The 524,618-nt window shown below is 35.6% G+C and overlaps 18 protein-coding genes and 2 pseudogenes across 26 annotated transcripts; 14 read left to right on the top strand and 6 right to left on the bottom strand.

The window, feature by feature from the left end:
* Window positions 1–3,363: 3,363 nt before the first annotated feature.
* LOC138307944 (uro-adherence factor A-like) lies at window positions 3,364–41,011 on the top strand. Its single transcript, XM_069248882.1, has 13 exons — window positions 3,364–3,452; window positions 5,804–6,242; window positions 6,804–6,951; window positions 9,012–9,111; window positions 11,628–11,747; window positions 12,193–12,249; window positions 13,192–13,359; window positions 13,982–14,285; window positions 19,095–21,201; window positions 21,821–22,027; window positions 23,638–24,286; window positions 28,865–29,020; window positions 33,590–41,011. Exons 2-13 carry the CDS (start codon window positions 5,888–5,890, stop codon window positions 33,758–33,760), a joined length of 4,542 nt encoding a protein of 1,513 aa, XP_069104983.1. The 5' UTR covers window positions 3,364–3,452; window positions 5,804–5,887; the 3' UTR covers window positions 33,761–41,011.
* A 19,188-nt stretch (window positions 41,012–60,199) lies between these two features.
* LOC138307537 (angiopoietin-related protein 7-like) lies at window positions 60,200–68,462 on the bottom strand. The gene is made up of 5 exons (XM_069248337.1): window positions 67,744–68,462; window positions 65,618–65,733; window positions 63,792–63,888; window positions 62,883–63,047; window positions 60,200–61,578 (listed from the first exon to the last, which is right to left on the bottom strand). The coding sequence occupies exons 1-5, from the start codon at window positions 68,042–68,044 to the stop codon at window positions 61,331–61,333; spliced, it is 927 nt and encodes a 308-aa protein (XP_069104438.1). The 5' UTR covers window positions 68,045–68,462; the 3' UTR covers window positions 60,200–61,330.
* A 5,007-nt stretch (window positions 68,463–73,469) lies between these two features.
* On the top strand, window positions 73,470–78,015 carry LOC138306849 (thialysine N-epsilon-acetyltransferase-like). Its single transcript, XM_069247351.1, has 5 exons — window positions 73,470–73,614; window positions 75,840–75,891; window positions 76,100–76,159; window positions 76,579–76,730; window positions 77,592–78,015. The coding sequence occupies exons 1-5, from the start codon at window positions 73,549–73,551 to the stop codon at window positions 77,769–77,771; spliced, it is 510 nt and encodes a 169-aa protein (XP_069103452.1). The 5' UTR covers window positions 73,470–73,548; the 3' UTR covers window positions 77,772–78,015.
* A 3,190-nt stretch (window positions 78,016–81,205) lies between these two features.
* On the bottom strand, window positions 81,206–85,291 carry LOC138308179 (uncharacterized; annotated as a pseudogene).
* Window positions 85,292–100,196: 14,905 nt separating this feature from the next.
* LOC138307167 (uncharacterized) lies at window positions 100,197–103,283 on the top strand. The gene is made up of 5 exons (XM_069247799.1): window positions 100,197–100,228; window positions 100,524–100,839; window positions 101,110–101,238; window positions 101,815–102,040; window positions 102,514–103,283. The coding sequence occupies exons 1-5, from the start codon at window positions 100,197–100,199 to the stop codon at window positions 103,281–103,283; spliced, it is 1,473 nt and encodes a 490-aa protein (XP_069103900.1).
* Window positions 103,284–103,422: 139 nt separating this feature from the next.
* Window positions 103,423–104,421, top strand: LOC138307166 (uncharacterized). Its single transcript, XM_069247798.1, has one exon. The coding sequence runs from the start codon at window positions 103,423–103,425 to the stop codon at window positions 104,419–104,421; it is 999 nt and encodes a 332-aa protein (XP_069103899.1).
* Window positions 104,422–118,277: 13,856 nt separating this feature from the next.
* Window positions 118,278–119,011, bottom strand: LOC138307165 (uncharacterized). Its single transcript, XM_069247797.1, has 2 exons — window positions 118,648–119,011; window positions 118,278–118,435 (listed from the first exon to the last, which is right to left on the bottom strand). Exons 1-2 carry the CDS (start codon window positions 119,009–119,011, stop codon window positions 118,278–118,280), a joined length of 522 nt encoding a protein of 173 aa, XP_069103898.1.
* Window positions 119,012–138,675: 19,664 nt separating this feature from the next.
* LOC138307164 (uncharacterized) lies at window positions 138,676–154,467 on the top strand. The gene is made up of 9 exons (XM_069247795.1): window positions 138,676–138,915; window positions 142,794–142,996; window positions 143,419–143,492; window positions 143,891–143,936; window positions 145,968–146,033; window positions 147,053–147,118; window positions 150,297–150,433; window positions 150,833–151,099; window positions 152,975–154,467. The coding sequence occupies exons 1-9, from the start codon at window positions 138,676–138,678 to the stop codon at window positions 153,670–153,672; spliced, it is 1,797 nt and encodes a 598-aa protein (XP_069103896.1). The 3' UTR covers window positions 153,673–154,467.
* Window positions 154,468–156,892: 2,425 nt separating this feature from the next.
* LOC138307163 (uncharacterized) lies at window positions 156,893–157,815 on the bottom strand. The gene is made up of 2 exons (XM_069247794.1): window positions 157,633–157,815; window positions 156,893–157,447 (listed from the first exon to the last, which is right to left on the bottom strand). Exons 1-2 carry the CDS (start codon window positions 157,813–157,815, stop codon window positions 156,893–156,895), a joined length of 738 nt encoding a protein of 245 aa, XP_069103895.1.
* A 16,566-nt stretch (window positions 157,816–174,381) lies between these two features.
* LOC138307852 (zinc finger MYM-type protein 3-like) lies at window positions 174,382–176,386 on the top strand (annotated as a pseudogene).
* Window positions 176,387–182,603: 6,217 nt separating this feature from the next.
* LOC138306828 (amine oxidase [flavin-containing]-like) lies at window positions 182,604–259,377 on the top strand. 2 transcript variants are annotated; one of them, XM_069247314.1, is made up of 15 exons: window positions 182,604–182,683; window positions 209,537–209,631; window positions 210,883–211,020; window positions 212,328–212,432; window positions 213,311–213,402; window positions 220,812–220,953; window positions 223,290–223,353; window positions 232,179–232,267; window positions 233,475–233,634; window positions 234,227–234,329; window positions 234,428–234,539; window positions 235,009–235,106; window positions 246,326–246,437; window positions 251,855–251,917; window positions 257,499–259,377. In XM_069247314.1, exons 1-15 carry the CDS (start codon window positions 182,635–182,637, stop codon window positions 257,643–257,645), a joined length of 1,569 nt encoding a protein of 522 aa, XP_069103415.1. In that variant the 5' UTR covers window positions 182,604–182,634; the 3' UTR covers window positions 257,646–259,377. The 2 variants fall into 2 exon arrangements, with proteins under 2 accessions (XP_069103415.1, XP_069103414.1); XM_069247313.1 differs by lacking the exon at window positions 220,812–220,953 and adding an exon at window positions 214,284–214,425.
* Window positions 259,378–265,223: 5,846 nt separating this feature from the next.
* On the top strand, window positions 265,224–286,559 carry LOC138307669 (amine oxidase [flavin-containing]-like). The gene is made up of 15 exons (XM_069248488.1): window positions 265,224–266,427; window positions 271,936–272,030; window positions 276,552–276,689; window positions 277,052–277,156; window positions 277,601–277,692; window positions 278,212–278,353; window positions 278,523–278,586; window positions 279,829–279,917; window positions 280,694–280,853; window positions 281,523–281,619; window positions 282,423–282,534; window positions 283,171–283,268; window positions 283,499–283,610; window positions 284,689–284,751; window positions 285,099–286,559. Exons 1-15 carry the CDS (start codon window positions 266,379–266,381, stop codon window positions 285,243–285,245), a joined length of 1,563 nt encoding a protein of 520 aa, XP_069104589.1. The 5' UTR covers window positions 265,224–266,378; the 3' UTR covers window positions 285,246–286,559.
* A 12,217-nt stretch (window positions 286,560–298,776) lies between these two features.
* On the top strand, window positions 298,777–302,669 carry LOC138307701 (mannose-P-dolichol utilization defect 1 protein-like). The gene is made up of 5 exons (XM_069248539.1): window positions 298,777–299,051; window positions 300,297–300,362; window positions 300,783–300,915; window positions 301,281–301,485; window positions 301,880–302,669. Exons 1-5 carry the CDS (start codon window positions 298,949–298,951, stop codon window positions 302,096–302,098), a joined length of 726 nt encoding a protein of 241 aa, XP_069104640.1. The 5' UTR covers window positions 298,777–298,948; the 3' UTR covers window positions 302,099–302,669.
* A 2,278-nt stretch (window positions 302,670–304,947) lies between these two features.
* On the top strand, window positions 304,948–319,952 carry LOC138308142 (uncharacterized). Its single transcript, XM_069249083.1, has 6 exons — window positions 304,948–305,041; window positions 314,467–314,641; window positions 314,992–315,122; window positions 315,761–315,893; window positions 316,667–316,788; window positions 319,827–319,952. Exons 1-6 carry the CDS (start codon window positions 305,029–305,031, stop codon window positions 319,889–319,891), a joined length of 639 nt encoding a protein of 212 aa, XP_069105184.1. The 5' UTR covers window positions 304,948–305,028; the 3' UTR covers window positions 319,892–319,952.
* Window positions 319,953–322,515: 2,563 nt separating this feature from the next.
* LOC138307195 (uncharacterized) lies at window positions 322,516–344,190 on the bottom strand. 4 transcript variants are annotated; one of them, XR_011205941.1, is made up of 10 exons: window positions 344,040–344,187; window positions 341,680–341,808; window positions 332,841–333,034; window positions 331,744–331,852; window positions 331,430–331,502; window positions 330,535–330,717; window positions 329,723–329,835; window positions 327,147–327,234; window positions 323,447–323,828; window positions 322,516–323,140 (listed from the first exon to the last, which is right to left on the bottom strand). XR_011205941.1 is itself a non-coding variant. In XM_069247828.1 (9 exons), exons 1-9 carry the CDS (start codon window positions 344,136–344,138, stop codon window positions 323,728–323,730), a joined length of 1,089 nt encoding a protein of 362 aa, XP_069103929.1. In that variant the 5' UTR covers window positions 344,139–344,187; the 3' UTR covers window positions 323,405–323,727. The 4 variants fall into 4 exon arrangements, 1 of the variants encoding a protein (XP_069103929.1); XR_011205942.1 differs by having other exon boundaries at window positions 322,516–322,951; XR_011205943.1 differs by lacking the exon at window positions 341,680–341,808 and having other exon boundaries at window positions 344,040–344,190.
* A 2,923-nt stretch (window positions 344,191–347,113) lies between these two features.
* Window positions 347,114–359,725, top strand: LOC138306948 (uncharacterized). Its single transcript, XM_069247538.1, has 3 exons — window positions 347,114–347,268; window positions 354,112–354,195; window positions 355,955–359,725. The coding sequence occupies exons 2-3, from the start codon at window positions 354,126–354,128 to the stop codon at window positions 356,674–356,676; spliced, it is 792 nt and encodes a 263-aa protein (XP_069103639.1). The 5' UTR covers window positions 347,114–347,268; window positions 354,112–354,125; the 3' UTR covers window positions 356,677–359,725.
* Window positions 359,726–359,934: 209 nt separating this feature from the next.
* On the bottom strand, window positions 359,935–373,261 carry LOC138306947 (arylacetamide deacetylase-like). 2 transcript variants are annotated; one of them, XM_069247537.1, is made up of 7 exons: window positions 373,122–373,261; window positions 372,535–372,686; window positions 372,003–372,110; window positions 366,751–366,868; window positions 364,784–364,847; window positions 361,837–361,952; window positions 359,935–361,498 (listed from the first exon to the last, which is right to left on the bottom strand). In XM_069247537.1, exons 2-7 carry the CDS (start codon window positions 372,664–372,666, stop codon window positions 360,855–360,857), a joined length of 1,182 nt encoding a protein of 393 aa, XP_069103638.1. In that variant the 5' UTR covers window positions 372,667–372,686; window positions 373,122–373,261; the 3' UTR covers window positions 359,935–360,854. The 2 variants fall into 2 exon arrangements, with proteins under 2 accessions (XP_069103638.1, XP_069103637.1); XM_069247536.1 differs by having other exon boundaries at window positions 360,444–361,498; window positions 361,837–361,958; window positions 373,122–373,260.
* A 23,276-nt stretch (window positions 373,262–396,537) lies between these two features.
* Window positions 396,538–444,709, top strand: LOC138306834 (kinesin-like protein KIF28P). Its single transcript, XM_069247325.1, has 24 exons — window positions 396,538–396,727; window positions 411,238–411,453; window positions 411,900–412,017; window positions 414,232–414,343; window positions 416,685–416,792; window positions 418,104–418,222; window positions 418,371–418,441; window positions 423,893–423,953; window positions 424,392–424,541; window positions 430,162–430,277; window positions 430,873–430,987; window positions 431,489–431,552; window positions 431,911–432,039; window positions 432,864–433,024; window positions 433,510–433,658; window positions 434,926–435,063; window positions 435,318–435,453; window positions 437,675–437,760; window positions 438,127–438,195; window positions 438,452–438,571; window positions 439,367–439,507; window positions 439,705–440,070; window positions 441,317–441,373; window positions 441,647–444,709. The coding sequence occupies exons 1-24, from the start codon at window positions 396,575–396,577 to the stop codon at window positions 441,737–441,739; spliced, it is 3,048 nt and encodes a 1,015-aa protein (XP_069103426.1). The 5' UTR covers window positions 396,538–396,574; the 3' UTR covers window positions 441,740–444,709.
* A 6,978-nt stretch (window positions 444,710–451,687) lies between these two features.
* Window positions 451,688–493,495, top strand: LOC138306853 (structural maintenance of chromosomes protein 4-like). Its single transcript, XM_069247355.1, has 25 exons — window positions 451,688–451,917; window positions 454,528–454,670; window positions 456,117–456,311; window positions 459,776–459,955; window positions 460,937–461,101; window positions 461,436–461,563; window positions 462,273–462,413; window positions 463,123–463,273; window positions 464,868–465,011; window positions 465,124–465,201; window positions 466,357–466,478; window positions 467,778–467,886; window positions 469,455–469,586; window positions 471,333–471,535; window positions 474,720–474,904; window positions 478,059–478,291; window positions 479,327–479,453; window positions 482,009–482,060; window positions 482,280–482,417; window positions 482,669–482,813; window positions 488,131–488,304; window positions 489,405–489,584; window positions 490,761–490,993; window positions 491,500–491,683; window positions 492,870–493,495. Exons 1-25 carry the CDS (start codon window positions 451,770–451,772, stop codon window positions 493,020–493,022), a joined length of 3,843 nt encoding a protein of 1,280 aa, XP_069103456.1. The 5' UTR covers window positions 451,688–451,769; the 3' UTR covers window positions 493,023–493,495.
* Window positions 493,496–498,982: 5,487 nt separating this feature from the next.
* LOC138308203 (uncharacterized) lies at window positions 498,983–521,838 on the top strand. Of its 4 annotated transcripts, none has more exons than XM_069249167.1 (5): window positions 498,983–499,597; window positions 506,891–506,999; window positions 507,348–507,521; window positions 509,790–510,021; window positions 510,752–515,188. In XM_069249167.1, exons 1-5 carry the CDS (start codon window positions 499,214–499,216, stop codon window positions 510,816–510,818), a joined length of 966 nt encoding a protein of 321 aa, XP_069105268.1. In that variant the 5' UTR covers window positions 498,983–499,213; the 3' UTR covers window positions 510,819–515,188. The 4 variants fall into 4 exon arrangements, with proteins under 4 accessions (XP_069105268.1, XP_069105269.1, XP_069105270.1 ...); XM_069249168.1 differs by having other exon boundaries at window positions 498,984–499,597; window positions 509,790–510,002; XM_069249169.1 differs by lacking the exon at window positions 510,752–515,188 and having other exon boundaries at window positions 498,984–499,597; window positions 509,484–509,927.
* Window positions 521,839–524,618: the final 2,780 nt, after the last annotated feature.

The following is a 524,618-nucleotide window of genomic DNA, read 5'->3' as shown; positions in this document are numbered from 1 at the left end:
TCACTAATTAAACATTCTTTTATGACATAATCTGTTTATGTATGTTAAATTAAAATATAGTCTGTCTCATAAAATGAGTTTTGTGTAAAAATGTGTGTTTTAAAGCCACATATCTCACCCGAAAATTACCCAATACACAACGACTAAATGCCCAATACTACATATAAACTAATGTAATTAACACTCTTTTTGTCGATTTTTTTTCCGTATTTTGAATGATATTTTGCCTGAATGCTGTAATTTTATTGCAATTTTTAAATGTCAAGTAACACCCTATACCGACTGAACCAACAAATATAACCCAAAATTGAAGAAACGTTGTGTTTGCAGTCAGGGGTAATGGCGTATTTGCAAAACGTACATTATACGTATGATGGTTAGCACACATTTTTGTAGCTATCAGAAAATAATCAATAACTTTCAAACCAAACGGTTATTACATGATCAATGGTGTGCAAAAAACGTGTGTATTTGATGAGGCAAATATTTATTTCATGGTGTTATACATATATGTGTACCACCTAATTAATTTACATTTTGTAAATTATAATTGAGGTCGTATACATAATCGGACATCATTATTTTATATTCTACCTTGGCAATATAACACCATATGCATATTAAACGAATTCGAATCGGTCCCTAATTTTTACATTAGATGAGTAGTTTTCTCTGAAAAATATCAATTGGATTATTTGAGGTGCTTGAAGGATGGCCATAGGACACGACCCTGGTGAACTCAACGTTTTTGGACATTGGAGTTTTAAAAATTACAATATCTATGTGAATATGGCGGCACAACACAACACTAATATTAAGATGATATTTTTTGAAAAAGGTAAACAAAAACTTAAATTTCATATTCCTAACAACGGCAACAACCATTTTTCCAATCATTTTCAAATTTCTTTTGAAGAGTATCGCTTTTATAAAAACTATATATTTCTGGATACTGTAGTGATATTTTTATAACATTTACATGTTGCAGTTACATTAAACGTTTTATGGAGACATTTTGTTTTATAAATATAGTGTTAATAATGAGTAAGATTTTCATTATTAGTATTAGTCACTATAGAATATGTTATCATTCTCACTTGCAACCACTGTAGTTTCGAAACTTTTTGTCACAGTGAAGGGGAGTTTATATAAAGTATTTCCTATTTCTCTATACCATAATCAAACTCAAGGTTCCACTTTCTTGTACATGTTGGTGTATCAGCAGGAGAAATCAAACAGTTATAAAAAATCTTTAGACCCTTTTTGTCTCTTAAAGAAAATCTTAAATTCAAGTTGTATAGCGGGTAGGGAGAGTATCTCCAAATGCAATTGTACATACACTTTTCGAAGGACATTCTTGGCTGCAGACACAAGACCTTGAATTCTGGAGAAAATTAGTATTAATTGAGTCATTGAGGGTAACTACACCAGCATTTGTACTTTTAATGAAAAAAAAAAATCTTATACTGTATTTGTTATTTTGGCATTAAAGATGCTTCACCGCAAACAGAGCATAAAATCATATTCATCATTTGAACAATAATTGGTGTTTAATCATGTATATATATATGTCTAATTAACACAAAAAATAATACAAAATAATTTATTTTGCCTTTGGTGCATGAACACATCAGTACTTCATTCCATATAGGATATAGTGCCGCGGAATTTTTTTCGGGATGCAATTAATTATTTCTTATATTTTCAACTTGAAGTAAAATTAGAAGCTTCAAACTTTTCAATGACAGTAATGGTGTAAATTTGATTGCTTTTTATGTAGTATTGTGTAGTATTGGGCATTTAGATGTGTTTTTGCGGTATATGGGTGTGTTTATAGGCGATATTTGGCCTTAAAACTCATTTTTACACAAAACTCATTATTTTATAAGACAAGCTTTAATTTGATTTAACATAAACAAAAAGATTATTTCACAAAAGAATGGTTTGATAAATCATTTACATGCAGTATTGGGGCATTTAGTCATTTCAATGGCCAGTATTGGGGCAATATTGGCTTTTTAAACACACATTTTTACACACAAAACTCATTTTTATAAGACTTATTATTTTAATTCAAACATAAATAATTAGATTATGTCATAAAAACGTGGTTATGTTTATTTACATGTAGTATTAGGTATTTCGTCGTTTCATTAGCTATTATTGGGGTAATTTCTGGGCGATATTTGGCCTCACCACCCACATTTTTACACAAAACTCGTCGTATAAGACAAGCTCTATTTTATTGTAACATAAATAAATAGATTATATCACAAAAGCGTGGTTAATAAGTGATTTACATGTAGTATTGGGTAGTATTGGGTATTTAGTCGTTTCGTTGGCCAGTATTGGGCGATATTTGGCTTTAAAACACACATTTTTTACACAGAACTCATTTTATAAGACAAACTTTATATTAATTTAACATAGATAAATAGAATATGTCATAAAAGAATGGTTAGTAAGTTATTTACATGTAGTATTGGGTAGTATTGGGTATTTCGTCGTTTCGTTAGCTGGTATTGGGTAATTTCTGGCCGATATTAGGCCTTAAAACTCACATTTTTACACAAAACTCATTTTATAACACAAATTTTATTTTAATTTAATATAAATAAATAGATTATGTCATAAAAGAATGTTTAATTAGTGATTTACATGTAGTATTGGGTAGTATTGGGTATTTAGTCGTTTCGTTGGCCAGTATTGGCCGATATTTGGCTTTAAAACACACATTTTTACACAAAACTCATTTTATAAGACAAACTTTATTTTAATTTAACATAGACAAATAGAATATGTCATAAAAGAATGGTTAGTAAGTTATTTACATGTGGTATTGGGTAGTATTGGGTATTTCGTCGTTTCGTTAGCTAGAATTTGAAATTTCCGGCCGATATTTGGCCTCAAAACTCACATTTTTTACACAAAACTCTTTTTATAAGACAAATTTTATTTTAATTTAATATGAATAAATAGATTATGTCATAAAAGGAAGTTTAATTAGTGATTTACATGTAGTATTGGGTAGTATTGGGTATTTAGTCGTTTCGTTGGCCAGTATTGGGCGATATTTGGCTTTAAAACACACATTTTTACACAAAACTCACTTTATAAGACAAACTTTATTTTAATTTAACATAGACAAATAGAATATGTCATAAAAGAATGGTTAGTAAGTTATTTACATGTGGTATTGGGTAGTATTGGGTATTTCGTCGTTTCGTTAGCTAGAATTTGAAATTTCCGGCCGATATTTGGCCTCAAAACTCACATTTTTACACAAAACTCTTTTTATAAGACAAATTTTATTTTTAATTCACTCTTGAAGTTAGAGTTATCTTTCTTTATATCCTGTATTTCATTGCGTGCGCACTCAATAGATATACTCGTATAGAAATGTTGCAAAACTGAAAGAAAGATGCTGGACAGGCACATCACATATCAACAAGGTAAACATGGAGGTTATAATTCCATAAATAGTATTCTTGTGCATATATATACGCAAACCGATCAGTTTTTCTCGGTACTTGGTATCCTGTTCAAAAATAACCCATGACAAGGCTCCTGTTTTTTTGTCAACTTTTCAATATCAACATTCACGTCGATCACAGGGCCCCGTAACTACAGTTTATATTATGATATCAATGTTTTCAGTCACTGGGTACGTACATCCAATACGGGATATAACGTACCCAGTGACTGAAAACATGATATTATAATATAAACTGAAGTTACGGGTCTGTGCGTCGAGCAGAAAGATACGTAAACAACAAATATCACGACACCAGTTCAGTTACAAACATGATACATAAACTCAACTGGCCAACATTACAGACACGACGGCTACACACAAGATTAATACTTTTACACAATATAGTTGCCGTCCAATACCAGACCTTACTCATTCCACTAGACCACAGAACCAGACACTCCAATCCACACTCCTTCAGACAAATCGCTGCTACAAAGGACACCTAGGCCTACAAATATTCATTCTTCCCACAAACAATAACGCAATGGAATCTCCTCCCTGTAGCAGCAGTACAATGGACTACACTCGAGGACTTCAAGGCACATATTTCCAACGTAGCCCTTGAAGTCCTCATTCACTAGTTCTGCACACACCTTTTATCTTATATACAAAAAAAAAAAAAGAAAAAAATCACAAATGTAATCCCTTCACACCCTTGCACCCCAACAGTACAGATCACATGACGTAATCGTCATTTTTGACAGAGTCATGAAATACAAAGAAGAAGAAGAAGATTAAATTACCCCTAGATATGATATCTATCTTCTTATTAGATCGTCGACTCCGTCATTATTGTCGAATGCTTCTGTAAGGGAGAAGGACATGTGGATAAATACCTGCTGTCTTTAGGATTTCAATGGTTATTTAAAAAGGGAATGCATGTAGTTTAGTCTTTGGATTTCACAAGTGTATATGAACTTGTGCATTGAGGCCGCGGTGGCTGAGTGGTTAAGATGTCTCGCCGTATTATCACAACCCCTCCACCTTTTGGTCGCGAGTTCGAATCCCATGTGGGAAAGTTGCCAGGTACTGGCCACTGGTTGGTAGTTTTTCTCCGGGTTCTCTGGCTTTCCTCCACCAACAAACCTGGCACGTCCTTACATAACACTGGATGTTAAGAGGATGTTAAACTTATGAAACTCCAATCTACATTGTACTGCTGTTAGAGGAGGAAAGTCAAATTCCATTTTAGGAAGTGAAGATTTGCTTGATTGAAATTGCATATGCCTTTGGATGCTAGTTGCAATGACGTAGCTATGAACAACGGATATATATGGAAGACTTCTGACAGATTGTCATCGTCAGAGCTACGATTCCGTCTCATTGACAGTAGTGTTGCAAAACATCCAGCGGTGAAAATGTTTCAATTTGCGTCATGTAAATTTGTAATTATCAATTCAACAATGTCAAACATTTTTAACATACAGTGATTATTTATTTACCCACCTCCATGTCAAAATTATGTTTGTTAACACATTAGAATGGTTCACATTTCCAAAACGGTTCACTTGCCCGCCATGATGCTTCATGTTGGAAAGTCTTGCGCTCCAAATATGGGAACAAGTACCATATATGGAATGACCTACAATTTATTGCTTACGAAAGAAATAATGTCAGAGTTTCTAACACAAATTAAAAAAAAAAAAAAAAAAAATCGCCAAATTCCAAATTATACTTACCGTACATGTGTTTAGTTACACAATGTCTATTCTTAGTTTGTTGGATTTTTAAAGCATTTCTTAACTGTTTCCGGTAAATCTGACATGGTGGCATATTTCAACAGAATTATGTGTGTGTTGCATTTGCTTGGATTTTACCACTAATAGTTGATGGCATATTATAATCAAAAAGGTTTGTGAACTGACTATTGATCATAGTTGTCAGCACAAAACAGTTACATATGGATATTATCTGAAAAACATATTTTTATCTGCCTCAAAGTGCTCATGGATCACATTGTGGCTTGCCAGGAACGGAGTGGAGGCGGTATGATTATTCGTTCTAATGGATGCTAGCTAGTCTAGTTATGTGGTTAGTTGGTACAATTGGTTGGTTGATTAGGTTCATCATCATGTTGAAGGTAAAACACTTTGTAGAGTCTCAAAAGTTATCCTAATTACCGTTGAATTATACTACACTTATGAACAATACATCTTATATTTCCCACAAGGACGCAGATGAGGAAAAACAAGTGTTTATGAATTTTTTATGCTAACTTTAAAACCCTTTCTTGATCAATGAAGTTTGTCTGATTTTCATTCCTTATAGGTTTAAATCTACAGCAAATATCCATCATAGCTATGACATTGACATGGTCACCTTGAGCATGAGGTCACCGGAGACTGTCTCAAGATGACAGGTAACCGTGATACAGTTCAGTTTCCATGTGAACGAGAAACATGGCAAGTTGTGCAGGCTCTACTGGGAAATCTGAAGAATTTGTCTCAGTCACTACAGGGCGATTTAAAGGAGTTGTGCAAAGAACACCAAACCATTGTTGACATCAGCAATGGGTTAGGAGATACAGAAGAGACTAGTTGGGGGGAATGTATTCTGTATGGGTTAGTGAAATTCCTGAAAAAGCAGGCAAGCAAGGAAGAGAGACGCGTCTTTCTCCAGTCAACTTTCCCTGCCATCATAGACCTCGCCTTGGACCATCCGAATGTCATACCAGCACAGGGTATTCCTTACAGCAAACAACAACATCGTAAGATGTTTTTTATTTTTATTTTTTAAATTATTAGATCAGTTAAGTTATGATAATTGTAATCTAAAGTTAGAACAAATAGAAGTTTGATATACATTGATATTGTAGGTAAAGGAATTTAAGAAAAAAAAATCAAAAGCATTCCAACATATATTTACATGCCAATGCAGTAAAATATTGGAATTGTTTTTGATTCCAAATAGACATCATCATTCTTCATTAAAACTACCAAATGTGGTATACTGGTATTCCTTTGAATGCTAATTGTACTGTTACATGTCATATTATATTACTTGGAAAATTTCTAGATATTGACTGAGATACAATTATGAATAAGTATTTACTTTTTTTTTTTAATCTATCTACAGTTTTTCCATTGTTTATTTGATAGATCCAATATTTTGATAATCTGTTATTTCATTATCGCGTTCAAATACCAAAATTAAAATAAACTCATGATCAACCTGAATAAGATACCAGACAAAGACTTACAGGATTTCTGTATCATAAAACTACATTTAGAAATAATTGATATAAGGATAATTATAATTTCTTTTCTAGCTAGCACCACAGTGATCAGCCGTAGATGTGTGGCTTCTATACTGGCCTGTGGCTTCCTCTGTTTGTTTGAAGAACGGGGAAAACCATGGATCTCTCATCAGTTGACTAATGTGATCAATTTTACCAACTTTTTCAAAAATCTGCAAATGTAAGTACTCAATATAAATATGTGTTCTTATACTATAAATCAATTTATTTTCGCGTGTGATTGAAAGTCCCAATATCTGTATCTGTTATTTTTTCATGATTTAGAAGAACTTTGAAAAAAAATCCTGTTGTAAATCATGCAGATACAGGACTAAATCAAAGTCAAGAGGAGCGATTATGATTCGGAAACTTTTGATAAAAATTAAATATATTAAAATGAAATTGTAACGTCATTGCTGAGAACCTCATGTGACCACCGCAACGGCTGTCCAAAGTCTTCCGAGAATAGGTCATGAACTATCCGACTTTTGTTTGGTATAAAATCAAAACTTCTATGGTGACCAGTTTCAAATGAAGGCAGTTGTTTACAAGTATCGACTTTCAAAAACTGCTGTACCAAAGTTGTTAACAAATCATTTTCTAAAATATAGTTTGATATAACACAATTTTAACTACATCTACAAATACTAATAATATCGGGGTCAAATCTAACTTGACTTTTTAGCCCACCATCAACAGATGGTGGGCTATTCAAATCGCTTTTTGTCCGTGGTCCGTCGTCCGTCCGTCCAGGCCACCATCTTGGATTTTGACAATTGAAGTTTGTTACCGCTATTTCTCAGAAAGTACTGAAGGGATCTGTCACAAATTGCATGTGCAGGTTTCCCTAGGGGCCTAGTTGTGCATATTGCATTTTGGGACCGATAGATGAACAAGATGGCCGACAGGCCGCCATCTTGGATTTTGACAATTGAAGTTTGTTACCGCTATTTCTCAGAAAGAACTGATGGGATCTGTCTCAAATTGCATGTGCAGGTTCCCCTAGGGGCCTAGTTGTGCATTTTGCATTTTGGGACTGAACGATGAACAAGATGGCCGACATGCTGCCATCTTGGATTTTGACAATTGAAGTTTGTTGCAGCTATTTCTCAGAAAGTACTGAAGGGATCTGTATAAAATTGCATGTGCAGGTTCCCCTAGGGGTCTTATTGTGCATATTGCATTTTCAGACCGATTGGTAAACAAGATGGCCGACAGGACGCCATCTTGGATTTTGATAGTTGAAGCTTGTTACCACTATTTCTTAGAAAGCACTGAAGGGATCTGTCTCAAATTTCATGTGCAGGTTCCCCTAGGTCCCTGGTTATGCATATTGCATTTTGGTACCGATCGGTGATCAAGATTGCCGAAAGGACGCCATCTTGGATTTTGATAATCGAAGTTTTTTTCCGCTGTCTAAGAATGTACTGCAGGGATCTGTCACAAATTGTATGTGAAGGTTCTTCTAGGGGTCTAGTTGTGCATATTGCATTTTAGGACCGATCGGTGAACAAGAAGGCTGACTTGTAGCCATCTAGGATTTTGATAATTGAAGTTTGTTACTGTTATATATCTCATAAAGCAGTCAAAGGATCTTTCTGAAATTTCATGTGTAGTAATATGTAGTAAAAGCTTGAAAAGCAGAGAAAAGATCCCTCTTTCCTTTGTCAGACAAAGATCGTTCTTAGGTGGGCGCCAAGATCCCTCTGGGATCTCTTGTTGTTGATAGTTATGTATAGCGTGACTTAAAATTTTGTGAGCAATAAGATATCGCATGAATTAATTGCCGCGAAAGTAAAATTGTTATAATCATAGGTAAAGTAGAATCAAATGACTCTAAATTGTGAAATTGAGTAGCTATGAAAAATTGTTACCCATGAAAACATGAATTCAGCCATCACAAATAAAAGTTATTTACAGTAAGAAATTATATATGACAAAAAAAACCATAAAAATCCATACCTACCCACAAAGGCAGATCACTCTGCAACATGCAAATACAGAATATAAGACAAACGAAAAAACAATCTGATTGAAATCATATCCTGGTCTCCATACTTTCCTAAATTACTTTTATATGCGCTTCGACAGAAAGTAGCTACAGAACGGCATGAAGATCAAGATAAGGTCGGGACAGAAAACACAACATCAATATAGGTATATATGTAAGATTGATCAGAATTTCATTTTCATTACTTACTTCAATTATTTGATATATAATTTTTTTTAACTTTTCTGCAGGTCATCCCAGTTTGCCAAACTTAGATGCATATTAAATTACTTTGAGCAAGTTGGTGAAAGAGGAAAGAACTTGGAAGGAAACGTAACCTTTGTTAGACAGGTTTGTAATAAAACGGACGCCTTTTTCATTGACCATTACCCCTTGTAGACAAATTTGGACTCTTCCAATGTATAGGATGGAACGGGTCATTATGAATTTTCAGGGGTGAATAGGAGTTAAATGAATTCCAGTAATTGTCCCATGTCAGGGATAATTAAACCATGGACATACTAGATTATCATATTTCAGGTTAAAAGCCCCAAACCTTTTGGAATTTTTGTTTTTAAAGTTTCTTAAAAACAATAATACTATTGATGGCATGAGATCAGGTTAAAACACCATGCAAATGCATTGTATTCTCCACAATCTATATTAACAATGAAGATTCATTCTGTTGTTTTGCTGTCTGGCACAGTGATAGGCAACTAACACGCAGTAATTAGGATAACGGCGGAAAACATAAGATGATTAGCATTATGAAAAGTAATTTTCAGTTTGTTTTAATTACATGGTTCAGAAGGTGATGATAAGTGTACTAGTATTAACAGTATAAGCTGATAACTTTTGTGACTCTACAAAATTGTCAATCTCGTTTTACATTCCCATTTTAAAAATAAAAAGCAGTTTAGTAAAAGCAGTGGCTCTTTAATTTAATATCAACTCTGATCAAATTGATTTAACAATTAAAGGATTGTTAGGTTGCACTTATAATATTGGCAATATAAATGCAATCTGGGTGGCAGATAAATAGAATAGCGCTAGTGAATACTTATCAGTTAGGGCGCTATGAATATTTATCTGCCACACAGATTGCATTAAATCTCCAATAAATGCAATCTAACAATTCTTTAATAGTTATATTTACATTTTACTTTCTAGTTCAAAGTAAAACATAATTTAGGTGAAGTCAACATTTGAATATACCCACTTCAGCCATTTATCCTCAACAGTCAAGTTCAATGTGATAAAAAATATAGTCCATATAAAAAATTGAAAAGACAACAAAATTTCAATGTTTTTCAATTGCTTTTCAGTTTACTTTCAATGATCCAGACATTTAAAAGATTTTTTTATAGTTTCATAACCAAACTGGTTCATTCAACTATAATGTCAATTTTCCGACATGGTGTCAGTAAACAAGACTTGCATCCATTTATAGATATTACTACACCAAGTCTAAGCTGCATTTATTGACTGAAAATGCAGTTCACGATTATCATTAGAGTAATGGAGTATATAGATGTAGATTATCCAGTGAGAAAAGCACACACTGAATCAAGAAAATTGATCCATTTAGCATTTTCGCAAAGTTTATCTATGTGAATTAATATGTAAGCATCACTTATATACTGGTAGAAATTTCCATTCAGTTTTTAAATCTATATATAGGTGATAACGAGAGAAGAAACTGCTACAATGGATTCATGGTTATTTAAGGATTAACCTCTTACTTTGGAAGTTTAGTTTAGTTTATGAGTTGATAAACCCAATGAAGCACAAGGTAAATTGCGGAAATGCAAAGCGTATACATACAATTTACCTCATGCTCCATTGGGTTTATCAACTCATAAACTAAGCAAAGTTAGAGGTTAATTCTTATATTTACAATATTTTCTTTAGAGATGCTCCATCGCCATCAGAGCATGAATGATATTCATCATTAGAACGATAATTAAATGTTTAATCGTGTATACAGAAGTCTAATTAACACAAGAAATAATATAAAATGATTTATATTGCCTTTGGGTCATGCGCAATCAGTACTTCATTCCATATAGGATATAGTGCCACGGAATTTTTTCGGGATGCAATTAATTATTTTGTATATTTTTAACTTGAAGTAAAATTAGAAGCTCAAACTTTTCAATGGTGGTAATGGTGTAAAGTGAGTAACTTTTGTAACTGAAGAAAAATATTAAATTGTCTGCTCCTGTTTTTGATAGTGAAAAAATACCATTTGTCAGCGGTGAAGCATCTTTAAACAATAAAATCAACTAAAACACCAGATACAATAATTTACCTCTGTTTTCAATGTCAAATTTATATTGCGGTCATGTTGATCCATGAACAACAGCCATTCAAAAAAGTGCGCAGTTGACTGGCCGCTTAATCCCGCCCTTTTTTTCCATGACGTCACAAAAAGTAGTTCTCATAATTCAGTTGTTTTATTCATGTCAAAATAGCAATAATACCTTAACAAACTAAATGTGTTTTATTGTATGTCTCTGATTTTGTCGTAAATGTGTTATTTGTAAAGATTGGCATGTGATTCTTTGGAATGTCAAAGGAAGTCCGCCAATGTTTCAGGTATTCATACACACCGAATCGGGTCACGTTCTGCACTCAAGTTATTGGTGAAATAAATTTTACAGATCTGCCCCAACTTTAAGTTTGTCAATACAGAAACAGTGGCAAAAGTAACAATGGAACATATTATTAGGCAAACGTGACTTGTTTTGAAGAAATTTCTTTTCTATATATAGGTAATAATGAGAGAGAGAAATATGACAATGAATTCATGGTTTAATCATATTAAATGTGACTTATTTTGATGAGATTCCCTTTTTTTGTTCTAGGTGATAACGAGAGAAGAAATGCCGACAATGGATTCATGGTTAAACTGTGATCTGAGTCTTTGTCCACTAAAAGTTTATGAGGATGGTGTGATCGAAGATGCTGGGTGCCAAGCAGTAGAGGTAACAGCTTCTATTGAGTGTTCTATTAAATGTTAATTTTTCCGATTTTAGTTGATTCAAGCTGTACGCTGTGTGCTGATTTTCACAGTAAGCATCTGTTAATGAAATTACTTTCATGTAATTTTTCCACTTGAGACTATGCTTGTGTGTAGGTATATTTGAAGAAAGTATAATGAAAATTTCCATGCAGCAAATCATTAGCTTTGTACTTACAGTGTACATATACTTAGACTACTGTGACTACCATGTGCAACCACATTTTCTTATTAAAATATAAAATCACCACTCCTCTTGAAAAAGACATGCTATAATTAAGAATGTTAAAAATCAATAAAGATAATGAAGCCTTGCTTGATGTTATCTGTGAAATTTAATATAAAACTTTTTTCTCTAGTGTCACATGATTGAATTCAGATTTATAATTTGAATGATTTAATTGTTTTAGGTGGACTTTGCCAACAAGTATATAGGAGGTGGTGTCCTTGGCAGAGGGCGTGTACAGGTTTGTACAGACTGTTATTTTTCTCTTACTATCAATCCTCGATACTCCAGGGGTTGCATTCACTTGTTATATCCACGTCTAGGCTATGTCATTGCAAAACTGAAGGCTCTCTGTGCAACAACAGATTATCTAGGTAGTTTGGTCCTTTGATATACATCAAAAGAGAGCAATAACGATATACTGTTGTCGGAATCGCTTTGAAGTTGGCCATCTCACTCTGTAATGTTAAAGGAAGTCTCTCTTGTGTAAGTTATTTTCTCATTCAGTTTTGCTATGACATAATGCAGGAGTGAATATATATCCAGGATATTCTCTGTCATGTATTGAAGCCATTTTATGGTGTGAAGATACTCAAAGTACTATACTGAATCTGGCTATAGGAGGTACGGTCAATGGGGTAATGGGAAGTCTCAGTGATATCAATATTAAAATAGCTCCTGAATATTTGAGATTTCCTCAATAACTTACAGGTGATATTTGAGATTATGTATTTGAGAGATGTCTTGAATTATAATAAGTGTGCGTTGGATGAAACATTCAAAGTAATCATATTAAACAAGCGATATACTGTGTAAATCAATAAATTTTCGTGGGAAATTAAATTTTGCATATTCTATATGTGATTAAAAATTACGAAGATTAATTACAGCTAAAATGTTTCAAGCACAGGTATAATATATAGTTATTGTAGATCATTATGAGTCTAAATCGTGAAGTTACATTGTCGCAAATTAGTCATAAGGTTTGAAAAAGTGAAACTAAGTTGGTTTACAGTAATTGTATGAGAATAACTAGACAACAATGTTTACCCCTGAAGACACCTTGGACTCATCTACTTGAAGTCCAAGGACAGTCCATTATACAATTCAGGGGTGAATGGGTTACCAATACCCAGTATTGCTTTTTAAACATGTTGAGAAGAGTTCAATGTTGTTGTTTTAGGAGGAGATTCGATTCACTGTTTGCCCAGAGCTGATCGGATCCATGCTGTTCATGGAGTACATGGACGAAAATGAAGCCATTATCATAAAGGGATTTGAGCAGTTCTCTGCCACTCAGGGCTATGCTGGGAGTCTGCTTTATGCTGGGCCGTATTCAGATCCTGCCACGGTGAGATCATATTTAATATTCCAGAGATAACATTTACTGTCATGATATCCACCCCTGGACTATGTCATAGCAAAACTGAAGGCTCTATCTGCGACAACGTATGTGCAGTTCAATTTGTTCGTTTGATGTAACGGTACATCAAAACAATCAAATCACAGCACTTTGTGGTTGACTTTTGGGCTTTGAAGTTGGGCGTCACTCTCTGTTACATTTAAATGAATTCTCTGCTGACCTTTTTCTCTCCTGAACTGCCTTCAGTTTTGCTATGAAATATTCCAGGGGTGAATATGACAACAGTGAATTTTTCACTCAGTAAATAGAATTTGGCAGCACTATTTTGGATTGATGCCACTGAGTAAAATTTAAGATAGATAAAATATTGTTTTTTTTTATGAATTAAGAAAATACCATCTAAAGTAAAAAGTAATCTTAACAAATGTTCCATTTTAAATCTAGATTTTATGAAATGTTTTATTCACTTATTATTTTAATCCCCTGTGAATTGTTTTGCCTGTCCTTTCTTGGATTGTTGACTAGATAAAGTGAAATAACACTGTATCTGTTGATATACATTGTAGTCACCATGATGAAATGGATTGTCATCTTGATATTTTCTACACAGAGAGACGAGAAGGGTGACCTTATGACAACTCTATGCGCTATTGACGCTGTTTCCTATAGAAACCAACAGCATTCACAATACAGTGACTACATGTTCATAAGAGACATCAACAAAGCCTACGTTGGATTCAGTGCTAGGTGTCTGAGGGGTGTGACCCCACCCCGGGAGACAGGAATGGCTCCATCCCAGGAGCCTGGAGGACAGACTAACCTTGACTCTCCATCGGAAGATAAAGTGAGCACTCCAACAGATGAAGAGTACCTCACTGCCACGGATGATGAAGTTGAAGAGGATGGAAACCTGTGTAAGTTTAAAAGCTGGCTGCTATGTATTTTGTAGGATTTTTAGCTCACCTGGCCTGAAGGGCCGGTGAGCTTATGTCATGGCGCGGCGTCCGTCCCGTCCGTCCGTCCGTCCGTCCGTTCGTCCGTCCGTCGTCCGTCCGTCCGTCGTCCATCCGTCAACATTTCCTTTAAATCGCTACTTGTCATAGAGTTCTGGATGGATTGTAACCAAATTTGGCCAGAAACATCCTTGGGGGAAGGGGAACAGAACTTGTATAAATTTTGGCTCTGACCCCCAGGGGGCAGGAGGGGCTGGGCCCAATAGGGGTAATAGAGGTAAATCCTATAAATCGCTACTTGTCCTAGAGTTCTGCATGGATTGTAACCAAATTTGGCCAGAAACATCCTTGGGGGAAGGGGAACAGAACTTGTATAAATTTTGGCTCTGTCCCCCTGGGGGCAGGAGGAGCGGGGCCCAATAGGGGTAATAGAGGTAAATCCTATAAATCGCTACTTGTCCTAGAGTTCTGCATGGATTGTAACCAAATTTGGCCAGAAACATCCTTGGGGGAAGGGGAACAGAACTTGTATAAATTTTGGCTCTGACCCCCAGGGGGCAGGAGGGGCGGGGCCCAATAGGGGTAATAGAGGTAAATCCTATAAATCGCTACTTGTCCTAGAGTTCTGCATGGATTGTAACCAAATTTGGCCAGAAACATCCTTGGGGGAAGGGGAACAGAACTTGTATAAATTTTGGCTCTGACCCCCAGGGGGCAGGAGGGGCGGGGCCCAATAGGGGTAATAGAGGTAAATCCTATAAATCGCTACTTGTCCTAGAGTTCTGCATGGATTGTAACCAAATTTGGCAAGAAACATCCTTGGGGGAAGGGGAACAGAACTTGTATAAATTTTGGCTCTGACCCCTCGGGGGCAGGAGGGGCGGGGCCTAATAGGGGTAATAGAGGTAAATCCTATAAATCGCTACTTGTCCTAGAGTTCTGCATGGATTGTAACCAAATTTGGCCAAAAACATCCTTGGGGGAAGAGGAACAGAACTTGTATAAATTTTGGCTCTGACCCCCTGGGGGCAGGAGGGGCGGGGCCCAATAGGGGTAATAGAGGTAAATCCTATAAATTGCTACTTGTCCTAGAGTTCTTCATGGATTGTAACCAAATTTGGCCACCAACATCCTTAGGGGAAGGGGAACAGAACTTGTATAAATTTTGGCTCTGATCCCCCGTGGGCAGAAGGGATTGGGCCCAATTGGGGAAATAGAGGTAAATCCTATAAATTGCTACTTGTCCTAGAGTTCTGCATGGATTGTAACCAAATTTGGCCAGAAACATCCTTGGGGGAAGGGGAACAGAACTTGTATAAATTTTGGCTCTGACCCCCTTGGGGCAGGAGGGATGGGGCCCAATTGGGGAAATAGAGGTAAATCCTATAAATTGCTACTTGTCCTAGAGTTCTGCATGGATTGTAACCAAATTTGGCCAGAAACATCCTTGGGGGAAGGGGAACAGAACTTGTATAAATTTTGGCTCTGACCCCCTTGGGGCAGGAGGGGCGGGGCCCAATAGGGGTAATAGAGGTAAATCCTATAAATCGCTACTTGTCCTAGAGTTCTGCATGGATTGTAACCAAATTTGGCCAGAAACATCCTTGGGGGAAGGGGAACAGAACTTGTATAAATTTTGGCTCTGACCCCCAGGGGGCAGGAGGGGCGGGGCCCAATAGGGGTAATAGAGGTAAATCCTATAAATCGCTACTTGTCCTAGAGTTCTGCATGGATTGTAACCAAATTTGGCAAGAAACATCCTTGGGGGAAGGGGAACAGAACTTGTATAAATTTTGGCTCTGACCCCTCGGGGGCAGGAGGGGCGGGGCCCTAATAGGGGTAATAGAGGTAAATCCTATAAATCGCTACTTGTCCTAGAGTTCTGCATGGATTGTAACCAAATTTGGCCAAAAACATCCTTGGGGGAAGAGGAACAGAACTTGTATAAATTTTGGCTCTGACCCCCTGGGGGCAGGAGGGGCGGGGCCCAATAGGGGTAATAGAGGTAAATCCTATAAATTGCTACTTGTCCTAGAGTTCTTCATGGATTGTAACCAAATTTGGCCACCAACATCCTTAGGGGAAGGGGAACAGAACTTGTATAAATTTTGGCTCTGATCCCCCGTGGGCAGAAGGGATTGGGCCCAATTGGGGAAATAGAGGTAAATCCTATAAATTGCTACTTGTCCTAGAGTTCTGCATGGATTGTAACCAAATTTGGCCAGAAACATCCTTGGGGGAAGGGGAACAGAACTTGTATAAATTTTGGCTCTGACCCCCTTGGGGCAGGAGGGATGGGGCCCAATTGGGGAAATAGAGGTAAATCCTATAAATTGCTACTTGTCCTAGAGTTCTGCATGGATTGTAACCAAATTTGGCCAGAAATATCCTTGGGGGAAGGGGAACAGAACTTGTATAAATTTTGGCATTGACCCCCCGGGGGCAGGAAGGGCGGGGCCCAATAGGGGAAATAGAGGTAAATCCTAAAAAATTCTACTTGTCTTAGAGTTCTGCATGGATTGTAACCAAATTTGGCCAGATACATCCTTGGGGTTAACAGAATTCGTATAAATTTTGGGTTTGACCCCCCTGGAGGAGAAAGAGTGGGGCCCAATAGGGGAATTAGAGGTAAATATCCAAATTTCTTCAGAAAAGAAACAATGAACTTATATTCAGAACATTACTTGGCATTACAAACCAGGTGAGCGATACAGGCCCTCTGGGCCTCTTGTTCCTTTTTAGCTCACCTGGTTCAAAGGCACATGTTGAGCTTATGCCATATTGTGGGATACTTCCATCCATCAACAATCCACTTCTTCTTCATAACGACTGGTTAAAATTTAACCAAATTCAATTGGTAGTATCCTTGTAGGGTGGGAAAATTGTACAAGTGATCATGATCCGAGGCTGATTCTACTATCATTTGAAGGCCGCTAAACGGCCCCATTCCCCTTCTAGCGGCCCCATTTTAAGATGTCTGACTGTTCTTAAAATTCCCGACAGCTTGCCTGTGAAATGTGGCCTTCTACGTCAAAAGTCGTAAGATTATACGGAAATTTTGGTTCCGTATTTTAGTCATGCCATTTCAAGCGTTTAGATGATGTGTAGCGCTTGAGTGCAAGTCTGTATGTCTATGTGATTAGAATATCAAACACGCTGGGAACACGCTGAGATAAAACAATTCACGTTAAAAACATTAAAAAGGCAAGTTGGATTTGTAAAAAATGATTTGATGACTTGATATACAATGGAGTACACAGACACATCGTTTTTTCCTAGGAACAACTGAACGATCACCTGTCAGTCTGCGTATAGACTACAGTCTAACGTCACATCTGTCAGTTTGTTTATCACTTTATTTATGGCTAATTATTTGAAATAGTAAGTAAATAAAACAGAGATGACTTTGAGTCATGTAAATAATAATATTTTTACAAGATTTTGCAAAATTTCCCCACAACGTCGGTATTCAAAGTGATACTGAAGTCTGAATATTGCATAGAATGACGACGATTTTCTCAGATATGGATAAATAACTGATTTCATTTATGGTACTATTGTGTCTATAACGATTATCAAAGTCATCAAATCAGTATTTCATTCAATTGCATGTTTTTAAAAGGTGAAAGCAATATTTTCCTGAATAGGAAAGCTGCTTACACCAGAAAAAATAAAATACTTTTATGTCAATTTGCTATGGAAGGCAGTAGAGGAATATTTCCATTTCTGATGTTTTTACTGAAGTTATACTGAGTCAAAAGCTTAACTTATTATTCATGACATTATTTCTCCAAAACTTCTATGATGATATTGAAAATTTAATGCCTAAAAGCTAAAATATTATATTAATGAATATAATTATATAGAGTTAAATCTATAATGTAGAAAAGTGTCAGATTTCATTTAGATGAGAAAATGGGGTGAGGTCGAAAAAAATTTCCCTAAAACTACAGAATTCCCAATCCAGCTGCCAGGGGCGCCGTTTGAAAAATGGTGGAATCGGTCTTGTGATCAGCCTGATTCCCCGAAGCCTGAAGGGTGGGTCAATAGAGGTCAAGTTGGCTATTTCTATTTAAATGTCATAAAATTAAGCATTAATGTAGCTCTCATATTGCAATGGCAGCATCCCTATTGGGTGGAGTTTTAAAATTGTACAAATTGTTAGTTTGACCCACAGGGGGTGTGAGGGATAGAGCCAAAGTGGTCAATTTGCCTATTTTCATATAAATAATTTTCAGAAACTAAGCATAGGATAGCAGTCACTATACATTGAATGGTAACATCCCTATGGGATGGGGGATTCAAAAATGTAAAAAAAAGGTCGGCCCAACCCCCAGGGGAACAGGGCAAAGGGACTTATTTGACCATTTCCATAAAAGAAACGTCTTCTCTGAAACTAAGCATGGAATGACACTCATATCATATTTGACCATCCCTATGGGGTGACGGTTCAGAATTGTACAATAGTTGGACTGACCCTCACTACGAGCTCTTTTGCAAAATTTGTATGATTTTTATAGTTAACTGTAGTTATATTCCAATACTATTCCACTTTTGCATATTATAGAGTTAGCTCCCTTGCGGGTAGGTATCCATTGTGACGTCATTATTTTAAGGGCGCATTAATTCACATTATTTTCTCCGAAAAGTATGACGTTTTGCTCACAAACACTCGACGGTACAATCAATACCTACCCATAAGGGCAGATAATTCTGTAATATGCAAATACAGAATAACATAAATTCTATTTATTATCTTTTGTTTTCTAGACCTGAATGGAATTTCAAATCTTGCTGATGGTCTCCTGGTTGACATATTATCTTCAGCTCTATTAGAGGCATCAAGCAAGCTAAAAGGTCAAGGTCAGGCATATGAGGCAGGTCAAGGTCAAAAGAATCAGCCAAGTCTTCAGACCTGTAATGACACTAATTCTGTCAAATTTTCAACTTTGTCTAAACCAGATGTTGATACGCCAATGGAAGGGAAGGAAAACTTAGATGTAGATCTAGCTGACTGGGTGTCTAGATTTCGGAGGCGTAGTTCAAATCTAAGTGATGTAGGCTCGCGCAGTAGTACAGCGAGTACACGGCATAGTTCAGAGTTTAGCTCAGAGTTTGAGGAATTTTACGAGAACTTTCAAAAACGGGAACAACCAGTCATCCAGAAAACCATTAAAGAAGAAAAATTTCTCGACATTAACGAATTTGCTGTCAATTTAGCTGCAAAACTCCTACATGAGGGGACCTTCCTGGCCGCTCATATAAATAAGAAACCAGGGATTCAGAACTTCCATAGTGACGTGCCTGATGGATCTATGGCGAAACCGAAAGCCAGGAAACTCTCCAGTGACAGTACAAACAGTGATAGTAGTGTAACCGACAGTGAAGTGAGTCTGTCTGAACCAACACAGCAACATTCCAATAAGAGGCTTGAAACCTCGGACACTAAATGTGATATTTCTGAAGCTACTGCGAGGAGATTTGCTGACAATTTTATCAGGACACTTTTTCCATTCCCAGAACAGATTACTACAGATTCCGACAAGCCTAGCTGTGATGAGGGAGGAGGTGTAGCGACATTTTCTAGCACGGGAACCTCAGACCGTCAACAGACAAGGTCTGAATCCAGTGCTTCATCATTATATACTGCATATACATCAGATCTCTTAAAGCAAGATATGTTGACAGAACGAAACCGAAAGAAAACCAATACAGACCTCAAATCAAAGTCAAAAGAATCAAGGAGTTCTTCACGCATAAATACGAGGGAAATGAAGCTGGTGGCGACTGATTTTGTGCACGGTGTTGTGATAGGTGCTCTTCAGAAGTATTCTGAAGAATTAGACAGTGATATCAGTATTCAGGATATTGATCATGATACATTTGATGACACAGATTCAGACACAGGTGACCATGAGCTGGAACAGGAGTGTGCGAATGAGAGTGAAAATACCGACATTTTAGACATAAAACTGATGACGGAGCATCCATCTGGAGGTGAGGTTTCAGGTGAACATGATGAGAAGTCTTTTGATAGCTCTAATTGTGATTCCTGCCTTGGCGATAGTGCCAGTGTATGTGGTACTAAAATACTTGATCAGGTCTTCTCAGAGGGCCAAAAACAAGTTTGTGAAACGTCAACTCATAGTTTAGATAGGCCAACTTCTACGGTGGATGTCATTCTTGAGGTTGAAAGACTGGACGAAAGTTGTAAAATACCACAAGTAATGATTACAGATGAAAGCAGACCTGAACAAAGAACCGAAGAACTTTATTTCAATGTTGCTGAGAAGCTTGTACAGGAACAAGTTGCAAATGCACTATTAGGTATGACTAATTCTCAAAGCAGTGATAATGTGCCAAATGATATGGGAGCAAGACCAAAAACAGAGAAAGTTCCAAGGAAAGGAAAGTTAAAACCAAAACCTAAAAAGATTTCTGAAAGAGAATTGGAACCACCCCGAAATAAATATTTTGGTCACAGTAGCAACAGTAGCGGGAGTTGTCTCTCCTTGTCCCGTGATAACCACCGCGACATACATGTTGATGAAAGAGAGCCCAGGAAAGTGACATTCTTTGCTTCCTCTCTTTCAAGAGATCTCCTTACCAATGCTTTTGTGGAAGTTCAAAGAAATATGAATGGTGGTAATATCTTCCGTCGTAGTAGTGAACCTTTGAAAATCTCAAATCACGCAGCAAAATGCTTGATTGAGAATTCCACAAATGGGACCAATGGGAAGGGAGAGAAGCACATGAGTCTGACGGATGAAGATGTTGGTAGATTTGCACAGGAACTCAGTAGATGGGGGTCACTCGAGGAGTTTAGGGCAGAGCTTCGTCGAGGTTCTTGTGGATTCAGGGATCCAACGCTGTCAAGGTTAGATACACGATTCATTTGTTTAGATCAAATATATAGTATACAGGGTAAACTAACATATACTTTAGTTTTATTTTTGTGCTTTTCATTACTGTCTTTGAAGCGCAAATTAATTTATAACTCTAATTTGTAAAAGGGTAATTCCACCAAATTGGGCTCCTTGATATATATATCAGTTTTATTTAAAGCTATAATTAATCATAATTTACAGTTCCCGAGAAACAACTGATTTACATTTGATTGTGTTTGCAAAAAAATTGACAGCACTAAAATAAGTAGGTTTACAGTAAAACAAAAATCTAAGATTTATTTTACATTTGTTAATTTATTTAGGGTTTATATAATAAGAGGATTTTATAATGAGTATTGCTGTGATAATATTAAAAGAAGGAAAAGGAAAAAAACATTTTTTCTGTTTTTGGAATTAATTACAAGTCTATATTTAGGTCTTATCAAATCAGTCAACAAAATATCTTCATATTAATAATTATTGAATTATGTGTGTGATTTGCCATGATTGTTTTCGTGGTCTTAGAAATGTTTTCGTGGTCTTAGAAATAGTTCATTCCCTGTGGGAAGACTCAGAAAAAATGAATAATGAAAAAATTATCTTTTCTAGGTTTGCAGAGCAGTTAATGAAAAGTGATTGTAAGATCCCCGACTTCCATTTCCTTGAATCCACCAACTGGAGCACGAGTGGGGATTCCTCTGTGTCTTTTGTAAGCAGTGTGAGTGGTTTCAAGGACACAATTTTGGCTGGATTTGAGGAGGAATTACTGAATGCATCCTGTACTAAAGCTGTTTCAAGAAGTCCAAAGTACACCAGGTAAAATTGGTCACAGACAGTACTGCATTGGTGTCGTTCAGGGTTTTCCGCTCTTTTTCGTTCTTACCGTAAATACTACACTTATCTTCACCCTCTGAACAATTTAAGTAATAATAACACGGGTCGTCTTATGTTTCTCGTCGTCTTCCTAATCACTGAGTGTTAATTGAATATCAGTGTCAGTGTTAATTGTCAGTGTGTCAGACAGTAAAACAGCAAGACATATCTTCCCTGTTAACAAAGATAGGTAGGCCTTCAGTGAAGCAAAAAACAAAAAACAAAAAAAAACAAAAGTTTCTTGAAAACGATAATAACATAATACATTTTATGTTGTTGGCTTAAGATGAGGTTACAACACAATACAAATACAAGTTTCCATGCCTAATCTAACATTTCACTGTTTTGCCAATTAAAGCAGTGATGGTTAACTAACACACAGTAAACATAAGATGACCCGTGTTATTAAAATAAACATTTAATCATTATCCAAGGATTTATAAGTGAGAAGGATTCGCTACTGTCTCTTTACATTACTAAACACCACGCGAGACGCCTATGAACCGGGAATAAAAACCGTTTTTCTCAACAAATCCTTGTCTTATCGAGTCAAATGAAACACCAATGTAAAGTTTATTAATTGCTTTAAGGATGGAAGATTTAGAAGATATGTCTTAAATTTTTGCACCCGCAAGCCTAATGAAAGGCTGCGCCGGCGGATATCAAAGGAAAATCAGGCGTCGCCCTATGTCACGGTCAGTGCACAAACACAAAACTCCTGCTTTGTACTTCCCCAAAACCCAGTGTGACTTATCCTTCTCATATACATCCTTGCATTATCTTAGAAAATAAATTGTTCAGAAGGTGATGATAAGAGTAGCATTAACATTAAGCTTTTGCTTTTGCGACTCTAAAAACTATTTTGAAATTCCCATTAAATTGAAAAGCTGTTTTTGAAAGGTAGTGGTATCTGAAATGTTTTTGAATATAACAGAAATATATTGTTGTGTAATCCAAGTGAAAACTACAGTGAAACCTACCTTAGAGACCACTCTGTACAAATACCTGCTTGTTAAGACCACTTTGTAAAGTCTAAAATCTACAGTGTGACCTGTGTATAAGGACCACCTGGCTATAATGACAACTTTTACACTGTTCTTTTGGATAAAGAGACCACTTTTCTCTTGTCCCTTGGGTGATCTTTATAGACAGGTCTGACTATAGCTGCTATGTACCACATAATTAGTGAGATAATGAGCCTTAGACAAGTAAACCAGGGGTCCTATGTTTGAATCTGCTTCTGCAATACTGTGTGTTCTTTGTTAACAATTTTGTTGCAAAACCGCAAATGAATTTGGTATCAGGCAAAGCCTATTTTAGCTACCGTCAAACAAATTGGTTTTGTTACATGAAAATTTTGTTTATTCTCACAAATGTTATTTAACCATAAAGGGTATATGGAAACTTCATATTAATATTATTTTTCATATTTTTATAAGATTGTATCACGATGCTCTCTAGTTACTGCAAAACAAATTATTTCCCACCCCTACATCAAAAACAGTATGGATTATGATATTTTTGATATTTTTGTTCATAACATTTTTTTTCAGATTTGTGTACAACAAGAAGATTCCAAAGATAGCAAGACAAAGAAGTCTTGTAAAGGAGAAAGATAACGGTGTAGTTGATCTCATGGACACGTTTTCTGTTTTGAAAGGTGGCAGGGGTAAATCGTTTGACAGTGAAATATCGGCATTATCATGGGGCTCTTATCAATCCTCACCTAGTCAAAGCGGCGATGAATTCTCAAGTTACGCCGATAAGCTTGCTGAACGAATCCTGCAAGAATCCATAGAGGCCCTCTTCCATATAGAACCAGAGGCCGAGCCGTGTCTGTCGGACTCGGAATTTGAGGACGACGAGACTTGTTTTCAGGACTTTGCTAACAACATGGCCAATGATATATTGTTGCAATCGTTAGTTAGCCTCGCCACTTGCTATGCCACGTATAGGAAAGAAAAGAAACGACTTTCCGATGCCAATACATCTACAACCAGTGAAGCAGTATCTGAAATTGAATCACGAACTTCCACAGATGCTGCGAGTGTTTCAAGTGTTCAGCGAAGTGTTTCGGACGATTATACGGACGCCCTTGACATACCATTCCGTCAGCTTGAGAACTATGCTGAAGAGTTAGCAGCAAGTGTTTTGCAGCATTCTGTGAATGTTTTCCAGAGAGAGTTGGATAGTGAGAAGAAGGTGAGTTAATGTTCGAAATTAAAGGCCTGTCCGTAACAGGCAATTTCAGTTGTGCAGACAATTTTTTCCATGTAGCTGGTCCTTTGACCGGAGACTTCTTGGTCCCGATAGAAGATATACTAATAAAAAAAATAGCAGTAGGATTGTAGAAAGGTTGGAGACACAACTGTACAAAACAAACTTTTGTAATTTACTGGTTTAAGTCAACTTTCTTTGAATAGAGCCAGTGATACTAATGTGTTTTAATGTGTAACATTATTGCTTTGTTAATTTGTATTCTAATTCAACTATTACTGTGCTAGTAATTATATAAACAGTAAAACTATTACTTTGCTAGTAATTATATAAATAGTAAAATTATTACTTTGCAAGTAATTATATAAACAGTAAAAATATTACTTTGCAAGTAATTATATAAACAGTAAAAATATTACTTTGCAAGTAATTATATAAACAGTAAAACTATTACTTTGCAAGTAATTATATAAGCAGTAAAACTTAGTCTATTACTTTGCAAGTAATTATATAAACAGTAAAACTATTACTTTGCTAGTAATTATATAAACAGTAAAACTATTACTTTGCAAGTAATTATATAAACAGTAAAACTATTACTTTGCAAGTAATTATATAAACAGTAAAACTATTACTTTGCAAGTAATTATATAAACAGTAAAAATATTACTTTGCAAGTAATTATATAAACAGTAAAACTATTACTTTGCAAGTAATTATATAAACAGTAAAACTATTACTTTGCAAGTAATTATATAAACAGTAAAACTATTACTTTGCAAGTAATTATATAAACAGTAAAACTATTACTTTGCAAGTAATTATATAAACAGTAAAACTATTACTTTGCAAGTAATTATATTAACAGTAAAACTATTACTTTGCAAGTAATTATATAAACAGTAAAACTATTACTTTGCAAGTAATTATATAAACAGTAAAACTATTACTTTTGCAAGTAATTATATAAACAGTAAAACTATTACTTTGCAAGTAATTATATAAACAGTAAAACTATTACTTTTGCAAGTAATTGTATAAGCAGTAAAACTATTACTTTGCAAGTAATTATATAAACAGTAAAACTATTACTTTGCAAGTAATTATTTAAACAGTAAAACTATTACTTTGCAAGTAATTATATAAACAGTAAAACTATTACTTTGCAAGTAATTATATAAACAGTAAAACTATTACTTTGCAAGTAATTATAAAAACAGTAAAACTATTACTTTGCAAGTAATTATATAAACAGTAAAACTATTACTTTGCAAGTAATTATATAAACAGTAAAACTATTACTTTGCAAGTAATTATTTAAACAGTAAAAATATTACTTTGCAAGTAATTATATAAACAGTAAAAATATTACTTCGCAAGTAATTATATAAACAGTAAAACTATTACTTTGCAAGTAATTATTTAAACAGTAAAACTATTACTTTGCAAGTAATTATATAAACAGTAAAACTATTACTTTGCAAGTAATTATATAAACAGTAAAACTATTACTTTGCAAGTAATTATATAAACAGTAAAACTTTAACTTTGCAAGTAATTATATAAACAGTAAAACTATTACTTTGCTAGTAATTATATAAATAGTAAAACTATTACTTTTGCAAGTAATTATATAAGCAGTAAAAATATTACTTTGCAAGTAATTATATAAACAGTAAAACTATTACTTTGCAAGTAATTATATAAACAGTAAAACTATTACTTTTGCAAGTAATTATATAAGCAGTAAAACTATTACTTTGCAAGTAATTATATAAACAGTAAAACTATTACTTTTGCAAGTAATTATATAAGCAGTTAAACTATTACTTTGCAAGTAATTATATAAACAGTAAAACTATTACTTTGCAAGTAATTATTTAAACAGTAAAAATATTACTTCGCAAGTAATTATATATACAGTAAAACTATTACTTTGTAAGTAATTATATAAACAGTAAAACTATTACTTTGCAAGTAATTATATAAATAGTTAAACTATTACTGTACTAGGAAATATATAAACAGTTTAAATATTACTATGCTAGTAACTTTACTATTAACTTAACTTAAAGACCAGTAACTTTCAGTTAGGACCAGTAACTTTCAGTTAGGACCAGTAACGTCAGTTAGGACCAGTAACTTCAGTAAGGACCAGTAACTTCAGTTAGGACCAGTAACTTCAGTTAGGACCAGTAACTTTCAGTTTTGACCAGTAACTTCAGTTAGGACCAGTAACTTCAGTTAGGATCGGTAGCTTCAGTTAAGACCAGTAACTTCAGTTAGGACCAGTAACTTCAGTTAGGACCAGTAACTTCAGTTAGGACCAGTAACTTCAGTAAGGACCAGTAACTTTCAGTTAGGACCAGTAACTTCAGTTAGGACCAGTAACTTTCAGTTAGGACCAGTAACTTCAGTAAGGACCAGTAACTTTAGTTAGGACCAGTAACTTCAGTTAGGACCAGTAACTTCAGTTAGGACCAGTAACTTCAGTTAGGACCAGTAACTTCAGTAAGGACCAGTAACTTTCAGTTAGGACCAGTAACTTCAGTTAGGACCAGTAACTTCAGTTAGGACCAGTAACTTCAGTTAAGACCAGTAACTTCAGTTATATATTAGGACCAGTAACTTTCAGTTAGGACCAGTAACTTCAGTTAAGACCAGTAACTTCAGTTATATATTAGGACCAGTAACTTCAGTTAGGACCAGTAACTTTTAGTTAGAACCAGTAACTTTTAGGGTCAGACTGTCCTTAGGACCAACAGTAACAAATGCTTAGGAGAGAACACTGGTGAATGACCAGAACACCACCTACCACATGCAATTATGTTATAATTATATCATGATATTCTGTTTTTGGTATGTATACAATTATAGTATTTATACGTATACCCTTACAACAAACTTGGGGGATGGGGGAGACGGTGTACTATAGATCCATGTAGTCCATCTGTCTGTCTGTAGACACAATGATTGACAGACTACTCCTTAACTACTGAGGGGATTTCAACAAAACTAACATTTAGTGGCAATAATAGTCAATATTTTCAATCTACGAATGTTAATCTACACAAATTTATTTTGAAATATATAATTGCGAAATCTAGTGGCCGCAAAAGATAATTGATTAACTATAGCTATTAGTTATTTTATTAAGATAAGACGGAACATGCTTAAATTTTTAGGTCAACTGAGATGAAGTGACCTATTCTAAACGCCTTTTGTCCGTCGTCATGCACTGTCTATCGTGCGTTGTGCGCTGTCTGTCGTGTGTCCCTAAACAAATATGGAACTGGTAGAATCAAATACTCTTCATATAGATGGAAAGGTCTTAAGGTCCTTTACAAAAATTGTGAATTATATGACCCTGGGGTCTTGTGTTTCCCCTTGGGGAAGGGGTTAAGTTTACTATAGTTTATATAGGGTAAACACATTTTTGAGCATTATTTGGTCATTTGTAATAGGGAATTAGTCAAATGTTGTCAGAATTGTCAGTATGAGATGGCCATTAAATCCTATTAACAAATTTTCTATGACTGACCCCCATGGGCCTTAGAAGTCAAATAGGCTAAAACTTCAAAAATCTTTTGAAATTCTGGTACTGGTAGAATCAAATACTCTTCATATAGATGGAAAGTTTTAAAGATTCTTTACAAAAATTGTAAATTATTGACCCTTGGGTCTCAGGTTTCTCCCTGGGGAGGGGGTCAAGTTTACTATAGTTTATATAGGAAAAACACATTTATGAAAATTATTTGCTTATTTTTCATAGGAAATTAGTCAAACTGGGTTAGAATTATTAGCCTGAAATAGCATTTTAAAACTATGTCCATATTGGTCCTGGCTGACCCCCAGGGACCAGAGGGATGGGGCCAAAAGATGTCAAAACGGTTAAAATTTCAAAAATCTTCTTTGAATTCACAGATTTGGTGGAACCAGATATTCTTCATAGATTGGAAGGTGTTAAGCCCCTTTACAAAAATTGTGAATTTCATGGTCCTGGGATCTCAGACTCTCCTCTCCCCTGGGGAGGGGGTCAAATTTACTATAGTTTATATATGAAAAACATATTTTTGAACATTATTTGTTTACTATTCATAGGAAATTAGTCAACCTGGGTTTGAATTATTAGCCTGAGATAGCATTTTAACGTTATATCCATATTGGTCCTAGCCGACCTCAGGGGCCAGAAGTGCGGGGCAAAAATGGGTCAATAATGGATAACATTTCAAAAATCTTTCTTCTTAATTCACAGATTTGATGGAACCAAATACTCTACATAGATTAAAAAGTCAAATTAATAAAATCATTGACTTACTTCAAGTGCCTAATGGGCCAATATATAGTGTTTATGTCTTTGTTTCATTCTGTATCTGAACTCAGGTGACCGTTAAGGCCCATGGGCCTCTTGTTAAAAAGACCCTATACGCACATATTTAATTTAAGAGGACTGAAAATCAATCCTTAATATTAGGTCGATTTGACGCCCAGCATTGTTGCCATGTTGCATTATTGATAAACCAATTTTCTTCCAATATCAGACTCTCTGTTATTTTGTTACAGAGGGTTTATGGCCGACCAATATCGACTGGGAACTGGGGGTGTGGTGCGTTCCGCGGCGATCCTCACCTTAAATCAATGCTGCAATGGATGGCTGCGTCTTATGCAGGCGTACCATATGTATTCTACTATACCTTCCAACACCCTGACCTCGATCAGGTAAGTTTTATTTGTCGTGCATTGTTTGTCTTAAACTTCCAAACTATTGAGGAATTTTTATCCAACTCATTCACTCCCTGTAGATACATTTCAAAGACTGGAACAGTTCATCATAAAATGTCAGAGGTGAATAGTCAATATATAGTTACACAATGAGTGAATTTAACCCACACGAGTGAGTTATTTTAAAAGTTTCTAAAGACACAAGCTTTAGCAAGTGTCTTTTGTATTCAACAACCACGAGTAGTGTGACCTGTTTTTACCACAATCATATTTTTTTTAGCCGATAGAAATACAGCGGGGAGACGGTAACGTGTGTTTATTGAAATATGCCAATAAGGTGTAGAAATATTTTCATCAGCAAAAAGACACTAATTAGTTTTCAAAAGTCCGTCGATATCAAATTCTTCTCGTTCGGAACATCTTTAGGGTTAAACAATGCTCATTTAACGTCTTATTGAGTTCAAATCATCAAACTGGTAGTTGCTTCCAGAAAATAAAATTAAGTGTTGGACTACATGGATACATGTAAAAGCATTCGCACGACACAGCATCGTCTATTTCCCGCCAGATAATCATCAAGCCGTTACCATCTAGATCACCAAGTTCGTTTCATACACGTTAAATCTACCAGACTCATTAGTGAAATTCTTGTCTGTCAATATTATTAGTACTTATGGTCAATTTAACATGTATGAAAATCTCACGTATTTTGACACAACAACCATGACGCATACGCTTTCCAACAGCAGTTTTGGACATCAAGCGGCGATCACAACATAGAATGATGTCATTTGATTTTTGACAACGTGACACTGAGATATAAGTAGTTCAGTCAAAGTTCACTGTGTCAGTCAATCAGAATGCGAAGAACCATGTGTGGTATAAACAAATTGTTAATCAACAGCTGCACTGTTAATTTAATACTGTGAGAGTTGAATAACACTGCCTATTGTTGTAGAAATGTGTTTAAAATGTTTTTCTGTATATATTTCATGAATCACAATTTTTTTTGCGATTATAGCAATTTTCTGAGAAATCACTAAAAAGTTATCCCCATTAAAAAAATCATTGTAATGTATTTGCATATTACTGTTCATGTGGGTAGGTATAGATTGTGATGTCATATTACTGTCCATGTGGGTAGGTATAGATTGTGATGTCATATTACTGTCCATGTGGGTAGGTATTGTAATGTCATATTACTATCCATGTGGGTAGTTATTGATTGTGATGTCATATTACTGTCCATGTGGGTAGGTATAGATTGTGATGTCATATTACTGTCCATGTGGGTAGGTATTGATTGTGACATCATATTACTGTCCATGTGGGTAGGTATTGATTGTGATGTCATATTACTGTCCATGTGGGTAGGTATAGATTGTGATGTCATATTACTGTCCATGTGGGTAGGTATTGATTGTGATGTCATATTACTGTCCATGTGGGTAGGTATAGATTGGAGATTGTGGATGTCATATTACTGTCCATGTGGGTAGGTATAGATTGTGACGTCATATTACTGTCCATGTGGGTAGGTATAAATTGTGACGTCATATTACTGTCCATGTGGGTAGGTATGGATTGTGACGTCATATTACTGTCCATGTCGGTAGGTATAAATTGTGTACGTCATATTACTGTCCATGTGGGTAGGTATAGATTGTGATGTCATATTACTGTCCATGTGGTAGGGTAGATTGTGATCAGTTGTGATGTCATATTACTGTCCATGTGGGTAGGTATAGATTGTGATGTCATATTACTGTCCATGTGGGTAGGTATAAATTGTGACGTCATATTACTGTCCATGTGGGTAGGTATAGATTGTGATGTCATATTACTGTTAATGTGGGTAGGTATAGATTGTGATGTCATATTACTGTCCATGTGGGTAGGTATTGTGATGTCATATTACTGTCCATGTGGGTAGGTATAGATTGTGATGTCATATTACTGTCCATGTGGGTAGGTATAGATTGTGATGTCATATTACTGTCCATGTGGGTAGGTATAGATTGTGATGTCATATTACTGTTAATGTGGGTAGGTATAGATTGTGATGTCATATTACTGTCCATGTGGGTAGGTATTGTGATGTCATATTACTGTCCATGTGGGTAGGTATAGATTGTGATGTCATATTACTATCCATGTGGGTAGTTATTGATTGTGATGTCATATTACTGTCCATGTGGGTAGGTATAGATTGTGATGTCATATTACTGTCCATGTGGGTAGGTATTGATTGTGACATCATATTACTGTCCATGTGGGTAGGTATTGATTGTGATGTCATATTACTGTCCATGTGGGTAGGTATAGATTGTGATGTCATATTACTGTCCATGTGGGTAGGTATAGATTGTGACGTCATATTACTGTCCATGTGGGTAGGTATAAATTGTGACGTCATATTACTGTCCATGTGGGTAGGTATGGATTGTGACGTCATATTACTGTCCATGTCGGTAGGTATAAATTGTGACGTCATATTACTGTCCATGTGGGTAGGTATAGATTGTGATGTCATATTACTGTCCATGTGGGTAGGTATAGATTGTGATGTCATATTACTGTCCATGTGGGTAGGTATAGATTGTGATGTCATATTACTGTCCATGTGGGTAGGTATAAATTGTGACGTCATATTACTGTCCATGTGGGTAGGTATAGATTGTGATGTCATATTACTGTCATGTGGGTAGGTATAGATTGTGATGTCATATTACTGTCCATGTGGGTAGGTATTGTGATGTCATATTACTGTCCATGTGGGTAGGTATAGATTGTGATGTCATATTACTGTCCATGTGGGTAGGTATAGATTGTGATGTCATATTACTGTCCATGTGGGTAGGTATAGATTGTGATGTCATATTACTGTCCATGTGGGTAGGTATAGATTGTGATGTCATATTACTGTCCATGTGGGTAGGTATAGATTGTGATGTCATATTACTGTCATGTGTGATGTCATATACTGCCATGTGGGTAGTATTGTGATGTCATATTACTGCCCATGTGGGTAGGTATAGATTGTGACGTCATATTACTATCCATGTGGGTAGTATATTGATTTGTGATGTCATATTACTGTCCATGTGGGTAGGTATAGATTGTGATGTCATATTACTGTCCATGTGGGTAGATATTGATTGTGACATCATATTACTGTCCATGTGGGTAGGTATTGATTGTGATTGTGATGTCATATATTACTGTCCATGTGGGTAGGTATATGGTGATTGTGATGTCATATTACTGTCCATGTGGGTAGGTATTGATTGTGATGTCATATTACTGTCCATGTGGGTAGGTATAGATTGTGATGTCATATTACTGTCCATGTGGGTAGGTATAGATTGTGATGTCATATTACTGTCCATGTGGGTAGGTATAGATTGTGACGTCATATTACTGTCCATGTGGGTAGGTATAAATTGTGACGTCATATTACTGTCCATGTGGGTAGGTATGGATTGTGACGTCATATTACTGTCCATGTGGGTAGGTATAGATTGTGATGTCATATTACTGTCCATGTGGGTAGGTATAGATTGTGATGTCATATTACTGTCCATGTGGGTAGGTATAGATTGTGATGTCATATTACTGTCCATGTGGGTAGGTATAGATTGTGATGTCATATTACTGTCCATGTGGGTAGGTATAGATTGTGATGTCATATTACTGTTAATGTGGGTAGGTATAGATTGTGATGTCATATTACTGTCCATGTGGGTAGGTATAGATTGTGATGTCATATTACTGTCCATGTGGGTAGGTATAGATTGTGATGTCATATTACTGTCCATGTGGGTAGGTATAGAATGTGATGTCATATTACTGTCCATGTGGGTAGGTATAGATTGTGATGTCATATTACTGTCCATGTGGGTAGGTATTGTGATGTCATATTACTGCCCATGTGGGTAGGTATAGATTGTGACGTCATATTACTGTCCATGTGGGTAATTATAGATTATGATGTCATATTACTGTCCATGTGGGTAGGTATTGTGATGTCATATTACTGTCCATGTGGGTAGGTATAGATTGTGATGTCATATTACTGTCCATGTGGGTAGGTATTGTGATGTCATATTACTGTCCATGTGGGTAGGTATAGATTGTGATGTCATATTACTGTCCATGTGGGTAGGTATAGATTGTGATGTCATATTACTGTCCATGTGGGTAGGTATTGATTGTGATGTCATATTACTGTCCATGTGGGTAGGTATTGATTGTGATGTCATATTACTGTCCATGTGGGTAGGTATAGATTGTGATGTCATATTACTGTCCATGTGGGTAGGTATAGATTGTGACGTCATATTACTGTCCATGTGGGTAGGTATTGATTGTGAGGTCATGTGTTTGCGAGCACAAGGTCACACCTTTCAGAGAAAACAATACAAATTTCACTTACAAAATAACGATGTCACAATGGATACCTATCCGCAGGGGAGGTAACTCTGTTATATCCAAAGACAGAACATGGTAATAGAAAAGATATCTTCTATTTAAAATATTCACCATCTCTGACGTCTCTATTTTCAGTTACAAGAAGTGATAGACTCAATACGGAAGCGTGGCTGGAATGTGGGGCAGTTGATGCAGGCCTTACGCTGCTACTGTGTAACAGTGAGAGAGATGGACGAAGCAGACGTGGACAAACCAAACTTATTCCAGTTACTTCTCTCCGACGATGCGTTCCGAGATATTCACTGAGCGTTCAGTGTATGATTATAATTTAATGTTTATGAACATGTGTTATGCCAAATTATGCCCTGGAGATTGTAGTGATAAGTAGACTTTCATTTTAGTAAATGTTTTATGCTAAACTGTGATAAATTCCACAATGTTATGTTGCAATGAGAAATCACTATCAAAACCCTATGTCAATAGACATTAATACACGTGTGTAAAATTATTCCTCTTTTTTGAAAACTTTTGAAAATTCTAGCAAAAAGGTTTAGAAAGATTCTTTTAGCTATTTTGATAGGATTTAGATTTATCTTTTTTAAATCTTAAAAAATATTCATTTGGGGTCAAAGTTACATATAGTTCACGATGCTTGTTATGCTCTGTAGGTAAAGACTGATTCATCATATATTTTCAATACCAGCATTGCTTAAAAATTTACATATTAGCTAAAATCTGTTTCAGTAAAATATGTAAACAATATTACCAAATTAATATACCTAGTATGTTTCACACAAACTATATAAGACAAACTATTGAAAAATGTGTATACTGAATATAATGTATACCTAATGTCAATATGAATGCAATTTCTTTGTAAAAGATTGCTGAAAATTATTTACCCCATTTTTTTGCATGTATGCTACATGTTAGAACGAATATACAAACCTGGCCTACTATACCTTTCGGCCGGGTACGATTTGGTCCCTATGTGTCGTAGTGGAGCACTGCCTCTGAAAATCACTCGGACACAGTTTTCTATACTTTTTTATAGGTTTCAAATCATTTAATGCGTATACATTCATTTACATAATATTTTTGTCCAAAACAAACATAACTACCTTTCTTAATATTTACCGTACCGCTTACAAGACGTGAAATTCACAATTTGTGGACTTGCCGTATAAATTCCCTTCAGAAAGCCCTTCATATGTGTTATGTAAAAAATCTAATGCCTCCATGAAAATTTGGTATTTTATGCAGTTCAGTTTTATTGCCTAGTAGGTAAGCAATATCAAACAGGTACTACAAAATGCAAAGAAATGTTATATAATGGTTTACATAATCATTACTTTGCTCCATTAGCAGTAATAGGCACCAATTGTAGCTCTAAAGACAACACCATTGTCTTTTGAGCTACAATATCGCAGCTAGATGTTTTTAGTATAACTGACATTTTGTCTATTGTCTTAAACTGTATGTATTCTTTCAGTCCAACAGTATTCTTTTGTTGAAGGGTCTTTTAATTACAAAAACAGTAAATCTGTGAGCTTCATTTGTCTCTCCAACATCCAGCAACTTTGGATGCATGTGTCCTACAAGAATATTCAAACTATGTAATGGTGGTTGTCATTCCATTATATTCGGTGTAATTAAAACATATTAAATATATTAATTAACTAACTCACTAAAGATGAAATCTCATTAAGTGTAATTTCATACACAACATACCGTTACTGCTTATTTCAAGCTATAGTGAAATACCTGTGTAGGCTTACACACGTGTGTATGAAGTAACAGCGCCATTTGCCGGCACCGTCGAGATAACATAACCAACACTGTGACCAAGTTATCGAGAGTGTAGCGACAGCGTGCCAGGCAATAGCGTCAACATGCTGATGTAGTGATCAACCGAAACCGTTCACACTATTATTGCGTCGACAGTAAAACTCACTAATTAAAAGACCTTGTTTAATTTGAAGTATTTTGTTTATTCCAACCAAACTTTTCAATAAAATAAATTATAATTCATTTAAACATGGTAATTTAAAGTTGTGGATTATAATTATGATAGTAACTATTGTACACGTATTTCTATTCAGAAGTTTAATGTTGAAGATGCTCCTCCACAGACAGCATAAACAATACCCATCTGAACAACAACAGATGTATAATTGTGTTTATATTGGTCTAATTAACACAAAAATACATATAACATTTGTTTTGCTTTAGGTACATGCACAATCAGGTATTCATTTTATATAGGGCATAGTGCCACGGAATTTTTTCAGGATGCAATAATTTATTTTTGATATTTTTAGCCCACCATCTGATGATGGTGGGCTATTCAAATCGCCTTTCGTCCGTGGTCCGTCCGTCCTTCCGTCCGTCCGTTAACAATTCTTGTTACCGCTATTTCTCAGAAAGTACAGAAGGGATCTTTCTCACATTTCATATGTAGGTTCCCCTAGGACCCTAGTTGTGCATATTGCATTTTGGGACCGATCGGTGAACAAGATGGCCGACAGGCGGCCATCTTGGATTTTGATAGTTAAAGTTTGTTACCGCTATTTCTCAAAAAGTACTGAAGGGATCTTTTTCAAATTTTATATGTAGGTTCCCCTAGGACCCTAGTTGTGCATATTGCATTTTTGGACTTATCGGTCAACAAGATGGCCGACAGGTGGCCATCTTGGATTTTGATAGTTAATGTTTGTTACCACTATTTCTCAAAAAGTGCTAAAGGGATCTTTCTCAAATTTCATATACAGGTTCCCCTAGGACCCTAGTTGTGCATATTGTATTTTTGGACCGATCGGTATACAAGATGACCGACCGACGGCCATCTTGGATTTTGATAGTTAAAGTTTGTTAATCGCTATTTCTCAGAGAGTACAGAAGGGATCTTTCTCAAATTCCATGCATAGTTTCCACTTGTACCCTAGTTGTGCATAGTACCTTTTAGGACTGATCCATAATACCTTTCGGGACTGATGGGTAAACAAGATGGCCAACCGGCTGCCATCTTAGATTTCATTGTTGTAGTTTATTACCACTATTTCTTAGTAGTGTGTTTGAAAAAGTTTGAAAAGCAGGGAAAAGATCCCTCTTTCCATTGTCAGACATAGATCATTCTTTGGTGGGCGCCAAGATCCCTCTGGGATCTTTTGTTATCTTTCAATTATGTAAATTAAAAAGCTTAAACTTTTCAATGGTGGCATTGGTATAAAGTTACTTTTGTAACTGAAGAAAAATACAAAATCATTAGCGGTAGAGCATCTTCAAAATGTAAACGCTGTATAAATTAACACTAAACACTAAATGTAATTTGGCTCCATCTCTTTCTAACTTCAGATCATTTTTATGTAGTATTTACCTGTATGGAAAAAAACCCATTTATTTGGTTGATATTATAATAATTACCAGTTTCTATTACATAACCTATTTGTTAGTTTACATACCTTTGAAGCCCTGAAGACATAACTATAATCTGATCCATACTATCACAGTGAATGTGTCCCAATAGGTACCTATGACCCTATAAGGGCCCTCATCCTTTTTGAGGCCTCAATTTCAATTGCCTGGGAATAAAATAAGACCAAAACTACATGAAACAATATAGGTTTGCATTAAATTTGCCATATGAAGCACCTTTTCATTTTTTCATTTTTTAATACTCTGGGTGCTTAGCATGTCAAATATGGTGATAGAAAAAGGACTGCATACTACAAAAAGTATTTTAATATGTTATATTTTGCCAAAAACTTATTTAGTTCCTCTATACTTTTGAGGGGATGTTTGTTCCTACCATTATGAACGATTTTCCATTTACATATTCTGGTTAAAATCAATTCAACATCGATTATGGTTGTCAGAAGTGACATTCATCGTCACAATTCTAGCAAATACCGTATTCGATCCAATTTTGCACAATTTGAAAGTAATAATGCGATGCTTATAGAACCAAATTTAGCCTAGAATTTCCATTAAATGATGACACAAAGTATGTTATAATCATTCCGTAAATAAAATCGAAAAGAAACCTACACAGTTTTCATATCAAGAGACTTGATAATTTGAGGTAAATGAAATTGTGATCTGAAAAGAAAGCATGGGAGGGGGCTAATAGGGAGGGAAGCACTTTCTGTGTCGAATATAGTATCTTCAGTTATTTTACAAACACTATAATGTTACGCATTAAAACAAGAATCGTGAATTGTCAGTCTTTGGAGCTTTATTTTAAGTCGAAATATTCACAATGCATAAAAGTTTAGTTTGTCTATAGTGATTGAGTTTGTTTGCGATTGTCAGAATTGTTAACTGTGGTTGTGTTTATGGTTTGAAGTGGCATTTAAAACATCAAATATTAAATGTTTTTTTTACAGACAAAATTGATATTTTTCTTGAAGAAATATCATGTTTTGAATGATACTTTACTATTCCAGCATTAGTTTTTTCAATTATTCAGCATTAGATATTAGTAAGATATAAAGAATACTAGGACAATTTTATACTTTTGAAATATATATATGATTTTATTAAAAAAAAGTATGATAGCTACATATTGTGTCGAAAAACCTTAGTTAAAAGATTTGAAAAATTTATTAGTGATTTGTTGATTTTTTTTCTTTAAAATCACTAACAAATTGTTGTAAATTGTCTATCGAATCATGAACGCGAATCAGGAGTATAACTCTTGTAATTATTTTCTGTTGTTTACGAATTGATAAAGCACTATTGATTTTAAATAGAAATTAAATCTAATAATGTCACTAATGTTGTTATCAATCAAGATGGTGATACAATGTACAACTAGTCATCTTATTTCAGCATAAGGCTTATTTTGATAAAAATAGTGGTTTTAACAAGGGACCATTATAAGTTGATTTAAAGTTGATTTTTGTGCGTTTCTTTGTGTTTTTATTTCTGTTTTGTTAGTTTTGTGCAATGAATGAGTTGTTCTTAGATATATGAAGTAGTCATATTTAGCCAAGTATGATAAGTGGGATAATTTGGCACATTGATAAGCTACTGTAATTAGTTACATGATTTCACAGGTGTGAAATTTCGCGCTTCACTGTTTTGAACCTATTCACATAGGTTTATTTTCGCTAATTATCTTTCAAGTCTTTGAAAATTCCCATTCTTATGACAGGCTCTAATATATGAATCAATGATTTTGATCAATTTCACGAGGTAATAAATTTCGAGATTTCGGATGAACTAGCAAATTTAGCAAAATTAAAACCCCTGCGAATATTAGTAAGTCTACAGTATATAAACTGGTATATAAATCACGCACTTTCATGGAACTTATAAAAGTTGTTGTGAATCAGGACTATGAATAGTTAATCAAGTCTTAAAGATGCTCCACCGCTGATGAATGATATTTTTTCTCTATCAAAAATAGGAGCAAGCAAATTAGTGTCTTTAGTAAAGTTACCAAAGTTACTTACTTCAAACCATTACCACCATTGAAAAGTTTGAGCTTCTTATTCTACTTCAAGTTAAAAATATTAGAAATATTAAATTGCATCCCGAAAACACTATGTCCTACCCCGGTATATGGAATGAAGTACCGATTGCGCATGCACCGATAGCAAAATAAATTATTTCATATGTTTTAAATTAGACAGATATATGAAAGATTAAACACCAATTATAGTTCAAATGATAAGTATCATTTAATATGCACTGTCGGCAGTGGAGCATCTTTAATATTAAGAAAAGAAATTGTTCTTTTAAATGAAAGGTGAAATTACTTGGCCTATTGCTATATCATTTTGAATTTCCAATTACAGCTGTATTATGAGTTAGGTGTGTGTTTGTAGTTTTGTTTTTTTGAAATGCAGAATTAGATTGATAAATTGTGGTTGTGAAAACTTTATTAATAGAATATATCATTGATACTGAATGATGACCATTTTTTGACTTAATAAAAAGTACATTAAAAGAGTTTATAAAAAAAAACCTTCAAATACTGTAGCCACTTTATTTTTCACGAGATACAAAATTTCGTGTGATTTCGTAAAGCTGAGCTGGAGTGCAAATTCAAGTATTTTGCGGTTACCGTAATTGTAAAAAAAAAAAAATGGATTTTTAATTATACGAATGCATGACTTTTATATATTATAAAATTAGAAAGATTCATTGATAGCAAATTTATGGATTTGCAATATATGTTGAAAATAAAGATTACTCGAAATATTGTATGAGTGGAAATGAAGTACAATGTACCTGGTAGTTTACAGTATATGTGATGACACGAACCAATATGTTTTAAAAGGTATTTACATCAGAGGTCTATTACCAAGATATTTGTTATAACGTCACGGTGGGAGACCAACAATTGATTGTGCTATGTAATACGTACACTTATGTGATAATGTATAAGTGGTGGCCGAGTGGTGAAAATGTCCTGACATAATATCACATGCCCTCAATCTCTGGGTCGTGAGCCAAATCCAAATTGAGGCAGTTGCTAGGTTACTGACCGCTTGTCTGCGGTTTTTTCTCCAAGTACTCTGGTTTCCTCCTCCATCAAACCTGGCACGTATTTACATGACCAATTCTGTATTTGAAGTTGTAGTAATCTGCCCTTGCGGGTAGGTATTGATTGTGACGTCATGTGTTTGCGAGCATTATGTCATACTTTTTGGAGAAAAATACATGAATAATGACATAGCAATCAATACCCAACTACAAGGGAGCTAACTCTGTAAGTGTAGCTTAGCGTAGTGCAATTTACGGTGCGTCTCCAATATGATTTTATAACATATAAACTCTGTTTCAATAACAGCAATAAATATGCAGATATCTACAATTCATGTTACTATGTCCAAGACTGGTGTAGGATGAGAGGAAACTTGGATCATACACTAGATAACTACATCAAAGTTATATAAACGTTTAACACATTCCCCCCCCCTGAGCACACATGGACCCTTCTAAATCAAACACTAGACTAGTTCATTCTGAAATTGTAACAAAGTGTGTCAAAATCTTGGAGCCGAGACACTCACTGATAAGCCATAATTCTGCTCACCATTTCTTATTCTTGATTTAGTGTGTTAAAACCAATATAATGTTCCGTTATGGATTTCACTTCCCTGTTATTTTCAACTCGCAAGCTTCTGCTTTGGTGCAGCGTTCGGTGTTCGTTCGTTATCCGACCGTCTGTTCGGTGTCAACTTTTCCCTTTAAACAACTTCTTTAAATAGATTTTTCTCCAGAAGTAGGGGACCTAGACCTAGAGCCCTGAAATTTGGATGCTGGGATGAAAGGCTACGAAGTTTTGTTCAAATGAATTACCTTGACCTTCAATCTAGGATGAAATCTTTAAACGACTCCATATCATTAACCAAAATTCCTATTGAATCTGCTATGTGATTTCCAGATAGCATGTGAGCGATTCGGAGCCATTCAGCCCTTGTTAAAAATCATTTTTAGAATCGGTAAAATGTCAGTTTTGATTATTCATTATATGACCATTTGGTTTATTTATATTTTTGTGATGCATAAGATATAAAAGAAAACAATAGAATACACATACATGTATATGTACCTATTTGTTGTTTATGTTTTATGGTGTCTTAACTCGCCATCTGGCCTCCAGCTTCTGCCAAGAGTACCTGGATGTCCGTCATCAAACAATCTATGTATTTTTTCTTTGAATTACTCCTAGCAGTGGCGTAGGAAGATGAAACATAATTGGGGGGAAGGGGGGGGAGGGCAAATGTTCCCCGGGTAAAAATAGTACAATTTAGAATGGCCGAGATGAGTTTTACGATGTATTTTAATTATTTTAAAGCGTTCATAATATGATATTTTTTATTTAAAAGTAACTTGAATTTAGAAATGATAATTGTGAATGTCGTCATTTCATTATGCAACCCAGCTCGATCTGAACATACCAGCTCCACACCATCGGCACATTGTTTTGTAACGTTACAAAATAATAATGAATTAATTGTCTTGCTAAGACATATAAACAAATGAATCTTTTAAGATACATTTTTGTAGAATCCCTTGGTAGACATTCTTAGTCTAGTTAATGTGTAGTGAATTTTTTACTGTTAAAGATTTTAACATTATGTGAATGTTTTAAGAAATACGCCGCGCAGCGGAAAAAATTCTAAAACGAAGTACATAAAATGTGAAAAAAACATTTCAGTCTGCGGAAATGGGGTATCTGAAAAGTTTGTAGAACGATTGTTTATGCTATCGAAAGCATAACGCGACTATTGAATAATGGCTTCCTACGCACCTGCCTAGCCTTACTAGTACCTTGGCATTAACCATTCTGTAAAGTCATTATTCAATTGTCGCGTTATGCTTTCGATAGCATAAACAATCGTTCTACAAACTTTTCAGATAGTTTGAGTACGATTTTGGATAGAAAAAATAATATTTTAACTTATTTATTAATAAAACAAAACACACTTCCAGTTTTGAATGCCTGATTTTCGAAAAATCAGGTAAAATATCATCAATCGGGAAAACTGATCATATCACACCATGATATAATGTTTAACTTTTGTGTTGGTGCAAAAATAACTTGTTTAAAAGAATATGCTTAAAAGTAGTTAGCCAAGGCAAAATGCCTACAAACCGGAGGTCCCTCTGCCTGTCAACATTGACAAAGAAGGAGTTTCCAATCTCTATATATTGTTCTGGTGCAAATAACCATATCACAAGGAGCGCTTGTTTGTGTGGTATTTGTTCTGGTGCAAATAACCATATCACAAGGAGCGATTGTTTGTGTTGTATCAACTTTACAAATTGTTAATATAACTTAAATCATGAAATTTATTGATTTTTAGCTTACCTGGCCCGAAGGGCCGGTGAGCTTATGTCATGGCGCGGCGTCAGTCGTCCTTCCGTCCGTCCGTCAACATTTCCTTTAAATCGCTACTAGTCATAGAGTTCTGCATGGATTGTAACCAAATTTGGCCACAAACATCCTTGGGGGAGGGGAAACAGAACTTGTATAAATTTTGGCTCTGTCCCCCCGGGGGCAGGAGGGGCGGGGCCCAATAGGGGAAATAGAGGTAAATCCTATAAATCGCTACTTGTCCTAGAGTTCTGCATGGATTGTAACCAAATTTGACCACAAACATCCTTGGGGGAGGGGGAACAGAACTTGTATAAATTTTGGCTCTGGTCCCCCAGGGGCAGGAGGGGCGGGGCCCAATAGGGGTAATAGAGGTAAATCCTTTAAATCGCTACTAGTCATAGAGTTCTGAATGGAATGTAACCAAATTTGGCCACAAACATCCTTGGGGGAAGGGGAACAGAACTTGTATAAATTTTGGCTCTGACCCCCTGGGGGCAGGAGGGGCGGGGCCCAATAGGGGAAATAGAGGTTAATCCTTTAAATCTCTACTTGTCCTAGAGCTCTACATGAATTGTAACCAAATTTGGCCACAAAATCCTTGGGGGAAGGGGAACAGAACTTGTATAAATTTTGGCTCTGATCCCCCAGGGGCAGGAGGGGCGGGGCCCAATAGGGGAAATAGAGGTAAATCCTTTAAATCACTACTTGTCATAGAGTTCTGAATGGAATGTAACCAAATTTGGCCACAAACATCCTTTGGGGAAGGGGAACAGAACTTGTATAAATTTTGGCTCTGGTCCCCCGGGGGCAGGAGGGGCGGGGCCCAATAGGGGTAATAGAGGTAAATCCTTTAAATCGCTACTAGTCATAGAGTTCTGAATGGAATGTAACCAAATTTGGCCACAGACATCCTTGGGGGAAGGGGAACAGAACTCGTATAAATTTTGACTCTGGCCCCCGAGGGCAGGACGGGTGGGGCCCAATAGGGGAAATAGAGGTAAATCCTATAAATCACTTCTTGTCCTAGAGTTTTGTTTGGATTGTGACCAAATTTGGCCATAAACATCCTTGGAAGAAGGGGAACAGAACTTGTATAAATTTTGGCTCTGACCCCCTGGGGGCGGGAGGGGTGGGGCCCAATAGGGGATTTAGAGGTTGATATTAAAATTCCTTCAGAAAAGAAACAATGAACCTGTATTCAGAACATTACTTGGCATTACAAACCAGGTGAGCGATACAGGCCCTCTGGGCCTCTTGTTCAACACGTTATTGAAGAAAAAAAATTCAAAAGTCTTGCCTATAATATTTATGGCATATATACCTTTATAATGCATTGCCAGTATACACAACGTCAGTAAATGAAACATTTCCGACACTGGATAACCATTTATATTTATGTAGGTCTAACAATGCTGAGATGTAGAAAATAGCTATTGAGAATTCAATTTTTGTCACAAAACTGTAACAAAATCTGTGCATGCAGTAGATGTACTAAGGTAAAGTGTAATTCATGAACATCTTTACCTGCTGAATGTACAATGATCGGACTACAAGTTTATTAATCTTAGCTTTATTTACAATTTCTCTGCGCTCTTCTAGGGCTTTGCCTTAAATTCATATTAGTAGTAGTACTTAACGAACAGGATACTTGGTTCTTTGATTGAATATCCCGATCCATGTTGGAAAACGACGGGAAGATAATGTAGAAAACCATCGTAAACTTCCGCATCGACAGTTGTGCTCAATCGCAATATTTCGCAGTAATTTCTGGCAATCTTCAGAAATGTAATATTTCTAAACATGGTCAAAAATTGTAGTTAAATGCTGTGTCAAAACAAAGAGTATATGATAGTGGCAGGACCATATTCTGGGCGAAAATTTACTGACACTGTTTTATCTCAATTGTCTTAAAACTTAAAACAATTATTGATATAATTATTAAATAGTTCATATATCCAGAGTGAATTTGTTCCTCAGATTATTATTTTTCCGGATTGGCTTGTCGTCCTTATAACATACACTAGGTATAAAAGCGCACAAAATGGCTTGTCGTCCTTATAACATACACTAGGTATAAAAGCGCACAAAATGGCTTGTCGTCCTTATAACATACACTAGGTATAAAAGCGCACAAAATGGCTTGTCGTCCTTATAACATACACTAGGTATAAAAGCACAAAATGGCTTGTCGTCCTTATAACATACACTAGGTATAAAAGCGCACAAAATGGCTTGTCGTCCTTATAACATACACTAGGTATAAAAGCGCACAAAATGGCTTTGTCGTCCTTTTAACATACACTGGTATGGTATAAAAGCCCACAAAATGGCTTGTCGTCCTTAACATTCACTTGGTATAAAAGCGCACAAAATGGCTTGTCGTCCTTATAACATACACTAGGTATAAAAGCGCACAAAATGGCTTGTCGTCCTTATAACATACACTAGGTATAAAAGCGCACAAAATGGCTTGTCGTCCTTATAACATACACTAGGTATAAAAGCGCACAAAATGGCTTGTCGTCCTTATAACATACACTAGGTATAAAAGCGCACAAAATGGCTTGTCGTCCTTATAACATACACTAGGTATAAAAGCGCACAAAATGGCTTGTCGTCCTTATAACATACACTAGGTATAAAAAGCGCACAAAATGGCTTGTCGTCCTTATAACATACACTAGGTATAAAAGCCCACAAAATGGCTTGTCGTCCTTATAACATAACTAGGTATAAAAGCCACAAAATGGCTTGTCGTCCTTATAACATACACTAGGTATAAAAGCCCACAAAATGCTTGTCGTCCTTATACATACACTAGGTATAAAAGCCACAAAATGGCTTGTCGTCCTTATAACATACACTAGGTATAAAAGCCACAAATGGCTTGTCGTCCTTATAACATACACTAGGTATAAAAGCGCACAAAATGGCTTGTCGTCCTTATAACATACACTAGGTATAAAAGCGCACAAAATGGCTTGTCGTCCTTATAACATACACTAGGTATAAAAGCCACAAATGCTTGTCGTCCTTATAACATACACTAGGTAAAAAGCCACAAAATGCTTGTCGTCCTTATAACATACACTAGGTATAAAAGCCACAAAATGGCTTGTCGTCCTTATAACATACACTAGGTATAAAAGCCCACAAAATGGCTTGTCGTCCTTATAACATACACTAGGTATAAAAGCGCACAAAATGGCTTGTCGTCCTTATAACATACACTAGGTATAAAAGCCCACAAAATAGCTTGTCGTCCTTAACATTCACTAGGTATAAAAGCGCACAAAATGGCTTGTCGTCCTTATAACATACACTAGGTATAAAAGCGCCACAAAATGGCTTGTCGTCCTTATAACATACACTAGGTATAAAAGCGCACAAAATAGCTTGTCGTCCTTAACATTCACTTGGTATAAAAGCGCACAAAATGGCTTGTCGTCCTTATAACATACACTAGGTATAAAAGCGCACAAAATGGCTTGTCGTCCTTATAACATACACTAGGTATAAAAGCCCACAAAATAGCTTGTCGTCCTTAACATTCACTTGGTATAAAAGCCCACAAAATGGCTTGTCGTCCTTATAACATACACTAGGTATAAAAGCGCACAAAATGGCTTGTCGTCCTTATAACATACACTAGGTATAAAAGCGCACAAAATGGCTTGTCGTCCTTATAACATACACTAGGTATAAAAGCCCACAAAATAGCTTGTCGTCCTTTTAACATACACTAGATGTGGAAAATCATCTTTGATTACGATATTATGGATACTCAATGCCTTTGGAAAGCTGGATTTGTAAGGTTTCACATTATTTGATTTTCTGATACATTCTGGGATCAAATTGCTATTGAAAACAATATTAGCTTACCGTGAATATTACACTAAGCATAACTTCATCAATAAAGAATCGATATAATACTACTCCTTTGCGGGAACTCCCTCCAACTTTGAGTGACTGTTCCGAATGCCCGTAGGAGCTAAACGATATAATTCTATTTTAATTTTCGAGGTCCATTCCAAATATCGCTACCCTACTTATACGTACATGTATACGTCATATGTCGATCTGCACATGCTAAAAATCCTTAGCCATTGGAAACGCAACACATCGGGGAAAGAGTTTCGGCTGTTGACTGGTAAGGCAACAACATACAGTTGTTGACTTGGGTTGGGGCAACAGATGATTTGTTTGTCCCGAAGAAAAACTGTTGCCCGAGGCCGAAGGCCGAACAGTTTGTGTGAGGATCCTATCATCTGTTGCCCGACAATCCAGTCGACAACTGTTTTTTTTTCTTTTTTGCTGTTGTTATATCCCTATGAAATAGTTTCTGTATAAACTCTATTGGCAAAACCGCCAATGAATGAACTGTTCCGTCCAGCGGTTTAAACAACTGTTAAAGGTAGGTTTCGCCCAATGAAATATAAAGACTACAAAATTAAAATGTATCATGTAGATCTACATAGATATAATCTTCAGATCATTTTTAATGCATACAGCGAACAATATGGGTGGTCAGTTGCCTAACTTGACCAGGAAAATACTCCTCTAAATATAGAGCGAAGTCAAGCTTTACATAGAACATGACGTATTTTTTTCCAAAACGAGACCGCATCAACAAACGGAAGCGTGCAACAAAAAGTGAGATAGCAGTGACAGTCTAATCCCTATTGAGATTCCTCCTCTAGACTCTTTTATATTCGGACGTTTGATAGAAAATCAAGTCAGGTTGACCTACCTCATGTAAGGGTCTATTACAAAAATAAGCCAACTGCAGTGGTTCCCATACTGGCACACACCGATAGTGGAGATATTTTTCTCTCAAAACGCACATATATTATGAAGTGACATGTATTGAAAACAAAGAACCATCTCATTTTGCAAACGATGTCTTTTTCGATCGCTACTTTGAGCAACCATTTTGAAAGTCCCTCGCTGTCACATGACAAAAGAAAAAAAAATGAAATTCCACTTGGTACCCAGCTTTTTCTTTTCCCTAGCAACCGCGGGATGTCCCTGTGAAGTATGGGAGAAAGAGTTATCTTTTCCCTAGTAACCACGGGATATCCCTGTGAGGTATGGGAGAAAAGATGGCGTTTGGCTTCAAGAAGCACCACAGGATGGAGAGGCTGCTGCCTCATTCCATCCAGATTCTGTCGTATATAGGCCTGCTGACGGTTTGTCTACAAAACTTAGTTAGGCATCCGTATATATCAAACTCCATGCATTTGAAAAAAAACCACTATGATGAAAGGAAACGTAAAACTGTTTTGGCCTTTCAAAGCCTTTACCAGGTAAAGTCAGCATATGACCTTGTAACGATCAATCACAGAACAAAGGAATGTTAATTAATTGGTATACGGATTCAGTAGATTTTTAGTGGAGCGGCTAAGCATAAAAATCGTTCAAGTTTGAAGAAAGCATTAAACTTTGCATATGGCTTCATTGGGACATAAGGGTTCAGGAAAAAAATGGACCCCAAAAAATCACGGACTCTATTGGCCGCCATATTGGTTTTCAAAATGGCCGCCAGAAACCACCTTCTGCGACCTATATCTCACGTTCTATAACAGCTAGACCCATACTTTAAACGTCTATACCCATATTATTGATACCTAGGAACATTCTGGTAGTGTTAAACGTCAAGTAGAAGGACGCCATTTTGTATTTCAAGATGGCCGCCTACATTGCGAGCTATATCTGTATATAATACATTTTAATGACCAATCTGACTTTAAGCAAATAACCACCTGCAAATACAATGAGAGTATTTATATTTTCGTAGGGTTTGTAACATGTATAGTTTGATTCTTATTTTAATTTCAAAATGACCGCCATTTTGAAATCCAAGATGTCCGTTTAAATCAAAGATGTTTCCGAATTTCACTCTGTAAATGATCGAGCAAAAACTCAAGTTAACATTCTTAAGCGTCTACACCCAAATTATTGATATTTATTTTTAGTGATGATTAGGATCATTCTGACCACCATTTTGCATTCCAAGATGGCCGCCAAATATAATAATAATAATAATATAATGATTGGCTAAGCTGATTTAAGCAAATAAAATACCTGCAATTACAGTGAGTTTTTCTGTTTTTTAGCGTTTGATAAAAAAAAATTCAATTTTCATTTATTATTCAAAATGGCTGCAAATCTGAAATTTGTGTCAATCGCTGTTGACTTGCGACATTGAAAATGTTCTAGTTGATGAGTCGGAAAAGCCCCTGAGAGATGATCCTCCGATTACGCATGTACAGTTACAATCCAGGAACTTATTAATCAGTGAATGTAAAGTGACCTCTTTGATATGTTTTAATAGGGATACACATAAAGCTTCAGTAACGTCGAAGTCTTTATTGCTACTAAAGTTTTAAAGTGAATAGTCGGGCAAAGAAAACCAGTCTAAATGCGTTCATTGGCCTTCCAAAAGTTCTCACATATTGATTTGACGGTCAAGTTCTGCTTAGTTTCCAAGTTCTGACCATTAAAGTAAAGAAAAGTTGAAAGCATTGAAAGCGAGGCTGCGTGGAAATGTAACCACGGACATAGTGAGCCGGGAGGACGTTTTAGAATTTCCATACTTTAAATTAATTTCTTCGTACGCAGACAGATTTTGACGAGAGATTTTATTTTTCCATTTCATAAGAAATTATACTGGATACATTCACACCATTTTTACCGACTTTAGCCATCCTTGCCCGACTGTTCACTTTAAAGGTGTTATACATTTTTGTCACATTTCATCACGATGCGTAACTTTCAATTGATTTCTAATTAACAAACAGTCTTAACATTGTTCCATTTTTTGCACATTACGTAATTATATAAGGAGTTCCGGTGACTACTTTTGCAACTTTATTTTTATACAAAAATACATGTATGTATTGGAGAAATTTGCTGCATACAGCAGCAATTTACATGCATGATACATACTTATATCTCAATTAGTAACATATACAATGAATGTAAATATTGTACAATACAAATTAAAACCATCGAAAAATACCATATGAAATACATACACAGACGCAGAAAGCAAAGGGAAAATTTTCCATCATCGATGAATTCTCCACATATACGCAACCCCTATGTAAATCATCTCCAATGAAGACAAACAACTACCTACCATTAAAATATAGATTATTATCCGATGAAATTTACGATCAAAATATTTACTCTTAACAGGAAAAAACAACATCAACAGGAACAGCAACATATGTCGAGTTCTATCTACAATTGTACCGATGATACATATGCTTCCAGGAGTCATTCAAACCCAGCAGCATGCCTGGGTTATTGTATTTAGTGATATATTACATGTATACAGGGGAAACACAAAATTCCTGTCGAGTTCCCAACCAGGATTCGAACCCAGGTCTCCATAGTGATAATCTAAACTTCTAGCAACACCGAATCGCTCCTTTCAGACATACCTTTATACCACTTCTTTGGTGTACATCAACAGAACGAGCTACATATCAAAAGGTCGTTTGTTTTGTGAGTATGGCTAGCCATTGTTATCAATACTGTTGGCGCATACGTCGCTGTGCAGAGTTGACAAAATATGGGAAATAATTAAAAATAGAATGCAGCAAGTTTGGATCATATTTAAGGGGAAGCCAAGGCAATTCAAATGATATATTCTCCTACTTTATATAAAGAACTCTAGACATGAAAATAGGTCTGCTATGTAATAATAATTGTTTAACCAATGTATTTGTAGTAAAACATGGTGGGTATAGGCTCATTGGTATGACAGTTTGATTCAAAGATCATTCTTTTTTTTAAGTCAACTACTGTATAAAACTAAATTGTACAAAAAAGTATATACTATGATCCTAACTGCGAAACTTATACATTTTTTTCGCATATTCTGCTTTAATTTATCAGCAAGTCAACAAATAGATTACGCGTGAACAGAAAACAATAGGTTAATCACGGTACGAGCTTTTGATCAATTAAGACATTTCACCAGCTTTAAAGCAATGATTTAAAGGCATGAAAACATTACGCGCCAAATAACTACATGTAAATGCCAGGGAAAAAGAGAAACAGTGAAATGAAGTATGAACTTTTATTATTGAGCGTACACAGGTGATGCAACTTTATGATTCCCTCAATCTCCATGATTTCATCTAAAAGGTGATGGCTTCTTGGTTTGTTTTTTTTATTTCTGAAAAAATGAGTACATGTAAGCTACAGAAACGTCGTCACTAAAGCAAAAGTTATAATCTCAACTACTCTTACAAGACCATCTCTAGTACCCGTACACAAACAAAAGTTAGTCTACTTAACAACCCGTACAGTCGTTGTCAAGTTCGTCCATGGAAGTGGGAATGGTCTGGTTCTGTTACAGAGAAACCGATTTGCTTCACTGATCAGTCTAACTTTAGATTCGAAAAAGAACAGCTCTGTAAAACTGCAAATCTCAACGTGGTAGCAAGATCAACTGTTGATTTCTGTTATATTTTCAATGAAAATAACACTGTCACTTTATACATATGATATGACCTCATTCTCAACTTCAGAATATTTGTATCGCTTCGTCCATCGCAACATCCGGTAACCGTACAAAAGAGTTCGCACACTGTGTATAGTAGAACAGGCAGGTGAATGTAAACATATTTGCTTTGTAAAATTGACTCGTGTCTTAATATTATATAGTGTCCTTTTATCATTTTCTCAATGATCGAAGATCTTTTAAACATACAGTTTACTTTCGATAAGCTTGAGACTTATGCGATCAGATTTGGGTAATTATAAATGCTTTATAACAACTGACACATTTATATTATATATCTGTTACACTCTTACATATTGGAGTTTCGATGTCTTTCCTCCTCAGGAAATTGTCTATATCATTATAAACACGCTGATATTTCATTGAATTTTGTAGTCGATGACATATATTGCAAAACTCGTTTTGTAGTACCCCTGTTATTGGCTGTGAAGAATAGTACTTTCTCCAATCAAAATAGCTTTTATATTCATTAGTATCCACAAATAATTGCTTTAAACGATCCGCTAATGACGTCACATCCTTAAAGTCATTTGTATGTATGTAAGATTTCGGGGGATGGAATAAGGTATGATTTGAGGCATCACGGATAATTGGCACAATGTTATGGCGTAAAACCAGGTGCATGGATTTTTCTGTGACGTAATCTGTACAGAGGCTATTTTCGAATGAGAGATAGAATTTGTAAGGAGTATCCAATACACCGAAACAATTGTTTTTGTCTTTTACACGACCGGTCGAATTCCAAACAGTTTTCCATTTGTTTCCATCCATATGGCAGGTATGATTTCCGCAATGTCCGTAAACGTCTATATGTAAACCGTAGGAGCGTAGTCTTTCTACATAGTCTTCTCTTTTAGATGGTGTTTTGCAATTGCTCATAAAACCGACAATGGCATTCTTTTTCGCTTTAATAATAGACTCCAGTTTTCTTTCGTCATAGCCTGACGAATGAGTAAATTGTCCGTGCACCAATGTAAAATCGGAATCCCTTCGGTATGTCATTGTCCAGTTGAACTTATAACGATGACATTCTGTAAATCTGCCGTAAGAAAATGGCGTTTCATGCTCCATTATCATCCATATTTGCCCTAGTTTTGATTTCTTCCAACAAGTTGTTCCGTATATTCCTCGAAATATTATGAGGTCAACCTCGTTAAATTTTGTTATGTTTTTTGATAAAACACAGTTAGAAACGGGACAATTTTTGAATATATTGGATGTATCCCATCCGTTTTGACCGATCCAATCAGTAATCCAATGTACGGGTTTATACATTAAGATCGTGCGAGGACTATGTCTATCGTCTGCCATTGTCGGACGCATTACAACATTTGGAAGTTCTTCTTTCGTACCGAGGTGCTTGATTCCATTTGTAGCCAGACGTTTGTTTTCATCACTTGTTACATTTCTTATCTTTATGAAAGTCGTTAATAATTTCTCTGTTTGGTTGTTTTCATAGTGAGAAATACGTTGCATATTTGGAGAAATTTTGTAGAAAACTTTAATCCAAACACACAATACAAACGCTAAGGTAACAACTATCCTTATATATATACGTCGACGTTTCATTTTTGCTAAAAATAGAAAAAAAATTGAAAACATGGTCGCAGTTGTAACTAAGCAATCAAAAGTCGAAATAAAAACTTTTATCGTTAGACAGAATAATAGAATCTTTCCCTATCTAGATTCAAAACCCGTAGGAAGTAACTTACAAGGTAAAATCAACATCGAAGCATGTATAAATAAACTCAGAGAATAAACTGATTTAAAAGAGTAAGTTTCGATTCCGACTTTCTGTAAACTTTTATGGTTTTCATATTTCTAAATGAAAAAAATGTATATTTGTTCCAAAACCGAATAACAATAGCTAATTTCTTGAAATTGTCTTTCGTTCCTCCATGATTGGGGTTGGTTTATTAGGTAACGTAACAGACAAAGTGATTTAGAGACGGCCTCCCATGTGTGCAATATGTTGCGATGCACCGAGGTATGAATCTGAATATATTTTGGGAGGCTGTGGTATATCCGTGTTATATTCCCTCTGTATGATTATATACCATCCCACTGAAACACCCCCGTCTGGTCTCATTGAACTGATAACAGATAAACTGATCATCCCTTCTTTTATACTAAGCCCAAACCCGGAGCAGAAACTACCATGATTAGGACGTGTCAGGGGATATAACCCAGAGCTTTACACATAAGCGGCGATGTCGCATTCTTGATCAGAAGATAACAATAAGGTATACATGTAAATTCAAACACACATCATTTAAACTATTGGTTAAAAGCGTAGAGTATGTGATCATATAACCAGTAAGAACTTTCGATCAAACTTAAAGAATTAAACTCACCTCTGAGTACGACCCGGTTCAATGTCATAATGTCTGTGTGTAACGTCTGAATCCTGCTGCACTTACAATATTGATAGCTTTAAAGTATTCAAACAATAAATCACCATCGTATAGGAAAGTTTGACATAACAGGTAATCATTGAATCCAGGATATGCTTTAAGAGATACATTCTTGTAAGTGGCCTGTGAAGGATGACGAGAATATTGCCAGAAGGACATCAGCTTGTTGTAAATGAGTTCATTTTAAAACGTCCATTAAAACACACCCTGGGACATATTTTTTTTAAAACGTTCTTTGTGTCTAACCGTTGTTTGATTGATCACACCTTAATATGGTAACCATGTAGTTGAATGATGGTGTCACAACATCCTCGACTTCCAGGGGTTACGATCACTTACGGTCACTACACCCCTGGGGTACACCATAGTAAAGGTCAAGTGACCAACAACAGCTCTCTAGAAACTTCATTTTACAGAGAAACCCATGCGATATACCGATGTACATGTAAAGACCTGACGATCCAATGTCACTCACAGACGTTATGAGATTTCCCTTGTGGTGGTGGTGGTGGGGGGCACTATTGCCTCATAGTATTGTCTCGTGATGGAATAATGCCCGAGCCGACCTCCATTTCCACATCACGAGACAATACTATGAGGCAATAGTGCCCTCTCAACCAGGCCATAATGGGTTTAGTATACACACTCACATGAGACCCGTTTTCATGTCATCGTAACAGAAGCACGTCAAGCGACACCTCGTTACGCTATCTCCATTTCCTCACCACGTTGTTACATTAAGTACAACATATGAATTGTTGCAGAAGTCTGTGTTTCTATAAACCGGGATACAGCTTCACGAAGATTTAAAAGTAGATCAATTAATAAGGGCACGAAGGGTACGAAGTGCGAAGCACTTCTAAGGTAACACACACATGAAATATAAGAAAAAACACAATCTTTCAAATTCAATCCTACACACTGACAGCTTCAGTTTGCGACCGCCATTGTAAAAAATTCCATCAGCGTGAATGTGATGCTTTGAAGTCAGCTCATTATATAATCAAGCGGTTCAAACGCTTTTATGATCCGAAAAACATCCGGCAGGAGCTCTGTGCTATTGTTCTTTGATTGCAAGCGTTCAAATGATAGATTGTTTGTTTGTTTGTTTGTTTGATTAATTTACGTCCTATTAACAGCTATGGTCATGTAAGGACGGCCTCCCATGTATGCGGTGTGCTGCATGTATGTTGTGCGAGGTGCGTGTTTTGGAAGACTGCGGTATATTAATGTTGTGTCTTCTTGTATAGTGGAACTGTTGCCCTTTTTATAGTGCTATATCATTGAAGCATGCCGCCAAAGACACCAAGCAACACACCCCACCCGGTTACATTATACTGACAACGGGCGAACCAGTCGTCCTACTCCCTGTATGCTGAGCGCCAAGCAGGAGCAGAAACTACCAAGTGATAGACCACTTTCAATATAATCAGCTGACTAAAAACGGAAGATCTGTTACGGAAATAAAATGTGGATTTCTTTCTCAAATAAGGGTTTGGGGACAAGGACAGAGTGTGAATATATGAATAAAACAATAAACAGAAAATTCGGCTCTATTTCCCTAAATTGGACTTTTTAACATTGTATAAAGAATGGTTTACTGAAACATCAGACTGCGCCCTTTAAGGCCTTGCCTTCAGTCATATTATAGAATATGAATAACTGTCTTTTGTAGAAAAGCAACATTTGCTTCCATCCCCGCACACAACAGCCTGTCCGCCATTTTGACGTCTTCATCGAAGCACAACGTTATAATGACGTCATGTAATGGTGACGTCAAAATACTGCTTGCCCGGGCACTATTGCAATCCTTGCCCGGGCAGAATCCGGTATTCCGTCACGTAAAGTGACGTCACAAGCATCGAAATAATATCGCTTAAGGCCCGGTCCAACTGGCGTCCGTAAATCGTGCTTGTATCTGTCGCCCTATATCCGCACACGTCCGTCATTATCCGCAATGGCGTGTTTTTTCGTTCCTAGGATTTTTGAACTGCACAAAATTTTGATTGCGGAAATCATTCGCATTATATACGCTATTCCTTTGCAAAATATTCTCTATACAAGCTTATTATATGCGCTGTATATCCGCTGTTATTCTTTGATATCCGCAACTGACAAGGTTTTGCGGCTTTTATAGCGAACTGGGATAGTGTGTAACACGAATGTATAGCGTACCTATCACGTTGAAATCACGACTTAATATAATTTGTAACGAATGTATATTGAGTTCAGCGTTTGTATTGCGTCTGTTATGCATTTGATTTGAGAATAATTTGCGAATGTATAACAAACGTGTTGCGTAAACCAAAACTACTGTATAAATATGGCAAAAAACGACAGATCTGTCTATCATATCCAGTCTGGTGAGAAGTACAGTTGTAATAATGGGTCCTCGGCAATAATACCAATGCAGCATAACAATGGTATCCAACAACATATCAATCAACTTGTTCAAGTTCTGAAATTGTTTCAAAGACAGAAAAGAGAAAGTTGCCTGCTTTGATTTGAATTTGAAATAGACTGGATATTCTTTGTCTGGAGGATTGTTACGTATCTGCATTGTTGGATAATCTTACCGATTGTACCCCTCACGGGAGAGCATCCGTTATCGTATTCGCTTTTATTCGTGAAATATCCGCATTTGTTCGTAATAGATTCGCAGAATGTTATTAATATATCTGTAATTTATACTTTAAAAATTGTTATTTTTAACCAATTGTTTTGCGGATGACAACGAACGGCCAAAATTTGTAAACTAAATTCATCCGTAATTAATCCACTCTTCATTCAGCCGGGCTTATACATACTGTAAAAAGGAGTACACACTTTCGTTTTGAATGCCATCTGCATGTATAATGAAAAAGTTGCAAGATAAACAGAATACACCGTCAGTATCTTACAATACAAGTTTTGTTTTGGTGTCGACACGGCAAAACCTCGCCATCTAATCTCATCGCACAAACGATTCCAGCATTGTTATTGAGTACAGCAATATAAAGAGTTGTACTTTTATTATATTTACATAAACCAGTTATTAAAACAAATCATTTATTTCATTGAGGCATTTGATAATTTGCAAGTTCCACACATCGGCTGCAAGGGGACGTTCTAAGCATATCGCAACCCACGATGCACTCGATCGTGGTCTTACATTATGTAACTGTTCATTGGTTGTTTGATCCAGACATATCTTTCTTCGACAGCAGCTATTTTCCATGATTATGTGGAAGGAACATGCGTACAAGATAAATACAACCCATCTCAACTGCTATTTCTGGACCGTAAAATGTAATCTTGCTCACCTCAGGCCGAGCTCAGGGCACGCAAATTATTTATCATGTAAAGCAGTTGCAGTGTACGTTATGTCCATATAACAGAAAAAGGCGAAACATGAATTATATGATGAAATATCGGTGAGTTTGTGATAATAAAAGCAATACGAGAAATAATCCAGGCAGAAATATAATATAAGGTATATGAGGTATGCTTGACGCATGCCTACAGCGATGGAAAATAGCTTTTTAATTATTCAGTATTGATATATAATTAATATAAACTGATGTTCTCTGTCAAAAATATGTTCTTTACATATGCTTCAGAGGGAATATTTACATCAGAAGAACATTAGTATACAATTGACATTTCCCTTTGGGCAAATATAAATCAGAACGGGTATTTCTGTATAATGATCTATATATAATTCACTGTCTCCAGAGATCGTGTGGCAATCGTAAAAAATGCCTTATTTTGAATAAATCTGATACAAAATAGCCCTGATCCTGCATAGAGGATCTGTCATGAGTTTCCCTTCATATCAGATTTATAATACGAGTTTTGGTTTTTTTTTAAGATGTACCATATTGCTGAAGTTTTAGGTGGGGTGTACTCTTGTGTTGAATTCCGTAAAATGTCCTAATGTATTAGGCAACCGTGAAACAGATACACGGGCGCTATGAATATTTATCTGCCACCCAGATTGCATTTATATATCCAATAAATGCAATCTAACAATCCTTTGATTGTTATATTTACATTTTACTTTCTAGTTCAAAGTAAAATATAATTTAGATGCGAGTGAACATAAGAATTTCCCGCTTCAGCCATTTAACCTCAACAGCCAAGTTCAATGTGATAAAAATAGTTCCTATAAAAATTGAAAAGATAACAAAATTTCAATGTTTTTCAATAGCTTTTCAGTATACTTTCAATTATCCAGACATTTAAAAGATTTTTCAAAAGTTTCATAACCAAAATGTTAATTGAAATATAATGTCAATTTCTCCGCGCGGACTAACATGGTGTCAGTAAACAAGACTCACATTCATTTATGTAGATATTACTACACCAATTCGAGGCTACATTTATTGGCTCATAATGCAGATCACGATTATCATCAGAGTAATGGGAGTCTCAGTGTAAAATATAAATATACGAATATAGATGTATAAGCCGTTCGGCTGGCTTTCTGGGGAAAAGAGAAGAGACATAATAGGGATTTTGTCGCAAACATTTTCTTTTTGGATTTTGTTTTTAGATCACCAGGCCTGAGAGACAGGTGCACTTTTTTCATGACGCGTTGTCCATCGTCGTCCCTCCGTCCATCTGTCCGCCCGTCCGTCCATCGACAATCTATTGTCTATCCGTCAACATTTCTTTAAATTGCTACATAGCTACAGTTCTGCATAGATTTAAACCAATTTTGGACGGAAACATCCTTGGGACTTCAGTTGTAAAAGTCTTAGTTCTGGCCTTAATGGGGCAGGAGGGAAGAGTCCAATAGGGTTAACCGCTGGTAACTCATTTACATCGCTACTAGCCATAAATTTATGCCTGATATCAAACAACATTTTGCCCCAAAACGCCCTTGTGGGAAGGGTAGGGCCTAACAGGAAATTGGAGTCAATCTTGGAGGAAATAAACACCGTAGCTATATTACGAACAAATCGGCATAACACATCTAATGTGATAAAGGACCCCTGGGCCCCTTGTTTGCTGGTTTTTTCTGTGGCAAAACAACCAGGTTTTAATTTTTATAAGAAACATTCTTGAACTGGACATTATTAATGTATGATCAAATTTTGAAGCCGGCAGAACATATCCTTAAAATATCGGAAAGTTATAATTGTTATATTTCTAATCACACGGAAGCTATAATGTGCCAAAAGCAGAACTATATCATCCTGACTGTCGTAGTTACCCAACATAGTAACCAACACATTTTTTATATATGACGAAGAACATGCAAAGGTAGGCAATATTGTTTTTTAATTTATTTGGAACGATAAAATAGATAAAGTTAAACGAGAATTAATGTATGGTGATGATGAAGAAGGTGGACTATGTGTTCCGCATATTTTAACTTTTTGTCACACTTTGAAAATGTGTTGGATAAAAAACTAGTAGACCCATCAAATTGTACTCCGTGGACGTTAATTCTTTTAGATGGTATTGAAGCATATAGAGGGGATAAGGTCTTAAGACTAAGAAAAGAAGGTATTTCGGTAAGAATTAGATCTTTAAATACTTGGAGAGGACCCCCAACAACCCCAGATGCGATTGCCTCATAACAATTAGGATTGAATAATTTCAATAAGATTGATAACAAAACTTTTATCTATAAGCACTGTTGTGATTTTTTTATTAATGATTTGATAGAAAACAATGTACTTTTAATTTATGAAAGGTTTTGTGATAAATAAAACTTGACAATCAATTTTCTTGAATATTATTCAATTCAATTCCAAGGCAATGGAAGAGTATTGTTACATGAACGAGTAACAGAAATGAGAAACCAGCAGCGAGAAAGTTTACAATGTCCAAAGTAATTGCTGGTCGTACAAGAGTAATAAAAAGACTTTAAAGTGTTACTTATCTGTGTGAGAATGTCCTGGTATAATCCTTGATCCTTCCAGTTTCCGAATTAATAATGTTCACAAATTCACGAGGAAAATTAATGTCCTCAGATAATTTGTAAAGTTCCAGACAATATGAATAAATCCACACAAAGTGTTGTAATAATCCACAGATAAAGTCACAATAGCTCTCCCAATAGAATCTAATATGGAGTTGCAAAATTCTTGATATATCTAATTACAGATCTCATCACAGTTCTGATTAGCCCTGGATAGCTGGAGTATATATAGCTAAACCCTAATTCAAGAATATTGGAGAACCTTCTACTTCTAGAAATATCTAACTAAAACAGTAAACAAATAAACACACGAACTTTCTGAAAATAGATCATTCTAGATCCCTACTTATAATCAACATGTTTACAAATATGTATGTTTACACATGACAATATTCTAGAAAGTTCTATGACCTAAATTAATGATATGAACTTTATAGGATGTATTGATATATAGCTATAGGAATTATCTCCCTTATCTAATAACTACATGTATTTATTGTCATATATAACAACAAGCATTTTTATATATCAACATCAAATTTAGCCACGAAGAATTTCCCGTTTACAAGCATCTTTTATATCAACATCAAATTAGCCACGGAGAAAATTCCTTTTATAAACATAATTTTTTTATCAAAATCAAATATAGCCACATGGAAATGTCCTTTGACAAGTATTTTTTTATATCGACATCAAATACACTTTTAATATCAACATCAAATATAGCCACAGAGTGACGTCATTTTAATAACATTTGTTTTATATCAACATTAAATAAAAACACGGGCAAACGTCCTTTTACAATTTTTTTTCGCCACGGTGAAATGTCCGATTACAAAAATCTTTTTATATCAACATCAAATATAGCAACAGAGTGACGTCATTTTAATAACATTTGTTTTATATCAACATTAAATAAAAACACGGGCAAACGTCCTTTTCATTTTTTTTCGCCACGGTGAAATGTCCGATTACAAATCTTTTATTTTTTTCGTTACATGATGTGAAATGTCCTTTTGTAAATTACAAATCAACATCAAATTATTCATGATAAAATGTCCTTTTACAAACATCTTTTTCTAAATAAAATACAGCCATGGAGAAATGTCCTTTTACAAGCATCTTTTAATATCGGCATCAAATATAGCCACAGAGAAATGTCCTTTTACAAACATCTGTTTACATCAACATCAAATAGAGTCACGATGAAATGTCCTGTTACAAACATCTATTTACATAACACATCAAATTTGCTCATGATTAAATGTCCTTTTACAATATATCAACATCATGTATAGCCACGGAGAAATGTCCTTTTACAAACATCTTTTTATATCAACATCAAATATAGTCATGATGTAATGTCCCTTTACAAACATCTATTTACATGAATATAAACCAAAATCACGACGAAATGTCCTGTTACAAACATCGTTTTATATCAAATCAAATAGAGTAACGGGCAAATGTCCTTTTACAAACAATGTTTAATATTAATATCCGTTTAATTCTCTGTATAGTCATATTAAAGATGCTCCACCGCTGACAAATGGTATTTTTTCACTATCAAAAACAGGAGCAGACGATTTAGTATTTTACTTTAGTTACAAAAGTTACTTACTTTACACCATTACCACCATTGAAAAGTTTGAGCTTCTAATTTTACTTCAAGTTAAAGATATGAAAAATAATTAATTGCATCCCGAAGAAATTCTGTGTCACTATATTCTATATGGAATGAAGTACTGATTGCGCATGCACCAAAGGTGAAATACATTATTTTATATTATTTTTTGTGTGAATTAGACTTACATATACACGATTAAACACCAATAATTCAAATGATGAATATAATTAACGCTCTCTCGGCGATGGAGCATCTTTAATAAAATTAAAATTCCGACTTCCGATTTTCAGATGTCTCTGTGTAATATTTCAATGTTTTCAAATGTTTTAATTTTGCACATGTGTTTTACAAAATTCCAAACTCGGGAAAAAATTGAAAAATCTACGTTTGGTAATAAATTATATCCTTAATATACGTATACCAACGTATCAAAGACAATGCTAATAACCCTAGAATTAAACTACCGCTAAAATCGATACGTTTACAGTACACTTTTGGTAAAAGCCTTGTTGACTGAGATCAAATATTGAAAAAAAAACGTTTAAGGTAAGTCTATCGAATCATCATCTTCGTCGTTTTTAAAGGTTGATCCTTCACACTTGGGTCTGGAAAGTACGACCATCGCATAACCTGAGAATCAACAATAGACTTCCTGAAAATCCCATTTAGTTGAGCATACACACATCTGTTATGCCACCAACCACTTTTATTCCTCTGACCACAGTGTCTATCATTCGTGTTGTCGTTGTCTCTATCTCGCGTGGTGAACTGGCAGTTATTACTGTACGCCATGCCATCATCTGTAATTAAATAATTTTGAGGGGAAATAGGTGAAATGGTATGAAATAGAGGACTTTATATATACATTGATAATATGTGTTTTTCTGTCTTATCATGTGCTTAGCGTAGTCAGGGGGAACAACTCTAATAGTATTATAACTTGGTGGCACTATCGCCAACTAGCGTCAGTTATTTGCTTGACGCTGCACACGTAAGTCGGGAATTCACCAACTCCGATGACAGACTTGGATAAAGTGATGGAAAAGCTAAATTCCATCAAAACATCAATCACGGGAAAACATAAAAGGGTAGAAAACCTGGAAAAACAACCAACCACTCAAAAAAGTGACGGTGCAAGTATTTTTTCAATTGGATTTAGGTATAAGTAAATAAGCTACACGTATATGAACTACCCTGTCGATGTAGGTGATGATGATGATGAGGATGATTATGGTGATTTTGCAATACCACGTGCCATAGCGTTATGTATACGACACAAAATTATCTTTCTTCCACCAACCTCGAATAAGCATGATTAGTTTAGAAGAAATGAAAATGATATTGTTTCAATTACGGGTTTCTTTCCGTCATAAAAATATATTTAAATATAAAGGGTAAAACTTGATATTTCTTTGGCTGATTGTTATTTACCCGAAAAACACTGTAGATATGTTAAGAGCGAGACATTGTCTTAATAAGCAAACCTTTTGAAAAAATCATTTTCACTTTATAAGCCTAAACCATGCAGGGCTGCTATAGTCTTAACTGACACATACAAATATAAGCATACATAATTAAATTTTGATTTTCAATTCAAGGTAACCGAACGAAACCAAACATTTTTCTATTGATAGGGTAACCATTCTGAATGTATGACTTTAAGCATCCTCGATATTCCAGGGGTTCCGATCACTTCCGATCTCTACGTCCCTGGACAATCTCATAGTGAAATTGAAGGCAGCTCAGCGATAAACATTTGATCAATCAAATGCTAGCAACGATTTCCTTTGAAGACTACAGAGAGCGACGCCTAACATCAAAGCCACACAGTTAACCACAGTGTACCATTATACATCTCTGTTGCTGTACATCAAATGACTAAATTACCTGTTATATTCTGTTGCCTCCAGTTTTACTATGAGATAGTCCAGGGGTGTAGAGATCGTAAGTGATCGGAACCCCTGGAGTATCGAGGATGGACTTTAAGATAAAAAACAATAAGAATGTTTTCGTGCTATAAAAATCAATTTTGAACTGATGACTTTGGAAGGGGCATACGATTATTTGGGGCTTTAAATTACTGAACTTTGGAATAGAAACTTACGTGAAAGATTCCCGGAGAAGCCATTTACAATCAGTTTGTAATTTTGTGATTCATCAGCAACTTGGAAATTGGAGTACTCTGCGTACCCCCTTTCCCCAGTCAAAGCTTCAACTTCCACACGCAGGATCTTAGAGATGTTTGTTAGGAGGTGGAGATTATCGTTACCTGTAAAAGTGACATTTATTTAACGAGTGATCCCCGAGACAAACAACATATCTGTTCCTCATAACTATATAATGTTGTCACAAGGTAAATTTATAGAACGCACACCAGGTTAGAAAGGCAATTTCTATCAGATGGATTTACATAAGAGGCATATGAAAGTATGCTACTTAAGTCATTTTAAAACTGGCTCACTTTTGGACTCGAGTTAAGCGTTCACCCTTGTGAGTAAGGCTCTAAGCTCCGTACTCTGGCCGAGAAACAATCATAGTGTCTATACGAGGTAGGTTCTGCTCCTGCTTAACGCTCGGCATAAAGAAAGTCTCGGATGCATGCTTCACTGAGATGGAGATGACAATGAGTTTCACTGTTACAACTCGAACATACTGCCTGCCGTCTCCCGGCACACGTACAGACTTCACACAAGCAACACACTTGTATGGAAGATCGTCTTGAAATGATTCTGACTGTTAATTAACTGCTTCTGATTAGCGCTCGGCAAGGATAGTCTCGAATGCATGCTGATTGTTAATAGGACGATAGTGTAATGTAACAGTCATCCAAACAAACAAGTATAATTCAACAAGCCAAATGGGGATCCATATATGATTTGCAATTCATCATTTTTCAGACATATTAGAAATTAACTAAAAATATACATATAAACAACCTAGCATATGTCTACTTTAAGTTTCACAGGAAAGCAGTGAAAACTATGAAATACAAAATTCAATTATCGTATCTTACCGAGCCAGAAGTCTCTTTGGAGATCGCCAAATCCTTTCTTGTAGTCACTCCATAGACGATAAAAATCGACATCTCCCTTTGTTCGCCTTTGGATTACCTAATTAAAATATAATTGTACATTTTGTTACTAACATGAAAACAGATGCGCGTTAAAAGGCTCCAATCCCAAGTTATTGACTTTATGTCATGATAAGGCTTAATCAGACAATCAGGCAAAAATTAATGCTGTGTAACAGGACAAGAGTAGTGTGCCGCCAGCCGGGCTCGAACCCGCGACCTCAGACTAACTGGTCCGCCGCTTTATCGACAGAGCTTAAAGGAAATCCCTCTAGCCCGAAGCTAGAAAGCGGCGGTATTTATTATTTACAATTAAAACCTGCTACACTTCTCCCACCTTTCAAACGTGTTCGCCCCCGAACACAGACCAACCCAGGTACAATCCCTACCTTAGTCTGGTTTATGGCACCAAATTTAACAAGGCGAGAATAGTGTGCCGCCAGCCGGGCTCAAACCCGCAACCCCACTAGCGCGAAGCTAGAAGGCGACAGTATTATTATTTACAATTAAAACCTTCCGATGTGTTGCCACGGACAACTGACAGTATTATTATTTACAATTAAAACCTGCTACACTTGAATGATGAGATATCTCAAATTTAATGGTGAAGATGAAAAGAAAAATATATACGGACCACCTACTATAATTTTGAACGTATCTAAATATCTACTCTTGTATGAACATTTTTCTTTTCTGTTGGGACATAATTTGATGAGATGATAATACACTTTATAGGCAAAATATGGGGAAAGTTATATTTCAGAAGAAATATAGTATCACTAGATCAAATGTGGTATAATATACAGTAACTATGATTGTTACCATTAGTTTGCCACAAAGTTGACTTGATAAATTATAAACATTGTAACTTCCTCGTTCTTTAAGCGAAAATGGCGATTGAGAATATTATAGTTTTATGTCGTCCTCAATTAAGCATTGGTTGCCATATTTTTGATATGCATTGTTGTGTAACATATATTGGGTGTTCTAGCATAGCTAATGGTGCGCATTAATGGTGCGCTAATGCGCACCGTGATATATATGCTAGAACACCCTATGTATGCTATACACCAAGGCATATATGCCACTGTGTATATTTACATTTATATAGTTATTCCCGTAAATACAGTATGAAAATAAAAGTTATACGTTTGTATGGTTAAAATATCATTTTTGGAACAGCCAATAATTTGGCAGGAAAGAGTTGAGATCTGGCAATTTCCGATGTGTTGCCACGGACAACTGACTAAACAATAACAATAGATAAAATAGTCCCATCTCGATAAAGCGGGGATATACACTTAAACAATATTAAACATTTCAATCCATTTCAAACACTTCCTAAGAATATATATCCATTTTGATCAATTTTCAGAATATGTTATATTTTTCGGTGAATTATCATACTGATTTAAAATCCAGTAATTTCTTGACCTTTTGAACTCTGAATGTGGTATTAGTGCGCCAGCGCTGTGCCAATGTGAACACTAAAAACATCATACATTGGACGTAGTAGCAACATACAGGTACTATGCAGTGGTGATGTAAATATTGGTTACTAATGGTTGCTTTGTGTTGAGTAGACGACAGCAACCATCAGAGCCAAGTAACTACCAGACAACTCGCATCAGAAAACACATAGAAAGTAAGGTTTACACATGTACATGTGTCATATAGCATTGGGAAGTAGTGTCAATTCTAATTATCAATGAAAATATAACGCTGGTTAAAATTTTGTGGGATAAGTGTTTTATGTGAACAATACTCACAGTCCACGGTCCACCTTCAGTATCCATATCACAGTACACCATAGGGCCGTCATTTCTTATTTTGTATACCCCAGACCTATGTCCAATAAGATCTGCACAACTGTTGATATAAATCACTGAAAAAATGAAATCGAAAGAGTTACCATAACAATACACTACCAAATACAACATATTCATAAACAGATTTAAAAACATATAACAATCGTTAATCACAATGTTAGTGTAACTACATGTATAACAATAAGCTGTATCCATAACATTTAATCTTCAATGGAGTACAATTTCATCATAAACCTTTGGATAAGCAAAACATAGTGCATATTATACATATAGCCCGAGAGACTCTGGCCCCCACACCAGACTTAGACATTATAAAACGTTCCGCTAAATGGAACACGCGGTATGTAAATCATCTATATATGTAGAGTTGGAAAAATTTCTTGGTACGGGAAACGGAAATCACAACAAGATCCAATGTTGCGCAAGACCGTTAATAAAATCACACTCTCACGTGACTACAAACTACATACTTTGAAAAAATCATTATGAAAACATTCAATGAAAGATAAACGTTCCAATGTAATTGTAAAATAAATCTTACGTTTAAATCTTAACTTAAAAGCTATTTTGTGTAAAGTTATTGCTTCGGAGTTCTCTGGCTGGCGTACTAATACCCTCATCAGAGTTAAAGAGGTCAAGGGAACACTGGGTTTGTATCATTCTAGGAATACAATGAGAGAATGTTAACATATTTCTAAAATTGGTAAATATGAGAATATATTATAATTAAAATATTTGATTTGGATTGAAGTGTTGTATTTATTTTTGTATATCTCGTTTATCGATAGGACAATTTCATCTATTGGTATGTTTAGTCAGTAATAAATAACAGCACACCGGAAGCCATTGGCAATCAGTATTTCTCGCCAAATCATTTGTCATCGTCTGATTTTTCTCTATTCAGACGTATAATTTTTATTTTTATGTTTTTTTATTAACGTGTATTTCCTTTATAAACGCTAATGACTAACACATGGAATGACCTGCTCGAAAATGCTCGAATTATAATGCATTTATATGCTGAAAGCAAAACATTTTGGAAAATATAACTGTGTGTAAAATATAAAAGTGTCAAAAAGTAGGTCACAGTGACCTTATTTTGTTAAATGTCAATTGTTCAAGAATAAATTTCATCTGGTGCCAAAATACACATGAATAAAATGTTATATATATTATATTAAATTTGTATTGAGCAATATACTTGCATATTATAAACTTTGGCAAAGAATATTATGATTGAGTTAGGATTGAGGAGGGGGAGCATGGGGAAAGGGTGAGGGGAAATTTTTTATAAACTTTAAAATACAAACAAATGTTTTTTCTAATGTTCAGAGGGTCATATACTTGCTCCAATACTTTGCTATAAAATTTTGAAAAGCAATAATAATTTCGTAAATGTTTTAATTGTGCATTGTATTATATATAATTATATTCTCTCAAATGCCATTCACTATAGAAAATAGTAATATTTGAGCCAGTTTATCTTCATTCTGAACATAACAATATATATTTATGTGTGTTTTAAAGTTTAAAAAAAAAATCCTCCTCCCCCACCTGCTCCCCCTCCCCAATCCCTTCCCCTCCACGATATCCTTTGCTTAAGTTGATAATAAGCAAATATATTGCTCAATGCAATCTAATATGATATATAACATTTTTGTCTGGTAAGTTATGGCACCAGATGACCTTTATTATTACATAATTGATATTTTACAAAATTAGGTCAATGTGACCTATATTTTCCAAAATGTTTTATTTCAACATGTAAATGCATTATTATTAATGAAAAATCATTCAAAAATATCATGAATAACACATGGACTGGCCAGCTCGAAAATGTCAACTATATCAGCAAATATTATGACAGACTCTATAAATAAATTTCTATTTGATTCGCAGAACAAGACAAATAAAAAAACCTTAATGTACACTACGCAAATTAATGTTAATATATCTATGTGAGAAATATCCATTAATTCTGTGTTGAGGTGAAAGTATGTGTTTAAACTTGTTTATGCCTCATTTTGACAGATGATGGAATCATTAAAAAAGTATTAAAAACTTACCTTTGTTAAAGTGCAAAGTCGATTTCGAAATTTCAGCATATGTTGACTCTTCAAAAGCGCGGGAGTAGGTCTCGCATATTGAGTCATCTGTCGTGTACGAAAAAGCAAAGCATAGTTCTGTTTTGCAATTCTTGGCACATACTGCATGATTCGAAATCCCAAAAAATGAATCAAGTTTGTATAAACTTTGATTAGCTTGTACCACACGAAGTACTCTTTTGCTAAGTTGCGGAAAATCAACCCTGGTGAAAGATTCTACGGTTGAAAAGACTAACGCTACAATGCATAGTTTCACTTCCATTGTTTCCACCGTAATTCAATGTCTACCCAGCTTTTTAAACCTTCATGATGGTGAGTGGCTTCTGGTTGTACAGTCCACAATATACAGTCGTTGTTTATCTTTGGCTCGTGGAATCTCTGATAACTCTATTTATTACAGAACATTTGAAATAGTCGAAGTACTCTTTAGCTCAGGTTTGGTAATACCCTTATTACTAAGAAGGACTCTACTGTTCATTAATCGTTTTTCGTTGTTAACTTTGTATTTTACTATTTTTTCATGCATTTCAAAACTGAATGCCGGTGAGTTCATATACACTTCACGTAATACAGTATACAAATCTGTATTTCTGGTCAGCGAAATGCTCTCTGTCTGAGTCAATGCCAAAATTAACACCCTTCTTATTACAGAAAATTCCAAATAGGCGTGGTTAGATAGCTGTCAATCTCTCACCTGTAGCCAACCATAGACTTTGTTATACATGCGATTGCTAACCAAATATGCTAAATGATGATAAGTAGTATGTGTAGCGACACATATTAGATATGCAACCTGTCTTTCGATATGTATAAAACCCTTGTTCCCAAAAACATATCCTAGAAATATTGATGCACATCTAGTCACTTTACACTACATCAGCAATTGTTATCTCATCCATATGTATAAATATTCATACAGCGACTGCATATTATATCGGTTAATCGGCGGCAGAAAAAAAGGAATATGTAAAAGGACTGAATGCCCCTAATTTAGGATTTATGAACCCTAGTTTCTTTTATATTGTCATTGAACTGCATGACTTTTCCAACAATCATCGATTTTCTGATATCAATAACTGTTATTATAAAATTCATTATAATGATAACTATCATCAAAATCAATAGAGTCACTATCGTCAGAATCACTATTCTCTATCGTCAGAATCACTAGTTAGTCATCATATAATCCTCTGAATAGTGTAGAATTGCAAGTGCCGTGTCCTAATTCACATGTTAACTAATAAAGATGTAGACGTGGAAGAAAATACTTATGATATATATTTTTATCAAAACTCAGCAATGATATCATCCATTGTTTTTTGAAGTACTACATGCACATGCATATCAAATGCAGAATGGTAGCTTGTGACTGTTAGTTTACCTGTAGCTAAACTACGCTTACGAATAGACGTATTTGACAGATACATATCTACATTTACTTGTATCTTTTTCTATAGAAACTAACCAAGGCAAAGTGAAGGATATGACGGTATAACTGACACCCAAAACGTGACCTTATGACGTCACTAATGTTGACGTGGTGACGTCAACTGATCACCGTCAAAATGGCTGTTCCATCTTGTGGATTAAATCGTCGTTGATAAACGGTTTTCATGGTCTAGCTTAAACAATGTTAATGCAGAGATCCTAAAATGAGTTTATAATGTAAATATAAGCATTAAACTATCTTCCTATGGCATCTATGGTCTATATAGATGCCAGAGCTTTGCAGGCAATCATCTCATAATGCGCACTATAGCGCACATTATGGAGATTGTCTGCAAAGTTCTGGCATCTACATAGACCATAGATGCCATAGGAAGTTAATTTAATGCTTAAATATTTAACAGTTACATTTTACATATTGGACTGCTGAAAATAGTTAAGTAAGTAGAGTTGGCTCGTCATGTATCTATACATAGCATTGTCAAAATCATACCAATGTTTTAAGAATTGAATGACGCATAACGAATAATAATTGAAACAAATTTTGTTTAAATTATAAAAATAAACCAATCCAAAGTTGCTTAATCTTGAATACAGTAAAATTAGTATTTGTTAATTTGCCCTGTTAATTTTATAATAGACATTTTATATAATATTTCGTGCCTCTGACATGAAGCCATTTCATCATCGTACATCTGTTAATTCATTTTTCATTAGTACTATTTTCTAGTTCATTGATATATGTTTTGTATTTAAACATTCTTTCACCCTCACCCGGGACATATGCATTCATTCTCTTTCACCCTCCTTTGTTAGTATTATTACGGCCTGGTAATAACACTGCTGTTAGTTTTGTGGTTGTTACCAATTGATTACCAGATACATAGTTAATGAAAAATATATTTTTCCGTGTTTGCACGCAATATTTTTTTATTATTTGTTTTTCAGATTTTGTATGTTGTGGATTATTCGACCCGTTGAAGGAGTAGCCAATTGGACATGTTTGCTTTTGTTATTGGTCAAGTACTTACCATGTACCGCATCATTTTTGTATCTAGTAAATCATTGATAATTATGTATTGCTTCAATGAACATTTTATCCGGTTAATCAATACAGAAACGTGACGATGGCAGATAAAACACGTTGATCAACAAGTCATCTCATTCATGTTAAGCAGTAATGTGGAACCTTTCCACTTTGTATGCGTAAATGCACAGTCACGATCCGGGAAATAACGTAAGCTCTCGTTATGAGTTAAGATGTCATCGAACGTGTGCCTCTAGAGTGACCTTCACCCCGGAGGTGTTAAAACCGACAAAGAACAGTCAATTGAGTGGTATGGTGTTGGTCATAGGAATTACACGAGGGGTACTGTATAGTGGATCACATCGTCGCTTGCAACACTATCGGCAACGGGATGGAATTCATGCTCTTGCCGGTGTAACGTTGAAAATGGACCCCGTTGAAAACTGACCTCAGTTCATTTTTCAACGTTGAAAAATGACCCCGAAAACCGTTGAAAACTGAATTTTAAACGCACTTTTTACACCGACCTGTTGAAAATAGACCCCGTTGAAAAGTGACCCCAAAAGAACTTGTTTTTACACAACAACACAACACGATACCACAACACCACGAAACCACACAGCATCATACAGCACAGCAACACACCAACAACACACCAATAACACAACAACACTACACAACACCACACAACAACACAACACGACATCACAACACCATGAAACCACAAAGAATCACACAGCACATCAACACAACAACACAACAAAACTACAGAACACAACACCACACAACAACACATCACACAACAAAATAACACAACACCACACAACACAACATCACACAACATAACATCACACAACACAACAACCCATCACACTAAACACAACATCACACAACCACGCAACACAAGATAACATTACACAACAACACGACACAAAATCACAACAAAACACATCACACAACCACACCACACAACCACGTAACAACAATACACAACACAACATCACATAACACAACATCACACAACAATACATCACACAACACACAAGAACAACACAACACCACCCAACAACAACACACAACACCACAAAACGACTCAAAACACAACACAACATAACAACAAAACATCCCACATAACACAACACAACACAATAATACACAACACACGACAACATCACCCAACACATCACACAACATAACACAATACAAAATCACACAACAAAACATCACACAAAAACACATCACACAACACAACAACACAAAACAAAAACTCACCACAACACACAACACAACAACAACGCAACACCTAACAACAACAATACATCACACAACATAACGCAACAGCACATCACAAAAACATCACACAACAACACATTACACAAACACAGAACAACAACACAACACACAACAACACATTAATAACACACAACAGCACATCAATAACAACACAACACACAACGACACAACAATAACACACAACACACATCAAAACAACACAACACACAACGATACAACAACACAAAATCACACACAGCAAAACAAAACACACAAACAACACACAACCACAGAACAACACAACACAAACACAGCCACACAGCATATAACAACACACAACACAACAACACACGAATAACACACAACACAATAACATTACACAACAACACATAACAACACACAACAACACACAACATAAAAACACAACATCGCACAACATCACACAACAACACAACAACACACAACAACACAACACAACAAACAACATGCATATAACACAAAAACACACAACCACAAAACAACACAACAACACAACACAACCATACGCAGAACACAACATAAATGATCCATACGCAGATATTTAATACATGTATTCTTGTATTGCAGGGAATAAATATATATTAACAAGCACTGAATACCTGACAAACGTAAGATCGTCGAAAATATAATCATAAAAAATCATTAAGAAACAAATGAATAATATCCCATAATTATAGTTCTGTAACACTATCCACTGGTACTAGGAAGTAAACACCACATAGTACAAACTTTGCATGCAGTTGATAACAACAATTCCTTTTTATTTACTACGTTACCTCAGTGTTATATAGCAATTCCTCAGTTTGAAAACAATTCAATTAACATTACACGGACGGACAAAATGACTATAGAAAAATGAAAGTTTTGTAGTGCCGTATTCTCCATAATAAACATACAAGCACCTAAAATATTTAAATGAGGTATTGGTTACGATGATAACAATACCAAATTTCAATTCAAATCGCGGTAATTACGTAATTTAAATACCAGCACAGAAGTGTCGCTTATACCAGGAATGGCGATAACAGAATTCGAGAATCCAATCTGTAATGTACACCGTTGTCTTTATTGCCAAATCTAATTCCCAGCTGCCAGTCATCGGAGCATCTTAATGTGACGTCATAAGTAAGTCCACGGAAACACACATGTTTCCATCTTTATAGATTTTAAAATCGTAAGTACGTATATTGTGAACACCATAGAATCATTTGGTTTTTCATCCCGGTTGATCGTAAGTACGCATAAAGATATGCGTTATTAAATAGCTCATTTATATCGTGATTTGCTTATGCTATTGGAATCGAAATTGCAGCAAGAAAATGTTACGCTTGAGAAGAATTCGGGGGTGTTTGTGTTTGGAGAGTGAACATGTGCTTGTAGAGATGTTTTATATGCATTTAAAGGAAACGCTGCTTTAGCTAGCGTTGGAAGTGTGTTTATACTTTCTGATTTGATAGCAGACATAATTACGTCATTACATATTGTACGTCATGACTAAGGTCAAGAAGACGTCACGATCTATATTACATGTACATATCAGTATAACAATGGAAGTTATAGGAGAATAGTGGTCCCAAAAATTATCATTGTTTTTGGTTCGGAAGGTCTTATAGTGCCAGTCCCAAGCAAACGGAAATATATAGACCATAGACTTCAGATCAGATAAATAGGAATAAATATCAGTTGAATAAACCGGAAGTAATAACCTAATATCTTAATGCAACCAAAGACGCTGTTTAGACAGAAATCAAGCAGGTAGGAACACATTTGATTGATTTTGTAGATGCTTTGTATGGCAATTTATAATCTATGATGACCCAGATGTTTCCGAATGTGTTTAATGATGCAGTTTGTGCGCGAAAATAAGTATAATCTCATTAGTAAATTACATATCTACTTAATATAGACGATCGATATTTAGAAATAAACAGAACACGTGACTACACATAGTATGAGCATACATTTTTGTATAACGATAGATCATGGCGGACATTCACATCAGAAATGCACGAGAAGAAGATGTTGATAAAATATTTGTGATGACCAAGGTAGGTAGATATCATTTTTTTCGCTTAATGTAAGCAATCAGTTACAATATGAGCATTAGTGTCGTTAATGCTATAGCCATGTTTCATATTCGCTGGCTATACCCAACGGGTTCGAAGGGATCTCAAGGCTTTCAACACACCTGCTACACTGATTGTAAAGATTTAAATTTTAAATTCCAATATTATCGATTTCCCCTTAAATAACTGATGAATTTTGTTGAGAATACATCAGCGTATTCATAAATCCTGAAACATATGTCAGTCTAGAAAATTCTGTGTTTTACAAGAATATGTTATGTTGCATAAGAATATGTTGTATACATCCGTAATTAAGTTATACAAAACGCTCCCCAACCACCAAAATATCAAATTAACATATATATATATCATAACATATCAATAACTTTCATAGTCATACGTGTACTACTCATGATTTATTGTGAAATTTGTGAAAATAAGAGACCATCAAGATGTACAACAGTTGTAGCATGTATAATGAATATTATGCTTAGATGATTCAAATATGGGTCATACATTTGTGTTTAATTCAGGCCTATATGCCTTTTAAAGTATCTACCTAATATCACGGTGAGTGTAGACAGTGACATTAATATGGAGCTGTCATTGGCAATTCATTAAAGATGCTCCACCACTGAAAAATGGTATTTGTTCTCTATCAAAAACAGGAGCAGACGATTTCGTATTTTTCTTTAGTTACTTACTTTACACCATTGCCACCATTGAAAAGTTTGACCTTCTAATTTTACTTCAAGTTAAAAATATGAAAAATAATCAATTGCATTCCGAAAAAAATCCGTTGCACTATATCCTATATGGAATGAAGTAATGATTGCGCATGCACCAAAGGCGAATTAAATTATTTTATGTTATTTTTGTGTTAATTAGGCATATATATACATGATTAAACACCAATTATTGTTCAAGTGATGAATATTATTTATGCTCTGTCGGCGATGGAGCATCTTTAACGTACGTTTATGCTAGTGATAGTCACTATTGTTCTTTATATAAGGATTGATCTTCATTTTGAATGCGTATACGTTAGTATGAACCAAATTGGCAACGAACATACACAATTATAGAATATGTTCATAACACTGGTTACGCTGTCACGAAGAAGATTGTTCTTTAATAGGACAACAGGCCGACATAACATCTCGGACTGTGTGGCCATAACGTGTCTAGAAGATCCATGTATTTCACCAGATAAGTTTGCGGATCATAAAAATGTTGCCAAGCAAAAGAGCGCAGTCGGATACAATGGAAATGTAAACTTTGAATGAAGTAATCTTAATATCCAAGCCATCTGTTACAGTGAACTAGTCATGCGTGAAAAGCTTATCAACACATATAATAACAATACCGATTGACTGATCTTGCGACAATGAGTTCATTTCCATTGTGCACAAAATATTGTACAATGCGTGAAATAAAATTTGTTTATTTTGTGCTTTGTCCATTTCGGCTACAGCTTGAATTTTAGTGTGTTGGCATCTGAAAGAGCCAAACAGATGTTTTTTCTCTTTTTTTTTATTTCGGATATATATCGCGTATTTTATTGATCGCCTAGAATGATGTTTTCAAATTATTTCAACACACTTTTCAGCTAAATTGATGTTTGGTATCTGTATAAAGAAACATTGTTAGTTTAATTTTCTGCAGTTTGGGATTCTATATTGTTATTCACAGTACTTACAATAGTAATGGAACGGCAAGTATGGTAAAAATTCTAACTAAAATACCAGTACTGTAGTTGAAACGACTTACTTATATATTTGGTATTTGTACGCATGATTTTCAGGTTTCAAAGTATGTGTACTTAATGACATAACATCAGCAATAGTATAAGAATACCAACAAATATAGATTTTGCAGCCTTACAAACTTTTGCATGTATGATTGGTTTATGATGCGTTATGTACACTTCAAAAAAGAGTATAGCGTGTCAGTAAATCGTGTTAGACAGCATGAACTCCACCTCGGTCAATATATTGTTTTCTAGTTCATATCACATCATAGTCACCGGTACAAAAGTCGATAGTTTTATAATAAAGTAAGTTATCATGAACTTGTATGCAACATAAATAATCACGTTCAGATTTTTTTTAAAACCATCTTTTCTCCCCGAAAATGTACCACAATAGGGCATATACTTATATAATAATATAAATAAATTAAGTCATTCATATTATTTAATGTTTTAGGAACTTGCGGAACACCTTGGCGAGAAAAACACTATAACCGTCACGCCTGAATGTAAGACATTTCTGCTATCTCGATCTTGTACATGCGGAGTAACATGAAAAAATGTATCAGCCGTTGAAGTTATTTATAATTAAATTGCTTTGGGACGTACGTTTATACATCTTTGCATTATATTTATTATTTTTAATTATATATAAAACCTGCATATATTTGTGTCGCTTACATGTTGAATCTCTGCATTTTTTTATATTCGACACAGTGCTCAAAGAAAACCAGATGTCGTACAAGTGTGTCGTAGCAGAAGGCAAGGTCACGGATGGTTAGTTATGAGTAAATTTCTTTCTTATCAAAAATAATCAAACACAACAGCAGAAACATGGCGACCAATCAGATGAGATTGGTTATACACTGGAATGTGTCCAGCAAGTAACTATACGTATACAAGGTGTTGGCAAAGGCGAACAAATTAGGAAGCTGACAAGTTCTCTTTTACAATTTAATTGGTATATGATCCGTAAAAAGTCAACACTCTTTCACGTTCATTATTTACATTAAACCATTGAGGAATTTTTACACTTTGATGTGGAATTTGTAACATTTTGTTCATCATAATTTCATTTATCTTATTAATGTTCACGGTTTGCAATTGTGAAAGAAATGTTTCGTTTCATTTATATTTGTTTTCTTTGAATGTACCACATTCAGGTAATCTTGCCATTCACATCTCTTGTTTTATAGGTTCCAGCTCCAAGCCATTGCTAGGCTTTGCTCTGTATGTGTATAGATTTGATGGATGGGAGGGAAAAGTAGCTATCCTCGATAGTATGTACGTGGTCCCAGAACACAGAAACAAAGGCATAGGATCGGCTCTATATACAACAGTGGCAAAGGCGAGGAAAACATTTTTACTTTCTTATTTTTTGAACAACTATAATATCCCCCGTCTGTGAAAGTGAGATGACAAGTACAGTTTTTTTGTTTTGGAGGCTGCAGTAGGTTTGTATCTCACATGGAATGAAAATCATTATAGACTGGGTGCCAAGGAAATAAATTTTCGGAGACAAACCAATACATTTATTCTGTATTTGCATATTACAGAGTTATCTGCCCTTGCGGGTAGGTATTGATTGTGACGTCATGTCTTTGCGAGCGTAATGTCACACTTTTTGTAGAAAACGACGTAAATTGCGCTCACAAAATAATGACGTAACAATCGATACCTACCCACAAGGGAGCTAACTCTGTAATATGCAAAGACGGAATAACACAATCCCAATGACTAAATGTTTTGCCCTAATTGAGATATAAAATAATAGATAAACCATAACAGTTAGCTACAGGTATCTACACCAAGCTGTAGTCAACATTTCATATTAACTCGTTAACCAAAAATCCTCTTCTCGCAGCAGCAAGTTTCAAGACTTTTATTTTCTAACATCGTTTTCGACCGGAGAAGGACTTTCAAACCCCCATAAACCGCTATTAATAAGTTTAAAATGAAAAAGAAAGAAATAAATCAGCTGATTATCTAAAAGTAAAATCACACATACAATCACATGATTAATCGAAAAAAAAATCATTTGATTTATTTTTGTATACGACAAAAGTAAACATATGCATTAAGTACAGAGCATAGTACTAATGCAAGGTGTCCATATCAACCAGTTCATTTAAATCTATTTTTTAACATATATCACACAATTTCTTTTCATCACATATTCTATTAAAATATGTCATTATTTTTTCTTCAGGATGTCGTAGCAAGTGGCTGTTCATACATGGAGCAGCTTGTTCACAATTGGAACACCAGTGCACAGGAATTTTATAAAAGCAAAGGGGCATATGATTTCTCAGAGACATTCAACGTGCATGCATTCAGGATACCGACATCAAAACTTGAAGAAGTGTCTAACCCTGACATAAAACTATGATTTAAGGATTAGAATAAAATAATGCATTTAAAAAATCCTACACCCCTGACAAATGCTTTTAGACGAATAAGTATTTTTCGTCAGTTACAATTAAATACTGATTGCACAACATGTACCAAATATATATATATATTATTCAATTTTTGTGTTAATTAAATCATACGTATCTATTCATAATAAACCATCATTTATTTTTCAAATGATGAGTATTGTTTATGCTGATCTGTCGTTAAAGACATATTCGATGACCTAAATCTATAACAGTTAGCCTATTTAACCGGGATGCTAGGCAACACGAGAGCATTGATCTGAAATGTAGCTACCTGAGTAATGCTGAACTACAACCAGAAGTGCTTTTATAACCTATCAAATGAAATATATTGTTATATGGAATGGAGACTTATACCCAGTTTTATTATATAATAGTGTTATGTTCTTTAAAATTAAGATAACTTCAAAGTGTTGCTGCATTTATAAATTAGAAAATATAGGTGTAAACTCATTTGCAATAGACATAACGAGCTCATTTCATTGTAATCTCATAAGGACAATTTAGCTAGAAAATGTTTTTCTACTTTCTTATATAGAGACTTTCCTCAGGAAGAGACAGTTGTTTCTCTCCCCTCGGACAGAGATATCTGCACTTCCGATGAGGGTAAGACTTCTCTGTATTACCAGGGCAAGGCAGCCTGTAAATATTCGCGTGATAAACCGGAAGTTGAAAAACGACATATGCAAATAAAAATTGAAAATTAACCCGTGCAGTCCAATTGGACAATCAATATGACATTCGAACTCGAGCTTGAGCTTCACGCGCGTGCTGAAATTTGACCTAATGATCATCGCAATCGGAATTCCGCCCATCTTCACATATTTCCGTTGATGTTTACCCGGCATTAAGACTTATTTAACTGGTTTTTAGAAATATCAGTATGTCTTTGACTTCAATAGTTCAAAATTATATAGATTATTGTTTGTCATTATGAGATATCTAACGCTAAGGAGCCATGAACATCGTGGCATGCATAAGAAAGTGTAGGAGAGTATCATTGTAGAATACCCTGTGTCGAAACTTTACAATACTGTGAAACCTTTTTCTCTCGTGTGGGTTTCATTTTCGGTTCTTACTAAATTAGTCAACGAATTTACATCCCCGCGAGCATTAGTATACGACCACGTCATTATGTGTTGTGGAGTTTTTCGATTTTAATTCTCTACAATTTAAGTGCCAATCCACGATAAAAAGCTCAACGAAAATAGATTATGGCTGCGTGTTCACATTTACACAAATAGTGAATATAGAGTATTGAAACCTTCACATGAATCATGACGTTACCGCAGAAAATGATTACATCATATACATATTTACATTGACGGTGATGGCAGTTTACTCTAAAAGTGAAGACGTCAGTAACCAAGTTGTTGTAATGTCTCGACGAACACTACACCCCTAGGTCCCAAGTGGGGCAGTTGCCAATTACAGACTTGGTTGGTGGGGTTTCTTTGGATACTCCAACTTTCCTTAATTAACAAACATGATCTTTACATGATCCTGGCCGTTAATTAGACGTTAAACTAACTAAACGCACAAAACGCAAAATTTATTATCAGGGTGAACTTTCCGCCACACGTTTGATAATACACACTCTATTTCTGACGTCATCATTGCATATGTTGTGACCATAGGCTACGGAGTCAGGTACCAAATAAATGTTGATACTTATTTTATTAACCTAAGTAATCTGGTTAATCATTATTTTACATAAATGTTGATACTTATTTTATTAACCTAAGTAATCTGGTTAATCATTATTTTACATAAATGTTGATACTTATTTCATTAACCTAAGTAATCTGGTTAATCATTATTTTACATAAATGTTGATACTTATTTTATTAACCTAAGTAATCTGGTTAATCATTATTTTACAAAAATGTTGATACTTATTTCATTAACCTAAGTAATCTGGTTAATCATTATTTTACATAAATGTTGATACTTATTTCATTAACCTAAGTAATCTGGTTAATCATTATTTTACATAAATGTTGATACTTATTTTATTAACCTAAGTAATCTGGTTAATCATTATTTTACATAAATGTTGATACTTATTTTATTAACCTAAGTAATCTGGTTAATCATTATTTTACATAAATGTTGATACTTATTTTATTAACCTAAGTAATCTGGTTAATTATTATTTTACATAAATGTTGATACTTATTTTATTAACCTAAGTAATCTGGTTAATCATTATTTTACATAAATGTTGATACTTATTTCATTGACCTAAGTAATCTGGTTAATCATTATTTTACATAAATGTTGATACTTATTTCATTGACCTAAGTAATCTGGTTAATCATTATTTTACAAAAATGTTGATACTTATTTTATTAACCTAAGTAATCTGGTTAATCATTATTTTACATAAAATGTTGATAACTTATTTCATTGACCTAAGTAATCTGGTTAATCATTATTTTACAAAAAATGTTGATTTTTATTTTATTAACCTAAGTAATCTGGTTAATCATTATCTTACATAAATGTTGATACTTATTTTATTAACCTAAGTAATCTGGTTAATCATTATTTTACATAAATGTTGATACTTATTTCATTAACCTAAGTAATCTGGTTAATCATTATTTTACATAAATGTTGATACTTATTTCATTAACCTAAGTAATCTGGTTAATCATTATTTTACATAAATGTTGATACTTATTTCATTAACCTAAGTAATCTGGTTAATCCCCCTCTCATCCGAGTATCTCTGATATGATGGATGAGAAGGATTCTCTGTAATGAAGCCCGAAGGCTGGAGGGTTAAAATTGCACTATGTCAACCTATAGGTGCGTGACACTGACGTTAAAAGACTAAAAATATACAACCAATCATGGTAGCTGACCCTAGGTAGCCCGTGCTTGACCCCGGTCCTATAAAAAGTCTACCCGAAACATCCCACACGCTTCTTAAAAGACAAAATTTGTTGACAATCCAGGACTGATAGAGGTGGGTGGGAGGGTATTTTAACCCTCCAGCCTTCGGGCTTCATTACAGAGAATCCTTCTCATCCATCATATCAGAGATACTCGGATGAGAGGGGGATTCTCTTCCATTCTCGCCCTACGGCAGTTCGGGTTAAAATTGCATCTTCAAAGCGATTAGTCAACAAATGAAATTGAAGACGAAGACAATCCAATAAACAAACAACCAACTTCCAATACTTGTTACTAATTTTATTATGACAATTAAATTGACAATTAAATTGACAGAGACAATACGGAATTTCCAAAGGACTCTTCTTCCTCTATCTCTCTGTAGTAAAATCGTCTGAAGGTACCTGCAGAAGACCAATTAGCAGTTTTTAATATAGTTTGTAATGAAACTCCTGATGCCACAGCAGCCGAGGTAGAAGCACCTCGAACAGAATGTGGCTTGAACCTATCGCTGACTCCTGCTCTACGCATTAAGTCCTTGACCCATCTAGAATAAGTCTCTGTAGAAACAGGAGTGCCTAGCTTAAAAGAGACCAATAGTTTTTTCGTTTTCCTCAATGTCTCTGTTCTACACACATATTCTTTCAGGTTAGTTACAACACATAACCTCTCTGAAGTAAATCTATCTACTTTCACCTTATAAAAAGGAGCAGACGGTTTTGACGTTTTCATTAAGGTAGGCACAGTGAATACAACAGAATTCCCCGAATCCTGCATATAAGAAATATCTAGACTAACTAAAGTTTGCGCTCTCTGTGCTGTTGTTAAAGCCAACAAACATGCTAACCGTTTCGTCAACATAGGAAGGTCCAACCCAGATAAAGGGTAAAGGGTCTCTAAATATCGTAATAACACTGCCACGTCCCACATGGAATCGTATCGAGGTTTCGGAGGACGCATGTTGAACACCCCTTTCATGAACCTAGATATCACTGGCACCCCTACCAAATGTGGACTGCCCAATAAAGAAACAGTTTGAACTATCATACTCCTGTGTGTATTCAAAACACTATAGGATTTCCCTAGGTTATGTAGATGTGTGAGATAAACCTATAACCTGCGACACAGTGGGACGATTGGGATTAACTTGCTGTTTACCACACCAAGACACCCAGTTGTCCCAGGCAAGATCATACTGTTTATTTGTTGATGATCTCCATGACGAGGAGACAATAATGGCAGACTGTTTCGATAGGCCTTGCCTTTGCAAGGATCGCCAGATACGCAGCATGCGATCAGTCTCATGCTGCGTAATGGATGACTGTCTCCCTCTGGAGAGGACAGGAGAGTTCGCCATCTTGGTAACCTTGCAGGGGCAGTTGTAACAATACTTAGGAGCATAGGTAGCCATACCTGGTTTCTCCACAAAGGTAGGACTAAAATTGCCGCACTCACCCTGTCCTGCTTGATTCTCTGAATCACCCTTGTAACCATGCTGAAAGGAGGAAAAATATATGGTAAATGATCTGTCCATGAAAATGAGAAGGCATCTGAAGCCCAAGCATATGGGTCTGGGTACCAAGACACAAACTTCTCAACCTTACAGTTCAATCTGCTGGCAAACAAATCAATGCTTGGAACAAAGAAATGACTGCATATTCTCTGGAATATAGACTCATTTAGAGCCCATTCACCTGACGTCTGTAGAGATCTTGACAAATAATCAGCCTCCACATTTAATATCCCAGGGACATGACATGCAGAAATGAAAACATTTCTCTCCTCGCACCAACTCCAAATCCTAATAGCAATATCATTCAAGGATAGAACACTACCTCCAGGCTTATTTATGTATGACAGAGCCACAACATTATCCATCTTCACCCTAATGTGTACATCACGAACCTCCCTACAGAGTGATAACAGAGACAACCATACTGCCTTAAGTTCTAACACATTAATGTGACAACTTCTTTCTGAAGGAGACCAACCTCCCTTAGTTTGTTTATCTCCACACTTTGCTCCCCAACCTGACAATGATGCATCTGTTTCTAAAATCACAGCAGGATCCTCCGGCCTGATAACTTGACCATTCATTGATCTCACATTATCTATCCACCACTGAATTTCCTCTCGTGCCTCAACAGGTAACCTGACTATGTCATCATATGACTTCCTGCTGACAAACACTGCGACTTAAAATTATCTGATCGTCTATAATACAACCCAGCCAAGCGTACAGCCCTCAATGAAGACGTAAAATAACCAACTAAGCTTGCCAAATCCCTAAGAGATGGACTCTCACTACTCAAAATGCGAGTACAGTTGTCAGAGATTTTCTGTACCTTCTCTGTCGTAAGAGAAACAGTGAAATTTATGGAATTTATCACATATCCTAAATGAACGACCTCTGTTTTTGCCTCAAAACACGACTTCTCTCTGTTAATCTGAAACCCTGCAGATTCCAAATTTCCTGCTAAAACCTGACACTGCTCCTCACATAGAATTTTCTCTGCTGCCTTCACAAGCGAATCGTCAATATAGTAAAAAGCAGAAATACCCATACTTCTAACCCGAGCAAAAATGGGCTTAAGAACCTTAGTAAAAACCCTAGGAGCACTTGTCAAACCAAAAGGCAAAGCTACGAACTCATACAGAGAACCATTCCATTTAAATTTCAGGAATTTGCTGAATTGACTGTCTACTGGCACACTAAAATACGCATCTTTGAGGTCAATAGAAGTAAAGAAATCACCTTTCTCAACCGAGTCCAACACCACATTCAGGGTTTCTTGCTTAAAATGGTGATACACCACAAATTCATTTAATTTCTTCAAATTTATCACTGGTCTAAACTTCCCATTCTTTTTCTTTACCAAAAACAAATTTGATATAAACTCATCAGCTTCGTGTATCGAGTGGCGAATAGCGCCCTTACATACAAGCTCCGCCACTTCCTTCTCTATGATTTCAAATTCTTTCTCGTTGAAAGAAATAGGGCCAGGTAGTCTAACCTGAACAGGCTGACTCTCAAACTCAATATGTAAACCTTGAATGGTTTCTAAGACCCACTCATCATCAGTGATAGACTGCCAGTAAGAAAGGTGAAATTTTAATCTACCAGAGGGGCAATTTTGACTTACCTCTACTCCTGTTTCGCAGTCTGGCTGCTGTTGTTGCCTTGTGGAGCACTGGGGCGATGGCCTTGGAAGTGCTGGCCCCGACCTGGCCGCCTGCTGTACCCCCTGCCCCGTGGGCGTAAAAAATGGCCACTCTGACCTCTGTACTGGAAGTTCTGTGCACCTCGGCCCCTTCCTCGCCAAGACTTGTTTGACCTGTTATCATAAGAGTTATTAAAGGCATTAAACACCTTATTGGCCTCAGATATGTCCTTAACTTTTCTCGTTAACTCATCCCCAAACAACCATTCAGTAACCGGGACGTCCTTTGAGCAAAGAGAGTGAAAAGCTTTCGGTAAAGCCTGTCTCAACAGAAACCTCCTCTCGGTTGAAATTTTTTGAAAAGCATTTCCGCACAACAATAACGAATCCACACACAAAGGCCTCAGTGTATCAGCGAACTGAGGAAACTTCATTAAAGCCTGTGTCAGTTTCATCAAGGGCACCATACCCAAACCTAGCATGCGTTGTGCTTCTTTAAATTCGTAATCGCGTGCCTGCATGGGCCTCCCCAGCTTAACTCAAATTTCCTTATTCACCTTCGGCACTCTCACATTGACACAGTTCTCAGGTACTTTATATTTATCCATTGTTTTAGATATGTTAATAGCAGCTTTCGAACAAGCTGAATTCACGAGTTGTGCCACCTGAGCATTGAGACCCTCGCCGAACGTCTCGTCTTCGAAGTACTCTGACATGACACACAAATTGTCGTCATTTTTATCCGGTAACACCGGCAACATTGCTGAATAACCGTCATCCTCGGCCTCAATACTTGGAGTTTTTAAACCCAACGGGTCCTCCCAATCCAAATCAGCATTATCAAAACATTCTGTGTCAATAACGTTCGGTTGTACTGCACGTGGAGCCATGGCCACCGGCCGCCTATTCATCTCTTCTAACCTACTTTCCAAATATCTCACTCTTTCCTCAACCATATCCTGTCGATACTTACGTTGCTGCTTTCTACTGTTATCTTGTTCCTCACTGCCAGCGGCAGAAGAAGGCCTCTTTACACCCCGGGCCGCGCCCTCGGGAAAGCCAAACTCACCGGTGTTTGTACTGTCACCGCCATGTTGAACCGAAATCTCGCCCGAACTCTCGTTTACGAGCACTCTCTCTTCCGCGGTAAGACCGCCCGAAATGGTATGAGGCATTTCCAGAAACAACTCGTTGTCTGTTTCAGGGTGTAACGACAAACTGTCATCACTGTAATTCTCTAACGAAACAGTAACACTGCTTTGTTTGGTGGCCGACGGCCTACCCCTACCCGGCCTAGACTTAGACCGCATATCGTTCTAATAGTAGCTTTGTACCGTACAAGCCGTACCGACCTGTTGAGCTACCAGTCACGCACCTGACTGACAAAAAAAGCGTGTGGGATGTTTCGGGTAGACTTTTTATAGGACCGGGGTCAAGCACGGGCTACCTAGGGTCAGCTTACCATGATTGGTTGTATATTTTTAGTCTTTTAACGTCAGTGTCACGCACCTATAGGTTGATTGACAAAAACAAAAATACATCCAAAAAAAATAAAATCAAAAAATCATGTATTTTAGTTTTCACATTCCCTGTCCTACAGATACCATAGAAAATAATTATGACACTACAAAATATGAACTGCATAATCTTAACAAATAACATAAAGTCTAGTAGGGTGAAAACTAACATAAAGTATTAAAAATAATAATTATCGAATAAAAACATCAAAAAAAAATACACAAGCGTGTCAATACCAAATAAAAAAATAACAAAAAAAACAATACAACACAGAAAAAAAAGTAAAAACAACAAAAACAACAAAAAAAAAAAAACCCACACAATAAAAAAAACAGAATACAAAATAAAAAATCAAAATGCAAATAACACAAAAAGACAAAGATACACCTACAAAACAAAATACAAAACCCAATAAAAAATGAAGAGAATCATTATTTTACATAAATGTTGACTGTAAACACACTTATTTAGAGCATTAACCTAAGATAATCTGGTTTGTGGCATCATCATTACTTCAAAACAAATCACATAAATGTTTATATTAACAAATAAAAATAAAAATGGATTCACCTTGTATCCTGTATAACATAAAACACATTTGAACTTTCTGGTAATAATTTTAAAATGGCTGGTTAATCATTATTTTACATTATAATACTTTATTATGAAAGTAACATTAAAGGGATACAGTTTAAAAAAAACAAATTGAAAGCAATTTATCATACAAAGTTCTAGACATAAAAACAACAAAAAACAATAAAAAAACAATAATAGATTCACTTAGAACAATTAGCGTAAAAAGGAACATCAACAGACAACAAACTAAACTGGTTCCATTATTGTAGTAAGTGCCATCTGAAGTATTAATATAAAGAAGAATCTGCATTAATTACCCAAATAAAAAAACACAAAAAAACAAAAAATATGCATACCAAAAAAAGGCAACACAGGAAATAAGAAAGATACATTTGTAACCTAAGTAATCTGGTTAATCAACCAAATCAAAAAAAGAATCATATCTCATGGATAGCATTGCAATTGGCTTTGCACATAAATGTTGATACTTAAAAGCAGTGAATCATTAAACCACAGTAAGTAATCTGGAATGTTAATGAAATCACAGTTCACAGATATGTTTATTCCTTTAAAATACACATAAAACTGTTTTAAAAGATAGCAGAATCATATTTCACCAAAATAATTAACCTTAACATAATTGGTTGAATTAATCCATTATTTTACTTTTTACAACAGAAATAAATGTTGATAACCTTATTTCATTAACCTAAGTACAACAAAATTTTTAAGTGATTACATAAATGTTGATACTTATTTCATTAAACCTAAGTAATCTGGTTAATCATTATTTTACATAAATGTTGATACTTATTTCATTAACTAAGTAATCTGGTTAATCATTATTTTACAAAATTGTTGATACTTATTTCATTAACCTAAGTAATCTGGTTAATCATTATTTTACATAAATGTTGATACTTATTTCATTAACCTAAGTAATCTGGTTAATCATTATTTTACATAAATGTTGATACTTATTTCATTAACCTAAGTAATCTGGTTAATCATTATTTTACATAAATGTTGATACTTATTTTATTAACCTAAGTAATCTGGTTAATCATTATTTTACATAAATGTTGATACTTATTTCATTAACCTAAGTAATCTGGTTAATCATTATCTTACATAAATGTTGATACTTATTTCATTAACCTAAGTAATCTGGTTAATCATTATCTTACATAAATGTTGATACTTATTTCATTAACCTAAGTAATCTGGTTAATCATTATCTTACAGTGAGCATATCTTCGTACATTATGAAAAAACTGAAAAGGTGATTTGGATTTGAAGTTAAAAAACGATACACTTCTTTCGGAATAAATTTACACTTCTTGGTAAATAATTTCATTTTAACCTACACAGAATTCCGAAATTGAACAATGATAAAAATTAGGAAAAACTAAAAGCATAATAAAGGCTTAGGATAAAAGAAATCTAACACCCCTTGGCAGAATCACACTAATTAAATCACTTTTAATTTCTCAGTTGAATAACCTTTTTATTTCTTTTCCCAATCCTGATGAAAGCTTTATCAAACAGTTGATCTCCATTTTTTCAATTTTTATGGAATAGTAACAAAGATAAAACTAGATTTGATAGCGACCAAAACACGGGATTTCCACCCAGTGAAGGTTAAAGTAATGTTATCGAACAAACGATTGCCTATACCCTTTCCCTTCGTTTTTAAGTCGAATGAATGAATAACGAGCGAACGAACAAAAGAAAAAAAGAACAATGAATGAACGAAATAAAGAACGATCGTACGAATAAAATAAATGATTACACATTGTATTTAGCTAAATATTGAAATCCACGTATCTTCCTTTCCATCTTGCGCAACGGTACAAGATATCGCAATTAAATGAGCCAATATGCGGAGCCTAGTGAGAAAAACAAGTTCCGTTAAAAGTCTTGGAAATGTGTGTTGATGTTGTCATATTGTCATATCTTATATATCAAACTTACAGAAAGTACTGATACTGATACAAATGTATATGTGAAAAATAAAAATACCGCACAGTAAAACTAGCTGTATTATTGTAGCTCAACAGACTTGTAGACAGAAATGGTATCGTCTTTAGAGCTACAATTGGTGCTTTTACTGCTGAAGGAGCAAAGTAATGATCATACAAATCATTATGAAAATGTTTGTATGCATTTTAAAGTATTTGTTTTATATCTCTAATTTACAAAGCAATAAAATTAAGCCGTATAAAATATCAAATTCACAGCGAGACAGCAGTATTTTTACGCATACACAATACAGGTCTTTCCGGACGGAGTTTATTCGGCAAGTCTTAAAATTGTTGATTTGACATCTTGTGAGTTGTACGGTAGATATTTAGAAGGGTCGTTATGTTTGTTTTAGACAAAAATGATATATAAAGGCACGTATACGCATAAAATGATTGGACACCTACAAAAAGGTATAGAAAACTGTGCCCGAGTGATTTCCGGAGGCAATGCTCCACTTGGACACAAAGGGACTTTTCGTACCCGACCGAACGGAACAATAGGTTACAGTTGTGTCATATAACTGAGTTGGGTTCGGGAACTCGCTCTACATGTCTTGATTCTCCACAACACAAGAACACGTCTGTTTGGTTCCAAGTCCAGTCCATTGTCCTTTTCGACAAATCTTAGACTTAGAGGCATAACTCGTATAATTAGAGTTAAGTTGTCTCCTTTGACCACATCATATAATCTTATCACACACATACATACATACACAACATCCCCATACACAAAATAATATTGGGCGTACACAATTTTTAACCATGTGTTTTTAAGACTAGAAAGAGCTTGAATTCAAAATAATTCAATTTTGCTTGTTACGAGTATTTTCATTGGCTTAAAATTTACTTTATCAGCCCATAAAAAATGGCGTCGCCGTTTGTAACGTTGCTTCTGATTGACTGAGATTGAAACTTTTTATCATTTAAACGTCACTTTGACAAAAAGAAAAAGAAACAGCAGGCCTACTGTAGGCTACATTGTATCTTACTGTGTTTGTCGATACAATGCTTCGTAAAGTAGATGATCTTTATAAAATATCGCACAAAAACATCATTAACATGCTTCTGAAACATTTAATTAATGATTTGAATTGAATATGTTTGACATTGTGTGTAAAAAATCTATTTTGGTCTTACGCCGTCGAAAACCGATGAAAGTGGGGTACTGGGTCGCGACTACATTATTTATAATGATTTTTTTCGTGTGTGTGTTTTTTTTTTTTTTTTTTTTTTTTTAAGGTAAGTTTTCTTTTTTGGCCAATTGTGGCAGTGACTACTTAAATATTGTAATGAAAAGGATAAAAAAATGCTTTCTGGGTAGATGTTTTTAAATCATGGTATAATTTAAGGTTGAAATCTTTAAAATAATATTGATATATCTGTTTTAAAATCACCAATATGGTATAATGAAAACATAAAAATTGGAAATAAATCTGTTTTTTACTCAAAATTTATTAAAGATGCTCCACCGCCGACAGAGCATAAATGATATTTATAATTTGAACAATAATTGGTGTTTAATCGTATATATATACATTACATATGTCTAATAAACACCAAAAATAATTAAATTAATTCATTTCGCCTTTTGTGCATGCGCAATCAGTACTTCATTCCATATAGGATATAGTGACACGGATTTTTTTCGGAATGCAATTAATTATTTTTCATATTTCTAACATGAAGTAAAATTAGAAGCTCAAACTTTTCAATGGTGGTAATGGTGTAAAGTAAGTAACTTTTGTAACTGAAGAAAAATACTAAATCGTCTGTTCCTGTTTTTGATAGTGAAAAAATGTGTCATCTTTAATGAAGGAATAACATGTTTACAAGACTTAATGAAAGATATCACTAGTGGAACTTTTTTTTTATCTTTTGTGGATTTGTGTGACATTCATGGCGGAATATGTAACTTTCTCGTATATCATGGATTAATTGTGGGTATTAAAAGTTATCTCAGTACATCTCTTATCCTAATTAAAAGAGTTATTTTTTCCAACAATACCTTTAAATTTATAAATAATACTGAAAAAGACACGTGGATCTCAGGATTTCTATAAAATCCTTATTCAAAATGAAACTAGCATTACTGGCCAAACTAAGTGTTAAGGGGGAATATTTGACTATAACCAAGATTTATGGAAAAAAGCATATTATGTTCCTCTTCGGGCCACTATTTATACTAAACTGAAGCTGTTACAATTTAGAATTTCATATCATATTTTGACAACAAATGCTTATCTTTTTGAAATAGGTTTATCTAATAATCAGCAATATATGTTCTGCTTTGCAGAAAGGGAGACAATTACCCATCTCTTGTGGGAGTGTACTGAAGTACAGAATTTTTTTAACTGATTTTTAAAAACTACTTGATATTTTTTATACCCTTTGCTATCAATAAAGAAACAATGATTTTTGGAATATTCGAGCATATTGGAATATATAACAAAATTGATAATGAAATTTTACTCTTTATCTAACACTACATTTATAAAACTAAATGCTTACAAAATTTACTTAATGCTATGAGATTGGTCATTTCCATTTTAAGATTATTATACTGTGCAGAAATATATAACGTTTGGAAAAGGTGATTTTTATTTGGAGAAATTTAATAATGATTGGAAAAAAATGGTTAAAACTTGAAAGTCTTGTCTTTTAGACTAAACCTTGACTCTTTAACACTGTTCATTTTATGTACTACTTAATGTGTGTATATATGTTCAACTATGTTATTTTTTTAACTTTTTCACACATGGTACATGTATTGAATAGTATAATTAATTTCTTGCAATTTAGCAAATCACTACATATATAATCAGTTATAGAAGTTAAAAGTGCATTCTATCCTTCTTCTCCCCTCATTCTGCCCAGCCTTGTCTCTATACATCCTTATTCTCAAATCTCCCCCTCCATATTTTTCTCCTCCCTGCACATCTCCTTCTCCTTCTGTCATTTTGACAATTTTTCTATTTCTTTTATAAAAACAGGCAATTCTTTCATTTGAATAAAAACAACATTGATAGTGAAAGTGTGGATGAATGTTTATGACACTTTCTGTATCTTATTTGTTTGATATAATGTCATATAGCATTGCTATGGAATGTTTTTGAAAATAAAAGAAATATAAAAAAGAACATATTATCGTTTGTTGTGAGGGATAAAGTAATTAACAAATATAAGGATAACATTATTCACGGTGGAATAACCTGGTCGGTCTTTATTCTGAACGCATCGTTCTGGTCATACACTATTCCATATAGGTAGATTTATTATCTGCTTGTCATATTTATAAAAGATTAGTTTAATCATTTGACTATATATGAAGAAAAGTTATTTTCAAGTTGACATATGAAGTCAGGATATATTTTAGACAGCGTTATTAAGAATGTAATCCACGATTTGTATATACTATTTACACATTAGATGGATATCAAACAAAAGTGCATTTGAATGCGAAAATACGTTCTGTTACCTAACGCCATCACGTCATTGTGAATTTACCTCATACCAATCAATCATCAGAATGAATACACTTGAAGATAATGGTTCGCACCTGTAATAGGGTTTTGAAGTAAGTGACACCGTCCTTATTGACATTATCCCCGGAGAATACTACGCTCTTCAAACACAAAGAGAACGATTAAATGTTGCAGAGATGATAAAATGACATTTACACTTAGGGGCAATATTGCGAGTTGATTTTGTTCATTAATACTTTTTTGTTTGTGTTCAATTGGTAGTAAAAGATTTAAAAACGGCCATATTGACAGAATTCAGCCTGGTTTTATTATCCATTAGGAAAATAGAGAAGTAGAGTGGTTTCAAAACACGATTAATAGCCCGTTAGGAATAGATAGTCAATCAGCCAATCACAATATACGCATGGAGCAGTGACATCAGACACTGATTCTTTGTATAATGCCATATTGTTGAATCAGTCATATAACTTGATGAATATTTTAGAGGAAAGACATGAATCCAATACTACTGGATATAAGCGATATAATCGTTGATTAAGTCTGGAGAAAAAATACAAAATCTTGAGTTTCAAAACACAAGGATTCACCTCAGACGGTTTAATTGTTGTCTGATCATGTCAAAATGTGAGATTAATCGAGTGGCTGTAGTAGGAGATGCAGAACCAGAAAGAAAGCAAAGCGTGACCATGTTAACAAAACGAATATTTCATCCTATTTTCGTTATATTGAAATTGTCGGGATTCTTTATCGATCATTCACCTGGTTCAAAGATAAAGATCGCGTGTTATTGTGCCTATTGTCTAATTTTGGCAACAGTCGCACTTGCCGATGCGCTGAGATATTCGTCGATTTTTAGAAGTGAACATTTTGAATTTTCTTACTCAGGGCGACTAGCATCCATATTTGTGTTAACCTGTTACATATGGAGAACACCTATCTTCTACATAGGTCAGTTATATCTTCTGACTAAATATGTCCATAGGATTTTATCTGCCTTGACCAAGTACGAAGAACAATACGGTATTTGCTTGGATACAAGAACAATCCAAAAAAGACGCTTTCAGTTGATCGGCTCCCAAATCTTCTCTTTTCTGTACACTTTTTTCTCGATGTTTGGCCTATTTGCTATTCTACCTGAAGACTCAATTTTCTTAACTCTACTATATAAATTTGAATATAATAACTTTTCAGAGAAAGTAATACCAATCACTCTCTATTCTCTGAAATCAGCTATATGTGCCTTTGGTGTTTCCAGTAATGTCGGTCTTTATCGTGAACTGGTTCCAATTTTGGTGTCTGAGTACAGTCGGATCACCCGGAGAATAGACACTATCATTACGAATGATATCTCACAAGACGCAGAAGAAATGGTTGAACAATATCGAAGACAACATCAGACCCTGAACGACCTCGTTCAGACTATTAACCCCGTAATTCAGTTTTTTGTCCTTGTTACTCTAGGATTTGGTCTGCCGACTACCTGCTTCCTCGTCTACAGCCTAGCTAGTGAGGATCTTATGCCCGAAGATTCGGTGGTTCTTATTTATATGCTGGTATTTTCTTTGGCTGGATACTTTTATATCACCTGGATTGGAGAAAAATTGAATTCAAAGGTATATAACATACATGAAAGGTATGGATGCATGATTGCTGACATGAGTTAAGTATCCACATTAGTTGTACCGTTTCAAAATCGTTTTGGTTTAAAACATTGGTCACGTAAAAGTTTTTAGCATTTCTGGTTTAATCCAATCTTGTGAGGAGTAGATTAAAATATTTTCTCAGATATAGTCTCCTTGCCAAACATATCGAATTCAAGTTAATGCTATCCAATGTCCAAGACTTTATTTTAAAGTGCATTTGAATTATATTTCTATGTCTTAAGCTGACATTTATTCCGTCTCTGCATATTGCAGAGTTTCCTCCCCTTATTTTATGAGCGCAGCTCATGTCGTTTTATTTGAGAAGTATAACGTTGCCATCTGAAACACGTAACACCACAATTCATAACTATTCGCAAGGGCAGATAATTCTTTAATATGCAAATGCGGAATAAGCTCCTTAATCTCTATTGCATGAAAAGTAGGCGTATATTTATAGATACTGTCTTTCTTGTTAATTGTGTCAACAGCACTTTCGATTGCTCTTACCTTATCAAACAAATAAATGGTAGTCCCTAATCGAAATATACGTTCAAACCATTCGGCTTTATTGTCAGCGCAGTACAATTCATGTTAGAAAATGCAATTCTTCAACCAAGATGCAAATCATAGCTTTTTTCTTCTTTTAGGTGGAACAAAAATATATTTCATTGTCCTTTTTATGGAAGACTGTCAGGTTGGAGGCCATAGGACAGCCTCATCCTACACAAACGCCCTCACACAGAAGGTCTCTCAGTCACCACACATACATTCATCACCACTTTAACACATAGCCCATAACAATCCTAATTTGAATTGTCTAAATTGTGTGTGTGGCCATGATCTAATTTTGTAAGCAAATCTTAAGCCCATTTGATGAGGATGTTATAAATGTAACTACATGTAAGTTTTTTCAAATAGTATGTTATGTCTTTTATCCACGTTGCATTGTATATTTCATATTTGGTATCAATTCTGTAAATGTAGCTTATCAAATGTGTTTTTAATGATATTAATGATATATCAAATATCGTGTTTTATCACCAATATATCCTATGTATCCGGATAGCTGCTTTTAAAACTTTACATTAATTTCATAACTGATTGGTAATAAAACAATTCTTACAAAGTGGTCAGATAGCACAGTGACAGTTAAGGTACTTTTGGACATAAATTTGAATGCAAATAGTGACACTTGCTATGGCTTTCCGACATCAAATGATACACTTTTGGTTTTTTTTTCATCTACAGGCCCACGAAATAAGAGATTCTTTGCTACGATTTAACCTGAGTCGTCTTTCCAAAGCAACTGTCCAGCAGGTATGTACAATTTGATATCAACACCTTTCAATCATAGAAGGAAACCGTTGTGGTGTCGTTATGGTCTGGTTGAAAGACCCGTTTCGATGGTGTTCACTTAGAAATTCAAGGTGAGACCATAATCCATTAAGGGGGTATCATCCCTTTGTGAACAGTAGTCTCTTCCCTTGCTTAGACGAGACTTATTAGTATTATTAGTATTTATTAGTTTTCCGCTCTACTAACTGAGCGACGTATTGATTAGGAATGCCCACCAGGACGAAGGCAACGAAAGTGACCTTATAACTATTAACTACAGCTTACATCCCTTTACCAAATCAAAAATGTTCGTCCGTCCTTGATCACACCAGCCCAGGCACTAGCTCCAAAAAGACCTCAAGTCACCTCTCAGGAACAAATGTAAGAGTAAAGGATCTGAAAGGAATTGCTGTAAATTATTTCTTAATTAGGTTTATAATGCATTGAGTTCCAATTACAGGTACAAATCTTCCTGATACAGGTGAATGGACCTCAAATAGGGATATACGTCCACAATATGTTTGTTATTGATGCGTCAAGTATCTTAACGGTAAGTCTTACAAAATGTTCCACAAACATGTATTACACTTCGGCCTAGTATACGGTGAACTTTGCCCATGTATTTTTGCATTATTAGTATTATCTAGTGGTATATAATCTGGAGCGATTTTCCTTGCTGTGGCGAAAAGAGGAATATTGTTGAGACGTAATGTCAGATACAAAAATTTACGTCAGGACCGATGACGTGACCTCGGTGTTCTATGAAGGTGGGACAAAATGATTGCCCTGTTGTTGTTTTTTGCAGCTCATTTTAACATTAAAATGTTTTTGACACGTAACTTTGTTTGAATGAATGTGATTAAAGTATCTTCAATTTGTGTTCATTTCACATAATTTATTAAACTCGTCCTGAAGGTTTACTTTTGCTTGCCAATGCACGCAGTATAAAACAAAAATTCTTAAACTACACCCATAGAAGATCCCATATTTAAGACATATCGCGTTACTAAATCCTGGCCAAAAAGAGTGGAATACGTTCATGCACAGGAGTTTGACGTTCTGTCAATAATATATAGTAAAAATATATATAAAAATACCCCTATATACTATATAAAAACACCAGGAATGAAATGCATCGCTGGCCAAAATTTTCACCACCTTCGGTAAAAGTTCTGTAAAATTTGTTCTGGGCAATGTCTGCATGTGTCACCGCGCCGATATTACATTAAGATGTTATTCTTCACATATATCAACACTAACCTTTTCACAACCGCATATAATTACGTGTAATCCAAAGTCATTTTGAAAGTTAGCTGATTTCACCGCCAACTTCACTTCGTTCCCGAATCCATGCGCTGACGTCACACTTCCGCTGTTCCGCACAGAATGATCAAGTAGGTCAACACGTTGTGGAGAATGTAAACACTGACTGACACAACAGCGATGAACAGGGACCAACTGTCAGCATTCCGCGCCGTCGCTGACGGTCATAATGTGATTATCACAGGACAATGTGGTACTGGTAAAACATATTTGTTGAAGTAAGTATTTGAAATATGATGTCATATTAGATAAATCAGCCGATTCCTTTGTAGAGTCGGTAGCTACTGTGTCTGCACATTTGGTTAATAATGGCGGTAAACCAAAGCAATGGAGAATTTCCATGAAGTTTATAAACTCAATAATGCAATATAAATGTAAATACTTATAAAGTGTATAAAACGTCCATAATAGGGATACAGCTTTGACTTCCATTTGTTAAATGGTTTCATCTTTAATGAAATTAACAACATTCAGCTTATATATATAAATTATTATCACTCTTCAGTCGCTCTGCCAAGAAAACGCATGTACCAGTTTAAAGTTTAACTATAGCATATATCTACATCTATATTGTACTGACCACCTTCATCAAGCTGAAGTTTATGTCAATTGGAAGGAGTGCTAAAAAAAGAGCAGAAATTTGTTTTGTCCTTGTATCTATTTACTAGAATATGATCATTTTTCTATATCCTAAATGATTAAAGAAGTGTGATTTATCACAGGAGCTTGACATTCTGTCAATAATAAAATTGTATATAGCATAAAATATATTTATGCTGTATATTATTGACAGAACATCAAGTTCTTGTGGATTTATCAGCATTTGATAAATTACTAAAAGCTCCAGTTACCTTATTTGGGACTAGAAGTCCCAGTCTTCACAGTGGACAAGAAGTCCCAGTCACTTTTTCCTCCATTGGGACTTGAAGCCACATTCGATTTCTCTTTCATTGGGACAAGATGTCCCAGTCTCCTCGGCATATAAGAAGCCTCACTGTATTTCCTTAATAATAGTTGGGACTAGAAGTCCCAATCTTCTACTTAGGCAAGAAGCCCCAGTGTCCCAATCTTCTACTTAGGCAAGAAGCCCCAGTGTCCCAATCTTCTACTTAGGCAAGAAACCCCAGTGTCCCAATCTTCTACTTAGGCAAGAAGCCCCAGTGTCCCAGTCTTCTATTTAGGCAAGAAGCCCCAGTGTCCCAATCTTCTACTTAGGCAAGAAGCCCCAGTGTCCCAATCTTCTACTTAGGCAAGAAGCCCCAGTGTCCCAATCTTCTACTTAGGCAAGAAGCCCCAGTGTCCCAATCTTCTACTTAGGCAAGAAGCCCCAGTGTCCCAATCTTCTACTTAGGCAAGAAGCCCCAGTGTCCCAATCTTCTACTTAGGCAAAAAGCCCCAGTGTCCCAATCTTCTACTTAGGCAAGAAGCCCCAGTGTCCCAATCTTCTACTTAGGCAAGAAGAGTGTCCCAGTCTTCTATTTAGGCAAGAAGCCCCAGTGTCCCAGTCTTCTATTTAGGCAAGAAGCCCCAGTGTCCCAATCTTCTACTTATGCAAGAAGCCCCAGTGTCCCAGTCTTCTACTTAGGCAAGAAGCCCCAGTGTCCCAATCTTCTACTTAGGCAAGAAGCCCCAGTGTCCCAATCTTATACTTAGGCAAGAAGCCCCAGTGTCCCAATTTTCAACTTAGGCAAGAAGCCCCAGTGTCCTAGGTTGGCAAGAATCCACTTGTTTCTGTGAATAAGTGGTACCACAGACAATGTCTGTAATTGGACTTCAAATAATTCTATTGTCTTAACTAGAAGTCCCATCCTCCATATTAGAACTAGAAGTCCTAGCTATTACTTGTATCAGTGGTTATGCTTTAAACTCTGATTTGATTCAGCTTTCTTCTCTTATTTTGACCTGGATTCAGCGGACATGGTGTTGTTGCTTTGAATTACATGGCCCTATTTCCAGAATTGCATTTAGAAGACACAGTTGATTGTCCCAGTGTTATGGCTGTATTTGAGGGTCCATATTGTGCGAGTGTTGGGTTGGTGTTTAGCCCATTTTTGACTCCTCGTTGTTGGCAAAATAAATTCTCAACAATGTCAGAGTTTAAAAATCCTGGATTGATACTGGACATTCCATCCTTTAGGTTTAGCTCACACAGTGAAATGAAACCAGTAATTGAGGAATTTATATCATCTCTGGTCTCCTGTGTGATGAGGTTCTTTCTTTTGATATATATTGTGGACTCATACACTTGTTCCTCCCAGGTATTGAAGAAATCTACGACAGCCCTGAGTTGTTTTAGCCTACTGTCTCCAGAACTGGACACTGGTCTGTTGGAATCGCAAAAGATGCTTACAAGAATTGAAGTATTTTCCAGGAGATCAATGGAGGATGACAGCTTCTCAGGATTTGTAAGAGTGGACTGGTATGTCTTCATGAGGAAGAGCATATCTTTACTGAGAACATCAACAGCAAGCTTGTTCCTCATTTTTGATGCAGGCGTTAGAGAAATGTGTTCCTCTGTTAGTTTCCGGTGTACTCTGAATCCACCTTGAGTGTTGAATCTGAAACATTCCACCCAATGATCCCAAACAATTGCCTTGTCATTCAACACTAGATATCTTCCTCCCACTGTCTTGTGCTCAGTAGTGCTAGACTCAATGTTATTTCTGATTTTTTTCAGGACATGCATAATGTCTTGGATAGCACACATCATGTGCTGTCTGTAGTAAATATCGGGGAATTGAAAATTAACTTCCCTTGGTGGTCCTTGAAATAGCATAGACATGAATGCTTTGTTTGTTGTAGCACCATCCAGCATAACATACTCAACTGTAAAGCCATAGTCATCAAGCTTGTCTACGCATTCCCAAAATGTGTTGTAAAGTTGATGAGTTGTAGCAGGATTAGCTCCATAATATGCTACTGGCCATCTGAAACCACTAAATCCATGGAAAACGTATTGCAGAGCGTGGGTAGCTAACTTTACCTTATGCTGCCTTTCAGTAATGATATCTATATCATTATTCAGTTTTCCCATGTCAACTCCACCTACTATTGACCATGCATTTCCTTGCTTAGTAACAACCAAATCATCTTGAATGGCCATTTCATCCACTATTAGCCCTCCTCGTTTTCCAAAGTCTTTCACTCCTTGTCTCTCTGATTCTTTTTGCATCCATTTCAGATTGTCAGCATTCAGGCCTGGTGTCTGTTTTATGGAGTTTTTGTAATACTGCAAAAGTCTTTTTGATGGGAGAACTAACATCTTACTTTGCAACAGATGGTTGTAGGTCTGGGGGGAGGTTGAGTAGAGACTGAGACAAATACTTATAACTTCTGGATCCCAACGCCTTTGGTGAACATCCAATCCCTTCTTACAGTTTCTTGACTGAGACTCCAGTAGTAGCTTGAAATTCTTTGGAACATCAGCACTGAGCAGGTTGTCAAGGATTTGAGACATGTAATCATGCTCCTTTTGATCAAGGATAACTGGTACCTCATTTTCTTTGCCAGAAACATCAGATTTAACCTCTGTAATGTTATCCTTGTTCGATGATGTACTGGGTTTAGTGGGCTGAGGTGACGGCTCTAACAGCTTTCTTTTCTGACACTCTTTTTGTTGACAGCTTTCACAGGAGTTGTGTTTTGTGTTCCAGTTAACAAAAAGTTTGCACGCGGCGACGCGTGTTACTTTTTCTTTTTCATCACCTAACAAGTTGGTAACTGTTTCTGTAACAGATGATCTTGGGATACTTCTCTGCTTATCAATTCCTTTACAGAACTTCACATTTTGGAAGAAATCAAATAATCCGCTGATGTTCTTCTGAGATGGATTAATTACATATCCAAAGGAGAAATTCACATTTCTTACAGAAAGGTTGGTGTTTTGCACTCCAAATTTGACAGTTATTGTCTGCTGTTCTCCATTGACAACTATGTGTGTTGGAAATGTTACTGTAACTTCATTGTCCTGGGACATGGAAATAGAGCAATTTGGAGGCAGGGACCAGTTTTCTTCAGTTGAAGGTGACTGTCTCAATGTCATACGCTTAAATACTACGTATCTCATGCTGTCTTCATATTTAAATGAGCTCTGTGTATGAAAAAGCTTTGGTATTAACCTAGCTATCATATCTTTGCTTGGAGGCACAATATTACAAGCATTGTGAAACTGGAGGCACGTTTGATATATGTCCTTCAAATATAAGGCTGTGTCATCATTTCCTTCACAATAGTTCAGCATCAACCTGTAAGCAGAAGAAAAATAAGATTAACATATGAACCTAATGCTCAATTTAATGATTTAAGTAATGAAACTACTATCTTCCTAATCTAATTTGACTCAATATTTCTGATTGGTTATAGTTAATTGACTCAATACACAAATATAAATGTGTTATTATTGATATGGTTACCATGACAATGACAACAAAACTTTACTTAATTGGGTAAACCTGTCTGTATCATCAAAAATTGTTAAGAGCTACTGTAGAACTATAATGGGATCAGTTTCAATCTATTTTACAGGTTTGACCAAAGTTAAATCAGAGTGCTGAAATAATTCTAACCTATTTGACCTTTCAATAAAGGTCAAGGTTACATGTAAACATATTGTCAATTTGACACATTTTTGAATAATGAAATAACAGCTTCAGTAAATTATTTGCAGATCTTAAATGTGGCAATATTATGAATAATTGTGTAAAGAATTATTGTTTTAAACATATCTTTGCTATTTTTTAGATGTATCATTCAAGAGTTGCAAAAAACAAAAGATGTCGCAGTCACTTCTATGACTGGTATGGCCAGTCTCCAACTAGGACTTGGTGCTACAACTATCCATCACTGGTCTGGGATCATGGATTGTCGCCATACACATGAAGATCTGATGATATTGTTTGATACTGATGACCGTTTCCAGTCAGCCAAAACTAGAATCATTAAAAGCAATGTTCTAGTCATTGATGAGATAGGAATGATGTCCAAGACTGTGCTGGAAATGTTGGAGTTTGTGTGTCGATATGTTCGAGGAAATACATCAGTATTTGGAGGACTGCAGGTAATTTTGATGGCAATTAGGGCAGCTCTGTTCAAGTGGTTAAGGTGGTCCTGTTTTTTACTGTCTAAATTTATCAATCCATACTTGATTAAGAGTTAACAGTTTCCTGACTTTACAAATAGGTTTTTTTAATGATATACAGATAACAGGAACATAATATTGAAGAAATAACTTGGTGTTTATAGTGTGTTTGCTAATTTGTAAGGTTGTATCTGTGACATTTCGTCTATCAATATGAGAATATTTAAAATAATGTCATTCATGTTATAGGTGATAGCCAACGGAGATTTTAAACAGCTGCCTCCAGTGCCAAACAGAAGATTTGATGATGATGGATCCTTTTGTTTCCTCAGTCCTTTGTTTCAGAAGACTTTCCCACATCACATAAACTTGCAACAAGTAACTATGTGTATTCAAACTATAAGTTTCTCTCTATTCCTGAAAAATGATATCCAACAGAATAAGAGATGTTAGTGTGAGATTCTAAATCTCTAAAATATTTAAAAAAAAAAAAAAAAAAAAAAAATCTGTACAGGCTGCCTTAGTATCATATGTGTATAGAAAGATACACCCTCTGTCATCACTCTGCATTTATCAATTTTATAGTCAGTTTTGAGCATAAGTAAATAAACCTTTCAAATAAGTTAAGTCATAACTTTGTTATTCAAAGTAAAGATGAGACCACTTCAGCTTCATGGTTAGGTGTTCCGGCCATCATCACTTAACCCTCTACTCCTGGTTAGTGAGTTAGAAACCCATGTGGGACAACTGTTTTTCTCTCCTTACCTGGTACTCCGGTTTTTCTTCACATCTCTATGAGATTCATTATACGGTAATGTGTCACTTTGTGACAGGATGTTGAGGAACTGTATATTGATAAGTAAATGTATAGATCTATTTGTCTTATTATGACACTAGCTTTTGTAAATTATTGTTCAACATTTGAAGATAAGTGTATTTAAATGCTTCTTTCAGGTTGTCAGACAAAATGAAGAGGATTTGGTGCAGGCTATACATGAACTGTGTGATGGTGATCCTTCAAAAGAGACTGAACAACTCCTGCGGAGATTGAGCAGACCTCTGCATAATGCAGTTGATGTTGTGAAACTCTTTGGCACCAATTTTGATGCTGACTACATCAACCATGAGATGCTCAATAGTATTGATGGAAATGATAAAGTCTATAAGTCAGTTGATGAAGGTACATAATGTGTAATTGTTTGTATATACATATTACTTGAAAGATTATACTAGTACAAGTTAATAAAATATTGGCTATGCAAATTTTCTAAATCTCTTCTACTATTGAATTCTGTGTCATATTTATATTCATGTCAGTTCTTAATTTTTATTTGAAGTTTTGAATTTCCATGAAATATCTTATCTGAACTCAATTAGATCACTGTGACTTACATTATGACCATGTTGACTTACAGGATAATGTTTGCAATGATTATCTCTGTCACTGCCTGTTATTTTCTTGTTATACTTAGGTCTGAGATTAATCTTTATGTAGCAAAGGGTATGGAGTATTAATTTTCAAAATTGTAATATGTTGGCTTTACATTTACAGTACAGTATAACTTGTCAAAACTGACAGTCCGTTTTAATCCGTATCCCTGTGTACTCATGTGTAAATCATTTTCCTTAAAATTTGTTTTATTATTTTTACAGGTGAAGTAAAGCTTCTGATGCACAGTGCCGCCCCAAAGAATCTTCTCTTAAAAGTTGGAGCTCCAGTCATCCTCATCAGAAATCTTGAGCATAACCTATTCAATGGAACAAGAGGAGTAGTGACCAAATTAACTGAAGAGGGTCCTGTTATATCTGTTGCTGGAAAAAATGTTCCTGTGCCACTTACAAAGTTTGAAGTGTATGATAAAACCAAAAAAGTAACACTAGCTACTCGACTTCAATACCCTGTAAAGTTGGCATTTGCGTTGACTGTGCATAGGGCACAGGGACAAACTATTCCATATCTAGAAGTTGATTGTTTCTCATTTTTCTCACCTGGACAAATGGGAGTTGCTATTGGTCGAGCAGTCAATAAAAAAGGTCTCAGAGTTGTAAACTATAATTCAGCAGCTGCCCATCTGAAGCATCCTGGCGAAGTGTATGATTTTTATCATCAGCAGATTTTAGACTTTGCACAAGATCTAAGCTGTTGTCGTCATACCGTAGATGAGGATACATCGACATTAAGCCAGAAGTCATCAGAGGACTACGACAATGAGGAACCTTATGAATCACCAAGTAGTGACAGTGAAGCTGATATTAATCTTCATCGGCAATGTCCATGGGATGTGAAAGAATTCCTGGAATTAAATAAAGGCTCACCATGTGTTTCGGACAAACCTTCAGGATTTGGAGAAACAGAGATCCTCAAAAAACATGTGCAGTATCTGTACGCGAAAGTTTTAGAAGTAATGGCAAAGGAAACTTAAAAAGTCATCAGAGTGGACAGGGGCCTTGAAGGAACTTAATACATTTCTTGTCAGTGATTTTTATTTAGGACAGTGTCAAAAGCTTTTTAAGTGTGTGAAAATTTCAAAATCACAAAACAAATTTTCCACAAAATTATGCATGTGGCTGTTTGAAAAGGAAACTGATCAACGCTCCCAAATGATAATTGATTCACAAGCAAAAGACCTTGAACATCAAGCCGGCTCATCCACGGATACTGATTTTTCAGATGCTGCTAAAGCAAAACTTCGTTATATTGCAGGGGCCTGCATTCACAAAATTTCCTCACGATTGCGCCAATCAGTTATCAGAAGTCTTGGAAAGAGTAAAACATGCAAATTTTCTAGCAAGTTCAACTACTGCAAGCAAAATCTGCTCAAACAGCTACAAATCCAGGAAACTGATATGGCTGAATCTACGGATCAGGACAGTTTTGCTGAAATAGAATTTCGCCAAGGGGCCAGTAGAGGCCTCCGTATTGTTAATGATTCAGTATTCAATTATTTCCTGAAGTTAAATTCTGTTCTACAAGTGTACATGTCACCTGAATCTTTTCATTTGCATGGTGAAAAAATTCATATTGTTTGTAGACAGGGTTTGGGAGATAATGAAGATCTGCTGGACGAATGGATCCAACTTTTTTCAAACACATTGGATGATACAGAAGATGAAGTTTTCCTTTCTCTTCTACTTGACCTTTACAGTGTTGTCAATGAACATTTTGTTCGTATTGCACTTTTGGAAGGTTTGCATACATTCAAAACTCTAATCCCTCGTAAGAAGAAGCAGGCGTTGAGACAGAAGCTACAGGCTCTAGGAGAAAAAAAAACTAAGGAAAAGGGTGAAAAGAGGAAAATGCCTACTCCTGAAGTAGAAGAAGACGATGAATACTTGTGTAAAGAGTGTGCTACTGTTTGTGAATGGGAACCATCTAGTGTACTGTTAGAAAGCCTTGCATGTGATGTGTGTAACTCTTGGTATCATTACAAGTGTGTTGGTCTAAAGGGGAATGAGACATTTTTGAAAAAATCAAATTCAAAATGGCTTTGTGTTCATTGCAAATCTTCAAAAGGAAAAGGCAAAGGGAAAGGCAGAGGAAAAGGTAAAAAAGGAAAATAAGGAGACAGGGACTTCTAGTCCCAAATAAGGTGACTGGGGCTTCTTGCCTACCAAGAAGAATAGGACTTTTAGTCCTACGAGGACACAGGGACTTCTTGTCCCAAATAATGCGACTGAGGCTTCTTGCCTACCAAGAAGAATAGGACTTTTAGTCCTACGAGGACACAGGGACTTCTTGTCCCAAATAATGCCGCTGGGGCTTCTTGCCTACCAAGAAGAATGGGACTCTCAGTCCTACAAGGACACAGGGACTTCTTGTCCCAAATAATGCCGCTGGGGCTTCTTGCCTACCAAGAAGAATGGGACCCTTAGAACTACGAGGACACAGGGACTTCTTGTCCCAAATAATGTGGCTGGGGCTTCTTGCCTACCAAGAAGAATGGGACCCTTAGTCCTACGAGGACACAGGGACTTCTTGTCCCAAATAATGCGGCTGAGGCTTCTTGCCTACCAAGAAGAATGGGACCCTTAGAACTACGAGGACACAGGGACTTCTTGTCCCAAATAATGTGGCTGGGGCTTCTTGCCTACCAAGAAGAATGGGACCCTTAGTCCTACGAGGACACAGGGACTTCTTGTCCCAAATAATGTGGATAAAACTAGCTGTATTATTGTAGCTCAACAGACTTTTAGACAGAAAATGGTATCGTCTTTAGAGCTACAATTGGTGCCTATTACTGCTGAAGGAGCAAAGTAATGATCATACAAATCATTATGAAAATGTTTGTATGCATTTTAAAGTATTTGTTTTATATCTCTAATTTACAAAGCAATAAAATTAAGCCGTATAAAATATCAAATTCACAGCGAGACAGCAGTATTTTTACGCATACACAATACAGGTCTTTCCGGACTGAGTTTATTCGGCAAGTCTTAAAATTGTTGATTTGACATCTTGTGAGTTGTACGGTAGATATTTAGAAGGGTCGTTATGTTTGTTTTAGACAAAAATGATATATAAATGCACGTATACGCATAAAATGATTGGACACCTACAAAAGGTATAGAAAACTGTGCCCGAGTGATTTCCGGAGGCAATGCTCCACTTGGACACAAAGGGACTTTTCGTACCCGACCGAACGGTACAATAGGTTACAGTTGTGTCATATAACTGAGGTTGGGTTCGGGAACTCGCTCCACATGTCTTAATTCTCCACAACACAAGAACACGTTTGTTTGGTTCCAAGTCCAGTCCATTGTCCTTTTCGACAAATCTTAGACTTAGAGGCATAACTCGTATAATTAGAGTTAAGTTGTCTCCTTTGACCACATCATATAATCTTATCACACACATACATACACAACATCCCCATACACAAAATAATATTGGGCGTACACAATTTTAACCATGTGTTTTTAAGACTAGAAAGAGCTTGAATTCAAAATAATTCAATTTTGCTTGTTACGAGTATTTTCATTGGCTTAAAATTTACTTTATCAGCCCATAAAAAATGGCGTCGCCGTTTGTAACGTTGCTTCTGATTGACTGAGATTGAAACTTTTTATCATTTAAACGTCACTTTGACAAAAAGAAAAAGAAACAGCAGGCCTACTGTAGGCTACATTGTATCTTACTGTGTTTGTCGATACAATGCTTCGTAAAGTAGATGAACTTTATGAAATATAGCACAAAAACATCATTAACATGCTTCTGAAACATTTAATTAATGATTTGAATTGAATATGTTTGACATTGTGTGTAAAAAATCTATTTTGGTCTTACGCCGTCGAAAACCGATGAAAGGGGGGTACTGGGTCGCGACTACATTATTTATAATGATTTTTTCGGGTGTGTGTGGTTTTTTTTCTTTAAGGTAAGTTTTCTTTTTTGGCCAATTGTGGCAGTGACTACTTAAATATTGTAATGAAAAGGATAAAAAAATGCTTTCTGGGTAGATGTTTTTAAATCATGGTATAATTTAAGATTGAAATCTTTAAAATGATATTGATATATCTGTTTTAAAATCACCAATATGGTATAATGAAAACATAAAAATTGGGAATAAATCTGTTTTTTACTCAAAATTTATTAAAGATGCTCCACCGCCGACAGAGCTTAAATGATATTTATAATTTGAACAATAATTGGTGTTTAATCGTATATATATATACATTGTATATATCTAATAAACACCAAAAATAATTAAATTAATTCATTTTGCCTTTGGTGCATGCGCAATCAGTACTTCATTCCATATAGGATATAGTGACACGGAATTTTTTCGGGATGCAATTAATTATTTTTCATATTTTTAACATGAAGTAAAATTAGAAGCTCAAACTTTTCAATGGTGGTAATGGTGTAAAGTAAGTAACTTTTGTAACTGAAGAAAAATACTAAATCGTCTGCTTCTGTTTTTGATAGTGAAAAAATGTGCCATCTTTAATGAAGGAATAACATGTTTACAAGACTTAATGAAAGATATCACTAGTGGAACTTTTTTTTTATCTTTTATGGATTTGTGTGACATTCATGGCGGAATATGTAACTTTCTCGGATATCATGGATTAATTGTGGGTATTAAAAGTTATCTCAATACGTCTCTTATCCTAATTAAAAGAGTTATTTTTTCCAACAATACCTTTAAATTTATAAATAATACTGAAAAAGACACGTGGATCTCAGGATTTCTATAAAATCCTTATTCAAAATGAAACTAGCATTACTAGCCAAACTAAGTGTGGAGGGGGGATATTTGACTATAACCAAGATTTATGGAAAAAGCATATTATGTTCCTCTTCGGGCCACTATTAATACTAAACTGCAGCTGTTACAATTCAGAATTTCACATCATATTTTGACAACAAATGCTTATCTTTTTGAAATAGGTTTATCTAATAATCCGCAATATATATTCTGCTTTGCAGAAAGGGAGACAATTACCCATCTCTTGTGGGAGTGTACTGAAGTACAGATTTTTTTATCTGATTTTTAAAAACTACTTGATATCTTTTATACCCTTTTCTATCAATAAAGAAACAATGATTTTTGAAATATTCAACCATATTGGAATATATAACAGAATTGATAATAAAATTTTACTCTTTATTAAACACTACATTTATAAAACTAAATGCTAAAAAATTCACTTAATGCTATAAGATTGGTCAATTACGTTAAAGATTATTATACTGTGCAAAAATATATAATGTTTGGAAAAGGTGATTTTTTTGGAGAAATTTAATAATGATTGGAAAAAATGGTTAAAACTTGAAAGTCTTGTCTTTTAGACTAAACCTTGACTCTTTAACACTGTTCATTTTATGTGCTACTTAATGTGTGTATATGTTCAACTATGTTATTTTTTCACTTTTTTCACACATGGTACATGTATTGAATATTATAATTAATTTCTTGCAATTTAGCAAATCACTACATATATAATCAGTTATAGAAGTTAAAAGTGCATTCTATCCTTCTTCTCCCCTCATTCTGCCCAGCCTTGTCTCTATATATCCTTATTCTCAAATCTCCCCCTCTATATTTTTCTCCTCCCTGCACATCTCCTTCTCCTTCTGTCATTTTGCCAATTTTTCTATTTCTTTTATAAAAATAGGCAATTAATTCATTAAAAAAACATTGATAGTGAAAGTGTGGATGAATGTTTTATGACACTTTCTGTGTTGTATTTGTTTGATATAATGTCATATAGCATTGCTATGAAATGTTTTTGAAAATAAAAGAAATATAAAAAAGAATATATTATCGTTTGTTGTGAGGATAAAGTAAAAATTTTTAACAAATATAAGGATAACATCATTCACGGTGGAATAACCTAGTCTGTCTTTATTCTGAACGCATCGTTTGGTCATACACGCTATTCCATATAGGTAGATTTATTATCTGCTTGCCATATTTATAAAAGATTAGTTTAATCATTTGACTATATAGGAAGAAAATTTATTTTCAAGTTGACATATGAAGTCAGGATATATTTTAGGCAGTGTTATAAAGAATATAATCCACGATTTGTATATACCATTTACACATTAGATGGATATCAAACAAAAGTGCATTTGAACGCGAAAATACGTTCTGTTACCTAACGGCCATCACGTCATGTGAATTTACCTCTTACCAATCAAATCATCAGAATGAATACACTTGAAGATAATGGTTCGCACCTGTAATAGAGCTTTGAAGTAAGTGATCACTCGTCCTTTTTGACAAGTTATCCCCGGGGAAATACTTACGCTCTTCAAACACAAAGAGAACGATTAAATGTTTGCAGAGATGAAACAAATGAACAGCTACACTTAGGGGCATTATTGCGAGTTTGATTTTGTTCGTTAATAATTTTTTTGTGTTCAATTTTGTAGTAAAATAAAAAGAATTAAAAACGGTCATATTGACAGAATTCAGCCTGGTTTTATTAATCCATTAGGAAAATAGAGAAGTTGAGTGGTTTTCAAAACACGATTAATAAGCCCGTTAGGAATAGATAGTCAATCAGCCAATCAAAATATACGCATGGAGTAGTGACATCAGATACTGATTCTTTATAAATAATGCCATATTGTTGAAATCAGTCATATAACTTGATGAATATTTTAGAGGGAAATACATGAATCAAATGCTAGTGGATATAACCGATAATAATCGTTGATTAAGTCTGGAGAAAAAAAATACAAAATATTGAGTTTCAAAACACAAGGATTCACCCTCAGACGGTGTTAATTGTTGTCTGATGATGTCAAAATGTGAGATTAATCGAGAGGCCTGTTGTAGGAGATGCAGAACCAGAAAGAAAGCAAAGCGTGATCATGTTAACAAAACGAATATTTCATCCTATTTTCGTTTTATATCAACCGACGTGGTTCAAAGAATAAAGAACGCGTGTGTCGTCTAATTTTGGCAACAGTCGCACTTGCCGAAGCGCTGATATATTCCGTCGAATTTTTAAGAAAGTTGTCCATTTTGAATTTTCCTTGACTCAGGGCGACAATCAAGACCATATTAGTGTTAACTTGTTATCTATGGAGAACACCTATCTTCTACCATAGGTCAGATATATCTATCTGACTAAATATTTCCATAAGATTTTATCTGCCTGACCAAGTACGAAGAACAATTACGGTAATATTGCTTGGATACAAGAACAAATCCAAAAAAGACGCTTTCAGATTGATCGGCTCCACAAATCTATCTTCTGTTTTCTAAACACCTTGTTTTATCTCAATGTTTGGCCCTACAATTTGCTGCTTTTAAAAAACAAATTAAAAACCTGAAAGACTCAATTTTCCTTAACTCTACTATATAAATTTGAATATAATAACTTTTCAGAGAAAGTAATACCGATTACCTCTTCTACTCATCAGAAAATCAGCTATATGTTCCTTTGGTGTTTCCAGTAATTGTCGGGTCTTTATCGTTAACTGGTTCCAATGATTGTGTCTGAGTACAGTCGGGGATCACACCCGGAGAATCAGACACTATCATTACGAAATGAAAATCGCACAAGACGCAGAAAGAAATGGTTTGAGGAGGCAATATCGAAGTACAACAACAAACCCAGAACGACCTCGTTCAGACTATTAACCCACGTAATTTCAGTTTCTTTGTCCATGTTACTCTAGATTTTGTCTACTCCTTAACCGACTACCCTGCTTCTCCTCGTCTACAGCCAATCTAGTGAGGATCTTATTTGCCCGAAGATTCGGTGGATCTGATATATATGCTGTAATTATTCCTTTGGGGCTGAATTACTTTTATAACATCACCTGGATTGGAGAAAAATTGAATTCAAAGGTATGTAACATACGTGAAAGGTTATGGATGCATGATTGCTGACATGAGATAAGTATCTACATTAGTTGTACCGTTTCAAAATCGTTTTGGATTTAAAACATTGGGTCACGGTAAAAGTTTTTTGGCATTTCTGGTTTAATCAAGTCTTAGTGAGGAAGTTAGAATTAAAAGATTTTCTCAGATATAGTCTCCTTGCCAAACCATATCGAATTTCAGTTAATGCTATCCATTGTCCAAGATTTTAATTTTAAAGTGCATTTGAATTATATTTCTATGTCTTTAAGCTGACATTTATTCCGTCTCTGCATATTGCAATGTATTCCATCCCCTTATTTTATGAGCGCAGCACATGTCGTTTTATTTGAAGAAGTATATAACGTTGCCAATCTGAAACATATAACACCACAATCCATAACTATTCGCAATGAGCAGATAATTATTTTAATATGCAAATACGGAATAAGCTCCTTAATCCTCCATTGCAATGAGAAGTAGGCGTACATCTATAGATACTGTCTTTCTTGTTAATTGTGTCAACAGCACTTTCGATTGCTCTTACCTTATCAAACAAATCACATGGTAGAGTCCCTAATCGAACATATACATTCAAACCATTCGGTTTTTATTAATCATAAGCGCAGAACAATTCATGTTAGAAAATGCAATTCTTTCAACCAAGATGCAAATCATAGCTTTTTTCATATTTTAGGTGGAACAAAAATATATTTCATCATCCCTTTTTATGAGGAAGACTGTCAGGTTTGAGGCCCAAAGGACAGCCTCATCCTACACAAACGCCCTCACACAGAAGGTCCTCTCAGTCCACCAAACATACATTCATCACCACTTTATACACAATAGCCCATAACAATAGCCCTAATTTTGAATTTGTCCTAAAATGTGTATGTGGCCGTGATCTATTTGTTGTGTTTGTAATCACATTTTTAAGCCCATTTGATGAGCGATGTTATACACTGTAACAACATGTATGGTTTTTCAAATAAAAGGTTATGTATTTTTATCCACGATGCATTGTATATTTCATATTTGGTATCCATTCTGGTAAATGTATCTTATCAAAGTGTTTTTTAAATGAATATTAATGATAGATTCAAATATTGTGTTTTATCACCAAAATATCATATGATATACCGGAATGAGTTCTGCTTTAAAACTTTAACATAATTTCATAACTGATTTGGTAATAAAACAATTTCATACAAAGAGGTCATATAGCACATTGACAGTTTTACTTTGAGGAAATAAATATGCAAATAGTGACACTTGCTATGGCTTTCCGACATCAAATGATACACTTTTGGTTTTTTTTTCATCTACAGGCCCACGAAATAAGAGATTCTTTGCTACGATTTAACCTGAGTCGTCTTTTCCAAAGCAACTGTCTCAGCAGGTATGTACAATTTGATATCAACACCTTTCAATCATAGAAGGAAACCATTGTGGTGTCGTTATGGACTGGGGGGGAATTTGAAAGAACCCGTTTCGATGTGTTCATTTAGAAATTCAAGGTGAGAACCATAATCCATTAAGGGGGTATCATCCCTTTGTGAACAGTAGTCTCTTCCCTTGCTTAGACGAGACTTATTAGTATTATTAGTAAATTATTAGTTTTCCGCTCTACTAACTGAGCGACGTATTGATTAGAAATGCCCACCAGGACGAAGGCAACGAAAGTGACCGTATAACTATTAACTACAGCTTACATCCCTTTACCAAATCAAAAATGTTCGTCCGTCCTTGATCACACCAGCCCAGGCACTAGCTCCAAAAAGACCTCAAGTCACCTCTCAGGAACAAATGTAAGAGTAAAGGATCTGAAAGGAATTGCTGTAAATTATTTCTTAATAGGGATTGGATTTCGTTTTTATGTTAACCATGCTTGTATGGAGCAATTCCTCTAAGAATATATTCTATGGGGCGCGTTAGCGTTAGCGCCCCATATTGAATATATTCTTAGAGGAATTGCTCCATACAAGCATGGTTAACATAAAAACGAAATCCAATCCCTATATTTACACTCACACGACTTTTTATTTATATTTTATGCAAAAAAAATCGTCATTTGAAAGTGACGTAATTATTCAATAAAAGTCGGTCAAAAGTGGGAGGAGCTTACTCAATTGAACAGCGAATGATGACGCTTCACGTAAGGTAGAATTATTCATCCGCGACGACAAAAAAGTTCAATATTTTAGTGTAAAATAAACATGACAAACAAAGTAAATTTCAGAGATAATTTTATTTAATCAGATCAGAACTTTAAATATATATTCAATTTTGCTAAAAGTTAATATATAGCGTAATAACATAAAGAATTTGTACACGGCCACATGTGTGACCGTTATTGTGCAGCGAGGCGAAGCTGACGCACGTTTACACACTTTAGTTTTCCGAAGTTGTCAAAACACCGATTTTCAAGTAGCTCAATGTGTTTGAGATGTCGTCTGACTTGACGATATTACATCCTTGGGAGCCATGTGATTATATAATCTACGCTTAGATCCAAATTCACTTGTGTTCGATGGATACAATGTATTTGTGGTGACGCGGAACTGTCAACACGTGGATTATTAGCGGTGCATGTTTTATAATACACATGATTAAATACTCAAAGAACAAAGACAAGAGGATATGTTTATAACTGACCTCTATCAGAGGGTCTCACACCCGTCCACCCCAAAGGCTCGATCGTAGGACGAACATAGGCACAGAGGTAATGTTTACATTTGACACCCATCATTTTTAACAAAAATGAAAGCACGTCGCCCCGGTCGGGATATTTTTCCGTTTCTTTATACCATTGTTAATTTAAAAATTGTTTGAATCATATATAAATATAAAACATGTATATATTGTTTACATTTTTCCAAAATTCTATGAAAAACAACAATATACACGTAATGTTGCGTCAAAATGTAAACAAAGCCATGTGTTTCTTTTTAAAAAAAAGTAGTCCTTTTACGTTGCACAGAACATTTCCTTACGCAAGTTCAAAGTTCAATGTTACCATGCAGTTATGGTAAACAAAATCGGCTAGTATTAGCGTATAGTGACCTTGCTGTGGGCGAAAAGAGGAATATCGTTGAGACGTAAATGTCAGATACAAAAATTTACGTCAGGACCGATGACGTGACCTCGGTGTTCTATGAAGGTGGGACAAATGATTGCCCTGTTGGATTTTTTTTTGCAGCTCATTTTAACATTAAAATGTTTTTGACACGTAACTTTGTTTGAATGAATGTGATTAAATGTATCTTCAATTTGTGTTCATTTCACATAATTTATTAAAACTCGTCCTGAAGGTTTACTTTTGCTTGCCAATGCACGCAGTATAAAACAAAAATTCTTAAAACTACACCCATAGAAGATCCCATATTTTAAGACATAATCGCGTTACTAAATCCTGGCCAAAAAGGAGTGGAATACGTTCATGCAATAATTGCAAATTAGCTTTTCTTGGTGAAAATCATTACAAAATAAATTAAGACGATATTGGCTTATATAACTTAAATTGAGACTAATATAAGAAGATTTAGGATTTAATAAAGAGAATTAATTGATGTAGCAGAGTGTTATATCATCACGACATACTGAAAAAGAACAGGGCCATTAAAGTCACCACAAGTATAACAATATTAAAGTATCATTAATCGCATATACAGTATGTGAGATAAATGGTCATAAAAATCCAATGATAGAATTTGAAATACGTATCTGGGATCATTTCTGCACAAATGGTTGTGTATTTTAAAATGATATTAAAAATGAAAACAGAGGCTAACAGTATGGCTCACTTTGAGTTTCCCAAGGATAGGAGATACCTCTACAAGTAAGGTCCGTTCAATATACAACATCAAATATTTAGAGACTAATGCCGTTGTATCTTTAAAGTCTCACTATACGTAACTATCAATAAAATGTCAAATTAGACTCGACCCCGATTTTGTTAGTATTTAAAAATGTATTTGAAATTGAGTTATGTCAAATAATATCCCTAGTGTTTTCTTAATAACTTTGGTGCGGGAGTTGTTGAAAGTCGATACATGTAAGCACACCTTCATTTTAAACTGGTGGTCAAAGAAGTTACGATTATTGCCGAACTGAAGGAGGAAAGCTCATGACCCGTTCTCGGAAGAGTTCGGACAGACGTTACGTAGTTCCGGTAGTCACATGACGTTTTCGGCAATGATATAACAATGTCGGCTAATTTCGGCTTGTTTGACTAAATGGGATCCACTCATGTCAAAGATTTTTTAATTTCTTTAACAAAAGTTACCGAATCAGTTTCGCTCATCTTGGCTTCAATTTTGTGCTGAATGATTTACAGAAGGATTTATTTTATATTCTCTAAATCATCAAAAATAAGACAGATACAGATATTGGGCCCACTACCTTTCAGAAACCTTTCAGAAACAAAAATTAAAAATGAAGAAAAACATGAGCAAATGACTATGTATGGTTTGAGTCCTTTTTGGTCCCAAATCCATTGATTTTTTAAACGGAGTTTTAAGAAATAAAATTATTGCATGCGAAATGTTTAGTACATACCAAATTTAATTGTAATAAAAGTTGTTTTTTTTATTTCGCAGCTATAAGTTGCCATGATAACCATCCGAAATAAGTATAAATTAACTGAAATTGAAAATTTTGTTCAAAATTTGTTCAAGGATGCGATCTATGGTTTCTAGATGAAAGATTTAGCAGAAAATTGACTTAACTATCATATTTTGGAAAAGTTAGCATATTTAGGATGGTTAGCATAGCAAATACAGCTGCAATGATGCATAAATAGCATACATATTTCATCAAAGATGTACTCGAAAGTTGATATTCAACAATTTATATTATTGTAAAATTTAAATTATACATACGTTTGAAAATTTGATATATTTGGGTCAAAAAACTCCCAAACCATACATAGTTCTTTATATCGATGACCTAAAATAAGGTAACATCACTAAACAAATACAAGATTCTCTGTATAATGCATGTTAATAATTCATTCTGCTGTATTCCGTATGGCATAGTGGTAATCAACTAACGCACGGTGATTAGGACGACGGCGGGAAATACAATGCGACCAGCATTATGAAAATTAATATTCGATTTATTTTGAATAGTTTATTCAGGAGATGATACGAAGTGTAGTATTAACGTTTTGCTACAAATAACTGTTGTTACTCAACAAAATCATTAACCTCATTTACATTGCCATTTCAAAAATCAAAAGTCGTTTTGGAAAGGTAGTGGGTCTTTAATGTTTTTAGTGTTACTTGTGATCTTCAACGAACGTTCGTTTGGGCATTTCCATTTTAGTCGTCGCCGGATCATCTTTTTGATATCATTGTCTCGAAAAGGAAAGAAAATAAAATATACAAGTAACATAGTTTACAATATTCACACGCAAAATCCAGTATGAAGTCATAAAATAGATTTGCTCAAACAATTTTAAATTCATAATGGTGTATCAATTTCTATAACTCAGACGCAAGTTATTGTAAATATAACCCCAGGAAAAGAAAAACGGTATGGTAGTATTTATTTGTTATTACAATATTAATTCAAGGAATGAATCTTTTAAAATATTAAACTATATTCACACGTTTCAGATATTTGGAAACGATCTTGACATACTCCAATTGTGTATAATTCCAAACATCGGGCGCCTTACACAGTGTTCATGTAATAATACATCCGTAACGCAAACATTCTAAAGACAACAGTGTCGGATATATAGCATGTCACAGGACTGTTGCCTTGTGTGACTCTCATCGTTATATTGTCAGGATGACGTCATTCGTCCAATTTACCAAAATGTTAGAACGAAACATATTTAGACTTATAAGAATAAATCTGTATCTAATAAGTTAACGAAACTACAAATATAACACACAAATAAACATTATGCTACAAAACCAACGGACATGAGTTTTAACTGCTGAGTTAATTTGTGTATAATGCAGCTACTTCAATAAATAATCAATGTAATATTGTTGTCCGTTGTCACATGTATAAGCGCAGTTTCCTGTATGTACACGTACCCCGTTATATTCATATACCAACATCTGTGCAAATGCGTTGAAATACAATAAGAAATCATTGCACAGTCAAATATCTAAGAAATGGCATGTAGTCAATAACTTCTACGCAAATTTCGCAAATTATTTTTGCAGCGTATGAAAGCGCCATTTATGTGACATTGTGTGCTATGTAAAACTATGATAAACAGAATAAAAGGCAATCGCAGCATACGTTGTTGAAGGTTTTGGTTGGAGTTTTGTATCGATTAAACACCCATCTTGAAATCTAATGATGATTAAATTGATTATGTTAGAATACTTATATTCCATGGGTTACTGTGCTCTTATCTATAATATTCACCATCTGTAGTAGAAGTGTGGAATGCCCCGAGCCTTATAATGATACTGATATGACTTTTCTTTAAATGGAGTTGGTGTATGCTGGATGTAGCTGGTTGTCCCATGGCTCGTGAGGTATATGTAGTAGTAGATTTGAAAGATAAAGGACTCCAGTATTTAGTCGAAGTTTTATTCTACTGTATATACATCAAATATACATATGGTGGAAAGGAGTACAATTTACACTGCCAGGCATTATGGACCCAATGGGCCCACACACATATGTGTGAGTGCCCATCTGTCTGACCACTCTGTATGATCAGACCTTAAATACATGTGCAAATTAAACCGTTAGGGCGCTATTCTATTAATCTGCCACCCAGATTGCTTTTATATCTCCAATAAATGCAATCTAACAAGTCTTTAATTGTTAAATATAGTACAATGAAACGTTGCGTTACCGACACAAGTGTGACCTGGTAACTGTGTCGGATAAAACAGGTGTCGATAAGGTCAGTATCGATAATAATTGGCGACAACATAGCAATCCAGGTTATCGATCTTGTCACAATTTATATCAGAAAAAATACGTAATAGTGATTTATATACAAGGTGTTCACAAGTCAGCATCACAATGCAGAGACCTAGCTTAATGTGTATTGAAGTTTGTCAAGAGTTATTTGACCGTGTAATGATTGCGATTTTCAACTTACATGTAATTGGTATTTGACAAATGCATCCATACCAAGTGACGACTTTCCATTTATAGATTTAGACCTGTTGACCATGTACTTTAAAACCCTCAATTTCAAAAAAATAAATGTTATTTTCAATAAATAACCGAGGCCAAATAAAATTATAGTTGTGTTTCCCATTTCAGCTAAAGAAAACACATAGGGTCTGGAGGTGAGTGTCGGGACACAGGAAACAAGCTTGTTTTTCTCAAAATATTAATTGATCAGATGTATGTGCTTCCTTCATTTTGCAGAAATTATGTTGAAGCACACCTTTAGGTGTCAAGAAAAGAATTGCATGTAACACATGAATTGACATACCCATAAAGACAACACAATGCAAAAAAAAATCAATTCAGTTAAAGAACTTCTTTAATTGTTGGAGAACATCCATGAATTTGTTATTAACTAAAACAAACTACACACTAAATTATTGTAGTATATCAAGCATATCAACATAAACATTTATGTAAAAAAAATACGAAGAGAGATATCATTTTAAGCCTATGAAAGTCACATGAAAGATGTTATTTATTCAAAATGTTCTTAAATTTCTTATTATCTTCATCCAAAAACTCATTTTTCTCCAATATTAAACACTTTCACAATTAGTTGGATTATGATAAAGAACATACACGTATATAATGTAACGGGCATTTTTACAAACCAATCGGAATACACTGTAGGGTTACGTTGCTATTAGAAACAATTCCAGCCCCATCAATATCATTCGAGCTATTTGTTAAAAATGCCAAGATCTAGCACATAAAATTACAAAAGTTTTTCTTTTCTTTTATCCATATCTTAGTTTAAAATCTTTACCAACATGAATTATTGATGAATTCATTTTGTAACATAAAACTGAAAAATCAATTGAAACATATGCAACAGCATAACTTTAATCAGTTCAAAGGCAATAACAAAGCTGCCTTATTGTGTAGCCGTAGATATATTATAACAAGTCACGGTAATCCAAGAAATTATTCACTTCGCTAAAAATTGTTACCATCATGCGTATTGTCATCATCAGTAATCCGACAAAGTATCCACCAGTTCGCTATCACTGTCGTCACCATAATGTCTTCATCAGTGTCCTCATCACTGGTACTGTCTGTAGCAGAATACAGAAAAGCTGCATGCTGAAACTGATCTGCAAAACAACGGCTTCATCACAAAGACGGTTCACTGAACATATATCACAACATTTGTGTCCTTTGACATCTGAAGAAAAAGTTGTTGTGTAGTTTTTCATTAAATGACTGCAACGGCATGCAGAATTGTTTAAGGAATAGTCCTTCATGTCACTGTCCACCTTTGTCAGTAGTCTTTTACTTCATATGAGAATATGATCAGAGTACCCACCATCTCGACCAGCAAGTTCAACTTGCAGTACAAATGTGTCCAGTTCAATTGGGGAGCCAAAGTTGACCACATGGGATACACCTTTAAAATTTACACCCATACCTGCTGCGTTGGTACAAACAAGGGTGCGGATTTGTCCTGTATTGGATGCCATGTCTGCAGTAATCGATTCCTTAATCCGGTTTAGTGTACAGGAATGATACATCTGCTGAAGATGCTGGAGACCGGGAAGCTGTAATCTCAGAGCATTGTAGAGGGCAGCACATTCCCTGATTGTTCTGGTAAAAACCACATGTCTTGGAAAATTGTTCCTTTCCTCCTGCAACCCTGAAATTACCAACCGCATCATGTCCGCAACATCCATGTTAGAATTACAAAGTTTCACATTTAGTTTAATGTTGGACGATCCGGACACTGGATATATTCCATGTGTGATTTCAAACAGAGCTCTGCAAATTTCCGTTAAATATAGAAGTTTTTTCATCGTCATAACTCCGACTTTTCCTTCATGATACTGATCAATGGTGAAATCACAAGTACCAACTTTTCAATCAACACTGGTATAGCCTGATAGCACAGTGACTTGCCGCTTCCAGTTGTAGTCGACAGGAACACGTCCTTACCACTTAGGATAGTCGATAAAACTGATGTGTATATAGGCTGTCGATAGAAAAGAAATCGCATATAAATATTCTTCGCTCATCTTGGTCGTCAATTTTTTTCAGCATCTATGCCGAACAGCGTTTGCAAGCGGGGCTGTGATTGGTCGAAGCCTTTTTTCACAGCTGGAATTTTTTTCGCGACACTTTAATACCGTAAAGCACTGATTGGCTTAGAAGGGTCACGTGACCAAGCCTCACTCCAGAAAATCTTGCAGGATATCGGAGGTACTGACAGAGTGAAAGGAAGGGAAGTAACTCTGACGGATGAGAATGAGTAACTACATTTGTGATACGTTACACATGTACCTGGTAGATTGTGTGGCCAGCGCATTAATATATTACTACGTGTTAAAAGGAAATTTATAGGGCGTGTAAAAAATGGTCAAAACGGAAAAATCATTTTAATATAAGTGTATAATGATATTTCATTCTGAGGCATACCTGACAATCGGTTTAAATGTGTATTTAGCGCAAAGAGAAATAATATGACATGAGAACTATATCTTGCCTCGTAACGTTTTATTTATTGTAGGTTTGTGTTAAAATTGTCTCCCAAGTTTTGCCAACGATCCCAATAGGGTTGGAAAAGGCCAAAAGGGCCTTTATCCAACCCCAAAAATGTAGAAATTCATATGTATATGGCTGCGGGCATACTTGTGTTAATGTTTTGATTTAAGTTTGTCTTGCGCCAGTGTGCCACAGTTGTCGGGACATATATTGACATTCTTCAACATATTAATGTTGTACTTTTAAGCTTACGATGTATCAATTCTTATAATGATACATACAAAGGTTATAAATAAACTTTCCTATCTTTGTAATCTATAATGCATTCCGGAATTTCCGTAGATTCGAGTTGTAGTGCCTTGTTGATTAAATAATTCAATGTTCGTCTCGGTAAATGTAGAATATATTAATTCAGGCTAAAATAGTCATTACTTCCCTAATATTTTGTAAAACTTCCTTTCCTGACCAATTTTTCTATTCAAGGGAGACTACTCATTATTTACTCTTTGCTTAATGTAAAGATCGTACGAGTTATTTCCCTTCAATTTTTCACAAGCAGTTGTATAGTGAAATGCATGCAATGTATTTTGAACTTTGCTGCGAGTTGTAGTAGTAACTAATGGTTTTAATACTGTTAACATACATTATTATAACTTTACAGTAAATGAAAACATGTGTTTGCCAGATAGCAGAAAATTACAGTTATATTCAATATTACCATACTTATTCTACTCCAGACATAAACCTGTACTAAATAAAGGCCAACAAAATAATATGTCTGTTAAAGGTTGCCCGACCGACACTTATTTTTTACCCCCCGACCCTATTTTTTCCACTTTTCTACGAAAACAAATTTAAAGTCGTGATTTCGATCTCAGACTCCGTTCCGGCCATTGAGTGAAAGACACTAAAAAAAACGTTTTTTTAATCCTCACGACCTACCTTTTTTGCAAATGCAACCCTAAACATACATATTTTTTTGGCCTAATAATTGTTTATTTGTATTTTTCAGTAATTTGTATCATCAACACAAAGAAAAAGTGTTCTTTGTCTATCTCTCGGCGGTACGCATTTGACCAACAACACCGACGGTATACATTGTACACTCTTTCAAAAAAAGGGATTTGATAGTTAAAAAGTATGCATTTTTTACGTTTTGTGGGTTTTTTTTTCGTTCCTTTTAAAATATCCTAATAATGATGTCCCATTTCGTTGCGAAACACAACGCAACTTATAATGAATTTGACTTATTTCAATGCAGACCCCTAAATCTTTTGAGAATGTACATGTTTGTGATCGATATATACTTCCGGGTCCCTCTGTTACAGTAACCCTCTGTTCAAAGCACATTTTGACTTATGTATATGAAGTTAGATTTTGAAATCATGTCACCTCCATGAAATGGAGAGATCGAGGAAATCATACATCGTCATGTAGCTTCTCATTTCTAACTGCCATGACGATAACGATCACTAATACTCTTTGCCATGACAAACTTTACTAGCTAACGATCACTAGTACTCCGATCTGGCACCTCCAAACGATATCACAGTAAACTGTAAAGATATAAAGAAAATACAAAAGAATTTATCAATATTACACAAATTCCTTCTACAGTAAATAGGGGCGAAGGAAGCCGTTCTCCTGGACGGGGGGGCAAACATGTTTTTTTTTGCCCCCCCCCCGCCGTCCATTTTCGTTCGCCGAGTGAAATGTTTCTATAAATGCACATTTGAAAGAAAAAAAGGGTCTCCTTCACATTTTTGTACTTTATTTTTAAAAAAATTTTCGTTGCGCGGCGGCGTTTCCTAAAACGTTCAAGCACGTACGTAATGTGCAAACCAATAAGAAAATTCAAATCAACTCTACATTTTACGACTAGACTAGACCCTAAAAATGTCCATCAAGGGATTACACTATTTCAAAAGTGCTTCTTAAAAGATCAATTTATATATATTTCTTAGCAAGACAGTACAATTCATTATTATTTTGAGTTACCACAACAATTAAAATGCCGATTATTTCTAAAAGCAGTGTAACTTTAAATCGAAAAAATAACCTTGTTAAGAACGCTTTAAATTCATCAAAAAAACATCGTACAACTCCTCTCTCTGCCATTCTAAATCGTTTTTTTTCCTGGCGGGGAAGAACCCAAGGACCCAAAAACCTACACAAGCAAGAGTCTCGCGCCATCGGTGATAACAAATTTCATCAAATACATCGTAAATCCCTTCTCAGCCCATTCTAAATCGTAATTTTTTTTCCGGGGGAGACCGCCCGGACCTCTCAAACTCACAAAATCACGGCAGCCATCGGCGCGCTAAATTCAGAAAATGAAAACTCGCAAAACTCATCACTGCCATTCTATATCATTCATTTTTTTTCCCGGAGGAGACCCCCGGAGCCCACCAAATATAAAAGATTTCGACGCACTCTGCGCTCATACAAAATCATCCAAAATACATTCGTTAAAACTCTTCACAGCGACATTGTTAATCATAATATTATTCCTGGTGGTACCCCAGATCTCCCCTGAATCTCGCAACGCTATTTGCCGTAATCATGAATTTCCTGCTATCGGACGCTAGAATTTGTACTCAAGGATTATATGTAATTATCTAGGGCCGCGTGGCCGAGTGTTTAGGAGTGGTCCCGACATATTCCACAAGCACTCCACCTCTGTATGCGGGTTCGAATCCCATGAGGGGCAGATGCCATGTACCTGACCGTCTGACCGGTGTGGGTTAATTCTCCGGGTACTCCTGCTTTCCTCCGACCAACAAACCTGTGCACGTCCCTTACATGACCTGCTGTTAATAGGACGCAAATTCTAAACAAAACAAAACAAACAAACAAAGTAATGATAGTAAGAAAAATATCTCCTGTGGTGTGGGGGCGACACAGACCGTGGGGGGGTGGTGGGGGTAAGTTCACGAAATTATTTAGGACCTTTGCCCAGCCCCCCCCCTCCATTATTGTTTTCATCTTCCTACGCCACTGGACATGTAAATGTCTATACAATACCCCTATTCCTATACAAGTGCATTGAATATTATAGGGCGTGATCTCCCTGTCAAAAATGTATTACATTGTGAAATAATATAATGTCCCTATTAAGACGTTTCAGGGGATCATAATAAAAAAAAAACCCATTCAATATGCTATAGCTTTATTTATGAATTACAATTTGTACCGATGAAACCCCCTGTGCACGTCATTCTGCTAATGTCCGAATATGTACTACCGCCCATTGTCCGACCCCTGTGCACAAACATAATAGGGATAAGATGATTGAAACACATGCACTGTTATGAAACTAGTAAAAACTGGCAGATATTTGTATATTTTTTCATATAACCGTTTTTGATTTGGAAATCCCGTGACATCTAGGAAAATCTAGTTGATATTACTTCTCTTGACCTCTAAATTTTCATATAGGTCACGAAGAGTTCAAATGTTGTATTTTCGAAACGCAGTGAATTTTACTGTACGTTTTCTTTTTGTACTACAATCAATAAAAATAAAGTTTTACAACAACATCTCCGTCCCGGTATAGATGTTCTTATTTAGTGTTGGTGACATCGCGTATTATTCGATCATTCAACGACTGACAGTGAATACTGAAGGTATAATAACGCATGTTTAATATTAGCCATCTTGCTGTTTTAACGACAGTTAAAGTTGTTAGACAGTTTAAATTTAGTTAAATTCTAAAAAAACGGTAATTTTAATTATACTGTATTGACACATTTGTGGGATCATGACTTCTACTTTTCAGTAAATGAGAATTGATATCGTCTGGGTATTTAAATTACCACTCTTTAAAACTTGATTATATCCGACAAAAAAATCTTTAAACTTTTTTACTTTTTCGTACAAAAAGACAATAAAAATCAACACTTGTTGGGATTGTTTTGTGCACTCGGTTTGTGATACGTGTTATACACTGGTGAAAAGAAGCTGAATCTTAATTCAATCCATACCATAGCACAAAATATAAAGATTAAATTGTCTTTGAGTTAATGAAACAATAGAACTACACTGCAATCAGTTCACACTGTATATATACCACATATACATACGCATACGCCCCGCCCCTCGCAACATGTAAACATCATGGCGGCCGGATCGATAAAATTTGGTATTAACGATCTCACTTACCTGTGCCTTCAGTAATCAGTTTGGGATCTGTTATGGTCGGAGTTAATGTAGCCGCCAGTTATGTCCTGATTCTGTTACTAAAAGGGGAAATGGTCAACGGACGTGCATTAGAAACAAATTAAAATACCAACAGGATTCGATACCATCGTTAGTCCTGAAAAAACGTTATATAGGAGGTAATATCGTTAGTCCTGGATTCTTTGTTCTTTACAAGACCACTTACATGTTTAACGTTCCAAAGCAACGTTAGAAAAGGGGTAATAAAAGGCCTGAGGTTACAACGGATCGATAATGTATTACCATCGTTGCTTTAGATTCAGTTACCAAAATGGACTATGAAGGGGAAATGGTTGTCTTAAAGTAGTACAGTAGGACGTGAACTAGGTTGTTAAAACTAAAGTGAAATTTATGTACATGACGACAGATCCTTACGTATTAACGCAGTGGAAAGGGAACAGGGATCGACCTCGTGGAGTTACGTCGCCATTATAGCAACGTTAAAGAAACTTTGTGAAATATTGAAAATGGAAATCGTTATCCCCATGGAGTTACACGGTATGCAGTTACTACACGTTTAAATGTATCTTTGTTTATTTCGATTTGCTTTTAACGAGTATTATGTTATGTGTCAATTAAATCTAGTTTTAGATTAATTGAATTGAAATTAGTAAAATGTTGTGTACGTCCCGCCATTTAAAGTTAGCGTTAGTCCTGATTTATATTACATTTAATGTACATGTTCTTATTCACGTTAAATATTTAGTGTACATACTGGGTACAATAATAAAATACCATCGTTAGTCCTGTCCTGATTCTGTAAACGTACACGTTAGTATATAGGGGGTTAATATCATCGTTAGTCATACCATAGTGTATACCATAGTAAGTCCTGTTTTGTGTTACACGTTATATAGGGGGGTAATACATCGTTAGTCCTGATTCTGTTTACACGTTATACAGGGTACGGGTAATAAACTTCGTTAGTCCTGATACTGTTACACGTTATATATTGGAGGCTAATACCATCGTTTAGTCCTGATTCTGTTTACACGTTATATTGGGGGTAATATTCATCGTTAGTCCTGATTATGTTACACGTTATATAGGAGGTAATACCATCGTTAGTCCTGATTCTGTTACACGTTATATAGGAGGTAATACCTTTCGTTTAGTCACTGATCTCTGTTACACGTTATATTAGGAGGTAATTCACATCGTTAGTCTGATTCTGTTACTAACGTTATTTTAGGGGGGTAATATCATCGTTTAGTCCTGATTCTGTTAAACGTTATATTGGGGTAATACCATCGTTAGTCCTGATTCTGTTTACACGTTATATAGGGGGGGTAAATACCATCGTTAGTCCTGATTCTGTTACACGTTATATAGGGGGTAATACCATCGTTAGTCCTGATTCTGTTACACGTTATATAGGGGGTAATACCATCGTTAGTCCTGATTCTGTTACACGTTATATAGGGGGTAATACCATCGTTAGTCCTGATTCTGTTACACGTTATATAGGAGGTAATACCATCGTTAGTCCTGATTCTGTTACACGTTATATAGGAGGTAATACCATCGTTAGTCCTGATTCTGTTACACGTTATATAGGGGGTAATACCATCGTTAGTCCTGATTCTGTTACACGTTATATAGGAGGTAATACCATCGTTAGTCCTGATTCTGTTACACGTTATATAGGGGGTAATACCATCGTTAGTCCTGATTCTATTTTACACGTTACAACGTTATATATTGGGGGTAATACCATCGTTAGTCCTGATTCTGTTACACGTTATATAGGGGGTTCATATACCATCGTTAGTCCATGATTCTGTTACACGTTATATAGGAGGCTAATACCATCGTTAGTCCTGATATTCTGTTACACGTTATATAGGAAGGTAATACCATCGTTAGTCCTGATTCTGTTACACGTTATATAGGAGGTAATACCATCGTTAGTCCTGTTTCTGTTACAGTTATATAGGAGGTAATACCAGAGCGTTAGTCCTGATTCTGTTACACGTTATATAGGAGGTAATTCCATCGTTAGTCCTGATTCTGTTACACGTTATATAGGGGTGATTACCATCGTTAGTCCTGATTCTGTTACACGTTATATAGGGGGTAATAACCATCGTTAGTCCTGATTCTGTTACACGTTATATAGGGGGTAATATACCATCGTTAGTCCTGATTCTGTTACAACGTTATATAGGACGGTCAATATCCATCGTTAGTCCTGATTCTGTTACACGTTATATAGGGGGTAAATACCATCGTTAGTCCTGATTCTGTTACACGTTATATAGGAGGTAATACCATCGTTAGTCACTGATTCTGTTACTCGTTATATAGGGGGTAATAACATCATTAGTCCTGATCTGTTACCACTATTATATAGGGGGTATACCATCGTTAGTCCTGATTCTGTTACACGTTAGTATAGGAGGTAATACCATCGTTAGTCCTGATTCTGTTACACGTTTATATAGGAGGTAATACCAATCGTTAGTACCTGATTCTGTTACACGTTATATAGGAGGTAATTTCATCGTTAGTCCTTGAATTCTGTTACACGTTATATAGGGGGTTGATACACCCAATTCGTTAGTCTGATTCTGTTACATCGTTATATAGGGGGTAATATTCATAGTTAGTCCTGATTCTGTTACACGTTATATAGGGGGTATACCTTCATCGTTGTTTTTCTGTTTTAATGTTACAACGTTATATAGGGGGTAATACCATCGTTAGTCCTGATTCTGGTACACGTTATTTAGGGGGTATTACCAATCGTTAGTCCTGATTCTGTTACACGTTATTATTTAGGAGGTAATACCATCGTTAGTCCTGATTCTGTTACACGTTATATAGGGGGTAATACCATCGTTAGTCCTGATTCTGTTACACGTTATATAGGAGGTAATACCATCGTTAGTCCTGATTCTGTTACACGTTATATAGGAGGTAATACCATCGTTAGTCCTGATTCTGTTACACGTTATATAGGGGGTAATACCATCGTTAGTCCTGATTCTGTTACACGTTATATAGGGGGTAATACCATCGTTAGTCCTGATTCTGTTACACGATTATCTAGGGGGGTATACCATCGTTTGCTACTGATTTCTGTTACACGTTATATAGGGGCGGTAATACCATCGTTAGTCCTGATTCTGTTAACACGTTATATAGGAGGTAATACCATCGTTAGTCCTGATTCTGTTACACGTTATATAGGGGGTAATACCATCGTTAGTCCTGATTCTGTTACACGTTATATAGGGGGTAATACCATCGTTAGTCCTGATTCTGTTACACGTTATATAGGAGGTAATACCATCGTTAGTCCTGATTCTGTTACACGTTATATAGGGGGTAATACCATCGTTAGTCCTGATTCTGTTACACGTTATATAGGAGGTAATACCATCGTTAGTCCTGATTCTGTTACACGTTATATAGGAGGTAATACCATCGTTAGTCCTGATTCTGTTACACGTTATATAGGGGGTAATACCATCGTTAGTCCTGATTCTGTTACACGTTATTTATAGGAGGTAATATACCATCGTTTAGTCCTGATTCTGTTACCACGTTATGATAGGAGGTAATACCATCGTTAGTCCTGATTCTGTTACACGTTATATAGGGGGTAATATCCATCGTTAGTCCTGATTCTGTTACACGTTATATAGGGGTAATACCTATCGTTAGTCCTGATTCTGTTACACGTTATATAGGAGGTAATACCATCGTTTAGTCCTGATTCTGTTACACAGTTATATAGGGGGTAATACCATCGTTAGTCCTGATTCTGTTACACGTTATACTAGGGGGTAATACCATCGTTAGTCCTGATTCTGTTACACGTTATATAGGGGGTAATACCATCGTTAGTCCTGATTCTGTTACACGTTATATAGGGGGTAATACCATCGTTAGTCCTGATTCTGTTACACGTTATATAGGAGGTAATACCATCGTTAGTCCTGATTCTGTTACAACGTTATATAGGGGTGAATACCATCGTTAGTCCTGATTCTGTTACTCGTTATATAGGAGGTAATTACCATCGTTAGTCCTGATTCTGTTACACGTTATATAGGGGGTAATACCATCGTTAGTCCTGATTCTGTTACACGTTTATATTGGGGTAATACCATCGTTAGTCCTGATTCTGTTACACGTTATATAGGGTGGTAATACCATCGTTAGTCCTGATTCTGTTACACGTTATATAGGGGGTAATACCATCGTTAGTCCTGATTCTGTTACACGTTATATAGGGGGTAATAACCATCGTTAGTCCTGATTCTGTTACACGTTATATATAGGAGGTAATACCATCGTTAGTCCTGATTCTGTTACACGTTATATAGGGGGTAATACCATCGTTAGTCCTGATTCTGTTACACGTTATATAGGAGGTAATACCATCGTTAGTCCTGATTCTGTTACACGTTATATAGGGGGTAATACCATCGTTAGTCCTGATTCTGTTACACGTTATATAGGGGGTAATACCATCGTTAGTCCTGATTCTGTTACACGTTATATAGGGGGTAATACCATCGTTAGTCCTGATTCTGTTACACGTTATATAGGGGGTAATACCATCGTTAGTCCTGATTCTGTTACACGTTATATAGGGGGTAATACCATCGTTAGTCCTGATTCTGTTACACGTTATATAGGGGGTAATACCATCGTTAGTCCTGATTCTGTTACAACGTTATATAGGAGGATAATACCATCGTTAGTCCTGATTCTGTTTACACGTTATATAGGGGGTAATACCATCGTTAGTCCTGATTCTGTTACACGTTATATAGGGGGTAATACCATCGTTAGTCCTGATTCTGTTACACGTTATATAGGGGGGTAATTACCATCGTTAGTCCTGATTCTGTTACACGTTATGATAGGGGGTAATACCATCGTTAGTCCTGATTCTGTTACACGTTATATAGGAGGTAATACCATCGTTAGTCCTGATTCTGTTACACGTTATATAGGGGGTAATACCATCGTTAGTCCTGATTCTGTTACACGTTATATAGGGGGTAATACCATCGTTAGTCCTGATTCTGTTACACGTTATATAGGGGGTAATACCATCGTTAGTCCTGATTCTGTTACACGTTATATAGGGGGTAATACCATCGTTAGTCCTGATTCTGTTACACGTTATATAGGGGGTAATACCATCGTTAGTCCTGATTCTGTTACACGTTATATAGGGGGTAATACCATCGTTAGTCCTGATTCTGTTACACGTTATATAGGGGGTAATACCATCGTTAGTCCTGATTCTGTTACACGTTATATAGGGGGTAATACCATCGTTAGTCCTGATTCTGTTTTCCAACGTTATATTTCTGTTTCACGGGGGTAATACCATCGTTAGTCCTGATTCTGTTATCGTTTTATAGGGGGTTACAATTCATCATTTGTTGATTACTGTTATCACGTTATATAGGGGGGTAATTACCATCGTTAGTCCTGATTCTGTTTACACGTTATATAGGGGGTAATTACTTTCGTTAGTCCTGATGTTTTTTCTGTTATATAGGGGGTAAATACATCGTTAGTCCTGATTCTGATTCACGTGTTACACAGTTCCTTTTTACGGGGGTAAATACCAATCGTGACTCTAAGTACAGTGATTCTGTTTACACGTCCTTATTGGGGTTCACGCCTGATAAAAAAAATGGATTCTTTTTGGTAATACCATACTCGTTAAGAGTCGTGGTCGACATGATTCTGTAAAATACGTGCGTTACACGTTATTTTATCACATATAAAATAATGCAGTTTTAACAACAATGTGCTTTACAGGGACAATATGTTCGGAGTATTTTTTTTCTGTATGTAGAAATAAGGGTCTAGGTTTATCCTGATCTACTAAATACATTCAAGTTATGGCTAAACAAATTGTTGCACGACAATTACGAGGATGAGAATATGTGCGATTATCATACTGTTTAGCCATTTATCTCAAATTCAAACGTTTTACGTCTTCATAACAATCTAATTAACTTTGTTAAATGCGATGTTCATTATCTTAGCCTTACTACTCTAGCTACTCACGGAAAATACTTATACAGAGTAGATACACGGAGTTTACTGGGAGTAGATACACGAAAGTAGTACGGGGTAGATTACTCGGAGTTTACGGTATTGATAACAACGAAGGTACGAGGGTAGATTACAACGGAGTTTATCGGATTTGATTCACGGAGTGTACGATAGTTTACAAGGAATAGTTAATGGGACATAGTTAACGGATAATTGTACATGAGTTTACGGAGTAGATACAGGGACGTGTTACGGAGTAAGGATACAACGGAATGGCGTTACGCGGTAGATACACGGGAGTTTCTCGGAATAGATACACGGAGTTAAACGCCGGTAGATACACGGAGTTTACGGGAGTCAGATACATGGAGAGAGTCCGGGGTTGATACACGGAGTTTACGGAGTCAGATACACGAACTTTACGGAGTAGCATACACGGAGTTTTACGGAGTAGTAAAACGGGAAAGCGTACTGGGTAAGATACTGGAAGTTTACGGGGTAAATACATGGATTTTACGGAGTAGATACACGGACTGTACGTAGTAAGATACATGGATTTTACGGATTAGATACACCGGACTTTACGGGGTAGGTACATGGAGTTTACGGAGTAGATCCGCAGTGTTTACGTTGTAGAAACTCAGAGTTTACATGTTAGATAATATAATACATCGTATTTTAATTAGATTGACACAATAAGCGTAGTTTACTGAGTTAAAGGACGAAGGGTTTTTCTTCGGGTTACTCTGGCTTTATTTTGTGGAGGGGCCTTCAAAGCAACGGAAACGGCCTTAAATTACACTGACTATAAATATAAAACGTGAAAACCAAAATAATCCAAAACAGTCCCATGAAATGCTTGCCCCACAGCGAGACCTGTTGTTTTGGCGAAAACGATTTAAATCAATTCAAAACACACAAAATCATTGTCATAAAAAAGAATATTTCGTCTTCGAGTTCAAAGAATAAAAGCAAACAATTAGTAAAAACTGATATATCTCTCCTTCACATGATAAATGTTACTTACATATAGTTGTAACCTTTTCATGCCATTACGGTGCAGACAAACAGGTCTATATCAGACCCGTCAGTTTTCCTTGTATTGGACACATTTACAATCAAACTTGGCAGAAAGTTAGTTCGCTCGAGGAAACTATATACTATGTGAAACTGGTTATCTATCAATAAATCTCACTATTATATATAAATGACATCTTATCTTTCCTCGTATTTCTCAAGTACGAAAACAACTGTGACAACGACATGCTCTACCGCCCGACGTCGTCAGATACAATTCATTTGTCCCCCAAAAAAACAACGGCCGAGAGGTTAAGGTGTGTGATACTCTCCTATTCAACATATTACAGAGTTATGCCCCTTGCAGTAATTAAGGTATCCATTGTTGGATTATTGTTTTTCTGAACGAAATAACTAACTCGATCAGGAAGTCTTTTTTTTCCTTTAAAGATTTTTTTAACAGTCATCTATTCATTTTATGAGAATCTATTTCTGCATTATTAAAAAACCATTTTACTTCAGCCATCCACAACATGCAGTTACCGAAGATTATGGTTTTTTTTTTAATGTTTAAGACAAATAATATATACGTACATTGAAGATGTACGATGATTATTATATGACTTATGATTGAGTAGGATTGACTAATCATTTAAGTATTTTCAAAAAAAAAACACCATTGATCGTGAATGCCTGAGAACATGTACCTTCCCATCACCTTCCACTGAAGGAGTTGTTCTATTTCCCTGGTGCGTGACACTACAAGTTTCAGTAAACAAACTCTTGTTTTCCATGATAAAGAACTGTAATCCAAAGTAAGACATTTTTTATGTTAGAACTTTCTGAATGTAGGCCTTTTTTTCTTTGGTGTAAAATTGGCAGGATGATTTGTATACATGTAATGCCTTCTTACTATTACCACAACAAAGCACGCACTAACTCACTCCCCTCGTTAGATTGGCCCGGACTGTGTACCAACAGTTAATCTATATTCTGTTTCCTTTACCAACTTCCGATCCAGTACAGAAACCTATCCACCCGTAGTCGATTGTAATCGTCGGTAAACATGAGTGAATTTCTACAAGTAAGGGCGCTACTATTTGCATATAGCATACATGTCAGATTTGTTTGCATAAGATGGAAAAAACCAATGTACACCGAACTTTTTTAAGAAACATAACTTCACAAAAATGTCAAGATAATGGTATAGCTGGTATTTGGAATTTCAATTAAGAACATATCATACTACAATGATAATATTACTAATAATTGACTTTATTTTCATTCGATTGCACATTGAGTCAAAGACATATAAAATGTACAGTATTTACAGCAATAATACTCAGAATTAGATTTTGTCCGCGTGACAGTCAACGTCTTACTCTGTATGTCAATCTATGTCTGATGGTGCATGGTATTTTTCCTCTTTGTTATCCATTTCGTCTGTCTATTCGTGTCTGATGATGTCTATATTTCTTGTCTCCTCCGTCTGTCTATCCATGTGTGGTGATGTCTATCTTTATCTCTTCTCTCCTCCTTCTGTCTATCCATGTCTGATGATGTCTATATTTCTTGTCTCCTCCGTCTGTCTATCCATGTCTGATGATGTCTATATTTCTTGTCTCCTCCGTCTGTCTATCCATGTGTGATGATGTCTATCTTTATCTCTTCTCTCCTCCTTCTGTCTATCCATGTCTGATGATGTCTATATTTCTTGTCTCCTCCTTCTGTCTATCCATGTCTGATGATGTCTATATTTCTTGTCTCCTCCGTCTGTCTATCCATGTCTGATGATGTCTATATTTCTTGTCTCCTCCGTCTGTCTATTTTTTGTTCCATGTGTCTGATGATGTCTATCTTTATCTCTTGTCTCCTCCGTCTGTCTATCCATGTCTGATGATGTCTATATTTCTTGTCTCCTCCTTCTGGTCTATCCATGTCTGATGATGTCTATATTTCTATCTTTCTTGTCTCCTCCGTCTGTCTATCCATGTCTGATGATGTCTATATTTCTTGTCTCCTCCGTCTGTCTATCCATGTCTGATGATGTCTATATTTCTTGTCTCCTCCGTCTGTCTATCCATGTCTGATGATGTCTATATTTCTTGTCTCCTCCGTCTGTCTATCCATGTCTGGTGATGTCTATCTTTATCTTCTTGTCTCCTCCGTCTGTCTATCCATGTCTGATGATGTCTATATTTCTTGTCTCCTCCTTCTGTCTATCCATGTCTGATGATGTCTATATTTCTTGTCTCCTCCGTCTGTCTATCCATGTCTGATGATGTCTATATTTCTTGTCTCCTCCGTCTGTCTATCCATGTGTGGTGATGTCTATATTTCTTGTCTCCTCCGTCTGTCTCCAGTCTGTCTATCCATGTCTGATGATGTCTATTTTTCTCTTCAGTCTCCTCCGTCTGTCTATCCATGTCTGATGATGTCTATATTTCTTGTCTCCTCCGTCTGTCTATCCATGTCTGATGATGTCTATATTTCTTGTCTCCTCCGTCTGTCTATCCATGTCTGATGATGTCTATATTTCTTGTCTCCTCCGTCTGTCTATCCATGTCTGATGATGTCTATATTTCTTGTCTCCTCCGTCTGTCTATCCATGTCTGATGATGTCTATATTTCTTGTCTCCTCCGTCTGTCTATCCATGTCTGATGATGTCTATATTTCTTGTCTCCTCCGTCTGTCTATCCATGTCTGATGATGTCTATATTTCTTGTCTCCTCCGTCTGTCTATCCATGTCTGATGATGTCTATATTTCTTGTCTCCTCCGTCTGTGATGTCTATATTTCTTGTCTCCTCCGTCTGTCTATCCATGTCTGTTGATACTGTCTATCTATATCTCTTGTCTCCTCCGTCTGTCTATCCATGTCTGATGATGTCTATATTTCTTGTCTCCTCGTCTGTCTATCCATGTCTGATGATGTCTATATTTCTTGTCTCCTCCGTCTGTCTATCCATGTCTGATGGTGTCTATATTTCTTGTCTCCTCCGTTGTCTATCCATGTCTGATGATGTCTATATTTCTTGTCTCCTCCGTCTGTCTATCATGTCTGATGATGTCTATATTTCTTGTCTTAGATTTTCGTCTGTCTGTCTATCCATGTCTGGCGGATGCATCTGTCTATATTTCTTGTCTCCTCCGAACTGGTTGCCTCTGGTCTATCCATGTCTGATGATGTCTATATTTCTTGTCTCCTCCGTCTGTCTATCCATGTCTGATGATTGTCTATATTTCTTGTCTCCTCCGTCTGTCTATCCTTTGTTGATGTCTTCTCCATGTCTGATGATGTCTATATTTCTTGTCTCCTCCGTCTGTCTATCCATGTCTGATGATGTCTATATTTCTTGTCTCCTCCGTCTGTCTATCCATGTCTGATGATGTCTATATTTCTTGTCTCCTCCGTCTGTCTATCCATGTCTGTGATGTCTATCTTTCTCTATCTCCTCTCCGTTCTGTCTATCCATGTCTGATGATGTCTATATTTCTTGTCTCCTCCGTCTGTCTATCCATGTCTGATGATGTCTATATTTCTTGTCTCCTCCGTCTGTCTATCCATGTCTGATGATGTCTATATTTCTTGTCTCCTCCGTCTGTCTATCCATGTCTGATGATGTCTATATTTCTTGTCTCCTCCGTCTGTCTATCCATGTCTGATGATGTCTATATTTCTTGTCTCCTCCGTCTGTCTATCCATGTCTGATGGTGTTCATGTCTCTATCTCTCATCCGTCTATATATCCAGGTATCATGTCTCTATCTCTCCTCCGTCTATATATCCAGGTATCATGTCTCTATCTCTCCTCCGTCTATATATCCAGGTATCATGTCTCTATCTCTCCTCCGTCTATATATCCAGGTATCATGTCTCTATCTCTCCTCCGTCTATATATCCAGGTATCATGTCTCTATCTCTCCTCTGTCTATATATCCAGGTATCATGTCTCTATCTCTCCTCCGTCTATATATCCAGGTATCATGTCTCTATCTCTCCTCCGTCTATATATCCAGGTATCATGTCTCTATCTCTCCTCCGTCTATATATCCAGGTATCATGTCTCTATCTCTGTCTATCTTCCTCCGTCTATATATCCAGGTATCATGTCTCTATCTCTCCTCCGTCTATATATCCAGGTATCATGTCTCTATCTCTCCTCCGTCTATATATCCAGGTATCATGTCTCTATCTCTCCTCCGTCTATATATCCAGGTATCATGTCTCTATCTCTCCTCCGTCTATATATCCAGGTATCATGTCTCTATCTCTCCTCCGTCTATATATCCAGGTATCATGTCTCTATCTCTCCTCCGTCTATATATCCAGGTATCATGTCTCTATCTCTCCTCCGTCTATATATCCAGGTATCATGTCTCTATCTCTCCTCCGTCTATATATCCAGGTATCATGTCTCTATCTCTCCTCCGTCTATATATCCAGGTATCATGTCTCTATCTCTCCTCCGTCTATATATCCAGGTATCATGTCTCTATCTCTCCTCCGTCTATATATCCAGGTATCATGCTATCAATCTATCCCTTTATTTCATCTGTCTATCCAGTTATGATGATATGGGTCAATGAAGTAATATCAAGAGTTATTTTCCATATAACAATAGACATATGTCTAGTAAATATAGGACAAAGAAGTACAGTAAAACAGTGTGGACAAAAGATTGTCGAATTTTCGAGGCGATCTGCCCCTTTGTCAAGACACCAGAAGAACAGATAAACTTACATGTTAAGGACGGTCACGGACGTACACAAAAACATAAACAATGAACACATATAGAATATACAGATAAACTAAAGGGACAATATCTAGGCGTATTGTCTGAATGATCCCTTCGGTCAGTCGCTGTATTTTGAGATTCATCTATAGAAGAGCATATCAAAATGGTTTGTAGTCAAAATTGGTTTCAAATTATTTACATTTGTACATACGTAGACACTTAATGAAATATATGTGTGTGACGCTAGGCGTATCAAACAGGGAAGGTTTCAGTCTGTTTGTTTATAAATAAAATATGGACATAACGTCTAATGAGTCAACTTCTCGCAGTGAGGATCTCGGTATATGTAAGGACGTCCTTACTATATGGGTCCGAGAACCAAAATGGAACTGTGCAAAGTCAAGTGAACAAATACAAATATTTGTATATATAAATTATGCGAAGCGTTGTACGATGCAGGTATGATAGTTCGCCCGTCATTGCCTTTTCAAATCCAGTTTACCGAATATGATGTTTGCTATACACAACATAACAGAGGGATTAACGATAGATTAGAATACTTTTTGTGATTGATGTCATCATTGTTCATTATTGTACCAAACTTTTTTGTCACTGAATATCCAAATTAAAACATGCGTTGTACTACATCTAGCCCCATTATTGTAGACATAAAAGACCCCTATGAAATGAATTACTCTAAACATGAGTTTAGTTACATTTAACAACGGGCGTCAATACAGAAAATCTATTTACCGATTTCCATACTCCTATCTGTGAAAATTTGTGATGTTATCAAATATTCCGTCTTTTAAACCGGTATCTAGTTTTGTGCTTACATGCTACTGAATAACGACTATTATTTCAGTCCCAGCTCCTCCGTGAAATGCGATCTTCTATAGCCAAAGAAATTTATAACCAAATCTAGGTATACGCAGTTTATATAGAGAGAGCCACATTTATAGTTAATATTTACATATTGTATATGTTGATTCCCGAACAAACTTTTCAAAACAGAACTATTCGGTTAAACAAATAAACAACAACCACCCAAAAAAAACTTCCCCATATTAACCAAATATTGAATTTTCCATGGTGGTATTCTAAGGCCACTGTTCTCTTGTAGTAAACCCGCATACAAAATACTATTTTGGCATTTGACATTTCTAAATCACCTCCATCTCTAATAAGGATTCATTTAATATTAATCCTGTATTCCTATTGGTTAAAATGACGTCACGTGATATACAAAATATAGTCGTATCAGGTTAGTAGAAATCGTATCAGGTTTGGAGTTATCGTTCTTTGCCCCTAACGCCATTAGTAACAAGATGGCTGTCAAGTACGTAACACTTCGCGACGACGGCACTCGAAGAGATGGAGATAAAATGTTTGAATGATAGCGCTGATGACCTCTTTCAGAGCAAACCGAAATCGGCAACACTTATTTAGGATTATTTAACAGAAATGGACCATGACAACGCATTCGAGTCGAACATTGTTTTAAGTCGTTTTGGTTTCCATACTCAGTACATATTTATGCATTTTGCAGTTGCTACTTCATTGAAATGGTCTTCGATGGGATAAATTCGTTACACAGTTTGTTAGTGACCTAATACGGAAAAACATTGGGTCTAAAATAAGCATGTATGTATAGGCTCGGCTTCGCCTCGCCCGATACAAGTTTATTTTAGACCCAATATTCTTTTCCGTATTAGGTCACTAACAAACTGTGTAACTAATAATATCACCCCTATCGGTCAAACATACCCGATTTCAGTTTGATACACTGATGTACATTCTGTATATACAATGTAGTAATCTGTATATTGAAATAACTGAAGTATCTTTCTGACCTTGAATCTATGCTTGACTTTAAACATAAAAAATACTATTTCTTTTAATTTTGTAAGTCATTTATTGATATGAGACAACTTGACTGTACAACCTTATCCTGAGGAATGCTCATTAATCTCTTGCCAGGTGATACATCTACAATAAAGCGACATGTTCACATTCACATCGGCATAGATAAGGCGATAGACTTCTGTTTGTTATCCCTGATACAAAAATAATCCAAAGTGGTAAGATATTTTGTAACCCCATAAATTTAAATGCCAGTAAACTATTATACTCCCGGTAGATAGGAGGGACTTTTGTTAACTTAAGATGATTCTTTAGTGAAGAATAGCTACCGTTCTAAAGGCATGTTCATAAACCGTAACCCTAAACTAACTATTATAGCTAATGGGTTGTCGTAAGGTGTGTAAATTTTTATCGACGTCTAGTTTTCTAAGGTCCATCTCAGCCAGTCAGTCATTGTCTGTTGGACTTTTAAAGCGTGTTTCTAATCCATTAATACACCCATAGTGTACCCACCGCACTTAATCGATCGGCCCGCCACCTTCCGAGAACGTGAGATCGAACATAAAAATGTCTCCTTCAAAATACGTATTTAGTTTCATGTTAGTCTATGCTTATTAAAATTATTCAACACAAAATTTGCTGAATGGGTATTGCCTGTATCTAGGATTTTTGTGTTAATAAACATTTAAAACATCATAATCTTAACACAATAGCAACTTAATAACAAACTAATATTGAAATAACCATTATGAGATAACATTAAGATAAGCATAGGTCCTAGTGCATACAAATACCACAACGAAATGTAGAATGGTGTTCCCCTTTGGATATTAAACCCTAAGTATATTAGATTGATATAGTATTTGGAAGTGACGATTCACATTCTGATCGAATCGGTACGCACTTTTTAATTTACAATTATGGTCACAATTCTGGGCAGGCTGCAATAACCATCCAAATTATCATTGAATCTGTACACTCTCTTTTATGATGCTTTCAACTTTCTGTCTCTTTGTTTTTGCAGGCAGCAAGAAACATCCCTTAAGTCCCTACACATACAATAGGGAACCTGAATATATACAGCAAATACGTGATGAAGTGGATCGAAGTCATAAAGAAAAGATTGCAGAAGGTCATAGATCACCGAATTGGGCAATAGAAACCAGTAGAGAGTCGAACCATAGTGGGGAGTCGCCACTGTTTGTCCATGGGCTACTCAGTTCCAGCAAGGTAGGTTATTGGGATGGATAATGTCTTAAAGATCATGCACGGTATGACATGGAAGACTCTGTCAGACTAAAGAGAAATGACAGATGATTCTTAAATCCTTTATAAACACTGATCTTCTTTCAAATTGTGGTTCAGGATATATAAATATATGTAAAAACAAAAACAAAAACAAAAAACATTCTAGAGTATATAAAGATATGTAAAAATGTAAAAAAAAAAATTAAAAAAAAAAAATACATTCTAGAGTGATATCCTTAAATCGTGGTTTATGTTAAGCTCAAAATATAATGAGAAAATCATTCCGGAAAACATTTTTATAGCTTCCATTTCGTAAAACAATGATATGAAGGTAAATAGGAATTTCGAAGATAATCTTTTATAAACACTATTATCAGAAAGGTGATTATAAACAACACTGTAATGAATGTAGAAGAAAGTTTATTTTACACATATCAAGAATTTATTCAGATTTACCAAATAAACACAAATTTCATACATTACCAAGGTCTTTTTTAAGCTACCAAAAAGTTTTTTTTTCAAATAATTTACAGAGAAAAGAACTTCTTTATCAATATATGCCTACCAATTTATAACTATTTCGTAGAGATAGAAACGGATCAGAACTGAACAAATCAGATACAACACCATCTGGTCCAAGAAAATGGAACACAATTTTTGACAATATAGATTGCGAAGCGGTATAAAATACATAAAAATACATTTTTGCATCTTTTTGATTACTATATTATACGATTTTCGTCCTTTTTTTCTTTCTTTCAAACTCTATCGCTTTTTGCTTTTTTTCTAATCCTGACTTCCTTTCCTTACTATTCAGTGTAATATAGTTAATCTCTTTCATTTCCAAATGTTAAATTAGTGTTATTGTCTCTTTCATTCCATCTCTTGAGTATAAAATTCCGAATTTGCATATTACAGAGTTATCTGCACTTGCGGGTAGGTATTGGTTGTGACGTCATGTGTTTAAGAGTGTAACGTCATACGTTTCGGAGAAAACGACGTTATTTGCGCTCACAAAATAATGACGTAACATTCAATACCTACCCGCAAGGGAGCTAACTCTGTAATATGCAAAGATGGAATACATGTAGGTGAGTGTATATGACGCAAAGCTTGTAAACAGTAAAGAAAGTGTGTGAAGTGTGGAATGATTAGATCAGAATGCATCAGGTGTGACTCTATTAATATGACACATCTGTTATATCTTTTGTATGCATATGTGCAATATAGGAGTGATTCCAGTATGTGTGTATGTGTCTGAGAGTCAATTGAGTACATTTGTATGTTGTATTGAATGAAGATCCTGTATAAAAAGATAATTAAAAAATGTTGAACATGTACTTTTAATGCTTAAAAGGTCATTTTAAGTCTTTTGATTAATTTATTTTTATATCGGATTGTGTACAATGTGAAACAATGTTTTATATAGTCAATAATCATTTAATTGTATTATTGACGTCTGACAATAATGCAAGGAGATCGCGATTAGTGTAATGCAGTATTGAAAAGATAGATAATTCCATCGCTAATATTGAAATAAATCAATAAAAGATCTACAGTATTAGCTTAACAATTTTGCTCTATCATTGAACTTTGTTCTGTTTGAATTACGGTACAACTGTCCATGCCGATTTTAAGGTGGAGTGTACTATGGCACCCACCAATGTCAATATATCTTTTCAAATTAAAGAGCAAATTAGAAATTCTATATACACGTATTCCTTGACATGATCTCAGTCAGTTTGGAGAACTTTTATCGGCATTATTGGCGTGGTAGATTAAATATACCGCAATACAACATTTAAGCATTGATGTCACTATTTTTTAACTTCATCGTAGCGTTCGTTACGTACGATCACTTACGATCTCTACACTCGATACTCCAGGAGTTTTGGATTATGTCATGCAAAGAGAGCTTTACAAAGAGCGACGCTTAGCTTAAAAGCTATACATGTAGCATTTTTTATGTATACCAAATTACTTTAAATTACCGCTAATTAAGTTTATACAAGTTTCATATCCCGAGAATTTCACATTATATACAGTATGCGGTATTGAAACATTGATCAGGATCTGTGACGGGTTTGACGCACGAGATGTACTCTTCTGATACAGTATCACTCACACCAGATTACGTAACTATAAATCTGTTCGTCGGGCAGATCCTGCCTACACGTGGGATTACAAATGGATTAACGAGTAAGCGTCCAATAATCAATCTACTGACTAGTAGGATTAAACGATTAGCATAATCAGCTGAAACATTCGTCAAAAGTGACTGTGGCTTTCAGATAACTGGATTAGACATTCAACAACTACCAATTCATTAAGTTATACTTTAACCATTACGAAGGCGATAAAAGACGTGTTTAAACGGATAAATAAGACGCCGGTACATTGTAATTGACGTGTCTTTACGGGTTCAATAGTGTTAGGCCCGGTCCCACTGAAGAGCGGATTAATTACGAATGAATTTAGTTTACAAATTTTGGCCGTTCGTTGTCATCCGCAACAAAATTGGCTAAAAATAACAAATTTTCAATTATAAATTACGGATATGTTAATAACGTTCTGCGAATTTATTATGAACAAATGCGGTTTTCACGAATAAAAACGAATACGATAACGGATGCTCTCCCGTGAGGGGTACATTCGGTAAGATTATCCAACAATGCGGATACGTAACAAACAATTACGAATAAATAACGCATATATTGAGGAAACAGATCGGAAGTATTGCGATTGTTACGGAAATATTACGAATCTATTAATAATGCATTGCGCAGATGTAGCGGAAAGAACGGTTGTATTGCGCATGTTGGGCATCTGAATTACGGTAGGAAAAGAAGCGCGCTCGGGCCTTTCGATATCGCTTTTCACAACAACACGACTGCAACAAAGATAAGCAAGCTGCAACTTTCATCCTACATCCTCCAAATACAAAGAACGTCCAGTCTGCTTCAAATTCAAATCAAAGCAAAAAACTTTTTCTTTTCTGTCTTTGAATTAATTTCATGATTTGAACAATTTGATTGATATGTTGTTGGATACCATTGTTATGTTGCCTTGGTATTATTGCCGAGGACCCATTATTACACCTGTACTTCTCGACGGACTGGAAATAATAGATAAATATGTGGATTTTTGCCATATTTATACAGTAGTTTTGGTTTACGCAACACGTTTGTTATACATTCGCAAATTATTCTCAAATCAAATGCAAAACAGACGCAATACAAACGCTGAACTCAATATACATTCGTTACAAATTATTTTGATTCGTGATGTCAACGTGATAGGTACGCTATATATTCGTTTTTACACACTGTCCTAGTTCGCTATAAAGCCGCAAAACCCTGTCAGTTGCGGATATCAACGAATAACAGCGGATATACAGCGCATATAATAAGCATGTATTGAGTATATATTGCGAGCGAATAGCGTATCTAATGCGAATGATTTCCGCAATCAAAATTTTGTGCAGTTCAAAAATCCTGGGAACGGAAAAACACGCCATTGCGGATAATTACGGACGTGTGCGGATGTTGGGCGACAGATACAAGTACGATTTACGAATGTTGCGTATGTTCAGCGAATATCAGCCAATTTTGTGCGCCATGCATTCGCAAATCTTCCTAAACGCCAGTGGGACCGGGCCTTAGCTGTATGCTCAGGTTCAATAGAAGAGTGCGATTGTATTTTATATAAATCGTATTTATGTCACGTTGAATCGATAATGGCTAAAATAGCTGATTATACAAAACGAATTTATAAATCTTGAAGCATGTATACCTATTCTGTCATGCGTATTACTTTCTTTTTCGCAATAAATCTAACAATTTATTACATTTTTTGTCTAGCATGGCCAATATGGGCAACATCTAAAGGAGCCTCGCACCCGATCTCTCGTTAGAGGGCGCTCTGCTCCACCAAAGAGGAGTGAAACTCTTTACTACCGGCCAAACACTACGCACCAGTACCTCTCAGCAACAGAACTCCACCAAACTCAAACTCAGTCTTCCGATGCTACAAATATTAAATATGGCCGACCAACTCGAACAACGTATGTTTTTATCCCAAAGTTCCCATCAAATATGAGATATGTTGCTAGTAATTCAGCCTTAACTTTTGATACTTCTAATAAATCTACACTGAGAGTAGTGATTAATGCATGTCATTGTGAAATGTGTCCACGTTTCAAAGCCTATTTTCCCCGAACTGTTACAACGTTAGAATAAGATTTTACCACCAGAACCGCGATGGGTTTTTTTATCTACATGTATTATACCTAGAATAATCTCCATTGTAAGAAGAAATATATTTTCAGTACCTACCAAATTTTAAAACATAACATGAAACAAGTACCAAAACCTTGAAAAGAAAAGATAAAAGAAAGAAGTTTTAAGACAAAATCATTACATGAAACTAATGCCAAATGCATTGAAATGGATTGCTCTACACGTGTTCTATTTTACCTTTGTGTAGGTTATTACGAGCGAGACAAAGAAGTAATTCTGCACCTGTTAATGCGTACACACAACGACGAGAAAGTGCCAAAAGTAAGAACTTTAAAATAATCTCTTTGTTTACGTAGCTATTGTGTTTCTCTGACATTCAACATTCGATTGCATTACTACATTGTAGTAGGACATTTCCCTCGTTATTTATCTTAGAAAGTGAGACGGTCAATCTTGATTAAAATACTACGATTTACCGAATATCAAACCATTTAGAATAGTAATTAGTTCAAAATGTTAGCGTGTACAAGTTTATTTAAACGTTTTCTGTCTCTTTCTTGTTATTGTAGATAATAATCAAAATGTAAACTAATTCTTATATTTGTTACATGACTTTAGAATATGTCCATTTGAAATCATTCCTTTACTTATAACAAGGTTTGTTACATTTGTATATGACTCTATATAAACGTAAACATGATATCGACTGTGTGTTGTAGAGATGGAGAGTACACAGTATTCTACTATTAACACTACCCCTAGAGAGTAAGTATTCAGATATTCTTTTTGTTACTGTCTGTGTGATGTGAAACGATGTTACAATGTATTCATACTACAACATGATCAGCGATATTGAAAATATAAGATAATATTCTTGGAAAATTATATTAATGTCATGATTTCTCGTAAAAACTTAAGTTAAGCTTTGATTACAATTTTGACATGTTACATGTGGAGATGTTGATTTACGACGATGCGTTTTGTCTCAAGTAATCGATGTCAGGTTATCATCTGAACTTACACGTTGAACTTAAAGCATCATGATAGACTTTCTACTGTCAATTGATGCAATGTCGTTAGTCAAGATTTCTGATTCTCTGGACTCTGTTTATAATTGTAGTCATATCCTTTTCATTTCATTCATGTCATTTATCCAGTCATGGGATTAACAGACACACAAAAATGCTAATTGAACGTATAGCTCTTTATACTGGTACACAATATGCATTTGATAAAATGTGTTTTATTGAAACAGATTTTACTGATGGTAAGCCTTAATAAAATGTTTGTTATTCCACAGAGGGTATACATGTGCTACTTCACAAATGCATGGTCATTGGACGTGAATGTCGATATCATGGCCAGCAGTGTAGAAATATATAGCATGAGCATGTGTGTTTATGTGACGTCCTTATTGAATATTCACTTCCAAGGTGTATTGCTTGCATTATCGAATAATGTATCTTGCATTACATATGCTTAAAAATGCTCCACCGCTGACAAATAGTATTTTTTCTATCAAAAACAGGAGCAGACGATTCTGTATTTTTCTTCTGTAACAAAAATTACTTACTTTACACCATTGCCACCGTTAAAAAAATTAAGCTTTTCATTTCACTTAAAGATAGAAATAACGAAAATAATTAATTTCATCCCGAAAAAATATGCGACACCAAAAGCGAAATATATTATATTAAAATACTTTTTTTGTGTTAATAAGACATATATGTACAGGATAAAACACCAATTATTGTCCAAATGATGGGTATCGTTTATGCTCTGTCGGCGGTGGAACATCTATAAGGGTACGTGTGTATTTTTTCATTTGTTTTATATGGTACCAATATGTTACAATTATTAAATGTAAGGTGAGTACAATAAAAAACAAAAAATCACAAATCATTCCCATGGCAAGTCCAGACCATCAAATTGTTGTAAGCCTTACCTATTGCCCTATGCTTATCATTATTTTAGACGGGAATCCTCAATATGTTTACCTAATTAGGCGATCATTTGAGACCGGTCATCACTACACGAATGTTTCCTACGCTGTAATGATGTCAGGCTATGATAAACATGCATGTTAATCCTACACTAGCCTACAACTTGTGTGTCACGAGCCCGGTGTGTCAATATTTAATCAGAATTTCTTTATTTGGATAGATAATATTATATGTATATCATCGTATATATTATGTTATCATTGAGGTATACTTATTTTAATTCACTTGTAGCTATTTGTATCATCAGACATGACAGGAATTGTTTAGCGCGCATTTTGTTTCCATTATATTTTCTAGAAATAGCTCATTTTAAGAAAAATTCCATATCAAATGGTCGTCATAGTATTATACATATATAGCATTTAGATGATCGATGGCTGTATCGACCAAAGAAAAAATACCTACCGCGACAGATGACAGATGACGTAGTCCAAGGTTGATACATATTTTCTTTGGTCGATATAACTATTTATTGACTGAAATCCAAATATTATAATTACTTTATTATCTTTTCTGGATTTTTAATAATCTTGAAATCAAAGTGTATTTAAAGCATCACATTTTAAAATCTACGTCATGAGTTTTAATCGGATTTTTTCAAAATGTTTCTTTGAAATACAAAATATGAAATCATTATCAAATTGAGCATTAGAGGTGTTGATTTTGTTCAGACGTCGTCACCATACAAAACAACACAATGTTACACGTAAACATTCATTTAACAGTAATACACAAAGCTATTGAATCCAAATCAAGGGAGATAACTCCAGTATGATTATATTACTGTTTCCAGCGGTGATGATTATTCCTCTGACGAGGATAATGATTACATGACATTTATGTATCTCATAGCCGACAGGTGAGCTCCAGGATTTTATCATATATATAATCATGTAGTTTTTTTATGTCCAATTATAATCAACCACCTAGTCGGGGATTATCTCCGATATGAAACCCTCTTTCGATGTTTTGTTTCTATTAAGATGGTTTAGGAATTTTCTTCGACAAAAGCTTCAAAATGTCTGGCTATTTAATTAGGAATAATGAATTATAATAAAGAGCGAGGAATATGGTTTCCTTTGTTTCATGTTGATATGGTAGTCGACGCCTTTCTATTGTGGTAACTGGTTTTTTAGATATGGTAAGGGTGATTTTGGTTTTAGTATCAATTACGTGTATTTTCAGTCTACTGATGGTATGGGCCTTTATTGCTTAATTCATATATAAGAATGGTGTCATGGGCTTTATTTATTTGAAACTTCAAACTGTTAGGTTAAAGCAGATAGTATGATAACATTACGTATTGTTTATATAAAATATCTGTTGTAATTTCAAATGTCGAAGTGATTATTTTGTCTGTGACATCAACCATTATTACGGCAGAGCCGGATATTTTCGCGGATAGAACATTTCGCAATTTTGCCTTAAAATGAGAAAAAATAACAAATATTTCGAGATCTGATTAAATATAATTATACTTTTTATTTTGCAGATAACTTTTTCACGACCATAATAATGCCCTCTGAAACCGCAAAAATATCATGCCCACGAAAATGACCATCTATATTGGATTAAATACAGGATAAGGCCGTTATACACGTTCAATCGTTATGATAACCGCTGTAATTGACCAATCAGTGAGCCACAAATCAATATTCTGTGAACCAACTTATTTTCATGTATTATACGTCGCAAAAATACATCCCATCGAAAATGTTTATAGATCAACTGAACTATTTAGGTCTAAATCGACTTGAACAAAATGCAGAAGGTAATGAAAAATTACGTATTAGCACAAATAAGTTGTTTAACAGTATATAGCTCTGATCTTTATCGAGTTCTTATATAGCTTTATTATATGCAACATTTCCTTAATAGGTATATGCCTGTACGCAAGAAGGAAGACTCTACGCATGCGTTTCTTACCGGTGCCCGCTATAACAGGTAACCTTAATAAAATTGATATATTGTATATTGATGATATTTTAATATCTATAATCTGTCAATATATCTCAACGTCCAAATTACCATACACTGTAAGATACTCCTTTTTGTCAGTGATTGCTTCACTAATATGTGGATCAAACTACAGATGCAAGTGTACTTGTTACATATACTAGTGTACTTGTTATACATACTAGTGTACTTGTTATATATACTAGTGTACTTGTTATATATACTAGTGTACTTGTTATATATACTAGTGTACTTGTTAAATAATATATATACTAGTGTACTTGTTATACATACTAGTGTACTTGTTATATATACTAGTGTACTTGTTATATATACTAGTGTACTTGTTATACTTGTATATATACTAGTGTACTTGTTATATATACTAGTGTACTTGTTATATATACTAGTGTACTTGTTATATATACTAGTGTACTTGTTATATATACTAGTGTACTTGTTATATAATTTACTAGTGTACTTGTTATATATATAATACTAGTGTACTTGTTATATATACTAGTGTACTTGTTATATATACTAGTGTACTTGTTATATATACTAGTGTACTTGTTATATATACTAGTGTACTTGTTATATATACTAGTGTACTTGTTATATATACTAGTGTACTTGTTATATATACTAGTGTACTTGTTATTATATATACTTGTTATATATACTAGTGTACTTGTTATATATCTGTGTACTTGTTATATATATATACTACTGTATAATATATAGTGTACTTTATAATACTAGTGTACTTGTTATACTAGTGTACTTTATATATACTAGTTTACTTGTTATATAATATATACTAGTGTACTTGTTATATATACTAATGTACTTGTTATATATACTAGTGTATTTGTTATACATACAAGTGTACTTGTTATATATACTAGTGTACATGTTATACATACTAGTGTACTTGTTATATATACTAGTGTTTTGTTACATATACTGTGTACTTGTTACATATACTTGTGTACTTGTTATATATACTAGTGTAATTGTTACATATACTAGTGTACTTGTTATATATACTAGTGTACTTGTTACATATACTAGTGTACGTGTTATACATACTAGTGTACTTGTTATATATACTAGTGTACATGTTATACATACTAGTGTACTTGTTATACATACTAGTGTACTGTTATATATACTAGTGTACTTGTTATATATACTAGTATACTTGTTAAATATACTAGTGTACTTGTTATATATACTAGTGTACTTGTTACATATACTAGTGTACTTGTTATATATATAGAGAATACACGGTTAGTATCTTACAATACAAGGTTTATTTTGGTGCGAGACTTAGGAAAGCCGAGATGACGAGGCTTTGCCGAGTCATCTCGGCTTTCCGTGTCGAGCACCAAAATAAAACTTGTATTGTAAGATACTAACCGTGTATTCTGTTTATCCTGCAACCATTATGGCTTTCAAAACGAAAGCAAATTGACAGTTCCTTACTTTGTTTCGCTCGAAGCGAGACGCTTCTTTGATGCGGAGGTAAAGATTCATTCCCTTAACCGAATGAGAGTGTACTCCTTTTTACTGCCGTGGGAAATAAATAAGCGCATTCACAAACAGTAACCGTAATTCTATTCAGGGTGATATATCACTGAAAGGAAATGAAAATACTCAAATAACAACCAATACCCATTAAAGAATTACTTAACAATACATACCTTTGTCATGAGCCAAGAAAAAGACGACACCGCCATACGAGATTTTCGATATCGTAAAAATGACGTCATTTCGATGAATGTGACGTCACGTTTTAGCGGGACTGAATGACGTTTCATTCACCGGAAGGTTCAAGTTCTGGGTCAAGTTAGAAAAAGTTCCGTCAGATATGGAACAAATTCACGTGATCGTATTGACGGATAAAGCATATATCGTATTGACGGATAAAGCACAAGTTTATCCGGCAGTAGTTATCGGTCAGTATGTGGGACAGTTGCAGGATAAACTAGTGTACTTGTTACATATACTAGTGTACTTGTTACATATACTTGTGTACTTGTTATATATACTAGTGTAATTGTTACATATACTAGTGTACTTGTTATATATACTAGTGTACTTGTTATATATACTAGTGTACTTGTTATATATACTAGTGTACTGTTATATATACTAGTGTACTGTTAAATATACTAGTGTACTGTTATATATACTAGTGTACTGTTATATATACTAGTGTACTTGTTATATATACTAGTGTACTTGTTAAATATACTAGTGTACTTGTTATATATACTAGTGTACTTGTTACATATACTAGTGTACTTGTTATATATACTAGTGTACTTGTTACATATACTAGTGTACTTGTTACATATACTAGTGTACTTGTTATACATACTAGTGTACTTGTTATACATACTAGTGTAATTGTTATATATACTTGTGTATTTGTTATATATACTAGTGTAATTGTTATATATACTTGTGTACTTGTTATATATACTAGTGTAATTGTTATACATACTTGTGTACTTGTTATATATACTTGTGTACTTGTTATACATACTAATGTACTTGTTATACGTAATAGTTTACTTGTTATACATACTAGTGTACTTGTTATACATACTAGTGTACGTGTTACATACATATATTTCAATTTTGCTTGGCACGAGCATTTTCATCGGTATAAAAATTTACTTTATCAGCCCTTGAAGGAAAAAATGGCGCCACCGTTTGTGACGTTGCATCTGATTGCCTGAGATGACGGCGTAATGATTTCATAGACAAAAGAGTCCCAAAATGAATTTTGAGTATTGAAGGGATTATCTTTCGTAAATTGAATAACAACGATTAATTTGAATAATTTTGTTATGTTATGAAGATATGATACACAAATCTGTGTGTACTCTCATCATAAACCGCTTCGCGATTTATTTAGAGTACACTCAAATTTTTGTGTTATATCTCCATAACATAAAAAATCTATTCAATACGTTTAACACTATTTATAATGTTAGTATTACATGTATCAATGATAGTATATTTAACATGTTACGTACACTGTACATCACATGTTTGTATACTTTTCAAAGCTTACCTTAAGATACTTTTATATAATTGCCTTAACAAAAAGATCTAACTGAAGTTACTATATATATCTTATGTTGATGTTTAGAGCTCACCTTTTAGACGCTAAAGGCCTGTCTGTATATGGTGTTTACATGCCGCGGAAGAATCCGCTAGCCTGCTTTATGACGGGACCTGCCTCATCCCGCCTGAAAGGACGAGCAGAGGAGGTTCCGGCACCCCCAGGTTCGTCATCATCCACAAACTCATTTCATGTTGAATAACATTATCTCATTATTGAAATTATCTTTCATTTAAGTTTTTGTTTTTATGTGAATATCTGGCATCTTTTGTTCCGTTTAGAATGGTATTCTTAATGTAACAAAGGATGTAAATCTTTCGTTTAAAATATAGCTGCACAAAATGGAAATGCCAAATAAGATGATATTTTAGACTTTAGATAGATAAAAGAATGTGTTAAAAATCGAACATAATCTCACAATTCGCATAGTGCTAATCATATGGTCATTAGGAAATAATTATGTCTGAGAAAGAAGCGAAGCTGTCGTATTACCTGTGTTCTTGTTCCTTCCATGGCATATTGATAAGCACGTGTTTACATGTAAAGTCATTTCCCACCAACAGATACTCCACGATCCGAAGTGTCAGACACACACGACCAAACCAGGAAACCAGAATACCACACAAGGCCCTCAACAGCACCCGGCAAAAGGTTACTATCAGGCAAAATGGCGACGCCTCGAGATCGCCCCAAAAGCGCGTGGGGCGACGCTGCCACTTCATGTGATATCATACAGAATGAAAGTGAGAACTTAGCCAATGACGAGGCGGCTTTCAAACAACTACTCTTAGATGATTTAATACTTACCCCTAACGGTTTGAATGTTCAAGGTGACTACGGTTGGTTTTGGTAATGGTAGATTTAGAATTCCAATTATCTACAATATTATACGCACGCTTTTCCTGCTATATGCATACGGCTTATATCGCTTTTTTTACCTTTAGCTATTATATACCGCATCTATAATTAGACATTGCTGTTCCTGAGAATTTTCTTTGGCTATTTCTTATTCCAACTGGCATTTATTTCACTTTTTAATATGTATATATGATATATCTGAAAGTACACTACATGAATAATATGAAAAGGGATCGAACAACAGGCTACGCCTATACAGGTTCTCTCCCACTATATGAATGCGAAGCTCTAGCCATACGCGTACTCCGCTTATATATAGAATACTATCATAGCGTATTTAATGTTAAATATGTAATCATTGATTGTTATACCCTTTTAACCATTATATAACTCTGAACTATTAAGACCGAACATAGATGGATTCCAATGAAAAAAATGCGACTAGAAACAGAGTTATTTCCGCTGATGGAAGAGTGGCTCTTTAATACGATTTCCCGTAAAAATCGTAAAGACAGTATCGTGAGCACTTTGATAAAATGTAAAATTGCTTGTGGTTTTGTTTCATCATACTGTATTGTCATACGTTTCCTAGATAGAGGCTGATCACCAGAAACTACGGCTTTGTAATGATTGTTTGTAATTCCGCATGGTGTCGATCAATACAACATAAATATGTAATCTACACAGGATTCAGTTGTCCACAGTTTTACATTTTGAAATCATTGTGTTATTAATATCTTGATAAATTTTGAATTATTTAATTAACTTATATACGATAACATCAAGCAATCAACAAATGGCATTAATCTCGATTACAAAACGATCAAAATATACTTTTGAATATCAAAACTATAACTTCACTGATTATTATTCAGGCATATTTCAAAATGTGTACACTTTTTACAAACATGTATTTCCGAACCAAAGTATTAAGCTATGGACGACTGTATCCGTTTATTTCTATTATCTAACAGTATCTAAACTTTGTCTTTGTAACCATAAACAAATATCAAAACTATCATGATTTTTAAAAAAAAAATCAAATACAAAATGTCTTCCCATCGTTCTGCATGTAAATGGCACACGTGCCCAAACCCCTAAGTAAGCATGCTTTTTGATTGTCAGTTTGGCTCTGCATGAAAATTATGTCCACACTGTGTCCACATATACATAGCATTGGATTGAACAAAATCATTGTAAGTTTCCAATGTTTGTTTTTCAAAGCGTCATTACACAATGATTTCATGATACAAGTTCAAGTTCAAACATTTTATTAAAGCCTCACCATCAATTAAAATCATTACATGATACAAGTGCTCATGTAACGTTCTCTGTACATCACACTGGGTGTTATAAAGTTGGTTCAACCGATATATATGTTGGTTTGCTTGACTAACGCAATGTAGCATGCATGCTTACATTTATTCACATATGCTTACATTCATAGTATAATTTATCTCTTAGTATCTATAGCGTTTACGTATATAATGTATGTTTACATATTATTTATGTATCTTTACATATCTTAATTACTTACATTTATTTTTATTTATTTCTATTAATTATTTACAATATTTGCTTTCAATTATCAATAACCATATTAGTAAATGATTAGAAAATTAGCTGCTTTATTTATTTATATTCTTAATTGTTTACTCATTATTAAATCAATGAGAATATGACTTATTGATAATGATAATAGCCTATTTAAATTCTAAAGTATATAACATAGAATCATGTAACGCAAATTATATTAGCAAAATAATATTTACTCTAATCTTAAACCAATGAAAAAAAAAAATGAAATAAAACATTTTGTAATTTGTCTGATTTTCTTTTATACACAGGCAGTCGAGTCTTGGTGTCTTTACGGTCCAGCAGACAATCTTTGAGGGTGTCAGAGTCAACGCTTCCGAGCGTGACAGGAATATCCGTCCCAAAAGTCATTTCTAAACGACTACGTGATCCCGTTGAAGAAACCTCCTTGGTGAATCAGCCTCCACCTACTCCCATTGGTGGATTATCTGTAGTTGAAAGTGAACGAGTACGGAAGGCTTCCTTATCCGTTAAAGACTCATCAATCGGAAGGATGGAAGATAGCACTGGGCCTGTGATAAAGAAACATATAAACGTAGAACTTATGGATCATTCTATAGACCAAGAAGACACAGATGTAAGTGGACATCAGGTTAATAATACTAATGAAAAAAGGCACCAAGATCCAGCAAATGGCGCTGTAGAGGCGGAGCAAAATAACACTGCAACAGTCAAAGATGACAGCGATGAGAGTGGTTTAAAAGTTTTTATGACAGAAAATAACAACGCAAATGAGATTGAAGACGTGATTGTTAATGATAACACAGGGAATACTGTGGTGGACAAAAGTCAAGAGGAATCTATCACGAGTTATAACGTAGAAAATGCTTCGCGTAACGATCATATACAAGTTAATGATAACAAATATGATCTCGGAGAGTGTGAAAAGAACACAGCGAATGACGAGGATAATGTAAAAAAGGACGATGTGATAATTAGCGATGATTAGGCTGATGAGAACACATTGGTATACCATCTACACATGATGGGTGTATACAATCTAATTTATATGTATTTACAAGATGGACTACCGACTGCAAGAGAAAATAATTTACATATCATAAAGCTATTTTTTTCGAGGTAAAAACTCGTGATATAGACTATACATTGGAGAAATAATACAAATGAATCAACATTGGCGACATGCTACCTTAATATTTATAATAAATGATCTCTCATTTTGCGGCTGGAGTGTTCACGGCTACATACACGCGATACTTTCATTCCCACGAAAATTACTAGCAATATGATATGTACGTTTTGGACGAGAAAATCAAAAGCAGTTTTTGATTTTTGTAAATTAGCTTACTTAAAGCCATTGCAAGTGGTATAGTTAATTGGAAGCGAGATTTAAAATATATATTCATGTATTTAGGGAAATTGGTTAACTTGATCATCCTTTAATGTACCTACTAACATAAATCTAATGAAATAGAAAATACCTTACAGATTCCTAGTTATCTATCATTCTTGTGCCAAAGTATATCTTTTTTGACTGAAGGGAGATAACTCCATTACGTTTGGCTTTAAATGCGATATACAAAAAAGATAGTTTAGAAATACGTATTGATACCTATTAGATTTGTGACCTAATAGGTCTAGTATTGTTTAGTGATGAACAGATAGGCTATATCATTTACTTTTTGTTTTCAATATTACAAACATGTTGGTGTAACATATGGTCATGATATCATGACTTGATTAATAGCATGCGAGAACTCATTGTAATAAATCTTATTTCAAGTTTTGGTTTTAATTTATGCTTCTCTGTATCCACATGCCCATTAAAAGACAACCACGTCAGAGGGACACAAAACAGGTAAACATAAAAATGTTATATTTAGTGATAAATGTATTTAGGTTGAAAAGGAAACAAATAAAATGTTATATTTAGTGATAAATGTATTTAGGTTGAAAAGGAAGCAAATAAAATGTTATATTTAGTGATTCATGTATTTAGGTTGAAAAGGAAACAAAAAAAATGTTATATTTAGTGATAAATGTATTTAGGTTGAATAGGAAACAAATAAAATGTTCTATTTAGTGATAAATGTATTTAGGTTGAATAGGAAACAAATAAAATGTTATATTTAGTGATAAATGTGTTTAGGTTGAAAAGGCAAACAAATGAAATGTTATATTTAGTGATAAATGTATTTAGGTTGAAAAGGCAAACAAATAAAATGTTATATTTAGTGATAAATGTGTTTAGGTTGAAAAGGCAAACAAATGGAATGTTATACTTAGTGATAAATGTATTTAGGTTGAAAAGGCAAACAAATAAAATGTTATATTTAGTGATTCATGTATTTAGGTTGAAAAGGAAACAAATAAAATGTTATATTTAGTGATTCATGTATTTAGGTTGAAAAGGAAACAAATAAAATGTTATATTGAGTGATAAATGTATTTAGGTTGAATAGGAAACAAATAAAATGTTATATTTAGTGATAAATGTATTTAGGTTGAATAGGAAACAAATAAAATGTTATATTTAGTGATAAATGTATTTAGGTTGAAAAGGCAAACAAATGAAATGTTATATTTAGTGATAAATGTATTTAGGTTGAAAAGGCAAACAAATGAAATGTTATATTTAGTGATAAATGTATTTAGGTTGAAAAGGAAACAAATAAAATGTTATATTTAGTGATTCATGTATTTAGGTTGAATAGGAAACAAATAAAATGTTATATTTAGTGATTCATGTATTTAGGTTGAATAGGAAACAAATAAAATGTTATATTTAGTGATAAATGTGTTTAGGTTGAAAAGGAAACAAAATTCTCGGTATAACAAAGCCTACCATAACACATCTTCAATTCTCCAGGGGTTACTATCACTGACCTTATATCCATACTTTTATTACTCTTAACAACAAAGTTAATACATTTAAAAATATTACAAGCGGGCAAATATTCGCGATTAAGTCACCTTAGCGTAAAAAGGTGTGTGTGTGTGTGTGTGTGTGTGTGTGTGTGTGTGTGTGTGTGTGTGTGAGGGTGTGTGTGTGAGGGTGTGTGTGTGAGGGTGTGTGTGTGTGTGTGTGTGTGTGTGTGTGTGTGTGTGTGTGTGTGTGTGTGTGTGTGTGTGTGTGTGTGTGTGTGTGTGTGTGTGTGTGTGTGTGTGTGTGTGTGTGTGTGTGTGTGTGTGTGTGTGTGTGTGTGGGTGTGTGTGTGTGTGTGTGTGTGTGTGTGTGTGTGTGCAAAGGAGCAAAGTCCTAAATTTAGTCCCCTTTTGCCGGGCAACACATGCAAAAGACAAAAAACCGTAGAAAAGAACGGGAAATGTTGGAATTAGGTATTAGCAATTGAAAAGCGAGTGATCCATCGATGTCAATCTAACGTTCGTTAATGCCTTTGGGATAGCGGTCTGTAGATAGGTAATCCAGAATTTCTCTCTCGATCGACGTTTGGTTTGTGTCCAGTAGGAAAAGTGATCAATTGCAATCACCTGCATGCCTTTCAAACTATGGCTGGGTAAGTTAAAATGTCTGGCAACTGGATAGTCAGGTTTGTTCTGTTTGATAGACCAGCGGTATTTGCTGATTCTAACGTTGAGTGGACCACCGGTTTCCCCAACGTATTGCATGGTGCATTTCCTACACGAGAGGAGGTAGATGACATTGCTGGATTTGCACGTCAGGTTCTGTCGGATGTTGTAGGCTCTGTTGTTGATAGCACATTCGAATGTGTCTGTGGTTGCTGTGTATGGACACATCATGCACCGTTTATTGTTGCATGTCTTGAATGAACCCGTTTGTGCAGCAGGAGCAAGAGGAGGAAGTTTGCTGCTCACTACAGTGTCTTTTACATTGTTTGGTCTGCGGTAGGCTAGTAGCGGTGGCTCTGGAAAATACGCCTGAGTTTGGTTGATGACTCGATGATTTTCCAGTGGTTCCTAAGGATAGAAGGGAGATGTGGTAAGTTAGGATGGAATGTTTCCCCACAGGGAACACGTTGAGTGGCAGTTCTGGTTTGGTATATGAGAAGATTGGCTCTATCTAGGGCGCGGACCTTGTCGATTTCTTGTTCGATCAGATGCGATTTGTATCCTCTAGAGAGAATGTGGCATTTCATCTCTTCGCACCGGAGTTCGAAGGTGGTATTGTTGGACATTATTCGACGGATTGGTAAAGCTTGTGAATAGGGAATGCTTTTGGTGGTAAGCTAGGGATGACAACTGGTGGGACAGAGGTATATATGAGAATCCGTAGGTTTGGAATACAAGTCCGTACTAATGGTCCCTTCAACTAAGGTGGATCTAGTGTCTAGAAACATATTGGTATCTGATGATATGTCGGCTGTGAATCTGATGGTATTGTGGAATGTGTTGGAATGTTCAATAAATTCATCGAGAGACTGTCGGTTGGAGATCCATTTGATTTCAATATCGTCAATGAATCTGAGCCAGCTGAAAGGTTTTATTGGGGCTGATGTTAAGATTGCAGATTCAAGGTGTCCCATGAATACATTGGCATAGGAAGGAGCCATCTTGGTGCCCATAGCTGTACCACTGATTTGCAAGTAGTTATCGTCATTAAACTTATAGTTGTTCAGGATGAGGACAAGTGTAAAGAGATCTACTAAACTCTGGGTCGACGAAAGCATAGACACACGTCTGTCCCATGCCGCACGACATACAGCAATGCCATCCGCGTGCGGGATGTTGGTATAGAGAGAGACAACATCCATCGTAACTAACAGAGTGTCATCTGGTAGGTTCTGGCATGGCGTTTTATTCAAGTAATCAGTAGTATCTTTTAGATAAGGTGGTAGATTTTCAACAATAGGGGGTAAATGGTAATCAATAAACTTAAATATCTTTTCGGTAGGGTGGCCTATAGAATTGATGATTGGCCTGCCCGAATTGTCAGGTTTGTGGATTTTGGGGAGGAGATATAATTTGCCTGCTTGAGCGTTCTCTGGTCGTAAAAAGCTCGCTCGTCAATATCTCCTCGGTCTAGGATCCTATCTAAGGTGTCATTTACCAGTTTGGTGTGTTCCTCTGTGGGGTCCCTATCCAGTTTCTGGTAGAATTGTGCGTTAGCAATCTGAAGGTTTGCTTCTGTAATGTAGTCTCTCCTGTTCATTATTACAACAGCCGCGCCTTTATCTGCTGGTCAATATATCTACACATACTGATTGCTCGTTGTGTCATACACGTGTAAGGTCATTTGTGTGTTGATACTGAAGCATATAAATAGAAACGACGTCAAGCATGTCGCATTTAGTTTGATCATCATTGCTTTATTACGCCAACATCTTAAAATTTGTTTGTTTTTCACGATAGAAATATGATATGGCATTATATTTTTAATCGACGGTAAATTGTGCTTTACCGATATCGTTTTGATATCTCAAAACCGACGCATTCATAGTATTATGATTCAAAATTTTCGACTTTCATTTTAAATTTTTATAATACCTTCTTTCTCCCCTTGTTTTCTAACCAAATATTTAAAGGTGTACGTCTATGCGATAAAAACAATAAACTATACATAGTCACAAGAAATGAAAGTTGGCTAAGAATGTAGCCCTGGAGAACTCCTAATTCAATACAGAATACTGTTACATTAAAATATACACTGTTCAAGAAATCTGTTTTTTTTTTTATAAAATTGAAATATGATTTGAAAAACTATTTCATCTGGATCCCAAAATGCATTGTTCTTATAATAATCCCTTTATAGCTCCTAATTAATTCTTAGACTTTACAATGTACAATATGACGGAAGGCAAGGCCTTAAAGATGCTCCACCGCTGACAAAAAGTATTCTTTCACTGTTAAAAATAGGACCAGATGGTTTAGTATTTTTCTTTAGTTACAAAAGTTACTTGAAGTTAAAAATATAAAAAATAATTAATTGCATCCAGAAAAAGATCCGTTGTACTATATCCTATATGAAATGAAATACTGATTGCGCATGCAAAAAAAAGGCAAAATAAATCATTGTATATTATTTTTTGTGTTAATTAGACTAACACCATTTATTGTTCAAGTGATGAATATCATTGATGCTCTGTCGGCGGTGGAGCATTTTAAAAGGGCGCAGTCAGATGTTTCAGTAACCATTAATTATTTACTGTTAAAAAGTTCAATTTATCGAAATAACGAAGCCGAATTTTCTATTTATTTTTTTCTCATATATGCACACTCTATCCTTGTCCGAAAACCCCCAATTGAGAAAGAAATCCACATAAGAAAAGGAGGAATTTTTTATTTCCGTAACAGATATTCCGTTTTTTGTAAGCTGATTATATTGGAAGGTGGTATATTACTTGAACGCTTGCAAATAAAGAGCAATAAACACCGAGCTTTTGCAGGATGAAGATTACGTTCGTCGGATTATAAAAGCGTTTGAACCGCTTGATTATATAATGAGCGACTTCAAAGCATTGCATTCACGCTGATAGGATTTTTTAAGTGGGTAGAAAAATGGCGGCCGCAAACTGAAGCTATCAAAGTGTAGGATAGAATTTTGAAGATTGAGTTTTTTCTTATATTTCATGTACATGTTAACTTAGAAGTGGTTAGCACTTCGTGCCTGCGGGCACGAAGGCTGCGCCCTTATAATTATATATATTAAAGCACTGGCTATCTTTAATTAATAATTTTGTACATAATATGAATTTAAGGCAAAGTCTCAGAAGAGCGCAGCTACATGTTAAAGATTATAACATTATAACTTTATATTGTCTACATTTTCCTACGAGATTAACAATAAAATATATTTCATTGACATGCACATAATATCAATAGTTAGAAAGAATTCAAAATAATCAAAATGTAATGGTTAGTATGAGCGCAGCTCTCTGCGCGGCCGAAGGCCGCGTAGAGCGAAGCGGGTTTTCCCCGAACACCAACTCTGGGTAGGGTGGGGTGTTTTCATAGGGATTAAGGTGTGTTGATAGGGAGTTATAGTCTGTCTCAGAATTGTTCTCAGTGCAAGATCACAGGTAAATCAACTCACCTGGTAGGTGATCAGTAACTGTTGTAACGGTCCTTTTTTGAGTTCTGGAAATCTTCTGATCACAATAGACAACTTAACAACTGCTGCGGTTCAATGTAATGTTTATTAGTATTGATAATAACAAAAGACAGGTCACATGTACATCAAAAGGTGGTCGGCGTATTGTGTGGACACTCGTATTTAACGCGCCGGCAGCCATTTCCGAATTGGGGAATTATACTGACACTCAGTGTCGTGAGGCTCTGTCGCTAGCCGTGCCGCCGCCCGGCGCAACTCTCTGGCGCTAACCCTTGCGCTTATCCTGGCAACAACCAATTGCAAGCGCCGCCCGACAGACCTCACTCCACTGGGTGTCCTCTTTGATGTGCTGCTCTATCTCACCTGTCCGCTGGTCATGATCAGGTACCACGAGAGAAAGAGAACCAGAGCACTGAAGTGAAGTGAAGTGAAGAGTTTTACGTGCCGTCACGGTAATATATATCGTTTCGGGGCACGCGAACAGATAGGAAATGGATTAGGAAGAACAAAGTATATAGAGAAAGCATACAGTGAGGAGTCGTCTGCTATACCTATATATCTATTAATTTGGAAGACGACTCCTAGATCCTAAAAGGTCCTATCGTGGCATCGTCTAGCAGTAACTAGCCTTACCCATCAAGAGCAGGGGGAAAGGAAGGAACCTAGCCTATCAATTTGGTTTATAGATTCTGTAATTTTGAAGCCCTTCTATTTTATCTATATAAAACATCTAAACTATGTCTTGTACCTATACCTATTAGCCCGGTGGATTAGTGACACAATTGTGCTATTATGGTTACAAGCATGAAACTTGGCATATATGTCAAGAAACATATTCTGAGTGAATTTTGATTAGGAGCCATTTGAAAAAAAAATCCTAGACAAATATGGCGGCCATTTTTCTAAATGGCCGCTACATACACTAAAAATATCAATTTCCTTCAAATATATGAACCTTTCCATTGTCGTTTTCACTAAAAATATCAAACAATGGTAGAATGACGTATTAGTGTACACCGAAAATGTGTTATTAAGTAAGAATTTGCATTATTGTTATCAAAACAACAAAATGCTGAGTCAGCAAAACGCAATATGGGACCATAGTTTACATTTCAAGTTATGAATTGAAAGACCGATCGTATGATATATTCACAAGAATGATATCTTTAATTTTGATCGGAATATTCGTCAAATATAATGGACCCATATGGATCATGTCCGAGTTTATGGACTCAGACACTCAGATAGGGTCATCTACTTCACAAAAGAAACTCCTGTTTTCAATTTTTGGTGGAATTGTATCAGATATCATTTTATATGCATGATGGTATTAGGGATTTCTAGCAGATCTTTCGTAGAGTAATTTATAGGAATCCTTTTGGTTTATGAAGGGGAAAAGGCGACAGCAGATCACCAAGTAAGTATCCAAATACATAAATTTAAGAATTTACTGCCAGTGTGTCTGTTAAAATTTAGCTGACTTCATCAGTTGCATATTGCACATCCAAGAAACGATTGTATAGTTCTAATCTGATAGTAGTAATGAGGCTTAATTCAACTTAATTCGACATCACAAACGGAAACCCCCAGTCGTGAAAGGATTCGCGTTTGGTTTTGTTATTGGATTAGCATTCTTGTCACAGAAATGCGAATCATTGTGGAATTTGAAGGATGACAGGCGACCGCACAATACCAACCACGCTTCCAAATACCACAATGCAAACATTTTCTGTCAGTCTATATGTTATATGTTAAGATATCTGTCTTCACTTACTATGAAGACCACTCGTAGGTTTCGCATTCAAGAAAATATCTAATTCGAATTAACAATATATGTTGCCGTGATAATACTTCAGTCCGCATTACAGTTAACACCCTCAAACTTACATGAAACCGGTATCATCGTCCATTGCAGCTTCCAACCATCCTTAATGACCCATCCCCATTTGTCAGGACTCATTTAGTCCATGATCACTTTGGTTAGATTTTCCCATCATTATACTCCCTGATATGTTCCACTTTTGGTGTGCTGCGCAAATGCACCTGTAGTTGGCGGGACCATGTCCAGTGTTCTGCCTTGCTATGTAAACATATATGGTTTTAACATAATTTTAGCATACATGAGCAATGCAAACTTTTCTAATGTACTGAAAACCTTACTTGGTATATGCTTCATTTGCTTCTCCGTATATCTTATATGTATCCCAAGCAGTTGTCGTGCATTGTGTATTAAATGCCGATACAGCGACACATCTGATGTAGTCATGGAATAATGGAAAGGTTAATAATTTCTCAGTGCCACAAGCGGAGGCAGTATCCTGAGCAGGGATGAATCGATAATGCCAAGTTTCAAAGGCCACCCATACTTCGCTGATGCTGAATTTGGTAAAAACTGCTACTAATAAGGCATTAACGTCTGTATCTGTCCACTGTTTGGATGGGAAATTTTTCATACACTTCGTTAACAGCATCTGTCTTATGGAGGATCATCCTCGTGTTGCCTTCCTTATGATTTCAGGGCGAGAGAAGTTCTTGTACAGATAAGACAGGAAAATATATTGTGCGTAGTTTTCGAATGTTATGACACAACCTAATAATTGCTCCGTCGAATCTTCTGTTTCTAGAGGTTCCACATACGTCTCGAGGTAATAAGATCAGATTTCAAACCTTACTAAAGTTGAGAGAGTGATGGTGGACAGGCGTGGTTCTCAGCTAGGTCTTGACTGGCAAGCGATATAAAGTCTTAAGAAAAATGTGATTATGTTTTCAATGAGGATATTTGCAAACTTGTTTAATATGTCTCTTTAGCGGATGGTTGGCTGAATTTGGCCAGTTTGTTCTTTCTTACTGGCTCTGCAATTGCGTTTGATCTGTCCACGAGGTGATCTTATGTAAAGGCCTAAAATTGTTGATTGCCTTTAAATTGATTGTCTATATTCTGAACTGTGTGACTATCAACGAGTCGGCTATGTCTCTTGTGTCGAGTCTTACAAGATCACGACTCTATGAGTGGATTCCAGTTAAAACATCAACCAAGTTTCGGGCATGTTTGACAAACGTGTTTTGTGATGACTTGTGTTTATTTATGTTTGGTGCGGTTTTTAATGGATGTTTCGAATTCCGTTGTGATTATGACTACTTCTGGTCTTGCAACTCAAAGCATAGGGATTTGGTTTAAATTCAATAGCACATCCTTCGCTCTTGATAATAGCATTGGTTTGATCATGAGCCAGATCCATTGCAAAGGACGAAAATGGCCGTTTTGTGCATTGCGAAGTTTCCTTTCGTTATTTCTGGATGCATTTTTCACAGTACAAACATAATATTGTTCACAATTACCCTTTATATGCGAGGTGCACGTGCTGACAAAATGCAGAACGATAGAATACATCAAAGAAATCTTGGTTATTTAAAATATTGTGTACCCAAGAATGTAAAATAAAGCATATGTTTCTAAAACATCTAGATAATTATGACCACCTTCGTTATTTTTAAGATAATGCTTGTTAGCCGTGATAAAAACAATTACGAATAGCATCTTATTTTAAATGTTCAATAAATGACTGGTATTTTTAAGTCTTGCCTATTGTGGAATGGAACTGGTATGTTGAAAACGATAAGCCACCAAAGAATTGGAAAATAGGTTATGTTGAAAATTATTCCCTGCAATATTGGAAACACTTTTGTAGCATTTAACTGATATTTGACAATCCTATATCGATGTTTCTATTTTAGCGAAAATTCTGAATGGCGGCCATCTTGAATGGCGCATTAAGCTAAAAATAGACATGATTTCAGGTGGCTCCTAATCTTAATTTACCTATAATATATTTATTTAGAAGCATACTAAGTTTCATGCTTGTAACCAAAATAGCACATTTCTTATGTATTTGTGCACAAATCCGCTGAGCTACTATCCTCTGGGCCGGCGTTATCACACCTACTCTTCATCGAAAGACCGCAGAGGGGTTTTTATCGTGCAAGGCTGGGCATCCTCACACGGGACACCGTCTTTAAGTCCCATCCGACGGACTAAGTGTTAGTAGTTAGTGGTTGTCGTGCGCATGCTCGTGAGTTTTTATGGTGCCCCTACATTAAAAAACAAACCAAGACTGACTCCTTACGAAAACTATTCATCTTGCCAATGTCTGTTCTTTCTGTATAGCCATACCTTTCTTTCGACACATAATACCGTACATTCCGACGTTTTTAAAGTATGATTGTGCATATTTTGACATTAGTTTTGTGAGGGAGTAGAGAATTTTAGTAGGACGACTATGGGAAGTTATTATAGAAAGAGGAAAGTTGAGCCGAAAGTGCATGTATGGATAATTTGGAGAATAAATAGATAAAGAAAAAAAGGCATAAATAATAGATAAATAAAAAATAGATAAATACTTCTACGATAGCGGACAACAGAGTGGGAGATAAAAACATGAGGACAGGGATTGTATACGGGGATGGGTGGGGGGAGTGGGTGGTTGTCGATGGATAACACTTGGATGTGTGGCGTGTGAACTCCCGATGCCATTTGTTGTGATATGGAATTATCCCTATATATGTTTTGTGACGTGATGTCAGTATTGATCTATGTTTGTGGAGAAAAGGAATAGACAGAAGGTAATGGGGAGGAATTTAGTGCTATGTTCATTATGCGATTGATATGGATCGTTCAATGGCTAAATTGTCCCTGACGAGGGAAGAAGCCATACAATCAACATAATTTCCTACCGTATGTGTATGCTTGATGTGATCTATTTGATTATTTTGGTATGTTTTATAGTGCGATTGATATGGATCGTTCAATGGCTAAATTGTCCCTGACGAGGGAAGAAGCCATACAATCAACACCATTTCCTATCGTAGGTGAATGCCTGTTGTGATATTGGTGGTCATGAGGGGTGAGTGTGGGGGGAGGGGGGTGGTTGAGAGAGAAAAAGATAGAGTGAGAGGAGGTTGGTGGAAAAGGATAGAATTTTAGGGAGTGAGTGAGGACATAGAAGAAGTAGGGGGATAAGAACAGAGTGTGGTGGCCAATCAGGTTCACCACCCCGACTTATTTCTGGGCAACCCATAGTAAGGATATGGTAATGGTTTATTGAATGGATTTCACTCTTAGGTAGTATGAAGATAGCTCATGAGAGGGGTTGGACGAAGTACATGTATGATGGTCATTCAGATCCCCCGCCCCGACCTATTTCTAGGCATCCCATAGTAAGGAAATGGTGACGGCTTATCGAATGGGGTACTTACTTAGTTCCAGTTATGTGTTTGTTGTATATGGAAACCGAGAAGAGAGGAGGGAGAGAAAAAGGTATGTTGGCCAAATAGGTCCACCGCCCCGACCTATTTCTAGGCAACCCATAGTAAGGAAATGGTGACGGTCTACTGAATTGGCTACATGCCATGTTCCTATTTGTGTGAGTGTTGTATAAATAGGGATAATGCGTGTTATATCTTGTCATAAAAATCTATTGTTCTGAGAAAGTTGAGTAAAAGTGTGTGAAGCTAGACAATGACTGATGGACCTTATCTTATGGATCTGATATGAGTTGTAGGGAACAAAGAATAGAGTCGAGGGTAATTGGTCTAGTAGTGTTTCCGGTTTCAATAGATTGAATGGCCGAAAGACTATTTGATAGAATGACTGCCTTAACTGGTTTGGTCTGATCTAATAAACGTAATGCTAAGCCTATAGCTATAAGTTTACTGGAGTACACAGAGCAGTTGTCCGAGATCCTCACCGATATGTTTGTGTTGTCGTCACAGGAAAAAACACCTAGACCTACTCTACCTGTTGTTGGATTTTTGGACCCGTCAGTGTAGTATTTTATGCTATCACTATATTTATCCTCTATAGTTGCCATTGATATTACCTTAGCGTCTATTGGATTTTGCTTTTTATTGGTGGTATAAAGTAGCTCATAGTTTACTAATGGTTTAGGTAATAGCCAAGGTGCGATGGGATTCTGGAACTGTTGATCTATGTTGATGTGATCTAGATTTAGTTCTGCTAAAAGTATATTAACCTGATGATCGTATCCTGGTTTTTTATGTTGATGTAATCTATCTCTATAAACCGTTCCCTTAGCATTAGTAACTAGTTTAGTGGGAGGGAAAGTTGTACCTAATGTTTCTGTCCTAGCCCAATACTTAAGAATGAGTTTTTCCCTCCTGAGATTTAGTGGCAATTCGCCGGATTCAGCTAATAAACTAACTGACGGAGTGTTCTTAATGGCCCCTATTGCTATTCTAAGTGTCCTACGCTGTATTCCGTACGTTATCTGAGGCCGAATGATATACTTGACAACCATAATCTATTTGGGATCTGATCAGGGCTCTGTAAATATTCAAATGTGTGGTTTTATTAGAGCCTAGATTGTTGCCAGAAACATATAGAAGTGTGTTAAGGGCCCTTTTACATTTTTCCTTAATGTATTGTATATGTGGTCTCCATGATAGTTTTTGATCTAAAATCATTCCTAACTATTTCACTTTGTTAACGTACTCAATGCGCTTGTCGCCTAGATATAGATCTGGTTTTCTAGTTTTCCTAGAGAAGGACATAGCTACTGTTTAACCAGAGCACTGATGTGAAGAGTTTTACGTACCGTGACGCTATATATAACGTTTCGGGGCACGAGTACCAGAGCACTGATGTGAAGAGTTTTACGTACCGTGACGCTATATATAACGTTTCGGGGCACGAGTACCAGAGCACTGATGTGAAGAGTTTTACGTACCGTGACGCTATATATAACGTTTCGGGGCACGAGTACCAGAGCACTGATGTGAAGAGTTTTTACGTACCGTGACGCTATATATAACGTTTCGGGGCACGAGTACCAGAGCACTGATGTGAAGAGTTTTACGTACCGTGACGCTATATATAACGTTTCGGGGCACGAGTACCAGAGCACTGATGTGAAGAGTTTTACGTACCGTGACGCTATATATAACGTTTCGGGGCACGAGTACCAGAGCACTGATGTGAAGAGTTTTACGTACCGTGACGCTATATATAACGTTTCGGGGCACGAGTACCAGAGCACTGATGTGAAAGAGTTTTACGTACCGTGACGCTATATATAACGTTTCGGGGCACGAGTACCAGAGCACTGATGTGAAGAGTTTTACGTACCGTGACGCTATATATAACGTTTCGGGGCACGAGTACCAGAGCACTGATGTGAAGAGTTTTACGTACCGTGACGCTATATATAAACGTTTCGGGGCACCAGTACCAGAGCACTGATGTGAAGAGTTTTACGTACCGTGACGCTATATATATAACGTTTCGGGGCAGGAGTACCAGAGCACTGATGTGAAGAGTTTTACGTACCGTGACGCTATATATAACGTTTCGGGGCACGAGTACCAGAGCACTGATGTGAAGAGTTTTACGTACCGTGACGCTATATATAACGTTTCGGGGCAGGAGTACCAGAGCACTGATGTTAAGAGTTTTACGTACCGTGACGCTATATATAACGTTTCGGGGCACGAGTACCAGAGCACTGATGTGAAGAGTTTTACGTACCGTGACGCTATATATAACGTTTCGGGACACGAGTACCAGAGCACTGATGTGAAGAGTTTTACGTACCGTGACGTGCGATAAATAACGTTTCGGGGCACGAGTACCAGAGCACTGATGTGAAGAGTTTTACGTACCGTGACGCTATATATAACGTTTCGGGGCACGAGTACCAGAGCACTGATGTGAAGAGTTTTACGTACCGTGACGCTATATATAACGTTTCGGGGCACGAGTACCAGAGCACTGATGTGAAGAGTTTTACGTACCGTGACGCTATATATAACGTTTCGGGGCACGAGTACCAGAGCACTGATGTGAAGAGTTTTACGTACCGTGACGCTATATTATTAGTTATATAGTCAGTTACTGACCCCCTATAAAGGCATAGAGGGTCAGTAAGATTTATAGGGGGCGAGGGCGTAGTCAGTAACTGACTATATAACGAATGTATCGCATCGATGACCATTTAATTGTTTCATTAATTCTTTGTTTCCTATTTCATAGTATTTGTTTGGTCAAGAATATGAAATCAAACTTAAATCATACTGGCGAATGATAACAAACAATCGACACTTTTAAAATAATTGGCCTACTTCAGTAGGCTATACATTTATTTATTCATTTATTAATTTCAAGAATTTTCAAATACACTGTATAAGGAACCTGCAGAATAATACTGAATAATTCATAAATCAACAGTTCGACGTTCCTATGTACACAGTAGGCCTACCTCAATACTACACCAGACCGTCTGTATATTGAAAGCATCACAAACAAGAGTGACACAAACATCCATCTAACATTTTAAGCACAATCTCCTTGATCATCTGTGTATTCTTGCTGAGATAATCACTGAAAAGTTATGCCGATAAATTGGTTGTAGAGTGAGGATTGATCTGTGGGTCCGAACACCTCCATTTGTTTATAATCACAGTCTAAAAAACGCTTGAATCGCTACGTTTGACTTTCGCCGCGTCATCAACTTTCAAACTGGCGTAGGGGAAGCAACTCGTATTTTAAAAATGCATTTCATTTAATTTGAAGTATTAAAACGATTAAAATTATTTTTACACAAAAATTAACAAGTAATATATAGTTTTACGGTAATGAAGTGGTATATTTAGTTGAAGAGAATGTGTTTAAATTTTGAAGCGAGGGCGACAGCCGCCATATTGCACCATAATAAAATTTACTGACCCCCTATAAAGTGTTAGGGGGTCACCACGTGACGGCTCTCCGCCAATCATTTGGGGACATTTCTGTCCGAGGTGCGATAAATAACGTTTCGGGGCATACCAGAGCACTCACCTGTAACGGCTTAAATACACCTGAGTGAGCCTACACAATACGTCATAATCCCTACAGGTAACGACACTGATAACACGCGCTTAATACAAACACATTTAAACATACATGCGTTAGCGCTCATTACACTGTTAAATACATGTATTGTCAAGATGCTGCAGAATGGTGTATAAAACAGTACTGGAATAGTTCAGAAAAAACACCATATTTGCCATGATACTTGAATTGAACATCTTAGTCTTAAGCTATACATTTTTGTGCTATTTCTCAGCGTGATAAGTGTAAATATTTAATAGAAATACTATACCAGATCATTCAATGTCTCATCATTTCTTATAATTTCGGACTTATTTTAGTTTTCAGATTTAGATTAATATACACTTTGTAAAACATCTGTACTAGAATTGTCGAATTTACAGTTTCTTATTGATCTATACATGTATTTGACTGTGTATTTTTTTCAATTTTCAAGGATGAGAATCTTCCTCTTTAATTCAGAGGATTTCTTCTAATTGGACAATATTTAGGAGAAACAAATAATGTCAGATATATCATAAAATGACCCTTTTAAACACTTAGTGGAGGGAGGGATTTCTCTTATAAGTCAAGATGTTTCCTCCCTTTGTTGATAGGATCAATCACTATTTTCATCTGTTTTCTGTGATATAATAAGTAAGACTTTTGATCGAGTATGGCATTTAGGCTTATTGTATAAGTTGAAAAAAATATGGAATTAAAGGTAAACTGTAAGATTAGTTTGAAGCCTACTTATCTGACAGAAAACAACTCGTAATCATAAACGAATATCAATTAATCCATTGAAAAACTGATAAATGCTAGAGTACCGCAAGGTTCAGTACTTGGTCTTTTCTTTTCCTATTGTTTATAAATGACTTAACACACAGATAATATCTTATGTAAAAATATTTGCTGATGACACATCTCTGTATTAATAATGACGATGACCTTTTACTGACAATAACACATGCAGAGTTCTTGAATGATGATCTATCGTCAATTTCTTCAAGGGCTGATCAAAAAAAGGATCATGGTCGGATCACATTTTTAATATTTGTGAAAAACATCAAGACAGAACTTATTAAGAACATTGAAACATAAACTAGATAGACATTCACCAAGAACTTTATAACTCTCCTATATCAGACTAATTTTAGAATATACAGACATTATCTGGGATACCAGAGTGGAACCATTGACTTGATGACATATGCCGACTCATTTCATTTCAACATATTTTATTAATAACAAAGGGATCAGACAACAGGCAAGCCTATATAAGTCTTCTCCCGTCCCCGAGGTTACATTGAATACATATTTACATACATACATGTAGATGGACAATATTATAGGATTATTGTAATTGAATATATGCATGTTAACAATCCCATACATACCCCTCTCTCTCACACATACACACCCTTACACACACTCTCACACATACACACCCTTACACACACTCTCACACATACACACACTTACACACACTCTCACACATACACACCCTTACACACACTCTCACACATACACACACTTACACACACTCTCACACATACACACACTTACACACATAGTGTAGCTTTACTCAGATATAAGATTAAAATTACATCAAGAAGATTAGCATACGATATTCATAAATAAGTATATTTATAGTAACTATATAACTAAATAACGAATTTAACAGGATAGCTAGGATTAATTGAATCTGTTAGTGGCATAGATATACTTATTCACAGACTCAGATCACGATCAGCATCACAGCTGTTGCACCTTGCTTAAATTGGCAGGAACTATTTTCCATATCAATTCAATTAAAATATTTTATTGTATATGAATTTTACATCGTTTGTTTGATTAATTAACGTCCTATTAACAGCCAGGGTCATAAATTATACACAATGAAATTGGGTAACAGGCAGTGCATACATAAATAAATGTCAACCCTTTCCCTCTTCCATTAATGTATAACATTTTATACAAATTAAACTTTAATGAATTAATATACACATCCTTACACTCTCTCACACACATCCTCACTTTCCTATCCTTTGAATTACATTAATGAATCAGGGAGCCTGTTGATTTAAGTAAAGATAGTAAATTATATAGGAAGATGTTTAAATGAATGTATTTGTTAATTAATAATCAAGTATATGAACGACACTTTGATAATAAGAGCGCAGCTCTCTGCGCGGCCGAAGGCCGCGTAGAGCGAAGCTCTACTAACCATAACATGTGTGTAAGCATAAAGATCCAATACATTCCAGTACCCCTTGGACTTTGAAATCGTGTCCCGCGGAATTCATATTATCTTTTTATTATAAGATTATTTCGGAAAACATTGAATTACTTGAGTGCTAGGATATTTTAATTACTGTAAAATATATACCAATTAAAATATCTTATTAAAAATACACATTCGGTTTAACTAGTGCTTCAATCAATTACAATTGTAAAATATGTGTGACACTCTAATAAATATTGTACAGTGTGTTTTTATATAATGATTTAAAAAAAAAAGTAAGAGTAATTATATAATAAATAATATAAAATATATCAGTGAGTGCTTGACCTTCATTAACAAAACTGTAGCATATCTTATGATGTATCTTATCATAGGTATGAGTATAAAAATTACCTGGTTCAAAAAGTTACCTGAGTTGGTGTTAGATTTTGAAACAGACTATAACTAAACTTCAAAAAATACCCCCATTGTATTAACCAGAGTTGGTGTTCGGGGAATGAGCCGAGCGAAGCTCTACTAACCATAACACGTGTGTGAGCATTTAGATTCCAATACATTCCAGTACCCCTTGGACTTTGAAATTGTGTCCCGCGAGAAAAGTTTCGCGCCTCCATGTAGGCAGCCATGATTTAATTCTCGTTATCAGCACGACGAGATTTGAAATTTTCTGTACTAGACGAAATGTGTCATCGGGATACGCTTTAAAATTACTGTTAGTAGTTTTAATTTACATATATACAAGAACAACGCAATAAATGCACTGGTCCAATATATATATATATAAGTTGTGTATGTTCTCAAGCGCGCGGCACTGTCAGCGGTGACGTCACAAAACCTGACGCCAAAGATGACGGCACAGATTCGCGCGTATTAACAAGATTGAAGTATATTGAACTATTCCATTTAGATTATTTTGAATTCTTTCTAACTATCGATAGTATGTGCATGTCAGTGAAATATTTTATTGTTAATCTCGTAGAAAAAAATAGACAATATAAAGTTGTGATGTTATAATCTTTTACATGTAGCTGCGCTCTTCTGAGGCTTTGCCTTAAATTCATATTAGAGCTACGCTCTACGCGGCCTTCGGCCGCGCAGAGAGCTGCGCTCTTAATATTGTAAGCGGTGTCATAAAAAATTCTTCAAATATATTGAAGGAACTATTTTTCAAAAAAAAAAAAAAAAAAAAAAACCAAAAAACAATGTGACCTTTGATACTGATTGCAATACAGGTAAATATCAGGTGACTTTGCGGATGAAAATAAAGACAGCTTTTATGAAACAGTATATAATGACTTCCTATTGTTTCCTAAAACAACACCTACCCACTAATGATAGATATGTTGGCGTTTAGAGAACACCCATTTTGAATGAGTATGTGCGTATATAGATAATGTCTTACCGTACAAGACAAACGTGTAATACTTTTGTCGCGCATACATGCACGGATGAGTGTCAGCGATACAATCTGCAAATATGGTATTTAAGAGGGAACCTCGTCCTGGCTGCCTTATCTTTGGTTGGAGTGTTCTGTATAGCATGCTGATATTACGCCATCTCATTAAATGCCTACACGGAAAAGGAAGAAGGCGGGAAAAAAGATCAAGAGACTACCAACAAAGTCAAAGGACAGGAAGGTCAGTCGTGTACACGTATCAATATGAATGATTCGTCGGGTATCGCTAGTATGTCAAGTACAAATAGACATGTGCAGGCAGTGTCAGTCCCAGAAAATCAATTTTGAACAGTCCTCAAATTTTGAACAGTAATAATAGTCAGAATTACCCATATCAGGGATACCAGAATATTGTCTCACCAACGTTAACTGATTTGCAAACACCCATGATGATATACCCAGGACCTGTGCCACCCCAAGCAGTGCATATTTTATCCGGAGCGGCCACCGTGAATATTAATTAGCTGCCGTTCAAGGTGTTTGTCATAATGGGGCTTATATCGTCTTAATGACGGCACTTTGTATTGATGTGTATGATGATTAAGAAAGGAAAATTATCGCTCTTTCCAACGGTAGTAACCGTTTGTATGACGATGTACTAGAAATGTGTTTTTATAGCCGCTAAATGTAGGCGGGTTAGATATTTGAGTCTAAAAGCTTGCCACCCTTCTCGTAGATAGTACCATGTAGTGTATGATTTTTATCGTGTTTTATCTAGAGCTCTAAAACGTCTTAAATGGTCTTAGGGCACTCTGGTGGGTCCATGATTATATAATCTGTAACTAATTTTCAGATCCCTGTGATCACGGTACGTTGTTTCTTTCGCCCCAAATTCCGTTCGGTCAAGGTCCATTTGCCCAAGAGCGCAAAGTCTGTATGGTCAATGTAGATTCTACATTTTATTAAAGGGACAATTCAATCAAAGAAAACATTAAATTTTTTAGATATATCGGGGAAAAACGGTACTAATGGAAATTAGATCAGTCGGTTTTTTGTGATATGCTCGAAAAGCCCATGGTGGTGAAATGTGTTTGAAACTTTCAAACTCGCTCGCTGTCCGCCATTACACATTGTGGTCGAACATCTTGTATGCCGAACCCTGTCCCTTGCTCGTAGAGTAATGCAACTTTTGTCTAGAACTGCTTAAATCGCTCTGACAGTAGTGGTTTACCTTATTAGATGAATTGTCTTGCCTAAGAATCATTTTATTACCTCCTCAGTGGTTATGTAATTCATTTGTTTAACGTGCGTGACTTTGGCTCGGGTATGGGTACAGAGTGCATAATGTACCTGTTTAATCGTATTGATCAACGATTTGTAGTTACAACGGTATAGAGTAACAATGATGTGGAATTTGTCAATATATTGAGTAAATGTTTTATAAGAAATGTTGAACAATATTTTGCTTCTTGGTTATATAAAAGAATTAGCCTGAGTGAATTGTCCCTTTAAAGATTTGTAGCCAATATTCTCATCTGTTATCATCGTGTCACTAGCTCCTGTTGATTATTTTTCAATGATGTACATTGCGTAATTTGGGGCGAAACAACCGTTCCGATTTTGACAGGAGGGTCGACGTCCATGTCATCATCATGTAAACAATCACGATTCACGAACAGGGCCTCGTTTCACTGGAACTGGTGGCGTTTTATTGATGTATTATTTGATAATTACAACATGACAAACAACAATGATAAATATGTACTGTGCAGTGTATATGTACTGTGTGCATGTACAGTACAGTGTACATGTACACATGTATAAAATATCCCATACAACTGTGTACTGTGATCTACATGTACTGTATATGTGTCTGTTTGTTTTATTAACAGTGTTGTAGGCCTAACTTGCATTGTAGGAGTACTATATATATATATTTATATTTAATTATATATTGGAGAACATGACCAAGACATGGGGCATCTTACACGCATGTTATGAGATATAAACATGACGGGAAGGGAAAGACATGTATGTACTATACATGTACATGTACTAGCCTAGGCCTATATATTACATATACAACTGTCACATTTGTATATAATATGTTCTGCGGGCATCTCCCACTGAATCAGTTATAGTTATTGAATGTCTGGACGAGTGTGCACGAGTCTAAAGACATTCAATAAATGGCTTGTATCTTGGTTGTCAATCAACTGTCACCATTTCTAGGGACCAATCAGTGCCATTTTGCTTTTTCTGGTGAATTTCCCGCCAAAATCAATCAACATCCAATTATGCGGCCCATGTGACGTTCTGTCTAGACTGTCAGACCATTTCCTACAGAATTTCCCGCCAAAATCAATCAACTGAATCAATTAGGGGCACCTGCAGACTTGCACGTCATTTTCATTTGGAGACTTGAAAGCTGCAGGATGTCTACTCCATCGGCAAGCTCCACAATAAATCTAAAGGACTTGGATTTCCTTTCGTTACAAGAAGACGAGTTGGACGACATTGTATTATCGCAAGCATGCCAGGATATTGAAAATGAAGTGAAGGCTTTTGACGGAATTGATGATTTGTCTCTTACGCAATGTGTTGCTAAATACTGTGAGCCCGTTTCTTCAATTTCACATGCGGAAATGGATACGGACGAGCTAGATGGACTAGTGTCATTTGCTTTAGAATTACCGGAGACTGAAGTCCTTAATTTAGAAAACAAACGTTTCGGAGAAGCTGTATCTACCCAAGAAATGAACGATTTAATCGGACAACAGGAAAATGTTAACACTAAAAAGAACACTGCTTGGGCGAGGGGTGTGTTTGAGAGTTGGCGCCAAAATGGAAATGCCGCCGGTGGTGAAACGATCCCGAAATTTCTTGAAATGACAGGTGAACAGATGAACTATTTCCTGCCAAGGTTTGTTATGGAAACGAGGAAGAGAGATGGAACCCCTTACCCTCCACGTTCTCTATACTTAATCGTATGTGGACTTCTACGTCATTTGAGAGATAGTAATGTAACTGACAAGAATTTTTTGGACTCTCAAAATGGCGTGTTCAACAGTTTCCGTAAGGTATTGGATGCGAGAATGAAGGAACTTCTTTCTTACGGACTAGGAACAAACATAAAACAAGCCCAGCCATTGATGCCCGAGGATGAATTGAAATTATGGGAAAGTGGCGTTTTTGGAGCTGACACTGCAGAGTCGTTACAATGTACTGTTTTTTTCTACGCATGTAAACATTTCGGGCTTTGAGGACACGATGAACATCATGCTCTTACATGTGAGCAGTTCATTGTCGACAGTGATCAACACGGGAAATACGTCGAATTCAATGGGAGAAGCTGTAAAACCCACAAAGGAGGACTGAAGGATAGGGAATTGGTCAATAAGAAAATTAGACATTACTGCCAAGAAGGTTAGTTTTATATTATTAAATTTAGATTTTGTATTTTATTTAAAACAAAAACAATTAATATGTATGTTTGGAGATCCGAAGTGTCATTGAATATTGACACAATTAGTATATTTAAAACTGTAGAGACTTTGTGATACTAATTGATGGTTATTGTGCACACTTGTACTTTATTTATGATAATTAATGTTATAATTTGGGGTATACACCATGGCCAGATATATCATTTCTTTACCGTTTTTTACGGTCCACCAACACAGCAAAAGGTCAAACATCATGGTAAAGTATAGTAAATGTTGAAATGACAGCGACTGCTAAGCATAAATAACGTTATTAACATTTTATTATTGTGATCAAACTATAGTAACCATAAACGTTACAATGTGATAACGATACTCTCGTTATTACTTGCAGGTGACCGATGTATTGCAGACTATTTTGAACGGTACCTGGAAGCCGTTGGAGCACAGGGACCTGGCACGATTTTTTTTTTAAACTAACAGTATACATATATATATATACTATAGTATCAAGGGTATGAACTCGGCGGTCGAGAAAAACGGACCTATTTTCTTAAAACCGTGATTATTTTGATAAATGGGTTCTATACAACATTGACGGATATCTTACCTTAAAGAGAAATAATTTATCTTTCCATTGAGTGCTTGATGAACAAAATTGGCCAAGTATTGACGAAGTTATGGCTTGATGAATCGGGAAATTTGCTAAAAATATGCTAGGTAGACATTTCCCTGTCCGGTCGAAATGTCGTCTCGGCTCTTATGGGTACCTCAAAAACCAAGCCAAAATCACAAAATCTACGCTTGTGGTGGTAAATAGTACCCATAACTGTGTTCATCCACAATCTCCTTTGGAAGATTCATGACCCGTACTTTGTAGAAACTCCATTTAAACATCGCGTAGCTCACTTACTTTAACCGTCACCGCCATGTTCATTCTTCTCTCGGAACGCTTCTCGAGTTTACACACAAGCCCAACATTACATAATTTGCATAATGTAGTCACGATATGTAAAGTCGAGAAGCGTTCCGAGAGAAAAATTTTCATTATTGAAAACTTTGTGTACACACGTGCTTTACACGGATAACATTTCTTAGCCTCGACAGCGTCCAAACAGGATAACTTCCAGATATCGACAGATATTTCAAGGTAAGTCTTTGTTGATTCGTATACAAACTTCTTTTTAAAAGAATGTGTTTATTATATTATATCGCGGTAAGTTATTTTATCTATGTGTGTAGTCAGTATTATGAGTATGTATACACATATACATTAACTTATACAAATTCCCTGATGTGCCTCAGTGCCTGTATCCTATTTGTGTTTTTATTTATATAATAACGTGCCGGCACATGAAACATGTATCGTCTAAATCATTATATAGATGTTTAATGTTTTATTCTGTTTTTCTTTTACAGATGAAAATGCTTACATAAGTCTACACGGAAGTACGTGAAATGGCTCCTACACAAACAGTCTAGGTGGAAGTTGTTGCACCTATTTCATGCGGGATAAGCAGAAGACATTAAAATATTATATAAACACTATATTTTGTTGTTATTGTACTTCAAAATACTAGAATAATGAAAATAAACAACGTAACATACAAACGTTGTAAAAACATTATATGAAAACATTCGTGGGACGTTGTCAAAAAACGTTCCCCAAACTTTCATTTGCAACCTTTTTGCAACCTAAATGCAACGTTGCGATTGGACCTAATAAAAACGTCCTCCGGATGTTGTGTGCCCACTGGGAGGTAAATTATTTATAAAAACCAAGTACATTTTTGCAGATACCTCTCTGGATAAGAACAGGATGAGATTGGTGGCCTTTAAAAGTATTACATTACTTATTTAATAAAACCCTAATTTTCCCCTTCAACCCTAGATTGTACAGTTTGAGAAGCAAGCCTACATGTACATGCCACAGAGTATCGAAGGCTTTCTTGCTATCTAAAAATGAAATGAATACATCTTAATCATTTTCGAGATAACATTTCACACATTTTTGCAAGTTGAAGGAAGTGCATAAACTATACATATATTTTTTTCCATATAAGCCGACTGTTGGCTATTCGGTAACATTGTAGAATCTAGTAATAGATCCATTCTGAGAGATAAATGACTAAAATATTTAGAAAAAAAAGATTGATGTACCCTTTATACGAGTACATTTGTAAATGAGCAGTGTACGCATCAAAATATAATTGTCAGAAACAAGTAACGCATCAAATATTACAAGAAAATACTTTGCCTAGACATTTATCTCATGTAATACTTTACCCAGACACCTATCTCATTTTCTATCTCATTTGATACTTTACCCAGACACCTATCTCATTTGATACTTTACCCAGACACCTATCTCGATTAATACTTCACTCAAACACCAATCTCATTTGATACTTTACCCAGACACCTATCTCATTTGATACTTTACCCAGACACCTGTCTCATTCGATACTTTACCCAGACACCTATTTCATTTAATACTTTACCCAAGACACCTATTATTTAATACTTTACCCAGACACCTATCTCATTTAATACTTTACCCAGACTCCTATCTCATAGAATACTTTTACCCAGACACCTATCTCATTCGATACTTTACCCAGACACCTATATCATTTAATACTTTACCCAGACACCTATCTCATTTAATACTTTACCCAGACACCTATCTCATTTAATACTTCACTCAGACACCTATCTCATTTGATACTTCACTCAGACACCTATCTCATTTAATACTTTACCCAGACACCTATCTCATTTAATACTTTACCCAGACACCTATCTCATTTAGCACTTTACCCAGACACTTATCTCATTTAATACTTTACCTAGACACCTATCTCATTTTCTATCTCATTTGATACTTTACCCAGACACCTATCTCATTTAATACTTTACCCAGACACCTATCTCATTTGATACTTCACTCAGACACCTATCTCATTTAATACCTTACCCAGACACCTATCTCATTTAATACTTCACCCAGACACCTATCTCATTTTTTATCTCATTTGATACTTTACCCAGACACCTATCTCATTTGATACTTTACCCAGACACCTATCTCATATAATACTTTACCGAGACACTTATCTCATTTAATACTTTACCTAGACACCTATCTCATGTAATACTTTACCCAGACACATATCTCATGTAATACTTTACCCAGACTTCTCATTTGATACTTTACCCAGACACTTATCTCATTTGATACTTTACCCAGACACCTATCTCATTTGATACTTTACCCAGACAATTATCTCATTTGATACTTTACCTAGACACCTATCTCATTTAATACTTTACCCAGACACCTATCTTATTTAATACTTTACCTAGACACATATCTCATTTAATACTTTACCCAGACACCTATCTCATTTAATACTTTACCCAGACACCTATCTCATTTAATACTTTACCCAGACACCTATCTCATTTAATACTTTACCCAGACTCCTATCTCATAGAATACTTTTACCCAGACACCTATCTCATTCGATACTTTACCCAGACACCTATATCATTTAATACTTTACCCAGACACCTATCTCATTTAATACTTTACCCAGACACCTATCTCATTTAATACTTCACTCAGACACCTATCTCATTTGATACTTTACTCAGACACCTATCTCATTTAATACTTTACCCAGACACCTATCTCATTTAATACTTTACCCAGACACCTATCTCATTTAGCACTTTACCCAGACACCTATCTCATTTAATACCTTACCCAGACACCTATCTCATTTAATACTTCACCCAGACACCTATCTCATTTTTTATCTCATTTGATACTTTACCCAGACACCTATCTCATTTGATACTTTACCCAGACACCTATCTCATATAATACTTTACCGAGACACTTATCTCATTTAATACTTTACCTAGACACCTATCTCATGTAATACTTTACCCAGACACATATCTCATGTAATACTTTACCCAGACTTCTCATTTGATACTTTACCCAGACACTTATCTCATTTGATACTTTACCCAGACACCTATCTCATTTGATAATTTACCCTGACAATTATCTCATTTGATACTTTACCTAGACACCTATCTCATTTAATACTTTACCCAGACACCTATCTTATTTAATACTTTACAGACACCTCATATACTTTACAGACACTATCTCATTTAATACTTACCAGACCTTCTATTAATACTTTACCAGACACCTATCTCATTAATACTTTACCCAGACACCTATCTCATTTAATACTTTACCCAGACACCTATCTCATTTAATACTTTACCCAGACACCTATCTCATTTAATACTTTACCCAGACACCTATCTCATTTAATACTTTACCCAGACACCTATCTCATTTAATACTTTACCCAGACACCTATCTCATTTATACTTTACCAGACACCTATCTCATTTATACTTTACCCAGACACCTATCTCATTTAATACTTTACCCAGACACCTATCTCATTTATACTTACCAGACACCTATCTCATTTAATACTTTACCCAGACACCTATCTCATTTAATACTTTACCCAGACACCTATCTCTCATTTAATACTTACCAACACTATCTCATTTATACTTTACCCAGACACCTATCTCATTTATACTTTACCCAGACACCTATCTCATTTAATACTTTACCCAGACACCTATCTCATTTAATACTTTACCCAGACACCTATCTCATTTAATACTTTACCCAGACACCTATCTCATTTAATACTTTACCCAGACCCTATCTCATTTATACTTTACCCAGACACCTATCTCATTTAATACTTTACCAGACACCAGACACTCATTTATACTTTACCCAGACACCTATCTCATTTAATACTTTACCCAGACACCTATCTCATTTAATACTTTACCCAGACACCTATCTCATATAATACATTTACACAAACACCAATCTCATTTGATACTTTACCCAGACACCTATCTCATTTGATACTTTACCCAGACACCTATCTCATTTAATACTTTACCCAGACACCTATCTCATTTAATACTTTACCCAGACACCTATCTCATTTAATACTTTACCCAGACACCTATCTCATTTAATACTTTACCCAGACACCTATCTCATTTGATACTTTACCCAGACACCTATCTCATTTAATACTTTACCCAGACACCTATCTCATTTTATACTTACTTTACCAGACACCTATCTCATTTAATACTTTACCAGACACCTATCTCATTTGATACTTCACCCAGACACCTATCTCATTTAATACTTTACCAGACACTATCTCATTTATACTTACCCAGACACCTATCTCATTTAATACTTACCAGACACCTATAATACTTACCCAGACACCTATCTCATCTCATTTAATACTTTACCCAGACACCTATCTCATTTGATACTTTACCCAGACACCTATCTATTTAATACTTTACCAGACACTTATCTCATTTAATACTTTACCTAGACACCTATCTCATTAATACTTTACCAGACACATATCTCATGTAATACTTTACCAGACTTCTCATTATACTTTACCCAGACACTTCTCATTTGATACTTTACCCAGACACCTATCTCATTTGATACTTTACCCAGACAATTATCTCATTTGATACTTTACCTAGACACCTATCTCATTTAATACTTTACCCAGACACCTATCTTATTTAATACTTTACCTAGACACATATCTCATTTAATACTTTACCCAGACACCTATCTCATTTAATACTTTACCCAGACACCTATCTCATTTGATACTTTACCCAGACACCTATCTCATTTGATACTTTACCCAGACACCTATTTCATTTAATACTTTACCTAGACACCTATCTCATGTAATACTTTACCCAGACACATATCTCATGCAATACTTTACCCAGACTTCTCATTTGATACTTTACCCAGACACCTATCTCATTTGATACTTTACCCAGACACCTATCTCATTTAATACTTTACCCAGACACCTATCTCATTTAATACTTTACCCAGACACCTATCTTATTTAATACTTTACCTAGACACATATCTCATTTAATACTTTACCCAGACACCTATCTCATTTAATACTTTACCCAGACACCTATCTCATTTAATACTTTACCCAGACACCTATCTCATTTAATACTTTACCCAGACACCTATCTCATTTAATACTTTACCCAGACACCTATCTCATTTAATACTTTACCCAGACACCTATCTCATTTAATACTTTACCTAGACACATATCTCATTTAATACTTTACCAAGACACCTATCTCATTTAATACTTTACCCAGACACCTATCTCATTTAATACTTTACCCAGACACCTATCTCATTTAATACTTTACCCAGACACCTATCTCATTTAATACTTTACCCAGACACCTATCTTATTTAATACTTTACCCAGACACCTATCTTATTTAATACTTTACCTAGACACATATCTCATTTAATACTTTACCCAGACACCTATCTCATTTAATACTTTACCCAGACACCTATCTCATTTAATACTTTACCCAGACACCTATCTCATTTAATACTTTACCCAGACACCTATCTCATTTAATACTTTACCCAGACACCTGTCTCATTTAATACTTTACCCGGACACCTATCTCATTTGATACTTTACCCAGACACCTATCTAATTTAATACTTTACCTAGACACCTACTCATTTAATACTTTACCCAGACACCTGTCTCATTTGATACTTTACCTAGACACCTATCTCATTTAATTGACTGGATATAGAGGTCTAGTTACGTTCTCACAAATCATCGTCACGCTATATTACACGAGAAAGAAGCACGTGATGCTGAATCGATAGATCACCCGCTGACCAGTATCGATCGATTTCCACTACGTTTTGTAACTCGTAAAGGAAAACTGTAGAGGAGTGCCGATATAGTTTCGATACGTCTCTCGTGTGGTATCGTGTCAGTTAGTGATAAGGATGACAGCTAGCCAAGTGGACGTGATTGTAATAGGAGCTGGCCTCAGCGGTAGGGATTGCACATTTATCACACATACTATGTTAATATGTAGCATTCGAAGCTTTAAATGTGATGTTTCTGGTAACAACTGTCGTTCATAATGTACTATTTGCACCTATTTAACACACAGGCAATGTTAAAATGTGATGCGTTAGTCTGTTAGTGTCGTCTGTGCTCTATACATTATACCTATGTAAATTTAATGTGATAAGAGATTGTATCGAGTTCTCTTCCGGTACACAGGTCTAGATGTCTCTCCTAAAATCATTGTAAACGTTAATGTTTTTATTTGTTTGTCTGTCTTAAACATCTTCCCAACTGGTAAATAATTTGTTCGAATCCGATCGAAAGCATCAACTCTACCACCTGAGCCAAAGAAGCATGTTCCGTGAGCCTTCCAATAGTGACTATATGGCGTATGGTCCCAAATTTCAATTTAATAATAATTAACATTTCGCATCGCTTTCGATGAAGAATCACGATTCGCATAGCCGAGTTGTTATGGTACATGCTGTATATCTGTTTATGGTCAATAGTACACCCTAGGTCAGCGGTACTTTAGACATCCCAGACGGTACTGGCATACCTGATAGTTGGTTGTTTGGTTACAATCTCTAGTCGAGACTTCCCTCCTCTCCTTTCTTAACACAGGCTTGGGACCGGCTATGGCGGAGTTGGTACTGGGACAGCCCAATAGAACACCGACTTTACATAAATAGTTGGCGAGACAAATTCTAGAAATAGCTGGGGTCATTATTATTTCCTTTATTTCCTCCAATATTGAAGAGTTTACAGAAAACGATAAATTCATAAATAAAGAAACATTCTAACATACACACGTTACACACATATATACATATCAATACAAGAAAATATAATCAGTAGAAAGGAATATATATTCAACTACATTTCGCCATTATCTAATGGTGGCAAACACGGACGATGGACAATGCTTATAATAATTAGTTACAAACATATATAGATGAGACATTATAAATGATACATGCCGTTTGTAATAACAAATATATATCCGTATTACTATAAGTCTGTATATAAGGTACACAAACATACATATTACATAGTTATCACAAATCCATGTAAAAGGTGGAGTCATGTAGACTGACTTAAAATCCTTGTAATAGGTGGAGTCATGTAGACAGACTTAAAATCCTTGTAATAGGTGGAGTCATGTAGACTAACTTAAAATCCTTGTAATAGGTGGAGTCATGTAGACAGACTTAAAATCCTTGTAATAGGTGGAGTCATGTAGACAGACTTAAAATCCTTGTAATAGGTGGAGTCATATGACTGACTTTAGTTGGTGAGAGAAATCCTAGTAATTGGTGTAGTCAGGTAGGCGATAACAAGTGACTAAACGGTTAATGTATTATTAATTCACTGTAAATAACTTCAGCTGTTAACAAAGCAAACACTTTATTTTCTCTATGTACCAATTCACTATTTTAATGTCATATTGTGTCTGATTTTTGTCAGTTACAAATTGACCTGCAATTTATGACAGTCGGTTTAAATGTCATAGCTTACACTGAGCATATATTCAGGCTAGCAACGCCGCGCACTGTTGATATGTTCAACACGCTTCAAGTACTTCAACAAATATATCTTCTGAACGTATATTTTCCTCATTTGGATAGTATGCAAACCAGCTCTTTTTCAAGTTAAGATAGCTGTCCCTGCAAATAAGGATACATCTCGACATTTCAAGTGTTTTGTCTGTGTATTTTAATCTCCCCTCTAAGTTCCTTATCAAATTGTGAAAATTATTTTCCATTCTTTAAGGAATTAGTATAAGTTGTAATTCGTTAATTTTTAGGTTATCTGATCAAAGGTAATAGGTCATCTGACCAAAGGTCAGGATGACCTATTGCCATCGTGTTTCGTCTGTCGTCGCGCGCCGTGCGTCGTGCATAAGTCTATTTCATACAAAAGCTTCATTGTCCTTTGAGTGAATTACAACCATATTTGGTGTGAAACATCATCGGGGAAGGACAATCATACCTCATATAAATGAGTTAAGTCCGACCTTGGGGGATAGAGGGGCGGGGTTACTGAAATTTGGCTTTTAATCCTGCTCCTCCATAACTCTTGAATGGGTTACAACCATATTTGGTGTGAAACATCATTTGGGAAAGACATCCATATTGTATGTAAACGAGCTAGGTTCAACACCTAGGGACTGCTATTCCTCATTAACCTTCGAGTGGATAGCAACCATATTTGTGGTGAAACATCATTAAGGGAGTACAATCTTTTTTTTTATAAAAAGGGGACAGAACGGCGGGGCTCCAAAACAGAAACTTTCCTGAATCTTGGCTTTGAAATCTGACTCTCCTCCTTAATCCTTAATCCTTTAATACTTGTCGTGGAACATCTGTGGAAACAAATTTTTGAAATGAATGACATTGACTTTCATTCAAGGTCACGCGGGTCAAAAATGGTGAAAATCTTGAAACGAGACCTAAATACCTGATATTGGGCCTTTGACATGCTGGGATGAAGTGCTACAAAATTTCTTTAAACGAATGAACTTGACCAACATTCAAGGTCAAAGGGGTCAAATAGGCTAAAAACTTCTTGTGAATAACTAAGAGGCCTAGAGACCTTATATTGGACCTAAAGCATAACTGTATAAAGGGCTACTAAGTGTGTTCAAGTGGATGGCCTTTACCTAGTTTTTAGGGCATTTAGAAACTTACAGACTACGGTATACTGTTATTATGATGTTTTGTGCCAATAGTCAGATGACCGTTAAGGCCCATGGACCTCTAGTTAAAACAAAATCTTCAAATTAAGCTGAATAAAAAGTCGTTCGATATACGCACACTGTAATTGCATTCAACTTTAAAACACACACACTTGTGTTTATCTCTGATGACGATTCACGTGTTTGACTTGATCCGTGTTTTTTTTTTAAAAATTCAGAACATCCCACTGATAAGCAGAATGTGTGTCCTTGATACATGTAAATAGTTCACTACACAACACAGTCAATGTACATGTACACTTATGTGTGGATGTCACAGTGAATACTATATGACAAAATCAAGTTGTACCTCATAAAGGACACAGCCAGTGTAACACTGAAAAAAGACCTCCACTGAAAACGGACCTCCGTTGAAAATGGACCTATTGTTATTTTTCAACGTTGAAAACTGACCCCGAATGCCGTTGAAAATTGAACATGCCGTTGAAAATTGACAGCTTTGAGGGTCAATTCTCAACGGCAGGTTTGTTGAACAATAACCGTAGTCAGTTTTCAACTGGGGTCCATTTTCAACGTTACATCGGTATCTTGAATTTAATTTGTCATTACCGATCGAAAATTCTGACCAGTTTTTAGCCCATCATCATCATCAGATGGCGGGCTATTCAAATTTCTTTTCTCCGTGATTCGTCGTCCGTCCTTCCGTCCGTCTGTCCCTCCGTCCGTCCGTTAACAATTCTTGTTATCGCTATTTCTCAGAAAGTACTGAAGGGACCTGTCTCAAATTTCATATGTCGGTTCCCCTAGGGCCCTTGTTGTGCATATTGCAGTTTGGGACCAATCGGTCAACAAGATGGCCGCCATGCAGTAGGGCTGGTTATTGGAATGTCTAAAGCGATACGATACGTATTGACAATACACTGAAACAATACACGATTCATATTGACGATACAGTGGACTTCTTTTTCAAATTAAGTTGACCGTTGTGTTTTGAATACTGTGACAATAAAAGACAATTTTGATAATACATTATATAACCTGGATAAAACCTACCGAACATTTTATTCGTTGTATCATCTGTGTAAATAAATTACTGTCAATTCGTATGATTAGTTATGAAAAGTCATTTCTAATGCATCTAGGTGAGGCAGATGCTATAAACACTTCCTTTTGATTGAAATGTTTTAGAATACATTTTGTTGGAATTTCCTATTTCTATTGATAGCGAACGAAAACACTAGGTTGATTGGTTAAAACGATACAGCGATATACAGCATGTTTGCATATCGATATTCGATACGCTGCGAAAAACCAATACGTTTCGGTATATCGATATATTGATCCAGCCCTACCATGCAGCCATCTTGGATTTTTATAAAGTTTGTTATTGCTATTTCTCAGATACTACTGAAGGGATCTATTTCAAATTTCATATGTAGGTGCAACTAAGGCCCTAGTTGTGCATATTGTCTTTTCGGACAGATCGGTCTACGAGATGGCTGCCATGCACATGGCATGCAGCCAACTTGGATTTTTATAGTTAAAGATTGTTATTGCCATTTCTCAGATAAATCTACTGAAGGGATCTATTTCAAATTTCATATGTAGGTGCCACTAGGGCCCTAGTTGTGCATATTGCGTTTTTGGACCGATTCATGAAAAAGATGGCCGTCAGGCAGCCATCTTGGATTTTGATAGTTGAAGTTTGTTACTGCTATTTCTCAGAAAGTACTGAAGCGATTTGTGTAAAATTTTATATGTAGTATGTTTGAAAAAAATTGAAATGCAGAGAAAAGACCCCTCTTTCCATTGTCAGACATAGCTCATTCTTTGGTGGGCGCCAAGATCCCTCTGGGATCTCTTGTTTATTTCTTCTATCAGAAACATCCAGCTGAAACCCGCAAAAGTGTTTGGTGAAATGTACCGTGTAAATCATTTCAAACGCGGACATACATTATGACGCTTTATAAACATTACTTTTAGATGTCCCACATATTACCACAAGACCTCCACATCTCGATCGCGAGCTCGAATCCCATATGGGCAGTTGCCAGGCACTGACTGCTGGGCGGTGGTTTTTCTCCGTGTACTTCGGTTTTCTTCAGCTTCTTAACCTGACACGTACTCAATCGGCCATGGCTGTTAACAGGCCGTTAACCAAGCACGCCGTTGTTTTGATATTCTCTATGTATAGCTCTAAGAAGTCACTTTACAATGTACCAATTAAGCATAGCCATAGTGCGCGCTAGTGCACCATGATAGATATGCTAGAACACTCTATGTATGATACACACCAATGCATGTCAAAAATATGACAACCATGCATGCTTATGTTTACATTTATATAGTCATTCCCGTTATTAAAAGAAAAGGGGTGAAAAACAAAGTATGAAAATAAAAGTTATACCCTTGAATATTGAAAATTATTTGATGGCACAGCCAATGATTTAGCGGGAAAGAGTTGAGGTCTATCATCTTCCGGTGTGTTGCCACGGGCAACCGACTATAAACAATAACAGTAGATGAAATAGTGCCATTGATAAAACAGGATATACAACGATAAGTACTACATTTCAATCCATTTCAAATATTTTCATAAGAATATATTTCCATATTGATAAATTTTTATGTTATGTTATGTTACGCCAGAGCCTAACTGTCAATGTAAATACTGCCAATGTAAATACTGGAAAATATCACCCATTGAGCTAAGTAGAAACATATGGGTACTGTGTTGTGATTATGTAAATATTAAGGATTGAAGCCACTTTATAGCTTGCTGGTTAACTGTGTGTACGCATTAATTCAAGGGATTTTAGTTAAAATGATTTAAATGCATGCACACATTGAAGTTGAGCAATGTACTTTTGTTATCTATCAAATGACGATATTTGTTTACACATGGGTGCGCTGACTACTATGATCTAGAACCAGAACAATCACTAAAGCATAAGTCGGGAAATGTGAACACATTAAAAATATGTATTTACCTAGCTTTTTGCACATGATACACGGCAACATAATAATTTATTTGAAATATCGCATACCCTCTGTACTTGAATGTTGAGCAACTATCAAGAATAGTGTTGATATTAAACCATGATCAAGTGTCCATGGTAACGTTGATGCCGCTATTCTCCGCTGTTGTGGTGGCCTAGTCGTTAAGGTCTCCATAGCAACCCTTCATTTGAACAATGACTGATGTTTCAAGTGTCAAGTTTCTTTATTTCGCGGGCCTTACGGCCAATAGGCAAAACATACGTACATACATGGTTACAATATACAATTATATAGGAGAGTGATTGTTAAACTCTGCATAATGAAACCACTTCTCTAATTTCTGATGTTTAATGGTGTGTATATACACAAAATTACCTATAAAATATTTTATTCTGATTTTGGTACATGCACGATCAATACTTCATTCTATGTAGGCATTGTGCGATGGATTTTTTTCAGGAATACATAATTATTTTTATCTTGAAGTAAAAGAAAATTTTTCAAACCTTTCGATGATGGTAATGATGTAAAGTAAGTAACTTTTGTTACTGAAGCAAATTATTAATTCGTCTGCTCACGTTTTTGATAGAGGAAAAATACCATTCAATGGTCAGCGTTGGAAAGTCTTTAAATGGAATTACTCTATATATCACACCAAACATCAACTTAATCTGCATAATTAATGTAGAAAAGAGTAGTTACCAAAATATACAACGTCAACTAAGAATTTGTACTTTGTGTAATTAAAATGATGTTGGAGATGAATCTCATCTTGTTTTAAAATGTTCATGTTGCCTGATGTGCGGTACAAATCAAGAAAAACTATTATTTCTAAAAACAAAGTATCTATGAATTAATACAACTTTTTATAAAGGTAAAAGAATTAGAACATCTCAAAGCTGCTGACGCAAAAATATCTTAATTGATTAATTAGCTATACTCTACCATCTATCTCTATGTTTGTATTCTACGTTTGTAGTACAATGTTTGTATGGATATCCAACTGATGAGTCAGCAGACTCGGAGTCAATAAAACTTGAACTTTGGTTAGCACAACACGTTCATATTAAATCACTTACGAAATAATTTATATGTAGCATTCATTTGTAATGGCTGATTTGTTTGGGATAGCGTGACCGGACCTGGAATCTCAAGTTGCTTTCCGCTATCAACAAAAACGTTAAACAGAATTAGCCACATAACTAAATGTCATTTTACTTAGCTAGTATTCCTGCCATATCCACCAAACACACTCACACACATCCATACTAAATTATATTTATACCTAGCAGTGTCATTTCAACTTTTTTTACCGTATAATCCGCTATCAGTGTTGTTGCCCATTTATGTCACAAGTGTAACATACAAAATGTAGTTAATACAATTTTGCAGCAAATCATTGTTTCTTTGTTTATCAATTATTGTTTTCTGTAAACTCTCCAATATTGGAGGAAATAAAGGAAATAATAATTCTGTGAAATGTAGTTTTTTGTGGATATATGATAAAAACAACATTTTGTCAACATCATGTCAGGATCATTTTAGGCAAGTGTCAGCCGAATCGCATATGTAGAACTTAAAGAGAAGTTCAAAATGTGTTTTCAAAATAGCGGCTGTGGCGGCCATTTTGGATTTCGGATCCACCCGAAAAAATAACAAGAGTTTGTCAGGACCATGTCGGGTTCATTCCCGGCAAATTTCAGCAAATCGTACCGGTAGAACTTGAGAAGAAGTTCACAATGTGTTTTCAAAATGGCGGCTGTCGCGGCCATCTTGAATTTCCGTTCAACTCGAAAATTAACAATACTTGAGCGGGACCATGTAAGGATAACTTCAAATAGGTTTCAGTTAAATTGAACCCGTTAAACTGGAGAAGAAATTCAAAATGTGAACAGTTTACGCAAGGTCAGCGGCGTACGGCGAACAGCGCATGATACACGACGCGCGACGGGGGACGAAAAATAATGAAAACATCATCCTGACCCTAACCTAATAAGACAGAAAAAAGGGACGACAGCCGTCATATTGGTATTTTTATCCATGCCTCGAATATAATTATTTTTCACAATAGTATACCTTTGTCCCAGAGTCTTAGTCACGCGCAAAGATAATCTATAACCACACACATAAACTATGTAATGATAATCTATAACCACACACACATACCATGTAATGATAATCTATAACCACACACACATACCATGTAATGATAATCTATAACCACACACACATACCATGTAATGATAATCTATAACCACACACACATACCATGTAATGATAATCTATAACCACACACACATATACCATGTAATGATAATATATAACCACACACACATACCATGTAATGATAATATATAACCACACACACATACCATGTAATGATAATCTATAACCACACACACATATACCATGTAATGATAATCTATAACCACACACACATACCATGGCCATGTAATGATAATCTATAACCACACACACATACCATGTAATGATAATCTATAACCACACACACATACCATGTAATGATAATATATAACCACACACACATATACCATGTAATGATAATATATAACCACACACACATACCATGTAATGATAATATATAACCACACACACATACCATGGAATGATAATCTATAACCACACACACATACCCTGTAATAATAATCTATAACCACACACACATACCATGTAATGATAATATATAACCACACACACATACCATGTAATGATAATCTATAACCACACACACATACCATGTAATGATAATCTATAACCACACACACACATACCATGTAATGATAATCTATAACCACACACACACATACCATGTAATGATATCTATAACCACACACACATACCATGTAATGATAATCTATAACCACACACACATACCATGTAATGATAATCATAACCACACACACACTACCATGTAATGATATATATATAACCACACACACACATACCATGTAATGATAATCTATAACCACACACACACATACCATGTAATGATAATCTATAACCACACACACATATACCATGTAATGATAATCTATAACCACACACACATATACCATGTAATGATAATCTATAACCACACACACATACCATGTAATGATAATCTATAACCACACACACATACATACCATGTAATGATAATCTATAACCACACACACACATACATTTATAACCACACACACATACCATGTAATGATAATCTATAACCACACACATATACCATGTAATGATAATCTATAACCACACACACATACCATGTAATGATAATCTATAACCACACACACACATACCATGTAATGATAATCTATAACCACACACACATACCATGTAATGATAATCTATAACCACACACACATACCATGTAATGATAATCTATAACCACACACACACATACCATGTAATGATAATCTATAATCCACACACACATACCATGTAATGATAATCTATAACCACACACACATACCATGTAATGATAATCTATAACCACACACACACATACCATGTAATGATAATCTATAACCACACACACACATACCATGTAATGATAATCTATAACCACACACACATACCATGTAATGATAATCTATAACCACACACACATACCATGTAATGATAATCTATAACCACACACACATACCATGTAATGTAATGACGATCTATAACCACACACACATACCATGTAATGATAATCTATAACCACACACACATACCATGTAATGATAATCTATAACCACACACATATACCATGTAATGATAATCTATAACCACACACACATACCATGTAATGATAATCTATAACCACACACACATACCATGTAATGATAATCTATAACCACACACACACATACATTAATGACATAACCACACACACATACCATGTAATGATAATCTATAACCACACACACACATACCATGTAATGATAATCTATAACCACACACACATACCATGTAATGATAATCTATAACCACACACACACATACCATGTAATGATAATCTATAACCACACACACACATACCATGTAATGATAATCTATAACCACACACACACATACCATGTAATGATAATCTATAACCACACACACACATACCATGTAATGATAATCTATAACCACACACACATACCATGTAATGATAATCTATAACCACACACACATATACCATGTAATGATAATCTATAACCACACACACATACCATGTAATGATAATCTATAACCACACACACACATACCATGTAATGATAATCTATAAACCACACACACACATACCATGTAATGATAATCTATAACCACACACACATACCATGTAATGATAATCTATAACCACACACACACATACCATGTAATGATAATCTATAACCACACACACATACCATGTAATGATAATCTATAACCACACACACATACCATGTAATGATAATCTATAACCACACACACATACCATGTAATGATAATCTATAACCACACACACATACCATGTAATGATAATCTATAACCACACACACATACCATGTAATGATAATCTATAACCACACACACACATACCATGTAATGATAATCTATAACCACACACACATACCATGTAATGATAATCTATAACCACACACACATACCATGTAATGATAATCTATAACCACACACACATACCATGTAATGATAATCTATAACCACACACACATACCATGTAATGATAATCTATAACCACACACACACACATACCATGTAATGATAATCTATAACCACACACACATACCATGTAATGATAATCTATAACCACACACACATACCATGTAATGATAATCTATAACCACACACACACATACCATGTAATGATAATCTATAACCACACACACACATACCATGTAATGATAATCTATAACCACACACACATACCATGTAATGATAATCTATAACCACACACACATACCATGTAATGATAATCTATAACCACACACACATACCATGTAATGATAATCTATAACCACACACACATACCATGTAATGATAATCTATAACCACACACACATACCATGTAATGATAATCTATATACCACACACACATACCATGTAATGATAATCTATAACCACACACACACATACCATGTAATGATAATCTATAACCACACACACATACCATGTAATGATAATCTATAACCACACACACATACCATGTAATGATAATCTATAACCACACACACACATACCATGTAATGATAATGATATAACCACAACACATACCATGTAATGATAATCTATAACACACACACATACCATGTAATGATAATCTATAACCACACACACATACCATGTAATGATAATCTATAACCACACACACATACCATGTAATGATAATCTATAACCACACACACATACCATGTAATGATAATCTATAACCACACACACATATACCATGTAATGATAATCTATAACCACACACACACATACCATGGCCATGTAATGACGATCTATAACCACACACTCATACCATGTAATGATAATCTATAACCACACACACATACAATGGATAATGATAATCTATAACCACACACACACATACCATGTAATGATAATCTATAACCACACACACACATACCATGTAATGATAATCTATAACCACACACACACATACCATGTAATGATAATCTATAACCACACACACACATACCATGTAATGATAATCTATAACCACACACACATACCATGTAATGATAATCTATAACCACACACACATACCATGTAATGATAATCTATAACCACACACACATACCATGTAATGATAATCTATAACCACACACACATACCATGTAATGATAATCTATAACCACACACACATACCATGTAATGATAATCTATAACCACACACACATACATACCATGTAATGATAATCTATAACCACACACACATACCATGTAATGATAATCTATAACCACACACACACATACCATGTAATGATAATCTATAACCACACACACATACCATGTAATGATAATCTATAACCACCACACACACATACCATGTAATGATAATCTATAACCACACACACATACCATGTAATGATAATCTATAACCACACACACACACCATGTAATGATAATCTATAACCACACACACATACCATGTAATGATAATCTAATAACCACACACACACATACCATGTAATGATAATCTATAACCACACACACATACCATGTAATGATAATCTATAACCACACACACACATACCATGTAATGATAATCTATAACCACACACACATACCATGTAATGATAATCTATAACCACACACACATACCATGTAATGATAATCTATAACCACACACACATACCATGTAATGATAATCTATAACCACACACACATACCATGTAATGATAATCTATAACCACACACACACATACCATGTAATGATAATCTATAACCACACACACATACCATGTAATGATAATCTATAACCACACACACACATACCATGTAATGATAATCTATAACCACACACACATACCATGTAATGATAATCTATAACCACACACACATACCATGTAATGATAATCTATAACCACACACACATACCATGTAATGATAATCTATAACCACACACACATACCATGTAATGATAATCTATAACCACACACACATATACCATGTAATGATAATCTATAACCACACACACATACCATGTAATGATAATCTATAACCACACACACATACCATGTAATGATAATCTATAACCACACACACATACCATGTAATGATAATCTATAACCACACACACATACCATGTAATGATAATCTATAACCACACACACACATACCATGTAATGATAATCTATAACCACACACACATATACCATGTAATGATAATCTATAACCACACACACACATACCATGTAATGATAATCTATAACCACACACACATACCATGTAATGATAATCTATAACCACACACACATACCATGTAATGATAATCTATAACCACACACACATACCATGTAATGATAATCTATAACCACACACACATACCATGTAATGATAATCTATAACCACACACACATACCATGTAATGATAATCTATAACCACACACACATACCATGTAATGATAATATATAACCACACACACATACCATGTAATGATAATCTATAACCACACACACACATACCATGTAATGATAATCTATAACCACACACACACATACCATGTAATGATAATCTATAACCACACACACATACCATGTAATGATAATCTATAACCACACACACACATACCATGTAATGATAATATATAAACCACACACACATACCATGTAATGATAATCTATAACCACACACACATACCATGTAATGATAATCTATAACCACACACACATACCATGTAATGATAATCTATAACCACACACACATACCATGTAATGATAATCTATAACCACACACACATACACCATGTAATGATAATCTATAACCACACACACATACCAATGTAATGATAATCTATAAACCACACACACATACCATGTAATGATAATCTATAACCACACACACACATAACCATGTAATGATAATCTATAACCACACACACACATACCATGTAATGATAATCTATAACCACACACACATACCATGTAATGATAATCTATAACCACACACACACATACCATGTAATGATAATCTATAACCACACACACATACCATGTAATGATAATCTATAACCACACACACACATACCATGTAATGATAATCTATAACCACACACACACACATAACCATGTAATGATAATCTATAACCACACACACACATACCATGTAATGATAATCTATAACCACACACACATACCATGTAATGATAATCTATAACCACACACACATACCATGTAATGATAATTTATAACCACACACACACATACCATGTAATGATAATCTATAACCACACACACATACCATGTAATGATAATCTATAACCACACACACATACCATGTAATGATAATCTATAACCACACACACACATACCATGTAATGATAATCTATAACCACACACACACATACCATGTAATGATATAACCCCACACAACATACCATGTAAAAGATAATCTATAACCACACACACATACCATGTAATTAAAATCTATAACCACACACACATACCATGTAATGATAAATATATAACCACACACGCATACCATGTAATGATAATCTATAACCACACACACATATACCATGTAATGATAATCTATAAACCACACACATATACCATGTAATGATAATCTATAACCACACACACACATATACCATGTAATGATAATATATAACCACACACACATACCATGGTAATGATATAAATATAACCACACACACATAATGATAATATATAACCACACACACATAAACCATGGAATAATAATCACACACACATACCATGTAATGATAATATATAACCACATATACATTGTAGTACACACACACATTACCATGTAATGATAATCTATAACCACACACACATAGCCATGTAAATGAATTCAATCGAAAACCACACACACATACCATGTAAATGATAATCTATAACCACACACTCACACATGTTTTGTTATATGTAACACACACACATACCCATGATAAAATCTAAAAACAAAAACACACCCATAAACCATGTAATGATAATCTAACACCCCACACACACATACCATGTAATGATAAATCTATAACCACACACACACTACCATGTAATGATAATCTATAACCACACACACATACCATGTTAATGGAAAATCTATAACCACACACACATCCGATGTAATAATCTGATAATAAATCTATAACCACACACACATACTCATGTAATGATAATCTATAACCACACCACACATACCATGTAATGATAATCTATAGACCACACACACACATACCATGTCAATAATAATCTATAACCACACACACATACCATGTAATGGATAATTTATAACCACACACACCAGGTAACCATGTAAAGGTCATGAAAATCTATAACCACACGCATATACCATTATAATGATAATCTATAATTACCATGTAAAGATAATCTATAACCACACACACACAAACCATGTAATGATAATCTATAACCACACACACACATACACCATGTAATGATAATTATACCCACACACACATACCATGTAATGGATAATCTTATAACCACACACACATATCCATGTAATGATAAATCTATAACCACACACACATACCATGTAATGACGATCTATAACCACACACACACCATGTAATGATAAGCTATAACCACACACTATAACATGCTAATGATGATAGATAACATCACAACCACATACCATTTCAATAATACATCTATAAACACACAACACATACCATGTTATGGATAATTCTAGTAGGTATCCCTTTGATTTCACAGTCTATTGTCTTAATGATAATTTGTAAAGTAGAGGATCCGGATCACATCATATGAAAGAGATTATATGTTAATTTCCCCTTCACAGTCACATACCTTAGTGATATGATTTTGATTCGTTGGATTGTTTTGTTTAACCAGTGAGGGTTCCCTGGATCACAGTCTATTGTCTTAGTGATAGTGTTGTAGTGAGGATCCCTGGATCACAGTCTATTGTCTTAGAGATAGTGTTTGTAGTGAGGATCCCTGGATCACAGTCTATTGTCTTAGTGAGATAGTGTTGTAGTGAGGATCCCTGGATCACAGTCTATTGTCTTAGAGATAGTGTTGTAGTGAGGATCCCTGGATCACAGTCTATTGTCTTAGAGATAGTGTTGTAGTGAGGATCCCTGGATCACAGTTCTATTGTCTTAGAGATAGTGTTGTAGTGAGGATCCCTGGATCACAGTCTATTGTCTTAGAGATAGTGTTGTAGTGAGGATCCCTGGATCACAGTCTATTGTCTTAGAGATAGTGTTGTAGTGAGGATCCCTGGATCACAGTCTATTGTCTTAGAGATAGTGTTGTAGTGAGGATCCCTGGATCACAGTCTATTGTCTTAGAGATAGTGTTGTAGTGAGGATCCCTGGATCACAGTCTATTGTCTTAGAGATAGTGTTGTAGTGAGGATCCCTGGATCACAGTCTATTGTCTTAGAGATAGTGTTGTAGTGAGGATCCCTGGATCACAGTCTATTGTCTTAGAGATAGTGTTGTAGTGAGGATCCCTGGATCACAGTCTATTGTCTTAGAGATAGTGTTGTAGTGAGGATCCCTGGATCACAGTCTATTGTCTTAGAGATAGTGTTGTAGTGAGGATCCCTGGATCACAGTCTATTGTCTTAGAGATAGTGTTGTAGTGAGGATCCCTGGATCACAGTCTATTGTCTTAGAGATAGTGTTGTAGTAGGGATCCCTGGATCACAGTCTATTGTCTTAGAGATAGTGTTGTAGTGAGGATCCCTGGATCACAGTCTATTGTCTTAGAGATAGTGTTGTAGTGAGGATCCCTGGATCACAGTCTATTGTCTTAGAGATAGTGTTGTAGTGAGGATCCCTGGATCACAGTCTATTGTCTTAGAGATAGTGTTGTAGTGAGGATCCTGGATCACAGTCTATTGTCTTAGAGATAGTGTTGTAGTGAGGATCCCTGGATCACAGTCTATTGTCTTAGAGATAGTGTTGTAGTGAGGATCCCTGGATCACAGTCTATTGTCTTAGAGATAGTGTTGTAGTGAGGATCCCTGGATCACAGTCTATTGTCTTAGAGATAGTGTTGTAGTGAGGATCCCTGGATCACAGTCTATTGTCTTAGAGATAGTGTTGTAGTGAGGATCCCTGGATCACAGTCTATTGTCTTAGAGATAGTGTTGTAGTGAGGATCCCTGGATCACAGTCTATTGTCTTAGAGATAGTGTTGTAGTGAGGATCCCTGGATCACAGTCTATTGTCTTAGAGATAGTGTTGTAGTGAGGATCCCTGGATCACAGTCTATTGTCTTAGAGATAGTGTTGTAGTGAGGATCCCTGGATCACAGTCTATTGTCTTAGAGATAGTGTTGTAGTGAGGATCCCTGGATCACAGTCTATTGTCTTAGAGATAGTGTTGTAGTGAGGATCCCTGGATCACAGTCTATTGTCTTAGAGATAGTGTTGTAGTGAGGATCCCTGGATCACAGTCTATTGTCTTAGAGATAGTGTTGTAGTGAGGATCCCTGGATCACAGTCTATTGTCTTAGAGATAGTGTTGTAGTGAGGATCCCTGGATCACAGTCTATTGTCTTAGAGATAGTGTTGTTGTAGTGAGGATCCCTGGATCACAGTCTATTGTCTTAGAGATAGTGTTGTAGTGAGGATCCCTGGATCACAGTCTATTGTCTTAGAGATAGTGTTGTAGTGAGGATCCCTGGATCACAGTCTATTGTCTTAGTGATAGTGTTGTAGTGAGGATCCCTGGATCACAGTCTATTGTCTTAGAGATAGTGTGTAGTGAGGATCCTGTCACAGTCTATTGTCTTAGTGATCGTCACAGTCTATTGTTGTAGTGTAGTAGGATCCCTGGATCACAGTCTATTGTCTTAGAGATAGTGTTGTAGTGAGGATCCCTGGATCACAGTCTATTGTCTTAGAGATAGTGTTGTAGTGAGGATCCCTGGATCACAGTCTATTGTCTTAGAGATAGTGTTGTAGTGAGGATCCCTGGATCACAGTCTATTGTCTTAGAGATAGTGTTGTAGTGAGGATCCCTGGATCACAGTCTATTGTCTTAGAGATAGTGTTGTAGTGAGGATCCCTGGATCACAGTCTATTGTCTTAGAGATAGTGTTGTAGTGAGGATCCCTGGATCACAGTCTATTGTCTTAGAGATAGTGTTGTAGTAAGGATCCCTGGATCACAGTCTATTGTCTTAGAGATAGTGTTGTAGTGAGGATCCCTGGATCACAGTCTATTGTCTTAGAGATAGTGTTGTAGTGAGGATCCCTGGATCACAGTCTATTGTCTTAGGATAGTGTTGTAGTGAGGATCCCTGGATCACAGTCTATTGTCTTAGAGATAGTGTTGTAGTGAGGATCCCTGGATCACAGTCTATTGTCTTAGAGATAGTGTTGTAGTGAGGATCCCTGGATCACAGTCTATTGTCTTAGAGATAGTGTTGTAGTGAGGATCCCTGGATCACAGTCTATTGTCTTAGAGATAGTGTTGTAGTGAGGATCCCTGGATCACAGTCTATTGTCTTAGAGATAGTGTTGTAGTGAGGATCCCTGGATCACAGTCTATTGTCTTAGAGATAGTGTTGTAGTGAGGATCCCTGGATCACAGTCTATTGTCTTAGAGATAGTGTTGTAGTGAGGATCCCTGGATCACAGTCTATTGTCTTAGAGATAGTGTAATTTGTAGTAGTGTTAGTAGAGGATCCCTGGATCACAGTCTATTGTCTTAGAGATAGTGTTGTAGTGAGGATCCCTGGATCACAGTCTATTGTCTTAGAGATAGTGTTGTAGTGAGGATCCCTGGATCACAGTCTATTGTCTTAGAGATAGTGTTGTAGATAGTATTGTAGTGAGGATCCCTGGATCACAGTCTATTGTCTTAGAGATAGTGTTGTAGTGAGGATCCCTGGATCACAGTCTATTGTCTTAGAGATAGTGTTGTAGTGAGGATCCCTGGATCACAGTCTATTGTCTTAGAGATAGTGTTGTAGTAAGGATCCCTGGATCACAGTCTATTGTCTTAGAGATAGTGTTGTAGTGAGGATCCCTGGATCACAGTCTATTGTCTTAGAGATAGTGTTGTAGTGAGGATCCCTGGATCACAGTCTATTGTCTTAGAGATAGTGTTGTAGTAAGGATCCCTGGATCACAGTCTATTGTCTTAGAGATAGTGTTGTAGTGAGGATCCCTGGATCACAGTCTATTGTCTTAGAGATAGTGTTGTAGTGAGGATCCCTGGATCACAGTCTATTGTCTTAGAGATAGTGTTGTAGTGAGGATCCCTGGATCACAGTCTATTGTCTTAGAGATAGTGTTGTAGTGAGGATCCCTGGATCACAGTCTATTGTCTTAGAGATAGTGTTGTAGTGAGGATCCCTGGATCACAGTCTATTGTCTTAGAGATAGTGTTGTAGTGAGGATCCCTGGATCACAGTCTATTGTCTTAGTGATAGTGTTGTAGTGAGGATCCCTGGATCACAGTCTATTGTCTTAGAGATAGTGTTGTAGTGAGGATCCCTGGATCACAGTCTATTGTCTTAGAGATAGTGTTGTAGTGAGGATCCCTGGATCACAGTCTATTGTCTTAGAGATAGTGTTGTAGTGAGGATCCCTGGATCACAGTCTATTGTCTTAGAGATAGTGTTGTAGTGAGGATCCCTGGATCACAGTCTATTGTCTTAGAGATAGTGTTGTAGTGAGGATCCCTGGATCACAGTCTATTGTCTTAGTGATAGTGTTGTAGTGAGGATCCCTGGATCACAGTCTATTGTCTTAGAGATAGTGTTGTAGTGAGGATCCCTGGATCACAGTCTATTGTCTTAGAGATAGTGTTGTAGTGAGGATCCCTGGATCACAGTCTATTGTCTTAGAGATAGTGTTGTAGTGAGGATCCCTGGATCACAGTCTATTGTCTTAGAGATAGTGTTGTAGTGAGGATCCCTGGATCACAGTCTATTGTCTTAGAGATAGTGTTGTAGTGAGGATCCCTGGATCACAGTCTATTGTCTTAGAGATAGTGTTGTAGTGAGGATCCCTGGATCACAGTCTATTGTCTTAGAGATAGTGTTGTAGTGAGGATCCCTGGATCACAGTCTATTGTCTTAGAGATAGTGTTGTAGTGAGGATCCCTGGATCACAGTCTATTGTCTTAGAGATAGTGTTGTAGTGAGGATCCCTGGATCACAGTCTATTGTCTTAGAGATAGTGTTGTAGTGAGGATCCCTGGATCACAGTCTATTGTCTTAGAGATAGTGTTGTAGTGAGGATCCCTGGATCACAGTCTATTGTCTTAGAGATAGTGTTGTAGTGGGGATCCCTGGATCACAGTCTATTGTCTTAGTGATAGTGTTGTAGTGAGGATCCCTGGATCACAGTCTATTGTCTTAGAGATAGTGTTGTAGTGAGGATCCCTGGATCACAGTCTATTGTCTTAGAGATAGTGTTGTAGTGAGGATCCCTGGATCACAGTCTATTGTCTTAGAGATAGTGTTGTAGTGAGGATCCCTGGATCACAGTCTATTGTCTTAGAGATAGTGTTGTAGTGAGGATCCCTGGATCACAGTCTATTGTCTTAGAGATAGTGTTGTAGTGAGGATCCCTGGATCACAGTCTATTGTCTTAGAGATAGTGTTGTAGTGAGGATCCCTGGATCACAGTCTATTGTCTTAGAGATAGTGTTGTAGTGAGGATCCCTGGATCACAGTCTATTGTCTTAGAGATAGTGTTGTAGTGAGGATCCCTGGATCACAGTCTATTGTCTTAGAGATAGTGTTGTAGTGAGGATCCTGGATCACAGTCTATTGTCTTAGAGATAGTGTTGTAGTAGGATCCCTGGATCACAGTCTATTGTCTTAGTAGATAGTGTTGTAGTGAGGATCCCTGGATCACAGTCTATTGTCTTAGAGATAGTGTTGTAGTGAGGATCCCTGGATCACAGTCTATTGTCTTAGTGATAGTGTTGTAGTGAGGATCCCTGGATCACAGTCTATTGTCTTAGAGATAGTGTTGTAGTGAGGATCCCTGGATCACAGTCTATTGTCTTAGAGATAGTGTTGTAGTGAGGATCCCTGGATCACAGTCTATTGTCTTAGAGATAGTGTTGTAGTGAGGATCCCTGGATCACAGTCTATTGTCTTAGAGATAGTGTTGTAGTGAGGATCCCTGGATCACAGTCTATTGTCTTAGAGATAGTGTTGTAGTGAGGATCCCTGGATCACAGTCTATTGTCTTAGTGATAGTGTTGTAGTGAGGATCCCTGGATCACAGTCTATTGTCTTAGAGATAGTGTTGTAGTGAGGATCCCTGGATCACAGTCTATTGTCTTAGAGATAGTGTTGTAGTGAGGATCCCTGGATCACAGTCTATTGTCTTAGAGATAGTGTTGTAGTGAGGATCCCTGGATCACAGTCTATTGTCTTAGAGATAGTGTTGTAGTGAGGATCCCTGGATCACAGTCTATTGTCTTAGAGATAGTGTTGTAGTGAGGATCCCTGGATCACAGTCTATTGTCTTAGAGATAGTGTTGTAGTGAGGATCCCTGGATCACAGTCTATTGTCTTAGTGATAGTGTTGTAGTGAGGATCCCTGGATCACAGTCTATTGTCTTAGAGATAGTGTTGTAGTGGTAGATCCCTGGATCACAGTCTATTGTCTTAGAGATAGTATTGTAGTGAGGATCCCTGGATCACAGTCTATTGTCTTAGAGATAGTGTTGTAGTGAGGATCCCTGGATCACAGTCTATTGTCTTAGAGATAGTGTTGTAGTGAGGATCCCTGGATCACAGTCTATTGTCTTAGAGATAGTGTTGTAGTGAGGATCCCTGGATCACAGTCTATTGTCTTAGAGATAGTGTTGTAGTGAGGATCCCTGGATCACAGTCTATTGTCTTAGAGATAGTGTTGTAGTGAGGATCCCTGGATCACAGTCTATTGTCTTAGAGATAGTGTTGTAGTGAGGATCCCTGGATCACAGTCTATTGTCTTAGAGATAGTGTTGTAGTGAGGATCCCTGGATCACAGTCTATTGTCTTAGAGATAGTGTTGTAGTGAGGATCCCTGGATCACAGTCTATTGTCTTAGAGATAGTGTTGTAGTGAGGATCCCTGGATCACAGTCTATTGTCTTAGAGATAGTGTTGTAGTGAGGATCCCTGGATCACAGTCTATTGTCTTAGAGATAGTGTTGTAGTGAGGATCCCTGGATCACAGTCTATTGTCTTAGAGATAGTGTTGTAGTGAGGATCCCTGGATCACAGTCTATTGTCTTAGAGATAGTGTTGTAGTGAGGATCCCTGGATCACAGTCTATTGTCTTAGAGATAGTGTTGTAGTGAGGATCCCTGGATCACAGTCTATTGTCTTAGAGATAGTGTTGTAGTGAGGATCCCTGGATCACAGTCTATTGTCTTAGAGATAGTGTTGTAGATAGTATTGTAGTGAGGATCCCTGGATCACAGTCTATTGTCTTAGTGATAGTGTTGTAGTGAGGATCCCTGGATCACAGTCTATTGTCTTAGAGATAGTGTTGTAGTGAGGATCCCTGGATCACAGTCTATTGTCTTAGAGATAGTGTTGTAGTGAGTCCCTGGATCACAGTCTATGTCTTAGGATTTTGTGAGGTCCTGGATCACAGTCTATTGTCTTAGAGATAGTGTTGTAGTGAGGATCCCTGGATCACAGTCTATTGTCTTAGAGATAGTGTTGTAGTGAGGATCCCTGGATCACAGTCTATTGTCTTAGAGATAGTGTTGTAGTGAGGATCCCTGGATCACAGTCTATTGTCTTAGAGATAGTGTTGTAGTGAGGATCCCTGGATCACAGTCTATTGTCTTAGAGATAGTGTTGTAGTGAGGATCCCTGGATCACAGTCTATTGTCTTAGAGATAGTGTTGTAGTGAGGATCCCTGGATCACAGTCTATTGTCTTAGTGATAGTGTTGTAGTGAGGATCCCTGGATCACAGTCTATTGTCTTAGAGATAGTGTTGTAGTGAGGATCCCTGGATCACAGTCTATTGTCTTAGAGATAGTGTTGTAGTGAGGATCCCTGGATCACAGTCTATTGTCTTAGAGATAGTGTTGTAGTGAGGATCCCTGGATCACAGTCTATTGTCTTAGAGATAGTGTTGTAGTGAGGATCCCTGGATCACAGTCTATTGTCTTAGAGATAGTGTTGTAGTGAGGATCCCTGGATCACAGTCTATTGTCTTAGAGATAGTGTTGTAGTGAGGATCCCTGGATCACAGTCTATTGTCTTAGAGATAGTGTTGTAGTGAGGATCCTGGATCACAGTCTATTGTCTTAGAGATAGTTTGTAGTAGGTCCTGGATCACAGTCTATTGTCTTAGAGATAGTGTTGTAGTGAGGATCCCTGGATCACAGTCTATTGTCTTAGAGATAGTGTTGTAGTGAGGATCCCTGGATCACAGTCTATTGTCTTAGGATAGTAGATAGTCTATTGTAGTGAGGATCCCTGGATCACAGTCTATTGTCTTAGAGATAGTGTTGTAGTGAGGATCCCTGGATCACAGTCTATTGTCTTAGAGATAGTGTTGTAGTGAGGATCCCTGGATCACAGTCTATTGTCTTAGAGATAGTGTTGTAGTGAGGATCCCTGGATCACAGTCTATTGTCTTAGAGATAGTGTTGTAGTGAGGATCCCTGGATCACAGTCTATTGTCTTAGAGATAGTGTTGTAGTGAGGATCCCTGGATCACAGTCTATTGTCTTAGAGATAGTGTTGTAGTGAGGATCCCTGGATCACAGTCTATTGTCTTAGTGATAGTGTTGTAGTGAGGATCCCTGGATCACAGTCTATTGTCTTAGAGATAGTGTTGTAGTGAGGATCCCTGGATCACAGTCTATTGTCTTAGAGATAGTGTTGTAGTGAGGATCCCTGGATCACAGTCTATTGTCTTAGATATAGTGTTGTAGATAGTATTGTAGTGAGGATCCCTGGATCACAGTCTATTGTCTTAGTGATAGTGTTGTAGTGAGGATCCCTGGATCACAGTCTATTGTCTTAGAGATAGTGTTGTAGTGAGGATCCCTGGATCACAGTCTATTGTCTTAGAGATAGTGTTGTAGTGAGGATCCCTGGATCACAGTCTATTGTCTTAGAGATAGTGTTGTAGTGAGGATCCCTGGATCACAGTCTATTGTCTTAGAGATAGTGTTTGTAGTGAGGATCCCTGGATCACAGTCTATTGTCTTAGAGATAGTGTTGTAGTGAGGATCCCTGGATCACAGTCTATTGTCTTAGAGATAGTGTTGTAGTGAGGATCCCTGGATCACAGTCTATTGTCTTAGAGATAGTGTTGTAGTGAGGATCCCTGGATCACAGTCTATTGTCTTAGAGATAGTGTTGTAGTGAGGATCCCTGGATCACAGTCTATTGTCTTAGAGATAGTGTTGTAGTGAGGATCCCTGGATCACAGTCTATTGTCTTAGAGATAGTGTTGTAGTGAGGATCCCTGGATCACAGTCTATTGTCTTAGAGATAGTGTTGTAGTGAGGATCCCTGGATCACAGTCTATTGTCTTAGAGATAGTGTTGTAGTGAGGATCCCTGGATCACAGTCTATTGTCTTAGAGATAGTGTTGTAGTGAGGATCCCTGGATCACAGTCTATTGTCTTAGAGATAGTGTTGTAGTGAGGATCCCTGGATCACAGTCTATTGTCTTAGAGATAGTGTTGTAGTGAGGATCCCTGGATCACAGTCTATTGTCTTAGAGATAGTGTTGTAGTGAGGATCCCTGGATCACAGTCTATTGTCTTAGAGATAGTGTTGTAGTGGATCCTGGATCACAGTCTATTGTCTTAGAGATAGTGTTGTAGTGAGGATCCCTGGATCACAGTCTATTGTCTTAGAGATAGTGTTGTAGTGAGGATCCCTGGATCACAGTCTATTGTCTTAGAGATAGTGTTGTAGTGAGGATCCCTGGATCACAGTCTATTGTCTTAGAGATAGTGTTGTAGTGAGGATCCCTGGATCACAGTCTATTGTCTTAGTGATAGTGTTGTAGTGAGGATCCCTGGATCACAGTCTATTGTCTTAGAGATAGTGTTGTAGTGAGGATCCCTGGATCACAGTCTATTGTCTTAGAGATATGATAGTGTTGTAGTAGAGGATCCCTGGATCACAGTCTATTGTCTTAGAGATAGTGTTGTAGTGAGGATCCCTGGATCACAGTCTATTGTCTTAGAGATAGTGTTGTAGTGAGGATCCCTGGATCACAGTCTATTGTCTTAGAGATAGTGTTGTAGTGAGGATCCCTGGATCACAGTCTATTGTCTTAGAGATAGTGTTGTAGTGAGGATCCCTGGATCACAGTCTATTGTCTTAGAGATAGTGTTGTAGTGAGGATCCCTGGATCACAGTCTATTGTCTTAGAGATAGTGTTGTAGTGAGGATCCCTGGATCACAGTCTATTGTCTTAGTGATAGTGTTGTAGTGAGGATCCCTGGATCACAGTCTATTGTCTTAGAGATAGTGTTGTAGTGAGGATCCCTGGATCACAGTCTATTGTCTTAGAGATAGTGTTGTAGTGAGGATCCCTGGATCACAGTCTATTGTCTTAGAGATAGTGTTGTAGTAGGATCCCTGGATCACAGTCTATTGTCTTAGGATAGTGTTGTAGTGAGGATCCCTGGATCACAGTCTATTGTCTTAGAGATAGTGTTGTAGTGAGGATCCCTGGATCACAGTCTATTGTCTTAGAGATAGTGTTGTAGTAAGGATCCCTGGATCACAGTCTATTGTCTTAGAGATAGTGTTGTAGTGAGGATCCCTGGATCACAGTCTATTGTCTTAGAGATAGTGTTGTAGTGAGGATCCCTGGATCACAGTCTATTGTCTTAGAGATAGTGTTGTAGTAAGGATCCCTGGATCACAGTCTATTGTCTTAGAGATAGTATTGTAGTAAGGATCCCTGGATCACAGTCTATTGTCTTAGAGATAGTGTTGTAGTAAGGATCCCTGGATCACAGTCTATTGTCTTAGAGATAGTGTTGTAGTGAGGATCCCTGGATCACAGTCTATTGTCTTAGAGATAGTGTTGTAGTAAGGATCCCTGGATCACAGTCTATTGTCTTAGAGATAGTGTTGTAGTGAGGATCCCTGGATCACAGTCTATTGTCTTAGAGATAGTGTTGTAGTGAGGATCCCTGGATCACAGTCTATTGTCTTAGAGATAGTGTTGTAGTGAGGATCCCTGGATCACAGTCTATTGTCTTAGAGATAGTGTTGTAGTGAGGATCCCTGGATCACAGTCTATTGTCTTAGAGATAGTGTTGTAGTGAGGATCCCTGGATCACAGTCTATTGTCTTAGAGATAGGTTGTAGGTAGTTGAGTAGGATCCCTGGATCACAGTCTATTGTCTTAGAGATAGTGTTGTAGTGAGGATCCCTGGATCACAGTCTATTGTCTTAGAGATAGTATTGTAGTGAGGATCCCTGGATCACAGTCTATTGTCTTAGAGATAGTGTTGTAGTGAGGATCCCTGGATCACAGTCTATTGTCTTAGAGATAGTGTTGTAGTGAGGATCCCTGGATCACAGTCTATTGTCTTAGAGATAGTGTTGTAGTGAGGATCCCTGGATCACAGTCTATTGTCTTAGAGATAGTGTTGTAGTGAGGATCCCTGGATCACAGTCTATTGTCTTAGAGATAGTGTTGTAGTGAGGATCCCTGGATCACAGTCTATTGTCTTAGAGATAGTGTTGTAGTAAGGATCCCTGGATCACAGTCTATTGTCTTAGAGATAGTGTTGTAGTAAGGATCCCTGGATCACAGTCTATTGTCTTAGAGATAGTGTTGTAGTGAGGATCCCTGGATCACAGTCTATTGTCTTAGAGATAGTGTTGTAGTGAGGATCCCTGGATCACAGTCTATTGTCTTAGAGATAGTGTTGTAGTGAGGATCCCTGGATCACAGTCTATTGTCTTAGAGATAGTATTGTAGTGAGGATCCCTGGATCACAGTCTATTGTCTTAGAGATAGTGTTGTAGTGAGGATCCCTGGATCACAGTCTATTGTCTTAGAGATAGTGTTGTAGTGAGGATCCCTGGATCACAGTCTATTGTCTTAGAGATAGTATTGTAGTGAGGATCCCTGGATCACAGTCTATTGTCTTAGAGATAGTATTGTAGTGAGGATCCCTGGATCACAGTCTATTGTCTTAGAGATAGTGTTGTAGTGAGGATCCCTGGATCACAGTCTATTGTCTTAGAGATAGTGTTGTAGTGAGGATCCCTGGATCACAGTCTATTGTTTATGTTTATTGTATAGTGTTGTAGTGAGGATCCCTGTTCAAAATATATTCTTTGTTTGTCTTTTTCACATGTTTAAAGCCAGACAACTACCTGTAATTAAACGATGTTTGATATTGCAATCATTTCAATTACCTGTTCGTTCTTTAACGCTAACAGATCTGAAAGTTGTATTATTATATTAATAACATACTGTATGATACTCTATACAATTTTAGGGTTATCCGCAGCCAAACTTTTGGACGAGAATGGCCTACATGTGGTTGTATTAGAGGCCAGAGAACGAGTTGGGGGACGGACATTCACAGAACGAGTAAGGAAATAAACTCTTGTCAAATGCATCTGTTAAAGGGGATACAAATGTTACCTAGGTGATACAAAGGTCACCTAGGTGATCCAAAGGTCACCTAGGTGATACAAAGGTTACCTAGGTGATACAAAGGTTACCTAGGTGATATTAAGGTTATCTAGATAATACAAAGGTTATCTAGGTGATACAAAGGTTACCTAGGTGATACAAAGGTTACCTAGGTGATATAAAGGTTATCTAGATAATACAAAGGTCACCTATCTGATACAAAGGTCACCTATCTGATAAAAAGGTCACCTAGGTGATACAAAGGTTACCTAGGCGATACAAAGGTTATCTAGGTGATACAAAGGTTAAATAGGTGATAACAAAGGTTACCTAGGTGATACAAAGGTTACCTAGGTGATACAAAGGTTACCTAGGTGATACAAAGGTTACCTAGGTGATACAAAGGTTACCTAGGTGATACAAAGGTTACCTAGGTGATACAAAGGTTACCTAGGTGATACAAAGGTTATCTAGGTGATACAAAGGTTACCTAGGTGATACAAAGGTTACCTAGGTGATACAAAGGTTACCTAGGTGATACAAAGGTTACCTAGGTGATACAAAGGTTATCTAGGTGATACAAAGGTTATCTAGGTGATACAAAGGTTACCTAGGTGATACAAAGGTTACCTAGGTGATACAAAGGTTACCTAGGTGACACAAAGGTTATCTAGGTGATACAAAGGTTACCTAGGTGATACAAAGGTTACCTAGAAAATATCTGTCTGATCTGTATTGGTTAAATTGTTTATTCTCTGAAATCATTGCATTGTTGTTTGGATTATTTACCTAATATTGCAGAGTTTAAAAACAATGTATTAATGCTATTTATTAAATTCAAATATTGATGAGTTATTTTTTATGTTATAGAGATATGGATATTATAAGAGAGCTACTTCGTAGTATTATTTAAAATGTACGCGGAGTACACTCAGAATTGTGTGTTATATCTCCATAACATAAAAAGTCATTCAAGTTATAAGAATAATAGTTCAAGAATAATACAATACACATTTTAAATAATAATATAACGTATCTTGTTAATGATGATCCAATGTAATATTTAATAATAATACAATGTAATTTTTTTATAACAATACAATGTATTTTCTTATAATAATACCATATATTTTTTCATAATAATAAAAATGTATCGTTTTGACAATAATACAATGCATCTTTAAAGAAACCTTATTTTCGAGCCAGAATAAAACGGTAAACTATGTGGATCTTGGCGGGTCTTATGTAGGACCTACACAAAACCGAATACTACGATTGGCTGACGAGTTCGGCGTGGAGACTTTCTTAACCAATGAAGTTGAGGACTTGGTATATTACTATAAAGTAAGCATTTGTGATACGTAACATTTCTAATTCCAGAACTGATAAGAATTTTATTCTTGTTTTAGTTTTGGCCAAATGATACCACGTGCATCAAATCGCTTTTCGTCTGTGGTCCGTCGTCCGTCTGGCCGTCAATATATCTTTCCACTATTTCCTAGAAAATACAGTAAGGATCTGTCTCAAATTCCAAATGTAGGTTCCCCTAGTGTCTGGTTTTGCATATTACGATCTGTGCACATTTTGACAGGCGGCCAGCTTGTATCTTGATAGTTGAAATTTGAAAAACAGAGATGATCCTTCTTTCCATTGTCAGGCATAAATAATTCCTTTGTGATCTCTGTGATCTCTTTGAATTATTAATTTGCTGTTAGCACGCTGAATTCAGTAGATGCTAGATTTGACTGTTTTTATTTAACAATTAAAGGATTTGTTAGATTGTATTTATTGGAGATATAAATGCAATCTGGGTGGCAGATAAATAGAATAGCGCTCGCTATGAATATTTTTCTGCCACCCAGATTGCATTTATATCTCCAATAAATACAATCTAATAATCCTTTAATTGTTATATTTACATTTTACTTTCAAGTTCAAAGTAAAACATAATTAAGATGCAAGTGAACATTTGAATTTTCAGCTTCAGTCATTTAACCTCAACAGCCAAGTTCAATGTGATAAAAAATAGTCTCTATGAAAAATTAAAAAAATAATAAAATTTCAATGTTTTTCAATAGCTTTTCAGTTTACTTTCAATTATCCAGACATCTAAAAGATTTTTTCATAAGTTTGATAACCAAAGTGGTTCATTCAACTATAATGTCAATTTCCCCGCGCGGACTTACATGCTGTCAGTAAACAAGACACACATTCATTTATATGTAGATATTACAACACCAAGTCTAGTCTGCATTTATTGGCTCATAATGCAGATCACGATTATCATTAGAGTAATGGAAGTCGCAGTGGCAAAATGTAAATATTTAAGGATGACTTACTTTCCAGAACTCTTTAGGAGCTACAACATTTCACAATTGCCATTATAACGAATTATCTATTGTCTATGATAGCAAATTGGAATGAAAATGCCTTAAAAAATGAGGTTAATTTTAATATTATGGGGGATATATTTCACAAATTTACGCGTTTCGCGAAAATTTGCAAATGTACAGCTCACGCGAGTGTTGGTTTACAGATTACTATTAAAGTGTTATATTTAATATGATCGCCAGCTTTTTGTGCTATTCCAAGTGGAAGGACGTCAGTTTATATAATTAGTATTATCAACATTACTTTTGTTCTATTCACAGGGAAAGTCCATGAGATTCCACGATGTCTTTCCACCAATGGGCAGTTTTCTGGCTGACTTAGATATGAACAACATCTTTAGACTGATGGACAAGATGGGAGCAGAAGTAATGATTCATAGTGTTAAAGACTTGTGCTTTGAAAATAGTTGTCAATTTATGCCAGGAATGTCTTAATTAGCGCATCTAGAAATATCTCTGTATCGCTGGGAATCGGAGTAATGAATAAATTGTACATATCGAAGCCAACTTTTCTGACCACCTGGATATCCATATTGCTAGCCCAAACCGGAGGTGACGTAATGATAGTCCTTGGCTGAAGTCGTACTATCACTATAACGTGTTACCACTTACACAATCCTTTTTTTTATCATTTTGTATTCGTAGTAACAACCAATAGCATTGACGATTTTACACAACGTAAACGTTATACCGATACATGTCCGCTGAGAATGCCTAGGACGTTATATCTCAAAGACAATTACCTGCTTGTTTTTTCCTTTGTAGTGTTCGTCCTGGATCTATTTAAACATATTTTACGTCTTTATCGTTTAAAATATTTTTTATTTGGAAATATCTTCTAGGAGTTAGGTCTGTTCTTCTCTTTTTCTTATAGATTGAACTTTTTTTCGTTTTAGTACGCTTCAATACTGTATATCGCTATATGTCTATTTAACGGAAAACATTTTGTACGCATGTTCTATGGACATTACGATTAGAGATAACTATTATCCTGTTGGATTTCCTGTTTGTATAGGTCGATGATTTTACCTCTCGGTAAACATTTTATACGCATGTTCTATGGACATTACGATTAGAGATAACTATTATCCTGTTGGATTTCCTGTTTGTATAGGTCGATCATTTTACCTCTCGGTAAACATTTTATACGCATGTTCTATGGACATTACGAGTAGAGATAACGGTTCATTATCCTGTTGGATTTCTTGTTTGTATAGGTCGATGATTTTACCTCCATGTTCTAGATTCCCGCCGATGCGCCATGGAAAGCTCCCCATGCTGAGGAGTGGGACCATATGACAATGCAACAATTCTTTGATAAAAACGTGTGGACAAAGTAAGTAAAATTTCTTCTTTCGCCCTTACAGTCTGTAAACGTCCATATGTGGTGAATTTACCTCTGAAGATAGTTGGAGCTACGAGCTAAATTGATAGCATATATATATTTTCCTATATACTATTATTTTTTCTGACAAATGTTGAGTAAAATAGACTTGTATTGAAATATCTCTGACACACTTCAATTATAACACGCCAAAATAGCATTGTATTGAAATATCTCTGTCACACTACAGTTATAACACGTCAAAATAGCATTGTATTGAAATATCTCTGTCACACTACAATTATAACACGCCAAAATAGCATTGTATTGAAATATCTCTGTCACACTACAGTTATAACACGTCAAAATAGCATTGTATTGAAATATCTCTGTCACACTACAATTATAACACGCCAAAATAGCATTGTATTAAAATATCTCTGTTACACTACAGTTAAAACACGCCAAAATAGCATTTATTGAAATATCTCGGTCACACTACAGTTATAACACGTCAAAATAGGTACGTTTACAAACTATTAATAAAAAATATTCGTCACTTCTTGTTAAATTTGGAAGGTGTTTGTAAATATATATATGGGATTGTTAAAGAAAACCAATTATTTTATTTCAATATCGCACTCATGAAATATAAACAATATATGTCAAAAATAATCAAAACAAAATAAACTGTAGTTTATTGTTACGTCTGCAAACATATATACAGACATCTGTAAACCTGTTATTTGCTATGTGTTTGACCCTTCATGTACAAACTTGTTGTGGTCTATACTCACTGAAAAATCTTTGAAAATAAATATGTTTGGTAGACACATTCTTTCAGACCAACATCAAAACAAAGGTTTCCAATGTCATTCATATAATCGTTTCAGGAGCGTCAGGGATTTTATGACAAAGTTCAACAATGTGAACGTAACGTCAGAACCATATGAATGTTCTTTGCTATGGTTTATGTGGTATGTGAAGCAATGTGGAGGATTGGATCGAATATTTTCGACAACAAATGGAGGCCAGGTCTCTATGTCAAATTTGTGATTCCTCTTTTTCCTTCCCCTCTGCTGTTTCTGGATCTCCTTGCGGACTTCTAGTTGCTTTATATCGAATGTTTTATAACAATCATTTTCATATATGCGATATGAAACTGATTGCGTATAGCCAAGCTACTTGTATACCCTTCACTTGTATCTTTATCATTGTCTGTGTGCGAATGTGCTTTCTGTCTATGAAAATGAAACCAATCGAGCCTGCATGCGTTGTATTGGGCATCCATGGCGTGTTGAATTGAACAATTTGTTATAAAACGAACATCGATCGACATTTTATTGAATATTGCAACAGGTGTTGGAATTCAAGTCAATAAGATACATATGGAGCTGTTATGAAACTCGCCGACTTTTAAATGAGTTCAATGCAGAGAATAATTTAAATAATGAATTAATAACTTTTATCACAACCCAAGTTATTTAAAAGACTGGATACGACATGAACACAGTCTCTATAACAACCTAGTTTATTTATTGAAGTATAATTAGTACGACATTATAATGACAATGGGTCGCTGTTAGACCGACTATACAGTCCATTGAAAACCATTACCTATGGTACGCGGAAGTAGTTTACTCTATATAATTAACTTTATTAAAAAAATCATGCAATAATAAATGGCTTTCGAAAATGCACGCTCGTGTGTTAGTGTTGTAGTCTAGCATTTCATAGAAAATCATTTATATATATATATAATGTACCCAATATTGTTTTGTGCTTTCCTCATAGCGTTTACTTAAGCTTCTGTATGCACGCGAATATCGTTTCATATTGTTAGCTCACCTGGCCCGAAGGGCCGGTGAGCTTATGTCATGGCGCGGCGTCCGTCGTCCGTCGTCCGTCGTCCGTCGTCCGTCCGTCCGTCAACATTTCCTTTAAATCGCTACTAGTCATAGAGTTCTGCATGGATTGTAACCAAATTTGGCCACAAACATCCTTGGGGGAGGGGGAACAGAACTTGTATAAATTTTGGCTCTGACTCCCTGGGGGCAGGAAGGGCGGGGCCCAATAGGGGAAATAGAGGTAAATCCTTTAAATCAATACTAGTCATAGAGTTCTGAATGGAATGTAACCAAATTTGGCCACAAACATCCTTGGGGGAAGGGGAACAGAACTTGTATAAATTTTGGCTCTGGTCCTAGGGGGCAGGAGGGGCGGGGCACAATAGGGGAAATAGAGGTAAATCCTATAAATCGCTACTTGTCCTAGATTTCTGCATGGATTGTAATCAAATTTGGCCACAAACATCCTTGGGGGAGGGGGAACAGAACTTGTTTAAATTTTGGCTCTGATCCCCCAGGGGCAGGAGGGGCGGGGCCCAATAGGGGAAATAGAGGTAAATCCTATAAATCGCTACTTGTCCTAGAGTTCTGAATGGAATGTAACCAAATTTGGCCACAAAAATCCTTGGGGGAAGGGGAACAGAACTTGTATAAATTTTGGCTCTGGTCCCACGGGGGGAGGAGGGGCGGGGCCCAATAGGGGAAATAGAGGTAAATCCTTTAAATCGCTACTAGTCATAGAGTTCTGAATGGAATGTAACCAAATTTGGCCACAAACATCCTTGGGGGAAGGGGAACAGAACTTGTATAAATTTTGGCTCTGGTCCCCCGGGGGCTGGAGGGGAGGGGCCCAATAGGGGAAATAGAGGTAAATCCTGTAAATCGCTACTTGTCCTAGAGTTCTGCATGGAATGTAACCAAATTTGGCCAGTATCCTTGGGAGAATAAGAACTGAGTTTGTATAAATTTTGGCTCTGGTCCTAGGGGGCAGGAGGGGCGGGGCCCAATAGGGGAATTATAGGTAAATCCTATAAATAGCTACTTGTCCTAGAGTTCTGCATGGATTGTGACCAAATTTGGCCATAAACATCCTTGAGGGAAGGGGAACAGAACTTGTATAAATTTTGGCTCTGACCCCCTGGGGGCAGGAGGGGTGGGGCCCAATAGGGGATTTAGAGGTTAATATTAAAATTCCTTCAGAAAAGAAACAATGAACCTGTATTCAGAACATTACTTGGCATTACAAACCAGGTGAGCGATACAGGCCCTCTGGGCCTCTTGTTAAGGTATACTGTCAAACATGATGTATAGTGTGTGTTTTCCCTGTACGTCCGGGTTCCTATTGAACCCCCCTCTAGAATTACTGACCATGACGCGTATGGGTAGAAGGGAGCTGACGTTTACTGTTCCAACACCTTTTATAGATCAAATTAGTGCATGCTCCTGATATTGCTGAATGGTACACTGTTTTATTGTGGTATTCCAGGTCCCTGAGACCGTTGTAGGCCAAACTGATTATGGTCCCTACCTTCACATATTTTTAGATATTGTGAATTAGTGTGTCCCTATCACGTGTGTCCACTGGTTGTAAGGATATCTGTTTGAGTTGGCTACAGATACCCCTCGGTACCCACTGTCCATCAACAATTCTGCCTCGGTTGTATTTCTGTTTACTGAACTTGGCTTCGTCTATCTCAATAATACAATTTAGTTGAATCTATTTGTTGAAAATTGGTGTTTTCAACCAGCCATGAACAAATTTCTCTGCAATAATTCTAATAGTCACACAACGTTTCTTCCCAGTGCAACACTTTCTGTGTCACTCTCTGATGCTGAGCTAACAGAAGTTTTTTTCTATCGCTATGTCATAAGGAAATTTGATCAAAAACTGTAAATACGCAAGGCACTTTTCCTTAAAGTTCCCAGTTGTAACCAGACAGCCATGTATTCTTATGAGGAGGCACTTTGTTTTTATGACTGTTTTTACACTGGAATTTGTGAGTGAGTCACTCGACGATGCCGTAACACGTTCGATGGTATACAATCCAGTCAACGTTTGACGATGATTTGAACACTTCACTGATATCGGTAGTAACTTAAAATCTTGGCAAAACTTAATACATTTAATGGCATCAGCTAGTACACTACCCAAAGAAAATGAATTATGGAATTTCAGTTTCCCTTTTCTCCTGGATCGAGTTTTCACTCCAGAACTACTAGTACCTGCAATGGCATTAGCATTTTCATCAACTTCATTGTCCGAAGGTTTGCATGTGTAAAACGATGTCTCGTCCAAGTCGGAGAATAAATCTCCATTCACATTATGACTTGGCTGAATCACACATGGAGTTGTCTGCCCACCAGTTATTGGACTATCTGAATTAGGTAATATTCTATCAAATCGAAAACTACCTTTAAAACTGTGTTTATTCTCCACAATTTGTATTTGGTGAAGAAACAAACGAATAGTCCTTTTCACTCATTCTCAAATGTACTCGATAAGCAATGTGATTCTCTGTTTGAAAGAAAGAACCTCTAGAACTAGCTTTGTATTTTAACACCTTGCAAACATTTGTTGGACCTGAATTATTTTGAAGCCATAGACAATTCGTATAGACAACGTATCCACGAGTGTAGTGGATAAGACGGTAGACTCCAGAGCCGATGAGATAAGTGTCAAGTATATGGGTTTAAATCTCGCTTAGGGAAAAGGGGAAAATTCAATTAAAAGAAAAAAAACCAATCAAGATTTAAATGTTTTTGTTTTTGTTATAATTTGTATATCACCTAACACCTGGATTTAATAGTAAATTATACCTGGATAGAAGTAGTGTTCTGGATTTAATAGTAAATTGTACCTGGATAGAAGTAGTGTTCTGGATTTAATAGTAAATTGTACATGGATAGAAGTAGTATTCTGGATTTAATAGTAAATTATACCTGAATAGAAGTAGTCTTCTGGATTTAATAAAAAATTATACATGGATAGAATTAGTATTCTGGATTTAATAGTAAATTGCTCCAATTCTTGGTACCCTTTAATAAAAACCCTTTTCAGACACTTGATTAAAGAGAGAATACATTATATTTGGAGGAGGTTCAAAATGAACTCTCTAGATCTGAAAGACACGCAGATTGACTTGGCAACAATTCACCGTGTAGCGGTTGAGCGACCTATGTCCATGGAACATTGCATTTTAGTCGATGTGTACATTTAAAACGCATTTACTAGTCATCTGATCGATTGTACATAACTATGGGCTGTATAAATTGTTTTTTGGTAATTCAGTCATCCCCCCTCCTCACCCTGACACATGCAGATATAACATTCAACCCTCCTTACTTTAGGGAAACAATAGGGTGGTATCATCTGATTTATTTTATTCTTCAATGATTAGATTCGTTTTCATATCGGCTAAAAATAAAATAGCATTATGACTTTTGTAAAGTAGTCGTGGCTAGAAATTCAAAATAGAAATGCAAAAATGTCTTTCGAGGGAAGGATTTTCAGTAACAGCAGATGCTATAAATTGTTCTCAAGTAAAATTATACATTGACAGAACCTTGATTGTACTGGTTGAAGGATTCCGATATTAGATCTGTTAGGAATTTTCATGAATGTTTGTACACATGCTTCAAACTGGTCGTTATACATTCAGACTGCTTTAAATCTAACTAAATATCTATTATAAATTGATAATCAGGTATGAATTTGACTGTGTAATAGTGGTGATTTTTTAAAGAATTACCAAGCGTTATAGAATGGGTTTCATTTGTATAATGGGATCATTGTGAACAGCTGGGATGTTAACTAAAATCATCATGAAATAATGTTTGGCAAGAATTGAAGCAAAGTCGGAGATTGTGTTTAAAAGATAATATGAACTGAAAAACAGCAATGACGAAAATGTGTGACTTAAACACGGTGCTTTGTAATGATTAACGGATACTCGGATTAATATCAGAGTTTACATACATGTAGTGTTCGTGAAGTGTATAGCGGTGTTAAAGGCAGGAGTGCTTAAGCATATGTGTGATTTAGATATTTGTGACGGTCGTCATTTAGTCAGTGTTATCCCAGATATTTGTATATAAGTATGTCTGACAGATGATTGGACTAAAGTAAATGTTATTGTGACCTTTGACATATACAGATGTGGCTAATTTGAATTCGTGTAAGTCAGTTACCCCGTGTCGAATTACAGTTTGCAGTGTATCATCCTCAATACTCCAGCAGATATAATCATTGCCATTAAATCCAAATCAACATGGACTATGACATAGAAGACCTGAAAGCAGCCCAGTAGAAAAAAAATGCTGACCAATCGCAGGTCTGCCAGATGTCATTTGAAGATGACAGAGAGCGACTCCTAACTTCAACACTCTTATTGGACTTTTATATACATTAGAGGCCTGAATTACCTGTCTCATCGGGTGTCCCACACCAAACCTTCAGTTTTGTTATAGTCCAGGGATGGATTGGTCGACTATATAGTCAAGTAACCTTTAACTCGAAAACTTGAATACCTCGAGGTGTTACCATGGTTCTGCTGAATTTAAAGTGGTAGTCTCATATTACCTAGTGGTAGTCAGCATCTTCCCGTAGTTCAATATTCTTTATACTTGTTTTATTAAGTAACCATGTTGTTATACACCTTCTGTCAGAGTTTTGAAGAAACTGTACCTGTAATTTTTTTTCTATAATTATATTCAAATTTGTCATTTTAAACCTTACCGATACACTAAAATCTACACTATCATATACTTAACAGATTTGATGTATATTTGTGCTTTAAAAATATTTTTTTATCTTCATAATTAATCTTAGGGATTCTTAATAAAAAGAATATTAAGATGTTCATAAAAGTAATGATCAAAATGCCTTACAATTCTCAAAAAAATAATAGAATAAAAATATACATTATTTCTTTTATTCAGTCACTTTTCAAGAAAAAAATATAGTTTTTTAAGCGATTTCTGCAAGAGAGTTTCCATCTAAACATACAAAAGGCATAAAAACAACAATTTTTCAGTATATAATTTCTGTGTTTATAAGGCATCTGAAGCCTTTTGAAATTCATCAAACCTTAATTTTAGTTTTTAATAGATTAATGAAGAAAAATTAATTTGCTAAAATTTTCGCCCAGTATCGGCACATATAACTTTAATCTTTAGTTGAATAACAGTATCTAAACGCTATATATCTAACATAAAACAACACGATTAGTTGTATGGGGTTCTTATTTTTAAACCAAAAAAATAAATTTGTACATGACTTTAAAGGAGACACCCTGGTGGTAGTGTACAGCTGATTTGGACAATTTATGAAATCCTCAATATAGGATGTATCAATTTTAGAATCGATTTCATTTTCAATTTTTGTGCATGGTTCAAAACAGGGGCTTCTCATTTAACAAAAATATGCACTGTGGCCAGGCTGTCCGTCTGAGGTCTGCTACCCGTGTTCGGCAAAATATCGTTACTTGAATCAAGGTCATTTAAATGCTCTAGACGCAACTGTATTCAAACAAGCTTCAGATTCATTCATATTTATCTTCTGGTAATATGTTACAGAGAGGTGTTTTACCAGACAGCAGACTATGTACGGTTAAATGTGACCTGTGAGCCATACGAATGCTCCCTTTTATGGTTCTTATGGTACACGTCTATGTGCGGAGGTTCCAACAGGATTCAGTCAACCGAAAATGGTGCACAGGTTATTTATCACAGTGTATTTCCGCTTCCGGTATTGGTTATATTTCTAACACTGTATTTGCGCTTCCGGTATTGGTTATATGTCTTACACTGTATTTGCGCTTCCGGTATTGGTTATATGTCTTACACTGTATTTCCATTTCCGGAATTGGTTATTTCTAACACTGTTTTTTCCGCTTCCGCTATTGGTTATTTCACACACTGAATTTCCGCTTGCGGTATCTACTTGTTGTTGTTCCTGACTGTGATGATACGGGCTCTATATCATGTTCCATATACAGAATTCTGTTATATTTTTTGTTCTAATTATTATTTACATGTTATATATAATGTGCACATATACCTTTTTTGTTTTCCTTTTTCAAGTTGCGTTCCTTCCTAGTTTCTATTTCTGATGTAGCCAACCATTTTGTTTAAGTTAATATATTTGTTTACCTACTATTGAATTTCTTTGAATATAAAAATAAATTTTTTATTCAATTATAGATATTTTTTACTTTGCTTTTACTTCATATTCACATAAATGACAACTATGAACACTTTGTTGACGTTCATTATCAATCGTCGATTTCATCCTAATCTTTATTTCCTTTCTTTGATTGCTGGTTTCCCTTGCGCCGTTATATGTATCCGTCCTTTAACACGTTTTTTATACTACAAAATTTCCTACTAATTTTACATTAATAATCGTTAAGTCCAATCATCAATGATTTTCATACATTGTATGAACCTATAGCCATCAATTAGGCCAGCTGCTAAGCCATATTTTTTGCCGACTTTTTTTGTGTCGCTTATACCATCCATTTTAAAATAGTCAGTACAATAATAATTTGATGTTCTCATATCTCATAGAAATATTCTGTCTTAAAAGGTCGAAGGGTTTATATATAGGATCTTACATGAGTGTTTATTTCATTAGAGGTTTTATGAAACGAGTCTCGGAAGTTTTTATTTTTGCGAGTTTTATAAAATATCATATGAGATTAACACACATTTAAGATCTTTTTTACGACATAATCACAATTACCCACATAGCAAAGAATTAACGTCAAAATGTATTCCGAAAGTCCAGCAGAGACCACCATTTTATCCCGCCGTCACCTTAATCCTGACGTCACGTCATTTTTCCTGACGTCATTTTATTGTTTCTGTCTGTTATTGCGTAAGCAAAACAAATCATACATCGAGTGTCAGTATATGTGGTTGAGAGTACAGTGGATTGCTGTATAAAGGGTCAGAGTATAAACGTAAAAACAACATTTGTGTCTTCTTCCCTCGATTTGGATCTACTTTGCATGTTGATATTTAAGCCACCTTTCAAATTGCTCGTATTTTAATTATTTTCGTGCTTTGTATTTATATTCTTTCTACATATTGTATTTGCACTTGTTGGTGTAAATGTAATCGTGTATGGATAAATTCGCGTTTAAAAGTAAACAGATAACTCGACTTTTAATTTGTCCGCTCTATATTTGTCCACAAATTGATTGAGATTACTGCTTTGTCTTGCTTTTTCATAAAATTACTTAATAGTTTTATATTCATGATATACTTTATATCAATGATGTTCTAAGTATCCTATGCAATCTGTTACTATATTTCATTTAAGCGAACCACTTCAATCGAATATTAATATCTGTATTATAAGTTATATAGTCAGTTACTGACCCCCTATAAAGGCATAGAGGGTCAGTAAGAATTATAGCGGCGAGGGCGTATATTTCTTACTGACCATCTATGCCTTTATAGGGGGTCAGTAACTGACTATATAGCGAATTTATCGCATCGAGGACCTTCCGTTTGTTCCATAAGATCTTTGTTTCCTATTTGTTTTGTCAAGGATCTGAAATCAAATTTGAATTATGCTGGCGAAGGATACAAAAAAATCGCCGTTTTTAAAATAATTCAGAAGTGGCCTAGGCAGTAGTCCTACCATATTTATCGATGTATTTTTTACAAGTATACTGTATATGGAACATGCAACAAGAATATATAGTTTTACGGTAATGAATGGTATATTTAGTTGAAGAGAATGTGTTTAAATTTTGAAGCGAGGGCGAGAGCCGCAATATTGCACCATAATAAAATTTACTGACCCCCTATAAAGTGATAGGGGGTCACCACGTGACAGCTCTCCGCCAATCATTTGGGGACATTTCTGTCCGAGGTGCGATGCAAACCTACAGTTTATGTGAAATTTTACAATAGTGATTCTTGAAATATTTGTCCAAATTAAATACTCAAAATAAAAGATAGTAACAGAATGATTATACTATGTTCAATATGTACGACAAACTGCGATATAGCGACAATGATATTTATTATTGGTGTTGACAGGAGAGGAAATTCGTTGGAGGATCCCAGCAGATAAGTGACTGTATTGCTAAGAAGCTCGGTAAAGGTAAATCAAGTAATACCTATTTGATATATATATACAATGTATTTATTAATAATGGAGATTTTCCCTTACAGAAAGCTTAAGTGTGCAGCAATATTGCTGCAATAAAGCAGCTATATTGCGGCACACTGATCTGTGTGCAGCAAGTTACTGCAGCAATTGAGCAGGTTAGTGCGGCTAGCCGCACCGTTCTGGCACTATTGCCGCACTAATACTTTGTTGCAGCTATATTGCGGCAATATTGCGGCTTTCGTGCAAGAAACTTTTCTTTAAAAACCTGTGTGCAGGAATAGTGCCGCAAAATGTACTAGAAGCATCCTACACAGAAAACTTTAGGAAGGTTGCGGCAATATTGCGGCAATATTGCTGCTATATTGCGGCAGTATAACAAAGAATTATGGGTACTCCCATAATCCTTTGCAAAGGTTAAAATCAGTTGACCTTCAATTCAAACATTGATTCAAGAGGTTGTGGTGTATGAAGGACAGAGGAACGGGGCCCAATAGAATAGAAACTTCTTCCATTGGATTTATGATAAGTTACAAGTGGATGTAGTCTGATAGTGTTTTGGATTTGATAAGGTTTGTTGGTGAAATTTAAGCAATATAATTGTTTTTATTGGTGTATAGTCATTTTATGTCACAAACACTTAAATGTACATGTATCTATAGCTTTATTTACTTCATGTGTCCTGGAACAATAATTTTCATTTGATGCTGACAAGGTAATTATTTTTCAAGATTAAGACTAATTTCATCAACAAATGAATTCAAAAGGTCATTGCATAATGTATGTACCAAGAATCAAAAGAATGACTCTTGTGATTTTTCAAACTTTTCTATTTATACCTTTGTACTTATTTAAATATAAACCAGGAAGCTAACGGCTATGGTGCCACAACTATGTGCGGCTTTGGTGCGGCAAGTGTGTGCAGCTATGGTGCGGCAAGTGTGTGCGGCAAACTCATTTGCATATGAAAAGTATGTATTGCAGCAATATTGCTGCAACTATGTGCGGCTTTATTGCGGCAAGTGTGTGCTGCTTTGGTGCGGCAAGTGTGTGCAGCTATGGTGCGGCAAGTGCGTGCGGCAAACTCATTTGCATACGAAAAGTATGTATTGCAGCAATATTGCTGCTATATTGCTGCAATATTGCTGCTATATTGCTGCAATATTGCTGCAACTGTGTGCCAGAGGCCTTATATTTCTGTAAGGGTTATGTCACCATGATAATTTAGTACACCACAACACTGTTAATTAGTACCCCACCATATTTGTTTCTGGTCTGCGTTTCTTCAATTTAGTAACGCACCGTATCTGTTCCTGGTCTGCGTTTCTTCAATTTAGTAACGCACCGCATCTGTTCCTGGTCTGAATTCCATCAATGTTGGACCTTATACAGGCTCGTTAGTTAAAGTAATGTGTGCATTTTCATACCATTGGATCCAAAAGAGCTTTTAATATGTTATTCACCTCCAAAAGTTACCAATATTTTGAAATTTACAATACTTAAAATGAATGGATTTCGTTTAATAAGTACAAATAAGAGCTGAAAATGATATATTATCAGTTCATGAGGCCCAGTTGTAATCTAGAATTTCATTTCACATTTTAATAATATCATAAGTTATTGTAAAGTGATTCCTGTAGTTATATTTCTATCTTAACATACATAAGGCATAATAATACAAAGATTTTATAATGCATACATAATGTGTTATAGGAAATGTGTAAAAGACATCATACGTGTTTGTCTGTCCATTTCAAGGTTTTTCATCACACCTTATTGTTTTCAATAGATGATCGACGCAAAAATAACATGATAAAATTGTCACCCCATTATGGCACATGAAACTTAAAAAATATAAATGAGATAAAGTATAACTGAACCACACGGTAACTCTCTGGAGTGTAATTTTATATCTACCAATAGATAAAGTATTACTGAACCACAGGGTAACTCTCTGGAGTGTTATTTTATATCTACCAATAGATAAAGTATTACTGAACCACAGGGTAACTCTCTGGAGTGTTATTTTATATCTACCAATAGATAAAGTATTACTGAACCACACGGTAACTCTCTGGAGTGTTATTTTATATCTACCAATAGATAAAGTATTACTGAACCACACGGTAACTCTCTGGAGTGTTATTTTATATCTACCAATAGATAAAGTATTACTGAACCACACGGTAACTCTCTGGAGTGTTATTTTATATCTACCAATAGATAAAGTATTACTGAACCACACGGTAACTCTCTGGAGTGTTATTTTATATCTACCAATAGATAAAGTATTACTGAACCACACGGTAACTCTCTGGAGTGTTATTTTATATTACCATGATAATATACTGAACACCTCTAGTGTTTTTTATATCTACCAATAGATAAAGTATTACTGAACCACAGGGTAACTCTCTGGAGTGTTATTTTATATCTACCAATAGATAAAGTATTACTGAACCACACGGTAACTCTCTGGAGTGTTATTTTATATCTACCAATAGATAAAGTATTACTGAACCACACGGTAACTCTCTGGAGTGTTATTTTATATCTACCAATAGATAAAGTATTACTGAACCACACGGTAACTCTCTGGAGTGTTATTTTATATCTACCAATAGATAAAGTATTACTGAACCACACGGTAACTCTCTGGAGTGTTATTTTATATCTACCAATAGATAAAGTATTACTGAACCACACGGTAACTCTCTGGAGTGTTATTTTATATCTACCAATAGATAAAGTATTACTGAACCACACGGTAACTCTCTGGAGTGTTATTTTATATCTACCAATAGATAAAGTATTACTGAACCACACGGTAACTCTCTGGAGTGTTATTTTATATCTACCAATAGATAAAGTATTACTGAACCACACGGTAACTCTCTGGAGTGTTATTTTATATCTACCAATAGATAAAGTATTACTGAACCACACGGTAACTCTCTGGAGTGTTATTTTATATCTACCAATAGATAAAGTATTACTGAACCACACGGTAACTCTCTGGAGTGTTATTTTATATCTACCAATAGATAAAGTATTACTGAACCACACGGTAACTCTCTGGAGTGTTATTTTATATCTACCAATAGATAAAGTATTACTGAACCACACGGTAACTCTCTAGAGTGTTATTTTATATCTACCAATAGATAAAGTATTACTGAACCACACGGTAACTCTCTGGAGTGTTATTTTATATCTACCAATAGATAAAGTATTACTGAACCACACGGTAACTCTCTGGAGTGTTATTTTATATCTACCAATAGATAAAGTATTACTGAACCACACGGTAACTCTCTGGAGTGTTATTTTATATCTACCAATAGATAAAGTATTACTGAACCACAGGGTAACTCTCTGGAGTGTTATTTTATATCTACCAATAGATAAAGTATTACTGAACCACACGGTAACTCTCTGGAGTGTTATTTTATATCTACCAATAGATAAAGTATTACTGAACCACACGGTAACTCTCTGGAGTGTTATTTTATATCTACCAATAGATAAAGTATTACTGAACCACACGGTAACTCTCTGGAGTGTTATTTTATATCTACCAATAGATAAAGTATTACTGAACCACACGGTAACTCTCTGGAGTGTTATTTTATATCTACCAATAGATAAAGTATTACTGAACCACACGGTAACTCTCTGGAGTGTTATTTTATATCTACCAATAGATAAAGTATTACTGAACCACAGGGTAACTCTCTGGAGTGTTATTTTATATCTACCAATAGATAAAGTATTACTGAACCACACGGTAACTCTCTGGAGTGTTATTTTATATCTACCAATAGATAAAGTATTACTGAACCACACGGGTAACTCTCTGGAGTGTTATTTTATATCTACCAATAGATAAAGTATTACTGAACCACACGGGTAACTCTCTGGAGTGTTATTTTATATCTACCAATAGATAAAGTATTACTGAACCACACGGTAACTCTCTGGAGTGTTATTTTATATCTACCAATAGATAAAGTATTACTGAACCACACGGTAACTCTCTGGAGTGTTATTTTATATCTACCAATAGATAAAGTATTATACTGAACCACAGGGTAACTCTCTGGAGTGTTATTTTATATCTACCAATAGATAAAGTATTACTGAACCACACGGTAACTCTCTGGAGTGTTATTTTATATCTACCAATAGATAAAGTATTACTGAACCACACGGTAACTCTCTGGAGTGTTATTTTATATCTACCAATAGATAAAGTATTACTGAACCACACGGTAACTCTCTGGAGTGTTATTTTATATCTACCAATAGATAAAGTATTACTGAACCACAGGGTAACTCTCTGGAGTGTTATTTTATATCTACCAATAGATAAAGTATTACTGAACCACACGGTAACTCTCTGGAGTGTTATTTTATATCTACCAATAGATAAAGTATTACTGAACCACACGGTAACTCTCTGGAGTGTTATTTTATATCTACCAATAGATAAAGTATTACTGAACCACACGTAACTCTCTGGAGTGTTATTTTATATCTACCAATAGATAAAGTATTACTGAACCACACGGTAACTCTCTGGAGTGTTATTTTATATCTACCAATAGATAAAGTATTACTGAACCACACGGTAACTCTCTGGAGTGTTATTTTATATTTACCAATAGATAAAGTATTACTGAACCACACGGTAACTCTCTGGAGTGTTATTTTATATCTACCAATAGATAAAGTATTACTGAACCACACGGTAACTCTCTGGAGTGTTATTTTATATCTACCAATAGATAAAGTATTACTGAACCACAGGGTAACTCTCTGGAGTGTTATTTTATATCTACCAATAGATAAAGTATTACTGAACCACACGGTAACTCTCTGGAGTGTTATTTTATATCTACCAATAGATAAAGTATTACTGAACCACACGGTAACTCTCTGGAGTGTTATTTTATATCTACCAATAGATAAAGTATTACTGAACCACACGGTAACTCTCTGGAGTGTTATTTTATATCTACCAATAGATAAAGTATTACTGAACCACACGGTAACTCTCTGAGTGTTATTTATTTTTATATCTACCAATAGATAAAGTATTACTGAACCACACGGTAACTCTCTGGAGTGTTATTTTATATTTACCAATAGATAAAGTATTACTGAACCACACGGTAACTCTCTGGAGTGTTATTTTATATTTACCAATAGATAAAGTATTACTGAACCACACGGTAACTCTCTGGAGTGTTATTTTATATCTACCAATAGATAAAGTATTACTGAACCACACGGTAACTCTCTGGAGTGTTATTTTATATCTACCAATAGATAAAGTATTACTGAACCACACGGTAACTCTCTGGAGTGTTATTTTATATCTACCAATAGATAAAGTATTACTGAACCACAGGGTAACTCTCTGGAGTGTTATTTTATATCTACCAATAGATAAAGTATTACTGAACCACACGGTAACTCTCTGGAGTGTTATTTTATATCTACCAATAGATAAAGTATTACTGAACCACACGGTAACTCTCTGGAGTGTTATTTTATATCTACCAATAGATAAAGTATTACTGAACCACACGGTAACTCTCTGGAGTGTTATTTTATATTTACCAATAGATAAAGTATTACTGAACCACACGGTAACTCTCTGGAGTGTTATTTTATATCTACCAATAGATAAAGTATTACTGAACCACACGGTAACTCTCTGGAGTGTTATTTTATATCTACCAATAGATAAAGTATTACTGAACCACACGGTAACTCTCTAGAGTGTTATTTTATATTTACCAATAGATAAGTATTACTGAACCACACGGTAACTCTCTGGAGTGTTATTTTATATCTACCAATAGATAAAGTATTACTGAACCACACGGTAACTCTCTGGAGTGTTATTTTATATTTACCAATAGATAAAGTATTACTGAACCACACGGTAACTCTCTGGAGTGTTATTTTATATCTACCAATAGATAAAGTATTACTGAACCACACGGTAACTCTCTGGAGTGTTATTTTATATCTACCAATAGATAAGTATTACTGAACCACAGGGTAACTCTCTGGAGTGTTATTTTATATCTACCAATAGATAAAGTATTACTGAACCACACGGTAACTCTCTGGAGTGTTATTTTATATTTACCAATAGATAAAGTATTACTGAACCACACGGTAACTCTCTCTGGAGTGTTATTTTATATCTACCAATAGATAAAGTATTACTGAACCACACGGTAACTCTCTGGAGTGTTATTTTATATCTACCAATAGATAAAGTATTACTGAACCACACGGTAACTCTCTGGAGTGTTATTTTATATCTACCAATAGATAAAGTATTACTGAACCACACGGTAACTCTCTGGAGTGTTATTTTATATCTACCAATAGATAAAGTATTACTGAACCACACGGTAACTCTCTGGAGTGTTATTTTATATCTACCAATAGATAAAGTATTACTGAACCACAGGGTAACTCTCTGGAGTGTTATTTTATATCTACCAATAGATAAAGTATTACTGAACCACAGGGTAACTCTCTGGAGTGTTATTTTATATCTACCAATAGATAAAGTATTACTGAACCACAGGGTAACTCTCTGGAGTGTTATTTTATATCTACCAATAGATAAAGTATTACTGAACCACACGGTAACTCTCTGGAGTGTTATTTTATATCTACCAATAGATAAAGTATTACTGAACCACACGGTAACTCTCTGGAGTGTTATTTTATATCTACCAATAGATAAAGTATTACTGAACCACAGGGTAACTCTCTGGAGTGTTATTTTATATTTACCAATAGATAAAGTATTACTGAACCACAGGGTAACTCTCTGGAGTGTTATTTTATATCTACCAATAGATAAAGTATTACTGAACCACACGGTAACTCTCTGGAGTGTTATTTTATATCTACCAATAGATAAAGTATTACTGAACCACAGGGTAACTCTCTGGAGTGTTATTTTATTTTACCAATAGATAAAGTATTACTGAACCACACGGTAACTCTCTGGAGTGTTATTTTATATCTACCAATAGATAAAGTATTACTGAACCACACGGTAACTCTCTGGAGTGTTATTTTATATCTACCAATAGATAAAGTATTACTGAACCACAGGGTAACTCTCTGGAGTGTTATTTTATATTTACCAATAGATAAAGTATTACTGAACCACACGGTAACTCTCTGGAGTGTTATTTTATATCTACCAATAGATAAAGTATTACTGAACCACACGGTAACTCTCTGGAGTGTTATTTTATATCTACCAATAGATAAAGTATTACTGAACCACAGGTAACTCTCTGGAGTGTTATTTTATATCTACCAATAGATAAAGTATTACTGAACCACAGGGTAACTCTCTGGAGTGTTATTTTATATCTACCAATAGATAAAGTATTACTGAACCACACACGGTAACTCTCTGGAGTGTTATTTTATATCTACCAATAGATAAAGTATTACTGAACCACACACGGGTAACTCTCTGGAGTGTTATTTTATATCTACCAATAGATAAAGTATTACTGAACCACAGGGTAACTCTCTGGAGTGTTATTTTATATCTACCAATAGATAAAGTATTACTGAACCACACGGTAACTCTCTAGAGTGTTATTTTATATCTACCAATAGATAAAGTATTACTGAACCACACGGTAACTCTCTGGAGTGTTATTTTATATCTACCAATAGATAAAGTATTACTGAACCACACGGGTAACTCTCTGGAGTGTTATTTTATATCTACCAATAGATAAAGTATTACTGAACCACAGGGTAACTCTCTGGAGTGTTATTTTATATCTACCAATAGATAAAGTATTACTGAACCACACGGTAACTCTCTGGAGTGTTATTTTATATCTACCAATAGATAAAGTATTACTGAACCACACGGTAACTCTCTGGAGTGTTATTTTATATCTACCAATAGATAAAGTATTACTGAACCACACGGTAACTCTCTGGAGTGTTATTTTATATCTACCAATAGATAAAGTATTACTGAACCACAGGGTAACTCTCTGGAGTGTTATTTTATATCTACCAATAGATAAAGTATTACTGAACCACACGGTAACTCTCTGGAGTGTTATTTTATATCTACCAATAGATAAAGTATTACTGAACCACACGGTAACTCTCTGGAGTGTTATTTTATATCTACCAATAGATAAAGTATTACTGAACCACACGGTAACTCTCTGAGTGTTATTTTATATCTACCAATAGATAAAGTATTACTGAACCACACGGTAACTCTCTGGAGTGTTATTTTATATCTACCAATAGATAAAGTATTACTGAACCACACAGGTAACTCTCTGGAGTGTTATTTTATATCTACCAATAGATAAAGTATTACTGAACCACACGGTAACTCTCTGGAGTGTTATTTTATATATCTACCAATAGATAAAGTATTACTGAACCACAGGGTAACTCTCTGGAGTGTTATTTTATATCTACCAATAGATAAAGTATTACTGAACCACAGGGTAACTCTCTGGAGTGTTATTTTATATCTACCAATAGATAAAGTATTACTGAACCACACGGTAACTCTCTGGAGTGTTATTTTATATCTACCAATAGATAAAGTATTACTGAACCACAGGGTAACTCTCTGGAGTGTTATTTTATATCTACCAATAGATAAAGTATTACTGAACCACACGGTAACTCTCATAGGAGTGTTATTTTATATCTACCAATAGATACAGTATTACTGAACCACAGGGTAACTCTCAGGAGTGTTATTTTATATCTACCAATAGATAAAGTATTACTGAAGCAGCCGGTCTGCAGCGTTTCACAGGATTCCAATGGAGTGACGGTAACAGACATCCATGGGAACAAGTATCAGGTACTACATCACACATACTTATTACTGTTACATAGAGGTAACACAACCAATGCTTATTTGATATAAGTTATTTTCTTAAAGTTACAAAGATACCTTTTTAAAGATAACTTACGAGAGTGGAATAAATTCCGTATCCAACAATCACGAGCCGTGTGACCTGTTTCTACCACAAATATATTTGCTTTTATCCGATAGAAATATATAGTACCGGGTATTGTGTATTTTCTGAGATATGCAAATAATATTAAATTTGTCTAATTGGAAACAACTTTAGAATGAAATATATCTCATTTAACGTCGTGTTTTATTTTTTCAAAGTTGCTTCAACAATATACCACGCATTATCTGACTATTTTAAAGCATGCGCGTTTACTTCAAGTTCAAGTCCGTCTCAGACTCGTTTTGACACAACGACAAAGACACAACGACAAAGACACATACTGTACGCTTTCAAACAGCAACGTGTGGTATAATCAAATTTTAATCAACAGTTGCATTGAGAGTTAAATAATACCACTTTTTGTGGTAGAAATACACATAAAAAAAAACTGGTCAGTAAAACTATTTAGATGTTGTACATTAATTAGGTTTACTGTTAATTATACAAAATATAGTGATTGAATTTGGTCATTAGAGCATGAACCTATATAGACAATACTATTGCATTAATTTACTGTACATGTAGCTTGATTGACTATACCATTGCCGAGTGGTTAAGATGTCCCGACATATTACCACAAGCCCTCCACCTCTGGGAAGCGGGTTCGAATCCCATGTGGGGCAGTTGCCAGGTACTGACCGTTGGCCGGTGGTTTTTCTCCTGGTACTCCGGCTTTCCTCCACCAACAAACCTGGCACGTCCTTACATGACCCTGGCTGTTAATAGGACGTAAAAATAAACAAACCAAACTATAACATTGTAATGAATAAACATGTTCATTAAATGTAGATTATTTTGAAATTTTGATTGCTAAGCTGTCACAATAACGAGATGTGCTTACCAGCTAATTTACATGACATCTTTATTAAATAAACTATGTGATCATCACTTCTGTAAATGAATACATATTTTTCAGTACCTTAACATCATATCACCATCTCTGTACTCAAACACTAAAATGTCTTTAGTATAACGATAAATAAAATGACATATTTCATGTTAGCACGAAAAGTGAAATCTGTTTTAATTTATTTTATTTATTTCAAGGGAAAATATGTAATAGTTGCGACGCCTCTTCCGCTACAAAATAAGATAACATACGAACCGCCGTTACCATGCCTACGGAACCAGCTGATCCAGAGGGTCCCCATGGGGTCCGTCATTAAAACGTTTGTTTACTACAACACCCCCTTCTGGAGGGAGAAAGGTAATGAGACTTTTCAGTAATGTGATACAGGCAACTAAGCAAACCTGACTTCATTTCAAAAGTTCACATTCTACCGATCATAATTAAAATGGTTACAGTCTACTCTCTTCCTAAATTTGATTATAAAACTTTTCTCTATTGGTCAATAATGATTCGTGACCAAGGATTTACTTATATTTACTTCTAAATACTTGGTTGTGACGTATACTGTTTGGGACCTCATGTATATCGATTTCAATATCTAATGACATGACGCTATTGATACGTTTGACGATCTGATATGTCTTTTATGAAACGTTGTACTAACACCTAATTCTAGGATTTTTGTTACTCTTTACTTATAAGGTGTTTTGATTTTAGATGTTAAAATCCTTTTAATGTCCACTGATCCTTTAATTTGACTTAAATGTCACACATATCAATTGCGAGTTTCGTTTATAATGCAGGTAATACATATCTTTTAACTTTTTTAGCTTATCTTGTAATTCAGAATGATATCCGTGTTTTGTTAATTTATGTAGGGTTTAATTATGTTTGAATTGAATTATTTAACTAGTACTTATCGTTGGAGATTTATACTTTCACTTTGAAGGGTATTGCGGGTCTTCAGCCATAGTGGACAATGACGAGATTATAGGATTTAGCATGGACGATGTCAAGCCAGGCAATACAAACGATCTTCCCGCTATCATGGGGTGAGTGATATAGTAAACAGGATAAAGAAAATCGACCAATTTCTTATGAGGAACATATGGCGTCAAACCTGATTGAATTTAATCCATTTTGATTTCAGTTTTATTTTGGCGGACAAAGCCAGAACTCTTTGTAAACTGACTAAAGATGAAAGAAAACAACGAATTTGCCAACTTTATTCCAAAGTCTTCCAGTCACCAGAAGCCTTACACGTGAGATTTCTAGTTTGAGATAAGGGCGGTATGAGTGGTCAAACGAGTCATTAGTTAGGGTCTAGTCCTCCACGTCCGGTTTGTCCCTTCCCATGTTGAGTATAGCTACCAAGTACTGAGTGAGATTGGCATTACTTCCAAATCAGACACAGGCAATAATTAAACCATCTTTTAAAAATTATCATTTAAGACAGAAATCAAACAAAACCAATAAAGTAAAACGCACTGGGAAACATGTTATCATTTCCACTGCCAGGGATCGAACTCAAAACCTCTGGACTAGTTTTGACCAGGGTTACACATATAATTGATGTTATATACACATATAATTAGTATCTCAGAGGTAGTGCTCTGTAGAAATTGTTTTTCGTCCCATTTCCAAAGTACATTAGAAAAGGTAATACGTTCTACCAATAATGCTATCAGTGGTACTTTATCATTCTCTGTTGAGATATGTACTTTGTTGTAGCCTGTACACTATGAAGAAAAGAATTGGATGGAAGAACAATGGTCTGGAGGCTGTTATACCGTCATGATGCCCCCAGGCTTCCTCACCAAGTTTGGAAGGTTTGTTAACTACAACCTTCACCAATAACAATCACACTACCGCTGTATTGTATTACTGTATAAACACAAGGGATCAATGGTATATACAGTCACACTACCAATGTATTATTGTATTACCGTATAAACACAAGGGATCAATGGTATATACAGTCACACTACCAATGTATTATTGTATTACCGTATAAACACAAGGGATCAATGGTATATACAGTCACACTACCAATGTATTATTGTATTACCGTATAAACACAAGGGATCAATGGTATATACAGTCACACTACCAATGTATTATTACGTATAACAGGGATGTATTAGTATACCAATGTATTATTACCGTAAAAACACAAGGGATCAATGGTATATACAGTCACACTACCAATGTATTGTATTACCGTATAAACACAAGGGATCAATGGTATATACAGTCACACTACCAATGTATTGTATTACCGTATAAACACAAGGGATCAATGGTATATACAGTCACACTACCAATGTATTGTATTACCGTATAAACCAATCAATGGTATATAGTCAACATACCAATGTATTGTATTACCGTATAAAACACAAGGGATCAATGGTATATACAATCACACTACCAATGTATTGTATTACCGTATAAACACACAAGGGATCAATGGTATATACAATCACACTACCAATGTATTGTATTACCGTATAAACACAAGGGATCAATGGTATATACAGTCACACTACCAATGTATTGTATTACCGTATAAACACAAGGGATCAATGGTATATACAATCACACTACCAATGTATTGTATTACCGTATAAACACAAGGGATCAATGGTATATACAGTCACACTACCAATGTATTGTATTACCGTATAAACACAAGGGATCAATGGTATATACAATCACACTACCAATGTATTGTATTACCGTATAAACACAAGGGATCAATGGTATATACAGTCACACTACCAATGTATTGTATTACCGTATAAACACAAGGGATCAATGGTATATACAGTCACACTACCAATGTATTGTATTACCGTATAAACACAAGGGATCAATGGTATATACAGTCACACTACCAATGTATTGTATTACCGTATAAACACAAGGGATCAATGGTATATACAGTCACACTACCAATGTATTGTATTACCGTATAAACACAAGGGATCAATGGTATATACAGTCACACTACCAATGTATTGTATTACCGTATAAACACAAGGGATCAATGGTATATACAGTCACACTACCAATGTATTGTATTACCGTATAAACACAAGGGATCAATGGTATATACAGTCACACTACCAATGTATTGTATTACCGTATAAACACAAGGGATCAATGGTATATACAGTCACACTACCAATGTATTGTATTACCGTATAAACACAAGGGATCAATGGTATATACAGTCACACTACCAATGTATTATTGTATTACCGTATAAACACAAGGGATCAATGGTATATACAGTCACACTACAATGTATTGTATTACCGTATAAACACAAGGGATCAATGGTAATATACAGTCACACTACCAATGTATTGTATTACCGTATAAACACAAGGGATCAATGGTATATACAGTCACACTACCAATGTATTGTATTACCGTATAAACACAAGGGATCAATGGTATATACAGTCACACTACCAATGTATTATTGTATTACCGTATAAACACAAGGGATCAATGGTATATACAGTCACACTACCACATTGTATTGTATTACCGTATAAACACAAGGGATCAATGGTATATACAGTATCACACTACCACTGTATTATTGTATTACCTGTATAAACACAAGGATCAATGGTATATTACAATCACACTACCAATGTATTGTATTACCGTATAAACACAAGGGGATCAATGGTATATACAGTCACACTACCACTGTATTTTATATTACCGTATAAACACAAGGGATCCATGGTATATACAGTCACACTACCATGGTATTTACCGTATAAACACAAGGGATCAATGGTATATACAGTCACACTACCAATGTATTATTGTATTACCGTTACACGTAATGGTAACAATGGTCAATGGATTACCGTATAAAACAATGGATCTAAATGTATATACAGTCACACTACCAATGTATTGTATTTACCGTATAAAACACAAGGGATCAATGGTATATACAGTCACACTACCACTGTATTGTATTACCGTATAAACACAAGGGATCAATGGTATATACAGTCATACTACAATGTATTGTATTACCGTTTATAAACACAAGGGATCAATGGTATATACAGTCACACTACCACTGTATTGTATTTTACCGTATAAAACACAAGGGATCAATGGTATATACAGTCACACTACCAATGTATTGTGTATTACCCGTATAAACACAAGGGATCAATGGTATATACAGTCACACTACCAATGTTATTATTGTATTACCGTATAAACACAAGGGTATCAATGGTATATACAGTCACACTACCATATGTATTGTATTTACCGTATAAACACAAGGGATCAATGGTATATACAGTCACACTACCAAATGTATTGTGTTTACCGTATTAACCGTATTACAGTTCACACTTACCAGGGATCATTACTGGTATATACACAAGTCACACTATCAATCTCTAAAATTCATATTATTGTATTACACGTATAAAATCACAAGGGATCAATGGTATATACAGTCACACTACCAATGTATTTATTGTATTTACCGTATAAACACAAGGGATCAATGGTATATTACAGTCACAACTACCAATGTATTGTATTACCGTATAAACACAAGGGATCAATGGTATATTACAGTCACACTACCAATGTATTTATTACCAATGTAAAAACACAAGGGATCAATGGTATATACATATACTTTTACTACCAATGTATTTGTATTACCACGTATAAACACAAGGGATAATGGTATATACAGTCACACTAACAATCAATGTATTGTATTACCGTATAAACACAAGGGATCAATGGTCATACCTACACGGAGTATTGTATTACAGTCACGTATTACCGTATAAACACATGGGATCAATCTACAATGGTATATACTAATCACACTACCAATGTATATATCCACAACCTACTTCACCCACCAACCTACTGTATACCGTACCTTCAAACACAAGGGATCAATGGTATATACAATCACACTACCAATGTATTCGTAATATATTGTATTACCGTAATAAACACAAGGGATCAATGGTATATACAGTCACACTACCAATGTATTGTATTACCGTAAAAAAACACAAGGGATCAATGGTATATACAGTCACAATACCAATAAGTATTATTGTATTACCGTATAAACACAAGGGATCAATGGTATATACAGTCACACTACCAATGTATTATTGTATTACCGTATAAACACAAGGGATCAATGGTATATACAGTCACACTACCAATGTATTATTGTATTACCGTATAAACACAAGGGATCAATGGTATATACAGTCACACTACGACAATTGTATTATTGTATTACCGTATATAAAACACAAGGGATCAATGGTATATACAGTCACACTACCAATGTATTGTATGTATACCGTATAAACCACAAAGGGATCAATGGTTTTTATACAATCACACTACCACTGTGTATTACCCGTATAAAACACAAGGGATCAATGGTATATACAGTCACACTACCAATGTAATGTATTACCGTATAAAACAAGGGATCAATGGTACCAATGTATAGTATACAGTCACACTACTCTCACCTATATATTGTTATTACCGTATTATAAACACAAGGGATCAATGGTATATTACAGTCAAGGTATCTACCAATGTATTGGTATTACCGTATATGTCCGTAAAACACAAGGGATCAATGGTATATACAAGTCACTACTACCAATGTATTGTATTACCGTATAATTGTAGTACACACAAGGGATCAATGGTATATACAGTCACACACCATTGTATTATTCTTTCTTGAATCTACCGTATCAAACTCAAGGGATCACTGGGTATATACATTCACACTACCAATGGATTGTTAATACAACCCAAGTAATAAACACAAGGGATCTGTAGTTACATATGCAAGTCCCAATGGTATAATACAGTCACACTACCACTGTATTGTATTTACACGTAATAAACACAAGGGTATCAATGGGTATATACAAGTCACATCTACATATGTTATGATATTTATTGTAATAGGCCGTATAAACCGTATAAAAACCACCAATACCGGGATCAATGGTATATACAGTCACACTACCAATGTTTTGTATTACCGTATAAACACAAGGGATCAATGGTATATACAGTTCACATCTGCAATCGTATTACTGTTATTACCGTATAAACACACGGTCAAGGGACAATCAAACGACCACTATGTTTAGTATAAACACTAGGGTCCAATGGTATATACAATCACACTATCAAATGTATTGTATTACCGTATAGAACACACAGGGATCAATGGTATATACAGTCACACTACCAATGTTATTATTGTATTTATCAGTAATAAACACAAGGGATCAATGGTATAATACACAAGTATTACCGAATAAACACAAGGGATCAATGGATACATATTACAGTCTCACCTATGTCTCACTACTACGGGTATGTATTGTATTACCAATGTATATACAGTCAACGTACCACGATAGTTAAGGTATAAACACAATGGTGATCACAATCACACTACTCCAAGGATCTTTGATCTTGAACGTAAGAAACAGGGATCACAGTCACTACCATGTATGTATTGTAATTACAAGCATCGTTTAGGACCTATACTCAAGGTATTTACAATCATACTACCAATGTATTACCATATAAACACAAGATCCATTGGAATATACATCAAGATCACACTACCATATGTATTATGTATACCGTATTTCAGTATAAACAAGGGGGCATCGGTATATCGAGTTCATGTATATTCATGTACTCTATAAGCGTATCTTTAATTGTATTTCACGTATATACACAAGGGATCTCAATGTATATACAGTCATACTAACAATAAGTAATTCTCTTAGTTCTCTAAACGTATCAAATCAAACTACCACTGTCTTTCCACCGGATACAAGGGATGGTACATCATCGTACAGTTCTCACTACCAATGTTTTATTGTAATTATAAACACAAGGGACCATGGTATTACAATCAAAACTACCACTGTTACCGTATAAACACAAGGGATCAATGGTAGTATACTCAGTCACGCTACCATTATTGTACCAGTATAAACACATGGGCATCAATGAGTATATACAGTACTACGCAATGTATTATTGTATTACCGTATAAACAATCAAACAAGGGATCAATGGTATATACACTTATCAATGTCATAAACACCAAGGGACAATACAGTCCTACCATTTATAATACCGTATAAACACAAGGACCAATCACGTATAATAACACAAGGGATCAATGGTATATACAATTCACACTACCAATGTATTTGTATTTCTCGTATAAACACAAAGGGATCAAATGGTAATATACAGTCACACTACCAATGTATTTTTATTACCAAGTAATATAACACACCAGGGATCACAATGGGTATATACAGTCACAGCACTACATTGTATTGTATTACAGTATAAACACAATGGATCAAGTACTATTACAACACATTACCACTGTATTTGGTATTACCGTATAAAACACAGGGATCAATTCGTATATACAGTCACACGTACCAATGTCGTGATTGTATTACAGTATAAACACAAGGAATCACTGGTATATTACAAGTCACACTACAAATGTATTGTATTACCGTATAAACACACAGGGATCAATGGTATATACACAGTCACACTACCAATGTATTGTATTCCACGCTAGACCACGTATAAACACACTAGGGGATCAATGGTATATAATACAGTCACACTACCATGTATGTATTGTATTATTACCGTATAAACATCCAAGGGTATCATTGGGATAATTTACAGTCACACTACCAATGTATTGTATTACCGTTTATAAAACTCTACACAAGGGATCAATATACAGGTACTATACAGTCCATTCATTACACTACCAATGTATTTCCGTATTCAATGTATTACATGCACACTACGTTTATAAGACACAAGATTCAGCGAGGGTATCCAATGGTATATATACACAAGTCAATGGTATATACACACTACCACTGTTACCGTTAGATAAACACAAGGGATCAATGGTTTAATCACCATTCACACTACCAATGTATTATTTGTGATTACCGTATAAACACAAGGGATCAATGGTTGTATATACAGTCACGAATACCAATGTATTATTGTGATTACCGTATAAAGTCCAAACAACTAGGGATCAATGGATCATGGTATATACAGTCACACTACCACTGTATTTCCGTATAAACAACAAACCACAACACAATGTATTGTATTACCGTATAAATGTTCAGTCCCACACTCCAGTATGTGTATCAATGGTATATACACCTAGTCCGTTAAACACAAGGGAATCAATGGTATATTACAATCACCTACCCATGTATTGTATTACCACGTATAAACACAAGGGATCGATGGGGATACAATCTCTCTACCATTGTATTATTGTATACCGTATATAACACTAGGGGATCAATCGGTATTTACTACACACTACCAATGTATTGTATTGTATTAACACACTAGGCCCACCAATCTTAATGTACATAACAAGGGGATAGTACAATGGTTCTCTTGTATTATTACAGTCACACTACACAATGTATGTATGACCGTATAAACACAAGTATGTAATATCCGTATAAACACACAGCGATCAGGGTATTCATTCTGGTATATAACAGTCACACTACCAATGTATTGTATTACCGTATAAATGAAACAAGGGATCACAATGGTATATTTCAGTCACAATACAATATGTTATTGTATTACGTAAAAAACAAGGGATCAATGGTATATACAATCACACTACGTAATGTATTGTATTACCGTATAAAAACAAGGATCAAGGGTATTTTTACATGTCACACTACTATGTATTGTATCTACCGTTATAAGCTCACAATGATATTATCATCACACTAATGTATTGTATTACCGTATAAACACAAGGGATCAATGGTATATACAGTCACACACTACCAATGTATATTTGTGTACCTCTTCACATACTAGACTATCCTCTCTGTTTATTAATCTATCACAAGGAGATCAATGGTATATACAGTCACACTATACAATGTATTCTGTATTACAGTTATAAACACAATGGATCAATGGTATTATTGTGTAATACAGTCACACATCATACCAATGTCATTAGTCTCTTACACGTATAAACACAAGGGATCAATGGTATATACAATTCACACTACCAATGTATTTTACCGTAAACACAGGTATAAAAATTTACAATTCACAGGACCAATGGTTTGTATTACAGTATACACAAAGGGTTACAAATGGTATATACATGTCACACTACCGTATTGATTACCGTATAACACAAAGGGAATCAATGGTATATACAGTCACACTACCAATGTATTGTATTACCGTATAAACACAACCTGGGCATCAATGGTATATACAGTCACACAAGTATTATTTTGTATTGACACTTATAATCACAAGGGTCACACTGCGTATACAGTCACACTACCAATGTATTGTATTACACGTATAAAACACAAGGAATCAATGTAAATATACAAGTCAACACTACTAATGGTATTGTATTTCATGGTATAAACAGTCACTATCTACTCTTCTTCTATCCAATGTTATTAAGATTTAAAGTCTCCTTTCTGTGTTCTATGTATAGGGTACGATATTTGGAATGGGCCGTATAAACGATACCTAAGATAGAACCATCCAAAAGAGACTCTTAATGTCTTTCACAATCTAGTAATTCTCTGTAGCTACAGTCACATAAAATTTCTGAATTATATCTAGTTTCGGAGTTTCCGAGTCTCTCTGGACTAGGAACACAAACGCCACTTGTATTTAGTCAATGGACGCGTTCCGGCTGATAAGCATATATATGGGGTTTTCCCGGTATGGAAACATAATTCGTTTTATTTATCCAGTTTGATCAATCGGGTATTTGAATACGTTACTGCGTATAATTCATGAACGGGGCAGGATTTTTAACGTAGTTGGTGACCGACGGCCCGATTCATACCACCTGTATTGTATTTGTGATAACTTGAGTATTCCTTAATCAGTTCACGTAAACACAAGGGATCAAGATTTTCAAAGTGTATATACAAAAATATAATCACATTCCTCAGAGGCTCACTTTACTAACGTTGTACCGCTCTCAATCTATTAGATTACCGTAGGAGTAAGTAACACAACATAAAACAACCCAAACGGGATCAATGGTATATACAGTCACACTATAGACCAATGTATTGTTTGTATTACCGTTTTATAACACACTCACCGACACACATCAACATGTAAACACATTGGATCAATGGTACATATACAGTCAGACACAGACAGTACCAATGTATTGTTATTACACACGTATATAACTCAGGTAGGTTCATTCCCGACACTTCAATGGTATATACACCACGTCACACGGATCGACCTTGGTTGATATGTCATTATACGATCAATTCACTAACTGACTGTAAAATATTTACCACAGTATAATCTACACAAGGGATCAACTTACTGGTATCTACTCGGCTCACACCAATTGTTTGTATACTCTGTACAAACTCTCCAAGGACATCTCTACTTGAGTATACTTATACTAGTCACTTCTCTCACCCTTCATGTATTTTTGTATATTCCGTATAACACTTAGGTATCTCACTCTGCGTATATATCTATCCTCTCAAACTAACAATGTATTGTATTAAAGTATAAACACAAGGATCAATGGTATATACAGGCAAACTACCAAGGGATTAGGGAGACCCGATTAACACAAGGATCAATGGGTAATATACACAACACACTACAATGTATGTATTACAGTAGAAACACAAGGGATCAATGGTATATACAGTCACACTACCAATGTATTGTATTACAGTATTAACACAAGGAATCAATTTAGGTACTCTCTCTTTACCAGTGCCTCACTCTATCACCAACTGTCTTAATCATAGTCTCATTCCGTGTCTAACACAAGGGATCAATGGTAATACAGGTCACACTACCATGTTATTGTTATTACAGTATAATCTCAAGAGACCAATGATGATATTTACTCTCACTCAGTCACACGACCAATGATGGGATGTCCGTATATACACAACGTTCAATGGTATATTACGTCACACCGACCAATGTAGGCTAGTGACCCGTAATAAAGACACAAGGGATCATTGGTATATAGCAGTCTTACTACCATGTATATTTGTATTAACCGTTTAACACTTGTTCATGTATATACTTTCTCACTACCACGGTATTGTATTACCGTATTAACACAAGGAGCAATGGTAAAAGACAATCATACCTACCAATGTATTGTATCTGACCGGATAAACACTAGATCAATGGTAGATACTATCACACTACCACTGTAATGTTATACCGTATAACACAAGGATCAATGGTATAATACAATCACACTACCGCAACTGTATTGTAATATTACGGGTTTAAAATCTACAAATATGATTCTCTATCGGATAATCACAATCTCACACGACCATGATATTAATTGATTACCGTATAAACACAAGGGATCAATGGGTATTTCCAAACACAGCTACCCAAGTAGTTATTACCGAGTATAAACACAAGGGGATCAATGGTTAGATACCAGTCCACACTACCACTGTATGTATTACCGATAAACACAAGGATCAATGATATATACAGGCACACACCAATTACGGTATTACCGTAGAAACACTAGGGAGCATGGTTGATACACTCACACTACCAAGGTATTGTATTACAGTATAAACAACAAGGGACAATGGTATATGACATCACCTAACAATGTATAGTGTATACCGTATAAACACTAAGGGACAATGGTATATACAGTCACACAACCAATGTAGTGTATACAGTATAAACACAGGATCAATGTAGAGACATCACACATCCAATGTATTATGTATGAACCCGTATTAGCAAATACATCAATGGTATATACAATCAACACTACCCAATGTAAGTGTTAGACTCGTATTAAAAACCAGGGGATCAATGGTATCAGTACATATCCACACATACCAATATATCCATTGTATTACCGTAGAAACACAAGGGATCAATGGTATATACAGTCACCACTACTACTCAATGAGTATATGTATACCGAGAAACCAATGAGATCAATGGAGAGACAATCACTAACTAACCAATGTATGAGTGTATGACCGGATGAACACAAGGGATCAATGGTATAAATACTAGTCACACTACCAATCTATTGTTATTACCGTATAAACACTATGGGATCAATGGATAAAGCAGTCTAACGACCAATATTATTGTATGGACCGATAAAACACAAGGGATCAATGGTATACAGTCACACTACCATATGGTAAATACAGTATTAAAACACAAGGATCATTGGTATACAGTCACCGTATAATGACACCAAGGGATCAATGTATGGTATATACAGATCACAAAACTACCACACTAGTATCTGTATTCTATACAGGTCACACTTCTAGCTACCAATATTGTATGACCGTATAAACACAATCGGATCACTTGGATCTATCTACAGTCACTCACTTACCACGGTAATTACCGTAAAAACACAGGGGATCAATTGTTCACATATCCTCACTAACCATGTATATACAGAAACGACACTATACAATGGTATTTGACTGTCACACCTACTATGTATTGTATTACTTATAAACGAAAAGGGATCATGGGAGATACATCACATCTACAAGGTATATCCATAAACACAGGATCAATGTATAGACAATCATAACCAAGGAATTGATATGACCGTAATAAACACAAGGGATCCAATGGAGTCTCTCACCTCTATCTTCTCTCCACTACCACTGGATGAACCGGAGAAACTTCAATGAGGAATAGAACAGGCACACTACCTAGGTATTAAATATACAATCATACCAGCCGTATAAACACAAGAATATCAGCAATGGTATCACGACTCAGGTCACATTTACATGTAAGAGAGTTATATATACAACGAAGAATTATTACAAGATTTGATGAGTAATTAGCATGGTAATGTTTTTATGTTTAGAGAGATACGTAAACCTGTAGGTAGATGCTACTTTGCTGGGACAGAGACGGCAACCCAGTGGTCAGGCTATATGGAGGGAGCTGTCCAGGCAGGGGAACGAGCGGCCAGAGAGGTACCTTATCTGTTTTAAGTTATATCTTTCTGTGCTGTCTCATATAAATGTAAGATCTGAACTGTTGGCTAATTGCCAGGTACTGACCGCTGGTCGGCGGTTTCCTTTAACAAACAAACCTGACACGTCCTTATATGACCGTGGGTGTTAATAGTACGTTAAACTAATAAAACCAAAATACAGTATTACGTGCATTGGGGAGCAAGAATTAAAACTTCAACAAGCTACAATTTCAAACCATTAAGTTTCAAAAATGTAGGTATATTTAAAACTTAGTTACACTGAATTAAGACCTATACTTCTGCCATTGTATACTTTTAGGGCTATAGAAAACAGAATCATGTTTTACGTGTTGTATTCTAATCAGGGTTGACAGAAATAGTTCTGTTCTCTTTACATCATTACATATTTTTATCACATAACTTTCAAACATCGTAATCAATCGGGTTTTGGAACCTTTTAAGGACATCTCGATCGTTGTTATACGCAAATGTGTCAATTATTAGAGATCTTTGATCATAGCTGGACGACTATACAGCAATAAACAGGGGGGGGGCGTCTCAAAGCTTACACGTGTATTAACAACAGATAATGCATATGATACATTGTGTTTAGTAATTATGATATATATTATGACATTTATATACAGTAGGCCTAACAATCCTGAAAAAAGGCCAAACCTTTTAATATCGAACGTTAATTGTTTTAAAAATAATTCAGATTCAATAAGATAGATTTCACTTATTTAATGTTATCTGATTAGTCATTGATAATATTTTTATGCCTAATCAGAAACATATATATACATATGTGTATATGTTTCTGGCCTAATACATAAGTGACACTCGTGCCAGCCAAATCTTCTCGCATTTCTAAACAAGTGGCGTGTACGGTAACGTAAGTTACGTCAAGAAATAATTGGAAATTCGTCAATAAACAAACTTCACAGCATTTTACGACCTGTTAGTACTTAAAAATATATATATTCATATTGACATCAGTATTTTTAATCTTATAATCACACTTCATAACAAAGACATTAAAATTCCGGTTACACACTTGATGGTCAATAAAATATATATTTGAGAAACACATATATATAACATCCCCCGCCAAACAAAAATTGGTCCCCAATTTTGAAATAAACCATCAAGTGAGTACTATACAAAAAACAATATTACATAAAAAGTACACTTTTCTTTACATTAGTTTACATCAAAATAAAAAGTAGACTATTATAAATGACATGCCTAGACAAAAAATCCATATTATTTTAGTATGGCAAATGCTTCACTATTTTAAATTCAATGTTATATAATGTAGGACAAAGGCAATCAAGATATATATTGGTAAAATGAGAAACTACTACAGACTACACTTACACACAAATCTCTTATATACTTACCTGAGCTGGCCAAGCTACAAGTATACTTTCACACTCTGATAAATTTTCTGTGCAATTGTCAAATTTATCACTATTATACCAGAAAACCCAACATTTCCATACAATAATCTGCAACAGTCAGATTAATTTAGAGTACTAGAAAATTTCAAAAATGGTTACAAAGTTTGGTACATTTTATCAAGCTCAACATCAAAAATTAACATATGAACCACACATTTAAATGACTGTCATATAAAAATAAATGTTTGTTCTGGCAATACTCAACTAACTGCTATATAATTGCAGTATCATCATGTAGCGTCCTAAGACCATGTGATTTAAAGTAATAGAGTAATTGACCATAGTAAAACTTACAAAATTTACAATATGAACCTGCCAGCTTTATATTTATCCCCGTCAGCCTTATCGTAGCTTTATATACGCGCTGACAAATATCTCAGCGTGGCCTTACAGTTCCCCAGAAATCATACAATTAAAATACATCAATATCAACGTATCACAGTAAAAACTATTACTACATGTAACATAAAGGCATATTTGCATATAATTCACACATTAAATAAAACATCCCTAAATCAATTCAACATTAATATACATGTACATGCTCATCCTTTAAATGTAATCCAAATAAGAAATGTTATCTACAGTAATGTCAGCAGAGATTTCGCTCTTGATTATGTAATAGTATTTTCTGACATAATTTATCTGAGATAAACAGTTAACATTTGGAAAACAATGATGTTGTGCAAAATGATTCACTAGCATATTCAAATACCAATGTTGACCAAAAAAATCATGGGCTTGACAAAAAGCATATTTAAACAGAGTAAATCTTAATGTATGTTGAATCATTAAAAAAATGTAAATATAAATTTTAAGAACCACAAATAAATCATCATTTTTTTTTTCAAATAAAAAAGATATTTTAAATCAACAAATGTTAAATGCAGTGTAGTCAATGTATGGCTGAATGTTCATTAGGCAATGCATCCAAAAGTCTAGTCATCTTTTCTGTAGTGTACACGAAACTTTCAAATCATAAACAGTTTTAATTGAACAATTAGGACAGCATATCACATCACACACAGAACAGTTTTAGGGAATATCTTGAATTTATCCGGAAAGCGGCTACTGAAGAGTGAAGAGGGTGCAGGTACGAAAAAACTGACAGGTGCGATTCTTCTTTTCCGTTCAGGATAATCTCGGGAAATCTATTGATATTGTTCGTGACTGATATCGATACTGAACATATATTGAAATTAACATGATCTTCAAATCGTCATTGGATATCATGTTGGTATCTTGACTTTACAAACTGTCCGATATTATACAGTATATCAAGCTGACTAAACTCTGTTTGCAGTTCGTGAAACTGCAGATCATATTTCTCAATCAGTTCTGATCTAATAATACATAGTCAAATAATAATATTGCGACTTCCTTGGTCATGGAATCATAAAGGTTTCAATCAGTTCCTTCTTAAATGCATGTGAACATGTAAAGTAAAAGTCTGACAAAATGTTGACACCGCCGAAATTTCAACATGGCGACACAAAGCGACAACACGTGCACGTGGTCCATCACCGACACACAGGTACAATACAGTTACAGTCACATCATGAGGCTTATCTAGCCTCCGCCAACACAGATGACGTTCATCCTGTAAAAATCGTCACTCACATCATCCCGGGTTTAGATTCTCCACCATGTCGTGTTTATAGTTATAATGTAGGGAATCGCTTGCAGTGAAACAAAAAGACGTCTGTCTTCTTCCAATATTTATTTTCAACTGCTACAGGTACATAACAATTTCCGGTGATGGCCAGACACATATTCCGGAATAGTACAAAATAACATACAAAGACATTAAAATTCCGGATACACACTTGATGGTCAATAAAAAATATATATTTGAGAAACACATATATATAACAAAATGTACAAAGCTGTCCTTACGTGTGATTGTTATACAAAGCTGTCCTTACGTGTGATTGTTATACAAAGCTGTCCTTACGTGTGATTGTTATACAAAGCTGTCCTTACGTGTGATTGTTATACAAATATACAAAGCAGTCCTTACGTGTGATTGTTATACAAAGCTGTTCTTACGTGTGATTGTTATACAAAGCTGTCCTTACGTGTGATTGTTATACAAATGTACAAAGCTGTCCTTACGTGTGATTGTTATACAAAGCTGTCCTTACGTGTGATTGTTATACAAAGCTGTCCTTACGTGTGATTGTTATACAAAGCTGTCCTTACGTGTGATTGTTATACAAATGTACAAAGCTGTCCTTACGTGTGATTGTTATACAAAGCTGTCCTTACGTGTGATTGTTATACAAATGTACAAAGCTGTCCTTACGTGTGATTGTTATACAAATCTGTCCTTACGTGTGATTGTTATACAAAGCTGTCCTTACGTGTGATTGTTATACAAATGTACAAAGCTGTCCTTACGTGTGATTGTTATACAAATGTACAAAGCTGTCCTTACGTGTGATTGTTATACAAAGCTGTCCTTACGTGTGATTGTTATACAAATGTACAAAGCTGTCCTTACGTGTGATTGTTATACAAATGTACAAAGCTGTCCTTACGTGTGATTGTTATACAAAGCTGTCCTTACGTGTGATTGTTATACAAATGTACAAAGCTGTCCTTACGTGTGATTGTTATACAAATGTACAAAGCTGTCCTTACGTGTGATTGTTATTCAAAGCTGTCCTTACGTGTGATTGTTATACAAAGCTGTCCTTACGTGTGATTGTTATACAAAGCTGTCCTTACGTGTGATTGTTATACAAAGCTGTCCTTACGTGTGATTGTTATACAAATGTACAAAGCTGTCCTTACGTGTGATTGTTATACAAAGCTGTCCTTACGTGTGATTGTTATACAAAGCTGTCCTTACGTGTGATTGTTATACAAATGTACAAAGCTGTCCTTACGTGTGATTGTTATACAAATGTACAAAGCTGTCCTTACGTGTGATTGTTATACAAATGTACAAAGCTGTCCTTACGTGTGATTGTTATACAAAGCTGTCCTTACGTGTGATTGTTATACAAAGCTGTCCTTACGTGTGATTGTTATACAAATGTACAAAGCTGTCCTTACGTGTGATTGTTATACAAAGCTGTCCTTACGTGTGATTGTTATACAAAGCTGTCCTTACGTGTGATTGTTATACAAATGTACAAAGCTGTCCTTACGTGTGATTGTTATACAAAGCTGTCCTTACGTGTGATTGTTATACAAAGCTGTCCTTACGTGTGATTGTTATACAAATATACAAAGCTGTCCTTACGTGTGATTGTTATACAAAGCTGTCCTTACGTGTGATTGTTATACAAAGCTGTCCTAACGTGTGATTGTTATACAAAGCTGTCCTTACGTGTGATTGTTATACAAATATACAAAGCAGTCCTTACGTGTGATTGTTATACAAAGCTGTTCTTACGTGTGATTGTTAATGTACAAAGCTGTCCTTACGTGTGATTGTTATACAAATGTACAAAGCTGTCCTTACGTGTGATTGTTATACAAAGCTGTCCTTACGTGTGATTGTTATACAAAGCTGTCCTTACGTGTGATTGTTATACAAAGCTGTCCTTACGTGTGATTGTTATACAAAGCTGTCCTTACGTGTGATTGTTATACAAATGTACAAAGCTGTCCTTACGTGTGATTGTTATACAAAGCTGTCCTTACGTGTGTGTTATACAAAGCTGTCCTTACGTGTATGTTATACAAAGCTGTTCTTTCGTGTGATTTTAATCACGTGCATGTGAACTTTGACACCAAAACAGAATCTTCGGGAGTCCCCCTCATTTATCACAAACCTAATATACTGCTGTATTTTTAATTACCTAATATCGCCGCAAGGTTATCAACTCTATCATTTGGCAAACTGCGGTAATTTTGTACGATTAACAATACTTTGATCATGTTCTGTGATCAGACACCGAAACTCTCGCTGTGTTAACTCTCATTCATTTATTTGGTGTAGATTCTCTGTGCCGAGAAACGTATACCAGAATCTGAGATATGGAAAGAAGAACCTGAAAATCAGGTATGTAACATTAATAGCATTTTGAGCCTAAGACGATTATCTCCCTTTGTTTAGTTTAAATAAGAAGGTATGATAAGCTATTCTTATCACCGTCATCTATAAAAAGATCTAAATAAAATACGTGATCGTCTGAAATTAGAGGCGATTGCTTAAGATTCAATCTTGGATAATCAAAACACCCCATACTCATAACCACTGAGAGCATTTGACATAGGATAATGGTATCAAACGTACTGTTATTAATTGGTGTCTTGAATTGTTTTATCGAAAAATGAGAAATATCACGTTTCCATGTGTTAAGTTGTACGTTTATGATAAAATAAATTGATATCTGATATTTTTGAAAATAACTCGCATTATTATTATTATTGTTACTGCCACTCGTATTATTATTATTGTTACTGCCACTCGTATTATTATTTCTGCCACTCGTATAATTATTACTGTCACTCGTATTATTATTATTACTGCCACTCTTATTATTATTATTACTGTCATTAGTAATTTATTATTATTACTGCCACTCTTATTATTATTATTACTGTCATAGTATTATTATTATTTCTGCCACTCGGATTATTATTATTATTACTGTCACTCGCATAATTATTATTATTACTGTCACTCGTATTATTATTATTACTGTCACTCGTATTATTATTATTACTGCCACTCCATATTATTATTATTACTGCCACTCGTATTATTATTATTACTGTCACTCGTATTATTATTATTACTGTCACTCGTATTATTATTATTATTACTGCCACGTATTATTATTATTACTGCCACTCGTATTATTATTACTGCCACTCGTATTATTATTATTACTGTCACTATATTATTATTACTGCCACTCGTATTATTATTATTATTACTGCCACTCGTATTATTATTATTACTGCCACTCGTATTATTATTATTACTGCCACTCGTATTATTATTATTACTGCCACTCGTATTATTATTATTACTGCCACTCGTATTATTATTATTACTGCCACTCGTATTATTATTATTACTGCCACTCGTATTATTATTATTACTGCCACTCGTATTATTATTATTACTGCCACTCGTATTATTATTATTACTGCCACTCGTATTATTATTATTACTGCCACTCGTATTATTATTATTACTGCCACTCGTATTATTATTATTACTGCCACTCGTATTATTATTATTACTGCCACTCGTATTATTATTATTACTGTCACTCGTATTATTATTATTACTGTCACTCGTATTATTATTATTACTGTCACTGTCACTCGTATTATTATTATTACTGCCACTCGTATTATTATTATTACTGTCACTCGTATTATTATTATTACTGCCACTCGTATTATTATTATTACTGCCACTCGTATTATTATTATTACTGCCACTCGTATTATTATTATTACTGTCACTCGTATTATTATTATTACTGTCACTCGTATTATTATTATTACTGTCACTCGTATTATTATTATTACTGTCACTCGTATTATTATTATTACTGTCACTCGTATTATTATTATTACTGTCACTCGTATTATTATTATTACTGTCACTCGTATTATTTTATTATTACTGTCACTCGTATTATTATTATCACTGCCACTCGTATTATTATTATTACTGCCACTCGTATTATTATTATTACTGTCACTCGTATTATTATTATTACTGTCATTCGTATTATTATTATTACTGTCACTCGTATTATTATTATTACTGTCACTCGTATTATTATTATTACTGCCACTCGTATTATTATTACTGTCACTCGTATTATTATTATTATTATTACTGTCACTCGTATTATTATTATTACTGTCACTCGTATTATTATTATTACTGCCACTCGTATTATTATTATTATTACTGCCACTCGTATTATTATTATTACTGCCACTCGTATTATTATTATTACTGCCACTCGTATTATTATTATTACTGCCACTCGTATTATTATTATTACTGCCACTCGTATTATTATTATTATTACTGCCACTCGTATTATTATTATTATTACTGCCACTCGTATTATTATTATTACTGCCACTCGTATTATTATTATTACTGCCACTCGTATTATTATTATTACTGTCACTCGTATTATTATTATTACTGCCACTCGTATTATTATTATTACTGTCACTCGTATTATTATTATTACTGCCACTCCACTCGTATTATTATTATTACTGCCACTCGGATTATTATTATTACTGTCACTCGTATTATTATTATTACTGTCACTCGTATTATATTATTATTATATTACTGTCACTCGTATTATTATTATTAACTGCCACTCGTATTATTATTATTACTGTCACTCGTATTATTATTATTATTACTGTCACTCGTATTATTATTATTATTACTGCCACTCGTATTATTATTATTACTGTCACTCGTATTATTATTATTACTGTCACTCGTATTATTATTATTACTGTCACTCGTATTATTATTATTACTGCCACTCGTATTATTATTATTATTACTGTCACTCGTATTATTATTATTATTACTGCCACTCGTATTATTATTATTACTGTCACTCGTATTATTATTATTACTGCCACTCGTATTATTATTATTACTGCCACTCGTATTATTATTATTACTGTCACTCGTATTATTATTATTACTGTCACTCGATTATTATTATTACTGTCACTCGTATTATTATTATTACTGTCACTCGTATTATTATTATTACTGCCACTCGTATTATTATTATTACTGTCACTCGTATTATTATTAATTACTGTCACTCGTATTATTATTATTACTGTCACTCGTATTATTATATTACTGTCACTCGTATTATTATTATTACTGTCACTCGTATTATTATTATTACTGTCACTCGTATTATTATTATTACTGCCACTCGTATTATTATTATTACTGCCACTCGTATTATTATTATTACTGCCACTCGTATTATTATTATTACTGTCACTCGTATTATTATTATTATTACTGTCACTCGTATTATTATTATTACTGTCACTCGTATTATTATTATTATTACTGCCACTCGTATTATTATTATTATTACTGCCACTCGTATTATTATTATTACTGCCACTCGTATTATTATTATTACTGCCACTCGTATTATTATTATTACTGCCACTCGTATTATTATTATTACTGTCACTAGTATTATTATTATTACTGTCACTCGTATTATTATTATTACTGCCACTCGTATTATTATTATTACTGCCACTCGTATTATTATTATTATTGCCACTCGTATTATTATTATTACTGTCACTCGTATTATTATTATTACTGCCACTATTATTGCCACTCATTTTATTATTACTGCACTCGTATTATTATTATTACTGCCACTCGTATTATTATTATTACTGCCACTCGTATTATTATTATTACTGCCACTCGTATATTATTATTATTACTGCACTCGTATTATTATTATTACTGCCACTCGTATTATTATTATTACTGCACTCGTATTATTATTATTACTGCCACTCGTATTATTATTATTACTGCACTCGTATTATTATTATTACTGTCACTCGTATTATTATTATTACTGCCACTCGTATTATTATTATTACTGTCACTCGTATTATTATTTTACTGTCACTCGTATTATTATTATTACTGTCACTCGTATTATTATTATTACTGTCACTGTATTATTATTATTACTGTCACTCGTATTATTATTATTACTGTCACTCGTATTATTATTATATTACTGCCACTCGTATTATTATTATTAACTGTCACTCGTATTATTATTATTACTGTCACTCGTATTATTATTATTATTATTACTGCCACTCGTATTATTATTATTACTGCCACTCGTATTATTATTATTATTACTGTCACTCGTATTATTATTTATTATTACTGCCACTCGTATTATTATTATTACTGTCACTCGTATTATTTATTATTACTGCCACTCGCATTATTATTATTATTACTGCCACTCGTATTATTATTATTACTGCCACTCGTATTATTATTATTACTGCCACTCGTATTATTATTATTACTGCACTTATTATTATTATTACTGCCACTCGTATTATTATTATTACTGTCACTCGTATTATTATTATTATTACTGTCCACTCGTATTATTATTATTACTGCCACTCGTATTATTATTATTACTGCCACTCGTATTATTATTATTACTGCCACTCGTATTATTATTACTGTCACTCGTATTATTATTATTACTGCCACTCGTATTATTATTATTATTACTGTCACTCGTATTATTATTATTACTGTCACTCGTATTATTATTATTACTGCCACTCGTATTATTATTATTATTACTGTCACTCGTATTATTATTATTACTGCCACTCGTATTATTATTATTATTACTGCACTCGTATTATTATTATTACTGTCACTCGTATTATTATTATTACTGTCACTCGTATTATTATTATTACTGTCACTCGTATTATTATTATTACTGCACTCGTATTATTATTATTACTGTCACTCGTATTATTATTATTACTGTCACTCGTATTATTATTATTACTGTCACTCGTATTATTATTATTACTGTCACTCGTATTATTATTATTACTGTCACTCGTATTATTATTATTACTGTCACTCGTATTATTATTATTACTGTCACTCGTATTATTATTATTACTGTCACTCGTATTATTATTATTACTGTCACTCGTATTATTATTATTACTGTCACTCGTATTATTATTATTACTGTCACTCGTATTATTATTATTACTGTCACTCGTATTATTATTATTACTGTCACTCGTATTATTATTTTACTGCACTCGTATTATTATTATTACTGTCACTCGTATTATTTATTATTACTGTCACTCGTATTATTATTATTATTACTGTCACTCGTATTATTATTATTACTGTCACTCGTATTATTATTATTACTGCCACTCGTATTATTATTATTACTGCCACTCGTATTATTATTATTACTGCCACTGGTATTATTATTATTACTGTCACTCGTATTATTATTATTACTGCCACTCGTATTATTATTATTATTATTACTGCCACTCGGGCCTATTATTATTATTATTACTGCCACTCGTATTATTATTATTACTGCCACTCGTATTATTATTATTACTGCCACTCGTATTATTATTACTGCCACTCGTATTATTATTATTACTGCCACTCGTATTATTATTACTGCCACTCGTATTATTATTACTGTCACTCGTATTATTATTATTACTGCCACTCGTATTATTATTATTACTGCCACTCATATTAATATTATTACTGCCACTCGTATTAATATTATCACTGCAACTCGTATTATTATTACGTCCACTCGTATTATAATTATTACTGCCACTCGGATTATTATTATTACTGCCACTCGTGTCTTGCTATCACTCTCGATCGTCATATCACGACACTTACAGTTACCATTATTACTTGAATTTTTCTATTCCTATAATTCACACAATATATTTTTTATCTTGTTAGTTTTTCTTAATTTAATAGAATGTTTTTGTTTAAACTAGCGTCTATTACTGTATTTCAGCATGTCAAGGCGAGGCCTTTCCATTCGACGTTCTGGGAGAGAAACGCCCCTTCCGTTCCCGCCTTCCTCACTATGATTGGCGTGACGTCATTACTAACGGCTGCAGCTGCTGGAGCAGCCGCCTTCTTTCACTTCAACAAGAAATAATGTTATTGAAACAAAATTATTTTTTATGAAAATATTCTAGGAACGAACCCTATTTTTGATAATAAATGATCATCAGTGTGTTAGATTTTCCGTATTGGTCATTCTTAATTACTTATGATTTTGAATCTTGAATATGCTTAGCTTTTTGTGTTGAAATCGTTATCCATAAAATACATGATCTATAAATAAAATAGCACTCCATTAACCGCCCATCCCCTTCAAACACAAGTTTCTGTACGAAAACAATTTATTAACATTTGTTTTTTCTTGTTTTGTAATCTTTTATGATTATTGTGAAAATTTACTATTCAACTTGAACGATCTGATTTCAGTGGAGAAAAAGAAGACGTAATCTCACACTCAGTTCAGACATCGTCCATAAGGGTCTGCTTATAAGAATGTATTAATTCAAATTATGCTTATATTGTATTGCTTTATAGTATTATTTTAATATTGTATTATTTTATAGTATTATTTTAATATTGTATTACTTTATAGTATTATTGTAATATTTTATTACTTTATAGTATTATTGTAATATTTTATTACTATACCATTATTGTAATATTGTATTACTTTAAAGTAGTGTTGTAATATGGTATTACTTGATAGTATTACTGTAATATTGTATTACTTTAAAGTAGTATTGTATTACTTAATAGTATTATTGAGTTATGCTGTTTGTTGTCTATTTATACACTTAAAGCCAAAAAAGTCCATAATTTTATAAATAGAAAATAAATCAGTGCTGTCAGATGAAGCTCCATTGTGTATTTAAAATGATAGCGAATTAAACCTTTTTTTCTTTTGAAAATAACCAGAATTGCTTTCTTCAATCAAGTGGTGACACGGGAATATTTCAAATTAATACAAATACTTGAGTTTAAGTAAAAATGCGTACTGTGTACACGACCTTGTGTAATCTCTACTAAATTCAACACAATGTTCTAATACGTATTCTGATTGTTTTTGTCATTGCTTTAATTATTTGTTTACAATCTTCAATAGGTTATCGTATTGACTTTAAAGCTATTTGACACTAGGAAAATTAGTATTTTGGAATTTAGTAATAAAGTTTTATGATTCCATGCACTGTTACCCAAGCGTTTGTACCGCCAGTATGTGCAAATGTCCCTTTGTCTTCCTCTCTTTATCACTAAAAGCTCAATTGTGAGTATTTTCTCGAACGTGCGGATGTATTACTGGTTACAATAACCTTATGTCGACAAACACTGTATTCTCTGACCATTTAATTAAAAACACGTGATTTTAATACAACGTCAAATGAAGGACAATATTAACAAATGACGGTAAAATTAGAACGTTATTTCCAAACCAGCTTTACTGTAAATGCCTTTACGTAATCATCTATTGACATTTTTATTTGTGATTTAAATCAATCAACAAAATAATGAAAGACTATTGTAAAAAAAAAGTGATATATGTTTATGTAGCGAAGAAGAAATAACATAAAGCAGCTAGTCCTAAATAATGTGAAGATGTAGTAATGCTGCTATTGTTCGTGTTGTTAAAAAGAAAACAACTATACTGTTTGTATATTGAATAATTATGTAATTGGCATTTTGTTTAAATTGTTGTTTTTATGATTTTATATAACTGAATCATTTGTTTAAATAGTTGATCCTTATACGTCAAATACTTGTGCTTTGTTATAAATCCAAGTGATATAGAAATAAAATTATTTAATAATGATTAAAAATCTTCTTATGAATGAGTTTGTTGAAGTTGTTATTAAAGACGTGAAGTGTAGCGTTATTCAATCAACCGTGGGTGTCTGACGATGTGATAAGTGAATTGTAGCGTTGTTCAATCAACCGTGGGTCTCTGACGATGTGATAAGTGAATTGAAGCGTTATTCAATCAACCATGGGTCTCTGACGATGTGATAAGTGAATTGTAGCGTTATTCAATCAACCGTGGGTCTCTGACGATGTGATAAGTGAATTGTAGCGTTATTCAATCATCCGTAGGTCTCTGACGATGTGATAGGTGAATTGTAGCGTTATTCAATCAACCGTGGGTGTCTGACGATGTGATAAGTGAAGTGTAGCGTTATTCAATCAACCGTGGGTGTCTGACGATGTGATAAGTGAAGTGTAGCGTTATTCAATCAACCGTGGGTCTCTGACGATGTGATAAGTGAATTGTAGCGTTATTCAATCATCCGTAGGTCTTTGACGATGTGATAAGTGAAGTATAGCGTTATTCAATCATCCATGTAGTGTAGCGTTGCTCAATCAACCGTGGGTGTCTGACGATGTGAAAAATGTAGTGTAGCGTTATTCAATCATCCATGAATGTAGCATTGTGCAATCAACCGTGAATCTCCGACGATGCAATAAGTGTAGTGTAGCGTTTTTCAATCAACCATGACTCTCCGACGATGTGACAAGTGTAGTTTAGCGTTGTTCAAACAACCATGAATCTCCGACAATGTGACAAGTGTAGCGTAGCGTTGTTCAATCGACCGTAAATCTTCGACAATGTGATAAGTGTAGTGTAGCGTTGTTTTATCAACCGTGAATCTCCGACGATGTGACAAGTGTAGTGTAGCTTGCTCAATCAACCATGGGTCTCTTGCGGTGTGATTAGTGAAGTACAGCGGTGTGCAATCAACCTTGAATCTACGACAATGTGATAAGTGTAGTGTAGCGTTGTTTAATCAACCGTGAATCTCCGACGATGTGACAAGTGTAGTGTAGCGTTGCTCAATCAACCATGGGTCTCTGGCGGTGTGATTAGTGAAGTATAGCGTTGTGCAATCAACTTTGAATCTCCGACGATGTGGTAAGTGTAGTGTAGCGTTGTTCAATCAACCATGAATCTCCGACGATGTGACAAGTGTAGTGTAGCGTTGTTCAATTAGCCGTGAATCTCCGACGATGAGACAAATGTAGTGAAGCGTTGCTCAATCAACCGTGGGTCTCTGACGATTTGATAAGTGTAGTGTAGTGTAGTCAACCGTGAATCTCCGAGGATTTACCACATTTCTGATCGTTACAGTTTAGATACTGTAAATCATTTTGTGGCGTTGACTTAACTTCATACTTGTGTTAATGTCACTTTTTTCTTGCGGTATAATTCTACTATTTCTAATATTCTAATATTTACGATTTCTATTTTTTTTTTTTTTTTTTTTTTTTTTTTTTTGCGAAATTAAGTGGAAGATATAAGGTTGTTCCATTACTCAAATGGTGAGGAATACAATACCGACTACATACCAGGACGTTATTTGAACAAGCTCACAATAAGTGTTGCAAGCAACACACGTCCCCTGCCGTCAATTGGATTTTATTATCTATGGCAAGTCAATTTTGCTTAGTTATGCTATTATTGTATGGAGTTTGAACAAATTCTGTTGATGTGTTCTCAAGTTATCATCCGGAAACTAAAATTTGTGAAACATTTTTTTTTAGTAACAGTGACCTTTGTAGTTGATCTTTTGACCCCAAATGCTATCCCAGTCTGTATTTTCCTATGCCCTATCATGATATTGTGTAAAGTTTGATCAAAATTCATCAAGACCTTCTCAAGTTATCATCTGGAAACCAAATCCGGACAGACAGACAAACCGGGACAAACACTATATAGCCCCCTCCGGCTTCACCGGCTCGGGCACCACCGGTTCGGGCACCACCGGCTCGGGCACTATTTCGCCCGTCTCTCACACGGAATTATCTCCCCTTTCGATTGTTCAAACAATGACGGACAAAGAGTAAACGTATTTTTTTACTCATCGCAAGTTTAACTAATATTTACCTCATAGTAGCCAATCTCGATTTTTCGTAGCCAATCTCGATTTTTCGGAATAATAAACAATTGATGTCCCCGGTGCCAGTGTGATATTATATAAATACTACCTGAATTAGAGGATGACAGTGCCTAGTGTCACCCCGAGGATATTCCGAGGGGTGACACTAGGCACTGTCACCCTCTAATGCAGGTAGTATTTATTTTATTATACCAAAAGTCTAGAAACTAAACTACTTTTCAAGTATTTGCAATCTATTGAAACATTTGATTTTAGCAAAAGTCGAACAGTCACTGTCGGCAGTAAAATAGCGTATGATCAACTTCTACTCCGTAGCGTTAACTATCATTGCATTATAAAAAAGAATACTCACAATCAGCATTTAGTGAAAATTCGTGTTGTCTTGTCTCCTGCGTTTGTTAAAAACGTTTTTGTAAATCTCAATAAAATTTTTGTTTCGTCCCGTCGTCTGTTTACAAGATTAGCAACGTCACGAAGACGCTTAAAATCGCATGTCTTCCGTTTACCTAATCACCGACGGGTTCATAAAAACCAACATATAGTGCTTGGACGGTAAGCGAAAAGGTGTGAACGCAAAGCTCCGTCCTTAATTTGAAAAAAAAAGATATTGATAAATAGAATAATTTGGCAAAACTATTGCTAAATAGCTCCTGATAAATTTTGAAGCGTCGCTTCAAAAAATCAAAGATGGCGTCGAAAAAAGAAACGAGTGCGCATCTTTTTCGGGCGGTTAATATTTTGCACTGTCAAAATACACTATCACTCGTTGCTAGGGGGTTGCTACGAACGTGTCTATTGTTTCCTATTGTTCTAATGTTACCTGCCGTGTGATAGTGTAAAATACCAAATATCTCTCGACCAATCAGAATGCAGGATTCTCACTTGAGGTATAATAAGAAGGTTTATTTACCCTCGGACGTAATATTTCCCTCGGAAAATATTACACTTTCAGGCAAATAAACCAATAAGCCATGGGGCCGCTATAACTGGCTTATTTTACGGACACAAGGTTTCCACCTGATTGTGTATTTACCAAGGTCAGTGTTTCACCCGAGATAACCTTGTCTGCTCGAGTGTATTTCCGAACAACACTATCAAATTGATATACAAGCGAAGGTAAGTTTGAATTTATTGATACATGGTAACACTGATTAGCTTTTCTGAAGAAAAAATATATAAAGTGATAGTACACAGTGTAATAGTCAGGAAAATATGTATACACTGTAATAGTCAGGAAAACATGTATACCCTGTAATAGTCAGGAAATATGTATACACTGTAATAGTCAGGAAATATGTATACACTGTAAAATATATACACATTGTAATAGTCAGGAAATATATACACATTGTAATAGTCAGTAAAATATATACACATTGTAATAGTCAAGAAAATATGAACACATTGTAATAGTCAGGAAAATATGTATACACTGTAATAGTCAGGAAATATGTACACACTGTAATAGTCAGGAAACTATGTATGCACTGTAAAATATGTATACACTGTAATAGTCGGGAAAATATGTATACACTGTAATAGTCAGGAAACTATGTATACACTGTAAAATATATACACATTGTAATAGTCAGGAAATATATACACATTGTAATAGTCAGTAAAATATATACACATTGTAATAGTCAGGAAAATATGAACACATTGTAATAGTCAGGAAAATATGTATATACTGTAATAGTCAGGAAATATGTACACACTGTAATAGTCAGGAAACTATGTATGCACTGTAAAATATATACACATTGTAATAGTCAAGAAAATATATACACATTGTAATAGTCAAGAAAATATGAACACATTGTAATAGTCAGGAAAATATGTATATACTGTAATAGTCAGGAAATATGTACACACTGTAATAGTCAGGAAACTATGTATGCACTGTAAAATATGTATACACTGTAATAGTCAGGAAAACATGTATACACTGTAATAGTAAGGAAATATGTATACACTGTAATAGTCAGGAAAATATGAACACATTGTAATAGTCAGGAAAATATGAACACATTGTAATAGTCAGGAAAATATGAACACATTGTAATAGTCAGGAAATATTATACACTGTCATAATCGGGAAAATATGTATACACTGTAATAGTCAGGAAACTGTATACACTGTAAAATATGTATACACTGTAATAGTCGGGGAAATATGTATACACTGTAAAATATGTATACACTGTAATAGTCAGGAAAATATGTATACACTGTAATAGTCAGGAAAATATGCATACACTGTAATAGTCAGGAAATATGTATACACTGTAATAGTCAGGAAAATATGTATACACTGTAATAGTCAGGAAAATATGCATACACTGTAATAGTCAGGAAATATGTATACACTGTAATAGTCAGGAAAATATGTATACCCTGTAATAGTCAGGAAAATATGTATACACTGTAATAGTCAGGAAATATGTATACACTGTAATAGTCAGGAAACTATGTATACCCTGTAAAATATGTTTACATTGTAATAGTCAGGAAAATATGTATACACTGTAAAATATGTTTACATTGTAATAGTGTAAAATATGTTTACAGGAAAATATGTATACACTGTAGCATGTAGTCAGAAAAACATGTATACATTTTAACAAGATATCAATGTACATTCATAGGTTACTTGATGAAGTAATCAAGACTATAGAGTTTTTGATGAAAACACTTGAACACACGTACAAAGAGGCGGTGCATAATGTGTTAGATTTGAATAAGATGCACATCAATAAATGTATTATTGATATCTTAATCATCCTATAATCCCATTTCGTCGTGCAATGTCCCTGCAATAAATGTTTTGTAATGTAGACGATATAGACTCAACCATAGCATATCTTACTTTGTACATATACCTTCATATAGGCGTTGCCAGTTACCCCGGCAGCCGGAAAAGTTTTAAAATAGCACCGCGTTAAATTACTAAATCATATTATATTATTTAGAGGATGTTCCTTGTTTCTTGTTGAAAATCAGTTTTATTTCATCGAGTGAGGTGGAAACTTTGATATGTTTCGCGTGTGCCTTTCCACCTCCTGAGATGATGAAATATTACTGGTATTAATCAAGAAACGAAACAGGGAATATTTTATTTATTACTTTTGGGTTTTTTTTCCGCTTCTATTTACAGAAGACCATCACTTCTAGTTTCCACATTACAGAGTTATTTGCCGTTGCGATTATTACATCGTATTTATGTGAGCACAGCATCAAATTTCTACACAAAAACATGGCGTAATTTTCACGCAAGAACTGATGAGGTAAAAATCAAAATGATATTTTCACTGTCAATGTTGCGTTCCGACCAGTCAAAAGCGAGTAAAAATATCAACTGCAATGAGAGAAGTATATCGCTTTTATGTGCACCGTAAAACCTTAAATTTCACTGCAAAAATGTAATAGAAATAAATACATCTATTGACTTCCGGACTGTGTTGGCTTCGGTTTGTTATGTTTAGTGATACAAACAGCCAAGGTCATCTAAGGTCGTGCCAGGTTTAGGCTAGTCGTACAAACAGCCAAGGTCATCTAAGGTCGTGCCAGGTTTAGGCTAGTCGTACAAACAGCCAAGGTCATGTAAGGTCGTGCTAGGTTTAGGCTAGTCGTACAAACAGCCAAGGTCATGTAAGGTCGTGCTAGGTTTAGGCTAGTCGTACAAACAGCCAAGGTCATGTAAGGTCGTGCTAGGTTTAGGCTAGTCGTACAAACAGCCAAGGTCATGTAAGGTCGTGCTAGGTTTAGGCTAGTCGTACAAACAGCCAAGGTCATCTAAGGTCGTGCTAGGTTTAGACATTTGAGGAAATAACGGAGTGACTATTGAGACATCCTCAAGTAGATTTTGAACTCGTGATCCGCGTGGAGTCGGATGATGGGTGGTAATGAAGTTAGGACATCTTAATATTTTATCACAAATTAAAATAAGTAGGTATGAATAAGCTTTTTAATATGTTTGTCATATAATCAGCACATATTACTAAGGTAATTACTAATATCAGGAAGAGAACTTGAGAACTTGCACTGCCTGTTGTTTGATCCCATTTCAATTTATTTGAAATAAAATTTTGTTGAAATCGAAATTTCTAATATGTAAAGCCGACATACGGTATACAATGTAAGTACAGAGCTTAATCTCATCAGACATTCACGTCGTATCAAAATAAAACTTACACAAACATGAGTTCTTCATGTACTTGATAACATGGACACATATCAGAGAAAAGGCTTTAAGATGCTATCGGAGTCGTGTGAATAAAACCCTTTATCAATTATTGAAACTTCAATGCATTTGATAGACAAATTACCATCTTTGCCTGGATGCCTAGCAACCCTCTCGTTACTGGACAGCTACTCCGCGCGCGCGAGCTGATGAGCAGACGGTGATATCTGAGCACGTGACGACATTGTGTTGGTTTGATGGGGATACCGTTTGGTTGACCCCTGTAATAGCGTTAGAGTGCCCGGAGTGGTCCCGGAATAATCAATAGGTGATATATAGGGTCGAGACTGCCGTGTGTTGTAATCCAGGAGTAGGAAGTGATTTAGCTGGCGTGTACATGAGCAACCACACGTGCATTGTCTTTTATGTTGAACATCCTAGTAGCATCACTTGAATCAGCAGACGAATGTGTAAACCTTTGGTGAATTCTCCAAGATAGGTTTGGACACCGGCTGGTTCTACCAGCTAGCGCCTAGCATCGTACTGGTATAAACCTAGTATCGCCTGGAATAAACCAACGGTTCTGTGTTTATATATCGACCAAGCTAGCACATGTGTCTGTGTTACATTAACACTCTTTATATCACCCATGCATTGAACGTCGTTCAAACTTGTAATTTTTTTAAGATTTCGAGACTTATGAAGAACATATTTTTGTATTTTCAATTTGACGATTAGCAGACGAAATCTTTCCAACATGGCTGACAAAAGACGGGACGTTATCGTGATTGGAGCCGGGTTGAGTGGTAAGGCATTTGAATTATTGAGATGATGGGAGAATGATTTATTTTCTATGGAATGTTAGCCATTAATGTCGAGTTTTACATATCTTTATTGACTATCTGAAAGTCGCATACTGCTGGAACATTCTATTTACGCTGCATTGTAAACGTTTTACACACTTCATAATATTTGATGTTGTTTATCTCCTTAAAATTCAGGTTCAAAGATTTTTTACATAGTTTCCTGTCACTATTTGAACAATATATGTCGTATCGTGTATTCTGAGCTGCAGATGTGGCTCCGAGAATGGCGAGATATATAATCTTAATAGTCAGTTGGAAACATTTAGTATAATCTTTAAAATCTTTAAAATAAAACACAAATGTCAAAAAACTATACTTTTAATTATTTTGCGTTTTAGATTCCTTAGACCAAAATAAGAGGAAGCTGAAAAAAGCTAAAAAATCTTTATCTTTTTATGCTTAAGACATAAAGAATATATTTCGTTTATGTAGTAGTAAAATGAGTAGGGTGTTTATGTGATTATAAGGTTCTGACGTAACGCTGAAAAAGGATACGAAATCAAAGAAAAGCAAGCCTGATGTGTGTTGAAACTAAACGTTATTTGAAACACATATCTGGTGATCAAGTTAACATGCTAACATGCAGCAAGGCGAATGTCATGAAAGAAACACAAGATGCTACAATTGCTGGAGTGTCTGGTTTTATTCTCCACACACTATTCCATAGATCACAGGTTTTGTTTTTAATAGTACATCATTATCTGATTGGCTTTGGCTTTAAATTCATATTTTGTTTTTGAATCAATATTCATTATTTTGTTTTATATATCAATTTATACCACTTTACAAAAGGATATAGAAATAAACAGTGTTTAATGAGTCACAGCTGCTTGTTATTAGATGAAAAATCACTATGACTGTCAAACAACAGCTCCAGTTCTTTACAACTATATGTCTTAGTAGTGATGATGAGCTGTTTTTGAGCTGACGAGGTTGTTGATAAAATTGTCTGGGTTGCATGTTGTTGGTTTATCAATTATCCTTTGTACTTTAAGACTTATTTATCTCGTTGTGACAGTTGGCTCAGTAGACTTTTTGTGTTTTGGTTTACTTCATCCACTGATATTATAAGCATGTAAACCTATTGTAGTTTAGATGAATACGACTTGCGAGCGGCCATGACTAAACATAGGGCGATATAAACAGGGAAAGTTTACCCTTGCAGCACATGGCTCCTTTAACTCATAAGAAAAAAAATAATACGTCTAAAAGATTCCCCAAATTATGAACTTGCAAATTGCTAAGATATCGGGGCTTGAGGGATTGTAATTGACTATTACGTCATGGGTATTTGATATTCCCTCCATATATTGCCATTTTGCACACAAAGAGATGACGTAACAACCAATACAACCTGAAGAGCAATATTCTATCCTTATTGATAACATTCAAAGAATGGTTATTGGCGCGAACGCTCGTAGTGAAACAAAACACGATAATAACGTTTGTAACGACATCTAACTTTGTACATGTATATGTCATTACAGATTATTTTGAATTTTATGAAACAGCTCATCCTTGGCGCTTTGCTTTAAAGATAATTATTTCTTTAACGGAGTTGATTTTAATGAACCTGTTTGGAGTTTTAGATATTTCCCATTAAAAGCACATGGCATGAATACTTTTATTATTTACATATAAATAACTATCGCTGTGTAGACCATGAATAACTAGTGATATTTTGTATGTCTATGCATCATGTTTTAGGTGTACTTGAACGTAACTAAGTTGTAAAAATTGTGTATGCATCAGGCCTTACCTTTGGTATTGCTGTTGTGGTCGTAGATTGTTGTTTGTAAAATATGGCAAAATATGCAAATAAATGCGTATTTCAGTTTAGTAAGTTCATAGAGTTCGGAACCAGACTCGAATTTCCAAAAGCATACACATCGAGTCCTTATCACGTAAATGGTGGTTGTAAATCACATAATACAATAATGGCACAAAGCCAGGCATTATAATCAACACAAATACTACTATTATATACTCTTAGGAACATGACACGAAGACAAGGTTTCAGAAAAAAATGTCCAACCGCTGTAATTGGGGTAAAACATGCAGATTTGGGGAAATGCGCTTAAACTCCTAAATTTACCCTTTTTTCCTTAAAATAAGTATTCCACTATGTTCAAATGACATTATAACATTAAATATGTATACTGGTGTCAGTTAAAACGTCTCCGTATAAGCCATAATTAATAATTATATACATTGGTACCAATTGGGGCGCCTCATATATATGCTATTATAACGCTATTTGCATGACAATTTTAAAAACGGTTTGATGTGTATGCCGTTGTAAAGTCGAATCCGGTCAAACAAGCGCTTTTTATACATGCTATAGAAACTAATAAACAGAATGGCATGGCTATTTGGTGATAGAAATGTGTACCAAACCCTGTGCGGACTTACTAAATTCTTTTACATGTTAAGTTAAAATTTACAAACAACACAAACATCTAGGAGTCAACAGCAATACTTCCGGTTCGCCCGATGCATAGGAACTTTTAAGCAACTAAGTTATGCTTAAGTACACCTCAGAAGTGATATATAGGCATAAAAATATCACTAGTTTAAACAGGACCTAAAACCTAAAGCGACCGACAGGTCTTAAAATTTAGCTATTTTCCTATGTTTCTGGATACCTAGTGACATCTATACGGCATGCTATGTGGTGTATCCTATACCAAATTAAATGTAAATGATATGTCTGTCGATTGAGAGTATTCCCATTGTCACATCTTATACGATTTGATAAAAATCATACTTTTTCTAAATTTGGGTAGTGTTATATGGCCGGCCGAGTTATAGACCTTGACACAGTATTTCATATATATAAAGAAAAAAACGTATAGAGCCAAACGCCTGGGAGTAACCCAAATGATTTATAAGATTTACATTCAAAAATACAATGGCAAACATATACAAACACTTCCTGAGTAATACGCTTTCTCAGGTTGCTATGGTATAGCTACATTCTAAACCAGGACAGGGACCATTACCTCCTAGATTCTACAACAGACTCTCTTAGACGTCTACATGGACGTACAGTGTCGCGACACCAACATTCAGCGGCAGTACTCTTTTAACCTGATAATTTACCACAAGTCTCATTCGTGTACGAACGCGAGGGTAATGTAACAGCATTTGTTCAGCGAGGTAAATGTAACACCCCCTGTTCACCTGCCTTGAACTACGTAAAGAGATAGCAGACTTTTTTAATTATTCAGTGAATTTCCTAAAATAATATCCAACGATTCCTATGACGTCAATTATCTATCGTTTTTATCGCTCTTACCAAAAATCTAGGACGGCTGTACTCGCCGAACTTGAATTTATAAACAATGAATATGCTAGCTGTTCACGACTATAAGTTCAATCTCTCTATCATAAACGTTTATTATTCATATGTTGCTTTGTTGATAAAAAAGAAGTATTAGTTTAGGTGCTGGTAATATATTGCATAAAACCGACGATAATGTATGATGGGTATGTACATATATATTGCAATCGCAATCTGTGAATCATCTGCCCCAAGTTATCAGGGAAAAAATGATAAAAAATAACCCGTTTTCTTTGCCTGATAAGATTGGTTTTTACCGTCCTATCAACAACCACAGTCATTAAAGGACAAGTTGGGAAACGGCCTTGTCTGATAAGAAGGTGAAAGTTAAGGAAAGAATATATAGAGATAGAGAGCATTGACATGCAGTTTAGATGTGTGGGGCCACTTCGTTGATGTATTATTTGGTCCTGGACGTCTCATTCAGTACGCCACGTATTGTCTAGTTATCTGATGCCATTACAAGGCTCAGACATCGATTATCTGGCCTGGTCGGTAGATCTTACAGTCCCTCTCACATAATAATGCTTCCATTTGTTATACTACACACATTTTATGTTGAAAATCTCAACACATATTCACGATTGCTATTGATTATATTGTGACCATTTTTGATAGGTTGATGAAAATAGACACATGAAAATGATTATAATGCGTGGCGTCTGTTAAGATATTTGAGTTGCTGTGAAAAGTCGTAAAAGTGACCTATTGCGATCAAGTACATGTAAGCAATATGCGGTAAGTTGACTTATTGCGATGAAAGTGTGGGAAAGCAATGCGGTTCCGTAAACATCAATTTTCAGACCCGCTCCAGTTAAGAAAATGTGCCGCAATTAACATTGTTGGCACATATTTTTTTGCTCTATGGTGCATTAAACCCGGTATAGAAGTAACAAATTCTTAATATCTCTGAAAGGCGATATCTGTTAGAAAGGTGATGATTTCTGTCAGAAAAGTGATGTTTTCTGTCAGTAAGGTGATATTTTCTGTTAGAAAGGTGATGTTTTCTGTTAGAAAGATGATATTTTCTGTTAGAAAGGTGATGTTTTCTGTTAGAAAGGTGATGTTTTCTGTGAGAAAGGTGATGTTTTCTGTTAGAAAGGTGATATTTTCTGTTAGAAAGGTGATGTTTTCTGTTAGAAAGGTGATGTTTTCTGTTAGAAAGGTGATGTTTTCTGTTAGAAAGGTGATGTTTTCTGTTAGAAAGGTGATATTTTCTGTTAGAAAGGTGATGTTTTCTCTTAGAAAAGTGATGTTTTCTGTCAGAAAGGTAATGTTTTCTGTCAGAAAGGTGATGTTTGCTCTTAGAAAAGTGATGCTTTCTATCAGAAAAGTGATGTTTTCTGTCAGAAAGGTGATGTTTTCTGTTAGAAAGGTGAAGTTTTCTATTAGAAAGGTGATGTTTTCTGTTAGAAAGGTGATGTTTTCTGTTAGAAAGGTGATGCTTTCTGTCAGAAAGGTGATGTTTTCTGTTAGAAAGGTGATGTTTTCTGTCAGAAAGGTGATGTTTTCTAGTAGAAAGGTGATGTTTTCTGTCAGAAAGGTGATGTTTTCTGTCAGAAAGGTGATGTTTTCTGGTAGAAAAGGGATTTTTTAGGCCAAATTCACACATTACAATTGACAATCGACGCAAAGTCGAAGTTGCTAAAAACAGTATATCGCAAGAAATTGTTTGCCATTGATATATAGAATGCTATTGAGGGTACAGTGCACCGTTATCAAAATGTAAGTTACAACACATTGTCGTAAACGAGCCATGTACTGTACCATTGGATCCTGTGGCTACACCATATAGGCTCCTCATACTGGAGCAGGGGTTGTGATTCCGTTGATAGCCGCTGAATTTGCATCCTGACAACTCGTCACAGCAATTGAAATCATCATTATACATGCAGGACAATTTCAGATTTTGTTATATGCATTAAATTAGTTTAAATCAATAAAATCGTATTTGAGTGAAACCTGCCTTAACGATCGACCTATGTATACAGGTCACGTGACTGTGATGTCTGAATCCTTGAAGTAACTTTATTATATGTATTAATATGGTAAGCGTGTATGATTTATATGTGACTTCACTTTGTCACTTTGTTCTCATTGTGTAGGTCTTGCGGCAGCCAAACTTCTACAGGAGCAGGGACTGGACGTAGTGGTAATAGAAGCCAGAGATCGTGTTGGGGGTCGAACCTATACAAAGCACGTACGTATATCTTGGCTAACCTCTGTAACATATCTAGGGTCTTTGGAACCAAAGTATGTACGTATATCATAGCTTACCTCTGCTACTCATCTAGGACCTTGAGAATCAAAGTAAGTATCTAGGTGCATATGTTTTATACATGTATATCAGCCATTCTGGCAAATGTAAAAAGCTATTGGTAGCATATCATACATCATAATCATTCGACGACCACGGTCCAATATTGATAGCTTGATTGAACAATGCATGCATATCTTTTGAATTTTCCGCTTGCACTAGTGTTTGACGTCAATAAACGAAACAGCCATAGCATCAGCTTCTGTATATAGTTCCCCAAAACGGTTTGAAACAAACGAACACATGAAAGCTGTACGATGATATCAAAGTAGAATGGAAATATATTTTCATATACTTTCATATTCTGCTATATACTGTCATATACTGCTATATACTGTCATATACTGCTATATACTGTCATATACTTTCATACATTGCTATATGCTGTCATATACTGCCATATACTACCATATACTGTCAACACTTTCATATACGGTCATATACTGTCATATAGTTTCATATACGGTCATATACTTTCATATACTGTCATATAGTTTCATATACTGCCATATACTGTCATATGCTGTCATATACTATCTTATACTTTCATATACGGTCATATACTGTCATATAGTTTCATATACGGTCATATAGTTTCATACATATAGTTTTCCTTCATATTAAATTTAAGATACGAGTTTAGAATTTCGAAAATTTAAAAAATCGAAGTTTATATCATAAATCTGATATGAAGGGAAACGAATGATATGTTCTTTTTATCATATGACTAATATTTGCCTTTGTTTCTTCCCATCTGGAGGTTTCTGCCAGATGATCAATCCATCGATCGGTTGAGATTCGGACCATATCACTAGAAAACAAAATTCGGTCAAGTACCAATGCGCCGTAATAACTAGTGCAAAAAAATGCCTGTTGATTTAAAGCATGAATCTAGTTATATTATGTATATAGGATCTTACATGAGTGTTCATCTCATATGAGGTTTTATGAAACGAGTCTATGAAGTTTTCATTTTTGCGAGCCTTGGCGTCAAAAATGTATTCCGAAAATCCAGCAGAGGCCGCCATTTCGTCCCGCCGTCATCATAATCCTGACGTCACGTCATTTTTCTCGACGTTATTTTATTGTTTCTGTCTGACGTCACAATGAATTTCCAGCCAACGAGAGACACTAGAGACATATGCAAAAAAAATTTACACGGGCGAAATCACTGGAGATCAGGCGGATTATGTGATAAACTGTCATAACACATGTCAGTGCAATACTCTATCACACGGTTTGCACAGGGAATTATGGAAATTTAATGTATCATAATGTAATTACTGAAAATTCACTAGAAAACACATTTTGGTAACACATCGTCAATGAATCAAGCGGTGATAATGAAGCATTGATGTCTGGTGATATTTTGTACAATAATACAATTTATTGAAGTAAATGATGAACGATGAAAGTGATGATGTGCCATTTGCACCAAAAATACATATGCCAATTTATCGTTGAGCATCAATCTGTATTGTTGTGATTTATATACCTGCCGAAGATGCGTGTGACTCGGCCGCAAATCCATTCCATGGAGCGGAAATCAGCACTGGGTTCCTTGTGTATCACTGAAGTATATGTCGACCGTTTCTGCGTCTAAATCGATAGAGAACGAAGCATCATTCTAAGTAAAAGCCTGAGTTTGACATGTGTTTTATCCAGTTGAAGAGCCATATCATGTTTTAAATTGTTTTCTGTTGTCGAACTGTTATTAACGTGTCAGGGTAAAACACGTGCTTTCAACACATGCAGTGCGCGGTGAACCTTGTTATCTAACTACTCCTAACGCCCATTCTGTTGGAAAGGCATTAATGACATCATCACGTTAAGATGAACATGATAAAGGCGTGTAAACACATCGAATTCTAACTTAAATCGATAGACTATTTATCGTTCAATTTAGAACTACCAGAGTGCCCACATACCATTGTAGACGTTGTAGGGGTAAATATCGGTAAAATTCGTATTTTATACTATAACACATCACGTTTAGAGATTAGAGAAGGATGTTTGTCGATTTTTTATCTAGACCCCTAAACATCTTAAATGGTGTATGAGCACTCTTGTGGGTCAAGATATAACTGTAACTAATTCTAAGATCCCTGTGATGTTCATTTGGTGTCATAACCTAAGTGGAATTCTAATGTTTTCTAACAGTAATTTTATATAAGTGTCACTTGTATATTTACAGTAGTGTTATCTAAGTGTCACTTATAATTTAATAGTTATCTTATCTAAATGCCATTTGTAATCTAATGGTAATCTTATCTAAGTGTAACTTATAACTGCATGCTAATCTCATCTAAGTGTCACTTGTAATTTAACAGTAATCTCATCTAAGTGCCATTTGTAATTAAACAGTAATCTTATATAAGTGCCACTTGTAATTTAACGGTAATCTTATATAAGTGCCACTTGTAATTCAACGGTATTTTTACATAAGTACCATTTGTAATTTAACAGTAATCTTATATAAGTGCTATCTGTAATTTAACAGTAATCTTATATAAGTACCACTTGTAATTTAATGGTAATCTTATCTAAGTGTAACTTATAACTGAATGCTAATCTCATCCAAGTGTCACTTATAATTTAACAGTAATCTTATCTAAATGCCATTTGTAATTTAACGGTAATCTTATATAAGTACCACTTGTAATGCAATGGTAATCTTATATAAGTTCCACATGTAATTTAACGGTAATCTTGTATAGGTGCCACTTGTATATTTACAGTAGTCTTTGGCCCTGCAGGTAGGGCGTTAGAATTGTACCTGCTGCCCCTATTGCATGATCGTAAAAGGCGACTAAATTTAGGATCTTATCTTTTCTCTTCTTCCTAACTGACTTTATCTTTCCTAATGCCTCCCTTGGCACCGCCTCACTTTTGGCCTTGAGTTGAGCGTTCGCCCCTGTGAGGAAGGCTCTGGGTTCTGTCCCCTGGCCGAGACACACCAAAGTCTATAAAAGTGGTAGTTTCTGCTCCTGCTTAGCGTTCAGCATACAGGGAGTGGGACGACTGGTTCGCCCGTTGTCAGTATAATGTGACCGGGTGGGGTGTGTTGCTTGGTGTCTTCGGCGGCATGCTTCAGTGATATAGCACTATAAAAAGGGCAATAGTTCCACTATACAAGAAGACACAACACGAACATACCGCAGTCTCCCAGTACACTCACCTCGCACAACATACACGCAACACACCGCATACATGGGAGGCCGTCCTTACATGGCCATAGCTGTTAATAGGACGTTAATAAATCAAACAAACAAACAAACAAATTCAGTAGTCTTATCTAAGTGTCATTTCTAATTTAATGATAATCTTTTCTCACTGCCACTTATAATTTTATGCTTATCTTATCTAAGTGCTACTTGTAATTTAATGCTAATCTTATCTAAGTGCTACTTGTAATTTAACAGTAATCTTATCTAATTGCCAATTGTAATGTAATGGGAATCTTATCTAACTGTCACTTGTAATTTAATGCTAATCTTATCTAAGTACCACTTGTAATTTAATGCTAATCTTATCTAAGTACCACTTGTAATTTAATGATAATCTTTTCTCGCTGCCACTTGTAATTTAATGCTAATCTCATTTTAGTAAAATACGTGTATTACTTTAGTAAGATATTATAGAAAGATATTATTTTATAAAGAAAGTATTTAAGAAAGATAGTATTTAAGAAAGATAGTACTTTAGCGGGTTACTTATTTACCCGTAAAAGTACGATGACGTATCGCTCAAAGTTTTGTATGCATAGTTTAACAAAGATATAATATATCTAAAACCACATACAGAACATATCATGATAAACACAAAGTTTGTTTGTTTAAAGTTACATACATGAACGACTAAACGTTAAAGTATATGGTGTTGTTTAAAGATAAAATACAATGAATGGGAGTGACATGTTTAAAAATAATACACAGAACAATTGATAGCAAGGCATAAATATTGAATGCAGTTGATAAGTTAAAATATATCTAAAATTTAAATTTCCTTCTATCAATACGTCCTTAAATCACCTTGACTATTAAAAGGACATACGACTAATCAAACCTAACCAGATCTATCAATGGAATTTCTATAATACATCATAGCTTTTCATAAGGACTGGAATATGATAATATTAAACTTAAACATAAATATATACTGTAACACATGAAATATCCGTGTGCATTTTATTCCGTAGTTTGTAGTTTTCAATTCGATTCGTTTGAAGAAAAATCCGTGATTAGCCAATGAAGTAATGACAAAGACAATATATAGTTTTATATTCTTTGTGCCATAACAACCACCAAAACAACAACAATTATAAGCAGTACCATATGATACATAGTTTTAAGACATTCTTTGTAAACGGGATATTCTCCTTGTAACCAATGATTTTACTTTCAGAATGACGTCATTAATTACGTAGATGTGGGCGGAGCCTATGTTGGCCCCACCCAGAACCATCTGTTACGTATGGCTGATGAGTTTGGCGTTAAAACCTATCTTACCAATGAAGTGGAGGACCTGGTTATCTACAGAAAGGTAAAGAAAACGGTCTGAATCTTTGATTAGATTAAGCAGTAATATCTTGAAAACAAGAAATGTCTTGTATTGTAGGTTTCTACTTGATTGAGGAACTATCCTCCCTGACATTGTTTCAGTTATTTTAGGCAACAAAACTTCAACAAAATGTAGTACTTGCAGAATATGTAATTAACTATTGATCAATTAATTTGTATTTATTACTGTGTTTGAAATAAATGGGGATACAAAAATGAAATGTATTTGTGGACAATATAAATTGAGTGAAAATGATTGGGAATGCATCTATGATAATTAAATGATAAAGAAAGATTAAGTTTTATAAATACAATTTTTAAAATTTGTTTTTGTTTGTTTGAAAGGGAAGCAGCAGACGATTCAAGAGCTCATTCCCGCCAATGGGAGGATTCATTGCCCATTTGGATCTCCTCCATGTTTTCCGTGTGATAGATGAGATGGGAAGCGAGGTAATCCGACTATTTCATTATCTCTAATGTTGCCATTGTAATTAAAAATATCTTGATTGTTATAATTAAAAATTGTAAAGTAAATTTTATTTTGAGAATTTAAGAAAATAACACATTGTGGAAGAGAACATTACCAGAGATCCAGTGTCATAGCCACCAAGCATTATAACATACTACAAAACATGAAATGTTCATTGTGTGCAAATTGTGTAGTTTTCTTTCGTGGTTGCTATTTATAATCACGAGAATGTAATAGCAACGAATTGTATGATATTTTATAATAACATTGACCAACAGCGAATTGTATAACTTTTAATTATAACATCGACCAATAACGAATACTTCTACGAGCTAAGTGTTTTGAAACGCCATCCCACGAAAGTACCCTCTTGAAGATATATCCAAAGTTAATTAATTGCAATAAGGTAGTTTTTAACTTCACAGATACCCGAAGCGGCACCCTGGAATGCTCCACACGCTGAGAAATGGGATAATATGACAGTTCAAGAATTCCTTAACAAATACGCATGGACAAAGTGAGTAATGTAACTCTAACATGTTTGCTTAGATGTTCATAATCAACGTATTATGACAGTTTACAATTCACAGCAATTATTTCTGTATTATGGTCATTCTTGAACACAATAGTGACAATTTTCACATCTCGAATTTTATTTATAAAAAATCTGTGTTGCCAAACCGTCTAACATGAAATATCGCCGATCTACAACATTTTGCTATTTTAACATCCATTGGTATACAGCCGCGTTATATCAACAGTACACTCAATCGTGATGTGAATTGTGTTGAAGGATTTATCTTTTTATGTGCTTCTTTCTTTGACGTGTTATTAAAGGTTAAAACTTTTAACAAAATGCTTTAAACATTCAGATGACCTAGATACATATTATGCTTTATACATCGAAAGTGATGTATTGATATTCAACAGTCTTTTTATTTCCATCGATCGAAATATTTACGCAATCTCATCTGTTCACAATAAGCTAGGATACTATCCTTTGATTTTAAACTTATGTCTGGATATTTTCTTTCAGCGCCGTGAAAAGATTCACAACCGGTTTCGTAAATTTGAACGTGACGTCAGAACCATATGAGTGTTCGTTGCTATGGTTTCTCTGGTACGTCCGACAATGTGGCGGCACACACCGAATATTTTCAACATCTAATGGCGGACAGGTAGAATATTTCAAAATCTAAATTGTTATTTTCTCTTCAAATCATTAAATTATAATATCCCTTAACTGCTCAAAATAACATTTTCTGAAGATAGAAAAAATGTATGCCTTGCTGATTTTAAAGATATCCAATCATTTTCTTTTCATGTACATGTTTACTTCACGAATAGGAGAGGAAATTTGTTGGTGGATCACAACAAATCAGTAAACATATAGCCAAGAAACTGGGAAAAGGTAAGCTTCAGAAAATAATTATTTAATTTATCTCTGCTGATTGGCTTTCAATGATTCGGTACCATAACTATAAGTAATGTTCTATTACTATGTAAGGAATGTTAAAAATGTTGTGACATACCACTAATCTCTCCGCAGAATCACAGGTTAGAACGGACAGTAACAAAATGTATTGACAGTAAATCTGTAATCTTTCATATTTGTCTTTGAACGACAATAATTGTTAAACGGATGCATAAAACCCCGTAGACCTTAATAACAGGATATAAAAACGGATATATGTAAAGGGGGTCACTACTAAAGCGTACCCGAAAACAGTAGGTATAGACATCCAATCATAATTTTATACGTTTACTGACCAGTTGTTTGCATTTAGCTAAATTTATCGGGATAGCATGTTTATCATTCATTTTTACCTCGACATTATGCAGATGAAGTAGGAAATATATAATGGAAGCATGCCTAGATGTGTTATTAGCTATCTACTGTTAAACACTTATTTGTCGTACATATAGAGGTTACACAACGAGTGGTTGTTGGATATGGCATTTATTCCACACGAGTGAGTTATTTTTTACAAGCTGCAAAAGACACGAGCTTTAGCGAGTGTCTTTTGTAACTTTTAAAAAAACTTACGAGTGTGGAATAAATTCCATATCCAACAACCACGAGTCGTGTGACCTGTTTCTACCACAATAATATCCTATTTTAGCCGATAGAAATACGAGGAGGATAAGTACGCAATCCAACAGCAGTTTTGGCGCCAAGCGGCGATCACAGCGTAGCATGACGTCACTCGATTATTGATGACGTTGACACATGATGATACGACACTGAGAAAGACATGGTTCGGTCAAAGTTCATCGTGTCAGCCAATCAGAATGCGTACAGAGTTTAAACCACGTGTGGTATAAACAAATTGTTAATCAACAGCTGCATCGTTTATTTGATACCATGAGAGTTGAATAACACTGACTATTGTGGTAGAAACACTATTTAGCAACTCCATGATATGTAATATATGTGCACTTACATAAAACTCATACTTATACAAATATTTGCGAATGATTTGAATTCTTCTTAGCATTCTCTCGCAAATTTACATGAAAATTTGAATCTCGCAAAAATAAAGAAGTTAACATTATTATTTGATATGTTCTGCACATACAAAAGGTTATTAGAACCATTCAGACTTTCACATTGTTTAATTGTATATTTTTGCTATTTTGTATTATTATCTAGACAGAGTTTTACTGTCAAAACCAGTTTGCCAGATACAACAAGACAAAAACACAGTGAAGGTCTTCGACACACAGGGTAACAAATATCAGGTGAGGAGATAAAAAATCCAGGACATCTTTTTCACATTTTTGTTTAAAGAAAACACATTAAGTGATTGCTAAATTTTGCCATGTCAAAATATTGCATATAATTATCTCAATGTTACGTAAATCAAACGTGTTTTTCTCTTAACTTTGCTTTTTGTCAGTTCCTTAGCCAGAGATTCAACTTCACACGCATGCCGTTATGTGGTTATTGAAAATCTAGTTGACAGCTGATGGCATTCTAAACAGACAAATGGTCTTACACTATAAATACAAATCGATGACACTGCTTCATCTGCAGAATGGCCCAGACATCCTGGTGATTCATACACTGGATCGTACTGGATCATTTGTTTGTCTTGTCGTTTACGTTGAAGTCTCTAACAACTCTCTCGTAGACTGGACGAATCAAGTATATGGATGAAGCTGTTGTTGTATTGTTTATTTGCTATTTTGTTTTGTTGGTGTTTTTACTATTTCTCCCTTTGTTTATGTCCTATTTACTATGTTTTCTTTTGTATGTTTTCTTTTGTTTTTAGTATTTCTCCTTCTGTCTGTCTGGTATTGTTTCTGTACTCTTTTCTATTTTTTGTTAGTTTAAAATAGATAAACCAAACCAAATAATAATAGTAATAGACTTATTTAAACTTGATTACATGTTGAGCTTAGTAGCTCATCTTACACATGGTCAAGATTAATATAAAATATACAATATTTGTTTTTGTTTCTGTTTGATTGTTTGTATCATTCCGATCACTCCAATTAAAACTCCTTTGTTTCAGGCTAGCTATGTGATAAGTGCCGTGCCCCTACCACTACAGAGTAAAATGACCTTTGACCCTCCACTTCCGGCCCTTCGTAACCAGATGATACAGAGGGTCCCCATGGGATCTGTCATCAAAACCTTCACCTACTACTCCAAACCTTTCTGGCGGGAGCGAGGTAAATTATACACAACATACTGTTAACATGGATATTTTTGAGTGATGATATGTTCGCTACGTTTTCTCTCAAACTGTTCGCGATGTGACGACCATCTATACTCTTATTAATTAAATGTCAAAATTTGCATTGGTTGGTATGTTCGCTTAAAAAAATAAGCGAAAATGTCCACGCCGCACATAAGTCCACCTTTATAGTGACCAGTGCTGTGTACGATATTCTGATAAAAAAGAAATGTTTGAATATTTAACACAAAGTGAAGTAACTTTCAGTTCATCTTGACATAGATTAATATTTTTTTTCCAATATGTAATTCTAACCACAAAAATATTATCATTCAAAAACGACTGTTTATGATGTCATCAAATCGTGCTTGATAGACAGCATAATTCAACCTAATTATATTATTAAAATACCATTTCAATCGGCAAATTATTTTACCAAATCAGTCATCATTCAAATCATATATTCAGATGGAATTTGAAAGACTTAATATGTGTCTTATGTGTCTGTCTCTGATAAATAAAACAATACTACAACTATTTATTTTGAAAAGGATGCACATATGTACCAACTCAGAATAATTTTCAACATAAAGTACAAGTTTTTAAACTTGCATTGTCAGCATTTTGGAAATGAAGATGAATATAAGATATCTATCCCCAACAGGCTACTGCGGCTCAGCTATGATCGATGATGAAGAGTCCATAATTAACTATACACTTGATGACGTCAAACCGGAAGGCGGAAAACCTGCATTAATGTCGTATGTTTTTTTTAATATAAACATAGATTCAGTATGGTCAAATTGAAAGGAAATAAAAAACAATCACATATGTATTTATTCAGCTGGTAGTGGCACTATCAACTTATGAAATAATTCTAATAAAGATTCTTCCCCGCTGACAATTAATAATTTTCTCTATCAAAACCAGGAGCAGACGAATTGGTAGTGTTCTTCAGTTACAAACGTTACTTACACAATTACCACCATTGAAAAGTTTGCGCTTCTCATTTTACTTCAGGATAAAAATATTCAACATAATTAACTGCGTTCCGAAAAAACCCCACAGCAACATGTCCTATATGGAATTACTTTGTTTCATTTTTGTGTGTATTAAACATATATATTCATGATGATTGAACATATTGTTCGAATGATAATTATCGTTTCTGCTCTCTCGGCGGTGAAGCATTTTAGTTTATCTGGAAACATTGGCTATTACAATTATTATTTTAAAAAACGTCTTGAACTCCTGATCAACCATATTTCTCAATGTACAAAGCTTATCATAAAACTATCGGTAAACCAAAAAATATTGACAAAAATACTAATTTGCAAAATTCTTTTCGTAAGAAGTGAAACTAACACTTATATTACCGTGAAATAGCGGGAGTAGTTCCCCCTTCATTTGATTTTGTATGCTAATGTAAATAGATACATGTAGGCAAGGTTCTTTACTTCACATGTTATTTAATTTCAGTTAATATTTTTCATTTTACATTTTCTTCGATTATCAGATTTCAAAATATGGTAAATGACATAATTATGTTGTTTATCTTTTCTAGATTTGTTCTCGCTGATAAAGCCAGAAAACTGTCTTACCTGTCAGCTGATGAGAGGAAGCGCAGAATTTGTGAAATGTACTCGAAAGTATTCCAAACAGACGAGGCGCTTCATGTAAGATTTTTTTTTGTGGAGGAGAGGGTATTTTGTTTTCGGATTTGTAAAATCACATCTTAATCTTAATGCTATCGCATGCGAAAGAATAAATTAGACTTAAATTCAGTCATATCGTCGGTTACTCACGTAAACAGCCTACATTAGGTTGCGGTATGATACCGTAGGTTACTTGTACTTGTACCTATGCAAATACGATCTGCGTCGTTTTCCTTCGGTAATTCCGAGCGATCAGAATGAAGCTTTCATAGCGATTAAGATGAAATGTAATCAAAGTATTGCATTTATGCAAGTAAGACCGGGCCTTTAATACATAACACCAAAATCTGAATAAGCCGCAAATCGATATATAAAGAGAGTACACACTGAATATGGCATTTGTGGCTTGTGATGGAAGAACACTCGGATTTTTGCTTTAATATAAAATTAGATTCAATTTAACCCTAATAATTTAATGAAAAACACGTGGAATTTCCGATTTCCTGTGGGTGTGTCTTAAAGATATGGCCATGCCATTATTATAGTAGAACATATGATATTTTACAGCGAAGCTATAAGATGATAACATGTTTTTGAGAGAATAAGATACTGCAAAATATTTTTTTCAGCATGTTTTCAGTATGTTTATCTTTGTAGCCTGTCCACTACGAGGAATACAATTGGTTAGCTGAACAATGGTCAGGGGGCTGTTATACTGTTATGATGCCACCAGGATTCCTCACCAAGTTTGGCCAGTACGTAAATTCTGTTTGAATATCATAGTGCTAATTTATCCTTGATACAAATAATATGTTGATGTTCGAAAGAAACGATCACTTAAAATAACGTCGATCATTGCTTCTCTATTAATATGTTGAGTTGTTTTATATATATATATTTTGTATTTTCGAGCATGTTAACAGTTTGATTGGTTTCAAACATAAGTTTGCAGCATCTTCTTACACATTACATAATTAATGAACAGGGAAATGCGTCGACCATTTGATAAAATCTATTTTGCTGGGACCGAAACTGCTACTGCTTGGTCTGGTTACATGGACGGCGCTATACAGGCTGGAGAACGATCTGCAAGAGAGGTAACTCGCTATATTTAGGGTGTGGAATGGCATTATAAGGTACTGTTTTGGAAGCTTTGTTTCGAGTGACAACCTAGACTGGGCAGGAATATCACTCTTTATCTTAAAACAAATGTCAAATTCTGGCAATCGATGGTATCGTTATATTTAGGAGTTGTGTTGATTTAAATTACACAATTGCATATTTCAAAAAAGGACCTGTTACATATACTATTGAATTTTGCCCACAAACCAATTTAAAAAGGTGCATTCTGGAGTCCTATGACAGGGGCATGTGCTACATGTATGAATGATTCAATGTTGCCCTCCCGAAGTGTACACTAGGATTCATTTTTTATCCAAAACTATATCAAATTAAAGTTTAATTTCGTAAAACGATGTCATATTCTCAAAAATATGCTTTTCTGAAAATTATGAATGAAAATGTGTAGTTGAAAAATTAAATATGAACTTTTTACAGAGTCTTGAAACCAACAAATGCGAAACTTTTGAGGTGTATTTTTAGCAACGTCATAATTTTACCGAAGTGATACACCAACTTCCGGTTTTTGTACACCAAATATATTTTGTAACTATTTACAATTTTATGTCACCAAAAGATGTTGAATATTAAATAAATATATGAAACCAGTAAAGCTGTCATCTAATTACCAAACTATTGGAAGGTCTATTTTTATCAAATACTACAACTTTGCTCGCAATTATTAATTGATTAGGAAAATAATACATTTTTTGTTTTCAGACATAATCAGATTGTATCAGCTTCATTGCACGTTTCCTCTAAAATTAGAAACAATTTGTTGTCATGCAGTGAAATACCGGATTTTGGATGTCTCACACGTGATTTATAAAGGGAATTTATGGATTTTTTTTTTTCTTTTTCGGATTTTTATTCCAATGAGCCTCCCATTTCCAGTTAGTGTACACCTGCACATTTTGTGCATGTGTTTTCAAAATACATAATAGTTAGTGACTACAGTGAACATTTTGGAAATATCGGAAACCGGTAACTTTCAAGATCGAACTTCATTCGCATTCTTTTTCATACAGTTCTATATGGTAATGATTGTATTTTCAGATTCTACACAGATTGGGCAAAATACGTGAGGACCAAATTTGGACTACTGAGCCAGAACACAAGGTACATATAATGCATTTTGAATAAAAATGAATTAAGTTACGTCTTTGCATATTACAGAAATATATCTGCTCGTGCTGGTAGACAATGATTGAACTTCATTAGTTACGTAAATATTTCTAAAACATGTGACGTCACGTCCCATGACTACCACAAATATAAGTTAACTCTGTATTACACAAAGACTGAAATAAACTCAACATATCGTTGATTATTTGAAAACCTCCCAACGATTTTACCAATTGTTTTAATTTATTTTTCAAATAGCTTTGATTAAATTTAGATAAAATTGTATTTCAACATATTAATCAGTTCAATAGCCTGTGTAACATCGGTAATTTGTGTTACAGAAAATACTGCCCAGACCGTTCGAGACGTCATTTTGGGAGCGGAATTCGCCCAGTGTTGGAGGCTTTCTGGCGTTCATGGGTCTGGTGTCTATCGGGGCAACAGTCGGAGTAGGAGCGTACATATACTCTAAACACTTAAAGGGATAATTTTAATGTTTACAAAAATGCATATCTGTACTTTTCATATCAGCAGTCCATCAGTCACGTAAATACAACATCAGAATGGTATAACGAGATAGTTTTTATACATTTAGAGATATTCTATTATACATTTAGAGATATTCTATTATACATCTAGAGATATATTAAAGGATAAACTAATGATATTTTTACGAGATAATTCTAGGAAATCCTATTCATCATGTTGTCTTAATGTTGTCATAGAAAGCATTCACTCATATGAAGTCAGTGTCGTAATATACAGCTTTAATGACTTGTTATAATCACAGGAGATAACACCTAACTTCTGCAGTGTTTATCTTGAAGCTAGGTCACCTCACAGTTCGTATTTGGCATGCTTACAGCGTTGTAAAGAAAAAAAATGTCTGTGCTGGTGAAATTATTTTGAAGTTATAAAATAAACAAACAAGTAAGTGAAAGGTTAATGAATGTATACGCTTTTTAAATTGAATTAAAAAATGTTTATTGTGTCTCTGGAATAAAGTCATTAAAGTTACCAAACATCCATCAAAACGTTTTTTTTATAAAGAAATGCTCTCGATTGTTGTTTACAAAGAGAGCGACTGGAGACATTATTAATTTAGTTATTTAAACATTCGCGTAGAAATTGGAACATTATTCAATATATCAATTTTAATACAGAACATATGTTTGACGTTTACATTTGGTTGTGAAAATTACGTCCGGACCCACAAAATACCAACAATGTTCGAGTTAGATGTGTTTGTTTGAGTAAGTAAAGCTCAACGGTACATCGTATTTCAAAATGCAGACAGGCATGTGATTCTGCCAGCTGAACTCGCATCTCCAATAGATTTATCAAGTGTATACATTGTACTGGTATTGTCTGGGTTCAATAATGACAAACAACAATGTAAAATCTAAAGACGAATTAATGTTTTATTGACTTTGAAATACGAAGTGTCAAAAGGCAAAAATTAATGTTTCCTTCTATGTTAAAACTCTTAAGAAAGAAGGTTACATTTCACCATACTGTTGATTTCGATATACCGAAAATCGTTGTTTTTTTATTTAAGTATGATTTATGCAAAGTAGTAATGCCTATATTATAAGATTTAAGGCGTAGTGTAAGTTCTATTTCTGATCTGGCTGACAAAGCGGATACCGTTATGTAGGTATAATTAACGTAAATGTACATGTGTGTAGGTTATATAGCATAGAGTCACTATACCCTAGATGCGTATGTATGTAATATCCAAAGTTTATTTGAACTCATTGTCGTTTTCAGGAAGAAATGAATAAATATTTATTAATTTGAAATCACTTATCGGTGTTATATGTGGAAAGTTTTATACATGTATCACTACCTTATGACCTGAGTTACACAAGACACCCATAAACATTAAACTATATTCTTCTGGAGTCTATGATCTGAATAGAGGTCAGAACAGACAATCTTCATAATGAATCGTCGAGGACTTGAACTTCTTGCTTTACATATCTCCTAAACAACATTAGGTAAAAGAAAGTAAACTTTGCTTATATCGCTTATGAAAACAAACAAAAGTACCACAAAGCATGACGCCTATAATTAGAATATGTTTGATGTAGAACACAAGTGTGTTTCATGGTTTAATACATATCTCGGTAGAGATTGGTGTTGTTCTACGTTAGAATTTATAATGTTTCTAGAGTAATGGAGACAATATCGAAAATGGGATTTCCCTAATAATGAGAGGCACAGGTAGGAGTATAGCCCGATTTAAACACAATGTTTCAAATAGCTAACTTAAAAGTTTGTGAGTTATGGACCGGAAAAACTCTTGGTCTATAGTACATCATGTAATTATGATATTTCCGCGTTATTTTCATGCATGTTAGTTTTTCCACAATTTATTATGTTCGCAACCCTCGTTATAACGTTATAATGCCCCTGTTCGTACTAAAGGTGGCTGTTTAACGGAGATGGGCTGTAAGGACATTAAAATATATCGATGCATGACGAAACAAAACTAAAGAAGAATAAAAACAAATCGAGAATCTCTAACCAACGTGGACGTGTGTATGGATCAAAGACGTAATATCAACAGTATGATCCGGGTAACAACCTTACAAACGTATGTAAGTAGGAAGCGAACAACAGTATGATCCGGGTAACATCCTTACAAACGTATGTAAGTAGGAAGCGAACAACAGTATGATCCGGGTAACAACCTTACAAACGTATGTAAGTAGGAAGCGAACAACAGTATGATCCGGGTAACAACCTTACAAACGTATGTAAGTAGGAAGCGAACAACAGTATGATCCGGGTAACAACCTTACAAACGTATGTAAGTAGGAAGCGAACAACAGTATGATCCGGGTAACAACCTTACAAACGTATGTAAGTAGGAAGCGAACAACAGTATGATCCGGGTAACAACCTTACAAACGTATGTAAGTAGGAAGCGAACAACAGTATGATCCGGGTAACAACCTTACAAACGTATGTAAGTAGGAAGCGAACAACAGTATGATCCGGGTAACAACCTTACAAACGTATGTAAGTAGGAAGCGAACAACAGTATGATCCGGGTAACAACCTTACAAACGTATGTAAGTAGGAAGCGAACAACAGTATGATCCGGGTAACAACCTTACAAACGTATGTAAGTAGGAAGCGAACAACAGTATGATCCGGGTAACAACCTTACAAACGTATGTAAGTAGGAAGCGAACAACAGTATGATCCGGGTAACAACCTTACAAACGTATGTAAGTAGGAAGCGAACAACAGTATGATCCGGGTAACAACCTTACAAACGTATGTAAGTAGGAAGCGAACAACAGTATGATCCGGGTAACAACCTTACAAACGTATGTAAGTAGGAAGCGAACAACAGTATGATCCGGGTAACAACCTTACAAACGTATGTAAGTAGGAAGCGAACAACAGTATGATCCGGGTAACAACCTTACAAACGTATGTAAGTAGGAAGCGAACAACAGTATGATCCGGGTAACAACCTTACAAACGTATGTAAGTAGGAAGCGAACAACAGTATGATCCGGGTAACAACCTTACAAACGTATGTAAGTAGGAAGCGAACAACAGTATGATCCGGGTAACAACCTTACAAACGTATGTAAGTAGGAAGCGAACAACAGTATGATCCGGGTAACAACCTTACAAACGTATGTAAGTAGGAAGCGAACAACAGTATGATCCGGGTAACAACCTTACAAACGTATGTAAGTAGGAAGCGAACAACAGTATGATCCGGGTAACAACCTTACAAACGTATGTAAGTAGGAAGCTAACAACAGTATGATCCGGGTAACAACCTTACAAACGTATGTAAGTAGGAAGCGAACAACAGTATGATCCGGGTAACAACCTTACAAACATATGTAAGTAGGAAGCGAACAACAGTATGATCCGGGTAACAACCTTACAAACGTATGTAAGTAGGAAGCGAACAACAGTATGATCCGGGTAACAACCTTACAAACGTATGTAAGTAGGAAGCGAACAACAGTATGATCCGGGTAACAACCTTACAAACGTATGTAAGTAGGAAGCGAACAACAGTATGATCCGGGTAACAACCTTACAAACGTATGTAAGTAGGAAGCGAACAACAGTATGATCCGGGTAACAACCTTACAAACGTATGTAAGTAGGAAGCGAAACAACAGTATGATCCGGGTAACAACCTTACAAACGTATGTAAGTAGGAAGCGAACAACAGTATGATCCGGGTAACAACCTTACAAACGTATGTAAGTAGGAAGCGAACAACAGTATGATCCGGGTAACAACCTTACAAACGTATGTAAGTAGGAAGCGAACAACAGTATGATCCGGGTAACAACCTTACAAACGTATGTAAGTAGGAAGCGAACAACAGTATGATCCGGGTAACAACCTTACAAACGTATGTAAGTAGGAAGCGAACAACAGTATGATCCGGGTAACAACCTTACAAACGTATGTAAGTAGGAAGCGAACAACAGTATGATCCGGGTAACAACCTTACAAACGTATGTAAGTAGGAAGCGAACAACAGTATGATCCGGGTAACAACCTTACAAACGTATGTAAGTAGGAAGCGAACAACAGTATGATCCGGGTAACAACCTTACAAACGTATGTAAGTAGGAAGCGAACAACAGTATGATCCGGGTAACAACCTTACAAACGTATGTAAGTAGGAAGCGAACAACAGTATGATCCGGGTAACAACCTTACAAACGTATGTAAGTAGGAAGCGAACAACAGTATGATCCGGGTAACAACCTTACAAACGTATGTAAGTAGGAAGCGAACAACAGTATGATTCCGGGTAACAACCTTACAAACGTATGTAAGTAGGAAGCGAACAACAGTATGATCCGGGTAACAACCTTACAAACGTATGTAAGTAGGAAGCGAACAACAGTATGATCCGGGTAACAACCTTACAAACGTATGTAAGTAGGAAGCGAACAACAGTATGATCCGGGTAACATCCTTACAAACGTATGTAAGTAGGAAGCGAACAACAGTATGATCCGGGTAACAACCTTACAAACGTATGTAAGTAGGAAGCGAACAACAGTATGATCCGGGTAACAACCTTACAAACGTATGTAAGTAGGAAGCGAACAACAGTATGATCCGGGTAACAACCTTACAAACGTATGTAAGTAGGAAGCGAACAACAGTATGATCCGGGTAACAACCTTACAAACGTATGTAAGTAGGAAGCGACGTAATATCAAACAGTATGATCCGGGTAACAACCTTACAAACGTATGTAAGTAGGAAGCGAACAACAGTATGATCCGGGTAACAACCTTACAAACGTATGTAAGTAGGAAGCGAACAACAGTATGATCCGGGTAACAACCTTACAAACGTATGTAAGTAGGAAGCGAACAACAGTATGATCCGGGTAACAACCTTACAAACGTATGTAAGTAGGAAGCGAACAACAGTATGATCCGGGTAACAACCTTACAAACGTATGTAAGTAGGAAGCGAACAACAGTATGATCCGGGTAACAACCTTACAAACGTATGTAAGTAGGAAGCGAACAACAGTATGATCCGGGTAACAACCTTACAAACGTATGTAAGTAGGAAGCGAACAACAGTATGATCCGGGTAACAACCTTACAAACGTATGTAAGTAGGAAGCGAACAACAGTATGATCCGGGTAACAACCTTACAAACGTATGTAAGTAGGAAGCGAACAACAGTATGATCCGGGTAACAACCTTACAAACGTATGTAAGTAGGAAGCGAACAACAGTATGATCCGGGTAACAACCTTACAAACGTATGTAAGTAGGAAGCGAACAACAGTATGATCCGGGTAACAACCTTACAAACGTATGTAAGTAGGAAGCGAACAACAGTATGATCCGGGTAACAACCTTACAAACGTATGTAAGTAGGAAGCGAACAACAGTATGATCCGGGTAACAACCTTACAAACGTATGTAAGTAGGAAGCGAACAACAGTATGATCCGGGTAACAACCTTACAAACGTATGTAAGTAGGAAGCGAACAACAGTATGATCCGGGTAACAACCTTACAAACGTATGTAAGTAGGAAGCGAACAACAGTATGATCCGGGTAACAACCTTACAAACGTATGTAAGTAGGAAGCGAACAACAGTATGATCCGGGTAACAACCTTACAAACGTATGTAAGTAGGAAGCGAACAACAGTATGATCCGGGTAACAACCTTACAAACGTATGTAAGTAGGAAGCGAACAACAGTATGATCCGGGTAACAACCTTACAAACGTATGTAAGTAGGAAGCGAACAACAGTATGATCCGGGTAACAACCTTACAAACGTATGTAAGTAGGAAGCGAACAACAGTATGATCCGGGTAACAACCTTACAAACGTATGTAAGTAGGAAGCGAACAACAGTATGATCCGGGTAACAACCTTACAAACGTATGTAAGTAGGAAGCGAACAACAGTATGATCCGGGTAACAACCTTACGAACGTATGTAAGTAGGAAGCGAACAACAGTATGATCCGGGTAACAACCTTACAAACGTATGTAAGTAGGAAGCGAACAACAGTATGATCCGGGTAACAACCTTACAAACGTATGTAAGTAGGAAGCGAACAACAGTATGATCGGGTAACAACCTTACAAACGTATGTAAGTAGGAAGCGAACAACAGTATGATCCGGGTAACAACCTTACAAACGTATGTAAGTAGGAAGCGAACAACAGTATGATCCGGGTAACAACCTTACAAACGTATGTAAGTAGGAAGCGAACAACAGTATGATCCGGGTAACAACCTTACAAACGTATGTAAGTAGGAAGCGAACAACAGTATGATCCGGGTAACAACCTTACAAACGTATGTAAGTAGGAAGCGAACAACAGTATGATCCGGGTAACAACCTTACAAACGTATGTAAGTAGGAAGCGAACAACAGTATGATCCGGGTAACAACCTTACAAACGTATGTAAGTAGGAAGCGAACAACAGTATGATCCGGGTAACAACCTTACAAACGTATGTAAGTAGGAAGCGAACAACAGTATGATCCGGGTAACAACCTTACAAACGTATGTAAGTAGGAAGCGAACAACAGTATGATCCGGGTAACAACCTTACAAACGTATGTAAGTAGGAAGCGAACAACAGTATGATCCGGGTAACAACCTTACAAACGTATGTAAGTAGGAAGCGAACAACAGTATGATCCGGGTAACAACCTTACAAACGTATGTAAGTAGGAAGCGAACAACAGTATGATCCGGGTAACAACCTTACAAACGTATGTAAGTAGGAAGCGAACAACAGTATGATCCGGGTAACAACCTTACAAACGTATGTAAGTAGGAAGCGAACAACAGTATGATCCGGGTAACAACCTTACAAACGTATGTAAGTAGGAAGCGAACAACAGTATGATCCGGGTAACAACCTTACAAACGTATGTAAGTAGGAAGCGAACAACAGTATGATCCGGGTAACAACCTTACAAACGTATGTAAGTAGGAAGCGAACAACAGTATGATCCGGGTAACAACCTTACAAACGTATGTAAGTAGGAAGCGAACAACAGTATGATCCGGGTAACAACCTTACAAACGTATGTAAGTAGGAAGCGAACAACAGTATGATCCGGGTAACAACCTTACAAACGTATGTAAGTAGGAAGCGAACAACAGTATGATCCGGGTAACAACCTTACAAACGTATGTAAGTAGGAAGCGAACAACAGTATGATCCGGGTAACAACCTTACAAACGTATGTAAGTAGGAAGCGAACAACAGTATGATCCGGGTAACAACCTTACAAACGTATGTAAGTAGGAAGCGAACAACAGTATGATCCGGGTAACAACCTTACAAACGTATGTAAGTAGGAAGCGAACAACAGTATGATCCGGGTAACAACCTTACAAACGTATGTAAGTAGGAAGCGAACAACAGTATGATCCGGGTAACAACCTTACAAACGTATGTAAGTAGGAAGCGAACAACAGTATGATCCGGGTAACAACCTTACAAACGTATGTAAGTAGGAAGCGAACAACAGTATGATCCGGGTAACAACCTTACAAACGTATGTAAGTAGGAAGAAACAACAGATATGATCCGGGTAACAACCTTACAAACGTATGTAAGTAGGAAGCGAACAACAGTATGATCCGGGTAACAACCTTACAAACGTATGTAAGTAGGAAGCGAACAACAGTATGATCCGGGTAACAACCTTACAAACGTATGTAAGTAGGAAGCGAACAACAGTATGATCCGGGTAACAACCTTACAAACGTATGTAAGTAGGAAGCGAACAACAGTATGATCCGGGTAACAACCTTACAAACGTATGTAAGTATGTAAGAGTCAAATGACCTTGCTTTATCAGAATGGATTAAAATGTTTATAATGTCAGAGTTACAGTTTACTTATAGTTATATGTGCAGTAACTGAGGAAAAACTTTGGCGTGTTAATTTGTCTTCATTAATCTATTGAAAATCATAAGGTTTGATGAATTAAGCCGTGGAAATCATTTTTATGGCTTCAGATGCTTTATAAGCGTTAGTTACAACACCGAAATTATGTACTGTAAAATTGTTGTTTTTATGCCTTATGTATGTTTAAATGGAAACTTTTTTCTGTAGAAATCACTTCACAATTACTAATAACACTGTTAAATGTGAAATCAACTGTAGACCACTATTTGGCTTCATGGTCTGACCGTAGGTGCTCATTTCGCTCCACTATAGAAGTTCATATAATGATTTTTGGCAGATAAATAACATATTAAAAGCTTATCTTGATTCGTAAGTATAAAAATACGGAACAGATAACTTAAGTTTGTGTATCTTACTTTATGTTTGTATAAGAATCGTGATATTAACTTCTGGTGAAGTTTTATGAGTAAATATAAATTATAAGGAAAGAGTCCACTTACGAACATTTGTTGATAAATGTTTTTAAAAAAGTTCCTTTTTAATAGCCGGTTCTGAGAAGATGTCAAGTTGTACATGTAGTTAGGGGATGAAATATTAAGTTAAGCCATGACTACCGACAAAGCTTATGCAAGGATGGATTCAAATATTCAAATGTATACAATTATTATAGGCAAAAAAAAAAAAAAAAAAAAAGGAAAATGCATAAAGAATATCATTACTAAATATCTGCATTTTCATTACAGCCATACTATGAAACCACACCAAGCCTAGCAAGTGTAAATATAAGTCTATGGACTGTCATCCACTTATGATGACGTCATTATCATTATGACGTCACAATTGTCGTGCCAGCCACCACGGAAGATGGCTCCTCGATTTTTTGTTCCGTCCTTGACGAAAATAAATTCTTTATTCATTATAGATGCAAAATCTCTTTGATCTTCATCATAAAATTGTTATCAAATGTAAATAAAAGCATTGTACATCTTTCAGTTGGCATTCATAGCCAATATGAATTGTCAAATGGACAGAGGTAAATTCAACATGGAATTTACCCAGTTGGTTATAAATGCTAAGTGAAAGACGTTCAATGCTTAATTATTTCAAATATTTCAATGTGTGAACAATTTATGTTACCTTTAAAATTCAGTCGTATCATATAAATAAAATCAGAAACATGTTCTCGGCACCTGATGTTTTTTATTTGAGAATCCGACTTGACCAAGATTGACCTAAATGCATAACGGGTTTTATCGTCTTAGCAGTGAACCAATTTAGTCTGAGTTAGGGCCGATGTAACGTTGAAAATTGAACGTACCGTTGAAAATTTACGATATCATAATTTACATCTAATTGTCACATATTCGTTGAAATGTTAAGACTTTGTTTCTGCTATACTTTTGTAGCGGTATTTATTCCATAGTACCATTGGTGTGACAAGCAACAGTATACAGCGATCTTATTCCTAAATAGTAGTGGTTCTTTTTTCTTACAATCCATTATATGTGTTTTATTTCATAGCCAAATCTGCTGTCAAGGTCATGCCTCTGCGAGGTATAAAATAAATTAGTTGTTACTAATTAGTGAATAATTAAATGAGAAATACCACCCTTGATGATATGCCTACAATTTGCATATTTTTCAGAGTATGAGACATTGATTTAATGATCTAGACATGCAAATGCAAAGCTATAATGATATGGTATAAGTATGGAATAAGTTAAATTGTTTATCAGCATCGTACTCCCACCCAGAAACAAAATTAAGATCTACACTCTATACCGTCAATAAATATGGCCATAATGTCACGATATAGTTATACATTTTCTGACATATACTGCAACCAACCTCGTTTTCGCGGGAAAATAGAAATCGTGTGAATGATTCACTTTGAAAATATGGTTATTTTGTATAGTAAAACTATGACACTCGAAATCTTGAAAAATATGTGCTAGGTATGAAAATCCGAAATCTGTTCTCCGTGCAAATCAGTTGTTTTATAGTAATCTGAACGTTACAGTTTCTAACCCGTGTTACACAAATCTTAAAAGTAGTGACCTTGACATAGAATTAAGGTTTACATTATTTATATATGCACGTGTGATATATGTGTTGTCTGTGTACTACATGTACTCGACAGATGTACAACCGTATTATCGTATACAAACCTTCGGATAAAGAGAAAAAAAATCAATCGTAAAGCATAAACTACACGGAGAAATACTAGTACATTGTAGTATTGTTGTCCCTTTTTATCATTACAATTAATTCGCAAACGACATCAGTATCATTTCTTTCAAAATAAATTGGTTTAGTTAAAGATGCTCCACCGTCGACGGACCATAAACGATACTCATCAAAAATAATACGAAATGATTTATTTTGCTTTTGGTGCATGCGCAATCAGTACTTCATTCAATATTGGATATATTGCCAATGAATTTTATCGGGACGCAAAAAATTACTTTTGGTATTTCCATCTTGAAGTGAAATGAGAAGCTCAAACTTTTCAATGGTGGTAATTGTGTAAATTAAGTAACTTTTGTAACCGAAGACAAATAATAAATCGCCTGCTCCTGTATTTGATAGAGAAAAAATACCGTTTGTCAGCGGTGGAGCATCTTTAATTTATTTCATAAAACTCAACTTATACAAATAATTCTTCTGCATTTCACCTACAAATATTGAACCATAATTAAATGAATAACATGTACATCACCATATGCATTTTTACTCAATGTTGAACTCTGACAGAAAGGACATGTTACAGGTACTATTGAATTTTGCCCACGAACCAATTTAACAAAATCCATGTGCATTCTCTAGTACTATGACACTATGAGAACCTTCCCACTTCCGGTTCTTCTAAAGCAAAAATATTTTGTTATGATTTGGACTATAATGTCACCAAAAGATGAAAAGTTGTCATCTAAAGATAAACCTATTGGAAGGTCTATTTTTAGAATATTCAAGTAAATACTACAACTTTGCCAGCAATTTATTACAGGTAAGGTATGCTTGTTTTCTAACCCTAGGGAATCCATATGCATTATAGCATTCAATTCAATTGATAGCAACCTGTGACAGCCTCTGTACTTGTATAACCCAATTAGTTTAGTATAATTGTCTACTTGACCCCATGTGTGGTTTTGTCAAATAATTATAATAATAAACGTATAGCTACTTTTTATCAAAATGCGCTTATTCTTTCAAATGAAAGTAATTGTTATAATATTGATTTTTTTTCTCAAAATGAAGTTAATGTATACACATTGTTTTGTATCTTGTTTTTTTTTTTTTTTATTTTATTTATCTTTTGATGAAAGGGAGAGGGGTTTATTAATTATGTACTATACATACTACATTTGTACATGCACATGTATATACATTATATGTGTATTTCAAACATGCGTCGAGACAATACCCCTTGCGCCACTCTGACACTAATTCTGCCCTCTGGCCATGATTTTTTTACCTGAAATTTAACTAACATCCTGTATACATACAGATCTAGTACAGAAAAGGATATGATTACCTGAATGAACGTACGTAAAACCAGATATTTAGTTAATATACTACATAAATTTCTGATAAAACCTAAGTAGAATAAATGTAGTTACATGTACACTGTATCTTTCAAACGATTTTGTGTGTAGTTAAGTTTGAATATCTAAATGTTATATCTTAATGAGGCCACATGTCAATATTTTTTATTAATAAAGCTGTTCTGCTTTAATATATATAATATGTTTTAGTTATTTTTGTCGTCCTACAAAGTTATAGAAATAGCTTTCCCAATCATCATGTGCCGTACCTCTTACAAAAGGTCTATGTATAATGTGACAAATTTAATGATATAAGTCGACCTCATGCTTCTACATGCTGTGAAGCTCTATTTGCATATCTAGTACTGCGATTGGTATTTACCATAGAATAACAAACAGCGAATTGAGTGGCGATCATTGGCTCACTTCTTTATTGAAGTGGCCGCATTTATTAAATTTCTTTGAAAAACATACATAAATATTATCATTTATCAATAATAATCATTCATCAGACAAAAAAAATACAACTTTACATGAAAGTAAATAGGCAAATGTGAGCGTAATATTTAGCCGGTACAGTAGACTGTTTGCTAAGCAGCCTCAAGTACGCATTACTAAATTGTCAAGTAAACAAAACAAAACAAAATACATATATTATTATTTAATAGATATCCTTTATATTTCACGTCTTCAATACAGTAGCATTAACACACCATCATCGATTCGCATGTTAATTCAATAAAATTGAATTCCTAAATTTATATCCAATACGATAGCTAACGCCCCGACACCGTTCCTACCACATAAACCGCACATGGTGCACACACCGCACATACCGCACATTGTGCATACAAAAATGTACATCGTCCGGACATCGCACATACCGCACATTGTGCATACATCATCCGCACATCGTCCGCACATCGCACATCGTGTAACGTTGTGCGGTCACACAAGTGTATTAAAAAGAGGAACAGACGAATTAGTAACAAAAGTTACTTACTTTACACGATAACCATCGTTTAAACGTTTGAGCGGCTTATCTTTGCTTCTAATAAAATGATTTAAGATACTTAATTGCATCTCGACAAAATTAATCTGACTATGTCCTAAATGGAATGAGATATTGAATGTGTAGACAAATAAAGCAGAATAAATTATTATGTATCCATCTGTGTATTAATTAGTAATATATATACACGACTAAACATCAATTATTGTCCAAATAATAGCTATTGTAAATGCTCTGTCGGCGATGGACCATCTTAACGGTTCTCCCGTTATAATGCATGTCTTCATTTGTCTGCATGCAATATTGGAATGAAGATGTAACTTCTGAAATTTCTCATCGACATTATTGTGTAAGGTGACATAGAAGCTTCTCGTTTCTCTTTAAAATTGTGTCTGTTTCACTGTTAAGTCAGTTTCCGGAATGTTAAGATTATTCTTAAGAACAAGGAAAAGAAAAGATTTTTTTTAACTATGACAGACAGTAAAAATATGAATAACTTACAATAACTTGCTTTCTTACTACTTTTTCATGATTCTAGTTAACCTATACAAAGCTTATAATGTTTAAATCTAGAATATTTTAACAACATAACTTACAAATATTTTCACGTATAAACAACAACATCAATGTCATCATTAATTGTTTTGTAAATGCCATATTATCCAGAATGCCGTCTACCACACTAACCCCGAACTAACTCTGTCTACAACAACAACAGACAAAAACAAATTAACACAGCTAGGTGTAAGAGTACCTGAGTCAGATCAATAATACCCGTGTATCACGTCTGAAACAGGTGGGATGGTCACTAGAGTGCATTATTGTTATCAAACTTCATCTTCATCCTAAATATTAGAACAATAAACAAAACAAAATTTACAACATAGAGTTCGAGACTTATTGGAATACATTTTTGCTTGTATTATCTAATTCTACAGCCTGTACTTACAGATAAATGTTTTTTTTCAATTTTATTTATTTAGATATTGATGTTTATTATTTTGCTAACAATAGATAATTAAGCTAACTAGGTAGTTAGTAATCTGGTCCAGACAGCCTTGTATGTAGCTGACGAATGACAGATAACAGAACAGACAGATAAATATGGCGAGTCCTGTGCTGTGATCATCCGATCCGATAAGTATATATAAACCTAGATGTGTCATTCGGTTCATCATAACCCTTGTTGACTATTCTGGTACACAGTTACAATGAGCATCCTTTACAGCGAAACAACACTTAAAGCCATAGGATATGATGAGACCCCCGAATTTTGCTACAAGGAAATTCTACAACGTCGTCCATCAATGCAAGGTAAGTAGCTTCCCCATAGCAGTATATAAACTCCTCCGCATAAGTACAGCTATATAATCATGTTTCAATATGTCCCCTTATAAACCTTCAGAATATATTATCCATATGTACAACGTATTTCATTTAGTAATACATCATGTATCTTGATCAACAATATATAAACCATTCATCATGTAAAGCAATATTTTTAATGTTGTTAATTCATCTGATGTTCCTATTAATGTTGTAAATATTTCATATAATTATTATTACTTCATTGGATCATATTTGTTAAGTTTTCATAACTGGTTTTAGTGCTGTTGTTTTCACTTGGAGCATTACTTGCTTACACTGTTGTGGTAAGCATTGTATACGTTGTCTATTAGGATTACGTCATATTCTTGATTCTATGTTTAGACTACATGTTATCTATCATGTACTGATATCATAGTATTCACGACATATTCATAAAATCGACACAGTATTCATCTGCCATTCACTAAGAATATGACATTGGGACATGCAAGTAACTTTCACGAGAAATTAGCAATAAGCACGCTTATAAATGTTAAGAAAATAGCCACATTCCAAAGAAACCAGTTCAACTTCCGGTTTCAATTCCGCTACGTGGCTTGGGGAACCCCGTGACTTGCGTGATAAGTTGTTGACCTATGCTCTATATCTATTATATATATGAACACAATATACTTATTCACTAATATATATATATATATAACGCTTATCTGGGCAGCACTAACTATATGTATGACGAAAAGACTGCAACACATACAGATATAGAAATGAAAAGATGTATAGGAAAAAAATTGGGGAAAATGAAACATTGCAAACATAAACATACGGTCTTTAGCATAAGAAGAAAATGTCAACATTTAATGCAAATTATTATTTGTAATATTTTCAAATTATTCAATGTACCAAGAAATGAATCATGATAAAAGATTTAAAACAAAACAAAAAAAGATATGAAAAATCATTTTATGTTTCAGGGGGGTAACGGTTAAAATATGTTTTAGAAATATCGCTATATGAACACCCTTACATATGGATCAAAGGTTGTATTTCAGATAACACCGAATCTAACAAATGTCTGTAGGACACGAATTACTTAAAGTAGTAAATATTGAGCAAATAAATAATTCAGTGTGAATAAAATATGATGGAATTTTCGAGGCGATCTGACCCTTTAACAATACAAAGTAGAAAGCACCCTTTAAAGCATATATAAATATATATTTATTATTTCAGGTTCCTGCTGGTTCATTCTGTTTACGAAGGCGTTGGGATACTTTCTGATAGCCAGTGCTACGATAAGTAAGTATACTTATAATTTTGCAAGATACGAAGTATTTTTAAATCTGTATGACTGCTCTCGTACCAAACCCACGCTTTTGACAGTTTTAGTTACGTAATAACTGTAGTAGATATTTTACAAATGTTCCATTCGCCCATTTTATTTGCTTGTCCTTGTAACTGCTCAATTTTGCAGATAAATACTAAATATCAGACATAAAATTAAATACCTTCAACAATATTTCATATGGCATTTGAGGAAAAATGCATTCATGATTTTATTTTAGATTTGACAAATACATGAAACGTAAATTAATTCCGACCGAACTACACATTACTGTTTTTACAATTAAAATGCTCCTTCATACTCACATAATGAGTGAATAGCAATTTGCAATAAAAAAAATAAACAACACTTTTGCATTGCATACTTAATTGTAGGTCAAATTCCTCAAATATTTAAAATACTGCGCCGGAGGAATGCTTCTGGAGTGAGTTTCGTCAGTATGCTGCTGATGCTGGAGGCGTCTTCGTCAAGTGTAGCTTACTCTCTCTCCAAAGAATACCCAATCAAGTCAGTATCAATCACGATTCTGTTTTATTATTTCTTGGAAAGATAAACAACGTAGAATTGTATCTTTGCTTATTTTTTTTCTAAACTGTATATAATTGTTTATCACAAAAGTTATATTAATATATTGGAATAAAACAAATAGAGACTATGAACATTTGACTTCAGTCGTCCAGCTTCTGCTTTCATAAATTACAAAACAATTGAAAAAAGAACATTTAAAAGTTCATTCTTTTTTTATGAAAGATCTATCACATCACGAAAAATACACAAAAGAATAAATATTTTCTGATAAAGATAAATTGCTTTAAATGCACGCAGTTATTATTGATAAAAAAACCCTTACGTTTTATTTATGTTTGTTACAGTTCCTGGGGAGAAAATCTAGTGTTTATGCTTCAGAATGTGATTTTGGTGTGTCTCGTCCTTCGTTACAACAAACGCCCCCTAGCGTCACTTTCCTTCATGATTTTCTACATTGTTGTGATGATTGTCCTCATTCTTCCAGTCATCCCTAGTGACGTCATTTTATTCATCAATATCATTGGTCTTCCAGCTGCGAGTGCTAGTCGGGTAAGGACATAATGAGTTTTCCTCATTCTTTTCATTTGCTGGGTAAATACCATAACAATACTCATTGAATATTCATAATTCGATAATTCGTTGTCACTTAGAATTGATACATTCGTTAATAATGATCATGTCATATCTTAAAGCAGGAGCTATCATTAAACTTACATTAAGCCGTGCAAGACTTTGAACTTTAAATACATCTAGGTTTTGATGATACGTACATGTAAGTAATGATATCATATGTCATTTTAAATAACGAATGTGAGACATATATGCAAATATGTAAATTTTGAAATGGTAAACTCCTACATGTAATTCTCAAATCCTATGTCTGAAAACTTACCATGAAGATATCGTTTTCATATTGAATAACCCAATAATTTTCTCTTTGCAGATAATACAGATTTACACCAACCACAAAAACAAAAGTTCGGGTCAGTTATCAGCGACATCGACATTTCTGTGTATATTTCAAAGTTGTGGTCGACTAACGACGTCGATAGTATTAACAAAGGACTGGATAATGGTCCTGACATTCTTACAAGTAATAATACTAAACATTGTCCTCACGTGCCAGGTGTTGTACTATAGGCGGAGTAACAAGTCAAAGTAACATACAACTTGCTAATGATCTATCTGCTTGAAAGTCGTGCCGGGGGATATATACTTGCTTAGGGCAATTAACACATTCATGGCCATTGGTGATAGCTGTCTTTAGAAAAACAATGGAAAAAGTCTGAAGTTACCGTAAGGTTTCAGCAAACTATTTTAAATATTTTAAGATAGAAACAATTCGGTAAATTATCTTCCTTGTACCGTTGGATCCCATTGATATTTTACCATAATCACTCTATCCGCCTTTGCCTACTTTAGATCTATTTAACAATTGCCTTTCAATGTGTATATGCTTCCGGCGTGAGAGCAGATAAATTAGTGAAATAATAGGACAAATATATGGTATATTCCTTAAATAGAAATCTCAAAATACATGTGCAATGTAAAGTGATATATAAATGGCTAAATGTTAATATAGTGCAGTGTTTTAGTATGTGGAGATTGTAGTGTTTGTTTATGTGTACCGTGTAGCTAAATGTTAATGTGTATCGTGTAGCTAAATGTTAATGTGTATCGTGTAGCTAAATGTTAATGTGTATCGTGTAGCTAAATGTTAATGTGTATCGTGTAGCTAATGTAGCTAAATGTTAATGTGTATCGTGTAGCTAAATGTTTATGTGTATCGTGTAGCTAAATGTTAATGTGTATCGTGTAGCTAAATGTTAATGTGTATCGTGTAGCTAAATGTTAATGTGTATCGTGTAGCTAAATGTTAATGTGTATCGTGTAGCTAAATGTTAATGTGTGCCGTGTAGCTAAATGTTTATGTGTATCGTGTAGCTAAATGTTAATGTGTATCGTGTAGCTAAATGTTAATGTGTATCGTGTAGCTAAATGTTAATGTGTGCCGTGTAGCTAAATGTTTATGTGTACCGTGTAGCTAAATGTTAATGTGTATCGTGTAGCTAAATGTTAATGTGTATCGTGTAGCTAAATGTTAATGTGTATCGTGTAGCTAAATGTTAATGTGTATCGTGTAGCTAAATGTTAATGTGTGCCGTGTAGCTAAATGTTTATGTGTACCGTGTAGCTAAATGTTAATGTGTATCGTGTAGCTAAATGTTAATGTGTGCCGTGTAGCTAAATGTTTATGTGTACCGTGTAGCTAAATGTTAATGTGTATCGTGTAGCTAAATGTTAATGTGTATCGTGTAGCTAAATGTTAATGCGTACCGTGTAGCTAAATGTTAATGTGTATCGTGTAGCTAAATGTTAATGTGTATCGTGTAGCTAAATGTTAATGTGTGCCGTGTAGCTAAATGTTAATGTGTGCCGTGTAGCTAAATGTTAATGTGTGCCGTGTAGCTAAATGTTTATGTGTATCGTGTAGCTAAATGTTTATGTGTATCGTGTAGCTAAATGTTAATGTGTATCGTGTAGCTAAATGTTAATGTGTATCGTGTAGCTAAATGTTAATGTGTATCGTGTAGCTAAATGTTAATGTGTGCCGTGTAGCTAAATGTTAATGTGTGCCGTGTAGCTAAATGTTAATGTGTGCCGTGTAGCTAAATGTTAATGTGTATCGTGTAGCTAAATGTTAATGTGTGCCGTGTAGCTAAATGTTAATGTGTATCGTGTAGCTAAATGTTTATGTGTACCGTGTAGCTAAATGTTAATGTGTATCGTGTAGCTAAATGTTTATGTGTATCGTGTAGCTAAATGTTTATGTGTATCGTGTAGCTAAATGTTTATGTGTACCGTGTAGCTAAATGTTTATGTGTGCCGTGTAGCTAAATGTTAATGTGTGCCGTGTAGCTAAATGTTAATGTGTGCCGTGTAGCTAAATGTTAATGTGTATCGTGTAGCTAAATGTTAATGTGTGCCGTGTAGCTAAATGTTTATGTGTACCGTGTAGCTAAATGTTAATGTGTATCGTGTAGCTAAATGTTAATGTGTATCGTGTAGCTAAATGTTAATGTGTACCGTGTAGCTAAATGTTAATGTGTACCGTGTAGCTAAATGTTTATGTGTACCGTGTAGCTAAATGTTAATGTGTATCGTGTAGCTAAATGTTTATGTGTACCGTGTAGCTAAATGTTAATGTGTATCGTGTAGCTAAATGTTAATGTGTATCGTGTAGCTAAATGTTAATGTGTATCGTGTAGCTAAATGTTGATATAGTGCTTTGATTTAGTGAAGATTGCAGTGTTTGTTAATGTGTTCCGTTGTTATGTGGTGTTATTCTTCAAATTGTAATCCCGAGAATGCATAATGCGGAATATGTGATTTGCAAATTATGTGTACGTATTGTGAATGGATTGTCCCATTAGGCTGTCTATATATAGTTTACACTTAACCTGGTTATGTGTATGCCGTTGTCAGTCAAATTAAATATTACACAATGCAATGTATGCATTTATAAATGTTGCTTCATCGTATTTCAATTAATTCATAAGTAAATAATGTAATATTTATACATACATCACATTCTCATCTAATGTTTCATTCAATAAAATACTCATTTGGATTGAAAACGTGTGTGTTGTTCTATTAAAAGATATGTGGGTTTTTTTTCTATAACTCTTGAACATGCATTCTATGGCGCGTAAGGTCGCTCAAACAAAAAATGGTCATATTAATTTTACAAGCATGCGTTATTAAACATTTTCGTTAGTTTAAATCTATCGAATTTTTTATCTGTATATTTATTCATTTTGATTGAAGGCGAATTCTAGTTTCGGTATTCAATATTTATCAACAAGATATGTATTTATAAGCCTCATACACACAAAATTTATGGTCGGTACTAATGTTGGGATGTCAGACACTTTCACCACTTTCTCACTATGACACCTTTACAAAGATCTATGTGTGACCTTTTTATCTTGACATTCTGTGTAATCTTCTGATAAAAATCCCACATATGAACAGAGTATATAGTGACCTGTAAGATAAGAACCAAGGTAATTACCAACCTTACACGTCAAGATGAAAATCATTGGTAAGTTTTTTTTATTATTATTATCATTAATCCTTCCTATATGATAATACTGATGACCACTTGTGAATAGTTTCATTCAGGTTTTAAATATCGTTATATGGACAGAACTAGTTTTTTTACAATCTGATTCGTAGGTTTACCATATTCACAGTCGATCATAAACGAACTCCTTTTTTGTGTTGTTGTTTAAGTAATTCTTGTCATCGTTCACTGTGTAGACCCATTCCAATTCAATTCATTATTTCTTTGAACCTTACGGTTCATCAGAAAAAGTGCATGATTATATATGTAGTGCAAAGTGAAACGATACACCAACATGTACACGACCGCTACGATACATCCAACACGTACACGACTGCTACGATACACACAACACGTACACGACTGCTACGATACACCCAACACGTACACGACCTGCTACGATACACCAACACGTACACGACTGCTACGATACACCAACACGTACACGACTGCTACGATACACCCAACACGTACACGACTGCTACGATACATCACAACACGTACACGACTGCTACGATACACACAACACGTACACGACTGCTACGATACACACAACACGTACACGACTGCTACGATACACCCAACACGTACACGACTGCTACGATACACCCAACACGTACACGACTGCTACGATACACACAACACGTACACGACTGCTACGATACACACAACACGTACACGACTGCTACGATACACCCAACACGTACACGACTGCTACGATACACACAACACGTACACGACTGCTACGATACACACAACACGTACACGACTGCTACGATACACACAACACGTACACGACTGCTACGATACACCAACACGTACACACGTACACACAACACGTACACGACTGCTACGATACACCAACACGTACACGACTGCTACGATACACCCAACACGTACACGACTGCTACGATACACACAACACGTACACGACTGCTACGATACACACAACACGTACACGACTGCTACGATACACACAACACGTACACGACTGCTACGATACACACAACACGTACACGACTGCTACGATACACACAACACGTACACGACTGCTACGATACACACACAAACTGTACACGACTGCTACGATACACACAACACGTACACGACTGCTACGATACACACAACACGTACACGACTGCTACGATACACACACACACGCACGTACACGACTGCTACGATACACACAACACGTACACGACTGCTACGATACACAACACACAACACGTACACGACTGCTACGATACACACAACACGTACACGACTGCTACGATACACCAACACGTACACGACTGCTACGATACACACAACACGTACACGACTGCTACGATACACACAAACACGTACACGACTGCTACGATACACACAACACGTACACGACTGCTACGATACACACAACACGTACACGACTGCTACGATACAACAACACGTACACGACTGCTACGATACACCACAACACGTACACGACTGCTACGATACACACACAACACGTACACGACTGCTACGATACACACAAACTACACGACTGCTACGATACACCCAACACGTACACGACTGCTACGATACACCAACACGTACACGACTGCTACGATACACACAACACGTACACGACTGCTACGATACACACAACACGTACACGACTGCTACGATACACACAACACGTACACGACTGCTACGATACACCCAACACGTACACGACTGCTACGATACACACAACACGTACACGATGCTACGATACACAACAGTACACGACTGCTACGATACACCCAACACGTACACGACTGCTACGATACACCACAACACGTACACGACTGCTACGATACACACAACACGTACACGACTGCTACGATACACCCAACACGTACACGACTGCTACGATACACACAACACGTACACGACTGTACGATGCTACGATACACACACGTACACGACTGCTACGATACACACAACACGTACACGACTGCTACGATACACACAACACGTACACGACTGCTACGATACACAAACACGTACACGACTGCTACGATACACACAACACGTACACGACTGCTACGATACACACAACACGTACACGACTGCTACGATACACACAACACGTACACGACTGCTACGATACACACAACACGTACACGACTGCTACGATACACACAACACGTACACGACTGCTACGATACACACAACACGTACACGACTGCTACGATACACACAACACGTACACGACTGCTACGATACACACAACACACACGTACACGACTGCTACGATACACCCAACACGTACACGACTGCTACGATACACCCAACACGTACACGACTGCTACGATACACCCAACACGTACACGACTGCTACGATACACACAACACGTACACGACTGCTACGATACACACAACACGTACACGACTGCTACGATATACACAAAACACGTACACGACTGCTACGATACACCCAACACGTACACGACTGCTACGATACACACAACACGTACACGACTGCTACGATACACACAACACGTACACGACTGCTACGATACACACAACACGTACACGACTGCTACGATACACACAACACACGTACACGACTGCTACGATACACACAACACGTACACGACTGCTACGATACACACAACACGTACACGACTGCTACGATACACCCAACACGTACACGACTGCTACGATACACACAACACGTACACGACTGCTACGATACACACAACACGTACACGACTGCTACGATACACACAACACGTACACGACTGCTACGATACACCAAACACGTACACGACTGCTACGATACACACAACACGTACACGACTGCTACGATACACACAACACGTACACGACTGCTACGATACACCAACACGTACGACTGCTACGATACACACAACACGTACACGACTGCTACGATACACCCAACACGTACACGACTGCTACGATACACACAACACGTACACGACTGCTACGATACACACAACACGTACACGACTGCTACGATACACACAACACGTACACGACTGCTACGATACACACAACACGTACACGACTGCTACGATACACACAACACGTACACGACTGCTACGATACACACAACACGTACACGACTGCTACGATACACACAACACGTACACGACTGCTACGATACACACAACACGTACACGACTGCTACGATACACACAACACGTACACGACTGCTACGATACACACAACACGTACACGACTGCTACGATACACCCAACACGTACACGACTGCTACGATACACACAACACGTACACGACTGCTACGATACACACAACACGTACACGACTGCTACGATACACACAACACGTACACGACTGCTACGATACACACAACACGTACACGACTGCTACGATACACACAACACGTACACGACTGCTACGATACACACAACACGTACACGACTGCTACGATACACACAACACGTACACGACTGCTACGATACACACAACACGTACACGACTGCTACGATACACACAACACGTACACGACTGCTACGATACACCACAACACGTACACGACTGCTACGATACACCCAACACGTACACGACTGCTACGATACACACAACACGTACACGACTGCTACGATACACACAACAACACGACTGCTACGATACACGACACGTACACGACTGCTACGATACACCACAACACGTACACGACTGCTACGATACACACAACACGTACACGACTGCTACGATACACACAACACGTACACGACTGCTACGATACACACAACACGTACACGACTGCTACGATACACACAACACGTACACGACTGCTACGATACACACAACACGTACACGACTGCTACGATACACACAACACGTACACGACTGCTACGATACACACAACACGTACACGACTGCTACGATACACCCAACACGTACACGACTGCTACGATACACACAACACGTACACGACTGCTACGATACACACACACACGTACACGTACACGACTGCTACGATACACACAACACGTACACGACTGCTACGATACACACAACACGTACACGACTGCTACGATACACACAACACGTACACGACTGCTACGATACACACAACACGTACACGACTGCTACGATACACCCAACACGTACACGACTGCTACGATACACCCAACACGTACACGACTGCTACGATACACACAACACGTACACGACTGCTACGATACACACAACACGTACACGACTGCTACGATACACACAACAACACGTACACGACTGCTACGATACACACAACACGTACACGACTGCTACGATACACACAACACGTACACGACTGCTACGATACACACAACACGTACACGACTGCTACGATACACACAACACGTACACGACTGCTACGATACACACAACACGTACACGACTGCTACGATACACACAACACGTACACGACTGCTACGATACACACAACACGTACACGACTGCTACGATACACACAACACGTACACGACTGCTACGATACACACCAACACGTACACGACTGCTACGATACACACAACACGTACACGACTGCTACGATACACACACAACACGTACACGACTGCTACGATACACACAACACGTACACGACTGCTACGATACACACAACACGTACACGACTGCTACGATACACACAACACGTACACGACTGCTACGATACACACAACACGTACACGACTGCTACGATACACACAACACGTACACGACTGCTACGATACACCAACACGTACACGACTGCTACGATACACCAACACGTACACGACTGCTACGATACACACAACACGTACACGACTGCTACGATACACACAACACGTACACGACTGCTACGATACACACAACACGTACACGACTGCTACGATACACACAACACGTACACGACTGCTACGATACACACAACACGTACACGACTGCTACGATACACACAACAACACGTACACGACTGCTACGATACACACAACACGTACACGACTGCTACGATACACACAACACGTACACGACTGCTACGATACACACAACACGTACACGACTGCTACGATACACACAACACGTACACGACTGCTACGATACACCAAACACGTACACGACTGCTACGATACACACAACACGTACACGACTGCTACGATACACACAACACGTACACGACTGCTACGATACACACAACACGTACACGACTGCTACGATACACACAACACGTACACGACTGCTACGATACACACAACACGTACACGACTGCTACGATACACACAACACGTACACGACCTGCTACGATACACACAACACGTACACGACTGCTACGATACACACAACACGTACACGACTGCTACGATACACCCAACACGTACACGACTGCTACGATACACACAACACGTACACGACTGCTACGATACACACAACACGTACACGACTGCTACGATACACCCAACACGTACACGACTGCTACGATACACACAACACGTACACGACTGCTACGATACACCCAACACGTACACGACTGCTACGATACACACAACACGTACACGACTGCTACGATACACACCAACACGTACACGACTGCTACGATACACCAACACGTACACGACTGCTACGATACACACAACACGACACGATGCTACGATACACCAACACGTACACGACTGCTACGATACACACAACACGTACACGACTGCTACGATACACCAACACGTACACGACTGCTACGATACACACAACACGTACACGACTGCTACGATACACACAACACGTACACGACTGCTACGATACACACAACACGTACACGACTGCTACGATACACACAACACGTACACGACTGCTACGATACACCCAACACGTACACGACTGCTACGATACACACAACACGTACACGACTGCTACGATACACCCAACACGTACACGACTGCTACGATACACACAACACGTACACACGACTGCTACGATACACACAACACGTACACGACTGCTACGATACACCCAACACGTACACGACTGCTACGATACACCCAACACGTACACGACTGCTACGATACACACAACACGTACACGACTGCTACGATACACACAACACGTACACGACTGCTACGATACACACAACACGTACACGACTGCTACGATACACACAACACGTACACGACTGCTACGATACACACAACACGTACACGACTGCTACGATACACACAACACGTACACGACTGCTACGATACACACAACACGTACACGACTGCTACGATACACACAACACGTACACGACTGCTACGATACACACAACACGTACACGACTGCTACGATACACACAACACGTACACGACTGCTACGATACACACAACACGTACACGACTGCTACGATACACACAACACGTACACGACTGCTACGATACACCCAACACGTACACGACTGCTACGATACACCCAACACGTACACGACTGCTACGATACACACAACACGTACACGACTGCTACGATACACACAACACGTACACGACTGCTACGATACACACAACACGTACACGACTGCTACGATACACACAACACGTACACGACTGCTACGATACACCCAACACGTACACGACTGCTACGATACACACAACACGTACACGACTGCTACGATACACACAACACGTACAGCCGCTACGACACAACACGTACACGACTGCTACGATACACACCCAACACGTACACGACTGCTACGATACACACAACACGTACACGACTGCTACGATACACACAACACGTACACGACTGCTACGATACACCCAACACGTACACGACTGCTACGATACACACAACACGTACACGACTGCTACGATACACACAACACGTACACGACTGCTACGATACACACAACACGTACACGACTGCTACGATACACCCAACACGTACACGACTGCTACGACAACACACACAACACACGTACACGACTGCTACGATACACACAACACGTACACGACTGCTACGATACACACAACACGTACACGACTGCTACGATACACACAACACGTACACGACTGCTACGATCACACGACACACACACACACGTACACGACTGCTACGATACACACAACACGTACACGACTGCTACGATACACACCAACACGTACACGACTGCTACGATACACACAACACGTACACGACTGCTACGATACACACAACACGTACACGACTGCTACGATACACACAACACGTACACGACTGCTACGATACACACAACACGTACACGACTGCTACGATACACCCAACACGTACACGACTGCTACGATACACCCAACACGTACACGACTGCTACGATACACACAACACGTACACGACTGCTACGATACACCAACACGTACACGACTGCTACGATACACCCAACACGTACACGACTGCTACGATACACACAACACGTACACGACTGCTACGATACACACAACACGTACACGACTGCTACGATACACCCAACACGTACACGACTGCTACGATACACCCAACACGTACACGACTGCTACGATACACACAACACGTACACGACTGCTACGATACACACAACACGTACACGACTGCTACGATACACACAACACGTACACGACTGCTACGATACACACAACACGTACACGACTGCTACGATACACACAACACGTACACGACTGCTACGATACACACAACACGTACACGACTGCTACGATACACCCAACACGTACACGACTGCTACGATACACACAACACGTACACGACTGCTACGATACACACAACACGTACACGACTGCTACGATACACCCAACACGTACACGACTGCTACGATACACACAACACGTACACGACTGCTACGATACACACAACACGTACACGACTGCTACGATACACACAACACGTACACGACTGCTACGATACACCCAACACGTACACGACTGCTACGATACACACAACACGTACACGACTGCTACGATACACACAACACGTACACGACTGCTACGATACACCAACACGTACACGACTGCTACGATACACACAACACGTACACGACTGCTACGATACACACAACACGTACACGACTGCTACGATACACACAACACGTACACGACTGCTACGATACACACAACACGTACACGACTGCTACGATACACACAACACGTACACGACTGCTACGATACACCAACACGTACACGACTGCTACGATACACACAACACGTACACGACTGCTACGATACACCAACACGTACACGACTGCTACGACACCATACACGACTGCTACGATACACACAACACGTACACGACTGCTACGATACACACCAACACGTACACGACTGCTACGATACACCAACACGTACACGACTGCTACGATACACACAACACGTACACGACTGCTACGATACACACCAACACACGTACACGACTGCTACGATACACACAACACGTACACGACTGCTACGATACACCCAACACGTACACGACTGCTACGATACACACAACACGTACACGACTGCTACGATACACACAACACGTACACGACTGCTACGATACACACAACACGTACACGACTGCTACGATACACCCAACACGTACACGACTGCTACGATACACACAACACGTACACGACTGCTACGATACACCCAACACGTACACGACTGCTACGATACACCCAACACGTACACGACTGCTACGATACACCCAACACGTACACGACTGCTACGATACACACCAACACGGCCGCTACGATACACAGAACACGTACACGACTGCTACGATACACCCAACACGTACACGACTGCTACGATACACCCAACACGGCCGCTACGATACACCCAACACGTACACGACTGCTACGATACACCCAACACGTACACGACTGCTACGATACACCCAACACGGCCGCTACGATACACACAACACGTACACGACTGCTACGATACACACAACACGTACACGACTGCTACGATACACACAACACGTACACGACTGCTACGATACACCCATCACACGTACACAAATGCTACGATACACCCAACAAGGCCGCTACGATCCCATCATGGCCGCTACGATACACCCAACATGGCCGCTACGATACACCCATCACGGCCGCTACGATACACCCATCACGGCCGCTACGCCAGTGTAGAAGTTGTGTCTATTTGTGTTTCACACAGTATTTTATAACGATATTTATTAAATTAATTTTTTTCTTACTTTTTGGGGTATTGCTTCATGAAGTAATTGGACAGGCAACTAGTGTATATCTATGCATGGTATTACGTTATAATCGAAAAATTTTAACAATTTTTTGTGTTGCGCCAAATTAAAATGAATGAAACATATTTATTAATGATTTCATCAGGTGAAAACGATCACTTGTTGTTGTGCCAGGCAATTGTTTTCAATGGTACATTGTGCTTCTATTTTAATTAAGAGTGTACTGTTAACCAATTTATTCTGTTTAACGACAGGTTTCATTTTTATGGTATCCCTTACTCACGTGATTTCCGCTGCGGATATTACACAATGTATGGGAAATTACAACCGCTGCCTGACTACGTTTGGGATTCACATAACAGGCACGGATGATCTAGTCCCGTCGATACAGGGAATCTATTCCGAACAAGTGATTAACCGATTATGTTCGTAAGTTACGTTGAGTGCCTTTTACTTTATTATCTGTGGTGGCCATTTTCGGTCATGTTGCACTGTCGCATTGGCGACCTCGCCACGCGACAATGCGACAATGCGCCATGCAACAGTGCGACAATGTGCCATGATGCATAATCTGATTTCATCTAGGGCTTTGTTCGGTCATGTGATAATACATTTTATATACTTTGTTTCTTTTTATTTTTAATCACATTCGTCAAGTAAAAAAGTCATTTAAATTGAGCATAAAAAATCAGTGGGTATTCCGGCAGTGATAGTAACCCCTTGGATATCGATGATGTGGAAACCCTGACTTGCCGACTGTTACTTTTTTTTTGTTTCAGTAACACTACTATGTATGTCGGCTGTTATGATACGGTGATGAAGTGCATCATGGAAAATACCACAGTCCCCGGCGTCATGACCAGTGCAGATTTGAGCAGTCTGATGACAACTACTTGTAAATACAAAACAGGTCACATGATTTTCTCTTTATGTGATGGCTTTTAAGTCAATGACAACTTGGAGGAATTAACTATAATTAATTGTTCCACCTGGCAGTGAGAGAAAAACAACCATCTTTTCTCATTTCCTTTTATTCCCTTTCTCGCAGGAGAGATCCACAAAAGGGGAGATAATCATTATGAAGGAAACATTCTGAATTAAAAATAAAGGGAGATAATAATCCATTATAATGACATAGACGTGCATACGTACACATATAGATAGATATAAAATATATATACCATATATATAACAAATATATCGAGATGATTTTCCTCTAAGTATTGAACTGAATGTGACAAATATATGTCATGTTACATTGTATGCCCCATTAGTATATTACAGAGCAAAACTCTGTTCGGTTTTTTTCCTGAAATTATGACGTTTCGCTCACAAACGCTAGACGTCACAATCAATACCTATACGCAGAATAAAAACATATAAAGGATTTTATTTGAGAGTTTTTACAATCACAACATACACATACAAATACATGTTTTTATATTGACAAAAAATGAGAAAAATAAAAGAAATGCCATTGAGTACCAATAAATGCTGCCGATGTTTTGTTTGTTTATACATTAATTTGGGTTGCATTGCTCACTATAGAAATGATAGCTGGTAACAGCTGTCTCGAAAGGATCAACTACACACAAATAGCTACAGGCTGTTCTAACCAGACCCAGCCATTGATAGCCAAACTGATCGACGAAGGTGTCTCCATGGAGTATATCATCTGCAGGTATACCCATTTCTGTTTAGATAGCTTTTCTATAAAACTCTCTATTCTTTGATATACAGTACCCATACTTACTTGGCAGTGAAAACTTGAATTAGAACAGGATGGCGCTGTGGTAAATTCGCGCATTTGTTATCATTGCGATACTTAAGTTATACGTGTAAATGATATTAGCGCAAAAAAGTTGTTTATTTCTATATTCGTTCGCATTTTTATTTGACTGTTCTAAAATGTATGATTCTGTCAATAAGTGTTATATTAAATTTCAAAAGTAAAAAATGTTTTCTGACAAGTTAGTATTCCTAGATTACAATAATATGAATTTGGAAATCCAGATTGAAATTTAGGTTCAAATTATTAATTTTTATAATGATTAGGTAAAAACATTGCAATTTCAGGATTTTTAGTGCAATATGCACCTTATTTCAAAATAGCTACCCTGGTTGAAGTTTGAGTATAAGGACCCAAACTTTTTTTTCCAAATTAGTGTTTTATGATAACCAAGACTTAACTTATAAAAAAAGTAGCTAACTAATATTCCTTTGGTTTAATAACACATCACAAAACATTAACAAAGTAAAACATTAACATTGTGGTCTATGTAAAATTATTTAGTTGGTTGTTCTCTTTTGTCTTTGTTCCTTTGGTGACCTTTATAGACATGGTTGACTGTAATATATTAGAAATAGATAATGTACAGTAATGAATCCGTACAAACGTTTATCGTAAATAAGTTTGAAATATGTTTAAATTGGTAACAATCTTGATGTCGTCAGATCATCCCAATTGGCCACCAGTTGTGTGTTTTCGTCACCTAAGCTATTGTCTTGTGGAGCTGACTTGGTACGGGCACTGAGGGCTATCAGTGATGAATCCACGCAAATAATGTGTGATAAAGGTAGGTAATCCATATAGATAATCTGTGATAAAGGTAGGTAATCCATATAGATAATCTATGATAAAAGTAGGTAATTCATATATATATAACCTGTGATAAAGGTAGTTAATCAATATTGATAATCTGTGATAAAGGTAGGTAATCCATATAGATAATCTGTGATAAAGGTAGGTAATCCATATAGATAATCTGTGATAAAGGTAGGTAATCCATATAGATAATCTGTGATAAAGGTAGGTAATCCATATAGATAATCTGTGATAAAGGTAGGTAATCCATACAGATAATCTGTGATAAAGGTAGGTAATCCATACAGATAATCTGTGATAAAGGTAGGTAATCCATATAGATAATCTGTGATAAAGGTAGGTAATCCATATAGATAATCTGTGATATAGGTAGGTAGTCCATATAGATAATCTGTGATAAAGGTAGGTAATTCATATAGATAATCTGTGATAAAGGTAGGTAATCCATATAGATAATCTGTGATAAAGGTAGGTAATCCATACAGATAATATGTGATAAAGGTAGGTAATTCATACAGATAATGTGTGTATAAAGGTAGGTTAATCCATATAGATAATCTGTGATTAAAGGTAGGTAATCCATACAGATAATCTGTGATAAAGGTAGGTAATCCATACAGATAATCTGTGATAAAGGTAGGTAATTCATACAGATAATGTGTGATAAAGGTAGGTAATCCATATAGATAATCTGTGATAAAGGTAGGTAGTCCATATAGATAATCTGTGATAAAGGTAGGTAATTCATATAGATAATCTGTGATAAAGGTAGGTAATCCATATAGATAATCTGTGATAAAGGTAGGTAATCCATACAGATAATCTGTGATAAAGGTAGGTAATTCATACAGATAATGTGTGATAAAGGTAGGTAATCCATATAGATAATCTGTGATAAAGGTAGGTAACCCCAACAGATAATCTTGTATGTTGTATGAGAAAAAATGACAATATCAACATTAGTTTGTGCAGTCAATATTGCACTCAACAGCATAAATTACGTATTTTAACCCTGAAGGTCCAGATATAAACTGTGGACAATTTAGACATGGACAGTCATATCATTGTATTAGTGTGTATCTATAGGTATAACACATGCGGTTCATACACAGGCATTTGACCCTAAAGACATTTTTTTCTCTATATATATATGTAAAGGTAGGATTCAAACAACTAAATAAAAAAAGACCTTCGAAATGGCCCTAGGTAATCCACACAGATAATCTGTGATAAAGGTAGGTAATTCATACAGAAATGTGTGTGATAAAGGTAGGTAATCCATATAGATAATATGTGATAAAGGTAGGTAACCCCAACAGATATAATCTTGTATGTGTATGAGAAAAAAATGACAATATCAACATTAGTTTGTGCAGTCAATATTGCACTCAACAGCATAAATTACGTATTTTAACCCTAAAGGTCCAGATATAAACTGTGGACAATTTAGACATGGACAGTCATATCATTGTATTGGTGTGTATCTATAGGTATAACACATGCGGTTCATACACAGGCATTTGACTCTAAAGACATTTTTTTTCTCTCTATATATAAATGTAATACTGTGTCAAGGTTTATAACTCGGTCGGCCATTTAACACTACCCAATTTCAGAAAAAGTATTATTATTAACAAACCAAATAAGATGTGACGATGGAAATACTCTCAATCGACAGCCAAATAATTTATCTTTGATATGATATATGCTACAACATATATCATGCCGTATACATGTAGCTAGGTATCCAGAAACATCGGAAAGTAGGCAGATTTCAACTGGTCGGACACTGGAGTCCTCCGATAAACACGCCAGGGCTGTAATGGGTATTGCAAAAACCACTGCATGTCAACACTTCAGCGTCATTAGAATGAAAGTTATGTAGAAAAGAAACTTACCGGTAAGTTAGTGTATATCTATATACCGTGCATTTGCTCAATACAGCCCTTTGAAATTTCCGATTGAAAAACCTGTGTCTCTTATCGCCATGCTAGGATGTGTGTAGAACATTTGTTTTCTCGGTGTTGATTGGGCAATTAATTTTCGAGAGCCAATTAACGCCGAGAACACAATTGTACTACACACATACTAAAATGGCGGCTAGAGACACAAATTTTTCAATCGGAAATTTAAAAGCGCTACGTTTGGAAAATGGATGGTATTTAGACATGAACTAACTGACCGGTAAGTTTCTTTTCTACATAACTTTCATTCTTATGACGCTGAAGTGTTGACATGCAGTGTTTTTTGAGCAACCCATTAGAGCCCTGGCGTGTTGATCGGAGGACACCACAGTGTCCGACCTGTTGAAATCTGGCTGGTTGTCCGATGTTTCTGGATACCTAGTGATATTCATACGGCATGATATACATTGTATCATATACCAAATTAAAGATAAATTATCTGGTTGTCGATTGAAAGTAATCCCATTGTCACATTCTATACAGTTTGTTAAAATAATACGTTTTCTAAAATAGGGTAGTGTTATATCGCCGGAAGAGTTATTGACCTTGACACAGTATTATATATATATATGTCTATAACTGTTAGAGCCAAATGCCTGTGGTTCATATGCTATATACATTTGTACAACAAACTTCCATTATTTCAAAAGCTTCGGAAATTACGTCATTGAATTGATTATTTGCGTATTTATTGCAAACGATTCAAACTGTATTATTGAAGTAAGAAAATATTTTCAAAATTTACATCTGATGCAGTTTCAACGCTGAAAAATATTTACCACAACAATGCATTTTTTACTGTCGAATGTACCTTGGTAACCTTTAATGACGGTATTCAATGGCTTCGTAGTGTTTTATAATGAAATCTGTACAGTATTGTATTCCAACAAATGGTGGTACCCTGCGTTGCCATTATGTCTTAATCCGTGTTTTTATAAAGAAGTTATAACAGTTTAAAGTCAGGACATGTTTTCTGAAACACCCTGTACGCCGCCATGTATTGTAATTCATAGATAATACAACGCATGTATGAAATTGTTTTCAGTTTCATCAACGACAGTCTCTTCAACGATGGTCAGTCAATATCCTGCGGCCGGCATTGTTGGATGATGCTGAATCTTTGATCATTGAGTACACACCATTAACGTTTAATAAAGAGAAATGTGGAAATTTAACATTGTTGTGTTAACAAGTTCACGGTACACACAAGGTTTCATCTTTTGGTTAGTTCCCTCGTTCTGCCTTGCTGACTATTCCTAATTATTATATTCATATGAGATTTAAATATATATCTTTACCGGAATTATACTGGAATTTACATCCTTAAGATTGTTTCTTATTACATAAATGGAACACAGATAAAGAAAAGTGTCGCTGTTTGTACAACCTAACAAAACACACTATAATTCACTTGTTTTCGCATTTTTTTTTTTTTTTTTTTTTTTTTGTTATTTTCCGTGCTGGTTATTCTGAATTTTGATATTTCGTTGGGGATTTAATAGTCGAGTTTGTTTTTATTTCTTTACAGGAGTTAAACAGGAATTATGTATGCTGTGTACGGGGTTATGTATTGCCCATAGTAAGAAATGAGTACATAATGTCACATAATCACTGTATCTCTCCTACTTTACATATCATTTCTTTTTATACTACATCTGATTTTTTTGATTTTTTTTAATCAATATATTTTATTTTAAAAAACGAAGACAGTTATTTTGTCTACAAATCTTGTCCTCTGGCAAGAGGGCTTTCACATATCATTCTCCATTCATTCTTTATTTTCAATCAATCAAAATATCTCTTTCATGCTATTTCACTTTCTTTCTGTTTGTTTATTTGTTTATGTTTTCCGTAAGGCAATCAGAATTATTATTACAATATTAATATGTATTTCGTATCAGGATATATATATATGTGTAAAAATGTTCCGGAATATATTTGAGATATCCAACGAAAATCAGTTTTTACCTGCTAGTTGGAGGGATGGCATGCGTACGTGTTGAGTTTTGCGGTGTCTTTTTGGCTGCTGCGGACTTCTAAATGTATGTATATAATATAAAAGTGTTGTATGTGAGTAATGGTGTTTACTATGAGATACTTGTGTTTAAAAGATGTTACAATGTTAGAAATACATTTTGTTGTTCTGACTCCACCACCGTCCACGTGTTCCGTGCATGCTGTAATGTAACCAACACATCTGACTTTCTAATTGGCCCATTTGTTCATAATTATATGAGAAAAAAGCCTCGAATGGCGCGAAAACAATGGCGATATTGACGTTTAATTAAATTTGAAAATAAACATTTTATAAATTAATGTAAAAAATAGTAATTAACATGCTTAATTAATGAAGTTGCTAGAGTGCCTTTACTTCAAATCAATTTTAGATTTAACTGTAATACCGTTATGACCGATGTATATTTCATAATGCGAAAATAAAGGTTAGATATTTGGATTTTACATTTTACAACCCGACCGTCATTTTACATCCCAGATTTTGTAATTGGTTTGATTTTAAAACCCGACCCTCATTTTAGATCCCAGATTTTATAATTGGTTTGACTTTACAACCCGACCCTCATTTTACATCCCAGATTTTGTAATTGGACCCGTCATTTTAGATCACAGATTTTGTAATTGGTTTGATTTTTCAATCCGACCCTCATTTTAGATCCCAGATTTTATAATTGGTTTGATTTTACAACCCGACCCTCATAATTGGTTGATTTTACAGATCCCAGTTTTTGTAATTGGTTTGATTTCACAACCCAACCCTCATTTTAGATCCCAGATTTTATAATTGGTTTGATTTTACAACCCGACCGTCATTTAAGATCCCAGATTTTATAATTGGTTTGACTTTACAACCCGACCGTCATTTAAGATCCCAGATTTTATAATTGGTTTGACTTTACAACCCAACCCTCATTTTAGATCCAAGATTTTATAATTGGTTTGATTTTTACAACCTGGCCCTCATTTTAGATCCCAGATTTTATAATTGGTTTGATTTTACAACCCGACCTCATTTTAGATCCCAGATTTTATTATTGGTTTGATTTTACAACCCGACCTCATTTTAGATCCCAGATTTTGTAATTGGTTTGATTTTACAACCCGACCTCATTTTAAATCCCAGATTTTATTATTGGTTTGATCAACCGCCTCCCTTTTAGTAGGTTTGACTTACAAAAGCGTTTGTTTTTACAACCCGACCCACATATTATGTTTTAGAATTTTGTGACATCGCATATCGCAAACTGGCCCGTCCCGCCATGCCATAAATATCGTAAGACACATATTGAATAACACTTTTATGACGTCACATATAGATTTGACGTCATAATATCTGTATGACGTCGCATGGTTGTTTCAGTACACGGAAACGTCACATCCGAGCCGGATTTCTACTGTTTTATATAGAGACGAAATTTAAAGTTTTGCTTATATTTCTATTAGTATATAATTAAAGTTATATGATAAATAGAATCTTACACTCGTGACTATGTATAATTTGATATGTCAATCGCCTAAACGCTCGTGGCATATCAAATTATTGAACTCGTTTGATAAATTCCATATCACATAGTTACTCATGTAGGATTCTCTGTTTATTATTATCATTAGTTTAAGTTTTCCTTGGTGCATGTGGAAGCTTCACTAACGTGCTACGGGTTTTGAATGAGGATCCCGATTACCCACAGTAAATATTTTATCAAAACATCAAGCTTCAGTAGAAGGAAAATAAAATATTTATTACTGTTATTTATAAACCACAGTGTACATCATACATCATCAAAGTAATATTTGAAATAAATCATCAAAATTATGATTATGATAAAATAAGTCGAATGAGTGCGCTATTTGACACGGGACAGATTTTTTCATTACCTCTTGAAAGTCGGCTACAGACTTACCTATTCTACAATTTGTATTACTACTTTTTTGTAAAGTATTAATGCGGAGATGTAACAGGCTTACCTATTCTACAATTTGTATTATTACTTTTTTGTATTAACGCGGAAATGTTACAGACGTACCTGTTCTCTACAATTTGTAGTGTTACTTTTTGTAAGGTATTAACACGGAAATGTTACAGACTTACCTGTTCTCTACAATTTGTAGTGTTACTTTTTGTAAGGTATTAACACGGAAATGTTACAGACTTACCTATTCTACAATTTGTAGTGTTACTTTTTGTAAGGTATTAACACGGAAATGTTACAGACTTACCTATTCTACAATTTGTAGTGTTACTTTTTGTAAGGTATTAACACGGAAATGTTACAGACTTACCTATTCTACAATTTGTAGTGTTACTTTTTGTAAGGTATTAACACGGAAATGTTACAGACTTACCTATTCTACAATTTGTGAGTGTTACTTTTTGTAAGGTATTAAACCACGGTACATCATACATCATCAAAGTAATATTTGAAATAAATCATCAAAATTATGATTATGATAAAATAAGTCGAATGAGTGCGCTATTGACACGGGACAGATTTTTTCATTACCTCTTGAAAGTCGGCTACAGACTTACCTATTCTACAATTTGTATTACTACTTTTTGTAAAGTATTAATGCGGAGATGTAACAGGCTTACCTATTCTACAATTTGTATTATTACTTTTTTGTATTAACGCGGAAATGTTACAGACGTACCTGTTCTCTACAATTTGTAGTGTTACTTTTTGTAAGGTATTAACACGGAAATGTTACAGTCTTACCTATTCTACAACTTCTGTTGTTACTTTTTGTATTAACGCGGAAATGTCATTTTCTAGATTTCGTGATACATTAAAGTAATCTAGTTTGTTAAGATGGAATTTTCGGTATCGCCAAAATAGCAAACTTGTTCATTCGCTTAAATCGGAATAAAACATGTATCAAACATAAAGATTTTATTTATTAGCACCAATGGTCGTGTTGTAAGAGATGAATTCCTACAGGCAATGTTTACACCCCACAGCTTTGATCTTGAACACACCTTGTTTGTCCACCGGTACAGTGACCAACCGGTGATTCCGCTCCGCTAGAAATTTACCTGGAAATGAGGAGAAACAGACATTAGTGCTAACAATATCATTGTATAATGCATCTACTCTGAGAAAGTCATTATTCTCCACTGCGTCAGTCAGTGTCCTGCATGTATGTCAATTATATTTGTGTTATATTCTAACAGTTGTATAAACAAGTTCAAACAAACTAAATGCATAAAGAATTTTGAATTGGAGTCGTGGCAACGTTTTAGATACATCTGAACTTCAAATTACATTTTTTTAAAGTAGGGATAGCCATATTATTTGATTCTGATTAGGTTTTGTTTAATCAATGGTACTAAATCTATAATACCACCATTTAGTAAATGAATCTATAACTTCATTTAACATTTGATAAGTTAAATAATTTTTTTAGAAACAACAAATCTATCTATATTGAACAATAGATAAACAAATGTTAATTTATTGTTCAATCTAGATCGATTTGTAGTTTATGGGTTATTTTGTCTGAAATGAAGCGACGGTGATACATCATCAAATGTTTATATACTTAGATTATGCTTTCAACTGAAACATCTTATGGTTTGTTTCAGAAGTTGATATACTAATGATTTTAATGTCGTTCAATTTAGAAGAATGATGGTAACTTATACGTCAACAACTCGTCGTAGTACATAAGGCCCAAGCGATTCCTTGTGAGAATGCCCTCTTTTTTATTATAAGCCTGACAGGATTTTGGTTATACCTGATGTAATGGTGACAAACTCTGCCATAAGGTATACTTTTGTTGTTTTTCTTAACAATGAAAATTGTTACAAAACATGATGTGGTTTTAAAGTGCAGAGGAATTGGAAATGTATTTAATTTTTATTACCTTTATTATCACGGCACAAATTTGTGTTTAAGGGACAATTCAGTCTAAGAGTACATTTAAATTAGCATATATATCGAGAAAAACCATTTCTAATGGACATTAGATTATTGAGTATTACTGTGATATGCCAGAAAGCCAGAAAAGCCAACTGTAGTGTGATGTATGTGAAATGTTCAAGCTCGATTGCTGTCCGCCATTACACATTGTGGTCGGACGTGTTGTATGCCGAACCCTGGCCCTTGCCATTGTAGTAAATATTTTTTTTGTCTAGAGCTACTCAAATCGCTTTTACAGTAGTGTGTTTAAGTTATTAGATGCATGTTCTTGTCTAGAAATAATTTTACAAACTCCTCAGTGGTATTGTATTGCATTTGATTGAAGTACGTGACTTTGGCTCGGGTATGGGTACAGCATACATGTTATACCTGCTTAATCGTATTGATCAACGATTTGGAATTTCAACGATATCAATCAAAATACTTAACCATGTCGTGGAATTTGTCAATATTTCATGTTATATAATTAATAAGGATGCATAACGTTATGTTTAAACTTTCCTCTGATACATACCATTATGTTTAGACTTTCCTCTGATACATACCATTATGTTTAGACTTTCCTCTGATACATACCATTATGTTTAGACTTTCCTCTGATACATACCATTATGTTTAGACTTTCCTCTGATACATACCATTATGTTTAGACTTTCCTCTGATACATACCATTATGTTCAGACTTTACTCTGATACATATCATTATGTTCAGACTTTACTCTAATACATACTAATATGTTTAGACTTTCCTCTGATACATACCATTATGTTTAAACTTTACTATGATACATACCATTATGTTTAGACTTTCCTCTGATACATACCATTATGTTTAGACTTTCCTCTGATACATACCATTATGTTCAGACTTTACTCTGATACATACCATTATGTTCAGACTTTACTCTGATACATATCATTATGTTCAGACTTTACTCTAATACATACTAATATGTTTAGACTTTCCTCTGATACATACCATTATGTTTAAACTTTCCTCTGATACATACCATTATGTTTAGACTTTCCTCTGATACTTACCTTTATGTTCAGACTTTCCTCTGATACATACCATTATGTTTAGACTTTCCTCTGATACATACCATTATGTTTAGACTTTCCTCTGATACATACCATTATGTTTAGACTTTCCTCTGATACATACCATTATGTTTAGACTTTTTTCTGATACATACCATTATGAGACTTTCCTCTGATACATACCATTATGTTTAGACTTTCCTCTGATACATACCATTATGTTCAGACTTTCCTCTGATACATACCATTATGTTTAGACTTTCCTCTGATACATACCATTATGTTTAGACTTTCCTCTGATACATACCATTATGTTTAGACTTTCCTCTGATACATACCATTATGTTTAGACTTTCCTCTGATACATACCATTATGTTTAGACTTTCCTCTGATACATATCATTATGTTCAGACTTTACTCTAATACATACTAATATGTTTAGACTTTCCTCTGATACATACCATTATGTTTAAACTTTCCTCTGATACATACCATTTATGTTCAGACTTTACTCTGATACATATCATTATGTTCAGACTTTCCTCTGATACATACCTTTATGTTTAGACTTTCCTCTGATACATACCATTATGTTTAGACTTTCCTCTGATACATACCATTATGTTTAAACTTTCCTGATACATACCATTATGTTTAGACTTTCCTCTGATACATACCATTATGTTTAAACTTTCCTCTGATACATATCATTATGTTTAGACTTTCTCTGATACATATCATTATGTTTAGACTTTCCTCTGATACATACCATTATGTTTAGACTTTCCTCTGATACATACCATTATGTTTAGACTTTCCTCTGATACATACCATTATGTTTAGACTTTCCTCTGATACATACCATTATGTTTAAACTTTACTATGATACATACCATTATGTTTAGACTTTCCTCTGATACATACCATTATGTTTAGACTTTCCTCTGATACATACCATTATGTTTAGACTTTCCTCTGATACATACCATTATGTTTAAACTTTACTCTGATACATATCATTATGTTTAGACTTTCCTCTGATACATATCATTATATTTAGACTTTCCTCTGATACACAACATTATGTTTAGACTTTCCTCTGATACATAACATTATGTTTAGACTTTCCTCCGATACATACCATTATGTTTAGACTATCCTCTGATACAAAACATTATGTTTAGACTTTCCTCTGATACAAAACATTATGTTTAGACTTTTCTCTGATACAAACCAGGGATGTTCAAACTTCCCTCTGATACATACCATTATGTTTAGACTTTCCTCTGATACATAACATTATGTTCAGACTTTCCTCTGATACATAACATTATGTTTAGGCTTTCCTCTGATATATACCTTTATGTTTCGACTTTTCTTTGATACATACCATTTCGTTTAGACTCAATAAACCAGCTGCCCCATTTGTTGTGGGTTGCGTCAAGGTTTGCATTCGGATGATGATACGGAAGCTGTATCTATAACAGATAAAATATAAACATAAACATGAATGTAAAATAGAATGAACCGTGTGGATTTTAGTTAATGTATTGACACATGTTTTAGTACAATTAAATCATAAATACAAAACTATTAATGAAATACTTAATTTGACTTTTAAAAATTGAAAAACAGGGGCTTACAATACTAATTAATGTTCATAACACCGATTTTAGACAATGTTTTGCAAAAGTATTTCATTGGTATATCTTGTATGGAATTATTTTGCAAAAGAAAGTGTATACAGAACGATACTGTTTTCACATTTTCGTAGCCACGGTGACGCTTATTGGGTTGATTACTCTCAATTTCTGGGCTGAATGGATAATGTACAAATACTAGTGTAGTGATACGAGTTGGTGCAAAATTAATGTATTTTGTCATCAAGATAATATGTTTTATGATTGTATAATGACTTTTCATGTGTTTTGATGTCGGTTTACGCCTAATGTATCTTTAACTATTATTATCTGTTTCTGTATAACTTGTTGCCATATCTAAACCTGGAAATTGCTGATGAAATTTCAGATGAAGTTGAGGTTATCTCCCTTTTATTATCTTGGAATCAATTTTATAGTATGTTGTATATAAAATAACTGAAAACGGAAAGAACGTGAAAAGGCGCAGCCAGAAGTAGAAGGCTCAGCCTGACGTAAAAAGGCGTAGGATAACGGAAAAAGGGCCCAGGCTGATGTAACAACACGCAAGCTGACATAAAAAGGGCACAGACTGACGTAAAAAGGCGTAGGCTGGCGTGAAAAGGCACAGGCGGACGTGAAAAAGGCACAGGCATACGTAAAAAGGCACAGGTGTGCGTAAAAAGGCGCAACCTGACGTGAAAAGACACTGGCTAACGTAATCAGGCACAGGCTAATCTAAAATGGCGTAGGCTGACGTAAAAAGGCGTAGGCTGGCGTGAAAAGGCACAGCCGGACGTTAAAAGGCACAGGCTAATGTAAAACGGCACAGGCTGACGTAAAATGGTGCAACATGACGTGAAAAGAAGCTGGCTGGCGTATACAGACGCAGGCTAATCTAAAATGGCGCAGGCTGACGTAAAAAAGCGCTGGCTGACGTGAAAATGCACATGCTGTCGTAAAAAGGCATAGGCTGACGTAAAAAGGTACAGGCTAACGTAAAATGGCGCAAGCTGACGTAAAAAGGCACAGCCTGACATAAAAAGGCACAGGCTAACGAAAAAATGCACAGGCCTTCGTAAAAAGGCGTAGCTTAACGTGACAAGGTATAGCTGACGTAAAAAGGTGCAAACTGACGTAAAATGTGTAAGTTGACCTAAAAAATCACAGGCTGACGTACAGAAGGCGCAGTTTAACATGATAAGGTGCAAGCTGACGTAAAAGGTGCAAGCTGGCGTAAAAGGTGCAAGCTGGCGTAAAAGAAAGGTACAAGCTGACATGAAAAGGCGCAGCTTAACGTGACAAGGGTCAAACTAACGTAAAAGGTGCAAGCTGACGAAAAAGGTGCAAACTGACATGGGGGCGCAGTCTGACGTAAAATCTTTATTTTGGACTTGAACTATGTGGATAGCGAAATGGAATTATTTCTAACAGTTAACGTTTGTGTCCATTATACATGCATATTACACTTTATTTCTGTATTATTGGTTGATATTACAAATTGACATCAAAATTGTATTCTAAATATACAAAAACAGGAGAACATAAAATAAAAAATAAAACCATATATCAGCGTGCTCATTGTTTACATATTGCTACTCAGATATGTATAATATGAAATGCATAGTCAGTATGTCAAAAAAGAAGGATTGAGTTTAAAAACATAAAACTTTACATGTATACAGGACAGGAATGTATTTCTCTATATAATGTATCGTCCTCTGTTCATGATGAAGGCAGTCAACTAAACATTTGAACTTGCAAAATATAAACATGAGATGAAGTTAATAAGATTGTTTTAAGTTATATTTCATGCAAGTTTCGCTCGAACAAACGGTGGTAAAACATACGATATGTGAATATGTATAAAAGCACCAACATACCATTGAGATACATGAAAATGTCGAATGAAATATCATGCATTTTGAAAGAACCGCTACATGTCAACGGCATGTTTGAAACGCATTTAAGCCGCATCACGTGATCGAAATCGGCGATACCCGTACAAATCAGATTAGATCGAAGCTTCCCTAATCGCATCACGTGACCGACATCGGCGACTGGTGGTCTATTTTACACGTGTACACGAGAAAATCAATATATATATATACTGATTTTTTAAAAAACATTTTTGCGAATATGATCTTTACAGAATTTGGTAAATATGGAAAATTTTAAACTTAAAGAAGCAAAAAAAAATATATAATTTAAAAATACTTTAAAAAAAAAATTCTATCGATAAAAGGAGCATGTCATAGAACTTACAACTCTAGGAGCTATAACAGCATTATCATTATAGTAGGTATCTTATTATATACTGTACACCTACCACATGCCCCCTGTCGTCTACCGCTAAAAAGCCGGTGTCCTTTTGTCGAAATGTAATGATTCTAACAGCTGCGGTATTCACAAACGTCCATGATTGATCCCTTATGAAATGCACTATTATGAAATCAACAGAAAAATCAGACATTGCAGACTTGACAGCTACTTCATGACATCTGTCAATAATTATTTCATAATGTTCTTGAAACATAAAGAAAACATTTTTTAATCGAAGGAAGAAAGAAAAAAAGACTTTGTTAAGCTGGTGGTTTAACACGTACATTTGTATCGACACAAAAAGAAATGACTCAGCCATTCGTATTGTATCATCAATCAATTAATTAACATCTAGAAATTAACATGTGTGTCTTACTTGTATGATAGGCATTCTTTATTACAATTTTGATTGCGTTTTTGTTCAGAATATTCAGTCTTACGCGAGTTTTCTTTGTCGTTATGAATAGTGAAATTTGGAAATCAATATACCTATAATAATCACACTCCAATGATTCAGTATATTCAGAAAGAGCACAAATGTACAAATGTTTTATTCGATGAATGTATTTATATTGATTTCATAGTGAAGGCTGCCATATGATATTACATAATGTACATATGGTATTACATCATTTCCATCGTATAGTAACTCAGTCATCATCGCATGAGTCAGTTTAATTTATTTCTGTTATCTTGTATAACAGAACGCCATCAAATGAGTTTTCAGGTTTATCATCAGAACAATACAAAAAATATAGATAGTTATTTTAAAAAATACGAAAATTCCTATTTGTACTATCATAGTATAAAGCACGTCACCTGATTTGTCGGATTCAGACACTCGGGAGAAGGTGAGGTTTTTATTTAGGAAATACGTTGGCATTTTGTCTAATGCAATTGTCACCTCGACTTGAGGAAAGGCCGGTAATGGCATTGTCAATAGTGAAACGTTTTCCGGCCTGATCCTATCTGTGGGTTCCTCTTCTTTTTCCTCGGGAGAGTCTGTGAAATAAATTCATGTAATGAGTCCGCACTGGAAGAATCCATAACCATGATATAGCTGAATTTTTTAAATGTATATAAAGAGAGTTTGCTCATCCTACACATGCTAAACAAGACTCTAAACAAATGATATTGTATGTGTTGTTTTCATGTAAAAATAGAATCATGGGCCAGTAAATACGACAATTCATATTAATTAGTGATCAGCACTTTGCAAACTCTATGCTGAAAAGCTGAAATATGTCAATATCGTAGAAATCTATTTAAACGCCAACTACCTTTCCGAAACGGCTTTTTAATATTAAGTATGGGAATGTAAAATTGTGTAGAGTCGCAACATTGTGTGACGTTAAAACTACACCAAAATATAGGTTGTTAGTTACGCGATAAAACGTATTTTACTTTTATGTTCATGTCATATGAAATTTCATTAAACATTTATAAAATACAAAAGAAAATAACAATTAACCAAAAAAATAAATTAATAGATAAATGTATTATGTAATTAATAAAAATAAATAAATAAAATAAATAACAATAAAGCGTTGTCAAAGAAATTACCGTTCAACGCCACCTTGTCAGTTCTATACTTAAAGCTACAACCGTCAACAGCGAACTCAAGGCTTTAGAGCTAAAGCAGATTCATTTAAAATCATTTGATAATAGCTCATATAAAGTGAACAATTATTTAAAATACATATATCAAACGCACCTGTTATGGACCCAATCAGCGTGAATGACATCTGCCGAAGTGAATCAGTGGAAACATTTTGATTAGCAACACGCTGAAAAGTAACAATGAAGCCTATATATGTGACTATAGTTGAACCTTGATAACGAGGACTATTTACTTCGAAGTTTATTATTTTATTATTTATTGTTTTACTATATATTCAAATTCATCTGACTCAAATACTTCGATAATTTGAACCGTTCTTGGATTTTGTTGATCTCAACCCTTTTTTACTATATGATATTAATCAAATTGTGTGATATCTCGAAGTCTCGTGGTCTCGTTTCATTTACCATCACATGTTCATGGCCGATCTTCAAGTTGAAAAACAGGTCAACAACTTCATTATGTGTCATTTCGTTGACAGACTGATCGTCAAGGCTCACCAGCTGGTCGTTTTGCCTGAAATGTTTCATTACACTCTTATGATTCATATCAAGGCTATCAACACGAAAATGAATAATAAACAAAAGTCATTCGAGTAAAATAGCTTCATGGTGCGGTATTGTGATGTCATACAGTCCAATATGACGTCAAAATGACCAGATTACCTGTACCCAGACAATACGATTTTCATTATATCCAACCCAATTATTTGTTTTAGGGATCAATGTTTCTGCGAACAGCTATAGCATTCCTATTGTAGCAGGAATGCATACTTAAATTGATATCGCTTTAGATTGTCAGTTGAAGCAGGAATGTATGCTTATATTGGTATCGCTTTATATTGTCTGTTGTAGTAAGAATGCATGCTTATAGTTGTATCGCTTTAGATTGTCTGTTGTAGCAGGAATGCATGCTGATATTGGTATCGCTTTAGATTGTCTGTTGTAGCAGGAATGCATGCTTATATTGGTATCGCTTTAGATTGTCTGTTGTAGCAGGAATGCATGCTTATATTGGTATCGCTTTAGATTGTCTGTTGTAGCAGGAATGCATGCTTATATTTGTATCGCTTTAGATTGTCTGTTGTAGCAGGAATGCATGCTTATATTGGTATCGCTTTAGATTGTCTGTTGTAGCAGGAATGCATGCTTATATTGGTATCGCTTTAGATTGTCTGTTGTAGCAGGAATGCATGCTGATATTGGTATCGCTTTAGATTGTATTTACTCCTCTATTTCCTGAAGTACATTTGGGGCCATTTGGACTTACATGACCTCCATTATTAAAACTTTTACAGTTGCTTGTACTACAATCAACCAATATTAGGACAAAACTGAATATAAGGAAAATCTTTTTTCATACAAAGGTAAACCATAATTTTAATAATAAATTTTTTTCGATCCTTTTGTTGTCAAGATTGTTTTTCATTTCTCTCATTCATTTATTTTAAGATAAGATTCGACTATGCAATTTTTTATTAACTTAGAATGAGTAAGAAAATTACACAACAAAAAGTGAATCCCGAAGCAATGATTTTTTGTGTATGCCAAGTTCTTCAAAGCGATGAATAGTATATCCCTGTTCATGTCGATACGTCACCAATGTTCCTCCTAAACCGTCCCCGTCTGGATGGTCCTGCTGCGCATGTCCAACTCTTAGCTCTGAGCGCTCAGGCATGCCATCTTCAACAACCGACACCTTTGAAAAATAGAAAAGAATAATATCAATAATAGATGTCATTTTTATATGTCAATTATTATTCAAATTAAATTCATTGTTTACATAAATGCGACAAAATACAAAAACGACTAATTCGAAAGTATACGCTCAACACAGTAAAAAAATATTCCAAATGGAATTCTGTTAATCCTGTTACATCAATGAGAACAAAATAACGTATTTTGAAACATGTAATCAAAAGAAAGTATTTAAGTTAAATTAGATTAAATTTTGTTTAAAAATGACTGTAAGTAAAGACATGGAGAATGTTGACGATTTTATTTTTTCATCGGTAGTGAATTTTCTACAATTTCTATATAATGCAGACAACGTTACGCTTTTCACTGCTACCATTACTTTACGGAATCAATTACCTATTGACATTGGGTACAGCGACTCTTAATGTTTGAACATGCTGTTAGAAACCAAGATGTACATGTAGTACGTACAAACTTCTTCTCGAAGAATGAAATCTAAACATTATACAAACTATGAAATCGTTGGTATGTTCTCCTTTCTCCCACTTTTTAAAATAACATAAGGGTAGTTCTGTTGTGATAGCAGTTATAGTCTGATTTATATATCCCTTAATTTAACTGTTTCCCCTCATTACCTGGATTTTACCTGTCTTCTCCCAGATGTTGGGATTTACATAATGTTTAAAATGGTTTAATTTCACCATTTTCATCAGCTAGGTCTATAGAAGACAGTTATCTTATATATAAATTAAGACGTTTTTTCTGCGAATTACGTGAACAATCATTAACATCAAATAATGGTAAAAAATGAAAGTACATCTTCGCCCTTTCATATCTATTTATGAAAATACAAAATATATAGTTAGATTAATCTTATTTGTTTTCACACAGTAATATTTGAAGAAAAAAGTATATGCATATTGCATGTATAATGAACGCCAAAATAAAACTATGCATGGGGGTTAATCTCAAATATTGAAATTTTTATTGGATTTTGCTCATGGAAATTATTACGAAAACCACATTTGATCTCTTTTGAATTATTTGGCACATCAAATATTCAAATCAGTCTCAGTATGATGACGTCATGGAGTTTCAAAGTGACTAGGGGTCATTTTTAGTTTTCACAGCTATACAAGGCACTGTTGAGATATCACACAGATCACATAAACGTTCAATATTTCGTGTGTCCTCCATTGTTGTTTCGTACGGTTATGCAAGGTCTCCTCATAGACTGTACCACGCGTCTGATGATGGCCTGGGGCATCCGACGCCATTCCATGTGCAGAGCAGCTTCCAGCTGAACGACGTTAATCGGCTGAGATTGTCGAGCCCGTACACGACGCCCGAGCTCGTCCCAGAGATGCTCGATGGGGTTTAGATCCGCACTCAAAGATGGCCAAGGCATCACATTGCCTTGCTGCTGCGAGCATTGTCTTGTTGAAAGACTGCCAGACCGTTGTTTCTGATGAACGGTATCACAATCGGACGTAGAATATTGTCACGGTGTATAGTTTTTTTGGCGTTCATTATATATCCAAATATGACAAATCAAATAACCAAACTATGAATCTTCCGAGGAATGCCAAAGTATTTTCTTCATACACAAACATGCAACCTCTTCAACAGATTATTATTTTACTTATAGTTTGATTTCATTCCAATCCTTTTCAAAAATGTTTCAATACAGACACGTCTCCTTTTATCACAACATTTAAAGCAACATAAACAATAGAGATTTGGTAGAACACAAAATTGAGTCCAATGAAAATGTAATGGCATACATGCATTAATTGAGGCACCCCAAATGGACACAAGTTTTTGTCACTGTATACACATCACCTTGAGGCATCCCGAATGGACATAAGTTGTTGTCACTGTATACACATCACCTTGAGGCATCCCGAATGGACATAAGTTGTTGACACATCACCTTGAGGCATCCCGAATGGACATAAGTTGTTGTCACTGTATACACATCACCTTGAGGCATCCCGAATGGACACAAGTTGTTGTCACTGTATACACATCACCTTGAGGCATCCCGAATGGACATAAGTTGTTGTCACTGTATACACATCACCTTGAGGCATCCCGAATGGACATAAGTTGTTGTCACTGTATACACATCACCTTGAGGCACCCCGAATGGACATAAGTTGTTGTCACTGTATACACATCACCTTGAGGCATCCCGAATGGACACAAGTTGTTGTCACTGTATACACATCACCTTGAGGCATCCCGAATGGACACAAGTTGTTGTCACTGTATACACATCACCTTGAGGCACCCCGAATGGACATAAGTTGTTGTCACTGTATACACATCACCTTGAGGCACCCCGAATGGACACAAGTTGTTGTCACTGTATACACATCACCTTGAGGCACCCCGAATGGACACAAGTTGTTGTCACTGTATACACATCACCTTGAGGCACCCCGAATGGACACAAGTTGTTGTCACTGTATACACATCACCTTGAGGCATCCCGAATGGACACAAGTTGTTGTCACTGTATACACATCACCTTGAGGCATCCCGAATGGACATAAGTTGTTGTCACTGTATACACATCACCTTGAGGCATCCCGAATGGACATAAGTTGTTGTCACTGTATACACATCACCTTGAGGCACCCCGAATGGACACAAGTTGTTGTCACTGTATACACATCACCTTGAGGCACCCCGAATGGACACAAGTTGTTGTCACTGTATACACATCACCTTGAGGCATCCCGAATGGACATAAGTTGTTGTCACTGTATACACATCACCTTGAGGCACCCCGAATGGACATAAGTTGTTGTCACTGTATACACATCACCTTGAGGCACCCGACCCGAATGGACACAAGTTGTTGTCACTGTATACACATCACCTTGAGGCATCCCGAATGGACATAAGTTGTTGTCACTGTACTATACACATCACCTTGAGGCATCCCGAATGGACATAAGTTGTTGTCACTGTATACACATCACCTTGAGGCATCCCGAATGGACATAAGTTGTTGTCACTGTATACACATCACCTTTAGGCACCCCGAATGGACACAAGTTGTTGTCACTGTATACACATCACCTTGAGGCATCCCGAATGGACATAAGTTGTTGTCACTGTATACACATCACCTTTAGGCACCCCGAATGGACACAAGTTGTTGTCACTGTATACACATCACCTTGAGGCATCCCGAATGGACACAAGTTGTTGTCACTGTATACACATCACCTTGAGGCATCCCGAATGGACACAAGTTGTTGTCACTGTATACACATCACCTTGAGGCACCCCGAATGGACACAAGTTGTTGTCACTATATACACATCTTTTAATTTGTAGTAAATAATTATTTAGTATATACTTTATTCCTTTATAATGTAATACCATATTGTTTGAAATTTTCAAATCACAGAATCATTTATCAAAATTTGACAACCTTAATTAAGTTAACATTGTACAACACTTGTTATATTGTTATATACGTACAATATGAAGTAAACAATATCGATGTATAAACGCCATTATTTCTAATATAAATAAATATAAACAATTATTTAGGCGCATAGAGTTATTTTACCATTTGTTGTAGGTACTGAGATCTGTCTTCTCACATAATTAATTTTTACCAGCTTCAAATTGACATATTTTTTTATAATTTATTTTTTATTTCATTTTCATGTGCAATATACCACATAATAAATAGATTCTCGCATTCTTATTCACATTCAATATCCCTATCACGCTCATTCTCAAAACATCTTACTCATATCATCATCATCATCATTACATCATCAATCGTCACCATCATCACAACCAACATCGTTCCATTATTTTCATCATCATCATCATCACAACCATAATCTATCTCATCATCATCATCATAACATCATCTTCATCATCAGTATCATCATCACCACCATCATCTTTATCATCATCAACATAATTATAATCATCAACATCTTCATCTTCATCATCAACATTCATCATCACATCGTCTTTATTATCTCATCATACTGTCAGTTATCATACTTTAATCTTATATTAACCATTCAAGAAACAATCACACTATTCCGTCCACACATAAAAAGAAGCATACATAATCATATATTCTCTTCTCTCATACTATCTTTCATTCATGAAGGCGGTTATTAGTAAGGTGATAATAGTATGACATATTATACATGTTAAAAAAGTAACATGTAGCTTATTTCATGTAAAATAAATGATGTAATTTGAGTTAAATTTAGTGTGTTTTTCCTACTTTTTCCATGCTGATTTTGATGAATATGAATGGCCCTATATTTGCAGGTAGGGCATTAGAATTGTACCTACTGCCCCTATTGCATGATCTTAAAAGGCGACTAAATTTAGAATCTTATCTTTTTTCTTCTTCCAAACAGACTTTATCTTTCCTAATGCCTCCCTTGGCACCACCCCACTTTTTGTCTCGAGTTGAGCGTTCGCTCCTGTGAGGAAGGCTCTGGGGGTTCTGTCCCCTGGCTGAGACACACCAAAGTTAATAAAAGTGGTAGTTTCTGCTCCTGCTTGGCGCTCAGCATAAAAGGAGTGGGACGACTGGTTTGCCCGTTGTCAGTATAATATGACCGGATGGGGTGTGTTGCTTGGTGTTTTCGGTGGCATGCTTCAGTGAAATAGCACTATAAAAAGGGCAACAGTTCTACTATACAAGAAGACACAACAAGAACATACCGCAGTCTCCCAAAACACGCACCTCGCACTTCGCACATGCTACACACTGCATGCATGGGAGGCCGTCCTTAAATGGCTGTTAATATGACGTTAAAATAATCAGGCAGATCAAACCCGATATTTGCAAATTTCAATAAAAAGGGTTACATACGTAATTGAATATGTATCAAAATTAAGTACATGTATATCAAATATTATTTATAATCAAATTGATTAGTTTTTAATTTTAATAAACATTTTCCCATCAATGTCCAGTGGGCTACTTTCTATACGTTGTATGAATATTCATGAATGTAAACAATATTTTCATGTCAATGTGTTTTTACTTTAAAACACATTCTTAGATATTCATTTAACATATATGTATTGAATGAGATAATCAAACAAAATTTGGATTATGAAAATCAGATGTATAACAAAAATGATGTTATATGGAATATGTTGATATTACTTCTTTGACATAATGTAAAAGTATATACGTACAGGTAAGAGTCTACCTGTAAATAAGTACTTTATCTGAACAAGCTATAATTGATGTGCCATTGTTCTCAAGTGTTTATATAATTTCTGTACTTTATCAGAACAGACTATAATTGGTGTGCCATTGTTCTCCAGTGTTCGTATAATTTCTGTATTTAATCAGAACAGACTATAATTGGTGTGCCATTATTCTCCAGTGTTTGTATAATTTCTGTATTTAATCAGAACAGACTATAATTGGTGTGCCATTGTTCTCCAGTGCTTGTTTTATTTCTGTTCTTTATCAGAACAGACTATAAATGGTGTGCCATTGTTCTCTGTTGTTTGTATAATTTCTGTACTTTATCAGAACAGACTATAATTGGTGTGCCATTATTCTCCAGTGTTTGTATAATTTATGTAATTAATCAGAACAGACCATAATTGGTGTGTCATTGTTCTCCAGTGTTTGTATAATTTCTGTACTTTATCAGAACAGACTATAATTGGTGTGACGTAATTATCCAGTGTTTGTATAATTTCTGTATTTAATCATAACAGACTATAATTGGTGTGCCATTGTTCTCAAGTGTTTGTATTATTTCTGTACTTTATCAGAACAGACTATAATAGGTGTGCCATTGTTCTCTATTGTTTGTATAATTTCTGTACTTTATCAGAACAGACTATTATTGGTGTGCCATTATTCTGCAGTATTTCTATAATTTCTGTAATTAATCAAAACAGGCTATAATTGGTGTGCCATTGTTCTCCAGTGTTTGTATAATTTCTGTACTTTATCAGAACAGACTATGATTGGTGTGACATAATTATCCAGTGTTTGTATAATTTCTGTATATAATCAGAACAGACTATAATTGGTGTGCCATTGTTCTCCAGTGTTTGTATAATTTCTGAATATAATCAGAACAGACTAAAATTGGTGTGCCATTGTTCTCCAGTGTTTGTATAATTTCTGTACTTTATCAGAACAGACTATAATCGGTGTGCTATTGTTCTCCAGTGTTTATATAATTTCTTTGATCCCGAAAAAGTGTGAGAAAGGAGAACAAACCAAATCGTCCAACTGCATTACGTAGTTATTTATTTAGAATCTTGATAACAGATAAAAATGCCATTATGGATTCCAAGTTGAAGATCTACCACATTTCGTTTTTAATTGTAATTCTAATTATTTACGAAAATGAATCAATCTGCATGCACACTCAGAAAAATATCAAAAATACTCCTAGAATCTAGTAAAGCCCCTGCTATCTTATATTCTTATTTATGTTTTGCTCCCGACACCTGATCAATTGGGGATTAATTTGTTTAATTATATATCTGACCCTCCGATGCTGACGAAAACTCACAGGACAAGTCAAGTGACCAAGAGAAATCCAAGCGAAGGAAAGAATTATAAGAACATTTGATGAGAAGAAATATTTGAGAAGTGGTTTAGCATTAAAAACTGTGTCTTCGATTTTCTTCATGGGCTTTTTGAGTTGTGGTTCTATGTCAGAATGGCTCAAGCGGATCTTTCTTAACTTCCCAAAAAATAGCAAAAATGAATTCACTACTTTCACTTTTACAGATATCATGTGCGAATACTATATTTATATATTTACATTTTGCCACGGCGATTCCCATTACTCTTATGATAATCGTGATCTGCATTATGAGCCAATAAATGCAGCCTGGACTTAGTGTAGTGATATCTACATAAATGGATGTGAGTCTTGGTTACTGACACCATGTTAGTCCGCGCGGGAAAATTGACATTGTAGTTGAATGAACCAGTTTGGTTATGAAACTATAAAAAAAAACTTTTAAATGTCACGGACATCTGCCACCCAGATTGCATTTATATCTCCAATAAATGCAATCTTACAACCCTTTAATTGTTAAATAAACGATAAATATGTGTGGAGATTATTGATGAAGAAACTTGAATATAAATGCCATCCCAAGTGCACTGGCGATTCACGATAAGGTTATAATTAGTTCGACGCCATGGAGTGCCTGGCGTTGACACAATCAGGCTGTATTTCGTACAATGTCCACTCTGTGTTGATAAAGCTGTATTTAGTACGACATTACATATGACGGGCAGTACCAGTCAACTCATTTACTGTCCGAGTTATCGTTAAAAGGAAACAATATCAGAGATTAGCATTCATACTGATTGTACCCTTCATAAAAAACATATATTTTGTCATTGTCTATTATAACATGAATATCCAAGAGTCTGCTGTGTTATCAGATCGCCATGCGGAAGTAAACGTAACCTAACGGGAACTATCATAAGTATTATCAACCCTATTTCCTGGCTAAGTACACTTACATAGAGATATACGACAGTTTAAATCTACAGTAAGATTTATTGTAATATTAAAATATTAATATATCACTAGAATGGTGCAAAGTTGCGAAAAAAACATATTCAGTACAATGCTTGGCAACTATAAAGATACATCGCGTTAAAAATTATTACACCATGGACAGTTTGAAAGCAGACTTAGTGAAAATATCTTAACGCAAAATTACACGTTTAGTGGATGATCAAACACTTACAATAATGTAAATCCGTGAAATTGTTTACGGAAGTAAGACTTACTGATATCCTTGTCGGTCTAGTCTCTTCAGTGTGTATACAGTCGAGCCTAGCATGACCCGTATCGTATCACTATGCTTGGTAGTAGTTTAATATTAAAATATATAGGGTATGCTCTGAATCTGAACATTCCAAACTGATAGGTATTGGAGTATTACACATCGTTTAACGGGTAGGTCTAAAAAGTTTTACTAATGGTGTGTTCTGCGCAACACACGATACTTTCAAATGTATGTCTGGGAGATAGGGCAGGGAAGTAATCATAACTTGTAGATAAATAGATTGTTGAATGTTCAAGGGAGTCCGGCCCTGTAATAGCTTTTACGCAAATACACCTACAAATAATCATACTACCATGCTTACAAAATTGCCTTTGATAATTTCATTAAACACACTTTTAGTTCATTACTCATTTTTAAGTAGTAAGGACAAACAGGTACAAATTTTAAATGAGGGTGCTGTACAAATACGACACACCTATTTCTAAATATGTCCAAAGATTGGAAAGTAGGATGAATTTAATGACAGTTGTTACAAAACCAATAAATATTTTTATGTAACATTTCGATGGTGTGCATACTCTCACATTCATTATACAAATTACCGGGCAACATCAGAACAAATATGTGTAAAAAGCGTAAAAGGAGATTATCAATCAACAACATTCATTTCAAAATGACACTTTTTACAGCTGTGTGTACACGTGCTGCCTGGTACGTGTGTACCTTATCATGTATCAGGACATCACATAAGAAACAAGCACAAATAGCTTTACGTAAAACCTGTACTACACCAAATGAGAGTTGGTATAGTAACAAAGGACCTAGTGCAATCAGTAGTATATAACTTACCCGACAAGGTTCTATCAGTCCATAATCTATCGAGTCGAAAGCATGTGCGACACAAGTCACTCCGTCCGTTACATCCATGTTTGATATAGGGGATGTTGTCGACGTCATAAACAGACAACTGTTATCCTTCTAAATAAACAAGTCACGTGAAGAATGTAATATCCTTGACGAATGTATCTGAGTCAGGAAATGTTTTAAAGCTTTCCAATCATAACATTTACTCATACCAGACATGATCACTAAACAAAGACCAAAGACAAAAACACAAATGAGAAACCAATGCACAGATTAAAGACCTTGCGTTTCAAATGAGTAATGATGGGAAAGAGTTCCTTTTGACACCCCCCCTCCAAAAAGTTTTTTTATCGCTTTAGTGAAGTGTCTGAAATGGGTTCTTTTTAAGGGGAACCAAGAAAAATTGGGGCTTGGTCTTTTTGGGGTTAAAAATTAAAAAAAAAAAATAAATAATAAAAAATAAATCAAAATATATAGTTCTCTCTATACATTTGTATCTATTTTAATCGCATTCATGTGATATTTTATATATTCTGAAATGTGGTCATATATACAAGGTACCATATTCGGTAATGTGGTTAGATATACAAAGTACATTGATAACAAACACATTTTTAATATTACTTACCTTTCTCCTGGCGGGACTTGAACCCACATAGCTTACCTTTGCCTCCAAAGTCCAACGCCTTTTTTTATCTTAAAAATATTATTTTATTTTAATTTCCCAGACATAGGGCCGCAGGGGTTGGGGCCCCTGGGGTTCCTCACATTGCAAGCACTACAATCTATTCAACATAAAATTAAAAAGTCCAACGCCTTAACCATTGATCCACTGGATCAGTTGGCGATTCCATGTCAATAAAAGCTATACAAATTTACTATGGCTTTAAAATTAATCCGAATCACTTAAATGATTGAAACATATTAGAATACAATGCTAGTTTTGTGGATTCTTTTAAATAGATACCTACTTTGTTTATTGAGTAGAATTTGTTATGAGTGAAGAAGATGATTCATATGTTTTCCCACCAAACTTACCAATTGTGGACAACGAACACGGCTCGAAAGACGACAGCTTTCAGTTTTATGGTATTTCATCTGATTCGGATAGTTCAATACCCTGTGGCCAGAGAACTCCAGACAATAGAGAAAGTGTGGTGGAGTCAAATCATGATGTAAGTGTGGATCTGTTTTCTGATGTCAATGACAATAACCCCCCGGACAACGGTGTTGATGATAACTGTATAAAGTTTTGTCAGGATTTCAAGCTACTGCCTACGTCAGTGAATTGTCCAAATTGTCGAGCAGGTTTGACAAAACTGTATACCATCGAACGTGTTGGACATCGCCGAGCGACGTACAGGTTCCAGTGTAACCGTAAAAAATGCAAAGCCATTCACAAAAACCAAGTGCCTCTTTATAAAAATACATGGTTTTCTGGGTACCATTTGTCTTTGCGGAAAAGTCTGTTACTTATTTACTGTTTCTTGAACAAATTTCCGTACGACTTAGCAATAGAGGAAACATCGGTAAGTTCGGCATCGGAAAGTGAAATCGAAAGTGTACAAGGCAAAAAACGAAAACTAGAGACGTCGAAAGAAACAGTGTCGGACTACTATAATTATTGCCGAGAAATTTGTTCATGGGTTGTTGAAAATACCAAGTTTCAGCAAACAGGCGGACTGCATTAGGTAAGATAAACTGTATATTTTCAAAATGTGAAAATCAAGGGGGGGATAGCCAGCCAAAGAGTTAAAAAAAACAATTTACAATATTTTCCCGAAATATGTCTTTGTATATCAACTGAACATGGTAAGACGACATTATCCACGAATTTTTAGGAAGAACAGGAGAACAGGAGGGGGGTTCAAAAGGAACTCTTACCTAATGATGTTTGTCTTTTTGGGATATGTGCCAAACAAGTCTATTTGTTTCTTGAAATTAAAGATAAGCTTCCTACCTTCCTATATTTAAATACGTCGGTGACACAAACAAAAAATTAATCATCAAAGCAGTGCTTACGTTACAATGTGCTGAAGTAAAGAGTTCAAATTGTAATCAAATCATAATAGACAACTCCTTAGAATGGTAGTGTTGCCTATATTCTTTATTCCAAAAACATGATAGACTGACGTCATTTACTGTTAGTGTACCTCATTTTAATGGTTATCCTATCTGAGCTGTTTTCTAGCTGCAATATTGTAGCTCAAAAGACTTTTAGACAGAAAAAAAGATGTCTTTCGAACTACACTTGATGCATTATTACTGCCAATGGAGCAAAGAAATGTAAGTAAATTCGTTAAATATCGTTACACATAACAATCAGTAAGGCTAGTTTTACTTACCAAAGTATCGCTTCCAAAACGAGGCATGTCTCGAACAATAGGTGTCTCTGACAATACAACATTGCACGCGTCTACACCATCTATTTCCAAATCAGCCATTTGTGGGATTGATAAAAGCGTTGTCGGTGATGGCAGGTCAATTAAATGAAATTACTGTCTATTGGGTGATATAAACAATACAACCAAGGAAGTTATTATCTATGTAACTGAAGTGGTAATTCACAAATATTCTATATCAATGTGCTGCTATATAGCAGAATAGGAATCATCTTCACGGCCCTCATCATCCCTACACTAATGTACTAGTATATCTGTATTAGAAGTCAACGATATGACTTTAATTATTAGGAGTTGATTCAGATATAATATCCACAATCAAAACATGGCTGTGATGTCATTTATTGTTAAAGCTTGAGGTGTAGTCGAAACAAAGTCTACTATTATCACGTACTACTGTGGAATAGTTACCTTTTCCTGTGGAATAGTTTGTGAACTATTCCACCGTTGAAGGTAAATGTAAAGACCGGTGAGCATAACTTATCACGTAGTCAGAATTACATCCATATTCCTTTAGACAATCCACATTCAAATTCATAGAGAGATAGAGCAATATATGAAAGCGACAAACAAATCCAGAACATCGAACTACAACAATCATTTTTATAAAGATAAACAAAGATAAAAATAAATCCAGAAGAGAGAAGATTCAGACGAAATTCCATGAGACAAAATTTGAATTACATGTATCTGCCAAAAGAAATTACATATGCTTGACGTTATTTTTCCATATTTCTTTAAATGACAACTTTCAAACAAATTTACATCCAAACACTTTTCATGAAGATGATAATTCTCCAGGAATGCTTTCATAAAACACATATTCATTTCACTTTTTTTGTGTACATATAGTATTATGATTTAAAATCTTGGTGAATATTTTGTTTTTCCAAATTTTGATTAGCTACTATGCCTGTACTACTTGGGAAAAGGTTTCGTTGGCCCAAATCGCTTTAAACGCTTTATATCAGACTTTCACCACTGGGTTTAAAACTGCATACAGATCTACATAACGTAAACAATGACGTCACCGTTTATAACGTCGTATTTGATTGGTCGATAGGACAGATATAACACAAAATTCAATGAGGTTGGGTTATTGTAATATTGTAGATATTATCATAAATGACTTTCACAACCAACAACTATGCAATATTTATTTATTGGTATCACCTATTCAACACATTAGGAAATGTTATGCCAGCTAATTGTAATGTAAAATTACGTCGAGATACGTGTAGCGGATGCATATTTTACTGTTTTAATCAAAATTTTATAGATAACAGGAGTGGATTGTATGGCCGTCAAAAAGGGTAGCGATTGGATTAGACCAGTATCTCTGGGTGTCGAGTGCGGACCCCACGACCTACGTACTGACCATAGCCCACTGGTTCCCTCCAGGTTCTCCAGCTTTCTTTCACCTCCTAAAAAATCGGGTCCTTAAGTGAACTTGGTTGTTAATACATGTAGGTAAAAAACAAACATTATACATAGAGCTATGGTTCAGAAAAGTGCACAACACAATATACCAAGAAGAAGAGCTGACATTGGAATAAGTGTTTAATTGCAATACCAATCAATACCCGCCTGCCTGGAGAATAAAAGACCGCACAAACACCACCATCACGTCATTGATTTTGTCGTTTTCCATAAAGTCGATGGACTGGTATTGTCACGCCGTTGTCGCTGCGTAACACTAGCTTACCTGTGCCTGACAGGGGGCCCCGACAGGGATCCCCACAAAAAACTGATATGTAGCTACATATCACTGTCAGTACAAGAGTGATAGCTGCCGAACATATTTAGGCAGCTGCTTATTTTGTATTTGATACATTATGTCTCACAGCCAATACTGGCCATCTGACACAATGACAACTGTCTTTGCCGATGAATAACACCCAGTAATGTCCGTGGTTGTGGGAAATAAACTCGACACGAGGAGATAACTCTTCCTATAGATCTTCCATAGTTAAACACGCCCGAAAACTTTCGGCTCATCGCTTTCTTGCAACCCTTCTGAAAGTGCCATGGTGCGGCAGGTCATCAGCAACCGGAAATAATCGGTAACAAAATTGTTTATATGTAACACAAATACACTGAATTTTCTCAGTAATCTTTTAAAGCAAACTTATTCACGTATTAAACGAAACGGAGATATAGAACATTTTACACTATTTTAATGATCTTTTTTATCGAATTTCTATTTAATGATAAAATATTCATAACCGTTAGTAATATAATTTTGGATGCTAAGGATTCTGAGGACGATGTCAAAGCTGTTTTGACAGTAGAAACCAACATGGTCCCTGAGCAGTACCGACCCGTGGCCGGGGCTCTCAGTCAGCGTTGGGGAGTACCCGAAAAGGATTATTTCTCCGGTGTCCCGTAGATTTTCATAACCAGCCATATACCCTTTACACATTCTTTTAAGTTTTGCCCGATATCCGGTCGGGAATCGAGCGGTAATCACACCGCACGACATTTGACTGGGCCTGGTACAACTATCGTTCGTTGCCGGTAAGATAATCTAGCGATATCCGTACGATGTCCGATGATCAGACCGGTTATCGCCCGGACATCATATGATAACTTAAAGCCCCCCCCCCCCCCCTCAAAAAAAATCTCTTTGGAAACAGAAGCGTATGTAAATAATGTGTGACATATTTTGTCCAGTGTTGTCCGATGTCCGAAAAATTGTCAAAACCAGCGGTGTACTTCCGATTATCCCCGGATACCGACCGATCTTTGTGACCATAGCATAAACATTGTAACTTAACATGCTCTACAATGTGTTCTAATTTTATCTAAAACATAGTTGATATTTAGAGCCCAATATATCACATCATTTATCCATTAAATTGTCTGATTGATTGATCCTTACATTTGACGGAGCTTTCTACATTGCTGTGAACTGTCTATAACGTTTCCTGAATATTGATCTGTTTTAATACAATATCCCACATTTGGCCCCTGTCATCATAAGCTTGGCTCTAGTTTCATGGAACATTGGCTTGAATTATCGATCCAAAATATTGTAGACCCTGCTCGAAGATATCCAATTTTAATGAGGGTGAGACAGAAAATGTCGGAGCTCGGTTAAAACAGAAAACCAGAGAAATATATTGTAAACGGTGAACAGAAAACAAATTGAAAATTTACATCAAGTTGTCAGGTAAGTTGTTCATTTACGTATTTATACAGTTTGATCAAATTATGTGAAAATGTCAATCGTTACGAAGAAAAACATATTTCAGTATCTATTCAAAATGGCGTATGTTTTGGTATAATTAATAATACTCAATAGGTCTTCGAATGTTACAGTTGTGTGATTTACATAAACATTATCATCTTTAGACAAGAGTGTTTTACGCTGCTGATATTCAGGTGAGCATATTTATTCGTGTAACATAGATAACATTTAATTACTTTATGATTTGAATATATATTTATTAAATGAGAGAAAGCCGACTTGCGGAACACGTATTACGATGGTTGACTGCGATCCCAGCTATAAGTATCTAACTATATACGTAGTAATGGGACAGACTCAAGTAGGACAAATCAGGGACAGATTGGCAGAGAATATGGGCGATGGATACCCAACTCCGATAGAATATGTCTCATAAAGACTCTTAAGTAATGGAATGGACTAAAAGACTGTTATTTACATTTACTTAACCAGCATCTTAAACAAGTAAAACTAAACTCAAATAAAGACAAACGTATAGGAGATCCGGACGTCCACTATTTTATTTATTTATTTTTTAATGAGACTATTTTGAATTTTTGAATATCTATTTGTAGAGTAACTAACTTAAGTATAAATATAATTCCTATTTTATTGTTATGTTTGTATCATTACTTCCTTCTATATTAAACATTAAATTCGGTTACGTATCCTAGGTCATGATAAAGTGTCGATTTCCTGCCGTGCTTTTCTGTGCCAGCGGAAAACAATCATACTTATCCCACATATACCTGGTACTACATTGGACCACCACCATCACAATGAACACGGTACAGCAGTCCTAATGACGTAACTTCATCGTATTGGTGGGTCTCTGAGTCAAATATCATTCAGAGTGCGGCTTGTAATTCTGGGATACTGTACTAAGTGATTAAAAGGACATTCTATCACTAGCCTCTAGGCCGTCAGGTCAACATAATGAGTGGTTATATATCGTTGAATTTACTTTAACTCAAGCAGCGAAACATGCCTGGTCCTTGAATGACAATGACATTTTGAACTGTATCAGACTTTATATCTTCGCGCCTAATAATTTCCTTCTATTACATCCTTCCAACATGTAGGTCATTAGAGTTTTACCTAAAAGGGAGTGCAACAACTGGGATCTATCCCGACTGGCTTCCCACTTCTCACATCGTGTAGTAAAGATTTTGAAGTGATTATGAAATATGTTGTAGTAATAATGAATGATTGGTTGGGCCATACATCCTATCAACAACCAGAATAACTTTAGAACATATTCTCCCCTAAGCAACTTGTTGCATATGAGAAAATCTGCATGCTTTGGGATATTGTAATAAATTCGTGTTTCTTTGTAAACTCTTGTCCATTTTAAAGTGCCATCTCACTGAATCATACCGAAAGGGACACTGGCCAGTACACCCCGTGAATGGTTTCAAATCAATGACAAAACATTTGTAATTCCTGATGTTGTTGTTTCTCACAATGATTTCTCATTGTAATGAACGTTTAGGATTGTACACAGAAGAAATGAATTACTATATAAATGTTATGCTTACGTTTCATATTAACAGAAACACAATCTCAATAGAAAACAACAAAGAGATGAAGTTGGGCTTGGATATCCATATTCATAACGCGGATATTAGTGGGAGTAACGAATTGAAATATGCAGAGAAACATGTAGCTACATCGTCAAACACATTTTCATTTTGAAAGAATTTTGTTAAGATTTAGACCTACACTTGAATTTAGATGTGCAATGAATTAGTGTATAAAATCGTAGGTTCATTTTATGTAAAAAAAAGTTACTTCAAATCGGTTTGAATAGCAAGTAAACGATTTGAAAGCATACATTATGTAGTATATGTAGTATGAATATATCATAGAATGTGATATATGTGGTATGTTTGGCTAGGCGATTGGGTGCTGTAGATCGTGAGTTCGAGCCCCGCATAGGGCCCGATTCATAATTAATAAATTGTCATCCTTAATTAAATGGTGTTTCTTTGATATGTCTAATTACTTAAACACAATGTATTTTTGTTGATCCAAAGGTTTAATTTGAAATTCCTGTTCAAATCTATTCGTTGATGATTTCATAAAATATGTGTACAATTCGTATCCATGCACGTATATACAATGCGATCCAGGAATTCAAATAATCTCTTTAGCACAGTGATCTTGTAAGGATGTCGAACCGACTATCACTTCGTCATTGAAACGTACTTTTTTGGGGACGTGGATGCGGCCTGGTGGTAAAGGGTGCAGATATGTTTGGCTAGGCGATTTGGTGCCGTAGATCGTGAGAGGTAAATGGCACCCTAACCGTTCATAGTGCTATCTCAATGTAGCATGGCACCGAAGACACCGAACAAACATATCCCATCCACTATTTTATATTACCATAGGGAAAACCAGTCGTCCAACTCCCTTTATGCTGCGCGCTAAGCTGGGGCAGAAACTACCACTTTTTGTCCATAATAATTTTCTAAAAACGATTCCTCTATTATTAACATCGTTCAAATAATATATAGCATTTCTGTCGTGTATTCTTCAGTACTCATAACCTGGCTTACTTATGTTTGATATATTTCAATGTATATGTCAATTCCAAAATAATTAATATATGATGGAAACTTACCACGTCACAAAGCAATTATATTATCTAAAATAGCTATGATATTGTGTTAGAACAAAGACACGATACAAACATGTCATGTGCTATTGATAAAGTGTGGTTAGATATATCCCAACGTATATGTCTGTCACAAAGGCAGCTGGTAGTAACAGAAAACAACAGGAACATTTCACCACACCATAATTAATTCAGAGGAATCGATTTCATATCTACTCTATCCAGCTTAGCGGTGCATATCAAGTCATTAAAACGCCGGTTCAAATGAATATTGAGATATGGTAACTCTAAAAGATAATCAATATTCGATCTCGTTCTTTATGCTGTTGAACTTTATCCTAAAAGTTTAGTTGTGGTATCAATTTTAAAAGAGAAAGACTTCTGTAGAACCAAAATATTTTGATAACAACTAACAAGAATATCCATTTGTTATGTTTTCAATATTTGCTGCCTGCACAGTATACAAGTGAATCATAAATATATTGACAAAACAAAACGAAAATGGGGCTTTTATTTTATTTTCAATCTTGATGATTTTAATTAGTTATTATTGGGATCGGTTATTGATTTATTGCTAGATGCATGTTATCATGAATCCATATTTTCCCCCAAAAAGGTAAATAGCGACATATGATTTAAAAACAAAATAAGGCAACAATCGATGAATGTGTTTGTAGAGTTGCAATGAATTCATGGTGGTAACGTATGATTGCTGTAATAAAAACCATGTACGTAATTTAATTTGAAATGTGATATTGATTCATGTAAATATTGTCGTATCGGACTTCCTGTCAACAGCAAACACTATTAGAACAAACTGCATGGAAAATAATAAAACATCGCGGCATGATTAAGTGCCAATATACATGTACATACATATACAACAATAATCAGTGATTTGCAGAGTGTTTTAAGGATATTGATACAATAATCTATATAAACACTGTCATACAAATTGAATAATATTCAAAAGCTATTAATGACATTATGACATAATAATTCAATTTTGCTTGTTACGAGCATTTTCATTGGCTTAAAAATTACTTTATCAGCCCATAAAGGAAAAAATGGCGTCGCCATTTGTGACGTTGCTTCTGATTGGCTGAGATGACGGCGTAATGATTTCATAGACAAAAGAGTCCCAAAATGAATTTTGAGTATGGACGAGATTATCTTTAGTAAATATAATTATAAGGATTAATTTGAATAGATTTTTTTATGTTATGAAGATATAACACAAAAATCTGAGTGTACTCTCATCATAAACCGCTTCGGGGTTTCTTAAAGAGTACACTCAGATTTTTGTGTTATATCTCCATAACATAAAAAATCTATTCAAGTTAATCCTTAAATGACATTATATCCCATTAAGTCGCAATGAGTTTGCTTAAATAGAACCAATAAATATGTATATATATTGATTGAAGATAGATTCAGATGAAACAGGCAACATACATGATTAACTACTTTGTTTGCTTTTGTTTCATATTTTTTAATTTATTTTAGAGTTTTAGTATACTTTTCCGCATATCATTATGATTTAGCATTAAAAAACCGGTTTCCAACATAGTCATAAATCGATTTTCATTTTTAGGGTTTCTCCGGTAACCTATTAATTTATTTACAGCTTAACTCTCATCGTAAGAGTTTTCAAAAAACGTAAGCTTTTAAAACACATCACACCCGACACTTTCTCATGTATAAATGCAACGACTTTGTTCATTTGGTATTCAGCTAATATATTGAATTTCGGGCTTTCATGAAAAGTGTGTTTATATACTATATTTCACTCCATGAAATGGCGTTCAGGACCAAAGTACCAATCAATGTCGTTAAACGCCTGTACGTTTTAACGATTTTCAAATGACATCTATATCAGGAGTAGTTCATATAGAACTTTACATATCTTAACTCGGTATAGCTTAGCTAGGGTTTCTATCAAGCCACCGCTAACAAATATCGATCACGATATATACTTTTATTTGTTCTCTACGACAAATATTTACAGTCTACCTTAACCAAAGAACACATTTATTTTAAGTCGAAAAGTATTCTTCTTTGCGTGATCATATTTCAACATCTAGAAAACATCAATTGAATAGAAATATTTCTAAAATTCAGCAACAAATTGGGTTTTTTTATTGCGTAAGAAGTCTTGGCCGCTTATCTTTTGAGATTGCAACGATGAAACCGCTGCAAAATGGGATGTGATGAAAAATGAAAAAGTAAAAAAAAAAAAAAAAAAAAAAAAAAAAATACATGACAAGCATTGCTGTAGAAATACCAATACTGTTCGTCTTTTTGAATTCAGTTCACTGATTGTGTTGTTATTTTGGTAAATTGCAGCAGATATTATAAGAACAATGATCAAAAGGTTCAGTTGCAATTGAATATGTTTCTAGTTAAAGTAGTTCAAGTAAGAAAATTTGCCATAACAATATCAAACAAGAGTGGCCAAGACGGAAATCAATATACATCAACGGCATTCCACGGGAATCCTGATTTTATTGTTTAGTTCGTTAAGAAAAATAATGAATGGATTATATTTGTCTTTGAGAAGGAAGGAATATTTTACTGACCGTGGTAGGATATCCCTTGATAACATGATTGATTTGTTGAAGATGTAAGCCATGAGTTTTTCTGTTGTTTTGTGGATGAGGGCTGAAGTAGATAAGTGTCCTTTGGTAAGAGTGAAATATATAAATATCATATTTATTTTCGTTGTAGAAGTTTAACAGTATAGCACTCTGAGTACGATATTTTTATTTTCGTTGTAGAAGTTTAACATTACTAGCACTCTGAGTACGATATTTTTATTTTCGTTGTAGAAGTTTAACATTACTAGCATTCTGAGTATGATATTTTTATTTTCGTTGTAGAAGCTTAACATTACTAGCATTCTGAGTACGATATTTTTATTTTCGTTGTAGAAGCTTAACATTACTAGCACTCTGAGTACGATATTTTTATTTTCGTTGTAGAAGTTTAACATTACTAGCATTCTGAGTACGATATTTTTATTTTCGTTGTAGAAGTTTAACATTACTAGCATTCTGAGTATGATATTTATCTGGTTATATTTACATTTTCGTTTGTTTTTGCTATATAACCTTACAAACTGGGAAATCGTTTACACTTAAGTAAACGCAGTCGGTTGTCGCGCAAGAATACATACAAGAAGTGTTAATGCGCATACGATTTGGCCTACATTGTTTCTGTATTTTTAATTCTTCAATTAAACACTTTGAATGTAATGAATATCTTAGATTACATTTCAGAAAATAAAATATTTGAGAAATATTGCACCAATGCAATGAAAAAGATAGTGTTATTGTGGAAATATAGTTTGTGTACTTCCAGAACTTGACAACATATTCCGCCAAATTGGAGCCAAATTCCGGGGTTCCATCAACTGACAGGCTGTTACATCGTATAACGTTGAAAAAACGAAGTTATATCTTATCACAACTTTAAATTTAAAAGATATAGTCGGTTGAAATGTAAAAAAAAATATATATTGTTGTTTACTGGTATGTAAACTGCATTTGTTTGACAGATACCGCGCGTCATATAAAATATCTGTCCAACAAATGCAGTTTACATACCAGTAAATACCGCGCGTCATATAAAATATCTGTCCAACAAATGCAGTTTACATACCAGTAAACAACAAAAAATAAAAATCATTCCTGAAGAAGAAGTTTAACATTATGGCATTCTGAGTATGATATTTATTTTCGTTGTAGAAGTTTAACATTACTAGCACTCTGAGTGTATTTATTTGGTTGTAGAAGTTTAAAATGACCAGCACTCTGAGTACGATATTTATTTTCGTTGTAGAAGTTTAGCATTGCTAATACTATGAGTATATTTATTTGGTTGTAGAACTGTAACATTACTAGCATTCTGAGTATATTTATTTGGTTGTAGAACTTTAACATTACTTCACCAATTTATTTTTGCTGCAGTTTCGTGTTTTTGCGCCTAATGTCATTTTCTCGACGATTATTCCAATTGTACCTGAATATTCTTTCATCATCGATTTTCTCGAATTTTCGCAGATTGCCCGCTAATTAGGCGAAATGTATACGCACACAAAAATAAGTTGTCAGTAATTGTGTTGTAGTAAAGGGATATCATATGTATATTGTTTTCTTATTTCATTGTAGAGGATTCAGTGAGGATGAACAGACAAGTCACGTGTGTCATCATGGGCACTATCTGCCTGGGATTGGTCTTCGCTGCAAGCGCTGGTAGGTCGTACATCAATACGATAAAAGTTTATAGATGTGATCCGATTCTCCTCTATTCCTATTCGCTAAAAATGGTCACATGTTGTTCGATTTATAGCATGTCAACTCAGTGTTTCCATTGGTCAATATGTCAAATGATCTAAGTAACACTATATATGTATATATTGCTTCATGCTATCCATGTTTAACAAATTGAATTCGCTAATGATATACATAAGTGTGTCATTTGATGCATGTATGTAAAATATCTTCTGTATTCGTGTATAATACTTTTATGAAAAGCTTTTGATCCTCAAATAATCATGACAGGTCAGTTGCATGAATCATTTATTCGTATGTTACGTCGTCTGTCTAACATTCGTATGTATTTGAAGTATTATGTACTCGTTACTGCTTTATCATTCGTATTTGTTAGATAACTATTGCCGATGTGTTTATCTACTTTTCCAAGTGTGCGTCATATCTTTCACTTTTCTATGAAAGCACTCTACACAGCACTAAAATGTTCATATGTGTGGCCTTCCTATATAAATGAGAAGGTACGTTAAGACTCGAATATGGCCCCAAAATTAATTCTCCTGTAAAGAACAGCATATTTTGCCATATAACAGTTGAATACATTTGCTAACACATTACATCCCGAAAATATCCCGCATGTGCCAATTATGTTCACGATAACGTCATCAACATGCAGTTTCCCGCCATTTTTCACAAAAATCCATGAAAAATCATACTTTTTGAGTGGTTTTCTGTAAAAAAATGAATGTGGCCGCCTTCGTGGAGCAGAAAGAGATTTTCACACGTTGTGTATCGTGTATTTACGCATATCCATGCGAAATATAAAGTTGCTCCAAGGTGGCGGCCAAATCCATTTCAAGCCTTTTCTAACCTAAAGATGATTAATTTCTAGCAAAAGGAAAATCATCAATTTGATGATTTCATAGGTGGAGCACATCGTGTACATGGTTATAAAAAGTTATGTTTTGATGAATGGCAAGTATGAGAGTATTTATTGATGTGAAATTGATGTGGATCAGAGTTAATATTTTTCGGTCCTATCATATCTACTCCTTTCACGTTATATATATTTAAAACAAATAATCGATGCTCTAACAATCTTATTATATTTTTACATCAAAACTAAAGTATACAGAATGGTAATCTAATGATTGTATTTTATTCTGCAATAATCAAAACCCATGAAACGCTTTCCTATCAATCAAACATCTCTGTATTATGGCAAGTAAACTATCGTTCGTGTGTCCAACATATCCTACTGCCTTAATTTTGTGATATCATGGAACACTAATGTGAGTGTGCGATAAAAGTTAACCGATACGTGACAGAAGTATCCCGCGGTTACTAGGGAACATATAACTCTTTTTACAACCATGCACTGATTTGTCACCAGTTGTAGCCATGAGAGATAACAACCTCTAGGCAATGATAGATTGTACAACCTAACCTTTTAGGCAGGATGTTCCGGGAAAACAATTACTTTACATCATAATTCATGCGGCGTAACTGTAACGCGTATTGTTAATCCATTTATTCAATATATAAATCTGTGCGAAAGTGTTTCAAGTCATTTATTTTCAAACATAAAGATTATCTTGAAATTTTACTATATGCAGTGTACTCTTTAACTGGTTGGTTTATAAGTATATTGTGTTTCAATGGTATATTTGAATATAAAAATAGCTCGTGTATCTTATAGCCATATGTCCACAAGATAAAATGTATATTTTATCATTCACAGCGGATGTTTCTGAAAGCGGCTTCATGGCACGGAAACTTCTGAATTCAAATGCAACTGTGGCAGAAGAGGAACAAAGTTTCTGGCGAAAGATTGAAGTGTTCTACGAAGACAAGAACAACTTCGCCATGTACCTGGTACTGCCTCTGCTGGTATTTGTATATGGTGGATGCAGTCTCATCTACTGCATTGCGAAATGTCGACGACACCTCAAGAAGAAAAAACACAAACAAAAGTTTGACCGCCAGGACGTTGACGATGACGACATCCCTATCACCGAGAGGACTGATGTCCAGGAGCCAAGACAAGAAAGAAGGGGTGGGAAACAGACGTCAGCATCTGACGTCAGAGTGGCAGTAGACAGAGACACCACGCCTCTGCCCTGGCAAGTCCCGGATGACAAGGAAAGTTTGTACCCGCAAAAGACAGCCCCACCTCCCAGAAAATCTGAGCCGAGAAATGCTATGAACAACCACCACAACAACCACCCGAACAACCACCCAAGCCCACCTCCTCCATACGATGACTTTGGAGGTAAGCCTGCCATGAACAGACCAATGGTGAACACGATCTCTAACCCCGGAAATGACCACCGGAACCGGAACGCCATGGAGTCGTATGCCATGGCTAAGCAGGCGGCTGAGTTACTGAGACAGGAAGACCACTACCGCCCGGGGGGTGGAGGCTATAAGAAGGCCAAGAGGCTCGTGTTTGTGGCAGATTAAAGATGCTGCATGTCTGTGCTTGTCCTTTGACACTAAAGATTAAACTAAAGTCAAAGTTTATTTTAATTTGAAAAATATCCCTTTTGGACATGAGATGTTTCTTTGATGTGACTTTGAGAATATAGAGCTGGAATGAAATTATGCTCTTGACAGATATGTTAAAACATAGGTTATGGCCTAACAGTTGCAAACCCGAAAACTATATTTTAATTTCGCATCACCGTTTCCAAATATACGAATACAAATACCTTTGCTAACCAGTAGAAAGCACTCGTAGAGAATTCCTTATTTCTACCAAAGTTAAGTTATAGTCTAGTTTTGTACACTTCCTTCTGCCATAGGAAAACTTAATATGTTCGTATATTTTTGTATGTGGATACCGTATTCGACCCAATAAGCGCCCATGTCCCTATAAGCGCCCCTCCCCCTTTTTGAGGCCTCACTTTGAATTGCCCAGGCATAAATAAGGACCAAAACTACATAAAACGGTATAAATATGCAATAATTTTGACTTATTAGCACCTTTTCATTTTTATCAATTTTTAAGCGGCCTGGGCGCTTGTTGGGTCGAATACAGTAATACCGTGTTTATTGCTCTGTACACAGTTATCGTCTTATTGTCTATTTGAATTATAGGTCTTATAACAATATACGCTTTAATGATTTCTTAAAATTTTGACATGCCTTCTGATATAAGTGTTAACTATTTTACAAAAAAATATTTAACAAAACAAGTTCATAAAGATTAATAAGTTACTCTATATATAGTTCATATGAACATGCTTTCTAGGAGGTTACTTGAGTTATTTTCTGTATATGTGAAATATCTTACAACATATAACTCGCATATTTTTTTCGATTTGGTAATAGTTTCCACTGATAGCCCGCATTAGGCATCTTCTGATGTAAAAAAATCGTATAGCTCGTGGGCTCTATTTAGGGAATCACGGTAAGTTTAAAGCTAAATATCAGTGACCTCCAAATTTTGATCATCTCTGTTTATAAAGCAGTGTAAGTAAAATTATACATGTAATTGTGTTGTTTTTAAAATTAGAAAAAAATGTGATTTGTCGGCATTATTTATATTTTATATCAAAGAAATCATTTAAAATTATACCTGACCTTAATTTTCATAAATATTATTACTAAATGGACATAATCCCGAAGATCATTTGCTGAAAAATGATTTTTTTTAGTGAAGGAAAATTTGGTCTGAGTTCAAAAAAAAAATTGGAGTAGTTCGATTCAATGTGTCTATTGTAGTCAGTGTGTGCAAAGCGAAGAAAAGCTTATTCGCCCAATTATAATTGGTGGTAGTTACGTCTTGTACGCCGAACCTGAACCCGCAGTGCTGTATACATGTAGTAAGGAACTTCATATTAATCGATCAGTATCGGAGAGGGAATTCAACACTAAGATTGGATAGTATCGGGGTGGGAATTTAACACAAAGTTTTGGCAGCATCGGATAGGAATCCACAATAAGATTAGGTGGTATCGGATAGCGAATTCCACACTAAGATTCGGTAGTATCGGAAAAGGAATTCCACACTAAGATTGGCTAGTATAGGGGAGAATATTCCACACTAAGATTGGGTAGTATCGGAAAGGGAATTCCACACTAAGATTGGCTAGTATAGGGGAGAATATTCCACACTAAGATTGGGTAGTATCAGGGAGGGAATTCCACTCACTAAGATTGGGTAGTATCGGATAGGGAGTTCATCACTGAGATTTGGTAGTATCGGATAGGGAGTTCATCACTGAGATTTGGTAGTATCGTATAGGGAATTCATCACTGAGATTGGATAGAATCGGATAGGGAATTCCACACTGAGATTGGGTAGTATCGGATAGGGAATTCATCACTGAGATTGGATAGTATCGGATAGGGAATTCCACACTAAGATTGGGTAGTATCGGATAGGGAATTCATCACTGAGATTGGGTAGTATCGGATAGGGAATTCCACACTGAGATTGGGTAGTACCGGATAGGGAATTCATCACTGAGATTGGGTAGTATCGGATAGGGAATTCATCACTGAGATTGGGTAGTATCGGATAGGGAATTCCACACTAAGATTGGGTAGTACCGGATAGGGAATTCATTACTGAGATTGAGTAGTATCGGATAAGGAATTCCACTCATAGATTGGGTAGTATTGCATAGCGAATTCCAGACTAAGATTGTAAATTCGCTCAATTTTTTCGTATTGTCAATTTCGCTTTGCTCAATTAACTTTAATTTAATGTTTATTGAAAGTAGTATTTTGATGTGCAAGTTTCCCATATTCGTTTTAAAGAATAGGTTTTGTCACTATAAAAAGCGCATTGTGATACCAAGGAAGAACCTGCTTATGATCAGATGTTGATCTGTGTAAATAACAATGTATTTTATCTATTTCTCACTATACCTTACGGTATATTGTCTTTGTAGGCAGATAGTTTTTCTCAATCCGTCCATTTTGATGCTTAGTGTAGTAATATATTCATCTTTGTAAATACCAGATTGATACACATAAATATATCCGTCCAAGTTAAGGAGCTCAAATGTAGAAGGTGAGGTGGACTTTTTGTAAGTTATTCTGTTTAGTGACAAGAACATAAAAAAAACTTTGTTTATGAAACGATTTCTGCAATGTTATTCTCTGATATTGCGACTTGTGTCAATAATTTTCATACTTATGACTACCAACTTTGTATGTAGTTTTTTATTATCTACTGAATGTATATATCTATCTTAAAGACATTATCATGAACCGTATTGCATGAACCTTCAGAGAAATAAACCATAATTTTCGTTTGATATTGATTAAATTACTTTAAAATAACTGTATTTTATTGGCCAATGGTATGATGATATTTTTAAGGTTTATATAGCATTGTACAGTATTTTCTGGAAGAGATTTTCAATAGAAAAGTTGAAAATTCTTTATGATTTCTTACACAAAGATATGTATAACAAAGATATTTTTCTTTAGATTTTAAATTTTTAACATTTATCTGTTATCGTTTGGTGTCTTTTTGAAAATAAAGCTGTTTAGCTGTACAACTGTACCGTTATTTACTATCGAGCATCAACATTCAAATATTTCATTACGATACCAAAAGATACTTATTTCATGCATTGCTTATATGCATTCCTTACGATTCACGAACAACCACCTGTCCACTATATCTGCCTATAGTATCATTTCTGCTTTAATTGACGTCACCATCACCCGTGACTTTATCATGTTTCGCGTGGAAAACCTAATATAAAAACTAATATAAGGTGGGCAGTTACTTAACACAGAACATATTTATCAATCAATCCGAAATATTTGTCAGAGGCTAGATTATAAACGCCAGTTGTATTTTAAAATCCTTTTGGGTTTTTTGTATTTTCACACTAAAACATATAAATTGACGTCAACTGCTTTCATTTAGTAATTTTATCAATGTTTTATACTTTAATACTTGCTCTTCCTCTTAAAAATATTGTTGAAAACAATAGAATTTATCAATTTTATCTCAACTTGCTTTTTCGGACGACAATAAGAAATGTTCAAGCGTAAGATGGTCTAAAGATATGTATTAAATATATAGTTGTTATACTTATTCACCGTCATATATTGTCCAAAGACGATTGTGGGATATAGCTACTAAGAAAGGGAAAATTGATTCCTAGAAAACAATAGTTTTCTCTGTCTCACGTTGCCGGAGCCTTGAAATGATACCATACACAGAAATAATTCATCATGCCAACCGTTGTAACATTTGAAAGTGTTTATGTTGGACTGGAGATCTGACACGACAAGATACAAATATAAGAAGAACAGAAGTCGTCAGTAAATCAGTTGTTATCGATTTAAAGGATCGACAATGTCCGGGTTTGCTGTAATGATAAAATCATTATAGGTCTCTATTACTCAAAGTTCAAAATTGTTTGATTTTATTTGAAATAATATTACCTCGTTTTTGCATCATTTAGGAAAACACAAATATTTATCTCGCACTGGAATAGTTGTAGGATAATGTGATGTCAGCATGTTAATTGACAACGGTTTAAAGAACATAATTATATAAGTACATTTTCATGATGTTTATGAATTTAAAATAGCACAAACTGTAATTTACCGGTTTTGGTTCCAAGGACACTATCGCCATTTAAAACATCTACAGAGTATATTCAATGTTAAAGCTCCTTCTTTAAAAATTCTATATAGTCTGTTAAAGCCTGTTTTGATTTCATCATAGTTGCGAACCTTGAGGCGAAGAACCCATGTTGAACACCTGTGAAATGCTTATGTAGAATTGGAATTCCCAGGTTCTTTACACGTTTGACAAGAATAAGACTTTCGTCAGTGAGTGGGTCATACTGACTTGTAAATAACAGTATCTTCGGGAGTTTCTGTAAATCGTCGTCAGTACATAACAATGGTGAAATCAATGAGTTAGATATTATACTTTCGACATCTCTAGCTAAACTCTCGTTGTAATTATCACTGTCTTCAAGCTGAACGCTTTCCGGCAACAATGCCCTATTGGTTATTCGTTGCACTTTGTTTCTTAATACTGGTGATATGTGTTTATTGTCGAAGAACTCGTGGAAATCATTCTCATGGCCGAAGACGTAATTTAACCAGGCTGAAACCATTAAACGTTTATTAAGCAAGAATGGTCCATCGGTAAATTTCAAATAAGATGGCAAGTTAAAATTAACCATTTGCAGTGCAGGGTACACCATGGATAATGTACGTAGTTCCGGCAGAGTTGTGTCCCTTGATTGAGCTAGTTTTAGTGTTACAGCCATAGCGAGGTTTCCTCCCGCACTATCACCTGTAAACAAAGGTGAACATTGTGATTTATTTGGTATCGTTACATACACAGATGACCCTGGCTATACTTTACATATGTAGTCCGTCTTTGCATATTACAGAGTTGTCTCGGTTGTGGAAAGTTATCAATAGTGAGATATTGTAAACACATGACGTCACAAATGCAAATGCAGAATTTTGTGTTGTTTTTGTTTTCATCTGTTTCATACTTATATATTATTTTTGTATCGAAGTATTTTTCTCGTCCATCAGATTTTTATTTTTATCTATTGGTTTTGCTTATTTATTGTTGTGAATCATATTAAATTTCATCATGGCCCTCCCTCCCCATAGCTATACCTCCTATTCCTATTCTTCTGGGATCAGCTCCGTAATCCTCGGCATGTTTCAGGAAATGGGTGGTAGCATCAACACAGTCCTGTAGTGGTACAGGGAACGGGTGTTCCGGGGCTAGTCTGTAACTGTGCAAAATACAGGTAAATATTCCGGGGCCAGTCTGTAACTATGGACAATGGAAAATACAGGTAATACAGGTAATTATCTCGGGCGGAAAATACTAGTAATTATTCCGAGGTAAGTCCGTAATTGTGAAAAATACAGGTAATTTATCCGGAGTTAGTCTGTATTTGTGGAAAATACAGGTAATTATTCCGGGGCAAGTCTGTATTTGTGGAAAACACATGTAATCAACCTGGGGCTAGTCTGTATTTGTAGAAAATACAGGTAATTATTCCGGGGCTATTCTGATTTCAGATTTCAGATTTTATTTCACTCTCAGACAAGTATGTAACAGGAGGTCACTATACATAATATAAACATACAAGTATATTGGGCCCATAGCGCAACAGTGCATTACAATATGTATTAGTGATGTGCATGCTCAATCAATAGTTTTTCATTTTTTTTCAAAAACTTACATATATTTGTCAGAACAGTAATGTTACATATAGTAAACAGGCCTTTCATTTTGATAACACTACGGTTTCTATAATAGTAACTTGGTATATACATTACTCATAAACGTTTCACCATTTCATTACTGCATTGAAACAAATCATGATATTCGTTTCCAATATCAGTAAAACATAGATTACAAGTTCTATTTACTTCAGGGGTCCCGGTCCATCTTCCAGTTTCTATAGGTAAGTGCATGTTCGAGGTTCTGAATTTTATGATGATTTGTCTATCTATTGGCTTTAGTTTCACAAGATACTTTTCAAATTCAAAATTACTTTTAAAAATAGAATAAGTACGACCTCTTGATGAATTCTCTATATCATTAAACCATTTTTGTTCAAATTGATCTTGTAATCTTTGTTTTACGATAGATTTTAAATATTCTCTATTATATGTACATACATTCTGGAAGTCCCATATATAATTCAAACCAGTTTCTTCAAAAATATTTTTAACATTATGCATCCATTTGAATTCCATGATATTATTTGTTTGCAAGTATAACATCAACTTATATATATTACTTGAAAGATTATCGGTAGTAATCAATTTGTGCCAGAACATAATAATTCTGTTTTTAACCTCTATATAGTGAGGGAATCTCCCTAATTCACCATATACCATGTAATTACACGTACTTTTCCTAACGCCGAGTATACGTTTACAAAACTGTAAATGAATATTGGTAAAACAAGGGAATCATATACTTTTAACTGGAGATCAATAGGAAGAGGGATGTTTCTTATTTTCTTGTAAACAGCAAACATAGCTTTTCTTGACTGTTCCAACAGTTTCAATTTCGTTTTATGAAAACTCCCATTGTAATTCATCAATATTCCTAGATAAGAAAACGAATCTACAATTTCAATCTCTTTGTTAAATAATGTGAAATGAGGACGAGTTGTGGAAAATACAGGTAATTATTCCGGACCTAGTCTGTATTTGTGCAAAATACAGGTAATTATTCCGGGGCTAGTCTGTATTTGTAGAAAATACAGGTTATTATTACGGGACAAGTCTGTATTTGTGGAAAATACAGGTAATTATTCCGGGGCTAGTCTGTATTTGTAGAAAATACAGGCAATTATTCCGGGGCCAGTCTGTTTCTGTGAAAATACAGGTAATTATTTCGGGGCTAGTCTGTATTTGTAGAAAATACAGGTAATTATTCCGGGGCTATTCTGTATATGTGAAAATACAGGTAATTATTCCGGGGCCAGTCTGTTTCTGTGAAAATACGGGTAATTATTCCGGTGTAAGTCTGTATTTGTAGAAAATACAGGTGATTATTTTGGGACCAATGTGCATCTGTAGGAAATTCTGGTAAATATTCCGGGGCCAGTCTGTAACTGTGGAAAATATAGGCAGTTATTCCGGGGCTAGTCTGTATCTGTGGAAAATACAGATAATAATTCCGGGGCCAGTCTAAAGCTGTGGAAAATACAGGCAATAATTCCGGGAAAAGTCTGTATCTATTGAAAATACAGGTATTTATTCTGGGGCTAGTCTGTATCTGTGGGAAATACAGGTTATTATTCCGGGGCCAGTCTATTTTTGCGAAAATACAGGTAATTATTCCGGGGCTAGTCTATTACTGTGGAAAATACAAGTAATTACTCCGGGACTAGTCTGTATTGACGAAAAAAACCAGGTAATTATTACGGGGCTAGTCTGTATTTGTGGAAAATACAGGTAATTATCCCGGGGCTAGTCTGTATCTGGGAAAATACAGGTACAATGTAAGTATTCCGGGGCTAGTTTGAAACTGTGGAAAAAACAGGCAATTATTCCGTGGCCAGTCTGTATCTGTGAAAATACAGGTAATTATTCCGGGGCTAGTTTGTATCTGTGGAAAACACAGGTAATAATTCCGGGGCTAATATGTGTATCTGTGGGAAATACAGGTAATTATTCTGGGGCTAGTCTGTATCGGGGAAAATGCAGGTAATTATTCCGGGGCCAGTCTGTAACTGTGGAAAATACAGGTAATTGTTCCGGGGTTCATGTGTATCTGTGGGAAATACAGGTAATTATTCCGGGGCTAGTTTGTAACGATGAAAATACAGGTAATTATTCCGGGGCTAGTCTGTTTCTGTTAAAAATACAGGCAATTATTTCGGGAATAGTCTGTAACTTTGAAAAATACAGGTAATTATTCTCAATTTAACATTAGCTTTTCTTGCTTGTTTTTGTTTTTTTTTTGTGTTTTCGTATGATCAACGAAGTTCAAGGTTTTTAAAATTGATATAATATAGCATTCAAAATAACAAATTGAAAATATGGTGTTTTTTTAATTGACGTGAATAGTTGTTTACGTTACAGTACTTACTCAATCGATACAACAACAGCCTTCAGAGCTCTAGCAATCTCTCGTGTCTTGGCGTCAAACGTACCTAAACACGGAGTAATGATAAGTATGTATCACAACAGCAGAAATGGACATATTGATACCATTTCTCAGATATGTAAGAAACATTTTGATTCAAAATAGCCCCATATATAATACAAACGTGGTATCAACATTTTTGTGCAAAATAAATTCGGTCGCAAGTAATATCACGTAACATGTATAGTCAGCTAAAACCCTTTTATCCCTACGGCCTGATAGGCCTTCAGACTAACGGGCCTTTGGACTAACAGGCCTTCAGGCTATTGGGCCTTCGGACTAACGGGCTTTCAGACTATTGGGCCTTCGGACTAAAGGGCCTTCAGACTATTGGGCCTTCGGACTACATGTATTGGGCCTCCAGACTATTTGGCCTTCGGACTTACGGGCCTTCAGACTATTGGGCTTTCGGACTAACAGGCCTTCAGGCTATTGGGCCTTCGGACTAACAGGCCTTCAGACTATTGGGCTTTCGGACTAACAGGCCTTCAGGCTATTGGGCCTTCGGACTAACAGGCCTTCAGACTATTGGGCCTTCGGACTAACGGGCCTTCAGACTATGTAACAGGCTAGACACGTGATGAATAGTGTTATCATACATAGCGGATCTTAATCAACTGGAAAGGCTATATTATTAGGCTTTTTTTATTTTTTTTTTTTTTGCCTAATATATAGTCAGCTCGCGGTACCTCTTAAAAATGTGAAATCGTAGGCCAGATTTGGCCTACGCTACGTCAGCGGCATATTTCTAATATATCGTCCATGCAATGCCGGAAAAACGTACACATACCTTTATATTGGGATCTTATGTACTCCTTTGCCCCCATGTTACATCCCATTTATGAAATTAAACAACTGTGTACAATGAAATACTTCCGAGACCCTTCTATTTCACACATTTGTAATGGCCGCCGTATACACATTTAGTAGAGCAAACGGCAGCCAATCAACTTCGCTTCCGGTTTTATTTTTAAAAAACCACGTGTAGTTGAAAGATAAACAAAATGCTAGCCAGTTAGAGTTTTTTAAAGTAAAATCATGGTCGACATACACGACATGTTGTCAAATATTCAAATTGAACACGACTATTGCTGGTACCGCATAACTTTCGCGATATTCACGTTGCATATACATGTAGCATATACACGGTAGAATTTTGTTTATCTTTCAACTACACGTGGATATTTAAAAATAAAACCGGAAGCGAAGTTGATTGGCTGCCGTTTGCTCTACTAAATGTGTATACGGCGGCCATTACAAATGTGTGAAATAGAAGGGTCTCGGAAGTATTTCATTGTACACAGTTGTTTAATTTCATAAATGGGATGTAACATGGGGGCAAAGGAGTACATAAGATCCCAATATAAAGGTATGTGTACGTTTTCCCGGCATTGCATGGACGATATATTAGAAATATGCCGCTGACGTAGCGTAGGCCAAATCTGGCCTACGATTTCACATTTTTAAGAGGTACCGCGAGCTGACTATATATTAGGGGGAAAAAAAAAAAAAACCTAATAATATAGGCAGGTTTAGCGGACTAAGCGGATCTAACATGGCTGGAAAGGCTAGATATGTGATAAATAGTGTTCGCATTAATGTCTTGTCTTTAGATTTGGCGAAATCAAAATCGATACAAACGAAAGCGTTTTTAAAAAGAACATTGGAGCTTTATTCTTCCCTAAATTAACTTTCCTTTGATGACCATACTTGATGAGACCATGTGGGTGAAATTCAATATAATTTCTGAGAATTTAAAAGCTTCTCTTTTGCTTGTTCTCGTTTGAACTTTAGACTATAAACAAGTGATCGGTAGTTAGGACGCTCGATGTTTCACAAAAGCTGATTCTTTTGATTTGTAAAGCAAAAATAAATGCATATAAATAAAAAAAATCAATAAAAATACTTACTGACGCTTCCTAGATACCATCCACCCCCATGTACATACACGAATCCTCTACGTCCTGTGTTGGAATCCTTCGGAGTATAAAGTCGAACTTTTACGCCACCAAATAAAGGTTCCGTCACCTGTAAACATGTATACTGTTATCTTTTCGGATACAAACAAGTTTCGTACTCTACAACATGAATTATTCGTGGAGATGGTCAGTATCTTCTTGCTTTTAAAGGGACTATAACTCTAGATTTCACCGTTGAAAACAGAAGCCAAGTGCTATGTAACTTCTTAGATATCCTAAACTTAAACTTACCCGCAATAAGAAAATTTAAAAATACCGACAAGCAATATGTTTAATGTGTTAAGTCGGTAAAATGTTTGTTATCATCGGAACGGCGAGAACACAAGTGGACAGGAGAAGCATATGTGCGCTGTCGGAAAGAGGTCACTAAGTAAAAAAACAAACACACGTTGTCTGCTAAAAACTTATCTTGTATAATGTGTCGAAATGATACAATGAATTCAACCCGGCGGAAACAGAGAGGGTTCGTTTCGAATGAAGTTTCACGGCGAGAGATTTTATCAAAATAAATAGACCCATTTCCGCCCTCGGACACGTGCACACCTATGCCTTCTTACGCTCAGAGAGCTATCTAACGTATGTAATCTGACGTGTGTATCATGTACATACATTTTGTTCGTGGAAGCGATTTTGGTTTTTAAAATGTTTTCAAATAGGTACACGCGTCTGATGAAATTTGATGTCAATCACAGTTTCAGCAGCATAAGTTTAAACATGACCGACCAATCAAAAGGCGCCATGGATTTGCACTTGTTATTGGGAGTGACTTTCAGCACTCGAGAGAATGTTGTTGATGAAGGTTACCTGTGACTACATCAATTGAACTTTATGAATGATGTAACAATCTCCCGCCGCGAAACTTCATTCGAAACGAACACTCTCTGTTTCCGCTGTGGTGACGTAACAACAGCGTATAAACATCGATGTATGTGTGCTTCATTTAAAAAATTTGGGGGGTACAAAGTATCGATTGTGAATGATTAGTATTATTTTGCTCTTTTTAGCGAGCTGTACTATTGTCACCACATACTACACACAGTGGGGTTGAGAGTCTGTCTCATAAGGGCGAGCGCTCAACAAAAGGCCAAGATTGAGACGGTGTCAACGGAGAAGTTTGGAAGAAGAGAAAATAAAACATCCTTTTACAATTATGTAATAGATGCAGCAGGTACAATTCTAGCGCCCTACCTGCTTCCAAGCGCATCAAGTTGAAAACTACTAGTCACATAGAAAAAAAACTCAACGAAAAGAAATGGACTTAATAAGCTAGTTGTACATGAGCTATGCATTATCAAAACAACAGTGGCTAGTCCAGAGGAGTGTGCTTAGGCTTCAGGGACACAGGGGGCCAACTCAATGAAAATGAATGTTGTCATTCATTTTTGTATTTGATGGATGGACTGATGAGTATATATGACAGTCATGTGATTTTTTTCCCAAAAATACAAGATTTGAAAAACTATTAAAAAATCGGGATATTTACTATAAAACAGAGAAAGGGACGACAGTCGCCATATTGGATTTTTTACCCCCACCTCGATTAAAGTGAATTTTTTCATAATAGTATACCTTTTTTCCTAGAGTCATAGTCACGCATCAGTCCTCCGATAATCCATAATCACACACATACCATGCAAAAGCATATAAACGATGTCTATATAGTCAAACGCAATATTTTAATCCAAAATTACCGGCGCTTTCTGACTTGTGACATCGAAAGCAACGTCCTAGTAAAGAGCGACTAGAGTGACTTCCCCTGCAGTGTAATTCAATGGGTTTAATCAGAGATATTCCGATACGTTTGTTTTCGCGGAAAATTTGAATATTAAAACGTATCGGAATACCTCTGACTAAACCCATTGAATGACATTGCAGGGGAAGTCACTCTAATCGCTCTTCACTAGAACGTTGCTTTCGATGTCACAAGTCAGAAAGCGCCGGTAATTTTGGATTAAAATATTGCGTTTGACTATATAGACATCGTTTATATGCTTTTGCATGGTATGTGTGTAATTATGGATTATCGGAGGACTGATGCGTGACTATGACTCTAGGAAAAAAGGTATACTATTGTGAAAAAATTAACTTTAATCGAGGTGGGGGTAAAAAATCCAATATGGCGACTGTCGTCCCTTTCTCTGTTTTATAGTAAATATCCCGATTTTTTAATAATTTTTCAAATCTGGTATTTTTGGAAAAAAAATCACATGACTGTCATATATACTCATCAGCCCATCCACCAAATACAAAACAATGTATGACAATATCCATTTTCATTGAGTTGGCCCCCTGTGTTCAGGGACAGTACTTCCGCGATATTCCACGAGTTACCAACACTGTTGTGATATCCATCCTGAACTCTTCGGGTATAATCGCGAGAATCTATCTAATATCTATTCCCGGAGGAGTTCCGGATGTTGTGATATCCACACCTGTGTCGTAGTAGTGGTATTTCAGGAGAGAATAAAAACTGACTAATAACTTCTATTGATGTGCACCAAAAGACCAAATTACCTACAGCAGCGTAGCCAGGGTTAATACAATATATCTACATTCTGAGTGTTTCGTAACTACATGAATCAACCAACTGACAAAAAACCAACATTTGCCTATGAAAAAAACCAACATTTGCCTATGAAAACACTATGAAAACACTATGAAAACACTATGAAAACACTATGAATACAACGATTCTCGTGCATCGATCAGCTGATTTCAAAAATCACGCCAGTTTCATATCAATAAAAAATAGTCTCCCATAATGTTTTAATGTATAATCTTTAATGTGTTGTTTCTTGATATCGAATCAACTTAGGTTTACTGTAATAATTCAATCAAATCTTATTTTAACTATATTTTCTGTTCATCGTTTGTAATTTGCAAAAAAAAACCAAGAGCTGTTGGAGAACAGCAAAGCTCTCCTATTCAGAAGAAGTTGATGTACAAGTATTTACTATTTAAACATGGAAATATGACAAATTAACAGACTCAAAAACTCCCTAAAGGGCCCCAAATTGGTTGTATTATCACGTTCAGCATCCATACACATTAGGAAAATAAAATCATAAACATTTATGATGACTTAATCTTAAACAATAGACAAAATAGAAACTTGCTCAAAAACTTTAACATGGAAATATGACAAATTAACAGACTCAAAAACCCCTAAAGGCCCCCAAAATGGTTGTATTATCACGTTCAGCATCCATACACATTAGGAAAATAAAATCATAAACATTTATGATGACTTAAGCTTAAACAATTGACGAAACAGAAACTTGCTCAAAAACTTTAACGTGAAATGGGACGCCAACGCTGACGCAGACGCCGACCCCGACGCCGGGGTGACAACATTAGCTCCCCCTATTCTTCGAATAGGCGAGCTAAAAAGGTCGACCGGAAGGCGGAAGCTTGAAAACGCGACGTTGTGGAACGACTTTGTCATCCAGCTGTTCCATTAATCTCGTTTCTCGTCGTATATGGGTGTCATAATTTTAAATATAATATAATAACCTTTCAATATTTTTATTAGCATAAATTATTCTAATGTAAATATATGAATTGAACGTATTTTTCTAATTTTCATAGCGGCTATGAATAGCAGAAGCTATCTACATATCCCGTGGAGCGCGTTACTGCATTCACTCCCTATGTGGATGCAATGGCATAGGATTTCCCCTGCCTATGTAGTTTACACACCAGTAAACAACAAAAAATAAACATCATTCCTTATATTTACATCTCGACTGACCATTTTAAATTAAGTGTTCCGGTAAATAAAACTTCGTATTTTTCAACGCCATACGATTGATGTAACAGCCGATCAATTGATGGAATCCCGGAACAGCTGACTTCAACTTCATCTTTTTTCATTCCATTTATACAATATTTTATTTCCTGATATTTAATTAAAAATTTCCATTACATTCATACATTCACTGCATTGTATATTTTCAATACAAATACAATAGGCCTCACCGAATGCGCATTCAAAGTACTTGCGGAAATCAGCGTTTCGGTGTGTGTATTCTTGCGCGGCAACCTCTGCGTTTACGCAAGTGTAAACGATTGCCCAGTTGCCTGGTATGGTTACATAGTAAAAAGAAAGCATAAATGTAAATATTATATCATCAATGTACAAAAATGTGTGCCTTTGTCGAAGCCAATATTTGTTTTATCGTGTTATACCACTCTGATTAATTTAAATTATGACTGAGGTCGTACATTTTTATTCACCATGGTAGTTTAACACCATATTGATCGAATCAAAGATTCATAATCTTTATATTGAATAAATAGTTTCTTTGAACAAATGTCAATAGGATCATTTGAAACGCATGCTACTAACAAGAAAAAGGATGGCCATAGAACACTACCCTGGTGAACTCAACGTTTGCACGGAGGAGTTCAATGGTGCAACAATATCAATGCCAGTATGACGTTACAAAACTAATATTAGTTGTAATTTCTAAAAAGAGTAAAGCCCAAGTCCATATGCTATTTGTATCGACCTCCACGCGACCATAAGATTAGTGGAAAATGTTATCTAATATAGATGATTACTAACAATACATTTGGATTTCCGACAATTGAATGTCGCCATAGTAACGCTAACGTTGAATAAAATTGTTGGTACATTAATTAATCTGGTAGGGAGTTTAGACACTCTTGGTTCAGGAAGTTATTTTAGCTATAATATAGCTATAATATATAATATAACTAATACAAGTACGAGGCATTTTGCTTCTTGTAAATTTTGCGTATAAACGTTATCAGTATTTATTTTAAATGAGCGTGAGAATGATGTGGATGCATGGGAGTATCTTAATCTGGTAGCTAGCCGCCTGACCTTTGTCATTTGTTGTAGCACACCGAACCTTTAGTTGTGCGGGTGGATATAACAACAGTGATAGTAACCCCTGAAATATCGAGGATGGATACATACTTATTCTCAGAATTTGTTTACAGCTAAAATATAACTTATCACTTTTCTCATCCTCGGTAACCCATATATTCACTAACGTTACTAAGTGTAGCCTAGTGTAGTGCGATCACCCGTGGGTCTCCGACGATGCACTTTTCTCAATATTACCACTTATGGAAATTCACTTAAAAATTGGACTTTATCAAACGTAAACAATGTCGTCTAAGGATAAGTACTTTATTTCATAACTAAATCTTACCTCAAGGTCCGTATCACTCAGGTCCCCACGGTTTGTGTCGAGAGCACGAGAAAACCATTGTCTGCATTGTATTGTGGACGAATAGCCGATGGTTTCTTCAAAAACACACTGTATGATATAATAACAATTTGATGTTTATAATATAATTCAATTTTTCAGATTGATATACAAATACTGAGAGCACTTTGTTAGGACAATCTCTATTAGAATAATTAAGGATTTTAAAAAATATTAGGACAAAATGGCCTAAATTTAGCCCTAATCTGAATCACTGTAAAATTATGTAACGAATCTCCAGATGAGTAAAATTCCTAAGAAACAATACTTTTAACATGTTTGGTTTGATTTTGACACGATCAATATTAATATGAAACCAAAAGGTACATTGTATTTCATATGGAGGGATTTTCCATCATTATTGTTATCTTACAAAAATAATGAAACATTAAATACAATATTTCAGATAAAAAGATAACGTCTTTAAAAACATATCTTTGAGCTCCCTCTTCCAATGAATATTTATGAATCTTACCACGTGATTTATCGTCCTTATTAGGACCATAGAAAACATCTGTTTCCATGGTGCATCGGCGTCAGGCGGGAAGGGATAATATACATAATAGGCCACGCCTACCAGTAGGACAACCATCAAACGGGTATTCATGATGATATAGAGGATGTCACCTGTAATCAATAACAATATCATAGATAATCTTACCTGAAATCTTTAGTAACATCAGAAATGATCCCACTTGAAATCAATGATAATATATCGTCATAAAGAATATCATGATAATATCTGAATGAATCAATGATAATATCTGAATGAATCAATGATAATACCCATTCAGTGGAAATTAACATTTGATTTCCAATTTCAACAGTACAAAATGTGGCACAAACTACGCATTGTATGGGTCAATAATATCCTCACTACTGACCGTTTGCTGATTGTTTTCAGGAAATCTAGTTAAGGTATCCGAATACTTCCGGCAAAGTAAGTTTATGACAAGGCAAACTCGGAGTCATATCCGATTTACATTGGGAGTAAAGATACTAAATAACATTAAAAAAATACTGACAATAAGGATGTATTACTGACAAACGATGAAAACCTACCTGGCGTCAGTGGCTATAGACAATATGAGTGTGTGAACGTAGACCTCTCTGTTACTTCTGATAACACATAGGGTCACAACATAGGACGGATGTGTCAGAGTAAACACTGACACACTAATCGGAAGCTGATTGTGTAATATATCAAACTTTAGGTTTTAACTAGCCAGTTTCAATTCAGAATACATATCAGATAGTGGTTTCTTTCATACCTACGGGTGTAATACTGGCTGGTCTAGGGCAATACACTCATGCCGCATGAGACTGTATTTACATGGCTACCCATGCAATAAAGCCTCATGACGTCACAGCGTCAGCAAAATTTCTATTTCTTCGGTAAAATTTTAACATTTTTTTACAAACTTGACTGGTTTTACTATAAAAGATGCAAACAACAGAATTTATGTTGAAAATATCACGTATGAAAAATTGACCTTCAGCCGTGGATTTCTTCGAATTTATTTCAAAATGGTGGGATATAATTGTTGTAAAATTGCAATAAACTCTTTCATAAGTGGATATGAAGGATAGGGATATTCTACCCTCGGGATCACAAAATGTTGCAAAACCCTTGGCAAGCCTTGGGTTTTACTACATTTACTATCCTTTAGGCCGGGATCTAAGGGGGGTCAACGTGCACACCCCCCCCCCCCCCCCCCCCCCCCAACTTAACGAACCAATGTTTTTCTACAACTTAACGAACCAATGTTTACGAATTGAGAGGTAAAATTGTATACACTGTGATGAACTTCCGGTTATGACGTCAAACATTTTTGCTGCGTCAAGCCAAATATGAAAAATTTGCTTAAAAATTACCATTTTTTAGCACGAAATCCGATTTTTTCATTTCCTGCGTAGAAATAACTACATGTGTTGGATTATATAGTCCTGATATGTATTTGATGTTCTATTGTGGTCATTTTGATGCCTCATTTGTCTTCTTCGGTTGAAAAAAGTCAATGTTATGACTATTTTTCAATCTTTAGTGAAATTCGAGATGGCGGCCATCTTGATGACGTCATAACCGGAAGTTCATCCCAGTTTATACAATGTTACCTCTCGATTTCGTTATCAGTGGGACATAAGGCTTCAGAAAAACATTGGTTCGTTAACTTAACTTGTGTGTGGGGGGGGGGGGGGGGGGGGGGGACCCTGCACGTGGACCCCCCCCCCCCCCCCCCCCCCCAAATACATATTGGATACAAATGTACTGGTATGCTTGCCGGTTTCACTTCCGAATACATATTAGATAGTGGTATATATGGTATATATACTTGTCGGTTTTCAATTCCGAAGTTTAGATAGCACAGAGATTTGAGAATTGGTTATGATTATAGACCCACCAGAGTGTCCTAAGACCATTTTTAGACGTTTTAGAGGTCTAGATAAAAAAAACGATAAAAATATACTCTGCATGATACTATATACGAGTAGGGTGGCAAGCCCATAGACTTGAAGTTTCTAACCCGCCTACCTTTGGCGGCTATAAAAACACATTTCTAGTACATCGTCATAAAAACGGTTACTACCGTTAAAAAGGGCGATAATTTTCTTTTCAAAATCATCCTACACATCTATACAAAGTGTCGTCATTAAGACAATTTAAGCCCCATTATGACAAACATTACTCTAGCCTCTTGAAAAATCATCTAATTAAAATTCATACTGTCTGTGCATGTATGGCCGATATAATATGCATGAGCGAGGCTTCCGCTGCAATCTCATTTGCCGACTATGAAAAGTCTTTCTTCTCTGGACGTTGTACATCTATATATGGATTTCGCCGTTACCATTCAAGCATATACATCTGCAGCCGGCTAATGAGATTGCAGAGGAAGCCTCTCTCATGCATATTATATCGGCCATACAAACAGTATGAATTTTAATACGATGATTTTCAAGAGGCTAGTGTAGTGTTTGTCATAATGGGGCTTAAATCGTCTTAATGACGGCACTTTATATAGATATGTAGGATAATTTTGAAAGGAAAATTATCGCTCTTTCTAACGGTAGTAACCGTTTTTAGGAGGATTTGCTAGAAATGTGTTTTTATAGCCGCTGATTTTTATCGTCTTTTGATCTAGACATCTAAAACGTCTAAAATGGTCTTATATTATATGATTATATAATCTGTAATCAATTCTCTAGTGTTAGATAGTGGTATACTTGCCGGTTTCACGGGTGTAGAGATCGTAAGTGATCGGAACCCCTGGAGTATCGAGAATAATTCTAGGTCTGTAGGAGGCTTACTATCACTACTTATCTATTATGGCCTACAGTTGCCTGTAGTTGAGAGGGCATTATTGCCTCATAGTATTGTCGAGGGACGGAATAGTGCCCGAGCCGAAGGCGAGGGCACTATCCCATCATGAGACAAACAACTCTCAAACAGGTATTAATGAGTTTAGTACATCACCCTCACATGAAACCCGTTTTCATGTCATCGTAACAGAATCACGTCAAGCCAGACATGAAGCGACACCTTGCAACGCTATCTTCATTTCCACACACCGTTGTTACATTAAAAGTGCAAGATATAAATTGTCGTAGAAATCTGTATGTCTTTAAAACGGGATTCATCTCCATGAAGATTAAAATTGGATCAGTAGAACATCAGTGCTCTGTATAAAAGCAACACTGCTTCCATCACCGCACACAACAGCCTGTACGCCATCTTGACTTTTTCATCGAAGCGCAACGTTATAATGACGTCAATTAATGATGACGTCACATTACATTGACGTTCAGTATCACTTCTGATTGGCTACACACATGGATACTATTTACAATAGTGCCCGGGCAAGCGGACACTATTGAAGATGCGCGAAATTGAACGTGAATGTATTGTGACGTCACTTTACATGACGTAATTACAACGTTGCGCTTCGACCAAGACGTCAAGATGGCGGACAGACTGTTTTGTGCGGGGATGGAAGCAAATGTTGCTTTTCTACAGAAGACAGTTCACCAATGTTCTATATTGATCTACTTTTAATTTCCATGAAGCTGAATCCCGTTTTTATAGAATCCCATATTTCTGCCACAATTTATATGTTGTACTTTTAATGTAACAACGTGGTGTGGACATGAAGATAGCGTTGCGAGGTAGGCCTATCGCTTGACGTGCTTCTATTGCGATGACATGGAAAACGGTCTCATGTCAGGGTGATGTACTAAACCCATTATGGCCTGGTTGAGAGGGCACTATTGCCTCATAGTGTAGTCTCGTGATGGGATATTGCCCTCGCCTTCGGCTCGGGCAATATTCCATCCCTCGACAATACAATATAGAGAATACATGGTTAGTATCTTACAATACAAGGTTTATTTTGGTGCGAGACTTAGGAAAGCCGAGATGACGAGGCTTTGCCGAGTCATCTCGGCTTTCCGTGTCGAGCACCAAAATAAAACTTGTATTGTAAGATACTAATCGTGTATTCTGTTTATCCTGCAACTATTATGGCATTCAAAACGAAAGCAAATTGACAGTTATTTACTTGGTTTCGCTCGAAGCGTGACGCTTCTTTGATGCGGAGGTAAATATTCATTCACTAAACCGAATGAGAGTGTACTCCTTTTTACTGCCGTGGGAAATAAATAAGCGCATTCACAAACACCATCCGTAAATCCATTCAGTGTAATATATCACTGAAACAATATGAAAATACTCAAAAAACAATATATACCCGTTTAAAAATTACTTTGCAATACATACCTTTGCCATGAGCCAAGAAAAAAACGACACCGCCATACGAGATTTTGGATACCGTAAAAATGACGTCATTCCGATGAATGTGACGTCACGTTTTAGCGGGACTGAATGACGTTTCATTCACCGGAAGGTTCAAGTTCTGGGTCAAGTTAGAAAAAGTTCCGTCAGATATGGAACAAATTCACGTGATCGTATTGACGGATAAAGCATTTCGTATTGACGGATAAAGCACAAGTTTATCCGGCAGTAGTTATCGGTCAGTATGTGGGACAGTTGCAGAATAAAAGGCAATAGTGCCCTGTCAACTAGGCCATAATAGATAAGTATAGTCCCCCGGGAATGAATATGCGACCAAATATATGACGTCATAATGAATATCATGTGACGAACTAAATCTATTATGGCCCTTTCCCTCGGGAACAGTTCTCCTATAGTGTTGTCTGGCGAGGTATAGTCCCCTCGTCTTCGACTCGGCAGACAACACTTTAGCAGAACCGTTCCCTCTGGAAAAGGCCATAATAGAATAATACTATATTGTATATGTACCACGAGGCTTACTATCACTATATACTATATTTTACATGTACCACGAGGCTTAGTATTACTCCATACTTTATTACATGTTTGTGATATGGCAATGCAGATATTTGGGTTAGTCAAATGTTGCGTCCAATCGCAGAAATTCCTTCATGGAAACAGCTTAGCGGTAATGCAAATGTCAACAGAACGATTATTGAGCAGTTAATTACTTTTTGCTTTGCCAGCAATGTGGTCGAACCGAAGTGAAGAACGGTTTTTGATTATGTACACGTATAAATCAAAGCTATCAAACAGCCATTAAACAGGGGCTAATAAGGGCAATGTGTTGTGTCTTGTGAGTGTCATAAAACAATTTTATGATTATTTAATCAGCTATATAACTCGTTTTAGTAGCAACAACAACTGTTCATCCGCTTTGAAGCTTTGCGATTAAATGAAGCCTGTTGTAATTCTACATGTAATGAGAAATCAATTAAAGGGTTACTTAGACATTAGTGGCGAACTAGATGCAACAATATATCAACCAACAAGAATTCCAATCTGCGCATGCTTGGGTGAGGTAATTCGTGTCGTTTTTATTTGCCTCATTACCATCCTTGTACATTGCATGTAAAGTCCATTGTGTATGAATTGAAAGACAGGAGGCTGTTACTGCAATCTCTTGGAGTTCGATATAGAACTAAGACAGTTGAAATGGAACATTGTCACACTTTTTCTTGTTTACAAAGTCTCATTTCAGCACCTGTCCCTTCATCACGTTCTCTCTAAGACTTTGTTAGCCGCATCCAAATTTACAATTCTTCGCGGTTGATTTGTGTTTCGTCTTCATCATTAAAATGGGACGAAGTGGAATAACTGTAGTTTTTGTGATAATAGCGTTCGTGTACTTATATCCATCGCTTTGTTTCGACCCACCTGGTATCATAACATCCGTCTTTTCGTCCCAGGACAGGGTCATCGAGAGTCTTTACAGTGATGGAATCTTATCAAGCGTTTCTGGGATGAAGACACCCCTCCAATGTGCAAAAGTTTGTCGAGGATGTTCCTCGTTCTCCTTTGACAAACAAACAGGAATCTGTACCACATACAGTGACCAGTTATGTGCTGTTAACGACAAAAATAACTCAAGATTCATTTTCTTCTACAACAGGATACAAATTGGCGGCAAACGCGGTATGTAGATATCAATGGTTTTTTTTATACTGTAACAGTGAAATAACTTAATTTGAAATTGCATTACCTCAGTAAAGGAAGTCTGATAATTTGAAGACAAAAATGTAAAAAAGAAAAGATAGGTCACAAGTATCGCCTTTCGCTATGCGAACACCGGGTGCAATTCAAACGCCCTAACCGTGCTTCCCATTGCATGATCGATAAAGTTGACTATATCTTGCCTTTTCTTCCTAACTACCTTTCTTCTTCCTAACGTCTCCCATGACACCGCCCCATTTTTGGCCGATGAGTTAAACGTTCGCCTATGTGAGGAAGGTTCTCGGTCGTTCCATGTCACTCTTAACGATTAAGTACACTTCGTTCATTGTCCAATTAATAAAGTTCTATCTACATATAGGCATTACTTTTAAGTGATCATATTAATTTCAACATGGCATCTTTTGACAACAAAATCATTCTTCAGACCTGTTTTTTCTACCTCCGTCGGACTTTCGGAAAGATTTCTCTGTCTTATCCAAGGCAAGATAGCATGTGCGCGTGGAACATATTCGCGTGATAAATCAAAAGTTGTAAATAAACATTAACTTGTGCGCACAGTTCACCTTTGATCCCGAGCTCGTGCTTTACGCGCATGCTGAACTTTGACCTTATGATCATAGCAATCGGAAGTTCACGTGCCTTTACATAGTTCGTTGATGTTTATCCGGTAAAATGGTTATGATACAATATGTGTTACATCTGTAATATTTCTTTGACTTCGAATGTTACAATGCAACAAATTTAATCAAGTGATACAGTTAATAAATAAATATTTGTCTTTTTGTAACTCACGGTATGTGCAGTTTTTGTGTGTGTGTTTTTGTGTGTGTTTTTTTTTTTTTTTTTTTTTTTTTTTTGGAAAAATCACATGGGCAAGAAAGGGATAATTGCTTACCTTGAGGGTAACACAGATAGGATATTCACGACAGTCTAACACTCGGTAAGCCTCGGACTAGACGGTCATGGATCTCCTCATCGGGTAGACATCTCCCTGTCCTACCCTCAAAGTAATCTATTGCATAGTCAACTGAGGAGGATGGGCCTGTCATCTTGTAACGGTGTCACTTATTGTTTGTAAGCCATCAAATTACATTATAAAAGTGTTCACACAGTTGAATTATATTAACATTGTAAAACAAAAGTGGTAGAATATAGGCCCAACACTATCAGAATGAAATACATTGTATCTTTGCTAACTTTCCTTTTCTGCCTTCCAGACTTGGACCATTGTTCCTAGGTGAGGAGTCTCGTCATCATATCAATTGTATGTTGAAGTAAAGATGTTATCTGACTCTCTATAGGAACACATAATTACTAATATTCGCTCTTTTTTCCTTCGAACTACTGTCAGACTCTTTACATGGTCACGTGATTTAGCAAGACTATTAATTGTTCGTTCAGGAAACGACGACTTCATGATTCCGACTGGTTCCCTGGCTGTGAGGAAATAAGCGATGAAGAGTACTTAACTAATGTCAATTGTATGTATTTGTCTCCTTATTAACCAGGAAACGAAAACAACGGATAGCGAATTATGACATGAGAGATAATGACACTTTTGATTAACGAAGGAAGTTTGTATTATTTTATGTTTTGTTTATTTCAACAGCAATGAACATTATGATTAGATAACAGCTGTCTCATGCGGCCGGGAGAAACAGTTTACATGGTCGGTACCAACACGGAGGGATTATTTTCCACTGTTAGCTGAACAGTTGTAAATTATTATACATGTATAGATACGTATTGAACTGAAGGAAAACTAGGCACTGATCTTTCTAAGCATGTAAGCAGAGCTTAAATATCATTTTTGAAAATAATCACAATTAAAGCGCATTAAAAATGCAAAATTATGTTTCTATGTTTTGCCGTACGTATATATGTAAAAAAAATAATATTTTGATTGCAAAATTTACATCTTTACTGGTACATGAATTTATAAAACCTTTTTGAGGAAATTATATGTTTCCGGAAAATATTTTTTTGGTAGCACATCATGGGAGGACAATGGTTCCCTCTATCATAGGTGTAGTGTTTGTATCATTTGATAATAATTCATAAATGCTCCCTCGGTATACTTGTTATATGTTATGCTCCCTGAGCATGCGCAGTTCGAGTAACAAAGCAAGCGGAAAGCTGCGATGGCTTTGTTACATGTGTTTAATCACGACTGATTAGATTCGAATCTGAAATCATCACGAATGGAAATACCACAGGTCCTTTATTTACATAAAAACTGATATCCTGGTAGGTTTGTCAAATCATTGTTCATAACGCTTTTCTGCATGCCACAATTGTATGGTAGCAAAACGCGACTAAATTTGGGATATTATCTTATCTCTATTTCTTAACTGATATATCCTCCTAACGCCACTTTTTATGCCGTCTCACATTTGGCCTTTCTTTCATCTTTTCGAAACAAACCATCGACGGTAGCTGTTGATTAGAGGTTAACTTGCCTAAACTTTTATTATGGAATGGTCTGAACTTTTGATTAAGAAGAGTCATCCGTGCGTTCCATTTGCGGATTCGTACCAGTCGCCAAATGGAACGCGTTTGGATTTTTCCATGATGGCTGCACACATATAGAAGATACGCTTCGAATATAAAAGCCAAGTATTTTCGGTGTTAACAATAAAATGGATATAAAAGTAAAACATCAATAGTTTCAGAATACATTGAAATAAATAATCCATGTTGTTTTATCGGATATAAATAATCTCTGTCTTGTTTTCAACAAAGAAAACACTCCGATCACAAATGAAAAATCTCGGGTCCGCCATCTTGGATCCAAGTAGTACGACCACTTGTACAGGTACAGTTCTGCTGGTACGACGCGTCCCATTTGAGATGCAACAGATTCGTATCGATACAACTGGTACGAATCTGCAAATGAAACGCATGGGTACACGTGTCTTCGAGGTAATTGATTTAACCCCCAACTTGCCTACCTACACTGAGTTTTTCAGGGTGATGTCCTAAGGGCGTCGTTATTGAGGTAATAAATACAAACCCTGCGTCAGATGTAAAAATATAAGGGCATCCGATTCGGTTAACATGACGTTGAACTACAAGAGCGACTTCAACATTCACAGTCGGTCAAAGGGAAATAACTCTAGTACATTTGTATTAACTTTTTACCGATTTTGTTATAAAGTGTATGTTTGCCTAGTGTTTCTAACACAAGCGCTTGCTGATTATGATATAAAGTTGTTGTAAGAAGTATAACGGAAAATGGCTACTGGTTATATATATATAGACGAGGGCATCATAGAAATACACACCCACCTTACTTCAATCGCTTTAAATCCACATTTATTCCAAATAACATTTTACAAAATATACACGATTGTATTAAAGAAATATTTATCTTTCAATATCTGTATCAGTGATTGCTAACACTTTCTTCCACATGGAGAAATCCGAGAAAAAATCGTCAAATTCAGTCGATTTAACAAACTGCTGCGAGTTGGTGTCCAAAAACCTATTGACATGCGGACTGGAAGATCATACGGCTACATGTATATAATACGTGGTCGTCAATAACCAGGATGTTGTTGTGCATAAAGAAGATGCATTGTGCTTTTCGTGCGCTGCCGTACATGTTTGTTTACCGTTTTAGCGGGCCCTCTACCGCACAGTATCTCCATTTGCCAACTGTTTATAAACTGATAATTAGCAGAATGCTCTGACAAGGATTATAGTCTATTTCAGAGAAGTAAACCTGGAATTACCTGTGAATTTCACTTGTGCTACAGTGTCCTAATTCCCTAAAGTTATCATTTATGTACAATGAAACTACAAAACACGCGTTCTTTGTAGTAAAACGTAGTAAAACAAGTCACGTGCTTGTACTTCATTCATGCCATTGGCCGAAATATGGAATTGTTCTATGGGTAACTAGCTCTATAGTGATCACATGATTGTGTGTTTACTTTCTTACCTGGTATTTAGTATATATAATTTGGCCTTTTGACGGAGGTCATATTTATTTGTGTTGCATTTAGCTGTTCTGAAACCTAAAGCTAGGAAATATGAATTAAGAATTCTACGGATTTAGCCGGGAGTAGCCGATCTTCGCTGATCCTAGATTAGACAGTTAGACAGATGGAATTTGTCAATTCGCATTATATAATTTATAGATAAAACGTAGAAATGGTGGTTTTATAACCCATGTCAGTCCATTTCTATAGTAAAACAGTGCATATGTGCAAGTCAAAATGATATGCATGCAAAATTAATGACATTTGGGAGAATATCTTTAAATAAATCCATTTTTCCGAAAATTGGCAGGTAAACTATCACTATCACTATATTTGGAAGTAAACACACAATCACGTGATCACTAGTTACTCATAAATGCATTTTTATATTTCGACCAATGGCATCAATGAGGTATAAGCACGTGACTTGTTTTACAACGTTTTTACCATAAAAAATAGGTGCAAATATATATTTATCAAAATTAATGTGGTTCCCGACTTAAAAGGTTTTTTTCCCCCTATTTTTTGAAGCTAATACTTGTACATATGCACATGTACATGTTATATATAAATGAAACCCTTATGGAATTAGTAGCACAGATAAATTCACAGGTAATTCTAGGTTTACTTCCCTGAAATAGACTATAATCCTTGTCACAGCATTCTGCTACATGTAATTATCAGATTACAAAATGTGCAAATGGAGATACAGCCCTGCACACGAACCTGTCAAGACGCTCGTTCGGCTGGTACACGTAAAGCACAACCAATATGTAGGCAAGAAAGATATCTTGTCTGAGGTAATTCCAAGTTACAAATGTAGATCGATGAATTTTATTTTGTGAAACATTTAAACCTAATGTAAATAAAGCTAAGTCTGTCCTTTTCCCAAAACCCCCATTTGAGATGTCGTATACCAGTAAAACCTAATGTAAATAAAGCTAACCATGTAATGTTGTATAGCAGTAAAACCTAATGTAAATAAAGCTAACCATGTAATGTCGTATACCAGTAAAACCTAATGTAAATAAAGCTAACCATGTAATGTCGTATAGCAGTAAAACCTAATGTAAATAAAGCTAACCATGTAATGTCGTATACCAGTAAAACCTAATGTAAATAAAGCTAACCATGTAATGTCGTATAGCAGTAAAACCTAATGTAAATAAAGCTAACCATGTAATGTCGTATACCAGTAAAACCTAATGTAAATAAAGCTAACCATGTAATGTCGTATACCAGTAAAACCTAATGTAAATAAAGCTAACCATGTAATGTCGTATACCAGTAAAACCTAATGTAAATAAAGCTAACCATGTAATGTCGTATACCAGTAAAACCTAATGTAAATAAAGCTAACCATGTAATGTCGTATACCAGTAAAACCTAATGTAAATAAAGCTAACCATGTAATGTCGTATAGCAGTAAAACCTAATGTAAATAAAGCTAACCATGTAATGTCGTATAGCATGTAATGTCGTATACCAGTAAAACCTAATGTAAATAAAGCTAACCATGTAATGTCGTATACCAGTAAAACCTAATGTAAATAAAGCTAACCATGTAATGTCGTATAGCAGTAAAACCTAATGTAAATAAAGCTAACCATGTAATGTCGTATACCAGTAAAACCTAATGTAAATAAAGCTAACCATGTAATGTCGTATACCAGTAAAACCTAATGTAAATAAAGCTAACCATGTAATGTCGTATACCAGTAAAACCTAATGTAAATAAAGCTAACCATGTAATGTCGTATACCAGTAAAACCTAATGTAAATAAAGCTAACCATGTAATGTCGTATACCAGTAAAACCTAATGTAAATAAAGCTAACCATGTAATGTCGTATACCAGTAAAACCTAATGTAAATAAAGCTAACCATGTAATGTCGTATACCAGTAAAACCTAATGTAAATAAAGCTAACCATGTAATGTCGTATACCAGTAAAACCTAATGTAAATAAAGCTAACCATGTAATGTCGTATACCAGTAAAACCTAATGTAAATAAAGCTAACCATGTAATGTCGTATAGCATGTAATGTCGTATACCAGTAAAACCTAATGTAAATAAAGCTAACCATGTAATGTCGTATACCAGTAAAACCTAATGTAAATAAAGCTAACCATGTAATGTCGTATACCAGTAAAACCTAATGTAAATAAAGCTAACCATGTAATGTCGTATACCAGTAAAACCTAATGTAAATAAAGCTAACCATGTAATGTCGTATACCAGTAAAACCTAATGTAAATAAAGCTAACCATGTAATGTCGTATACCAGTAAAACCTAATGTAAATAAAGCTAACCATGTAATGTCGTATACCAGTAAAACCTAATGTAAATAAAGCTAACCATGTAATGTCGTATACCAGTAAAACCTAATGTAAATAAAGCTAACCATGTAATGTCGTATACCAGTAAAACCTAATGTAAATAAAGCTAACCATGTAATGTCGTATACCAGTAAAACCTAATGTAAATAAAGCTAACCATGTAATGTCGTATACAGTAAAACCTAATGTAAATAAAGCTAACCATGTAATGTCGTATACCAGTAAAACCTAATGTAAATAAAGCTAACCATGTAATGTCGTATACCAGTAAAACCTAATGTAAATAAAGCTAACCATGTAATGTCGTATACCAGTAAGACCTAATGTAAATAAAGCTAACCATGTAATGTCGTATACCAGTAAAACCTTATGTAAATAAAGCTAACCATGTAATGTCGTATACCAGTAAGCCTAATGTAAATAAAGCTAACCATGTAATGTCGTATACCAGTAAAACCTAATGTAAATAAAGCTAACCATGTAATGTCGTATACCAGTAAAACCTAATGTAAATAAAGCTAACCATGTAATGTCGTATACCAGTAAAACCTAATGTAAATAAAGCTAACCATGTAATGTCGTATACCAGTAAAACCTAATGTAAATAAAGCTAACCATACATGTAATGTAATGTCGTATATACCAGTAAAACCTTATGTAAATAAAGCTAACCATGTAATGTCATATAGCGTAATATACCAGTAAAACCTATTGTAAATAAAGCTAACCATGTAATGTCGTATAGCAGTAAAACCTAATGTAAATAAAGCTAACCATGTAATGTCGTATAGCAGTAAAACCTAATGTAAATAAAGCTAACCATGTAATGTCGTATACCAGTAAAACCTAATGTAAATAAAGCTAACCATGTAATGTCGTATACCAGTAAAACCTAATGTAAATAAAGCTAACCATGTAATGTCGTATACCAGTAAAACCTAATGTAAATAAAGCTAACCATGTAATGTCGTATACCAGTAAAACCTAATGTAAATAAAGCTAACCATGTAATGTCGTATACCAGTAAAACCTAATGTAAATAAAGCTAACCATGTAATGTCGTATACCAGTAAAACCTAATGTAAATAAAGCTAACCATGTAATGTCGTATACCAGTAAAACCTAATGTAAATAAAGCTAACCATGTAATGTCGTATACCAGTAAAACCTAATGTAAATAAAGCTAACCATGTAATGTCGTATACCAGTAAAACCTAATGTAAATAAAGCTAACCATGTAATGTCGTATACCAGTAAAACCTAATGTAAATAAAGCTAACCATGTAATGTCGTATACCAGTAAAACCTAATGTAAATAAAGCTAACCATGTAATGTCGTATAGCAGTAAAACCTAATGTAAATAAAGCTAACCATGTAATGTCGTATACCAGTAAAACCTAATGTAAATAAAGCTAACCATGTAATGTTGTATAGCAGTAAAACCTAATGTAAATAAAGCTAACCATGTAATGTCGTATAGCATGTAATGTCGTATACCAGTAAAACCTAATGTAAATAAAGCTAACCATGTAATGTCGTATACCAGTAAAACCTAATGTAAATAAAGCTAACCATGTAATGTCGTATAGCAGTAAAACCTAATGTAAATAAAGCTAACCATGTAATGTCGTATAGCAGTAAAACCTAATGTAAATAAAGCTAACCATGTAATGTCGTATAGCAGTAAAACCTAATGTAAATAAAGCTAACCATGTAATGTTGTATAGCAGTAAAACCTAATGTAAATAAAGCTAACCATGTAATGTCGTATACCAGTAAAACCTAATGTAAATAAAGCTAACCATGTAATGTCGTATACCAGTAAAACCTAATGTAAATAAAGCTAACCATGTAATGTCGTATACCAGTAAAACCTAATGTAAATAAAGCTAACCATGTAATGTCGTATACCAGTAAAACCTAATGTAAATAAAGCTAACCATGTAATGTCGTATAGCAGTAAAACCTAATGTAAATAAAGCTAACCATGTAATGTCGTATACCAGTAAAACCTAATGTAAATAAAGCTAACCATGTAATGTCGTATACCAGTAAAACCTAATGTAAATAAAGCTAACCATGTAATGTCGTATAGCAGTAAAACCTAATGTAAATAAAGCTACCCATGTAATGTCGTATACCAGTAAAACCTAATGTAAATAAAGCTAACCATGTAATTTCGTATACCAGTAAAATCCAATGTAAATAAAGCTGACCAGACTTGTAATGTCGTTTAGCAGTAAAACCAAATGTAACAGTGGAGGACAGTTTCGTGTCACAGCCTGGCATTTTAACAATCGCCTTGAAACCTTTCAGACGGGTAGATCTCCCCGACTATTGTGTGGCGACATGAGAATATACACAGCGAGTTTACGCCTCAAAGGAAACGCTGATCAATATATGTATATAGTTCCACAAACCATTTACCAAAAGGGTATATGTACGTGTGTCGGTCTTTTGTGTACCGGTATATTTAGTTACGCTAACACACGTGTGTATTGCCAAGTGGATTTGTTGTTATCGGCCTGTCAAAATATTTCCATGTGTTGTCAAGATAACTCAGTGTGTGATTTTTGTTATAACACGTAAAGACGATTTCTCGGAAAATTCAAACACACCACAACCTAACGACAGGGCTATGATGTCTACAGGCAGCTAGATTGTGTATGACGAGACAAAATTGAAACATCATTTGATTTTGATGTTACAAAGGAAAAAGGTTTAACCAGAACTGGATTTATATGAAATGTCAGACAGTGCGTATCAGCGATAATAGAGTTTTGTTGCAGGAATAAGCAAGGGAACCAATAATGGCGGAGAATGTCAAAGTAGCGGTCCGGGTGAGACCATTCATATCCTTTTTATTTACACACGTCAGTGTGGGTACATGGGTATACAGATCAGCAGCTGTACCAATCGATCGAGCGTTGCCAAGCACGCGCTATCCGTGATCGTAAGACAGATGAGATAAGTACAGGTACATCTTCACTTCCGGTTAAAATAATCGATAATCAATAATTGATACAAGTCAGTACTAATTCATGTGATTGTAGTACACTCGGTCGAGTAAGCACAGATTTATTTAAGCTAGCTATTTGAAATAACTAAATGTTATGGATGTATTCATACATCGGATGGCTGTGACCCATCAGAACACGACGGTACACAGGCTTAAACACGTTTTGTACATTGTAAACAAAGAGTACATACCAATTATCTGTTTTAATTAGAGTGTAATTATCAAAATTATCCAAAAACACACAAGATTACATCAGTAAAAAAACCTGTATTATAGTTATCTATATACACACTGAATATTGAGCACCTTACAAGGCTGTGGGGTTTGTGAATTTAATGGTGATTTGACTTGATAAATACTTTAAATGTACTTGCCTTGGTAATAGAACTATTTGGTAAAAGAGAACTACATGTAAAACTCGCTAGTGTATTGATCTACCTACATTATACTATATAACACGCGTGCTGGTTTCAATTCCGCGAAATATCTCTTTGTCACTGTCGACTGGCGTAACTACAAACCACACGTAAATATTGACTTTATCGTAAGTCAATAGAACGCTTCGATTTCATGGTGGTTAGATGTTGTCACGATATGTAGGTCGGGTCGTATCAAACAATGCAGATAATAAAGACCGCTGATATCGTCTATATTTGTAAAAAAAATATTCTCTGTGTCACATGGACGAACAAAATTACATTTTTATTCTACGCTGACATCTTGTGTCTTCAAAATATAATGCAGCAATTTAAAACGTCTCCCAAGCCAAGGATAATGTACCTGTAGATTGTGTTACGTTATATAAACAGATTGAAAACTTTGCGTATTGTCTAAATAAAAAAAATTACAGTATATAAAAGGTCAAGCTGCATAGCCCATCTGTATGTAATGAACCTGACAACCTTAACCACAAATAATACCACAAATAATACCACATATAATACCACATATACCACATATAATACCACAAATAATACCACATATAATACCACATATACCACATATAATACCAAATATAATACCACAAATTATACCACATATAATACCACATATAATACCACAAATAATACCACATATAATACCACAAATAATACCACAAATAATACCACAAATGATACCACATATAATACCACAAATAATACCACATATAATACCACAAATGATACCACATATAATACCACAAATAATACCACATATATTACCACATATAATACCACAAATAATACCACAAATAATACTACATATAATACCACATATAATACCACATATAATACCACAAATAATACCACATATAATACCACAAATAATACCACATATAATACCACAAATAATACCACATATAATACCTCAGATAATACCACAGATAATACCACATATAATACCACATATAATACCACATATAATACCACAAATAATACCACAAATAATACCACATATAATACCACATATAATACCACATATAATACCACATGTAATACCACGTATAATACCACAAATAATACCACATATAATACCACATATAATACCACAAATAATACCACATATAATACCACAAATAATACCACATATAATACCACATATAATACCACAAATAATACCACATATAATACCACATATAATACCACAAATAATACCACATATAATACCACATATAATACCACAAATAATACCACATATAATACCACATATAATACCTCAAATAATAACACAAATAGTACCACATGTAATACCACATATAATACCACAAATAATACCACATATAATACCACATTTTACAAAACATTGCCTACATGTCTGACAAGTGTAAGTTGTTAAACTAGCACACGTAAAAAGCGTACACACCACAATAAACATCGCTTTTATGTTATTTCAATCTTTTCTATAAACACCGTTAACTTATATATATATATATATATAAAAGGCCATCTCTGTAAAAATAAAAACTCTGTATGCTATCATACTTTTTAACAATAGCTTCCGTATAAAGACACTAAACTCTAAACAACACTCGCTTCTTGTAAAAAGAAAAATCCCTACGACTACGATTTAAATGTCGCCCTACGTTTTGTGAAGATCTAAGTTCGCGTTTTAAATCCGACTTCTATACCGGGGACTGAGAACTTGTTAAAGTTCCCATATATTTGGATCTACTAGCAAGAGTGTCCGTAGACCATTTTAAGACGTTTTATGGGCCTAGATCAAAATCGGTAAAAATAACTCTCTGAATGTTGAGGATTTGTTAGGATTTGGGCCTCTTAATTAAAAAGTCGTTTGAACTGAAGAAAGCGGGCTTGCTGAATGCATAAGTTGTTTTTGTTTATGTAAAATCTAATCGTACCCGGATATAAATTGGTTTAAGTAAACGCCATGTTGTGTAAAGAACAATTTATAAGACAATATATGAGATCAGAATTTTTTTACAATTCATGAATGTCAGAAACAAACATATCCTACGGGGAATTAGATCTAGAGTGTCGTTGTTAATTAACGTAAACACGACGTAATGGAATACACATACAAACGCCGTACAGCGAACATCGTAAAACTTTTACTAATAACTACAAGTTATTTAAGTTAATATTGGTATTGAAATTCACGCTGTCACAAATGCAAAGGTCCGATTTAACTTTGACATTTCCTGTGTAATCGAGGGCAGACAAAGCTCAATGTCAGTATGCGTTATGTACACTTATCACACGATTAACGACCATTTTTACAGTAAGGATCTGCTCTGGTGAAAAAGTCAAAATTTTCTGATGACGAACTATATTTTTCTAAAATATATTTTTGGAAATAAAAATTCATACCAAAGTTAAAAATGTAATATAAATATATGGTGGTGTGATTGACTTTGATCTATCATGAATCAAAGTTAGCTAATTGACGTTAAATTGTTTTGTTTGAATAAAAATGTATTTTCTTGTTCTCCAATTACCTATCAAAACGGATAAATAATTAAAACATGAAATGTAATTCACGGTCACAGAGCACTGACAGAAATGAAAGAAAATTATATTTCTCTTGTAGCAGTGTCCAAATCATTTTACATAGACCACAGTGTTAAAGTTTGTTAAAGTTTTGTAATGTTTTATTAAAACAAAGGAATACTAGTTAGCTATTGTGTTCTATAATTAAAGTCTAGGCTCTCATATAACACTAGAACGAAAAGAAAGTTAAGGTCCTTCTGCTCAAACTCTAACCAGGGTAGCTATGTTGAAATCAGGCGCATTTTGCTCTAAAAAATCCTGAAACTCTAATGTTTTTACCTATTCATTATCAAAATTGATATTCTGAGCCTAAATCTCAATTTGAATTTCCAAATTCATATCGTAGTAATCTAGGAATAAATACCTGCCAGAAAATATTTTTGCTATTGAAATTCATGATTAGTCAGCCAGATAGCGGCCGGGTTAACATTCTATCCTGGGCTCAATCAGGTCTTTTTAATTTAGTTGGTTGTTCCCTATAATAGAGCATCCATGACTGAGGCTTTATCCCAATGACCGTACTCCCTTAAAGTTTAAATTTCCACACACGTACCGTAGTACGGTAAAATACTAAAGTATCCCCAACGCTTTAAAATGTAACATTCCTGTCACAAAAAAAAAAAAAAAAACATAGTTTGTGATCAATCTTTGTGTTGAATTATTAACAGTATATGAGTGTACCGTCGGTATTTTGGAGGGGTGTATTCTATTGTTACGGATTTAGTCCACTGAATATGAAAAAATTAATGAATTATATATAATCCTATAGTCAAATCGCGATATATATATTAAAATCACTTCAAAATCAAATTACTAAAATCAAAATCGAATTTTTACTCGTGAAAATAACCTGTCGTACGGTATTCAAAACTATATTTCCGAAATCAAAGTTATGAACAGTTTTTAACCTTTATGTGTTATGTCTAATATAGTTGTTTAGGAGATTTGTCGTTAGGTATGTCTATATAGTTGTTAGGTGATTTGTCCTTGGTATGTCTATATAGTTGATTAGGTTATATGTCCTTGGTATGACTATAATAGTTGTTAGTGGATTTTGTCCCATGGAATGTCTATATAGTTTGTTAGTGATTTGTCCTTGGTAAAGTCTATATAGTTGATTATGGTGATTTGTCCTTGGTATGTCTATTATAGTTGAAAGGTGATTTGTCCTTGGTATGTCTCTATATAGTTGTTAGGTTGATTTGTCCTTGGTATGGTCTATATAGTTCTTTGGTGATTTTGTCCTTGGTATGTCAATATAGTTGTTTAGGTGACTTGTCCTTGGTAGTCCTACTATAAGTTGTTAGGTGATTTGTCCTGTGGTAGGTCTATATAGGTTGTTAGGTGATTTGTCTTGGTATATGTCTATAATAGGTTTTATGGGTTGATTTGTCCTTGGTATGTCTATATAGTTGTTAGGTGACTATGTCCTTGGTATGTTCTATATAAAAGTCCGTTAGGTGGATTTGTCCCTTGGTATGGTCTATATAGTCGGTTAGGTGATTTGTCCTTGGATATGTCTAATATAGTTGTTAGGTGACATGTCCTTGGTATGTCTATAATGTTGTTAGGTGTGATTTGTCCTTGGAATGTCTATATAGGTGTGTTAGGTGAATTTTGTCCGCTTGGTATGTCTATAATTTCGTTTTTAGGTGATTTGTCCTTGTATGATCTATAGAGATTGTATTGGTGATTTTGTCCTTTGGTATGTTCTATATAGTTTGTTTGGTGATTTGTCCTTGGTATGTCTATAGTTGTTTGGTGATTTGTTCCTTGGTATGTCTATATGAGTTGTGTTAGGATTATTTGTGTCCTTGGTATGTCTATATAGTTGTGTAGGTGATTTGTCCTTGGTATTCTATATAGTTTTAGGTATTTGTCCTTGGTATGTCCTATAAAATTTGTTTTGGTGATATTGGGTTCCCTTGGTATTTCTATATAGTTGTTAGTTGACTTTGTCCTCTGGTATGTCTGAATAGTTTTGTTAGGTGATTATGTCCTTGGTATGTTCTATATAGTTTGTTTGGTGATTTGTCCTTGGTAATGTCTATATAGTTGTTTAGGTGATTTTGTCCTGTGGTATGTCTATATAGTTGTTTAGAGGTGATTAGTCCGTTTGGTATGTCTATATAGTTTGTTAGTTTATTATTGTCCTTGGTATGTCAATATAGTTGTTTGTGTTTAGTGTTTTTGTCTTGGTATGTCTTATATAGTTGTTTGGTGATTTGGAGTCCTTTGGTATGTCTATATATTTGTTAGGTGATATAGTCCTTGGTACAGTCATAATAGTTGTTAGGTGATTTGTCTCTTGATATGTTCTATATAGTTGTTAGGTGATTTTCCTTGGTATGTCTATAAAGTGTCTATGTCCTTAGTGGGTTTGTTAGCATATGATTTGTCCCTTGGTAAGGCCTATAAGTTGTTAGGTGACTTGTCCTTGGTTATGTCTATAAATTGTTAGGTGTATATTTTTGTCCTTGGTAAGTCCTATATAGGTCTGTTAGTGATTTGTCCTTGGTATGTCTATATAGTTTTGTTTAGGTGATTGTCCTCTTGTAACTTGTCTATATAGTTGTAAGGTGATTGTGTCCGTCTGGTCTAAAAAATTTTGTTAGGTTCAATAATAGTTGTTTGGTGATTTTGCTCCTTGGTATGGTCTATATAGTTTTTTAGTGATTTGGTCCTGGTATTACTATAAAGTTTTAGTGATTTGTCTTGGTTATGTCTATAATAGTTGTATTGGTGATTTTGTCCTTGGTATGTCTAGATAGAGTTGTTAGGTGATTTGTCCTTGGTATGTCTATATAGTTGTTAGGTGATTTGTCCTTGGTATGTCTATATAGTTGTTTGGTGATTTGTCCTTGGTATGTCTAATAGTTGTTTTTGGATGAGATTTGTCCTTGGTATTTCTAATATCTGTTGTAGGTGATTTGTCCTTTGGTATGTCTATATAGTTTGTTAGTGATTGTCCTTGGTATGTCTATATAGTTTGTTAGGAGATTTGTCCTTGGTATGTCCTATAGTAGTTGTTTTTGTGATTTGTCCTGTGGTATTCTATATAGTTGTACAGGTGAATTGTCCTTGGTATGTCTATATAGTTGTTAGGTGATTTGTCCTTTGTATGTCATATAGTTGTTGTTGTGATTTGTCCTTGGTATGTCCTATATAGTTTTGTTAGTGATTTGTCCTTGGTATGTCCTATACTAGAGGTGATTTGTTCCTTGGTATAGTCTATATAGTTTGTTAGGTGATTTGTCCTTGGTATGTCTATATAGTTTGTTTGGTGATTTGTCCTTGGTATGTCTAAATTAGTTGTTTGGTGATTTGTCTTGGTATGCCTATTAGTTGTTAGATGATCTTGTCCCTTGTATGTCTATATAGTTGTATAGTGTATTTTGTCCTTCGGTAAGTCTATATAGTTGTTAGGTGATTTGTCCTTGTATGTCTATATAGTTGTTAGATGATTCTGTCCTTGGTAATGTCTATATATTGTTTGTTATGGTGATTTAGTCCCTTGGTATGTCCTATATAAGTAGATTATGGTGATTTGTCCTTGGTATGTCCTATATAGTTGTTAGGTGATTTGTCCTTGGTATGTCTATGATATAGTTTTGGTGATTTGTCCTTGTATGTCGTATATAGTTGTTAGGTGATTTGTCCTTGGTATGTCTATATAGTTTTTAGGTGATTTGTCCTTGGTATGTCTATATAGTTGTTGGTGATTTGGTCCTTGGTATAGTCTATATAGTGTGTTAGGTGATTGTGTCCAGTGTTTCGTTATAATATACTTGTTATGAAACTATACAATGTCATATACAGTAGGGTGATTGTCTGGTATGTCCTATATATTTGTTTGGTTGAATAGTCCCCTTTGTAATGTCCATATAAGTTGTTTAGGATGATTTGGTCCTCGTATGTGCTAATATAATATTGATATGTGATTTGTCCCTTGGTATGGTCGATATAGTTTGTTATAGGATGATTTGGTCCAGGTATGTCTATATAGTTGTTTGGTATTTGTCCTTGATGTCTAGATAGTTGTCGGTGATTTGGTCCTTGGTATGTATATATAGTTGTTAGTAGGATGTGTCCTTGGTAGATGTCTATATAGTTGTGTAGGTGATTTGTCCCTTGGAATGACTATATAGTTTGTTTGGTATTTGTCCTTGGAATGAGTCAATATAGTTCCTTTGTAGATTTGTCCTTGGTAATGGTCATATATAGTTGTTTAGGTGATTTGTCGTTGGTATGTCTATATAGTAGTTTTTAGTGATGTTTGTCCTTGGTATGTCTATATAGTAGTTTGGTGAGTTTGTCTTGGAATGTCTAGTATAGTGGTTTGGTGATTTGGTACCTTGGTAATGTCTATATAGTTGTAGTAGGTGATCTTTGTTCCTTGTCATGTACTAATATATTTTTGTAGGTGAATTAGTCCTTGGTATGTCAATATATGGTTTGTTAGGTGATTTGTCCTTGGTAAGTCCCTATATAGTTGTTAGGTGAGTTTGATCCTTGTATGTCTAAATATTTGTTAAGGTGATTTTGCCTTGGTATTGTCTATATAGTTGTTTTAGTTGAATTGTCCTTTTATGTCTATATATTGTTTTTGGTGATTTTTGTCCTTGGTATGTCTATATAGTTGTTAGGTGATTTTGTCCTTGGTATGTCCTATATATATTTGTTTAGGTTATGTTGGTCCTTGGTATGTCATATATAAGATTGCTTTGGTGATTTGTCCTGTGGAATATCTATAAAGATGTTTGGTGATTTGTCCTTGGTTGTCTATGAATAGATGTTTGGTGATTTGTCCTTGTACTTCCCTAATATTTTGTGAAGGGTGATTTGTCGCTTATGGTATAGTCTAAAAATTTGTTAGGTGATTTGTCCTGGTAATTCCTATATATCTGTTAGTGGTGATTTGGCCTTGGTAATGTACCTATATAGTTGATAAGTTGATTTGTTCCTTGGTATGTACGTATATAAGTTGGTTAGGTGATTTGACCTGGTATGTCCTATATAGTTCTTTGGTGTGATTTGTCCTTGTATGTCATAATTAAAGTTTGTAGGTTGGTTTGTCCTTGGTATGTCTATATAGTTGTTAGGTGAATTTGTCCTATGTTATGTCTAAATAGTTGTTTGTGATTTGTCCTTGGTATGGTCCTATATGAGTTGTTAGGTTATTTTCCCTTTATGTCTATATAGTGTTTTTGGTGATTTTATCCTTGGTATGTCTATATAGTTGTTAGGCTGATTTGGTCCTTGGTATGTGTACTATATCAGTATGTTAGGTGATTGTCCTTGTCTGTCAATAAAGTTGTTAGGTGATTTGTCCTTGTAATGGTCTATATAGTTGTTAGGGTGACTTTGGTCCTAGGTATGTCTATATAGTTTTTTGTGATTTTGTCCCTTGGTATGTCTGATATAAGTTGTTAGGTGATTTGTCCTTGGTATGTCATATATAGTTGTTTTTGGTGATTTGTCCTTGGTATGTCTAAAATAGTTAGTTTAGGATGATTTGTCCTTGTATGTCTATATAGTTTGTTAGGGTGAATTTGTCCCTTGGTATGTCTATATAGTTCCTTGTTATTTTTGGACATTTTGTCCTTAAACACGTCCCACAATGACCGAGAGAAGGACCGGAATGCGATCCCTGTCATCAGAATGTCGGGGAAAACTACAGAAATTCTCAACCCAGAGGACATGAATGCGGAACCAAAGAAGTTTAACTTCGACTACTCCTACTGGTCTCACGACGAATTCAGAAACCGTCCGGATGGCTACTCGGAACCAACGGGGACCAAATACGCTGACCAGGTACAGTAAATCTCAGTAACTAATGAGAACTATACTGATCAGGTTCAGTAAATCTCAATAACTAATGAGAACTATACTGATCATGTTCAGTAAATCTCAGTAACTAATGAGAAACTATACTGATCGTGTTCAGTAAATCTCAGTAACTATTGAGAACTATACTGATCATGTTCAGTAAAATCTCAATTACTAATGAGAACTATACTGATCGTGTTCAGTAAATCTCAATAACTAATGAGAACTATACTGATCGTGTTCAGTAAATCTCAATAACTAATGAGAACTATACTGATCGTGTTCAGTAAATCTCAGTAACTATAATGAGAACTATACTGATCATCTCAGTAACTAATCGAGAACTATACTGGATCTGTTCAATAAATCTCAATGAGAACTATACTGATCGTGTTCAGTAAATCTCAATAACTAATGAGAAAACTATACTGATCAGAACGTGTTCAGTAAAATCTCTGACAATAACTAATGAGAATGAGTATACTATACTGATCGTCAAGGTTCAGTAAATCTCAATAACTAATGAGAAACTATACTGATCATGTTCAGTAAATCTCAATAACTAATGAGAACTATACTGATCATGTTCAGTAAATCTCAATAACTAATGAGAACTATACTGATCAGGTTCAGTAAATCTCAATTACTAATGAGAACTATACTGATCATGTTCAGTAAATCTCAATAACTAATGAGAAACTATACTGATCATGTTCAGTAAATCTCAATAACTACTAATGAGAAACTATACAGATCTATGTTCAGTAAATCTCAATAACTAATGAGAAACTATACTGATTATGTTCAGTAAATCTCAATAACTATATTGAGAACTATACTGATCAGGATTCAGTAAATCTCAGTAACTAATGAGAACTATAAGTGATCGTGTTCAGTAAAATCTCAATAACTAATGAGGAAACTATACTGATCATGTTCAGTAAATCTCAATAACTAATGAGAAACTATACTGATCAGTGGTTCAGTAAATCTCAATAACTAATGAGAACTATACTGATCATGTTCAGTAAATCTCAATAACTATAATGAGAAATATACTGATCAGGAACGGTTAATCTCAGTAACTAATGAGAACTATACTGATCATGTTCAGTAAATCTCAATAACTAATGAGAACTATACTGATCAGGTTCAGTAAATCTCAATAACTAATGAGAACTATACTGATCGTGTTCAGTAAATCTCAATAACTAATGAGAACTATACTGATCATGTTCAGTAAATCTCAGTAACTAATGAGAACTATACTGATCGTGTTCAGTAAATCTCAATAACTAATGAGAACTATACTGATCATGTTCAGTAAATCTCAATAACTAATGAGAACTATACTGATCAGGTTCAGTAAATCTCAATAACTAATGAGAACTATACTGATCATGTTCAGTAAATCTCAATTACTAATGAGAACTATACTGATCATGTTCAGTAAATCTCAATAACTAATGAGAACTATACTGATCGTGTTCAGTAAATCTCAATAACTAATGAGAACTATACTGATCGTGTTCAGTAAATCTCAATAACTAATGAGAACTATACTGATCAGGTTCAGTAAATCTCAATAACTAATGAGAACTATACTGATCATGTTCAGTAAATCTCAGTAACTAATGAGAACTATACTGATTATGTTCAGTAAATCTCAATAACTAATGAGAACGTATTCATCGTGTTCAAAATCTCAATAACTAATGAGAACTATACTGAACATGTTCAGTAAATCTCAGTAACTAATGAGAACTATACTGATCGTGTTCAGTAAATCTCAATAACTAATGAGAACTATACTGATCGTGTTCAGTAAATCTCAATAACTAATGAGAACTATACTGATCATGTTCAGTAAATCTCAATAACTAATGAGAACTATACTGATCAGGTTCAGTAAATCTCAATAACTAATGAGAACTATACTGATCAGGTTCAGTAAATCTCAATTACTAATGGGAACTATACTGATCATGTTCAGTAAATCTCAGTTACTAATGAGAACTATACTGATCAGGTTCAGTAAATCTCAATAACTAATGAGAACTATACTGATCGTGTTCAGTAAATCTCAATAACTAATGAGAACTATACTGATCGTGTTCAGTAAATCTCAATAACTAATGAGAACTATACTGATCGTGTTCAGTAAATCTCAATAACTAATGAGAACTATACTGATCATGTTCAGTAAATCTCAATAACTAATGAGAACTATACTGATCGTGTTCAGTAAATCTCAATAACTAATGAGAACTATACTGATCATGTTCAGTAAATCTCAGTAACTAATGAGAACTATACTGATCATGTTCAGTAAATCTCAGTAAAATGAGAACTATATGTTCTCAGAAATCTTCAGTAAACTAATGAGAACTATACTGATCAGGTTCAGTTAATCTCAATAACTAATGAGAACTATACTGAATCATGTTTTTTCTGATCAGTAAATCTCAATAAGTAATGAGAACTATACTGATCATGTTCAGTAAATCTCAATAACTAATGAGAACTATACTGATCAGGTGTTCATTAAATCTTCAATAACTAATTGAGAATCTATACTGATCGTGGGTTCAGTCTCAAATCTCAATAACTAATGAGAACTATACTGAATATCTTAGTTTAAGTTCAGTAAATCTCAATAACTATATGAGAATTATAAGCTGATTCAGGTTCAGTAAATCTCAGTAACTATTGAGAACTATACTGATCATGATACAGTAAATCTCAATAACTAATGAGAACTATACTGATCTATTATGTTCAGTAAATCTCAATAACTATTGAGAAACTATATTGATCAGTGTTCAGTTAATCTTTAGTAACTATTGAGAATCTATACTGATCAGATTCAGTAAATCTCATATAACTAATGAGAAACTATATCATGATCATCGTATTCAGTATTCAGAGTATCAATCAGAACTCTATATACAATAACTAATTGAGAACTATATTATAAAGTCTTATGAGAACATTGGAATCAGAATACAAATCAACAATGTCTTTAATACCACCAACAGAAATTAAAAAGATATGCCCACTGACATCAAAAAGATCTGTTAGGTTAGGTCTATTAACTGATGGGGATGAATAATGATTGGCAACAGATATAACCATATTTTTTAGGGAGATGCATCTTGGGTTTTGTAGGACAGTTAATGGCTTTTGTGATTAAAAACAGGTCACTGATTGATGGTCTAGTAACATTACACACGAACAAACAAGCATCGTCGATCACCCAAACAACACACACCATCGTCTATGTACAACTACACCAAAAACAGACACACTCCGGGTCTATTGTAAAATTGTATCACACCATACGTACTAACACACGACGACTATCACCATCGTCACCTGAACAAATCCACCACCATCGTCTATACCACGACAATACAAACCACTCATCGTTCTATAACAACAATCAAACACACACCATCACTATATACCAATACACCCGAACACACACGGTACACCCAAACAACACACACCATCGTCTGTATACCACGACACACCAAACAACACACACCATCGTCCTATATACCACGACACCAAACAACACACAATGCCACCATCGTCTATATACCACGACACCAAACAACACAACACACCATCGTCTATACCACGACACCACAACACGACACGTCTAACAACACACACACACCCATCGTCTATATTTACCACGATACCATCCCAACAACACACGACCATCGTCTATATACCACGACACCGAACAACACACACACATCGTCTATATACGACGACACCGCCAAACAACACACACCCATCGTCTATATACCACGACACCAAACAACACACACCATCGTCTATATACCACGACAACCGAACAACACACACCCATCGTCTATACCACACACCACGACACCGAAACAAACACACACCATCGTCTATATACCACGACACCGAACAACACACACCATCGTCTATACCACGACACCGAACAACACACACCATCGTCTATACCACGACACCGAACAACACACACCATCGTCTATATAACACGACACCGAAACAACACACACCATCGTCTATATACCACGACCCGTACAACACACACACCAAACAACACACACCATCGTCTATACCACGACACCGAACAACACACACCATCGTCTATATACCACGACACCGAACAACACACACCATCGTCTATATACCACGACACCGAACAACACACACCATCGTCTATATACCACGACACCGAACAACACACACCATCGTCTATATACCACGACACCGAACAACACACACCATCGTCTATACCACGACACCGAACAACACACACCATCGTCTATATACCACGACACCGAACAACACACACCCCATCGTCTATATACCACGACACACCAAACAACAACACACCCCATCGTCTATATACCACGACACCACATCGTCTATTCCGAACAACACACACCATCGTCTATATACCACGACACCGAACAACACACACCATCGTCTACATACCACGACACCGAACAACACACACCAACGTCTATACCACGACACCGAACAACACACACCATCGTCTATAACATGACACCAAACAACACACACCATCGTCTATATACCACGACACCGAACAACACACACCATCGTCTATATACCACGACACCGAACAACACACACCATCGTCTATATACCACGACACCAAACAACACACCCCATCGTCTATATACCACGACACCGAACAACACACTCCATCGTCTATATACCACGACACCGAACAACACACACCATCGTCTATACCACGACACCGAACAACACACACCATCGTCTATATACCACGACACCGAACAACACACACCATCGTCTATATACCACGACACCGAACAACACACACCATCGTCTATATACCACGACACCGAACAACACACACCATCGTCTATACCACCACGTACACCTGAACAACACACACCCATCGTCTATATACAGACACAGAACAACAACACACCCCATCGTCTATACCCACGACACCAAACAACACACCCCATCGTCTATATACCACGAGACACTAAACAACACACACCATCGTCTATATACCACGACACCAAACAACACACACCATCGTCTATATACCACGACACCAAACAACACACACCATCGTCTATATACCACGACACCGAACAACACACACCATCGTCTATATACCACGACACCCAACAACACACACCATCGTCTATATACCACGACACACCAACAACACACACCATCGTCTATATACCACGACACCGAACAACACACACCATCGTCTATATACCACGACACCGAACAACACACACCATCGTCTATATACCACGACACCGAACAACACACACCATCGTCTATATACCACGACACCGAACAACACACCCCATCGTCTATATACCAATACACCCAACAACACACACCATCGTCTATATACCACGACACCGAACAACACACACCATCGTCTATATACCACGACACCGAACAACACACACCATCGTCTATACCAATACACCAAACAACACACACCATCGTCTATATACCACGACACCGAACAACACACACCATCGTCTATATACCACGACACCGAACAACACACCCCATCGTCTATATACCACGACACCGAACAACACACACCATCGTCTATATACCACGACACCCAAACAACACACATCATATCATCACCACGAACAACACACAACCATCGTCTATATACCACGACACCGAACAACACACACCATCGTCTATATACCACGACACCGAACAACACACACCATCGTCTATATACCACGACACCGAACAACACACACCATCGTCTATACCACGACACCAAACAACACACACCATCGTCTATATACCACGACACCGAACAACACACACCATCGTCTATATACCACGACACCAAACAACACACCCCATCGTCTATATACCACGACACCGAACAACACACACCATCGTCTATATACCACGACACCGAACAACACACACCATCGTCTATATACCACGACACCGAACAACACACACCATCGTCTATATACCACGACACCAAACAACACACCCCATCGTCTATATACCACGACACCAAACAACACACACCATCGTCTATATACCACGACACCGAACAACACACACCATCGTCTATATACCACGACACCGAACAACACACACCATCGTCTATATACCACGACACCAAACAACACACCCCATCGTCTATATACCACGACACTGAACAACACACCACATCGTCTATACCACGACACCGAACAACACACACCATCGTTCTATATACCACGACACCGAACAACACACACCATCGTCTATATACACCACGAACACCCAACAACACACACACACATCGTACACTCCACACCCAAACAACACACCCATCGTCGTATATACCACGACACCGACACAACGTCTAGTATACCACGACAACACCACCCCCATCGTCTAGTATACCACGACACCCCATCGTATACCCATATACACCACAACACACGAACATCAAACACACTCCATCGTCCTCTATACCATACACCGAACACAACACCATCCAATACACCAAAAACAACACACACCCCATCGTCTATATACCAATACACCAAACAACACACCCCATCGTCTTATATACCAATACACCATAACAACCAAACACCACACATCGTCTTAGGCTATACCAATACACCAAACAACACACACTCCATCGTCTATATACCACGACACACCGAACAACACACACCATCGTCTATATACCACGACACCAAACAACACACACCATCGTCTATATACCACGACACCGAACAACACACCCCATCGTCTATACCACGACACCAAACAACACACACCATCGTCTATACCACGACACCGAACAACACACCACATCGTCTATATACCACGACACCAAACAACACACACCATCGTCTATATACCAACGACACCGAACAACACACACCATCGTCTATATACCCACGACACCCGAACAACACACACCATCCGTCTATATATACCACGACACCGAACAACACACACCATCGTCTATATACCACGACACCGAACAACACACACCATCGTCTATACCACGACACCAAACAACACACCACCATCGTCTATATACCACGACACACCGAAACAACACACACCATCGTCTATATACCACGACACCGAACAACTCACACACCATCGTCTATATACCATATACCACCACGACACCCTAAACAACACACACCATCGTCTATATATACCAATACACCGAACAACACACAACCATCGTCTATATACCACACGACAAACACAAACCCATCGTCTATATACCACGACCCAAACAACACACCACCATCGTCTATATACCACGACACCGAACAACACACCCCATCGTCTATAAACCACGACACCGAACAACACACACCATCGTCTATATACCACGACACCAAACAACACACACCATCGTCTATATACCACGACACCGAACAACACACACCATCGTCTATACCACGACACCGAACAACACACACCATCGTCTATATACCACGACACCGAACAACACACACCATCGTCTATATACCACGACACCGAACAACACACACCATCGTCTATATACCACGACACCGAACAACACACACCATCGTCTATATACCACGACACCGAACAACACACACCATCGTCTATATACCACGACACCGAACAACACACCCCATCGTCTATATACCAATACACCAAACAACACACACCATCGTCTATATACCACGACACCAAACAACACACCCCATCGTCTATATACCAATACACCAAACAACACACCCCATCGTCTATATACCAATACACCAAACAACACACCCCATCGTCTATATACCAATACACCAAACAACACACCCCATCGTCTATATACCAATACACCAAACAACACACCCCATCGTCTATATACCACGACACCGAACAACACACACCATCGTCTATATACCACGACACCGAACAACACACACCATCGTCTATATACCACGACACCGAACAACACACACCATCGTCTATATACCACGACACCGAACAACACACACCCATCGTCTATTATACCACGACACCGAACAACACACAACCATCGTCTATATACCAATACCAAACAACACACCCCATCGTCTATATACCACGACACCGAACAACACACTCCCATCGTCTATATACCAATACACCGAACAACACACTCCATCGTCTATATACCACGACACCGAACAACACACACCATCGTCTATATACCACGACACCGAACAACACACACCATCGTCTATATACCACGACACCGAACAACACACACCATCGTCTATACCACGACACCGAACAACACACCCCATCGTCTATATACCACGACACCGAACAACACACACCATCGTCTATATACCAATACACCGAACAACACACACCATCGTCTATATACCACGACACCGAACAACACACACCATCGTCTATATACCACGACACCGAACAACACACACCATCGTCTATATACCACGACACCCAACAACACACACCATCGTCTATATACCACGACACTGAACAACACACACCATCGTCTATATTACCAACGACACCGAAACAACACACACCATCGTCTATATACCACGACACCGAACAACACACCCCATCGTCTATATACCACGACACCCAAACAACACACCCCCATCGTCTATATACCACGTCGTATACACCAAACAACACACACCCATCGTCTATATACCACGACACCGAAACAACACACCCCATCGTCTATATACCACGACACCAAACAACACACACCATCGTCTATACACCATCGTCTACAATACACCAAACAACACACACCATCGTCTATATACCAATACACCCAAACAACACACCCCATCGTCTATATACCACGACACCCAACAAACACACCCCATCGTCTATAACCACGACACCGAACAACACACCCCATCGTCTATATACCAATACACCCAAACAACACACCCCATCGTCTATATACCAATACACCCGAACAACACACACCATCGTCTATATACCAATACACCGAACAACACACACCATCGTCTATATACCACGACACCGAACAACACACACCCCATCGTCTATATACCACGACACCCAACAACACACCCCATCGTCTATATACCACGACACCGAACAACACACACCATCGTCTATATACCACGACACCGAACAACACACACCATCGTCTATATACCAATACACCCAAACAACACACCCCATCGTCTATATTACCAATACACCCAACAACACACCCCATCGTCTATACCACGACACCCTGAAACAACACACACCATCGTCTATATACCACGACACCAAACAACACACACCATCGTCTATATACCACGACACCGAACAACACACACCATCGTCTATATACCACGACACCGAACAACACACACCATCGTCTATATACCACGACACACCAACAACACACACCCATTCGTCTATATACCACGACACTGAACACCCAACAACACACCCCATCGTCTATATACCACGGCACAACAACACACCCATCGTCTATATACCACGACACCGAACAACACACACCATCGTCTATATACCACGACACACCGAACAACACACCACCATCGTCTATATACCACGACACCGAACAACACACACCATCGTCTATACACGACACCAAACAACACACACCATCGTCTATATACCACCGACACCAAACAACACACCCCATCGTCTATATACCACGACACCAAACAACACACACCCCATCGTCTATATACCACGACACCCGACAACACACACCCATGTCTATATACCACGACACCAAACAACACACACCATCGTCTATTATACCACGACACCGAACAACACACACCATCGTCTATATACCACGACACCAAACAACACACAACCATCGTCTATATACCACGACACCGAAACAACACACACCATCGTCTATATACACAACACACCGAACAACACACACCCATCGTCTATATACCACGACACCGAACAACACACACCATCGTCTATATACCACACGACACCCAACAACACACAACCATCGTCTATATACCACGACACCCAACAACACACACCATCGTCTATATACCACGACACCCAACAACACACACCATCGTCTATATACCACGACACCCAACAACACACACCATCGTCTATATACCACGACACCAACAACACACACCATCGTCTATATACCACGACACCGAAACAACACACCCATCGTCTTATACCACACCGACAACACACCATCGTTATACCCACGACACCGAACAACACACACCATCGTCTATATACCACGACACCAAACAACACACACTCCATCGTCTATATACCACGACACCGAACAACACACACCATCGTCTCTATACCACGACACAACCCAACAACACACACCATCGTCTATATACCACGACACCGAACAACACACACCATCGTCTATATACCACGACACCCAACAACACACCCCATCGTCTATATACCACGACACCGAACAACACACACCATCGTCTATATACCACGACACCCAACAACACACACCACATCGTCTATATACCACGACACCGAACAACACACACCATCGTCTATATACCACGACACCCAACAACACACACCATCGTCTATATACCACGACACCCAACAACACACACCATCGTCTATATACCACGACACCCAACAACACACACCATCGTCTATATACCACGACACCGAACAACACACACACCATCGTCTATATACCAACGACACGAACAACACACACCATCGTCTATATACCACGACACCCAACAACACACACCATCGTCTATATACCACGACACCGAACAACACACACCATCGTCTATATACCACGACACCGAACAACACAACCCATCGTCTATACCACGACACAGAACAACACACCACATCATCTATATACCACGACACCGAACAACACACACCATCGTCTATATACCACGACACCGAACAACACACACACATCGTCTATATACCACGAATACACCGAACAACACACACCATCGTCTATATACCACACCAACACCGAACAACAACACACACCATCGTCTATATACCACGACACCGAACAACACACACCATCGTCTATATACCACGACACCGAACAACACACACCCATCGTCTATATACCACGACACACCAAACAACACCACACATCGTCATATACCATCACCGAACAAACACACACCATCGTCTATATACCACGACACCACGAACAACACACACCATCGTCTATATACACCACGAACACACCGAAACAACACACCCCATCGTCTATATACCACGACACCCAAACAACACACACCATCGTCTATATACCACGACACCCAACAACACACACACATCGTCTATATACCACGACACTCCGAACAACACACACCATCGTCTATATACCACGACACCCGAACAACACACACCATCGTCTATATACCACGACACCCGAACAACACACACCATCGTCTATATACCACGACACCCAACAACACACACCATCGTCTATATACCACGACACCGAACAACACACCACCATCGTCTATATACCACGACACCGAACAACACACACCATCGTCTATATACCAATACACCGAACAACACACACCATCGTCTATATACCACGACACCGAACAACACACACCATCGTCTATATACCACGACACCGAACAACACACACACCATCGTCTATATACCACGACACCCAACAACACACACCCATCGTCTATATACCACGACACCGAACAACACACACCATCGTCTATACCACGACACCGAACAACACACCCCATCGTCTATATACCACCGAACCAAACAACACACACACCATCGTCTATATACCACGACACCGAACAACACACACCATCGTCTATATACCACGACACCGAACAACACACACCATCGTCTATATACCACGACACCAACAACACACACCATCGTCTATATACCACGACACAACACACAACACACACACACCAAACACTCACACCATCGTCTATATACCACGACACCCAACAACACACACCATCGTCTATATACCAACGACACCCAACACACACACACACCATCGTCTATATACCACACCGAACAACACCAATCAACACACACCAACAACACCCACATCGTCTATATACCACGACACCAAACAAACACACCCATCGTCTATATACCACGATACACCCAACAACAACACACCCCATCGTCTATATACCACGACACCAAACAACACACCCCATCGTCTATATACCACGACACCGAACAACACACACCATCGTCTATATACCACGACACCGAACAACACACACCATCGTCTATATACCACGACACCGAACAACACACACCATCGTCTATATACCACGACACCGAACAACACACACATCATCGTCTATATACCACGACACCCAACAACACACCCCATCGTCTATATACCACGATACACCCAACAACACACCCATCGTCTATATAATACCAAACAAACACCGAACAACACACCCACATCGTCTATATACCACGACACCAAACAACACACACCCCCATCGTCTATATACCACGACACCGAACAACACACACCATCGTCTATATACCACGACACGAACAACACACCCCATCGTCTATACACACGACACCGAACAACACACACCATCGTCTATATATCCACGACACCGAACAACACACACCATCGTCTATATACCACGACACCCAACAACACACACCCCATCGTCTATATACCACGACACCCAACAACACACCCATCGTCTATATACCACGATCACCACGACACCCGAACAACACACCCCATCGTCTATATACACGACACCCAACAACACACACCATCGTCTATCCACGACACCGAACAACACACTGCCATTACGTCTATATACCACGACACCTTTTTACACACCATCGTCTATATACCAAACACCAAACAACACACACCCATCGTCTATATACCACGACACACAAAACAACACACACCATCGTCTATATACCACGACAAACAACACACACCATCGTCTATAACCACGACACTGAACAACACACCACACATCGTCTATACCACGGCACCCAACAACACACCCCATCGTCTATATACCACGACACCGAACAACACACACCATCGTCTATATACCACGACACCCAACAACACACACCATCGTCTATATACCACGACACCCAACAACACACTCCATCGTCTATTCTACCACGACACCAACAACACACACCATCGTCTATATACCACGACACCCAACAACACACACCATCGTCTATATACCACGACACCCAACAACACACACCATCGTCTATATACACACCGAACACACACCCATGTCTAACAACACCGACACACCATCGTCTATATACCACGACACTGAACAACACACACCATCGTCTATATACCACGACACCACCCAAACAACACACACACCATCGTCTATATACCACGACACCAACAACACACCATCGTTATACCACGACACCAACACACACCCCATCGTCTATATACCACGACACCCAACAACACACACCATCGTCTATATACCACGACACCCAACAACACACACCATCGTCTATATACCACGACACCCAACAACACACACCATCGTCTATATACCAATACACCCAACAACACACACCATCGTCTATATACCACGACACAGAACAACACACACCATCGTCTATATACCACGACACCGAACAACACACACCATCGTCTATATACCACGACACCCAACAACACACACCATCGTCTATATACCACGACACCCAACAACACACACCATCGTCTATATACCACGACACCCAACAACACACACCATCGTCTATATACCACGACACCGAACAACACACCCCATCGTCTATATACCACGACACCAAACAACACACCCCATCGTCTATATACCACGACACCCAACAACACACACCATCGTCTATATACCACGACACCCAACAACACACACCATCGTCTATATACCACGACACCGAACAACACACACCATCGTCTATATACCACGACACCAAACAACACACACCATCGTCTATATACCAACACCCGAACAACACACACCATCGTCTATATACCACGACACCGAACAACACACACCATCGTCTATATACCACGACACCGAACAACACACCCATCGTCTATATACCACGACACCGAACAACACACACCATCGTCTATATACCACGACACCGAACAACACACACCATCGTCTATACCACGACACCAAACAACACACCCCATCGTCTATACCACGACACCGAACAACACAAACCATCCTCTATATACCACGACACCCAACAACACACCCCATCGTCTATATACCACGACACCAAACAACACACCCCATCGTCTATATACCACGACACCCAACAACACCCCCCTATCGTCCAACTGCCTTTACGTTCTTCTTTACTTCTTTTAATGGCTTGTTTTACCAAAAACAAGGTGAATACCTGATAGTTATAAACTGTTCTATTTTTAGAAACGCGTGTTTGACGACCTGGGGAGAGGTGTACTGGACAATGCCTGGAAGGGATATAATTGTTCCTTATTTGCGTACGGTCAAACTGGAAGCGGAAAGACGTATTCTATGGTTGGATATGAGGCAAACAAAGGAATTGTACCAATGGTTTGTACGGAACTCTTCAGTGTAATCGACAAAAAACGATCCCAAGGTGACGCAAAAGACGTATACGAGGTATTAATGAAAGTTATTATCTTTTTATCTTTACTTATTTTCGTTTTTCCTTTCGCTGCAGTCATTAAGACGGACCATATGTTATTTACTTTGTTATTAGTCTGATCACAAGTGATACAACCAGAATCCAAAGGTTGTAGTCTATTTAGAGTGGTCTCAATATTTCGGAGGCTGTCCTGATTTGTTTGTGTTTGTTTGTTTGCTTGTTTGATTAATTAACGTCCTATAAACAGCTATGGTCATGTAAGGACGGCCTCCTAATTTGTTTGAACAAGAGCATCAGTAAACATATTAATAAAAAACCACAAAATACAACAACATCTTCTGAACAATCATCATTTTAGGAGAAAGATCTCATTTCAAAATATACACATACTATTTGGTGTTTCTCTCGTTCTCTATGACAGCTGTTATTTAAAGATAATGCTATCATTTTTTCTTTGAAGGTTGAACTTAGCATGTTGGAAATATACAACGAACAAGTTCGTGATTTGCTGAACTCCAAGACTATCAAGGACAAAGGAAGCATGAAAATCAAGAGTGACCCAAAAAGAGGTTTCTACGGTAACGTAACATGCATTTCTGTACTAGAAAAAGTCCTTCGGTAAGTGTTTTACACTATCCGTACATGACCCAGAGCAAACACATGTAAATATATTTTTGCTTTTTACTAAGCGTTGTATCAGCGGTTTAAGACGAGAGGACTTATAGCCAAACATTTTGACGTAGTGCGCGATATTGGTGACGTCGTCTCAAAATACACATATCCTTTACTTAAAGCGTTGTGGGTTTTTTTCTTTTCATATACCTGCGTCATATTATATATCATTGAAAACGAATAATGGTATAGCCCAGTTATAAGGACGCTTTTACTTAAAACAGAGCACATTAAAAAAATCCGTAATTTGTCCACCCAGTGATTTTCTATTACTTTTTGTAGATATAGCGATTTTAGTGACATTTAGCATATAAGGAAATATTGAATATAGATATAAAATTCATAATCGTAATGAATCCAAACTGAAAATTGTATAACTCTTTTTATTTTGATTGTGCGATGAATAATAAAAAATAGCTGCGTATTTTAAAAAATCCGTAAATTGTCCACTTATAAAAAGACGTAAGACCAAACGTCACGACGCAATCGGAACTCCTCGGGCATTCTTGAATGAGTATTTTCTCGTTTATGGAAAGTGCCGAAGGTTCCCGATTGCGTCACGACGGCGCGTTACGTAACGTCAGTTTGAAACATGTCAAATTACATCTAGGTCTTGCTAAAACCGGATTTCATAAAAACAATTACTTAATATTTGAAGCCAGACTGTTAGATTTGTAGAAGACATATGCGTTGTCATTTCACTTGTAAAGAGATCTAGAATATTTACCTGACACGCGCGTGATGCATGCTGGTAAATGTCCCTGTGACTGCATATGTGGTGCAACCTAACGGTGTAGTTTGCCAGTTAATAAACATAGAATATACTCACTTAAACAATTATTCCAGATAAACCGGAGTGCTCGGAGTTGAAAATTAGAAACGTGTTAAACTCTAGAGAAAGACTGGGAACAAAAAGAGGATATTTTAGCGTCAAATGCATAACATATGGACCTGAGATATAGTTACAGATAACACATATATATTTAGGCACACCAGTGTCCACACACCCTTTTTAGATGTGTAGGAGTCTAGATAAAAAAAATCAGGAAAGGAGGGGTATCACTTTGGGCCGTTTTACGGCCACTCAGTGATAAGCAAAATATTTTGCATGAAGACACCTTAGGGTCAGCTGCATATTGTATCCTATTCAGAATATCCTAATTTTTCTGCGCTCATGGTAATTTCAGAGGTCAAAGGTCAAAGGGTGAAAATTCACATTTTCCATGTTCAAGTCCTAATTAATTGAATATTAGAATAGAGATAACAAATTTTGCAGCTTTTGCCTCTAAATGTTGGGTTTGTGAAGTACAATTCAGATAATTGATGAAAAGTTCAAAAAGTAGGTCACAGTGACCTTGTTAAGCATTTATTCTATTTTAACATTAAAAACTTTAATAATTTTGCTGGAAACTAGCATTTTTCAAAGACTTGATAATTTGAAATTGATGTTTAATACTGCATAAGGATCTTGGCATATACATGACCTGCTTAAGATGATTACATCCTAGGGTCACATTGGCTACAATATTGTAGATTACGTGCATAAAGTAGGTCATATTCATCTATCCACTAAGGATATGCTGTTTTCCAATGATTAAAGCAGGATTTAAAATTATCCCTGGAGACGTAGATGATATCTGGGAAAAGAATCATGTGCATACGTGTATGATCTTTGTCAACCTATAGTAGTACAAGTCTACAAAGTGAAGATACTTTTTTTTACTAAAGTTATAAGCCAACCTCAAATACCGAACAGAAAACTAAACTGAAACATAATTTTACGGGGATGTTAATGATGACTTTCAAAACTAACGACTTATCGGGACCGACGTCATTTATGTGTTACGTCATATGTCACCAACATCGCGCGTTACGTCCTTATATTTTCACTCACGACTTTTAGAAGAAAAACAAAATGTTGTTTGCATGGACTGATGGAGAAAGTTAATCGTGCAAATGCAATGAACTCTTTAGGTAACTAGCATGCTCATGAATGGAGTGTTGTATATGATATATAAAAGTATCAATCAAAACCACAAGCTCGCGACATTATGAATCGTTGCTGTCACTGTGATGTGGTTTCAATGACAAACTGCCAGAACAGACTTTATTTATTGTAGTGGATAAGCTGATAACATCATTGGTAAATAGTTATCCCGAGATTGAGGCCAGAATTAACCAGGGTACTAAAAATAGAACTGTGGCATCAACAAACATGAATGCAACTAGCAGGTGAGTATAGTGTACTACTATGAGGCTTTAAATTGATTGTATAAAAACATAGATACCCACTTATATAACAATTATTTATTAATTATTGTTTATGTTTTTTTTCAAGACTTATTTAAGGTAGATTTCCTCTTTTATATTAGATATATTTTCTTTCAACATTAGTTCAAAGTGAATTTTGTGTTTTGATAACGTATCAGTGAAATATTATTTTTGACTTTTAAATTTTCGTTTTTATTAAATCTCCTCGGATAGTAACCGCACACGAGTGTATAAAAAGTACAAAGTAACCGCACACGAATGTATAAAAAGTACAAAATAACCGCACACGAGTGTATAAAAAGTAAAAAGTAACCGCACACGAGTGTATAAAAAGTACAAAGTAACCGCACACGAGTGTATAAAAAGTACAAAGTAACCGCACACGAGTGTATAAAAAGTACAAAGTAACCGCACACGAGTGTATAAAAAAGTAAAAAAATAACCGCACACGATGTGTATAAAAGATACAAAGTAACCGCACACGAGTGTATAAAAAATACAATGTAACCGCACACGAGTGTATAAAAAGTACAAAGTAACCACACACGAGTGTATAAAAAATACAAAGTAACCGCACACGAGTGTATAAAAAGTACAAAGTAACCGCACACGAGTGTATAAAAAGTACAATGTAACCGCACACGAGTGTATAAAAAGTACAATGTAACCGCACACGAGTGTATAAAAAATACAAAGTAACCGCACACGAGTGTATAAAAAGTACAAAGTAACCGCACACGAGTGTATAAAAAGTACAAAGTAACCGCACACGAGTGTATAAAAAATACAAAGTAACCGCACACGAGTGTATAAAAAATACAAAGTAACCGCACACGAATGTATAAAAAGTACAAAGTAACCGCACACGAGTGTATAAAAAATACAAAGTAACCGCACACGAATGTTATAAAAAGTACAAAGTAACCGCACACAAGTGCAAAAAAATTACAAAGTAACCGCACACGAATGTTATAAAAAGTACAAAGTAACCGCACACGAGTGTATAAAAATACAAAGTAACCGCACACGAGTGTATAAAAAGTACAAAGTAACCGCACACGAGTGTAAAAAAAGTACAAAGTAACCGCACACGAGTGTATAAAAAGTACAAAGTAACCGCACACGAGTGTATAAAAAGTACAAAGTAACCGCACACGAGTGTATAAAAAGTACAAAGTAACCGCACACGAGTGTATAAAAAGTACAAAGTAACCGCACACGAGTGTATAAAAATAAAAGTAACCGCACACGAGTGTATAAAAAATACAAAGTAACCGCACACGAGTGTATAAAAAGTACAAAGTAACCGCTCACGAGTGTATAAAAATAAGTAAACAGTATAAAAATAAAAGTAACCGCACACGAGTGTATAAAAAGTACAAAGTAACCGCACACGAGTGTATAAAAAATACAAAGTAACCGCACACGAGTGTATAAAAATACAAAGTAACACACGAGTAAAAAGTACAAAGTAACGCACACGAGTGTATAAAAAATACAAAGTAACCGCACACGAGTGTATAAAAAATACAAAGTAACCGCACACGAATGTATAAAAAATACAAAGTAACCGCACACGATTGTATAAAAAATACAAAGTAACCGCTCACGAGTGTATAAAAAATACAAAGTAACCGCACACGAATGTATAATAAATACAAAGTAACCGCACACGAGTGTATAAAAAGTACAAAGTAACCGCACACGAATGTTTAAAAAGTACTGGTAACCGCACACGAGTGTATTAAAAGTACAAAGTAACCGCACACGAGTGTATTAAAAGTACAAAGTAACCGCACACGAATGTATAATAAATACAAAGTAACCGCACACGAGTGTATAAAAAGTACAAAGTAACCGCACACGAATGTTTAAAAAGTACGAAGTAACCGCACACGAGTGTATAAAAAGTACAAAGTAACCGCACACGAGTGTATTAAAAGTGCAAAGTAACCACACACGAGTGTATTAAAAGTAAAAAATATCCACACACGAGTATATATTAAATACAAAGTAACCGCACACGAGTGTATAATAAATACAAAGTAACCGCGCACGAATGTGTAAAAGTACAAAGAAACCGCACACGAATGTATAAAAAATACAAAGTAACCGCACACGAGTGTATAAAAAGTACAAATATTGACATGTAGATGATTAGTCCAAAGAAGACCAGTATAAATAGTTTGAAAGCGGGCAGAGAGAAAATTTCACCTGGAAAGGGTTGCAACTGTAATCGGTATGGAAAATGTTGTTTGCTTATTGTCACCAGTATGCTTTTATTCGTATATTTTTTTCGCAGTCGAGCTCACACCATCGTAGCTGTTAACTTTAAGCAGGTCACCAAAGACAGTAATGGCCAAAGTATGACGAAAACATCCATCATTAACCTTGTGGATCTGGCTGGCAGGTGAGATTAATTATCATTTATTAGTATCATTATTATAATCAACATTGTATTATTTAAACCTGACAGACGTTAGGGTCACACAAAGAGAAGCAATTTCTTTATAAAATCAGGATTATACCATTTTTCATGCTTCTATTTTATATAAATAAGTATTATTTTCAGATAATTATGGTAATAATAGAAATAGTCTACTAGACCCCATACTTTCATTAAGTTCTCTCCAAAGTTGCTTCTCATCAACTATCCCTATCGATAGAAACATTAGTGATCACGGTTGTACAGTATGTATAGAAATTCCATGTTAGATTTCTCATGTTTATACACGTAAAGTCTGGAATTATTGAAGGGCTGAATATGTTCGTTTTAATAATATTTTATCTGAATATGACTGGGAACAAATGGTTTCAAATTGTGATTCTGTCGACTCGTCAGCGTTTTACCGACTTATTTTTAGTTTGCTAATGAGTTTATCTCCCCCAAAGTAGTTTTAATTCGACCAAATGACAAACCTTGGATCAATTCTGAAATAAGAACTAATATTAGAATTCGAGACAGACTTTATAAAAAGAGTAAAAATTCCAAACAAATTCCAGATATCAGGAAATATGAGAATCAGAGAAATAAAGTAAATGTTAGGAAAAAATATCCCCGTCGTATATACAAGGTTAAGACATCGATGTAGCCAGTTAAATTTTGATTTATTTCGTGTAAACCTAATCAATAGTCCAAATTGTATCTGTGGTCATAAGTGTGTGAGTGCCTATCATTTTTTCTTCCAATGTAATAAGTTTGTGATTGGCAGAATTATTATACTAGATAACTTAAGAAACTTGAATGTTGGTGTAAATTTGAAAGTTTTACTATGTGGCAGCGAGCTGTATAAAGATTATATAAACCAAAGTGTTCTCAGACACGTGCATCAATTTATAAAGTCCAGCAAAAAGATTTTGATTTTATCAAAATGTCAATTTTGTATTTAATGTTATTAATATTGTCTAGGTTTATTGTCTCTTGTCTCGTCATTGTATGCTAGGAGAAGGCTTTTATAAGTTGTAATAAATTTTGCCTTATCCCTTTGTCTTTTGTTTTGACAAAAAAGTATGTTTTAACTAAAAATAATTTTCAGATCATCGTTGGTTTGGGATGAATGCAAAGATTAATAAACATTAATGAACATTTTTTCCTTAGAAAATAAATCTTAATGTAGTATATTGTGATTATAGACTAAATATTGCAATAAGATGTAAAAGCCTATGTATGTAATTATGTAAAATTCCTGTGGTCAAAGTGTGTAGGTTACGTTTGTTTCAGCGAGAGAGTGGCGAGTACTGGAGCCCAGGGAGACCGACTGAAGGAGGGCAGCAACATCAACCAGTCTCTCAGTTCTCTAGGGAACGTCATTAACGCTCTGGCTATGGGCAAACCACACGGTATGAAAAAGACATTTAGATGATGCATAACAATATCCAATAACTCTGCTCTTTTGCATTTGTCATATGCGAATTATGTTTTTAAACAAAAACGCCAATTGAGTAAATTTCATACTTCACAGCCCAAGCGATTTTCCCTTTTTTGCAGTTCCATATAGAGATTCGGCGCTAACTAAGTTACTGAAGAACGCTCTCGGTGGCAACAGTAAGACCGTTATGGTAAGCTGTCTCATAATCATTACTGTTTAACAGGGCTGTATCCCGGAACGCCTACATTTTAAAAATATCTACCAGCAAGTATGTTGTTATAACAATTATAGTCTGTATCATAAAAGTAACTTTACCTGTGTGTGATCTACCTGGATTTTTTTACCTGGACATACATTACCATGTTTTGCATTATGGGCAAAAGGTCGTCAGATGGATTTTGGTAATTGTATCAAGAGGTATATAGTATATATATATATTTTTTTGCAAAGACGAACAAAAAATAACAAATGAAAATAAGATATTTATCACCGATATTTTTGGCCACACATAACAGCATTATATATATTTTATGACAATATTTCTCTATCAATTTTCGAATGAATTTCTAATAATATGGAATCTAATAAAACTTAATAACATACGACCTTAGAGACAAACATCGTTATGTTAGTACGTATAACATCCATTCTTTACAATATTTTTAGAGAAAAAAAATAGATTTTGGGCTTTTGTAGCAAATAAAAGATGAAACAAGTGTTCCCCTTGTCCAACCACAGATGTATAGAACAGTGTAGGTTATACGTCAATATACGATTATTCAAAGCAGTTGTAACAAATCTCGAATATTAACGGACGGATTCCCTCCTACATGCGTACTTCAATTTCAATTTTTCGACTAACATATTTCATTACTATGTATTTTACCTGGATTATGAGCTTGAGTTGATACCAAATTTATGAAGACAAACCGAAGTTATATCAGGAGAGCAGTGAAATTATTTGCAGCTTATAAAAAATACAATTATTGAGTTAATCAGAAACATAAATTAAATACATGCACATGTACATACATGTAATATTTTACTGAAAAATACAGGCATTTAAGTTACATCTTTATAAGATAAATATAAGTTTTGTTTAATGATGCGCTCTATGTTTTTTATATTTAGCATATCAAATAATTGACAAAATTTCCAGTTTCTGTTTTTAAGTAACTTATATATATCATATTAGGATGCATGGTTACCATAAAAAACTGCAGCCGCAATGCTATACAACCGTTATATCTAATTGCAGAATCTGTACATGTTATTACTGTTAAGAGGTTTTTTAGCTCACCTGGCCCGAAGGGCCCTTCGGGCCAGGTGAGCTTATGTCATGGCGCGGCGTCCGTCGTCCGTCCGTCAGTCAGTCCGTCCGTCGTCCGTCCGTCAACATTTCCTTTAAATCGCTACTAGTCATAGTGTTCTGCATGGATTGTAACCAAATTTGGCCATAAACATCCTTGGGTGAAGGGGAACAGAACTTGTATAATTTTGGCTCTGATCCCCCAGGGGCAGGAGGGGCTGGGTCCAATAGGGGAAATAGAGGTAAATCCTTTAAATCGCTACTTGTCCTAGAGTTCTGCATGGATTGTAACAAAAATTAGCCACAAACGTCCTTGGGGGAAGGGGAACAGGACTTGTATAAATTTTGGCTCTGATCCCCCAGGGGCAGGAGGGGCGGGGCCCAATAGGGGAAATAGAGGTAAATCCTTAAAATCGCTACTAGTCATAAAGTTCTGCATGGATTGTAACCAAATTTGGTCACAAACATCCTTGGGGGGGAAGGGGAACAGAACTTGAATAAATTTTGGCTCTGATCCCCGGGGGGCAGGAGGGGCGGATCCCAATAGGGGAAATAGAGATAAATCCTTTAAATCGCTACTAGTCATAGAGTTCTGCATGTAACCAAATTTGGCCAGAAACTTTCTTGGGGGAAGGGGAACAGAGTTTGTATAAATTTTGCCTCTGACCCCCTGGGGACAAGATAGGTGGGGCACAATAGAGGAAATAGAGGTAAATCCTTTGAATCGCTACTAGTCATAGAGTTCTGCATGGAATGTTACCAAATTCCAAATTTGGCCACAATTATCCTTGGGGGAAGGGAAACACAACTTGTATAAATTTTGGCTCTCCCCCCCCCCCACCCCACCCCCCGGGTGGGGCCCAATAGGGGAAATAGAGGTAAATCCTATTAATCGCTTAAGTCCTAGAGTTTTGCGCTGGATTGTGGCCACATTTGGCCATAAACATCCTTGGGGGAAGGGGAACAGAACTTGTATAAATTTTGCCTCTGACCCCCTGGGAGCAGGAGGGGTGTGGCCAAATAGGGGATTTAGAGGTTAATATTAAAATTCTTTCAGAAAAGAAACAATGAACCTGTATTCAGAACATTACAAACCAGGTGGGCCTCTTGTTTATTATCGCTGTGTAACAGACCCTGTTTTCGGTACATTACATCGCTGTTAAGAACCTTTCGGTTATTTCTTGGGTCGAAATAGTATGCAGTTTCGTCTATGAAATATTGATCACACGGCGTACGTATTGAAATAAAAATAAGTATATTTATATATAGATATATATAACATTGTCCGTTGTGATTGGAGTGTGTGTGATTATTTTTCGATAAATGTTGACACAGGATGAACAGTTTATCACACTACAGGAGTATAGTCCATGAAAATGCATGAATAAGACTATAAAAAGCAATGAAAAAATCATTGGCAAATGCCATGAATAATACTATAAAAAAGCAATGAAAAAAATCATTGGCAAATGCCATGAATAACACTATAAAAAAGCAATGAAAAATCATTGGCAAATGCCATGGAAATGGCCATGAAAAAAGGTAAAGTAATCATGATCAGGAAAAAATCAATGAAAAACATTTGTCATGCCCATTAAATTTTATGATCCTAATTTTCATGGTCGTGAAACTTCACAATAACTTCATGACCATGATATTAATTCAGTATTTTATGACCATGAATATACATATTTTTATGGCCTTGAACAAGGTTATGGCCATGAGTAAGGTAAAGTAGTCATGGGGTAGTTGAAAGTTCATGATTTTTTAATTACATTGTACTAAAGAAAATTATTTATGGATAATATTTCTGAAAACTATTTCAAATAGTTACCAATGAAACTTCATCATGAAAATAATTGTATTTTTCATTATTTTAACTCAAGGCCATGTTAATATCCATTTTCTCCATCTGCCTTTAGCCTTTAATTATAATTCACTACAGTAACTGCACATGGAAACCATGAGAAAAATGATAATACCACGAAACTTGTATTACAAGCTACATTAGCTTGCTACATAGCATCTTATGTCAATACATACAATCCATTAATTAATATGTAATGTTCAAACAGAAGAGTTCAACTTAATTGGAATTACCAACAGTTTACTGTGTTCATTATGTTTTCATACTGCCACATATTAAATGCCAAGAAAATCTGTTATCAGTGATATGCAGCGATTGATGTCATTATACATTCTCAGTAAATTAGTATTTGTCCAAAATTTTATATGGACAATATAATTAAATAACAATTGACAAATAAACAAACCATCTTCATTGTGTATGCATATGAACAGTGCAAAGATTTCAAGTTGATAAAGAAATGCAGATAAATCAAAACTTACCGAAAATGTTCATTTTTGCTTTAAAGAAATTCAGGAATGAGATAATCATTTCACTAATTTGCTGAAACTTCCATTTTAAGACAAATAATGTTTCCCACTTCCAAATGCCAGCAGACACAACCGCCATTTTGGATTTTCACTGTTTTGGCGGGAAATATATTATATGGAAGTCATGTGACTCATGTAGTCATTTGACAAGTCATGTGATTTAAAAGTAATGGGAAATCATATGTGGGCTTTAGAAATTTCACTCAGAAGATACAGCATGTAAAACCTTGGATATTTAGAAACTAAAAAATAAATTCAAGATCAAAAGGTTTTTCATCAATGTTATTAATTAGTTTAATGATAAGTTATTTTAATTTTTAAGCTCCATTTCATGGCCATAAAAGCTCTCACTATCTTAATTGAAATAAACTATTATAAGCTCCATTTCATGGCCATGAAAGCTCAAACTATTTTACTTAAGTAAACGAAGTTACATTTCATGGCCATGAAAGCTTAATAACAAATAGTGTTCATGGAGTAAAAAATCATCCAAATTTTAATGGAGACTTTTAAGGCCATGATGATCACTTTGTCAACTGCATCTTCTTTTCATGGCCATTAAATTGCGTGGATATGAATGTTGTTGTCACTGAAAATCATGTGCAGTAGTGTCATGGGTAACACTTTATAATGTTTGTCTCCAAGATGAATAACCAGATACGATGAATATGATGAAATATTTCAAATAAATATATCATCTTGACAGAGCTACTGCGGAAGATATTAAACAAAGTGAAAGTTTTGGAAACTTATGAAGTTTACCTATTATATATGCTGTAAACCAATTTTCTTTCGCGTGCGATTTATTTTCGATAATTTCGCGATCAAAGTAATTTGGCGAAAGTTTATCTCCGCTATAAAATATTTTAGACCATTCTTACACAATTAAATTTAAATATATCTCAATTGAAATTTGCAATCCGAGAAACACAATCTCCGACGAAATGTTTTGAAACGGAAATCGCGAAATTAAGTAGAAAGTTGTTTACAGTATACTATGACGATGTTGGATCAATCTGCAGTTATTGTATAATAAACTACACGATCAATTTGAAAGTCATTGTATAATAAAACTTGTCGATCAATCTGTAGTCATTGTATTAATAAACTACACGATCAATCTGCAGTTATTGTATAAAAAACTTCACGATCAATCTGTAGTCAGTGTATAATAAACTACACGATCAATCTGTAGTCAGTGTATAATAAACTTCACGATCAATCTGTAGTCATTGTAATAAACTTCACGATGTCATATAATAAACTTCACGATCAATCTGTAGTCATTGTATAATAAACTTCACGATCAATCTGTAGTCATTGTATGATAAACTTCACGATCAATCTGCAGTTATTGTATAAAGAACTTCACGATCAATCTGTAGTCAGTGTATAATAAACTACACGATCAATCTGCAGTTATTGTAATAAAACTTCACGATCAATCTGTAGTCATTTTAACAAACTTCACGATCAATCTGTAGTCATTGTATAATAAACTTCACGATCAATCTGTAGTCAGTGTATAATAAACTTCACGATCAATCTGCAGTTATTGTATAAAAAACTTCACGATCAATCTGTAGTCAGTGTATAATAAACTACACGATCAATCTGCAGTTATTGTAATAAAACTTCACGATCAATCTGTAGTCATTTAAATAAACTTTACGATCAATCTGTAGTCATTGTATAATAAAATTCACGATCAATCTGTAGTCATTGTAATAAAACTTCACGATCAATCTGTAGTCATTGTAATAAAACGTCACGATACTCTAGTTAACATTACTTAATTTAGTCTGTTCCATTGTAACTATTCCATTTTAAATATATTTTTATCATTTTAAATCGTGTTAGAAATCTAACAAATCATTAATTACAGTTATCGACATGTGTTTGCCAATCAATGTTTACCTGTGTTTGATCCGTCAGATTGCCGCTCTCAGTCCTGCCGATATCAACTATAAGGAGACACTCTCAACTTTAAGGTTTGGTAAGCTTATTTTACTTCTAATTGAAAAAAGAAATGTTAAAACTTCTCTCAGGCAACTTTAGAATGCACTTCGTCGCATATTATTTCATACTCGATGCGAAGTTCCGAAAACACCGTTTTTTGAAATGCAAGTATCCTCAAATTAATTAATAAAGTTTTGTATTCAGAATAACCATCAAAGTCTCATGTCGGAAGTACAAGTCCCCAAAATACCATAAATGTGCACCATCACGGAAACAAAAATATGTAGTAGTGAATGCTTACAGAAAACTAATTGAACATGTGAATAAGACTTTTGAGTATATCTTTGAATTTTATCCCTCTGATAGGACGATTGTTACTACTATTTATCTTATGAGACAACATAATATATAACTACTGATAAGACAAATTACTAGTAATTGAAGCGTGACTGTTAAATTAATGTTATCTATGTAGCTGATCGAGCGAAGGCAATCAAGACGACAGCGACCGTGAATGAAAATCCCACAGATAAACTCATCCGGGAGCTTCGAGAGGAGAACGCAAGATTACTAAAGCTTTTAAAGGAAGGGGGAATTAGTTCAATAGAAGGTGGAGATTCAGGAGGTATGTCTAAAGGGATTAGCTCAATAGAAGATTAAGACTCAGGAGTTATGTCTGAAGGGATTAGCTCAGTAGAAGGGGGAGATTCAGGAGGTATGTCTGAAGGGATTAGCTCAGTAGAAGGGGGAGATTCAGGAGGTATGTCTGAAGGGATTAGCTCAGTAGAAGGGGGAGATTCAGGAGGTATGTCTGAAGGGATTAGCTCAGTAGAAGGCGGAGATTCAGGAGGTTTGTCTGAAGGAATTAGCTCAGTAGAAGGCGGAGAATCAGGAGGTATGTCTGAAGGAATTAGCTCAGTAGAAGGGAGAGATTCAGGAGGTATGTCTGAAGGGATTAGCTCAGTAGAAGGGGGAGATTCAGGAGGTATGTCTGAAGGGATTAGCTCAGTAGATAGGCGGAGATTCAGTAGTCTGATGCAACTACTGAAGGGAAATTTAGGAGGTATGTCTGAAGTCAGTAGAAGGACAGGCGGATTTAAGAGGTATGTCTGAAGGGATTAGCTCAGTACAAAGGGGAGATTCAGGAGGTACGTCCTGAATGGTATTAGCTCCAAGTAGAAGGCGGAGATTTCAGGAGGTTGTCACTGTGGGAACATGAAGGATCAACTCAATAGAAGGGGGATATTCAGGAGGTAAAAATTATCTGAAGGGATTAAGCTCAGTAGAAGGCGGAGATTAAGGAGGTATTTGACTGAAGGGATTTAGCACTCAGTAGAAGGGGGAGATTCAGGAAGTATGTCTGAAGGAATTAGCTATGTAGAAGGCGGAGATTCAGGTGGTTTGTCTGAAGGGATTAGCTCAGTTGAAGGCGGAGATTCACGAGGTATGTCTGAAGGAATAAGCTCAGTAGAGAGGCGGAGGGATTCAGAAGGCGGTTTGAGATTTAGTTATGTATGTACGTCTGATAGAAATATTAGCTCAGTAGAAGGCGGAGATTTAGGAGGTATGTTAGGTGCCCCAACATGATTCCGCTCTAATATAAGGGTGGTAATATTCAGGACATTTGTAAACCACTCGTCCCAGGCGATTCCAGCTTAGTAGAAGGAAGAGATTCTTAGAAGGTATGTCTGAAGGAGATTAAGCAGTCAGATGGGGGAGATTCAGGAAGTATTTGTTTAATCTGTAGAAGATTGAGATACCGGTGATACTTCGTCTGAAAGGGATATAGCTCAGTAGGGGGAGATTCAGGAGGTATGTCTGAAGGGATTAGCTCAGTAGAAGGGGAGAGATTCAGACAGGTATGATCTGAAGGGATTAAGGATTTGCTCAGTAGAAGGGGGAGATTCAGGAAGGTATGTCTGAAGGGGATTAACTCTGTAGAATTGAGATACCGGAGTTATGTTTGAAAGGTATTAGACTCAGTAAGAGGCGCGAGATTTAGGAGGTTTGTCTGAAAGTAATAAGATCAGTAGAAGGCGAAGGATGATTAAGGTGGAGTATGTCCTGATAGGTCTCAGTAGAAGGGCGGAGTTCTGGATTATGTCTTCTTAGATCAGTAGAAGGGGGAGATTACAGGATAGGTTTATGTCTGAAGGGATTTAGCTTAGTAGAAGGGACGTGAGATTCAGAAGGGTATGTCTGAAGGAAATTACCTCAGTAGAAGGGGGAGAAGATTCAGGTCCTTTTGTCTGACAGGGGGATTAACTCTGTAGAAGATTGAGATACCGGAGATATGTCTAAAGGGATTAAGTCAGTAGAAGGCGGAGATTTTAAGTCCTGAGGTATAGAAGGGAGAGGTCTGAAGGGATTAGCTCAGTAGAAAGGGATGAGATTCAGGGAGGTATGTATGCTCCATAAGCTCAGAGAAGGGGGAGATTCAGAAGTATGTCTGAAGGGATTAACTCTGTAGAAGATTGAGATACAGGAGATATGTCTAAAGGGATTAGCTCAGTAGAAGGCGGAGATTCAGGATGATATGGTTATGTCATGAAGGGATTAGCTCAGTAGAAGGCGGAGATTCAGGTTTGATGGCTGAAGGATCTAGGCTAGTTTAGTATGAAGGCGGGTCCTGAAGATTGGAGGTTATGTCTGAAAAGGAATTAGCTGAACAGGAGGTATAGTCATATGTCTGAAGGAATAAGCTCAGTAGAAGGCGGAGATTAAGGAGGTTTGTGTCTGAAGGGAATTAAGCTCAGTAGAAGGCGGAGATTCAGGTGGTTTGTGAAGGGATTAGCTCAGAGAAGGCGGAGATTCAGGGGTGGTATGTCTGAAGGGGATTAGCTCAGTAGAAGGCGGAGATTCAAGAAGGTATGTCTGAAGGAATTAAGCTCAGTAGAAGGCGGAGATTCAGAAGGTTTGTCTGAAGGGATTAGCTCAGTAGAAGGCGGAGATTAGGAGGTTATGTCTGAAGGGATAAGCTCAGTACAAGGCGGAGATTCAGGAGGTATGTCTGAAGGGATTAGCTCACTAGAAGGGGAGATTCAGGAGGTATGTCTGAAGGGATTAGCTCTGTAGAAGGGGAGAGATTTAGGAGGTATGTCTGAAGGAATTACCTCAGTAGAAGGAAGAGATTCAGGAGGGTATGACTGAAAGGATTAGCTCAGTAGAAGGGGGAGATGCAGGAGGTTTGTCTGAAGGGATTAGCTCAATATAAGGGGGAGATTCAGGAGGTATGTCTGATTATCTTAGGAAGGGAGGATGTCTGAAGGGATTAAGGGCTTAGTAGTAGAAGGGGGAGATTCAGGAGGTATATCTGAAGGGATTAGCTCAGTAGAAGGGGGAGATTCAGGAAGTATGTCTGAAGGGATTAACTCAGTAGAAGATTGAGATACCGGAGATATGTCTAAAGGGATTAGCTCAGTAGAAGGCGGAGATTCAGGAGGTATGTCTGAAGGGATTAGCTCAGTAGAAGGCGGAGATTCAGGTTTTATGTCTGAAGGGATTAGCTCAGTAGAAGGCGGAGATTCAGAGGTATGTCTGAAGGACTTAGCTCAGTAGAAGATTAAGATTCAGGAGTTATGTCTGAAGGGATTAGCTCAATAGAGGGTTTGGTTTGGTTTGTTTAGTTTTACGTCCTATTAACAGCCAGGGTCATGTAAGGACGTGCCAGGTTTGTTGGTGAAGGAAAGCCTGAGTACCCGGAGAAAAACCACCGGCCAGCGGTCAGTACCTGGCAACTGTCCCACATGGGATTCGATCCCGCATCCCAGAGATAGAGGGCTTGTGGTAATATGTTGGGACATCTTAACCACTCGGCCACCGCGGCCCCAGCTCAATAGAAGTGGGAGATTCAGGAGGTATGTCTGAAGGCATTAGCTCAGTAGAAGGCGGAGATTCAGGAGGTATTTCTGAAGGGTTTAGCTCAGTAGAAGGGCGAGATTCAGGAGTTATGTCTGAAAGGATTAACTCAGTAGAAGGCGGGAGATTCAGGAGGTATGTCTGAAAGGATTTACTCAGTAGAAGGTGAGATTAAGGAGGTTTGTCTGAAGGGATAAGGTCAGTTGAAGGCGGAGATTCAGGAGGTATGAAGATTTAGCTCAGAGAAGGGAGAGGTTCAGGAGGTATTTCTGAAGGTTTAGCTCAGTAGAAGGGGAGAGATTTCAGGAGGTATGTCTGAAGGAATTAGCTCAGTAGAAGGGAGAGGTTAAGGAGGTATGTCTGAAGGAATTAGCTAAGTTAGAAGGCGGAGATTCAGGAGGTATGTCTGAAGGGATTAGCTCAGTAGAAGGGCGAGATTCAGGTGGTTTGTCTGAAGGAATTAGCTCAGTAGAAGGGCGAGATTCAGGAGGTATGACTGAAAAGATTAACTCAGTAGAAGGGGGAGATTCAGGAGGTATGACTGAAGGGATTAGCTCAGTAGAAGGGGGGATTCAGGAGTTATGTCTGAAGGAATTAGCTCAGTAGAAGACGGAGATTCAGGAGGTATGTCTGAAGGAATTAGTTCAGTTTAAAGGGAGAGGTTAAGGAGGTTTGTCTGAAGGGATGAGCTCAGTTGAAGGCGGAGATTTAGGAGGTATGTCTGAAGGTATGAGCTCAGTAGAAGGCGGAGATTCAGGAGGTATGTCTGAGGTATTAGCTCAGTAGAAGGGAGAGGTTCAGGAGGTATGTCTGAAGGAATTAGCTCAGTAGAAGGCGGAGATTCAGGAGGTATGTCTGAAGGAATTAGCTCAGTAGAAGGGAGAGATTCAGGAGGTATGTCTGAAGGGATTAGCTCAGTAGAAGGGAGGAGATTCAGGAGGTATGTCTGAAGGAATTAGCTCAGTAGAAGGCGGAGATTCAGGAGGTATGCTCATAGAAGGGAGATTCGGAGGTAGTCTAAAGGGATTAGCTCAGTAGAAGGGGAGATTCAGGAGGTATGTCTGAAGGAATAGCTCAGTAGAAGGGGGAGATTCAGGAGGTATGTCTGAAGGAATTAGCTCAGTTTAAGGCGGAGATTCAGGAGGTATGTCTGAAGGGATAGCTCAGTAGGCGGAGATTCAGGAGGTATGTCTGAAGGAATTAGCTCAGTTAAGGGAGAGTTAGGAGGTTTGTCTGAAGGGATAAGCTCAGTTGAAGGCGGAGTTTCAGGAGGTATGTCTAAAGGAATTAGCTCAGTAAGAAGGGAGAGATTCAGGAGGTATGTCTGAAGGGATTAGCTCAGTATGAGGCGGAGATTCAGGAGGTATGTCTGAAGGGATTAGCTCAGTAGAAGGGGAGGTTCAGGAGGTATATCTGAAGGAATTAGCTCAGTAGAAGGCGGAGATTCAGGAGGTTTGTCTGAAGGAATTAGCTCAGTAGAAGGCGGAGATTCAGGAGGTTTGTCTGAAGGAATTAGCTCAGTAGAAGGCGGAGATTCAGGAGGCTTGTCTGAAGGAACTATCTCAGTAGAAAGCGGAGATTCAGGAGGAATGTCTGAAGGAATTAGCTCAGTAGAGGGGGAGATTCAGAAGATATGTCTGAAGGGATTAGCTCAGTAGAAGGGAGAGATTAAGGAGGTTTGTCTGAAGGGATTAGCTCAGTAGAAGGGGGAGATTCAGGAGGTATGTCTGAAGGGATTAGCTCAGTAGAAGGGAGAGATTCAGGAGGTATGTCTGAAGGGATTAGCTCAGTAGAAGGCGGAGATTCAGGAGGTTTGTCTGAAGGAATTAGCTCAGTAGAAGGCGGAGAATCAGGAGGTATGTCTGAAGGAATTAGCTCAGTAGAAGGGAGAGATTCAGAATGTATGTCTGAAGGGATTAGCTCAGTAGAAGGGAGAGATTAAGGAGCTATGTCTGGGGATATAAGCTCAGTAGAAGGGGGAGATTCAGGAGGTATGTCTGAAGGGATTAGCTCAGTAGAAGGGGGAGATTCAGGAGGTATGTCTGAAGGGATTAGCTCAGTAGAATTGGGAGATTCAGGAGGTATGTCTGAAGGGATAAGCTCAATAGAAGGGGGAGATTCAGGTGGTATGTCTTCTATATTGTGATGCGATAGAGAGTTTTTTTTATGGTTGTCCTATAGAACAAGGGTGTTTATAATGTAAGTAACATAGTTTGGTTATTTTTAGATTGATGCTTCTTCAGCAACCGCGATAATAACGGTGTTTGTTTCACGATGAACATGTTTTACAGTACAGTAATCAATTAAAAATATTACTTAATTATGTAAAAACTGCAACTATTATATATACTTGAGTGTAAGTCAATTAACATATATTGAATTTTTAGTATCAAGCGAGGAAAAGAAGTTACTAGAAGAACAACTTCAACAAAATCAGAAGGAAATGGAGGAAATGAAGACAACGTGGGAGCAAAGACTGGAGAAGGCACACAAAGAAAACCAGGTATAAGTTTGTTAAATATGTGATGGACGATTGCAAAAAAATAATAAGCATTGCCAATTCTTACAGATATCTTTCATCCTGACAACATAAGCGTAGTTAACGGATCATCTGCAGTACTATATTTTTTTTATTTTCTTCAAATCGAGTGGTGGAGATTGACGGACTTACAACCACACACGCCGGTGACCGAGTGATTAATATGTCCCGCCATATTTCCACAAGCCCTCCACCTCTGTGTCGCGAATTCGAATTCCATGCGGGTCAGTTGCCAGATACCTGACCGATGGTCGTTTGTTTTTCTCTGGGTACTCCGGCTTTCCCCCACCAACAAACCTGGCACGTCCTTAAATGACCCTGGCTGTTAATAGGACGTTTTAAACTAATAAAACCAAAATGCAACCACATTTTTGTTATAAAAAAATCTCTCGCTATATACATTTATATGATAATTACTTCCATTCATAAGGACCAACCTTGAGGGATTTTTATCATGTATCCCAGAAAGCAATTCCTGTTTTGATTTAAGTAAGTGTTTTTACTTTACAATCATAAGAATTAATAGATCTGGAAATAAACTGTCAACTATTATATTTAGGCTAAAATTGAAGAGGAGAAGAAGATGGAGGAGCATAAAAAAGTCACCCCTCACTTCTGGAATCTCAATGAAGATGCGGCCCTCTCTGGCATGGTGGTTCATTTCTGTGATAAAGGTGAGGATGGTTCTTAATAGCTTATTCAATGACGACCTAATTATATTTCTTTCTATAATTCAATTTTGCTTGTTACAAGCATTTTCATTGGCTTAAAATTTACTTTATCAGCCCATAAAGGAAAAAATGGCGTCGCCGTTTGTAACGTTGCTTCTGATTGACTGAGATGACGCGTAATGATTTCATAGACAAAAGAGTCCCAAAATGAATTTTGAATATTGAAGAGATTTTCTTTAGTAAATTGAAATATAAGGATTAATTTGAATAAACGTTTTATGTTATGGAGATATAACACAAAAATCTGAGTGTACTCTCATCATAAACCGCTAGAGTACACTCAGATTTTTGTGTTATATCTCCATAACATAAAAAATGTATTCAAGTTAATCCTTAAATAAACCACTGTGAAGTGTGAGGGTAATCAGGTTAAATTGTACTATGCATGAGCTCGGGAATGAACACTTTAGACTTAAAAGTAGCTTTATGACACTTTATCTACAGGAAAGGTTTCCATAGGAAGCAAGGCAGCAGCGACGGATGCTGACATTCCATTAGCAGGTCTCGGGTAAGAGTTACTTGTTGGTGTCGTTGTATTCTAAGTCTATAACAATGGTTTGTTTTGATTGTTGTATCGGCCTTTTGACAGTCATGGCCATCTAAGAACATGACAGTTTTATACGTGCTACCAGAGTACCCAGAGAAAAACAACCAAAGCAGCTGTCCCACGTAGGATTCAAATACGCGACCTAGAGATGGAGGGCTTGTAGTAATTAATATGTCTGGACATTTTACTCGGTCACCAACAAAATTGAAAAAAAATCGTCTTTTGGAAGGCATTGATATCAAAACATGCCGTTCATCATATGATAAAAATACAAATTGGACCATTGTCAGTCGTTCCGGTTTTTTTCCGGCTTTTTCAGTATTCAGCCTAGTCATGCGGAGATTGTGAACAAAGACGGATCTGTGTTAATAGCACCAGTCGACACCGCTAAAGTGACCGTCAATGGACAGAAGATACTGGCTCAAACAAGGCTGCATCATCATGATAGGTGAGTTGAGTCAAAACAATGATCTCAACGTAAAACATTTGTCAAATAATTATATACAAAAATGTATGTATGTCGGAGGTTTTTTTATATCATAAGACACAGTGAATAAGAGAACGCTGTGAACGTCAATTATATTTCGAGTTGTGTTATGAGTTGATAATTCATTATATTAAAATATTAATATTTCATAAATGTAACTAATGGCAATGCCGTTTGAATCTAGCTGCAATATTGTATCTCAAAAGACTTTTACATAGAAAATGGTATCGTCTTTAGAGCTAAAATTGGTGCCTATTACTACTAATGTAACAAAGTAATGATTATGCAAACTATTATAAAACGTTTGTTTGCATTTTATCGTAGTTGTTTGATATCGCTTACCTACAAGGCAATAAAACTGAACCACATAAATATCAAATTCTCATCGAGGCATTTTTTTTACATAATTCATATGAAGGGCTTTCTGAAGGGAATTTATACGACAAGTCCACAAATTGTGAATCTAACGTCTTGTGAGCGGTACGGTAGATATTAAGAATGATAGTTATGTTTTTTTGGACAAAAATAATATGTAAATGCATGTTTAAGCATAAAATAATTGGAAACCTACAAAAAAGTATAGAAAACTATGCCCGAGTGTTTTTCGGAGGCTGTGCTCCACTACGACACATATGGACAAATTCGTACCCGGCCGAAAGTGGGCCGGGTACGTATATTCGTTCTAGTTTGAATCCTTTAATAAGTTAGTTCAGGTTCGTAACGATTTCTTTCATTTTTTTGACGCTGTAAAAGTAGTACCGCCATTCTTTGTTTTACCTACTCAGAGTATTATTTGGAGCCAATGCCCTGTACATTTTCCATCATCCTTCCGAAGCTGCCAAATTAGCGGATAGTGGCGGTAAAGTGGCTGCTCCTACGTTTGACCAAGCACAGCAGGAATTAGCCATGATGTCCGGACTGGTCTCTAAAGATGGCACTTCAAAAGGTATAGCTATACAACACGCCCGTTAACATGTGTATGTCAAAAGCAAATAATTTTTATACAGCATTCTTCTGTTATTGAAAATACTGGTTTCGTTAATATTAAACTAGAAAATGTATGATTATCCAACGTATACTGTAAGTGTTGCTATTTTTATTATGTGTACATCATGAATATACATTGATCAAAACATGTGAGAAAGTTTCGCGATAATATAGCACAACAATCTCACATTTTTTTATTGTAAATAACCTTATCATAACATTATGTATCACTAAATTTAACTTACGTGCTGCAAGAATCTGTCAAGTCACACAATATTTTGGAGACTTTTCCTATTTATACTTATTGTAGATGCTGATTTATTGATTATGTCTTCTTTGCCAACCACTCGTGAGGTGGTGTTCCGTCATTATCGTGATGTATCGTTTAACTTTGTAAGTTGCTGAATATAGCACATCTACAATACCTATATTTGGTATTTCCAGAGGACCTGATCTTACAGGAGGAGGTAACACAGGTTTTGCGGATCGTCAACGAAGCCAACGCAATGTCTGAGGAAATGGACAAAAAGGTCAAGTTTGAGGTCGCTTTACTGGCTCCTGCGTTTCGAAGTCTACACAGAGGACCTACAGAGGTAACACATCGGGTTTGAGCTACCAGAACCACGTTCAATTGATAGTAGATTAGTTCGACTTTTCGGTGATTAAGTCTGGAAACATGAAAACAAGACTTCTGCTACAGACTGGATCAGCACATTTTGATTTTTAAGTTTAGGTGAATCATTATTATGAACCGTGCCAAGTCTGTCTATAACATAGTTCAAATAACTACCTTACCTTTGAACTTAAAAGACTGTGTTAAATAAATATCTAAAATGCAGAATCAATATTTAGATATCGTAAAACCACTTTTATGTTTATTTCAGATAGCAATAACCGAAGTAAGCTTGATAAAACGAGTCTTTGATATCCCCTTCATATAAATCCACATACACGTATACAACTCTCTTCACTAATGCGTTTCCCTTCCTCACATTCACATTGGTGTATGGCACGTTTAGAAAATATGTCATATTTTACCCACGTGCTCCCAAGTCATTCCCGATACTCCTGGTGTTACTGTCAGTGTCATGACATTTAGGTAATAACTCCTGGGCTCTGTCATAGCAAAAATATGGGGAGAAACAACTGGACCAATCACAGGCCTAGAGAAACAACTGGATCAATCACAGGCCAAGAAAGATTACACATTAGTGACGCAAAAGTCCAAGTCCGACATAGAGAACCGTTAGTCCATTAACCGATTTCTGGTGATGTACAGTATATCAGGACCAAACTAACCCGTCTCATCTCACACACAGCACATTCAGTTTAACTATGTCACAGTCCAGGGACGGAAATTCCGAATGCAGGACAGCCTGATATCTGACACACGCTAAACTTTACTCACCTTCCGGATAAACTGTAACTGTTATCTTCAAAATCGTTCTAATTCTCACTTTCCTTGGACACGTGATTTGATGTTAATGGTATACCGTATCATAGACAAACCAAGCAGCGTTACGAACAGTAAAATATGGGTGTATATGTACAATATGGTTGACAACGCGTGTTTCTATTGGTTGTATTCAACTGTTTAACAGTAAGTTTCATATACAAACTAATGGTAGGATAACTGTGACACCACAGATAAGTATGAAGCCATCATTAATATGATATTATGATATCACAGTATACAGAAACGTCAAATCCGATTCTGATTTTGCCTCTATGGTATTGAATTTTGTCTATATTTCCATAAATACTGGTTATGTGATAAACATAGTGTTGTTATACGATATTTATAAGCCCATTGAATGATAATAACATAACATAACGTATCTCATACAATATGTACAACAGGTACGCATGAAGGTGAAGGACCTGGTCTCCGGGAACCACTGGATGTGGTCAAAAGACAAGGCTATACACCGCCACGCCCTCATGCAGCAGCTGTATCAGGATTTCATCTCAAAGGACGACAACTGGAATGTTTCAAAGGTAAAATAGGTCTTTACTCAAATAGATAAAGAACCCAAGAAATATAGATCGCGAAATGAAATCTCCGTGAAAACTTCAACTCGGAATTTTCGAAAAGGAAACAATTTCACAAACATGTCAATGTCCCACAAAATCACGATACTATCCTGTGAAAAGAAGTAGTTTTTAAGAGACGAAAGGTCAAAGTGAATTTAGACTATTCTTAAATTTACAACAAAATAATTACAATAAAGAGAATATATTATCTGTCGCAGGAAGACGATCCTTTTTGGGAGCCAGCCGACACCGAGATTATGATTGGTGTAGCACATCTCAACTTATTATCATTGGCTTATAAATGCAGCATAGAGGAAAACGCGGACATCCATGACTACAAGACCACAATCAAAGGTAGGTGACGTGTAATTACAATGTTTATTATCAAATAACCAGGCATACTACTTATTTGTGCATCTTCAAACTTTCGCGCAAGCACCCTTTTCGGCCTTGGGTTAAAAAAATAGGCCTTCGCACATGCTATGCTGTAAACAAACAACTGTATTATTTCCAAATATTTCATGGGTAAACAGTGTGGTTAATGAATTGCTTAATTTCGTTGCTTTGCAGGTCATATCCTACATTATATGAAATTTTCAATGTAACAAAAATACTTTAGTGGTGTGGTTTAGCACAGTGATTTTTATATTAACATCATCACATATCTGACGATTATGTTGGCAAACACAAGATATATGGGCTCAGCAAAACACTATTATATTGAAATTTATCCTGATCAAGACGTCAGCACAGATCATAAATCAACTACATTATTCAAATGCCAATCTATTATACTTTAACTGAGGTATGAGTTTTAACATTAACACGTGGGTAATCTATTATACTTTAACTGAGGTATGAGTGTTAACATTAACACGTGGGTAATCTATTATACTTAGGTATGAGTGTTAACATTAACACGTGGGTAATCTATTATACTTTAACTGAGGTATGAGTGTTAACATTAACACGTGGGTAATCTATTATACTTAGGTATGAGTGTTAACATTAACACGTGGGTAATCTATTATACTTAGGTATGAGTGTTAACATTAACACGTGGGTAATCTATTATACTGAGGTATGAGTGTTAACATTAACACGTGGGTAATCTATTATACTTAGGTATGAGTGTTAACATTAACACGTGGGTAATCTATTATACTTTAACTGAGGTATGAGTTTTAACATTAACTCGTGGGTAATCTATTATATACTTAAACTGAGTTATGAGTGTTAACATTAACACGTGGGTAATCTATTATACTTAGGTATGAGTGTTAACATTAACACGTGGGTAATCTATTATACTTAGGTATGAGTGTTAACATTAACACGTGGGTAATCTATTATACTTAGGTATGAGTGTTAACATTAACACGTGGGTAATCTATTATAAGACTTATTTAAACTGAGGTATCTGAGTTTTAACATTAACTCGTGGGTAATCTATTATATACTTAAACTGAGTTATGAGTGTTAACATTAACACGTGGGTAATCTATTATACTTAGGTATGAGTGTTAACATTAACACGTGGGTAATCTATTATACTTTAACTGAGGTATGAGTGTTAACATTAACACGTGGGTAATCTATTATACTTAGGTATGAGTGTTAACATTAACACGTGGGTAATCTATTATACTTAGGTATGAGTGTTAACATTAACACGTGGGTAATCTATTATACTGAGGTATGGGTGTTAACATTAACACGTGGGTAATCTATTATACTTAGGTATGAGTGTTAACATTAACACGTGGGTAATCTATTATACTTTAACTGAGGTATGAGTGTTAACATTAACACGTGGGTAATCTATTTTACTTTAACTGAGGTATGAGTGTTAACATTAACACGTGGGTAATCTATTATACTTAGGTATGAGTGTTAACATTAACACGTGGATAATCTATTATACTTAGGTATGAGTGTTAAGATTAACACGTGGGTAATCTATTATACTTTAACTGAGGTATGAGTGTTAACATTAACACGTGGGTAATCTATTTTACTTTAACTGAGGTATGAGTGTTAACATTAACACGTGGGTAATCTATTATACTTTAACTGAGGTATGAGTGTTAACATTAACACGTGGGTAATCTATTTTACTTTAACTGAGGTATGAGTGTTAACATTAACACGTGGGTAATCTATTTTACTTTAACTGAGGTATGAGTGTTAACATTAACACGTGGGTAATCTATTATACTTAACTGAGGTATGAGTGTTAAGATTAACACGTGGGTAATCTATTATACTTTAACTGAGGTATGAGTGTTAACATTAACACGTGGGTAATCTATTTTACTTTAACTGAGGTATGAGTGTTAACATTAACACGTGGGTAATCTATTTTACTTTAACTGAGGTATGAGTGTTAACATTAACACGTGGGTAATCTATTTTACTTTAACTGAGGTATGAGTGTTAAAATTAACACGTGGGTAATCTATTATACTTTAACTGAGGTATGAGTGTTAACATTAACACGTGGGTAATCTATTTTGTATTGTGGTACTAACGAAATTTCGAAACTTTTTTGTAAATAAGCATTTGTTGTTTTAAGGCCATCTACAACTGGAAGTGATTCCCTGCGATAAGAATAGGCAGCCTTTGGAGGATGCTGAACTTCTGGAGGAAACTTCAGACCTGGTATGTTGATTTGAGGACTACGGAACTTTACTATTGCAAGCCATCCATACACATGATCAAGCACGTTCTTGATTCAGAAATGCTGGTTATAAAGGGTAAAAATAATGTTTATATATCCACAATGTGCAATTTAATGTATATCATCATTGACTGATATGGGACTCATACTTTGATATGAAGATAGGAATATTCTACACTCGAAATCACAAATGTTACTGGCTTCGGGTTTTACAACATTTGTGATCCCAAGGGATCCCCTAACCTTCATATACACACATAAAACAGTACTTCTCTCATACCTCGACTTTCCACTTCGGGAAAGTCTTAATATGTTTTTACTATTTAATATTTAACTTTTGTGTTAAGGTTGGCCAAAATTTGACTTTCATGTTGAAAGTGAATGGTGCTCGAGGACTACCTACAAATATAAAACAGGTAATACCATTTATCACTATCTAACTACATGTATATCTGATTCGTTGTCTGTTGTCATTCGGATATTTATTTGCCTATGTATCTAATGTGATACGTAAAAACAATAGACATATTGTCTCCCAGTCTTTCCGATATGATACGTAAAAACAATAGACATATTGTCTTCCAGTCTTTCTGATATGATATGTAAAATCAGTAATTTTTGTCTTCCAGACGTACTGAATTGGTGTGTATAAATAACCATTTTGTCTTTCAGTCTTTCTGTAAACTTAAGTTCTATTTGGACAATGACTACACACAAACTTCGGAAGTAGCCGGAATCGCTCCAGATTTCGACTTTGAAAAATTTTATGTACAAAACCCCGTCACACAGCAGGTAATTGAATTTCATACAGTTTGGTGTAAATAAAATGAAGTAAAAATGTAACAATAAATTGAATCGTAACGGTATGTGATCACTGCACAGTAAATAACCTCCTTTGTATACCTTCGGTTCAAATATATTGGTAATACATTACTTAAAATAAACCAACAAAGAACGAGTATGTTGTGATGAAAACAAAATCTTCATCAATAAAATGCTGATAAAATTTGGAAGAATACATTGCATTAATATTCATAGAAAATTCTCGCAAACTTATTTAAAAACAAAAAAAGTAACCTCATCATTCGACAGTAGTCTCTTGGTATTACAATATCATAACTAAACTTTGCAATGAGAAGCTAGTGATTATTTGTCCCCTGCCGGTGAAACCGGAGGGGGCAATAGTGTTTGTTCTCGTCTGTCTGTCTGTGTCCGGATTTGGTTTCCAGATAATAACAAGAGAACGAATTGATGGATTTTCATCAAACTTCAAAATATGGAAGCATATGGAAAAATACAGCTTTGGGTTGAATTTGGGGTCAAAAGGTCAACTACAAAGGTCATTGCGACTAAAAATAAATTGTTTCACAAATTTTAGTTTCCGAATGATAACTCGAGAACAAATCAACAGAATTTGTTCAAACTGTATGCGATGATAGCATACGCGATGACACAGCTTGAGGTTGAATTAATATGAGACATCTGGTAATAATAATAACTTGACATAGATTAGAAAATGTAATTGACGGCAGGAGCGTGTGTTGCTTGCAACACTTACTGTAAGCTTGTCATTTTCAATCTTTGTAGTTTCTGAATTATTTGAAAGACCGTCACTTAGTTATTGAAGTGTGGGGACGTCAGAAAGACGACCTGCCGCCATCCGCGAAAGGGAACTCGACTCTGTTGCCAACCAAAGATTTGATGATCCGAGAAAAGACATTTATAGGGGTATGTAACATGGTTACCTCGTTTTTCGATTCCAATACATGTATACACGTACATAGACTTAACGTAACTTACGTATAAATTGTATAAATCCTAGAATGCAGAAAACGTGTAAAATCTCTCGAGGATAATAGGCCCTTGGAAACCTCATTTATGTTGCATGTTTACTGTTCACTCTTTTAACTGTCATATTGTCTTAGAAATCTGCGTTAGAAGATGGCGGTGACGGTGAAAAGAAGAAAAAGAAAAAGAAGAAAAGGAAAAAGGAGCGGGAAGGTGACGAGATGACCAGTGGAATAAGTATTCCAGTTCCGACACTTGGCAGACAAGACAATATGTCTACTATGACAAAAGAGGAAGAACAGACGTTGAAAGACGAACTAGCGAGATATCAGGAAAACGAACAGAAATTGATAGAAAAAGAGAAAAAGAAATCAAAGACAAAATTGAAGGAGACGGTAGATGCTCATAACGCAGAAATGTCTCAAAAAGTGCAAGAGATGGAAAGTCTGAAATCTCAAGGGAGACAACTCCATCACGAGAACATGGAAAACAAGAAGACACTGGTTCGTATATCACCGATCCATATTCCATCTTTGCATATTACAGAGTTAGCTCCCTTGCGGGTAGGTATCGATTGTTACGTCATTATTTTGTGAGCGCAATTTACGTCGCTTTCTCCGAAATGTATGACGTTACGCTCGCAAACACGTGACGTAACAATCGATACTTACCCGCAAGGATAGATAACTCTGTAATAGCAAATACGGAATATCACATATTGTGAGTGTTAACCCCAAGTACACGTAGTACAGACTTAGTTTGTAGGTCTGCATGTTCTTCTCCTCGCTCCCTGGTTTTATTCTGTTTAATTCTATGTTTTATTCTTCTATGTTGTATTCTATTTTATCTAATTCTATGTTTAATTCTATTTAATTCTATGTTTTATTCTATTTAATTCTATGTTTTATTCTTCTATGTTTATTCTATTTAATTCTGTTTTATTCTTCTATGTTTTATTCTATCTAATTTTATGTTTAATTCTATTTAATTCTATGTTTATTCTTCTATGTTTTATTCTATTTAATTCTATGTTTTATTCTATTTAATTCTATAATTTATTCTTCTATGTTTTATTCTATTTAATTCTATGTTTTATTCTTTTTGATTCTATGTTTTATTCTATTTAATTATATGTTTTACTCTATGTTTTATTCTATCTAATTCTATGTTTTTTTCTATTTTATGTTTTATTCTATTTAATTCTATGTTTTATTCTATTTAATTCTATGTTTTATTCTATTTAATTCTATGTTTTATTCTTCTATGTTTTATTCTATTTAATTCTATGTTTTATTCTTCTATGTTTTATTCTATTTAATTCTATGTTTTATTCTATTTAATTCTATGTTTTATTCTTCTATATTTTATTCTATTTAATTCTATGTTTTATTCTTCTATGTTTTATTCCATGTAATTCTATGTTTTATTCTATTTTATGTGTTTTATTCTATCTAATTCTATGTTTTATTCTATTTAATTCTATGTTTTATTCTTCTATGTTTTATTCTATTTAATTTTGTTTAATCTATTTAATTTTATGTTTTATTCTATTTAATTTTATGTTTTATTTTATTTAATTGTATCACGTCCTTAAGTGACCCTGGACATCAATAGAACGATAAAGAATAAAAATGACATTTGGTCAGAAACAAAATAAACTGTAAAATGTTTCGAGTTTATTCTTTGTTATCCTTTTATCTATTTACTGTTACTCGGTGTTCTTATGATATATAACTATCATTACAATAGGAGGCTGTCCGGGCGCTGCTTGCAAGGACCAAAGAAAAAGGGAAATCTACAATAAATGTATGTATATTTTAGGGAAAACCTGACAAAAATATCTTTTGTTAAAGAAAAGAATTAACAAATGTATCTCGTCTTCCATATTTTCAGTGATAGTTAATACGGAGGAGAGTTTTCTAACGTATCAGTAGGTTTCTAGTGCATACCAACGGAAGGTAATACAATCAATAGTTATATACTCCGAATTCACACAAAACGAGGGTTGTGCAGATGATAATTAATTAAAATTGCTTATATAAACGGCACCTATGACAATTGATGTTTATTTACTTTCAGGTCGCCGACTTAGCGAAGGCCTTAGACGATCCATCGGCGGCACAAGCAGGGGAATCGGGAAACAATACATCTAAAGCCTGTGTCATACAATAGTTAATAACTAAGTATACATGCCATGTAGCGTCATAAACTACTGTAAACGTCGAATTATTGGCGGTATGGCGTTTTTCGCTTTTTCGATTTCATTTGATCTCCGCTTATATATACACACGTGAACATATCATACGCGCAAATCAATCATGTGCGTTATTATCACACTGAGAAGAGATTGAAAACTAACTTAGCGAAAATATCAACACTAAAAAAATATTCATTTTTACAGTATATTAATGAAAGCATCAAATTGTATCAAAACATGGCTAGTAGATGGTGACGTTACTTTGGTATTGTTCTAATAGTGATGTGACTCATGTGGGGGATGTTTGCCGATGACATCCAAAGCGTTCCGACAATCAGACAAATGATCTAATGAGGAAGACAATTTCCCAGGATTAAAAGGGAAATTCCATTGTATGAACATTCAGAAAAATTGTTAAATTCTAAACAAAAGTTGAATACAAGACAGTTGATTTCATGTGTTAATGTATATCAATAATTCAGAATCATTACTGAACAATGTGAATCTATACTTTTTATCGATGTCTCACTAAACCATTACAGTATAAGATATCAGGCTTCAAACCAAATAATATTAAACGTTACGGCACGAATTTTTTTAATGGACATAGTAAAGATATTTTTATGAACTAGTTATGTATTCACACATGTTGGTGCATTGATTACGAGGTATTATTGTTTGTATCAGGTCTATATGATGGACGTAGGTGCCATCTATTATACACATGTTCTGTTATACATGTGTTTTTTTCGCCTCAAGTCTTTATTGTCAATTAGTGTTTTGTCTTTATGACTTAAATTATGAACGCAATGGGATACAGACATATTCAATGCAGCGCGTTAGCGCTACATGTAGAATATGTATGTATGCTTTTACCTATTGCGTTCATACCACCTTTAACGCAATCAAAACACTGTTAAATCTATATATTTACATAAGTATATTTTAACATGTTCGTGATCAAATTTAAAACGATGTTAGTTGCTAAGCTGGGTAACTACGGTAGTCAGGATGGCCGTAGATATAATTCCGATTGTTGAATGTTATAGCTGCAGTTTGATTTGAAATATAACAATGACCCCTTTCAATTACTTTTAAAATATGTTGTTTTTTTCAATTGGAACATATATCAATAATGTCCATTTTTAATAAACAAATTGAGATAACCGAGACGGAACAACTGCCGGTATGTATCGTTGTCAGGGTTTTCAACCGAGGAAAGTCATTGGTACATAGCCTATTGATGGTATGACCGTTGAGCTGCTGAGTGTTTGTCATGTATGTATCGGTCTACGAACGCGATATAAACGAAATTCTTCATATATTCTATTGTACGGAGGATAGACACGTGTTTGCATGGTGTGTGTAGGCCTATTTCGAATGCAAAGACGGGGGGGGGGGGGGGGTAAAGCTGATAATACTGTTTCGGATGTAATGGGTTTTTTTTTCTGGAAACCTGTACATGATTTGTTAGCCTATTGTTCTCTTATACGTCCACAGCATTGTTTTCCGACAATCAGATGTTCTGTATATTAAGGAGAGATGAGTGACCGTACACGCATGTATACTGACGTAACTATGGAATTTCACGAACATTCCCGAGGAAAGTCCCCGAGTTGTAGTCCCGATCAGTGATTCATTTTGTTTATTACTGTTACAACGCTTGAACACATCTTCTGTTTTGATGTCACATACATCTTTAATTGGATCCAATAAAAATCCTTTATTGTGATTTTGAAATTCGTCAACTTATGACACAAAATCTTATCGAAGCGTGAACTAGAAGTAGTCCGAACCTGCACTGCGTTTGTATTCATACGTCATTGCGATTACGCTAATTTGAACACAGCTCCCTCCCATTGACTATATAGGGGCATATGTTAATATATTTATATGACAAGCAAAGAAATAATTGCATTGTGATCTCTAGTTCGCTAAACCTGCCTATATTATTGGACTTTTTAATATATTTTTTGGCTAAATATATACATGTATTAGGCATTTTTTAAAGCCTAATAATATTGGCAGTTTTAGCGGACTATATGATCTCTAGTGCATATCTATATTCACGTTCTTACATTTTTGCTGTTGATTAACCAGATTAATAGTTTGAAGTAATTGACTGGTCCATACATCGTTTCACATATTATGAATACCCTTGGCTAGCGAAGTTGAACCATATGCGGAGTTGTGTAGGCGAGTGTAGTTAGTGATCGTCATTGAATAGTAGATTTGGCAGCAACCACAAAGATCATATCAATGTATGCAAGTTAAGATGCGACTGTTTTCTTCTCACAAAAACATGACGGAAAACGTAGCATCCTCTATACTCAAGGGGTTTCTATCACTGTCGTGAGTATGGCGAGGTAATAGGATGTGTTGAGATCGAGGATGAAGACACTGGACTATTCTCATCTAATGAAACATCTGAAATCCTTTTATTTATACATGCTACTTTCTCTAACACATGTATTTCATTATCGCGTTCTCTGAACCAATTAAGATCCGCATAAATTTTCCGTCAATTTCGCAAAATCCATAAGATCTATCGGAGTTACCTGTTACCTCTTCGTATACACCTAATTAGCTGGTTCCAGCTAGTTGTGGCGCGTTTTGTAGAAAAGTTATTTCCCTTTGTTCCACTTCTCCACTTAATGCGTACTAAAAGTTACTCCACTTCGTTTCATTCCTTCAGTGAAATAAAGTGGAAAAATGATAGATCAGAATGGAAAAGTCGAGAAAAAGGAAAAGTTTTGTAGTAATTGGGGTGAAATACAAAATTTTGTTGGTAAAATGTGTATATTTGGATTATGTCGGAGACACACTCTGTATGGTTTCTTAAGTAACGTGTTGTAATGAATTCACATTGTGTCAAATTAACTATGTCATATCATTGTTTCTTGTTTTCTCTTTTTGATAAAATGAATTAAAATTTAGATTACGCATTATGTTTCTTTGTATGGCCTGTTACTTACACAACATCCGGATATGTAGTTTCTTTATAACTGCACTGTTTGCAAAGTGTCATGAATATAATTCATCCCCTCCAAGATTTATGAGTAAATGTTAATATAAGTCAAATAAAAACCTAACAAGAGGCCCAAGGGCCTAAACGGTCATCTGACTACCATGGCAACAGTCATATATATCCTTTTTTAGATAAGATATGGTGTCATGTGGTGTCATGGTGGCCATATTGGATTTCGGATCAACCTGAACATTAACAACATTTTGTCGAGACTATGCCAGGATCATTTCAGGCAAGTTTCAACCCAATCGCACTTATAGAACTTTAGAACAAGTTCAAAATGTGTTTTCAAGTTGGCTATGTGCGTGCCAACTTGATTTCGGATTGAACCCGAAAAATAACAACACTTTGTTGGGATCATGTCAAGGATCATTTCAGGCAAGTTTCAGCCAAATGGCACTCATAGAACTTGAAAAGAAGAAGTTTCAAAATGTGTTTTCAAGATGGCTGCTATGGCGGCCATCTTGGATTTCGAATTGACCCGAAAAAATAAAAACACTTTGTTGGGATCATGTAAGGATCGTTTCAGGCAAGTTTCAACCAAATCGCACTGATAGAACTTGAGAAGAAGTTCAAAATGTGAAAAGTTTACGGACGGCGGACGACGACGGGCGAAACATGATGACGACTATAGATCACCCTGACCCTTTGGGTCACTAAGACCTAACAACTAAACAGCAAGGCATAACATAATAATGACATTGTTGATAGAAGACACAGATTTTTATTTTGCCCCATATGATATGTATACCATCATTCAAGTTGTACGGAAATGAAATATCTTTAAATCGAATCAAATTAGATTTGTAGAGTGTGCTGATGATAAAATCAAATTTTCTAGCCTTATCAACATAACTCATACAATCTATCTATCCTCGATCAATCTATACCGTGTCCTATGGATACCGATGTAGGCAAACATTCCGTTTTATCGTATGGTAGTTGTTTCAGGTCATAGTCGCATTGGTGAGGCGTCATCGCGATAAAACGACAAAGCGACAGTGTTAGTTTGTCTTATGGACAGGAGTGACAATGCGAAGGAAGGGACAGTGTGCCAATGCTTCTCGCATTGCTGCACTGTAATTTCTCGCTTTGTCGCATCGGAATCACCGGTGGCCATAGAATTAAGTCTTTAGTCTTTTCAACTGTGACATTTCACATAAGTTACGACTTCTTTCATAAATTTATTAAAGTTTGTCACACACTTGTAAGAACACGTTTAGTTCATAGTCTACACATATAGTTTCTCATTTCTCGTGGTTCCTGTTTTAAGTTAAAAACCATAAGTGATAGGCATTACAAATGTAAGTACATGCAGTTCCTTTGGTAGTTAAAATCAAGTTAAATACCTGAATGAATTTCACAGACAGTTCCAACAGGGAAAGTTTTTAAAAAGTTTACAAAATTGAAGGTGCAAACTTCCTCGGGTGGCCCTTAATCTGTTTACACCGGGTAGTAGTTGGTAGTTCTGGTCTATAAAGTCGTAATTTGTTTCTTTGGTAGTATTTCAGTCAGACAGATAGGGTCTGCCTTGGTACTGCTTATGATTTCTTGAAGTTCCGTTTTTTTTGTTCTTGTGAGGACATCAATTTTGCGTAAAAAACCTAGCGGCTAGTTTTGTTGGGTGTTTCATCCTTCATAAAGGTAAAACAATCTTCCTGTACCGGCTGATCCAAATTCGTGTCCCTTACATCCTGGCCATACAAACTGGTTGGATCAGTGTCGTTGAGAGCGTATTGTAGACTGGTGGAAATGTCCGGTTTCCAGTTCCACCGAACTCCTGTTTTGTTCATGCAAACTTATTTGTGTATTCCTGGGAACGGGATTAATGATTACGTAACAAAACGGGATTGAACGTACCCATAACAATAACAGTTCGTACAAGGCCTTACCAAAACTTCCAGACGGTTCCGTGGTGGAACAGGGCAGCAAGCACGTTCCCCAGAATCTCATGCGGTGAATCAATTTTATGTGACGGTTCTGTTGCGTTTTTTCACATCGTTTTATCCACGGTTTGATGGCAGATTGGTGGCTGCACATTGTTTTGCGGTTTGTCCAGGATTGTCACGGTTTTCACGGCAAGCCAATGTGGATGATAGCCGTTCCGATGCGTTCTGTCAAGGCACGTGCGGTTGAAAGGCCGACATGATACGGCGTGTTGCGTCCTATTTCGGTCTTACGTTACAAGCAATACATGATGGAGTATCATGTAACCCCCCCCCCCCCCGGTATGAATTTGTAACTTCTTGGAATTATCTACTGGTTCTATTTACCCGACGCATTCCAACGCCAATGTGAAAAATGATCTCTGTTATATGACACCCTCGCCAATGCCACAAATTGCGACATGGATGAAATCAACCGCCATATTTTCGCATTTTCGTACTAAATGACAGAGATCAACAATTAACCAAATACCAAGAATCCATGTATAAGTACATAGTATACGGTCTAAGGCAGGCAATAACAATGAGTATACATACGAGTTATTCCCTTTTTACGTTTTCGGAGAATGACGTAACTGTCGTTCCTCTGACCAACCACAGCGAGTTCCCCAAATATTATAAGACTCTTTCATATGTGGATATGAAGGATAGGGATATTCTACCCGAGGGTCACAAAATGTAGTAAAACCCGGGGCTTGCCGAGGGTTTTGCAACATTTTGTGATCCCGAGGGTAGAATATCCCTATCCTTCATAACCACTTATGAAAGAGTATTTTTCTTTCATACCTCGACGTTGTATAGCAATTTTACAACTATAATACCCCGCCATTTTGAAATAAATTCGAAGAAATCCACGACTGGAAGTCAATTTTCCATACATGAAAAATTATGTGATATTTTCAACACAAATTTCATTGTGTGCATCTTCTATAGTAAAACCAGTCGTATTTGTGAAAAAAAGTTAAAATTTTACCGAGGAAATAGAGAATTTGTCGACGCCGTAACGTCACGAGTTTTTATTACATGGGTAGCCATGCAATACAGCCTCAGGCGACATGAGTGTATTGCCGTGGACCAGCCAGTATTACACTCGTAGGTATGAAAGAAAATCAATCTCTCTATCATGCAACAGAGGACTTACCACTCGGAATTTATTACACAAACCGTTCTTGGTTTTTAAACAATAATCTACACGCACTGGCTGATATTTATCATACATATTTAATCTTCGCGCATGATTTGTGGAAAAGTGAAAGTAATGATTCCATTTTTGCTATTTTGAAGGTGTTAAAGAGATCAAATAGAGTCGGTCTGACATAACAGAACCCAAACTCAAAATGTCCATCAAGTAAGTAGAGTAGAGAACACATTTTTGTTCACTTTTTTTTTCATTACAAATCAATTTCAGAACCATCTGTTTTACGGTTATGTATTTCGCTTACTATTGTGAAAAACAAATATAGATATTGCTACTTACAAGAAGTTTGTGTCGATTTGAGTTTTTAAAAAAACGCAGGTTAAGTTCAAAGTAAGAAAATATATGAACTGAGGAGCGATGCGGGCAGACCAATGAGGGGCAGAGGACAAACATATACAGACCTCATACTTGTAGTAAACGAAAGTGGCGCACTGCTACACTGACGAAGTTTTTTAATTTTTTTTTTTGCCTATATGGGCAAAAAAAAAATTAAAAAAGTAATATATCACATGTGCGGACTAACACTGACAAGTTGTCGATGGGAACTGTTGATCGAGGAATCCCACCAGTCTGACTGCCAGATTTACTGGCTCTCTAACGGAACGCATTTGTGTTACTGAATAACAATGTATAACCTGAAATAGAGCACTGTATAGTGACGGTTAATAAAAATATACATAATAGACAGGAATGAAAGGAGAAAGGTTTAGAAATTCCCATAAACCTGTACATGTAGTTTATACATGTTTGCATGAAATTAACATTTGATTTTTTTGAATTGTTTAGAAGGTAATGATAAGTGTAGTATTAACGGTAAGCTATTAACTTTTACGACTCTACAAAATTATCTATCGCGCCATATATTCCAATTTTAAAAATTAGAAGTCGTTTGAGAACACAGGGATCTGAGAATTAGTTACAGTTTATATGATTATGGACCCACCAGGTGCCCTTTGACCATTTTTAGATGTTTTAGAGGTCTAGATAAAAATCGGTAAAAATCCTACTCTACATGGTACTATATATGAGAAAGGTGGCAAGCCCTTAGACTCCAAAATTCTAACCAGCCTACTTTTAGCGGCTTTAAAAAACGGCTACTACCGTTGGAAAGAGGCGTAAAGTATAGGGTCGTGCATACCAAGGTCACAGTACAGGTATACAATTACACATTGGCAAACCAGCTTAACTTGTTACCTTACCTGTCCATATATTACGGTGGTGGATTTGTGCCATTTGCCCCGAAAACACGAGAATTAAGAAACCTTAAATTTCGTCTTTTCGCCCCGAAAAAGACGAAATTTAACAAATTTAAATTTCGTCTTTTCGCGGCGAAAAGACGAAAAGTAAACACGAAAAGACGAAAGTGATACACGCTAATTAGCGACTTTGATTCTCGTCTTTTCGTCTTCAAAAATCTCGTCTTTTCGTCTTTTCGTGTTTTCGCCCCGAAAAGACGAAAATTAACAAACCTTAAATTTCGTCTTTTCGTCTTCCGGTCCGGTGTGGAAGTCATTTTGAAATCTTTTTATCTTAATATTGACTTAATTGTTCAATGTGGAAGCATCAAAGTAGTTTATGATAACAATCGATTTATTGAATTGATAGTACTAGAAGTATCTTCATCAATAACTGAGATTAGAAGTTTTAAAACAGACGTTAACATGTATGCTTACAGCAGTTACGTAGATTTCTCACACGTGGCATGTGCCACGCCTCTAACAGATTCATCATTCCGCAAATCTTTTAGCTTGATTGATACATTTAAAAAAAAAGCATTAATGTCTTATTTTCTGTGTTCTAATCGCCCTATTTAGCAATTACGCTTATCAAAACATTGCCGTATATATGTTAGGCACATAATGAACTGAAGATGCTAAAGCACTTACAGGAGTTGCCTCCCCTAAACAACTTGGGGGAAAAAGTTGTCGGCGGGTAATATTTGAAAGCGTTTGAACCACGAATCAACTTTTTAACAAAATAATTTATGAAAAACAACTCGTGAAGACTGAGTTAAAAGGAAGGACTTGTACCAAGAAATTGCTCAAATACAGTTAATCATAACAGTCAATCAGTAGGTACAATGTGTTATGTATCATTTGAAGACATTTTGACTACATAAATGACATAGTTTTCATCATAATTGTACATTAGAGATTACATTATGATCTCCGTCGTATATGAAAGATGACTAAGTATATCTGTAATTTTTCGGGGCGAAAAGACGAAAAGACAAAATTTAAGGTTTGTTAATTTTCGTCTTTTCGGGGCGAAAGACGAAATTTAAGGTTTGTTAATATTCGTCTTTTCGGGGCGAAAACACGAAAAGACGAGATCTTTGAAGACGAAAAGACGAAATGGCATAAATCAGCCACCGTAATATATATACATAAATATTTACAATGTACATACCCCGCTACACTTATATAAAGGCATAACGATTTTTTATTACTGTCTTAATGGCCAGGTTCAACCTTAGGGCTAAAAATCCTCCCGGGACGTGGTTTTACCTCAAAAGTCGGGAACCACAACGAATTTCATAAATATATATTTGCATCTAACGTCACTTGCTTATACCTCATTCATACCGAGATATAGAATTGCATTATTTCCTTTTAGCGAGGCCACTGTCCGTACTTGACAGTGGCGTCGCTAAAAGGAAATTAATGAATACGCAAATTGAACAAATTGGCGTGCGAGCGCCGAATGCGCGAGATTTTGGTGTTTGGTGGCCTAGGGGACTCCCCCTCCCCCCGGGGAAAAAATACGATTATGAATAGCTAAGATGACTTTTACGGTGTATTTGGATGATTTTGTGAGCGCCGAAGGCGCACGATTTTGGTATTTGGGGGGTCCGGAGGTCTCCCCCGGAAAAAAGTATTACGATTTAAAATGAGATGAGTTTTACGATACATTTTGATGAACTTGCGAACGCCCGAAGGCGCGAGAAAATATAACGATTTAGAATGGCTGAAATGAGTTTTACGATGTATTTTAATTATTTTAAAGCGTTCTTAGCATGGTAATTTTTCGATTTAAACTTACCTGCATTTAGAAATGATAATTACGTTCATGTTCATATGTATTTCTATAGGTTTCATGTGGAATAAAACATTAAGAATGCAAAAAAAACAACTATTATGGGAAGTCTTTAAAATATCCAGAAACATATATACATAGAGATTGGAAACTCCTTCTTTGTCTTTGTTGACAGGCAGAGGGACCTCCGGTTTATAGGCATTTTGCCTTGGCTTACTACTTTTAAGTGTATTCTTTTAAACATTAGATTTTTGCATCAACACAAAGTTTAAACATTATTTTATCATGGTTTGATGTGATCAGGTTTCCCGATTGATGCCATTTAATATGATTTTTGAAAGCATGAAAATCAGCAATTTTACCTAGTTTTCGAAAATCAGGCATTCAAAACCGGAAGTGTGTTTCGTTTTATTAATAAATAAGTTAAAATATTATTTTTTCTATCCAAAATCGTACTCAAACCATCTGAAAATTACTGAACATTTACAACATATCATTGATTCTTCTATATTCAACTATTTAAGAGTTTATCTAAAAACCACTACGCACATACAGTGGTACATCTGCCGATCGTAAAAATTGGAGGAGTTGCCAATCTCTATGTATATATATGTTTCTGAAATATCTTTTACCGTATATAATCATAATTCCTGGTACGCGGGGACCGGGTGCGCAGTCTGACGGCAGCGGGGAACGGCATACACATAATCCCCTCTACCAATGAAATCAACTTCCGGTTTACCGCGGTTTGGGCGCCATTTTCGATTACAGCTGTTTACGATTTTGATCGGTTCAAAATGCCTGCCCGAAAGAAAAAGAAGGAACAGAAATCAGCCGAAGTAGAGGATGAACCTATGGAGGTTGTAGAAAATGAAGTCGAAGCTGATCCCACGGATGGATCAGAGTTGGTGACCAGTGTAGTATCTCGTCAATTCAACCCTGAAGGTGAAAAAAAAAAATTAGTAGTCTAGACTAGGCTAACTTGCCTATTTAATGCTTTCGTTTATACGGTTTCCGTTAAACTGGTTGGATCGTTTATAAAAGTAATTATTTCAAGTATAAATTCTGACGAACACGCAGCATTTAATGCAGGTCTACAAGGGCTTTGTCAAGGTTCGTCTAAAAACAACGGTAAAATTCAAAACGAATAATTAGAAGTCCAGAAGTAAACCACAGTCCAGAAGTAAACCACAGGACCATGTATAGTCTCTATATGAAAAAAAAACAGCCAGATTTCTGTGAGTAAACAGAGTAAACCGTATAAACGAAAACGGCATATAACTTGGGACATGTATTTGAATATTTCCAACAAAATCGAAATTATGAACAGACAGAACTTGTGTATTCATGACAGAGTCGAGGGGTGGAAATAACCCCCAGAGTCTAGTCTAGTGTACAGATGATTAGATCCTAAGGATCTTATTATGTTACTTTATCCCCTTTTCCTAGGCATTATTCTACCAAAATAAAAGAAAAAACATCAACCCTAAAATTAACCTACGTTCGTTGGAACTACTTATCCATATACTATTTTGGACTTGACCTGGAGTATCGAGGATCAGAAACATATATACATAGAGATTGGAAACTCCTTCTTTGTCTTTGTTGACAGGCAGCAGTACCTCCGGTTTATAAATAGGCATTTTGCCTTGGCTAACTACTTTGAAGTACATTCTTTTAAACATGATATTTCTGCATCAATACAAAGTTTAAACATTATAGCATGGTTTGATATTTCAAATTTGGCTATTTCCATATAAAAGACTTCTTCTCTGAAACCAAGCATGGGATATACCACCCATAATACAATGATGGTAGCATCTTTATAGGGTTGGGATTCAAAATTGTACAAATGATGGGGCTGACCCCCCGGGGGCCTTAGGGGCGGGTCAAAAGGTGTCAATTTGGTTATTTCCATATAAATGACTTCTTCTCTGCAAGTAAGCATGGGATAGCACCCATAATACAATGGTAGCATCCTTATAGGGTGGGGATTCCAAAGTGTGCAAATTATAGGGCTGCTTATTACCCTCCAAGGGTCTGAGGGGCAGGGTCAAAAGTGGTCAATTTGACTATTTCCATATAAATGACTTCTTCTCTGCAACTATACATGTGATTACGCTCATAATCATAAATGCAATGGTAGCATCCTTATAGGGTTGGGATTCAAAATTTTGCAAATGAGGGGGCTGACCCCCCGGGGCCTGAAGGGTGGGGTCAAAAGGGGTCAATTTAGTTATTTCCATATATAAACGACTTCTTCTCTGCAACTAAGCATGGAAGAGCACTCATAATGCAATGGTAGCATCCTTATAAGGTTGGGATTTGAAATTGTACAAATGATAGGGCTGACCCCCGGGGCCTGAGACGGCAATAGACGCGGGGTCAAAAAGGTCAATTAGGCTACTATTTTCGTATAAATTACTTTCTCTCTGAACCTATGTATTGGATAGCATATTTGTATGGTATCAATAGCATCATTATATGGTTGTGATTCAAAATTAAACTTTTGGAGTCAATTTTGCTAATTTTTGTAATTGTCAGAGTCTTTGTGATAATTACTAAAATAAAACCAGGTGAGCGATACAGGCCCTCTTGGCCTCATGTTTCTTTCCAAAATCATACTCAAACCATCTGAAAATTAATGAACTTTTGTAACATATCAAAGTTATTCTCCTGTATTTATCTATTTAAGAGTACTGTATATCTAAAAACCCTCCTCTAATAAGGGCGCCCCCACGTTTTTTGCTGAAAAAAATCAACTAATTTCATACAATTTTTGTGCCAGATTGTGACGATTTGTCTCTGCAGACGCTAATGAAATATAGTTTTACATCAATCTGATGCCTAACAGATATCTAATCAGCTTGTATAAACAATAAATTTATTGCACTGAATAACTTGCCAAGTATTTACACAATGTTTAATACTTCTAGTGCATACATTTCTTCATTATTATGTAATTTCAATACTTACTTGACTTCAAAACGAAAGTTGGTTATCATAAGTTTCAGAAAAATACGAAACTAAAAGCAAGATGACTATAGTCTGTTTCGGAAAAAAACATCTAAAAATGGTCTCAAATAACCGCGGCCTCCTCAGTCATTTACCCGGGCCCGGCGCCCTCATTAGGGAAAATACGGTATATCTAAAAACCCTAAGCACATACAGAGGTACATCTGTCGATTGTAAAAATGGCTGAGTTGCCAATCTTTATAATATATGGGACAAGGAAGTAATTCCAACCGTTGGACAAAACAAAATTGTCAAATTGTTCGAGGTGATCTGCCTTTTTATCAAGACATACAAAACAAACACGATTACATAATAGGATACGAACAGTAATGCGGGACAAAGTAGAAAAATATGTAATAATTAAACTATACAGCACAATGGAGCGCAATTTACCCTTTAGCAAGTGGCAGCCGAAGATGAACAAAATCGCTAAAAAGCTGGTTCAATTAAATTCTTTATATATTATTGCCATCTTCATTTTATAATGATTTATGTTTTTATTAATTTCTTTGTGTAATTCTGACATTTCCACGTCTGAAGATTTTGGAGAAATTGAGATTCCTCCAGCAGCTATGAGTGTTGCAACCTATGAGGTGCATGGGCCGCGTCTGATGATTTCTCACATTGTCAACGAGAATTTCAAATCCTACGCTGGGACACAAACTCTTGGACCATTTCACAAGGTAATCATTTAGATTAGGCAGTAGATGTTATCACCATTGAGTGGCTTCAGTCACAAACACCTCTCAATTTTTCAATGCAAATAATTATGTTTTCCTGATTATCGATTATAATTGATATTTACTATAAAAGGAAACCGATTTCTGATAATCAAATTTGAGATCTAAACATTGATGATCATCATTTCAAAAGCAGAATTGCAAGTTTACTTCAATTTTTGCTTAAGATACATTTTACTCTTCCCAATAATGTCTTACTAATCATACTTTTTAAAACGCAATTGATTGGGGAAAAAACATACATATATAATATATGTAATATAAAGCTGATATATAATCAAATGATGCTGAATTCTGCTTCATAGGATGTAGGCCTCAACTAATTAATTTATAATTGGCCTATTCAATACTGGGCAAAAATGAGCAATACAGGGATATGTAATTTTAGGCTAACCGATTAAAAATAAAAAATTGATCGGACCGTTGACACTGACCCATTATAGGCACAGGGGGCCAACTCAATGAAAATAGATGTTGTCATACATTTTTTGTATTTGGAGGATGGACTGATGAGTATATATGACAGTCATATGATTTTTTCGAAAAATACGAGATTTGAAAAATTATTAAAAAATCGGGATATATATAGAGTATATGATGAGTATATATGACAGTCATGTGATTTTTTACTATATATATCCCGATTTTTTAGTAATTTTTCAAATCTCGTATTTTTTGAAAAAAATCACATGACTGTCATATATACTCATCAGTCCATCCTCCAAATACAAAAAAATGTATGACAACATCTATTTTCATTGAGTTGGCCCCCTGTGATTATAGGTGCTTAATATATCCATGATGCTCAACTGATTCCCAACACTACAAAATGTTACAGAAGATTATTTGAATGCTGATTCAATCATTAACATTAAGTTGTAAACTAAAACTATTGTCACAAAGTCTATGTATACACAGATCTCGGATGACAAAATATTGTCAAGTAGATTTGGCTTGAAAATCTTTACCAGAAATTTACATGAAAATAGTATCGATTTCACATTTATGATAAGAAAATGTATCTGTGAATTCAAGTCAATTTCAGGTTTATATCCAGACCAGATACTTTACTCTATTTGAGGTTTTTTCTCATTTAAGTTAAAGGTATAGATTAAACTAGATTTAACATGCCTATATTAAATATGTTTACGTTAGAGCAATTATGTAAGATTTTAAAGGTGAGTCCAGATCACTAATTTTCATATTTTGATGAGTCCTAGTACAAAGAAATGTAAAGGATTCTAAAGTTTGTGGTGATCGTGAGTCCCACAGGAAAATGATGAGTCAATCCAGGATAATCACTGATTAACTTTATCTGATTTAGATATAAACATGTCACTAACAGAAATGAATGTTTATTTACGTCCTACCTAATTGTTTGTGCTCCAGAGTTTTACCTCCATTATTGGACCAAATGGGAGCGGCAAGTCCAATGTGATAGACTCCATGTTGTTTGTGTTTGGTTTCCGTGCCAACAAGATCCGCTCCAAGAAGATCAGCGTTCTCATTCACAACAGTGAAAACCATACAAACATTCAGGGCTGTACTGTTAGTGTACATTTCCAGAAAATCATTGATACTGGGGTTTGTATCTCTTCATTTAATAACAGATCTCTCATTTGTTCAATTATCTTTCCTTAAAGATGCTCACATTTAATAACAGATCTCTCATTTGTTAAATTATTTTTCCTTAAAGATGCTCCACTACTGACAAATGGTAATTTTTCACTATCATAACCAGCAGCAGACAATTTAGTATTTTTCTTCAGTTAAAAAAGTTACTTACTTTACACCATTACCACCATTGAAAAGTTTTAGCTTCTAATTTTACTTCATGTTAAAAATATGAAAAATAATTAATTGCATCCCGAAAAAATGCTGTGGCACTATATCCTATATGGAATGAAGTACTGATTGTGCATGCACCAAAGGCAAAATAAAATTTTTTATATGATTTTTTGTGTTAATTAGACATATACATGTATATACACTATTAAACACAAATTATTGTTCAAATGACGAATAACATTTATGCTCTGTCAGCGGTGGAGCATCTTTAATTAATGTGTTATCTGCAAGAAAATGATTAAACAAAGAAGCATTGGAGTGCTATTTTAGTTCACTGTATATTAATATAGTATTTCAGTGTATGGTGACAGGAAAAAACAGGTAAATGTCACCAAGTGAGGTCAGTTTACATTTACCGTATTTATTCCATTAGAAGCCCTGTGGGCGTGAATTTTTTCAAAGAGTCTTATAGAACACAAAATTTCCTACTCAAAAATGTGTCAGAAAAAAACATATTAAATGCACCTATACCGCCAACAATGTTCAAACTTTATTTTTGAAACATTGTTTAACAAACAAAAAAGATTAATTGGCCTGAATGTTTAAAAACACATTCACTTGATCAAGAACATTGTATCATTAATTATAAGCTTTGCTTCAGATTGTAAATGACGGTGTTTGCTATTCAGACTGTAAATGACGTTGTTTACTATTCAGATTTTAAATGACGTTGTTTACTATTCAGACTGTAAATGATGTTGTTTACTATTCAGACTGTAAATGACGTTGTTTACTATTCAGACTGTAAATGACGTTGTTTACTATTCAGACTGTAAATGACGTTGTTTACTATTCAGACTGTAAATGACGTTGTTTACTATTCAGACTGTAAATGACGTTGTTTACTATTCAGACTGTAAATGACGTTGTTTACAATTCAGATTGTAAATTACGTTGTTTACTATTCAGATTGTAAATGATGTTGTTTACTATTCAGACTGTAAATTGATGTTGTTTACTATTCAGACTGTAAATGATGTTGTTTACTATTCAGACTGTAAATGATGTTGTTTACTATTCAGATGTGTAAATGATGTTGTTTACTATTCAGACTGTAAATGATGTTGTTTACTATTCAGACTGTAAATGATGTTGTTTACTATTCAGACTGTAAAATGATGTTGTTTACTATTCAGACTGTAAATGATGTTGTTTACTATTCAGATGTAAATGATGTTGTTTACTATCAGATTGTGTAAATGATGTTGTTTACTATTCAGATTGTAAATGATGTTGTTTACTATTCAGATTGTAAATGACGTTGTTTACTATTCAGATTGTAAATGATGTTGTTTACTATTCAGATTGTAAATGATGTTGTTTACTATTCAGACTGTAAATGATGTTGTTTACTATTCAGATTGTAAATGATGTTGTTTACTATTCAGACTGTAAATGATGTTGTTTACTATTCAGACTGTAAATGATGTTGTTTACTATTCAGATTGTAAATGACGTTGTTTACTATTCAGACTGTAAATGACGTTGTTTACTATTCAGATTGTAAATGATGTTGTTTACTATTCAGACTGTAAATGACGTTGTTTACTATTCAGACTGTAAATGACGTTGTTTACTATTCAGACTGTAAATGATGTTGTTTACTATTCAGACTGTAAATGATGTTGTTTACTATTCAGATGTAAATGATGTTGTTTACTATTCAGATTGTAATTGTAAATGATGTTGTTTACTATTCAGATGTAAATGATGTTGTTTACTATTCAGACTGTAAATGATGTTGTTTACTATTCAGACTGTAAATGACGTTGTTTACTATTCAGATTTTAAATGACGTTGTTTACTATTCAGACTGTAAATGATGTTGTTTACTATTCAGACTGTAAATGATGTTGTTTACTATTCAGATGTAAATGATGTTGTTTACTATTCAGACTGTAAATGACGGTGTTTGCTATTCAGACTGTAAATGACGTTGTTTACTATTCAGATTTTAAATGACGTTGTTTACTATTCAGACTGTAAATGACGTTGTTTACTATTCAGACTGTAAATGATGTTGTTTACTATTCAGACTGTAAATGAGTTGTTTACTATTCAGACTGTAAATGATGTTGTTTACTATTCAGACTGTAAATGATGTTGTTTACTATTCAGACTGTAAATGATGTTGTTTACTATTCAGACTGTAAATGATGTTGTTTACTATTCAGACTGTAAATGATGTTGTTTACTATTCAGACTGTAAATGAGTTGTTTACTATTCAGACTGTAAATGATGTTGTTTTACTATTCAGACTGTAAATGACGTTGTTTATTACTATTCAGACTGTAAATGATGTTGTTTACTATTCAGACTGTAAATGATGTTTTTACTATTCAGACTGTAAATGACATTGTTTACTATTTAGACTGTAAATGATGTTGTTTACTATTCAGAATGTAAATGATGTTGTTTACTTTTCAGACTGTAAATGATGTTTTTTACTATTCAGACTGTAAATGATGTTGTTTACTATTCAGACTGTAAATGACGTTGTTTAATTTACTATTCAGACTGTAAATGATGTTGTTTACTATTCAGACTGTAAATGATGTTGTTTACTATTTAGACTGTAAATGATGTTGTTTACTATATTCAGACTGTAAATGATGTTGTTTACTATTCAGACTGTAAATGATGTTGTTTACTATTCAGACTGTAAATGACGTTGTTTACTATTCAGATTGTAAATGATGTTGTTTACTATTCAGACTGTAAATGATGTTTTTTACTATTCAGACTGTAAATGATGTTGTTTACTATTCAGACTGTAAATGATGTTGTTTACTATTCAGACTGTAAATGACATTGTTTACTATTTAGACTGTAAATGATGTTGTTTACTATTCAGAATGTAAATGATGTTGTTTACTTTTCAGACTGTAAATGATGTTGTTTACTATTCAGACTCTAAATGATGTTGTTTACTATTCAGACTGTAAATGATGTTGTATATATATATATATTCAGACTGTAAAATGACGTTGTTTACTATTCAGATTGTAAATTACGTTGTTTACTATTCAGATTGTAAATGATGTTGTTTACTATTCAGATTGTAAATGATGTTTATTTACTATTCAGATTGTAAATGATGTTGTTTACTATTCAGATTGTAACTGACGTTGTTTAATATTCAGATTGTAAATGATGTTGTTTACTATTCAGACTGTAAATGATGTTGTTTACTATTCAGGATGGAGACGATGAGTACACTGTGGTACCAGACTCTAAGTTTGTCGTGGCCAGGACGGCATTCAGAGATAACAGTTCCTACTACACTGTGGACGGAAAGCGACAGACGTACAAAGAAGTGGCAACCCTACTTAGGGGTAGCGGCATTGACCTCGACCATAACCGCTTCCTTATCTTACAGGTAAGATTGTAGATATTGGTCTTGTATCAATATCGCTTAGATTCCATGAATATATCTGCAAGTTTGAATATGAGTTTTAATTACACAGGCAATATTTCTTAACTTGAATTTCAGGTCAAGAAATCTTGAAACCTGAAAATTGACCAGAAATTCTTATCAATTTCAGGTCAAATCTCAAGAGAAATTCAGGTCAAACTTCATGTGAAATTAATAACATATAGCGGACATCTGCTGACTTCCTCTGTTGACAGTTGGCCAGATAAACAAGCGATAATCATGGCACTAACCTGACAGTTCATATTAGTATTATCATCACTTTGATATTGTTGCAGTTCTCAAATAGAAACAGGATTTTCATGATGCATTTACCTGTATTATTAGCGTGTTAACCTGCCGTTATGTGGCTTCAGACGATGACCTACAGTTTAGGTTGCTCACAGTAGATTTGTAGTACAACTTATGAAAATAAGCTCTAAGGCACATGCTTTAGCGGGGCACCGTGCAGGGGATTCAACACACATGTTTCGTCGGTAATATTGATATGTAGGATAGATTGTCTATGAAATAGTTAAGACATGAAATATACAGTCTATCAATCATCTTCATGTTGTTTCCTCGCCAGTTATAGAATGTGTATTTACTTGTATTTCACCAAAAGAACTGCGACATTGTTTGACAAAATCCCGGGAAATATGTTAAACCTGTTGACAGATCGCAGTGTTCATTTTAGTTTTGTAAAAAGTGGGGTCATTTGGTCCGCTTCAGCTGAAAACGTGGTTTTATTGGGCAAAAAACAAGCACCAATGTAATATTAATCAAAAATAAGAAAGAAAAACATCACAAATGAAAATGTAAGTTTTTTTCATATTTTCATATTGACATAATTCTGGTTTTATGAGTTTTGACCTCAAATTTGAACTAAACTTCTTTTAAAAAAGGAATCTAGTGACCCTGTGTTACTTTCCTGATCTTTATTGCTAGGGTGAAGTGGAACAAATTGCCATGATGAAGCCAAAGGGACTGACGGAAAATGAAGACGGCATGTTAGAATTCCTGGAGGATATTATCGGCAGCAATCGCTTCAAGGAACCCATTGAACTGCTGGCCAAAAGAGTAGAGACCTTGAATGAAATGAGAGGCGAAAAGGTTAGATAACTGTCACAGTTCTTCCTTTATCTCATATCTGCAATATGTGTACATATAAGTATATACTAATATTTGTTGAATGGTGATGTTTTAATAAGCATCTTTAATTGTCCCCCGCTTTCTTCGAAAATGAGGATATTAATTTGGGTTCGTCACATTATAACAATTAAAAGCCGTTTTGGAAAAGTAATGGGCCTTTAAAAGAATATTTGACATTTCATTTCCAAGTATGTATAGAACAAAGTGATTTCACCTCCTTGAAGGCAATTTTAATATAATAATATTTGACTTATGAGAAATGTCTGAAGTAAATCTATGTTGTTTTTTCTTCTAGTTGAACAGAGTAAAAGCTGTAGAAAAGGAAAAAGATGACTTGGAAGGATCCAAAAATGAAGCAGTCGAGTTTCTGTGCATGGAAAATGAAATTATACGTCACAAGAACAAGTTATACCAGAAATATGTGTGAGTTTGCAACAACATTCAAAAAATTACCCAATAAGTAATTAAAAATACATGTAATACTTTGATTAAAAGTAATTTTTGTGTCGCCTGCAACGAAAGTGGACACATAGGTATCACTATGTCGGTATCAGCAGTATCCGCAAAAGGATTTCCGTGCGATAACTAATGAATTTATTATCTGATTTCAACCAAACTTGCTTTATATCAATGATTTCTCAGATGATTTTGATACTGGTCAAAATCCATCAATATTTGCAAGAGTTAAGTGACTTTAAAATTGTCAAAACAGATCAATCCATGGTTTACGCTCGATAACTTGAGTATTTATTGTCTGATTTCAACTAAAGTCGGTACATTGCTTTATATTAATAAAATCTCAAAATCTGCCAATATTTGCAAGAGTTACAGGACTTGATAACTTCATTTAGTAATTAACAATATTTTCAACTGTAAATAACTATTTTTGTAATGTTTTAAACTGCTGTGCAGGCGACGCATCCACTTACGTGGAATTCTTGTTTAATGCTTGACATGATTTGATCAATGTGTATAAGCCTTCTTAAGCCTGTTATGTGTTGTTCCAATGATTTTAATATTTATCTTAAATTGCCTAAGCCTAAATCATCTTTTGAACCTAGTTTTCAAACTGGGCCAAGTTTTGTGGTTTAAATACTACACTTGCCATTAAAATTGATTACAATTATTTTAGGAAAGAGTGTGTTGTGAATGAAGAAAAGGCATCAGAGGAGTACAACAAAATTAACGAAGGAATGAAAGATGTTAATGAGAAGATGAAAGCTATCACCGATGCCATCAAGGAAAAGGGAAAGAAGCATAAACACATCCTTAAGTAGGGAGGATTATCATTTATAATAGCCCTTTATAAAGAAGTTGAGAGGGGGGGTGTTACAGGTTACACTAGAATCACCATGTGTGGAAATCACTCTCAAGTCTTGAGTAGATGTGACAGAAAGCTTGGTCATGGTGACCTTATTGTGATAGTCTTGTGTACGTAGTTGTGGGTTAACTTTTCTTTGAAAACTATTGTTACTTACAGAGTTATTGCCCTTTCCAATCATAGTTATGATTTGAACTGGTGAACATGGTAGCTAAGTAAATGATTTATGAAATTATGGCCTTGTCCGAAAATCAGAATTATCATACTGTAATTATGGAGTTATTGCCCTTTGCAATACTAATTACTATTGGTCGTTGTGAACTCTATAACTTGAGTAAATATTTACAGAGTTCAATGAAACTTTGTATGCAGACTAACATTGGATCTTTTAAATCAAATGATGACCTTGGACCGACAGTAGTTTACAGAGTTATTGCCCTTTGCAATAATAATTATTGACATGATTGTGTCTTCACTCATCACTATAGCTGGTAGTAACAAATCCAAATAAGTTGATATGTTGTCATTTTCTAAAACTACATGGAAAATTTTCCTTCATTCAACTAGTTCACATTCAAGGAAGCTATTCTGTTAAAAGTAGCGGAGTGTTTTTACCATCTTTTAATTGACTGTTACTTGATAATACTTATGTGATTTCTAGGCAGTACGAGGACTTGGTAGCAAAAGGAGATGAGGCGAAGGAGAGGTTTAGTGAGTTTGAAAAACAGGATGTAAAGTGTCGTGAGGATATGAAGCACACCAAATCCAAAGCTAAAAAGTTGGAGAAGACGTTGGAACAGGAGAAAAGGAAGGTTTGTCCAATTGTAAATCAAAGTTTACAACAAAGATGTAGGATGGGCAAAAGTTTATCAACTGAAATAAAAAAATAATTGGAAATGTCCAGTGGAAGAGAAGGGTTTGATTGGTTCCTATTAACAGCCAGGTCATTTAAGGATGTGCCAGGTTAAGAAAATGGAGGAAAGCCAGAGTACCCAGGGAAAAAACCCCACCAACTTATATGGTCAGTGCCAGACAACACTGATCTGTGATCAGTACCTGTGATCGTGTGATCAGTACCTGTAATCAGTACCTGTGATCAGTACCTGTGATCAGTACCTGTAATCAGTACCTGTGATCAGTACCTGTGATCAGTACCTGTGATCAGTACCTGTGATCTGTGATCAGTACCTGTGATCAGTACCTGTGATCAGTACATGTGATCAGTACCTGTAATCAGTACCTGTAATCAGTGCCTGTGATCGTGTGATCAGTACCTGTAATCAGTACCTGTGATCAGTACCTGTAATCTACCTGTAATCAGTACCTGTGATCAGTACCTGTGATCATGTGATCAGAACCTGTAATCAGTGACTGTAATCAGTACCTATAATCATTGCCTGTGATCAGTACCTGTAATCAGTACCTGTAATCAGTACCTGTGATCAGTAACTGTGATCGTGTGATCAGAACCTGTAATCAGTACCTGTAATCAGTACCTGTAATCAGTACCTGTGATCAGTACCTGTGATCGTGTGATCAGAACCTGTAATCAGTACCTGTAATTAGTACCTGTGATCAGTACCTGTGATCAGTACCTGTGATCAGTACCTGTGATCGTGGGATCAGAACCTGTAATCAGTGCCTGTAATCAGTACCTGTAATCAGTACCTGTAATCAGTGCCTGTGATCGTGTGATCAGAACCTGTAATCAGTGCCTGTGATCAGTACCTGTAATCACTACCTGTAATCAGTACCTGTGATCAGAACCTGTAATCAGTGCCTGTAATCAGTACCTGTAATCAGTACCTGTACTCAGTACCTGTGATCAGTACCTGTGATCAGTACCTGTAATCAGAACCTGTAATCAGTACCTGTGATTGTGTGGTCAGAACCTGTAATCAGTGACTGTAATCAGTACCTGTGATAACTACCTGTAATCACTACCTGTGATTGTGTGATCAGAAACTGTAATCAGTACCTGTAATCAGTACCTGTGATCAGTACCTGTGATCAGAACCTGTGATCAATACCTGTGATCGTGTGATCAGTACCTGTAATCTGTACCTGTGATCAGTACCTGTGATCAGTACATGTGATCGTGTGATCAGAACCTGTGATCAGTACCTGTGATCAGAACCTGTGATCAGTACCTGTAATCAGTGCCTGTAATCAGTACCTGTAATCAGTAACTGTGATCAATACATGTGATCAGTACCTGTGATCAGTACCTGTAATCAGTACCTGTGATCAGTACCTGTGATCAGTACCTGTGATCAGTACCTGTGATCAGTGCTTGCGATCAGTGCCTGTGATCAGTTACTGGCATCTGCACATTTTATTTTGTCATTCATGTCAGTTGAAGCAAGAAAGAAAATGTAACATAAAAAAATGTTTCCTTTTATCAAGGTGGAAGAATTTAAAGCTATGCCAGAGCAGACTGAACAAGTCATAGCAGACCATCGTCGCAAGTTGGAGAAACTGGAGAAAGAGAAAAAGAAGGAAGAAGAAAAGCTGGCTGAAGTAATGGAAAGCTTAAAGACTGAGACAAAGGTAGTCTACAGATATATTTACTGATATCACAGTAACTAACTAAAGATGATTACCCAAAACGTTGATTACAAAACATGATACTGAGAGTAAGTTTAAAATCTGTGGTTGATAGGGGCTACAAGAAGAGAAAGAAGCCAAGGAGGAGGAGCTTTTAGGCCTTCAGAAGTCTGTCAACGACACCAAGTCTAAGGTAAAAACTAAATAGCTTTCTCTTTAGATTTAATTTCTCCTATTTGGTGTAGAAATCACAAATATTTGATTGTTGCAATATTGTTTCAAGTCCAGATAGTGTAGAACCTTTTGAGTTTTACTCTTAATTGTAAAAATAAACGACTGATTTTGCTTTTTCGACAATGCAATCTAATCAAAATTAGACTTGTAATTCCGCTTCTACGATACGCTCTAATACAAGGTCTAACAACTCCCCGTTCAGGGTCACCTCAGCATGACCCCTGGTCTAGAGTTGGAGCATCTGGGGACGTAATGCTAGCTCTTTATAGTTGCAAGAGTTTCAACCACAGCAAAGATTTTATAGGCGACACGCTGATTGGCTAATCATAGGAGTCATGCTGATGTGACCCTAAAGGGGATGTTGTTAGATTTTGACTCTGACATATGTAAAGTTGACCTTGACTCTGACATATGTAAAGTTGACCTAGACTTTGACATTATAGAAGTTGACCTTAACTCTGACATTATATGTAAAGTTGACCTTGACTCTGGCATTATCTGTAAAGTTGATCTTGACTAAGACATTATAGAAGTTGACCTTAACTCTGACATTATATGTAAAGTTGACCTTGACTCTGACATTATCTGTAAAAATGACCTTGACTATGACATTATATGTAAAGTTGACCTTGACTCTGACATTATATGTAAAGTTGACCTTAACTCTGACATTATATGTAAAGTTGACCTTAACTCTGACATTATATGTAAAGTTGACCTTAACTCTGACATTTTCTGTAAAGTTGACCTTGACTATGACGTTATATGTAAAGTTGACCTTGACTATGACGTTATATGTAAAGTTGACCTTAACTCTGACATTATCTGTAAAGTTGACCTTTACTATGACGTTATATGTAAAGTTGACCTTAACTCTGACATTATCTGTAAAGTTGACCTTGACTATGACGTTATATATAAAGTTGACCTTAACTCTGACGTTATATTTAAAGTTGACCTTGACTATGACATTATATGTAAAAATGACCTTGACTTTATATGTAAAGTTGACTTTGACTATATCGTTATATGTAAAGTTGACCTTGACTCTGACATTATATATAAAGTTGACCTTGACATTATATAAGTTAGCTTTGAATATGACTATTTTCAGTTGAATATTGCCCAATCTGAGCTAGACATCTGCCTTAGCAATCAGCAAAAAGAGACCTCCAAGTTAGAGGAAATGCAGAGGAACTTGAGTAAGGCTTCATCTACAGCCAAGGACAGACAAAGGTTGGTTCACATTGGTACAGGCCATTGATAGTTCTTATCTCACCTTCAACGATAGTCGAGGAAGGACAGACTAAGGTCAGTTCACATTGGTACAGGCCATTGATAGTTCTTAACTCACCTTCAACGATAGTCGAGGAAGGACAGACAAAGGTTGGTTCACATTGGTACAGGCCATTGATAGTTCTTATCTCACCTTCAACGATAGTCGAGGAAGGACAGACAAAGGTTGGTTCACATTGGTACAGGCCATTGATAGTTCTTATCTCACCTTCAACGATAGTCGAGGAAGGACAGACAAAGGTTGGTTCACATTGGTACAGGCCATTGATAGTTCTTATCTCACCTTCAACGATAGTCGAGGAAGGACAGACAAAGGTTGGTTCACATTGGTACAGGCCATTGATAGTTCTTATCTCACCTTCAACGATAGTCGAGGAAGGACAGACTAAGGTCAGTTCACATTGGTACAGGCCATTGATAGTTCTTATCTCACCTTCAACGATAGTCGAGGAAGGACAGACAAAGGTTGGTTCACATTGGTACAGGCCATTGATAGTTCTTATCTCACCTTCAACGATAGTCGAGGAAGGACAGACAAAGGTTGGTTCACATTGGTACAGGCCATTGATAGTTCTCATCTCACCTTCAACGATAGTCGAGGAAGGACAGACAAAGGTTGGTTCACATCAGTACAGGCCATTGATAGTTCTTAACTCACCTTCAACGATAGTCGAGGAAGGACAGACTAAGGTCAGTTCACATTGGTACAGGCCATTGATAGTTCTTAACTCACCTTCAACGATAGTCGCGGAAGGACAGACTAAGGTCAGTTCACATTGGTACAGGCCATTGATAGTTCACTCACCTTCAACGATAGTCGAGGAAGGAGAGACTAAGATGTTGCTTTTCTGCTTTTTTGCATTTAAGTTCACTTTTGATAAACTTTTTACCACTGATTGCACTGACGTTTGGCCAAGTTATTTTAACATCTGTTATAACATTGACATGTAGAGATTAAAAATCTTTAAATGCAGTTCTGGTAATTTTGGACTATTAGAATATTGTAGATAAGGATTTAGACAATTTGTGTTAATGTCTTCTTTTTGACAACGTTATCTGGATCGAGATAGGTTCTTACTTCTTTCATTACATACATGGGATCAGTCTTATTGAGAAATATCTGTCTTGTTTTTCCTTTGCCATTAAGCACTATATATCCAAAGCAGCAAAGGTGAGACATATATTTTGAATTGATTTACTCCAATTGTATTGAGAATTGATTTATTTTGATCTATACAGTTATCTGAAAGATCTCAAAAAGAAATTACCAGAAACTGAGAATGTGATTGAAAAGGCGAAGAAGGACGTGGAATTAGCAACAGCTACTGAACTAAAGTGTTTTGATGAGGTATAATTATTATTTAACATCATCAAACGGTGAACTATTTACATCATCAAACGGTGAACTTTTCACATTGTCTGTTGTCCTTTCATCTGTGAATATGTGTTATTACCTCTATTTCCTAAAGTGAAAAGTCGAGCAAAGGAAGGCTAAAGTCGGTAGAAATAATGTTAATATATCCAGTATAATTTTTCATTTTTTATTTAGTGATTTGACTGTTTTCTAATTTTGCAACTGTAGTTGCCATGGTAACCATCCAAAATATGCATAAATTTTGAGATGGTGAAAATTTTGACAATTTTGGCCAAAATAGCCAAAATTGTCAATTTCCACATTTCCATAATTAATTCATATTTCGAGTGGTTATGGCAACTGAAGCTGAAAAATTGGAAAACTATCATTACAATTAAATTAGGGATACACTAGATATGTCAAATTTAACAATTTAAATACTAAATTATAGTTTTGAAAATTTGAATTTGGGGGCCAAAAAACGTCCCAAACCATACATAGTCCTTTCCCTTCAAAATCGCTCTGCATAAAAGAAATTTATCTATATTATAGAAATCCTACAACATCCTCCTGGCTGGCTATGTCCGTGTTGACATTTCCATGCAGCCTCGCTTTCAAAGAGTTGGACAAATTTATGTTTAGAACAGTGCTAAATTTACATGGGTTTTTTCCATATTTCAATCGTCAAAACTGGGCAACGTATGCAGAACTCGACTGTCATTTTGACATGCAAGTATTTTTGGAAGGTCAATTAAAGCATTTATAATGGTATTCTTTGCCCGTCTTTTCACTTTGATAGGCACTTTACATGAATTTCAGGACTATCAATTTTATTTTACATTAAGTGAAAAACAACATACACAACTTATACAAATTATATGAAAAACATGTGAAGAGTCTTCAATGTTGGAGAAAACCAGAGTGTCAGACTGTCCAGAAAAACCCCACCAGATCTGCTGGGTAACACATGACCTTTTCACATCTTTGCCTGTGGTCATACCCCGGGATACTGTGGTCATACCCCGGGATACTGTGGTCATACCCCGGGATACTGTGGTCATACCCCGGGATACTTGGTAAAGGATTAAATGCTTACTCATCATGCATGTTAGATAAAACTGTTGGTTCAGATGCATGTTAGATAATACTGTTGGTTCAGATGCATGTTAGATAATACTGTTGGTTCAGATGCATGTTAGATAATACTGTTGGTTCAGATGCATGTTAGATAATACTGTTGGTTCAGATGCATGTTAGATAATACTGTTGGTTCAGATGCATGTTAGATAATACTGTTGGTTCAGATGCATGTTAGATAAAACTGTTGGTTCAGATGCATGTTAGATAATACTGTTGGTTCAGATGCATGTTAGATAAAACTGTTGGTTCAGATGCATGTTAGATAATACTGTTGGTTCAGATGCATGTTAGATAATACTGTTGGTTCAGATGCATGTTAGATAATACTGTTGGTTCAGATGCATGTTAGATAATACTGTTGGTTCAGATGCATGTTAGATAATACTGTAGGTTAAGAAGTAAGTTGTATTGTGTGTTTCCAGCTGAAGGCTGTGAGATCCAAGGTAGAAGAGGCGCGGAGTTCAATGCAGGCTGCCAAGAGACAGGGCAGGGTGATCGAGTCTTTGTTGGAGGCAAAGAAAAGGGGCACGTTACCTGGAGTATGTGGTCGTCTGGTAAGGCAGGGAATTTTATGAATATTATATTTTTTATGATTTTACTTGCAGTAGTTTAAGTTATGAAAATTTTAATTTATTAAATAGGTTAACCACATATGTACTCTCATAGCCTGCCTGAATGAGAAATTTTAAACAAATTCTATTTTCTTGTTTTGTTAAAGTCAAAATCGTGAAGTGTGTCACTTTTAAGTGTCATAGATGCTTTTACATATTTAAAACTGATATTTCCTCTTCTAAAACATTGACTTGGCTGTTTTAAGATTTTAGTTTTTCCTGACATAATGATAAGAATATTTTATAACAAAGAGGTTAGTGCCATTTATAAATATGTTTGTGATACAGTCAAACCTGCTCTAATGACCGCAAGTATATAACGACCGCCTGTCTATAACGACCGGGTTTTGTACTCCCCGTGCGTTTTTACTATATAATGGCACTATGCATAACGACCACCTGTCTAATGTGGCTAACGACCCGTCATTTTAGCCCAGTCAAAGTTGTATAACGACCGGTCGATGAGATCGACTTTTCGAGTACCAAGTACAGTGTGTGTAGAAGCGTCCCTTTGACCTACTTCCGGTAATTAACTCCCTTTGGAAGCAAATGGCAGCCATTACTGAAGCCCAAGCTATGAATTGTTTATACAGTACTGTTTAGTTTATAAACTAGCGGTCGTAACATTTGTGGTACAAATATGGATGCCAACTTAAGGATGGAAGTTTTAACGACCGTTTATGCCTATCAAAGACTGAAATTATGTTTGGTCGCGAACGCCATGTGCACGAAAAGATCACACTCGTAAAGCGTGATTTTGAAGCCACAACTTGGATGATACGGTAGGCAAAATAAAACATGCCGATTTATTCAATGTGTTCCGTTATTCATTGTCGCTATTTAGCATTGTTTTATTACTAAGAAATAGCTGTACTTAAGATATTTCAAATTAGGCCAATAAATTTACGTTCTTCTTCTTTACGATTAGAGTCAGTCGGATTATAGCCCGATGTAACCTGGGTATTCTCGATGTCCCATACGGTCCCATTTCTTGGTAGAAATGTTACTGAAAGTTAATATGTGTACCTGCATTGTGATTTTAATAGTTTTGAAGCTGTATATTGTGAGAAAACGCCTCCAAATCAATCTTTCATGTTCCGAGATTAATCAATCAAAACTGGTTACACAGCAACATCACATACGACTTGCCAGCGAGAATGTGTTGTAAAAAAATATTACACGCATACATTGAAAATAATCGTTCATAGATAATTCCAGGCCATGTGAAGTCAGTAATTAGGTAATGATTATGTTCATAGCTGAAAAAATCTACTATGTATCAAAAAGAGTTGATTTTGTTATGATCGAAACTTCCGATTGCATTAAACTTAAACAAACACAAATCACGGAAATATATTGACACAATTATTTCTTAAATAATGCATGGCAATAAATATTATAAACATCCAGTAGCAGGTCTGTTTTGTATTAATACAATTCTGTTTTATTTACTGGCTCGTTGGTTGGCACGAAAGCCCCAACCTGTATATAAAGGCAACCTGTCTATAGTGACCGTTTTTCTGTCTCCCCTTCAGTGGTCGTTATAGACAGGTTTGACTGTATATGCTTCAGATATAAATGCAAACCAGATATTTCTATACTAGTTAGGTAGTAGGATGTTAAATGGTTTTTTTCAAAGACTTTTTTAACAGCTTGTTTTTCTAACAAATTCCTCTTTCTTGTTACCAGGGAGATCTTGGTGCCATTGATATGAAGTACGATGTGGCCATATCAACCGCTTGTGGTGCCCTTGACCACATAGTGGTGGACACAATTGACACCGCTCAGCAGTGTGTTCAGTTCCTGAAGAAAAACAACATTGGATCTGCTACCTTCATAGGTCTGGACAAGATGGCAAAATGGAAGGAACACACCAAAAGGAAAATTTCAGCGTAAGCATCTGTCAACAGGGAAACATACCTATGTGCATACATTTAATGCAAGAAAAATAGTAAAATTGTGCATGAATGTTCAGTAAATGGAATATTAATTAATTTTGAACTCTAAAGCTGATATATAGCAGATTTAAAAACAAAACATCGGCATAAATGTTGCATAATAAACTAAGAGTAGTGTCATTTGGTGTTATACATGTAGAGGCCACAGTGGCCGAGTGGTTAAGATGTCTCGACATACGACCACAAGCCCTCCACTGGGCCTGGAGTTCAAATCCCAAGAGGGGCAGTTGTCAGGCACTGACTAGGTCTATGGTTTTTCTCCGGGTATTTTCTATGTTGTTTTCATTCAACAGGCTAACACAGTGTTATTTATCGAAAGATGTAAGCCATACCAAACGATATGTAAAGTACATTTTATCGGTGTGTTCCGTGTCTTTTCACGTATATTGTATTTTGTAACTTTACTTGTGAACACATGTAACCTAACGCTTTTATATCTATAGGTATTGTTTCTTATGTCCGTAATTATGCTGGTTAGTAACTTTATTAGGTCACGTCTCAAGTGATCTATTCTAATCACCTTTTGCCCGTCGTCGTCCGTCATGGGTCGTATGTCCGTAAACAATTTACACTTTCGACTTCTTCTCCAAAAGTGCTGAAGCAATTTCAATGAAAATTTGCACAAACCTAAGGCATAAGGCCAATCAAAATTGTGAATTATATGGTCCCCACCCCCCAGAGGGCTGTGGGAGGAGCCAAAAGGGGTAAAATTTAGTAAAATTTCAAAAATCTTCTTCCCTACTCACAGATGTGGTAGAATCAAATACTCTTCATGGATAGAAAGGTCTTAAGGTCCTTTACAAAAATTGTGAATTATATGACCCTGGGGTCTCAAGTTTCCCCCTGGGGAGGGGGTTAAGTTTACTATATTTTATATCCTTTGGACGGCCGTAACGTATTTATGCGTAATTATTCATTTGCCCCATTTCATGCACCCTTCTGGAGCCCCACTGAGACCGTTGAAAACTAAATACTAGTTTTTTGAAAAGGAGATGTTCATCCCTATATAGCATGTCAATATCGATTCGGTCATTGCATAAGTGACGTCACAAATCACCTATGAACATGCCCAAATAAGTCAAAAATTGAGGTCTGAAATCCGGATTTTAGTGTGTGCCCGGAAACCTGTCGTTGTGAGCTTAATTATCAAGATACACACATGCAGATGGTCTTAAACGATAGAAGAGATATCAAAGTAAGAGAAAATAGAGAGAAAGGGAAAAGGAAGGGGAAAATAGCACCGATTTCAAAAAAAAAAAAAAAATAAGTATCAAGCTCAGGTTTCTCCCTCCAATGACCTGTGCATGGTGACCTTTAGGGGACTTCCAGTGACTGTTTTTGCTTGTTTGTAGTGTGTACTGTTTGTTATCATCGTGAAAATGGCATCAAACCGAAATCTAGATGCAAACTGCTTTCATAGATGGCATTTGTAATAACCTACTATCAAAATTGGGTCAAGTTCGAATCCTGCCGGCCGTCGAAATGATATAGGAAAACACATATTTGAGCATTATTTGGTCACTTGTAATAGGAAATGAGTCAAATGTCAGAATTATCAGTATGAGATGGCCATTAAATCCTATTAGCAAATTTTCTATGACTGACCTCCAGGGGCCTTAGGGGCAGGGTAAAAAGGGGTTAAATAGGCTAAAACTTCAAAAATCTCCTTTTGAAATTCTGGAAATGGTAGAATCAAATACTTTTCATAGATAGAAAGGTCTTAAGGTCCTTTACAAAAATTGTGAATTATATGACCCTGGGGTCTCACGTTTCCCCCTGGGGAGGGGGTCAAGTTTACTATAGTTTATATAGGGAAAACACATTTATGAGCATTTTTTGCTCAATTTTCATTAGAAATGAGTCAAACTTGGTTAGAATTATTAGTCTGAGATATCATTTTAACATCATATCCATATTGGTCCAGGCCGACCCCCTGGGGGCAGAGGGGCGGGGCCAAAAAAGGTCAAATAGGCTCAAACTTCAAAAATATTCTTCTAAAATTCTGGAAATAGTAGAATCAAATAATTATAGATGGAAAGGTCCTAAGGTGTTTTATAAAAATTGTGAATTATATGACCCTGGGGTCTCATGTTTCCCCTTGGGGTGGGGGTCAAGTTTACTATAGTTTATATAGGAAAAACACATTAATGAGCATTTTTTTGCTCAATTTTCATAAGAAATGAGTCAAACTTGGTTAGAATTATTAGCCTAAGAAACAGCATTTTAACATCCATATCAGTCCTTGATGACCCCCTGGGGGACCAGAGGGGCAGGACCAAACAGAGTCAAAATGATTAAATTTTAAAATGTTACACAAATTGCTATCAATAAAACACTTGAATAAAGAAATCCAAATTGCTGAAAGATAGGGTAATTAAAATGTCATTGCTGTGCATTGTTCATCACAGTCTGAGACCGACAATTTTGACTGGCGATTATGACCAACCGCGGATGAGTCGAATACCCCGTATTCCTAGAACTATTGACCTGGTCCCCTGCTGTTTGAGTTATGGGGGTTTTACTGTATTCCTAGAACTATTGACCTGGTCCCCTGCTGTTTGAGTTATGGGGGTTTTACTGTATTCCTAGAACTATTGATCTGGTCCCCTGCTGTTTGAATTACAGGGGTTTTACTGTATTCCTAGAACTATTGACCTGGTCCCCTGCTGTTTGAGTTATGGGGGTTTTACTGTATTCCTAGAACTATTGACCTGGTCCCCTGCTGTTTGAGTTACAGGGGTTTTACTGTATTCCTAGAACTATTGACCTGGTCCCCTGCTGTTTGAGTTATGGGGGTTTTACTGTATTCCTAGAACTATTGACCTGGTCCCCTGCTGTTTGAGTTATAGGGGTTTTACTGTATTCCTAGAACTATTGACCTGGTCCCCTGCTGTTCGTGTTATAGGGATTTTACTATATTTGGGTTTTTATAACAACTACGGGGCGCAGGAGATAATGCCACGCTTTGTGGCTTCTTGTTTATATTTGGACATACCACGGTTATTTTTGTGAGCCAAAACTTTTTTGATTTGGACTTAAAAGAAGTAAATCAAATTTAGTGTTAAAATATTTGTTCGTCAGGATCAATCCTTTTAATCAATCTGTTTTTAATACACAGACCAGAAGGTGTACCTCGCCTGTTTGACCTTGTTAGCACCAAAGACCTGAACTACCTGCCTGCTTTCTACTTTGCTTTGAGGGATACACTGGTGGCTAATGACCTTGAGCAGGCCACAAGAATAGCCTACGGCAAGACGAGGTTCCGAGTGGTAACACTGCAGGGCCAACTCATAGATCAGTCTGGTAAGTGGACCATCAATATTGGATCTTAATGACGACTCATTTTATATATCTTATTGACGATTCATTTTATATGATATCTTAATGATGACTCATTTTATATGATATCTTATTGACGACTCATTTTATATGATATCTTAATGACGACTCATTTTATATGATATCTTAATGATGACTCATTTTATATGATATCTTAATGATGACTCATTTTATATGATATCTTATTGACGATTCATTTTATATGATATCTTAATGACGACTCATTTTATATATCTTAATGACGACTCATTTTATATGATATCTTAATGACGACTCATTTTATATGATATCTTAATGACGACTCATTTTATATATCTTAATGACGACTCATTTTATATGATATCTTATTGACGACTCATTTTATATGATATCTTAATGATGACTCATTTTATATGATATCTTATTGACGACTCATTTTATATGATATCTTATTGACGACTCATTTTATATGATATCTTATTGACGACTCATTTTATATGATATCTTAATGATGACTCATTTTATATGATATCTTATTGACGACTCATTTTATATGATATCTTAATGATGACTCATTTTATATGATATCTTATTGACGACTCATTTTATATGATATCTTATTGACGACTCATTTTATATGATATCTTATTGACGACTCATTTTATATGATATCTTATTGACGACTCATTTTATATGATATCTTATTGACGACTCATTTTATATGATATCTTAATGATGACTCATTTTATATGATATCTTAATGATGACTCATTTTATATGATATCTTAATGATGACTCATTTTATATGATATCTTAACGACAACTTATTTTATATGATATCTTATTGACGACTCATTTTATATGATATCTTAATGATTTTTTTTTTGTTTAACTGTCTTTGTCAGTATTTATTATAACCTCTGGATGCATTTTATTAAAGCTTGTAGTTAAATGAACTCAAAATACCTGATATCACATAAACACAAAAATTTCCATTTCAAAGAATTTCCACATCATATGTCAAAATTCAGTTGCTGACATCACATTATTGTTGACTGTTGTCATGAAATTACATGGAACATCACAGGGTGGATTATCACTGGATGTCAGGTGGATTATCACCGGGTGTCAGGTGGATTATCACTGGGTATCAAGTGGATTATCACCGGGTATCAGGTAGATTATCACCGGGTATCAGGTGGATTATAACTGGGTGTCAGTTGGATTATCACTGGGTAACAGGTGGATTATCACTGGGTATCAGGTGGATTATCACTGGGTATCAGGTGGATTATCACTGGGTATCAGGTGGATAATCACTGGGTATCAGGTAGATTATCACCGGGTGTCAGGTGGATTATCACTGGGTGTCAGGTGGATTATCACTGGGTAACAGGTGGATTATCACTGGGTATCAGGTGGATTATCACCGGGTATCAGGTGGATTATCACCGGGTATCAGGTGGATTATCACCGGGTATCAGGTGGATTATCACTGGGTATCAGGTGGATTATCACTGGGTGTCAGGTGGATTATCACCGGATGTCAGATGGATTATCACTGGGTATCAGGTGGATTATCACTGGGTATCAGGTGGATTATCACTGGGTACCAGGTGGATTATCATTGGGTGTCAGGTGGATTATCACCGGGTATCAGGTGGATTATCACTGGGTACCAGTTGGATTATCACTGGGTGTCAGGTGGATTATCACCAGGTATCAGGTGGATTATAACTGGGTGTCAGTTGGATTATCACTGGGTAACAGGTGGATTATCACTGGGTATCAGGTGGTTTATCACCGGGTATCAGGTGGATTATCACCGGGTATCAGGTGGGGTGTCAGGTGGATTATCACTGGGTATCAGGTGGATTATCACTGGGTATCAGGTGGATTATCACTGGGTATCAGGTGGATTATCACTGGGTGTCAGGTGGATTATCACTGGATGTCAGGTGGATTATCACTGGGTATCAGGTGGATTATCACTGGGTATCAGGTGGATTATCACCGGGTATCAGGTGGATTATCACTGGGTATCAGGTGGATTATCACTGGGTATCAGGTGGATTATCACCGGGTATCTGGTGGATTATCAGTGGATATCAGGTGGATTATCACTGGGTATCAGGTGGATTATCACTGGGTATCAGGTGGATTATCACTGGGTATCAGGTGGATTATCAACGAGTATCAGGTGGATTATCAACGGGTATCAGGTGGATTATCAATGGGTATCAGGTGGATTATCACTGGGTATCAGGTGGATTATCACCGGGTATCAGGTGGATTATCACCGGGTGTCAGGTGGATTATCACCGGGTGTCAGGTGGATTATCACTGGGTATCAGGTGGATTATCACTGGGTATCAGGTGGATTATCACTGGGTATCAGGTGGATTATCAACGGGTGTCAGGTGGATTATCACTGGGTGTCAGGTGGATTATCACTGGGGATTAGGTGGACTATGTGGTAAATTGTGTAATACCTACAATTTTCACTATTGTAATACTTTTACAGGGAAAATACTGTTACGATAGTTAACCTATAGCAGACTACAATTGTGATAGTATTGCATTCTGAATTCTATTAAATTTCAGTTGATGAAATTGCCACTGTGTTGCACTTGTAGTGCAGTATTGGTTTGAGTTACTTCCCTTTACCTGCTAGTGTCGGTCACACCGATGATAGTGATCAAGAACATTGTCAGTGTTAGTTTTTTAATGAATAGCAAAGGGAAATGTTGTCTTATCATGTCTGTTAGTTTGCTAACATACAAAAACTCTGTGAGTACTTCATTTCAGTCCAAATTACAGAAATATGTCTGAGTATTGAAACTACCAATAGCTTGGAGTACTATCAATGATTGCTATCAACATGTTAAATTTGTCACAAATAACCCCTAATATGTATAATATATCTGTACCCAGAAGAGAAACAGATTACTGTTAGGCTGTACTGTTGTGGCCTTTATCCTACTTCATTGTGAAGAAGCTCCTATATGTTCCAATGAGGCAGCTGTTACTGAATGAGTGTAGAGACCTCCATATTGTGTGAGGTTAATTTAGAATCTACAAACTGTATAGTTTTTGCATATAAAAGGTATATGTCACAGTTTTTGAAGTATGGTTGTAGGTACCATGTCTGGCGGAGGGAAGTCCGTATGCAAAGGAAGGATGGGCTCAGCTATTGTCTCCGACATCGACCCCAAGGAGCTGACGAACATGGAGAATTCTCTGGAAAAGTTAACAAACGATGCCCAACAGAGTCGAGCTAACAAAGAGAGGTTGGAAGATCTTATCCGAGAGCAAGAGAAATCTCTGAAAAACACTAAACACACCATAGAGAAGTGTGAGATGGAAATCAAGGTGGGTCCACACTAGCACACATTAGCTTTCAACGTACTCTCTTGTCTGCCTTTCTGCATAACTATGTCCATTACTTTTGAGGTTTTTTAACTGTTCAGAATTGATATCTTTTTAACTGTTTGTTTGACTTATATGAAGTAGCATTAACATACTCTGATAAGTTATTTATGTAATAAAGTAGCCAACCCGGCTGGTCCCTTTATGTCATTTTGTGTCCCATTGTGATCTGAAAGCTAAATGGCTGGAGAAATTACATACATGTACTTCTTAAAATGTTTACTGTAATCAAAGTTAAGTTTACAGTCCAGTTCCTATATAAGATGTTTATGGAATGGGACTAATTCCTGTACCACGTCAGGGATCAATCTAGCCCTGATTTACTACCGTTCATGAGTAATTTCCCCTCAAGGAATGCATTCCTCTCTTGCCTAACATTCCCCTGAAGATTTAAAAAAAATCGCCATTTGAAGCTAAAAAATGACCGTTTTTGTAACACAATTTCCCCTGTGACTTATTTTTCATTAATTTTTTTAGACTTTTGATTGCAAATTTTTTCATATTTATCATACAGCTATTGCATATTTTGTGATAAACTCCAAATTTTAATTATTGAGCATAAAATCTTAATTTACAAAATCTAAAAATAAAATTAGTTGTTTTACAGTATTTTTTGTATATTTCGCCAAACTTTTGCTCAATTTTGAAAAAGGATAGTTTCCCCATAAACCTAGATTTATCCCTGCACGTTATACCCGATGACAGTTGTGCCGTGCTAGTGTCTTCAGGGGTAATGGAACTCGTTGTAATGTTCCGCTGAAATGAGGTTAGTGAAATAGCATCATTCCATCACCAATAGAAACAATAGTCCCATACAAACATTACAAGGTATCATGTGAATTAATCCCATTAGTAATAGGGAAAATTCCCATTGGCCTTTAATAGTCGCATACAACATGGAATATTTCATTAAACTTTCTCTTTACGTCATGAGCGCATGAGAGTTTGAAGTTTTTATGTATTTTATTTTTGTGACAGGCCATGTCAGAACAGGAGGTAAACTTGACTACCCAAATCAAAGAACAAGAAGCCAGGGTGAAAGCTGCAGCACCTGATGAAAAAGAGCTAAAACAGCTGGAGAAAAACATCGGAGAATACAAAAAAGGTTCATCTCTTAAAGCTTGATACTTTCTTTTGCATCAGAGGGGGGGGGGAAGGGGGCTATTCTTTTCGTCCACGGTCCTCCGTCCATTAACAATTCTTGCTATCGCTATTTCTTAGAGATTACTGAAGGGATCTTTCTCAAATTTCATATGTAGGTTCCCCTAGGGCCCTAGTTGTGCAGATTGCTTTTCTGTACTGATCTGTTAACAAGATGGCCAACCAGCTGCCATCTTGGATTTTGATAGTTGAAGTTAGTTAACACTATTTCTCAGAAAGTACTCTAGGAATCTGTCTCAAATTTCATATGGACAGGCCGCCATATCGGATTGTGATTATTGAAGTTTGTTATCACTATATATCAGAAAGTACTGAAGGGATCTTTATCAAATTTCATATGTAATATGAAGTCAAAGTTTGAAAAGCAGAGAAAAGATCCCTCTTTTGGACATAGATCATTCTTTCAGTTTGGTAAGCGCCAAGATTTCTCTGGGATCTCTTGTTAAAACATAGAAGGAAAACAAAATAAAAGAATGCTAAAAGATTACTCTCTATGCTGACTTGGTTCTGCTAGGAGTTATCAATGTGCATTTTGCAAAGAAAATTAAAAAAAAAAAAAAAAAAAAAAAAATTTGGAGAGATTTTACATGGGTACAAAGAGCATTAATTTTACATATGATATTCATATTCATTTTTTAATCTAAATCGTCATATACATATATATACTTTTAAGTTCTTTTTTACTGTAAATTAAATTATTAAGTGTGTCATATTTTCTTTTAGTTATACATAAACAATGTACACATATATATAATCACTCGACTAAATTATATCATATCTGAAAAGGAGCCAGGAATAAAAACCAAGAAACTAGTTGCCGTACAAACAGAGTAGTTTACAGTACCAGGTATTCCCTATAATATGATAGTAATTTTCTTGAGTTTTGATTGAAAGATTAAAGACATTAATTTGCAAGTTGCATTCTTTTAAAAAAGCAGAAAAGATTAAGTAAAAAGGAAGAAAAGTAAAAAGAGCTGAGGGAAAGAAAAAGTGGCAATGGACTGACAAGGATCATCGTTCTCAATGAGATTCATAAAATCATATGTAAAAAGATTAGATACCACACAAAGATCATGACTATTTCCAAAGCTAAATGTTAAATTGGGATTTTACACAGTGATGATTGATGAGCAGACAGTTTAAAAAGTAACAAAAGTAACATTATTCTTAAAAATTTTCCCATTTTCTCCAATCATTGACAAATTTCATATGTGTTTCACCTTTGGTGGTTGCAATGTATTTTTGAGTCCTGTACATAGCCTTCAAGAGATTTTTAAACGTATTCATTGATAAACCAATTTGAAGAAATTTAGCACTATAAATATATTGCTTTAGCACTAAAATGACAACATTATCTGTATAATTTTTATAGTTAGAGAGTCCAAAAATGAAAGATTTCTTATTAAACGTAAATGGAATTAAAAGGATCTTTAATATGGATTCAAAATTTGATAGGAATAACTGAGCATTTTCACAGTCTCATAGTGTATTGCAGTTGTCAATGTGCATTTTGCAAAAAAAATAAATTACATTGACAATAAAATTATGATTTTTATTTGATCTTTTATTCAAATGTTTAAAAAATTAGTCCATGTCTGAGCTTTGTTTCGCTTCTGTTGGAGAATTATTACTGTTTTTTGTTTTCTAATATGTTATTAAAACAAACTACCGTAAACCAGGCTTTTTTTCTGGATTAAATTTTGTATCATTCAAGGGTATTTTGAATTTTCGAAAAATAGTTGTAATAGATTAGCATTGGTATTTTGTTGGTAATCATTTACTGTTATATTCACAAGGTTATATATATAGAGATTGAATGTAGTTTTCATATTTTCATAGTGCCTATGAATAGCAGAAGCTATCTAAATATCCCGTGGAGCGCATTAGCGCTCCTCAAAAGATATATGAAGATAGCTTCTGCTATTCATAGGCATTATGAAAATTAGAAAAATACATTCAATCCATATGTTTACATTAGAATAATTTATGAAAATAAAAATTATTGAAATGTTATTATTTTATATTCAAGATTATGACACCAATATACGACGAGAAACGAGATTAATGGAACAGCTGGATGACAAAGTCGTTCCACAACGTCGCGTTTTTAAGTTTCTGTCTTGCGGTCAATTTTTTTTTTTAGCAAATGACAAACGATTAACAAGAAATATAGTTAAAATAAGATTTGATTGACTTATTACAGTAAACCTTAGTTGATTCTATATCAAGAAACAACACATTAAAGATTTTACATTAAAATATCTTGGGGGACTATTTTTTTATAGATATGAAACTTAATCATTGTATTCATAGTGTATTCATAGTGTTTTCATAGGCAAAGGTTTGTTTTCGTCAGTTGGTTGATTCATATTGTGACGAAACACTCAGAATGTAAATATCTCTATATGATATTTGTGTTTGTTAAATTGTTTTTTAAATATCACTTTTCATAGCGCATTTTCTGAAGTTTTTGTTATTAAACTTTTTATTTTGTTTCAGAATATGATAAAGCTTCAGGAGTTACTTCCAAGATCGAGAAAGAAGTTCAAAGGTCATATAACATTGTCATTCGTATACTCATGTCCAGCTTAAAGCTCTTTTGTACTTCAATGTTTTGTATTTAGTACATTGTATTTTGTTACGCTCTTACCATGACATTATTTGTAGAGAAAATATCAATTTTAAATCAAGTTAAATCATTGAGTATTAAATTCTTAATAGATATCTTAGACACATATTTTGACTGACTTTGTCTTTGAACTTACTGTAGGTTACACAATGAGATTATGGAGATTGGAGGATCTAAGATGCAGGCTGTCCAATGTAGAGTGGACGCCGTGTCTAACCATATCGACCAGGTCACTGGGCAGATTACAAAGGCACAGGTCGGACTAAAGACCACAGCAAGGTCAGTGTTACAATGATACAGGAAATTCACATAAAAAGTAACATCATTTGATGGTCTCGAATGGAGCTAGTAGGGTTTATAACGTACAGTTCTAGTTTTACTCATTCACCCCTGAAGACACATTTAGATTCTTCCAAATCAAAGACTGGACCAGTCCATTATGAATTTTCAGGTGTGAATGAGTTAATGCTTTATCATTAAAACAATTTTAAATGACATAATCACTTAGTATCCCAGTATTTTGTTTGTAGGAATTTGAAGAAGGCGGAGGAGAAAGTGGAGTCTGTAGAAGAAGAAATTGATGATAATAATAAAAAGATTGCTGAGTTGGACACGCTCTTCAAACAGCTGGAGGAGGATGCTACAACCGTGTTCCAGAACTATCAAGATTTAAAGGTAACTTATTTTGTTGATATCACATTTTCAAGATGACTAGTCCTTCTGCAGTGTAGTGAAAGGGTTTGGGGAACTTGCTCTCAAAGTTGTTTACTAGATTGGCACAACGAACACATCTGTTCTAAATCTTTATTTCAACTCAACTTCTCATGTTACAATACACTAAACATCCAAACTGAACTAAATCATTATCTCAACTTCTCATGTTACAATACACTAAACATCCAAACTGAACTAAATCATTATCTCAACTTCTCATGTTACATTACACTAAACATCCAAACTGAACTAAATCTTATAATCTCAACTTCTCATGTTACAATACACTAAAACATAACATCCAAACTGAACTAAATTCTTATCTCAACTTCTCATGTTACAATACACTAAACATCCAAACTGAACTAAATCTTATATCTCAACTTCTCATGTTACAATACACTAAACATCCAAACTGAACTAAATCTTAATCTCAACTTCTCATGTTACAATACACTAAACATCCAAACTGAACTAAATCTTATCTCAACTTCTCATGTTACAATACACTAAACATCCAAACTGAACTAAATCTTATCTCAACTTCTCATGTTACAATACACTAAACATCCAAACTGAACTAAATCTTATCTCAACTTCTCATGTTACAATACACTAAACATCCAAACTGAACTAAATCATTATCTCAACTTCTCATGTTACAATACACTAAACATCCAAACTGAACTAAATCTTTATCTCAACTTCTCATGTTACAATACACTAAACATCCAAACATCCAAACTGAACTAAATCTTATCTCAACTTCTCATGTTACAATACACTAAACATCCAAACTGAACTAAATCTTTATCTCAACTTCTCATGTTACAATACACTAAACATCCAAACTGAACTAAATCTTTATCTCAACTTCTAATGTTACAATACACTAAACATCCAAACTGAACTAAATCTTTATCTCAACTTCTCATGTTACAATACACTAAACATCCAAACTGAACTAAATCTTTATCTCAACTTCTCATGTTACAATACACTAAACATCCAAACTGAACTAAATCATTATCTCAACTTCTCATGTTACAATACACTAAACATCCAAACTGAACTAAATCTTTATCTCAACTTCTCATGTTACAATACACTAAACATCCAAACTGAACTAAATCTTTATCTCAACTTCTCATGTTACAATACACTAAACATCCAAACTGAACTAAATCATTATCTCAACTTCTCATGTTACAATACACTAAACATCCAAACTGAACTAAATCTTTATCTCAACTTCTCATGTTACAATACACTAAACATCCAAACTGAACTAAATCTTTATCTCAACTTCTCATGTTACAATACACTAAACATCCAAACTGAACTAAATCTTATTAATCTCAACTTCTCATGTTACAATACACTAAACATCCAAACTGAACTAAATCTTATCTCAACTTCTCATGTTACAATACACTAAACATCCAAACTGAACTAAATCATTATCTCAACTTCTCATGTTACAATACACTAAACATCCAAACTGAACTAAATCATTATCTCAACTTCTCATGTTACAATACACTAAACATCCAAACTGAACTAAATCTTATCTCAACTTCTCATGTTACAATACACTAAACATCCAAACTGAACTAAATCTTTATCTCAACTTCTCATGTTACAATACACTAAACATCCAAACTGAACTAAATCTTTATCTCAACTTCTCATGTTACAATACACTAAACATCCAAACTGAACTAAATCTTTATCTCAACTTCTCATGTTACAATACACTAAACATCCAAACTGAACTAAATCTTATCTCAACTTCTCATGTTACAATACACTAAACATCCAAACTGAACTAAATCTTTATCTCAACTTCTCATGTTACAATACACTAAACATCCAAACTGAACTAAATCTTTATCTCAACTTCTCATGTTACAATACACTAAACATCCAAACTGAACTAAATCATTATCTCAACTTCTCATGTTACAATACACTAAACATCCAAACTGAACTAAATCATTATCTCAACTTCTCATGTTACAATACACTAAACATCCAAACTGAACTAAATCTTTATCTCAACTTCACATGTTACAATACACTAAACATCCAAACTGAACTAAATCATTATCTCAACTTCTCATGTTACAATACACTAAACATCCAAACTGAACTAAATCATTATCTCAACTTCTCATGTTACAATACACTAAACATCCAAACTGAACTAAATCTTAATCTCAACTTCTCATGTTACAATACACTAAACATCCAAACTGAACTAAATCTTATCTCAACTTCTCATGTTACAATACACTAAAACATCCAAACTGAACTAAATCTTATCTCAACTTCTCATGTTACAATACACTAAACATCCAAACTGAACTAAATCTTTATCTCAACTTCTAATGTTACAATACACTAAACATCCAAACTGAACTAAATCTTTATCTCAACTTCTCATGTTACAATACACTAAACATCCAAACTGAACTAAATCATTATCTCAACTTCTCATGTTACAATACACTAAACATCCAAACTGAACTAAATCTTTATCTCAACTTCTCATGTTACATTACACTAAACATCCAAACTGAACTAAATCTTTATCTCAACTTCTCATGTTACAATACACTAAACATCCAAACTGAACTAAATCTTTATCTCAACTTCTCATGTTACATTACACTAAACATCCTAACTGAACTAAATCTTTATATCAACTTCTCATGTTACAATACACTAAACATCCAAACTGAACTAAATCTTTATCTCAACTTCTCATGTTACAATACACTAAACATCCAAACTGAACTAAATCATTATCTATCTCAACTTCTCATGTTACAATACACTAAACATCCAAACTGAACTAAATCATTATCTCAACTTCTCATGTTACAATACACTAAACATCCAAACTGAACTAAATCATTATCTCAACTTCTCATGTTACAATACACTTAAACATCCAAACTGAACTAAATCATTATCTCAACTTCTAATGTTACAATACACTAAACATCCAAACTGAACTAAATCATTATCTCAACTTCTCATGTTACAATACACTAAACATCCAAACTGAACTAAATCTTTATCTCAACTTCTCATGTTACAAATACATTAAACATCCAAACTGAACTAAATCATTTATCTCAACTTCTCAATGTTACAATACACTAAACATCCAAACTGAACTAAATCATTAATTCTATTCAACTTCTCATGTTACAATACACTAAACATCCAAACTGAACTAAATCTTATCTCAACTTCTCATGTTACAATACACTAAACATCCAAACTGAACTAAATCTTTATCTCAACTTCTCATGTTACAATACACTAAACATCCAAACTGAACTAAATCTTTATCTCAACTTCTCATGTTACAATACACTAAACATCCAAACTGAACTAAATCATTATCTCAACTTCTCATGTTACAATACACTAAACATCCAAACTGAACTAAATCTTATCTCAACTTCTCATGTTACAATACACTAAACATCCAAACTGAACTAAATCATTTATCTCAACTTCTCATGTTACAATACACTAAACATCCAAACTGAACTAAATCTTTATCTCAACTTCTCATGTTACAATACACTAAACATCCAAACTGAACTAAATCTTTATCTCAACTTCTCATGTTACAATACACTAAACATCCAAACTGAACTAAATCTTTATCTCAACTTCTCATGTTACAATACACTAAACATCCAAACTGAACTAAATCTTTATCTCAACTTCTCATGTTACAATACACTAAACATCCAAACTGAACTAAATCTTAATCTCAACTTCTCATGTTATACAATACACTAAACAATACCATCCAAACTGAACTAAATCTTAATCTCAACTTCTCATGTTACAATACACTAAACATCCAAACTGAACTAAATCTTAATCTCAACTTCTCATGTTACAATACACTAAACATCCCAAACTGAACTAAATCTTTATCTCAACTTCTCATGTTACAATACACTAAACATCCAAACTGAACTAAATCTTTATCTCAACTTCTCATGTTACAATACACTAAACATCCAAACTGAACTAAATCTTTATTCAACTTCTCATGTTACAATACACTAACATCCAAACTGAACTAAATCTTTATCTCAACTTCTCATGTTTACAATACACTATACATCCTAACTAGATTTCCTCCGTAGACTGCTTTGCTAATCTTGCAACACCCATATGACCTACAACCCTTCACGGTACCATATCTTGACATGTAAATAATGAAAAAAAGTCTATACAAAATTATAGAAATATTGGGTAAACAGTGAAGTTGATTTCTCATTGCTTTTGAATGTGTTATCAGCATGGAAGTAGATTCCGTGTCCTGCAGTTTGTGCCAAAAACTTCTTGACTGCCATCTTGCTGCATATACTAAGGCCGAATAAAGATAACTGAATCATTTGAACCAAAGTCCTACTAACCGATACAAGATTTTACTAACCTAATATAAACATTTCCAGAATATATCGTGGTACATCATTTTAACCAATACAAATTCAAAATTGTCTGATGCAGTATATTTGGACATATTGTATCTTTCTTAAGCAATCAGATTAGTTGCCACAGAGGCTGGATGGTTAAGGTGTCCTGACATATTCTCCACTTTGAATCCCACATGGGACAGTTGTTAAGCGGATTACCAGATAGCATGTCGGTGGTTTTTCTCCGGGTACTCTGGCTTTCTTCCACCAACTTAACCTGGCACATCTTTAAATAACCTGATTGTTAGTAGGACATTAAACCTATCAAACCAATGATGTACCATTTAATGTACCATTCAGACAGAGGTAGGATGTACCATTCGTAGACCAGGTAGGATGTACCATTCAGACAGAGGTAGGATGTACCATTCAGGACAGAGGTAGGATGTACCATTCAGACAGAGGTAGGATGTACCATTCAGACAGAGGTAGGATGTACCATTCAGACAGAGGTAGGATGTACCATTCAGACAGAGGTAGGATGTACCATTCAGACAGAGGTAGGATGTACCATTCAGACAGAGGTAGGATGTACCATTCAGACATAGGTAGGATGTACCATTCAGACAGAGGTAGGATGTACCATTCAGACAGAGGTAGGATGTACCATTCAGACAGAGGTAGGATGTACCATTCAGACAGAGGTAGGATGTACCATTCAGACAGAGGTACGATGTACCATTCAGACAGATGTAGAATGTACCATTCAGACAGATGTAGAATGTACCATTCAGACAATTGTTGAGTCTATCTGTGTGTTACAGGATAAGATAAAAGAGGCTGATGAGGAGTTGAGTGAGGTTAAGACAGAGATGGCTAAACTGGGGGAGGAACAAAATCAGCTACAGAAGGACGTAGTGGACGTAAAACACGAGCTTGAGAAATACGAAGGCATCATTAAATCTAATAATCAGAAAATAAAACACTGGAAAAAAGAGGTGAGTTATATCACAGGAGGGAGGACTCCATTCGAATACTTCAGCATTGGTTGTGATATTGTTAGAACACCATCCTAGAACACCCAATGTATGTTACACATATGACAACCAATGCTTATATTTTCATTTAAAGTAGTCATTATTGTATAAAAGAGAAAACAGATGAAAATAAAACTGATATGTCTGCATAGGAAAAAATATCAGTCCATAGAACAGCCAATGATTTGGCGGGAAATACTGGGAGTCACTGACTTACGGTTTTTTGTCGTGGACAACTGACTAAACAATAGTAGCAGATGAAATAGGCCTATCGATATACCAGATATACAAAGATAAATAAAACACTTCAATCCAATTCACATGTTTAAATTAGAATATATTTTCAAATTGATCAATTTTAAGAATATTTCAACATTTTTTCAGTGAATTCTCACACTGACTAAAACCCAGTAAACTCGTGACCTCTTGAACTCTGATTATGGTATAAATACGCCAGAGCCTAACTGCCAATGTTAATATTGGGAAATAACATACATTGGGCTTAGTAGCAACATATAGATACTGTGCAGTGGCAGTGTAAATATTGTGATTCTTCGTTGATTTTCTTTGAACATTTTGTTCATGTCTCAACTGTTTTAACGTTCTGATAAAGATTTGTGGTTGTGTCCACTAATATCCTCGATGGTATTGTTTGGTAAATCTCCCACAAAACCTTAATTTGTTTGATGTCATGAATTATGATCTATGCTTATGGCTATAGTGCCTGCATGACTCCCAGGTTTATTTTAATCAAATAAAAATGAAGTTGGGAAAGACGCAACTTTTCAAATTTTTGTTACTGATGCTAAGGACTATGAATGGTTTGGACCCTTTTTGGCCCCCAAATCTGTCAACTTTTTAAACGAAGTGTTACAAAATAAGGTTTTCATATTTGAAATATTAAGTATATCCTTCATGCCATTGTAACAAAAGTTTTCTAATTTTGCTGCTTGAGTTGCCATAGTAACCATCCACAACATGCATGAATTAAGCATATTTGAAAATTTTGGTTTTCTTTTGATAGTTTTTGGTGAATTAACACAAGCTTTGTGTTTATGTAGATGGGTCAGTTGACCTTGACTTTGATTGAGGGTAAGGGAGATACAGAACTGCCGACGATAGCTGAGGAGGAGTTGGCTGTAATCGACAAGGAAGCCACTCAATACGAAATCACAGTCCTAGAGGAAAAACTGGCACACATGAAACCCAATATGGCTGCTATTGCAGAATACAGGAAAAAGGTTTGAAGACACTTTGAGAGAAAAAAATCGCTATATGAATCTCTTGTAGTTAAGATGGATATTCTGGATAATTTAGTTGAACGCTAACATGCTTCATCCAGTCTGCTCCTGATCATGTATGTGTTTCTTTATATTCTACCTCAATGTTCTACTTACTACCTTTATTAATTACACATCCTTACTGATGGAAAGTAATACTAACATTTCAAAACAAGTTTAATCTAAAACCAAGAACAGAATATAAAGAATATTTAGAATTTTTTCGTAGACTCTTGAAAATGTACAAAGGAAATTGAATCAGAGGTGTTTAAGAAAAGAAAGCATCTTTGCTTCTTTGATGACATCATCCATACAAATTTTATATGTATCTAGTCACTTGTATATATATAAGTCACTTATCCATATCTACTCACTTATCCATATCTAAGTCATTTATCCATATCTAAGTCATTTATCCATATCTAAGTCACTTATCCATATCTACTCACTTATCCATATCTAAGTCACTTATTCATATCTTAAGTCACTTATCCATATCTACTCACTTATCCATATCAAGTCATTTATCCATATCAAGTCACTTATCCATATCTACTCACTTATCCATATCTACTCACTTATCCATATCAAGTCATTTATCCATATCAAGTCATTTATCCATATCTACTCACTTATCCATATCAAGTCATTTATCCATATCAAGTCACTTATCCATATCTACTCACTTATCCATATCTACTCACTTATCCATATCAAGTCACTTATCCATATCTACTCACTTATCCATATCTACTCACTTATCCATATCAAGTCATTTATCCATATCTAAGTCACTTATCCATATCTACTCACTTATCCATATCAAGTCACTTATCCATATCAAGTCACTTATCCATATCTACTCACTTATCCATATCTACTCACTTATCCATATCTTAGTCACTTATCCATATCTAAGTCACTTATTCATATCTTAAGTCACTTATCCATATCTACTCACTTATCCATATCTACTGACTTATCCATATCTTAGTCACTTATCCATATCAAGTCACTTATCCATATCTACTCACTTAGCATACCAGTTCTCAGAATATCTAAATACTTTCATCATTTTAATTAACATTTCCAAGTTTTTCTGCATCAAACTTATCTTTACTATTGTATATCCTACAGGAGACACTGTACCTACAGCGAGTCAGTGAGCTGGACAACATCACAGACGTACGCGACCAACAGAGGAAATACTTTGAGGATTTGCGGAAACAGCGGCTAGACGAGTTCATGGCAGGGTTCAGTGTGATTACAAACAAGCTGAAAGAGATGTACCAAATGATCACGTTAGGTGGAGATGCTGAACTGGAGCTCGTTGACTCACTTGATCCGTTCTCGGAAGGAATTGTATTCAGGTGAGGTTCTAAAAATATCAAAAATGAGTGTTAAGTACTCCTTTAATTTTCAGTACCTTATCTTGCCTTTAATTTCGTTAAATTTCAAGGTCAAAATAATATTCAGGAACTTAATTTAATACCCATAGTAAAAATTGAAATAACAAAATTAAAAAAAAACATGTATATTACTTGTATTGAATATTATTGTTACACATTGACAAAGAGGAAAGTGTGAAGTGTTTGCAATATTAAACACTTGTACGGTACTTGACAATAAATTAGAATTTATGTATTGTAAACACATCTCTCATAGTGAACTATCTTTAAGAGATTGGAGCTGTCAGAACACTGTAGGTACAGCTAAAAATAAAGTTGAAATCACTTAAGGATGAAATATGAAATAGTGATGTCAATGTTGGGATATTTATCAGAATCACTGATGATGAGCAAAACCCCAAAATTTACAATTAATGGGGAAGGAGAACATTCAAAAAGAAACATTTGTGTAAACTATTTTTGTGCAGTGTTCGACCTCCCAAGAAATCTTGGAAGAATATATCGAATCTGTCTGGGGGAGAGAAGACACTGAGCTCTCTGGCTCTAGTGTTTGCCTTACACCACTACAAACCAACCCCTCTGTATGTTATGGATGAGATCGACGCTGCTCTCGACTTCAAGAATGTGTCCATCGTGGCCCACTACATCAAGGTGTGTTTTCATTTAAACTATATCTGCCATAATTGATCGAATGTTTTTCCTCTGAAATCTAGTGAATCCCACAAGTTTTTATATATTAGAGCTAGAAATCGGTAAGAGCACAAGACAAACTTGTATGGCGCTTTATAGACATTAGTAACAAATACATAACTTTACAGTGCCATTGTGGGCACAGGCCTTGAAAATCCTTAAATAATGAGTTTGGCCTTGAAAAGTCCTTGAAATTAACCAAAAGGCTTTAGAAGTCCCTTGAAATTCACCAAACAGCCTTGAAAAGTCCTTGAAAATGCATTGGGAGGGGGGGGGGCATAAGATATAAATGTGTATGCCTTGTGGGGGAAATTTCTATTTCATGCATGCCTGAAAAATTGAAATAAAAAAATATATTGGTGGGTCGTAGGTTTGTTCTCTGCAAAAAAAAATAGCATGGGTATGTTTACATAGCTTTGTTGATAACATGGTGAACGCTTTTCAACATCCTTCAAATACTGTCTATTTATTGTTTTTGAAACAGTTTAAGTGAGTAGTCGGGCAAAGGAAGGCTAAAGTTGGTTAAAATGGTGTTAATACATCCATTTTAATTTCTTATGATATAGAAAAATAAAACTCTCCATCAAATTTGTTCTGCATGCAAAGAAATTAATTTACATCATAGGAATCCTAAAACGTTTTCCCTACTGGCTATGTCTGTGTTGACATTTTAACGCAGCCTCGCTTTCAAAGAGTTACTTTTAGAACTGTGCTAAATTTACCTGGAGCTTTTCCATATTTGTAATGGTCAAGACTGTACAATATAAGCAGAACTATACTGTCGTCTTAATATGTAAGGACGTTCGGAAGGCCAATGAACGCATTTAGACTCGGTTTCTTTGCCAAACTATTTACTTTAAAATGTTGTTGATATGAACCCACTTTGTTTTGTGCTTACTTTGGGTGTAACGTAAGGGAGATAACTCAAAATATTGTGCTGTCCGAGAACAATATAAAGTGATAGACCACCTCCTGGTTTCTGATGTGAAAATTGTGGTACTTTTACACATTAACTTCAAACTTCTATAACAACCAGTAATAATTATAGTGGAAGTTTTAATCAAGGTTAATTTATAAGTTAGTTTTAACACAGAAATTAATGTAAAAAAGAAAATCATTCGTTCCATTGATTATTTCTTATTTACAGGAGAGGACTCGGAATGCACAGTTCATCATTATCTCACTAAGGAACAACATGTTTGAACTGGCCGACCGGCTCGTCGGGATATACAAAACTGACAATTGTACCAAGTCCGTGACAATAAATCCCAACAAACTCTCACAACCTACCTGTGCGTAACCTAAAACTGGAGTAAAACCCTGGCGTGTCTCTTGAAAGACATATCAGCAAAAATCTTTTTAAGATTTCATGTTTGACTTACTGCCATAGATTTAACATTGATACCCGCTCACCGAAATGAATTACTAGGACAAAAAATTTGATTGAAGCTTTGGTTAGGTCTTTTCGTGACTGATTGCAAAGAATCCAATATTTAAAAGTGAGTTTGAACTATAATGTTTTCTTTATTCATGTAACTTACTGGTAACTTAATTTTAGATATTCACCATGCTTATCATTATAGACATTTTCTGTTAAATATTTTTGTTACATTAAAGAGGATGTAACTGCTACTTTTGAAAATGCAATAACATACTACATCACTGTCATTTGAGAGACTTGAAGATTCAATTTATATCTGATTCTATGATCAAAACACAGTTGTTTATTGTAAAATGATATTTCTTATCTTTTTCTACAACTTTTGTCTATCTTCTTTTGTCTATCTTCTCTTTCTATCATCAGTATCTCATTAGTGTAAATATTTGATAGAACGACAATAAATCATTAAATACATAAAATATTACAGTATTTTTATCTTTTGCTATATATGGAATCTTGACACCAATTCAGAACTTATGAACATATGCCACTGTTGTATAAAGAATTTCTGCACATGTTTCCACTCTTTGTCGTGTTATGTACATGAACATTAATTTCATCATTTCTGACCTGGTCCTGAAACACTTTAAAATGGGTTACTTCAATTTTTAAACGTCAACATTTGCTATATGCCATGAGCTACTATCCACCCTTGGACCATGTCCTAGTAGAACTGAAGGCATTTTAAGAAGAAATAAAATGTGCAATCACAGGCCAACAGAAACTTCTTTGACGATTACAGAGAACTTCAAAGCCACACAGTGTACCGTTATTGTATTCTTTTGTGTAGAACTGAACTACATGTAGCTACTGCACTGTACTCATTCTTTTGTTTCGGACCCAACTACCTGCTCATCTGTTGCAACATACGAAACCTTCAGTTTTGCTATGACATAGTCCTGTGTGGGTATTACACAGTAATAGAAACTATACATAATGAAGTGACATAAGTTTTGATTTTAGTATGGAAAATTATGGCAAGGTCCAACTTATCAAGCCAAGGGTATTCAGTACAATACTCTCCCTGTTTCAGTGAGAGAATCGTACTGAATATCCTTGGCCAGCAAAGTGAAGGCTTGACAAGGAAAGTGATTGGTCTAAATTTATAAATAAACGTAATGAAACTATTGATCTTATTAAAAATGCTAAATCTATCTATTTAAAAAAACCTTCAAAATTGTTCAGTACCTCCAGGTAAGTTGTGGCGAATAGCTAAATCTATAAGTAGTATATCCAATTCTAAAAATACTTCTCATCCCTTGCGAGTCAATGGTAACACGTTCTTACATCCAGTAGACAAAGCTGAAGCTCTTAATGACTTTTTCACTTCAACCTCCATTTCCACTGACACCACCAATGATTCATTAGAGACAGGCTGACCTCCCTTGAGCCATCTAAATTTTAAAGATATTAATATTACAGAAGAAGATGTACGCGATCAATTATCTATTATTAACTGTAATAAACCAGCAGGACCGGACAATCTATCACCTATCATAGTAAAAAATCTAGCACCCTCGCTTGTTCAAATCCTATTTTAAAAAATCACTTAATCTAGGTAAAATACCATCTTTCTGGAAATATCGTAATGTTAATGCTATATATAAAGGTAAAGGAGGAATGGGAAATCCAACTAATTAGCGCCAAATTGCAATTACATCTTGTTTTATAAAGATTTTAGAAAAAATTGTATTTAAATATGTCTTCAATCATTTTAGTAAACATCATATAATTAGTCAACACCAATCAGGCTTTCAGCAAGGAGACCCAACCGTAAACCAGTTACTTTCTTTATATAATATCATTGCAAAAAATTTAGATGAAGGAAAATATATAAGAATGATTTTGTGATATAAGTAAAGCATTTGATAGAGTTTGGCATAGAGGATTATTATATAAACTTAAAAAATATGGAATCAAAGGTAACTTATATGACTGGTTTGCGAGCTACTTGTCTGATAGGAAACTTCCAACGATAAATCTGAAACTGCTGGAGTACCCTAAGGTTCTATCCTGGGACCCTTTCTTTTTTAGTCTTCATTAATGATATAACAAATGAAATTCATACTAATGTTAAACTCTTTGCAGATGACACATCACTTTATGTAACTGTAGAAGATGATGTTGACACCCCATGCCAGGATCTCAATAACGACTTAGATGCTATTAATGATAGGGCTAATTTCTGGAAAATTAAATTTAATCCCAATAAAACTGTCTCTTTAACAATTACAAGAAAAAATAGAATCCACCCCCCATTTATTTTTAACAATCAAATTATAAATGAACTAAATTGTCACAAGCATCTCGGTCTCCTATTTAACTCCAAAGGTTTATGGAATAATCACATTCAAGATATTTATAAATCGTTTAAAAGATTAAATATATTAAGAACTCTTAAACACATAAAGTTGATGGAAACACATTAATTATACTATATTGGTTCTTATGCAAGACCCATATTAGAGTATGCCGATACTGTCTGGAGAAACTGTACTATTAGTGAATCTAAACTACTTATTAGAGTATGCCGATACTGTCTGGAGAAACTGTACTATTAGTGAATCTAAACTACTTATTAGAGTATGCCGATACTGTCTGGAGAAACTGTACTATTAGTGAATCTAAACTACTTATTAGAGTATGCCGATACTGTCTGGAGAAACTGTACTATTAGTGAATCTAAACTACTTATTAGAGTATGCCGATACTGTCTGGAGAAACTGTACTATTAGTGAATCTTAACTACTTGAATCTGTTCAAATCGAAGCAATGAAATTAATTACATGATTGCGAAGTGTGAACATCACATCATAACGTTATTTCTGAAACAGGTTTGGAACTTCTATCTACTAGACGTCACAAACAAATTTTGATGTACAAAATATTAAATCATATGACACCTTTATACTTATATGACATAGTTGCACCATTTATAAATAACGATGTTTCCACTTCACAATCTGAGGCACCCATAGATTCTGTAATATTTCTCATTATACAACAAATCTTTTCGGTAATAGCTTTTTCCTGATGTCATGCATGCGAATTTGGAACTCACTTGATACTGATATAACTTTAGCGCCATCTTTAAAAAATCCATTAAAATTCCTTGATCCATCATGCTCATGTGGCTATCACACTGAAGACTCTACACATTTCTGTTTTTACTCTCCAAATTATACAGATTTAAGAAAACTTGATTAATGATATTCATACTAAAGTTGGTTTTGTAAGTACAGATTTACTCATATCTGGTGATATTGATTTACCTGTAGAAGTAAAGAAATTTATTTTATCTAAAGTCAATCAATATATTACGTCATCTCAACATTTATAATGATATCTTTAATCTCTCTATATTAATTTTGTATAAATCTATTTTCTCAAAATCCTTGTACATCTTAATTCATTTGTTATCTAATGTTATCTACAATTACTGATTATGTAGATTTATATAAATTTTACATATGTATACAATTTATGCCTACATCAAAATTCTGTTTCTATGTTCTGTCTTAGTCACTAGCCTATACTGGAATGAAAGGAGAATGAATGAGTGTGTGTAAGCAGTTAATAATATAAAATGAAATAATATCTTAATTAATTGATTAAAATTATATACACCATCATGGAGAAGATTTATATAGGCATAGCCTGTTATCTTATCCATTTATATGTATTTGCATATACTAATATTTGTTGAAAAAAAAGGCTTGACAAATGTCTTTCATTTTTCGATATATTATGTAGACAAATAAAAAATGGAACAATTAACTTAATTGCCACTTTTCTGTAAAATGTCAACTTTTGATTTGAAATAAGGGTCAAAGTGTAATTTTTTGAAAAAAAATCATTAAAAATTTTCCTCAATTTCTAGAAGGCCTAGAGACCTAATATCAGGAATATAGTATGCTGACATAAATGCCTACCAAGTTTGTTATTATGATTGACCTTAATCTATATTCAAGGTCACTGGGGCCTAAAAACTCAAAATCTACAAATGACTCTTGTGAAGTTCTAGAAGGTCTAGAGACCTAATATTAGGCCGGCAGGATTCTGACATTAATGACCTTGACCTTCATTCAAGGTCACATTGGCAAAAAATCAAAAATCTTCATATTACCTCTTTAGTTCTAGAATGTCTAGAGACCTAATATAAGGCCTGTGGCATGCTGACATAAATACCTACCAAGTTTGATATGATTGACCTTAACCTTCATTCAAGGTCACAGGAGCCTAAAATTCTTAATTTTTCAACTGAATTCTTCTGAAGTTAAAGTTCTATAGACCTAATATAAGGCCTGTGGCATACTGGCATAAATGCCTACCAAGTTTGTTTTAAATATGATTATATAAGATCACAGGGGCTGAAAAAACTAAAATTTTCAAATGACTTCTTGTGAAGTTCTGGAAGGCCTTGAGACCTAATATTTGGTCTGCAGGATGCTGGCATAAATTGTTGTCAAGTTCTGAAATTGAACTTGTAGCATGTTGAGACAAAGTTATACCAAGTTTGTCAATATGAATGACCTTGACCGACACTCCTTTCTGGTAAAAAGCCTGTCAAATTGTCCAGTGACAATTTCTAGTTAAAATTTGTTTTCACTATTTCTCTGAAATACCAAAGAGATCTTGTCAAATTGACATATTTATTTTGAACCAATTTAACCTCAGCCACGCTTATTATGGAAATATTGAATTTTGCCATGCTGCTGTGCATACTGATCATATGAAATGCATATCTGTTATGAATGAGTGTAATTTCGCACATTGAAACCTTAGCAGGGCCCTTTCTGATCACTTGTCAGTATGCTAGTTTCTGATCACTTGTCAGTATGTTTCAGATGCTAGTTTCTGATCACTTGTCAGTATGCTAGTTTCTGATGCTAGTTTCTGATCACTTGTCAGTATTCTAGTTTCTGATCACTTGTCAGTATTGTAGTGACAGTATTGTCAGTAGTTTCTGATCACTTGTCAGTATTCTAGTTTCTGATCACTTGTCAGTATGCTAGTTTCTGATCACTTGTCAGTATGCTAGTTTCTGATCACTTGTCAGTATGCTAGTTTCTGATCACTTGTCAGTATTCTAGTTTCTGATCACTTGTCAGTATGCTCTAGTTTCTGATCACTTGTCAGTATTCTAGTTTTTATCTTGTACTGTGTCACTTTTTGTAGAATTCAATACTACAATACTATAACAAACACATACTTGTCATGCAATCATTATAACCAAAATAGATCCAAATATAATACTTTAAACATCTATTTGTAAGCAGCAATTTATGTTCGGTTAATAGACAGGATTGAGATATGTAATCATGCAACATATATTTGTAACATATTTATGATAATATATGCATTTAAAAACTCTTTCGGCGAATGAGACCAGGAATTAATAAACACTTTTTTTTATCTTTTAGGTAACCAATTACAAGCAAATCGTTGAATATAGTTATCAAATATGCCTATTGACATTAAATGTATTCATTGGTTTTATTTCCTACAGACTGTGTACTTGCTTATGGTTATGATATAGGGGTCTGAGATTTATACAGTCTTAAATGGTCTTTGGGCACTTATCAAAGTTTTAAGGGCCTAGATAAAAAAAATCTGTAAAATCACTTTTTACATATGTACTGTTCTAGGCACCTACAACGTCTATGTCCACATTTTTGATATACGTCAATACATCTCACTTCTAAATTGACAGACTAATAGCGCAGAGCTATCGGAGCATTCGCAGCAGGGACATTGACAGACGAGTTTACACACATGCGTAGATATACGTGTATCTATATTTAGGAACTGGGAATCACCTAATCTAGGACCTGCTTTCAGTTTTAGCGGAAGAAGCAGCTGTGTTATGTGGTTACGGTTGATTCTTTGTTTTGACGTTTTCAGTTATATAACATATCGAACGATATACGTATTTTGATATATTTGTATACCGGTAGGCTGTTAACGAAAATCTTTACTATGGGATTATACGCTTGTTGCTAAGGACACTGTGGATAGTTTCCATTTAGGCATTATTTGACTACTACAAAATGAGTACCAGGCAACAGTTTTTGCTCGATTCTGATGACATTAGTTCGCACGAATTTAGAATTGACGATAAACCCGGGCGGACCTATCGCATCGTACAGAGATACACACTTAAAACAGTATCAATCGTATTTCTGACCCTTCTGGTGATAATAGAAACATCTATTATCGTCTGCTGGTCACTGTCTGCCTCTAAAACGAGCACCAGACAGGACAATGCTAGTGACCAAGTGCCTAACCGAGATTTAGATTCACTGTGTTTTCCGTGCAATGCAATAGGAAAGAATATTTCAAGCAGTGACATGGGACATATCATAAGATTCGACAAAGAAACAAATTTGTGTTGCATGGAAGATGTTGGGAATCTGAAAAACTTCTTTCTTTTGGTAGGTATATATATGGTGATGACTTTTGATTTCGATTCCAGGTAGAGCTTTACGTCTCGATTTCAGAAATGTGTTAAACTAGATTTAAAACTGATCTCACACTAAGCTTGATACATTGCCAAAACTTGTCGCAAGCATATTTATTATGAACGCTTCGCATATTTTAATTTCTATAGCACATCTGTCATCTTTTGAAATGAAGTAACTCGAGGGTTCTTTAATATTTACATGCATGATAAACCTAAGCAATTGCAAAGCAAATTGATGGAGAAATATAGGAGTTTTACCTGTAAGCATTGGCCCGCCTACTGGAAAAACTTCTAGTCAATCACGCCGATACTGGTCCCTGATTGGTCAGCCAATCAAAGAGGATTTGAAAATGATCGTCACCAAGCTGTGTGGGAGATCAAAAAGGATCCATTGTATTTACCGTTACATGTTTTGCTAAAACCTTCACACTTACCATCCGTATAATGTTTGGAATTAATTTTAATATAGATCTAGGAACCGAAGAATTTTCGCTGCAAATATATATTTTCACAGATGAATACCAACAAAGTATTAAAATATATTGTCGAGTTAGCAGAGAAACTTGCATATTATTTCATAGAATTTCACAACACAACATAAAAATGCATTGTAACCGAAGGGGTCGTTTTAAGGGTAAAATGGAAGTAAAATACATTTGTTATCCGATAACGGGGGTTTTTGATTTTAACCTATGCATAGAACAAACATGCCAAATAAAAATATCTTGTCGATATCTATCGTTTCCTGGAATAGTAGTGTTTCTATGTACATTCTAATAATAAAAAATAGACCACGGCAATGGAAATTTTCGTCGAGATAAATACATTGTGTCAAGCAGTTGTTTATTTCGACCAATTCGTCATACTTGTTTCATTGTTTCTCTTACTCACTCTACAGTCCACGATATACGACTAGATAGATTGGTAGATTGAGAGACAATTGACAGAAACTGGCTTCAATTTTGTGGCATTTTTCCGAGAAACTCCGGCTTTTTACGATCAACAAAACGTAACTAATTTCCATAAACATGTGATGTAGATTCAATTGTACTGAAACCGAAAGTAACAAATGGCTATTGAGATTGCGTATCAAAACAAGTTATCAATTTCATAATTCAATTGATAAAATGTTTTTAAAAATAAACCTTACCTGACCTATTTTTAAGCAAATGCTAAATCATATTAACTGTAACTGAAGTTATATATATAATTGTAGACTCTAGTCTCATGATATGTATGCTTTGGTGAATGGCTTTGCTCTATAGAGAATACATGGTTAGTATCTTTCGTTTTAACTTCATGTAACCAGATTGGCAAACCTTTTTTCTTATTTCGAAATCGTGAGATAAGATATGCCCACTGCATACAATAGCATATGTCTAGCGACGCTGATATCTGATCGGTATTTACCTCCGGTGTAAAGGGCGCTGCTACAAACAAAATCATAGCTAGACATATTAAAGGGGGTTATATCAAGGGCTTTCCGAAGTGTTTGCTTTCCCTAGCGACAATACCAATCTAGACCAATAAATAGTACGAACTAGGCACGACGCTAGAACGAATAATCGTACACTGCCTCTACTCCGTTCCCAACAGGAACGTCCGACTATCTGTCAGAAATCGTCCGTCCGTCGTTCAGAGCTACGCTAGGCACGACGCATCATTTACGATCTCTACATCCCTGGACTATTCCATAGTAAAACTGAAGGCAGCCCTGGGGAACAAATTTGAACCAAACACAGTGACTAAAAAACCAAAAACTTCATAATTTTAATACTGGGCTACATTTATTACATGTACATTAACATGTTCATGTAAGCATACGCACATAAATTATAATTTCACCTCCCGATACCAGTATTCATTTGAAGAGGTTATCATGAAAGGTCACAGACTTATCGTAGTACCCATTTGTTGAAACTTCTCTCGTGACATTTTCGCGAGTTTCTCAATGTAAAGTAGTCTTGTCGTCTATGAATTCATTAAATGGAAATACATTTATACACATAAGTTAGATAGGGAAGCTTATCCATGTAATCTCTTTTTTTCGGTGTTTATAGCTTGAAATTTTAACCAAAATGTTACCGTCAGATACCGTCACGGCTCGAATTAAAATTTTATAACGCAGATGTCTGGGACATTTCAATATCCCGGGGACATTAATTTGCAGACAAAAATATGTTTACAAGAAAATAAACAATAGCATAAATACGTTAAGTAATATCATGACCACAACGCCGAAATCGAAATGCCCACAACACTGATAATAATGGAAGGTAGTAGGGAGAAGTTGGGGTTCGCACCTTTTGTGCAAGCCTTTAGCTTTTTCATTAACTTCCGTAAAACATGCTAGCAGTCTAACGTCAATGACTTTTTCAAATAAAGTTTTGCTTGATAGTAGTATCGGTATCAGTAATCAGTGGCGGAGGGGGGGTCACAATAATTACTGTTCGATTGGTCTTTAGAAGGACTCATTTTAATTTATACTTAGTGTATTATCGTACGGAAACATTTTCAGTATATGATTGCATGGGTGAATGTTGTTTTATGCGAATATGCCCACGACGGCGACGTCATGATGTAGCAAGTTTTTACGTATGACGTAAAAGTGTACATAGGACATTTCTATGTAACATGCGGCAATGGACATATCTTTTGTATTTTGCAACTGACATGGGTCATGTTTTATATGAAAATAAACAACACAAAATGTACTTTTATATGCTAGTAGAGCCAACAACACAAGACAAACCGTTTTTGGTATGAGTACGTCATAAACGTAATGTCGTTCGTTTAAGGCACACTACCTTTCCGGAGAAAAACATAAAAGTTTCTTAAAAAACATTAATAACATCAGAAAATATATACCAATGGCCTAAGCTGAGGTTAGAAAACCAAACATATGCAAGATTTCCTGCGTAATGTTTGTGGAGAGTTATTTCGCTGTTTTGCCGTCTGGCTCAGTGATAGTCAACTAACGCGCGGTATTTAGGACGACGGCGGGAAACATAAGACGACCCGCGTTATGAAAATTAACATTTTATTTATTTCAATCGAATTGTTCAGAAAGAGATGACACGTGTAGCGTTAACGGTAAGTTAATAACTTTAGCGACTATACAAAAATATCGATCTCGTTTTACTTTCCCATTTTTAAAATTAAAAGCCGTTTCGGAAAGGTAGTGGCCCTTTAAGGTAGGACATATTCGCATTTGGGACATTTGCTTTGGACAAGGAAAAATCAATTTAATTAACATAACGTTTTATGACTGCATATGATTTCTACCTCAGATAGTTCTATTGAACATGTACTTTGTAATGATTGTTTATTTTCCATTTAAATCGTATTATTATTATTAAACAACGCTGTTCTACATCTTGATACAAGATGGGACACTTTTCTTCTTTTTCTATTCTACTCTTCTACTCCTGAATAAACTGACTCAAATTACAAAATGACGTTATCTACAAAATGCGTATATATGGTACTTAAGATGGACGAATTTTAATCGTTTTCAGTGAAAAAAATACGAGAGTATCGTGACTTTCTTACGTATTTGTGAAACCGCGATGCAACATGGGACAACGAGAAAATGACGTTTTGTTGGCAAATATCTACGAATTTTTCCTAAATATTTTCTTTATATCTGTCAGACGATTACATGTTTGAAATCTGTGAATCCTTCCGGTTCGTTTGGTATATAATACTTCATATTTTAAAACATGACTAAATGCGTCACGGTTAATACAAAACCGCGAACTACGTATTACGCGAAGTATCACCAGTATCTTGCGACGCGTCACGGCTCTTTTGATGTATATCAAACGACTATATTATCTGTTCTGTTCTGTTGCCTCCAGTTTTACTATGAGATGGTCCAAGAGTGTAGAGATCGCATGTTATCGGAACCCCCGGAGTATCGAGGATGGGCAAGATGCACATAAATTTTTATATCATTTATGGACGATCGACTTTCACTGTATACAGTGTTTTTTCATGGAACATTGGATCCCTTGTCCAATTTACAGTGCAACCCAAAGAAGCAAAGCCAACAAAATTACAACAAAAACCCACTTCAACCGGTCACAAATTATACTGACAACGTTATCTATGTGTCTTGTATGTAGGGGACCATCCTCGATATTCCAGGGGTTCCGATCACTTACGATCTCTACACCCCTGGACTATCTCATAGTAAAACTGGAGGCAACAGAATAGAACAGGTAATTAAGTCATTTGATGTACATCAAAAGAGCCGTATAACGGTACACTGTGGTTGAATGTGTGGCTTTGATGTTAGGCGTCGCTCTCTCTGTAGTCTTAAAAAAATGAGTACACACACTACAGAGTTAAAGTATGGGGTCGGGGATATAGCAAGTTTCTGGTTTCCTGAGACTTGTCTTTTTCTCGAGGCAAGTTCGAGGGAAACCAGAAACTTTATATATATCACTCAACCCCATACTTTAACTGTTTTAATATACCGATACATACAAAAGCTTTGATTAGACTAAAATGTATTTCTCTCCTACGCTAAGCTTATATTCCTGTAGCGTACAGCCATGATCATTAGAGATTGAGAGAATTTTACATTGTAATAGATCAACATAATCTTAGCTCAAAGATTCGAATTATTCCATGTCCGTTTTGTTTTGCTTCTATTCAAACCGCAGGTTATAATTTGATTCCGCTATGATTTCTCAATATTTCAGCATTTTATACCACTACTTTGTCTGGATAAATATTGAGGATATTGGGTTTGTTCGAAATATTTGGCATGTTATCGATATTGTCCACATTTTTAAACCATTTTAAAGACATGCTCAAGGTAAAATCTATAACAGATACTTTTTCAAAAAAAATTGAAATCCGGGAAAATAACATTTCATAGGCTGAAATGTAGCGACGGAAATTTTCTAAAAAATCAATATTTGCCCTAATTGACCATAAATTTAAAATTGATCATAGACACCATAATAAAACAACAGTAAGTGATAGAGTTTTTTGTTAACTAACATATGTACTCTAAAATTATTGCATTTTTATATCAGCATTTTCCCAAACAGTACAGAAAAGCCTAACAATTAGATATGCTCTTGGGTGAAACAAATAGTTTCTTTTTTTATAACAGAAATCAAATAATTATTGGAAAGACGTATATTTTCCTCGGCAACTTAAACGAAAAGATACAAATTAAGATTATCCATCCCTCTTATGTAGATAAAAACTATCTTAAATTGAATTAAAAATGATTAAATAGGGAAACAGAGTAACATTTGATTTTAAAATAAAATATGTATGTTTTAAAAATAATACCAGGACCACAAAGGCTACTGAGCAATCAGACGGCTTTTTTCGAAACAATGGCAACAATGTATTTAAAACAGTATTATTTCATTCGGCATACCCCATAACCCATATGTTCCAATTTTCACTAATATCTAATAATATCTAAATTTCAACCAATCAGTGACCTCCATTTTGTTTTCATGGCAACGAATCTTCTAAAAATTGATTCCATGTTATTCAGCATATTTTATAACCCCTATATACCAATATTCATTTAATTCTGACAATATCTAAATTTCAACTAATCAGACGCCTCCACTTTGTTTCCATGGCAACCAATCTTTTTTGAAAGTGATACCATGTTATTCAGCATACCTTGTAACCTCTATATACCAATTTTCACTAAATTCTGACATCATCAAAATTTCAACCAATCACAGGCCTCCGTTTTGTTACCATGACAACCAATATTTTAAAAGGTGTTACCATGATATTTAGCATCTAGAATTGTTACTGTACACTGATTTTCACTTATATCGGACTCTGGAATCATAAAATGGAAATGTAGAACTAGGTATACTAACAAAGAAGTGGTACGTTGCTACATGCACTCTCTATAGTTAAGTCACTCAAAAACAGTTTTCCCGGATTTTAATTTTGAACCGAATTAACACATAGACAGAAAATGTCATGGGATAATTTTTAATTGAGGGTAAAATTGTGGACAGAACCAGTAACAGGGTGAAATGAGATGACAAAAGCAATGTTTCGATTTAGTTTTTTCCATAAAATGTTACTTTTTCGTAAAAAATATTACAAGTATTTCAAACAAAATTTTCCGTTAAAAACCTTAATGAAATGACTTAAATATAAAGTATACGATCTACTCTAATGATTTATGATAAAAATGTAGAATATTTAACAAATGCTAACCTTTTTTGGCATGTTTGTGCTGGTAGTTTTAATGAAAATGCCTACAAAGAATTCAGGTCCTTTGGACCTTTTTAAAATCACAAAAGGTAAGAGAAGTGTCATTTTAAAGGGACAATAAGTAGTACTTTCAATAGGCAGAGTGTCAAGAAAATTGGGCGGTGGGCAGTTTCTATGGGATTTTTAACATTAGCTTGAACACCACCTTTATATACATGTATTGTTGAAATTCTAAACGTTAACCACTCCAAAAAATGTACATAACAACTGTACGTAAAATAAGGGTAAAAAGTAACTTATTGTCCTCTGACCCCATTACATTTTTCTAAAACCTCTTACAAGACGACATGTTCGGTAACAGATTCCGATCGATACTAGGCCTTACGTCGTTTGATTACGTCAATGTAGATGGCGTGATCGGAAACTAGCTCCGCCCAATGGCTACATCGCCTAGCAACGGATGGCACGATCGGAAACAAGTCCCGCCAACCTCGAATCTGATTGGTTAAACGGAAATAGCCGAGTCCGGGTGTGTGCTAGTTTCCAGGGGCGTGTTAGTTCGAAAGACTAACACACAGCTGAGCGAGAGTTTTGGGGTTTAAGTAGGGAGCTAGCAAATTTAACCAAGTAATTTTTATATAGCGTAAATAAAGTAGAGGTATATTAAAAAGATAATATAACCTGGAACGCTTTCAATGTCATGGCTGACGTCACTAAACAATGACGTAGCTTTAGGATTCGAGGACGTCATGAAAAAATGGCGGCCTCCACTAAATTACTGCAACACATTTTGGCATTTCTATAATGTTTGCCCATCAAGGCTCTCTAATATAAAAAATTCAAGACTCGTTTAATAAAATCTCACATGAAATGAACACGCATTTAAGATCCCATATATATATATTTATATCTTATATTTCATAAATAATATCTTGTTATTTCATTAATTGGCAAAATAATTCGGACTTATGGCAATCTATTTTTACATTATTATACGCCACTTTGGCTCATTTCGTATAAACGCTTTCATGATATTATTGCGTTTTAGATCATCAACGAATATTATAGGAATGTTGAAGCGAACTCATCAGAATCTTCACTCGATCGTAAAGATGAAACAGCAACAAATTCTACTGAATCAGAGGATTCCGACGAAGGTAGAAAACTTTAGAGACTTTTGGTTTAACATTTTAAAAACTAGTCTTGTTTACGACCTAGTTTAATTGGGGCTTTATTGTTACTCGAAGAATGTATTTTCCTTTTACTATTTTTACTTACTGTATTTCTTTATTGGTCCTATCCGATCTCTCCCTCTTTCTTACTCTCTTCCCCTCTTTATGTTCTTTAATTCTTAAATTTAAAAGGTGAGAGAAAGCCGGAATAACATGAGAAAAACCACCGATTAGCGGCACTAAACGAAAAACTTTTAAAATTAGCATTATGCCTAACTCAATATATGTTCTCTTTCAAATGTATAATCACTGTGACTGATGTTTATCTGTTAGTTCAAGTCGGAGCTGTAGCTGGACATGTTGGGGGATCAAACTCTAAACACCTAAAGTTGAAAGCGCCATATATATCAGAACCGGGCAATAAAGTAAAGGACTTTTGGACAAAGAGGGAAGCCGCCGCACATATGTTTCTTGACAATGCACTTCTGAGAAATACCAATAATACCGGTAAGTAAACAAAAATAATGCTTTATCAAACTTCATCAAACTATTGAATTTCTTACTGTAAACTATTTAGATGCGTTAATTTAGGTTGAGGAAAGCTTACAAAAATGAAAAGAAAAGCAACACACAAAAAAGAAAACAAACAAAAAGAAAATCGTAACACTCGCGCACACATAAAAAACTGCTACTAAGTATAATAGCGAACATTGTAAAGGCGATAAAAACCAGGTTTCAGTATTACTGTTTTAAATGCTTAATTTGGAGAAAGTCGTGTTCTTAAACAATGGACAATGTCAATGGGATGCTATTTTTGTAACAATGCAAACAGGAAACTGTATACACATATTCTTATATAAAAAATATAAATGAATAAGTTCCCCAATGCGTGGCAATTGTTTATCATGTTTATCTAAACTCTCGTTAGTTAATTTTCAAATTTAGAAAAGACACGAGCTTCAGCGAATGTCTCTTAAAAAAATGAAAATTAACTAACGAGAGTTTAGATAAACATGATAAACAATTGCCACGCATCGGGAACTTATTATCCCATTACTTTAACTCTATATTTATACTGTGGTGCCCATTTTCTTCATTCAGGGAAACTTACTACCATATAATGTGTAGTGATATCTTTCCGCCATAAAATATATTACCTCAATAGAGAACCAATGTTCTATTGGTTAATACTTTGAATATTTACTGTATAATAGGTAATTGCTTACAATGCTATTTAAAAGAAAATGCGCTATGAAAATATTCCGAAGTTGAGAGCCAATCGGAATCAAGTGATCTTTGAGTTGACCAATCAGAGGCACGTAGGTGTTTACACACTGTAGTATGTAAACATAAATGATAACTAACATGCATAATTAAATCAAAATATTTTTACCTGATAGTTGTGTACATTGCACTATCATCATATGTTTTTAATCTAAACGTCCAGTTCAAAGGTAAAATAAGTATGCATTGTACGTTGTTTGCTTTTCCAATGTGGATTTTAAAATTTGTTTAAAAACTTTCATAACGCAGAATTGCCTGTAATTAAAATATATCCCAAAGGACAACATATTACGAGAAAGCAATTACATTGTTTTTGTATTTGCTTAAGAAAAATAGATAAAACATTATTTAGGATTGGAAAGTAAAAGACCCCTTTATACAGATTGACAATGGTTGGTCTCATATTTTGATTTTCGACTGAATTAATGAAATATGTTGAATTTGGAAAGATAATACATCGATGTGATATGACAAAACCGACTAAAAGAGTTAAGAGATAAACTTACGTTTATCTAGCTATAGTGTTCTTCCTCTGTTGTAATTAAACATTGTTAATTAATAAATGAGATAATTAGCAAGCCAACAACTGCATTGCAATATACCTATTTAAAGAACTTGATAAATACGCCGTTTGAAAATTAAAATCCAATGCAGCTTACAACATACAACATACAAGATACAAGATTTTTTATTTCCAGCGAAAAAAATGGCTTGTAATTCTTAAAGTGAATAGTCGGGCAAAGAAAACCAGTCTAAATACGTTCATTGGCCTTCCAAAAGTTCTCACTTATTAATACGACGGCCAAGTTCTGCTTACGTTTCCCAGTTCGACCATTAAAGTAAAGGGAAGTTGAAAGCATTGAAAGCGAGGCTGCGTGGAAATGTAACCACGGACATAGTCAGCCGGGAGGACGTTTTAGAATTTCCATACTTTAAATTAATTTCTTCGCACGCAGACAGATTTTGGCGAGAGATTTTATTTTTCCATTTCATAAGAAATTATACTGGATACATTCACACAATTTTACCGACTTTAGCCATCCTTGCCCGACTGTTCACTTTAACCCAAAAACAAAACAAGTCAAAGTACTTTAAATATGGTGCAAGTCAACGCAGTTTGAGAATTGTTTTCAAAGTATGTCGAGTTTACACCATGATTAATGCACTTTGATTTTATTCTCACAGTGGGTCGATGACGAAATTGCATTAATGGATGAGAAGTGTAATGATTATATATCACAACTGTCAAATTAGCAAGAAGGACAACATACATATTGAAGATACGCTTCTGTAATCAATATCCAATGCTTTCAGTTTAAATGTAAATTTAATTAAAAGAGAAAGCATCTAAATATGCTTGCAATATTAAGAAAATGTCGTGTTATTCATTAATGCTTAGTGGATACAGCCAGATTCATTCCCTGCAATGAGTGTACGGGTGTTATCCTTATCATTTGTGATTGAACCTTTGTGAATATTGGTGCTAGCTAGGTGGCTTGAAAAGATGTTCTGAAGCTGACCCAAACTCCGAGAAGACAAACTCGTGTTTGTTAAAGCAAACAGTTTGGCTCTGTCGACATGCCGTAGATAAGCTGAAGGATCACCTTATGAAGATGCGATGGTCCTGTACTTCATATCGCCGGTATAACGACTGCCATGATGTATTAACCCAGTTACCAACCAAACAGACATACAGAAATGGAGGTAAATGTATCATTAACAGGTAACCGACGTATTCCAATCAAGGAAATGTTGTAGCTTTCATTCAATATATCAATTATGATAGATTAAACTTATGAATAAGCGTGATTTTATGGTGTATTCATCATCTTGTGGTGCCATATGTCGATTCTTATACCGTTTTTTAGCTCGCCTCTTGAAGAGTGTGTTGAAAAACTGTTATCCAATACAACTGACACTGATTTCCTCATTAATGTCGGATAATAAGTGTTGTGATGGGTATGAACAATCATTTTAAGGAATTTTAAGGGGTCGAAATCACCAAGTTTTGGTGTTGAAAACCTGTTATCTGTAACAACTGGTACTGATTTCTACATTTATATAGGATTGCAAGTCTTGCTTTTGGTATAGAAAAATATTTTAAGGATAAAAAGGATATTGAGAAGTTCAAGATACCTAAGGTGCCAATTTGTACTTTACTTTACAATTGACATTGATTTCTGCCTTGATATAGGTGTTTAATGATTACATAATTATTATTATGTGATGGGGTATAGGCATTTACTTAAGGGGTAAAACACAGGATTTTGAGAATTTCAAAAGGTACATTGTGCTCTCGCAAGTTAAGTTATGAATAACGGAGCTCGCTCGTCCGTCCTTTTTAAGTATTATTTTATCATTTGCGAAACAAGTTGAAGTAACATAGATGTACACGCAGAAACGCATAATATCATTAACAAAATATGTAATGATTAAACTGCTATTGGTTTCAGATTGGACAACTTTGTGCAGAGTTATCAAGCGAAGCTGAACTTATACCAAATAGAAAATGCAAATTAAAAAGAAATAATACAAATAAAAAATATGAAATGGAAAAAAAAAGAGAAAAAAAATGAAACGAAAAAAAGAATGAAAGAGAAGAAAAAAAAGGAAAAAACAAAAAGCAAAAAATAAAGAAAGACCAAAATATGAAAAAAAAGAAATACAAAAAAATGACAAAAATGAAAAAAAAAAGGATAGAAAAGAGAGAGAAAAAAACTGAATTAATTAAAAAAAGATAATAAAACGTTGTATTATTTGAATTTGTTTTTGCTATCCATTTTCGTTATCTTAATAATCTCCGCTGTATTATTATGTGCGGTGGCTGGGAAATGACTTGGTAAATAAATGGTTATTGTGCGCAAACGCAATACTTTTGCGTATGAACACAAAATTATTTTCTTGATGATGTAGTGTTCTCGTCAGAAAAATACTCTTGCGTTGACACGCAAAAATATTACATTACCAAGCGAAGCTGAATTTATACCAAATAGAAGAATGCAAAAAAATGCAATTTAAAAAGAAATAATACAAATAAAAAATATGAAATGGAAAAAAAAAGAGAAAAAAAAATGAAACGAAAAAAAAGAATGAAAGAGAAGAAAACAAGGAAAAAACAAAAAGCAAAAAAAAAGAAAGACCAAAATATGAAAAAAAAAAGAAATACAAATAAAAATGACAAAAATGAAAAACAGGATAGAAAAGAGAGAGAAAAAAATCTGAATTAATTAAAAAAAAGATAATAAGACGTTGTATTATTTGATTTTTTTTTTTTTTTTTTTTTGCTATCCATTTTTGTTATCTTAATAATCTCCGCTGTATTATTATGTGCGGTGGCTGGGAAATGACTTGGTAAATAAATGGTTATTGTGCGCAAACGCAATACTTTTGCGTATGAACACAAAATTATTTTCTTGATGATGTAGTGTTCTCGTCAGAAAAATACTCTTGCGTTGACACGCAAAAATATTACATTACCAAGCGAAGCTGAATTTATACCAAATAGAAGAATGCAAAAAAAAATGCAATTTAAAAAGAAATATTACAAATAAAAAATATGAAATGGAAAAAAAAAGAGAGAAAAAATATGAAACGAAAAAAAAAAGAATGAAAGAGAAGAAAAAAGGAAAAAAACAAAAAGCAAGAAAAAAGAAAGACCAAAATATGAAAAAAAAAAAGAAATAAAAAAAAATGACAAAAATGAAAAAAAGGATAGAAAAGAGATAGAAAAAAATGAATTAATTAAAAAAAAGATAATAAGACGTTGTATTATTTGAATTTTTTTTTGCTATCCATTTTTGTTATCTTAATAATCTCCGCTGTATTATTATGTGCGGTGGCTGGGAAATGACTTGGTAAATAAATGGTTATTGTGCGCAAACGCAATACTTTTGCGTATGAACACAAAATTATTTTCTTGATGATGTAGTGTTCTCGTCAGAAAAATACTCTTGCGTTGACACGCAAAAATATTACATTACCAAGCGAAGCTGAATTTATACCAAATAGAAGAATGCAAAAAAAATGCAATTTAAAAAGAAATATTACAAATAAAAAATATGAAATGGAAAAAAAAAAAGAGAAAAAATGAAACGAAAAAAAAAAGAATGAAAGAGAAGAAAAAAGGAAAAAAACAAAAAGCAAGAAAAAAGAAAGACCAAAATATGAAAAAAAAAGAAATAAAAAAAAATGACAAAAATGAAAAAAAGGATAGAAAAGAGATAGAAAAAAATGAATTAATTAAAAAAAAAGATAATAAGACGTTGTATTATTTGAATTTTTTTTTGCTATCCATTTTTGTTATCTTAATAATCTCCGCTGTATTATTATGTGCGGTGGCTGGGAAATGACTTGGTAAATAAATGGTTATTGTGCGCAAACGCAATACTTTTGCGTATGAACACATAATTATTTTCTTGATGATATAGTGTTCTCGTCAGAAAAATACTCTTGCGTTGACACGCAAAAATATTACATTACCAAGCGAAGCTGAATTTATACCAAATAGAAGAATGCAAGAAAATGCAATTTAAAAAGATATAATACAACAAATGAAAAAGAGAAAAAAAAAAGAAAAAGAAAAAAAAGAAAAACACAAAAAGAGACAAACAAGAGGCCCATGGGCCTTTAACGGTCACCTGAGTTAGAATATATAATGAAACAAATAATGAAACAAATTAAAGACATATAAACATTATATGCTTGGCCTTGAAGTTGGTCAGTGATTTATAAATTTTACTTTTTAGACTATGAAGAGTATTTGCTTCCATCAAACATGTGAACTTGGAAGTATTTTTTGAATTTTTAATCATTTTGACCCTGTTTGGTCCTGCCCCTCTGGTCCCCCAGGAGGTCATCGAGGACTGATATGGATGTTAAAATGATTTCTTAGGCTAATAATTCTAACCAAGTTTGACTCATTTCTTATGAAAATTGAGCAAAACATGCTCATTAATGTGTTTTTCCTATATAAACTATAGTAAACTTGACCCCCTCCCCAGGGGGAAACGTGAGACCCCAGGGTCATATAATTCACAATTTTTGTAAAGGATCTTAAGACCTTTTTATTTATGAAAAGTATTTGATTCTACCATTTCCAGAATTTCAGAAGAAGATTTTTGAAGTTTTGGCCTATTTAACCCCTTTTGACCCCGCCTCTAAGGCCCCTGGGGGTCAGTCATAGAAAATTTGTTGATAGGATTTAATGGCCATCTCACACTGATAATTCTGACAACATTTGACTCATTTCCTATTACAAGTGACCAAATAATGCTCAAAAATGAGTTTTCCCTATATAAATTATAGTAATCTTGACCCCCTCCCCAGGGGAAAACGTGAGACCCCAGGGTCATATAATTCACAATTTTTGTAAAGGACCTTAAGACCTTTCTATCTATGAAAAGTATTTGAATTTGATTTTACCATTTCCAGAATTTTAGAAGAAGATTTTTGAAGTTTTGGCCTATTTAACCCCTTATGACCCCGCCCCTAAGGACCCTGGGGGTCAGTCATAGAAAATTTGTTAATAGGATTTAATGGCCATCTCATACTGATAATTCTGACAACATTTGACTCATTTCCTATTACAAGTGACCAAATGATGCTCAAAAATGAGTTTTCCTTATATTAACTATAGTAAACTTGACCCCCTCCCCAGGGGGAAACGTGAGACCCCAGGGTCATATAATTCACAATTTTTGTAAAGGACCTTAAGACCTTTCTATCTATGAAAAGTATTTGATTCTACCATTTCCAGAATTTCAGAAGAAGATTTTTGAAGTTTTGGCCTATTTAACCCTTTTGACCCCGCCCCTAAGGCCCCTGGGGGTCAGTCATAGAAAATTTGTTAATAGGATTTAATGGCCATCTCATACTGATAATTCTGACAACATTTGACTCATTTCCTATTACAAGTGACCAAATAATGCTCAAAAATGAGTTTTCCCTATATAAACTATAGTAAACTTGACCCCTTCCCCAGGGAGAAACTAGAGACCCCAGGGTCATATAATTCACAATTTTTGTAAAGGACCTTAAGACCTTTCTATATATGAAGAGTATTTGATTCTACCACATCTGTGAGTAGAGAAGAAGATTTTTGAAATTTTACTCAATTTTACCCCTTTTGGCCCCTCCCACAGCCCCCTGGAGGATGGGGACCATATAATTCACAATTTTGATTGGCCTTATGCCTTAGAAGGTTTGTGCAAATTTTCATTGAAATTGCTTCAGCGGTTTTTGAGAAGAAGTCGAAAATGTAAATTGTTTACGGACATACGACGGACGACGCATGACGCACGACGACGGACAAAAGGCGATTAGAATAGGTCACTTCGTCTCAGGTGACCTAAAAAGGAAAGAAAAAAGGCTTATAGAAAAAAAATTAGAAAAAATGACACAAATGCAAAAAAAGAAAATGAAACAGAAAAAAATCCCAGATAAGTTGTGATAGTTGAAAGCTTCTTTGCTATCCATTTTTGCTATATTAATATTCCCCACTGTTAACTATTGTACGATGGCTGGGAAAAAATTATTGCGTGCTGATTAATACCTTAGTGTGTCGACACAATAGTATTTTCTTGATGATATAGTGTTCTCGCCAAGAAAATACTACTGCATTCACACTTAATATATGTATATTAACACGCAAAATCATTACGTTCACACGCAATAAGTACAAAGCGAAGCTGAATTTATACAAAAAAAGAAAAAGTGGATACCAAATACAACAGAAAAAAATGAAATAAAAAATGAGAAAAAAAAGAGAGAGAAAAAGAAAATAAATAAAGAGACAGAAAGAAAAGAAAAAGAACAATGCAATATGCAAGCAAAACAAAACAGAAAAGAAGAATGAAAAAAGAAAAAGACACAAAAAAAATAAAAAATAAAAAGTTGTATTATTTGAAATTTTCTTTGCCATCCGGGTTGTTAACTAAATGTTCGCCACTGTATTTTTGTATTCTTGTACTGTGGTTGGGGGATATGAAGAATAAAAAAGTTATTGTGTGCGAACGCAATTCTTTTGTGTGCGAGCGCAATACTTAAGCATGTGAACGCAATAGTATTTTCCTGACGCATATAGTGTACTCGTCAAAAAAAATTTGCGTTCACATGTAATAATATTGCTTTCACACGCAAACGCATTGCGTTCGCACACAATAATATTTTTTATTTCATTTTCATGTCTATTCCCAGCCGCTGTATATCAACACCTAGATGACATCAATAAATTGATGAAATGTATGGAGGAAAGAGATTATATATTGTTGAAATAGATAAAACGTGGTTCAGTTGTTTTTAAAATTAAATGCCCAAAGCGAACTTGTCAATTTTTATTCCATTAGTTTGTAACGATATCAATAAAATCAAGTTTTAATGCATTTTTCACACCATTGGCGCATGCCACGTTTTAAATCAGCGAGCAAAGCGCCGAAGACTGGGCTCCCCGCTTTGAACCGAGCTCTGTTAAGCTTTCCTACGCCTTAAGTCAAGCGTTCCTGAGCTTTATGACGCTTTGTTAAGCTTTGATACGTTTTCGGTGCTCTAATCTATTCGTGACAGAGCGCTCCATAAAAGTTAAAAAAAAAATGGCGCTCTTGCCAAATGTCCCAATTTACTCCAGGCTGTCCCGCTATCTTTTACGACGCTGACGCTAAAATCAAACTTTGTGACGCTTTGGTACCGCTTTGCACGCCGCTTTAAAGCGCCGTCAAAACGCCGTTGGTGTGAACCATATTTTAAGATTTTTATTGCATTTTAAGTATTGTTTTTACTTTGTTTGGAGAATTATGAATATTATCGAATCTTCTAAAAAAGAAGTATATCATAATGCTTGAAAACGAAAAGAAAGTATTGACAGATGGTGCATGACATCATTTGATATTAATTTAGAGTTACACATTTACCAATATCAGCGCATACGACACCAGAAATAATCTATAGCGCTTTAAATTCGCAGGATCAATATTTCACGGGTTACAATAGGGGAGCATTCGCATAGGTTAAGCAATCACCAATTCCTATAATATTTTGAACCATTGTTCTGTTCAACCAGATTTTCGCGGATTTTTGTGAAAACGCAAATATAGCAAACAAGTTACCGCTATACAGTTTTGGTTATGTGAATTTGGTTGATAAGAATAGCAACTTCATCAAGTTTTACTTTGATGTCAATGATTCCGATAATTTGAATTTTGTAATAGTTACGGTAGCACAATATTTTAGCTGTAGTAATAAATTACACTTTGTGTAACGGTGCTTAACAATTCATTTAGTGTTCTGGTATTTGATCTCCTCTAATACATGTATTTACATTTTTGTATAAAGGCCCACTTCCTTTCCGAAACAGCTTTTGATTTTTAAAATGGGAATGTATTAAAACGGGATTGATAATTTTGTAGAGTCGCAAAAGTTATTAACTTAACGTTAATACTACACTTATCATCACCTTCTGAACAATTTAATTAAAATGAAATGAATTTTAAGTTTCATAACGCGGGTCGTTTTATGTTTCCCGCCGTCGTCCTAATTACCGCACGTTAGTTGATTATCACTGCGCCAGACGGCAAAACAGCGAAATTAATTTTCCCTGTGAACATAGATTGCGCAGGGAAAATTGCATTTCGTTGGTGTTGTAACCTCATCTTAGGCCATCGACATAAGTTTTTCTATGTTATTATTGTTTTTAAGAAACTTATATTTTTTGTTTCGGAAAGGGTGTGAGCCTTTGTCATTGACATTATTGGATATGTACTGTAAACCGACCTATTTTCGAGGCGATTTATTTCGCGATATTATAAACTTTATAAATCAAATTTCGATGGTTCAAATAAAATCGCGCGAGGGGTCTTAGAGTGGGGGGAAACCGGAGTACCCGGAGAAAAACCCACGTGATCGGGCAGGTGACCCCATACCTTTTCACGTCCGTGAAAGGCGAGCGGCTTAACCACTACACCACCCGATCACCCCATTTTTGCGATATCTTAGCCCGCTATATATGCGAAATTTAACCGCACGCGAAAATACAGTTTACAGTGAATATCATATTTCATTAATTATTTTTAGAAACTTAATCTAATTGTTACTCTATTGTGTAGCACAAAGGCTGCCATGGGATGGAAGGGACTACCACAACCTGTCGATGACCAGTGACTTTTTGACCTATGACCCTGACAAAAGAAGCATCCAAGTCAAGGCTATGGGACTGTACTTTGTCTACTCGTCCGTCACATTACAGGCCCCGACAAACGATCACAATGCGCAGGTATACCATATGCTATTACGGGAACATTACCTGTTGCCAGTGACCGGATCAACCATCATGATGATGAACAAATACGGCGGAGGAGAGCTGTCGACAGGTTTTTATTCCAGCTTCCTGTGCGGGAGCTTTAGATTACGAGGAGGCGACGAACTCTTTGTAAAAGTGTCCAATTCCTCCTTCTTGTACAATGCCTACTATTCGAACTATCTCGGTTTGTATAGGCTTTCGGTATAGGTTTTCTGTATAGGCTTTCGGTATAGGATGTTCGTTGGAAATTTAAATAATGCACTCAGCGGTAAAATATAAATTTTAATATATTATTTAAAGTTGTATTTCTTGTAATTTTTACCATCCCAAACTGTCGTAAAACAAACAATGTTTGAATATGGATGGTTATATATGATTGTTCAGATCCATAAAAGATAAAATATACTATTGACATAGCGGTAAATGTCGCATGAAATATCACACGTTTTGAAAGAACCGCCACAGTCAATGCCAGGATTTAAACTTTCGATAATATCGGAAAACCGAGTTGAATCACGTGACCGACATCGGCGATATCCGTATATATCGGAACCTCCAGAGCCGTATCATGTGATCAATATCGGCAATACCGGAATAAATCGGACCAATTCGGATACTTCCGATCTATTTTAAACGTGTACACGTTAAAATCAATATTTTAATTTAATTGTTTAATAACTTTGCGAATACGAACTTTACAAAAGTCGGTAAATATCGAAACTTAGAAAGCGGAGAAAAATATGTAGAACGCTTTAAATACTTTTTCTATGCCAAAAATAAAAAAGTCACAGACCATACAACTTTAAAGAAATTAAACATGTATATTATTTTGTCAATTAGTCCCTTTAGAACAGCCAATCAAATGATGCAGCGCTCTGATGGATGGTGCGGTATCGCCATAAGTCTCCTCTACACTACATACATTGACAAACACGTAAATACCATTAGCCGACTAGCCCGCCGTGTATAGGACAGTCGAAGTTTATTCAAAGAGTACAATCAGCAACTGAACAGTACATACGTGAAGTTCAGAACGTGAAAACATTCTATCATAACAACATTTGAAGATCAAAACTTAGTCCTGACACACATAAAAAAAGCCTATAAGGAAATCAAGCGAGCCACCCAACCTGAAACTCCTGTTGTACAGGAGGACGGGAGGTGCACCAACTCTCAATGCTTAAGATAGATGCTGGATTTTGTTAGGCCAAAATTACACTGTTCAAGGGCTAGCGGTCACATACGGTATGGCAAAATCACACTGATATGTTTAAGGACTTAAAGAGATTATACCTGCTATAACCTATGAGCGATCACAAAAACAAAACAAGTATTAGCTTCCCAAAAAGCTAAGTGGGCTACGCGGAAGTTAGAATTGTACCTGCTGCCCCTATTGCATGATCGTAAGAGGCGACTAAATTTAGGATCTTATCTTTTCTTTCTTCCTAAATTACTTCATTCTTCCTAACGTCTTCCTTGACACCACCTCACTTTTGGCCTTTAGTTGAGCGCTCGCCCCTGTGAGGAAGGCTCTGGGTTCTGTCCCCTGGCCGAGACACACCAAAGTCTATAAAAGTGGTAGTTTCTGCTCCTGCTTAGCGCTCAGCAAAACGGGAGTCGGACGACTGGTTCGCCCGTTGTCAGTATAATGTGACCGGGTGGGGTGTGTTGCTTGGTGTCTTCGGCGGCATGCTTCAGTGATATAGCACTATAAAAAGGGCAATAGTTCCACTATACAAGAAGACACAACATGAATATACCACAGTCTCCCAAAACACTCACCTCGCACTACATACATGCATCACACCGCATACATGGGAGGCCGTCCTTACATGACCATAGCTGTTGATAGGACGTTAATAGATCAAATAAACAAACAAACAATAGTATGTACTGTCATTCTGCATCTTAGTATGTTCCGTGTCCCATTAATTAGTATCTACGCATTGTCTGATTATTATGGTTACACGATGGTGATCTAAATTAAATAAGAAATATAAAAGTCATGTATCGAACATATTATACTTCTACAGATATATTTGTCCCATCTTTAATTGGAACCAGATTTCATTTAAAATGCCCGATTAATTTCTAGACAATCCTTATTTAGAATACTTTTACCACGAATGCTTGTTCTACACTGAAAACTGATCGGATGCAAGCGCTTTTGTGACCATGCTTTATCAGGAAGATGGCGTCCGAATCCGGACAGATAGAAGGCGGTTTCCGTAATTAGTTTGTCAGACAATGCTTGTAACACACCGAACATTTCCTATTAATTGGAGCGTTCTTGATACATGGATATCCTACAAGATGACGTAATTTACATACGATACTAACTGATACGCAGCAAAAAAAGAAACTAGAAATATGTCTGTTAGCCATTAAGTGCTCGCTAGCTATGTCCTAACTTTAATTTCCAGTATGAAATCATCCTTGGCAACAGGTGGCCCGTGCACGTAGCACTTTCGCTCATTATCCTTGGGACTATTGCAAGGAGATTGTTTACGCCCTTGTTGTATTGTAAGAAATACTTTCCTTTAGTTCATCAGAACTTTAAATGTGAAATACCTTTGAACTTTGTTAAGTGTGTTTTTTGTTACATAGAAGTGTGTTTATTATCATATAGATATTGATACGATAGACTTGTTTGTTGTCAAAATAGTCGTCCGTTAGAACACTGTCGACCAGTCTCTGTGCACGTGGTGACTTAACTGTGCCACGCTTGAACGCCTTTCTGGGGTACATTAGATCGAGAGCTCAGACACCCAGACTGATTTTTTTTATTGTGTTTTTTGTTTCTCTTACGCAAGGATGTGTGATTTTAGAAACATTTCTTAGAACTGCAGCAAACACGGACTGTTGTCACGGGGTTTAGTAAAGGATACTGGAACGTACACCTAGGACCTAGGATGATACGAAATAAATTAAATATTGGCCTGTACTTAAAGTTATCCGTTTAAACCTGATTTGCATTGTATTGTTCCGGAAGTTTCCGAAGTCGATCAGATGCTTAATTAGAATATCGTGACCGATGCAAGAGTTTTGTATGATACGCCACTTGAAGTTTGCACAAAACAAATTCGTTTAGCATTGTGTAATGTCACTGTGCTTAATTTATAGTATCGCTGACAAGTATGTCCAAGTATATGTTTTTGAAAGGTTGAATTCACTAAAATCACGGCGAAATCTATTAAACGGACTTCCGTTATCACGTGCGCAGTTGGAATCTGCGCATATAGCGGATGTACACAGACTCCACACCCGACAAGGAAAATAATAGAACGGGTACACTCGCACTCAAAACATTACCATATGGTATGGCAACGGCGGCTAGGAATGACACACACACATACCCGTGTACCCCGACACGTCGACTAAGTCTGTCAATGTAGTCTGTATCCCATTGCGTTCATATACCACCTTTAACGCAATCAAAACACTGTTCACTCGATATATTTACATAAATAAATATATTTTTACATGTACGTGATTAAATTTTAAACGATGTTGGTTGCTAAGCTCGGTAACTACGGTAGTCAGGATGGCCGTAGATATAATTACGATTGTTGAATGTTATAGCTCTGCAGTTAACAATGACACCTTTCAATTATTTTTAAAATATGTTTTGTTTTGTTTTTTTGTTTTTTTTTTCAATTTGATCATACATCTAATATGACTGAAGGACCTACCTTAAAGGGCACAGCCAGATGTTTTAATATGAGTCATGTACGGCATAGAGAGCGAAGCTCTATTTGTTTATGTTATTATCTATTTCATGTAGACATAATTTAGAAATAAAAGGACACACTTTAAACTATAGAAGTACATGATGAATAATTGTCTAGCATTAACTCAAAGAAATGAACTCAAAGATTCAGATGGCTCTGTGTCTGCGAATCCTATGATTTCGCGCCATTTGTTGACGTTATGTGACGTCATGATTCCTTGTGCTCATCTTCGCCTTGGTGGATATTTTGACTGCATTCTATAGCTTGTAATTTTCAAAGTGTTATTTTTCTTATTTAAATAATAATAAAAATGTTTAATTACTCCTGTTATATGCATTTGCATTAGTTAAATATATATATTTACTGGGGAGAGCAGTACCGTAGCAACGCGCAACCTCCCCATAAGTATGACAAAATGGCGGCCGCAAACTGAAGCTGTCAGTGTGTAGGATTGAATTTTGAAGATTGTGTTTTTTCATATATTTTCTTACCTTAAAAGTGCTTCACACTTCGTGCCCTTTCGGGCTTCGCCCTTATTAATAATGTCCATTTCGAATCCAAAAATTGAGAAAACCAATGCGGAACGACTACCGGTATGTATCGTAACCAGGGTATAGGTAGTGATGCAGTCCGAAGTGGAGCGAGCCGCCATATTTGATTTTCAACCGAGGAAAGTCATTGGTATATAGCCTATTGATGGTGCAATGTATAATCGTTGAGCTGCTGAATGTTTGTCATGTATATATCGGACTATGAACGCGACATAAACTAAATTCTTCATAGTGATGGCTTTTATTTTATTGTACGGAGGAAAGACACGTGTTTTTGAAGGGTGTGTGTAGGCCTAGTTAGAATGCAAAAGCGGGGAGTAAAGCTGATGATACTGTTTCGGATGTAATGGGTTTTTTTTCTGGAAACCTGTACATGATCTGTTAACCAATTGTTCGCTTAGACGCCCCCAGATTTGTTATCCGACAACCTGATGTTCTGTATATTTAGGTGAGATGAGTGACCGTACACACACGTATACTGACGTAACTATGGAATTCCCCGAACATTCCTGAGGAAAGTCCTCCGGTTGTAGCTCCGATCAGCGATTCATTTTGTTGTCTATTGCCGTTACAATGCTTGAACACACTGTTGTTTTAATGTCAACTACATATTTAATGGGATCTAATAAACAGTCTTTATTGCTATTTTGAAATCTTTCAACTTATGACGCAAAATCGTATCGAAGCGTGAACTAGAAGTAGCCGAACCTGCAATTGCGTTTGTATTCATACGTCATTGCGATTACGCTAATTTGAACGCAACTCCCCTCCCATATACTACATGTATATAGTGGCATATGTAAATATATGTAATTGTTTTGCCATTTGGAGTTAGAGCTTCTCGGAATCTATCTAAAGCAATATTGTAATATAATGTTGTAATTGCTCACAGCGTTTTCGCGACACATTTATCTGCGATAAGTTGAAAAATGGTGGAATCACATATATGAAAGCCAGATCGTGAAAATGTAAAACCGCTGAAATTCAGATTTCTCGTTTTTGGGTTTTTGATCCTTGAAAATAAGCGGCTTTACGGTATTTTAAATATATTACACTTCCCAACAATATAATACAGATTGTTAATCGTTTTCAGATTTATTCGTACAAATTAATATAAATATTTTTGTTGTTGTTGTTTTATTTGTTTTGTTTTTTTATTTCTTTTTTTCCAATTTATTTTCTGTATTGGTTGACAGTTTAATGATACAGTTTTTACAGATTATCATTAATAAACATTTTTATTTTTGAATAATTATAACAATGTTGCAATGTACAAAATATTTGACTTCGTATGCACGTACATGTATACATGTATACTGGCTAATAAATTTATCTGTATGAACTATTCCTTCGCTCTATGACGTAGTGTTATTTAATTAATTATTTGTGTTAGGTCACCTGAGACGAAGTCTCAATTGACCTTTTCTAATCGCCTTTTGTCCGTCGTCGTCCGTCGTGCGTCGTATGTCCGTAAACAATTTACATTTTCGACTTCTTCTCCAGAACAGATGAAGCAATTTCAATGAAATTTCCACGAACCTTCTAATGCGTAAGGCCAATCAAAATTGTGAATTATATGGTCCTCACCCCCTTGGGGGCCGTGGGAGGGGCCAAAAGGTGAAAATTTACTAGAATTTCAAAAATCTTCTCTCACATAAGTGGTAGAATCAAATACTCCTCATAGATGGAAAGGTCTGAAAGGTCCTTTACAAAAATATGAATTATATGACCCTGGGGTCTCGTGTTTCCCCCTGGGGAAGGTGTTAAGTTTACTATAGTTTATAAAGGCACATGCTATATAAAATCTACCATACCACGAAAGACTTAAAACTAGGACTACCTACATTAGAGTATAGAAGAAAACGAAACGATTTTGCAGAAGAGTATATAATATTAACGAACTGTCAAAATTAGATAAGAACAAGTTATTCACACAGTCACTCACTAGAACTAAAGGAAACGATATGAAACTCTATAAGAAACAGAGAAGGACCATTAGTCGGCGAGTGGTGGATCTGTGGAACTCCCTCCCAAATTTCGTAGTGTCTGTAGTTGAAGCCCCAGGTATCAGGTAAAGGGAAAACGCATTTTTGAGTATAATTTGGTCATTTGTATTAGGAAATGAGTCAGATGTGGTAGAATCAAATACTCTTCATAGATAGAAAGGGCTAAAGGTCCTTTACAAAAATTGTGAATTATATGATCCTGGGGTCTAACGTTTCCCCCTGGGTAGCGGGTCAAGTTTGCTATAGTTTATATAGGGAAAACACATTTATGAACATTATTTGCTCAATTTTCACAGGAAATGAGTCAAACTTGGTTAGAAATATTAGCCTGAGTTAGCATCATATCCATATTGGTCCTGGCCTACCTTCTGGGGACAGAGGGGCGGGACCAAAATGGGTCAAACAAGCTAAAGCTTCAAAAAAATCTTTTTCTGAATTCACAGGTTTGATGGAAGGAAATACACTTCATAGATTGAAACGTCAAATTTATTAATTCCCCAACGTACTTCAAGAGCCTGAAGGGCCAATATATAGTGGTTATATGTCTTTGTTTCATTCTGTATCCGAACTCAGGTGACCGTTAAGGCCCATGGGCCTCTCGTTAAGCTTATAAACATTACTTTGGCAGGCAACCTTTTTATTGTTGCTATTAAACATTTCCGAATGCCCTAACGTTAATTTTATGATACGTTCACTTTCCGTCAGCTGATACCGGAGTGTTTGTGTGCCAAATGTATTTTAGG

Source organism: Argopecten irradians, chromosome 14 (assembly GCF_041381155.1).
Source record: "Argopecten irradians isolate NY chromosome 14, Ai_NY, whole genome shotgun sequence".
Lineage (NCBI taxonomy): Eukaryota > Metazoa > Mollusca > Bivalvia > Pectinida > Pectinidae > Argopecten > Argopecten irradians.
The sequence above is the reverse complement of the archived record's forward strand: the minus strand, read 5'-3'. Positions and strand labels throughout refer to the sequence as shown.

What these genes read in the sequence shown, in the direction of transcription:
- LOC138307944 (XM_069248882.1), top strand. Translation starts at nt 5,888, where the DNA reads ATGACAGGTAACCGTGATACAGTTCAGTTTCCATGTGAACGAGAAACA. An exon ending in ACGTAACCTTTGTTAGACAG is followed by an intron (nt 9,112 to 11,627) that starts GTTTGTAATAAA and finishes TTTTTGTTCTAG; the next exon opens with GTGATAACGAGAGAAGAAAT. An exon ending in AGTTGGATAGTGAGAAGAAG is followed by an intron (nt 24,287 to 28,864) that starts GTGAGTTAATGT and finishes ATTTTGTTACAG; the next exon opens with AGGGTTTATGGCCGACCAAT.
- LOC138307537 (XM_069248337.1), bottom strand. Translation starts at nt 68,044, where the DNA reads ATGGAAGTGAAACTATGCATTGTAGCGTTAGTCTTTTCAACCGTAGAA. An exon ending in GACTTTGCACTTTAACAAAG is followed by an intron (nt 65,734 to 67,743) that starts GTAAGTTTTTAA and finishes TCATTTTTTCAG; the next exon opens with TGATTTATATCAACAGTTGT. An exon ending in CTGAAGGTGGACCGTGGACT is followed by an intron (nt 63,889 to 65,617) that starts GTGAGTATTGTT and finishes TATTTTAATTAG; the next exon opens with GTAATCCAAAGGCGAACAAA.
- LOC138306849 (XM_069247351.1), top strand. Translation starts at nt 73,549, where the DNA reads ATGGCGGACATTCACATCAGAAATGCACGAGAAGAAGATGTTGATAAA. An exon ending in AGAAGGCAAGGTCACGGATG is followed by an intron (nt 76,160 to 76,578) that starts GTTAGTTATGAG and finishes CTTGTTTTATAG; the next exon opens with GTTCCAGCTCCAAGCCATTG. An exon ending in TATATACAACAGTGGCAAAG is followed by an intron (nt 76,731 to 77,591) that starts GCGAGGAAAACA and finishes TTTTTTCTTCAG; the next exon opens with GATGTCGTAGCAAGTGGCTG.
- LOC138307167 (XM_069247799.1), top strand. Translation starts at nt 100,197, where the DNA reads ATGACAATGACAACAAAACTTTACTTAATTGG. An exon ending in ACAAAACTTTACTTAATTGG is followed by an intron (nt 100,229 to 100,523) that starts GTAAACCTGTCT and finishes GCTATTTTTTAG; the next exon opens with ATGTATCATTCAAGAGTTGC. An exon ending in ATCACATAAACTTGCAACAA is followed by an intron (nt 101,239 to 101,814) that starts GTAACTATGTGT and finishes TGCTTCTTTCAG; the next exon opens with GTTGTCAGACAAAATGAAGA.
- LOC138307166 (XM_069247798.1), top strand. Translation starts at nt 103,423, where the DNA reads ATGTGGCTGTTTGAAAAGGAAACTGATCAACGCTCCCAAATGATAATT.
- LOC138307165 (XM_069247797.1), bottom strand. Translation starts at nt 119,011, where the DNA reads ATGGATGTTGCGGACATGATGCGGTTGGTAATTTCAGGGTTGCAGGAG. An exon ending in TGAACTTGCTGGTCGAGATG is followed by an intron (nt 118,436 to 118,647) that starts GTGGGTACTCTG and finishes GTTGTTTTGCAG; the next exon opens with ATCAGTTTCAGCATGCAGCT.
- LOC138307164 (XM_069247795.1), top strand. Translation starts at nt 138,676, where the DNA reads ATGCTTTCAACTTTCTGTCTCTTTGTTTTTGCAGGCAGCAAGAAACAT. An exon ending in ACGACGAGAAAGTGCCAAAA is followed by an intron (nt 143,493 to 143,890) that starts GTAAGAACTTTA and finishes TGTGTGTTGTAG; the next exon opens with AGATGGAGAGTACACAGTAT. An exon ending in ACCGGTGCCCGCTATAACAG is followed by an intron (nt 147,119 to 150,296) that starts GTAACCTTAATA and finishes GTTGATGTTTAG; the next exon opens with AGCTCACCTTTTAGACGCTA.
- LOC138307163 (XM_069247794.1), bottom strand. Translation starts at nt 157,815, where the DNA reads ATGAACAGGAGAGACTACATTACAGAAGCAAACCTTCAGATTGCTAAC. An exon ending in ACCAGAGAACGCTCAAGCAG is followed by an intron (nt 157,448 to 157,632) that starts GCAAATTATATC and finishes ACGCCATGCCAG; the next exon opens with AACCTACCAGATGACACTCT.
- LOC138306828 (XM_069247314.1), top strand. Translation starts at nt 182,635, where the DNA reads ATGACAGCTAGCCAAGTGGACGTGATTGTAATAGGAGCTGGCCTCAGC. An exon ending in CCCCTTCTGGAGGGAGAAAG is followed by an intron (nt 233,635 to 234,226) that starts GTAATGAGACTT and finishes TTCACTTTGAAG; the next exon opens with GGTATTGCGGGTCTTCAGCC. An exon ending in AAGAAGAACCTGAAAATCAG is followed by an intron (nt 251,918 to 257,498) that starts GTATGTAACATT and finishes ACTGTATTTCAG; the next exon opens with CATGTCAAGGCGAGGCCTTT.
- LOC138307669 (XM_069248488.1), top strand. Translation starts at nt 266,379, where the DNA reads ATGGCTGACAAAAGACGGGACGTTATCGTGATTGGAGCCGGGTTGAGT. An exon ending in TAGATGAGATGGGAAGCGAG is followed by an intron (nt 277,157 to 277,600) that starts GTAATCCGACTA and finishes TTAACTTCACAG; the next exon opens with ATACCCGAAGCGGCACCCTG. An exon ending in AGCCAAGAAACTGGGAAAAG is followed by an intron (nt 278,587 to 279,828) that starts GTAAGCTTCAGA and finishes ATTATTATCTAG; the next exon opens with ACAGAGTTTTACTGTCAAAA.
- LOC138307701 (XM_069248539.1), top strand. Translation starts at nt 298,949, where the DNA reads ATGAGCATCCTTTACAGCGAAACAACACTTAAAGCCATAGGATATGAT. An exon ending in GATAGCCAGTGCTACGATAA is followed by an intron (nt 300,363 to 300,782) that starts GTAAGTATACTT and finishes ACTTAATTGTAG; the next exon opens with GTCAAATTCCTCAAATATTT. An exon ending in CAGCTGCGAGTGCTAGTCGG is followed by an intron (nt 301,486 to 301,879) that starts GTAAGGACATAA and finishes TTCTCTTTGCAG; the next exon opens with ATAATACAGATTTACACCAA.
- LOC138308142 (XM_069249083.1), top strand. An exon ending in GTGATTAACCGATTATGTTC is followed by an intron (nt 314,642 to 314,991) that starts GTAAGTTACGTT and finishes TTTTTGTTTCAG; the next exon opens with TAACACTACTATGTATGTCG. An exon ending in GCAAATAATGTGTGATAAAG is followed by an intron (nt 316,789 to 319,826) that starts GTAGGTAATCCA and finishes AATTGTTTTCAG; the next exon opens with TTTCATCAACGACAGTCTCT.
- LOC138307195 (XM_069247828.1), bottom strand. Translation starts at nt 344,138, where the DNA reads ATGGCTGATTTGGAAATAGATGGTGTAGACGCGTGCAATGTTGTATTG. An exon ending in GACTGATAGAACCTTGTCGG is followed by an intron (nt 333,035 to 341,679) that starts GTAAGTTATATA and finishes TATTTTTCAAAG; the next exon opens with GTGTCGGTTGTTGAAGATGG. An exon ending in TCGGCCATGAACATGTGATG is followed by an intron (nt 331,503 to 331,743) that starts GTAAATGAAACG and finishes GTTACTTTTCAG; the next exon opens with CGTGTTGCTAATCAAAATGT.
- LOC138306948 (XM_069247538.1), top strand. Translation starts at nt 354,126, where the DNA reads ATGAACAGACAAGTCACGTGTGTCATCATGGGCACTATCTGCCTGGGA. An exon ending in GGTCTTCGCTGCAAGCGCTG is followed by an intron (nt 354,196 to 355,954) that starts GTAGGTCGTACA and finishes TATCATTCACAG; the next exon opens with CGGATGTTTCTGAAAGCGGC.
- LOC138306947 (XM_069247536.1), bottom strand. Translation starts at nt 372,666, where the DNA reads ATGAATACCCGTTTGATGGTTGTCCTACTGGTAGGCGTGGCCTATTAT. An exon ending in TGAGTGATACGGACCTTGAG is followed by an intron (nt 366,869 to 372,002) that starts GTAAGATTTAGT and finishes ACATGTTTACAG; the next exon opens with GTGACGGAACCTTTATTTGG. An exon ending in ATGGTATCTAGGAAGCGTCA is followed by an intron (nt 364,848 to 366,750) that starts GTAAGTATTTTT and finishes CTCCGTGTTTAG; the next exon opens with GTACGTTTGACGCCAAGACA.
- LOC138306834 (XM_069247325.1), top strand. Translation starts at nt 396,575, where the DNA reads ATGTCGGGGAAAACTACAGAAATTCTCAACCCAGAGGACATGAATGCG. An exon ending in ACAACTGGAATGTTTCAAAG is followed by an intron (nt 435,064 to 435,317) that starts GTAAAATAGGTC and finishes TATCTGTCGCAG; the next exon opens with GAAGACGATCCTTTTTGGGA. An exon ending in AAGGGAAATCTACAATAAAT is followed by an intron (nt 441,374 to 441,646) that starts GTATGTATATTT and finishes ATTTACTTTCAG; the next exon opens with GTCGCCGACTTAGCGAAGGC.
- LOC138306853 (XM_069247355.1), top strand. Translation starts at nt 451,770, where the DNA reads ATGCCTGCCCGAAAGAAAAAGAAGGAACAGAAATCAGCCGAAGTAGAG. An exon ending in TAAAACACTGGAAAAAAGAG is followed by an intron (nt 488,305 to 489,404) that starts GTGAGTTATATC and finishes GTGTTTATGTAG; the next exon opens with ATGGGTCAGTTGACCTTGAC. An exon ending in TCGGAAGGAATTGTATTCAG is followed by an intron (nt 490,994 to 491,499) that starts GTGAGGTTCTAA and finishes ATTTTTGTGCAG; the next exon opens with TGTTCGACCTCCCAAGAAAT.
- LOC138308203 (XM_069249166.1), top strand. Translation starts at nt 499,214, where the DNA reads ATGAGTACCAGGCAACAGTTTTTGCTCGATTCTGATGACATTAGTTCG. An exon ending in TGAAAAACTTCTTTCTTTTG is followed by an intron (nt 499,598 to 506,890) that starts GTAGGTATATAT and finishes ATTGCGTTTTAG; the next exon opens with ATCATCAACGAATATTATAG. An exon ending in ATCAGAGGATTCCGACGAAG is followed by an intron (nt 507,000 to 507,347) that starts GTAGAAAACTTT and finishes TTTATCTGTTAG; the next exon opens with TTCAAGTCGGAGCTGTAGCT.